The 487,954-nt window shown below is 41.3% G+C and overlaps 8 protein-coding genes across 10 annotated transcripts; 4 read left to right on the plus strand and 4 right to left on the minus strand.

Annotated features, from left to right (window-relative positions):
• Window positions 1–1,525: 1,525 nt before the first annotated feature.
• Window positions 1,526–210,738, plus strand: b4galnt4a (beta-1,4-N-acetyl-galactosaminyl transferase 4a). Its single transcript, XM_034685728.1, is given in 21 exon segments — window positions 1,526–1,667; window positions 59,545–59,657; window positions 117,244–117,342; window positions 128,383–128,478; window positions 129,815–129,905; window positions 131,111–131,211; window positions 150,309–150,376; window positions 169,854–169,932; window positions 196,144–196,210; window positions 199,386–199,550; window positions 199,832–199,941; window positions 201,088–201,188; window positions 202,377–202,450; window positions 202,536–203,229; window positions 203,231–204,001; window positions 204,493–204,872; window positions 205,243–205,396; window positions 205,492–205,564; window positions 207,192–207,345; window positions 207,620–207,746; window positions 208,531–210,738. Coding segments are annotated over 21 exon segments (3,777 nt in total). The 3' UTR covers window positions 208,649–210,738.
• LOC117814416 (vicilin-like seed storage protein At2g18540) lies at window positions 178,613–179,954 on the minus strand. Its single transcript, XM_034685730.1, has 2 exons — window positions 179,192–179,954; window positions 178,613–178,939 (listed from the first exon to the last, which is right to left on the minus strand). Exon 1 carries the CDS (start codon window positions 179,810–179,812, stop codon window positions 179,297–179,299), a length of 516 nt encoding a protein of 171 aa, XP_034541621.1. The 5' UTR covers window positions 179,813–179,954; the 3' UTR covers window positions 178,613–178,939; window positions 179,192–179,296.
• Window positions 187,988–189,307, minus strand: LOC117814415 (trichohyalin-like). The gene is made up of 2 exons (XM_034685729.1): window positions 188,570–189,307; window positions 187,988–188,317 (listed from the first exon to the last, which is right to left on the minus strand). The coding sequence occupies exons 1-2, from the start codon at window positions 189,189–189,191 to the stop codon at window positions 188,058–188,060; spliced, it is 882 nt and encodes a 293-aa protein (XP_034541620.1). The 5' UTR covers window positions 189,192–189,307; the 3' UTR covers window positions 187,988–188,057.
• Window positions 210,739–213,422: 2,684 nt separating the features above from the next.
• Window positions 213,423–255,964, plus strand: abtb2b (ankyrin repeat and BTB (POZ) domain containing 2b). The gene is made up of 17 exons (XM_034686803.1): window positions 213,423–214,854; window positions 239,939–240,088; window positions 243,314–243,524; window positions 249,262–249,414; window positions 249,896–250,061; window positions 250,206–250,295; window positions 250,503–250,604; window positions 250,784–250,880; window positions 251,697–251,832; window positions 252,337–252,614; window positions 252,706–252,884; window positions 252,998–253,103; window positions 253,276–253,378; window positions 253,468–253,555; window positions 253,719–253,787; window positions 254,399–254,512; window positions 254,734–255,964. The coding sequence occupies exons 1-17, from the start codon at window positions 213,963–213,965 to the stop codon at window positions 254,965–254,967; spliced, it is 3,168 nt and encodes a 1,055-aa protein (XP_034542694.1). The 5' UTR covers window positions 213,423–213,962; the 3' UTR covers window positions 254,968–255,964.
• A 330-nt stretch (window positions 255,965–256,294) lies between these two features.
• On the minus strand, window positions 256,295–450,743 carry LOC117815097 (serine/threonine-protein kinase BRSK2). 3 transcript variants are annotated; one of them, XM_034686790.1, is made up of 20 exons: window positions 450,355–450,743; window positions 334,845–334,939; window positions 314,959–315,044; window positions 311,772–311,912; window positions 296,208–296,324; window positions 291,197–291,230; window positions 291,013–291,081; window positions 289,455–289,601; window positions 283,819–283,850; window positions 280,812–280,976; window positions 279,496–279,593; window positions 278,103–278,253; window positions 277,859–277,924; window positions 271,697–271,757; window positions 269,501–269,708; window positions 269,375–269,423; window positions 267,923–268,046; window positions 266,591–266,771; window positions 264,069–264,158; window positions 257,869–259,090 (listed from the first exon to the last, which is right to left on the minus strand). In XM_034686790.1, exons 1-20 carry the CDS (start codon window positions 450,446–450,448, stop codon window positions 258,918–258,920), a joined length of 2,181 nt encoding a protein of 726 aa, XP_034542681.1. In that variant the 5' UTR covers window positions 450,449–450,743; the 3' UTR covers window positions 257,869–258,917. The 3 variants fall into 3 exon arrangements, with proteins under 3 accessions (XP_034542683.1, XP_034542681.1, XP_034542682.1); XM_034686792.1 differs by lacking the exon at window positions 277,859–277,924 and having other exon boundaries at window positions 256,295–259,090; XM_034686791.1 differs by lacking the exon at window positions 277,859–277,924 and having other exon boundaries at window positions 279,481–279,593.
• LOC117815099 (vicilin-like seed storage protein At2g18540) lies at window positions 298,843–300,185 on the plus strand. Its single transcript, XM_034686793.1, has 2 exons — window positions 298,843–299,703; window positions 299,858–300,185. The coding sequence occupies exons 1-2, from the start codon at window positions 299,088–299,090 to the stop codon at window positions 300,115–300,117; spliced, it is 876 nt and encodes a 291-aa protein (XP_034542684.1). The 5' UTR covers window positions 298,843–299,087; the 3' UTR covers window positions 300,118–300,185.
• Window positions 450,744–472,412: 21,669 nt separating the features above from the next.
• ldha (lactate dehydrogenase A4) lies at window positions 472,413–478,996 on the plus strand. The gene is made up of 8 exons (XM_034685375.1): window positions 472,413–472,545; window positions 474,574–474,699; window positions 475,153–475,270; window positions 475,392–475,565; window positions 475,683–475,856; window positions 476,047–476,164; window positions 477,492–477,615; window positions 477,711–478,996. Exons 2-8 carry the CDS (start codon window positions 474,574–474,576, stop codon window positions 477,873–477,875), a joined length of 999 nt encoding a protein of 332 aa, XP_034541266.1. The 5' UTR covers window positions 472,413–472,545; the 3' UTR covers window positions 477,876–478,996.
• Window positions 478,997–479,325: 329 nt separating this feature from the next.
• tsg101a (tumor susceptibility 101a) lies at window positions 479,326–486,978 on the minus strand. The gene is made up of 10 exons (XM_034685374.1): window positions 486,560–486,978; window positions 485,793–485,880; window positions 485,622–485,687; window positions 484,530–484,693; window positions 483,112–483,238; window positions 482,842–482,899; window positions 482,509–482,603; window positions 481,193–481,395; window positions 480,856–481,095; window positions 479,326–480,749 (listed from the first exon to the last, which is right to left on the minus strand). Exons 1-10 carry the CDS (start codon window positions 486,599–486,601, stop codon window positions 480,660–480,662), a joined length of 1,173 nt encoding a protein of 390 aa, XP_034541265.1. The 5' UTR covers window positions 486,602–486,978; the 3' UTR covers window positions 479,326–480,659.
• Window positions 486,979–487,954: the final 976 nt, after the last annotated feature.

Consider the following 487,954-nt stretch of genomic DNA (forward strand, 5'->3'; position numbering starts at 1 on the left):
CTTTTGCAGGCCTGTAATTGGCTCCTCGACTCGTCACTCCCCGTCCTCTCAGGTTAGGTTGCACCGCACCGTTAAGATGCTCAATTGATGGGCGTACTGAGCTGTGTGCAGTGAAAGGAGATACCCTTACGTGTTTCATTGTAGCAAAACAAAAACCATGGTCCCTCCTGGATTTGTCGCTGCTGGTTGCAGGTTTCTCCGCGGCACCCCTCCTCGAGCTCGGCTGTTTTTTCTTCCCGCGCACGGTGACAAGCGGGCTGGACGGTGCTATTGCGGCGTTTTAAAAGGAGAAAAGCTCATGCAAGAATAACATCACGGTGCAGTGCTTCTTTGCTAGTCCTTTACATCTGTGTTTAATAGTTTAATCCGGATGAGGTTATTTTCTTTGTATCTTTTGTCGCACGCGCTGTGGACTCGCACAACGCAGGTACTTTGGCAGAATTGGCTGAAACGCACCTGCCGTGAGATAACCGGAGGGAGCACATGGACCCCAGTATCGTGGATTTTCAAATCGGGATGCCACATCTGAGTATTTTATTGTAACACATCTCGATATGGACCATACACGGTTTTTAATCTTCATCGGTTTGATATTTACGAGTGGCGGGGCTTCAAACCAGCCCGAGAGTGAGGATGACAGCTGATCGCCCCTCCTCCCCCAGGACTTCAATAAAAACGCGCTCCATCAGAGTCCCTGCATTGGAAGCCGGAGTATTAGTTTCATCCGAGTGTAACAATAGATGGAGTGCAGAGGGATGTGACACCTTCAACTCTCCATGGTCAGGTTACTCTTACACCTGTCATCCCATCAAAGGTTTCCAGAAGGCCCCTTTAATTTAAGCTGCAGGCTACTCATCTGGAAAGAAACAACACGTCTTTTCTTTGGGAAGTGTTTTGGAGATGCTCTGTCCGACCACATCTCACATGGAACTCCGTTTCTCTTCCTCTTCTTCTTCGGTACTCCGCGTTAAACCCATGCCCAGGGATGATCCTGAGTAGCCGATAAAATAATCAGCTCCTCGGTGTCAGCAAACGCTTGAGCCACAGGGGATTTGTGTAGATTATCGCCGGACTGCTATTTTGCTCCCTTGGTCACAGTCTTAACTGAACTTAGCGGCTTTTGATCTGCAGCCTTTTCCCTGCTGCCCCGGCCCGCCTCCAGCACGGACTGCCTGTTTACAAGCCACGCTATTCATAGAGGAAGAGGGGGGTAAACCGGGCTGCATTCATAAGCAATGACTGCCACAGAGGTGTTTGGACCCACATCTGAGGATACGACACGTTTGGCGCTGCTGTCCCCCCGTGGATCCGGGGGAATGAGACGCGCTCTAAGCTGTGTGTAGTTAACACTCCCTGTTTAACTGGCCGGTCACATGCCGTGGCTGTGACCTGGAGAAGTAGCCCGTCAGTGTATAGAGCTGCAGACAAATCAGGAATCAAACGCAAGCAGCAGCCCGAAACGAGCACTTTTCCGGACCTGTTTTGACTCTCTACCGGGCGTCTACCGGAGGATGTTTGTGCCAGGATGCTGCGCTTCCCCGTGAAGAAGATCCGGAAGCAGTTCAAGCTCCTGCTGCTGCTGGTTCTGCTCACCTCCGCCGTGTGGTTCACCTACCTTCACATCAACCAGGGCAAGACTATCAAACTCCACTTTAACTACGGAAAAGGTAGGCTTTACTGCGAGAAACTTCATTCAATCATCCATTTACAAGTTTTGCCAAATGTATCTGTCACTGTGATGGATATGAACTTAAAGCCCCTAAAGACTATTAAAAGGGCATTTAACATCACCCTTATGAATATGTCTCAGTAGGTAATCACATACAATTGTTTAACATCACTATAAACTATTGTCACATCACTGTAAAGTTGCCAATTAGTTCCTCCAGGGATATTATAGGAATATTAATATGACAACAATGGAGATAATAAACCTATAAAACCTGATAAGGCCACTATAAACTCTGATTCACAAACTAACAAATATAAGGATGTAGGTGTTATACTTGAGAGCTGCAACAAAGGATTTTGATGTCTTCACCTAACTCCAAAAACAGCCTGAGAGTCTTGATTTACCATCAGATATATCAAAAGAGAGCAGCAAATCCTGACATTTGATAAGCTGAATCAAGGTTAGTATTTGTCATCTTAGTAGGGAGAACTCCAGAACAATTCAGTGACTATCAAAATATTTGGTGATGCACTTTTCTGTCAATCTACAGTTCCTGAATCGACACAGCTGTTAGGTTAGATCATTTGGTGAAATATGTAAAAAGTTATTTAAGAATTCTTGGTTGTATTGATTCATGGCAGTTGTGTCACTAAAACAAAACTGCTCTACTGACTCAGACTGATAGGCACTTCCAGATAAATTCCGAAATAAGTGACACAGAGAGGCAGCATGTCTCATAAATTAACAACAGTTTCCTTCTCCGTGCTGAGTAAAGAGCACCAGGTTGTTGGAGCAGGGTCGAAAGCCAGACCTCCGCCTTCAACATTAATAATCAAAGGGCTGTTCATGAAGGTGGCCTCAGAGGTCACAGGCATGCCAGTCAGACTCTGAAAAATATCAGATTTCCACCTGCTGCTGCTGCTGTGATACTTCTTTCAACTCAAAGTCTTCTGCCCTGTGTGATGCCAAGTTAAACAATTCAAGAAAAGTATGTAGAGAAAAGGTTTAGGATTATGCAATGCAGTCACCTACAACAGACTGAACATGGGATGATGGTGTACTCTCTTCTGCAGCTGTCTGTGTAAAGTGATACTTAATGATTATGATGTCCTTGAAGAGTGTATCTGACCATACACATACATACAAATGATACTCTAACACAGCAGATATCATGTTATTGTATCTGATCTCTGCTGTGGGTTTTCCCAGCAACAGATCACATTTGGTTTCCGGACGACGACAGTCACACTGATAGCTGCTACTCAGGCACATTATGTGTCGGAACTGCAGCTAAAGTGATTGGGTGTGTTTAAAAAATGCACGATAACAAAGTGTTCTTGCAGCAAAAGCCATATCAAGTGCAATATTCTTCTCTGGATTAGACCTCCATAATATGAGAAAAATCTGCAGTGTGATGTAATGTTGTTCAATGGTGCATGAATGACATATGGTAGTAAAAATAAAGAAATATATACAGGTATTCACTTTTTCTAGAGCAATACAGTTTCGATCAGATTCATTATTTGGATCTTTTTGAGCTGATATTGATAATCACTAATAACTTGTTCCTGATGGCCTATAACAATAAATTAATGATATTTTTAAAGATTTTTATATTTGAAAATGTGTAGTTCATGCGCACCTCAGGGTAAGAAAGGCTAAGATTTAGAGCAAAGATGTATATTGGGCGGCTGCAGCTCAGTGGTAGAGTCGGTCATCTTTCAATCAGAAGGTTCAGTGTTCAATCCCAGGTCCCGCTATTCACATGCTGAAGTGTCCTTGGGTATGACACTTGACCCTGAACTGCCCCCAGAGGCTGTGCCATCAGTGTGTTACTGGGATTAGTTAATACTGATGGTGCTTTACACAGCAGCCTCTTCCATCAGTGTATGAATGTGATGTGAATAGGGGAATGTGAGTTGTAATGTAAGAAGATGAGAGAGCGCTATCTTTCTGTTTATACTATTCTGCACTTATGAAACCTACACAGCCCTAAACCTAAAACAGTTCTGATTGTTCTTTTTTGTGTGTGCTGTGAACAGGAGCCCTCCTGTGCATGCAATAATGTCTTTTTAATGTTGGAGACTTCATCCAGCCACCGGGCTGTCAAACTAAGCATCACACTAACTTCAGAATTCCTTGACTCAGCACTAAACATTCTGTTAGTCCCGTTGTTGTCGACCAGACTGTGAATTTTTGTACAGACCACATCTTTTAAAATAATTATTATATTTTTTATGTAACCAGGAGAAACTCATTGAATTAAACATCTCTTTCTTAAGAATGTCCTAGCAAAGATCGGCAGCAGCACAGTTAACAAGGTTTCAGACAAACAAAGAGCTGCCATACATTTAAGCAAAATACAAGAGGTGATTATAATGCATTGAAACACAGAATGAAAAGTAAAACAAGTTGACAACAATCTTAGATACATCAGGCAGAACATCTACAGCCAAACGTGTCTGCCTCCATGTCATTTAAAGCGACTCAAAATCCTCCATTAAGACCAGATCCTAAAGTTTCAGATCTTTTTTGTAACTTGTTCCAAGAAAAGGAAGCCACAAACTGAAATGTATTTTTCACATCTTAGTTCTGTTTTAAGTCACCTCATACAGGGTGACATAAAGCTTTTGTCATGTCAGAACTCAGGGACACAAAACATGCACGTGGGCGACAATGTTTTTACTCTCTCATTAGCTTGCTGCGGCTATGCTTCTTCTTCTTTATATGTAATGACTGATTGCATACGGCCACCTACTGTGTGGTGAATTTTCAGGTTTGTCAGTAAGTAAATGAAAGCAACTTTAATCAGTTGTTTGAATTGGATAAATACATCATGATAAAATATTCCCATTAATTGATATTATACATCATTTATCAGGCAAATTTATTTTGTGTATCCCTCTCTGCTATATGATTGGCTCAATGACTTACACGGCCAATGTTTCCAGGATTCAGTATGATGAATCAAATGTTTGCATACAAAATGTGAATGCATGGATACATGAATGAGGCTTTTTATCAGGCTTTTTTGCCACCTCTTTTTATCTAGAATGTTGAGTAAAGGTGAAAATAGGATACACTGTGTAGCACTCTCCTTGATTTATAGATATGCAACACAAATGTAAATCAAAAGTCTTGTTGCAGGGTTATAAAGTTGCATGAACATACAGAAAAGTCAACATAATGAAGGCTCACTATCTGCTGTACTTTGCACTGAATTAATCAAATTTGACCAAATCATAAGGAAATGTATTATGTGAGGCTGTACAAAAAGAACTGGTCTAGACTTTCATTTTCAGATATTCACTGAGCCAGACCCACTCTAATGTCCTCTATAACACTATGTTCCTTATTTTGAAGAATCCCACTAATAGGCGTATAGCCCTGTGTGACTGGTGTGCTCTGACTCGTCTGATGAGGAAGGAAGCTGTTCCACTGGTCTCTGCCGGTCCGTGTGTCTAATTGACTGTCTTCCATTTAGCAGGCATCTGAGCAGGTCAACTCACTTAACCTCTTATGAATAACATGTCCGCTCTCACACCAAGGCTTTCTAAGTGAGACATAGCCATTACTGAAACTGGGGCTCCATGAAGTGTGTAAATATTCATATCATGCTGGTGGTATTCTCTTCACACACCAATCTTCATTGATTCTTAGTACTGAGGTGCAGGGGCAGGTAGAAATAATGTCATTTCATTTTTGGCCTGAGTTCTTCCTTATTTGAATATGAAATGACAATTTGTCAAATTTCCATTCCGCTTGTCCCAATTTGGGAAGAAATTAGATTCGTCTCAGGCAGATCTTCTCCTTGAGCGAGCACATGTATCAGACAGATTGCTGCGGGTGCTTCAGCCACTACATAATGTCTTGTTGGTGTCTAACCAGCAGACTTATGAGAAATGTAAACAACCTGGCATAAAGTGCCCCGTCGAGACCGCATCTTTCTAATTGTGAATAATGATTTGAGAAGCGTGTCAGAGACAGTTTCCTGCAGGTGATTTTACACTCAGTCTGTCAAAGGTTTCAAACTTTCGTTTACTCACCTCAGTGTGCTCGTGTTGGTTCACTGGGTCAACATAATGAGAGAGAGCAGATGCCTTAGAAGAGGTATCCTTAATAGGGTTGCAAAGGGGTGGACAATTTCCGGTAAATTTCTATGGGAAGTTAAGCTGGGGAATTATGGAAATATTCCAAATTGGAAACTTTATGGGAATTAACTGGGAATTGAGGGTAATTTAATGGAAAGGTATCATATCCAAGCATCAATATTTGTTTGTGACATCCATCCAAAATAATACAATCAAAACAGATTTATTTGTAAGTAGAACTTTATCAAGTGTTACATATTTTCTTGAACAATCAATTCTTTCATTGAAGACCAGACTTGAATGTTGAGTTAAATATTACTCATCCCCCCTACCCAACCCATTGATATTTGTAAGTTAAACATTAGTACCATACATCAAATTTGTTAAATATATTACCACTTAATATCATCAAAACTTACTTCACTTTGTGTAGTCCACAGGCTCAAATGTGTGGCTCCAATAGTCTTGTGTTCTGGGCTCAAAAGTGTGGTCCAGGATTCTAGAAATCATCTGTGCATGTGATGGAGGAATGCACAGTGCATGTAATGGTCTCAATAGCCCTGCAGTAAGCAGTGTACTGTAGGCATGTGATTGAGGAATAGCATAGATATTCAATTGTACTTGCATGAAATCTGGTTGTTTTAGTCAGGATTATGCTAAAATGTATATTTTCCCAACTATAGTTAAGTTCTCTAATAAGAGCCAACCTTCAATTTAGTAAATTCCTTTTTTATTCCTGTTTATTCCCATGAATTCCCGTTAATTCCCATGGAAAGTTACCAACTTTGAAAATTCCTGGAATTTTGCAACCCTGATCCTTAATTATACTGCACGGACTTTAGTGAACACATTACACACAGTGCTTCTCACTGAATATATCGTGGATGTCTCTTACCTACCTGACAATTACCATGAAAACATTTTGTACGTCATGAAACTGGATTTGTTTGCAGGAGTTTGTGGCCTTCGTCTTTTCCTCTTAGGGGGTAATTGCTACCTTTTTGGTGCATCAAGCCAACAGTTGTTAATGTCTGCTGTTTTCTTTTATGTGTATATGCCTCCCTATAAATAAACACACATAAGAATGGTTAAAGAACGTTTTTTGTTGGACACTACACTGGCTAACAGCAGCGTTCTCTGCAGGGGTGACTATCCTTGCTTCAGATAGCATTACTTTTCTTATTACATGAAAATATTATGTCACCTCGAGAGTTTTTACAACAAAGTAAGGTCAGCTATCTTTTTGTGAGCTGCCTCGACAAAAACAGATATCGCAAAATTTTTTGTAACTTTCTTGAGGCTATAGGCTTTTTGTACATTTCCAGAAGTCACGCTTTTATATCAAACGGCAATGAACATTTTAAAAATGTTATCAAAAACCCTGCTGCTGCATATAAGGTCAGATAAATCACTGCAAAGTCAAAGGGAAATGATTTGAACCTAAACCCCTGTGGTCGAGAGCTGCTGTTCCTGTTATTCTTTCAGTGTGTGGAAGATCAGTGGTTGGGAATTTGAAAGGTTATTTTTTTTTACTGATACTTGAGAATAACAGAAGTAGCAAAAGCAGAAGATTGTTGAAGTGGGTCAGATTTTATGCATTATAACTTGAATGTTTGTGGGCGCCCTTGATGAGAATTGAGCAGTTCTTTCTTTTGTGACTGCATGCTTTCATTTGGTGGTGCTTTGACATGTTTTTTTGATCTGCAAACCATGTCACCTCAAGTGAGATTATAAACTGCTAACAGAGTTTGCATCAAAAGGAGAATAATTGGTGAAAGGATGAAAGGATAGCTGGACAGCTGAATTATCCCAAGAATCCCAACATATCTAAAAATATGAGTCCAACGCGGAAGTGCTAAAAATTGCAGTTCATCAAGGGTCCGCTTGAGGCTGGCTCCGGAAGTACCGGAAACACACCAATTAAAAAAAGACGATCCTTACAGCAGAAATAAACATGTTTACAGCCTGGTGCAAAAGACGAGTGTAGTCTTGATACTTCATTTCTCAATCGGCTCACACTGTAGGGGGGGGAATTTTTTACTAACGCGGCAATTCCAAAGATATTGAGATTACGAGTCTTCCAATGGGAGGCACAGCTGACTTGATTGACAGGCCGGAACACTGTAGCTGTTGGCTAGGAGACTCAGAGCCCGCCTCTTTACATCACAATCGCTTGACAGCAGCAATATGGCTGCCACCGCCGATTGGCCTCAAAACAGCGCTTCAGAAACAGATGGGTGACGTCACTGATACTACGTCCATATTTTATACAGTCTATGAGTGTAAGAGAGTGTGTCTAGATGAGCCTTGACACTCTTGACCCAACCCTTATTCATAGACTGTACAAAACATGGGTGTAGTTTCAGTGACCTCAACTTCTAAAAAGGCGCTGTGAAGCCCAAAGATGGCGGTTCATCACTTGAAATGCCGACTCCAACTTACTTTCGGCTATTCAAGAAACCAACAAAGAGGCAGAGTGGCGGCTATAACCGAGCAAACTGCTTCAAGATGTCACTTGTCAGTCAAATCAGCAATGCCCTCATTTGTTCCTAGTTATTAGTAACTCTTGGCACTAAAATAACTGATGAGTTAGTAAATGTGTGCTGTCAAAATGGGCATTTTACACCATGGGTGCTAATGGAGTTTGCTTGGCTTTTACAGCCAGCCTCAAGTGGATACTGGGGGAACTGCGGTATTTTGTGCTTTGGCACTGGCTTTATGTTTTTCACACTGGAGGTTGCAGCTTGGTTTTTTTACCTTGTCTTTTGAAAGAATGAAAAGGTACAGCCAATAGGGACACTGCACACTCCAATTTCATACTGTATGTATTTAACTATATGGAAGGTAGATAAAGTAATAAATCTCAGAGATGTGCAAGATCATTGAGCAAATCATTTAGAATAAGAGTAGTCATTAACAGCACTGATGCAGCCACAGCCATATTGAAATGGACTTTCATTTTCTGCTACTAAATTATTCAGTACAGGAATAGGCAGCGTGATAGACTTTCGATGGGATATCGTGTCACCTTTTTTGTGATTGTTTTAATAGAAAGTAGATCATGAAACAGGGATGAATAGAAAACGGGGGCAGGGGAAGTAGCTCATACAAACAGGAGCTCCACAAGAGAGAAACTTCACCAACTTGGCATGGAGTTAAAGTTGCTTTCTTTCCTCTGAAGCATCTCTGTTCGTGGAGGAAACTACAGGCAACAGGCTTTTTTCTCAAATCACATCAGGGAATGCCCTGAAAGAAAAACGTGTTGTAGCTTTGTGCATGCTTGTATCGTTTATACACCCTGCACGTCTTTCTCGTTTATGAAAAGGCAGGTCAAGAAATGTAATTACTGCACAATGAGTATTACCAGTGGGACTGTGCTGAACATGTGGGTGTTTTGTGGGGCATTAATTTATGTTTTCCTGAAAAAAGCCAAGGTAGCTGTTAAAACTATGATGATAGGGAAAGCCAAAAAAGATGTAATTAAATAGTTCTCAGATTGCACACTAGCCAGACTGGCCTTATTTAATCAGAATTTCAATGAGAAAGTGAGTTGGCAGGCAGCGCGGCGGTGCATATTAGATGAGTGCCACATTTATGCGGCCACCCAGTTGTACAACTGCCCCCCTGTTTTCCGGCATCAACAGGTCCTCTGAGGAGGCTGGCTGCAGTATACAGGCCTCTATTGATTAACCATGATTGCAATGTGGAGACGTTGCACATACACACACACACACACACACACACACACACGTGCATACATTCAAAACACCCCCACACAAATGCGCAAATATGTTGTTTATGTTTGTAAAACAGCACGTAATACAGGCGCACACCTCATATGATCACAGCTCTGGAGGGACGGGGAGGAAGTCGGAGAGAGGAAGTCTCAGAGGGCCTCGACAGATTGGCTGCTCGGTTGCCCATGGAGACAACATATGGGAGAGGAGCATGCTGTGCTGGTGGGATGTTATAACGCTCGTCTTATCAAGAAAGATGCATTCGCAGTTGTGTTGAGTTACAATGAATACCCACAAAGAGAGAACAAATAAAACAGACATTTGTGGATGCAGTGTCGTGCAGCTCTGAGTTGAGTGGATTGTAAAAACCGCACACTCTCATCCAAACACTTGGATATAGTTGCAGTTGAGTATCAAGTTGAATTCAGCTTGTTGTATCTCGGCAGCAACACCCTCAGGCTGGCTCGCTGTCATGGTAACCATGCCCTCCGATGTCATTTTACCTAATTTTAGCTCTTGTGGTTCTCACGGTCGGTCAGCTTTTCCTCTGCCAGAACTGCTGTACCGGAAAAACGGTAACAGATACCAACCGGGCGAGTGTAAGCCTTTTGAAAACAAACACCTTTTTCTTGTAATCTTCTATTCATGCAATAATGAAAATCGTCAATTAGCTTTTTCAGATTGGTGGATAATGGAGCAGCTCAGTGCTCACCTGAATGTTTGATGAAACGGGACAGTTTTAAATAGAGGAAGGAATTAAAGAACAAAAACATAAACAACCTACATGTTTAGTAAAAAGCAATTTCGGTGGCAGTCGTGCTGAAAATCTGAGGTTTATTTCTGACACAGCTTTTATTAGAACGCTGGGCCCAGTGTGGGTGCAGACTACAAGTCTACATCAACAAAGTGGTTTGGGCATGTTTAAGCGGCGACACATGTAGGCCTTGCTGGGTGGTGAGGCTTTTAAATATTACTTCAATTTAGGACTGCTGGGCGCTTGTATGACTGTGGAGGAGCTCTGTTAATCAGATAAAAACTGGAGGAAAAAAAGCTTTCATCAGGACAAACTCTGGAAGGAGTGAATAATGAAAATGTAGTCGTGCTAATGTGGTGATTTATATTCCACAGAGCCAATATAGTGGGCTTGCCTAACAGAAATATTTCTGATGCTGTGCAAGCAATTAATTCAGTGTCCAGATGAGAGTAATTGCTGCAGAAACCTGGATGTTTCCATTGCTGTCATCACTGAAATGAAAACTGAAATCTGATAATCTCTACATCCATCTGATATATAGCTTGATATCACAAAACCAACAAAGATAAACTTCATTAGTCATTTTATTTGAGGAGGCTGAATCTTTGATGTCTTATTGCCTTTTAAAGGGCCGGCTCAAAAGCATACACTACAGCAGCCAGCTCATCGTTGTGTGTCTGCGGAGCTGAGAAGGGGAACATCAGAAGCTCGAACCATGAATCTACCCCACAGCTTATCTGACCATCCCAGTAAATCTCTCTCTCTGTGGGTTATTCCACAGTGGGGATGAATGATATCCCCGTTACAACTCACCCTGTATCCTCCATGTGCACAAATGCTGCAGAAGCTGCGTGTGGAGGTGGAGACAACTGAGGGATTAGGGCTCTTATGTGCACACATATCTGCTTGTATCTACTTTATTTACACATTGCTGTGCATATGTGCACTTGCTCATTTTATTTACGTTTGTGAAAATATATATTACTTTACATAATTTCCTGCTCAGTAACACTCTTGTCCTTTGCATCCTAATCATTTTAACTGAGCATCCTTTTATGCAAATGCTGAAGCAAATGTTGGGTCATTTTTATAACAGTGCTAAAATATTTCACAAGCAGCAAGCTGTGTGACTTTTAACTTGAGAGCTACCAGGGTGGCCATTTTGACTGGAAAAGTGAAATTTGGAATGTTCCAACACTGTTGGAATAACACCCAATGGAGTTTCACTGCACTGCTTTTCCCTGAGACATATTGACCTCATCATTTAAGACGGTTATTTCAGTGTTGACCTCTTTTTTTCACTCTAGTTAATGAATATTACTCTGGCCTGTATTCAATGTTTTCTAGTTCTTGCTATGCAAAAGTTAATCTAGCTTGAAGGTTAAGCAAAAGCTAAGACAGAGTTCTCCCATGTAGAAATGCGAATATTAAGTGATATGATCCCCCATTTGTCAGGTTTTTACTTTAAAAAAATATAAATCGATATTAAGACTTTTGCACAAAACAAGAAACACACTCTTAAACTTCTTCGTCGTGCAACCGGCGCATTTTCAGCTACACACAAAAATGCATGTAGCGTGTTATATATCCATTCTGGCAGAGCAAAATGGAGGACTCCATGGAAGGAGCCCGTTGCTTAAGTTAATATGAAAGGCTCATTCTAAGTTAACAACTACACAAATATTTTTATATTCAAGTGATGATATACTTATTAAAACATACTCATTAATTTCTACCAAGTATGTTCTTCTAAACCTTGTATATTCTACATACTGGACCTTTTAAAAAAATCTGATTCAGTGTTCAAGTAAGCCCACTATAAGGGAATATATTCACTGTTTCTCAACATTTTAGCATGATTTCATATTATTTCACAGGATGTTGTCTCTGAACAAATATTGCTGACTTAAACTTCAATATTTATTTTCCTGTGATGTTGAAATTGACTTGCTCCTGCAGATTAGATATATTCATATCATGCCTCTCCATAAAGGTTTTAATTCAGTGTTGAAATATGTAAGTTCAATTTTTTTTAAGCAATTGATTCCTAGTTTGATAAAGAATTTCAGTCTTATTTACAGATAAGTTCATAAAAATGATTTAATTTTAATGAATCTCATATCTGCAGGTATCTGTAGCTGTCAGTTAACCAGTACTCACATTTATTAGGAAATAAATAAAATGTTCACTGTTACTGAGGCCATTGCATGACCTTAGTCGACATAATATAGATTATAGATTTATGTATGTTATAGACATTTTTCATAACTAAAGTCTGAGCAGTTTTATTGTGGTAGCTTCATAATTCAGGTAATTTGAGGGTTAAATGCTCACTGGGTGCTTCAAACCCTGTCAGTGTTGCATGTAGATGAACAGATGTGGATATAGGACGGAGAGATGAAGGGAGGCTGGTCGGAAAAACACGCGTCCAGAGTGTGTTAACCTCAGGGTTAATGAAATTTGTGTTGGCCTGCCTAACGAGCCGCCATCAAGGTACCAGCTCTGCCCCATGCAGATGACAGTCCTGGCCCTCTGCCACGTCTCTGCCGGAGGAGATTTGTCTGTGTTTGTGTGTCAGAGTTAGCGAGTGAAACAGAGAGATTTAGTGTCAAAGAGGGCTAAAAGTGTATGTGTGATGTAGTTTGTTTTCTCCAAGTGTGTTTTTGCAAGTATCTGTGAGTGCACTCCTCACTAAACTCTCTGCCGTCTGCACTTTAGCCTCAGTGTTTAGCCGAGCAGAAGAGGAAGCAGCTGAATGATGGCACTGTCTGCCCGCTGGCACACTCCCTGCGAATGGGGGGCAAGCATTTGGGGAGGGGGGAGCAGGGCAGAAGAAGGACACCCTTCTCACGCAACAGGTGGGACGTGCAGCAGGATGTATTTGGGAAGATGTGATTTCTAACACATCCAGACCTTCACGGCGCACGAGCAGTGTAATCTGTTTGTACATGGAGCTGCAGGTTCTTGTCAGATTTTTTTTACATCAGATGAGGTTCACTGTAGAAATCCATTCAGGTGGAGCCACCTCATGCTGCAGGGATGTCTAATAATGCTGAAGTCACACCGTTGAACAATGCCATAACAGTTTAAGTAACCAATTTCCTCAGTATTAAATCAGAAAAACACTTTAAATTCGGGCTATTTTCGAGAAAACTGCTGGGAGACAGAGAGGAGCAGGGTGTGAATGTAGAAAGCAGAGGAATTTTAGTAAAAGAAACAGCCAGAGTGTGAGATAAAAAGAAGGCGTGCCAGAGAGACAGATGTCAGGTGGGGGTATCAACTGCAGACGATCCCTGTCATGATGGGATTTGTCAGTTTCCCTGCACTCAGGCTTTGGTTCCGCTCTTTACTCCCCACCTCTGCAGACGGATTTTCTTTCATAGGGTCTCTGTGCAGCGCCGGGGCTGTATCAGCTCTGGTGTCGCCTTACTGTAAGTGATCCAGACCCTGCAGGATTTCAATCAATCATCAAAGAGTGTGTGTCTGTGCGCTCCCTGCTGCTCAAAATGAACCTTCTGTAGTGGTGGTTAATGGAAAAGGTCACCTCTCCTCCAGGCTGTGCCGACTCGCAACAAAGACGCAGAAAAGATCAGAGGAGAGGGACAGGTAAACCTCAGAGACTGAAGAGGCTGGATTTTTCAGAGACTGGGATGTTGGCTGCATTGTAATCAGCTTTGTGGATTTTTTTTTCTCCACAGCTGTCGAGAAGTCATAAAAACGGATAAACTTGATAAAAGAGAGTAAATTGACCGTATGATGGCTGTCCCTGAGTGCATATCTCTGCGTATTTCCACTCCTACTCTTCCACTCTCTTTTTAAATCACTTTTGTTTGCCTTCCTTCTTTCCAATGCCCACTTATGAATATTTACACATTTTTGGACCAGATCTGGAGGAGGGAAAGGCATTAATCTCCATTTATAAAAGCTTGCCGGTTTAAGTCACATGGGGGATGTAAAAAATGTGAGGTTTTCCTCTCTATTGACATTCAAAATCTGTCACTTATATGTATGGATGCCATTTAGATATAACCAAATCCTGCACTTTTCAAATCAAGTAATAAAAACACCTCAAATGTGATATTAGTGGTGATGAGTCAGCCACTTCTCACTGATTTCAAACCCTCGGAGCATGTGTGCATTTCACTCCGTGAATGGTATATTCCTGACCTCTTTAATGTTGTATCTCTGCGTATTATTTCCCCGTCTTATGCACCGACTCCTCTCCTCTCTTTCCACCTTTCATCCAAGTAATCTCTTACATCTGACATTCTCCGCCTTTATCTTATTCTTTCCTGTATGAAGTGTAGGAGTATCGGAGGAGCAGAGAGAGGACAAGGGCCGCACTTTGTCGTTCTTTTGTCTTGCGTCTCAAAGGCCTACTCGCTGGCTGCATTGCTATGAGAGCTGCTTTGTGAAGGAGCGCGGCGTCGCTCTCTGAGGCCTGTCAAACACTGTTCCCTTTTTATTTCTCTATTGTGGCCAGTCAGGAGGAAAAATATTCAAGAGAAGAGGAAAGTTCCCAGTCTACTCTGCTGCTGTGTTTGTGTTTGCACAACTGTGTTTGAAAGGAGTTCTCACCAGCATGCTCTGAATTTTAACATCTCTTTATCAACCTTGTTCACTAAAGTTCACTGTAATTAAAAAAACCTGTTTATGATCCCCAACCAAACCTAACAGCGTGTTTTCTCTAAACTGTCTCAATCTTACTAATACAATTTTAAAAAGTTGACAGTAGACGTTTAGCTCCCTGAAAGTGGTTTAACAGTTTTATCTCCCAGGATGATTTTTCAAAGCCTGTTTTTTCAGCTTATTTTATGAAAAGTTTTTATTTTTAAGGACTACATTTTTATTTGTGGCAGTAACTGTGGGGAAAAAAATGAAGGCAGAAAAAAGAGCTGTCACAGGAAGCTCTATCAAAGACTGTTTTGAAGTAAACAAATGAGGTGGCTTAAGGTTAAAAAGTTGTCACAAAGTCTTCACTTTTTAATCTCTGCACTGTGTCATGTATATTCACTTCATGAGACACAGTTAACCATTTCACTTTAAAGCCCTCTGCTGACTCTCCCTGCAGTAAAACACCTGCCCTGTTTTTGATATGGATTGACACAGGGGTTCTAATGCAGACTGTGTTCTGTATTTAGGAACGCTGAAACTCGATAATATTTGAGCTTATCGAGCCTTGTGTGTCCAATGATGTGAGTCCTGTCTTTTAAATCAAATCACCAATGCACAAGCCATACACCGGACCATTCAATACCCTTGACTGGTAAAGTTTTGGAGTGAAATTGAGTTGCCAGCCACACAACGAAGACTTCTAGTAGTCAGTTGCTTTCAAGGATGGGTGATTGTGAAAAGCGGTTTTAAGTGTGGCTACATTTTAGCAAAGCAGAAGAAAAGGAGGAAGCAAAATGGGATTTATGCTGCAAAATAATTTCATGCAAGGGTGGGAAACACAGCCTTCATGGACAAGCACATCAGCACTGTGCATCAAACTAAACCACAATGCAGTGCCTTTGACCGGTGGAAGAACTCTGACAACTTTGGCTGCTGCTGGAAGACAGTCACCCCCCCCCCCCTCCTCCTCCACTCAAAGCAGCCTGCACCCTAACTTTTTTTTTTTTTTAGAGCGTATGGCTCCTCTGAAAAATAACAGTAAAAGCATTTCCTGAAACAATACATGCAAAAAAACAACAAGCCATTCTCAAATAAAGAAGAGAATGGGAATTAAGGGAAACAGACATTTAAAAGCTTTTTAAAGATGAAGATTGGGGTACAAGAAAATGTTTGTGCACCGCCTGCTGCTTTTGGAAGTGTCTTGAGTTTTGGATTCACATGCTGGTGCACATCTTTGCATCCCCTCATTTACATGATGGCAAAGAGAGGACAGTCTGAAAAGCTAATCCAACAGAGAGGCCATTGTACGTCTAATGTCACCACACTTTCTTCCACCTCCTCCTCTTCCTCCTCCTCATTATCTTCCATCTCCCCCCTGCTTGGGCCCTCTTTGTTTAATTATTGCTGCTCAGCCTCTTCTTTCCAGCAAAAAAATATTCTACAACTATCCCAGCCTCTGGTTTGTTATATCACTTTTTACATCTCCAAATTCAAGCTCTCCGTTCGCCAACATTCACCTGCCTCAGCAAAGCAATACAATTCAGCTCTTATTATCTCTCTCTGGAACACGCTGCTGCAGGTGGAAATTGGGTATTTTTACATCACTGGGGAGGATAGGAGAGATGGCAATGAGCTGATGTGCATAATACATTGATGTAGCACTTCTCCTGACCATCTGATTGTGTTTCAGAGTGCTTTGAATGGAGAGAAAATAGCCCAGCACTCGTACTGAGCGCGAGATGATAGAGCAAGATATGAAATGTGCTGCATCTAAGATGAGTCTGGCAGGTGGTAAAATCGACCTGTTTACATGTATGTGTGTATATGTTCTCTATATACTTGTGCACATAGAGAAAAATAAAGATTGATCCCTCATTTGATATAGACTGGCGTTTATTTGTGAGCAAAGTTGGCATGCTGCATAAAAATAAAGTTGTGTAGTGTCATGCATGCCGTGAAATATACGGCAGTCAGCTCTGGACACTAAAGTCTTGTTCCCTGGCTGTCTTTGTTTCATAAATGTAAATGACCATAAAGAATATGTTCTGTATGAATAAAAATATGCATAAAAACATCCAGGGTGTTAAAGATAAGATGAAAACATCAGAGAACAGCATAAAGACTTCAACACTCACAATACAAATTAAATCAAAGGTTACGGTACTAGACGGCGTGTCACATTCTTTATTAACCACAGGGTTTTAAGTTTTTATCAAGTCTTTAAGAAGCATCTAGCTGTGGCGCTGGTGGCCTAGCGGTCTAAGCGCCCCACATACAGTGGTTATAGCCCTCATCGCAGAGGTCGCTGGCTTGGTTCCCAGCCGCGACCATGTGCTGCATGTCTTTCCCCGCTTTACTCCACACATTTCCTGTCTTTTTTCAGCTGTCCTGTCATAAAAGCAAAAATGCCCAAAAAACCTAACTTAACTTAACATAAAAGCCTCTAGCTGTGGTTTGTTAGCATGTTATTTAATTTTCATCACAACATCTTCCAGAAACAGGAAAGAGATCAATGAAATGATAGCAAAAGTGAGTTACATAATGAGACCATCTCGTTTGTTTGGGGCCACAGTTTATTTTTATATCCTAACAGGCAACATGTCCATTATAAGCTGTGGCATAACATTAAAATGTTCAGAGGCAAGATAGCAAACATAATTATTTGAAGAGAAATCATTAAGATTATTTATTGGGCTTTTTTATTTTGCTTGTCATGACAGTTACAGAGAAAGGAGAGAGTGGGGCGTGTACTGCACCAAATAGTAACAGTATTGGGAGTCTAACAAGTGTGACTCTGTACATGAGGTGCCTGCACTGGCAGCTGAGCTAAACCAGCACATCGGCTAACACATTATTATCTATCGTCAGCTGCTTTGAACCAAGCGGCAACCTCCGGTCTAAAAGTATGAGCCCAATGCGGAAGTGCTAAAAACTGCAGTTCATCGAGGATCCGCTTGAGGCTGGCTCCGGAAGTACCGGAAACCACATACACACCAATTCAAAGAAGCCGATCTTTACAGCAGAAATTAACATGTTTACAGCCTGGTACAAAAGACGAGTGTAGTCTTGATAGTTCATTTCTCAATCAGCTCACATTGTAGGGGGGGGAATTTTTTTCTAACGCAGCAATTTCAAAGATATTGAGATTATGAGTCTTCCAATGAGAGGCACAGCTGAGTTGATTGACAGGCGATAACACTGGAGCTGTTGGCTAGGAGGCTCATAGCTCGCCTCTTTAGGTCACAATCACTCGACAGCAGCAATATGGCTGCCGTCAAGGATTGGCCTCAAAACAGCGCTTGAGTGACGTCACGGATACTAGGTCCATATTTTATACAGTCTATGAACAGAAGGAGAATGCATATTCAGTAAATCAACCCATTTTTGTTTGTATGGCGCCAAATAATCACAGAAGTTAATTTAAGACACTTAAAGGTAACAAGTGACCATGCTCTTTGTCATGTTTTTACTTTTTAAAAGACCCTACATGAGCAAGCACTTGTCAACAGTGGAAAGGGAATACTTCCCCAAACCTCAAACAGAAGCAGACTCATAGGTGAACACCCATCAGGACTGGATGATCCGAGAGAGTCTGGGGGAAAAATAAACGTTTTAACCATCACAGTGTTTTCAGCGTTAGCAGGTTTCCTGTTGTGATTTCTCCCCCTTAGACCAAACTGTGTCAGCAGCTTTCCGCCTTTATCTTCATTCCTTTTTTAAATAAGAAGAAATAGTTTGCGGCTTCATATGTGATAACAGATCGTCACCACCTGCATCTCAAACCGTCTCTGTTGTTTTCACTAAGATAAAATCAAAGCTTATTGCTGAGATGACAAATCCTGCCTGCATCTCTCACTTTTTTTCATGATTCAAATAGAAAGTTAATTAGCCATTACATGATTACTTAATTTTTATTCTGCTTGCCACGTTAATGCTCATTGTTAGGGCAGCTTGTCACAAATGCACAAAAATGATCTTATCTGAATTTGTCTTTGTTAGAAGTAAAAGCACTGCTGACGTTGTGTTGTGGGTTCAAAGCACATGGCACCTTACAAGTTGAGCATCAGACATCTGCTGTAAAAGCTTCTTTATAAAACTGACTTCCCAGCATACTCTTGAGAATTATGTTTCAAATGTAGCAGTGCTTTCAGCTTTGTAGGTGTGTATGTTAGAGGGTTGAGGATAAATGAAGGAGGAAAAGAGATAAGCATTTGTTTACAGCACTCTTTTCTACTCAGACACTTAGAGCTGAAGTTGGTGATGGAGGAAGTGATAGTGTGCTTCGTCCCGTGTGCAAACAGGGTCAGTGCAGCGTGATAACACACAGCAAACCTATCTTCTCCTCTCCTATCTCACTAGTTTTTGCTCTGAATGGTAGGAGTGCTGATTATATTGCCTCTTCATACTAATCTGCTTTCGGCCCACACATTTGTAGGACAAAATGCACACGGTCTCTCTCACACGCACACAGATACAGCATTTGGATTGTGCGTAGTTAAGTAATTTGTTTTTCTTTGAGTGCCCTTAATGCTTGCTGGTGATCTGAATAAAAAAATAAATAAATCATCCAATCAACAAAAAGTGTGTGCCGTGAAGGCTGAGCCCTGCCAGTACAAATGAAGTCATCTCAGGCTGAAGTGGATTGTGTTTATTACCCAGATCAGATTGAGACATGCTTGTTTCGGTTCCCAGGTGGGTTTACTTCAGAGAACCTAAAGAAAGGAATGCTTACCTGACTGAGTAGCACCACCTTCAAGTGTCTTGAAAACAGGGCAACTAAGGTATTCAGTGTTACATATGTGTAAAGAGTTTGACACTGAATGCAATGAGCAGAATAAAATAAGTCTGAACACATGTAATCATCTCTTTTATCCTTTTACCAGTCAACCACTGTCGTATAATTTGGGCCTGTGATTTTGAGTTTTCAAACCAGGCAGATTGCAAATTCAGAGACACAATTTCTCAGGTTTTAAACACATTTCAACTAGGGTTGTAATGATTCTTTTTAACAACGATTCGATTCAATTCACGATTGGTGGTTGCCGATACAATTTAAGGACTATATTGGTTCATTTATAACGATACGATCCGAAACGATTCAGTGACTTGAAATCGATTCAGTAACTTTTCAGCCAAAAATTCAACCAGTGTGACTGTGAAATAAATACCTTGATACTGGACAGTCCTAGATGCATATAGTTTCTTGTAAGGGAATCAGGTATGAATTAATTATGGATATAAACAAACAAAGCCTGAGGCTTCTGCAGAGCTGATGTTACCTTGCGCCCCTGCAAGAGGTTCCTGGATTGTCGGTGTTGTGTGAAATCCCATGGTGCCTTAGTAGGTGGTTGGATAGATTTGTCATGTTGCCGTGGTACTATACTTGTCCTTTACATATCCTACAAACAGCGAGCGACTTATTTAGAACATCTCCGTCTTTGCAAAAGCCAAGAGGTTTCCACACACTGAACCTTAATCGTAACGGTCTAGTGCGTGTCCAGGGTCTGTGGCTTGATAATTTCTTGCTCGCCGGCTTCTCCTCTGCCATCCGCCATGCTATGTTTTGTTGTCTGCTGGTGCGTCGCGATGACGTCACTGACAGGCAGCCTGAATTGAATAACGTTTAATGTCTTTATCATTAAAAGTGCAAAAAAAACCACATCCATATAAAGTCTGACGTGCTTAAATCCAATGCGTTATTTCCTAGTATCGATACAATCGATTTATTATTTTTAAAATGATCTTAGATCGATATATGTCGTCAGGAAGGCCAACTTGCCGAGCACAGATCGATGTAGTTGGATCATAGGAATATAAATTGATACATCGATGTAGTGAATGAACCGTTACACCCCTAATTACAACCAAGTGGCAACCTCCGGTCTAAAAATATGAGTCAATGCGGAAGTGTTAAAAGCTGCAGTTCATCAACGATCCGCTTGAGGCTGGCTCCAGAAGTACCGGAATTCACATACACATGAATGGGAAAAAGACGATCTTTACAGCAGAAATAAACATGTTTACAGCCTGGTACAAAAGACGAGTGTAGTCTGAATAGCTCATTTCTCGATGTCCTCTCACTGTGAGGGGGGGTGAATATTTTTCTAACGCGGCAATCTCGAAGATATTGAGATTACCAGTCTTCCAATGAGAGGCACAGCTGCCTGTGGGAACACTGCAGCTGTTGGCTAGGAGGCTCAAAGCCCGCCTCTTTACGTCACACTGGCTCCACAGAAGCAATATGGCTGCCTCTGCCGATTGGCTTCAAAACAACGTTCAGAAACAGATGGGTGACGTCACGGATACTACGTCCATATTTATACAGTCTATGATTACAACAAAGGGGAAAGAAACAAATTGAACTGAAAAACAAAGTGCACTGTAGATAATAAAGGGGAAAGATGAATGTTCTTGTTCTCCTTCTCTGAAAACTACCCATATTAGATATAGACCCGAGTGCATATTTCACTCCACTTTGTACTTATAAGTGCTGACAAACTGATTACACACATTTATATGACCCAACTGGATGGAGGCAACTTGATGGAACTTGAAATGGATCCAGAAGTGTTGTTGAAGAAGTTAGCTTCCTGAACAATGCTTCAGTTGTCTTTCTTAAACAGTTTGCAGCATTTTTCTTAATTACAAATGAACACTTGGCCTCGGAAGAATCATGTCTGGACTTGTCCACTCATGTACCACACAGCTAGACATTGTTGGTGTGGATTCTGTTCTCTCCTCTGAATACTCTGTTGTTTTACTTAATGGATAGCACTTGGTGGAGTGTTTAAAATGACTCCTCCATAATAGAGACTTTATGGATTGATAAGACCATGTTTCATTCTCAGTCATTGATATAATCGAGTTAATCCGTGGCACTTCTTTCAAGATTCTTGCAGGAGCTTTTGCTGAACAGCCCTCATTTGAAACCAAATAATTTAATAATTATACCAAAGATCAACAATTAAACAGTCTTTAGCTCTATTCCCATGGGATTGGTATCATCTGGGGACCTCTAACAATCTCTATTTATTGTGGAGGACATCTGTTTCTAATCCCTTGCAAATCAACAATGTCTTTAATTTATAAGCAAAAATTCCACAGCAAGTCACACACAGAGGTCCTCTGATAATATGAATCCAGTCAGAATCAGCATTTTAGTGTTTTGATGCGTTTTTTTCATTATTTTTTTAAAATAAGGCCTCTGCTGCTTTTTCTGTTTTTTCCACTCAAAAATGTTGCAGGCTGCGTTTGACATTGTTAAAGAAGGATTTTGCAGTATTTAGGTACATAGCCAGCTAGATTATTTTGCTATACAGTTTGCAGACCAGTTCACAGAGAGCTTAAGAATATATCAAAAGATTTCATATGTGAAGATTGATTAGATGATGTACTTTGCAGCGTGCAGTAGGGAATGATTTATATCTTGCAAATGGTTTCATTTCCTTTGTCACGCTAAAAGTGTCTGTACATTGAGATGATGTCATCTGCAAAAGAGGAGGCACACCATGTTGCTTTTTAATGTAAGAGCACAACACTTTATTCCTTGTTACTTTGCAACCACTAAATAATCAGACAGACAGACAGACAGACAGACAGACATGTTCAAATCAATATCTCTGACTGTTAGAAATAGAGGGGGGAAAGCAGAGGGTTGGGCTCAATGCAAACTGCTTTATTACATGGTAGCTTATAAACTTTATATAACAGGAAGTTCTTTAACATGTTTTTCTGGTAAGTTTTTTGTGGAAGGTTACCAGATGTGGACGTCTTTTCCTGTTTTGTGACTCTCCGGCAGGCTACACGCTGTTGAGTGTTAAGCTGCCTGGGAGACGAGGTGGATGTTGTGAAGTGCCACAGAAATGTCAGTAAAGTCGTGTATTACAGACCCACACCAAACACTGTCGTCAGTGGGTGATTCACAAATTACCAGAGGTCCCCAGGTGATTGAATAGTGCTTTTATCATCAAATAAGTCAAAGCTCTCCTCTTCAGCTTCCAAATTTGTATACGGTCAATGTTCAGTCAGAGTCTGAGTTGTTAGTATCCCAGTCCAGGTGGAGTAAGAACTCAAGCCAGACTTGAGTCCAAGCCCTGGACTCAAGTACTACAACACTGTCCTCGGTCCAAATGTAAATACATTCAAATTACATCATCATCAGGCCTGCCTAGTCTGTTAATGATCTGGACAGCACTACATTTACACCACTTAATTCTGTACTCTGGCTGCCAAGACCATGATAAGTAAAGTGCTGGATTCTTCTCTTTGTGACATCGACCGATAGTTGAATCAGATGGGTTGTACAGGTTTCACCGGAGAGTAACAGGTTGGTAAAGGTTTCACCTCATTAACTCTGTCTGGGTCAGTTTGACCCCTGCCTCTTATGATGCAGCAGTAACACATGTGAATCAGTCATGCAGTGAGTGCTGAAGATTAGATAGCATGCTGATATTCAGTACAAAAGCACAACCTGGAGTGTGAGTTTGCTTTTGTACAACAGTTCTACAACCAAAACAGTCAATAACAGATATTGTTCTTTGTTTATTAAAAAAATAATTTTCCCACAACTTGGCAACTTGTATCGCAACCTGACCGAAACTGGTCTGTGCAATTTTTAACCACTGGCTTCATTATTATAGCCAGACCATTTTTTTCTACTGTTAACGTTGAGTATTTACAACCCCTTTATAATCCCTGAAGGTCACTGTGCTGTTGTGCTCTATATCAGCACCCTTGAATGCCTCATGTTCAGTTGAATTACTGGGTCATAACTAAGTGTTGTACAAAGACCTATATATTTCCCTTTTGTATGAGACCATGTGTGCCATATGTATTAAGGACAGAAAGTGCTGATACAATGAAAAATTTTTTATTTTTTTTTGCAGTTATAATGAAGATTTGCGTTCTTGTCTGGATTTCCCTTAGTATGTACACATTTCTCAATTAGAGGCTTAAATAATCATTGTACAGTAACTCATTATTACTCCATAGGAGCACAATCAATGCTAGTTAAGATGATTTGACAGTGCTGTGCTGCACAAATGATGATACATTTAGTGTTGTGACAAGTTTGTTCAATGAGCTTAATGTCTATTTGTCTCTTTCTGATTAGAAAAATGTGTCCCACTCAGCTGTTAGGAATTGGATTGTGGTTTGGCCTTTCTGGCAGGCGATTTCCTTGTGTCATTTAAAAGTACCCTGATGGGCAGCTTCCTCTCCTTCACCACCAGCACACGTGACTCTTGGTGACTTTTGATGTGTCTGTAGGAGGCAGCACATGTGTTCTGCTGCAGGTTGCTATACCCCTGGGTTTAATGTTATCCCTGCTGCTGGTACCCACACACATTCAAACACACACATACACACAGCCCCCCCCCCCCCCGTTCCACCCATTCCCCCCTCTTTCAGGCACTCTGTGCTCATTTATATGCTGCAAGGGATTCCTATTTTGCTGCCTACATTCTTTTTCTTCCGGGGTTGTGGGAGTCCGCACCTGTGGGGTACATGCACACGCTCACATTCACACACAGGCATTCTCAGGCTGAATTTGCCTGCATGCCTTCTATTTAAGCTGCAGGGGACCTGACTCTGGAAGCATTCAGATTTGGCCCCTGAGTTCCAGCTGCGAGGAGAATAGGTGCAGGAGCTGTAGCGGATACGTGACGAATGGAGGAAAGTGAATATCATCAGACTCCGGTTGCATCCAGAGATTTGGTTTTAAAAGGCTTAAACGTGAACTGTGCATCTTATAAGCACCCACAGAACTGTACAGCTCCATCACAAGGAGGGGTTATTGCTTTTCAAAAGAAGATGTTGTTTCCATGTCATAGGACGTTGTCTATCACTGTTAATGCCTTCAGACAGTGATAGTGGGTTGTATGAACAGCAGAGCAGAAAACCTGCTGAATACATGATAAATTGTGTTTTAAAAGCAGTGTCCTGAAATCAGACAGAGTGCCATATAGATGACGTTTGTGTGCATTTATAAAGGTACAGTGTGTATCTGTGAGTGTGTGTGCATGCACACGTCTGAGTGCCAAAGCCCATTATTAAAATGACAGTGAAAGCACCTGAAGCATATATCAGCTTTCCCCTGTTACATTTCCCTGTCAGCAGGTTGACTCACAAAGCTTCATGAGAGTCAGCTGAGTTTGATACCACCTCCCCCTGGACCCCTCCAACCCTCAGACACACACACACACACACACACACACACACACACACACACACACACACACACACACACACACACACAAAACAATCAATGCACAACAGGAAAAGAATAAATTGGTTGCTGTTGTCCACCGTCCTGCAAACACTGTATTTTTTAATGTGACTTTTTTTTAATTTGACTTAGCATCTATGGGATTTTGGAACCTAGTCCTGTTGGCTCAGTTGATGTTGCAGCTGTCAGCAACTTTATAGTGTTTTATTCAGGTCAGAGCAGACAACTTCAATCAGTGAGAAAAAACACATCGCACCAATCATACCCAAATCTGAGACAAGGGGGAGAGGGAAAGAGGAATCACTGAAATGAACCCAAGAAAGTTCAGTTGTCAGAAATGAACTTGGCTGACATTTTATTGCAAAAAAAAAGGTTTTAAAGACCTACACATAAGGCCCTGTACAACACATGCACAACACTAATGGTCAAGCCAGTGTTGTGCATGAGAGGATATACAATAAAGCATAGATCACTAGGATGCAGCACATCCCTCTATAAACCTTACTTCATCTGCCTTAAAGGGTTGCTCTTTCTAAATTATAATTACAGTTTTACTTCTTCTTGGAGAATTGAAAATAAATAAATAAAATAAAATAAAACATGCCTATTTTTCCCCTTTTCTTACCCGGTTGTAAAAAAGCTTAAAATAATATCCTCCTTTTGAGGAAACATTTCCCTCAGCCCTCAAGCTATAACACCAACCTGAATACCGAGCAGGGGAGTCACTCAGCGGGGTGAAATGTTCACTTGGCCCAGCTTGTAAACTTGCAAACTTTCTTCATTTGAATGAATGCACCTGCTTGTGGTTTCTGTCGCATGCTGGGAGATGTTTTGTTGAGTTGTCGTTTCAGTCAGTCTGACTCAGATACCATACCTCAGGAGGTGATTGCATGGTTGCCCAAAAGACATTCAAACACCTCAGGGTGAGGGGTGTTTTTCTGTGGTGTGAAGTACTTCTGTGGTGTGTCATTTGAAGAGCTGACAGACACCAAACACATCCCAGGCACCAGGAGAATGAGAACGAGGGAAAAGTAGAGCAGGGGAGCTTTGGGGAGTGAACACCTGAGCAAAACTGTGAGTAATTGTGACAAGGAGTCTCTTTTCCACGTGAAGTGTTTTATAGCAGATAAAGGGTTGGACTAGGACCAGCCTGTGACCGATTAACAAGCCAGCAAGAGCCTGTTTAACCTGCCACTCACCCTGAATTTTAAACTCCGCTGTGGAGCCACAGTCCTCTCTGTCTTTACTCCTCTGTTGCCCCACAGCTGACAACCAAAGCTTCAGGGTGACAGCGACCTATCCTCAATGCTTGATTCCACCTCTAGACAATGTAAGACCATAATCTGGATTTAAACCTGTGTGTTTGACAATCTGTCCCAGACTCAAAGAACATCACACCATCCTTATCCTTTCTGCTCCTTTCACCTTGCTGGAGAGATTCTTTTATTAAACCTAAAAGTGACAGTAGAAAGAGAAAAGATGTGCAAAGCAGAAAGCTCTGCTTATGTTTCATTGTTGACCACAAAGACAGCTGTGTGTGTGTTGATGTTGGTGACATCTCATCATCTCCATTTATTGTTTTTTTTCCCTGTATAGTTTTCTTGTCAAGCTGTTAAGTTTGAGGAGTTATTTGTGAGACAGACTGAAAAGTTAAGTACATGTTCAGACAACAAAATAGGCTCACAGGTGCATTGTAAACACCCAGGAGTTCTTGTTTTGACAGTTGTACACATACATTTCAGAATTTCAACTGTTTACAAGTTGATTTTCTTCCTATGCCTTAATGCTTATGTATCTGTTGCACCGAAGAAAGGCTGTAAATTGCAACGTCCTTCCTAATCTCTTTTTCTCCCATTCCTCGGGCACTTTTCCTTTTTCAGTGTTCCCTGCAGTCTTTCCTCTTTAGACCTCTCTGATTGGCTAATTGAGAGTTTGTGTGATTAAAGTGTCAGAGGGCTTTTGGACCTGACCTACACACATAGCCCCCAGTACTGTGTGGATACTGAATGTATGCACTCAAACACTGACCAACACTTCCCTTTGGCCATCAGGATGTGTTTGTAGCCCACTCAAGAATTCAATTAATTAGACTTATTGTGTGCATGTGGCTGCGTGTCTATTGTTGTTGTTTTTTTATGTAGAGTTAAAAGAAGCGTTTTTTAATGACTATAATTTTTTCATGCCTGTCTACACACTCTCATTGTCTGCTTACTCGGCTTCACATCAAAGGCACAAAGAACATCGGTGACGACAACAATGCAAGCGGCAAAATAAAAGAGGGGAGTTCTCTCATTATGCTTTGCTACTGTTTTTTTTTTTTCTTCCTACCAATTAACCAGCGGAGCAAGCTGTTCACACACAAAAACAATGCGCCCAGTCATGGTGGAACTCATATAAATGACAAATATTCACAAGCAACTTCTCTTTTGAGGTTGTATTCTTTGTGTTTCTGAGACTCTTTAATGGAAACGGAAGGGAGAAACGGTAGAAGCGCAGCATGAGGCGGAGGAACCCCACCACCTCCTATCAACATAAAAATAAATACACCTGCTCTTCATTCACTTAGTTCTTTAAATTGTCTTTTGCTAGCTCTGCTAGGCAACCGTTGCCAAGGACCTATTCTTTCTTTGTGCATAACTTCCCTTTCTTCACCGCCCCATAAAGCACCCACTTGTTATTTTTTCGCAGCATGCTCCTCCATTACATTTTTCCAAAATAATACACCCCCCCCCACCCCTTCCTGATATTCTCTGGAGCAACTGACAGACAATATGGGGCTCAGTGAATTCCCAAACTCATAATCCAATTTCATAATTCACAATTCCCCTTTCCTTGCCGCTTGCCAAGCCGAGAGCAGCAGAAGCACACAGGGATGTGTTCACTGACGTGTGGACTGTCAGTGAGTGTGAGCAGAAGGGTTAGAGGTTTAGTGAAGGCAGCTGCTCTAAATGCAGCATACATTAAAAGTACATTTTTCTTATCATTTGGCACATTATGGCAGGATATATATATATTTTACTTTTTGCCATTTTCCAGAACCCAGCCTGGAAATCTGTCCTAAAACATACTGGGTTGTTTGTGACTTTAACCTTTCACTCATAATTCCATGTTTGATTTCTCTATACGAGTATATAATCTATTTGTGTGTGTGTGTGTGTGTGTGTGTGTGTGTGTGTGTGTGTGTGTGTGTGTGTGTGTGTGTGTGTGTGTGTGTGTGTGTGTGTGTGTGTGTGTGTGTGTGTGCATGTGTGTTCCTAAGCTCCACCGCTCTCCCCGACCCGTCTGGTCCTCACTAAAGCCCTTACGCCTCCGTGGCTCGTTCCTTGGCTCTGAACTCAAATGTCTTGGCGTCCATTCATGGGTACACAAGCGTGATATTGAATCACACAAAGAGAGAGAGCTCTGATTTCCCCGCTGGGTTTGCCCTCTGCGGCCTCCTCGCCGTCACCCCACCTCCCCTCACATTGGGTGGCACAGAAACAGATCATGGCCAGAGGAAGGAAGCGGGGATGATGTAACCGAGGACAGTGGGGAGCGAAATGAGACAATGACAGCGCTCTCATACTGCAGATTCCTAATCAGCCATGCTTTTTTTTCCTTTTAAAATGTCATACTTGAAGCACAAATGTGATTGGATAAAAAGTCAGTGTTTTGCCCTGGGCTTCTATAAACTCATGAATATAAAGGTCATACAAGAAGAAACTGTAAAACCTGAAATGCAAAGAGCTCTAATTCCCCCCTAAACTAATGTTATGCATTCAGAGGTCAGTGAGTTTGTGCTGTCCTATTGCTGCATTATAGACAAACACCAACCTGTCAATATTTCTGCGATAATGACTCCCCTGCTATGCGTATATTAGCACTCTGGCTCATTGACTTGCTCACAGTAGGGGGGATCCAGGGTGACAAATTGACCAGCGTTATGCTTTATGTGGTGCCTGATGCAGGTTAATGATCCAGCCAGGACAAAGGCTTTTACAGCTGAAGTACACAACTCTTCTTTGTGTTAATCCCTGTTGGGATGTTTTCTTTCTATCCCTACAAACAAATTTAGAAGGGGGACTGCTACTTGGCTCTGTTAAATCCTATTTAAGCAGACTGCTGCTATAAACAGACCAATCTGGGGGACCAAGCTCTAATCCCAAATGGAGAAAGTGAAGAAGGGGGTTTAGAAGACACAAAACCTGTTGGTACAACAGAACAATGACAAAATTAAAGATGTCACATGAAGGGAAGTGTGGAGGAAACATGGTGTGGGTGTTAAAGGGCTGAAGATCAGATGATAAGAAAATGTCAGCAGGCTGACAGGATGGAAAACCTCAACATGATGCTGTGGTGTTTCATGGACTTCTGCTCATTTCGTTGAACTTTCCAATTATTTAAATAGTTAAATGTGACTCATAACTGCTTGGTAGACTGATTTTAAGGGGCTTCTTGAGTTTATAATTGCCATCGAAGCCTCTCTGACTGTACAATCTGGAGGAATATTTTTTAAGAGAAAGAAATAAACCCTTTCAATGAACCAAAATCATTTGCAAGTTAAGTTTATATATCAAATTTCTATTTATTCATTTTTGTTTCATCATGCCATAACAACCCAGTCTTTATACTTTATACTTACAGTATAAGCCTCTTTCACACATGCACCCTGAGATTTTATAGACATTTTCAGGATGTAACCCTATTTATATATATTTGCAGAAATCATTGCTGTTCTCATCTTCAGTATGATTTTTCCACATCAGCCTCAGTTATTTAAGCCATCCTGTCAGTCCTCTGGATTTGCTCCGGTGGCTCCAGTGGTGAATTTTCCAGAAGATTTCTTGCTACACTTTTACATCATAACACACTAAAATTTTACTGTAGAACTGGCAAAAAAAAATGGGGGCAAAGTCTAGGTAAGAAACGCATCTGTTTGTGTTCACACATGCTGCTCACCCTGAAAAATTTGGGAAGTCTTTAGGAGATTTGTGCATGTGTGAATACAGCTATAGTTCACCTTGCCCAGTCCAACATGAGCAGAAAAATCCTTCAGCCATCTGCGTATCAAACCTTTATAATACCTTGATACTGTTTATATATGAACACACACATGAACTGCAGCTCTTCATGCATGCTATGCTGTGCTAGTGGACCCCTCCCAGGAGTTAAATGATAACATACTGTGCAGGGCGGATAGGAGAGGAGGTAAAGTCTGAAATTCTAGCACTCTAGCACCTTCAGTCTTTTACACATTGATGACGGAGACTGCGTGGAGTGATTCTGTCTGCTTGTCAGGTTGATTAGTAACCCCCATCATAAGAAGGAAGCCGTTAACTGTTCTCGTGTCACTTTCTATGTGCCAAGGTTTCTTTCATGCCATCAGGGGAATCAATGGGGACTTGTTTCTGCATGTGGCACTTTTTTTTCTTTCTCCGTTTCCTGCGGAGGCGGTGTGCAAATCGATGGCTTTGAACTCAGACGAACAGCAATTCAGATGGGAGCCAGGCGTTTAATGAAATCCTGCCCACCAGAGATACACTCGGCCAAGTCTTCTGATGCAGAAAAATGCAGCATCTTTAAGAAGTAGATTTCCCTGATATATTCTTCTAAAGCAAACCTACAAATTACCCCATAAGTGCTTTTACTACAAATGAGCTGAGTTGCTGAGAATCGCTGTGACAGGACAGTATGTTAAACTGTTGCCTGTTTAGTGTCCCCTTACAGCTCTGTCTAGGTGAGCAGTTTGTGCCAAGCCAATTACTTAACCCTGACCCATGATGGCAAGGGACCAGAGCTGCTCTGAACCCAGCGGCTGTCTGTGATCTTGAAAGGAAAACTGAAGCAGTGGTTCAGCTCTAATGTGAAAACTGGAGACGCCCTCGACACACTGATGTGGCTGTAGGGAGGTGGAGTTAGACACCAGGACTCCTCTTCAATCTAAGCTTGTGAAGTAGAAAACACAAAACCACACACATACACACACACAGATGATGAAATACTGATAATATGATTGCTGAAGTGCAGGGTTTAAGTCTAGACTTCAGACCTGAGGGGTTTGATTCTTTCTCTCTTTTCTCCCTGTTCTTTCAACCTTTATCACATACTGCCTCACAAACTTATTGTCATGAGGGCTGATAGCGACTCTTTGTACTTTGCTGAGAGGGGAGAGAAGCCCTAGAGTGGTCTAATCTCATTCACTCTCTGCAAACTGAGCCCTCCACTGTGAGGCCATGTCCAAACCAATGTGGATACACTTAAAAAACCCAATTCATGTGGTGTGAGTATTCTGTTCACAGCTCTTCTCTCAGTAGCAGTAGAAGTAGTCCGTGGTTGTTTGGTATTTGATTGCTTAATTCATGTTAGCATACAGGTTGCACTGTAATACCTAGATAAGGCAAGAGAAATCAATTTACATTCCAACCTCAACCAAATCAACAGATTTTCAATATATAGGCCAGGCTTTGATTTGCCATTGAAGTTATCACTGAAGTATGTGCTGTTATTATCAGTCATTGAGGGATGATTATATGAGAGCCATAACGAGATGAATTGGTGTCCTGCTCGATCATATCTGTGGCCACGTCTGTGCATCTAAGAATTTTGAACAGAGCCAATCACAGCAGTTAACACTAGAGCTACCAAGGCAGATGGCTGCCTGTTTCTGCAATGTCAAAGCTGCAGAGCTGAAGCTCCCTGACTGTTGTTTCTTTTGTGTTTATTTTATTCTTGTATGGTTATTTTATTAAAGTATAGAATACAAAAGAGAGCTGGGTATTTCTGCCTGCGGCGGCCAGAACAGTCATATTGAATGCATTCACCGTATGAAGGGTACTATAAAGTGAACTAATGACATTAATGAGTTGACACAAAATATTTATTTCAACTGTTTTTATTGATTTAGAAATAATTTATGATGCTTAAAAAACCCCAACTCTGATTCTATGGTCTGCAACGCTTCCATGGCGATGGATTCTAATCGGCCTCCTAGCTGAAAGAATGAAGATTAAACTGAACATTTTGATTCACCATCAATTTAAAACATTAGCCTGTTTATTTGTTATAATTCACATTAAACTGGACATTAGATATGGTGAACTGGACTTCTGCAGAAATATTTATGTCTGTCCTCATTCAGCTCTCCTTCTCTGAGCTTTGTAGCTGACAGACCTTTAAAACATAAATGAGACACATGTCACAACTTTTAACATTATCATCATTACCACTTATAGTTAAAGCTTCTTTGTAGAGACCAGCTCTGCTGCAGTAGCCTGGATTGCAGGACAGGATCTTGCTCTACTTTTCCCTCTCAGAGCTGGTTTGGGCTCAGCAGCTCCTCAGGCTGCTCTCTCATCTGTGTGCCCAGTAACTGTGATTCTGTCCTGACTTTCGAGACCAGTTTGAGACAGACATACTCTTTGGTGCTGATGGTTCTGGTGTGATGTGTGTGATCGTAGCTTTAATTGTTGTGAATTAACACAGGGTTTTAACCCTTTGAATAGTTGTAGAATTACAACATGTTTCCCATTTTCCCACTCTTGAAGATGTTTGTCAATGTGTTAGCTGGCTAATTTTTTTCCTAGTTGTTTGTTAATTAATGCTTTTGAAGGCTTTATCATTGAACTCATTTACTTGTTCAAGAAACCCCTTTCATGTAGCAGTTGATTTGTTCCAGTTTTGACTTTAAGGGGTGTATGGCTGTTGTTGAAGTTTTTAACAATGTGTTGGACTGAAAAAAACTTCAAAGTTGAATTTGGTAATCTGTGTCCCAAGTAAGAATGACTATTAATTTAGAAGAAAAAAATAGCTGAATATCTGATCTAATCTCCTATGTGAAGGTTGTCCTATAGCTGCCTGTTGTTTTGTATAGTTCTCCTAACATCCATTTATTCTTGAATTTTATAGGCAACTGGACTGGTAGAAATTCTTGAATACGTTTCACCTGTCCTCCGAAAGGCTTCTTCAGTTCTGACCAGACTGGGGAAAAGCTACTGTTAGTAATAGGTGGACAGTCTGAATGACAAACATGGCCATTCTTGTATTTACAGAATCCAGATTCCTGCTTAAGTGTTGAACATGCATTAAACTTGGTTTGTTATACTGCTGAAATGGGCTGTTAACACTGACACACACTTTACGGTTGATGTGATGAACATTTATTCCAGGTCATGCTTTTCCACCTTGCTAATGTAAGTCCAGTGCATGCTATACTTTCAGCACTGCACAACTGTTTATCAAGTCTAGCAGAAAAAAATGTGTATTTAATTGTTTTCGGCTACACTTACAACCCCCCCCTTATAGTCAAAGCAAATGTTACAACATACTGACACACCCTATACGTGTACGCATGCCCTGTGTGAATCACTTGCTCATCAGGGGAAGGGCAATGATCTGAAGCGATGTGCAAATTCTTCTGAAATTATTATCTGACACTGTTAAGACAATGAGATAAGACTTTCAGACGACCCCACATAACCCGAGATGTGCTCAGACACAGACTCAAAGGCTTGTCCCTGACCCTCGTACACTCTGCATGCACTTTATGGAGATTGCTCGCTCTTTTCATGACAGAACAAAAGGTCTGAGTGGCATCGTGAGAGTTGGAGCTGGATTAGGCCTAACCTCCGAGGGCTTTCTCCAAAGCCCCTTTTGTGCCTGTTTGTGAACAGGAACATGGCTCCCGGAGATTGTCTGTCTGCTTGCCTATCAGCCATCCATGTCCTACATGCTGTCTGCATCCCTGCTTCATTTAAAGGAGACTTCAATGTTCGTGTATGTGAGAGTATATTTACATTTAAATGTGACATTCAGGGATTCTTTTCTTTCCTTGTTCCGTGTTTCTTCTAAAGTCCGGCCTGTGCGATCAACATGGTGATTACTCTGAGGTCTCTCTATATTGTAGGGAAAAAAAAACGGCCTCTCTTCCTGTCTAATTGTGCCCTAATGACACAAGAATAGATAGCTGTGTTGATGTTTCCCAGAAGTCCTTGAAGTAACACTGGAAACCAACATCTCTGCCTTCATCTCCATCTGTATGTTTGAAAAGACAGCAGTCGAATAAACGATAGCATACAGGATTTCACTGCTTCCTCTATTTCCTCCGCCTTTCTAATCAACCAATTCAATTGGCCCACAGCATCCGGCCAGTTGTTTGTCTTTTCAGCTGGCTGAGAATACACAGAGGGAATCAACAAATCTCCACAATCATGGCTTCAATGTAATTGGCAGCCTCAGTCGGTAATCATGTCGTAGAGCTCCTCTGATAATAACAGTGCATCTCCTCTCCCTGATTATTGTCTCAGGGCATTTCAGTAAGATGTCATCTTCTCTTTACTCCGTTTTTCTTTGTACAGTGAAGGAAAGTAGGAGGGAGGGAGCCTCAGCAGAGAGGCAGTCGTGCATGAACAGAAAATTACCAGGAGAAATCACATTCCCTCTGCGTTTGATTTTAGATTTAGCAATTACCCTCTGCCCTTTATTCATCTCTGACACACTGTGGGTTATAAATGAACACACAGGTGGACTCTGAGCGTGTGTGCTTTTTTATGCCAGTGAGTCTGTTTGCATGTGTCTCTGTGATCAGCAGCCCTCTCCATCTTCTGAGAAGTTGACCTGGATTCTGGTGTCAAGTGCTTGCAGAGTCAGGGGTGGTGAGTGGGTGCCTCATTCATCCCGAGCAATGGCGTTTGACAGTATCGGTCCGCCATTAGAGCTTGTGATGGATGCTTCGCAGAGCAGGAACAGATGGGCAGAGGGCCGCTATGGATGAAGACATTCGTTGGCATACATTGTAGATGTACTGCAGGAAGTCATTCATCCAGAGCGGACGGTTACATAAGGAAGTGTATCGTTTTTTACAACTAATTGCGGTAAACGCAACATAAGATTAAGCTGATCTCCCGGGCGTGCAACCTTTACAAGCAAACCACAAGCAAAAGGAATATATCATTAGAATTATTCTAATGCAGACATGAGTCTACAAAGTACCAAAGATGCTGTCCTAAAATGCAGGACCAGTCAGAGCACTGAAGAGTGAATTTGTCTTATCAAACTTTACTCTTCTTTTCCATTTTAAACATTGCCCTGAAGAACCAGCTGTGCTTTACTGCCACAATGGAAGTATTATAGCTGCCAAGGGAACTGCTGTTTACAATTTCATTTAGCAGACGCTTTTGTCCTCAGTGACGTACATTTGAGAGTGAGTACAACACAAACAAGGATCTAGACAGGAGCGGACAACAGGAGTGAGCTAAATAAAAACAGCCTCCTTCAAGTTCAATTGGATGTTGGTGCAGTGCATAGAGGCAATGCACAGGGCATAAATAAGATTTGATCTCTTATTTTATCATTATCATTAGGGATGTAAATGTCAACTATTTTCCGTGATCCATCTCATAATAAGCTACGGATCGTATTGAGGTGTTAAAATGTTAAACATGCTGCATATCAACATGTGGAGCAGGCTCATATTCCGCGGACACACTGTCCTAAAAGTGAAGGCTCAGACTACAACATGTGGATTTACTGCAACAAGGGAACAGATCAGAAACATATTTCAGACTCACAGTGTCCAGTTTTCTGTCTACTTGTTCTTATTGAGAAAAAATAAGCATGTGTAGGTGGTCAGGTGTCAGCCGGGAGCGCAACCGGGTCATAATCAGTCCGGCGGTGGAGGAAAAAAAGCACTCTTGGAGACCTGTCACTCAGCTGCAACCCCCAACTGAGCATTTCCACCTTTAGTCAGCTGATTCACATCGAAACATGCTTTAAACGTAAAACGCCTCCATAATAGCTAAACGAACTATGAGACCACATGATGTTTGTTCCATGTGATAGAAAATTGAAACAAAAAAATGTGTTTGAGTAAGTAACTTAATCAATTAATCGATAGTCGATTAATTGTTGACACCCCTAATTATCATCATCGTCAACAACATCAAATATAGCTGTGTCCTAACCCAGGACGCTCGTACGCGTCACATAGCGCCCACCCTGTTGTCTGGCAATGAGATGGTACTGTCGATGGCTAATGTAGATAACTACCTGTCACTGCTAGCGCCACATAACTAGTACAGCTATCTCCAACAGTTCAAAGATAATTTCAAGTTTCAATGTGTTTGTCTGTTGCTTACTTTTGAGTTTAGGGGTGAGCCCGACTAAGGATTTGCTTAGTTGAATCTGATTCATCAGATTTTGCCCATAGTCGACGAATAGTCGAATGTTTGTTGTTTTTCCTTATTGACCCAAAGTCTGCATGATGGTGACCGCATGACAATATTACGCATATCCCTTTACAATTAAGAGACTCGTAGCTTAAAGTAAAAGGGACAACAGAATATTATAAGTATAAACTTAGATGTTTTAGATCTATATTGCACACAAAAACAACGAGGTGATGAAGGAGAGAAAACTCAAATAAGGCCACCATCCGTTAAACATGGAACAACGCGCCGTTATAGAATAAGGAATCAGGAGATATATAAACAGTGTTCTCTCCGCTGTGTGAACACTGTAGTTTGTCCAACTAAAGGCTAAACATTTGTATAATGTACAAAATCAAACCTGAACCAGCTAAAGGGTTTTTAAATCTCTTAACAGTACCTTTTGAAAAAGTTTTTCATCGCGTCTTTGTCCGCGTGAGTCTTTTCAAATTGTACGTGAGGAAAACCATCGTGTGTACGGGCAGACGTGCGCTCCTTGCTTTGTTGACTGTAAATCCTGTCTTTGAGAATATCCTCTCTGATGGCGTGGAGGTGGATGGGATGCTATGGATTGTTTTTGAGGCTCAGACAGCTTTGGGTATCCCTGCTCGTTCTTTTGGCCCCGTACAGTTTTTGTGTGGTCCGGTAATCCTTGATCTCACAGCCTTCTTCATGAAGCTGCTCCTCATCTTCATCACTATTTTTTAGGATCAACTGAAGTTTTATTTCCTGACATTTTGAGCTGCCATGAACGTAGAAAGATTTAAAGGTCAGCTGAGGTACGTCTGCTCCACAGGTCTCCGCTAAATGGTCCACCTTTAATTACCAGGGGAGATTTAATTACCACCTTAAGGAGATTTAACACTTCAAGAGCTATTCTCAGAATTACATTAAATAAGTTTATATTTATATAAAAATAGGCTATATGAGACACTATTTTTACGGGAAACAGGAAAATAATGTAAAATTAGACATTGAGCACCCCCATGGTTTGAATGGAATGATCCACATTTCATATGCAAATATTCGACTATGAGATTGGCAGTCGACTAAGGCTCGTTAGAACAAATCGTCGAATATTCGACTATTTGGGGTCACCCCTAATTGAGTTTAAGCCAAATATTATTATGTAACAGTGAATTATTACCATTTCATTTGAATTGGTTTGCAAAGAATTATGGGTTATGTTGGGCCACAAATGATGCCCCTATTGTATCCTCTGCATCCAATCATCATCATCATTGTCATCCTCAGTGGCATCAGTATCATTTATTGATGATGAGGAGTTCAGAGAGTTGGGTCGATACCTTCTTTGTAGTAGTGGAAAGTGTAGCTGACGACTTTTGGCTCTCTTGATATTTGAGCACCTGGCTTTGTTTCATTGGCAGAGTATAGAGGGTGGGAGGGAGTGTAGACCTGGATGGGGGTTAAGTCAGGAGCTGTTCTACAGCAAGCTACAGCATTCTGAAGTTAATGCAAGCAGAAACTGACAACCACTGAAGAGTTATGAATAGTAAAATGCTGTTCGGGGTTAGTTGAAGACCAGTCATCCTGCTGCATTATGGATCAGCTGCAGATGTTTGAATGTGCATGCAAGGAGGCCTGCTAGTAAGGAGTTGCAGTAATCAATGCATGACATTAGGAGAGCCTGGTATTGATCTTCGGTTGCACAGAGAAACTGTTTAAGAGCGTTAAAGAACAGCTAAGTCATGGTCACTTGTGTGAGACAACAATAGTGCAGAGCTAGCTGAGGATCAAGCATTAGCGTACTTTGTTTTTGGGTTTGTGCTCCTCTGTTGATGTTTCTGAGATATTTAACAGGAGCTTTTCGGGAGGAGGGGTTGGCTCATTTCCAGAACAACTGACCTGGTATTTAAAACTGTAGAAAACATGGATTAAAGCAGCTTCAGTTTAAAAATCAGTCTGTTAGAGGGAGGGACCAAATAAATCTGTGTTTTAGTAAAAGATATTCATCTTGTTTATTTGTGTTCTCTCTCAGTTATGACCGACTGTTTAACCACCAAATAAGATCAAGTTTTCTGTCAAACATTCTTTGACACAGGCGATCAAGATACGATAGCACCACATCACTATTATACAGGGTTATGAGAGTGTAACTGCAACTAAACGTATCCCGATTAGTGCTCCAAAACACCCAATGCCCAGTTAACATTATTCATTGAGCAGTTTCCTCCTCAGAGTTTTACTTGAATTGGTCACATCACACATTTTTTTGTCTTTTAGGTCCAGCCTTTGTTTGTACGTTTGTTTCGCTGTATCATTTCTGTGTGTTTGCACGCCCAGAGCGAGAACCCCGCAGTGTATGCATGTGTGTTTGCTCTCCTGCTCGCTTGTTTGCCCCCGTTTGCACGGATGAATACAAATCGGGGCCGAGTTCCTTATGGCTAGAGATGCTATAGTGAGTCAGATTTTTACCCCCCTCTTTCCCCGTCATGTCTCTAATCTCTTAACACAGACGTCACTCTGCTCCTGGCTGGCTCTCGGTGTTACTCATGTTCCCTGACGCAGCCCGGAGTACTTTGACTTTGCGCTATGAGTGATACTGTCACCCCTCTCCTCAGCGTTTTCTTGTGACCCTCGATAAAGGCCGATGTGTGAGTGCTGCCGGCCTGTTGTCTCCAGCGATGAGCATCATGTGCAGATTTGCCGCTTTGTGTTTGCTACTTGTTTTGTTGTTGTTTCCTTTGACCCCTGGGTTCAGCCCCAAGTAGCTTTGCTGCTGTTGGTGTTGCATCTCTTTTCATCTATGTCCGCTCTTTTCCCTGTCCACCAAACCCCGGCTTTTTTTTAGCTCTAAAGTCCGCCTCATTTTTTACCCTGCTGCCGAGAAGAAGTCAAAAAGAAGTAGAGGGAAATTAGCTCTGCAGCTCTTTTGCATCCCTCAGCATGTCCTTTTTACCTCTCACTCCCATTCCTTCTTCCGTCCCTCTCTCCATTTCCCCTCCTACTTTCCTCCACTCATCCCCCAATCTCAAACTCACACCTTTTGCCTTAACCAAGCTTATCTCAGCCCTGGAAAACATTCATTCTACGCCACTCTCCCCTCCTCCGTCCGGTCCTTTTCTCCCCTCATCTGCTGTCCTTCTCACCTCTCCTCGCTCTCTTCCTTTCTCCTCTTCTTTCCAATTTCCTCTCCTCAAATGAGATGTTGTGTTCGGACGAGAGTGTGTACATTCCTTATCACCAGCTCCTGTCCGGGTATTAGGTGGGGGAAATGGGCCTGTAATGAAACAGAGAGTACTGCTGTGCAAACACACACCCGTAAGGTTTGTTGGTATTTTTTTGTGTGTGTGGGAAAATGTATGTGTGTATATGCTTGCGTGTGTGTGTGCACATTCTGGCAAGTGGCTGATTAAGGTCATCCTCTTTCTCGTCTCATTACTTTCGCCACTGTCCTCTCTTGTCCCATCCTGTCTCGCTTCTGCAGCCTCTTCCTGCTCCTTCTGTCTCTCAACATTTTCCTCTGATCATGCCTCCCACTGTCTGTCTTTCTGCCCACTGCTTCATTCTCACTGGATGTTCCTGTTTTTCAAATGTATGGTTTTCAAGTTTCAATCTTGCACAAGTTATTTGGTGTGAAGCAGTGTGTGTACCTGTCTTCTTCTGTATGTTTGCAGAGTTGTGTGCATGTCTGTCTGTCATTTCTCACCACCCACACAGCCCCTCCTCTTCTCTCTGAGCTGTCTTTGCTCCTCTGTTCCTCATGCATAGCACACATGTGTTTAGCAGCAACAGCAGAACAACACAAGCTCCATCTGTGGGCACACTCCAGCTCAACACACTGCTGTTTTGTCTGGCATGACAACTGAATGTCTCTTGTGTCTTGCAGAGCTTGTTGGGCTCACACTAAGCAGAATGGGCTTTTGTCTTAAGCAGTGACAGTCTATCTCTACGAGACCAGACTTCTTTCATTACCTTTTTGGCATGTGCTCATCAGTCTTCTGGAGGGGTCCTAGAATAGCCTGATACTTTAATTGGATAGCCTTAATCTCTTAAGAAGCTGTAATACCAATTATAACGTGTCCGATTGGTAAATGATAGCCAGCCTTACCTAAAAGACGGTGTCAACTCAAGACTTTTAGCCACTGATCTTTAAAAAAAATCATGTTGAAAGACATTATCTGTATAAGGTCTTCATTTAGACTTTGTATTTGAAGTTGGCATAAAGCAGGGGCTCTCAAACTTTTTCTCAAACAAGTTCCTGCATCTTTAGAATGATTTGGAGCATGGTTTGCTACAAAATACAGAATTGCAACCTCAGTGTGAGACATAGGGGATATGAAAAATAAATCATGTCCCGATTTTTTGGGGGCAAAATCATGATCACGATTTTATCACGATTATTTCATTTAGATTATTCAGACTGTTTTACAAGTAATTTACCAGTAAAACAAACCAATTTACCCATTTAAAATCATTGCTTTAAAAGGATAAAAGGATAAAAGATCATTTAAGACAGGATAGTGTTCGAACACTTTTTTAATTTAGTTAAGCCATTTAGAAAACTTGTGCCAAGTACAATTAACATCAAACAAAAATATTGACATGCATAACATCAAGTTCTTTTTGTCATAGTCTTTTTCTTTTCTTAACTCAAAATGAAAAAAATACTGAAACACAACATTAAAGTAAGGTGCACACTTGCTGGGGGTCATGTCCTTAGCAAGATAAAATGTTACTGCTTCAGTTACATCTTTCCAGTGCTTACTTTTCTCATACGAAGTGCCCTTATCAAATGCCTGTGTCAGAGTTGTTTGTTTTGCCTGTGTGGATGGCGGCACAACACCGGTCTCCTCGCCTTTTAACTTTCTGCATACTGTTCCGGGTGGTTCAATACGGTTAGTTGTGTTTCCATCCGAGGTGCGGACCTTCTTGTTGCAAACTTTGTAAATAACAATTGTTTGTGTTGTGTCGCTTTGGGAAAATCCAAACCAGTTCCATATTACCGAGGTAGAGTTTCTTTTAGGGACCAACTCCTCACTTTCGCTTTCATTAGCAGCCATGCTTTCTCTCACGTAGTTGGGGCAAAAGGGGAGGGGGGATAAACAAACCAAGACACTGCCTACAGCTCGCTCTGATTGGTTTATCCGTGTGTCTGTAGTGCTTACATGAAGCGGACTAACAAATGGTGTGATTCGGCAGAGAGAAAAACAACTTTGGATGCGGCTGTGCATGGGCACACAGACTTAAGGCACAGACACGGCACAACGAGGGATAGAATGTGCACTACAGATGGTTCTACGATCTCTGTGCTTTGCCAGATAAGTCATCACATTCTAATCCTTCACGATCTAAGATTGGCATATCGCACGCTTCTAGTGTGACATGGAACACAGGAAACAGCTCATCCGCTTATTGTGTGTATCACACAGGTACAAGCATAATGTGTCACTTTAAAAGGAAACAGCTTTATTTAGAGTATATTAACTACATTAATACGCTCTGAAGGAAGCTGAAACAAATCCTGAATTTGCACCTTGAAGACCGATGCAGCTCAAAAGAAAGATATAGAGAGCTACAGGGATGGAATGAAAAAGGCTGGCGAGATTGTGTCAGGTTAATAAAAGCTCATGGCTCAGGGGAGAGCTTGTTTTGGCTCCACAGTGCAGTAGGTGTGTGCACCAATAACAGGAAAGTGTTGCTCAGGGTAACACATTGAAATCTGCTCAGCCTCCAGCTCATTCTGGGGTCAACGTGGTTGCCCAAGGCGGTGGATTTCAACATTAAATCCTCCTACAGGGTGAATAACTGGTTGCCCAGGGAGACGACTGCGAAGTTCCACACTGACTCGTACCGCACAAGCAGAGAGGAGGATGGTTCATCTCTGCCAAACGCGGGTTGTTAGCCGCCCTCCTGTTAATTTAGCCTTAGGTTAAACAGAATGGTAACACAGGTTGTACTGAGCTCTGTACTTTCTGTGTTTACAAACGTTCCCGTCAAGTGAACGTCGCTCGGCTCAGTGGGTCATAAACAGCTTCATATAGTGATGAGTGTAAGTGTGGGTCGTGACGTACTACTTATATGTCACAGATGAATAAGTGTGCCACCTTATCTTTCCTGTAGTGTAAGGTAGTATAGGGTGAAAACTCCAGGAAAAGATGTAATGTAATGTTATATGGTGTACTGCATCAGTGAAAGGACTTGATGTGCATTCATTTTGAAGATCTGTATCTGTTGTGAGACATTTTAAGGTTGAAAAATACAGTCATTGTTTCATCCATAGTCATTCTAGTTCTATTAATCCTTACATTTTTTGTAGCATTTAAAACTATCAATGTATACCAAAAATACAGTTGTAATAAAATGTTAATGACATTTCAATGATAAAAAAATCAAACATGTTAAAAAAGTCTGCTTTTAAAATGACAAAAACAATTGGGGCGTGTCCCATGTGTGGGGGGGTGTAGTCCTCATTGCGGTGGTTTCTGGTTTGATTCCCGGCCTGAACCAGCCATCCTCTCGATCAAGTAAAAATGCCCCAAAAATTTAACTTACATTTTTCAAAAGTAGGCAAAAAAATGTTAAAGAAAACGTGTAAGGGTAGTAAGGCATGGCTTATAAAGAAAGCAGAAATGTATATGTGCCCATTCATTTTAGTACATCCATTCAATAACATCTCTGTTAGGGGTCTGTCTGTACTGCAGCCAATAACAACCCTGCAAAGCTGCTCTGCTCCATCTTAAAGTCTAATTCTGGACTTTTAAATCAGAAATCAGCTTAGATCACACAAAGAGAAGCTGAACAGATATATTATCATAGATCTTCTCCAGCACATACAAGCACTGCAAGATAACTTAATGAGATTATTGATATTACCATTTGTGTGTGAAATTAGCACTTAACATCACATGTGACATCACGTGAGGAAGCAGAATTTAACAAACAGAGATTGACAACAAGATTGACAACTTTGCAGTGAGAAAAAAAACAAAAGCAGAGTACATAATAATAAGTCAGGATGAAAGAAAAATGTAGTCTATCCTTCAGCAGGAAGAAAAACTTCCTTTTGACAGAGATTATACCTGTCAGATTTAATATGTATCAACAGAACTGTACTAAGTAACATTAGCCTCAGGGGCTCTAATGTGAACTGGTGCTTGGAAACATCTTCAGCAGCTCGCTTTCCTGGAGGACTCCTCTCCCAATGAATGTTGTTGTAATCATCTGGAGTTTAAATCCTAAACTCCAGACATATTTGATGTTAACCGTCAGCCCAGACTAGACTGGGAGCTGTTTAAGAGGTTTATGTCTGGATCTGGAAAGCGCTGATGATACCTAGAAATCTGCAATAGACACCAATGCTGACTGAAGTACCAAACCAGATTACCCCTGGAAAGACGCTCTGACAGTCAAACCTCAGCCTTTGACGCTCACAGAACTTTTAAAACTTCAATCTCCTTTATTAAACTTAATGGCAGTTTAACAATAGATTAAAAATCATATTATGTAGGCTTTTCTAAATCACAGCATCCCATTTATATTTACATCTGAGTTTGTGTATAGTATTGCAAACAATTCGGATTTTGATATTTCATCTGTTAGTTTTTGTTGCTTGTTTCTGTTCAGGCTGTTGCCCAAAAGACACTTAGTCTCTGACACTGCGTTTTGGACATGGTGGGATCTGGCGCTCCAAATTCCTGATTGAGGCCCCTGAGTGTGCTCAAACCCTGAAACAAACTTGGCATCTGTTCAATTAAGCACATTAAACTGTTTCTGTATCACCCTCTGCTCTCCCATGTAGTGCCATCTCTCTCGATGATCTCTTGAAAAAACGAAGTGGAGTCGTCTGATGGTTTGCCCAATTCCTGACATACCATGCAGTTTTGGTTTAACTTATTTAATTCCAGCATTTCTGACTCAACAGTGTTGATTAGTTTGAAGTCTGTGTTTATAGATGCTCAGTTTTTTTTCTCTCATTATATTTCCACCTGGCTTCAAACTGATGTGTATATCAGATACTGTCTTGGGAAAGAGGAGAAAGAGCTTTTGCCAACTTTTGGGCTTCCTGTTTATCCAGAGGTGTTACCATTGACTTATATTAAACATTCTGGAGCTAAGTCTTCCTTTTTCATTCACTAATGGTTGTTCACTGTCCCTGAAATAACTTGAAAATTGAGAATAGTTTTGCAATTATAGATGATGTCAATAATTGGACTGTTGGCTACATTTCTTTGTAGATGCTTCAATTTAAACATTGATAAAAAGCTCAATCTTGGTCACATGATAGCTGATTGGTTCTGGTGCATCACAGCTATGGCTTTATGCTAAGATCCTGACAGAATCCTGACAACACAGAAATGAAACATCAGACATAAAGAGAGCTAATGTAGCTGTCTAAAACAAAGCACAGGGAGGGGTTTTGATGCTGAGAGAACTTGATCACAGCTTGTTTTAATCTTGGATACAGACACGTCTCTGCCATAATGCTGTGTGCAGGTTTCATAACTCGTGCGTGTAATGTTCATCTGACCAGCTGGACTTTGATGAAAGATTTCCCATGAAGCCAATCAGTGTGAAGTCGATTACTTCAAAGCCGGTTTGTGATAAACGATCAGAGAGTTGTTGTCAGTGGATGACACACAAACAAAAAGTGCTGTTTCCTGAGCTGCTCAGCATCCTCCCCTCTCCTTCTTTGGCGGTTAATATGTCTCATCCCTGAGCTCGCCATCTTTCTCTCTCTCTCATCTCCCTTGTCATTTTCAAACCTTTGTCAGAAATGTCGATCACTGGCTTCTGTAGTTGCCTTTATATTTGCAGCATGACCGGGCCTCTGCTGTCGCTGGAGGATACTAAAAAGGAACACCCATGAATAATTTACAGCAGGCAGGAATATGTAAACGGGTAAACAGACACAAGAAACAAAATGCAAGCAATTGCAGCAGCCTGCATGAATTAATTGCTTGGTAGAGTCCTCTATTCTCTTTATTGGAGCTCTCTGTCCTTCACGGCTGATTCGGGGTCAGCAGACTGGGGATTTCTGTTGCTTGATAAGTGATGGCGAGCCTTGTGTTGCATTACAATTTCATGCATTTGTTTGCCTGGCTTTATGTAGTTCTGTTTTGTTCTACTTAGCTGAATAGTAACACATTTTTGCTTCAGTCTCTGCACAAAAGCAGCACCACTAAATCTGCATCTTGTTCCTCAAAGAATCAGTAAGTGCGAGGCCCCAGTATTGCAGTAATTGGACTGTTCATTAGAGGAACGCTGACTCTGCAGTTCTCTTTTTAGTACCAATAAGTAGATTCTTGTGTTATGAGGTTTCTGTGCATGATACATTTTTACTCAGGGGCTGTGATGAAACATCTGTGTGGTAAACAATCTTGTAATTGAATTAATTCTTCAAATCCCAGGAATCAGTTTAAGCGGAATTATTGCAATCACAGGTGTAAGAATAAGATAAATAAAAAAATGAAGCATCAAAAAAATCTAATAGTAGAGAGAGCTTTTCTTATAACTAGTCAAAGTACAACAAAACAGAGAAGTGAGTCAACACAAGTGCAAAACATCAAGGCATCCATGTCAAAATGTATTATTATTATTATTATTATTATTATTATTATTATTATTATTATTATTATTATTATTATTATTATTATTAACATTTATTTAACCAGGTAGGTCAATTGAGAAACAATTCTCATTTACAATAACGACCTGGACGAAAAAAAAAAAACAGTATATTGCACAGTTGATAATGAATACTGTACAGTACATATTTATATTGCATGACAGATGTAAATACTGGATATTGCACAGCAGACTTTGTTGATTGCACCATAAAATATGTACTGTGTGGTAGAAAATATATGATATAGTTATAATGTATATTGCATGTTTGATAATATAAGTTGCACAGTTAAAAGTGTATATTTCTTGGTAAATAAGGTATATTGCACATAAATTTAAATCCCGCAGTAGATGAGGGTGAAAAAAGTATGTTACACATTTGATATGACTGGATAGTAGAGAAAGCATCTTGCACAGTGTTTATTGGATCTTGGATGTTGTAAGTCACACGATAAAAATGTGTATTAGAGAGTAAATAATTCATATTGCATTGTAAAAAATGTATATTGCATAGTAGAGAATTTTCTCATTCAAATATGTATTGTTCTGTAGATAATTTATATTGCACATTTTGCACCAGGAAAATATTCTCCATATCCGTAACCGGCAGAGGATGTGCTGAAGCATCTGTCAGTGTGGGATAGGCATGGGGAAGATGGGACATGACCGACTGGCCCCAATTGAAATTGTCTCCAGATTTTGGGGAAAGATGATGTGGGCCCCAGACAAGGCCCAGGTGGCTCCCTGGTCGCCTCATATAAGTTTCCTGATCATAAATAGCCAGGGCTGCAGTTCAGGGTGGAGGTGGTTTGTCATCAGGCCAGCTGGGGCTCCGACTCCCTGACGAGAGGGGAATTTATCACTGTACAGCGATAAGACAAGGCTATTATTGTTGCTGTCCTCCTCCTCCTCCTCCTCCTTCACATCCCTTTCCTCTGCCTCCCTCTTGTAAGAGGCACATTGCCTCTTCGTTTTCTTTCGAGTTTCCCCTCTGCTCTCTTGTCCTCTCTTCCTCTGTCCTTCTTTCCTTTTCCTGGTCTTCTTTCATCTCTATACCCTTATATCATATCCCCTTAACATCACTACAGTTTTCTGCTCCCTTTTACCACCCTCCTTCTATCTCTCTTTCTCTCAGCACAGGGACGATTTTATCAGAGAATTAATGACTCCTCAGGACGATGATAATCAGAAACGTGCTACAGGATAATGGCTGCATCAGGTTTCTAAACAGGAACAGTATTCAGGTATTCAACGCTGCAGAAGCATCAGATGGCTCTTACGAAGAGAAGAGAAAGAGAGAGAAGTAATATAAGATAAAAAGTGTACAGAAACCAAAAATGCAAGAGAGAGAGAGGTATAGAGAGAAAGAAAGAGAGGTGATAAAAGAGGAAAGTAAAGTGAGAGTGTGTGTGTGAGGGAGACTACAAAACAGAAACTGAGAGAGCTGATAAATAGAGTGAGGTTATTTGGGGGTCAGTGTCATCTCAAGTGTTCCAAGGCTTCTGAAATACGATTTGTCTTCATCTCTTAGCCAGACAAAGCTAAACCTTCCATTTTTCTCCTCCTCTCTCTTTCCTCCTCTTACACCTCTGTAGCTCCTTGTCTTGCTACTCCCACAAGAAAAGTTTCTTTGCTCCGTCGCTTTTCAATTTTTGTCTATGCATTTTTGGTTCGCATAGACTAGAAGCCTGGGACTTGACTCTCAAGTTTGTCTCGTGCATGTTTTTTTGGATGCAGGCTGGGTGTTGCCTCCTCTCTCTCATTGTCTCCCTGCTCAGCAGCTCGGCTGTCAGCGGTGCAGAAGATGGATGAATTATCACCAAGAGGTCTCCTCTAGCTCTCTCACCTCATTTAGATGCTCTGTTTGGCTCTGACTCTTTTCTAACGGCACGACAGTGAGATAGCCCAGCACCAAGGCCCCTCTCGCTTCCTCTTGTTTCTTTGTTTACAAGTATATGCTAATGAGCGAGGGGGTCTCAGGAAGCATGCAACCCCTGCATGCTCACTCTCATTCCTCCCCATGGTGACACATCAACTGTGACAGTTGCGATTCTGCAGGGGCATGGAAAAGCCTACATATCTCCACTGCTGTGATTGGAGCAGCTGCCTCTGGGTGTCAGTGGTAACTCTGGGGATTGTGGGTATTCAACACCCTCAAGACTAAGAAATCTGGTCTCATTTGACCTTTGTGTGAGCGTGTTCATGGATGCTCATACAATGTTCAGACTCATGAAGTTCAAATCTCAAGCACTCATTGTAATCCACATGCAGGAGTTAAATGAGCACACCTAGATTTTAAAATCACCTCGTGTCATTGAACCGGACGGAAATACTTCTCTTTTGGCTCTATCGTCTCCATGGCAACCCATAGTAAAGCCAAAGCACACATTATGGTCCTCTAGACAGCCGGCAGAGTTCACAGAGGCCTTGAGCACTAAGCAGCAGGAGGAGATGGGCAGAGGCAGACAGCCATTTAGAGGTGAGCTAGGCGAGTGGGCTGGCAGGTCGCAGAGGGATCAGACTGTTTTGCTCCAAAGCCTTTGGCCAAAATACCAACTAGGCAGGAGATTGATAGAAATATATTGGCCTTTTTTTTTTACTGTTTGTCCAGTATGACCTAAGTGTCCTGCTAAGTAGAAGCTGAAAAGATCCGTCCTACGCGAGCTGGACTTTCAAGCACTGGAGAACAGCCAGTAGAAGTGCTTAAGACTTAACACTGAACATTTAATGAGCTCTATCTCTGTCTTGTTTGTTTGTTTTTTTACTACATACACACCATGATATTTAGACTGACTTGCCTTTGGCTTTTGGGCATGTTTACCGGACAACACTGAGTTAGATGTGAAAGAAAACCTCTCAGCAGCACATCATTTTTATGAAAAAGTTAGAAGTTGAGAGCACTACCTTACTGTCTTAGCCATTTAATCAAGAATCACGATCCAATGATAACTTAATGATTCACATTTGAACACTAAAGTTAGGACTTACGAGTGAAATTATTAGTCCAGAGGACCCTGAGTTAGCTTGTGTCTTGTTGATTTTAGAGTTTTAGCCGAGGGCAAAGAGCAAAGCGGGTCCAGCAGCATGGCTTGTTCTAAATTTCACAGACCAGGTCTCAAAATCACCCTTCAGTGTCCACTGTACTTCTCATTTACAAGACAGACAGGCTTAATAATTAGTGCCTGCGAAACCCCTGAATATAGCAGACTCACACAAAGAATGACTTTATCAAACACTCTGCAACAGCCAAAAGACTTGAGGAGGGGCAGCAAGCCTTTCGGAGCTCAGCTTGCTTACAAGTTAAGATTTCTTCTTCAGAGTTCATCAGCCAAAAGGGGTGAACTATTCACAAAGGTCACCTCCTCTTCAGTACAAAGGTTTACTGTAGAATGAACAAAACTGTAGGCGCTGGTTTGGCCCTGTTGTTTAATAAAAAAACATGACTTTATGGCAGCGGTCGCTGGATCGACTACCAGCCACGAACTTTTGCTACATGTCATATCCCACTCACTCTCTCGCTCTCTTTCCAAGTACATGTCTTCCCTCAGCAGTCCTGTCAATAAAGACACAAAATGCCACAAAATATAGAAAACTGAACACAACCAATAAAAATACTGCAAAAAGAAGCTTCATGTCAAAATTTGTGTCCTCCCAAAAAACTCTTCAGGGCTTGTCAAACTTATCATCCATCTGTGAGACATTAATGAAGTCTAGAAATGATTTCCTGTCTGGTCAAAAATGTATAGAAAACCCTGATTAGCTTGAGTACAGGTTGAATGTGAGACTCATGTTGGCTGATTCAAGAGTTAAGTGTGGCAGTACACTTTAATAGAGTTTACCTCTGATTCAGGTCAGCCAAAGTAAAAATGTAAACAGACATTATAAGGCAAAAATGTCCTTTTACATGTGTTTACTCTGTTCTGCAGTATTCTTGTATGTGTGTGCTGTTCCTTTCAGCAGACCTCACACACTGATCCCAGCCATAGATTACCTAACCCACCTACTCTGATATGCAAATCTGTTATAGATTATCATGCTCCAAACATTTCCCTCTAGTCATCAGTGTATCTCTATGCGTGTGTGCTTCTGTTACATGTGTGTGTTTGTAGTCTAATACTTTGACTGCAATAAGGTCATTGCACTTTCTTTCAGGTGTTCTATTAATCTTTTCAGTGAGCTTGGCCTCCAGGGCTGTGATTTTATATTTGCTTCTATCTAAGTCGTTTTTTCTTTTTGTTTTTGTTTTTTGTTATTGGAAATTTCCTAAGTGGCAGCTTTAGTGAGCTGTTAGTGGAGTGCAAAACATTACAGGAGCTAAGAGGAGAGGGTAGAAGAAATGAAAGAGAGAGTAGGACCCCTTTGCCCCTGACCCATATTACAGCACATTAAGCATCTCTGCAATGTCTTTCTCTCATAGCTCTGCACACCCTGGGGGCTGAAAGCATTCAAAGTCTCTAATACATGCTCTTTCTTTCTCTTCTTCCATCAAGTTCCCTCCATCCCTCCCTCTGCCTCTCTGTCAAGTCTCTTTGTCTGTTTATCTCATCTCTGAAGCCTTGTTATGCCTCTTGTCTTAATGCACTTTCTCGCTCCTCACAAGGCTGTGTTGTTAGAGCTCAACTAAAGGCTCAGCGAGTGCAGTACTCATAGCCAGGCCTATTCATCAGTGGCACAGCAGCCCACTACTCTGCCTCATTACTGACTGGCTAATGGCACAGATCAGTGCAGTTTATTTGCTATAATTAGCTAGCTCCATTTGGCCAGCAGAGCCTCAGTGAAGCCTGCTAAACTTATGCTGCCCCCTGCCATGCCACCCTGCATATGAGTGTGCACAAATAGTTGGCTGTTATAGCAAGAAGTATCATTAAGGATCTATACTGGCTCATCAGCTTTGCATCCTCCATTGCCTTGGGTCAACCATGTCTTATCACACCACGCCTGACTGCAGGGGAAAAGTGCTATGAGCCTTATAAAACTTTTTATAAGCTCTGTACTTGTAAATTTGAAGAGTATATTGAAACTGCCTCTCATAGAGATGTGGATACAGCATGCAAGGGAATGAGCGAGAGGCTAAATCAATCAGTCAATGGCTGGCTGAGCAATGAGTGATTGAAGGGTGAACATGTGAGCAGGAGGGAAATGGTTGTTTTATTAGCTTCTCTCTCACGTCTTTGCATCCCGTTTATCTCCCTCCCCCAGCCTCTGTGGGTGTTCCAGTCTCCTCATCTTGACTTCTAATTTAATCTCCACTCTCACGTTCTGTTCCCCCTCCTCACTTAATCTCTCTGTCTTTCACTCACTTTTGTGTTCCTAAAAGCGTCAGCCCGTTTCATCATCTTATGAAACTTTAATCTCGCTCCACAAGCAGAAGGAGAAGGGGTGTAGTTGTAGTTCTCCAACCTTCATGTTGGTTCAAGCTCACTGGGAGCACAGCCTACGTCAATGAATGGAAGTTGCGGTGTACTCACTATGTCAATAATTTAAACAGGTGACCCTGTTGTTGAGCACTCATCCATTCCTCATCTCTTCAGACCGTTATTCCTCTGTCTGAATTCATTATTATAGTTTCTCCCAATTTTCAGCCCAAAATACTGAGTCACTGTACTTAAAGCTCCTTTGAGGATATTTTATCTGTTTATGAAATCAACTGTAATTAAAATCAAAAGCCTCTTTATTACCAACAAAAGCAAACAAGAGCATCTGCATCATAATAGACTATTTCTACATAATTATTTTAATGTCTGAAACCACTGCTTAAGGGTAGCTATCAAAATAAAGTGATTAACTGCATCCTGCCTCAACAGCCTTTCCCCTCCCTCCAACAAAGATTCTCAATACGTTATTCATTTGACTATAAAGAGAGCAGTTTAATGCACAAAAAAAAAAATCAGAAAAATACAACTTTTTCTATGGACAGCCAAAGTTTAAATATACAAAAAGTTCCTCACGGGAGCATTTAGTAAAGTTTAGGTATCTGAAGTCAGCCAGAGTATTTATTCCTCCTACACCTAAGTTTCAACAGAAATATCAGTAGTCTGCTTTCCACTCTTTGTATTTTAAAACAGACTTGGTAGCTTGAAGCACTGAAAGGAATTATTGACTCATTTTCATTCTCATTGGCATCCTAACATCAGGACTGATCAACCTCAGTGGATGGTCCAGTAACACTGGAGAGACAGCTCCTGGGTTATTCATCAGTGCTTATTACACAGCTGTGTTAAGGGGTGGTTTGGTTTTGTTAAAGTGGGGTTGTATGAGGTACTTGTCAATAGTAAGTGTATCAGTCACAGGGTATGCCGGTCAGCTCGGCCTCTTTGTTGAGAAAGCGGTCATTGAACCGGGAGCTGAGCTATCAACTGGTGCAGACAGGGTCAACTCTACCTGGTAATTTCAGCAAATTTTAGCAATCCCCTACTAAAGCACTTCTCTCAGCACTTTGCTGTCCAAAATCTCAATTGGTTTTTGTGCTATTCTCAGAACACAGAAGTGTCCTTCCACCTGCTGTGCAGTGATCAGCCAATCGGGTCCATGATGTACAAGTCACTAATACATATTTTCATCTCAGTTTGACTTAATTTTAAGAACCTAATGTCCGATATTACTCAGTGGTTGATTGCCTGGCTTCTGTTCCAGTTCACTTCACTTTTCAGGACATCTTTGGCAGAAGTCCTTCTTTGCTATCTGCTGGTTACATCCTCCACCAAAAGTTGCCCATTTCTTCCTGAGGTGTATGTCATTCTCAGACGATAGCTGATGGGTTGATGCATGATCGCCCGGGACACCTTAAGCAAGATGAATAAAGAATAAATCCCAAATTGTTGATAAAGTTGGAGCAAATCAAGACTCCTTCCAACCTAATGAAAGATTTGGGCAAAACTAATGTTTATTGGTTGCAGCATTTCTTTAAATTTAGTTTGAATTAAGAAAAGTTTAGTTTTATTGTCTCCAAAATGATTGATAGCATTGCACAGAAACAGCTTGTAGAAAACATCTAGAAGGTTTTTTTTTTTACTTCTATTGCTATTATCTGTAAGCAATTTTTACACTTATACCTCAATGTAATAGTTAAGCTAGTACTCCTACTTTTTCCAGGGTTATGTTTCAAGCAAATATCTACTATTCTACTTAAGAATGAATGTGTGTGTGTACGTTTGCCTCTTCAGGGTAAACTTGCTTGCTAATGCAAGCAGCCTGCCACTCTAAACAGCGCATCGATATGTTTCTCTGTGGACAAGGTGGAGAGGTTAATTTGCTGTGAAACCACACATTAAAACACACATGGCAGATAAGCTAAGCATCTTTGAGTGAAGTATGGTTTCTGCTGGGCCAGAGGTTGTTGTTGTTCCTGCCTCTCTAACACGACTTGCCTCCAGGGATTCTAGTGTTGTAAAGACAGAAAATGTGCATTGGGCCGCACTTAAGAAGGCAGAGAAAGTGAGGAAGGTCGGGGGCAAATGGCTAACAGGAGGGTAACAAGTCTGCAAAATCTCAGTTCAGTGTCATAACTCAGTGCAACAAAACTGAAGCAACAACAGCAATAGAGCTTACCAGGTCACCCTTTCATCAGTTAAGTGAAGAAAATGTAAAGCTGCAGAATTCACATAATCATCAAAGATTTGTAATAAGAATGTACATATACTTCACCTAGTCTGACAAAATCTAGAGTCTTGCTGAGCGGTGTTGACAGCAGAGAGAGAGAATGAGACATAAACAGAATGAAGTCATCCGTCAGGCCTGCCTGATGTCAAAGACAGAGGCGAGTGGTTACTGTGTGGGTGTCTTTTCTGCACAAATTAGGTCCCATGATACCAGATGTTGTTGAGCTTCATTTATAAACCAGAGTCTACTAAGTGTTGTTGCATCCAAGTAACATAATGTCATATAGCTACCATGAGCCAGGAACCAGATTTATAATCTATAATAATTTATAGACCAGACATTGACTTCAGATGGCTTCACTAGTTTATACAACATATGGGACCCAGAATAGCATCTTTAAGGACAACATTAAATCACAGTCAAATTGAAACCACAAAAAAAAAAAAAAAAAAAGTGTATATATTGAAAGATACTAGTTAGGCAGCTAGATTAAAAGCAGACATTGATTAATACTGACACACAAAGAGATAGATGCATTGACTAAAAAGCTCTCTGGTTTAATACAGCAATTTAAGTTGGCATTTCAAAACAGGTATTGGAACATCCGTCCGTCCATCCATCCATCCATCCATCCATCCATCCATCCATCCATCCATCCATCCATCCATCCATCTATCCATCCATCCATCCATCCATCCATCTATCCATCCATCCATCCATCCATCCATCCATCCATCCATCCATCCATCCATCCATCCATTCCCAGTCAGGGGCTGGAGCCTATCCCAGCTGTCGTTGGGCAACAGTTGGCAGGTTGCCAGCCTATCACAGGGCCGACATATAGACACCTGGACAACAACTCTTCTAAAATGTATCACATTTTAGAAGAGTTGTTCCTGGCCTTGAAAAGGAATGATTTAAGTTAAGGGCAATTTTCCAGAAGTAGCGATTATCACTTTGGGCTCTGTGGAAATTCTTTCACCATTCTTTATTTATGACATAACTTCAAATAACAGAATTGATAATGAGAGTAATGGGTACATGTGGCCATGGAAGTGTGCACTTTGAATGTCAAACAAATCAATGACATGTTAATGCATCTGGAACCATTAAGTTTACACTCCAGGCATTAACTTCAGTTTTTATTATTAGCCTCCATTAGAGAACATGTGTGGAGACCATGAAGGAAGTGTGGTGCAGATAAAAGTAGGAAATTAACTCTGTTGATGAGCGTTGATGTTGTTGAGTAACCACTGTGAGCTGCTGTGTGTTTTTCTATGCTTTTATTCCCCCTTTACCAGAGGGCCTATTGCACAGAGCAGAACCAGAGGGGTTTTATTTTTATCTAATTTGTTAATGCTGTCAGGTATATTGAGACTAAACTCCTCTGACATACTTAACCACCTCCTTCTCTTCTATATGATTAAATTTTTCTCCTCTTTTCTTTTCTCGCTGCCCTTGGTTGTTGTTCTTGCAGCTCCTGCTGCACTCGCTGCTTTGATTCAGTGATTAGCATTCTGCTGTATCACCATGCTGTCTATCACTTAACATACAGCGGAGCAGCGCCTTGCACTGAAACGCTGTGGTTGTTGTTGGTCTTGTTCAAAGATAAAACGAGACACTAAGATGCAGCACGCACGCACATATGCATATATTCTGAGCATGTATGCACACACCGAAATGCACTTGCATACATAAATTGGCTAACAGAGAGCGCAGAAGAGAGTTGTGACAGCCGCAGTTGGCTGGAAGCTATAGAGTTTAGAATATCATTAGTTTTAAAAGGGCAGCCCAGGCAAGGTAAACTCATTTCTCAAAAGAAGAGAAAGTGCCACAATCCTTGTCTCTAACTACAGATTACACATCAACCTTGGATAAAACTTTATTGTTAATATCCTCTGTCAGAGACTTAATCTACTAAACACTCCCGAAAACTGTCCCTGCCTGTGTCCTCTGGAGGTTGAAGAAGTTTTACCATCTTATCTGCACAGTGAATGCATACTGCTGCAGTTTTAGGTCCTGGGGACATGAACTGATTAGGCAGAACATAAGAGAGGAGGCTCCCTAAATGATTAGTATGCTGCCCGGTCTCCTGCTGGTGGCGGAGCTCGTAGTCGATTGGCTTCCATTAACCTGCCATTCTGCTCTTCATTACTTCATTAGAGTGCATGCTGAGGCTAGAGGAAGTCCTGCCACAGTCCAGGGAGCAGGACTGACTCCTGACTCGCTGCACACTGCATTGAGTGTGTGAGAGTGTAAAGCCAATCCCTCAATATATCCTGTTGTCTTGTTCCCCTTTGTATGGGTGCCATTAAATGACAGGAATGTATGCTGATGAGTCGGCTGATTCATCACCGAACCAACATTTCATTTGTTCATTAAACCTCTCTTCCCCTCCAGCAGGGCGCATATATATGTTTGACTTTCTCATTGCAAAGTCACAATTTTCTATCTGATAAGCTATGCATATGTTTTTTTCGATACACATGCATGCTTTACACACACACACACACACACACACACACACACACACACACACACACACACACACACACACACACACACACACACACACACACACACACACACACACACACACACACACACACACACATTTATCTTTTCAGAGAGTAAAGGAACACTGGAAGACAGTTTGATTATTGGTCCACACACACACACACACACACACACACACACACACACACACACACACACACACACACACACACACACACACACACACACACACACACACACACACACACACACATTTATCTTTTCAGAGAGTAAAGGAACACTGGAAGACAGTTTGATTATTGGTCCACACACACACACACACACACACACACACACACACACACACACACACACACACACACACACACTGCTTTGCCGTTCTCATTATCTTCTTCTTCTGGGACTGTTGCAGAATTTATTACAAGAATGTTTCAGCAGCGAATGTCCTTTTTTCAAACATTTATCCATATAAAGAGACTGTAAAAGCAGCACTAATGATTTAATTCTAACTAAAATGATATAGATTAGAGCATAAAGTTATTTCCATGATGATAAGTTAGCTTCTGTAAGGCCCTGCGTAGAGTACAGGGACACATTTTGTACTTTCAGTTCTTCAAAGCTCTTATTTTCTTAGGAAAGGGGTTCAGTCAAGATTATTCCCTTCTGACTTCAAAAGACAAAGCTTGAGGGTCTTGAAGAATATAAAATATAATATGACAGTACACTTTTTGTGAAAGTTTGCCTCCTAAAGTTTCTTGAGTCCTCTCTGTTGTCTGGCTGATATTTCCATAGTTATAATTATATTTTGTTTCTGTCACGCTCTTTATGGTTTTAATTTTATCCTTATTAATCAGAGTTTTAAAGAGAGGACAGATACATTCTGTTGTCAGTTTGATGACATATCCCTCTTCAATATTCCTTTACATACAAAGTGTTATCATGTTCTATCATCTGATGAGGCAGATGTAATGTCAAAGCCTTTCTGACCACAAAAAAAAAGTCCTTAGTTATCTCCAGTATATGGTATTTCCAGAGGAAGTATTAGTGTGAGTTGATTTCCAATGAAGCTGTCACTCATATCATTTCCCAGGTAGGTGTGATATAAGGATCCTGTGTGCTGCTTACTCATTCATATTTCAGGTGAACACTTACATAAATGAGGAGAGGCACAGGGTGGGCTCACCTCACTCCCCGGTGCATTGCTGGCTCATTACAGACACAGATAAACGGTTAATAGGAGATGGGCTGCTGGTTGACTCATGCAGTGACTCACACTGTGTTTACTCAGACATATCACAAAAATAAACAGCAATAAGAGACAATGGATGAAGCGCAAACACAAGGAAATTAATTTGCTATTCATATCCATTGGGGGAAATTGTTTTATGCCAATCAAAGTATCATATCCATGGTGTTTTGAGAAGGATCGGTGAAGAAAAGAAACTTCTTTACAGGATCATAAATTTACATTTATAAATTTTACAATGGAGGTCCCACAGTAAGATCAGAAATTGTGAGGTTGATGTGTCCTGCTATTTTTGGCTGAACAATGGCAGGAAAGTCAGGCTTGAAGTGAGACGAAGTCGAGCACTTCTACTCTTTGGTGTTTGCTCTTTGATCTGGCTGAGCTCTGATAGACCCCTGCAGGCTGTACTTAGACGCTCCATGTCGAGCTCGACTGCGGTTTTCACAGCACGATCCCGGCAGCTCACGTGGCCTTGCTGGACAATGAAAAAGCTCTCGCTGAAAGCTTCGCCAACTCCCATCAGATGTTTTTATTGTAGTTTTTTTGTACCCTTTGCTTTTATTTGGGTTGGTCTGACCTTTGCAGTGCACTCTTCCTCTGAGCGGACAACCTCAGAACAACATACAACACAATAAAACCCTTTACACAACCAAATAGAAAAATGAGAAGAGCTTAGAGCCATGCATTGTGAACAAGGTAATGTTCTCTTCTGTTTTATTTATTCAGCAAAAAGATAGTGGGTTTTTTTTTTTTTTATATCAAAGCAGATTTTTATTGCAGTTGTTTGGAATCAGTGGAACTGTAAAGGGAACGGTGGGAGTCAGTCGAGAGGATATTCAAACAAATGGGAGAAAACAAATTATAGACATAGATCATGTTTGCTAGAGACTTTCATGAGATGCAGAACAATGTGTACGACAGAAAAACTTTCATTCTTTGATCATTTTATATTCGTCCTGGGGTTTTCAACTGTCTTTCTTCACTTTCCTGCTGTCTCCTCATCTCTCTTTTCCCAAGTCTTTCCTCTTGTCCTTGACCACATCAATCTCCCTGCAGCCCTCTCTCTCTCTCCCTCTCACACACACACAAAGTACCTCCTTCACTGCCCCGTCTAATTCAGCCCACTCACACTCATTGTAAAGGGGACATATTGGAAAACCATTAGCTCTCATTATGCTTTATAGCCGCCCGTTCTCCCCATTCTGTCTTTTAATCACAATCCATCCCCAAGTGTGTGTTCGCACGTGCGTGTGTGTGCGCGTGTGTGTACATGTGGACTCTACAGCCACCCCTGCTCAGCAGACAGTAATGAACCACTTTCACTGTAATGCATTTGGGACACCACAAAGTCCCCCTCCTCTTGCTTTTTATGGAAGAGTCAATGGCACAGGCGCCACTTTTTATGGCAGCCCATCTGAGCCACGGCAATGTTGTGCATTGGCGAAGGGGAAATAGAATGAATGCTGTGCAACACAAATAAAAAGAGATTGGAGTGAATAGAGTATGGATTCCCTTTTTATATGTACTCCTCGTAGAGGTAGAAACTCTTATAAGAAACCTTGTGAATCTCTGTTCGCTCCTTGTAACTCCAAATAACTGGAGTATCATAAAGTGTAGAATACCTGTTACTGCTCTGTATTGAATTGTGCTCTGCTTTGATCCTCCATGACTGATTTTGAGAGCGAGTGTGTATGTATGTGCGTGCATTTTGCTGGCAACAGAGAGAGGTGGCAATTTTGACCATATGCTCTATGGCAGGCACACAAAAGCACACACTGTGGCACACACACAACCACGACGTAATGAGTGGATTTAAATTCCGGTTGCTCTCTCTCCAGGCCAAGGCTACTGATATCATTGTGCAGCAAAACTCCCATAATCCATCTGTGGCATGACAGCATCCTAACAGCTCCACTTTGCAGCCAGAAAAGCTATTTTTTATGTCTCTCCATTTCCCCAGCTCTTCCTCTTTTTTTCCTCCTTTTGTTAACCCTCAACCACATCCACTGTTCTTCCTTTTTTACTTTTGTTTTTTACCTTTTTTTTTGGTCTGGAAACTTTTATTTGGGCTCCATTACAGTTGAGGCTCAACAGGGAGAAATACGAGTAATAGCTTGAGATCATTGTTGACCATGATGATATTCATAACTCTAATTATGCCGTCCACGATAATGATGATAATGATAGCGATCTGCGAGACAATGATGCCATTAATGATGATGATTAAAATGGAGATGAGGATGATGACAGACACTGTAGTGATGGTAATGGTGCCTGGCTCGCTGTCTGACCTGTCGTCCATGTTTTCACCTTGGCCCCAGATGGAGAGAGACAGACGGAGGGGACGGACACCAGCCGCAAGAGGGATGCTCGCTCCTCAGCTGGACACCATAAAAGTGAGGACACCAGCGACAGCAGGGAGGACGACGCTGCAGTGAGTCTTTAATTTCTTTCTTGTCTGAATTTGAATGAGATGTCACCAACACGCGCACCCTACACGCCCACATACCTCTGAGTAAGCAGCAATGAGGTCTATTGCTCATGTATGTGTGTGTGTGGAGGAGCCTATCGGGGCTCCAACAAACACAGTCCACGTCCTAATTATCGTTGAAATGTTTATCTCTGTTATATGTGAATAATTTCATAATGGAAAAAAAGGCATGATGCTACACAAACAAGACCTGCAATGTTCTGAAAGTCTGGCATCAGGTTTGATTGTTTTGAAACTTTCCTCATTAAAACCCCTCTTCAGTTCAGCCTCGTGACCCCGCCCACTGCTCTGAATTTTAATCAGAATATATCTGAATGCATCACACAAGCTCACCTCCTCCTCCTCCTCAAGTATTTACGGCTGTGGCACATGCTGAGGGATGTAAATTAGACAGAGTGAAATCCTACAGCAGAACATGAGACAGTGTTTGGACCACCGCCAGTGATCATTAGCACTTTAGTACATGCAGCAGTTAAACCACTTTGACAATCTGACACTTTAAGTCTTATTTCCCCTGACAGTGGGTGGAGATAAGGGTTAAGTACAGCAATTTTGGACCCATGTAATTTCCCAGCACTACAGGACCTGCAGAGCACATTAACGCTGACTGTGTGTTGAAACGACAATCTCCTGTTGCCTCCAATAAGTGGTCCAAGTGAATGAATTTCTGATCTGCACGTCTGCTTGAAATTGTAGATTTAATTGGAATTAGGAGTCCTCAACTGCAAGGAAATTTTGCTTTTCTACAAATCTGCTTATTTTCTGCAGTCTCGCTCTACAGGACAGCAGGTTTTCATTCCAAAGCATCTTATCAAGGAATTTATCTCCTGTTGTGTCAAAGAAATTACATCGAGCAGTATGAACGCTGTAATCCAGAGCTGTAATCCTTTATCTCTTCCTTCTAAAATAAATCGTATCTTGCTGTTTCTGTCTGATTAAGTCAAGTAAAAAAGCTTTTTTTTTAATACTCTCAAGATTCACTGCTCATATTTTGGCCTTCAGGCAGGCAATTTATTATCACTCCCTCCTTCTTTGACACCAGTCCACCAGGTTTCCACGCCAGCGCTTGCCACTCATGTTGACAGGTTGTCTGCCTTAAAATGGCACATTTCCTGAGGCTCAGGTATCTGCAAAACTACCCGAGGTGCCAAAAACTGAGCTGAGAAAGGTACCTGATCTGCAGTGATTAAATGCTCACCGCCGCTGTGTAGTTGTTACTTTTTGCTAAATTAAATTATTATAAGGGATAGACGGATTAATGAGATATTTCAGATTTAGTTATTGGTGTTTAGATGATAAAAAGCCTCTAGAGAGGATCATTACACTTTGCTATAAAAATGTCCCTGAAGCTGCTGTATGTGAAATTAATTGAAATTAATGAGACAGGACAGTTTACATACTCTATATCATGACTGTTTTTGCTGTGGTACATTTTAAATGCTCCTATTAAGATGTAACACATAACAAGGTTGGGATGTGAAGCAGCTGTGGTGTCTTTATCAGACACAGAACAGAAAAAAGGCGTTCCACTGCAGTGTGTGTTTGATTCTACATCAAGTGCTGACAACACAAGGTAAATTCTGTTTAACCACATGAAGCTTGTCAGGATGAATTTTGGCAAGAAGATTTGTTCTGACCATAAGCTGCATTAAACATTGATGCAGTCTCAGTGACATAACCTGTTGGTTTTTGAAGAGTGTTATGAGGACACGGTTGCCATATTAAAAATGCTGGCTCTAACCAATTTTCACTCAAGTAACTAGACGAGTTATTCCTTATTAGGCATAACTCTTGGCCTCAATATCTACAGAACAGATAAGATAAATAACAGAAAATATAATCCCCTTACAGTTGTTCTGAATAAAAAGTTAGATACAGGGGTCAAAACCATTAATATATATATACAGTAGCAGAATGCTAACGTGTTTAAGGGCCTACATCTGTTGACCCTACTTTTTTTGAAGGCAGCGCTGATTTTCTAGACCAAACAAATTCTGTTCCAGTTATCAGTGTCCAAAGTGATAAACAGCCTTAACGCTGTCAATGTCTCTCTGTTGTCGGTGACCAATCAAAATCAAGAAGGGGCGAGACATCACTGTCATCAACAAAACTCTGATGCTGTTGGCACTGCTGGTGCAAAAAACTGTGTCATTGCACACAGGACCTAAGTCTGTTGTAAAAGGGCATTTTACTAGGGCATTTGGGTTCTCTTGGCCTTTTAGAGCCAACCTCATGGGCAAGTTTGTTGTACCTCCTCAAAAACCACAGTTGTGGCTCAGGTTCAGACTGGGACTTGCATCAGTCATAGTTTGAGTTGGTTTTGACCCTGATGCCTTGAATTACAGCAGCATCCTTTTTGTGGCAAGTCATCAAGTTGGCAGGCTGCCATGGCCACAACATTTCAGTTGTGTATGTAGTCTGGATGTCTTTTTACCCTTAAGGTTTATCATGCACACTGTTCGGATATCTACTCTTCTGCCCTCCGAACAGGCATGCCAGGAATCACACAATGTTTTCGACTCGTGTTTTGTCCTTAATTGTTTATTTTAAACTACTTTGACCACAGGTCAAAAACCTGAAAACAATAAATGCATAAAGTGAAGTGTTACAGTATGTTACTCTCACAAACACACAACCCAAAGAAGCCTTTAGAACCAACAGTGTAGCAGCTGACATGAACAACAGTGGACTACATTACCCAGTGTGCTTAGTTACCACTGAGCATGCGCAGAGCAGCTCTCTGCCGCTACGATCGGTTGCATGTAAACAGTGCTCACAAAACCACACGAGTTGTCACAAAAGTATCAAACACAAAAGAACCGATCACCAAACATAACTCGGCACCGCAGTGGACTGTACCAAGACATCTGCTGTCATCACTGCCAGTTACCGGTGTGACAAACAAGTGCTCAGTCCGGCTAACGCCGTTAGCCGGACGCTACAGGTTAAAGAGTACAGAAAACAACCCGGTGCCCATCGATGCAGCAACCCACACTAACACCGCGTGGCAACGCTACGGTACACACATATCTGGACATTATTAGACAGCACTTTAACTTACCAACAGGCTGTGTGCTCCTGACGATGGTTCAGGTGAAAGTGTAAACCTGCAGTGGTCGCGCATGCGCATAAGTAACACAGCGAGACGCTTACCTGCAGGAGCCGCACATGCGCACAACATCACAACATGCTGTGTAGTGCAACACAAACACCCTGACCCATTCCCCTCACTAAGTGACCCAAAGTCTTAACACCTCCCACTTGGCCGACTGATTGACGAATTCAAGGAGGCCACAATAAACACAATAGTCACATATACTTATCCTTATTTGGCATTCAAACTTAAAGACCAAACACGAAGATAGCTAAGGAGGTAGGCCCCACCACCTCTCCTCCTACTGAGTGTAGGTTTGCCCTTGAACCACCCAGTTGCCTCCCAGGGCTACCCACTAACTAACAAGTCACAGAGTCCTTGGGTACCCATGGTGAGGACTTATATTACCTCCTGTTGGTCCTCAGCAGGAATCAAAAACCACCAACCTCCGCACATCCCTGCGAATGACGATGGTTGAGGGCAAACCAGAGTCCTTTCTCCGGGCCCTGGATACGAAAGGGGCAGGAAGGCCCACGCAGGTTTTTACGTCCACGTCCCGGACCACTCCGTTCTCATCTGGGTTCGTTGTAACAACCCTGCCAAGCCGAAACTGTCCTCTCATAGCGTTCCGATCCGCAATCCAGACTACGTCTCCGACCCTGAGACTTCTCTCTGTTCGGTGCCACTTGTGCCGGATGAACAAGTTTGGTCCTGCAAGCTCGCTCCACTTCGTCCAGAACTTGTCGATCCCAGCCTGGACAGCCCTCAGCCTGCGCCAAGAGTGAGTCTCCAAGTTGATCCCGTGCATGTCTCCTCCCTGTCCAGTGCGTCCTAGGATAAGGGAGTTGGGAGTCAAGTACTCCACTGTGTCCTCTTGCTCCTGTGCTCTGGCGTCGATGGGTCGCTCGTTGGTTAAATTGGCCGCTGCAAAGAGAAGGGTCTGGAACTCTCCCCAAGTGTAGCAGCCGGTGGTTCCGCCGAGGCTGTTAAGCGCTCTTTTGATTAGTTTAACAGCCGCCTCTGCTGCTCCGTTCCTGTGTGGCGAGTCCGCAGGATGGAAGTGCCACTGCCACTCTGTGCCATTTTTGGCAGACATCTCTTCAACTGATGTCCTTCGCAAACAGGCCAGGTGCCCGTGTAGCTCTCTCAGGGCAGGTCTGGCACCCAGGAAGTTTGTGCCATTATCGGACCATAACTTTTTGGGATGCCCCCTCAGAGACGTAAAACGGGAGTAGGCCTGAACAAAACTCTCAGATGACTGGTCATCGACGAGGTCAGCATGGACAGCTCTGGAAGCCATGCAACAATACACAATTCCCCAGACCTTTTTCTTGACCCTTTTCTTAACAGCGTCCCTCACCTCAAAGGGTCCGAAGAGGTCCAGTGTAGTATACTCAAAAGGGTTCGCCCTACTGGTACGCTCCCGAGGAAGGTCGCTCATCACCTGCTGGCACAGCCGGGATCTTTGCTTCTTGCAAGTAATGCACGCGTTGATCACCTTCTTGACTGTCCTCCGACCTTGCACCACCCATGCCTTTTTTCTGGTGCGCAGCAATGTTGCAGCAACGCCTTCATGGTTTGCCTCGTGGGCTTCTCTAGCAAGCAAGGTCCCCAACCACGACTGAAAAGGGATTAGCGGCACAGCTGTTCCGTCTTCAGTCCAAGATTGAACCCGACCTCCACAGAGTAGGAGTCCTGTGTTGACGTCTTCGAACACCACCAGGCGGTTCAGCGTTGAGTCCTGGAAGATTACACCGTCTTGTGCTGCGATAGCTAGGTCTTGGAAAGCGGATGTTCTTTCCTCCATGGACAACTCAAGGCCCCTCGCCTCCCACTTTGGTGGACTTGGAATCTGGGACTTAGTGTTCAGCCAGGATTCTGCAGCTCTGCGGAACCAGGCAACCGTTCCACACAGTTTTTTCAAGCTGCTGAACCGATTGGGCCCGACAAGGCACACTAATGCTACGCTCCAGGGCTTCCTTTTTGGCCTCTTCACTGCTGCTAGGGTTGGACCCTGGTCTTTCTGAGTCGGTTCTGGCACAAAGCCACCCTTTGCACTAACATCATTCATGCTGGAGCTTGAGACGTTTTTCGCCTGCGACCTGGTGACTACAGCTGAGAACGCCTTTCTCTGCAGTCTTTTGACATCATCAGCAGTGTCAGCTACTAACTCGCTGGCTGTCTTCATAGGCCACTCATCTTCAGGCAATCTCAGGAACTCTGGGCCTTGTTGCCACTCTGATCCTTCACCAAGCTCCTCAGGAGTTGCGCCCCTGGTGATGATGTCTGCGATGTTGATGTTGCCCTCAACCCACCTCCAGTCTTCCACAGGTCCAGCCTTCTGAATCTCGCCAATGCGGTTGGCGAAAAAGGTTTGGTAGCCATAACTGTCTTTATGGATTGCTCCCAAGATTGTTTGGCTATCCACGAAATGGACCCAGTGTGCAACCTTGATGCGGCAATGCTTTTCAAAGTACTTTTTCAGACGGACCGCAAAGACAGCGCCACATACCTCGGCCTTAATTACGTCTCCTTTCTGGTCGAGAGGTGTGAGTTTGGCCTTCGACTCAACCAACCTCACAACTACCCCGCCCTGTGTCTTCCAACGGAGATAGAGGACGGCGCCGTAGGAAGCCTCACTCCCATCCGAGAACGTGACTCCCACTGGACAGCCTAAGGCTTCTGGCGGCGTGAGGCTTCTTTCAAACCGGATCTGGCCAAGTCTCACATATTCCTCGAAGAGCTGAACCGAAGCCTCCCGGAGTTTTGCAGAGAGTGAGTCATCCCAGGTGTCTTTAGTTGGACTGCCCACATTTGCTTCTTGGTAGGATGCTCTTACAAGCATCACTCCCTTCTGTTTTGCGGGTGAGGCAAGACCGATGGGGTCGTAGAATCCAGCGATTTGGCTTAGCAGTATCCGACGGGTCAATGGGTTTGGAGTGTTGCTTCTGACTTCGTCTTCGTGCAAGTTGAGTCCCGTCCTCATCTTCCCTCTCTTCTTGGAGAAGTTTATTGATGTCATCACACGTAGTTTGTCAGTCTCTGGTTCGTAGCCGACTCCCAGTGCTTTACTTTCTTCGTCTTGCATCTGGTTGGGTAACACCAGGGTTTTGGGAACAGATGCAGTTGTCTGACCGATACTTGCGTCAGCTGCGTCTCCAGACCTCCCACTTTGACCTGACAAGACCCATGGCTTAAGAGAGAAGCCTCCTGCCTTCAAGATCTCTTCCACTCCTTTGGTGATCTTCTCCAGTGAGCTGAGGTCATCGTGGGATGTCAGAATGTCGTCCACGTAGCTGTCTTCGACCAAGACCCGACGTTCTTCGGCCATGGCCGCAAACTGGGGCAGGTTGGCTGTTTCTCTCATGGCGACCTGAGCGATGGAACCAGCTGGTTTATCGCCGATGTTAACCCTGACAACAGCAAAGACTTCAATTTCACTCTCAGGGTTGTCCCTCCAGAGGAACCGATGGAGATGGACTTCTCTGTCTTTTAGCCAGACAGAATTATACATTTTCCTCACGTCACCTAGGGCAGCATACAACCCAGATCGGAATCTCAGAAGCACTCCTCTTATCTGATTTAGAACATCTGGACCCTTGTGCAATAGGTCATTCAAACTTACTCCCATGCATTCTTGGCTGCTATTCCACACGATTCTCACAGGGGTAGTGGACGAGTGAGGATTTGGGGCAACTAGGTGACTGATGTACCACTTCGGTCCTTTCCAGCTGTCGATTTCCTCTTCCGTGAATTTAACGGCAGCTCCTCTTGAGATCATCTCATGGATTTGCTCTCTGTATGCAGCCTTCCACTCCGGCTCTTTCTCGAGGCGTTTCTCTGTGTTCCGAAAGGTCGCTTCCACTGCACGTCTGTTGTCTGGCAGTGTTGCAGGGTCTCCTCTCCAAGGGTAAGCTGCGTCCCAGTGTGGGAATTCACTGTGCTTGTCAGCTTGCACATATGTGAGGCACTCCTTTATCTTTTCCATTTCTCGTTCCTCTCCTAGGGTCATTTCCTTGCCACCAGGGGGACACCTACCACACCTACAGCTGCCACATTGAGGGTCACATGCCGCACCAACACTGTCCCACTTGAACCATTCCAGGACCTCTTTGTTGGTAGAAGCAGTACTTCGGAGGATTGTTTCTTGTCCTTCCACCTGGGCTTCACCAGGCTCTGCCGGATCCACAAGAATCTCTCTGTACACCTTTGAGGACGTTCTCATCGACCGTGCAAAGTGGGTTCCAGACCTGTGTACCTCCAGGTCTATGACTTCAAAGAGGTCAGGATGAGTTCCACCAACGGTTTTCCCCAGGGGACCATCCCAGAGGACGAGGTCTCCCACCATCTTGATTGGTTGTGGGACCAGGCGACCTTCCCTGTGACTAATCAATAGGTCGATCTTTTCAGGGCGAACCAGGTCCTGAAGTGCTATGTCTGGAAAGAATTTCTGCTGCTGCTGCGGCGTGACTGCTTGGTTCACCTTTGCGATGCTTTCCAAACCGTAACACAGGAGTTTGTGCTCCACCACTGTACCTTTGGGCGTTTTTACTCGTAGCCTCAGAGTATATCTTTTGGTAGCAAACGTCTTCTCCATCTCTCCAACTCCTTGAACGATCAGCTTGATGTTCTCGCCATTGAGTTTGAGACGCTCTGCAGCTTCATTGGAGATGTAATTGGTATCCGAAGCGAGGTCAATCAATGTACCAACTAGATGGCCCGAGTTTGACGTTACCTCGAGTAGCATCATTATGACTGGGTGCTCCTTCGGCTCACGGCCAGCGTTAGCGCACACTGTAGTCGAGATCTTGTTTGAGAAAGCTTCTTTGAACTCTGCTTTCAGCTCTGGAGGTAGTTTGGCAAGGAGCTCTTCTTGCTTGTCGGTCATTCCATAACCCCGCCTTTCCACCTTTGCATAGCTTAGCTCTTCGTTCTTTCTCTCCCTCTTCTTGATCTGAGGCTTCGGGCAGAGCAAGTAGTTGTGGTCTGAGGAACCCTCTTTTTGGCAGTCATCCTTAGAGCATAGATACCTTTGGGTGCAGCTGCTGTCCCCTTCATGGAGGAGTAAGCACTTGACACATGCTCCTACTTTCTTTAGCCGAGCTTTCTTGCTCGTCAGGTTGAGCTTCTTGAAGACTGTGCAAGCAAACAGCCTGCCTGCATGCCCGGTATCTCCACACGCAATGCACGAGCCAGGTTGAGAGCCTTTCTGAGAGTTTCCCAAGGTGGCTCTGGTGAAAGCTTTCTTTTCCTTTCTTTTCTCATTTGACCTCTCAGGATTATCAGCTGGGCTGGGCTGTAGCTGGTCCAACTCCTCAAGAATGTCTTCCTGCTTTTTTAAGAACTGCAGCAGACAATCAAAGTGGTTACGTGGTGAGAAACCACTTCCAGGGTCATTCTTCTGTGTTAGCCACTTTTCTTTGAGGGACTCAGGTAGTTTACTCTCAATCGAATGCGCCACCACTCGGTTCTTTACAGCATCCTCCTCACCTAGGACTTGGAGGTCAAACAGAGCTCTTTCCACGGCCTGAATCAGTTCAATTGTCTTTCTAGGGTGGTTTCCCTTGACAGGGGGAAGTCCTTGCACTTCTTTCGAAATCAGCAACACTATTCTTTGCTTGTTCCCGTACTTGTTGTCCAGGAGCCTGAACACGTCGTTGGTGGATCCACAGCTGGACAACACAAGATCCCTTTTGACTTTGTCATCTAGGCTGCCTAGAAGATGGAGTTTTCTCACATTTTCCAACCCGTGGGGGTTTCCAAGCTGTTCCAAGTCCTCCCAGTCGGCTTTCCAGCGGTAGTAATCTCTTGTATTACCAGCAAACATGGGCAGGCGTGCTCGTTCTAGGCTAATCTGGGGCTTGAAGTGGTGCAGACTGGGATATGAGCCGGGTTCACGTTGCAGTGTGTCAAAGGCACCACGTGGTGTGCTCGCTGCATTAGGAAGTACACCATAGCTGAGTTTGGGGGGTACACTGGGCAAGCCAGGCTGGGCAGGGGGATGAGAGTCCACACGATAGTTCTGATCAGGTTCAGGTTGAGCACCGACAGCAGCTACTTGCTCTCCGGATTCTTTGCGCCCTTTGTCCTGATCTATCGCACCATTTGACCCCATCTGCTCCTCCTCGTCATCGGACTGGTTCCAGTCCTGAGACCTGCTTTGCCATGTCCACTCGTCCCGTAGTTTTTCACGCCGTTTTTTCAGCTTCCTAATACGGTCTCTGGACTCTGTTACCTTGGTTCTAGGAATCAAGTCTATCCACTCATTCAATCCTTTTTCGAGTTCGTAGACCTCCCGTTCCAGGTTTCTACTCAATAGCTCGCACTGTCTCCTGGTCATCTGCTGTTGGTTGGTAGCCTCGGCCTGGTCCATGGCTAACTCCGCCTCTTTAGCGAGAGTAGCAATTTCCTCCTCGGCGAACCTGGTCCAGAAGCTCCTCAGGACGATCTGTTCGGTTCCATCGTACTTACAGTCGCATTCCGCTGTTTTCTTGTCGATGTTATCCGCCATCCTTTCAGCTTCTTCGCTGTCCACTTCTCTCAGGGCCGAGGCATAATCAAACCCAGCATCTCTGACTCTGGAGTGCTCTGCTTTAAAGTTCCTCCACTCACTTCTCATTTCACTTTCTCCCAGTGCATCAACTCTGGAAGTGAGATGGTTGGCTCTTTTGGTGAACGTAGTCTGGGCTGCTGAACGCTTCTGCTTCAGCTTCTCCAGTTCCTCCTCTGTTGCTGACATCCTGTTATCTTTTCTGGTGTTAATCGAACGTATACTCCTTTTACTGCCTTTTCTTTTGGCTTTCACTTGGTTTATTCGTCCGCCAGTAGATTTGAGAATGGACAGACAACTTTATGGGTGGGCTGTTAGCTTCAGTCGGAAGTTTAAGTAGCCTTCAGTTACGTCACTGGTCTTCTGGCCTGCTATTCATTGAATATTGGGCCCATGGTTTTTGACTGTTCGGATATCTACTCTTCTGCCCTCCGAACAGGCATGCCAGGAATCACACAATGTTTTCGACTCGTGTTTTGTCCTTAATTGTTTATTTTAAACTACTTTGACCACAGGTCAAAAACCTGAAAACAATAAATGCATAAAGTGAAGTGTTACAGTATGTTACTCTCACAAACACACAACCCAAAGAAGCCTTTAGAACCAACAGTGTAGCAGCTGACATGAACAACAGTGGACTACATTACCCAGTGTGCTTAGTTACCACTGAGCATGCGCAGAGCAGCTCTCTGCCGCTACGATCGGTTGCATGTAAACAGTGCTCACAAAACCACACGAGTTGTCACAAAAGTATCAAACACAAAAGAACCGATCACCAAACATAACTCGGCACCGCAGTGGACTGTACCAAGACATCTGCTGTCATCACTGCCAGTTACCGGTGTGACAAACAAGTGCTCAGTCCGGCTAACGCCGTTAGCCGGACTGAGCACTTGTTTTTAAACATTGCAGTCTCAGTGACATAACCTGTTGGTTTTTGAAGAGTGTTATGAGGACACGGTTGCCATATTAAAAATGCTGGCTCTAACCAATTTTCACTCAAGTAACTAGACGAGTTATTCCTTATTAGGCATAACTCTTGGCCTCAATATCTACAGAACAGATAAGATAAATAACAGAAAATATAATCCCCTTACAGTTGTTCTGAATAAAAAGTTAGATACAGGGGTCAAAACCATTAATATATATATACAGTAGCAGAATGCTAACGTGTTTAAGGGCCTACATCTGTTGACCCTACTTTTTTTGAAGGCAGCGCTGATTTTCTAGACCAAACAAATTCTGTTCCAGTTATCAGTGTCCAAAGTGATAAACAGCCTTAACGCTGTCAATGTCTCTCTGTTGTCGGTGACCAATCAAAATCAAGAAGGGGCGAGACATCACTGTCATCAACAAAACTCTGATGCTGTTGGCACTGCTGGTGCAAAAAACTGTGTCATTGCACACAGGACCTAAGTCTGTTGTAAAAGGGCATTTTACTAGGGCATTTGGGTTCTCTTGGCCTTTTAGAGCCAACCTCATGGGCAAGTTTGTTGTACCTCCTCAAAAACCACAGTTGTGGCTCAGGTTCAGACTGGGACTTGCATCAGTCATAGTTTGAGTTGGTTTTGACCCTGATGCCTTGAATTACAGCAGCATCCTTTTTGTGGCAAGTCATCAAGTTGGCAGGCTGCCATGGCCACAACATTTCAGTTGTGTATGTAGTCTGGATGTCTTTTTACCCTTAAGGTTTATCATGCACACTGTTCGGATATCTACTCTTCTGCCCTCCGAACAGGCATGCCAGGAATCACACAATGTTTTCGACTCGTGTTTTGTCCTTAATTGTTTATTTTAAACTACTTTGACCACAGGTCAAAAACCTGAAAACAATAAATGCATAAAGTGAAGTGTTACAGTATGTTACTCTCACAAACACACAACCCAAAGAAGCCTTTAGAACCAACAGTGTAGCAGCTGACATGAACAACAGTGGACTACATTACCCAGTGTGCTTAGTTACCACTGAGCATGCGCAGAGCAGCTCTCTGCCGCTACGATCGGTTGCATGTAAACAGTGCTCACAAAACCACACGAGTTGTCACAAAAGTATCAAACACAAAAGAACCGATCACCAAACATAACTCGGCACCGCAGTGGACTGTACCAAGACATCTGCTGTCATCACTGCCAGTTACCGGTGTGACAAACAAGTGCTCAGTCCGGCTAACGCCGTTAGCCGGACGCTACAGGTTAAAGAGTACAGAAAACAACCCGGTGCCCATCGATGCAGCAACCCACACTAACACCGCGTGGCAACGCTACGGTACACACATATCTGGACATTATTAGACAGCACTTTAACTTACCAACAGGCTGTGTGCTCCTGACGATGGTTCAGGTGAAAGTGTAAACCTGCAGTGGTCGCGCATGCGCATAAGTAACACAGCGAGACGCTTACCTGCAGGAGCCGCACATGCGCACAACATCACAACATGCTGTGTAGTGCAACACAAACACCCTGACCCATTCCCCTCACTAAGTGACCCAAAGTCTTAACACACACCGACCAAGCTATGTCGGTTTTCATGATACATATGATTTTTTGATACTTTCATGGTGGTAAACCAAGCTATTTTGTTGAGCTACAGCACACTAAATTTCCACATCAGACAGGGGCCCTGAAAATTGAGACCTGATTTAAATATTTATGAGCAAGTGATTTGTTTTTCTTTATTTCCCTGTATGCTCGGTATTCTCTGTGTGCGTTATGAACTGCATTATGGACCGATCTGAAAGTATGTAACAAAAGTGCAGCTCAGCATAGCTCTAAGTCTTCATCTGCAGTTTGTACTTGGCCGCACATTAGCTGTAGCTGCAGTAGTTTTAGACCCACATCCACACACGCACTGTCAAATTTAAAACCCAAATAGTTACCCTATCGCTGTATGGATGTTGACCAGCCGAGTGTTACATCCAAAAGAAGAAGACGATATATCTTATTCCATGAAAATGCAGTCGTCTTCAAAATCGATTTAAGTGAAGGCTTTAGGAAATGTGCTTGGAGAGATAAGAGTCATGAAGGGAAGCCGGCAGCCTCTTTTTTTTCTGAATGGCCCTCCTCTAAAGTCTAAACCTGCCTGAGAGCGTTAAGGCTTCTCTTCTCTAGCAGTAAAATGAGAAGCTGCTCTGGGGCTAAGACAGTTTTGTGAACTGAAACTCAAATATTCGGTAAGGATTCTGCTGAAGTCACTAAAATGTGTCAGAAAGTCAAAGGCATGCATTTTATGAACTACCATATCATTCGTTCCCTAAATGACAAGTGATGGATTTGGTTTGCTTCAAATAATGATCACTGAGATGATCTGTGTTTATACTTACACGGTAAACACACTCTAAATCATCACAATTACAATATAGGAGATAGTATTTGCCCGCTGCTGGAGGTGCTTTGCTGGATTTATGATCAGCAGAGTAAAAGAGTGAGCAACATTTATGGTTATCACACGGCTCTATTCGTAACACACATAATGCTCTCTCCTCCTCACAGCGTCACTCTTCATCTATATTTTACATGCACGTTTACCAGCTCTTTGTTCTGGCAATGCTTGACCTCAAAGTGTGTGTGTTTGTGCATCTGTATGTGTGAACATAGCGTACTATGTTTCACAGCCCTGCTCATTCAGCACCAACATCTCTGGGAAATCTTAAGCAACATAATTGACACCTGCAGTCGATGTGGCGCTGCTCCGCTGAGAACGCTGCTTCACTGAGAAAATGTCAGCACTAAAGGTCAAAGCTGTAAGTCCGTGTGTCCAGTCCTGATAGCAAAAGATGTGTGTGTGGTTAAGTTTACTCTCTCACATGCCTAATTATAGGGTTTTTAAGTTGACACTTTTATTCAGTTTGTGGTTTAAACATCTATTATGTACCGATAAATTTACTATTGAATAGTAATCCGTTTTCACCATCATTATAAATATGACAATATTTATGATTTCATATGAGTTACTTTTATCTTGTTTATTTCTAAGGTATAGAACATTCTATCATTGTTAATGTAAACACGCCAAAATCTGCCACAAGACTTCTTAATGCAGTGCAGATGTAAAGTTGTGCAGGTGTTGGGACAAAGGGGGGTACTGTAAACCTCCTCTCCTTTTCTTTTCTTTAATTTGTGTTGACTGGTTCTCATGTGGGCAATTGGAATTGGGTTCGGTTGTAATGGGTTTTGTCCGACAATGTTAAACGCATCCTATGCCACCCATGAAATGGGCTTGGTCTTGTTAGTATGATGTCACCTGATTGAGGTGATGAGCCGCAGCTGGGAAGCGAAGAGGACACCAACAGATCAACACGAAACTCAAACAGAGAGACGTCCGAAAACCCTTGAAAGACCAACCAACTTTTAAACTTGCCCAAGCAAACAAAAATAACTATTGAACTCCTCGAAGAAGTTTGGGCTCGCCCCACACACGCCGACCAGTATATCCCGGCGGACCAGCGCGCAGGTGACCTGATCCTTTTTCAGTTTCCCCTACTGAGAACCAGTCACCCCCTTCGTTCTCATTTATTATCACTTTTAAATTGCAGAGATGTGTGCTGAGCATAAATACATACTGCACCTATGTCAATGGGACCCCCTCTAAAACGAGATGACACATCTCAAGGGCTTTATCCCAAAAAATACATTTTTTTCTTCAGACTCAGATCTACTGGTGTCTAATAAACTCAAAAATACCTTTGACCCAAACACAATTAATCTGAATTTAACTAAACAAACATCTCCAACCTGCGGGTCGACTTACTTTAGAGGCTAACGTTACTGTAAGCTTGCTGACAGTAACATAAAAAGAGCCTTAGTAACTTTAGCTTCTCACTTCCTTTTTGAGTGCATACTTAACAGATATCTGTCAAAGTTTTATGCTGTTCCTGTTGTCTCCTCATGTTGCACTGTTCTTGCTGAACAAAAAGGTAATGAAAAATGAAATGAAAATGAAAAAAAAAAACAATGCCACGGTCTTCACTGATAATTGAGTCAGTCTTCCTCTCCATCAATGACTGCACTGGCCCCACTGCAGTCATCGCTCAAGTCAAAATTCAGGTCAACACTTCTCGAGTCCAAGTTTAGACATGAGTTCTGAGAATCAGTACTCAAATCCAACTTGAGCCAGAGTCCTTTACTAGTACTGCAACACTACTTCGGACAAGCATGACCTCCCAGTTCTGTCAAATGTTTGTTTCACAGAACTTGAAAAAACTGGTCATGTCTATGTCATCTTTGCGTCTAGCAGTGACCACAGTGTCCCCAAAAGTGAAGCTATGAGCTTATAGTCAGCCAAGCTCAGTACCTTTGAATTTTTGTCTTAATAATGTTCACAAATAAGCAGTGTCTGAGGGAAGAAGTACCAGGGACTTGTGATGGTGCTGATAAATGCATATGAAATCTTGAGACCCTTGTAATGTTTTTTTTTTAAATCCTGTGCTTTTGGTTGCACTTTATATTTAAGAGTTAGTAGCATTTCCATGTTTGAGGTGACCTACAGCCTTTTTTAAAGTTCCGTCTAAGAGTGAGATAGTTTGAGAGTGAGACAGAGACAGACAGTGAGAGGATTAAGTGTGTTTAATGTGATGTAATATCAGTCAGTGGGACAGAAGCCCCTCTTCCTTATTCTCCTCTTCTGTTAAGCCCCTCTGGTGTTTTGTGCTGCACTAATAGCTCACTAAAGCTGCCATTTCAGAAATCTCAGACAATGAAACCAAAATGCCACAGATGAAAACAAATAGAAAAGCCCCCAAGGCTGTGTGCACTCAAAATTAATAGACAGCCTAAAAGAAAATGGAATGACCTTATTGCAATTGAGCAGCACAAACACACAGTTGGGGGCTTAAAGCAGGGAGGCACAGGCACTGTCCACACACTCTCACACTCTCTCTCACACACACACTGGTATATTGCTTAAATGAATTAACTGAGGATTTTTTTAGACCTTCAACACACTTTTTCCGCTTGTGCTGAAAGTGCAGGTAAATAAGGAGCAGAGTGGCATCCAAGGTGTGAGTAAAGGTAAAGAAGAAGTTGCTGGTTCCTAAAGAAAGACTTTAAAAGTGTCCTTAGCCTGCTTTGTTTGTTGTCAGGTGGATGGAGACTGCCTGAAAACACAGGAAGTGTTTATCTGAGTACATTAGAGGGACTTAGAGAGGCTAAAGGAAGAGGGAGGAGGAGCAAGGAAACAAGAGAAATCAGGAGAAAAGAGAGGTGAGAAGATCAGGAAGAGGACCCTCTGTAGAGGAAGTAATTACATTCCTCCCTGGCTCTGTGAAAGGCTGCAGCTGAGCAGCAAACGTTTGCCTCTGCACCTTTCTTTCTTTGCTGGCAAATCACTGAAATTGCAGCTTAAATAGTTGACAGAGTATGTCAGGGTTAGCAATTACAGAAGCCGACTTTTTTCTTTCTCTGAAAGGCTGGAATATCTCTCTGACCACCTGCTTTTCAAGATGAAACCTGCAACAGATTTTAGAAATTGTGAATGTGCAGTTTGGTGTTTGTGCGTGTTGCTCCAGCTGGTTCCCTCTTAGTCTGACAGTCTGACACTAAGGTTACATAGAGCAAGGTGTGTGTGTGTGTGTGTGTGTGTGTGTGTGTGTGTGTGTGTGTGTGTGTGTGTGGTTCCACCCCTTCATCCAACGTACCTGATGAGGGGGAGAATGATGGAGACAAAAGACGAGGATTTAGCTCTGCGGAAAAGACAAAAATGCTGGAGAACAATGAAAGACAAGAGAAGAGAGCATATTTTTCATGATGCAAGGGCTTATTAACACTTACGAATTGATACGTTACCGGAGCTCAATCAGATACTGGCTTGTAGTGGTGCAACCATAGACTGTAAAAAATATGGACGTAGTATCCGTGATGTCACCCATCTGTTTCTGAAGAGCTATTTTGAGACCAATCGGCTGCGGCAGCAATATTGCTTCTGTCGAGCCAGTGTGACATAAAGAGGCGGGCTTTGAGCCTCCTAGCCAACAGTTGCAGTGTTCCCACAGGCAGCTGTGCTTCTCATTGGAAGACTGGTAATCTCAATATCTTCGAAATTGCTGAATTAGAAAAAAATTCACCCCCCTCACAGTGAGAGGACATCGAGAAATTAGCTATTCAGACTACACTCATCTTTTGTACCAGGCTGTAAACATGTTTATTTCTGCTGTAAAGATCGTCTTTTCCCCATTCATGTGTATGTGACTTCCGGTACTTCCGGAGCCAGCCTCAAGCGGATCCTTGATGAACTGCAGCTTTTAACACTTCCGCATTGACTCATATTTTTAGACCGGAGGTTGCCGGTTGGGTGCAACGGATCATCGTTGATCCGTGATCCGTACGGATGCCTCTCCACGGTTCGGCACGGACGTGGTCCGCGGATCAGTTGCGCGTGTTCACGTGATGACCGCATGTTCAATCCACACTCACTCGTCAAGCGCAGCGGTAGTCAAGGAGTGCTCAGTGAAGGAGCAGAGGAACTTGAAAAACCTCCTGCATCTTGTAAGTCACATGTATGGGAGCATTTTGGTTTCCCTGTGAATTACAGTGAATGCTGAATGTGATTGAGCCACGTTAAGAAATTTCGTTGCGCACCCACTAGACCAGAGGCCCTCAATAGGCGGCCCACGGACCGCATCAGGCCGCCTATCTGTGGTCCCCAAACTGTTATTCCTTCACTCTGTGTTTTGGTCGGGTCACTGCGTGTTTACCGGGACTTGTCTCCATGTCAACGATACGCATACAGCCTGTTACTGGGTCACTTAGAGTTCAATGCTGCGAGTGCAATTTTTAACTTTCTCTTTCGTTTATGGAGCAGTTCGCATATTGGCACTTTGCCAGCTGTAGGACACTAGAATGCACGAAAATGGTGTGTTCAGTTTGCAGCTCAAAGAAAAGTGGACGGTGAAAATCAGCGAATGAAAGAAGAATGGAGTGAAACTTTTGAAGTTCCTCAGCTCCTTAACTTGCCATGCCATGAAATGCAGTGAATGAGGCAGGACTGGGCCCACAGATGGGGTGCTTTGCACATGCAGTACATTTTGAGTTGAACGTTGTTTTTGTTTAATGGGCAAAAGTTTAAAAGTGTTTTACAAAATAAATGGAGGACAAAGTTATATTTGTCTTGTTTTCTTTTTCTTTTTTTTTTTTTTGCTGATCCGAAAAATGATCCGATCCGTGACTCAAAACCGTGATCCGATCCGAACCGTGAGTTTTTTGATCCGTTGCACCCCTACTGGCTTGAGTATGTTGTGAGCACCTAACTTCTTTTTCTGCACTCTCTCAAACATCTACCACTATGAAGACGCTACAGTTTTAAGGCCTGCAGCAGTGAAGCTTTCACTTTCAGTGATGTGTGTTGCTCTTTTGCAATATCATGTCATAAATATGTCAAAATGTCAAAATAGCATGAATATTGTGACAGAAAGTTGACAAAGTGTTAGAGCTCATTCCCGGTGTCATGCACACCCACTTAAGTGTGCATCGTATTTTATTGCTTGTGAAGGTGCCAGGTTATTTATATACCGACATGTTATCATGAAGCAACAGTATACAGATGCAAATGGGCTAGTGTTTTGTTGGAAACCAAACTGATCCTGATGGGGGGATGACTAATTTTTTATTAATTTCAACAAAATAAAAATTTCAACTAACTGACCAGTCTTAAGGTAAGAAAATGCTCAGAAAACAGTCACTTTATTCAACATAGCTTATCACGGCATCACAGAGTCTGTGAATAAACAATGTCAATTTAATAAGCTAAGTGTGGCTAACATTAGTAGAGCAGAAACAGCCTTCGGTCATCCTTGCAGCTTTACATCCACATGCCTGTGTGGGCTATGCATTGCTCTGGCCAAGTGGTTTTATGCTAGTTTATCCAGACACAGCCCACATACAACTTCATCTCTATATTCAACATCAAAATATACTGCCAAACTGCGCTATGAGATGCCATCTGTCATCTGTGTTTGTTTACTTCTGGGTAGTAGAGCATTATGGCAGTAGCCACAGCTTAGACATACCATATGACCAGTATTTTCTGGCATACAATACCAAAAAAAATAAGAACGTTTGTTTAACTGGCTGATAATTCTAGTGCTGACGAATAAGGGTAATGATGTTCAATCATTTAGTCAACTAAACATGAACATACCTAATCCTTGTTGATGATGGGGACGCATGGTGAACCAACTCTTGACTCTTGCAGGGCTTTTTGGTGGAGCGTTGGAGTTCGCACTTCCAGTCTGAATGTGCTTTGTGGATCTAGAGAAGGCTTGTACTTGTGTACCTTGGGGGGCCATGTGGGGGGTGTTGCAGAAAAATGGGGGCAACTGATATGAGCCATCGGGTCCCTGTATTTAGTTGTTCAGTGGTGACATTGCAACTCAATATCAAACTGTTTTTGGGTCCAAATCGCTAACATATATTGTATTTTGAACATGCCACAGTGCTGTGTTCCTTGCTAGTTTCCAGAAGATAACATGAAGCTTTGGAATCAGATAATATAAGCTGGTCACTGATGTATCATACACTGACATGAGTGATGTTTATAGTCATAAACAATAATAATAGGCTAGAGATTTAAACATAACGTTACAAACAGACACAGTGAGTTACACTATTTAGGTGTTAATGAACAGAGATCACAGTCTGTGTCCAGTTCTTCACCTTCTGCTGATGGGATTCACTGCATGCAGGTACTGTCATCAATCTAAGGAGGGGCTGCAGTATCAGCTGCTAAGTTTCCAAACGTGCTGCATTTTAAGCCTAGTAAAAAACAGAGAAAAATGAACACTCAATATTTGCAACATTTGTTTAACTTGTTAGTTAATGATCAGAATTAGCCCATGGATGGTACAGTATTTGCCAAGCTAGCATCTTGTACTGGTTTAATCCTTAACAGTGTTGGATGACAGACTGTGCAGATGAGCAGATTGCTTTGTTGCTTTCCTACATGGTTTCCATGTGTTTTGATAATGTACTGGATTTTTGTTCACAAGTAAACTGACACGATGATAGATAGATAGATAGATCTTTATTTGTCCTTAATAAGGAGATTTGTTGCCACCGTCTGTATAGGAATACATGTATGAACACAATAACCATAAACATCCACCCAGCCTCACAGCAATGGTGCACCACATCCCACAAACATACACACTAGACACATATGCACACACTGGACACATATAAAACACACCGAACACATATGAACACACTGGACACATATATGCACACCGGACACATATTAACACACCGGACACATTACAGTGGCATTCTGTTTAGCAGTGCTATGGCTGATGGGACGAAGCTTCTGCCAAACCAGGCTCGCCTACAGTAAGGGGATCTGTATCTGCGACCGGAGGGGAGTAGTGTGAAGACCGAGTAGAGGGGGTGTTGGGGGTCCAGTGTTATAGTGCGTGCTCTGCGTATGATGGCTCTGTTGTTGAGGTCAGACAGGTTGGGTGTGGGGAGGCGGGTGATTTTGGTGGCAGTGTTTGTGGTGTGTATGAGTTTGTTTTTGTTGGAGACAGTTAGCATGTTGTAGTAGCAGGGGGAACAGTAGAGGAGAATGGGTTGGATGATGCTTTGGTACAGTAACAGTAGAAGGTGGGGGGCAACAGAAAGTGCTTTGAGTTTGCGGATGGCAGAGAGTCTTTGTTGGCAGCGTTTGTGAATGTCAGTGGTGTGTTGATCAAAGTTGAGTTTATTGTCCAGGGTGAGTCCGAGATATTTGAAGTGATCCACTATTTCGACTGCTTTATTGTTGATGTGGATGGGGTTGTGAGCCGGGCTGTGAGTGCTGGAGGAGTGAATGACCAGTTCTTTTGTTTTTGAAATGTTCAGCTGAAGGTGATTGTCCGTGCACCATAGTGTGAAGTGGGAGATGGAATCCTGGTAATTTAGAACAGAGTTATTGTCATTAAGGAGGGCAAGTATGGCAGTGTCATCAGAGTATTTGAAATATGTTGTGGTTGTTGAGGGGCTGATGCAGTCATTGGTATAGAGGGTGTACAGGAAGGGACTCAGGACACAGCCTTGAGGGGCACCGGTGTTGGTGATGGTGGTTGATGATGTTATTGTGCCTACTCTGACTGCTTGTGGTCTGTTGCTGAGGAAACAGTGTATCCAGTGGATGAGAAGTGGAGAGACATTGAGATGGTGGAGGTTACTGATCATCTGAGAAGCAGGGGAGAACATGTGTTTCCCAGCGGGTGAACAAGCATTTGGACCCGGGTAAATTACATTTCATGAGGGACATCTCACTTAACAACAGGATGACCAAAGTGAGAGCTACGTCTGCTTACCTGGCAGAAAGACACGTTCCCTGTGCATGTTTGATTCCGCCGGTGTTACACCTTGTCAGAGATTAAGTTTATGATCTTTACAGGCAGGATCTCAAGGCTTGGTCTGGGTGAAGGTTTGGAAATAAAATAAATCTATTTTGCACTGATATCAAACTGAAAGTAATTCATACAACATCACACACAGACACAAACGGCAGTCAAAAAGTCCGAGCACTTTCCAAGACAACAATGAGAGTGTGCTTTGAAAGGCCAGTTAGCCGAGGTATAAAGCTGCAAATCAGGTCACAGAGCCGAGCAGAACAAGCCAGGACCAGTGCAAGGAGATAATTCACAGGAGGCTCTGAGAGAAAGGGCTGCACCATTGTCTTTCACCTGACGGAGATTTTAATCATAGTGGCAATTTTACTGCAGGTCATAAACTGCAGCAGCCAGGCCTCATTGTTAACCTCCAATTGCTTTCAGGGCTGTAAATATGGCGGCCGTACATCTCTCTGGCCTTGCTGATGGTTTATGGGAGCTGATGCTGGCAGAGGGAGACCTGCCGGAGAATGATGAGGAGCAGGGAGCGGGGACCGACTAGTAAATAAACACATGGCTGATCAGTTGGGTGAGACGATACGATGCTGTGTGCACTAGCCTGGAATTAGGCTTCGTGTAATCTGCAAATGGACCAAAATATAGGGATTAGCATCACAGCATAATTGCTCAATTTGACATTTAGATTTATCCCGTGGAGATCAGGGACACACTACTCTTTTTTTCAGGTAGCAGTTACATTTGTTTAACATTTTTAAAGGTTGTCATGGATTGGAAAGAAATAGCCAATGAGTGACTCAGCGGTATGAATCTAGGTGGTGACGCAGTGGCTTCCTCCCTGACATTTGGTTGACAGAGTCCTCTCCTGGACCAGACATCAGCCAAGTGGAAATGGATCTCCCATGAGGCATTTGGTACATCAGCATGGAGTGCCCTCCCTTAGGATCTCTGTGTTTGTTTTCTTCCACTTCTCTCAAGTGTGTTGTCTCCTGTGCTACCAGAAGAGTTTAATTACATTTTTGTCCTTAATCAAGGACTCCAGTGCCAGCCTGGGCCTGAGAGTCTGTGGAGTGGAGCGAAGAAGTGCTGCAGGTTGACAGTCTAAATGGGAGAAGGGGGATAATAGAGCTATTATTAGTGGACTCCCGTCTGTTGCTAAGTAAGCAAGACAGCAAGCTGTACGAAGTCAGTGCTTTTTCTAGTGGTGGGTCAGCTCCTTCTAAAGCACTTAATACATAAGAAGACAGTGATGAAACAGACAGTAATCATATGGTTCAGACAGAGTCAACAGTGGAGTAGCAGTTCTGACACTGGTCATGAACACACTGTGTTCTTGCCCCATATACTTGTGATGCTAATCAGAAAGTCTGCTTGAACTTAGATCTGTAACAGCTGAAGAAAAGAAGATGTACCCAGACTCAAGTGATGTTAGTATCCTTGAGATAAATCAACAGCTACATTGAGAAAGCTAACAAGAGATAACGTTACTGAGTTTTGGATTTCATTGAATGGGTGCTAAAGGACCAAGATGTGTTTTTCTTAAAGCAGCAGAAAGCGCAAATAACTGCAACTCTTTGAGTGTCCACTTGAGGCAGATTCCAAAAGCTATGGTGAAATCATGAGAGCCCATATTAAAATGCCCTTTTTATAACGGCTCAATTCCCTTTATCCTTAAATCATTTGTCAGTACTAGGGATGGGTACCTTTCACATTTGAACCAATACGGTACCGATACCCGGTACCTGGGAATAGGTACCGGCACTCAACGGTACCAATTTTCGGTACTTTTGTGTGTTTATGTGGTAAACGCTTCCTGAAGCACCTCCCACAAGTTGGATTGGCTTGATGGACACTTCTTGCGTACCATACGGTCAAGCTGCTCCCACAACACCTCAATGGGGTTGAGATCTGGTGACTGCGCTGTCCACTCCATTACAGAAAGAATACCAGCTGCCTGCTTCTTCCCTAAATAGTTCATAATTTTGAAGTGTGCTTTGGGTCATTGTCCTGTTGTAGGAGGAAATTGGCTCCAATCAAGCGCTGTCCACAGGGTATGGCATGGCGTTGCAAAACTGAGTGATAGCCTTCATTATTCAAAATCCCTTTTATCTTTTACAAATCTCCCACTTTACCTGCACCAAAGCAGCCCCAGACCATCACATTACCTCTACCATGCTTGACAGATGGCGTCAGGCACTCTTCCAGCATCTTTTCACTTGTTCTGCATCTCACAAATGTTCTTCTGTGTGATCCAAACACCTGAAACTTCGATTCGTCTGTCCATAACACTTTTTTCCAATCTTCCTCTGTCTAATGTCTGTGTTCTTTTGCACATATTAATCTTTTCCTTTTATTGGCCAGTCTTAGATATGGCTTTTCCTTTGCCACTCTGCCTAGAAGGCCAGCATCCCGGAGTCACTTCACTGTAGACGTTGACGCTGGCGTTTTGCGGGTACCATTTAATGAAGCTGCCAGTTCAGGACCTGTGAGGTGTCTATTTCTCAATCTAGAGACTCTATGGTACTTGTCTTCTTGTACTGTTGTGCACCGGGGCCACCCACTTCTCTTTCTACTCTGGTTAGAGCCTGTTTGTACTGTTCTCTGAAGGGAGTAGTACACATCGTTGTAGGAAATGTTCAGTTTCTTGGAAATTTCTCGCATGGAATAGTCTTCATTTATAAGAGCAAGAATAGACTGTGGAGTTTCATATGAAAGTTCTCTTTTTCTGGCCATTTTGAGAGTATAATCGAACCCACAAATGTGATGTTCCAGATACTCAACTAGCTCAAAGAAAGGCCAGTTTTACAGCTTCTCTAACCAGCAAAACCGTTTTTAGCTGTGCTAACGTGTCTGCACAAGGGTTTTGAAGGTGTTTCTAATCATCCATTAGTTTTCTAACGCGATTAGCAAACACAATGCACCATTAGAACACTGGAGTGATGGTTTCTGGAAATGGGCCTCTATACACCTATGTAGATATTCCATTAAAAACCAGATGTTTGCAGCTAGAATAGTCATTTACCACATTAACGATGTATAAAGTGTATTTCTGATTAATTTAATGTTATTTTCATTGGAAAAAACAGTGCTCTTCTTTCAAAAATAAGGACATTTCTAAGTGACCCCAAACTTTTGAACGGTAGTGTATATCTTTAATTAAACTGTTCTTAAGTTAGTTGTTTAATCTTTGAAACTGTAAGTCAGAATTAATCAAAAGGACTGCAACTTAACGCAGAATTTGCCTGGTGTTTACCTCTTAATATTCAAACCTTTTAAGTACTTGTTGTTCTGCATTAAACATATATCCCTTTGGTAATAAATCTATTCTCTTTGATGCATAGTTTAACCTCAAATGGCTGGTTTTACCCACAAGCTTCTGATAACAAGCTGTAACTTTATAAACAGTCAAGTCTTCCCAGTCATTTTTCAAGCTTGGAGGTTGTTGACAGCTGCGTTATATGAGGCTATTTGAGGGCTTGGTCCAGAATTGTTTTTCCTCCAGGGACTGCTTCAGTGCTTTCACTCATTCTCACTATCACCTCTCAGGCATTTGTCAGCTTGGTGTTGCTTCACAGAGGATGGAGATCCGAGATGTGGGCCTGTAAACTGGCAGGCAGGGCTCCAGCGCTGAGGTCTGAACGGGCTTCATAGTCTGCTACTCATGAGCAGATGCCAACAGAGTCTGACGGCTGTTTTTCAAGACCAACAGCGCTGTGTGCAGTCAGTATCCTGCCTATGGACACAAACGGACATAAAGGCATATACTGGGATACCTTAGATCACTTTGACATTCACAAACCCACCCAAATGGTATATACCTTTACTTTTAAGAGGACCTGAGCAGGGTTGTGTATAGAATTTTATGATTGGGGGGATCCCAAGCAGGGCACACTAACTTATGTATGCGTGGCATTAAGTAGTGGTGTTAAGTCCTTTTCCCAAAATAAAATGAAAAGTATAAATAATTTTTTTGTTTTAATTTAATTTAAATTAAAATAATTCAGCAGAGTAGGGTGGGGTGGGGTTCTTTTTAAAAACCCTCATGTCTCAATATCAAAACCCGAGAATTTGGCTTGAGTGTAAACCCTGCCTCTAAATGGGCAAATAGCCAAGTACAGCTTGTGGGCTTGCAACTGTGGTGGCCAGTCAGTTTCAGTGGGGTCCGCTTCCATCCCAGGCCACCCCCTGGAAACGCTCCTGGATCATGAAGCTTTCAGTTTATTTCCATCCTCTCTTCTCTTTTATCCCAGATAGTGAGAAAAATAATTAGTGGGATCAGCCTCAATCCTTTTAGGCTCTCTGTTGAGGATTCCTGCTCTTTCCTTATTGGCTCTGATCCTTACCGCCTGGCTCTGTTCCAGCAACGGTCAGTGCAATAAGCTGTTACCGGCTGGCTGTTTGTTCTTGGCCATCAGTTTCACGCTGGGGTCATGCTGAGTGAAGGTCAGTAGGTCAGTAGACATGACACTGGGATATATGTTTGTTTCTTTTCTTCACCTCCTGCCCTTTCTTTTCTGTTACACTAATATGATGGATGCTTGCTGAGTGTGGTCAGAGTGGACTGACGATTAGGGCGTCAGAAGTCAATTAGTCATGGGCTACAGATCCCGTCTGCTAGCTGTAAAGTGAAATGATCCTTCACAGTTTTGTCAGGTTCAAGTTTATCATGTACCAATGGTAATCAGTGAAGTGGTATGTGTGTAAAACAGCTTCACATAAGCTAATAACTTCTCAGGTTATAAGAGTCTACTGAAAAATGAACAAAAAAGACCCTTGTGGAATGCTTTAATATACAGGGAGAAGATTCTCATTGCAAATTGTTATTTAACACTGCATACGATTTGACAAAGGTTGCCTTATTCATCATCATGAAATGTTTAAATTCATAAATTATAAAAAATAAAGTTACCTCAAGGTGTGGGAGTTAAAGTTAGATGTGTATATGAATGTACTACTCTAGTCATATTATTAAAATGATCTTTGTGGCCTGAAATAAATGTATACTCTAATTATCCTGAAATTGCTTTTTGCAACTGCTTAAACTAAGTTTGTTTCACAATGCTTTTACTAAAACATATTTCTAAACATTCTATAATGTCCTTAAATTATAACTCATCAGACCTGCAGCATTACTTAGGTGAGGTAAGATCCTTGAGAAATGAAAGAGTTGGTAGTCAAAGGCCTTATATGAGAAACTGCATCCCTACACTCTTAGTGTTTTAAGCGCTTTTGGTTGAAGGGTGTTTCGTAGAGCAGTGTGTCATCAGCATACAAGCCTATATGCCTGTGTGTATACTGTATTAAACATGCAAGCTGCTGCTCCTGTTGCCACTTGATAAAAAGGAAACAATAAACCAGCAAACCTCTATTTTTCTTCTGCTCCGTAAAGACTCTCAAAGCACCGGTTAACAATAGCACTAAGGCGGGGATAAGAACCCTGACGAAAAAACACTGAACAATAGGAGCAAAGCTTTCTTCCTACCTCTTCATCTCTAGTGCCAAATCACCCTCTGCTCAGACATTTAGACAAGAGACAGATAAGGAAGACTTGGCAGAGTGGCATCAGGGATGGATAGATATATGGATGGATGGAGTGATTGAATTGGACACAAAATTGTTGGTGTGGGCTTGATGTTTTTCTTTGGGTCGAAGGGAGAGGCGGAGTACATTCATTTGCGTTCCTGTGGGACTGCTTCCTGCTTTCATCAGTATTCCCTGTTCGACAGAGTTAGAGCGGGTGCCATATCTCTGACGAGTTGGAGGGGATTTTCGTGTTTTGCTTCACTTTTCAGCTTTTCTCTGAGGAGTTTTCTATAGGTGCCAGCTTTCAAGTGTCTCATTTTTTCCCTTTTAGTCAGCACTCTTTCATCTAAGCTTGGCCTCCAAACATTAAGCAGTATACAGTATAAGAGGATGATTTTTATGTAACCCTCTGATTTCCACACAGAACACTTGAAACATTCCATATGAACATTCATGTAGATGTACTGACAAGTTGGTCCATCTGTTTATAGATTCATCTGGATCATCAGTCATCAATTTGGATTATTTCCTCATGAAAAAAAATTAACTTGATCTGTTTTTTCCCCTTGTTCTATTCCTACTTTTGCCACTTCTCTCCTTCATTCTGTTTGGTTCCAGTCTGTCTCCTGTGTTGAACCAGCCCATGGGTCTTACTTCTCATTGATCCTAGTTGTCCCCATGCTGTCCGAGCAGAAACCAGACTCTTGGAGCCTATTGATTGATCTCATAGGTGTCTTTGCCTCCTTCACTACTCATGCTCATCCACCTTTCTCTATAGCCTTCAACTCTTTTTTTCTTTAATGTAACTTCTCTGTCACCTCTTTGTTCTCTTGCTTTGACAACTTTTATTCTTATTATTATTATACTTATTATACTTTTATATACAATTAAATTCAACAGCCACATTGGTTGTTGTTAATGGGATAACAGTTAATAATAATATTAGTTATTCTTATAAAATATAACCAATATAATTGTATGATTGGCATAATGAATAGTGTCATTACCCAGGATTCCTTAATGATAACCCAGTAGTGTTAAATACTTCATTCTGATTGGTCAAAACCCCAAAACAACAGTGATCAATTCTGACTGCCATTAAAGATGCCAAGGACAACTTAAGATTCAGGGCTGACAGTTGACTATTCACCGGCAGAGAAAAGGAGGACCGGAGGAGAAAACACTGCAGAAACTAGTGGGGAATGTTAAAAGACACATGGGGCTGAGTGAAAGAGATGTTTACCAAATTGAAGAAAACAGACACAAAGCAACCCCAAAATAAAACACAGTACAGGGTTTGGTAGTGTTAAAGCAGGGTAAAAAGGTTAAGAGGAAGATGACCTTATACTGGTGCTGCTGCTGTTTACTGTAGATACGTCAGAGTTTTGTCTTACCCAGTTGAAATTATATTTCACATAACCACCTGCTCACTATGCATTATTCATTTAGATGAATTGATACATTCATTGTTAACACAGTATACAAAACGATCTGTGTAATTCTTTACATTAATACACCTTAAAATAAATCATACAGGTTAGGGATGACCACAATTAATCGATTATCGATTAATTGATTGTTAAGAAATTACTCGAAACATGCATTTTTGTTATCAATTTTCCGTCACATGGAGCAAACATCATGTGGTCTCATATTACACTCATCTATCAGGGAGGTGTTTTAAGTTTAACGCATGTTTCATGTGAATCAGCTGTTAAAGGTGTTGCGCACAGCAGAGACGCTCAGCTGGCGGCTGCGGCTGTGCGTCAGGTCTCCACGTGCGCTTTTTAAAAGAGGATCAATACAAAACTGCTGCCAACAACAACACGGACACGAAGGTTGACAACTTTAAACAGGACATTTCCACCTTTTGGATACGAAGGCAACAGACAAGTGGGAAATTCAGGTACGCTATGTTTGCAGATCAGCAACATCAGAGCCGTCTGAGCTTCTCTGCAGCTGGACTGATAGTGACCTGGTTGCGCTCCCGGCTGACTCCTGACTGAATACACATGTTTATTTTTCTCAATAAGAACGAGTAAGCAGAAAACTGGACACTGTGAGTCTGAAGTACTTTTCTGTTAGTAGTCTCAGCCTTCACTTTATAAGACTATGTCCGCGTAGAATATTTTTATGAGCCTGATCGTTGATATTCTGCGTGTCAAACATGTACCCGTATTCAATACAGTCAGTGATATGCATTTTGTTGCTGTAGAAAATAAAATTTAGGGGGAAAACAACGTATTTGGCCTTGTTTTTGACGTAAGAATAATAGTGGGTTTTTTAATCAATTAATCGATAATTGATCGTTAACATTTCCAAAAATCAATCACAGAAAATACTTAAAATGTACATCCCTAACACAGGTACAACTATGTTGTAAACACTAAAGAAATTGAGATATTTTTTAACTGTATCTGCATTTAACTTGTATCGTAAAAACGCAAGTCTTTGTATTTCTCACATCTCATCTTAAAATCAAGGCACATTTAAAAATCAATGTCGTTTTTCAACGTACTAATCTCATGATTATAAACATACTTCAAATACAAACAAAGGATCTTTGGAACAATGTAAATATGTGATACATCTGATGTACAGTCATGTGGAAAGGGCCTGACTGTGTATACAAATCAGTGTTTAGAAAAGGGCAGTAAAAATGTACAGGAGCCCATCAATCTTTTCCTCACCATCTTCTGCTCTTCATTCCTCAAAGTCCATCACCCTCTCACTTGTCTCTGTTTCTACATCCTCTACTACTCTTCCTCAATCATCCTTACCATCCTCCTCCTCCTTCTCTTCACCTCATCTAATTGGGTATGATACACTCTGACTTTACAATAAAATCCTATTTCACACATGATACTGGTATAATGAAATCATTACAGTCATAATATTTTCGTCAATATAACCTGTTGCTCTGACAGTTAAAGATCCTCTACTTTTATTACCATGGAAACATCCCGTTTGACCTTTCAGAGTCTTTGTGTGTTTGTTATTAATGAGTCAGGCTTCATTTAACAGTGTTTAAAACCACATGCATCCTTTATAATCTCACTTCATGTGTACTCTCAGTGAAATAAATAATAGAATGAGATAGGACACGGTCAGTGACAATGAAACAACTGAGATAAAGGAGAGGTGATTATTATTCATCTACCTCATCCTACAGGCAAAGCTAGCAGTCTATTAATCCAGAAACAGCCTGAGCTGCTGAAGCACTTTCTTTGACTCCATTCTTACTGTCAGGTTATCAATTTCTTTAAGCGTCACCCTGGATCTATTCTGTCATTAAACAACCCACTGTCTTGATTTTTCTCACTTGAGCCAGTTGAAATTTGCAGGTATATATTGACACATGAGTCGATGCCGCTGGCTGGGAGGCACGGAGGGATCCAGAGCGCCCGTATCAGACTCTTACAAGATGGCAGCTAGCGGGAGAAAAACCAATTTTTATTGGCTTTTTCAATTTGCGCCTGACTGGACAGGAGAAACATGATGATAATTGCAACTGGTGAATCGATGGTGGAGATTGAGTGAGTGTCTCTTTTGTCTCAGTTGTGTGTTCGCTAGAAAATTGAAAAAAAAAAAAAAAAAAAGACAGAAGATGGTTTTAATTTGCTGAATTATATTAACAGAGAATGGCACCTTTTGAGAAACTTTTTCTATCTAGGATCAAATTATTTTTCTTTAGATACAAATACGTACAATAAGCACAAGTCTGGATAACTTTCATTCTGTATAATATAATCATTAATATTTAGAGCAATCGAGTGACAAATAGTGGCTGAGTAACTTATAACTGACTAACCAGCTTGCTTGAATGTGAAAGGAAGCAGATGACAAGGAGCAACAACACTTTCCAAAACTTCTCCAGCTGGTTAAATCCGCACAAATGTTCTCCAAATGTTTGCCAGATGGTTGAATGTTTTTAACTGTTACAAGTTCTTTCAGAATTATTGAGAAGCAGCCAATGCTCAGCGACAGCCAGCAAAACTTGACATGTCTCCATCATCTCACATCTGCTTTTCACTCACTTTTTAACATATTTATCTGTACTTTTGCAGATCTTCTAAAACCTGTCTTGTCGCCTACAAAAATTGAATTTTGATTCCTTTAAATGCCAGAAATTCTGACAGGGTTTCTGTATGCTTGGAGCATCTCTCTATTTTTAACACTCACTCAAACCGTATAAAACTTATAATGCTTATCAGGGCACTGCAATATTGACAGTTTCTCTCTCCACACTGTGTATGCAGCAAGTCTCCTGGGTGCATCAGCTGATCCGTGCTGCTGTAATTAATGCAACCACAAGTGCTTGATTTACAGAAGCTGTTTGTTGCTGTTGTCAAAGCAGTTGCTAAATTTATAATATGGAAATCGTCAATCAGTTAATGAGGACCTGCATATAGCAAGCTAAACACATACAGTGATAAGAGGCTTCAACAGTGTGCAATTAAAGTCACAGTAGCATAAAACACTAAAACAGCTTATTAACCATTGACATATTTTAAGTTTTCTTGTTATCTAATCCTCATAATCCTCTTCCCTTTCCTCTACCGGCAAACATCAAAGAAGTAAAAACAAGATAAACACCAAAAATAGAAATCCTTCTTTTTCTTTATCACACAAGGTTTACCTTGATCTCACAAGTTGTATAGCAAACCACGTGCTTGAGGGAAAACATATTTTGTTGATGCATTTTTGAGAGGATGATTTTGTGTGACTACAGTGTGAAATGAGGATGAAACTGAAAACACCACTCTGGCTTTTTCATGTGGAAAAGGTGTAATTTGGGTTGAATTGGTATTGTACCTCCAACCACAAGAGAGGCTCTGTACAATATACAGTTTGAATGACCCGTTATCTTTCCTCTGAATAGTGCAGCTCAGAGAGGGAGAATCAAACAGACGGTGGACGCTAAATTGATCATGGACATGATGGACAAAGTGATAGAAGAAAAGATGACCAGACAGATGTAGAATGAAATTGATAGAGTTGACCTCCAGTGACTGCTGTGTTCCAGCCAGTCATTGTCCCCATACAGCCAGACTTATCATGCTATGAAGTTACAGATGCCAACCAAGTTTTCCAAAGATGCTCATCGATTTCCTGAAGACTTCACATGACAGGAGATGAATCATACAAAAATAAAACAAAATATTTCACAAGCAGTCCACCAAAGTGAAGTCCTTTAAATAATTGTCAATGAAGAGAGACAGGGAGTTTTCTTGTGGCATTTTAAGTGACTATCCAGACCAAATATGTCATGGGACTTAATCATGCAGCACAATGCCTGAGCATTTAAGTCATGTTAAATTTGCATTACCAAGGGCTTGAACTCACAAACCTTGCCACTAATGGCCTGCTATATTGAGCTATAGAAGGACATTTAGTCACTAGTAAGTAAGTAAGTATGTAAACTTTATTTAGTATAGCACCTTTCACAGAGCATAGTCACATAGTGCTTCACAGAGTATCAATATCGACAGGACAATACAATGTGCAATAAATAAGATAATAATGAAAGCAGACAAAACAACAACAAATGACTGAAGATGATCCAAAGCGTAGACAAACACATGAGTCTCAGGCTGCTTTTTAAAAGTCTTAGTGGAAAGAGCACAGCGCATTTGGGCTGGAAGATTGTTCCACTGAGATGGAGCCACAAGCTCAAAGGCATGGTCACCTTTAGTTTTTAGCATCACACGAGGTACAGCAAGCAGACCCTGATATGAGGGGTCTACTGGGGATGTAGGGATGGAGCAGGTCAGAGAAATATGAGGGTGCTTGATGATGGATAGCTTTATGTTAATGTGAGGATCTTGAACTGTATTCTGAATTTGATTGGCAGCCAATGTAATGAGAATAGGATGGGGTTGATGTGGGTTGTTTTACTGGACTTAGTTAACAGTCTTGCCACAGCATTTTGTGGCAAACTTAACTAACCATTAACGATTTCAGAGCATCAATGAACTTCAAAGACACAACTCGGTTTCCCTTTGTTTTTTGTTTTATTAGAAAGATAAATTCCTGAATGATTGAGATTTAAATATACTCTTTTTTCCATCTAACGCAGAAGTTCACATGAGAATGAAATATAAAATGTTGTCTAGAATTCTGTTAAGACAAAACAACCATTTCTTTAAATTTCTAAATAATTCTGCTCTACTGGGCCTATATTTGGTAAATTCAGATTCACATTCAGAATCCTAGTCTCAGCATGTACGACATATTTATTAAGTTTCAAAGTTTTGGACCATTTCTATAGCACCATCAGGACTACTTGTCTGAAATGTAAGTTAATGAAGTTTTAAGGAGGACAGGACTATTTGCATAGTTTGGTTTTATTTTGAAGCATGGGAAGGCACATGTCTAACAATCAAATCAAATTATATCTACTAAAGTATGTTTACAACAATATAAAAAATGACAAGCTTTGTATCTCTGCTTTGGCTTCTGGGGGAGTGAGTGATGTTATACAGTGTGCAGGTTTACTGAAGACTTTCTGTAGACAGTTACAGGTGTTGATATGTGATGGTACAGTATATGTCAGCTCTGATCTGTCAAGAAGCCTGCAGGTGATAAAATTACTACCCACACACCTGTTTCATATCGATGGAGGCTGCAGAACAATGTGGGCGTGCTGTAAATAGAGTTGGATGCAGCGTCCTGGAATGAGCTATAAATTATCTCTCCACCGTCTCTCAGTTGTCCATCTCGTGGTGCGCTGGACAGGTGGATGCATAGATGGATAGGAGACTTATGTGCGGACAGGTGAGGGGTCGGAGTGAGTAAGAGATTTGAAATTCACAAACAGAGCCTGCAGACACAGGGGCAGCTTGGGACCATGGGTGTGTATGTACAGGGGGGGTGAGAGAAAAAGCGATGGGCTATGATGAAGATTCATTGTTCTTTTCTCCCTGCCATCCATCTCCACTAACATGCGCAGACACCATTGAATACCCATGCCACGAGACTGGGGTTGAGTTTCCTGTGTGGGTGCTAAAAGAGTCAGAGAGGTTAGAGGCAGAATGATTAAATTTAAAAGTGAGGCTGAAAAAGCAATCCAGGCATCAAAATGGCACACAGGTGATAATTGTGCTGTTTATGTCAACAAACACTTTTAAGGTGCTGCCACTAGTATGCGGCAAGAATTTGTAGGTACGCAGGTATTGTTTCATTTACACGCTAAATACCTAATTCAAACAAAAGTAGGTAAGTAAAGTTAGTAAATAAGTGAACTTCATTTATATACCAAAATATGAATAATAAACAAGAATAGAAACAGGTTGAATAAAAATAACAGTGCCTGTGCCATGTAGTAAATTCCTTTGAGCCCAACAAATGTAATAACTATGAACAACAATTTGCATGATAAAAACAAACCATTCACATAAAGGGACTAAGTGAATATGAATTACCCATATGCTGTATAAACAGATACCTATATAGATGTATTTTGAAAGACTTCAAAGATTAAGCAAAACATAAAGACATTGGCAGAGAGTTCCAGAGGTTTCATGCTATTGCCTCAAGAGCACGATCTCCACAAGTCTTAAGGCGTGTCGGTGGGCCATACAGCAGATGTAGTGAATTGGACCTGAGGGAACGAGCTGATGAGAATGAGTGAGTGAGTTATGTGAGGTATTCTGGGGCCGGACCATGAAAGCCACTAAAAGCGAGGGTTGGAATTTTAAATTTGATCCTGAAAGCCACAGGGAGCCAGCGCAGAGTATTCAGTATGGGGGTGATGTGAGACCGTTTGTTTGACCTGGTGAGTACTCGTGCAGCAGCGTTCTGTATTGACCGGAGGGCGATTAAATGCAGACAAGGTGAGAGAGGTGAAAAGAGTGTTGCAATAATCAATACAGGATGAGATAAGGACATGAATGAGCATCTCAAGTTCTCTGGTAGACACTAAAGTTCTGAGTTTTCTGATATTTCTCAAGTGATAGAAACAAGATCTGGTTAGCTGCTTAACATGGCTGTCAAAATGAACTCCAAAAATGACTCCCATCTTATGGATATTAGAGCGTGCTTCATTGTAGAGAGGCCCAATGCTTTCTATGAATGCAGAAACATGTTTTTCTTGAACAACAAATAAGACAAAAGATGTTTTGTTGCTATTGAGTGGGTGCTAATTCTTAGTAGTCCACTCCCGAGTAGTGTTTAGGCAGTCTAGTAGCCCAGCTAACTTAAAAGCCTCATTAGGTTTAAAGGAAAAATGTAGCTGTATATCATATGCATATAGATGATATACAATATTAAAACTCTTTATTATTTGTCCGAGGGGAAGCAAGAAGAGAGAGAAAAGTAAAGGGCCCCAGGACCTAGCCCTGTGGTACACCATGTAACAGTGCTGTGCCTGCTATTCCCACCAGATAGCATACCGTCTTAATGAGAATAATGATGGTCAACCATCTCAAAAGCTGCCATTACAATAACCTTAGAGACCCACAAAGAGTGGTTTCAGTAGAATAGCGTTTCCTAAACCCTGACTGGATTTAGATTTTTCACATAAATGGAAGTTTAGATATTGGCCTATAATTCTTGGGCAGATAAGGGTCTAAATTAGTTTTCTTTAATATGGGCTGGATAGTAGCATGTTTGGGAGAGTAAGGTACATATCTAGTAGACAAGAATGAATTAACAGTAGCTAAAACAGCAGGGCCAGACTTAGGCAAAACTTTTAAAAACAGGGAGGGAGGGAGGGAGGACATCGAGATGGCTGCAAGGCTACATTGTTTTCTTTTCAAATCAAATCAGTTGTGCTGTAGGTAAGACCTAAAAGCCATTACCTTATCATCAATAAATAAGAGGAAGTTAATGCATTTATCAACCGTAAAGCACAGTATTGTGGAGGATGGTGGAGATACAATTCTGTTAATAGTATCAAATAAGACCTTTAGATTTCTTCTTGAGGAAAAATTAACTTTGCAAAGTAAACAATTCAGGCTTCCTCTACTTTTTTATTAAAAGAACGGCAGAGATCTTTGACATTGCATATAGGCATTGCACTGCAATAACAGTGGGTTTCCACAGACATTCAGATCTGCAGCACTAAAACTGTTTAAACCTATATTTCAGGTACATTTTAGATCTCTTAAGGGTCTATTTACTGTATATCTATTTCACCTGTTCTTTTTTGTTGCACTAAAAACCTACTATAGTTTCACTTTTGACAGCACTATCCATCCGTCCGTCCGTCCGTCCGTCCGTCCGTCCGTCCGTCCGTCCGTCCATCCATCCATCCATCCATCATTAGTTTAACTAACAAATTCAGAGAGCTGTAGATGGCCTGCTCCTTAAACCCCTCCATCCATCCATCCATCCATCCATCCATCCATCCATCCATCCATCCATCCATCCATCCATCCATCCATCCATCCATCCATCCATCCATCCATCCATCCATCCATCCATCCATCCATCCATCCATCATTGGTTTATCCAACCATTCCCTGTAGATGGTCTTGCCCTTTAAACTGATGATTTCAAAATGTCTTCAGATCTCATATTTTAACGGTAGAGATGATTACCAAACACACTCACAAAGAACATATTTTATTCAAAGCAAATCTAGACTTCTCAACTAAATAGCTCTTTAGAGTTAATTTAGTTCAAATGAAACTATCTCTCAACATTACAATATTCCTGCAGAGACTTAACTTTTGCTTCTTCCAAGATGCTAAGAGATGAAACATTTCACTGCTTGACCTTTCTTTGTATTGTTTCTCCACACTTACAAGTCTGTTGCAATAGGAAGTAAGTTGTTTCAGAATCATTTCTGAATAAAAGCCCCTTTGATCAAATGGGACATTGGACAACAAAGGCTTAAGTTTGTTGAGGACAAATAGAAGTATTACATGTTACAGTGTTATGATGTTTTCTTTGAACTCCCTATAGTTCAAACATTTTACCTAAAAAGGGAGCACATTTTCACTGTCTGGAAAACCAGACTGCCATCAGTAGAAACACAATGCAAACAGTTTTATTTATTTTTTCTTGAGTTTAGCTGAAGCTTTTCTTCACTTTGAACCAGTAACTCAGAGTAGACAGAATGTTTAGAAGTATGACTACTGTGGAAAATAAAAAGTAAAGTAAAAAAAAAGTACTAAAATGCGACCTGTGTTGTTAAGCAGTTTGCACAGTGACTTTTGACAGATCTGTTGGACCGAATTGCAGCAGTGTGTTACTGTGATGTGGCTGCAAGCCTACAGTGGGCTGACAGGGTCATTAAACTCAAAGCAGCAGGAGCAGTTTTAATTACTCTCTGTCTTTCTTGTTGTCTTGGTGACAAAGGGAATGAGGGATGTTTGCAGATGACGATGCAACATGAAGCAACATAGAAGCAAGTGCAGGAAAGTGGGGGAGAAAGTGCAAGTAAGGCTTTTCTTTTCATGGAGACCTCAGAGACTGGACAGGTAGATATGGAGCCTCCAAACAGGTGTGAGTTGATGGAGTGTGGTGTGGTGGAAAGATCTGCAGAGACATTCATTCTGGCACAGTTTATTAAGCAGAGGCCTCTCCCTGAAAGCTGTTCATGCCTGTTCTGTCTGTTTAAGTTGCCCTAACGAAAGGCTTTAGAGGGAGAAGAAGTAGAAGCAAAAAGAAAAAAACAGTGACTCCAGGGGAGAAAGTAGGTGTTTGCTAACCTCGTCAGGGTCCAAAGATAGAGGCCATCTGAAACACAGACATACAGTGTGTACGTGTGCTAAATCCATACATGGAAACTGAGCTAGAGGTGGAGTTTTACTTTGACATGACAGAACGAGACTGAAATGCTGCCTGGGCCCAGGGGTGACAGCGAAATTTAAAAGGAAGCAAAAAACAGAAAGACAGGTGGAGGAGGATGAAAAGGTTAAAATATAAAAACAAAACAGTCAAAAGTCATCCCCTGGGTGCCACAGGCTTTGCTAACACATCTCTGAGTATGTTTGGTGAGGTTAAAAACAGAACCTGGACTGGTCACAATTTACTCTCATCTCCCTCCGATCTCCCGCCGGCCGGCCCGCTCACCAATTTAAAAGGACCCAAACAAAGGGAAGTCAAATCAATGAAAGTTTTCTTTTTATGTTAATGCTTTTATATGACAGCTTTTGTGTTTTTTTCAGCTTCCTGAATTAGAACTTTTTCCTTTTATGCCCCTCTTTCTTTTTAGTTTCCTTACGCTCTCAGATATATTTTATCAGTCTTTTCCAAGGATGGAGAGCTAAGAAAGGATTTGTTTGACTGAAAGTTACTTACCCAGCCACTATTAATCCTGGTTAGTTTTGGATTGTACCAGGTCCATAAGCAGACTTTTAATGGAGTGCTTGGCAAACATTTTCAAGATCACTTTGAGGAATAGAGCTTACATAATGAGTGGACCCCTCATATATCTGCTCAGGGAGGGGCTGGTTTTGTATTAAGCATTCAATCTGCTCTCTTTGCACTTGGAGAAAAAGTTCAATCACACTAAATTACCAGGCTTTTTTAGCAGTGGGGAAGAGAGAAAGAGCTGGAAAATTGCCCGAGGAAGAAAGATGGAGGAAAGAGAATACTGAAGCAGGACAGAGAGCTCAGAGTGCTGGTCAGCAGAAATGTCAGGAGTCACAGATACCGCATGTGAAATGTGCTGCAACACACATTACACAGTCAATATGTCTTATTTAGTGTGAGTTCAAGATGTAACTTCTGTGTAGTGCACAAGAACACATTAATGCATTCATGATAACACAGCTCTTTTTGCCCTTAAAAAAAATATTCTTATTGTCAAGGCTATATTCAACCACTTAGTAAAAATCACCCTGGTTTTGTGAGTATTTGGGGGGCATTACATAACTTTATGAGAATGCAGACCTTTATTAATACTACAAATTTCAAGATAACTGACATCTCTGACAATATAACCTTTTAAATCATCTGGTGCATTAAACAACAACTCAAACATACCACCATATTGCCCATCACATGCTTCCCCATCAGTCATACATACCAGCTCGAACCTTCCTATATAGATAACTAACACTGTTTATTTATGGTAGCTGATGAACAGTGTATAAATAAAGGTGAAAAATCTAATAAGTGATGAAAAAAGTTGACATTACATACATAATACACACATTTTAAGAATAAAAATGTGCATTTTACTTATTATAGTAACTTGCCAATTTATATTTAGATATGCTTTTAAAGAAAAAAGGAAACTGTTGCGAGATTCAGTGACGGTGCTGCTCCGTCACAGAAACATTTGAGGTTTTACTGTGATCTAGAGAGGCTTAATGATCTGCTGCTTATAAAGCACAATTACATTAAAGTTAGATTTTTTCCTTAAGCATGTATTTCTATGGCTGCGATTATTTTATGCTCATGTTTCCTTTGTGACAGATTTCACAATCCATGGTTGTGCATTTAAAAAGCAGATGCGGGCATGAGAGAGCTTTTAAAGACACTGAATGAACACTGACTATAACTGTCACTCAGTGGTTCTTGTCTTTGTACTTTTTAAGAAGCGTATTGTTACCTTGTTGCTCACGACAGGGGAGATCAATAGCTGAGAGCTGCAAATGTCAATTGTCAGCAGCACAGTGCACCTCACATTTCCTTTTACAGCAGAACTTCACCACTGGCAGAGCTAACATGTAGCCTGCCTAGACCTGCCTTGCATGCAGTGAACATTTTGACTTGACAAAAGTGTGACTAATTGAGCCAATTTAGATGCTGCTGTGCCAGTGAGGGGTTCTGGTAACTGCCAGTGGTGTATTAGAGCGTTGGTGGACGAAGATGTTCTTTTGATTAAGCATACTTCTAAGAACAAACTGGAAACTCAAAGAGGATACACAAAGTTTAACAGAAAAATCAGTGAACAAATTGGAACAAAAGGTATCTCTTAGTACTAGAATAACAAAAGGTTGTGCTGCGAAGTAAGATTTATTTTAAAGGTCAGTTGTGTTGATCCTAAAAGAAGAGTTTTTCACTTAAATGAAGCTACTGTATTTCTTGTCTTAAGGCTGATTTATACTTCTGCGTTGAATCAACGGCGTACCCTACGCCGGGGGTCCGCGTAGCTCCCGTACCCACGCCGAGGCCTACGCACGTAGCTGACGTGCACCTCCTCCAAAATGTAACTCCCCGTAGAGCCGACGCGGACCGCAAGCTCTGTGATTGGTCCGCTCGGCGGCTTTGTCTTTCCCGCATTTACAGCACTTCTGGGATCCCGGACATCGGCCGCACATCGGCCGTGTATTTCATCTCCTCCTCTCTATTCTTCATGTAATCATGTCTGTATGATAAACAGCAACACGTATCAGCTGTAGATTAACATAACACGCTCTGAATCGCTGTGGAGAAGTAAACAGAGATCGTAGCGGGACCGGAAGCAGGTGGTCGGCTATCAGAGAGACCGCACTGCCCTCAGGCGTTTCGGCTGAGAATTGCTGCGCGACACAGACACACCGACGCACAAGTATGTAGGGCTCATGTCTGCGTCAGCCCCTGCTGCGTAGGGGACACGCAGAATTATAAATCAACCTTTAGCCAGGCTGAATTGCTGTGGTAAATTACTTTATACTACTAACCTAATCAGGGCCAAGCTATATTCACAGTTTTGGCTTATATTTTTCTAAAAGCACTGTCACTGATTGATTTGTTGCAACAATTGTTTGGTGGCAATATGTATATATTCTGCGTTGAAGGAATATGTTTATAGAAATGTCCATCCATCCATCCAGTTAGCTTTGGGGCCACCTTGAGGCCTCCTCGTGGTTGGACTAGCCCAAAAAAACTCCTAAGGGATGCGCCCTGAATGCATAATTTGATGGCCAAACCACCTCAACTGGTTCCTTTTGATGGAAATGAGTTAGAATCTCAACTAAGAGCTCCTGCCGTGTGTCTGACCAGCCACCCTTTTTGGGAAACTCATATTGGTCCCTTGTATCCACGATCTTGTTATTTTGGTCACTTCCCAAAGCTACATCCTTACCAAAAGGGTGGAATGAGCTAATAAACAATGCCTGTGTTACTTCTGTTGCTAAAACCTATCAATCTTGTGATCCATTTTACCCTCACTTGTGAACCAAGACAAGAAAAAGGCTTACTTATCTATGATCTTATTCTGGTAAATCAATAGGACAAAACCATATGGCAGTATTAGCTCAAACTGTACACAATGCTATGTGCATTTGTTAGTAATGAAGGATCCTTTATTTACTCAAAACATTTTTCAGAGCACCGCAGCAGCAACCACTGTGTGAATATGTTTAAATGCTTGGTCTATCTTAGCAATCGAGAATTAAGTCACTCTGTCGAGCATTACATTGTGATAATGACCGATTTTCTGTTTCTAATCCATTATCTAAATTCTTTGCATATTCTAATCCAGGCGTAGACCCCCCTGCACACCTCTTGCCTTGGAGCAAAGCTATCAGTGTGTTTGTTCAGTAGATATATTAGATGTAAGATAAGAAGATGTAAGCATTGATTGTAGGCATAGCTAATCTCGGCATCATCTCTATTATAACAGTCAGCGTCCTCCCTCTGTGTTGTCTTTACTTATGATCTCAGATAATGAAGACCTCCTGAAAGTCTCACTGTTAGCTTATTGATCCCAACAAGTTCCCCTGAAGCAAGTATTTATCATAATGAAGTGTGTAATGGTGGATTACTGATACAGAAAAGAACACACATTAACTTCTGTCTTAATTACACTACTTTAATTCTTGTGTTGACGTGGACTAGAAGAAGGGTGAAAATATGTGTAAGTATGTCTAGATGTGCTTTTTCATTGTGGATCTGTGTGGTAAAGAAGTGTGTAAGCCTGCTATGTGTTCATGTGCATATTAATTCATATTTATTTTTAATATTGGTTGAGGTCATGAACGGTCACTTCTAAATTAAAGGCTGCAGAAAAATCCTCCTGTTATTAAAGTTTCCACAGGCTCTTCTTTCATTCATAATTCACTTCAGAATTCCAAAGTGTGTCCTCTCCCTAACTAGATATGGGATGGGGAGCTGTGTGTGAGTGTGTGTGTGTGTGTGTGTGTGTGTGTGTGTGTGTGTGGCATTGACCGAGATTTACTTCAAATTACATCTCAGGTTTGAGGTCGATGAAGCTGTTAGCTGTAAAGTGGGAGGAGAGAATAGTTTAGTGTCTTACATTTAAGCTTTGATGTCCTACTATCAGGTATGCTGAAGTTTTAAAGGCCACGTGCAATAAACACACCTCTTTGCCCAACTTCTCAACACACTGACATAATGTAGCTACATTACACTCAGAACAAGCAGCAAAAACAGAAAGGTACCTTCCTTAAGCATTACATTGTTAGATTCTTAGATACCAAGCACTTCACCTCTGTTACTCTGCCAAGAATAGTCTCACAGAAATACATAACATGACAATGAACTTTAAAGCTGCATTTATTCATGGTGGCACTTCATCGTAATGGCAACAAACTACTGAAATTGAAGCTGGCAAAAACTCTGTAGAAATAGATCCAACTTCAAAATGTGTCTCTTGCCCTCTCCGAGGGGTAAGCTCATCTGCGTGCAGAGTGGTTGCTAATTTTATCTCACCCTGCTGACTTAATTCCCTCATCCGTTTTACATGATATAGTAAAAACATGGATTTTGGGATTGGGCATGATGCTGAACTGAGTAAAACAATGGTCCACATTTTGTATTTAACAGCTATATGTGATTCTACTTGTAAAATTATTTCTGTTTATTGATGTGTTATTTAACTGAAACATGTTAAACAAATGAATCAAACCCTAAAAAGAGGCTACAGAAAAAAAAAAGGATTAGCACATACAAACTGCTGATGCTTTTTACCTGCCAAGGCAGAACTTTTACTTTTGTCCATACAGGATAAGCTAGCTTCTGTCTGGTTTTCAAGATATGACCATGTCCAGTTTAATGAAATGGTAGTGAGCAATAAAATACCCCAAATTTGCAGGATTCAGCCACTGACAGGTGAAGTGAATGTCATTGATTATCTCTTTACTTGGGGACCTGTCAGTGGGTGGGGTATGTTAGGCAGCATGTGAACATTTTGTTCTTGAAGTTGATGTGTTGGTTGACCAATCTGTGATCGCAGTGTTCCTGGTCTTCAGAGGTCAGATTACCAAAGGTGGTCCAAGGAAGGTGAACTAGTAAGCTTGAGAAAGGGTCATGGATGGCCAAGGTCATTAATGTACAAGGGTGTTCTGATCCTAAAGGAGAGCTGCTAAAGCTCATACTGCGGGAAAAGTTAATGCTGGTTCTGATGCTGCAGACCAATCAGAATGCCCATGCTTACTACTGTCCACCACTGAATGCAGCATTTGGACACGCTATGTAATTTATCAAACCTGGAGATTTCGTCTGTTTTTTATACATTTCAATTGAAGGTGCAAAGTTAAAGAAATCAACATTTACTGGAAAAAGATCAATGGAATCACTTTCAACATTCAAAACATATTATTACCCAACGAAATACTTAAGCTCAATAATTTCTAATTGTTTTAAACCCTGCAAAATAATGTACGGATTGTCCTGAGAGATAGACTGTATTAAATGTCCTGCCTGCAGCAGAAACTAGAAAGGGGTCTTTAAATTGAGAGCGATGTGCGGCGTGTTAATTAAGCTACTGTACCGCTGCTGTGCAGTACAGTAACGGTACAGTATGTGCACATTGCTCTTAATTAAAAGACGCTCCTCCAAACTTTCCATATGCATTTTTTTCATAACACAGTAGAGAAACACACATTTCAGTGGGAACAGTGTTGTTGGTCTCCCTTTTTTGCCAGTGCATCAAAGTCTGGAGTTAGTTTTGTTGTAGCAATTCTCAGGATAGATCTGAGGTGTTGGTCAGTTAACCGGGATCTGTGACGGGCTTTGTTGATGTTCATGACGCTGAAAGTCTGCTCACACACGTAAGTTGAGCCAAACAATGCCAGCATCTTCTGTGCTGTCCTCCGGAGGTTTGGAAACATGACTTCGTTAAGTGAAGCGTAAAAGTCATTCAGTTTAAGAGACTTGAACTTCTCCTGTGAGACGGAGTCAGACTGAAGATCGATCAGCTCCAATTCCAGCTCATGCGGTGCTGTTTCGGGGTCTTGTGACAGGGGACAGGACACCAGCTGAAGTGACTTATCAATTTTTTCAAAATCAGAGAACCGACGGCAGAATTCTCTGTGCATGTCGTCCAGTGATTTGCAGTATTTCTTCACGTTTCGGGTGGCCTCTTTCTGCATGGCCAGTGTGGGAAAATGAGCGAAAGATTTGTTTGACATTTGCCTGGAGAATAAAATCAGCTTGGATTTGAAGGCTCTCACATTTGTGTACATGTCATGCACAAACTGATCTTTCCCCTGCAGCTTAACGTTCAGCTCATTCATGTGTGACAATATGTCCACAGCAAACGCAAAGTCACAAAGCCAGTCCGTGTCGCTCAGCTCAGGGAATTCGTCGGATTTCCCCATTAGCTCCAAAAACGAATCTCCTCTTTGAGCTCCCACACTCGTTGACACACTTTCCCCAAACTTAACCAGCGGACACGAGAGTGGTAAAGTAAGTCCTGGTGATCTGCATCAGTTTCCTCTAGGAACGTAATGAACTGACGGTGATTAAGTCCCCTTGCTCGTATGAAGTTAACGAGTTTTACAACTGGATCCACGACATGATTTAGCTGCAATACAGACTTACACAGAGATTCTTGATGAATGATGCAGTGAAAAAAAATAACATCCTGGTCAGGGTTTTCTTCTTTCACTTTATCCTGGATTCTTTTCAGCAGCCCGACGTTTTTTCCAGTTAAATTTGGCGATCCATCCGTGGTGACACTGGCAAGTTTACTCCAAGGCAGCTTCATTCTCTCAATGACAGCAGACACCTGTTCATATAAGTCCTCTCCTCGCATTTTCCCCTTCAGCGATTCCATGCTAAAAAGCTCCTCCGTTATCTCAAAACTGTCATTAATCCCTTGGATAAAAATAAGGAGCTGAGCAGTGTCTTTTATGTCGTTACTTTCATCTAGTGCTAGTGAATATAACTTAAAGGACTCCGCCTTTCTGTTTAACTCGCTGACTATATCTTCGTCAAGCAGTTCCACACGGCAACTCACTGTCCTGCGTGATACCATGCATTCTTTCAAAAACTCGCCTTCGGAGAAAGGCTTGCTGGCCTTTGCTAATTTGAATGCCAGCAAAAAACTTGCCTTGGTACTTGACTCTTGAATCGCCTAGGGTGCATTGAAAAGCCTAACGGGCCGTATATGGCCCGCGGGCCGTAGTTTGCCCATGTCTGGCCTAGAGTAACATGACAGACTTCGAAGTGTTGACTTGGTCCCCCAGTGTGCCAGATCTCAATCCAATTGAGCATCTATTGGATGTGCTGGACACCCAAGTCCCCCACCTCATAACTCCCAGGACTTAAAAGAGCATGCTGCCAACGTCTTGGTGATAACACAGCAAACCTTTAGAGGTTTTATGGAGTCCATGTAATGTCCAGTCAGTTGTTTTGGCCCTGACCTGAGGGGTCCTACATAGTATCAAGCAGGTGGTCATGATGATTTGGCTGATTTGTGCATAGCTCCACATATTTGCTCACTAACAAAACCCATCTTTGAAAAGGAACTTTGTTGCTTTTCTCCATCTTTGTTATTGCTGTCAGAAACCTGAGACACTCAAAGAAACATTTTATTCAGCTCCTTTATCTGATAAAGCAGCAGCTGACGTCATATGGTCCTGAACTGGTTTCAACAGTTTCTTCAGCTAAACCATCGACCTGTCTTTTAGACCCAATCCCAACTAAGCTGCTAAAAGAAGTAATTCCACTAGTTAGCAGCTCTTTACTAAGTATGATTAATATGTCTTTACTGACAGGCTATGTACCTCAATCATTTAAAGTAGCTGTAATTAAACGTCTCCTTAAAAAGCCCACTCTTGATTCAGGCTCCTTATCTAACTATAGACCGATATCTAACCTCCCCCCTGGACTCCAGCGGCAACAGCTTCTACGACTCGTCTCATCACTATCACTTCTCTCTCTTACTCCCCTCTATCTGTCTTTCCAGACCCAACTCGGTCGAGGCATGATGGCTGTCTAACATGAGTCTGGTTCTGCCTGAGGTTTCTGCCTGTTAAAAAGAAGTTTTTCCTCACCACTGTAACTAGCAGCGATGTGCAATGCTCATGATGGATTAAGGTGGGGTCAGACTGAGTCTTACCCTGTCTTGAAGTTGGGTCTCTGTTCATAATTTGACATAGAGTGGTCTAGACCTCCTATGTTTGTAAAAGCGTCTTGAGATAACGTTTGTTGTGATTTGGCGCTATACAAATAAAGATTGATTGATTGATATGGTCTTTTCTGAAAATATAAGCCTTCAGAGGTAGACTGCTCTGCCAAAATAGCAGCCAGGTGCCTTTTGCTGGGCAGAGCTGACAGGATTATATGTTGAAAAATAAGTTGGTGGCAGCTGGAAAACAAATATTTATCCATCCATCTCTGCTAAGGGCTGAGAAAACACTTGGAAAAGGTGCAATGTAAGACTTTATGCACCTTGACTGTGAACATACCTGCCTCGTTAGAGCATGGCCAAGCTGTTAGTGTGTCTATGTGCCCGTGTCCTTCTCAGTCTGAGACAGGCTTACTGTCTCTGCAGCAGGCTCGTGTTTATTAGGTCAGATTGAGCACCAAGCAGGTCGGGGATGATTGGCAGTTGACTGTTTGCCTGTGCTGTTTGCCAGCAGCCCCATGTCACACCCTATCAGCAGTAATCAGCCTGGACAGAAAGTGAAGGTCTAATATAGTTGACAGACCTCTGTTCTTTATTCCCCTTCTTTTTATAATCCTTATGTGATACAAAAAAAGGGTGTGAAAGAAACAGGTATATCGATTGCAATTTCTTTGGCCAGTTTGATTTTTGATTTTTTTTCTCGGTCTGACCTTCTGATTCTTATTTTCTTTCTTTAAAGACTATAAGATAAAAAATAGTTGTATTGCTGCAATAGGTTTACATTTTAGAACCATTTAAACAGTCATTATTAACGCTTTATTTGATTCATAGTTGTTTATCAATATTTCTAATATTTCTTGCAGCGTGATACATCTCACTGCAGGTTGAACTTTTTAAACACACGCTCACATTCTGGAGTTTTATCATTTAAGTGTCTGATTTAAGCATAAGCAAAGAACATTATGAAGAAAACAATTCAAAAATATTTTAACTCACTACACCCGTCAATCCTGAAGAATTACACCGAGAGACAGCTGTCTCATTGAAATGAGTCCTCCACAGGTCCACAGCTTGTCTGTAGTTCCATACATGATGTTTAACAATTGGACAAAATTATTGCTGTCTTGTTAGCTTAGCTTGGCTTAGCTTAAGGCTGATTTATACTTCTGCAGTGAATCGACGGCGTACCCTACGCTGGGGGTCTGCGTAGCTCCCGTACCTACGCCGAGGCCTATGCACGCAGCTGACGTGCACCTCCTCCAAAATGTAACTACCCGTAGAGCCGACGCGGACCGCAAGCCCTGTGATTGGTCCGCTTGGCGGCTTTGTCTTTCCCTCATTTACAGCGCTTCCGGGATACCACTCATCGACCGCACATCGGCCGTGTATTTCATCTCCTCCTCTCTACTCTTCCCTGTAATCATGTCTCTATGATAAACACCAACATGTATCAGCTGTCGATTAACATAACACGCTCTGGATCACTGTTGAAAAGTAAAGAGATCGTAGCGGGGCCGGGAGCAGGCGACCGGCTATCAGAGAGACTGCACTTCCCTCAAGCGTTTTGGCGGAGAATTGCTGCGCGACACAGACACATCGACGCACAGGTATGTAGTGCTTATGTCCGCGTCAGCCCCTGCTGCGTAGGGGAGACGCAGAAGTGTAAATCAGCCTTTAGTGTTACGGTCACTGTGAGCATGGCATTACAGGAGCAGCTTGTGTGTGATCGGCACAACATCCGCTACATGTCAGATGACCATCACCAGTTGCAGCCTAACAGGTCTGATGATCACCTGCCGCTCGATCTGTGCACCTCTAGAGAGAAGACATTTTGCTGCTCAGAAAGTCTTTAAATGCTGCATTTCCAATGACTGGAGAGCTTGGCAAACAACTTGATTCCAGCTCACAAGCTCTCTGTTTCCTTCCAACAGTTTCTTCTTTTCCATATATCTCAACCTGTACCTTGTTCAGGCTCTACTAAAACTGACTTTTCATAACTGAAGGCACCTTCAGCTCCCTTTTCCCACAGTATGTCTCCTAAGGCTGTCCTGAAGCACCTCTCTGACAGTTTTATTTACAGTGCAAATATCACAGGCCATAAAGAAAAGTGCCTAAAATGTCCCTGCTCCCTCTCAACCTACTACAAAATCTTGTCCTCAATCAGTCAAACCAATATTGTAATATCATTTTGACGAAATGCTGGCACCATCAGAACTCTTCACAAGTGAAGCGCAAGACCCCAAATTCATTTTTTATACCGAAATGTTACCATATATATGATGAAAACAGGCTTAGCTTATAAACAGGTTTGATTTTTATTACATGAGGGCTCAAGACAATAACTTTGGATTGAAAATACGAGGACCTGAGGCATGAGTGAGAAGTGACAACACAAACAAAACCCTTCACAGTATCGATCACAGGAGAGATTGTGTTTCTCCTCACACCCGTCGTCCTCATATATGTACTGTATTGATGTAGCATTACAGAAGTCCCAAAATCAATATGTTACACATGTATACGCAGGTCAATATGTCCTGCAGGTATGTGTTGCTGTTATTAGAGCAGCACATGGGTGCACTCATAGAATCCCAGCAGGCCTTTTCTTTGTGTAAAAGAGACCGCACTCATGCTTGCACAAACAAACTCATCGTCATCTCATTATAATTAGTTTCCTTGGAGTACCCGTGCAAGATATTAACTGTTCATTCTTTTTCTTTTCTCCTTCAACTGTCTGCAGTTTTTCTCCTCTCCATCTGTCCATCTCTCCACTCCTTCTCCTCCTTTGTGTCTCATTGTCTCCCCGCTGTACTCATCTCTGCACCATTAATCTTCCAAACAATGAATTGGAGCCACCGACTCTATCACTCCTATTGTCGACTGCAGCCGTCCCTTATTTATGTTCCATTTTTCTCTCTCTCCTCCTCGCCCAGCCTTCTTGCTGTTCCATTGACCGGCATGTAATTTCTTCCATGAATAATGCAAGCAGCGAGACAAAAATAGTTGCACTCCGTCTCTCTCTTGGCTGGGATTTGTACTGCAATAGTTTAACTGAATGCGCTCGAGCTGATTGCTATTCAGCGGTGCCAGCCACTTTGTTAGAACGAATAAGGATTTGGATGTAAAGGTATTGGGGCTCCCTTAGCTGCATTCTCACTGAAATAGACTAGAACGGATGATTGTGAGATCAGGGTGCAGATTTATTTACCCTCTTAGCACTCACAAGTTCTGATCCAGGAACACTGAGGTGGTTCCCCAGGACAATCCTAATCATTAGCCAGCATTGGAGCAGCCAAATCAACATATGGCAGCCTGCAAGCACAAATTTAATTTGGGGTTTCCAGCAGTGTTTGCTGATGTGCCAAAGTTAAGTTATCAAAAAAAGCCTGTTTTCATTTGCCAACTTTTCCCATCTCTCAAACACTAAAGGACATTTTTTGTAAACGTGCTGAATTTGAAATACATTACCAGGGCCCACAAGCAATGAGCTGATCTTTTGCCATATTCTGTTTGTTTCTAAGAAAAGTTCCTGAGTATTGCTTTGTCAGACCCATTATATGTGAGTGAAAGTTGAAGAAACCAGATGGTTTGTTGGCTTGTGTCCGGGATTTAGTTTTTCTGATCAGCTTCTTGAATCCATCTTTTTTGATAGTGCTAACAGGAAGCAGGTCTTTTGTGTAAAATTTGATTTTTTTTAAGTTTTAGTTTGTAGATTCTCATTTTTCTCAGGTTGAGGTTATTTCTATTTACAATTTATAATTTAAATTTACAACAATGGCATATCAAATTGTATTCTATGTATCAGTTTAGTAGAGTATTGTTTTGAGTTGTGCACTCCCCTTAAACACTCCTAAGGGTTATGGGCAGAGTGCTGTTGTTTCCCACAGTACAGTGAATGCATTATAGTTATTCAGTGTTTAGTTGCGCAGAACATTGCGGCTATATTGTGCTGATTTGGTACTTGAGAGTTAACGCCCATAATTAGCTAATCACTAGAGGGATCGGGTGAGGGATTGACGTGAATGACCAATGACTTGATGACTGAAGAATGAATGAATGAATTGGTACTTAAGAGTCATCCTGCTTGAACTAATGGTCAGCTTCAGTTCTGGGTTGGAGATTGTGCAAACAAGCTGACATTTTTAGTAGCTTCAGTGGTTGATATAAGCTACATAAACCAGATTTATGGGACGCTATCATTCATTTAGCGAACAATGTTATCAAATGGAATATATGCAAAACGAGTGAAGACAACTTTGAAGGATTGACCTTTCTTTGATTTCTTTGTACTGACTCATGGCTTTAATTTGTGCCTGCTGCTTTATTTATCATATTGCTTTTAAATGTTCTTACTATTTTTGTCTCTTTACTTTTTCTGTTTTAATGCTCACCTTTCTCTTTTATTCCTTTACCTTTTTTCACTTTTATCCCTTTTTGTTGTTTCTATCTCTTTCAGCTGCTTTCATCATCTCACATCTTTGGTCTTCTTCGTCTCATTTCATGTTGCTTAGTTCTTGTGTTGCTTGGGTGTTTGTAACCATTACCATATGAATGCTTTGGCTTGTATGTCAAAAGGTGCTAAAGAGGTTTATTGTCATGAATTATTATGAAAAAACATTTATGAAATTCAGAGACGTTTTAAAAAGAAATGAATTAGTTTAAGAAAGACATTTCTCCTTCAGAACAACAAGACAACTGATTATTAGCCTAGGCTTTTATCTAGGCTGAAATCAGGCATTTAGCTGATGATCTGTATCGCTGTTTTATTTTACCAACCATCCATGAAACTAATTGACTCAAAAGTGCTCTACTTTGTCTCCTCTGGCGGTTTGCCTTATAGGTCTCATGAACTACTAATGATCGCTATTGGTATCGGCCCTGAAATTACACTATCTTTCGACCCCTACTGAGAACAGTTGGTAAATGAGGTCCTGTGTAGTATACAGAGGTAGTCATCTGAAATATATGTACCAAATTATGTCACTGTACAAAAAAAAGATGCAAAGTTTATCACGATTTCTATATAGACTTGTTATAGCGAGCCTCAGGTTGCCATGGTCATCATGTTTGCGATTGTTGAAGGACAAGATGTACACGGGTCACACAATGAAGACATCTTGACTATCACATTGTGCTCTGTTGTGGTCTTTCTCTTACGACAGTGTCCAAGGACTTGTATTAACATGCTTTTGAACTCTCACAAGACCGTTGTGATGGTAATTCAGTAAACCTCTCATTCTCAATGTGTCCTCTAAGGTATGAAGCCGAGGAATGAAAGTGAGTCACTTCATGTCTGTCCTTGTCAGACTTCCCGTCTTAGTCATCTTATGGAGCATTTTTTAAAGATCTTATACGTTGATTTCCTAGTTGTTCCTCTTTTCAGCTAATGTTCATGAGATGTATGCATTTCACATTTTATCTCTGCTTGCATATCGCTACAAATCTATTCTTTACAAACCAACAATTACAAGAATGTTCCCAAGTTTTAATTGCCCTATGACCTCAAAAAAATGAATGTAAATATCAAAATGTTGGGATTCACTGAATCAAAATGAAATCACATTTCCCTTTTTTGAATTAGATTCTTACAATTTCAGCCTTTTAGATGGGAGAAAGTTTTGTATCGACCTTGGGTGAGGGGGAGAATGTGCTCTGTGTTATTTTGCTATGGTCGGCTTCTCTTTGTATGTGGAGTGCCTGATGTAAGTGGCAATCGCAAGGTTGCTGTGGCCATGAAAACGTGCCTTTGTCCTAATGTCAGCTTTAATTTGAAGAAACCTAACATACAACTGGATACACCTTGTCTCAATAAACCAAATGAAGAAAAGTTGGATTAGGAGGATAACAACTTTTGTTTCCTACAGTACAACTGTGGCGTAGAGACCTTTTCTTTCACTGGTGTATCCTGAGAAACAGGCTCTGAAGAACAAACTTTTCTGTTTTAGTCACTTCATATAAGAGCGACAGTGCTGTTCAGTGAGAAGGACTTCACAGAGACTTTTGGTACTACTCTGAAACCGAGACACTGGTCTATTCGGTCTATGCAGTTAGAGAAAGATATTCTGACAGTCCGCAGTGCGCTTGAGACTTTCACTGTGCCGGAGGGATTTCCGAGGACTAGACTGTGTACTACCTATCAAAGGCCCTCTCTCCAGTCACCCTTCTTTTCACTTTATTGCTCCACCGGGCAGCTTTACTCTCTTTTGTATTCGTCTCTGTTCATCTGCTTGTGTTATGTTGCTTCTTCTCTGTCTCCGGTCTGCCACTTTTTATGTCTTCATTCTCTGTGTCTTTCAGTCCCTCCCTTTTATTTCACCCTTTTCTTTTATCTCGCTATTTTTTCTCCCTGTAGACATGTCTCAGCTAATACATCACAGCCGGTGCCATCTTGTCACATAGATTGGAAATGCCTGGTACACGGTGATATGTACTGTCACATTCTTATCCAACAGTAACTAACGCACAATATGATGTATCTGAATATATTTTTCCTGTATCAAAATAAAACAGAAATGTGGAAACATCAGCATCACTAGATGAGAGCATTTTTCTTCACAGCTTTTATTTTTGGAGATGAATCATTGCGATTAGTCATCTCAACAGTAAATGTCATCCAGGTATGTTTCCCTCTCGCTGGATGTATTAATAACAGGAGAAATATAAAGCCAGTGGCCAGTAGCTACTATTTACTCAAGAAGAAAAATGTGCAGCTTCGGTGTTATTACCATGGTGAGACTAATAAGCATACTGTAAATCTTGCTGGTGGTAAACATGGGTGACAAATGGAGATAAATGTAATTATTTCATACAGGTTATCAATTTTCACAATGCATGTGGCGTGAAATGAACTTTTCATAAGTAGACTTTACAGAGCTGAACTCATTCAGAGCGAGGTTGAGCTGCGATGTGGCGATAGTAGAGAGATTTTTTTGTGTGAGGTGAGTGGTCAAAGGGTTATACAGGGAGGTGATGACTACAGATAATTAGAAAACAACCGCAATGATGGAAACAACAGAAAAAAAAAGACAACAAGAAAAAAGTAAATACGAATTTACTTCATGGGATTGAGCGGCTACTGTGTGGAGCTTTTGATTTGTGTCGATCTTTGTGACCCTGTAATCAAATGGTACCTCCCATCTCCTTTCTGATGTTTTCCTGCACATGAAGTGGTATTTACTAAAGACACATTTTATCCTGATATCTTTTAACTGTCAAATCTACTACTCACAGGAAGTGTGCTGTAAAATATTTGGATGACAGCTGTTTCATCAGTATGTTAGCAATCTTCTTGTCTGATATCAATCGGCTGATGTCATAGGGTAACAAATAATACTGCGATAGCATATGATAAGACATGATATGATACAGTAACATACAAAACAATTCAACAAGATGAGCTCCAACAGGATACAAAGCAACACGATCCGATACGGTACATTAAGATACAATATATGATAAGACTAGATACAGAATGTACGATGGGATAAGCTGCGATACCATTCGACACCAGAAACATTGCCCACAATAACATCATCACAATACACTGTTTCTGAAATAACAGGAATTGCAGAAAATCCTACAATGATGTGATGAAAATTATTTTTAGAGAGCTGTTTTGTTCTTGAATCAAAATGTCGACATGTGGCACCAGGGATGTGATTCTTTCACTGCAAAAGTCAGGACGACTAAATGTAGCTGTATGGATTTTTTTTGTCCTACCCCTGGTCACTGGTGTTCACATTTGCTTTTTCAGGTCATATAGAGTCATCAGTATTCATTTCTGTCAGATAGGAAACCAGTCCTCCCAGGAGCTTTAAGACTTACCTTTATTTTTAACTTGACTGATTTATTTTCCCTTCTTTCCTTTGTCATGATTAGAGATATTTGTGAAACAAGACCCATATTTCTATCTGTTTACGTCTCCCCCTTTCCCCCCCACGCAGACTGGTGCTTGTTTGTGCTCAATAAGGGGGATTAATTAAACTCATTGGTATTCTAGGACACTAGCTCCAGCTGTTTCCTTTGGCTTGGATCAGCAAGGTCATCCATTTGGATTGTGTACTTTGGGACTCAGTTTTTTTAAGCTATAGCACCCACTGGAGTTTTATTTTATTTATTTATTTATCTAGTCACTGTTTGGACAGTTGGATGGATATCAGTGAAAGAAGCTCACTGATCCGACAGCTAATCTATCAATCAATCCTTCAGGAATTAACAACTCTGCAGTGTGTGTTCACACATGAAACAACTTAGCTTAGCTGTAATTAAAGGCCCCTCTCCTTCACTCTGTCTCTGATGCACTGCTCCCACAACAGACACACACACACTCTTTGTTTATAGCCCATTCATCATTCAATTTGAGTGGAAGTCAACAAGGTAAACAGCAATGTAAACATATGATAAATAGGCCGTCTCATCAGGGTGATTGATATTCCCGGTTTGCCTTGATGCAATGTTTAATACATAAGGCCATCTGACAGGCCTTCAGCATCAACTTTAATTATCAATGCAACATGATAACACACTTCTGGGCCCTTAGCCAGAGAAATCTGCTTAGAAGTTAGAGATTGTAGTTCTGAAGTAATGAGTCATGCAAATATAAAAAGTAATGCAGACGTAATGCATCTAACCAGAGTGTTAAGTCGATACACACAACAGAGAAAAAAAATATTGCAGCTGATGCTGGATGGAGTGCAACCTTGGGTCAATGAGTTTAACTGTAGCTTTAAGTATTGCATCGATAAGCAGACTGAGTTGGAACCAGCTGAGCCATCGCTTTAGGAAAACATCAAGCAAGCAATGATTCAGAGTTTGCTCTTTTAGTGTTGACAACATATTATTTCTAAACCTCTGTCTCTTTTAATCACAATCAGCGACAACGGATCACAAATCCTTTTACCTACATGGATAATCTTTCTTTATCACCCATCACACCTGTTCTAATACTGAAAGCTGATTAGCTGACTGCGAGGCTGGCTGAGCAGAGAGGAACATAAAACTCTTGGTTGATCGGGCTGGCTCCCGGTAAGCACACAGACACAGTGTTGCAGAGACTGCCCAAGGTCCAAATTTTAAGACATGAAAGCAACACCATGCCTTGTTTGTGACAACAAAAACAACACCTCAGACAGAAAAAAGCTCTCAGTAATGCAAAGTGTTAATGAACGGCTGTAGTGATATGAATTCTTAAAACAGGAATGCCTGCAGATCTACAAGTTTAATGAAGTAAAGTTATAGCTTTATTATTATTCTCATAAATATGCTTTACTCATTTTCAGATAAATATATCAAATCTTTACCATCATACAGTATTCTTGTAATTATAGTTTAACAATTGTTAATAAGATATATTTTAGAGCTGATACTGAGATACTCCTATTGAGTATTGTATTGGGTTTCAGATATATGGTTTTACGTATCAGGTATCATGTGTTGGGTGTTGCACATTTGTATCCGGGCATTATGGTTCTGGGGTACAGGGTATTGGATATTCCAATTTTATTTTTGCATACAAGCTATTGGGAATCAGTAACCGCTATTATGTATTGAGTGTTATAAATCAGAGGTGGGTCTTGTGTATCTGGTATCAGGCTATTTGTATCAGATATTGTGAACATGGGGTATGAAGTATCATGTATCTGTTTTCCCATATTGGACATTGTGTTTAGGGATCTGGTATTGTGTATCAGGCATTGGGTATAACAAAAAGATAATTAAAATAATGTTGGACTGGTTTCAAGTAAATTGTGACAATAAAATAACAAGATTGAGTGCTTGCAGAGAGTTAAATGTTATTCTAAGCTAGAAAAATGTCAGAAATCAAGGTTTTTTACCAAAATGACAGCTCAGCTGATTAAATCTACACATCCAATTGGCAAATACCAAAACAGACATTTCATTTAAACTGCTTTGCTCTGCCCACTGTTCCTGCTTCTCCCGCAAACCGCTTGGCAACCCACCTCCACCCCCTATTATGCTGTGTCTGAATTTACCATTGTCATATTTATATATGATATAAATGTAAATATCATAATATGTCATATTTGACATAGAGTGGTCTAGACCTCCTATGTTTGTAAAAGCATCCTGAGATAACGTTTGTTGTGATTTGGCGCCATACAAATTAAGATTGATTGATTGATTGATAGATATGTTTTGTCACTGATTCCCACTTTGTTCTGTATCCCAGGGGGGTCTTTGCTGCTGCTCTCCCAGCCTTGGCTTCTCATGTAAGCACAGGAAATAGAGGGGAGCTGTGCTCTCCCCACCTTAGGCTATGGCATTCCACATAGGGAGCTCCATGAACAGAGTCATTCTGCCAAATATAACTTATTGCATGCAAATAATTAAATGTTTTGACTAGAGTGGTCCTAACTGGTACTAAAGCTTCAATATCCATATCAAAAAAGGAATAAATGGTATAAATGGTATTTGGACATCTTTACTGTGGAGATGCAAATCAGTTATTGCATGTGTCAAAAAAATTGTTGCTGCAAGCATTGAAATCGAGCTTCCCATCATTTTCAAACAAGTCATGATTTCTCTACACTTTGTATTCCACTGACCACTGAGTCCTGTCTGTGCTTTGGATGTATTTCTACGCTGTCTTTGTTTCGTTTGAGACTTCAGCTGATGCAACATGAATGTTTAGTCCTTCTCTGAGTTTATGTGGGATTCAGACTGTTTTTATTTGTGTGTGTGTCAGACAAAGCTTGTGCTGTTGTGTGTACATGAGTCTCTGGCTGACACACACACATCGGCCCTTTTTTTTTTAAACTCCTCTGGTGTCAGAGAAGAGGAGAGCCTGTTGTCACATTTCTTCATCATTACCTTCCTTACCCTCCTTCATGTCTCTCACTGGGAGGCTAAAAAAGTAATCAAAGGCTTGGGATTCAACAACTCTCTATCTTTCCCTCTTCCACTTAAAAAATGCCTTTCTTACTCCTCTGATTCTTACAAAAACATTGGTGACTAGTGGAGAAAGGCCTCTCAATTCTGGAGTGCTGAGAACCTCCCATGTGTGTTTCTGTGGAGGTGTGCCTCTGTTTGACATCCCTGCTAAATGGAGGATGCTTTGCCACTCATTTAGCAGCTCTGCGGCTCAGTTCATCCTCCTCTGGGAGCCCGGCAGCCTTTTATCTCCTTGTAGTTCACCAGGAACTTACTCTGTGTTGCTGTCCTGTCCTGCCCGTCACACTGCAGCATTAACATTAACATGCCTCTTAACAGGCCAGTGAGAAAGAGCCCTGCAGTGCACTGGCTGGACAGCTAGGCTTAATCCCACATCAGGGGGAGAGTTCAAGGCTCCCTAGAGAGGAGATCTTGGCCGTCAGGTTGGAGTTTGTTGGAGTTTGTTGGAGATTAGGGCTTTGGTGAGTCAAACACTGGATTAGAAGTGAATGGTGAAGAGGAGATTCCTCGGGGTCTTAGTAGTAGCCTTCTGAGGAAATAAGCTTGTGTTTTTTTGTGTGTGTGTGTGTGTGTGTGTGTGTGCGTGTGCGTGCGTGCGTGCGTGCGTGCGTGCGTGCGTGTGTGCGCGTGCGTGCGTGCGCGTGCGTGCGGTACTCTCAGCCTTGTGTAATGCACAGTATTGCTACTGAGTGCTTCCACGAATTTGAAAGAGATGTGGTTTCAGTTAATGGTGATACTTCATTTTATATATTAATCATGTATATGTCAAATATTCATGTTACCTTGATGATATATGGACACCTTCATGCATAAATAGATGGAAGATTTCAGCAATGTTGTAAAGCACCCATAAACTATGTTTTCTTGTCATCTTTTTCCGTGTTTTATTCAAATGAATCAATGGGTCTTTGTTTCTGCTGTTTTTTCCTAGGATGATGAGCCAATCACAGGAGGGGCTAATGGCAGGGACCACACCCACATCAGAAAGTTCCTCAACCAGCAGCACAAGAAATTGCCATGGAAAGCGGAGGTAATCCAAATTATTTTTTTCCCTTTCTGTTTCTAAAGTTTGCTCCCCTAATCATATTTTTTTGCATTATATTTTAGACCGTCAGGCACAAGGACAATTATCTCAAGGTCCTTCGGTTGCTTTTCTGTTTGCGTGACTCATCAGCTAAACCTGGCATGGCAACAAACACTCTGCCGACAATCTTTCTTTCAGTGACTGACCTTTGGGAAAATTGTTTTATTAATTCAGCTTCATCACTGGCTTTCTAATTGAGTGTTAGCTTTTTGTGCAACATAAATTAGCAGCAGATGTCTGACTTCCATTTTCTTTTAGCTGTCCGCAGAAACAGAGCTGATGTGTGAGGGCTAATAGAGATCCAGTTTTCTGTGGTACTTATATCTGTAGAACAAAATGTTCTTTATGGTTACGATGATAAATGATGGGAATGAGAATGATTATATTTCATCTAAAACCATTAGCAGGTTATATTTTAGGGCCGCTATGACGTGAAGATTACAAGTTGATTTAGCTCGTCCTAATTTTTCAGCTCACTTACTGATGTGGTTTACTCACCCGTGCTAACAAAGGGAGCAGCAGACGGGCCAATTAAGCAGCGGATTTGTGATAAGGAAAGCGGCTCTAGATTTGTAACCTGTTCAGCAGAGTTTAATTAAAGGACTGTGTGTATGTGTGTATGTGTGTGTGTGTGTGTGTGTGTATGTGTGTATGTGTGTATGTGTCTCTGCCAGCTTAATCTTCAAAATATGATTTATTACTTGCTCTCTACCTGGGATAAAGTTGAACTATCTCTGCAGAACAGCACAGTGTGTAAATCTGAGCAAACAGTAGAGGGTAACATACAGTATGAGATGGATAATATGAAATTACTGTTGCATAAGTTATTTTTTCAGCTACATCAGTCTGACTGCAGCTGTACAGACTTTTTTTTGAATGCGTTCTTCTTTTATTCACTTGCCGAGCTTTCCTGCTGCTTTTGCAAAGCATTATGAATATAATCTGCACAAAGCAGCATTACAGGTGCGCTGAACACAGTATGTGCCTGATAATGCCACAGCAACTGTTGTTTTAGTGTAGCAGACTCTCCTGGGAGAGCTGGTATTAAGTTAGCCGGCGTTCTTCTTTGTGTCTTACTTCTCATCGGTACAGAACTGGTGAGTGATGAGAATGTAGAGCAGGTAATTCGAACGGTTTAGATGCCCGACAGGGTGAGCAGGTCTTGTCTCGCCCATTGAGGGTTGGCTACAATTTTCCGCTTACTACATGGCTAGTTGCTTGATGAAATCTATATTTACATCTATCTTCTTGAATCAATATTTACACCAACATTTTGACAGTTTGAGCAGCTTCCAGAGGTTGTTCTATAACTTTCTTAAAATGAGATAACTTAGCTGTTGTCACTTACATGAAACTAAACATTTCCACTGATACTGAGGTAAATCAAGATGAACAGGACCGCATGAATCATCCTAATCGTGTTTTCTGCCTCATCATTGTCAGTCTGTGACATTTTCCTTTGCATATATGAGTCCTGAGTTACAACATCCCCACCTGCCAGTCAAATCGGCTGCAACCCTTATCATGTAAATGTATGCATATCTGCAGCTTCAATAACAAAATGGATAAGTTGTAAAATTAATAAAAATCTCTTCCTGTACAGTGTGTGTGAATGAAGAAATGACTGACTGAAGTGAAAACCATTTTTGACCAAGGCTGTCTCCTCTAAAAATGGGCACGTCATCATGGATGTTAAAGACCCTTTCTTTGGGTGTCTGGAGCCAGCCTCAAGTGGACTCATGAGGAACAGAATTTTTTTGCACATCTGCATTGGAATCCTTTTTTAAACCCCAGAGGTTACTGCATAGAAATATTAGACCATTGCTTATCAGATATTGACTGATTAGAAATACATTTTTAAGCTGGCCGAGTAATAACAAAAAATCTAACTCCCATCTGGTTAAATACTGTGCTAGAATATGTTTTTGTATTAAGCTGCCTTATGTGGATCATATCTGTTTTTTTAATCTCATCCGGCCTGAAAACATCCGATGCCTGAATACCGAATGGCCTTCATTAATCTGTGGATGCTGCTTTTGGCATAATTCAAAATGCACTACTTAGGAAATGAGGAGTCACATTGATATGAAACAGCCGAGCTAGGACTGCAGCCAAAACAGACTCTCTGAATCTGGACCATGTAGACTAATTGCACAAATGTAAATGGGTTTCATGGCCTGATCTCAGTGCGGAAATTAGTCTTGAAAACCCAGATTGTCCATGCCTTCTGTTTGATTGTTTTTGAAGTGAAATCTATTAAACTACAGGATGCGTTTGTACCCACAGACACTGACGTGATTTTTCTGACCAAACATAATTTCTTATTTATGGTTTGGATTGGAAAAGTGAAGCAGCCTGAAAAGGGAAATAAATTTTGCAGCATCCTCACCAACCACATTTTACACTACATTAGGCACGACTCGCATCAAAGTTCACTTGAAGAAGTCAACACGCCACTTCTCTGACTCATTTCCAGCCCACTCATAAAGCAGCATGTCACTTAGTTTCTTTGACTTTCCTGAAGATCCAGCATCATTTCATAAAATATTTCAAAAATCTCTGTAAACATGCTCAAAAATCTCCTCCTCTTTTATCCCTCAGACTTCTGCCACGTCAAGCCAATGCCAAATCTGTCAGAAATCATGGAGCGCAGCCGGTTTTCATCCGCTTCGCTCACCAGCTATCTGTCCTAATTACCAGCACTAACTTGTGTTCCTGATGCACCGCCAAGATGGCAGAGGTCTGAGGCGTAGACTCAGGCTGGTGGAGGTAGAGCAGTGCCATATGGCGGCTGTCATAGTCTGGCAGAGGTCAAGCGGGCATCCAGAACAATTCAGACAAGCAAAATAAAAAAAATATGGACCTGACTTTTTCCTTTCTAATGAGTGCACTCAGAGAGAGAGAGAGAGAGAGAGAGAGAGAGAGAGAGAGAGAGAGAGAGAGAGAGAGAGAGAGAGAGAGAGAGAGACAGAGACAGAGAGAGAGAGAGAGAGAGAGGCAGATCTGGGTATTTTTTGAATATTTCCTTTGACTCCTGGTTCAAGCAGGTTGTTTCAAGCCACTGTTTGAAATAAAATAGGATTTCCAGCTGTTGATTTAATCCAAAAGTGACTGCAGATTAGCAAATTATACAGCTGTGGAGTGGACATCCTCACTGTCAAGGGCACCAGCATGACAAGGAGATGGATGCAGGATAGAGATCACAGAGAGCAAAAGAGAGGGAAAGCTTGTCTGTTTTTTTAGACTCATGCATGGAAGGATAAACAGTCATTTGGAGCAGAGCTGACATGCATTCAGAGAGAATTTGAGCATAATGAGCATTTTTTTATTTAGTCAAGAGCAGAGAGAGTGATGCTAAGAGGGATTAGTGATGCTGAAGTCATGCTGAATTTGATATCTGAGGGACGTTAAGGATTTCTTTACTTGTAACTATTTCCAAATTTGGAGTACAACATGAATCAGAAATTAATCCTAGATTTGGCTGATTGTCAATATTTACAGCTATTTCATCTAATGACTAGATGTGGGTGTGAAACCAAATACAGTGCTGTTTTCCAAAGATGTAGAATGACCATTTCCTGGTAGAGTTATTGTGACCTGACAAGTTTGGGGGCCTTATGGGGTGAACAACAACCAACAGACCAATACAAAGTTAACCATTTAAAAAATCCTAGTATTTATTTCAGACAACAAAAAGTAAATAAAAAGTAAGGAAAGAAAGAAAAAGAAGAAAAAAATCCCTGTCTGAAAGACACAGCAGTCTCTGCTCAAATGTTTTAATACTTGTAGTTTTTTGATATCGCATCATTGATAATGAAACAGTCTCTGTTATTTCTACGTTTGATTGTTTTGAAAAGTTCTGAAGCTTGTGTAAGAGAATATTTTCAGTCAGCCAGCTGAGAGAGAGAGCGAGAGAGAGAGAGAGCGAGAGAGAGCGAGCGAGAGCGAGAGAGAGCGAGCGAGAGCGAGAGAGAGCGAGAGAGAGCGAGCGAGAGAGATCGAGCGAGCGAGAGCGAGCGAGAGAGAGAGAGCGAGAGAGAGCGAGAGAGAGCGAGAGCGAGCGAGAGCGAGCGAGAAAGAGAGAGCTAGCGAGAGAGCTAGCGAGAGCGAGAGAGCAGCGGTCACCACTGATGAAAATAACAGAAAAATGAAAATACAATGTTAGTTATTTTCTGATTGTCTCACAGTGGTTAGCTCAAAATAAAAACATGCCCACACACTCACACAGACATGAAAGAGCAGGATTTCTTCTGTTGTTTTAAATGAAGATGCGACACATCTTGCCTGCTGTGCTTCTTTATTTTTCAGTCTCCACCTGTTACACTGATAACATGCTCATTCATGTCTTGACAGTAATGACGTTTTTAAATGTCCTTTTGGCGTTTTATAGGGATGCACAAGTTGCATTTACGTCTGCTGCAGATAGATAGATAGATAGATAGATAGATAGATAGATAGATAGATAGATAGATAGATAGATAGATAGATAGATAGAGAGCAGAGGAGAGACACAGCTATGTCCCCTGATCCTTATGTGTTTTAGTCCTGTCCTGTGGACTGTTGGCTGTGACTTCCACACCACTGCACGATAAATGACATGTAAAAATGTCAAGAGAAGTAAGAAATAGAAAAAACAGCTGCAGGAACAAACACCACCACACCGTTCTTCTGGATCATGGATAATAATTAAGAGGAATTGTTTTAATTTTGGTCTACATTTTAAGGGGAATCCTACTTACACTACTTACTGTATTTCATGTGATGGTTGCATTCGCAGCTCAACAAACAACTCAGTTGTACAGTTTTCATGTACAGCTTTTTGATTTCATGCAGGTTGGAAATCAAAAAGAAAAGAAAATGATCCTGTTTTAGAAAGTATAGATTAAAATTCCTGTATTAGACAACCCTAGTCTTCTCTGTATGAGCCTCTGAGTCTCTGAGGTCAGCACTGGACCTTTAAGCACCCTAGACTGGGTGCACCTTACTGATAATCAGTATCACCTGACAAGCTTAAGAGACAACTGAGGGGCAGAGGGACACATAGAAAAGAGAAAACATAAAGCTGTACCATTATTTAATTTAGTTGGTTTTTTTTGGGCTTATATCCTGTAAAGCAAAAGAAAAGGAAAACAAAGCTGGATAAATGTTTTGTAGGTTTCAATTTTATTTCCCACTGAAGAGAAATGTGAGGAAACAAGTGACAGACACATGACTCAGGTCGGATCAGCCCCTCACACAGAAAGAAAACACATGCAGTGTTGGGACTGGAGGAGGACTTGAATCTTGCACTATTACTTCGACTAGACCAGAGGAGGACACGAGAGAGAACGGAGTGCGATATCCGTCCCTTCTTGCTGGGCCCTCAGTCTGTTTTCCCCTTTTCATCCATCTATCAAAGGAAGCTTAACAAATAGACAAACAGGAGGCATGAATGTGATTGAAGTCGTGTGAATGATGGACAGCTTGTGCAAGATGAGAAAAAGAAAAAATCCTCTTTTGTCCTCTTTTCTCCTTCTTACGTTCATCACTCCTACATTTTCTCTGCATCCATCCCCCTCATGTTATACCCCTGGCATGAAAGACGACATGTAATTGTAGGACAGATGGCAGATTATACAAACCCTCATTACAGTAGTTGATGAGGCTGGAATCTGGATCATATGAACCTTGTCTTCCATTTTTATTCTGCTCTCCTCTGTGTGAAATGAGTTCTCATTATCTTGCCGCACATTAGCTCTTCTTTCAAAACCTCTGCCCCTTTGAAACCCCGCTTTTTCTCCCTCTGCCTACCTGCTTATCCTGCTTTCTTTTCTGTCCTTATACCTGAATCACTAATGGGCACACCAAGATGAGCTTGGTTTGGGAAACACTCCAAATGCCCTCTGATCCCTCTGAGATTCTATAAAAAATGTGTTCAAACAAAACACATTCAGGTCACTGTGACAGAGGCAATTTTTCATATGTAACACAAGTCATTTGATCATTCATTCATCACTTTAATTGAGCAGCTAAAAAAGGCAGTACAGCACAAGTTATGATGTATTCACATTTAGCTTTAATGCCATCTCCCCTACTGTAAACCCCCTAAGAAAATGGGCTGAGTCGTCTTGCATCTTACCCCCCTGCTTAGCTTGCCGGGAACATCATGTCTCAGTTCTCTTACCCAAAGGGGGATTCACAGTGTCAGTCGGTGCAATTGCTCGTCAGTGGCTGCTTCTAGCGGCCATTTGTCAGCGCCTTCTTGCCAGCAGGAGCGCAGAAGGCTGCACCAGATTTTTGAGAAAAGGGAGACAGCATCCCGCAGGAGGAGGGGGGGGAGGAGGAGAGGGGGAGAAAAGAGAAAGTCTGATATGTGCTCTGTTTGATTGTGCGACCAGATGGGTGAGAGGGAGAGGAGATATTGTGGAGCGGTGGAGACTGAGATATGCAAAGACATGCTCACAGAGATGTGACTATGTGGAGAAATGTGGTTGGAAGGAGATAGCCTGGACCTAAAAGTGGATTCCTAAGCTGAGCAGTTTATTTTACACTAGTTAATTTCAAGCATCTTTATTTTTCCCTCTCCGCCTTCTTCCTGTGCACCTGTTATTCTCCCAATCCGGACTTTCCTTTCTCTTTTCTAGCATCCCTCATCATATTTGACAGATGGCATTCAGTGTTGTCTTTCATCTCTCTCTCCTCCCCCTTTGTTCAATGTCAGTCAGAGCTATAGGTGTTCTGTTGCTTTGAAACTGTGGCAGCTTAAGAGTATATAACAGCCTTCATCTGGAGAAAGATGAGGGTGGATGAAGCTGGATGAACTTAAAGATATAAAGTGAGAATGAAGGGATTCTGGCTTCATAGAGACTACAGATGACAAACAAATAGAAAAAAAGATTCTGAAAAGTGACACAGGCACCGGCACCGGCACCAACAGTCTAAATATCACAGCACCGCAAAAGACCTGTGATGCCTACATATATTTGTTTTTTGTCATTCTTTATTGTATTTTTGCTGTTATTGGACATGATCACTAAAAGCAATGTTGGGATGGGGGATTTACAAAGGGTCTTGGATTGGAGTCGAACCAGCAACCACTGCGATGAGAACTATAGCCTTGGTTCATTGGGCATGCCAGGCCAACCAGCGTCCCTAAATCTGTTTTTATACATATGAAGAGTTAATTTGCAAAAACAGTTAACTCACTTTTGAAAAACTAAAAAAATGTTTCAAAACACATATTTTTTTCTATTACTAGCTTTTGATATTATCAATCAACTGAGGTTGGGTGGCTTTGACTAAGTCAAAATGACTTTACTAATCAGAGGTATCTTGAAAATGTAACTTGTATAGGAATCTATATAAAAAAATGTATGTTTTTTGAAAAGTTATAAAAACAGACTTATCGGTTTTTGCAAATAAACTCTTCATATACACACACATAACCAAACATGCAAACAGGCACACACACATACAGAGCACGGTAACTTTCCCCCTTAATATTTTTTCATGGGACTGGGACTGTGTTACATAATAACTGAATTATATTTGTAATCTCATACTTAAATATCCATCATTTTATACCTCAAAACAGTTTTTAAATCCAGTTTAACAACATAAAGCAAATCTTACCACAGTCTTGATTTAGGAATCAAATGGATGCAAGGAATTAGACTCATGATCCTGTGCTCCACCAGAGTGGTCTGAAACCATGACCTACAGGTACAGGAGATAGCTTCAAGGGCTCATTCTGTGAAATTAAATGTTTGTTTTTGATTAAGAAGGATAACACTATTCCTCAGTAAGAATAATGCAGGTGTGAATAAACAAAATGTGCATCATCAATAAAGTGCATACAAATTAAAAACATACCATAGATCAAAATTAGTATGCTTATATATACCTGTGTGCTTTGCTCATCCATGGTAGCTCAAACTCAAAGATCTTGGGTGATATTTTTATTTAGTTTGACACAAAATGCATGCTACTTCTTACGACATTTGAGCTGTCTGGATGTTTTTTTTGTTAGTATGTGTCATTTAAATGTGCAGTGTTGTTATTTTCCATAGTAGCAGGAAGTACAGTAGGAAGATGCTATGATGGCCTAACTATGGTGTGCCGAAAGGGACAAAATAAAGTGATAAAAAAGACAACACGTTACTCTTATATGATTGCTGTACTGGTGGGGTGGTTTGTATGAGTGCGTTAATTTAAGCATAGAAAATAAATAACATAAAACGCTACATATGGTGTAGATACCTATGAGCCTTATCCTACCTGTCTGTGCCCTGACTTGTTTGCATTTAACAGAAAGAAAAAGGCTACTTTGAACCAATGCTTTCTGTGTCAGCTCACCACAGAAGTATCTGTTTCAGCCAAACAAGTACCCACAAATAAAGGACACAGAATGTTTTTGATTGACAGATAGTCTTAGTTTGATTTGAGTATTTCTGTTGTGCTAGAAGTCTGTTTTGCTGGTAAAGAATTTGTCAAAGTGGGTGCAAGTGTAGGAAATGATGCTTTTTGATATCCCCTGTCTGTGGATCAGATGCCTAGTCCATGCTGGAACAAAACTGCCACAGTCTGTCTTTGTTTTTAGGATTAAGAAATGGGGGACAACAAATGAAAGTGAATAGGAAAGTAAGAAAGGCAGTGGCAGTCATTCTCTTTCTTCTTCAGCCAATTATTGGCTGTGAGTGTGAGCTGACACGTTGTAAAGAAGCTGTTGTTTGAAAAGACACAAGCTGCCATTGCACAATCATCTTGTTATACCACACACACATACAACCAAGTTAACCATAAAAAAGACAGCCATAACAAACCATCTCTATACAAACTTTTTGTGTGTGTGTCTTCATCACGTAGTAGGAAACAAGGAATCAAGAAGCAGACCAAATGAGATGGAGGGAGAAGGCAGAGGGAAGTGTCAGCGATCAGCTGAGCTCAGGACAACTAGAGACACAACGACAGAAACTGGGGGAGAAGCAGAAACAGAGAGGTCAGAGGGAATGATTGATAATTTTAGGGATAGTGGCTGAAGGCTTTGAGAGGGATGAACGCAACACTTCAAGGGAAAAAGCGCAACGTATAACAGGAGCAAAGCAAAGGGATAACAGGGTGAGTCTAGCACAGACAGACCTTGCACAGTGCTGTCATCCACAAGATAGAGCCAATTATACCCATGCACCCCTAGCAGGAAGCCAACTCCACAGCCTCTGGCTTCTCCAGGACTACACAGGGATTTTTGTGTTCGTATAATCAGAGATTTTTTTAGCTTCTTTTTTTATTTGCTATTCCACAAAAGGAGCAGTAAGGGAGGAGACCAGGTTGAAAAAGGTTTGCTCTTAAAACCCTCCGGAAATCTATTAAAAGCTTTACATAAGGCATATTTACACAGGGAATAGCCCCGTCTGCTAAATCCCCTTAACCTCCCCCTCTCTGCCACTCCTTTTTTTTTAAACATCAGATATTCTTACTCATCTTTTCGACTCACCACTTCTCCCTGATTTGTCTCTTGACCCGGCAAATCCCTGTCTCTTTTTGTCTCTGTTCTTCATCTGCAACAGTGTGTTTTTCTCTGCAAGAGAAAGTCTGATACGTGCTGATAAAAAATCTTGAGCCTTAAAGTCAGGAGTCTTACTGCTCCGGACTGACATGTTTGCTAAACAAAAAAATACTCATGGTTAATACATGAGCTGTAATTGCTGTGCTGCTGCTGTCAGTGTTCAGGGCACGTATGTGACCGTAGAGAGTGAGGGGGAGGAATAAAATAAATACCAGTGTGGGTCAGGCCATCTGTTAGAATGCCTGTATGATATTGAAGGAGCACGACACCCTCCATCGACGTCACTTTACCTTTTATGTGGAAATGGATGCAGAGTAGCACTCACCAAAGTGTTTTACCTGTCTCACCTTTCTAATCCTGCTGATGAGGTCATTTCTCCCAGCCTGAGTTATTGATTGAAAAACCTCACACTTGTTGACTACAAAGCCGGCAGCTACTCCACACACACAAAAAAAAGGCTACCTCCATCAAATAAAATTGTGCCATAGCTTTTCCTTTGATCCAACCAGGGAGCCCATCTTTTCTTAGTCCTTTGGTATGAATCGGCTTTCTGCTGAACTTCTATGATGTTCCAAATATCTGTGGCAGCATTACAGTAAGAGCCTGCTGGGACTGCTGTCACACATTACAGGGTGGCATATGTGGGCGCAGAATGTGTGTTGATATAGTTGGTTGATCATGTGGTTTGAAAAGTTTCAAGAGTTCGCAAATCATAAACTGAGACAGATGCCTGAGGAGTTGGGCTTAGCTGTTTTGCATCTGTGCAAATGTGTAACTGCAACTGCACATCTGCACATTAAGCTGCATCCCTAACCTCTGCTATATCTGAAGGTATGACACCCCCACCTCTAGTCTGTGTCACATTTTCTTAGCATAAATTCCTGTATGGTTAATGCTTGTTTATATAAGAGGGTAAAAAAGTTGTGTTTTTTAAGATGTATGTGACCCAAAACCCCTCACTTCCAGAACAGTGTGACTTTGACACTCGAGTCACTGGAGAGTCATTTTTTCTCATATTTGAGCAGATACGCAAGTGTGTGCATCTGTGTGAGAGAGAACACTACCCCAAGGCAGGCTGGTTTCACCATCTGTCCTTGCTGTGTCCTGTGATTTCCCTGTGTAATTCAGACAAATGTCAGTATATGGGCAGGGGATGAGCTCTGACAAACTGCTCCAGACGTTCTCAGTTCGCACTCTCCCCCCTGATACTCCTGATGAGCTCTCTGTCACTTTTTCTTATCCGCTATAGTGAGAACATTTGAATTCACATATCCCCAAGAACTCTTGTCTCCTGGCAGGGGGGATCTTAAATTACATACTGCACATCCCAGCGCAGACATCATTCTTCTGGCACCAGTTCATATGGCAATAGGAAATGTGTTGCTGTCACTCTCTGCTTGCACTGACTTGTTTCCTCTCCATGTGTGATTGTGTGTTTGCAGTATAAGGGCCAGGCAAACCTGCATGTGTTCGAGGACTGGTGTGGCTCCTCCGTTGCCCAACTCAGAAAGAATCTGCACTTTCCTCTCTACCCTCATGTGAGTATCACAAATCAGGCTGAGTTACCCTCTGTCTGTCAAAAGTTGTGCAAAAGATAAATTTGATAGAATGTGTGTAAAGCCTCTTCTCTTCAAGTGCCTATTGCTACATCTTTCAGGCTAATTCTCCCACAGCACACATACAATTTACAATTACAAACAGTGGGAGACTAACCACTGATCAAATATTCTGCAACCTATGGAAAATGGGTATTTAACTTTGGGTAAAGTTAGAAAGACAGTTAGATAGAGGCAGGCTATCATTTGCTTGCTAGCAAGAGATGACATGCTAGCTAGCTTTTACTGGCATATTCTATCAACTTTTGCTAGCTAACATATTAAGTTAACACTACACCACGTTGAAGGCACAATAAATGGTTGGGTTTTTTTAAAGGTTTTCAAGCTGAGGTTTTTAGTATTTGCACTTAACTTTTACCATACATGATATTAATATTAAATGGAGGCAAATGGAACATCTTCTAAGCATTAGCTTCTTAGCATCCTCATCGATTACCATAAAAGACTTGTAGAAAAAGTAACTGTGTTTTTCTTCCAATCAAATGCCAGAACTATTGTAACTTTAAGTTTGATCATAAAAAATATAAGGACTGACAAATATCTTATGCAAATGTCTGCTAGCATACTTATACACACAATGAGGATGGAGTATGGTTGTAACCTTTTTTTTTAATGTAGTCTCTCAGTGTTATAAAGTTTGTTAGACTTAAGGTAAGTTATTTGGTGTGGTGAGTCAACCTTAGCCAGTCCATTGATTAGCCCAACCGAGGTACAAAATTTAGCTTACACTTTGATCCACAAGCAGTTTCAACATAGGGATTATTTTTTACGCCCAAGTTTTCTATCATCAAGATTTTTAATGGTAACTTTTGAGCGAGGAAGCAAGTTCCAAATACACTTTGTATTTAAAATGCATGACAGTAGCTGATTGGTAGTTAGCTATTTATTTGGAGAAGGTGTAGCCTATGTTAGAGCAAGCAGTCTACATTTACGGACACGTTTGCTTACCTCTTTGCTGGTATCTAGGTTGATTGAAAGTAAGGTTGAGTCAGAATTTCCAATATGATGCCTGACATCGTTGGGCTTCAAAACGTCTTTGCAGACACCAGTGGGTGACATCACAGAGACAAAGTCAATATCTTACAGAGTCTATAGCTGTGCTAAGTTACAGGTGCTAAGCTTTGAGTGTAAAATTGTTGGTTTAGTGAGTGTTGTATTAGTTGGTATGGTAAAATAACTGTCAATGCTTTTTCCTCTATTAGTTAATGCAACAGCTGCTGTATTCCTGACCTGAATGTATCCCTGTTTGTTATTGCAGACCAGAACCACAGTAAAGAAGCTGGCAGTGGCTCCAAAATGGAAGAACTATGGCCTGAGAATATTTGGCTTCCTTCACCCGTACAGAGATGGTAACTAGCTCATCTTATTAGCGAGTCAATCCTCTGGGGCTGAGGGCCTTGAAGCATGTGTTCTTTATGAAAGTCGACAATTTCACCAGCCCTGTTAATCCAAGTGCCTCAGAGCCACTAATATAGTGGATATTCACATTTTTATTAGGGCTGAATGCCAGAGATCTCACAGCTAAATCTCATTGCCCTCACAGACCTACCCTCAAGCCCAGTTGCTATGGTAACTGAAAAGCCTTACGCCCAAGTGCCCTTACACAAATTGCAGAATATGAGTTTATTAATTAGATTAGTGTTCATTTCAGACTTTAATGTAGCTTTTGCTGGTGGTTCGGCTCTCTCTAGCCAATAGCTCAAAGGTCACACAATCATCTGGATTCAAACAAGCACTCTAACAAGTGCCCTTCACCTTCCACTACAGGATACAACCTTTTAGATGTTACTGTAGATTGATTGAGTTTTAATTAATAATTAGCTATATGGAGATGCTTTTATGATTATTTACAGTGCATGCAACCCACAGCTGTTGAATTGCAGTATATCAGAACAGTATATGTGTGTTATATACGTATGTATATTTTTTACTATGGATCATTTATATTTTTACATGAAGACAATTCAATGTTTAACTTGTAATATGTATCTGCCCTACAGTGCACACTGCATTTTGCAATATCCAATGCATCCCTATTAGGTCATCACAGTCTTAACAGTGAGGAGAAAGCACTGCAAAGTCATACAGATATGAGTTGTTTCTTAGGTTTCACAACATAAAAAGGAAATGTCCAGGCCACTACTTAAGTTGTACCTCAGCCACAGGGAGAAAAAGAAGTAATGTTGCTCAAACTATTAACATACTGACAAAATTGATAACTTTATCCTCATCTTTATAATCATGTGCAACCTTATTTCCCAGACTTGGTAGCTGTCAGTGCTGTGCCCTTGCACAAATGTTATTCCTATCTACTCTGCTGTCACATATCAATTGGAAACTCAGTTGTAATAACAGTTTTATACATCTGTGACCACATGTATAATATCTGACGGCTGCCAGCGGCAGTCTGGGCAATAATTTTTTATACATTTTACACCTATGAATCTATTTGACGAGGCCATGCTTCTCTGATACCAGTGTGATTACACTTATCTGAGGTTATACATATCCACTCCCACTAACACATACTTTGATCATTTTCTTCTTGCTCCAGGTGATTTCCAGTTCTCTGTATCGTCTGATGATAACTCTGAGTTCTGGCTGAGTCCTGATGAGAGCCCTTTAAACGCAAGACTGCTGGTCTATGTGGGACAGGTAAGGGCTGAGCTCTGCTGCAGTCTTGAATAATATCTGAACCACAGAGAAAAATCACTCCTCTTAAATCCACAAAGGTTCCTGCGTTCTTTATGCTCTCTGATTTTCAGCAAATTCAAATTTCCAAGACTGCGACTACTACACTCTCTGGTTTTAGCTAATATTGCTCAGCAAGTTCTTAGTGCAGGAAGTTACTAAATCACCTGGGGCCTAAAATAGTTTAGAACGACATACAGTCATGACATAAATAGAAAAAAAAACATTACAGTAATGTATACCTCAGGGAAAGAAGCAATTGCACTGAACATTATGTGCAGAGCATCCAAACCAGTCATTAGACTTGAAAGTGACTACATTATACTGGCTCAAACAGCCAAAAATAGCATCTAGTGTATTTATTTCTTTTAAGACAATCATGCACACAATGACAGATTTGACAGACTCTTATTAGAATACTTTTCACCACATTCATGCAGTGGCCATTTTCATCTGACATCATCACCAATGGGGGATGCTTAAATGCTGTTATTCTGTACTACTGTATTTAGGTTTTTTAACGGTATAAATCCAGATATTCTGACAATAATTCACGATTTTACTGCCTTCCCAACTCTTTAGCTGCAGAAAAAAGAGATAGTAAAAATCTGGAGGAACATCCAGCCTTGTCAAGTTATTAAAAATATAAGCAGTGTAAAGCAGCTTGTATTTGCATTCAACCACTTCTTAGCTAACATTACTGTTTGATACTGTTAGCTGTTATTAAAGTTTGAGTGTTACACAATGTTTATGGAAAGGCTTAAATTCTCAGCTCACTATAGTTCAAGCTAGCTTGCTAACTGTTGTAGAGTGAATTTGGGACATACCACAAAGTAAAACATATTTGATAACACATTAGCTACACCAGCTTAGTCACAGCAGCCAATAGCAGCATTAAATCAATTCCTGGTCAATATTAGCGCAAGTGAAGAATTCCCTTCTATCCTACTGAACAGTTTAACACAAATTTATATCTGGCTTTTTTACCCATTATTCGGCTATGGTAGATTGGATTGGTCAAAATCCCATAATAACATCATTATTTCTGAATAACAAGAGGGCCTCCAGGAACAACCAGATCATACACATCATATTAAATCAATCTGCTGAAGTAGGTGAGCACATTTATAAAGTTTTCATCTCTTCCTTTTGACCATGTAGCAAAACCATTTCTGACAGCATAGGTAAACAACACGAAGGTTTTTTTTTTGTAATTATTCTCCATTTATTCATTTAGGACAAAACTTAAGATTCCTAGTTTGGACTAACAGGACTGGTTGAGAGAGAGAAAAATAGCAACAGAAAAAGCAACAGAAAAGTCACAGTGAAGAGGACCTTAAATAGCTGTTTTGTGTCATTTATGACAGCAAAGCAGGCTAATGTGAAGTAGAAATGTGAATTTGACATCCAAGTAGGCTAATAAGAGTACAGTTGCCCTAAACGCGCCACTATTTTATTAGCTGCATGAGTAAATCACTTTAAAATCATGTTTAAAATCAATCCTTAATGTCAACTTGTTTAAGTATTTGGCTGGTTTAAAGGAAAACTACTGGGTCTTCTCTTACTGTGAAAATAATTATATTTCATATAACCACCCGCTCTCTATACATTATCCCATAATTAATAAACCGTTACTGCTAATATTAGCATCCAACTGTGGCTATCAGGCAATAAATAATGTTGTATCACCTTGAATTATGGCCTGTGTTCCAATAGATTTTCATAATCTATGATTGACTTTTTAGCTGCTGATCTCTGAAGAAGCATTTAGAAAACAATGTATTTTTAGGTCTCATACATTTATGTAACTTTCAACCTTGAACACAGCAGCACAATATCATAAAGCAGTCTGAGCCTCCTACCATGAGCTAGACGTCAGAGGGAAATATCCACTGTTTCAATATGGTGACTTCTGTGATATGTGACATGCATACTAAGACAGTAGGTGTTTGTAAGAACAATGGGTCCTGATTAGACAACATAAGCTCTTTTATTCTTCCAGCGCTCATTCATACAGCAACAGGAGGGCCACTGAGCTGTTTGACCTTGTTCGTCTCCAGTAATCACCTGCTCATGTCATGTCATCCTTGTAACGCTTAGGCTATCACTCTCCGACTACAGCAGACTTAAATCCTCCTCCTGTAGAACATCCTGTGAAAAATTGTTTCTTTTTCCATCTATCCTTGAAATACCCTCAGCCCACAATCGAATAAAGTCAAACTGTGCTGCTACCGCCTTCACTGCTCAAGTTTTCCTGCCTGAAACCTTACTCTTTTAAGAAGTAAAGGATGTATGAGGTTGCCGAGTGTTTGAACTGCAACATATGACTGTTCTGGGCAATATGTGTAACGACTAAAAGGTCCAGCAACGGAGCCATCTGTATTCCAACAGGATGTGAGATGCCACCAGGTTCTGTTAGAGCTGAGATTAATTAGCTGGCAGTGAATATTGATGTGACATTTAGCAGTGGAGAAATATCATCGAGGTAATGGCAGGGGACCAGTGCTATGGCCAGGGATCATTCATTCTGCCACAGGCTGACAGACAGACCTCACCGCCTGGACCAACCTCAGAGACACATGGTGTTTCTCAGATAAAAATCAGATTCTCTGCTGTGTTTCTCATTAAATGACCCATCTGTCTGCTTGAGTTCAGGGAAAAGGAAAGTCTGGCAAGAAAATCAAGCTTTTATTCAATTCTATCTCTCTTTTATAAGTTAGCGCTTCATATACAGTGAACACTGAAGTCCTTGCACGTCACCAGTTTTCATGCCCAGAGCAAATAATGACCTGTTTTATCAATAGAAGAAGACGGATACTTTTCTGGCTTTCAGCTCTTGAAAGGTTTTCTAACAAACTAGAGGTGAATGAAAATTAGAAAAATATGGCAACTTTTTATTGGAAATATCTTTATTAGTCAAAGCCACCCATCTGTTGAAGTTTAAAAGACAGAGACATATAAAGGTATGTTAAGAAAAGGTCTCTAATTGCTTGCTTTCCCTGTCTGTAAGTGGACGATCCTGTCTGTATTTTCAAAATACACACATTCGTAGATGAAATGTAATAAATGTGGAGATGCACAATATGGATTTTTTGAGCCGATGACCAATGATTGCCTTCTCCTTACTTAAATATTTCTGTATTTCAGAAAGAAGTTCATAAAGTTTTGTTTATTCAAACATTATGGTTAGAGTGTCTACGTTGTTGTCAACAACAATAGATGTATATTAGTATTTAACTGTATACCTACACATTCTAACTGACAACACTAGTGTTAAAACTTGATACCTACATAGTTTGGCTTTTATAGACTTAAAATGTAGATTTGATGCTTTGACAGTTTAGTTTAGTTTATTAGTTAAAATGACAGGGACTTTGCACAACACAACTGCTGAGCCAGAGTTAGCTTAAAAAGCTCATGGTCCCTGGGTCTGTCAAATCAGACATGACAGTCAACTAAAGAACAATTCAACCAACTACAAACAATATTTGTCAAATTAGACATTTCAATAGATAAAATACTGGCATTTTTCAAAAAGTAAAGAGCGGCCCTCAATAAAAAATGAAAGCCATTTCAAAGACTTTGTTACTGTAACATCAAAAGTTTACATGTCTGTGATAAAACTTGCGTCACTGATGTTCAGTATGTTAAGGTGTATAGAGATCACATCAAAATAGGCAGGGAGGGATATCTTTGGGGATTTTGTTATTAATTGCTTTAGTTAGTGTCTCTGGTAAACTTAATGCACTTTTCAAATACCTGTTTAATCAGCAGTACAGTGCTATTTTTTTGGTACTAATCTTCATGGTGCTGAAGATTTTTCAAGGGGAATTTGTTGTTAAAACCTGCAGACTTTTGTTTTCCTCTTGCAAGATATGTTGCGACACATTTTGAAAATTACAATGTTGTTATCCTCATCTTACACAGTGAAAAACATCAACACTGGTGAGACATTTTTGACCCTTGTTGCATTTTTGCTAGTTGTTTTTCTCTTGCTGTGAAATGCAAACCACCACCTACTGCGTCAGAATGTGAAGGATTGTTCATAACCGAATGACAGTGGTTATTATTAGTTGCTTTTATGGCTTCAAATTGTATTAAAGGAGTATTAAATCAATATGTATTCCCATTCTTGGCTGATGATTTTTTTGGGATATACTGTGTGTTGTGCAAACCTGAAAGCTTGTAATGTCAAAAAAATCTCATGATTGATTTGAATGCAGCATGAGTAAGAATAAGAGTGAATGTTGTTTTTATAACTAAAACTTTGTTATAATGACTCAAGGTTCAGAGCTTGAAACTTCAATGGTTTGAGAAATATATTTTAAATTTTCATGAGGCACTTTGTTTTGATGCAGCTGCTGAAGTTATTCCGCGAGGAGAATGTAGCTGAATTTTTATAAGCAATGAGTCAAATTTGACCTCCTAGGAGGATGCTTGTGCAGAAACCTTGCAACAGAAACTAAGACTAAGAATATGTCAACTCTGAAGAACATTTCAAACCATCAGAGCGCCTATGTCACTGTCTGTCATTGTTTCTTTATTGGCTATTCTAACAGCCTGGCTGCAGGTCCTGACTCACTGCTCTAAAAATACATATATATTGTTAAGGATTGCTACTTTATGTCAGTGGTCACTGCAGTGTCATCCTAAATAGTCAACTGGCTATATATGGATTGTGCTGCCATGAGACATTTAGCTGTGAGAGGATGGAAACCAGGGAGCTGAAGCGTTTCTGTGACTTTTCTGTGAAGACCCATGTCAGCATTTTGTGGTAAGCTCGCAAATCTTGCACCGGATGTGACAGATAGCTCTTGATACCACTCAGGACATCTTAATGAAAAGATGACATCATTGAGGTCCATGTCTGTTTTTCCTACATACAAATACAAAACACACGCCGAAATATGGTACATATAAAATCTGTCTACAAACTGTAAGCCTTTTTTATCTTGATTCTCAACTATTTTTACACACACAAGCGAGCACTTCTCAGAAGGAGAAGATAGACCTTGAGTCATTGTTGGTGCATATCTCAACTCCCTTACACATTCGGGCTCACTCTGGTCATTGTTTTAGAGAGTAGAGGAGGTATCTAATAACTGCACTCTCCTCAGTACTGCTGGGACACTATCTGTGAGCGTACTGATGTATGTTATATGAATGTCCCCTCTTCGCATTAATCACATTTTTTTTGCCTGCAGCTAATACGTAATGAGATTTTCCTTCAATCAGAAAGTCCAGACAGCTCCCGCAGAGCTTCCCACAGAACCAGACCAGGCTTGTCTGATACTGAGAGAGCCTTATGAGCAGCACAAAGCCCCAGTGTGTGCACAGTTTGGTAGTGTCTTTCATGCATCGGTGTGGGTTTGTGCAGACACGTGCAGCACTGATGTATGTCAAACCTGTTCTGTCTGGTTCAGAAAGTAGACACAAAGAGACGAACACAGGCAGAGAAAGGCAACTGAATCAGAGAGGTGTAATCAATATGAGACTCAACAGATGCTGCACAATATCACATAGGCAGGATGTTGTTACTAGTGACAGGAACTGTTTCAAATATTGAATACATCCACACATGCAGGTAAAAAGAGGACATGGTTATCCATTTAGTGATTTAAAAGATATATCGTTCAAAAATTGAATGTAATGTAAGAAAGAAAGCAACAATTAATAAACAACCTTTTTCATATTGACCAAAGCTATTTTAAAAGGTCAGAGAAGGAAATACACATGTGCATGCAATAAGCAGGGTTCCCACGCGTCCTGGAAAACCTGGAAAACCTGGAAAACAGTTGACCAGTTTTCCAGTACTGGAAAACACCTGGAAAATGGGATAAAAAGTAAAATGTCCTGGAAAATCACATCTAGTCCTGGAAAATTATTCCAACATGGCTGCGTTTGACCTGACCCGATTAACAAAACACATCCCCATTCATTGAAAGTTGAGTGCATGCTGTGCTGGAAAAGACAGCGACACTGCGCAACTTTTCTCAATTTTTTTTTCTCCTTCACTTCATAATCATGCATTCACAGAAAACGGGGGTATATATATTGTTTATGTTTTATGGTACATTTGGCTCAATTACCGTACTCTAGCTCAGTTGTTCTCAAAGTGGGGTCCTGGGGGTCTGCGAACCATAGCCTGGGGGGTCCGTGAAATAATTTGAATACATTTCTAGTAAATCATAAAATTGTGCTGTGCCATTACAAAATAGCATATACACCATTGTTATGGTACCATTTGGTGGCTCGAAGGGATATGTGAGTCTTGTTATTGTTAATTTTCTGAAAGCGTTTAAGATCAATTACTTGAAAAGTATAAATGCTGTCATGTTGAGTCCACAAGGAATGAAATGACCCTCTGTTTTAAAGTATACAAGTGGTATTTACTTGATTCAAATTGAAGTGTTATCTGTTTATCACTATGGTATAGGTCTGAAGTATTAACATTGATACGTTTTACAATACAAATAGTTCCAAGGGCAACTAAGAGTGCAAATGGTAGTAAGCATGTGCTTTAGTGATGGGAAGTTGGGCTCTTTTCAGAGAGCCGGCTCTTTTGACTCGGCCCCCAAAGAAGAGACTCCCGAACGACTCTTAATTTAGGATCTTTTGTAGCCGTATATTTTACCTTAATTTAGCAAAAACTAATGGTTTGTGTTGAAAACCCTTTCACGTACAGTGTTTTTATGAGAAGCCTTATAATTGCCCAATTGTGTGCATTTATTCTGTTACAAAATCATTCTCACCCTGATCCTAGGGTTATGATTAGGGTTAGGGTTTTTAATAGGGTTAGGGTTGTGATTAGGGTTAGGGTTGTGATTAGGGTTAGGGTTGGGGTTAGGGTTAGGGTTAGGGTTGTGATTAGGGTTAGGGTTGTGATTAGGGTTAGGGTTGTGATTAGGGATAGGGTTGTGATTAAGGTTAGGGTTGGGGTTAGGGTTAGGGTTGTGATTAGGGATAGGGTTAGGGTTAGGGTTGGGGTTGTGATTAGGGTTAGGGTTGTGATTAGAATTAGGGTTGTGATTAGGGTTAGGGTTGTGATTAGGGTTAGGGTTGTGATAAGGGTAAGGGTTGTGATTAGGGTTAGGGTTAGGTTTGTGATTAGGGTTAGGGTTAGGGTTGTGATTAGGGTAAGGGTTAGGTTTAGGGTTGTTATTAGGGTTAGGGTTGTGATTAGGCTTAGGATTAGGGTTAGGGTTAGGGTTGTGATTAGGGTTGAGATTAGGGTTAGGGTTAGGATTAGGGTTAGGGTTAGGGTTATGATTATAATTAGGGTTAGGGTTGGGGTAAGGGTTGTGATTATGGTTAGGGTTGGGGTTAGGGTTAGGGTTAGGGTTAGGATTATGATTAGGGTTAGGGTTGGGTTTAGGGTTAGGATTAGGGTTAGGATTAGGGTTAGGGTTATGATTATGATTAGGGTTGGGGTTAGGGTTAGGATTAGGGTTAGGATTAGGGTTAGGGTTAGGGTTATAATTAGGGTTAGGGTTCTGATTAGGGTTAGAATTGGGGTTAGGGTTAGGGTTGTGATAAGGGTTAGGGTTAGGGTTGTGATTAGGGTTAGGGTTAGGGTTGGGGTTAGGGTTAGGGTTGTGATTAGGGTTAGGATTATGATTAGGGTTAGGGTTAGGGTTGTGATTAGGGTTAGAGTTGTGATTAGGCTTAGGGTTAGGATTATGATTAGGGTTAGGGTTAGGTTTGTGATTAGGGTTAGGATTCTGATGAGAGTTAGGGTTAGGGTTGTGATTAGGGTTAGGGTTGTGATTAGGGTTAGGGTTAGGGTTGTTATTAGGGTTAGGATTATGATTAGGGTTAGGGTTGTGATTAGGGTTAGGGTTGTGATTAGGGTTAGGGTTAGGGTTGTGATTAGGGTTAGGGTTGTGATTAGGGTTAGGGTTAGGGTTAGGGTTGTGATTAGGGTTAGGGTTTGGGTTGTTATTAGGGTTAGGATTATGATTAGGATTAGGGTTAGGGTTAGGGTTGTGATAAGGGTTAGTGTTGTGATTAGGGTTAGGGTTATGATTAAGGTTAGGGTTAGGGTTGTGATTAGGGTTAGGGTTAGGGTTGTGATTAGGGTTAGGGTTGTGATTAGGGTTAGGGTTATGATTAAGGTTAGGGTTAGGGTTGTGATTAGGGTTAGGGTTAGGGTTTTGATTAGGGTTAGGGTTAGGGTTAGGGTTGTGATTAGGGTTAGGGTTAGGGTTGTGATTAGGGTTAGGGTAAGGGTTGTGATTAGGGTTAGGGTTGTGATTAGGGTTAGGGTTGTGATTAGAGTTAGGGTTAGGGTTGTGATTAGGGTTAGGGTTGTGATTAGGGTTAGGGTTAGGGTTGTGATTAGGGTTAGGGTTGTGATTAGGGTTAGGGTTGGGGTTAGGGTTAGGGTTTTGATTAGGGTTAGGGTTGTGATTAGGGTTAGGGTTAGGGTTTTGATTAGGGTTAGGGTTGTGATTAGGGTTAGGGTTAGGGTTAGGATTATGATTAGGGTTAGGGTTGTGATTAGGGTTAGGGTTGTGATTAGGGTTGGGGTTAGGGTTAGGGTTGTGATTAGGGTTGTGATTAGGGTTAGGGTTGTGATTAGGGTTAGGGTTAGGGTTGTGATTAGGGTTAGGGTTAGGGTTGTGATTAGGGTTAGGGTTGTGATTAGGGTTAGGGTTAGGGTTGTGATTAGGGTTAGGGTTGTGATTAGGGTTAGGGTTGTGATTAGGGTTAGGGTTAGGGTTATGATTAGGGTTAGGGTTGTGATTAGGGTTAGGGTTAGGGTTGTGATTAGGGTTAGGGTTGTGATTAGGGTTGTGATTAGGGTTAGGGTTAGGATTAGAGTTAGGTTTAGAACCAGAACTAAACTTAAGCATACAGAACCGCAACCAAACTCATGCAAACAGAAACAGAATTAAACTCAACGAGAACCGAACCAGACCCGAACCAGAACCGAACCAGAACCCTACCAGAACTGAACCAGAACCGAACCAGACCCGAACCAGAACCGAACCAGAACCGTACCAGATCTGAACCAGAACCGAACCAGAACCGTACCAGAACCGAACCAGAACCGAACCAGACCTGAACCAGAACCGAACCAGAACCGAACCAGACCCGAACCAGACCCGAACCAGAACCGAACCAGAACCGTACCAGAACTGAACCACAACCGAACCAGAACCGAACCAGAACCGTACCAGAACCGTACCAGAACCGAACCAGAACCGAAACAGAACCGTACCAGAACGGAACCAGAACCGAACCGGAACCGAACCGAACCAGAACCATACCAGAACCGAACCAGAACCAAACCAGACTTGAACTAGAATCAAACCAGAACCGAACCGGAACCGAACCGAACCAGAATCATACCAGAACCGAACCAGGACCGAACCAGACTTGAACTAGAATCAAACCAGAACACAACCGAACCAGAACCATACCAGAACCGAACCAGAACTGAACCAGAACCGAACCAGAACCGAACTCAAGCAAACAGAACCAGAACCAACTCAAGCAAACAGAACCAGAACCAAACACGAGCAAACAGAACCAGAACCAGAACCAACTCAAGCAAACAGAACCAGAACCAAACACGAGCAAACAGAACCAGAACCAGACTCAAGCAAACATTATTAATGTCCTCAGGTTGGCATTGAGAAAAATCAGATGCCTCAGCTTGGATGGGCTGATCCGATTTCTCCTCTCAGTGAGTATTTGCCCGGTCTTCAAGAAGACGCTCTCTGAAAGAACAGATGAAGCCAGGATTCACAGCCTCCCCTCCATCACCTGTATCCTATATCCTCACATATGATTGGCCGCATGGCCACCATGCTGACCTATGAGCTGCTGTGAGCAGAGCAGGGCCTGAGCACTGTGAGAGCTAAGCAGCGAAAGGAAAAAACTGGGAGCCGGCTCTCTCTTGATGCGAGCCGGCTCTTCTGATTCACTATAAAGCATCGGCTCTCAGAGCCGCAGGTTTTGATCATGACACATCACTAATGTGCTTAATATGTGTTACAATTATGAGGGGGCCATGGACAATTTTCTCACCTGTAAGGGGTCCCTGGCTCCAAAAAGTTTGAGAACCCCTGCTCTAGCTAGTAGGAGTCCAAATTCCGATACTGAAAACAAACGGAACAAAAAGAGCGACACAGCTGCACAGAAACTCCACGTTGTAGACATCGCTGATCATAATAGACATCGCCATGCAGGAAGACAGTTTACATTTTTTTAAATATCTGACAGATCTTCAAATACAGAGTGCGTCTTTACACCGGTGCGATTTTTTCAGAGTTTACGGTAACTCAAATAAAAAAACGTGACATTTGCTTTGTTTTATATCGACCACTTAGCAGGATGAATATCATGATTAAGCAGGTATATTTTGAGTTTGAGTTGAGTTGAGAAACATTTGTGGCCATTTTTGTCATTCAGATCTATTTAGGTCATTAATGCACTGATCCTCTGATCATTATTATTATTTAATTATTTCAATAAGGCAGCTTCCTGATTCCTTTGCAGGCTCTTTTGTTTTTTTCTCAGCTCATTTTATATTTTTTGAGAGAAGAGAAAGCTGAGATGAGAGTTGCCCATCATTGTTACTTGGTTGCACTAATAAAGTGAAGTGCTGTACATCTGTGGTTGCATTGTTCTATTATCAATTTGCCATATTTTTTAAGTATGTAAGAGATGATTTCATTGATAGCCATAGACGACATGTCTTTCAATGTAGACTTCCACTGAGAGGAACATATTAGACTATTTAGGAACTAAATTAGGAACTAAACTTAGACGGTCATACCAGCTTGATGATCAATGAAAATGTCCTGGAAATGTCCTGGAAAATGATCTCTGGAAAGGAGTGGGAACCCTGAATAAGGCAAATGCTGTCTGAATGCCATTTTGCTGGTCTCAGTTTCAGAGTCCTGATGTGAGTTCATGTTGCAAACTCTTGCAGATATTTTAACAAAATTAAACCTTTTATTAAAGTTTTTAAAAGTACCTCTCCTACAAGTACCAGGAAACATCTAAATACATGACGGAAATGATAGACATAGTTGGTTTTATGAATACTATTTGGGGACAGCTGTTGCTACTTGCCAGGTAGGAACATCTGTCCAAAAATAGATAAAAAGCATTTTGGATTGAGAACCATGACAAGCTTTTAATGAGTTTCCTTCTTTGTTGAAGTTCCAAGTTGAATTTTCTGCCTCCATGCACCCAGTCATCCATTTGGAGAGACATAAGAAAAACAAACAGGGAAGAAAATTGATGCCCCCAAGATTAAAATTTTAAACCTGTGTGAGACAGGCAATCCATCACAGCAAGCAGGATGTCTATGTCTGCTTTTATTCCTGTTGCAGTTACATTAGTGTGTTCACAATGCTTGAACCAAACAGTTGAGCATCTGCACAAAGAAAAAACAAAACGATAAAAAAACAGATATAAGGACAATTGTGAAAGAATACCATATTTACCAGACTGAAGTATCTGTAGGATGATTTTATGACGCACTACACTGAATGTCAATTGATGACTGCTGTGAGAAACAGCATTTCAATGAATTTTTCTCAACTAGATTGCAACTCTAGACATTAAGGATACTTTCACACCTGAATTGCATTGAGAAGTTTTTCCGTAAGTGGGCGGTTTTCTTCTTGGCCTGTGTCATGTGGACACACAGTCACACTCTGATGCGGATCAAAACAAGCAAACCCAGATCGCCTAGAAGAGGGGGTCTTGGATCACTTCCAATTGAACCCTGGAGCAGTTTGTTTGCAGTGAGAACGCAATCAACCAGGCAACATGAGCAAATAGCTGCTTGACTCATCCCACTCCAGTGGTAGGTAGCGTAGTTTGCATGGAAATAGCAATAGGCTGGGGTGCTGTTAGCCAAGAGGTTTGAGACAACTGCCTATGTACAGAGGCTATGGTCCTCGTTGCCGCGGTTGCTGGTTGGACTCCCAGCCACGACCATTTCCTGTATGCCATCTCCCACTCTCTACTTAACCCATTTGCTGTCTTTCTTCAGCTGTCCTATACAATGAAAGAAAAAATGCCCCAAAAAATAACAATAAAAAAATAACTAGCAATAGGCTAACGCTACTTAGCATCTGCTCCAATTCAATATAAACAGAAGAGCTGGTACTAGGTGTAGCAACATCACAGGAATCAAAAACATCTAATGATTAAACAGCTGGTATAGTTCAGATAATTTTGACCTCCACTTTCGAAGGGCCTGCTACATACTACTTACTAATGTAGTAGGCAGTAGGTACTGCCTACTACCTACTGCATTTGATTTTAGTTTGTGGTATGACTGTTCTGTTGGGTTTGGTCTACAGCATGCTGAGCCAGACGTCACTGGATTTCCAGTTTCGGAAAGCGGAAGTAAAGAAAGGCGAAGCCGATAGAGAAACTGCTTATTTAGCATTCACTAATGATTTAAAAAGTTGAGAAGTGGTTTGTATGGAATTGAATAATTTTCACATTACCCCCCCCCCATCTAAAAAGAAGAAGCGTAACGAGCGCTGTGCATTCTGGGAAACAGTACGTGAGGCAGACTGGTCTGATGCATACTGAGAAATTTGCCAGAATCATTAGACAACCGGGGAGTTTTGGCATACTGCAGATTTTGTTCTTGTTCACATACTACCTACTACATACTGAATTTTGGCCAAATCAGTAGGTACTGCTAGTGTAGCAGGCGGTTTCGAAAACAGCCACAGTCTTGTATCTTTACGCACGGCTATTGGATTTACTTGGCCTTCGTGTATTGCTGCAGAGCGGTGAAAGCCCCTCTTGTTCATGAGCTGTAAACCTCTATTTTTTTTTGTGAGTGGTGTCCAACATTTGACCACTTTGCTCCTCTGCCCAAATGTCAAGGAGGCATTTCACCTCCTCACTGTTGGTAGGTTACCAGGATAATGTTATTTGGCATCTTCAAGCCAGCTTCCCACAATACAAAGTGCCACCTGTACTCTTGGCATTTGTTTACCAATGCAGAGGAAAAGGAAGCTTTGATGTAATGGCAGCCCTATGATGTACTTTAACTGGCATTACAATATAAGTATTAACACTAAAATACCCAAGGGGAAATGCAATAGTGTATCATCTTTTTATCATCTGAATCTTCAGAAATGATATGAGCTACAGGTGTGAAAACACCCTAAGTTTTCCCACAAGTATATCCAAAGGTCACCATGAAATCAAATACTTTAGTAGTTGACTATGGTTTTGACTTTATTTTTTATCAGGCTATTTGCACTCACCAGTAATAACACTCCCTGTTGTCAAAACAGAGGTCACATAGTCGCAGTCAGAGCCACTACAGAAGTAAATGACCCTTGCCCTTTGAATATATTTGTTATTTAGCTCATGGCTTGAAGAACAGCTTGTCCTTTCTGTCAAATTAAAAGCAACTAGTCAGACAAAAGTACAATCAAGAAAGTAGTTTCAATAAGTAAAAATTAGTAAAAATAAAATAAAATAAAATAATAACAAGTTACTCCTTACACAATTATAAGCCTGAACTTGTTTCCGAGTGCAGCACAAGTCAGTTATTTATTTGACAACATGAAGACTCTGCTCCATTTCAGTGACATTAACAGTAACAGTGACCCTGAATGCACCACAAGAGGGTGTTTAACTTATGTATTTAAATGATAAGTATCCATAACTAAAACCATTAGTTACATCCATGCTTGTTCTGTCATGAAATGTCCTGTTTAATGACTTGCCACAATATCTTTCAGTTTTTCAAACAGAAAAAGGGTGTAATGAAAGGATTGTTGGAGATGAAGAGATGCATGAAAGGGCAACAATAATGGCATTTATTCAATTTGTGCATGAGTCAAATGTGACAAGTCAATTTAAAATATCTTTAAAATCATTAATTTCCAATGTTTAACTTGCTTCCAACATGTAAACAAGTTATTCAAGTAAAAGTTGAATGGCATGATTTCAGCTAGATTCACTATGACTGTGACAGTAGACATTTTCGCTTGTTATAACAACAAAAAAGTACTACAACAATTAGTTAGTGGTCTGCTCTATTTAAGTATCATAAACCCACACTGTTTAACACTGTGGTCATCCCATTACAGGCAAACATAATGTAGCCATTTTTTCCCCAATATGCTGCCTCTGCATCTAAATTCTCTCTCCTCTCAAACTTTGAACATTGCTAATTTCTGCAGACATGGTTAATAGCAGTGTGAATGTAACCACAACCAACATTCCAGCCTCATAATAATTTTCGCGTGGCATGCTAGTGTGTCCTCATGTCTTCACTCACACTTGAAAATCATGTGAAAGTGTTGTGAAAGAGCTTGCATCACAGTTCAAGTTCAGCTGGAAAAAACGAAACACTGAAGGCGAGACGGAATAAGAGAGCGATAACAGCGCTCTGAAGTTATATCACAGATGAGCTGTTTTTCTATTAACTCTTTTCTCATATTGATAGAAAAAAGACTTTACAGAGAAAAGGAGTTTATGGAGAGAGAAGTAATGTCTCCATAGCCCCATTACACACTCATCTTTCTTTCATATTTTTGACCCCTTTTGTGTTTCATTTTTTATAGTTTCAGGGCCGGTGACTCTCTGAAATTAGTTTTCTCGAGGTACCTACATATGTGGGTGAAGTTCATACAGAGACACAATGTGTGTGTTTGTGTGTTTGTGTCTGCATGAAAAAGGAAGAGATAGAGGTTACATCAGAGGGCGCTTGGTGTATATCTGGGCTGTTTGTCTCCTTCAAGTTTTAGAAATTTGGTCCCCCGAGTTCCCTGCCTTGAATCTCAGAGGAGACTTCAGAAGAAGCAATATAAGGCAATAAGTTAGTGAGGAGGATGGTGTTTTAAGATATGTGTTTGTGTGTGTGTGTGTGTGTGTGTGTGTGTGTGTGTGTGTGTGTGTGTGTGTGTGTGTGTGTGTGTGTGTGTGTGTTGCCCCTCATGACTCCCTGACTGCTGCCTTTTGATTTACCTCACACCTACTCTGGTGAGGAGATGCTGCTCTCAATATTCAATGACTCATCCCTCAGTGGGAAAGCATGTCTGTGTGCACGTGTGGTGTGTGAGTATATGTGTCTGTGCTGCATCCTGTATGTGTTTGTCTACCTTGGAGAACATCTGCCAATTTCATAAGATAACTGATGCACTGCTTGTTGTTTGTCCTTGTAATAATGTCTTTGATACTGTCTTTGTTCACATGAAGCTCATTAACCATCTGACAAGGAAGAAACTGAAGAAAACAGGATCTTGACTTGAGAGAGGCATCATTTTTTTCACTAATGTTAACCTTAAAGGGATATTACACTTCTTTTTGTTAGTATTATAGGCTCAGTTCTTTTCTATATAATGATCTGCTGAAAGAAATCATACATCAGGTACTCAACCTTTCATACTGATTCTTTCACTTTTTCTTAAGTTTTAAAAAGGCACTTTTAATTTCGAGTAAGACGTGTATGCCGTATATGCTTCACTGAGATTAATATTTTTGCAGTGCACCCTCTTCCATTTGATCTTTAGTTTCTCATCTGAGCAACAACTCTTTCCACGAAAACACTTCACTCACAGGGAGAATATAAACATGTAAGCACAGCAGCTCCAGACATTTTCAACAACATTGTCTTGCAAGTTTTCAATTCATATTCAGTGCAACATTTTTTAAGTCACATCCTTTTTTCCTTTGCTTGCATCTGCTTTGAAAGATTTTAAAGTTGTGCTGAGGTGTCTGCTTTACTCTTCTATGATTTCTCAGAGTTATTTAACTTTAAGTTGGCAGCACTTTTCAGTGGCATACTTTTTTTTCCTACTGATTCTGACAAGCTTATATGAAATTCTTCTGCACTACTTTCTGCAGTCTGTCACAACTTTATGGCACTGAAGAAAACATAATAAAATCTTAAAGCAGTCCATGGCTTAAATATGTCTCTTTTTATTATCATGTAAAATACAAATGATGAAAGGACAGGCTTAAGTCAACACATGCATAGTGCAACACAAATAAGCATACAATAAAAAGTGTTGACTAGAGAGATGGTAGGAGTGGGAGTGTTGTGACTGAAGCTAATAATTAGTCACTGCAGCAAACACAAGTCAAACTGTGTGTGTGTAAATAACAAGATGTACAGTAATTATTTTAATGAGCTGGATGGTCTCCAGTTGCCAAATTTTGCAACACGCATAAGACAGACTTTACATGAAAGCATCAAAACCAGCATTCAAAACATGCAAACATACTTGATGTTAAGAAGAGGGGTGGATGAGTGAAATGTGTAGCTCAGGCACGCCTGTCAGCAGAGGCATGTTTGTGTGATTGCATTATATCAAGACTATTGCCCATGTGTGACAGGACACTGTGAAAAGCACACACTCCACAACATTAACCCATACACACACACAGAGATGCACGTATAGACACAACAACTTTAAACACACACACAGCAGTAAGACTTTGAACAGTCTTACACACAAACACTGAGTTGGTCTACAGCATAGACTGCATAAATAATGGACGTAGTATCTGTGACGTCACCCATCTGTTCCTGAGTGCTGTTTTGAAGCCAATCAACGGGGGCAGCCATATTGGAAATGCGGAACTCAACCAGGCAGAGTGTGATGTAAAGAGGCAGAGTTTGAGCCTCCTAGCCAACAGCTATGTGTTCCCATCTGAGAGTCAAGTCAGTCATGTCCTAAAACTCGTAATCATAATATCTTCTGAACCGTCGTGTTAGAAAAAAATCCACCCCCCGCACAGTGTGTGCCGATAGAGAAATTAGCTATGCAGAGCCAAGCCGTTTTTTGAACCAGGCTGTAAACATGTTTATTAATGCTGCAAAGATCGTCTTTTTTTAATTGGTGTCTATGTGGTTTCCGGTGTTTCTGCAGCCAGCCTCAAGTGGATTCTTGATGAATTACAGTTTATAACACTTCCGCATAGGCTTTATAGTTTGAGACCGGTTTGCTGCTTCGTCTACAGTGACAAATGCTGGAGTGGGAGGGACAACGGACTGCACATCAGTCTGTTTGCATGTAATCAGGAGTCCTACTGCATCTGTGATAGAAATCACATACAGCCTTTGATAACAATAATAATAATAATAATAATGATAATAATAACTTTATTTATAAGCACCTTGAAAATCAATGTTTTACAAAGTGCTTAACTGACAGCAAGGCATACAAAAGAACAAAGCATAAGAACCTAACAGCAAAAAGAGCATGAACAACTGGCTCCACAGAAAACTGTGAACATTTGGTCAAATTCCCTCAAATTATGTCATTTGATGTCACAGATTACAAGCTTTAATAAGAAACAGAGGGATGCAAGTTTAGCCTGGAAATTAAATCGCTCCCCATGCATACAGGCCATGGTCCTATAAGAAATCGACCTGGGATCAATTCCAACCAGTTGCCCTTTGCTGCATGTCATTCTCCACTTTTGTTCCAAGTGTCCTATTCCATCCACTGTCCTGTCCTCTCAATAAAGGTATAAAAGACCCACAATATGCTTTAACGTGTTAAATGAGAATGAAGCTGTTCCTGCTGAGCTCAGCTCCACCTCTTTGCTTTTTTCTAGATCGATCAGATGTCAGAATGAGTCAGAATTTAAAATATGGTGTTTTCCATCCCAGCACCTCTTCAGAAACCAATGGGTGACATCACTGAGTCTACATCCGTGTTACATACAGTTTATGGTTTGAAGTCAGTGTTCCACAGAGCATTGGATGCCCTTGGTTGTCTTTGTGTTGCTGTGAAATCTTACAAAAGCTAAAGGCTAATGTAAAGCTAAACCATATCGCTCCCTCAACAAAGAAGTATCATTGAAAAATGATGGCGTGGTATGAAACTTCAATACTCTTAAATGCACATTGATTTGAGAGAAAAACTTTAATCAGTAGATTAAACAAAGTAAATAAAGTTGTGCTGAGTGAAGCTAATCTCCTTTTTCACACACTTTGTCACATCAATATTCTCTCTCTGTGATTTAACACCTAGCGTTCTTTATCCTTCTGAGCCTGAAGGAGGAGGAATCTGTGAGGAAAAATCTGTGTGGAAATGTACTTCAGCAGCGGCATGCTGTGGGCTACTGAGTGAAGGCACAGTAGCGCACATTGTGTCCTCCTCCTCCTCCTCCTCCTCCTCCTCTCCAGCCAACTGCTTCACAGAGACTCTCTCAGGCTTTAACACTGCCAGGGGCCTGATGGTTTTGGACAGTCTTAACTGCCTGTTTTTTGAAATGTTTCCGCACATAGTGGCTCTATTTTCATGCCAGGAAACATGTTCAGAGGTATCATTCTGTGATTGCACTTTCATATATTAGTGTGCGTGTCATTATGGAGCTACTCTCTTTGAAAACATTGTTGTACCCAGCCTGGTGATCAGCAGCCCTCTCCTCCATGTTTTTTTGGAATAGTTTCAAAATGAGAAGAGTAGCCAGCACAAACAATTAAAGTCTCACCCACTGTGATCTTGGCTTTGTTCTTTCATTACGGATCGGCGGCAGCATGGGCCCTAATTAGGCCTATTGGCTTGCTGTTGAAATGAATGGGCAGTGATTTGACTGTAGGGCCGAAACAGGAGCCCCAGGGTCCCAATGAGCCGGCTTCTTGAGTCAGTGTTGGCAGGAAGTCACTCTTCCTGATTTTCCATGTATTTATAACCATTAGCTTGCATCTGTTTGCACTATTTGCCTTTTGATTTACTTTCCCTGTTGTTTCAGGCCATTACATCTTGTTTTTACAATTATTCCTTATTTCTTCATATGTGCTATCATAGACAGGGAGGCGAATAAGACATTGCAGAGTCTTTTTCACACAGCAAGTCAGTTTTTAGAATCAAAAAGCATCTAACAGTGACCACCCATTGTAATTGTTTTTTTTTAACAATTTCTAAAGGGCTGTGCCTAAAAATCACAAACTAGATTTCCAGGAATCCTTTTCCAAACACAGCTGTTCAGTAACAACTTGTGCTTTGACATTTATTCTGCTGTTCTTATCTGCTGCTCCCCTTTTTGCCCTCTCTTTCTCTCTCACTTCCTCTGATCTGTGTCTCCTGTCCTGTGTGTTGCAGCTGGGTACAGAATGGACCGCTCCAGGCGAGTTCAGCAAGTTCAGGTCCCAGTCCTCCAAGTCTGTGCAGTAAGTACCTGTGACAACCACACACACCTTCTTAACAGCACAGTTATTTCACACTCAGGCCAGAGCTAAGACCAAAGGAAGGCCTGGCTGCAAATAAATACCACCAAAGGAGCTTCTCTGAGGACTGGTCCTCGGGCTGTTACTGGTGAAGTGTCTCTTCACTTGTTAGGTCTGTTCCCATCGTGCTCTGAGCAGGGACCATTAATAACACAGTGCAGCCTCCTTCAGGAGGAAATTGTTGGCTCAAGTGGTCACTGGATGCTCAAAATCAAGTGGTGTGTCTTTTTTCTGCATATGTGTGCATGTGTGTACTTCCTTGTATGAATTGGCATCTGTAGTGCACACTCATGAGGTCAGATTGTGAAGGATCAAAGCAGTTGAAAGGCTCTTCCTCTTAATGTAACATGAGACAGTATTAACCTATCAGCTCCTCTCAGATTCAACACATCTCTCACCCTAATTGCTCTGAGCTGATGCATAAAAGCAGCCTTTAGCACGAGCACTGATCTGCAGCCAGATTGCTCCTAAAGTCATTGTTAAGTTGATATGATTATGCAGCATGAGAAAAAAGATCCAACGAACAGAGCTCATATTCCTTTGGGTTCCTGCATTTGCTTGATTGGATGAAGCTGCTGAGCACTGCTTTAAATTATTCACACACGCACACACACATACACATAGGCACAAATACTGGCACACACTTATAATGTTTGTTATGAAGGATCAGAGTATGCAAGCACCTCTAAACCTCTAATCTGTACAAGTTTGATGACGACGACACACACAGCACAGACATGATGAAAAAAAGAGTAGCGTGAATGCTGGATGAGTGTTAGATTGGCTGCAGGCTGTGGTTTATGTGCACAATGTCCCACGATAACGTCATGGTTAGCTTAAAAAAGACTACTGGTCAAATCTGGTTTCTAGGGCTTGGTGTTATTTATATGCCAATGATAAAAAAAATTCTATGATTTGGATGTTTCACACAACACACTCACAGCATGACAGATTAATTTAAAATCACATGCAGGATATCTGATAGATATTGTGATTGCAGATGGAATACATAAAAAAAAACATTCTGTTTAGCAGTACTCGATTTTGTAGCTGCATAAAAATGTTAATGCTCCCATATGCAAACAGATCCAAAAGCATTTATTTCACTTCAGATATATCTAAAAAAAAAATGGAATAAAAGTCATATACTGGACTGTTAAGCAGACAGCTTATCTGTGAATGTCCCAATGTCCATTGTTATGCGTTTTATGACACCATATTGTTCAAATCCTTGAAAAGAAGAGCGTCAGAGTTAGGTTTCATAAACTCTACAGGATATTTTAGATGTTATTTGTGCAGTGATATGAAAAAAGAGTAATATACATGGAGGTGTTCACTGAACACATAATAAAAAAGAGCATAGAACTTCAAATGAAGTCAGAATAATTTCATGGCTTTTTATATGGGCGGCTGTGGCTCAGTGGGTGGAGTCGGTCGTCTATCATTCGGAAGGTTGGCGGTTCGATCCCAGCTCCGAAGTGTCTTTGAGCAAGACCCTGAACCCTGAATTGCTCCCTCTGTTGTTCAGAGGTGTGTGAATGTGAACAAATGAGATCAACTAATACTGATGGTCCTTCACTACATAGCAGCCTCTACCATCAGTGAGTGAATGGGTATGAATGGGGGAATATGACAAGTAGTGTGAAATTGCTTTGAATTGTCAGACAGACTAGAAAAGCGCTATATAAGTACAAGTCCATTTACCATTTATAAATATGTCGATTTATTTTTAAGAGGTAAACAAATGTGAAAAATTAGACAGGGACACATTGTGTCAATGTGTTTTATATACGTTTGCAGGAGATAAGGAAGACTTTGGGACTTAGTGGTTGAGCCAATGTTCACAAGCCTGGTGGCCTGAGGAATGAAACTGTCTCAGTCTTTTTGTTTAGGTCCTGTGACTGCCAAGGTTAGTTTTTAGCTTTAACAGCATGAACAGTATCTTTGATCTACACCTCTTGATGTACTGGTCCGACAGGGAGAAGAGTGTTTCTTGGGCAACCATTCAAAATTTGCAACTACTTTAGAATCATTATAGTAAAATGTGATTATAATGATAATGGTAAAGTTTATTCATATAGCACTTATCAAAACAGATTTTACAACGTGCTTTACATCATAATAACCAAACAATAATGAACAAATCAAAACAGGGAGATGTATTGAACTAGCAAGACACACTGAATTAAAGAACAACTTAAAGCAGCAGCTGAGTAAAATAATAATAAAGGAACTTCTTAAAACAAGGTTGAATAAAAGAAACCAGTATAAATGAAGAGATGAATATTGTATCATTGATAAAACTTAAAAGTTACAAGAAGGCCCTTCGAACGAAATGTGTTTTCAGAAGTGATTTAAAAGAAGATACTGCTGTAGCTTCCCTGAGATCCTCAATTAGGTTGTTCCACAGCCCGAACAGCAAACGCTCGGTCACTTTTATTATGCCATCATGATATACTCCATCTTCAATTCAATTATGATCCTACTGATATTACACCCAGACCAATAAGCCAGGCTCTCATATCATCAGGGTGAAAGCAATGCAGCTAAGGACATTTTGTTGAAGTCCAGCACACACAGAGATCAGAGCCTCTGATCCTCCAAGTCCTGCAGACTGCTAGTCTGATGTGTGCTACTGGATTTTTTAAGAAGGTTTGAGTTTTACTCAAAATGAAACTAAATGTCCCTGAATCTTTTTCACAAATCCACAGTTTCTTGCATAATATAAATACCTGCATGAAATGAGGAATTAAGTCCTAACATCAGGTGTTATTCTTCAAAGTATTAAGATTTAGTAGGGATGATTCAAACACTGAATTACATGAAATTTCCATCTTAAGCTGAATTAAGTTCAGCAAACATTCCCTGTACAAACCCTGCCAACAATTCAATCCTGCATGTTTTCAAAGTACTTTATAGTAATACAGGGATTTCAAACATAATACAGGAGAGCGCACTTTTAGAAACAGTGAGACAGAACAGTGACTGTGTGGCTTATTGATCATCACACATGTAATATTTTAATTGCAGCAGTAATTTGATGTTGCTGTTAATTGAGTTTTACTCCCTGCATCAATCCAAGGTCTCACTCTGTTATATCCTTCTAAAAAGGAAAATGCATAAAAGACTTCTTTAATCTTTAAGATCTATTTTAAAGAAAGCGATCCTTTGTTAAAGCCCACATACACATAAAACATTTATATAAATTCATTAATGCCATAACGGGCTCAATGAGTGCCAGGACCTGTTGTTGTGTGTTAGTGTTAGTCTGTGCGTGGAATTAACAAAGCTGGGTGGCACAGCAGGCACACCAGACTACAACGGAGCACGCAGAAATGACAAAAGATGAAGCAGAAAAAGAATAGAAGAGGTGGAGGCAGGAAGATTTTTTTCTATTTTCTCTCCCTGTCTGACAAGCGTGTTGCGTTTTCCGACAATAACAAGAAGACAGTGTAACCGAGCGTGGAGGTAGAATATGACAGGGACATGAAAAAGGTTGTTCAGTGAAGTGATTTGGATGCGACACTGCATATTTTGTGACCTGCAACTGTGTTTTTTTTTAGTAGAGTGCCTGGCTTTATGTATATTTATGTTGTTTGCTTCAGTATACAAGCAATAGTTTAGCTTTTGTTAAGCTTGGGCATCCTACTGTAGGATAAATGTTCTCAACACATACTTTTGTTTTGATAGATATCAGCTCTCACCACTATGAGATCTGATATCTATCACCTCACACACACACACACACACATCCCAGTTTTAACTCATTTCCACTTCATTTTCAATCGTGATGTGTAAAAAGATTCATTAATCTGCTACCAGGTCATGACACATTGTGTGACAGAGATGAAAAGGTTGCACACTCTTTGGTATTTTAAGAATGGAAGGGGCTAATGATTAACATCAAATCTGTTTCAGGTACAAACTATCACATGCTTTAGGGGAACCATGCCAAAAAGAACAGCATGACAATCAAGCTGAAGATAATGAGACAATATCTAGTTTGATGTTTCTGTGTGGGCGTGCAAAAGAGATCATATTCATATTTTTGCATGCAAGCTAATTCATGCCCGAATGCATTAATCTGCATGAGCTTCTTTTAATACTGTGACATTTAAAATTCCTCTCTGCATCTGATGACTCTACTGAAACATCCCACAGCAAAGGGCCTGTTTATTTGTCAACTTGCTCATATTCCCTCTGCTGCACAGTGCAACATGCATGCTTGTTAACGCACCATCACACTCAACCTGTTGAGAGCAAAGCTGTAGCGTTCCTGAGCGTGCTAAATTGTGTTTGCAGCAGAATGAATCTCCATGCATTCATTAAAAGGGCTTCAAATTAGATGGGATAGAACTGAAAGAGCAAATGAGACATGCGGAACAGAACAAGACACATTTTCTCAAAAAATAAATAGATGCACCAGTGTATGTGCACAGCAGTAATAATGAGTCATTTCGAAGCTTTTAATACCTAGTAATTTGAGGATTAAAAGTACATTACATTCAAAACAAATACTTGATGAAAATGAATCAGGTAAATTTAAGAACATTGCTTTTAATTTCCAATGCCAAGGTGAAAATTATCCCTATAGCCAGGTAGGTAAGCAGGCAGCAAAATATCCTCAAACATTTTATTGATTAAGCATACATTCAGGCCAATTTAGCTTATTTACAGAACCTTTTTTTCACCACAAAGCTGTAATTTGAAATATTTTCCACACTTCATATGCTAGTTATTATCATATCAGGCCCAGAACAGCATGAAATGGGACAAAGCTACAGCAAAGTGGAGCTTAAAAAGATGGAGTTGAATGGTGCAATGCAGAACAAAACCAAACAGAAAGAAGTCCTTAGAAGTGTAATTGAAAAGTAGAGAGCACAATGAAGCACAGCAGAAACTCCTACAGTAGCTTGTTTTATTTGTTTTTTTTTCTTTCATGCTTTGAACTGCAGTTATTTATCCTTCTTGGTCCATTGCAGCTGGACAGCCGGCTCTAGTAGAACTGAGTGAACAGTGACTAATGGCTGCTGCAGGCTTGAATCATATTGTCAGGGAATGAAACATATTGTTGTTGAGGGGTTCACTTGAAACACTTCACTCGACTGTTGGAGGCTTCCATGTGATGCAATCAGGGGTTACTGAAACCAGCTATATACAACCAAGCACCCACACCAACCATATATATACCTTAACACCCAATTGTCTGTCTGTCCGTCCGTCTGTGTTTTTTTTTTTTCATCTTGAAAACTAGCACTTTCAGGTGTGTCTCCCTCATCTAAACTATACCCTATTACGTGAAGGATGTGTCTCAAACACACATTTGAATAACCTATATTTACCCTGTCTTATTGTATAGTTATTACATTCCTTTATGATTAAATACAGTATTTCTGTTTGATTCTTAAAGGACTCAAAAAGAAGATGTACTGCCACAAGTCACAGTAGAGTTCCAGCAGAGGAAAATGAGCTCCATCAAAATGCCTTAAAGCTACGAGCAGCCTCTGGCAACCAGGTAGAATTAGTCGATTTTAACCTAAGCCCCCTCACCCCCTTATAGGGTAGATAGCTAAACATAGTTTTTAAGTGGGTCAATGCCACCCCTGGCTACCCCTTTGGAAATGCCCCTGGCAAGAGGTAGAAAACTGCAGGATCTTTGTGCAGTGCGCATATACTGCAGTGCGAACAGCATGAAGCAGAAACACATGCTGTTAAAAAACGTACAGAAAATGTAAAGGAATGAACCCTTTTCTTCTTTTTTTCAAACATAATAACCACTAATGGGGTGTGGCCTTCCTGTTGCCGTGGTGTTTGAGAGTCAGTCCTTGGGGGTATTTCAAAAAGCTGGGACAGCTTAGACAGGAAAGTTGAATCACTACACCTGTTTGGGAGATCTGCAAGTCCCCCACACCACCTGGCTAAGACCACCTGGTGGCAATGACTCACACTACTTTGTATTTGCATGTGTGTTTGTGTGTACATTTGTGTGTTTGAGGAAGTTTTAAAAAAAACAAATAACAAATAGATGTAGAGTATTTGTCCATCATAGTCTCTCTCTCCAACTTACACTATCAGCTTTTGCAGAGTTATTTTCTTTTATTTGCATGACTTTTAAAAGCCTACAATAAGAACAAACACCCAAATTTATTGGCATTCAATGAGGAATCATAAATGAGAGAACCATTTATTTTAACAATCTGAACTTAGATTTTTAAAAATATAAAAAGTATTAAGAAGTTATCACATTATGTTCAAATTATCTTTTAGGCAGAGACAATAGGAAAGTATTTGCAGGTTTGTTTATCCAAATTTAATTAGAATGATTAACAGTGATGATGATAATGAATAGACTAATATTAAAAATGCTACTAGAAGGGTTGCTCTGAAAATTAATATACTTTTATTCTCTATATTTCAGCATTTTGTTATCTTAACAACTTATCCATAACAAAGACAGTAATTGCAGCTCACCTACTGGACAAGGTACTCTCGTTCAATAGCAAGCCCTTTAAACTGGAACAAATCACAGCAGGGACAACCAAAAACGACTCCTCACTGATGGAACTGAAACCTGTTGTCATGACTTCTAAAATTATACCTGTGTCAAACCTGAAAGCTTCCCTTTTTGTTGCTCTAACTCTTTGTCTCCACCTCTGCTCATATACCTGTGAAGTGATAGTTTTTCGGTGCCTGCTGGGTGCTGTCACAGCAGTGTGATGATGAGTGAGGGAGGAGGGAGCGAGTCAGATGACTAACCCAGATAATACCTTCAGCATCACCCCTGCTCTCTGACACAGACTGAGTAGCCCTCTGGCTGTAGAGTCAACCAGGGGAGTTCAGTGAAACTTTATGAACTGAATTAAATACAGAGTGAGGCTGATATTTAGCCTGATGTTATCATTCCAAAATCATTTGAGCAGAATCAGAGGAGGATGTAACTGAGAGTAACTCAAGCTAATTCAAAGTAGTACTGCCGCCATCTTATCCTGTAAAAAAAGAACCAATCATTTGATGCCAACGCTTCAAGCTCCCATTAGGAGCTTCAAGCTGGCTATGAAATAGACTGAAATCAATACTGATGGCTCCATATGACTTACCCCAAAAGTTTGTATTTCTTTGTGGTTAAATGTAACGCCTTTTACTGCAGCTATTGGATCAGTGTCAGATAAGGTGATTAACAGCACACCTCCAAAACAGAGTTTGTTTGTGTTTTCTGTGGCAAAGATCCACGCCGACTGATATGTTTGACTGTTAGCAAATACTTTTAACTGGACAGGATCAACAAAAACATAACAGTTACAAGTTTGTCTACAGGGTTCGTCAAGATTGACACTAAAGGAAGTTCCTCACAGCATGGGATACTAATTTTCAAGTTTCATTTCAAGCAATGAATGCTGAACATTATCCGGCTGACACAGTAACAGCAGCAGAGTTTTTTTTAATTTCAGCTTAGTCTTCCCCTTCAACAGCTGACACAATCAAAATCATTATGCATTAAAGAAATCAGTGAGAGCCACAAACGTACTTTGAAAACACACATCCATTCAGCTATTCAGTTTTTCAATTTAACATCTGAAGACTGAGAAACTCAGGATGGTGACTGATGCAGACTGCATTTGTATGTGAGCAGCTGGTATCTGTTTCAGAAAGGTCCCAATGTTTTGACGTTAGTCCCACTTGAAACAGCTGTAGCTCTCATACACATGGGCTTACAGTTTTACAGGAACTAATGAGCTCTTCTTGAATGTGACTGATTTCTTTTTTCCCTTAGTGTTTGCATGAGCCTCTCCAAACAGAAAGGCAAAGGCCCTCAGGTGTAGTGGCAGAAATTAAAAGTACCTGTTACTGACCTTTGGTCTCCTGTGGTGAGGAAAAAAAGGTTCAGGAGGATTCTGGGGTTATCTAGGGTACCACAGCTGGCATTTTGAAGGAGCAGCTTTCACTTCACAAACTGCTGGAAATGACATTTACACCCAATCCTCCTCAGACACGTGGGCGCAGATTCTTCATTTCCCGTGTGACTGTGTTTGCCCTCTTCCTTTAAAGCCTCTCCTTTTTTTCTCCCTAACTTTCTCCCACTCCCACTCCTCATCTCTCTCTCTTTCATTTTATGCTGCTAACACTCTCCTGTTTGTTTTCTATACACCTGGCTTGACAGCAAATCCTCCGAAGACCGATAATAGTAGGAAGGAGAGAGTTAACTGAGCTTTCCCGGCAACAATGAGGGAAACCTAACCGAGAATGACCAGTTATTTCACTATGGGATCTCTCAGTATCTATAATTGAATCACTTAAGCACTCTTGGCTATTAGCTGGCGCAGAGACTCAAGCATTTAGAGGGAGGAAAGTAAAGTACTTGTGCTTGTGGCATCACAGGAATACTGATTGAGCTTGAAGACGAGCCGAGTGTTGCACCTGCACTGCCTCATAATGCGACTGTATTCACACAAATATGAGGGAATGTTTTGCATTTTTCTGTGTCTGAGTGCACATACCAACCTCTATGCTAACCTTTCTCCACTCAAGGCAATTGGTTGATATTTTGTAGCAGTTGAATTAGAGTGAAGCTGTTTGCCAGCACGCTGCAATGACTTCTCTGTCCCGCTCTCTTCCCTCAGGCCTTCAGTCCGCCATCTGCTTCTATGAGTGATGGGAACCTGCTGAGACACAAATCTATGTCAGAGTGTGTTTTCCTGTGTGTTTATGTGGCTTATGTTTGAATGTCTTAGGGGGCGTTGATGCACATCTTTGGAGCTGTGAAAGACTGTGGTAGTGGACATCTGATTGGCAGTAATGCATGAGTAAGACCAAATGGTAACACAAGACTGCTTCTGGCCAAACGTGATTAGAGACACTAATGAAGACGGATGGTCAACTTGGTCTGGAAAAAAAACACAGAAATTACATTCTGAGCAGCTGTGGAATGGATATGTTTGCTGTTTGGAAAATTGACTTAGTGGATATCTAGATGTATCGAGATGCTTTAACAGAGATCAATGGTTAGGCGAACACGCAGACACAAATAAGTGCACATATCAAACTGACACACAAGGAAAAGTTAGTAAATAATGCAAGCATTTTTTCCATATTTCTGTATCTCCTCAATTGAGCTTCAAGGTGTCAACATACACTACCAAACATGCTTGTTTTATGGGGGTCTTTAAACCCCAGCACTTTTCCAGGAGGCTGTGGCCAAACATTTTTTAGCTATCCAGAACTAACAATCTGACAACAATAATTGAGCAGGTGAGTTTATGCAAGGATTAGAGACGCATATAAACCTCTCTCTCAAGCTCTTTCATTGCAGAACTATTTCTATCCCTCTTGGAATTTAATTCAATTAAAACGGATTGTGCCAATAGCTCTAAGAATTCCACATCATCTCCCCAAACAATCACAGATTTTTGCAGCTTCATGCTGTTTGCTCTTGTTTTGCGTCATATAGTGGAGGTAAACTGTCAGCATCTCTACAGCGTTCTGATGTGGGCTCTAATCCTGACGGAGCTCAATTCTGTCCAAATAGATGATGAGCTGAATGGGTTGTGGACACTTCTCACCAGTGTATTGTGAAGTCCCTTCGTGACAGATGTGACACAGATTTCACTGTTTATATTGAGCTTACTCTATGGAGTGAGTGAGCAAAGAAAAGATTATTCAGATTATGGGGGGGATTGAGCCACAGCCATAGATTGATTTAACCCCTGATTTTTACAACAATGGTAATGTCAAAGTAATATTAAGGGAATGAATGTACAGATATTAGGTCATCTAAGGGGGGAATAGTTGTCATGATTACTGTCAGGTTGAGCATAACATTCCTTACAGCGCAGTTACCACCAAGTCTTGATTGCAAAAATGTCTCTCTAACTGCAGGTAGCTGTTAACGCTGATGTTCATGAATTAGAGTTTTTTTATAGTCAGAAGCAGAAGCAGACCAATTTTGCCCCAAATTAATGCATAATGGCTATTTTCAATATACAGTGGGTACAGAAAGTATACATAAGCCTTCACTTTTTCTGCATTTTGTTGTGTTACAGCCTTATTCCAAAATGGATTAAATTCATTTTTTCCCTCAAAATTCTACACACAGTACTCCATAATGACAAAGTGAAAAATGTACCTGATTGAACATCTCTAGAAAGACCTGAAAATAGCTGTGCACCGAGGTCCCCATCCAACCTAATCAAGCTTGAGAGGATGTGCAAAGAAGAATGGGAGAAACTCCTCAAATCTAGGTGTGCTAAGCTTGTAGCATCATACATGAGAAGACTGGAGGCTGTGATCACTGCCAAAGGTGCTTCAACAAAGTATTGAGTAAAGGGTCTGATTACTTATGCACATGCAATATTTAAGTGTTTTATTTTTTATTAATTTGCAGACATCTTTACAAACATTTTTCACTTTGTCATTATGGAGTATTGTGTATAGAATGTTGAGGGAAATTTTTTTTTTAATCCATTTTGGAATAAGGCTGTAACATAAAAAAATGAAAAAAAGGTGAAGGGGTCTACTTTCCATACCCACTGTATACAGACAGCATTACCACACAAAGGCAGTATTTGCTCTGCAGCACACTTTGTGGTGTATTTAACTCTTTGTGTGTGCTTTTGTGAATTAGGCAATGTCTTTTTGACTCATTTGCAAAGATTTAGGGGGGTGCAAAAGCTGCATAATCCTTTTGTGGATCAGACTCCCAGTGTCTTCAACCCGTAAATACTTTCCTGGAAGAATTGTCCAAGCGGGAGTAAGCCTTGTATTACATCTCCTCATGTTTCCTTCAAGTATGAAACTCCAAAAAGGCTACAACTCTTGTGTTTCAACCTACATCAGTCTTATCCAAAGTTTAAGATGTTATGTTTCTTTAACTGTTTTGAACATGCTTTTAGCTGTTATATAGTTTTTAGTCTGTTCTGTTTTAGATGATGTTATTTCTATTTATTTAGAATTTCTTCTCAAATCAAGCAATTCAAGGAATTTGCTTAAGCAGGTAGGGACACTAAGGGTGTTTCAGCACCCCTTAAAAACAGGGCCGTTTGTAGTAGACAGAAAAATGTGTTTGCAGTCTGGTCATCCTGTCAGGCAGAGCAGTATAACTACATTTTTCTTTCGAGTTCTGAGTTTCAGCTGATTATTCTTTAAAAAACATTGAAATAACTTCTGAGAGAGCTGGAGAAGATGAAAGCTCAGACAGACAGGCGAGAGCAAGTAGCTTGCCATTATGCACAGAAGTAAAGGGACAAGAAACAAAAACTTAATTTTGTAACCTGTCGTAATATGAATAAGCTCTCCAGTAGAGTCTGAACATCTTATGTAGACTGGATCCTCTATAAACAAATTGATGCTGCATGCTGGGTATCACCCAATTAACACAGGAAGCGCCACACATCGGCACATCTCAGCTCCTTCTCTGGAGCATGCCCCCATGCCACTCCGCTAAATATACTAGTCAATTTTAGACTGAGCCTGCACCTAGCACACGTCACAGGCAGTCAGGCACGGGGATGGCATGTGACATTCATTCAATTTCAAAATAAAACACCATATACTGATTAATGTCAGATCGTATCGATAAGAAATACTCGATTATGATTATGGGTGTTATTGTTCACAGCTGCAAAACCCACATATGATGGAAGCCACAAGCAAGTATACATACTTTATTAAGTACATACTTGATTAATAAGATACTTAGTATGTTAAAGGTTTTTTTGGTTGGGGGTGTTTTCATCTGCCTGCTAATTGACATTTGATACTCTAGTTAGTTATTCAACCAGCTCAAATAAATATTATTTCCCTTTTATTTTGAATGAATATTCCAGTCTCAAAACAATGTGGCTCACTGGTGTGTTTCTGGAAGTAATGAAGGAGCAGAATTGGCAGAACGAGGCTTTGGACACACACGAAACACCAATAAGTAATTGCTGTTTATGATCTTTAATGTCACTTACCAAAGTGAAGAGAGGATTTTCTCAGAAAATAAGAATGTTCTAAACTATAATGTGAAAGGCCAGGATTTGAAATAATTGTCCTTTACTTTGCCCCTCTTGCTAATGTATCATTGTATACCTTTGACTTTCCTCCTTGTATATTGTATTAACAAGTTGTACATGTCATATTCTTTCACCTTGACACACGATAATGTATGTAGTTGCACTTTGCAGGGGTATAAAAAGCATACACTCCGCAGTACAAACACAAAAAGCTTAGCGGAGCAATCCGTTGTGAGATATTGTGAAAAAAATCCTCCTTCACATCCTCACATTTAGGTCAGTAGGAGAGGAAACAGAGTGTTAATACAAAATGAAAGTGAGAGCGGGTGTAAAGTGTCGGCATGGGGAAAAAAAGGCATTGAAGATAGTAATGCTATAAAGCTATATTAGATAATTACATATGGGGGAATTGGATGCGGTGTGAAGAGACTGAGCGAGAAGCGACGGAGAGAAGCGACAGACAAGATAGAGGAGAAGAGAGAGAGAGAGAAGGAGACAGGGGATGAAGGAGAGTGTAGGGGTGGGGTGGGGGGGGTGAAGCAAAGGATGGGGATGGAATAAAGAGGATTTATTGAGGCTGCAGGGAAGAGCAGCGTGATAGCTCTCTGATGGATTAGAGGAATGCATGAGAAATGGAGTGAAGAGGGGAGAGGAACGCGAGGAGGAGAAAAGTGAAGTTTGTGCATCTCCTTGGGGCAGCTCTAAACACTGGTATCATTAATGTAGCTGAGAAGGGAGCACTCGTCGGGCACGCTCTTTTTACTCAAAGGCCACCTGTGGGTGTTGGAGAGGGAGATGAGGACGGGTGACAGTCAGATAACATTAATGAGAAAGTCAGTTGGAAAAAGAGAAACGTAGGATCAGGAAATTGCTGTAGCCAGAGGCAAGATGAGTGACAAGACAGAAGAATAATAAGAGAGAAAGGGAGTGGTGTTTACCAAGATAAGAAAGCATACTGCTGCTCTGCAAACCTGAGGGAGAGTTTAATGTATTTAATGTATTTCAGGTTATATTTAAGTTATCTGACTTCATTAACTCTAACAAAAGAGTATGCACCAAGGAGTCACACAAAGATTGTTACTACCTTGATTTGTCAACCCTGAGTTTCTCTGAAGGCAGGTCAATCGTATACTACAAACTCAGAATATAGTATGATATCCAGATTGAAATCAGTACATCTACAGCTACAAATTTGGGCTTCTAATATCACTTACACATTATTGGTGTACATTAGAACAGACAATAACTCCTCTGTATTCCCTTTAATTAATTTGTTGCTGTGTTATGGCAAATATGATCTTTCTGAGTTATTCAGCTGCTTCCCTGACCGTATCCAACTATGGTTTAGACCTTTTGAAAATGAACATAAATGAAAGCAGTCAGTGTGGTTAATTTGTACAAGTTTTAATGCTTGTCCCTTTTGGAACAATATCAGTCAAGAACACTGAATATTCAAGTAGGTACTGTATCATGAGTGGGATGCTCTAGTGGATTGGAATCTGACAGGGTGAGCAGGACCCAGAGGAGAAGTAGAGTGGACCTGTCTCACCTTGTTGGGGTTCTGCAGTTTTCCACACCGAGGATGTGAGCATTCAGCAAACTAAATGATGAAGTGTGATCACCATCATCATTTGGCATCAGTATTACAAATTGCTTAAACTAACCAAACCTAATATTTTAACTTTTGTAGGCTTAGATTCCGGTCATATGTTGTGTCTAAGTAATAGCTCAGCCACTGCAGCTCCAGTTAATTGCTGCTGCCACAATACTATACTATCCAGATGTGAAGAAGCACAGATGACAGAGGGCATCTTGGTGCAGTTTATCTGGCACAGGCATGTAGAGGACCAAAGACTAGTGGTGCTAGCTCTGCTATTGTTAGCCACTGGCCACTTTTAGTCAGTCAAATGAACCTGTCCTCCTTTGGTGGATTGATATGAATGCTGTTGGTCTGCCAGAGTCTTTGATTTTATCCACGTGCTGCTGTGATATCAAAGCCTATTACTGGTATTTTATTGACCAATCTGAATCAAGCACTTAACCTCACTCCAACCTCTGGCTTGGTTGGCTGGCTTACCTCAACCGCTCAATGTAAATCCTGCTTCATTGTACAGGCCTCTGGTTTGAAAACCATGGGAATACAGGGTGTGTGTGTGTGTGTGTGTGTGTGTGTGTGTGTGTGTGTCTGCGCGTTTGTGCGTGTGTCTGCGCGTACGTGCGTATTTGGATCTCTTTTGGTCCTTGGGGTGTCTTGAAACCAGGCTTTTGTGTATTTCTGTAGACAGACCCGTTTCCTTTGAGATTCTTGAGACTGAGGATGAAAAAGATCCCTCTCTATATGTTCATGCCAAATAAATATTTCATTTTTCACATCCTGCAGACTTTGGACAGCGCTGATACCCTCTCAATATAGTCCCTGTCTTGTATTATCCAGCCCAGTCAAGCTCCTTTTTGTCTGCCTCTGTGCGTTCACTCCAATGAAGGGGAATCTGGAAACAAAGACTCCAATTAGTCAGGCAATTACACTCGTGTTTTGTGTCCTCTACTCATCCTCTGAGTCACACACTAATAGCTATTCTTTCCTCTTCCATCTCTCAGTTGCCCTTCTCCTGCTCTATTATGTCTCTTTTTTCTCTCTGTATGATATCACGTCTTGCTGATACTCGCTGTAATGTACTTTTTTTTCCCTCCTTTCAAGATACAGAAAGCATTTATAATTCCCTCTCTGTTTCTGCCATTCATTTGCTATTTATCGCTCCTCCTTCATCTTTCTTTTCCGCCCTGTCTCTTTGTCTCTTCATCTCTTTCAACCAGAACCCGCCTCATCATCCATCACAGGAAGGATGGTGTGACCAGTGGACACACACACACATTCATTGACTCACACACACACACTCATTGACTCACACACACACACACACACACACACACACACACACACACACACACACACACACACACACACACACACACACACACAAACACACACACACACACACACACACACACACACACACACACACACACACACACACTCCTTCATTCTACAAACTTTGGGCTCCTTTGTTTTTCACTCTTTTTTTCCTGCAGCGTTTGAGCTTAATGCTTTCCCCCTGATGGACGAGAGATCCGGAAAAAGTGTTTCAAATTTGTTTGTGTCGCATTCTTTCTAAATCAAGTTAACTTTTTTTCCTAGCACGATGTTGGACCTGTCATGATGTATTACTGGTTTCCATTTTCCCGGACAATATCTATCTTTTTCACAACAAATTGAAATAAAAACAGAGACATCCCGCTGAGGTAAAAAATGCAGAAATAACTCCGCCAACTTCTGCACACAGTGAATCTCACAAATGTCACACCTTCAATGTGGGACTAAAAAACATGAACCTAAAATAAAATTGCTACCAAATTGGTATCAGGAAACAATCCAAATCACAAAGAGAAAAGGAAATGGAAGTGACTTTACAAAAGATGTGTTATACATGAATACGGTTTGACGTTCTGCTTTTTCATTTGTCTTTTCATCTCTGCTTCTCAGTGTGATGCCTATGTTTGCTTCAATCTTGCTTCCCTGTCATTGATAGGCCTTCTATCTGCAGATTGTGTCTGTGTCTGTGTCTGTGATGCCTTATCTGTCATCTTAAAACAGGTAAACAGGTTTGTATTGGCTGAGCTGTCACTGCTGATGCTCCACTCTTTGAGTTTCTTGTGTTTTTTCTGAATTTCTCAGAGCAGTAAGGGAGCTTGAAGAAAGAGATACTCAAATCTTGACGGATGCTTTTCGAGAGTTTTTTTTTCTTCTGTGTATCTGCACGCTTGATTTTTCTTGATTTTCAAGCATGTAGCCTCCATTGTCTGACGTTGTGCATCAGCCTTACTCAGTGTGGCGGCAGACTGCTCCCTCTCAGCTCTCTGACATTAGATTATCCCTCAGATGGAGTCAGATTATAGGCTAAAACAGACAATTTATTGGGCGGTCAGGAAATGTACGAATATATCCTGAAATCCATCAATAGTCACCTCCTCTTCCTCTTCAGGGAGCGGACGTCAATGAATTAAGATGGCCAAAAATAGCTTTTCTTTTTCAGGAAATGAGGAAAAATAGATGTGGCATGTCGAATAATTGGGAGTAAAGAGGCGACACACATGATGTCATGGTGGGTGGAAGTCGCAGCGGTTACACCTACTAAGTGTCAGAAAGCACATACTGAGAGGCAGTGGCGGTGTTTAGACTCATCTGACACTGTTTTTCCTTACAGCCAATTGTGGGAAAACACAGACGACTCCTAAAATGGGGAGGAGCTGCTGTGAGACTGACAAGTCAAATAGTTTGACAAAAAGTTGAAGCTAATTTCTCATGGTCGCCAAAAGCTAATGTGTATGGGATCATTGCAGTTGTGAGAAATAACTGTGATCCAGGCGCTGAAAAGTGGATTTGTGGTTTCTATTTTGTGTCAGAAATGTTGGAGTTTTTGGTGAAATCATACCTTAAAGCTCCTGTGAAGAGTTTTTATCTGGTTATGAAACAGACTGAAGTTAATACTGATACCTCTCAGTTATGAAAGCAAATAAGACCATCAGGAAAAAGACGGACTACCTCAGTATGGGTATTTTGAATGCCTGAAATCAGCTGCCACATGGTACGTGTCCAATGAAGCAATGAGCAACATGCTGCTTGAACAGTCTTTCTTTTTTTTTTCACAAAATAATCTATGAGTAATACATTTTAGTGTTGGACAGCAGGACCAGAGTTTATGATCAAACCTATCTACCTATCAATTAAATACCTAGCATCTTTTATTCTAGACTGACTGTAGAACTTTTTGGTGCATTCATTTACCTTGTCTGATAATTAGCCTTACATTTTATAAACTGATAGTGGGATGTATAGACAGTGTTAACTTTCTAAGACAAGCTTATTTTCCCTTCTACGCATACTCTGTAAATCAAGTATACTCTTTTTCCATATAGCTTAAAAGTTTCAAAAAATAAATTGAGTTGTTGTCCTTGTCACTTTAATTTCACCAACAAATCCTGCCTTGAGGTAAGACCAGGGGTCAAAGCTATTCCATCAAAGTAAGTCTTCAGGCTTTGCTTTGAAATCAGTTACATAAACTTGTCAAGAAAGCCGATCCCTAGTCACACCTTGATGTCCACAGACTACTGTGTCTTTTGTAAATTGAAGGGATCCCTGTTGAGTTCGATTGCCCTTAATGATTTTGTTGTCTTCCTAATGAAGGCAGCCATGTTGAAGGATGTTTTGCCGCTCAGTCCAACTGAGGTGTATGTTCTGGTGGAAAAGTGACGTCAGCACATACACTCTTAAAGATTTGATTCCTTAAAAGAAGCCTCTTTTGAAGTTCTTTGTAGCGATACATGCTTCATTTTTTGTGGAGGATTAAATTCTGTCTTCAGTTCTTTGTTTAAATGATCCAGATACTTAATTTCCTCACATCTCCTTTATGTTAAACTTTCATGTGATCCAATCTAACCTAATGGCTCATTTGATGGTGTTTTGTCTGAGGTGAACGCCAAGTAAGATTATTTGTCTCTTATTTATTAACTATGGCCTGTGATTGCTTCATGCCTTTAAGGCATGAATAAGGGCACACAGGGTGCCAGGAGCTTAAAGTACCACTTAAGTTCCCTGAGTGCCGTTTCAGCAGCTTTACAGGTGGATAGGGAGATGTTCCCTATTCATGAGAGAGTGACCTTAGCACACTGTCACTGCTCTCCTGCTCCTGCCATGATTTATTGGTCACAGAACGCTGGGCAGCCTGATGATGCTGGTGCTGGCGTTTGTGCACGGGGAAACACATGACAGCCCTCCCCTCAGCCTTTGTCCTTCATTTTTAACTCGGTCGACCACGGCAGGAGCAAAAACTCAGAATATACATACACTGTGAAACAACACTGTAACTGTTGTTTAACAGTCATCACAAACATGATGAAGTGTAGAAATAAACTGCACTTTTCATTACCTGAGAGAGATTAATGGAGCAAATATAATCAGCACTTTTCCTAGCACTATAGTTTCTTAAATGTGTCACTTTTCTGCTTATGTCTTGTAGTTTTGTACTGAAGATTGAACACAACAATAGAAGTAAAGATTCCCTCTTTTGCCTTCAAATACACATCTTCATTTTTTCAGGTTTATAGAAGAAATTATTTTGAACTCATTTTTATATCAGTATTCTTTTTAGATCTATCTCGTATTTTTTGCCCCATGTGTAATTAATGGTTGTCTGTACCTTGCTTTCTTCATTTATGTATTTTATCTACAAGCTGCTCCAAACAGATTGCACCTAGAGGCATTAATAAAGTTATTTGAATTGAACAGAATTTGGATTGAACAAAGTTTCTTGAACAGGGATAACATAATGCAATACAAATGTATTTTTCTAGTCTCTTTTTTATGTTATCTGCTCTTTTCTGAAGCTATTTTTTATTCAAAACACAGATTTGTTCACTTTTGTTTGTCTTTTTCCAGTTGACAAAAAGAGAAATAGAGGGAGAGAGAGGAGGCACAGGAAAGTGAAAAAGAGCAAGCTATCAAGCCATGCAGCTTAGTGAATCAGGGCACATGAATATGGAAAAGGCAAACGACTCCAAAGTTCAAAGTGACAAATGTTTTACAAATTACCAGGCTGCAGCAAACATCGTTAGGATGGTCTTTAATGAAGGAATTAGGTTGCTTTAAAGACAGAGCTATTTTTTCTTCGTATAAGAATCCAAAGGCCTGTGCGTCAACAAACTCTACATGTGTGCGCGCCAGAAACATGATTATATTCACTGCACGACAAAGTGCTAAGTGTCTGTGTGTGTTTGTGTGTGTGATTTCAGCAACTTGTGTGTGTTTTGAGAGCTAATGATGTGTGCAGCAGCGCTTGGTTGTCTCTCATTCAGCAACAGATGCTGGCCTATTATGCGAGATGTGTTTTTTGATAAGAATAAAGCATTGTCGCTCGATTTGTGTGTGTGTACTTGTGTGTCATCAGCGCCGGGAATAAACATGCAGCCCTTTACTCAGCCTAACCAGGAGTCCCAGAGAAATACTGGAGCCTGTATGAGTGTAAAATGTTGATTTATGTGGAGCATCGATTTTCTTCCAACGGCCTCTGAAGGAGTGTTTTACTCAGGACCTGAGGCTGATAATACTCTGGCACACCGCCGTCTCTGCTGCCATCTTTGCCTGCAGCTCAGACTTCTATTCTGGGTTGATTAACCAGTTTATGCTCTGGTCCAACTGGCTTATGTTTTATGATTATTCTGGGTGTTGAAGGTCAAACTGTTTACCTTACTTCACCGCAGCCTCATTAAATCCGGTGTTACATTTAGTTTCATGCAACATAAATTTCCTCTCAGCTGTGTTTCTGCATTTCTTAATATCTAACAGTGATTCTCTCTTTCTGTTCATCTTTCTTCAGCCTGATGTCGTCCAGACAGTATTACTTTGAGATTCTCCACAAGCAGGACGACAAGGGCTCGGATCATGTGGAAGTTGGGGTAAGTTGACCATCTCTGTATAGAAATAGTAATAATTGAAATAGTGCCATTTTTGGGGACAGGTGTGGCAAAAATACTTGCTAAAAACTAACAAACAAACAAACAAACAGAAAAGTACTGTCTGATGATAAAACACTGGCAAAGTGAAGAAAAGCTCTTATTCATTTGATCTAGCCTTGCAAAAACCACTGTAGTCCAGCCATACAAGCTTCCCAGAATTCCATGCAATGTTCTACTTTTGTTGTACTAGTTGGACCATTTGTGTCATAACAAAAAACTAAAGTAAAGACTTTTTCTTTTACTTATACAAAAAGTACCTTGTATGTAAGACAACATAGGATAATGTATAGTGAGCAAGTGGTTGTGCGAATTAGAATCCTGACTGAGTCAGCAGAATGTGGAGGGGTTCTCTTCCCACCCTGATACACTATATTGCCTATGACACTGCTCCCAGCTAAAGACAAGTTGACACATAAGGGAGATTGTGAAGTTAGTGAAGGGTGAGATAAGACCTCAACGCAATTTGCCAGGGTCACGTCTTCAACAGGCAGACGACTAAATGTGCCAGACACGTCACATCCCGGCCTCCAAATAAGCATGTATTTTATATGATTGTGTAATATGGTTGTTCATGGTGTCCCTCTTGAGGACGGGGTTTTGACCAATCAGAGTAAAGCATTTAGCACAACCAGGTCATGACAAGTATTATGATTCTGCAATGCAAAAGCCCACATTTACTTCCTTTCTGTCCCTGTGGGTTTACTGTACTTCCACATAGTTTCATATCTGGTTTAAACATAGGAACTTACCTCCTATATTCTCATCTCTTGCCCCTGTCATTTCATTTTCCTGATTACATTGCTGACTGTTAGAATATGAAAACGCTCCTACCTGTCATCAGAAAGCTTTTACCTCTTGCAGGACAATTTGCATTTCTCTTTCACATGCGCCCGCTGTTTAACTCTGTCAGAGCGATGGTGAGAAAAAGAGGGAGGTGTGTGAAGAAGAAAGATCTGCTCTCCCTCTTTTGCTGTACATAACTTTGCATTTTTCTCCCTTTTCCATGGATTCATCTGACACTTTCTTTCCCTTTCAAAGGGTTTAAATCTCTCAGCTATTCTTCTATCCTCTTTCGACTCTTCTATCTGTCATCACTTTCCTCCTCAACGCTTCTTCTTTTGAGTTTTTCTTCTCTCTTTGTGCTGTACTTTCTCTTCCTCTCTAACTTTCTGCTTTCTCTCTGTCTCTCCTCTGCACCATTCCTCTCTCAGTCGCTGTGTTCTGCACCCCAGGCAGAGCTCAGAGACGAGTGGAGCTTAATTTTGAGATGGAGTTTCAAACGAGAGCCCACACGCCTTGTGTGAGCCTGTACTTTGAGTGGGAGGGTGGATGATAAAAAGAGATCACTGGTGTGTGTTTGGAATGAGTCTCTTAACAAGCCCCGGGTTATCGTCATCGTGGTGACCATCATCATCAGCAGAAATGCAACACTGGAGTTTCTCTCTTCTTTCACTAAACTTCAGTGTCATTTTTGCACCCTGAAGGTTAATGATTTTTTTAACTTCTCCCTCAGTCAATCTTTATTCCTTGCAAACTTTATCTGAGTGCCTCTGGCTACTCTCTTCCACCTATATTTCTGTCTCCCTGTTAGTTCTTGTTAGTTTCTTCTTGAGTTTTTAATAAACTGAACTGTCTCGTCATATTTTTGTTCCCTTTCTTGCAGTTTTGAAAAACTATTTGTCACTTCACCGCTCTTTAACCTTGGGCCATTGAGTCTTGGGTTGCTTTTTTCTAAGTTTCTCCAGTGTCTCAAGCTTTCATAGTTTTAAGTACAGCTCACTTCAGATAAGGTGCAATTGGCACAAATGTGTTGTTTCACAGAAATGTCCTGTTCATAGCAAGTATACCAATACTGATGCTGAGGGAAGTTTTTGGTCGTTTGTGTGGGTGTGTTGTGAACTTTTTGCTGCTGGTGTGCAGATGTGACTAATAAATTACAGCCCATGAAGGGCACATTGACAAAACAACCACCTTTGCTTTTCTTTGGAAAGCTTCAAACAAACTGAGTAAGTGATGTAGAATGTAATAAACAGGGATATGTTCTCATGTCCTTGTATGTGGTGTCTCCTGCTGGTTAATCTGGTGCCAGCATAGACACTGGGGTCCTTGAACTCAATGTGATGAACCTTTGCAGTTGTACGGCTTTGCCGTCTGCATCATTTTGATGAGGAAAATTCTCCACAGAGATATCATGAAAAGAAGCTCGAGCACATGCACATGAAACCACCTAATGTAATGTGCACTGCAACATTGCTTTCACATCTTGTTTTTCAGAACTGAGGCTAAATCACTCTTCCTAAAAGAGAGTTTAAAATCATGTCTTATAAAACTAATGTTATTTGGTCAATCAATAAGATCAAGCCTGGTCTATTTGTTATTGTGGCCACTTAGGGGTAGACAATAACCGTAAAACACAGCATTGATATTTTATGACGTAGTATTAATCCCTTGTATAAGTCAGTTAGTTTAGGGGTGCAGTGTTAACTTGGACACTTATACCTGCAACAAGTATGCTGGGCACAAATTATCTCTGCCTCTATGCTCCTTTCTCATTTTCATTTTCTTCTTTTTCTCTGTGTATGGCTGCGAAAAAGCCACAACCAGCTACTTAATGACTTTAATTAGATATTAGATGTTTACCATATATTTTGCCACTATAACTGTAAATGGCTCTGTGTCATCTCAAAACTCTGATTTATCCTTCTTTATACATTAGACAGCATATTTGATGAGACTTTCCGTAGTTTTAATCAACTCTTAATCATCAAAGATGAAGATGCATTCAGAGTGCTGTGAAGTTGATTTCTGTCCAGCTTGTTTGTCACCAGCAGTACAGCTCTTTTCTTTTTGAGCACACATTCCCAAAGAGAGATTATTTTCCTTAGTTTCTTTACTGGGAGTAAAGAACATTCATCTGTATAACTTATGTTTTCTGTTTGCATTACACTTTTTCCTTATTCTGGTAGATCCGCAGGGACAGCACAGTCTAGGCTAAATTATTCAGCTAAGGTATGTTACCAGTAAAAGTGAAATGTTGCAGAGAACACTTGGTGCAACCTTGACAACAGTTTCTGATCGACAGAATGAATGATTTTAAAGAGAAAATGTTGACAGTAACAGTGATGACTAAAATACACTGACTTTGTATTGACTAAAACCAGACTAAAATGTTATGAGTTTTTGTCAACTCAAACTATAAAGGGCATTAAAGACTCTAATGTAACTTATGCTAACAGGCATTTGCTTTAAAGACTAAGACTAAGACTACATTTAAAATAGCTGCCAAAATGAACAGTGTTCAAAAACAATAATATCACTCTTTAGTCGCCATGTCTTCCATTAGTTTCACTAGCTAGTCTTTAAATTTCATGGTTTGTAGTTTGGTGCTTGGCAGCTTATGTATAGTCTGAGCTTTACCACTAAAACCTTTAGCCTGCTGTGGCTGTTAAAGGGTTGATTAGAGTTTGGAAAGGGAGCCAAAACAATAAAGTTCAAAGCTATTAAACTGTAAGCAATTGGCGGTGAGTTTTTCGATCAACAGACCTTTATTTAATGTGTAACTCTGAACTATGTTGAAAAGTTGACAGATTGTTTAAACATGACTTTCTGGATCATATACAGTCTGATTTCTGCTTCCCTCAGCCACATGCAGACAAGAATGAACACCTTTACGTTGTTTTGGAGCAGGGCAATTGTTTGTTGTTGATGTTTGTTGAGCATCACATAGACAATTCCAGTTTGAAATTGGGATAAACATGGAACTTGGGGGTAAAGGACTAAAATCTGGAATATTAGACTGTATCTGGGTATTGTATTCAAACTTATATGTATTTCACAGTGCACCCCCCCCCGGGCACTGAGAGACATATAAGTTTGAACTGTCTTCCAGACAATTTCCATAGCGTTCAGTCCACAACGTGCAGCCTTTGGGTAGCTGTGTAGCTTCACACTGTAAGGAACTTCACCATATTGGCAGCCTTGTCACAGTGAATCCTGGCATGCTTTTCTCAGTGAAGCAGCCGCTTGTAACACACAATGATGTGCAGGCCTTTTTAATCCCATCAGTGCAGTGGGTGACAGTGGCAGCTGCTCTAAGGGGTCATGATAGTGCACGTCTGTGACAAAGCTTTTACTAGTACAGCTCAATTTGTACTCATATCAGAACATAGTACAATACTTCTCACTGCCGTTGATACTGGTGTCAAGGATGCAGCTCACTTTTGCAATGAAACAAAAGCATCAAAAGTGAGCCTTGTACCCCAAATTGTGCGTTACACCTAGTAAACTTCTTACTCAGTTCTGCATGCAATTCATCCCCCTACCCAAACTAATGATACTGTTCTTTTAAGAGCTGCACAAAGACCAAAAGAACACAACTCCCAAAGAGAAGAAGATGAGACGGAATAAGGAGGACAAACAAAATGGGGCAGAGTACAGAGAAGAATATATAAATGATGTGCACTGGAGGCTTTTCTATGAAATATTTCTCTCCCTTGTGCCATTTCCTATTCAAATCATGAACTTGGTAGCAGACTTTGCCAGCCATCCAGAAAACTGCTCAGGTTATTATGTCAGTCGGTGAATCAAGGTCATGTGGGAACCCTCCTCTGTCACTCTCTCTCTGCTCCACCACCTCCCCCCCACTTCACCACTCATGAGGCCATCAAAGTTGGTTTGCACAAGTTAAAACAGTTCAATGAAGCGTACAAAAGTCATGCCGCAAATCAAGATTGTGTGCAGTCGGCGTTGTGTGTATGTATGTCTACGCTCCACTGTCACTGAAAGGCCCCTGTGTTTGATTTAACCGTGGAATACATTTCACACCTCAACAAAAATAGCAGATTTACCGTGACTGGCCCACAACAGCGTAAGCCCAGGGCTCCCATAAATCCGCAGAAACATAGCACTACACTCATTTGTTAAAGAGCAGATAGTGTGGATTCACAGCTCTGTTCCTTTCGGTTCTGTGCTGAGCTTTGATTGCATGGCCAAAGGTGGGCTGTTCCTCCTGGGAATGTATTTGTTTACCACTGCTTCTTATAAGGAAACATGAGGGAAAGGGTAACAGATAGTACACAAATCTGGAAGTTACCTTTTGGCAAGAAAATAAGAAAAGGAAGCCTTGTTCTTTGTGTGTTGACTCCTTTCTTTTCCACACTGTGAAGGAATTAGAAAGAATAGCTGCAGGAAGGCTGAGAAAAACTGAAATAGAAACAGGAAGTGACAAGTTGGGAATACACATGCTTTCCCAAGGCGATAGAAACAACCATTTGTGTGCATGAGCAGCAGGCCAATGAATAAGGAGATTGTTAGGATGAGTCGGCGAGTAACTAGAGTCACGCTCTGACTGAACCTTTCCATTACAGAGCCCTACCTCAGTGTTTTTCTTCAATTAACTTCAAATAAACCCCCTTTAGAGTGATGACTGTTATTTTAAAAGGATTACATGGCATGAAAGACGATTTAGCATGCAGCAGTGTCATTAAGTTTCTTAAATGTCATCTGGATCTTTGTTGGTAAAACACAGGACCTTTCCACATAGCCTAATGGAAAACATCTCCTGCTCATGCTGTGACAGAATGAGGAAAAGTGTCAGCCATTAAACGGTGTGATTGAGTTGTAGAGGGAGTGAGTGAAAGAGGAGAAGAAAGTCACGCCTTAATTAGTTAATTAGTAATGGCAACTTTATGGAGAGTCCAGAGGTGTGGGATTTCAATGCAGGACTTTAATGACCCAGTTTTATCACTCCTGCCAGGCTGGACCTCAAACTGCCTCACCAATTAATACACACACCTGCATGTGCACACACACACACACACACACACACACACACACACACACACACACACACACACACACACACACACACACACTGCTCAAACCCCCCACACTCATGGGTGTATTCACAAAGGTAGAACCGTACACAAATGAGCACCTAGGCCCCTCAACATCTGCCTCACACCTCCCCTCCTCCGTATAAATCAGCAGTGGTCTCAGGGACCTGGAGCCATCTGTTAAACTATATGGCCTGTGTCGTTTTACTTTGGCAATAATTCAGTTTTCTCTCAGTTTCTTTACCACTTCAACGCCTTTTAGGGTTGGCTGTAGTTCAACCGCCCTCAGACATATGGAGTCTGGGCTGCAGAAACAGTGAAATGCACACACCAAAGACTGTCACATCTACAACTCCACCCCTCAGAGACTGTTAACACACAGCCTACTGGTGTAAAATACAATGCATTATGTCACACTGTGCTAAACATGCACACGCACATCTGTCCCTTTAAAGCTGTGAAATATATAAACTATTGTTCTACAGCTCTAAAGCATTCTGGTCATCTTAATTCAGCATATTTGCATAGTTGTCTCCTGTAGTTTCACTCCAGGTTTTTTTACCTCTATTTTTTTCAATTAATTTATTCTACTTGTCGTCATATTGTGATTCAATTTCTGGATTACACAGGAGAAATGCCTTCGCCGACCTTTATGTTTTTCATTATGACAAAATTAATGAATGTTATTGATTGTGCTTTGCTGATCTTAAACTGCTATACACACCACAAGATTAAATCATAGTGACAAATCACTTTTAGGGAATATTAAATGAGGGTCATTATATTCAGATCTATTGTGTACTAATGATGGGTAAGTGATACAACAAGTCTTCATTTCACTTTCTGCATTTTGTTTTATCTGCCAGTTCTTCCTTCATTTCTGCAAACACAGCAGTGTTTATTTTAATCTGGATTAAGTGTTTAAATCATTTATATTTTTCTAATATCATAGCGCTCTGAGTTTAAAAGATATAATGATCTGCTGACATCAGACTGTCCATTTCTGTGATTGCTCATATGTTGCTTACACTTCCACGTTCATGGTAATGTGCTCATGGTTACTCTGGGTCATGTCCATAACCAGCTGCATGTGCCCACTTAGCGTGTTCACTTTTTTTCAAGTGAAGCTGGATCTGGAAAAAGATATTTGGTACGTTGAACTCGCTCTGTAGTGTAGGCATCTGGTCTGACCAGGTTATGTTCAGAGTTTTGACTTTTGATAGCTTTACCTGCTGAAGGCAGCCATGTAACACGATGTGTTGCTACTAGGTCCTACTGAGGGGTGGGTCATGGGAAAGTGACATCAGTGCACACCCTCTGTAATAATTTCACCTTGATATAGTGACAAAAAGTTCATCCTGATTCAGATTTTATTTCAATTTTATCATCTCATTCATTACTTATAATTTTCACACTCATCACAGAATCCCAGATTTAGATTTTCTTAGTTATGAGTTTGGTGCCTCTTTTGGTGCTCAGGTATTTGTCTATGTTACTCCCACCAACTTATTTTAATATATCAGTTATGTATTTGTGTTAAACATTACACAGTTCACTCTAGTCTTTTGGGGCTTTCATTCCAAGAGTTTATGTGTATGAGTCTGAGGATACAGGAACAAATAGCTCCTTAAAGGCAGAAGCTATTTGTCTATCGTGTTCTTTGTCCTCCTATTGTCAAGGGGCACTCTCAGTGCCAGTTAGTATGGCTGTATTGATTTCAATATTATTATCCAGTCTTTTCTTTCTTAAGAAGACAACAACGAGATAATAGACTTGGACATTTCCTCTGATATTTCACAAGTTCAATTACTCGATATGATTTCTCATTAATAAAACCAGTAGGAAAACATATTTGACTCTAGAGTGATCAAAGCTGTTTTTAGCGATAGTGATTACATGTATCTCCCCTTATTTTGTTTTTATGCAGATGTGATGAGACACTTCGCAGAGCACCATCCCACACCTGACATACCAGTTTAACATTAGAAAGGAAGCTACATAGTATCCTGTCACACACACTCATTATGTTCTCATCATGTTTGTTTTCATATGCTCACACTGTCTTTTATTCTTCCTCACTAAGTCTCTCTCTAGGCCGTGGAATCTTCCAATGACCTATTATCTATGGTGGAGTATGAAACATGGAAACTGTGATAGATTTTAATAGCCTTAAGCATGTAGCAGTTTCTCAGTGTGTTGATTTTCTGTTTCTGTATTTAAAGTTGAAAATTATTTACAAATGAGATTTGCATTTTCCCCTGGTTTCTAGTTGGTTTTTTTAAAATGTTGTATAGTTCATGTATTTGCAGCCCGTTTGCTGCATGAGAAATGCTGAGCTATCCTTCTGTGTAATCCTGGGTATAAAGCAGAGATGTGCAGTAGCCTACATTACAGTCTCTGTAATGAAGCTCTTTAAGTGAACCATCTCACAGTTACTTAAATTCAACTTTTATTTTCTTGCTGACTTTGTTTTAATGATTCAATTAATCCCAAAGTTACCAAACAGCTAGAGCTTAGATCATACTTCTTACAGTAGACTTACATTACACTTGTTTACACTGCAGACTCTTTTACCGGTGGCATCTAGGCTGCAGTTATGAGAAAGTTAGTTTAGCTTAGCTTAGCATAGCATAGAGGCGAGAAACAAGAAACAACTCTGACCTTCTTATCTGGTGACTAAAGATCACCAGACAAACTCAAAAGTTTGTGAAATAGTTTCACTTTAATACATGTAAACACATTTTAACCATCTTTTTATGTAAGACCGTAATCAGTACACTTGAATGTTTTCACTGCACCACAGTTTTATTGTGCTTAACAAGAGACAACATAGAAACAAAGTAAAGAAGAACATTAAAATACAGATTTAAGGATGCTGTTTCTGTTTGCAGCAAATCCTCCAGTGTAGGAGTCATTTTGCCGGAAAGCATGGCTGGCTCTGCTCGCCTTGAAGGCAGTCCATCGAGCATACTGCTCCTCAGCCTTCTGCTTCCTCTTCTCATCCTTTTTCTCTTTATGGTCCTGGTATCTGCCCATCCAGTACTGGACCTTCAGTATGTCTGGCAGCCACTGCTTGGGCTCTTTGGGTTTAGGTGATTGCTTGTCTGTTTTTTCTGAAGTCAAAAGAAGATCAAAGTTCACATTTTACTCACAGGACAAAATAAGAGTTTATTACTGATTTAAAAAGTTAAATATTTAGTGGCATGCTATATAATACAGATGTAAATTGAAATCAAAATCATATAAACAAAATTAAATTAATTAAAATAAAACTGACTTAACTTCAAAAATTATTTCAGAATTAATACATCTTAGTATAACTTAAGTGCAGTAATTAAAATCTTTGATTAAACAATGATAAAAACCTTCAGACTGCGGGGCCTTCTTTGCAGCAATGGTGGAGTTGACTGGGTCGGGCTTCTCTCTGACAGGCTTGCTGTCTGTCTTTGGCTCTCCAACCCAGTTATTCATCAGGGTTTCTTTTTACCCTGATGTTTGGGAGCCTTCAGGTCATAGGTCAGGCGATCATGGCTGGCTCTGTCTCTCACTCTCTGTGGGCGGTAAAGCTCAGCCTCCTCCTGACTCTCCTGCTGCTCCTCTTTCAGAGCACAGGTTGTGTACCTGGGCCTTTTGCCTGGCTCCTCCTCCACCTGCATCACTTTTTTCCAGCAAAGCTTCTCTTGTTCTGCTTTCTGCAGGGCCTTCAGTTCACTGGCCTTTCTCTCCTCCTCCTCTCTCTGTTTGGCCTCCTGTATCTTTATCTCTTCCAGATACTTCTCTCTCTGTCTTCTCACCCTTTCTTCCTGTTCTTCTCTTTCCATCTTGAGCTGGTTCATGGCACGCTCTCTGCGCTCCATCTCCACAGCTCTCAGCTCCTCATACATCCTTCTCCTGACCTCCTTCTTCCTCTCCTCTGGAGTCAGTTTCATGAAGCTCTTAACAAGCTCCATTTGAGCGATGAGGGAACTGTTTTGGTTTGCAAACATGGTTGCTGGTTGTTCTGAGTTAGTACCAGTTGGTAAACTGTACTTGTTTCAGTCGGTTTAGATAATTTCTGTCTCTGGCTCACTGAGATGCAATCTCTTCAAAAGGTTTGTGTGAAATGATCCTCACAAACTGAGGACTAGTGTAACCTTTGATGGAACTCCATTCATGCATCACAACTACCACTGTTAACTCGGAACATCACAACTATGATCAGTATTCTATGGAAAAACATGTTTTTTTATGAACTTTCGGCCACATGTTTTTAGCCCTGTTAGCAGCATGGCTCTGTGGGTGAAAATATTAGTCCATCATTGTTGAATCACTTTGGTCTATGAAATATCCCACCTGCTGTTGAAAAGATAAACATGAACCTTTGTTCACATATTCAAGTCCTGTAATAGTTGAAGCCTTACTATGCAGACCTCTATAATATGCAGCCTGTGGGTCAAAAGTAGCCCTCTACACCCTCAATCTAATCATTTAATTGTTTATAAGAATGCTTTAACATCAAAAAAGACAGAAATGTATGTGTAAATAATCTCCAATAATATACATAACATCTGTTGTTGCTGACTCAGCCATACAGCTAACCTCTGCTGGTTTTGAATAATGTTACCACCCATGCTATGGACCAATCAAGTGAGTGCCAAAACTGAAACTAACTGAAACTAACTACTCATCAGACTGTTTAAAGTCATATAATTGTTGTCCCATTAGGTGTTGACTTCAAGTTCATTATGTAGATTTCTCTGTCAGAGCTCTCAGTTTTTGGTTTTAGTAACGTTTTCAAAGTTTAAAATTAAGTAGAATAAAATATAGAATACTGCAGGCACAGAGGTCTCTTTACCAAATAAAGGATGAATATTTGTACCAAGATAGTCCTGTTATTGATCAATAATTATGCTGAATTACTACATGCCTTTGGTCGCTCCTTTCTCCTGCTGCTCTGCTGTCTGCATGTTAAAGCTTTGTGAGGTCAAGTACGAAACAAACAAACATATGCACACACACACACTACGCCTCTGTTTACAACACTGGATGTCAATCTGCTCGGCTGAAACCAGGTTTTCAGGATCTACGCTGTATGACAGGGCTACTAGCTGATGGCCCATTTTCGATTTGCTTTCTATGGCCCCACAAGAGGTTTGATATGTATTGTCCTGATCCACGCTTATGAGTGCACTCTCTGCTCCATTCAGCCCCTCCTTCTCTTCACTGACACACACATCAATGATCACAGGTAATTACTGTTTGAGCTCAAAGCGCAAAACCGATCACAGGTTCTAAAAAAAGAACTAAAAGTGAGTATAATCCGAGGTGATTTGTTGAGAAAGTCACTGTACTGAAATCAATGTTTCAGCAGCCTAGAGGACGGGCAATGCATGCTGTGTGTGTTTGTGTGTGGTGCACTCCTGTTTTCTGATCCATGTGAGGACCTTGACGTCATATTGTATGTTAATGGTAACATTCAGCTACTAAGTTTTTTCAGTTGAACCTGCCATTTGCTGCATTTTTCTATCATATAATGCAACTTGCACTAGACTATTTCAGTCTGTGCTATTCCATGTTTCTTTTCAAGTGCTGACCCAAGTGTGTGCAAGTCTTTGACTTAAGTTAAACTCGTGGCTGCAGAGCAAACATGGAATTTCATGAGGTTTGCTAAGATATTCTGTCATGTAAGTTTGACTTGATTTGAATTTGGTGAGAGTATTAGTGTGACTAACTAGTTTCCCCTCAGAGCACACAGGGCATCGATGTGGACACACAGAGTACGACGGGCCTGTAATTGCTCTGGATATTGGGCTCATTTGTCATTTTGAAACGTCTGGTCTGAGACACTGGCTAATGTTTAATTCAACATAGAAAATCAAACAGCCTGTCTCGTTTTCCACCTCCTCATCCCTCTTTGAATACTGTTTCTTCGTCCTCAGGCAAGACATGATATGATGGGAAAATAAGCCACCGTTTTCATGTCGCTGTGTTGGGGAATGGAGTGTGGCATTTATCCTGCAGCATGAGTGTTTAGTTTTGTCTAACTGCCAATGAAAATAAATGTATAATCAGTCAGGAACTTTTCTTTTGGTTTTCCTGCTGTAGGTTTTGGTTAGCTTTTTCTGATCGGTGCTTTTTGTGCTCATCTTCACTGTCACCGTTCATGGTATGAAGCTTTTCAAAACAGTATCAGCAAAGCATCAAAACAGCAGCAGTCTTTGTCTGTGCTCTGTTGGAGAGGTTTCAGCACAGAGTCTGTCAGGAGTTTCTCCTTGATACACCTGTCAGTGGGCAGAACCGTAGCTTCATGTTACAGCTTTCCATTACTGTAATGTTAAAACTCACACTTTGTTTCACTTCCCACCGAACTGTCATAACTTTTCTTGCATCCTACACTAGATGGTACTTTTTTTGTCATCCTGTCATCTCACATAGAGATGAAGATCTAGAGAAAGAAATGTCTTAATATTTTAAACCACATCACTGAGTTGAGTGGACAACTACATACAACAAAAGCATGTCTGGTACAGATCTGCCTCTGACATCATATTTGATAGTCCACCAGTCATTGATTATTGAAATTATTAGATGATAAATGACACAGTTAGTCCATGGTTCTTGTGAAGCCATTAGCTTTTAAATGTGGTATTATTGTTTTGAACTCATAATCTTATGCCATTAAAAATCTCAATTGAAGCCTCATCTCTGAACATAACTAGTGTTAATGTAAGATGAATAATTTTGTGTTAATGTGTAGCGTGTTCAACTTAACATAGTAATATGAAGAAAGTTTGTTCCACAGTTTAGTAGACAGAAATCAGACAGCATGGCTTTACAGGGTTCCCACGCGTCCTGGAAAACCTGGAAAACAGTGGACCAGTTTTCCAATACTGGAAAACACCTGGAAAAAGGGAGAAAAGGTCAAATGTCCTAGAAAATCACATATAGTCCCAGAAAATTATTCCAACATGGCTGCGTGCGACCTGACCCTATTAACAAAACACATCCCCATTCATTGAAAGTTGAGTGCACGCCGTGCTTGAAAAGACAGCGACACTGCGCAACTTTTTTCACATCTTTTCTCCTTCACTTCATAATCATGCATTCACAGAAAACGGGGGTATATTGTCTAGTTTTATGGTACATTAACCTTGTGGTCTGCTCTTTTGATTCAAAGAGTCTTATATTTAAGTTATAGTGTGACCAGTGGAGTCGGGCAGAGAGCTTGGGGGTCTGTGAAAACATTTGAATACATTTCTAATAAATGATAAAATTGTGCTCTGTCATTACAAAATAGCATACACCATTGTTATGATACCATTTGGTGGCTCGAAGGGATATGTGAGTCTTGCTACTGTTAATTTTCTGAAAGCGTTTAAGATCAATTACTTGAAAAGTATAAATGCTGTCATGTTGAGTCCACAAGGAATGAAATGACCCTCTGTTTTAAAGTATACAAGTGGTATTTACTTGATTCAAATTGAAGTGTTATCTGTTTATCACTATGGTACAGGTCTGAAGTATTTACATTGATACATTTTACAATACAAATAGTTCCAAGGGCATCTAAGAGTGCAAATTGTAGTAAGCATGTGCTTTAGTGATGGGAAGTTCGGCTCTTTTCAGAGAGCCGGCTCTTTTGACTCGGCCCCCAAAGAAGAGCTGGCTCTTTCGGCTCCGGAACGGCTCTTAATTAAGGATCTTTTGTAGCCGTGTATTTTACCTTAACTTTGCAAAAATAATGGTTAGGTTTAGGGTTGTTATTAGGGTAAGGGTTAGGGTTGTGATTAGGGTTAGGATTAGGGTTGTGATTAGGGTTAGGATTAGGGATAGGGTTAGGGTTGTGATTAGCGTTAGGGTTGTGATTAGGGTTAGGGTTGTGATTAAGGTAAGGGCTGTGATTAGGGTTAGGAATAGGATTAGGGTTTGGGTTGTGATTAGGGTAAGGGTTGTGATTAGGGTAAGGGTTGTGATTAGGGTTAGGGTTGTGATTAAGGTAAGGGCTGTGATTAGGGTTAGGAATAGGATTAGGGTTAGGGTTAGGGTTAGGGTTAGGATTAGGGTTTGGGTTGTGATTAGGGTAAGGGTTAGGGTATTGATTAGGGTTAGGGTTAGGATTAGGGTTAGGGTTGTGATTAAGGTAAGGGTTGTGATTAGGGTTAGGAATAGGGTTAGGGTTAGGATTAGGGTTTGGGTTGTGAATAGGGTTAGGGTTGTGATTAAGGTAAGGGCTGTGATTAGGGTTAGGAATAGGATTAGGGTTAGGGTTGTGATTAGGGTTAGGGTTAGGAATAGGATTAGGGTTGTGATTAGCAATTGGGTTGTGATTAGGGTTAGGGTTAGGGTTGTGATTAGCAATAGGGTTGTGATTAGGGTTAGGGTTGTGATTAGGGTTAGGGTTAGAATTGTGTTAGGGTTGTGATTAGGGTTAGGGTTAGAATTAGGGTTAGGGTTAGGGTTGTGATTAGCGTTAGGGTTGTGATTAGGGTTAGGGATAGGGTTGTGATTAGGGTTAGGGTTAGGGTTGTGATTAGGGTTAGGATTAGGGTTAGGATTAGGGTTAGGGTTAGGGATTAGGGTTAGGGTTAGAATTAGGGTTAGGGTTGTGATTAGGGTTAGGGTTAGGGTTAGGGTTGTGATTAGCAATAGGGTTGTGATTAGGGTTAGGGTTAGAATTAGGGTTAGGGTTGTGATTAGGGTTAGGATTAGGGTTAGGATTAGGGTTAGGATTAGGATTAGGATAAGGGTTAGGGTTAGGGTTAGGATTATGATTAGGATTAGGGTTAGGGATAGGGTTGTGATTAGGGTTAGGATTAGGGTTAGGATTAGGGTTAGGGTTAGGGATTAGGGTTAGGGTTAGAATTAGGGTTAGGGTTGTGATTAGGGTTAGGATTAGGGTTAGGATTAGGATTAGGATAAGGGTTAGGGTTAGGATTATGATTATGATTAGGGTTAGGGTTAGGGTTAGGGATGGGGTTAGGGTTAGAACCAGAACTAAACTTCAGCAAACAGAACCTGAGCCAAACCCAACCATAACCCAACCAGACCTGAACCAATCCCGAACTAGAACCAAACCAGAATCGAACCAGAACTGATCCAGAACCAAACCTGAACTATACCAGAATCGAACCAGAACCAGAACCCAACCAGGACCCAACCAGACCTAAACCAGTCCCCAACCAGAACTAAACCAGAACCGAACCAGAATCGAACAGAACCAGAACCATATCAGAACCATAACCAGAACTGAACCAGAACCGAACTCAAGCAAAAATAACCAGAACCGAACCAGAATCGATCCGAACCAGAACCGAACTCAAGCAAACCGAACCAGAACCAGAACCAAACTCAAGCAAACAGAACCAGAACCAACTCAAGTAAACAGAAACAGAACCAAACTCAAGCAAACAGAACCAGAACCAAACTCAAGCAAACAGAACCAGAACCAACTCAAGTAAACAGAAACAGAACCAACGTACACTGTTTTTATTGGAAGCCTTATAATTGCCCGATTTTGTGCATTTATTCTTTTACAAACCATTCTCACCCTGATCCTAGGGTTAGGATTAGGGTAAGGGTTGTGATTAGGGATAGGTTTAAGGTTAGGGTTGTGATTAGGGTTAGGGTTGTGATTCGGGATAGGGTTAGGGTTAGGGTTAGGGTTAGGATTGGGTTGGGATAGGATTAGGGTTAGGGTTAGAACCAGAACTAAGCTTAAGCAAACAGAACCAGAGCCAAACTCATGCAAACAGAACCAGAACAAAACTCAAGCAAACAGAACCAGAACCAAACCCAACCAGACCCGAACCAGTCCCCAACACGAAACCGAACCAGAGCCGACGCAGAACTAATCCAGAACTGAACCAGAACCGAACCAGAAACATACCAGAACCGAACCAGAAACATAATTGAACCAGAACCGAACCAGAACCAAAGCAGAACTGATCCAGAACCGAGCCAGAACAGAAACAGAACAGAACCAGAACCAGAACCATACCAGAACCGTACCAGAATTTAACTGAACCAGAACCGAACTCAAGCAAACCGAACCAGAACCAGAACCAAACTCAAGCAAACAGAACCAGAACCAAACTCAAGCAAACAGAACCAGAACCAAACTTAAACAAACAGTACCAGAACCAACTCAAGTAAACAGAAACAGAACCAACTCAAGCTAACAGAACCAGAACCAAATTCGAGCAAACAGAAACAGAACAGGAACGAAACTCAAGTAAACAGAACCAGAACCAAACTTTAGAAAAAATGATTAATGTCCTTGGGTTGGCATTGAGAAAAATCTGATGCCTCAGCTTGGATGGGCTGATCCGATTTCTCCTCTCAGTGAGTATTTGCCCGGTCTTCAAGAAGACGCTCTCTGAAGGAACAGATGTAGCCACGATACACAGCCTCCCCTCCATCACCTGAATCCTATATCCTCACATATGATTGGCCGCATGGCCGCCATGCTGACCAATCAAAACAAAGTTCTGCTGTGAGCAGAGCTGGGACTGAGCACTGTGAGAGCTAAGCAGCGAACGGAAAAACTGGGAGTTTATGTTAACTCAAATAAAAAAAATGTGACATTTGCTTTGTTTTATGTCGACCACTTAGCAGGATGAATATCATGATTAAGCAGGTATATTTTGAGTCTGAGTTGAGTTGAGAAACATTTGTGGCCATTTTTGTCATTCAGATCTATTTAGGTCATTAATGCACTGATCCTCTGATCATTATTATTATTTATTTCAGTAAGGCAGCTTCCTGATTCCTTTGCTGGCTCTTTTGTTTTTTTCTTAGCTCATTTTATATTTTTTGAGAAAAGAGAAAGCTCAGATGTTGCCCATCATTGTTACTTGGTTGCACTAATAAAGTGAAGTGCTGTACATCTGTGGTTGCATTATTCTATTATCAATTTGCCATATTTTTTAAGTATGTAAGAGATGATTTCATTGCTAGCCATAGACTACATGTCTTTCAATGTAGACTTACACTGAGAGGAACATATTAGACTATTTAGGAACTAAATTAGGAACTAAATTTAGACTGTCATACCAGCTTGATCATCAATGAAAATGTCCTGGAAAATGATCTCTGGAAAAGAATGGGAACCCTGCTTTAACTTTGAACTGTTTAGTTGTTAGTGTTCTAAAGAGAGACATCCATTGTGCCCTCTCCTTAAACACTGGTGCACTAACATCATGCTCCCATGACAGACAGGGTCTGCTTTGCAAATTTTGCTGACAGCCTTTTCCTTTGCAGCATTAAGGGTGAAAATCTCCTGGCTTCAGGACACGATGGTAATGCATGTGCAACTCTCAGCAGAAATATTACGGATGCAAGGTGGCGTCTGCTTGATGGCGTAAATGACCAATTGTGGGCGAATTAATTCATTTCCAGATGATTTTATCATCAGTTTTTGAAAACGACGCCATTTAATTTTTGCACCTTTACTCTGGTACTAATAATTCATTGCTTTCCCACATTGTTTGGGTTGATTTAACTGAAGAAGGCCCGAAAGAACTGTCATTTTTCTGAGAATGCAGTTGAGGTCCCTTTATATATTAAGCCTGATTGTTAAGATGCCTTTCTGGTTTTCCAAAGTTAAAGGCCACTGAAATGAAACAACCTTTGCTTCTGAATTATTGATTTCATAGAAGTATTTCAAATTCCCTTTGATGACACAATCACACATGTGGATGTGGAATTACAGGAACATGATAACTGCCAGTTGATGTAAAGTTCATATCTTTATCAGACTGAGTGTGAACATTGTCAAGTGGGACTAACCCCTCACGCTTCTTTACTATTGGTTACGGATTTACAAGACTTTGCAAGCCAAGTTTGCTGGTGCTCTGACAATTGAAGCAAATGTTTTATTTCTTCTGTCATTTGCAATGATAGAGAAAATTCACCCATTTTAACCATGCTCTTACAATTAAACTTACATTAAACTTGTTTACACCGCAGACTCTTTTACCGGTAGCATCTAGGCTGCAGTTATGAGAAAGTTAGTTTAGCTTAGCATAGCATAGAGGCGAGAAACAAGAAACAACTCTGACCTTCTTATCTGGTGGCTAAAGATCACCAGACAAACTCAAAAGTTTGTGAAATAGTTTCACTTTAATACATGTAAACACATTTTAACCATCCTTTTATGTAAGACCGTAATCAGTACACTTGAATGTTTTCACTGCACCACAGTTTTATTGTGCTTAAACAAGAGACAACACAGAAACAAAGTAAAGAAGAACATTAAAATACAGATTTAAGGATGCTGTTTCTGTTTGCAGCAAATCCTCCAGTGTAAGAGTCATTCTGCCGGAAAGCATGGCTGGCTCTGCTCGCCTTGAAGGCAGTCCATCGAGCATACTGCTCCTCAGCCTTCTGCTTCCTCTTCTCATCCTTTTTCTCTTTATGGTCCTGGTATCTGCCCATCCAGTACTGGACCTTCAGTATGTCTGGCAGCCACTGCTTGGGCTCTTTGGGTTTAGGTGATTGCTTGTCTGTTTTTTCTGAAGTCAAAAGAAGATCAAAGTTCACATTTTACTCACAGGACAAAATAAGAGTTTATTACTGATTTAAAAAGTTAAATATTTAGTGGCATGCTATATAATACAGATGTAAATTGAAATCAAAATCATATAAACAAAATTAAATTAATTAAAATAAAACTGACTTAACTTCAAAAATTATTTCAGAATTAATACATCTTAGTATAACTTAAGTGCAGTAATTAAAATCTTTGATTAAACAATGATAAAAACCTTCAGACTGCGGGGCCTTCTTTGCAGCAATGGTGGAGTTGACTGGGTCGGGCTTCTCTCTGACAGGCTTGCTGTCTGTCTTTGGCTCTCCAACCCAGTTATTCATCAGGGTTTTCTTTTTACCCTGATGTTTGGGAGCCTTCAGGTCATAGGTCAGGCGATCATGGCTGGCTCTGTCTCTCACTCTCTGTGGGCGGTAAAGCTCAGCCTCCTCCTGACTCTCCTGCTGCTCCTCTTTCAGAGCACAGGTTGTGTACCTGGGCCTTTTGCCTGGCTCCTCCTCCACCTGCATCACTTTTTTCCAGCAAAGCTTCTCTTGTTCTGCTTTCTGCAGGGCCTTCAGTTCACTGGCCTTTCTCTCCTCCTCCTCTCTCTGTTTGGCCTCCTGTATCTTTATCTCTTCCAGATACTTCTCTCTCTGTCTTCTCACCCTTTCTTCCTGTTCTTCTCTTTCCATCTTGAGCTGGTTCATGGCACGCTCTCTGCGCTCCATCTCCACAGCTCTCAGCTCCTCATACATCCTTCTCCTGACCTCCTTCTTCCTCTCCTCTGGAGTCAGTTTCATGAAGCTCTTAACAAGCTCCATTTGAGCGATGAGGGAACTGTTTTGGTTTGCAAACATGGTTGCTGGTTGTTCTGAGTTAGTACCAGTTGGTAAACTGTACTTGTTTCAGTCGGTTTAGATAATTTCTCTCTGGCTCACTGAGATGCAATCTCTTCAAAAGGTTTGTGTGAAATGATCCTCACAAACTGAGGACTAGTGTAACTTTTGATGGAACTCCATTCATGCATCACAACTACCACTGTTAACTCGGAACATCACAACTATGATCAGTATTCTATGGAAAAACGTGTTTTTTTATGAACTTTTGGCCACACATGTTTTTAGCCCTGTTAGCAGCATGGCTCTGTGGGTGAAAATATTAGTCCATCATTGAATCACTTTGGTCTATGAAATATCCCACCTGCTGTTGAAAAGATAAACATGAACCTTTGTTCACATATTCAAGTCCTTTAATAGTTGAAGCCTTACCATGCAGACCTCTATAATATGCAGCCTGTGGGTCAAAAGTAGCCCTCTACACCCTCAATCTAATCATTTAATTGTTTATAAGAATGCTTTGACATGAAAAAAAGACAGAAATGTATGTGTAAATAATCTCCAATAATATGAATAACATCTGTTGTTGCTGACTCGGCCATACAGCTAACCTCTGCTGGTATTGAATAATGTTACCACCCATGCTATGGACCAATCAAGTGAGTGCCAAAACTGAAACAAACTACTCATCAGACTGTTTAAAGTCATATAATTGTTGTATCTCTACAGTCGGATGTAGGTAATGTGCAGTTGATTTGATTTGATTTTTATCAAATAAAAAGGTGTTGTGTGGGCATGGGCCGTGGTGACCCTCCCTGACCTTTTGTTTAATTCCTGGTAAAAATATACCTTGGCTTCGTGGTCTTGCCCCCCCCTTCTATTTCATTATGAATTTCTCAAAATGAGCCAACTAAGCTTTTATTACTCACATTAAGCTTATCATTTCTGTGTAGTTCAACAAGGTGTACAGGACCACAAAGCATTTAACACATTTCAAATGAACCACCAGCAACCCAGTAATTTCCAGAAACAAACAAAGACAAAACTCCAGGAAACTATAGTTAAACCACAGTTTATCCCTTCACCCTTAAAAATAAACATGGAATGGATATTGCCATTGAGCTCTTGGTAAGAAGAAGGTTAAAATCAATTGTTGCTACATGTTATACTCCACTGTTATTGATATCAAGTGCTACCGTCCATTAACTACAACTTAACCAGAGGAGCTGAAAAACACTTTAAGGTTATTAATACATTCTCTCATTAGGTTGTTCGCTGTCACTTCACACCATGACAACACAACATAATTTTGGGCCTGTTAGCAGCACGTCATCCTCAATAAAGTCACAGTTTCTTTGGTCAAACAGTAGCCTGGCAACAGACACACAAAGGCAGGTTAATTAAAGCACATGTGCTGTCGCTGACCTTTCAGTCAGACTCACAATAAGTGTCAGACTAAATTATGAAGGACATTTTATATGGCTTGGTCATTGGTCCAGCATTTGTGTCCATTTCTCTCAGAGGCAGGAACAAGTCTTTTTTCTCATCAAGGTCTTGCCTCAAGTGGCTGGAAAGTCATAAGTCTCTGAGGGGCAAGTCCAAGTCAAGTTTCCATATTTTTAGGGCAGCGGCAAGTCCCAGTTAATTATTTCATGGTTTTAATATTGAGGACCAAACAACACTACTCATGTGTTTTGAAATGTTTGACTAGATGTTCACTTATCACAACAGGTGATCCATGTGAGAACAAGGATTTTTGATGATGATCCAAAACTGAGACTCTGTTAATACAGCAGTATGATGTTCATATTTAACATGAGATATTGACCTCAATTGGACCAAGGTTCTGAATGTGTAGGAAACACTGTAGTGCAGCAGGTGCGGGTGATGTGCTCTCCACGGTGTCATCTGTGGAGTGTGGCCACATGTGCACCATACGCAGGAGGCTACGCATGATGTAAGGGACTGATGTTCAGCTCGTATTGTTAATGGACCTAAAATGCAAAATGTAAAGATTGTGCATGAGTCCCAATACCTGATTCTGAGTCCGGGTCTGAAGTCTTTGGTTTGATGAAGTCTCAAATCACATTTTTGTGCAACTTTAGTGCAACTCAAGTCCAAGTCTCATACTCCAGTCCGCATCTCTGATTTCTCTCACCTGAGTGTTAAATCAACTTTATCTGTCCTCTCATTGTTTTGTACCTAAGTTGTGAAATTCAATTTGTTGATCTCATTATTAACTTTCAAACTGTAGTCAGTGACATTTTGTACATTGCAATTATACATAATGCCATGTGTCAAACTCCGCAAAGCTCTCAACTCAATAACCTGAAGCTGTTATGGTTTAAAAAATGTATCCCATTGTTGGAGTGCACTTGTCTCACTACTTTCCTCTTTCCCTCTTGTCTTGTCTGTCTACCTCCATTATCCAGCACATAATGATAACTCTGGGTAGTTAAAAAAATTAAACTAAAAGAAAGAAAAAAAACACAGACATTACTAAAATAACATTTTATATACTTGAGCAATCCTCAGTTCATTTCTCAACATCCTTCTTCCTGCTGTCCTACAACTCAACTTGGACAGTTGACTTTATGAAATGGCTGTCTGCACCTGTCATTGTCGATCAAATATCATTTTAAATACCTGGCTTTTAAACCGCGCTCTGTCTTTTCTTCTATCAATAAATGCCATGAAAAGAGCAAAAAGGATCTGACTGGAAATACTCTCCCACTATTACCTCTCTCCATTTCACTTAGCTCCGACCCCATTACTATGTAAGATAGAGATTTTAAAGCTTGGCCACATATTAATCTTTCAACAGTTTCAGCTTGCATCATCAAAAATAAAATGTTAGTGCAGTTATTGAGGGCTCTCTTCAGATTTGGATTGCAACACAATTGGTTAGTTTGGTATTTCAATGTAGGACAAAGTGAACTATAATAACTGTTTACATAAAGGAATGTGTCATCAAGTGCACACTTGATACAATAACTGTAAAATTCTGTGTAACAGATGCACTTTAATACCTATTTAGGCTACCAGGTTAAGAGAGCTGGTTTGATTGAAAAGACTCCTAAGATTAGAAGACAAGTAATCAGCGGAGGCTGTGGTTCAAGTATCGGCAAATTGACTGCGGACTACATGGGTGTGTACCTCACAACTTTCAGCACTACCAGGCTGAGTTCAGCAGCAGATAGTTAAAATATTGTAGTAAAAACAGCTGCACAGAAACACTGTGGAGTTAGCTGTGTCTGTCTTTAAGGAGGGAGACAGTTAATACTGAAGTCAGGACTGAACTTGGGAAAAAGGCCTTCAGGTTTGCTGCTTCCTCGACCGGGAATGCTTTACAAAAGGATCTAAAACAGTCTGATATGATATCTTTGAAGCGGTCCTTAAACGATTTGGAGGCTGAAGCATCTGTCTGTAGATGTTTTGTTTAAGTGTGACATGCTGTTTTTCTGGAGGTACCTGTCGTGTAGCTGTTGTATGCATCTGCTATTTGTATTTATGTCTATTGTAAAATTGTAACTCTGTAACTGTGCTGCTGCCTATCTTGGCCAGGACTCTCTTGGAAAAGAGACGTTTAATCTCAATGAACATTTCCTGGTTAAATAAAGGTTATATAATACCTTTTTTTCCTGCCAAGAGACCCCAAGAAACTAGATTCTAATTGATTGGATACATTTATTGTCTAATTTAGCCTCTTCTTCACTTGATATCTTTACAAAAAGAAAATCATTTAAATGCCCACAATGTTTTTCAGTCCTACATCATCCATATTTTTTAGGAAGTAGGTCCCTGATTAGTGGCTGCACTGATCTCGATTGCTGTTACATACGATTTCCAGATTGTTCTGTCCTTGAAATTTAAGTGTTACTAAAGTGAGAGGGCTGATTATAATGATCTGCGAGCTCATCCAACCGACCCTTTAAAAGTAACATTAAATTAATAAAAAGTAATGATAATATCGATCAATATAGAGTCGCATTTTTTCTACAAATTGAATAATCTTTCCTCAGATCTTCACTTCATTGCAAGTTCAATGATTTGTTATTAGATAATGTCTAAGAGTTTGAGTGATGAAGAGACGCACAGATTAAAGTGAGAAAGTTAAGACCACACTGACTAACAATAATTTATTCCCTAGATTCAGCACTGGAGTGCCACTGAATGGAAGTGTTAACTCTCTGTTAATCTCATCACACCTTAAATCTAAATTGATTTTACGTAAAACCAGGAAAGGTCAGATGGTTTTATTATGTCGCTGCTTCTTATATGTCACACTAAAAAAACAACTCCATACCCACAGAGCCTGAGGCCTTGGAGCAGCAGATTGAATTAAAGGAAACAAACACAACAGTAGTCAGCTCTCTCAGAAGCAATAAACTTCTAATCATTGCAGGCCAAAAATAACCTGTGTCTGATGGAACCAGAGGAAAACTACCTGAATGTGTGTGTAAACTGGAATCAAATCACTGTATGTTTGTCACTTTAGCCGGCATCAAAGCACACTCTGGGTCTGCGGTATCGCCCTGTTTTGACCTGCTGAATGGAAACAATAGCAAACACTCATATGTCACTGGGTGGTCCAGGCATGATGAAACCTCACTGCTGGCTGCCCATTTTGCTCTGCCACTGGTTCTTTTTATTATTTCCCCTTGGATATTGATTTTCTTTCATCTGTGTTGAACTAGTGGGGCTGGCAAGCAGGCCTGTACTTCTTCCTGCTGTTTCCTGTCAACACTATTTTGCAGAGGATGCATACACACCCAAAAGAAACATTATGTATTAAACTACTAGTCTACGGTGCACGTGCAAACACATATTAATAGATTACAGTATATTTACCCTTCTTGGATAAACAAATCAGAGCTTGTCAAAGAAGACAAATAAGTCCCAACACACTGCCAATGTAGGGCCACATAGATTCACATGCTGTATTTGAAGTTTTTAGCTCTAAGGTTGAGATGACAGCAGCTGCGTGTTGAGCTCCATTGAGCCAAAAAAAAAGGATGGACTCAGGGTGCACTGCTTTCTCACCTGGTTAAGCAAATACCATTAGGCATAGTTCTTGCAGCTGTGGCCCAGATTGGATCCTGACCCTGTCTTTTTCCTTCATTCCATCTCCTTTTCTCTCTTCTTCTTGTCAATGTCCCCTGTGTCTCGGCAACTTGTCACTATAGTAAAAGCTCTATTTTAAGAGGACAGGGTTGGACTTTGTGATGATCTTTGTGCATTTAAACATGCAGATAAAACACATAGCCAATCAGAAGTCTAGACTGTATCAAATATGTCTACTTTTGGTTTAAAAAGTGTGGTCAATGCCTGTGCTGGAGCCTTAAACCTGCATTCTTTCTAATGCCCAACAGGAGGCGACTAAACTGCTGATAAAAGACCTGTGTAGGTCTTCCATAAAGTGGCCCCACTTCTGAGTCAAGCTAGTTCCTTAATTTTTCTGATAACTTTAAGTCTCTGCATAGTTTGAATTACAACGTCCAATTTTAGTAACCACTGACAACAAACAGTGGCATTGAGCTTTCAACACACAAACTAATGGGCATCACATGAGGGCCACACCTACTTTCTATGTGCTGCCTATGGCACAAATTGTCAACTTTAATTGACTTCCACTTTAAATGTACTGCAACTCAAATGATTTGGCAGCTTTTATCTGTAATGCTGAACCATTTTGCAGTTACGTTTCATGACTGGGGATGTGTCGGGAGTCATTGGGCTGATTTTGATGATATGGTTTTTACAAATCACCACAGGAAACCGCTGATTGAGATAATGTCATGAACAACGATGAATTTAAAAGTTCTTGTTTATTGTTAGAGCTGGCTCTCTGTTGGACTTTTATACATCCCTTGCATACTTAAATACTACCATTTTTTTAATGGCCAAACTAAAACTCCAACTCAGTAAAAGTCCAACTCCTCAACAACAACTACAGCTCATATGTCATTGTAACTTTTTTGTCCTTCCTTGAGTCCCTCTGCGTCAGCCAGACAGACTTAACCTTGAGGACTAGCACCCTAAAAATAATGACACAATGTTGAGGCGTCTGGAGGCCCACTGAGCTGCTACCTGCTGCTGCTCAGCGTGATCTCGCTCTGTGTCCTTGTTTGTTGTTCTTTTAAGCGTCTTCCTACTCTGCTTTCCTCTCTTGTGGTTTAGTGTCAGCCTGGGTGTGTGGGGTAAGGATACAGCAAAAATAAAGTGTACAACAAATGCTGGGTTTGCTTGTATGTATCAGTGATCGGTGCCAGAACCGGTGCTACATGAATGACAAAATAGTGACTGCAACACAATCTAAAACAGAGAATGAGTGTGCGATTGTTGTGCATACATATGTAGAGGCATTTGCATGTGCCAAGGCGGGTGTTTATATTTGTATTCTCATCCCGAGGGTTGCAAAATGACCTGTCTCCTGTGATTACATCCTGGGTAACCAGAAGTGACGTGGTAATTGTGAAATCTATTTAAAGAAAAGTACCTTCTCTCTCTCCCTCTTTTTTTTCTCACTTCATGCCTCTCTCTGTTTTCAGGTCATTACTAGATCTTCCTTTTAACACCTACACATCACCGTCTTATTCCTACGCCTCCATTCTTCCTCTGCTCATGCTCTATTTTCTTTTTTTATATCTGCTCTTGTTCTGCTGATTTCACCCTCCCTGCCTTACCCCTCACGGCGTCACATTTCTTGTTCTCTGTTCATGTACCACTCTGTTTTTTTCTGTTCCCTTTTCTCCCCTCTCTCTCTGTTCTCAATTGTGTTTATACAAGAACCCAGCATCAGATCGATCCTGTGATGTTGCTCGGATCAATAGCACAGACAGTGTCACAGTTTGGCCTGTAAACAATGATGGACGCTTTCTGCTCACCATATGCGTTCCACGTGTTGGTGATGAGTTTTCTTCTCTCACTCAATTCCATCTCTCTCTTTCTCTTACTCTTTTTATGCATACAGTGGCGCCCGTTCCTGCCTGGTCTGAAATATGAAGTGATCGACTCCGCCTACATCTCCCTGTACACAGGTAAGAGCTCCTCTGTCATGTTAAGACACAGCATGGCAAGCTTTTCTGCCATCTTGTCTTGGAGGTAAAACAGGTTTAATGATGGTGACAGTACATTTCTTTCTCTTGTCTATTTCCAGACATTAGGTTTTGAAAAGAGCTTACAAAACACAGAGAGGGAAATGACACTGTAAAAAACAACATTAATCTAGCCTGGTTCTGATCTGCAGACCATGAGTTTGTTTTTTGATCTTGTGCATCTCTCTTGTTCCTCAGGCAAATTTACATTTTTTGTCATGATCTTGTTAACATCTTCAGACAGACATTTCCCCTCATTGCTTGTTTTTCTCTCAGTGGGCAGCTGCTCCGTGCCCTATTTAGAGAATGCCCCATCTTCTCTGTGTGGGGTTAAAGAGAAACCATAGAGTCAAATACTGCCTCTGTTTTTTCTCTGCAGTTGTCATTCATAGTAGAGATGAGGGCACCAGCTCCTCAGTAGATGCCTAACCTCTAAAGCTCCTAGAATAGCAGGGTGTCACAGGGTTTCAGCATCGCTAACAAGAGGAAAAACAGAGGAAATGATGTGTGGGGTGGAAACTTTGGGCAAAGCTGTGGGTTGCTGGGGAACATATGCCATCATGTTTATGACCAACCATTAAAGAAGAGTAGTGAAGTGAAGTGAAGGGGGCCTTTTGTGGTTTATGAGGTAACCTGCTGGATTCAAACATTACCATCTCCTCATCCCTGCCTCCACCCTTTCATCCCTGCTCCTCCCTTTATGCTCACAGCAACTTGTATTTCCCTGAGTTACATCTTATGACGCGATGTTACAACACTTTTTATTTCACTTCTCATCTGAACATAATTTACTAGTTTTTATTTCATATTTTATGGAGCCTCTGAAGTCCTGCAAGGTGATCATTTTTGTCCTGTGCACACAAGTTAATTATCTTGAGTTGCCCAAGATAAAAAGTCGTTTGGGAACCGGTTGTGCATGCTCCCTCTTACCATGTGTGATGAACTAGGCATAAACATTCACTTTTGGCTCAAGCACACTGTTTATAAGGATAACAACAGAGGCATCTTGGGTTTCTCACATCGACCTCTGTAGTAGCGATAAGGTAGAGAAACTGCTTGAACACAGAGAGGAGTAATTTAGCTAACTGTGAGATAGCGTTGCTAACCCGCCAAGATTAATGTAGTCACAAAGATATAGCTGGTAAAGTCTAACTTAGTTCACCACAATTATTGTACATCAGGGCTGTGGCACTGCCCTCATCTCTGAAACCTGATTGGCCACCTCAGGTGCCATCCCTCAATCCTAAGCTTTGATTGGTTATTTGCCTTGTCGAGCTGGGACTTATGCTAAAATCAACTTTTTCGGCTGTGTTGTTACAGACTGGCAGTAGTTTTCTATGTGAAAAAATATATCACATTTTTGTGGTAGTGTTAATTGCGACTTTGGACAGATATCTTTTTTTTAAGCCCTTAAAGAATTAAGCCGAAGAAATGTATGTGTCGCCACTCTCCTGTGTTTCTATAACAACTGTATGATACTTAAATGAGACTTGTTAAAGTAGATGAAGACATAGTAGGTGGATGTTTTAATTTGTGTACGAGTCTTCCAATGAGAGGCACAGCTGACTGCAGGAACACTGCAGCTGTTGGCTAGGTGGCTCAAACTCCGCCTCTTTACGTCACAGTGGCTCGACAGAAGCAATATGGCTGCTGCCGACGATTGGCCTCAAAACAGCGCTTTAGAAACAGATGGGTGACGTCACGGATCCTACGTCCATATTTTATACAGTCTATGGTGCCCACAGATACCCTTGCCACCCCAGCCTATGTCAGTGCCCCAGTTTGGCCATCCCATTTTAAAAAGTCTGGATACACCCCTGCTCTACAGGGAATCCATATTCCTTCACAAGTGTTTGATAACAAACAGGGAAGTTCTCTCAAACATACCACATGAATAAATAGAGAATTCAACAAGAAGAACTGACTTATTTGAACATATCTCAGCATAGCCTGATACAAATAAACACAAACATGGGGCACATCCCTGCTTAGAGAATTGGGATCTGTTGTGCTGAGGTTGTGGAGCATTTTGGGTCTGTCCATGTAAGCAATTTACAGTGATTAATTATCTTACAGTTTTTAAAGAAGATATGATCATTCATCCGTATCTCACCTGCATGGTTTATTCAGTATCTATCTTTGAGGTTCAGCTATTTCACTTGTATTGAGTTTTTACAAATTAAACCATCATAAGTGTCAGGATTCTTCATGGTTTGTTACATCGTAATTTAATTTGCAGAGCAGTTCAATAAAGCTCCAATATCGTTTCTCATGGCTTCAGGCCAAATTCTTGTCTCAGTTGTGTGATTGTAGTTTTCAGGGCAGTTGTTTGTTGAAATACACAGATGAGTGCTTCTCCATTGTAGCCTTTTAATGATTTTACACCTTCACATACCTACATTCTGACATTACTCTGCCGTACAGAAATAATGCTGTAATTTTGTTTCTTTAATTTCAACCCTGCTAAATGTGTGCAACAGGATGATAAATCATCAAAGCAAGAGAAAGGGTGTCTTTGTTTTTTTGCTTGTTTTGAAGATTTTACAAGCAAGAGAATTAATTGGTCTTTGTAAAGCTTGTGAGGAATGTGATCAACAGATGTCTTATTGTTATTCACGAGAGGAGGTCTAAGAAAAGGCTTTCCCTGTATAGCCTCCTGTGCACACACAGACACACACACACACACACACACACACACACACACACACACACACTGAATGTGCATACTCCTCCCTCTGGAGGATAGAAATGATGCTGACCACCCTCTTAATTATGAAGCATTTCTCCCATCAGGCCTTGCTCCTGACATGCCATTAATCACACATGCTCTCTCCTCCTCCCCTGCTATCGATTGCTGTAATTATGACTCAGCTCTGTATTTGTTTTCTTCCAACTTTTTTCACTTCTCAGCTTTTGTTTCTGCTCTCTTCCTCTTCGTCTTCTTCTTTTGTTCATCTTTGATCTGCTTCTTTATTTTTGTTGTTTCTCTGCTATTTTATTATTCATGTTCAGAATGTTTTTATTATGACTGCAAGACAAACAATGTGCATAACTATTTTCCTTCTCACAGCAAACACAAAATTTATCCATCATGAGACTCTGTCTCCGTGTTTTCCAGACGAGTCCAACCTGAAGATGAACAGCGTCGACCACATCCCTCAGACCTTGGCCAGTCACATCCGTCTCCCAGCGGAGTATTCGCCTCATGGTCTGGAGGGAGGAAGCATCACGCAGCACGGAGCGGATATGCTGAAGCCGGACCCCAGGGACACCTTCTACAGCAGTAAATCTGCCACTCATCATTTCATGCTGCCCCCTATTCCTGTCCTCATCCTCTTTTTCAAGCCTGTCATTTTCTCTGACGGACTGATTGACGGTCTGGCTCACAGCCTCTTTGGGTTGTCATTTTAGCTGTATTCAGACTGTCATTTCATCTTGGCAGCTGTGTTCCATTTTTTATGCATTCTCCGTTGCCCTGATCATCTCCCGTCTTCCTTCCTCTTATTTTTGTTGCAAACAGATATTTATTGGTACCTGTTATTCTCTCTTTTTCTGTGTCCTCAGCTCCTATGATCGACCCCTCCCGGCTGGAAAATGTTCTACCTGCCTGTCTCTACTCCCCAACCTATGTAGTCAAAGATTTTCCAATCGCCAGATACCAGGGCCTGCAATTTGTAAGTCACCTCTTCACCACCTTCCCTCTGGAACTCAAAAAAACCTGCCACACTGATGTTTTTTTCTGTCAGTATGTATAACAGAGTGAGTTCCTACTCAAATGAGACTTCGGGGTCATCAGAAGTGCACTCAGTTATGGCAGGAGGCTTATACTCTCTTTTAAGTATCCCCCTGCAGAGTCAGCGTAATATTAAGTTCCACTGGACTGACAACACAAGAACTGAGAAGCTAGATATGTGTTACTTTAGGCAACTCACCCTTTGAATTAAAACACATAAAGGAGGCATCTGGCAGCTGGTGTTGAGCAATGCTGCCCCCTCTAGGACAAAATCAGCTACTGCAGTAGCTGCAAAGACAAAGGACGAGCTGGAAATAACAGCATGGAATTTGGGCACATTGTTTAAATATTTAGCAGGGATCCCTGAGAAATGAAAAGCATTACTTTCTATGAGAAAGTGGTTGATTTCATTTGAATACTGTTCTTGATCTGATCATTGAAGCCCCTGTGAGGAGTTTTAAGCCTGTTATAAAATAGATTGGTGTTAATAACAATGCCTCTTTACCAGCTACAAAAGCAAATCAGACCACAAGGGAAAAGTCTGAGTATTTCTACATGACCATTACTAATGCCTGAAACTGCTGCTTCTGCTACTGCTGAAAGGAAGGTGTCAGACGGAGTGATTAACAGCATGCAGCAGAAGCAGACATTTTTTTACATGTTCACCCACAAAGCTACAGATTATACTGTTGAGAAATGTCATTTAAAACACAGCTTAAATACATACAGGACAAAATCAGCAAAGACAGGGGCAGTACTGCTCTTTCCAAATCAACACATAACAAGATACTCACAACAGCTTCAAAACTTCCATGGCAAACTTTTGGTGCATGTTAATTTTGTCGTGCCCTGTGGACAAATATAAAGATGTATCAGTTGTGTTGCTGATAGTCCTGTAAGCTTTTGTGTGTCTTAAAGAGGCATCACTGCTAATTTTAATCTGTTTCACATTGAAAAACTCCTCACTGTGGCTTTAATGATTAACACATAAGATAATGCAATGTATAATACATGAAAGAATAAACGACTTTATCAGTGTTTTCATAGAGAGGAGGCATTTTCTAACTGAAATTTTCACTTCTTTCAGGTCTATCTATCCTTTGTTTACCCCAATGACTTTACCCGTCTCACCCACATGGAGCGAGAAAACAAGTGTTTCTACAGAGAGTCCCCTATCTACCTGGAAAAGTAAGGACACTTTTGGCTCTATCGGGTAGAAACTTTATGAAACATTTGTCTCTGTCTGGTGTATTATAGCAAGAACACTAGTAATGCAGAAAAACAGTATTTTTGGAAGTGTTTTGGGATTTAATTGCTGCAAGTCATGCTACCTCTTACCGGAAGGGTAAGTGGTAGAACCATCTGCCCATGCTTGGGGGCATGATTCACTGAAGGATCGCATATCTTTTGCACCTACTTAACCTGTGCAAATGAGCCAAAAAGACATTGTCTCATTCACAAAGCACATGCAAAGGGTTAAATGGTTACACTGCTGTGCAACAGTGTTGTTTGATGCATTTAGAGTTATTATGCATTCATTTAGAGCAAAATATTCCATTTTCTATGCAAACAAGACTCACTGCAAGAATCACCTAATTCACAGATTCTGGTGCTAACAGCCAAGCATAGATAGAGTGAAATTGTTAGTGACTGCTGAGAGTTGGTGGTATTTGCACTGGAGTATTTAAAAGCCTTGTAACGCTCTAACATTTCAGTGATTAAGACAACACTTGTACTCTGGATGACCTCGAAATGATATATCTGTACATGAAGTATGTGAAAATAACTTTGACCGGACTATTTTTATAATAAACAAGGGTTGAATCAGTCTGAGGCTGTCTGTGGTTTAACCCTTGCACATGTAAGCAGTGTAATTACACATGACGGTTTGTTTTTTCGCCGTCTGGACAAGCTGCTTTTTGCTAGCTTGCTTCAAGAAACACACTGGATATATACAGTACAATTTGTGTCTCATCAGTCATCAATCCACTCCACAATATAATGGGAACGACTTTACTTTTCTATATGGATATAATTAAGCGCTGTCAGGGTGACCGCGCACAGCTCAGCTTTGTGCAGCAAGCTGTGGAGATGCGTACAGCTCATGTCTGTCACAATAAAACACAAGACTGGGGCAAACTGCACGGAGCTGCAGAACTTTGTGGGTGCTTTAATATTATTAGACCCTGAGACGGAGCAGATAGCGGGACAAATGATGCACAATTCTTAGTGCCATTACCAGCCGCAATCCATTCTTAGTGAATTCCCTCCTGAGTCTTTAAGCTGCCAGTATAACTTCAACCTTTAGCAAATGCCTGTAATTGTGTGATTCTTAATGTGTGTTGAATGTGTTGTGCGTCTTGTTGTATTTGCCAGGTTTGGTTTCTACAAATACATGAAGATGGATGAAGAAGAGGATGATAGATCGTTCTTTTTCCCCAACCCAGATGGTAAGTGATCTTAGACCAACACTGACTTGTGCATATGGAAAGTGACACTCACATTCAGGCCCTCATGTTTTCTTGCTGTGTCTAGACTTCCTGGAAGAAGAGGAGATGATAGATACAGAAGATGAGGCAGAGATCGTTGGCACACAGCTACCCAAAAAGCCCTCAAATCCCAGCCAGACCAGCCACACCTCCAACCCCTCCCACCAGCTCTCAAAACCTGCGCCCACACCAGCTGGCAGAGAGGGGGAAGAAGAGGAGGAGGACCCTGATGAAGAAGAGGAGGGAGCAGCCAACAGTATCATACACCGCAGAGAAAAGAGACATTTTCCTCACAGAGATGGCAGGGATCTGGACAGAGACTGGGGGAGAGATCATATGAAAGTAAATCTGAGAGAGGACACCAGAAGAGGACTTGAGGAAGAGACAGAACCCAGGGGGCTTCAGCCTGACATGGACAGTTTAGTCAGGGGTCGCTCCTTGTCTTGGATCCGCACTGGTCCTGCAGAGCTGGGTCCTGGCAAGAAAGCAGGAGGAGGAGAGAAGGGAGCTGAAACACCGCCAAAACTGTCTAAATCTTCCCTCCTTTTCCCCCAAAAGTCCTCCCTCTCTGCCCTCGCCAGCCGAGCCAAGCAGATCCTTAGCAACTCCGCCCACAGGGACCACCTCCAAGTTAACAACAACAAGCTCCCTGGAAACAAAAAGGAGAAGAGGGAGGATAATAAGATCTACATCACCAGGCCTCGACCCGCTAAGGAGCGGGAAAAGGACAGGGAGAGGGAAGCAGCGTCGAGAAAGGAGAGAGGAGAGGGCATCTCGGCATCCCAGAGAGGTGTTCCCAGGGGTTTTTCTGTACCAGACTGGGAAGACCACAAGGCTGGTCAACCTAGGTGCCAAAGGACATGTGGCAGGGGATAAAAGTCTTGTTAGTGCCCCTCAGCTCTGGCCTAATCCACCCACAAGAGAAGGTAAGACACCCCCTCACAATGGCAGCATTAACATGCAGATGGACGGTGTACAGAAGTCAAAACATCCAGAGAAAAGCAGGAGAAAAGGGATGCATCAGGATTTAAAGACTACCGATCTACCCAAGAAAGGAGACCCATTAAGCCCACTTACCCATCATCAAGGTACCCCTCCAGTCACCCCACTAAGGTTGAACTCCACAGAAAACACACTCCAAGGCCAAACACGGGTCACCTCTTACCTCAGGACCTCAGAAATCACAGAGTCCCAGCAGCATCCTGACCCAGATGCCAACCTGACAGATCTAGAGCAGGATACAAACCGCTCTAATACCGACCCAGAGCCAGAACCAGAGGAGGGCGAGATGTCAGACTACAGCTACGAGGAAGTGGAGGCTCGGCCAGGCTGGGCAGAGGAGAGCATCAACTGGCAGAGGACATTCTCAGTGAATCCAATGGACTTTGAACTGTTGCGGTCCGACTGGAATGACCTGCGATGTAACGTGTCGGGAAACCTGCAGCTGGCAGAGAGTGAGGTGGTGGACGTGCTGGCACAGTACATGGAGAAGCTCAACGAAAAGAACGGAGGGTAAGAATAAACGGGAAGGAGTGAAATAATGAGAGGTTAAGGAAGGACTTCTGTTTCCCTGCATCCTTGTAAATTCAAATTATGGTTTTCTCCGCTAACTATTATGTAAAGCAAGAAGTAATTTTCTCTGTGAGCACCCTGGTCATGCCCTGGTGCTTTGACTTAATGTTAGCAGTCTGCTAACATTCTGATGAGTACTTTCTGCTGCACTGCTTACAAACGTTGATTTTTTTTCTTTGTAAAGCAGCGTGGCCATTAACTTTTCTCTGCTTGCATTTTCCTTCCACATTACACCACCTGACTGCACACCACCACAGATAATAAGCAGCTACATTTTTAAAGTGGTCTGCTTACAGTCAGTTATAATTAATCCAGTAGTGAGGATAATTAAAGGGGTTTTTATTACACAAATGCACAAGTACCCTTTCTGTTTTATCCACCTTCATAGAACTCCCTCTCTTTTCTTCCCTTTCTTTCCATTTGCACATCAGAATCTACACCCTGCTGCGAATCATAAATGTTGAGAAGCGGCGTGACTCAGCCAGAGGAAACCGTTACCTGGTGGAGCTGGAGCTGATGGAGAGAGGACGCAGCGTGGTGCGACTATCAGAATACATCTACCTGCTGCTCCACCGAGGCAGGCAGGGAGAGGAGAGTTTTGAGAACACTGACTCTGCCCCAGCCTCTGCACCAGCTTTGGTCCCATCCCCTGCCACGTCCACCCTAACCACTCCAGCACCCCCTCCCTCCTCCAGGTCCCCTTCCAAGCTTGGAGCGACCCCCTGGAGCACCACCTATGCTAAGCCTCTGCTGTGCCAGCCGGTCATGCTGCAGTGGAGGAGGGATGTGATGGTGCACTTTGTGGTGCCAGGTAGGTCAATAAGGCAACTTTGCAAACTAGATGGCCTATATTACACCTGTTTTTATATCTTTAAAACGAAACATCTCTGTACGATACATATTTTAAACTTTGAGAGGTTAATATTCTGTCTACAACATATTCTTTAACTCTAAAATCTGAATCTTATGAATAAAACATTTTGTTAAACCTTGAAGACTGAATAATCTTTATCCAACCTGTTGTTAATCTTCAAGTATTAAGGCTTTGTATTCCACATATCAAGATGTAACGTAGCACATGCATCATTAAAGGGAAGTTAGGAATGATCATGGTTTCAATTTGTTTCCTTTACTTGTCATACATGTTCATAAATCTTCCCATTGTTTCTGCTCTCCTTCAGTGAAAAACCAGGCTCGCTGGGTACAGCAGTTTATCTCTGACATGGAGAACCTTCATCACCAAACAAAGGACGACAACTTCAGCATCATCATTGTGGACTTTGAGAGTGAGGACATGGATGTGGAGCAGGCGCTCCGAGACAGCAGCGTGCCAAGGTGCGTGCATGTGATGGGACTTTAAACTTATTTTAGAAAAGTTTTAAATATTCTTAAGACTTCTAAGTGACGTTTGCTTGTGTTTGTTTTGACAGATATGAATATCTAAGGAGAGAGGGGAACTTTGAGCGCTCAGCGGGACTGCAGATCGGAGTGGACACTATTGAGGTTAGAGAAACAAACAATATGTGAGCTGGCAGCCAGGAAAAAAAGCCACTTGCTGAAGGTCAGCAGCTCACACTGACCACATGACCTTTACTGGCTGATGGACAGGCAGAGAACACTCATGCATAATGAATATATCACATCTAGGCTGGTCTGTCACTGGCTGCAGATTTCGCCCTTATCTCCGAGCCTCTTCCTGTTTCCCTTCGTCCTCTCCCACAGAGCCCAGCTGTGGGCGACGGGGAATGGCTCAGACAGTTTGCTGCATTGCCTCTGTCATGTGTATGCCATAGCTGTCACATCTATTCCCTCTCACAGGTTATTTGTGTGTATGTGCCCTTACACCCGCACTCTTTTTATCTTACATATACACACATACACAAACCCACAGGGGGCGTGAAGCAGCTGGAAATTTGGACAGACGTTGATCCCTCAGTTGAGTGTCAGCACTGCCACGGTGGGATGACTGGGCTGTCAGTCATGTCTGAATGACCTGCAGGCTGTGGAAGTGAAGACAGAGCCCAGTCTTCTCCATTTTCTTTTATCACTATTAACAGATCATTAACATTTAAAACTGTTCTCAGGGGTGTGGATTTTTGTGTGGAAAATGTTCTGGTTTCTAATTGCAGTACAAGTGTAGTCTGATATTTACCAATCACAAATCAGCAGGCTTTTGGTCATAAAAGAAAATAAGTCTAAATAGAGAGCAAAAGCAGATGGAATCAGCCAAAATGACTTCCTGGCTCCCATATGTAGTAATATTACTACTGTTTATTTATACTCTGTACTTCAACTTTATTTAAAGTGACGTCTGCATGAAAACACAACTAAAGCACCTATGAAGATTGACAATTTCAAACTGAACGACAAATCATCTAAGTGCTGTACTGTGAAAGCCAATTAGGGTTTAGATTCCTGCAATGCATCAGAAATGATTGATCTGACCTTCATCCTACACATAAGCACCTTAGAAGATATTTTCTCCCTCTCTTGGGGACAGAGTTGACAAAGTTTGTATTCCTTTTACAAATCTGCATCATAATGTTGTCATGTCCTCAAAATGGAAAACCTAAGAGTTGCAAATAAACCACAAGAACAGAAAGAGCACTTTCAGGTTATTACAGGTGAAGTAAATCATAGGGAAGCCTCCGTGTAACAAACTACTTACAGTGAAACTGAGACTCACCAAAAGTACATAAACAGGCATTACTCTGTAGTAGAACAGGAATGACAGTATTTTTTTTGTGCTGACGCATCTGGAAGGGAAACTTATTTTTAAACTGAACACTTGGTCGCTTCTCAAGTTGCTTATAAGAGTGTGAACAATACATAAACTTACAAGGGAGTCTTAGCTTGAAGTTGTTCATATCTAACCGTTGGCTACATCAGAATGCCCAAAAAGTTCAATGTTGCTTGTGGAGGTTATATTCTCATCAGACAATAGCTGATTGGTTCCAGGAATGCACTTTTTTTGGATCCAATATTAGGTGTATGTAGGCTTCCATTCAGAGCAAGCTGATACAAAGAATTATCAAACAGACTTTTCTTTTTCTATAGCATAGGAAATCCCTGTGATTATTTACATGGAGTGCATGTGTTCATGTGGATTTGTTTGTGTTTCCCCTCACAGGATAGTCACAGCATTGTGTTTCTGTGTGATCTGCACATCCACTTCCCTCTCAACATATTGGAAAGCATCAGGAAGCATTGTGTGGAAGGACGACTTGCTTTTGCTCCCATTGTCATGAGACTCAACTGCGGCAGTTCGCCACTGGAGCCTGATGGTAACACAAAAACAACACACGCAGGCAGATGCTTGAACAATGACTAATTTATTTACATAATTTTCAGGTTTTTAGTCTGGCTCGTCACTCAAACTCATTGACCAGTAAACGACAGCCCAATAAATTCTTAATACAAGTTTTCACTTTGCATGCATTATAAACACATTTGCATCAAAAGCACTTTCCAGGCATCAAACTTTAATTTATTATAATCGCTGTTGATGCAATGGTGTGCAATGGGGATAACATTTGCTTGCTTCTTGTTTTTCTGCAGGTTACTGGGAGGTAAACGGCTTCGGCCTGTTTGGGATCTATAAGTCTGATTTTGACAAGATTGGAGGGATGAACACAGAGGAATTCAAAGACCGCTGGGGTGGAGAGGACTGGGAGCTGCTGGACAGGTAACCTAGCAACAAACCAAAGCAATAATCCTGCAATGAGCACTAGTAAAAGGTTACACAGATCATTTTGCTGGGACTGTATCACAGAGATGTTTACTCCCCACTATGATACCTTTTGAAGTTCTGGGTTAACATTATACTTCTTATATCTTAAAATGAATAACTGTTTTGATGCAATGATAATGTTTTTGCTGCATTGCCCCATTGTGCCCCTTTTATTAAAGCAATAAAGTGTGATAACTTGGAGGGCAAGTAAGGACAATTGCAAAACAAAAATAATATTCAGAGTAAAAAAAGAGGTAGTTTGAACAAAGAGATGATCTGCAATGCACATGTTCTTGGTGTAATGATTCCAGATGTTTACAATAAACTAGATCACTGCTCAAAGAAAGTTCATGCAAGCCTGAGCAAAGAAAACAAAAATTCTGTGCATTAGTTACCACCTAGATATATTTGTTTTTGAGGACTTTCTCCCAAAGACAAGTAACCGTTGTTAAGAACCATGACCATGAACAAATGCTATGGTTGTTAACCTAAGTTTCAGCTAGATATAAATAAATTACCTCAAGACAATAGGCGTTTATAGTTTCCAATGGTCAGCTGCCAAAAAAAACTTTAAATAATCTGAACTCTTGGAGCAGTACTGAGTTGCACATTTGGGCTTTCTTAAAAGGAGAGCTTTGATGCAGCCAGGACAAAGTAGTTTTACCCCGATCCTTTGTTACATTCTTAAAACAGCATTATGAAAAGATCCCCGTTTTAACCAAGTGCTTTCTTTTTCCAGGGTATTGCAGAACGGTTTGGAGGTAGAGAGACTACGTTTAAGGAACTTCTTTCACTACTATCACTCCAAACGAGGAATGTGGAATGCACAGAACAAAAAAGGGACTCCTAAGGGATAGCCTCCCCTGCTGGTTGGAGGTATCTGAACCCTCCTGCAGATCCACTGTGTGTGTGAGAGAGAGACCTGTAGGAGCTCGCTCACTGCCTGAACTCTGCCTTTTTTTGAAACAGGCTCCATTTAGGGGTGCCTCTGTTTTGCCACCGGCCACTTTTGTACGCTTCTCCATGCGAGGAAACCGAGTCCAATTCTGAGAAGCTGTTAAGGCAGATAGACCTGAGTCATCATTTTGCCTCACTGACTGAACTACTGTTCAGAGAGAAGAGAGTTATTTTTGTTCTCCTTCTCTCTGTCCTTTTCTGGTGCAATGTTTTCAGACAGACTGAAAAGCAGCTGTTACTTTTTTTTGGAGTGTTTGAGTGTTTGTGTGTGTGTGTGAGTGAATGCGTGAGTATGTAAATATATATATAAGTGTATGTGAGTGTGTTGCTGCTTATGTGTGCTTACGATGACAGAAAGCACCTTTTTTTCTAACAAGGAGATGTGAAGACAACCTAAGATCTTGTTTTTCTAACACGCTCTTACATGGGAGCCTAATAGAATGTGTGTCAACATGTTATTCAGATAGATTCAGACATGGTGACGTAGCTAAAGTAGAGGAAATCTGTATTTGGTAAAAAGTATTTCTTAATGCATCAGTTACTACCTGTTGGATATAATTAAGCGGTGTGACCAGGTGCTGAAGCTCTACTAATGCCTGATATTACCAAACAGTTTGTTTTAATCAGAAAGATCCTTTTCCGAACAAATACTGGTTAATACACATGTTTATTATGTTTTTTTGGTCTTTTTCTCTCCCTCTCTTTTTCTTTTTCTTAAACTTATGTCTGCCTTTATCTTTTTTTATATCCTTTAAATATTATACATACCCCGCTGCTTTTATTATACTAGTTTTGTGTACTACAACCATATTAATGCTACCTGGGTTTTTATTTGTAATGACTGAATTTGGGTGCACTGACATTTGGGGTGCTTTTTTCTGTCCTAAAACACTGAATTTGTGAACTGTTTACATCTTTTAACTCAAGTAACAGTATCCTCTATTCCCTCCAGATCTATAACCTCAGCACAAACTGGAACAAGAAACTGTAAAAGGAGGGCACAACAGCTTTCTGCATTTCTTTTAATGTTATCACATTATTGTTTCAGCTGAGTATTGCATTTAATATATTTAATTTGAGGTATTACAAATCTTTCTCACATGTATGAATTCTACAAAGACAGGGAATACTCAGCTATTGAAGACAATGACCCTCTTCTTTTAAGATGATAGAAATTTACAGCAGAACAGTGACCTGTCCCTGTGACAGACACTATGCGGCAAGGCATGGCTGTTTCACAAATGTGTGCCTTTATCAGGGTTTGGCTGCAGGCAGTTTTTAAACTCCTCTAATGACAGAAGAGCTTGGGTACAGGCATGAATACACGGTTATTTATTGGGGGCTATAATATCATTGTAAATTCAGAAACACTGTAACAGAAGGAAATATAGTTCTCTTCAATGATCGCAGACATGTCAGTGTGTTTGCTATCTTACATTATAAGCAGGAGAGGTCTTAGCCAGCCATGTGCCTCTCTGACTGATAAGCAGAGATGGTTCTAATGACTACTGAGTGAGACCAGGAGGTGTGATGGAGACTCAATGGCAGCTGCAGTCCAGCAGGACCCCACCTCCCCCCATTAGTCTGGCTGGAGGCCGGGCTCCTAATGCCTCTGTTTATGCAAGATGGTACTTATATTGATGGAGGACGGCTGGAGGGCTTAAAGCTGGACATACACAGTATATAAAGAATAGAGTTAATGATCTGTTATTGACTATATGATTGTCAGATTGCCCTCCAAGACCCTTTCTTTGCCTCTACAGGAAAAAGGTTTACTGTACACAATGAACACTGACATGGGATTATTTAACGAAAGGAAACACATAAATATAAGGCTATATATATATAAGAGACATAAAAGTGAAAAATAGGAATCTACATTCCAAGGTAATTTCTGTGAAATTGTTTTGTAGAGAAAAGGTTTTAAGAATGTATTGTACTTTTATTTTGATTTGTTGTTTTTTTGCAAATAAAAATGTATGCTTACGTCCATTTAGTTTTACAGATTTGTTGGATTTATTTTTGCTTTTGTTGTACATTGTTGCCTCTTTCAGATCCATTTGTTGGACAGTGGAGTGGAGAGAGATTAAAAATAAAACCATCCCCTATTTGGCCACTTGGTGGTGCTCCACACATATCCACATACTACCTGTGACAGTAAAGTTGTTGATGGCTTATAACACATTATGATACTGTGTGTGTGTGTGTGTGTGTGTGTGTGTGTGTGTGTGTGTGTGTGTGTGTGTGTGTGTGTTAGGAGAAAGAGAGAGAAAGAGCAGGGGTGGGCTGATTCAGTGCAGGATGAATAAAAAACTCCATCCTATGTGAGCAGATATGAATACAGATAAACTGTATTCAGTTTTGCTCCCTCTTTATAAACTATTTTGGTGACATTGTGGCTCACTTTTATGATGTCAGTTAGATAACTCAAAACTTTGTAGACAACTAAAATGTATTCTGTAAGATATTACTTTACTGTACATGAATTTGAAGAGACAAAACATTTTAAGTGTCGTTTTCATGAGTTTTTTAAAAATAATTATAGTTTTATCAACCAAACCCAACTTGTTTCAGGTTTGATCTGGGCTCTGATGCACTTTTATTTCAAGCTAATAATGAGAAGTAAAAATGATATCATGTGCTGACTCTCTGCAACCCTTACTGTTTTCATTCTCTCGTGCTGACAACACGGATAACCTTTCAAGTTAAATTAGATGTTACCCTTATTGTGTTTTTTGACCAATGCAGAGAGGAAATAAAACATTGTGAAACCAAAAGTTTTACTCCAACAGAGCTGGCATCCTTTAGGGAACATATTTGATCATTTGCAGAGTGTTGTGTTTGGTGTATTTGAATCCTTCCTGTGTGTTACTTTGCTCTGGGTGATGTACTAGCTTAATCTCTACCCTGAGCAAGCACGCACACAGAGAAACCATGAGGTAAGCACCATCCACCACAACTCCATGAGGTCTGAATGAAGCAAGGGCTAACCTCATGTAATCTCCTCTGTGCGTTTTCTGCTCTCAATCAGAGAAGCTTTGACTAATGGTGCAAAACAGAGGAGGTTAACTCGGCAGGGCTGAAATGTTGACTCCCCATGCTGTTCCCCTGACAGAGTGATTCATGCGTGTGTGTTTTAGTGTCAGTTTTTCCAGTTTTAGCACATGCATAGTATAGCATGTCCTGTAACATTTAGGCTTGCATATGTGAAAGGAAGCATTCACTACAGTCCCTTTCACCATGTGTTGCATCACAGAGGCTCTGCCCTAAACCCATTATGCAATAGGTTTGGACTTCAGTGTGGACACACCCTACCTGTCTATGTGAGTGTAGAGTGATGAGTAACAGGTAGTCACAGGCCTCTTCAACATGTTTGCTTTATTTGACCTCAAGCATGTTACAGCACTTAACCAGAAACAACAAACAGGGCCACACGATGATCGAAAACTGAAGCTCTGTAAGAGGATTTGCTCATTATTGTTTTGATAGCGAGAGAGGAACCACTTTAATGGCGTTTCCTCTACCAAACTGGTACTGGAATGAGTCATGAGCTGAGTACAAGCCATACAATCAAGTCTATAAAGCTATATCTTTTACATTTTGAAAAAGGATGGTGCAATTTAGTTATTTATACAATTTCAACACTTCCTAGCTTCCCTAAATAATTTTTTAAAATCGACTGCGAGTGAAAATCCCTGAAACTGACTTCTTCACTTCTTACACCATCACAAAGAACAGATTCAATATCTGTAACAGGCTGCAGGTGAGAGATGAGCTAATGTGTAGGCCCCCAGCCAAGTTCCTCTGAGTCAACATGACGAGATACCTGAAGTCTGCATGGTAGGCAGTTTTCTTCTTGGCAACTATAGCCAGGAAATGTTACTCTTCACCAGGGGTTCCCACACTTTTCAGCCCGCAACCCCCAAAATATAGGTGTCAAAGACATTTTGACCTCTACTGTCCCTTGAAGTGGTTAAATGTTGCTTTATACTTCATTTACTTCAACTTCAAAATGAGTTTACTTACATAATTAAATGTTAGCTAACCTAACCCTAACTTTAGGAGTCATCTGGCAAGAAAGAAAGGCAGAAAACTAATGAAATATGCTTATTTGCAGGGTTTTATTTGAAATGCAACTACAATTGTTGTCTATATTTTTACAATAATGGGTAAAATGAGCAAATTTAGATGACTTTAAAAAATAAAAAAAATCTGGAAGAAATCTGGCGACCCCTCAGGGGGGTCCCGACCACACTTTAGGAACCCCTGCTCTATACAATAATATTGTATCTGATGGCGAAAACTAAATACATATTTATTATGGATGAATTAAAAGGTGATAGCTGATCATACAATGAATCACAATTTGAGGTATACATGATAACAAACGTACATGTATGACAACTGAAATGACATAAACATATAGAGGTGTAAACAAGTATTGCAACTCGAGTCTGTAAGACTATACAGCCATATTTATGTGACATATTTTACAGGAATTTTTTTTATATCTAATTGGGCTCAAAAACAAAGTTGAATATTCCTCTGAACTCAGGGAAAAGCTTGAAGTGGATCCTGATTGGTCGCCTAAAATGTCTACCCTTTCCTGATTGGTTCTCGGGCTGCTTCCGAGTTGTCATTCAGCAGCAGGTCCTCCTCACACACATCTGTAGCGGACACTCGCGTCTAGGCGGCTCCTAACGAACACCGGGAGCGATAAGGGAGACTCGTTAAACTTTTCAACGGATATAAACCAAAAGAGATCTGTTTTGTGTGTTGAGCGGCTTTATTGGACTTATTTGAACTGGGGTCTGCCTATTTTTCTGTAAGCAAGGGGACATTTCGTCGGGTGGAAAAGATTGTGTGGAGACTGGAGGAAAGTTTAAATCCCTGTGCTGCACTGTCCGGGGAAAGGTGAGGCGCGTCTGACGTCAACTTTGGTGACTTTTCGGATTGTTGGCGACTGAACAGGGTGGTTTTGGTTAAGACTAACTTCAAAACATCGAAAGAGGATTTTGTCAGCTTGAGGTGTTGTATTTTACTAATCCAGCGCTGAGCACAACATAGCAGCATGTCTGTCAAATGTTGTGCTGTGTAACCAGTCCGTCCAGCTCAGCGGGGAGTTTCGACTACTGCTTGCCTGACTTCCAGGTAAACCGCCAGCAAGGTTTACCCCTTTTCCGAAACACCCCTGTTTGAAGCCATTTCATTATAATGGCTGGATTAAGCAATGTCCACATGAAAACCCTGGAGGACCTGACGCTGGACTCTGGCTACGGGGCGGGGGACTCCTGCAAATCCCTCAGCCTGTCCTCCTCTAAGTCCAACTCCCAGGCCTTCATGACGGCCCCTCACCGGGGCAACTGGTGGTACTACTCCGGCTCCATGAACAGCAGAAACAACAGCTGGGACACGGTCAACACAGTCCTCCCTGAGGACCCTGAAGACATCTTCTCAAAGTGCCCCCGCTTACCTGAGCTAGAAGAGTTCCCCTGGACCGAAGAGGAGGTGGCCAAGATACTGCGTAAAGTGGCCGAGAGTGGGAGCATGAAAGGGGGGCTCGCACCTGTGTTCTCCACGGAGGCTGTGAGGCGGCTGTCCGCTCTCCTCCGCCGAGCTCTGATCCGCATCTCCAGAGAGGCTCAGCGGCTCAGCGTCATGCACTGCCGCTGCACGCGCTTTGAGGTGCAGAGTGCCATGAGGCTTGTGCTCAGCTGGGCTTTGGCCGACCACTGTGTCTCTGCGACGGTCAAGGCAATATCCATGTACAGTATGAGCGCAGGGGAGCTGCTGAGGAAGGGCAAGTCCGCCCGCTGCGGCTTGTCTTTCTCCGTGGGACGCTTCTTCCGCTGGATGGTAGATACCCGCATCTCGGTGCGCATCCACGAGTACGCAGCGATATGCATGACCGCGTGCATGGAGGCTCTGGTGGAGGAGATAGGAGCCCGGGTGCTGATGGCTGAAAGAGGTCATACAGGGCCGGATTCAGGGTCAGCATGCGCCCTAGTGAGTGCAGAGGCCCTAGAGGGGCTGGTGAACAATGATGCGGAGCTGTGGGGAGTCCTGCAGCACTATGAGCACCTGATCTGCGGGAAGAACGCCAATGGTAAATAGTTTAACTCTCTTTTCAGTGCATTTGCTCTCAATGTTTGTTTGATTGTCTTGGCCAAACTTCATCTGAAAGTTTTTTTTTCAGTCACACACTCTCCTTCCAGAGCGTTGGTCATCACTTTCCATACTCTCACTGTGGAAAAGGTGAAATATGTCCTGCTGCTGGATACAATAGCAGCTATTTGTGCGTGAGGATTTGATGGATTCAATGCTAATTTGACCTGTCAGAATAGGGAAAAAAAGTGCAGGATCACTGCATAAGAACAAAGAGTGTTCCTCTCTCAGCCTGAGGTCATATAAGGAGAAATGCTGCTAACTATGTTCAATTTCCATATTTAGTTTTAAGTATACTTAAAACGGAAATTCCGTTGGTTAGTTTTAAGTTTGCACCCAAAATTCCTCCTTCTCTGCTGTCATGATTTGGGGGTGCTTTGAGTCTGTAGAGCACAGGCAGGAGGCTCGTCTGTTGACACAACTCTCTGTTTGCGCTGACTTCACCTCTCATTCCCCTGCTGTGTTGGCTGCACTCCTCTAAAATCCTCCCCTCCTAACATTTCCTCACCCTGTCTCTCCTCCTCTCCTCCTGTTGGACAAATCCCTCTCACCTACCACCATCTCTACATTGCTCTCCCTCCTTTCTCTTCCAGCTCCAGCTGTGCGTCCTGCTCCCTGTGCATTTGTTTCCTCCACCCTCACATCCCTCCTCAATCAACTCTCTTTCTCTTTCCTCTCACACCCCAGTAGACTCGCAGGACTCTTTCCGAGGCTGTTTTGGCAGTCCAGCATTGGCTTGATTCATGGGCTTGTGTTGGGACAATGTAACCAGCCTTTGTTTGTGGCCCACTACCAGCTCCCTGGAGCAGAGCTTTTTACTGCAGGACAATAGCCTTTTGTAGTGTGATCGTGCAGCTTAGCCCAACGCAGAGGGAGTGAAAACAAATGCTGAGGAAGCTGGGCACACAGATCCATGATCATATAGAACATAAAGGAAGGAGAAGGAGAGAGGGTAAATGGAGATAACTGTTAATAAAGGGTAGAATACTCACTATTGATTTTAATTCAAGACCTTATCATGCAGGAGCACCTTTCTGTGCATGCATGGAGTGCATTAGAAGAACACGTAAATGCTGTAACTCTGTTGACTTACAAATCAATCAGAGCTTAATATGCAATATATACACAGATGCATGCATGCTTTTATTCACTAGCACCTTGCATTTCATATAAAAAGTGTTGAAAAGACAGAGAGCAGTACATTGGGGAGCTATTTCACTGCAAAACAAGTTAAAGAGCAGCTTTTGTTCCAGTATTTAACCAGATGTCTTTTGGTTGGGTTTTCAGACCGGCTATTTTAGTGATTTAGTCATTGGTTTTGAGAAAGACCAGCGTGTGTAATAACAACAGACCATTATTCTGACCACCTTAGCTTTTTATAGGCCCAAGACCAGGCTGTGCAAGCCACATACCCCTCTACCACCTTACCACCTGACACCCCACACCCTAAACCCGGCTTTCTGCACCCACCCCCAACACTGCAAAAGTCCCCTGGCCACCAAAACCATCAGCACACAGACACGAAGATTCACTTCCCTCTCTCAGAACCAGAGAGTAGACTACTGATCATCTGGAAGGGTAGAGTCTGATTAATCCCTCTCCCTCCCTCTTGATTCTGTCTCTCTTATTCTTTCTCTTTCTCAGGGGCTGGTCCACATCTGGAACTCTTTAAGTCAGAAATGACTTCTACGGCTCCAATAACAATCCTGAAAAACTCCCTCCCTCCTCTCCTCCTGCCCTCTCTCGTTTACTCTCACTCTTGGCTCTCTCCTCCTCTTTTTTCTTTGCCATTGCTTTCACGTCCACTTTATCTTTATCTGTTTATTTCTTCTGGTCTACAGGGAGTGCATTAGAGGAACTTGGTTGTGATGTGCCAGGATCCTATTCATTACTCATGCACACAGGCTCACATGCATAGTCTAAAAACTATTTATTCTGCTTTGCATGTGTTCAAATGGATCCACAGCACTGGTTGAACTCACTGCACAGTGCCCCCATACAGAGGAATCCATTTGTCATTCATTTCTGCTCACAAGGAAATAGCACAGGCAAGCTCTTCCTGGTAGAATTGTTGATAGTGCTATGGGGCATTTTAAAGTGCAGAGTAGTAGATGTACTAATGGACAGTGGAAGTGGCTTTGAAATCATTGATCTTTCTGACTGGTTGGCATGCAGAGATCCGTTCAACTCTGACCAGCTGGCAGAGGAGTTTTCAAGGTGCAGTTTCATTTGAGTTTTTGCATTGTTCTCTGACTTTTTTGTGCTAATATTTGTTTCCCAAGTTAACTTTTAAAGCTTTTAAACTTTTAAATGACTTAACCCAATAGAAGTCAATGGTTGTAAATGCCTGCTTTATGACCCGAATCTATAAAGCATGATTCGTAATCACGGGCCAACCTGAAAGAGAGCATTCATGCAAGAGAGCAAGATTAACCTGGATAAATAAACTTTGATTCAGTTCAGTACTAACAAACTGTTCAGTTCCTCTGCTCCAGTTATGTGAAGCTTGTAAAAAAGCCAGTGAGTGATGGGTTTAGGGTGCACTCAAAGAGCAGGACATATGATTTGCTTCTCAGTATTTCCCTAAATATGTATTTAGCCCAAAAAGAGGCGTGGGAACAGTGGGCAGCACGATGCAGGGCGAGCAGCCCAGCACTGTGGTCACACAGATGGGGAAACCAGCACTCTCAAAATACACTCCCTGTTCCTCAAATCTGGGGCAGGTTTAATTTTGGAAAACATCAGGACATTAATATTTTGGTAAATAGACTTCTCGATCATTCTTGTGCACTCCACGTTTAGACATGCTGCTTTTGTCCTCAGGCAATAACATCAAGTCTGTTCTTGGCCTGAATTCACTGTACAGATGAATTTAGGAGGTCATGCCTGTGTACCCTGTCAGCAGGTCAGTGTGTGTATAGAGTTAAGACCTAAAGTCATATAGCTTTACTGGATAATAAGGGTTAATCCCTCACATAACACTACAACTCATGTATTTGTGGGAGAGTGTTCTGTGCAGACGCATATACCCCCCCAACACACACACACACACACACACTGATGGCCCGTGTCACTGTTTGCACTGGCTTTTTGTCTCGTCCCAGCTGTAAAAACACAGACCCGTTACAGTGCACATGTGTTGCACTGTGCTCATCTGTGGGTTCTTAAATGGACATGTGTGTGGATGTGGACTATTCTGGGAAAAAAAACATGAGTAATTTTGTACAGATATGACACCACAGATGATTTGTCAGGCTGTTTCAAAACCCATGACATTGATTCAGGAACCTCCAGCTGGTTTCACAACCTCGGATGTTGGTCACTAAGTTTGTGACATTTCTAAAAACCAGTGTCCATTAACATTGTGTAAGATTGTATTCTCCCCCGTGTGCTGTGGTCTTTGTTGCTCCTCTACCTTCTTTGAAACTTCAGTCATTATTTTCATCCTAAGCCACGCACCTCCTAATACATTACAACAGCATGACGCATGCTTCTCAACACTGTTTACAGTAAAGCACTGACAGGGAGGAAGCACAGAGAGATGGGAATGACAGATGCTCCAGGGAAAAGGGTAATGGGCACAAATAGAAGTACAAAAATAGAAACTTTAAACTTGAAAGCGTTCATCATGATTTATTTCCACTAATCACATTTAGAGAATAGTGGTTGCATTTAAAGAGAGTAGGAGAGTTTAGATTGTGCTTCAACTTGTTTGAATTGGAAAATGTTCAGCCAGTATGTCACATGAATTACCACACAATCCTAGCACAGATTCTTGAAGGGAGGACATTAGATTGAGTAGTGAAGCTCCAGTTGCAAATGGGGGAAGCAGAAAGACTGGCTGGAATCTTGGACCAGATACTTCAGTGCATTGCCTGGATGCAATGATTGTGTTAAAATGGAACCACTGTGCATATCATCATGAAAATGTTTTTGGCTTAGAGGCAGAATGCCACATGCACTTGTGTTGGATGGCTGGCTGGGTTATTTAAATACTGAAATATCAGTGGTATGTGATGAGGGCCCGGAGTCAAACGTCAGTGGTAATCATGCTAGTGTAAGCACATATAAATATATGTAACAGTTATGTGTTGTTTCCTTCTTGTCTCAAATGAAGAATAATAAGGCTGTTGGATGGAAGTACAGCTTGCAGCTTGGTTTTTGAAATCTTGGACTGAAGCCAAGGAGTCCACTTTTGTTTTGAGGACGACTTAGAGAAAATAACACACAAGCCAATCATTGTTATTCATCTTTGAATCAAATTGGTCTTGGTTGCCATGAGTTTCAAGTCTTTTTTTTTTTATGTCCGTCTTGCCCACTCAATCAGTATGGGTGTGGTGAATCAAGATAACTAATAATGAGTCAGCATTGAGTTTATATTGTGAAGAAGAGGTTGAGATGCAAGAGATATGCTATTCAACTCTTCAGCCTTTACAAAGTGAAGATGATGGCAAAGGTATCACAGCTTCTTTACATTAAGCTCCTGCAGCTTTCTCTTCTCTCACATGCTCGTATGGAAGTCAGGACTGTTTGACATTTACATAAGATTACATTGAAAATTCCAAAGTGGCTTTTGCAAGCTTTAAGTTGGCTTTAAGTTGGGTTACCCAACCTAGTTCTGCAAATATGCAATTAAGAAAACTAATCCCCTCTTTATTTCCTTTTATATGATTATTTTCTCTCTCTGGAAGTGTCAACTGAACAAAAAAAAAAAAGTCTTACAATGAGAAGACTGTTCATAATAAGCTACTTTGTTAAGAGTAAAAAGAGTCATTGTCTCTCATTGTACCCACACAAGACATAAACTCAGTGCAGTCAGTCAGTGTAAGAAATCTGCCATTGCTACCAAAATAATCTCCCATTTAAACCTCCCTCTCAGTCAGTTATTTAACACAGAGATGCTTCATTAAGTGTTATATGACATAGTTTACAAAGAAACACACATAACGTACTCTATTCAAATTTGCTTTATTCAAATATTCAGTCTCTTAAATTGGTAGTTTCTGTGGTGATATGAATCCGTTCTGTCTTGATGTAAAGCATTTGTATAGATCTCACAGAGAGTGAACTCTGAGTCACCACAAGAACCCACTAAAGTTATTAGTTTTTTGCTTTTTACCCCTGAAAAATCAGTGCCAACCATCACACTTCTAATTGCCTATAGGCATTAGCTGGCATGCATCACTTCTCTCTATGTGTGCTCCAGGAGAAGTGAAGCCATTTACTGTAGTCGATACAGAACCAATCTGTGGGCGATTTGGTTGTAATATTTAATTACACACTTAAAAGATCAGATGGGCAGACTGAGGGAAGGAAGAGGAGGAGGAGGGGGAGCGAGAGCATTGGGGGGTAGTTTAAGTGGAAACACATTTGCCTTACCAAGGGTTGGATATAATAAACCCTCGCTGTGCTCTCTGCTGAAATCTGTCGGAGTCATACGGGCTTGGCTGGATGGAGCCAAGGAGAGATAGAGGGAGAGATGAAGCTTCAATCCCACATATCCTCTCTGATTGGGATCTATATAGACTGCTTGTGCCAAATCTCTGCAGCCAAGGAAGAGTTTGCATGTGTGTAGGATTGCTCCTGTGTCAGATGTATGTGTGCCAAAGGAAGGGCTGTGATCACTGAAAAAAAATACGCTGTCTACTTTGGCAAAGCTCGGAAAGTGATTTTTTTTTCAACTTACTTTTAAGTCTGACCTGTTGTTTTTAAACAGGCAGAGAGAGGGAGCTTTTTTTGATGCTGTCAGTGACCTCTTTGTCCGGCAGCGTCAGAGCAGCAGTGTATGGAGCCTGAGAGGCAGAGATCCAATATATTGCACTGGAAAAGCAAACACACTTGTCTGTAGATGCACTGTTGAATGTAAGACACCCCCTCCCTCCTCCCTCCTTCCTCCTCCCTCCTCCCACCTCCTCCTCCTCCTCTGGCCACCGTTCAGTTTTTCACACTTGACACCTACAAAATATTCCTTTTAAATGTGTGAGCTGCATGTGACATTTTGAAACACATCAATCTGTCATAATTCAGATAAAAAAGGGAAGATACAGATGGCTGTCTATCCCTATAACCAGAGGCAAAATAGAAGCACACAAAAAAGATACTCCTCCAATTACATGGGTAGAAAACACCTCAGTACATAGATAACTTCCCCTGTGCAAACACACAAACACACATATACAAACAGACCTAAGATTGTAAAGAGGGGAAGCAAACAGGAGAAGATGCTTTTCCCTCTGACTTGCATGACTACTAAGGCTCTGAGTGTGCAGAGGGTGGAGTAAGCAAACATTGCACCAGAGGACAAAGAAACTCTGTTACAACTTCCATTTCTGCTTCTTTCCTGTTGAGTGTCCTCCAGTTACGATTAACAGCCAGCAGCAGCCCCTTCAAACAAAATTATTTCAGTTGAAATGAATGCAGAGGTTCATACTCAAAACACCAAAGCCCATCTTTTACAGGTTGAGAAGTAGTTTACAGCGTGCATGAAGTTTGGAAACAGTTTCTGCAACACCCCAAAGAGAAAGCCAATTTTCCAGAGGGAGGAATTAGAGAGAGAGCGAAGGAACACGAAGGAGAATGGAAAAGTTACATCAGCTTTTATGACAAGGTTGTTGCTGACTGTGCCAGGTTCATTAGAAAACGTGCCAATCATGACAGGTTAAGAGAGGTGTGTGCGTTCGTGTGTGTGGGAGGGTGTATGTTTGCCCGACAGTTATAAGTATGCCACGGCAGCTTTTGCCTCTTCTCCTGCATGTTTCTGCTTTTGATGTGTTGCTGTCTCTCCCATTTTGGTCGATTTACCCTGACATGGACGGTATCTGTGCTTCAATGGGGACTGTTAATGTGTGTGTCTGTCTTTGTGTGCATTTTGCTTATGTGTGATTAACCAAGGACTGACTACGTGACTGCTAACACAAGCATCCAATCACAGAAGGATCATTCAAGACCTGGGATTTCTACTCCTGCATGCAGAACCCACTGGGAAGCAGCTTGGATTGAAACAAGGAAGAGAAACAAGGAAGAAAGGGTTTTGCTGTTTCATGCTTTCTGAAAAAGTATTCTAGCGACAGGAATTCTTTCACTGTGTCCATAAGTTGGGAAAATGTTTCTTCTCTCTCCTTCGACACATGCCTCTCTCAGCAGTCTTGTCTCTCCCTGTCAGACACAGGAATGTGTTTGTTTGTACGCCGACCTAAATCTTTGTCGGCAACAGCACGTTCATAAACATCAAGGCTCAACGGCTTGATGAATCTCTTTTTTGCTCTCATCGGAGGATACAGTCCCTTCCCCAAGCTGTCCTGATAGCCACACCACTGTGGTCTGAAGCCTCTCTGATTCAGGAGTGTTTTCCTGTCCTGCTCTATCTATCTCTATCTATCTATCTCTATCATCTATTCCAACTCCAAAAACACCAAACAAGGCTCCGTAATTTTTTTTTTGACCCTCCTTTATATCTGTGTCTCCTTTACTTTCATTTCTCCCGACCCACATTGATTACAATCTCAGCCTTGCCCTCACTGCTGGAACTTTGTCCATTCATCTGTTCTCCTTCCTGCTCTCTACTTCTTCACAACTCACTCCCTGATTCAAAAACTGACCTGCTTTCCATTTTTATTTTCCAAAACATTTGCTTTTCCATCTGCAACCCAGCAGCGCCATCTTCTGAAAACATCACCTGTTGGGTCAAGGTCATCCAGATAGACCACGGTGATTAAAAAAGCCACAGCCGAACACACAGCATATTTAGACCAAAACCCCGTACAGTAAGGCTTCCTGGAATTCCCTTGTGGTTTGAGGAGGGAAGGAGCTCTTTAGAGCCAGGGCCATATGTGGAACACATGTGGGCACAGGAAAACAAACTCTGTCAAGACAGGACACACTTGGCCATAGCTTCAAGTCTCTTTATGTTGATAAGATCTGCTCAGCTCATCCACCATTTCTGGGCTTCATCCTGGAGCCAAAATAAACTGTTTGGATCCCACTGGTAACCAAAAGTGGATGTGTATTATCAGGGAAAGTTGGTGACGAAACATATTTGGTGTGATGGGGGTGTGACGCCCAGTCACACACTGGGATTTAAGAGTGAGGTGTGTGTAAACACAAGCAGGTTTGGATAAGGGGACCCAGACAGTGCTGGCCTGCCTGTATTTCCGCCACAGACTTAAGAGGCTCCTCATTACACATAATCACCATGTCTATGTGTTTGAAACACTGAGGAGTATGTTTGGGTTTGAGTCTATGTTATGTTGTGTTTGAGTGGCATGGAAAATTGGAAAACTGGTAGCTTGACTGCCCACGCTGCTGCGAGAAGAAAACTCTCTCCTGGCACTTCGTTGCTGTTTCTGTGCGTCTGTGCAGGATGTCTCTTTGGTTTTGTTCCCACTAATCTGGGTTACATCTGTCAATAACTGTGCATGTGTGGGCTCATGTCCTTGTGAGAATGTGTTAAACTTTTGAGCGTTTCTGTGAATTGGTAGGCTGATTTTCTCTTTTTTAGCTACATCTGATGTTTCTTTCTCCGTCTCTGCCTGAGTCTATCTCTGTTGTGTCGGCCATCTGTGTGCCACTGCAGGGTCACAGACATTGCTGGACATGATGCACTCCAGTAATGGTGGCCAAGTTTCCTCTCCAGCTCTGAGATAATCTGCCTATTGAGCATTAGAGGGCTGCAGGGAGAAGATAGACGAGGGAACACGGAAGGGTATGTGGTGGAATTTCACCCTGATGAAAGGATGCGTTGTTTGAGGTTGTTTGGGAAAATGAATTATTCTTCCGTTAAATTTGAGTCAAACAGCTAAATCCTTGTGAAGATGAGACATCTCCATTTAAAGGTGGGGTGAACATATGTGCCCTTCTCTTTGCAAGTACATAATGAGTCCATCAATATGAATTGGCCCATTAGTATCTTATATGACTTTGTGCTGGCAGTGTGTCTCTGTCTCAGCAGAGGAGTGGAGGCTACAGGAAGTCAGTCAGACAGCAGTTAAACAGAACACCCCTCCATGCTTCCCTCACTTCACCTCCTCAAGGAGCGAAACACAGTCTTTTTAAAACGGCTACAATGCAAACATGATCATCAGCTCTTAAAGCCTGACTGTTTAAATCTATGTAAGCCCAGTGGAATTATTTAACATGTTAGGATTAGACTTTTGTTCCCCCCGCATGGCCTGTAGACACAAGTGTGACTAATATAGTCTCTACTGAACAAGCATTGTCATTATGATCCATGTGTTTCACATTAGGTAACAGTCCAAACAGAGCACATACTGTATGCGTCTGCGTGTCAGTGGCCTGGCCTTTTGGTGCTTCGCTTAAAAGGGATTGTAAATGCACTTTAAAAGGCAGCCTGACAACAGTTAAATACATAATGTAAGAGCCAGCTAAACATTCACTCTGACACAGGGCAAGATGGAGGAAGTGGCGGAGCTGGAAAGGTCAACACACCTTTCTTCCATTAAGCGAACATACCAACAATTTTATGCTTTGCCTTAAGAGCCGGATTTTGGCAGGTGACTACATAAGGAGCCTTTCAACAGTCCAGTCAGGTGCTAGAAAGGGGCGTGTCTCTCTGCATGATTGAGTTTAGGGGGGCAGATGTGTCAGGAGTTCAAGACAGGGAAGGGGGAGGGAGCAGGCCCGAGGGGTCTGGGCGTCGTAAATACTGCAACACCCACCAAGCCGGTCAACTGAGAACGGACAAACTGTGGAGTGTAAGCAGCTTTGACACCTTGAGGTGGTTTCATGAAAATATTTTCTAAAAGTTGTATTTGGTTAGTTTCGGCAAAAGAACTGCGGACAAGCCAAAACTAATGCCAGGACTACAAGGGAACATGCACTAGTTCGGAGATAGGAGCCCACACGTGAAAGCACAAGCAGGAGATGTCTTGTCTCTGTCTGTGTGGCTCTGATAACATTGTGGGTCTCTACCGGTGTCTGAATAGACAGAGATAAGACCGACACAGAACAGCACTTGCATGCAAGCACACACAAAAAATCAAGAGTCACTTGAGACAGAGACACAGACTGATAAATCACAAACAAGCAGACAGAGATAGAGAGGAATTTACACTATCGGTGTGCAGTGGCCTTCGCACTGGATGCAGGTGTGACAATCAATGCTTCTTAATGCTCATTAGAATGTCTGTGTGATAACTGCTGTGTGAGAGACAGAGAGAAAAGAGGAAAGAAAACAGCCAAGATCTTTGACATTCATCAGGTCTGGATGAATGGGTATCATCTCCAAACCCATGCTGGGAGAAGCAAACTTCAATGAAGGCCCCTTGTCTTCTTCTGACCCTGCAGAAACCTCCCAAGAGCTCCATCTTTCTCTCTCTTCCCTTGCCTCCTTCCTTCCTTCCCTTCATTCTTCGTTCCATTAGTGATCTTTTATGTTTCTCCCTGAGTTCAGTGCAAGAGTCTTGAAATGCCATCATCTTCTTCTGCAGAGAATGGTGCTAGAAAAAATAAAGGAGAGAGAGACTGATTATAAGAAAGATTGAAATCATATAAATGTTTAGGAAATTGCAATCGGATGAATGTATGCTCTTGTAGGTGTTGAAGGTTGAATGAATCTACCTGACTCATTGTTGGGAGATCCAGACAAAGAGTGGAGCTGAGCGGGAAAGAAAGGCAAAGAGATGACAGAAATTAGGTTCAGTGACAATTTCAGAGAAAAAATATCACAGACCGAGAGATGAACCTGCCCAGCACTTCTTGGCTTAAGTGCACTTCTGCACTGAAGGCTGTAATTACCTTCTGACCAACTTGTGCTGGTAGCTATAGAGCGGTGAGGTCAGCATTTAGCTGGCTTGCACAGTGAGGTCAAGTACTATTCATGCCCAGGCTTGTGCATATCGAGCTGTCACTCTTTAACTCTCTGTTTGGGGTAAGTTTGTTGAGTATGAATGCGTGCAGTCTGAAATTCAAATTAGTGAAAAACTCACCTTCCGTTCACCTCCTGTCTTCCAACTTTCTCTTTCCTTCATTCACTTCTCCTCTTGGCTTTAGTCTGGCTGTGCATCCTGCCAGTTCTCTTTTTGCCGAGGGTCAGCCAGAGACTTTCTGCAAAGAGACAGTGTTGGAGTCAGACTCCTGGGAACCTGAAAACGGCTGGGGAAGGCATCAATTTATTCCATCTCATACAGACACACCAGGGGGCTAAAGCTACATTTTAAAAACACCCAGTAATCCCTGTGTATCATTTTTAGGGGGGATGTTGGCTGCTTGACTCACTCAGGCTTTCAGCAGAGAACTTTAGAAGACTCTTTTTTTTTCTTTTTTTTTAATTTTTCTACTTGAGATACCTTCACTGTCCTGTTGCAGAATTTGTATTACACAAGCTCCCCTCAGACCTTTCCCATCTCCAATATGCTGTGATATATTCTTCCCATGTGCTTCTCAAGAGGCAAAGGTGAGATATAGCTTATTATCACCCTGCAGTTTGTGTAAGCCCATCAGAGACTTCAGGGTTGAAATTGGAGAGTGTGAGTTGTCTCAGGGTGGAGAAAACAATGTGTGTGTGTCCCTTGCTTAAAGCTTTGGGTAGTCAAAACCCAAACTCTGAACACTTGGCAAGCGGTTGAATGAAATATCCCTCGAGCCTCTTTTTCTTTCTGTCTGTCTAGCCATTTGCGGTCACGGGGTTTCCCGAGCGGGCAAAGCAGGGGCTGCTGTTTATCTAGGAATGGCAAAGGAAGTACAGGAACTCAAAGTTTAAGCAAGAATTTTAAAAAAGAGAATTGAGCTGAAAAGAGAGACTTTGTCGAGTGAGAACCTGTCAGGAGGGGGTAGTTGATGAAGATCAGCAGGGCCTGCACACATGCTCAGCCGTCATCATCACGCCTAGACAGACCCTACAGTGGGAAAAGGGAAATGAAAACAGATTTGTCACTCAGTCTGCTGTTTGTACAGGAGCTTGTGCAAGAATAGTTCTCTCCCCTCAATCTGTTACACACAAACATTCCTCTTAAACACTCCCACTCCCGTGCACAGCACTCTCTTGACGGGGTCTCTGCTGGGTAGTCTGGTGTCGCTGGGAAGGGTAGAGGGGTTTGTGTGTTTTTAGTGTGTGTGTGGTCAGGATGTGGCTAGCACCTCTCACTCGTCATGCTAACAACTAACAATACCCATGGTGGTTAGAGGCTGACACTCAGCACATACTACAAGTCTGAGTTGGTGGAGTGTACAACAATCTGGGAACTTTTTTTTTCAGGTCTTCCATTCTCTGATTTTGTTCACAATGTAACACAGTCTCACTCAAGAACGCTGCTTTTCTCCTGATTTATCGCTTTCTTCCTGCCAGACTTGGTTTAATAATTTCTTTTGAGGTTGTATTTGGTGATATACAATGTGGCCAGACTGAAATACATGTGTGTTTGCCAGGGTGTGAGTTACTCTGTGTTAGGAAACACTTCAAATCTGTCTGCTATTATTTAGCCATTGTGGCTTGGGAGCCGTTGTGGGAACTTCATTTGACTTGAATTGACCGGGTCTTCTGAATACTCAGAAGAAAATTTATCAATGCACACATATGAGAGTCATTCAGCTTCTTAAGCAGTTCAAAGGCAAACTGCCTTTAGCTTTTCACAGCTTGAACATCTTTTGGTGCATTGTTTGTTTAAGTGTTTTTTTATAGTTTAAAAAATATGGAGAAGATGAGAAAGACAACAGTCTCTATGGAGGTGCTATCTCCACGACTGCGATCTTTGTCTTTCTTTTTCCATCTGCTGCTCAGAGGAAAGGGCTTCAGTGGGTGGTCCATTGAGACTGCTAGAACAGAAGCCTCTTATAACCTGCAAAACACACACATACTCATATAAAAAAAAACCTATCAAGAGGCCCAAACACACACTGAGACAGACGCATTAAATCCACGTAGATTAAACCTTTCTGAAGTTGCAGAGATGACCTTATAAAGAAATTCAATGACACACACTGAGTCAAGCTTTACTGTAGAAACCTGCAGAGGCAACAGCTGGGAACACACAGCAACAAACACCACCGCTTGTACATATAAACACACACACACACACTCGCCTCCCACAACTTTATTTGTGTTGCTGCCGTGTTCGGGCATAGGAATGTGTGAGCAGGTGCCCCCCATAAGAGAGGTAGCAGCAAACACTCTTCACAATGCATGCATGCATGAGTTGTTTGTATTGTAGTCGCTACATTGTTCACTTTTGTGTGTGAAGGGCAAGACTGCAGCAGTGATGAGTCAGGATGATGTGAAATGATGTAACAATGAGCCAAGTTTTAGTTCTGTTTTCACAACTTACACTCACTTAGCACAAAAGGCTATTAATGTGTTTATCAAACAGGGATAAATTAAGATTCATTCATCAATTTTATTTTGATGTCTCTGGTTAAATTTAGCCAGAGAGCCAAAAAACACACCCATAATCTGACACTTGAACAAGGATGGCCATCCTATTTTTGTCTCCTGTTGTTTATGCAAGTAAGTTTTCTTTTGTTCATCACTTCTTGTGCTATTTGTGTTTTTTTTTTAACTCTCTGTGTAGCTCACTCTCTTGAACAAAGTGTTCTCTCGGGTTCAGAGATAGTAACAAGGCACAATCATGTTTATCAAAGGAAGAGGACGGAGACAGAAGGACGATACCTTTATCAGTCTGAGCAAAAAGACAACATACACGGCTACACATGTCTCCGTCCAACACACTTTACAAAGAGTGTGTTTGTCTATGTTATCTATTGCAGTGGTTAAAATCAGGTTGTGTTCTGCATTTTTTTTTAGCAGTTTAACCCTAACTGGGTCACAGAAAGTCAAGAGGTAAAAAGTGTTCAGTAAAATAAAAAAGGGAGTAGTGAAAAGTTTAAATATCAGCAGGTTTGCGCATTTGTGTTTATTTTCTCACTTGTTGTAACACATCTAGCAGCCTATGCTCTCATTCATTTTGTGGCACGTTGGGGAGGACCTGACCCCCACATCCAGTACTATTGTCACTGTAGGTGTCTAAGTACGTGTGTTTGTGCCTTTGTGAAATGATGACATGCACACAATAAGGCTTTGTCTAACTTTTAGTGTGCCTCATAGTGCTGACCACCACATGGGCTCTTGTTAGCTCATGGACATAGGGGAGGGCGGCATGAATGTGAGCGTGTGACATTGTGTGTGTAAGTGTTGTGAAGATTTTGGGTCAAAAGGGGACATAAATGCATAAGAGGATGGCTCGTTTTTAGCTTTGTGGACCCTCCCTCCTTCTGTGTGTGTGTGTGTGTGTGTGTGTGTGTGTGTGTGTGTGTGTGTGTGTGTGTGTGTGTGTGCGAGAGAGAGAGAGAGAGGGGTGTGTACAGGCTGTGTGTGAGGGTCAGGGGTTGGTTGTAAACCCCTTTGGATGTCAGATGGGTCATACAGCAGGTTGAAAGAGGTGACTGGCCTGGTTAAAGGTAGTTTACTGCCTTTTTCTAAAGAGGTGGACATTCTGACACGCCCTTAAGGTCTCTACCACACCCAGGTCACACACACACACACACACACACCACCACACATGCAGAATATTTAAAGTTACTATCTATGCTCAGCACAGGCCACACATGATTTGTGCTATTGGATGCCTGGTGCATACCAATTTTTTATTCTGTCCTGATATCTGTGTGGTCAGACTGCAGCAGCCACATATATCAGACTGTCATCATGTGTGTCTGAGGTTGGGGGGTCCATTGATTTATAGATTGTGCGTTACTCTCAGACATGTTCCAATAGTGGCATTGATTTCCTAACTAATTGTATGAAATGGTGCTCTACCCACTTTAACCACCCTGTGTTTTGACTGACATGCTTCGCCTCCCTGCATTGACCCCTCACCTCTCTTCTGTCTGTCACAGTGAGGACAGTTGTTGTCAACAGTGGCGTGGACAACAGTTGAGAGAGGCAGATGTAAATGGACCAGCCCCGCTCATTACTGCAGACAAAAGACTGTGGGGCCTTTCTGAACAAAGCTCTGCTCTGTCCAATGTCCACTGCTGTCAAACTCTGCTGAGTCGTGCTGCCTATGAAATGATGCAAACTCATCCTCTATGTTGATCTTCTCTGTGTCAGGTTATAATGGGATGGAATTAGCCTGTGAGTGCAAGCTGTTCTTCCCTAATGCACATGTAATTGGAGCGAGACAGCAGTTGAAACTTTAATGCAACACTGCTTTACAAACAGTTTTCTATCTGCAGAAGTAAATGTAGCCTCCATTGTTTATAGAGCTGACTGTGCAGGATTTGAATCACTTAAACTAAGGCTCTGCAGACAGTAATGGAAGGTAAACTAATGCATTAACTCAAGCAGGTTTGGATTGGCGGTACTTGTATGGACTTAAGTAGTTCCATTCTCTGATTCTGTGTAGAGCCCTCCATTCCCCTCATGGATTTTAGAATAAAATGTAGCTGTTTATAGTTTAACGATTAGGATTATTACATTATATTTGTACAACCCAACTCTATATAAAGTACCGAGCTTTGTCTTGATGAGTTATATAAAATACCAGAATACAACACTGACGGGAGCAAATCTATATCTTGCTTTTGGATATTCAAAGCACATTTTCTTCACATTTACATTGGCGCAGTTTTGCCTGTTAGATTTCTTATCCATAACGAGTATTTCTGAGTTACAGAAAGACTTACACAAACATACTGTACAACACACTTGTATGTCTGTGTGAGTGAACAGCAATTATTGGCTGCCCAGAATGTGGTTTTCCTTTCCTGTCCTCTGGTCTTTTCCACTCTTCTGTGAAACTGCAGCCCAGCAACTTTGGGGTTAGGAGAACTAGCACAGTAGGAGACAGGAGGAAGGGAGTGATTGAGAGATTGAGCGAAGCTCCAGTCCTAATCATAATCCCCCCCCCACCCTTTTTTTCCCCGTTTGACTCACTCACGGAATGTTAATCAGCAGAAAGCTGCTTTAGATTTACAACGGGGAATTTGGATCCAGCGCTTTGAAACGTCAAACTCTTAAGTCTCTGTATCCAAACTGCTTGTTGGGACTGTGAGAACTGTACTGCCTCAGAGCTTCTCAACATGATTTGCCTCCTTGAGCTTTTCAAAGGGAAGTACCTGCCTCTGTCTTTGGACGCTGAGGAAAGGCAAATCATTGTTCCACTATTTCAATCTCCAGGATAATTTAATAAGGGGGATGAGAGAGTTTAAAGGACAGCTCGGAATAGAGTTAGATTCTTAGATAAGTATTTGACGAGTCACAAAATGTGCTTTTATGGATGTTATTCAAGCAGGGGCCGAGGTGATTATGAAACAGCTACATGAGCCTGTGTGCAACATAGAGGCACTGACGTGTCTAATAACCAGGTTATTTCAGTCTCATTCGTGATTTTGAAGGTTTCAGAGTGTAAAGTAATGAGCGAGTGGGCTGACATTAATCTGCATGTATGAGTTATTTCAAGAAATTTCAAAAGGCTAATGTCAGTAAAAGTCTTAGTCACATACAAGTAGAAATCTGAGTATTTTAGGTGGCAACAATGACGATACTAAACTTGCTACTATGAAATGAATGAGTAAATTGGGCTCTGTGTCCTGCTCAGTACAAGAGGATTCATCCTGCCAGCTCACATCTCTGCTTGGATTGGATAGCTTCTCTGTTTTTTAACTTCTCTCTCTGAGTGTTTGAAATGACTTGAGAGAATACCAAAGTTTATAAGTTCAAGTCCAAAACTGCATCATTTCTCAATGAAAGACTCAGCATTTGGCTACCACCAAATGGTCAGAGTTCATGTTTATTTGGCTGGAATGGTAAAGTGATTTTGAACATCAATCACAGCACACACTTTTGAGAAAGTCACATGTTTTAGGCATGTGGTACACTGAAACAAGTGAGACATCCACACAGCCAACTGGCCGGTGAAACTTTAATATTACTGCAGTTTTCTATCATGAAAAGAAAATGAACCTCCAGCTCAGTCTACATAAGAACTGTGTGGCTTTCCTCAATGAGCGTGCTGTCTGCAGTCCAAACTGACTGGCTCTCTGTTCTGTCTCTCTAGAGCGTCCAACTGAGAGAAAATGAGCCGATCACACGGACAGAATGGGAGCAATTAGTGCAAATACACACCAACATACACGCACTTTGACCAATAACACTATGGGCAGCAGGCTGGGCAATGAAGCACAGAGAACGGGATAGAGGACGGCTTGTTCTTGAAGGGGAGGCTTCTTTTTGAAATTAGCAAATAAAACAGGCAGCCTTTGATCTGTGTCGCCTGATGGACAGTCTGGCTTCTAAAAAATGACACAAATGAGAATTGTTCTGCAAAAAAAAGTCTGACATTGTAGTTTGCTCTAGTTTTATTTGTCAAACACTTCACCTCCTGGCAGAGTTTTGGATAATGACATCATCTGAAGAGCAAAAGTGGCTCTTATTATGAGTGGGTGGGTTTGAGGTTAGATGTTTATGTGGTTGTGTTATTGCAGTGTGTAAGTTTTATCCGTCATTGTCGGTCTTAGAGAAAACAAAACCACCCTCCTTATCCAGTATAGTGTGTTTCCAGACTTACTGCTTTACAATACGCCAGAGAAGCTTATAAAATGTAGTCATCCAATAATGGAGCTATAATGTCCCTTTGCTGCACACTAAGTGAAGTGGCGTCACATATGGAAACAAGGAATGTAGGATAAGACTAGATAGCCGCAGGCACCACATTGGGCCTGGAATGCAAAGTATAAAACATGATTTGGGGGAGTAAAGGAGAGGAGAGGGTTGGAGGGTGAAGTCATGTTTAGGGTTAGGGTTAGATGTGTAGGGGAGCTTATGGTGATATTTTTCAGGGCTGTGGGAAACCAAAGCTGTCCTGCCTCACTCCTAATTTGACTTAGTGTGTTTGTAAGGGGTCGGTGGTGGTGGTGGATACGTCATTGCAGATCTCATCCACAGCCATAGCAGTTACATTATGACACTCAGAAAACAGAAGTGGAAACCAAGAAGAGGAAATGTATTCCTATTCCTCCTGGATTCTCTCATAGGACAAAGTAGTGATCTTCTAGCTTTACTACAAAGTGTCCTTTTTATCTGACTAAATATAAACCCACCTGGACTTTATACAAGACGGTATCTGATTTATGTTGGACTTCAACATGGTCTGATGGATATGAGAACCTTGTTTTATAATAAGACAGAAATAGTGTAGGTTTTATATTCCTTAAGCCTTATAGTGTATTATTTGCAATGCTCCAGCACTTATATGCCAGAGTTCCAAAACACAGACAACACTCTCCTTTTGAAGATTCAGCGTACCTCCCATGGAGATCCAGATCTGATCTTTGTGGCTTTGCACTCTGGGATTTAGTAGACATATTTCTAACAATAGACAGATGCAAAGGCCCTACTCCCATCCTGTGGGCAGGGACTCCAGTCCATTCTTTAATATCTTCATTTTATAGTTTCATATCCTAGTTTTATCCATCTTTGTGGTTTCACTTCCTAGAAAACGTCTTTACAAGCCAAAAAGCTCAATGCTCTGTATCAGCAAAAGATCAGACGCATCGAAAACCTTTTTAACTCTGCGAAATATTCCTTCACATCTTCAAATATAGGAACTTTCCTATCTTTCCATCTTGCAGTGATTATTGATGTGTGGGTGTTCTCTCTAAGTGACTCTGGGAAGCCCTCTTTAACACAGCTGATAAGGTTACTTCCTCTTTTAGCTCCAGCTGAGTGCAACCCCTGACCTCTGACCCCTTCCACCCGGGGTCGCCAGAGGTGTCAGGGATATCAACCAGACCCCACGTCTCCTGTCAATCAGAGTCTGTGATTTATCAGGCTGTGACAGGCGTGTCTCTGCTTGTGCATTTGCTTGCGTGCACGTGTCTGCGGTTGTGTGTGAGTAAGTAGGATTCCATTTAAATCAGAGACATCTCAAATCACTCACACAGATGTTCCAGTGAGAGTTCAAGTACACTGTAAGCACTTTCAGCTTATGAATGCTTCTTTTTATGCCCCCCAAATCCACACAGTGTATAAGGGGGTCTTTCAAAATACAAACTACCTAACTTGTCAAATGAATGATTATTTTTATCCCATGTACTAATAGACCTCTTGAAGTTTCTAAATGCCCCTCTGTCTTGCTTGAATTTTGTTTAGATAAAGAACACGATGAGGGTCCGCCAGAGCAAGCAAACTCATGGATATTTTTAACCTTCCATGTTGAAACACTGCCATTAGTGTAGTCAAACAAAGCTTTTCCCTGTGTCTCCACAGAGACCTACACATAAAGTTCATTCATCAATCTCACTGTTGTTCTCTGAGAAACTCAGTGGCTCCAGCAGAAGACCTGTGAGTGGCACTCAGTCGCTAAAAACAGGGAGAAGAATGTGGAGTGAGTGGGTTAGGCTGGATGTGTGAAAAACAGGTGTTTTGAAGCCTTTATGTGTGGAAAACAAGAGGCCCGGCCTGTGAGTGAGCGATCACATCTGGCCCCTGGATTCCACTGACATGAAATGAAGCTCAAGCATGTGTGTGTCTTTTGTTGAGTGAAAGACACACTTATAAAGGAGATTAGATACTGTGGGGGTGATAAATACCGCACCAAATAACAGCCCCGTTAAACACTGTACTATTGTGTGACTGTAAACCCTTCCACACAGGGACAAGTGTAGAACCTCCTGGCCCAGAATCAGAGCTCCTTTTCTGGGCAGGGGAAGTCTCTTTGAAGCCCCCTTTCCTTGAGTCTCTGATCCATCCACCCTGTCATGAATGAAGAGGCTGTTAAAAGAGGCAGGGCAGGTGTCTACTTGTGTGTGTATGTGAGTGTGTGTGTGAGTATGTGTGCATGCCTTGAGTTCACTTGCATGTGTGTGCGAGCCTTTTTCAATTAGCTTACTCAGCAGTCAGCAGGAGCAGAGCTGATCACGTCCTTATGTCTTTCACACACTCTTTTTAAAGTAGACAAAGCAAACACACCCAGACACATAATGGTTCAGGAATGTACTTTAATCAGGACCGAGTAATGAGAAAGAATATGGCAAAAAAATAGTCAAGGTCTGCACCACATCAAAAACTATTTATCACTGCTAGTCTTAATTGAATAACCTTAGAAGAGGTAAAGAATGTTCCGAAGTTTTCTGTCTCTCTGTGAAGGTTGACAATGAAGTGACTTTTTGCAAACTATTGTCAATAAGTATTCTAATAATTCATGTACCATTGAAAGCTTGGCTGAAAAAAAATCCGTTCGAAACACATTCATAACCTGGACTTTTAATCCTTCATTTTTGCACATCTACCTCATGGGACAGGCGCGTAGGAGAGGAGTGAGATGATTACAAAAATTACGAAACTCCTGCACACTGTCCAACTTGCAAAAATGCATTTCACCTGATGAAGGTCTAGGACTGAAACATTTTCAATAAATGTATTTTTTGCAAGGGGGACAGTGTGCAGGAGTATTGTAATTTTTTGACAGTAAGCATTTTTGTCATGGTCTGAATATTTAGAGCTGAAAGTCACACCCTGAAGTGAAATCCAAACACATTCAAAATATTCACTTCAGCAGTTGACATCAGGGGAAGTCTTTTTTCTTTGCCAAATGCTGCACCTAAGCCAAGTGCCAAACACAAAAAGTTAGAATGAAGTAGAACAACCTGTGACGGGACATAATGTGATATCACAAAAGCTACAAAGACAAAAAGTCAAGATATGTAGGTTAAAGTTTGCAGTTTCATCAGCTGTACTATAATTTATTGGCAGCCCAGAGCTCCAATATTAAAACTTGATTTGACAGCAGCATTATAAACGTGTCAATGTGCTGTGGCTTATAAAAGCCCCTAATCGAGAGTGGCAGCCTGCCTGGGAAAAGTTTCAAAAACTTTCAGCCCAACAAAAAGTAGTTATTGAAAGATTCTGACCTTGTTATGGCAGTTTGTCCGACATCATTGTGAGTGATTGCTTGGCTCGGGGAAGATGTAATGGTTTTGAGAGATAGTTTGGATGAGCTTGGGACTGTCACAGGCTCTGTGGTAAGTTTCAGCTGTGATTTGTAGCTTGGATTCCCACATGACATTTGCAGGGTCAACCTCAGAAATGGAACCATAATGACCACAAGAGAATGAATCCCTTGTGCCACTTGTCTTCCCCTGCCTCACCCTCTTTACAGTCTCAGATATTCCTGTCTCCCCCACCCTCCCCATCCTCAACATGACTCATATGCCTTCTACCACTTCTCTCAGCCACTCTTACCCCCTCCTCTTTGTCGTGTCCTCAGCCTCTTCATACCGGAGAAATAATTATTTATAAAGCGCTGGAGCTGCTGGTGCTCATGATGTTAGTGGTGGTGGTGGGGACAGGCTTTGGTTGGCTTACAGACCAACATCAGGCCTAAATGACGCAGGCTGGGGTTCAGTGGTGAGGCATGCAGTAAGGGTGGGACTGTGGGAACTACAGATAGAATGATAGTGTTTGAATATTTGCCACAGCTTTGAAAGAACACTGCAGAATCAATTGGATTTAACTTCTCACCTCTGTGTCTATTTTTAGCTCTACTAAATAAAGACTTGAGCTCATTCTTTGACAGTAAAGAAAAAAATCTTCAGTTAGCGTGCAAAAAGAAAAGTTGTCTAAAAGCTAGATGTTGGCCTACAATGCTCAACAGAAGTAGTCATTTTTATTTTAAGGTGTTCTGTCTCATTGTGCTAGGTTTTTATTTTGAACGATATAATTTATTTTATGCAAATAGGTAAAGCCTGAAGACAGGAATAACGTCAATGTGACGCTTTTGGTGAGTCACACAGAGAGTCGGAGTTCTATGTTAATCCACACATCATTGCTCACACATAGACACACAGTCTCGCACACACCTGCCGGGTGCCGACACATCCTGATTCTTTCACACACGCTCTCCCACATTAATGAGACACAATCTCTCAGAGAGACTCCCACATATCAGGATACATGAGTCTCTCTGACACAAGTGAGAATTTAGCCTTTCCTGAAAGAGGATGTTGCATTTCATATCACACATAACACCCACTGATGTAGTTGTGGTGGCTATGAAACATGGTGGTGTACACAGTGTGGCGTGTTATACAGAACATGAGTAACTGAACATGGTATTGAAAGAAACCTCAGTTAAGTTCAGTGAAAATATAAAGAATGAAGGCTTGAAGAGAGATTCACTCACATAAGAGTTTAAACATGTTTAATCCTTCTAATCTTAAACAACATTTATGTGTGCTAAGTGACATTTTAAAGACTGATTAAGAATGATTTACAACCTGCACAAGCAAAACCCTCATCATAATTACAGAAATACCTGAAGAGCCACATCAAAGATGGCAAACATATTTGATATGCACAGACTGAGTGAGTCTATGTTTGTGCTTGTGTGAGAGGGACGTGTTTTTGCTTGTGTACAGCTAAGTTCTTTGACGTGCATGTTTTTTTGTAGCAGTGGCGCCCTGCTAGAGGCAGCCGTTTCCATTGTGTGTAAACGGGAGTCAGCACATATTATACAAGTCAGATGGTGCAGAGAAAGCTAGAGAGAGAGAGAGAGAGAGAGAGAGAGAGAGAGAGAGAGAGAGAGAGGTGGGGGGGGGGGGGGGGGGGGGGGGTTGGGGTAGAGAGAGAGATGGAGTTACACTTTTTGTATGAGTTTTGATTCCCTTTGGCAGCATAACTCTGCTGGAGTGAGAGAATCTGTAATTCTCAACATATTTTCAGTTGTGGAGCAAAGATTTGGGCCTACGTGACTCTGGATTGACTTTGTTTTTATGAAGTCTGTATATCATGTGTCCTTTTCTTTTCATATTCAGGACATTTGATTTAACAGTGTTTCACAACCGTGGCTTAATTTATGTTCGTGTGCATACACAGCAGACACAACGCTGCAGATTAGACTTTGAAGGCTTCTGTGTGTGAGTGAGTAGCATTGTTCTCCATTAGATAAAACTCTTGCGCTGTCACAAAAAAACTTTCCAGTGTGAAATAAACAAATCGTGTTTACAAGTTCAGGCAGACTTCTCAAGTTGTGCTGCCAAACTCAATCATAACACAAACTACAGACCATATTTGCATAGGCCAGTCTATTCATTATACAAACAGGGCTGATATCTCATCTGCTGCTTCTATTAGAACAAATAATAATCACTGTTGTACTCTGTGTCCATAAGTTGTATTTATATAATAATGAATTCTTTCCATGTGAAAGGCTGGTCTGAAATGGGAATGAATGTTTATCAATTTGGTGCTGAGATTAAATATGCATTCCTTTATATAATGCAGTAAATTAATCAGATATAGTGCACAACAGAAGTTTGTTACCCTGAATTGAAAGCACATCTTCTGGCAACATGTTTCTGCTTTGAGCTCAAAGCATGTTTACAGTAAGAGGATTTGTTTACACTCACAATTTATGTTGAAAAAGGTGTTTCAAGAAAAGGTGTGCATATATATATTGTGTTTGAGTCAGTTGCTCTGTTATATTTAAAGTTCAGTCTGCTCCTGCATCACAGGGTGTTGGCAGACTCCAGAGTTAGATGATGGGATTACTTTTTTTTTTCAACACACATCAGCTATTTTATTTTCAACATCCCTCCCTGATTCCAGTGAGAGGACAGCACTTGCCGGAAGCACATGGGAATGTCATTTCAGGGATGGTAGCCCATATTTTTCCTGTCGGGAGAGTTTAAGATGAGGAGACTTTTTTTTCCCTTAAGCTCTGTAAATAAATCACAAACTTGCACCGATCATCTTTCCATTTCTCTGTTAAATCTTCAATCTACTCCCACTCATGTCCTCTGGTTTGGCAGAGTGCTCACCTCTGATTCTGAAGCCAAAAAAAAGGTTAACTTTGGGGCAGCTAACTGTGTTCACACAGACCAACCAGCCAAACAGTAGCTAACAGCACACGTCCTGTGGAGCAATATGTGGTAATGTAAAAAGCAAAGCTTATGACAGTGTGTGTGAAGCAGAATCAGTTTGTGTTCTGATATTCTCTTCTCGTAACTGTAATCCATTTAGCTTGAAAACAACAAACTCTGGGAGGTTACAGAGCAGGATGACATCTCTGAGTATTTATAAGAAGGATATTATCTTCTCACTGGCAATTAGCCTGACAGCCGGCTGTCATCTAGATAAGAAGAGCAACACTGATGTTTAATATTCATTTAGTCAGTTATCTCATTGCATGGAGGGAGGGTACTGATATTACTTTGAAAGATTGTGCATTTTTATATTACAAACTGTACCAGACATTTCAAAATGACTTCCACCTTATGAGAGATATCTGGGTTGGACTTACTGGCTCTCCAGAGGGTCCATTAAGAGAGGAAATACCACTCGTGCTCCGGACTAACTGTTACACAACAAGACATGACAGTATGTTAGTAGATGAGACAATGCAGAAAACATCAAATAATTATTGTAACTTCATCCTTCATATCAACCATCATATGTTATCATTTTAGGATACTGCTGGCACCGTATTAGATGACACTTTTAACTGTAAAATTTGTACCTAACAGTGTTATTCTCATCCAGAGTTAAGACTTCAGATTCCTCCTTGAAACATTTTCACTGTTTTTGTTAATAAAGAATAATATTGTTTATAAGGGGAGTGAAAAAATCCTCTCTCTTTCATAACAGGTTTTAATGTTTTCTTGATCAGAAGGTCTCTCAGTAGGTCTGAGTTGGGGTTGTTTGAGTTATGGTGCTTACTTTTATCTTGCTCCGTCTTAATGTTCCTTTATATGTGGCCTCAGCCTGCTTCTGATGCCATGTGTGTTTGTTTTGTTTGTATTAGCCTGATGTCACTACGCGCTCTGTTTATTTTCCTGAATGCGTTGAGAGCAAGGCTCACATTCCCTTGTGTGTTTGTTTGCCCTCAGCGTTGTGGGTTACATGTTACCAGAATTACAAATACACTATGTAAATAGCACTAGCAGTTGTTCTGGGACTTCCATGGACAGAGTGGGACAGAGTGTAGATGGATGGTTGCAGAAATCACAGAGGCTTGCCTGCCCACAAACTTGTCATATTAATCATCAGTACCTCTCTCTCTCTGTTTGTGTCTTCGTAGGTGTTTTATCTCTTCCGGCCCATTTCAGTCCCTACACAGAAAACCAGCAGACGTCTGTGGACAGCAGGGAGGATGCCTATGCCCAGCTGGAGCTGAGGACACTGGAACAGTCCCTGTTGGCTACCTGTGTGGGCAGCATTTCTGAACTCAGTGAGTACATGTAGCCCATAATAGTTTGTGATCTGCATCTTTTTAATATTAGCAGATTGTATTTATGTTTTGTGTTTATGATTTCAATTTGTATGAGGTCTTGTAAAAACCATTGAAGTACACAAATGAAGCAATAAAACCTTCTTAAGATTACTGACAATTTATCATTCTGAAAAATTGCAAACAAACTGTTACAACTTTTTTATTACTTGGCACTTTTTAAACACACATCTATAAACAACTTTTACAGCTTTAGAAAACATGGTACCTCCCTCCTGCAAAATAGGACCGTCATTGCAGACAATCCAGTGTCAAGCAGAGATAATAGAGTTATCACTTTCTGTCTTGGGATAAGTCTAGACATGTGCCTCCTTATTGTGAAATCTATCTGAGGCAGGCTCTTCTGTAAAAAGCAGTAGGGATAGTTAATCTAGGTGTGACGCTCTGGAGAGTAAAGTGATAATGATTGTAAAGAGTGATCTGTTATTTCAGATAAAATAGAAGACCTGGATCCTTTCTCATCTCCCCTTTATAGTCACATGTTAATGATTAAAGATGTATGGGTCTTTAGGTTGACTTCTGGGCAGCAGATACATTTTTTTCAGTATGATAGGCACAGAAGAGTGTTAATTGTGCGTTTCACAGGAGCTTCAATCACAAGTCTGTTCCAAAATTTAGGTTTCAGACCCTTAGTCAAGGCTGTTCAACATTTTCTTAATTCTCAGACCATTTTCGTGGATCTGGACTGTTGAAGTGTAAATCTTCCTGGGGCTTTTTTTTTTTTTTTGGTTGGATGGATTTCTTGAAATACTGCCAGTTTTTGATGTCCGTGTCTGTGGACTTAGGTTGGCAAATAGAAAGGAATGCACACACGTATGTACACAGAACTACTGTACTCTACTGTACATATGGTTTGTGTAAATGGTGGAGTGTGAACAGGTCATTAAAAAGTGACAAAAAGGGGAGTGGAGGCATAGAGTTTGGAAAGATGGGAGATTAAGTTTAAGGATTGAGAATATAGTGGTTGAAGAAGGGTTGGGGTGTGTAAAGTTTTGGGGGGAGGCAGCAGGAGCAATGGAAAGGTAAAGAGGTGAAGAGTGAGGTCGTCAGTGTGAGGAGAAAGCAGGGGGGCACGGAGATTCATGTTTGTGAGGCTCGGGGTAGGTTTCCCTCTCCATATGAGCTAACACTCTGCCATTTGTTCCTTCAGCACAAGGCCACGTTCATACACCACCGTCGTTACTGAGGCATTAAGAAAGTGTACACACTCTCAAACACAGACACACTCTTTCTCACTCTCACTCAGTGGTCTCTTTGTGCCACATCTCTCTGGTGGTGTGAAGTTGGGCTGGGCTGGCATCCTTCAGAGTCACTCATGCCTACAAACACACACACATACACACAGAGACATATGTACACAGATACACACACACAACAAAAACTCAGAGGGCTTGGCACTCTGATCTGAGCCCAAGAGACCAGGCGGACATAGGAGCATCTGTACTCAGCTGCTCAGGCCTGCTGGATCTCTAGACTAGGACTTGGCTAGACACACCAACATGGCATACATTAACATGATGGATAACTGATGGCAGCATACTAGGCATTTCAGCTAAATGTCCAAAAAGTGTTGGAAATGAGTGGGAGCAGCAGACTGGCTCTTAAAAGTTGTCTTCTGACACATTTTAAAGTTTCAGTTTTTGCTCCGTGGTGGTCTTCACTGGCTGTGGGAACCCATAATAACAGTTAATTAAAGGAAATATTAAGGTTGTGCTTTGTGCAAAAGCCCCGAAAGTCAATTAGCATCTGGGGTCAGAGAACGTCCTGACTACAACTTTTGTAAACATGTTCATATTGAGTTGACTAACAGAAGAGTCAGCATTTTGTAATTATCCTATTCTTTGAGGCGTTTTATTATCTTGTGCCTCTGACCTAAGAGGCACGTTTTGTTAATATGTATTCATAAAGCAGTCATGTCAAAGTTTATTGGCTCCCGGGCTTCCACAAGGACTCCAATATAAGCGGTAATCTAAGAATGAAGTATTTCATATCCTCCTGACCCCTGCAGCTCACTAGCCTTGGGGCACAATATGGGCTGGAAACGCCAGAGAGAGGCTCTCCATCTTAGGCTAGAATTCCTGGGAGACCTCCTGGAGGGGTTGCTGGTAGTGGTTGACACAATGGAGGCCCTTCAGCCTTAAGTGGGGGGCACCTCACTATAACCCCCCTCGATGTACCCCCTAATATAGACCTACACATACACACTCATAAGACCCCCAAAGACCCCCAAACCCCAAAGCCTTGCCTCCCACTCACAGTCTTCCACTCACAGTAATCTGGTTAGAAATTAACCCTGTGGTAATTATGCTAAATGAGCGTTACACGATCCGAAGTTCAACCTGGCCTGTCTCCATCGTGCTGCCCCTCCTCCACATCCTCTCCTTGTGACAACTGATATTTTGTCTTTCTACTTGACCAAGTGGTCAAGCACTCAGATGTTATCTACAAACTCTACTCCTTGCAGTCCTTCACAGTTGTTTTTTTGTTCTTTGACTATATCCATGTGTATTGTCTTCAATAAAGTTTTATATAGTAAAACGAACAGTTTTATCTGAACTGGCTCTCATCCAGCTGCACATGGTTGTTCACTTGGCCCAAAGTGTGGGTGGATGAATCCTCTGATAAGCTGCATATTTTGTATGTCTGCTTCTCAGTATAGCAGAGTTTTCATCCAAGAGGCATTTGATACACATTTAGACTTTACCACTTAATCACAGATCTTAACCTTGGTTTTATCACATGTCTAACACCCACAGTTCCACCTTCTCAAGCTGAGTGCTGTGATTGAAATCCATCAATACAGAAACAGTTGAACAGTTCATTGGAGCCTGTGATCAACTGTCTCTTAGCCCATTAACTCCTTCAGTGGTTAGAGATGAATGGCTGTTTAGACTGGCCGTCTAGCTGTGCTCAATGATAATGACACTACTAATGGCAAACACCTCTAGAGACTTAGAGAGTGGAATAATGAGTGAAGGGAGGCTGGAAGTAAGTGGTTTTTAAAAAGGGGAAATCCAGTTTGATTAGGAGCCAACAGTGTTTATAATGAGCACTGGGAACTCTTGTTGAGGTTTTCTTTAAATGTCAACTTGACTTTTTTAGGACCAGTGATTTGATACCGGATTAAAATTTAACAAAATCTTTCTCCCATCTTCTTTGTTCCAGGTGACTTGGTTTCTCGCGCCATGCACCACATGCAGCGCCTCAGCTCAGTGCGTCCAGGACTGAGCCCTGCACGCCACGCCCGTCCCCAGCAGCCCGTGTCCTGGTCGCCAGACGCCCTCCACACCCTGTACTACTTCCTGCGCTGCCCACAAATGGAGTCCATGGAGAATCCCAACTTGGATCCCCCACGCATGGCACTTAGCAAAGAGAGGTGGGAGTCATGCATGAACAAACAAGCTTTTTCTTAAAGCTTTCCAAAGTCTATCACAGGAAGTGAAGTCACTGTTCTCATCCTACTGATACATGCTATGTGGGGATTCATCCTCGGAAAGTTAATTTCAGTACTATCAGTATTCTTCATCTTTAATTTAACATTTTCTGCCTTTCAGACCAGAGCTTTGACAAATACACAAACATCCACAAATCAACAAATAGAAGCTAATCAAGTCAACCCCTGTTTCCCAGACCACCTTTCTTCTTCAGTCATTTTAAATACTTTGGCTCTCTGGTCATTGAAGTGTTAATTTTCTGTAGGTAAATGACAGGTAGGCGAAGGCTCCAGGTGCTAACGTCAGCCTCATACGAGGGTGATTTGCACCTTCGGAACATTAATTAGATTGAAGACTAGTGGTTAAAGAGATTTTAAGAGGTGCTAATGGTCTGTAATTCTGCTCTGGTCTCTTTAGATCCACCCCAGGCTGCCTTTGTAGAACAATTACAGTAATTCTTGTCTCTTTTTTCAGTCCAGAGACAGTTACTTTTTTTTTTGCAGCCTGAATGTAAAATAGCACTTTACATTAACATTTCATTTTAATATTTTGGTTAAGGTAGTATACCTGACCTTTTTCATGATTTGTTTAATGAGTCTCAGGAAATTAAGTTTTATTTTATTGGGTTTCCATAGAAATGAACTGTAAACATGAACTGAGTCATGTTTCTTTTCTTCCAAAAGAAATGTATTAAACCTGTTAAGACATCAGTTTGCATGACGCATACTTTCTGTAATGATGTTATTCTGCAGTTAAATGATGTGAAGGCCTTGTGCAAACAGTTAATGTAAGATTATTAGTTTAAAATGTGTGAGAGATAGACAAGCACTCACAGCTTTCTCACACATCTGGGTTCAGAAAAACACAGACACGTGTCAAGTGTGTGTTTGTGTTACATAAATACACACACACACACACACACACACACACACACACACACACACACACACACACACACACACACACACACACACACACACACACACACACACACACACACACCAGAGTAGGTATATGTACCCAGCATGTCCGTAGAAAGGCGTTAAATATTTGTAATGGTTAATTACACTTCATACACTGATCCATGAAGGCCTGTCCAAGGGAGCTCTCAAGCTTACAAATTGGAGGCAGCTTTCCAACATTGTGTGTTCAGTTCACATTATTAATGTGATTGTTTGTTTGTTTTCCCCCGTTAATGTGCTAACCCCAAGTTATTATAAGGGTATGGTATGTTTACTAAAGCATGTTTTTTTTACATGTTTCGCTACAAACTTTGCCAAATTGGCATATTTTCTTACATCAACACACACACACTCATACGCAGATGCACACAGCCAGCTGGCTCCCATACATTTAATAACAAACAGACATGGTGTGAGCGAGCAAAGGTGGGCTCCTCATTAGAATCAAAGAGAAGTGAACAGTAAATATGCGCCCCTCTCTTCCTTGTCCTGGCTGTTTCTTCCAACTCCTCAGATGTTTTCATGATGGATGTATATCAGCTTGCTTTATGAGTGCAGGATGAATTGATTTAGCATCATGATATACAGTATTCATATGAACATGTGGGACTTACTTTTTTTTCCCTGTAAGATCTCCTGATGTGCCTATATATGTTTCTATGTCTGCCTGTGTGTAATGTGTCAATGTTAGCATGACCGACTCAGGTGGTAGAATACAGCAGTGCAAACCTGGCAGTGATTACCGCGTGAGCACCTGGTAATGACATAGACTTCTTTCCTTCGATGGGCCTCTCAGTCTTTGGGACTCACCCTCTATTGAAAGCTTTATAGAAGTCTTCGGTGGAAACCCAAAACCACCAAATCTGTGTGGGCCACATCATTAAATATTTTCAGAAGCCTGGCAAGAGCCTTATTGCAGAATCCTCGGCACAGGAAGAGATGCCCTTTTCGTTTTGATCCTTTAAAACCGGTACGCAGACATAGCTGTTACTGATTGTGTTGACAGACACCAGAGTCTACTTATGTTTGCCTTTACTATCAGCTCTAAAGCCAGAACATATCGAAAGACAACTTCTCTGAGAGCTGAGAGTCATTAACTTATTATTTTAATGGTAGAATCACTCACCACCAAAAGGGCTGACTCCCAAACTCCAAGCTGAAGAGACCACCCCAAACCTTCTGCTCTCCTCAGCAGATGGAAGGGAGCACTAATAGATAGATGTGTTACTGCGATAAGAAGAAGCCACTTGGGCTCACTTCTAACCACAGATACATCTGATATGGTAACGTCCCCTCTATATGGAGCCTTTATGAGAGTAATCTGACTCTAGATCAGTGGTTAGCCTTGACCCTTTGGAGCACATAGTGGGGTCTGCTTTAAGACCTCATTGAGGTTTCTTAACTATATGAACTCACTCACATTGGTTTCAGGTTATAGGACACACAGGACATATGGGGATGTTGTGATTTTGCCTCCTGTGGAGAGAAAGTCTTTATATTTTATGTTGTAAAGTTCAAACACACCTGAGCATGATTTGATCTGAACAGCCAGGTGCTGCTGAGAAAGCTGCCATGAATCAGATCCAACATTTATATCTGTGTGTGTGTGAACATGTGTGGGAGAGTTTGTGTTTGTGTGTCTGTGTGTGTCTACATCCCGCTGTTCTCAGAGTGGAGCCTTAGCATGTCGGGTCACCAGGCTAGCCAGAAGTGCTATCTAGTTTCAGTGTTAACAGGCGTCTCAGCTTTGATGTCACGCTGACCCTCTGATGGGGCTGAAGTTTGTGTTTCAGGCTGAGGGGCATAACCCAGGCACAGGGGTCAGATGAGAGGGGTATGGGGAGCAATAAAGGTACATGGGGACAGGGTTTTTTTTTTTAGAAGAGAAGGAGCAATGAATTGTGGGATGGGGCCAGGGCTTCATGGTCCATCTGTCTGGAGTCATGGGCCACTGGCAAAGGTGTACACACACATATGGCCTCTGTTCCTGTTCCTGTCTTTATACAACCCGTCAAGAACATACACATGCAAAGACACACACAGAGTCACACACCTTTGTTAATTAGAATGAAACTGCAGCCAGAAGTTTTTTTTTAAACCCATTATTTCTGTAAAGAGATCCCTGCCTTGATAATTATTCAAAGCTTTTTTTGCAAAATAAACTTTCACTTCCTAAATAATGGGCTGTAAAATAATCACATATAGGATGCAGAAAATGTCTCTAATGGATCAGTGACAATTACATGTTAAAAGCCTGATGGGGTTGTTCTGAGTTGCGTTAGTTCTGGATTATTCGCAGTGCCATGTGCGTGCCTGGAAGCAAGCATGCAGCAAATGATCCTCATTTGCCTCGTGGCAAGGAGGACGGACACAGACACAGACACATGCACAAACACACTCACACACAACCCAATTTGTGTTGAGTGAAGCCCATTTAGACAAATACATTGATTCCAAAGCCCCTCCTCACCTCAACCTGCCTTCCTTATCACTCTACACCCGCAGCACTGTCTCGAAACTGCGACCCAACCCCCGTCTTCGTCAAGATACATCCCACCTGCCTTCCAGCCGTTCCACAAACACTTAAACCCTCTTTATACGCATCTATCAGACCCATTTAGCCACTCCTGCTCCTCCTCTATCCCATCAGCCCCCTTGCCTGCTTGTTAACCGTCACGCCTCAGTGACAGCAGGGTCCTCCTTCTGACTGATCTCAGACTGATAAACAGCTTAAAAATCTGACTGAAAAGCCAGGAGATAAAACGGAGAGAGCTGAGAAAGCAGGTTTATCTGCTGACAATTTGAATGTCTTGTTATTCAACACAATAAAGTCAATGTAGATGTGTAGTGCCAACGGAAACAGATCAGTCTCTTTTATAAAATGTGAAAGGTTTTATTTGTCATCAAATTTGATTTCCTTGATTGAGTGAAAATCTTTTCAACCTCTTCAAAAGATAAGGAAATTAAAAGACGGACCTTTGAAAAAATGTATTAGGACTTACTTATGATTCATTTTGACATAAAATAGTCACTGAAGTTATTAAAAGTCGACTTATTCTGGGTATTGTCAGTAATAAAATAGAAGAGCATATCCGGTTCAGTAACCTTTATAGAAAGATTATGAACAGCACTCATTACCTTTATGTTCAGGCAGAAAAAAACATGACGTTTATTGAGTTACATTCTACATTAAAAAATTATTATTCAAATGTATCAAACAAAATGAACAAACTGTACTTCACTGTAGGTATTACTAACCAAGCACTTGTGAATAAGATGAAGAGCTGCTATATAGAAGGAGCTGCTCTATAGGAAACCACAGGTAGCTGCTTAAAGTAAGCCCAGTGAGGAGAATAAATAGCACTGCAGGGGTCCCACTGCTCATTAACAGTAACTAAATTTCCTTCTGAGCTACACGATTATATACCGCTCAATGCTCCATCTGTATTCATGAATTGCATTATAGTGTTTGCACCTCCTCAGAACAAAGGTAAAGCCACTGCTAAGAATAACATCACAGCAGGAGAAAGGCAGCTTAGTAACTCCTGATAACATGGAGACAGTGTCCAAACAATCATTAACACACTTTGGTTCAGGCACCAGAGAAATGAAAGCAAACAACAATCGCACTGCCAGTAATGTGTCATTGTTCACAGGAACATTCAATGCACATATGGTGAGAGAAAGGCAAAGACAAGAAAGGATTAATACCAGATAAACAGCCAGGTTGCAGATAGCCATATAATCAGCTGTGCTTTCTAAAGGGTTTCAGAAGGATGATTACAGGAGGACAAAGACGAGGCAGAAAAAGAGAGCAATTAAATAATCCAGATGACTTTTAGAATGCCACGTTCACAAATACCACAGCAGACCGACTGTTCTGCTCTCTGTAAGTCCTCCACTCATGTTTACTCCACTGTCTCTCATGACATTTGTCTTCTCTCAGGCTCGAGTCCATCTGTTCTATTTTCCTCCTTTTTCATTTTCTAAGTTTCACTGACTTTTCTATTCTATGACTTGTTTTTTTGGAGTGGCTTTTGATCAGAGAGTGTCTGATAACAATACAAGGGTGCTGTACCTTCTGTCTGCTCCCTTAGGTGTTTTATTGTGCTACAGCTGGTTTAAAAATAGACTGATTATTCAGAAGCCACTGCAGGGTTTTGTTTATCAAACTGTAGAGCAGATGAAGTCACAGTTCTGTTCTCATCTCCCATCACAACTTACAGACACTGATGTCTGACTGCACCACCTGGAAACTCAAATAGAAACTCTGATTACTCATATATAGTTTATTGTGTGTATGTGAGCAGGTGTGGTGACTGTAAAAGAAAACGTATATGGTGTATAAAAGATGGTAAATGTGTGTGGTTAGAGGAGGTGAGGTGCTGTGTGTTTAAATGTGACTCACTGTACACTGGTCAGGCTGAGGGGAAGTACACCCAGACATGTGTAAGTCATCTGGTTGAAGACGGTTTATGAGTTCCCTATCAGCATGACGGCATCATGACTGAAGAAATCCCCCACTCTGCGCTGAGATCACAAAGTTTAATACACACAGAACTTGGACTGTATTTATAAAATCAGCTGCTCATGTACACACTGAGTTATCTTATTTATACAAACAACTGAATCAAGATATTCTCTTGTATACACACAATTCTCTGCCAAACATGTCCAAGAACAGACATAACGTTATTCATCTTTTTTCTTCGTACAGGCCGTTCCTGTTGCTACCACCTCTGATGGAGTGGATGAGAGTGGCCATAGTTCACGCTGAGCATCGCAAGAGTCTGTTGGTGGACAGTGATGATGTCAGACAGACCGCCAGGCTGCTCCTTTCGGGACTTGACTGTGAACCAAGACAGCTGAAGTAAATAAGAAAACACACACACAGAGCTGGTCTACCCTTCTGGATTCCTATACTGGCTTTAGTCAGATAGATGGACACATAAACATAATCCAGATAACATTTGATTCAAGTATTTATGAGTCCAACTTTGTGGTAATGAGGTCTTCTTTATAGCTGAACAGACCTAATAGCTTGGACCATGTTGAGCTTTCAAACTTTTCCTATAACCCAAGCACTATAGGCTTCTGATTTAATCGGTTCTCCGTATAAATAATTACACACTGTCTACAGGAGATTAATGTCTGTTTGCTAACTGTAACTGGCTCATTAACCTCTTTATAAAGTGTACAATTAAAGGAAAAAGCTAGATGTAAATGTTCATTACTCTGTCTTTAATTTGTTTGGGGGAGAAATGTAGGAGTGCCTTCTCAGATTCAGCTTCTCTCCCTGAAGGTATATTGGTCATTTATTAATCATTATTCTTTATCTCTGTCTGTTTCAGGCCTGAGTGTTGCTTTAGCTCCTTCAAGCGTCTGGACTCCAGAGCGGCCACGGACAAGTTCCATCTCGACTTGGGTTTTCGGATGCTCAATTGTGGACGTACCGATCTCATTGGTCAAGCCATCGGTCTGCTGGGGCCAGACGGGGTCAACAGCATGGATGACCAGGTAGGACCGCCCAACCTATGTCTCTATATTCTATGCATGGGGTATTTTGAAAGGAAAATAAAATTAGCTTAATTTGTGTTTCATAGTTAATTTTGCGTTTCCTCCCATTCATGTGTTGATCTACTTTCTGTGTTAATCTCTCAGGGTATGACTCCTCTGATGTATGCCTGTGCAGCTGGAGATGAGGCTTTAGTCCAGATGTTGATCGATGCTGGGGCCAACCTTGATGTGGCGGTAAATATGCTTCAACAATTTCAACATATGGACACACTTATTCAAATATAAAGGTTAAGTTATCAACATGTACTCAGGGGAGGTGAATCAGCTTTAAATCATCCACACCCACAGAGACTGTAGTGCATTTATTATGATTCCAAATGTCCTCTGAGAGGATCATATTTATATTTTTGGATTTAACACTGATTCGTTCTTTTCTTCCAGGTTCCCCCTTGTTCCCCGAAGCACCCCTCTGTACATCCTGACAGTCGACACTGGGCTGCTCTCACTTTTGCTGTGCTGCATGGACACATCTCTGTAGTGCAGGTAAGAAAAACACATGCACACATGTAGAAACTTGAATGCAGGTTGTCCTACATAGTCCTAAGCTAAACAATTTCCCCATCAAAAGTTGAGTGACATATGTGAGGTCAGAGGTCAGTCCATAAATGAGTTACAGGATGTCAAACACTGCTCAGTATAACAGATGTGGTTTGTATCCACAGCTCCTGTTGGATGCAGGGGCCAACGTGGAGGGGGCAGCGGTCCGTAACGGGCAGGAGAGCACAGCAGACACTCCGTTGCAGCTGGCTTCGGCAGCAGGTGGGAAAACACATGCACACACTTAAAAACCCACATACATACACACTGCACTATGCTGCAATATAAAATAAGGCACAGCTGATGATAGAGGGCTGTCCTACATACATTTGACCCGAGCTCTGATCTGATTTATAGTGATCAAGATACAGCCTGCTGCAAGCAGAAAGATGCCATGGGTCAAACTAAGGAAGAGATAAATGACTGCTGTTAAGACTTTCTGCAAATTAGCTCATGATGATTCTCATAATTATCAGTTACTTGTACAGCAGTGTACTACATGGCTGAAGGACCACCAAGAGTAGCACAGGATTGAGTTATGAATGACACATTGGCTGGAGGAATGAGGAAATGAAAGGGTAAATGAAGGCACAGTGAAAGCGGGGAGTGCTGCCTGTGGTTGTTTAGAAGCCTCTGGGCAGCATTCCTCTGTGGGATCATCTAAAAGCCACACATAACTGTAGTAAAAGAGACACATGCTGTACACAGCAGCAGTAAGCTTGTAAATACTGCCTGATATGAATGTGTTTGTTTGTTTGAAAACATGAGATAGAGTCATTAAAATTTGCCCCAGTTGTAAAAGGTAATTTGTGGGTTTAACCACTATACAGCAAAGAAAGAAGACATCAAGAGGATAATACGCTGATGAATTATAGAACAGGCTTTTAAAACCCCTTTAAAAGGACCATATAGAATGTAGTGACAAAAGGGAAAATAAAAGGAGGAGAGGATACTAAGATATTAGTGGTGTTCATTGTTTTTATGTCTCATTTATATGTTCAAGAGCTGAATGTAATTTATTGTATATTTGCTTCTCAGGCAACTATGAGATGGTGAGTTTACTCCTGGCTCGAGGTGCAGACCCCTTATCAAAGACCCACGATGGAAATGCCCTGACTTCATCCCTCTATGAAGACATGAACTGCTTCAGTCATGCAGCAGCACACGGACACAGGTATGTAGTGCTCAGTCTGACCTGAAGACAGCGTGTTGTAAACAGATGCTCCTGACATACTGTCTGCTTCTGGCCTCTGAGCTACAGAGGAGAAAGTAATGCAGAAAAAAATAACACTAAGTCAGTTATCTATCATACCTGACCTGCGTCTGTGCTCAAGCTTTTAGCGAAGATTTATCCTTTTATCATGTGGTAACATTCAGGACCTTGACAGTATGAAAGGGTCTCTTTCTACTCAAAGTCCATCTGTCTTTGAACACCAACTGGCAGTGTAAACCTCTCCACCTGTTCACTGTGTGGATGTGTGAACACAATGTAGACTTAACACTTCACATTCCACCGTGAGGGTGACAGATTATGTAATCAGAGAGGAGGCTACAGGGTCACAGAAATGGAAGTATGTGTTGCAGTTTGGATATTATTAATGCCTTTTTTGCTTTCTTCCCTCACTTCCTTCCCTGTCTTCTTTCTTTGTCCCCTTCTTCCTCTCATTTATCTTGTCAGAAACGTGCTGAGAAAGCTACTGACTCAGCCCCAGCAAGTCAAAGAGGATGTCCTGTCTCTGGAGGAGATCTTAGCTGAGGGGGTGGAGGGTGAGGAGGTCGGGATATGCCCTTTCCTCCCTCTCTCTCCTCTCCCCACTCCTTCCTCCGGACCAGGGGCTCAGCCTGAGGTAGCTATAGCACGACTCTGCAAGGCTAGGATGAAGGCTCTGCAAGAGGCTAGCTACTACAGTGCTGAGCACGGATACCTGGATGTCACCATGGAGCTGAGAGCCTTAGGTACCTATCAGACAGCAAGAGGAGGATTTGCTTACTTTTTGAAATGTGCCTTATTTGAAAACCTAACGTACTTATTTCTCTTCTTTCCTAGGTGTCCCATGGAAACTACACGTGTGGCTGGAATCTCTGCGATGTGCCCAGCTGCAGTCCAGGACAGGGGTAACACTCTCTCTCCTTAGAGAGTTCACCACCATCAGAGAGGAGGACTACTGTGGGGAGCTTGTTACTGTAGGCCTGCCCCTGATGTTCAACATCTTACGGACTTCCAAGGTATAATGAAACATCAACTGTGTTTGCTTGTTCTCCTCCTCATGTTATCAGCAAGACCTGAGTTTAGAAGTGTGAAATAACTCCCCCCTCCCTGCTCTGTCACTTTCCTCCAGAACGATGCCATCATTCAGCAGTTGGCGACTATTTTTAGTCACTGCTTCGGCCCGGCACCTCTCCCAGCCGTCCCTGATAAGAAGACAACTCTTTCAGCACAGTTGGGTAAGCAAACTATGACTCGGACGCATAAATAGCTCTGATTTTAGAGTAGATGACACTAACGGCTTAATATTAACAAGCCAAGATTACTTTGATAAGACACACAAGTGATGGATGAGTGTTCAGACTCAAAGGGAATGAAGTTGTAATGAGGTGCTTCTATGATCTCCAACAGACCCTCACTTCCTGAATAACCAGGAAATGTCAGATGTGACGTTCGTGGTTGAGGGGAAACCATTCTACGGTCACAGAGTCCTTCTGATCACAGCTTCAGACAGGTGAGGGCACAGTCCACACAGGAACATACAATCACCCACAGCCTGGTTCATGACTTTTCTAAGCGTCTGTACTCTTTGTTTGCTTTTAGATTCAAGTCATTGCTGGCGTCATCTGGACCAGATGGAGGCCCTAACAAGCAGATCGAGATCAGTGATGTCAAGTACAGCATTTTCCAGGTAACAGACCTCTTTACTACCTGATGAGAATTTTTTGGTCAACGTTACTTTATTAAAAAGCTGGAAACATAATTGGTCATCCTGTCATTGGACATACTGTGTACATCATTTAGTCCAACTACTGTACTGACCTGGCTCTAAACAAGACCTTTGACCTCTGCAGATAATGATGTCATACCTGTACTGTGGAGGAACAGAGTCCCTGAAAGTAAACGTGCCTGAGCTGCTGGAGGTGAGCATTACTTCATATGTGTCATATCCCAGCTGTTCACAGTGCAGACAGTGTAATTAACTCTGAGGTGATAGAACATGACTGTTGTGAGGTGATTACTTTGAACTGAAAGTGTAGGATTTGGTAGAGAGTCCATGAATCTTCATGAAAACACCACCTTCTGCCCCACTGTGCCTCTCCATATGCACCTACACTGTAGTTTCCTGCATTCCGCTTCTCACAGTGAGAACATTTTGACTTTTTGAGATGCTTTATGATTGCAGTGTACATTTACAGCATCTCAGATATTTTTAATGGAGTTCTTACTTCATGATCGCATCAATGCCCTGTAGCGCCCTATTTATAACTAGTCAAAGCACAACAGCATCCAATTACCTATTGCTAAGTAAATTTCTCTCAAAAACTCATATTCTTCATTGTAGATCAACGTTTTTACAGGCCGCATAAAACGCAGCAAACGTTTTACTGACTGTTTTTTCACCCAGATGATTATCGATAAGTTTACACGAATGAGAGCTGATAAAATCCCCCTTCACTGCTGCTGTCCTTGTGACATTGAATGAAAGTCATTATTCTCTAACGTCAACATGTTTTTGTGTATTGTCCTGCAGTTATTATCTGCTGCCAGTCTGTTCCAGCTGGGGGTGCTACAAAGACACTGTGAACTCGTGTGCTCTCAGCTCATCAACCATGAAAATGCAGTCAGCATCTATAAGACTGCCAAGGTAACACATACACTGAGAGGCCTGGATCAATCTGTACTGTTATGTTAACTATACAAATGAGATATCATATTCTGAACTATGCTCTAAAACTCTGTAATTAAATGTTTTAAACTAATACTAAAGAACTGAAATGACTGATACAATAGGTTTCTTTGCACTTAATTTTTTTTCTCCATTTGGCAACAACATCTAACCGTTACTGTGTCCTCTCTTTCTCTCAGGTCCATGGTTCAGCAGAGTTGAGCTCGTTCTGTGAAGGTTACTTTTTACAGCAGATGCCAGCTCTACTGGAGAGAGAGGCCTTCAGGACCCTGCTGTTAGGACCTCCTGCTGTCCGACAAGGAAACAACTCCACCTCTAGCCTGGTTCACAGTCGGGGAGACTCACCGATGGAGGAGCTGGAGGCCACCCTGGCTCAACGACTACGCTCTCTGCACGTCACCTCCAGAGTCTGAGGACAAGAAGACAGCTGCTGAGGATAAAAAACAGAATTAAGCGCAACGTGGCAGTGGGAGCAGAAGTCTGCTTTTATCACTGATATGGGATAATATCTGAAAAGCTGCCTGTATACTTTGAGTTCAGATGTTTACCTACGTCTGGTGACAAGCAGCTTCCTCTAAACTTTGACACTGGGACATTGGCCAGTGCTATATCTCATTCTGTCAACATGTCAGTGTTTCATATTTTGTGCCACAAATGCCAACTTGCCATTTTTTTTGCAGTGTACAGCACGTTTATAAACTAGAGAATTGGACAATTTGATGCTTTTTCTCCAAGGCTCAGGAAGCTGGAAGAAGAAGCAACAGTTGGATCAACAGGTGAGAGCTCTGAGCTATGAAACACTGCTGCCCTCTAGTGGACAGAACTGGCAAATTGAATAAGTGTCATGGAGGATTGGGATCAACACACCCTCCTGTTTCTGACTGAAGCTAAGTGGAGCAAAAAATAGACTGATACAAACAGTAAAGAACCACGTGAGGGGGCCATGCTGGACTTTTGGCCCTCTTCAGTTTAATAATGCAGAGTGGAAGGAGGAAAACTCTGTGCCTCCAGTATTGATGTAAGCTTTGGATTAACAAGTATACTTTTGATGTAACTGTATGTTTTTATTTTCTATTTTTAAAAAGTATGACCGCAGAAGCAGAACACTTAGTGAAGAGTGGACATTTTGGACATTTTCTATTTAATGAGGAAAAAAGATGTGAGATTATTTATCGGGGTGTTCCCTTTCTATTTTGTTTTTTAATCCAAGCAAATTAATAATATTATTGTTAAAAAATTGCTTTTGCATAGCTGTTTTTTTCCAGGTACATTAACAGTTCATGAAGCTTATGTATGCTGAGGTTCTAATGCTTCTACAGAGGTACAGCAGCCAAACCAGACATGGGATTTTGGATGACATAATGTCTGCTTTAATGCTGAGTATTGTAATAAACCTGGTAAACAAGCTTTTTCATTTGACTTGTGCACATTATTCCAAACATGTATTGCTTTTGTAGGAAGGTATGCACTTACCTATAATACAAGATTACTTTGACTTGCACATGCACTGATCTACGACATATAACAGTCATTACATGTTCAATAAAATGAGTAAAATAAGTTCATAATTTAAGAAAATACAAGAGAGGTATAGTGAGAACATTATAATGACAAGAAAAAGTATAACTACATTAAATAATTGTAACTGTATATAGTTTACCACTGAGAAAACCCTAAACATATCCTTGGCTCAGGCCCACACTTACCCACACATGTAGGCTCAAAGAAGTTAAACAAAGACACCATAGCTTAATGAGTTTATTTGTTTCAGCACTGAAGATGCTCACAGTTATTTGATATGGGGATTACATCAGTCAGTTTTGTTCCTGCTCTGTCAACAGACCCGCTCTGGGCCTCAGAATGATCACATGTCCTTGGTGCTGCTAGCTTCCCATTGTAGAAAACAGAAAGAAGGGTGAACAATAGGGTATTGCTTTGTGTTTGTGTACTGGTATCCCCTCACTGCGCCTCTTCCACCCAAACAGGTGAAGAGAGCTCAGACCTCTGAGCCTTCCAGAGAGAGGTACAGAGTAAAGGAAGCATCGTTCAAAGACGTTGTGCACAAGATATGAGGAGGAGGAGGAGGAGAGAGGGAGGAGGGGTAAGTTTAGCCAGTGTGGGGAATAATAAAAAATAAGAAGGCTGAAAATAAAAGCAGAGAGGGTGAAAAGTAAGGAGCAGAGGGGGAGTTTAAAACTTTGAAAGGTAGATTTTGTGGAGAGAGAGAGAGAGAGAGAGAGAGAGAGAGAGAGAGAGAGAGAGAGAGAGAGAGAGAGAGAGAGAGAGGAGCAATGAAGGCTGAGAGAAGGAGAGAGTTTGGCATGGAATATGAACACTAAAGCCATGCAAAGAAAAGCTCATGTTTGACATGCACACAGCAATACAAGCTAAAAGCATAGAGCAGGAATCCCCAGCACGGTTGAGAAGACAATCAACCCCCACGGTTTGTCTGTCTATTTACAAAGAGAAGAAGAAGATCAGGATCTGTGGCGTCCTTCTCCTCAGGCCTGGCCTACAAGCACGATAATATGAAACTGACAAATATCAATAGAAGAGCATATTCCCTCTCCAAAAAGAGGCTAAGACTACATTCTTAAATTACTGGTAAATCATTTTTTCCCCAAGAGTTCCCACAAGTTCTCTTTCCCTCCACACAGAGGTCAGGGAAAAGAGAATTTGTGATTTGTCCATGTTCACATAATTTGTTAAATTCAAAACAAAAAAAAGTTGTATTTTTTTCTTCAAATGTTGCCCCGTTTACGAACACACAAGAGGGTAATAAATAACATTCAACTGACCTAACAGCTTTGTTCATATAAATAGCCAAGTTATAATAAATTAGGAAATCCAACAGTGAGATGAACAAACATGAATAAATAAGGACAAAAATACAAAAATATCCACAGTTGCATTTATCACGTCATCATTTTTTTGTTCCTCTACTCCTACTGCTGGTATGTGAGTCTAAGAGAGAGGTATAGATGGAAAAACCCAAAGACAAAGTGCTGCAGATTACACAAACAGGAATGTTTGGATCATTATTAGGTCATTCAAACAGAGACAGAAATGATCATGTAACAAAAATACACAGAAGATTTCAAAAGAACATTGATGTGGCAGGCGCAGGTTTACCAACCCGACCCTATGGTATCTAAACATAGTGTCACAACTAGACATTTCATTTTTTTTACATAAGAAATGATATCAGTCTGTACAACAGAATAGATCATTCATTTTAAATACCCACATGCCCACCCACGTCCCTCCCCCCAACCCCATACTATCATATCATCTCACCCACTGACCCCCTCTGCCCTGTTCTGCTCTCACCCTGCTCCTCTCTGAAATCACAATTCCAGTCCATTTTGCAGCAATAGTGTCAAGTCTAATAAATTCAGTTAGTATTTTAAACCCAGTTCTTCACAAATAAAGTACATTAAAAAGCAAAGAAATACAATCCAGCAAGCATCCACGTCGGCTGTTTGGGCGTCCAAGAAACTCCTCCCCCTTCTCTCCTCCTACGAATCAGTCAGTGTGTCTTCTTTTCGTTGTTCATGTTTTTGTTCAAACATCCCAGAGTTTTCAGTGCATACTGGACCTGTGCGTGTATGCATCTTTATGTTTTCTGTGTGTGAAGAGTCTCGTTGTGAAATGCTTATTTCCAAATTATGAATGCTCCTTGAGAAGGGGAAAAGGCTGGAGAGGAGGGTGTGCATTCTTGTTTCATCAGGATGTGTGTATTACTTGTGCACAGGTGTGTGTTTGTGTGTTTCTCAGATGGGAGGGTAGGGAGGGAGGGGGGGGGGACTAAAGGTATTTTCATCTACTTCTACTGCCAGAGGTGGGAAAAGAGGGCTCAGAGGGAGATGAAGGCAGAAGTCTGCATGAAGGGTCTGTTTCCATGGTAACCCCCACCCTCGCGGCGCACCTCTAAAAGCAGTCCTCCGTCAATAAATGTCCGTATCTCTCTGCACGCTCAAGGGGTGGAGGGGTTGGTTGAAGGAGGGTTGGCGGAACGGGGAGCAGGAGGAGGGGCTTAATAGGTTTTCTGGATAATTCCTGGTATCAGAAACAAGTCAGGTCATCACACAGGTTAGCAGCACGGGAGCAGAAAACACAGCACAGGTGATTGATGGTCAGGGTACGGGGGGGATGATGATGGTGGGTAATGTAAGGAAGGACAGGACTGTGTTTGTGATGGATGTGCAGTATGCTCTTTGCAAAATATCACTTTGATTCTGTTAATATATTTCTATCTAAATAATTTCATCTTAAAAAAATGTCCATAAATGATTATGTACATCCAGCTGTTAACAAAGATACTCTCTGTTCTTCTGGCTCATAGAGATACTGAAATTGGTTTTTAAGCTTCCTCCGGCGTCCCCACAGATGCCAGCGACAACCTGGCTTTGTCTCGGCCCGCTGTGGGGCATTTGGTGTCATTGTTTTCGGGCTCGTGCCTCCGGACATGCATGGGCGAGGGGCAGCGCTTGGTGGGTGTGCCAGAGGAGTACGGCACCTGTCCGTTCTTCTCGTCTGAAAAAAGTTGTTTTATTACGTCAAAGAAGTTACTCAATGGGCTGCCTAGGTACAAAGAGTGGAAGAGGAGAGGACAAAAAAAAGGGGGAAAAGAGAAGAAAGAGAACAAACAAACTAATGAACAAAGGATAGAGACGACACTAACACGGGTAAGACAGAGCAGGCAGAGGCGGGGAGGAGGAGGAGGACAGGCAGACAGCAAGGATGAGAACTGCTGGGGCAGCCACGCTGAGATTGTAATGTCTAAGTTCCTGAAAAACATGCACATGTCAGCACGACCAATGAAAACACACAAGTGTCTTTTTAACCTAACAGATGGAGCAAATTAAGAGGCTGAATGATACTCAATTGAAGTTATTTTGTAGCTAAGCTCTATGATGACAACAAGTAAGCATTACGCTCCAGTGCAGGTCTGGCCAGCCAAAAGCAGGGCAGATGATGGAGAGGAGACCATGAGAAAGCTTGATGCTTCAAGACAAAGTTAAAGAATGAGCGTCTCTTCTCATTTTGGCAGATCGAATCATTTGTAAAGTTGTTACGGATGTTATTAAAGCACTGAAGGGCAGCTCTGGGAAAGTGTAAATTATGAAGTCTGTTGTCTCCCGGCGATTGTACAAAGTGAGGCAAATCTAACAAATAATGTTGACTTAAGCCTGCCTCGAGAAAAGCTACAACATTTTACCAACACATCTCTTTGCTGGAGCTCTTAGTTTAACTCTTCAACTACAAATTCTGCCCAAAGACATCAAACATACTGGGAAGCTGCGTGTTACAGATTCTTCAAAGTAAAAGTCCAACTACTTTATGTAGTTTTAACATGTGAAATAAAAATAGATATCTATTTCCTCCTAACACTTGCAGAATATTATTAAATGTATCAATGCATGTGTGTCCAGCAGTGTGCATGCAGCAACTAATCCCACTCCTAATGGCCGTGCTGCATGTGGGTGGAGTGGTGCAGACATGAGTCACTGAACAAATAAAGAGTCAGTGCTGTTTTGTTGTTGGTGCAAACACACATCTAAAGCAGGACAGTTCCTGGATGCCTGGCACAAAAAAACATATGAATGAAAGAACCGTCTTGGCCAACAATTAGCTGTAACAACAGCAGTAGACACAAGGAAGGGTGATGAACAGACGACAAAACACACTGAACAGGAGAGTTTATGCTGCTAGGAAGCGTGGTTTTTGTTACAGCTTGTTTGTGTTTCTAAAAGCCTCATTTGCAAAAATGACAATGTGCACACTCTGCCAGTCAAACTGGCTGCAGTTGTCTGGTAAATTGGGCAGACTTCATCAAAACATGAATGAATTAAGGTGATTTTATTGTTTTGTTTGTGTGTGTGTGTGTGTGTGTGTGTGTGTGTGTGTGTGTGTGTGTGTGTGTGTGTGTGTGTGTGTGTGTGTGTGTGTCTGTGTGTCTGTGTGTCTGTGTGTCTGTGGTACGGTTGGTTCTGCCCGCTCCATTATCCAGCTGGAAAATGTTTGCAGCCAACGTCTCCCTCGTGTTCTCTTTTACTTTCTCATGTGTGAAAAATTCCACATTTAGTCACTGAACTCCACCCAAAGCTTCACATTTTCAAACTGACGGTAAACTCATGAAAGTTAATGATGTTAGCTGTTCAATGAGACAGAGACACAGCCTCTGAATGAATGGTTATCCTCTGTAGTCCTGAAGTTTGCTCACTACGTTCCTCCACCCTTCTTTCATTGTTCCTTTTCTCTATTGTCTCCCTAAGCCGGGCACTCAGGTACACTGCTGTTGGAGCTGATTAGAGGACATAATGACCAGGACTTGATGAAGCCTTTTGTTTGACACACATTGGTATGCAAAGCCATTTCTACTCTTAATTACAGCTATTGGCTTCTTTTAACAGCCCTGTGGTCAGGTAGCTCTAAAGGTGTGTTAGGAGGTCGAAGAAAGGAGGGGGTGGAGAAAATAGAGCTTAACAATGCTTTTATTTATTGCCAAGCAAATATTGACCTGTTTAAAGATTCATATTACACTGTGAGATACCCCGATAGTGTGAAGTCATGAAATTAATTAAGTCTGACCTTGGTTAAGAGAGCTAGTATTGACTTTTGATACTCAGCTCTGATAGCAGGTTCACAGCAGGGCTTCATTATTGACATTTTGGAATGATGAGGTTCTCTAAAGGAACCGCTTATAACTTTCAGTAGATCTTCAAAAGAATTAATTTTGGAAGAATTTCTGAAGAGCTCCTCTTAGACATTGCTGCTGAAACAACCCAAAGCAATCATTTAAACCTGATCAGATCTACTTTAAGATGTCTAAAATGTTGAAGTGGTACTGTTCGGCCCTCTTGAAATCAGCAGTCCACTGCCCAGTCCTCCTTTGATAAATCTTACCCAAAGGAACCTTTGGGGGATTTTTGAAACCTCATTTAAGTTTGATAAATAGATATACTCTGTAAAAGGCTGCTTTTGCTAACCATTCACTTTAGTTCAATGAGTAATTTTCATCCTTCAAAGTGTTGTAAAAACCAAGCTGCAACAGCCGACGTTGAAAAATGAAGCCAATGGGGAAGTAGAAAAAACTGTTGTTCCTCCAGTGTCCTCCTGAGACTAGCTCTAAATGCCAAGGAAACCCCATTAGAGCCCAAAATAAAATGCCCATTTACTGAACTGAACATGTTTAAAGCCTGGTGAAAGATTACAGTTCGGTCTTAGTGCCTGATTTCTTCATTCTTAAAAACTGTACAGTGCTGAGTTATGGTTATCATTCCTCTGTTTTGATGAGTTATGTACAATAAACTATAGTAAGGGGCATGGCTGATTTTGACTGACAGGTGGGTGAGTTGAAGCTGTTTGCCAGGCAGCAAAGCTGTTGCTGACACTCCACCTTCTTTCCAGTTTCTAGGGTTAGACAGTCGACATTTCCAATATGGTGACCACCATCTTTGGGCCTCATAACATCTCTTCAGAAACTAAAGGGTGACAACACTGAGACTGCGTCCATGTTTCCAGCTGCTACAACTACTACAATCCTTTTCATCACTATCATCTCCCTCAATCCCTCATCTGCACCAACCCTATCTCGGTCTCAGAAGATGTGTGTCTAACATGAGTCTGGTTCTGCTTGAGGTTTCTGCCTGTTAAAGGGAAGTTTGTCCTTGCTGCTGTAATTAGCTTAATACTGCAAAGTGCTCTGCTCATGGTGGATTAAGATGAGATCAGACTGAGTCCTGTCTGTAAGAGGGGACTGGATCTTATCCTGTCTTGATGTAGGGTCTTTGTTAATAACATAACATAGAGTATGTCTAGACCTTCTCTGTTTGTAAAGAGTCTTGGGATAACAACTGTTGTGATTTGGCGCTATATAAATAAAGATTGATTGATTGATTGACTTGATTTTATACAGTCTATAGTAAAATAACGACTATATTATTATTATTATTATTATTATTATTATTATTATTATCATTATTATTATCATTATTATTATTATTATTATTATTATTATCATTATCATTATATGCAGAAGCAATCTCCTTATTATCTTTACCTTACGATTGATCCTCATACGTTTGAGAGTTTGTTTTGAAATTTTCAAACACTTAAAACCGCTCCACTGATTGGCTCTCTCTTAGTTATCTGATTACTTACATCAACTTAATTACTAACATCACAGTGTAACTTCGGATGTCTTCTGTGATGTTTCTTTTAGATGTCATTTAATTGTCCTTTGAATGTCCTTCATCTGCCTAAATCTGTGAAGCACATTGGTTAGCTTAGACTATGTTTAATGTGCCATAAAAATATATATTTCATTTGACCTGACTGATCAAATGAAATGTGATTCAACATTCCTCAGATCCCTCTTCAGTATCTTTAAAAAAAGATCTAAAGTAAGTGGTTAACTTTCTGCGGCACAGCAATAACAACAGACTGCTGGGCATCACAGCAGTATGGATGAGAGTAATACTAGCATCCCCTGTAATCTACAGTATAAAAGAGCACAGGATCCAGCCATATCTGACAAGTATTAGTCCTCTGATCTGAATCACTTTGTAAATGTCTTTAGAGAAGAACGAAAGGACACAAACATACAACCACTAAGAGTTTAGTTATGAATGGAATGTTAAGGATTGTAGGCTGGTGGTGTTTCCCAATCTGACCAGAGGGTGGAGCTGTTGTCAAGATGATGTCGACTGAGATGCACACAAACAGAGCAGTGACTCACAGGGAAGGACATGCTGAGTGCAGAAGAGGAGGAGACGGATTCCTGTTATAAATTAATTGTCATCATCCAGACTGGGAAATAGTCACTTTGTTGAAGAAAGACGTCAACCCTGAGACCAGTAAGAAGATGGAGGAGATTGTAATGCTGTCCCTAAGTTCACAGGTGAAGAGGTTACATGTTGATTGAGATGTTTGGCAGAGGTTTTTCTATCTGCCTGGAGCTTTCAGAGGCTGCTGGACACAGAAAAACGGAGACGGGGTCCTATTGTACGAGCACCAAAGAGAGAGAAAGAGCAAGAGGGCTTGTCAGGTATGGTGTGGCTGTGCGGAGCAGTGCATTGTGGGAGTATGTGTTGAGTTGCAGCGGTGTTGCCATGGTGACAAGCTCCTACAATCATTCTTGGAAGCAGAAGTAGCAGAATGCAAATCAGCTTACCCTACCTCTGCTCTAATCTCCACTGCCAGGGCAACAAGGCAACATTTGACCCGCGGCCGCTGCTCGATAGCAACTCCCACCCGATTATGGCAGCGAGGCGCGGGCATGCAAAAAAAGGAAAATGCCAGGACAATGCCGTTTCCAGAAGCGGAGAGAGTGGCTCAGGGAATTTAAAGCGCAGCAAAAAAGGAGGGCAGGATTTAGCTCAGCTACAGCGGTGAGAGAGGATCCCCAACAAGGGTGGGACAGGCGAATGAGGCGTAAGGGGGTGAGGGAGAAGAGTTTTGGAGAAGATTTTTGAAGTATTTCTTTTATAAAATAGGAATTCCTACTCACCAGACAGCTGCTGGACCCCAGGCTGGTCATGTGTGCTTAACAACTGGCTCTGAATTGTCTCCACTACTCGCTTAAAGCGCCGGCTGGGTCCTAAACAAAGGCATACACAGAGGAAGTATTTTTATGACCAGATGCATCTTAAGAGTAATAGCAGTAGAAGCACAAGACAGACAGCAGCATGTAGAAAAATATAAAGAAGAAGTTAAGTGTGATAAGAAACACACACAGGGACACACAAGCCCATTGTGTGAGCTGGAAAAGCTGCAAAAAGCCAGAGATTTTAAAAAGAAGCCAGACAAGTGCTACCCTAAGCTCCCACCAGCTGTCTGTTGTTTACAGTACGAGGTCAGTGACATGGAAGAACCAGCAGGCTTCAAACTGCCACAATTACACCCCCATTCAGCTCAAATGTACCCCCCACGCAAGTCTGTATACGTGTGGCTATGTGATTGTTAAAATGAGTGTGAGATGGAAAAGAAGAAAAAGAGGGATGCATGTGTTTCTGCAAGGCTAAGAATGCTTGCATGATTGCATAGTATATAATCTTGCATAACCAGACCTCATCTTGTTACGCTCAGGCAGGTTTTTGGAGAAAATCTTATCAAGCAGTAAGGATTGTCAGAACTCTGAAAATCCTTAGGCAGCCATTCTTTTTGGCAGTGAGTTTGAAGACACCCACCTCTGGAAGCAGCACTTCTGCCATATTGGATACAAACAGTTTAGTTTAATTTAATCAGTTTGTTGTGGATTGCCACTTGACGAGGAGAAGATGTCTTTCTAGACTACTCAAAGTGACTAGTGAGCTTGAATTTCCACAGGTATTTGCAAACCTGATGAGATGGCACACCGGCTATTCAGAAACCCTGAATGTAACTTTACCCTCTGATCTTCTCTCTCATAGCTTTAAAGGTCTGGACTTCACTCTTTCTTTTCAGCTCATCCACAAGCGGAGGATTCAAATCTAATCTAATTCAAAGCACCCTCTTTTGTTGGAGTAAACATGTGCCTTACGATTTAGGGAACTCATTTCCAGTCTTGCTGAGAGCACTCAACCTTCCTGTGCAACAGGCACACTTCTTTTGTGTACTTATATTAACCACATTTACTGCACTGAGGAAATTTCTCATTTTGCATGTTTGTGTCAGTTTTTCCACAAGATGCTCCAACTTTCCAAATAGCTGGATGTTAAATACAAATGTGGATGTGTGAGAGTTTGATGTGGTTATTATTCCCCTGGTAGGCTCCAAAGGTCCACCTGCAGATGTCTCAGGGTCCTAGCACTCCAGGTCTCAGACCCAGTGGGAAAAAAGTGCGTGAGGTGTGTCACATCCTTGAGGGTCTTCTTGAAAATGGTCTTTTTTTTTTTACCCTAGATCAAAAGCATTCAATACGCTGTAATATTTTCTACAGAGATACAACCTGCTGGGTAATGATACATAATATGCATGTGATGTTAGTCTGTTGTCAGCTAACAATTGTCTTGACCCCATGATGGCCTGTGTCCACTAACAGCAATTTTTGAATTGGCAGCACCCACAACCTCAATTTTAGAGAACTTCTCACCAACACTTAACTTGTTGTTAGGTCAAAGAAGTTGTCTCATACCACATTCACTGCACACAGGAAATGTAAAAACAATTGATAGACATTTTGTGACACCATTAGCAACAGCTCTAATTCTGGTGAGTTTAGTTTATTTTCTGTGTAGATCTCTTCCATTGTTATTGACAAAGTAAATATCAGAACTCAACCTTTCTTAACCTTGTTTGGTGGGTGAGAGAGAAGTGACACTGACAAGGGCAGTAGTGTTCTAAAAGTTGAACTATTTTCAAGCGAGGCAGCTGTGATGACAGCTACAATTGAAGCTGGAGGCATTTTTGCACTCCAGATGCTGAGGACTAAAATGCTCAACTGCATGTTTGTTTGCTTTTATCATTTTTTAATTTGAGAAAATAGGCTTGCCAGTATTAAAAAAGCACTGTTAATGGACACAGGCCCTAACACCATGCATATCATGTAGTTATCATCAGGAATAGAGCTGAAAAATAAAATAATTTAACTTAATTTCCTGTATTTCATACTCCTCATTGATTAAGACAGCTGCTCTGTTACTGCATCAACATTAAACACCAAAATAAAATTATCTTTTAACAACAAGTTAGTTGACCAACACAGGTTGGATCCTATCATAGCTCTCTATTAACATTTCAGTAAATTTGAAACTTTCTTGGATTGGTGTTTAAATCATTACAAAATAAACTAGCTCTTACTCTGTTACACTTTTGAAAAAGGAGCAAATTAAGCTAAATGTTTGGAGACCTTTCTCCATCAATACTTTCATGCAGAAGTAGAACTGACACATTGATGTCTGAGGACCCTTCTCCCCTCCCTACTAGTTTGAGACATGATGAGTTTTGATAGACTGGTGACTTGTCCAGTGGGCACCAAACATTTTTGCATATGCATGTAGTGTAAGCAGATAAAAAAAAAAAGTGGATGGGAAGGGAGTTATTTTTCCTGACCTGAGAGCAGGGTGAACGTGACAGAGTAGATGCCGTTCTCCTTGGTGGCTGCTGTGCTCTCTGTGTAGGTGATGTCCACCTGGAATTTAACCGGCTTCTGGAAGACTGTGGGCCCTGCTGTGGACTTGTACTCTGCTCGGAAACTGGTCTGAGAGATCACACTGTGGCTCAGGCTGGGGATCTGGTGGCAGAGAAATGAAGTAGAGGATTCAGTTAAGGAAAAATGGACAAAGAGGTGGAGATATGAATGAAACGAGGCAATACAAAGAGGCGGCTAATGGGATTATACTTAGGGAGCATTGGTGTTTACATTTTTCTCACCTTAAATATGATGAGGTGAATAGACCTCATTAAAATACACTCCACATACTAGCGGGCCACAGTTGAAGCTCTGAGGAGATTAATGCCTCGGGAGTAGCCGTGCATGCCAGGGAGACTTAAGCTAATGTAATCTTGAGTCATCCACCAACACTGCACTCTCCCTTCCAAAATGAATTTGTATGCCTGATGAACAGGTGAGCTCCCAAATAGTCATGTTTCACCCATAGTGCTGGAGAGGGTTTGACATTCCATTAATGTGAGTGTGCTGAGAGGTATAATTCCACTGATTCAGGTGCCAATCTTCTGTCTGAGATAGCAGCTAGCATAACCCAGAGGAGAAAATAGCTACCTCCACGGAAGGGGGAAACAGATTTAACATCGAACTGCACTGGCTGAGTTTGCATTTACTAAGACTTTCTTAAATCTAACTGGGGTGAGGAGAGGTTCTTCTCAATTATGTACTCTGAATATCAACTACCACAGCTCAATGTTTGCTCTTACAGGTTCTCTGAAAAAGCCTCATGTTGCCCTAGTCTTGCATGTATTTGTACAACCACACTATTATAAATACAGCACACACACAGATACAGCCTATGCCATTTCTCAGTTTCCTTCAGTATACATCTTAATACACACACAAACATGCAGACATGCCCAATACACAGTACTAGTGGCAAAGCATCTATATGCTAATGATCAATGCTCTCTGTTGATTTTCCATTGACCTCAAGAGAGTCTGCAGTCAGAGGGAAAACAGAAGCGCTGAACACAAGCAGTTTGCTGAATTGCTACACAAATCAGAAGCATGTTAGCAAACACTCAGCAAGAAGCATCTTCATGGCAAAGCCAATCACTGCTGCTGTTAGAAAAGCAATGTCTTGCATCAGAAAGCAAACACTACAAGTAATATTACAGTGTGAATATATGCAGATGTAGAGGAAACAGCTGGAGCACAGGGGGGCAGAGGGCAGAAGGGATAAGTAGAAATTATGCAAGAAAGGTGGTCATTACTGAGAGGAAAGCTTGAACGATGTCCGCCTTGATGGAGCTGAGAGGCTTGTCTCTGATGACGATGAAGATCTGCTCCTCTTTTTCCAGGTTGATGAAGTTACCAAACCAGGATTTTTTGGCAAGTCTGTGGGGAAATAAAAGAAGGAATAAAAAGAATGTCTGCTAAAAGTTTGTTTTGTTTGCTGCATCATTTTGTCTTCCTTCTTCTCCTTTGCTTCTCAATTTCACAAACCCATCCTTCCGTCCATCCTTTCCTTTAACCATCTCTCTACTCATCCTGAAAAAATGGAAAGCAGGTGAGTTTCCCCCCACTCTCTCTCTCTCTCTCTCTCTCTCTCTCCCTCTCTGAAAGCTCTAGGGAAATGGATTGGAGCAAACGGATACCTCGAGGGGAATGAGCTAAAACTGTGCAGGGGAGGAAAGTTTTCTGACATTTCACCTCATGTGCAACTGGATAAGTGCAAATGCATGAAACTGTGTGTGTGTGTGTGTGTGTGTGTGTGTGTGTTTGTGTGTGTGTGTGTGTGTGTGTGTGTGTGTGTGTGTGTGTGTGTGTGTGTGTGTGTGTGTGTGTGTGTGTGTGTGTGTGTGTGTGTGTGAGTGTGTGAGAGAGAGAGAGAGAGAGAGAGAGAGAGAGAGAGAGAGAGAGAGAGAGAGAGAGAGAGAGAGAGAGAGAGAGAGAGAGATGTCTGGATGAGGCAGAGACATGGACAGAGAGAGACTGAGATAATTGAGCCTCTCTGTGAACAGAACTGTAGGTCCAGGAGGGGCAGAGGTGGAAGAATTTACCACTGGCTTCAGCTCAGGTGTACCTGTACCCACTAATAAGCCATATGGACTCCTGTTTCCAAGCATTTAAATAATTCATGAGGTTCTTTAAAATGTTCATGGACTTGGAAGACTAAAACTTCTGTAAAAATATAAACATCTCCCCCTTAAAAATAAACAAATACTAATATGCAGACTTAAACAATGTTACAACATCTGCAGTGACATTTAGTTGCCCATTGTTTAGCAGTAAGAAGCCTGTTACAGCTGGTGTGTGTGAGTGTGTGTGCTGAGAGAAGGTCTTTTCCAGCCAGCTCTTCAACTCCTTCCAGCCAGACTGTTCTTCCCAGCCAGATGGAGATGGCAGAGCCAGACAGCCAGCCAACCAAACAGGCATATCTAGGCCAACCTTCAGTTATCAGGCCCCTGGGAACTCTGCGACATCACAGGGGCTACCTTCCCTCCCTCATAACAAACCCACTACCGCCTGTTACGGTGCTTCCTCTCCAACCTAGACCAGACCCCAGGTCATTACAGGCACAAAATCAACATTCATGGATGTAGCACTTTCCAAACCATCGAGTTATAAAGAGAGAGCAAGTTTGAGCCAGTGACTGAGGGGCTGACAAGTTATGCAAAGTTATGACAGGAGTGTTGGCTTCAAAAAGTTCAGCATGTACTCACTCTGGGGAAGACTCTGGTGTGAGGCTGGACATCTCCTCTTGTGTGGGAACTGTGAAAGCAGGGTCATGGGTCAGACTCATAGGAAAAAAAAATCACTGACAATGAGAATAGAGGTAATATTTGTACCTTGGAGTTTTCTGCGGTGGAAGCGAGGTGAGCCCAGGAAGCTGTTCTTTATGGAGTTGAGGCGCGTCCTCCAAGGTAAGCCTCCAATGGACGGGCTGGGGGGCGGCGTTGGGGTGGGAGTCCCAGATGGACTGTCCTTGGGGGTGTGCACAGGGGTGCCCTTTGGAGTAGGGAGGGGACTACCTCGAGGGGAGGGGTGAGGGGTGACCTGTATGAGGGGGATAGATTTGGGTGGGTGGTCAGTAAGAGAAGAAGGCACCGGCGCCACTGGGTGAAAGTGATGCAGCCGGATGGGTGACAGCGGCACCACAGGGCTGAAGGGCACAGAGAGCTGGGGGTTGGCAGCAAATTGGGAGCGCCGTACTTGGGGGCTGTTTGGGATTGGAGAGCTTGGGGAGGAGGTAGGGGCAAAGGGGGAGGAGGGGGAGAGAGGAGAAGTAGGGGTAGGGGGCATGGAGGTGGAGGGTGGCTGCGATGGAGGCTGGCAGGGAGCAAAGGTCTCTGATTTGGCTGCAGATGCTTCATCTGGGGATGTTTCAGGAAGCGGGTTGGATCGTGTGGCTTGTAGAGGCTTCGGGGCAAGTTTGGGTTTGGCAGGAAGCGTCTGCGTTTTGTTGAGTGCTGCCGGCAGGGGCTCGCTGTTCGGAGCGAGTGAGTTAGGGGTGGAGATACGGGGGCCTGTGCGGTTTGGAAGGGGCTCAGGGGATGGGCAGGGGCTCGTGTTAGGGGACTGTGTCAAGTCTGGGGATTGAGGTGGCACACAGAACTTTCTGACAGGCTGGAGGTAGAGGACAAAGTGTGGGGACACATAGAAAAACACAGCCAAGAGCCAGAGCAGGTGGAGGAGGAGAGGAAAACAAAGGAAAACACATGGGGACCCATGCAGGCATACAAACACGCAGAAAAAGCAGGAGAAAGTGTGGCAGATCAAACAACCACACAGCCAGAAGTAGAGGTAGACAAAGAACACAGAGGCAGGTGAGGTGTTTACATACGCAGGAGAGATTGAGGCATTGCAAAAAATAAAAAATAAAGACAGAAAAGAGAAGAAACATGCAGTTAGATCATACTGTGAGTCATGCAAAAGAAAAAAAATGAAGTGCAAACAACAAGACAGTAAGGATTACACATAATTCAAAAAAGGTCAAACAAAGGACATAAAAAGTTGACTTCTCTTGAATAAAAGCATGCCGTTCTTTGCAAATGGAGAAAATAGTCAAACCAAGACATGTGTGAGAGACATTTGGCCAGCTGTGATGACAATCTGAGCTGTTTCAAAATCAAAGGGAACACCATCAAGGTCTCTCTGCTGTAGAGCTTCCAGTCTCCAGATAGGTGTATCGATCTGTTTCATTTGGTAATGGTGAAATTGTGGCCTCCAATGATGCATCATTTCCCCTCACATGCCTCCTCTTTACCAGACACAAATCTGAGAAAATAACCCCACATGGACCCCCTTGCTGAGAGCACAATCCCAGCTTTGAGTAGGTCTGGGAAATCAATTTCCCTTTCAGATCAGCCTGAAAGAACCTGTGTGGCTGCGAGGAGCTCGTCTTAGGATCCCAGGCTAATCTCGAGCCTTCTCAGGTTAGTCAGCTGGAAAAAGTTTGACTACAAGCTCCCCAGCTCTGAGCAAGAAAAGTGGGATTTTCTGAAGCGTTCGCTGAGCTGGATTTCCTCAGAGCTCAGGCCGCAGAAGAAACAGAGAGAGGGGGGATGATAAGCCGAAAGGATGAAGAAAAAGAGGCTTTGGTGGAGGAGAAAGTTTTCTATGCTGTCACATCCTCCTGTGTAACTTAATCAGTATGTTTTACTTAAAGATCCAACTGGATAATGTAAATAAAGTCTGATCTAATACAGGAAATGAAGAGTTTATTATTATGAATCCCTGCCTCCTTGCAACTTAAATAATGGATTAAAATTTAATGAGTGGAAAAATGTACCATATCTCAGAGAATCACTGAATAATATTGCATATGCTGAGAGATACAGAGATATTACTTTCTTTGAGCACTTTGTTGGAGGTCAGAAGTCCCTGCAATGTCTCAGGAGTGACTCTTTATTTTCCCGAGCGATCATAAACAGCACTGAGTTAGGATCAGCCATGGCTGGATGATCGTTCTCCCTGAAGGCAATAAACTAGATACCTGAGAACTGGGTCAAACCTGTATGTTGTATGCACTGGTCTTGACTTACCCGTGGGCTGCTGAGGGGGCTGGTGGAGAGGCCGGAGGATGCTCCGCTAATAGACCTCGACCTGTGGCACAACGCAAAAACACAAACACACATGGGCAGAGTTAATTTGTGGGATCAACATGGGAAGCTGTTACATGTTCCAGTGAACACAGGTGGAGTTGAGGGCATGAAGGTTACATGGTGCACTGCACTCGGATAGAAAGCACCACAGCATATGTTACTGCCATACTAAGCACAGCAGTTGCTACCAGGACCTTTGCAAGCAAAAAAACTATTAATACATTGAGGGATTACAACACTGTTAAAGTATTGACTTTACAACAGAGTGTACTAGCATGGCGTACCCAGCAATTAGACCCAAACCAGTAAACATTGTTTTCAAATATCTTGATTTGATTTGAACATCCCTCTGAATCTACTGTCCACAGATTAGCTTTCAAATTAGCTTCCCACCCGGTCTCTATCTTGCTAAGAACGAAACGTGTTGACTTTCAGGCCTTTGCACCGGATCAGTCAGAAATCTGTTGAAGGGGGAAATGAAGTGGGACATTTGGTTGAGTGCCATTTGTCATGTTTTTCCTTTTCCCCTGCAGATGCCGTCAATAACCCCTATGAGCAGCGCCCCGCTCAGAAATGAACAATCACAGGACAATCTGTCTCCATCAAGTGCGCAAACACACGTACACACACAAGCACACAAAAACTGGGCTTGTCAACAGTCGGAAACACCAGCTGCTCACTGTCACAACACTGCTCCTTTTTGTCATTCAATCTAACAACACCCCTCTTTCTTCTCTCCCTCTTTCCCTCTCCGTCTCTGCAATTTTAATGCATTTGAGAGCATGTTATCGAGCCTTCAGATCTTTTGTCTCTCTTTGAAACGATGACGAGATAAACACTACAACTGCTGTTTTTTCGAACCTGCTTGGTTGTAGAGTAAGACCTCACAGACAAATGCTATGAGGAAAAAGAGGGAGTTAAAGAGTCATAGAGGAATGAAGGATGCGAGGGAGGGATGTGGTATAATGGAGATTGATGTTCATTCCTGTTGTTAGAACACTCCCAAAGGACCACACAGGCATCCATACATGAGCAAAAAAATGTGCCCACTGTTACAGCTAATAGCCATAAAATGACACTGGTGTTGTCAGGACAAAAAAACTGGATTAACTTCTATTTGTATCAATCTTAGACTTAGAGGCAGTTATTCTGGTTCCTCTGAGAGAAGCATAAACAGAACACAGGGGAGGTAACACTAGCAGCCACCACGTGAGAGAAAGAAAAATATAGAAACACCCACACTCAAGCTATTTCTGTAATCCTCTCACTGCCCCCTCTGTGAGTGTATTCATCGCACACACTCATGCACATATGAGTAGGCGATGTTGAGACCACGCTGGCTAGGAGTTCTTGTTTTAGTGAGCAGCTGACCAGACTGATGCTATCACATTTACATTAAAGCTCAGCAGTCCACAGAGACAAGCCCACAGTCAATTGCACTTCATCCAAACATGGTCCAAACACAGCATCCTCAGGCCATTATGAGCATATTGTTAGACGCATTCTGCATCTGCTAGTGTTGGCCAAGCAGGTCTATAAAGCTACTGTTACAGATGGTTGTGTTGTACAGTAATAGGCTGTCAGAGTCCAGCCCTGCTTTACAGAGACGATAAATTATTGTTGACAAATGTCGTACTCACAGTGAGCAGCTAAAACAACTAATGCAGTCATTCATCATCTATCTCACAGAAACACATGTTATTAAATCAGTATGACAGGAGATGTTGAAGTCTGTTAATGGGTCAGTTCATCCTAATTAAAAAAAAAAAAGTTCTCTAGCATTGTCAAGTCAGAAAGTTTTGGTTTCATCTGTCAATGTTTTTCAAGATCACAGAGTTTTTGTCTGATACACATGAAAAAGTCAGGAGGGGAAAAATGCTTGTGTGGGTAAAATTTAATTTGTGGTGCTATTGGCATTAAAGCTAACATAAAAGAAATGAATGCTATCCATAACGCATATTTTTATTAGTTTCACAGGGACTACAAGATCATTTGAATGCAGTTTTCAAAAAATGGTGACATTAATTTAGAAAGTGCTTTTTTATAGACATACTTCTCTTATTTTTCAACACTGCAAACACCAGTGGTGAAATGAAATGCCGATACTCTATTAAAGCACAATTATGAGGCATTTATTCTCAAAAGCTCCAGTGAGGAATTCTCAGTTTGTGTTGATTTTGGCAACCCCTGTGGACAAAGCAGGACATTTTTTCTCTGTGCTGATTTTGTCCTGAACTTGTATAGGTAGTGTTTCAACCTCTTTTTGTTTAACAGTCAAAGAAATCACTTATAGAGCCAGGGAAACAGTAAAAAAAAGAAAAGAAGGCTTCATCATCAGTGTGCTGTTAAACATTGGTCCATGACCTACCCTGCAGCAGCAGCAATCTACAGCATTAAAAATAATTATATTGAAGTAGTTCATCTTTATATCATTGATTTTGTTTGCTTTTGTAGGTTATAACAGTTTCAATGTATTTCTTCACAAGCTAAAATCTCACTAACAGAAGCATTGAGTATTTCCCTGTCCAAGTATTTCTACTTCCTAATCCCTTATTTACTTGACAGTTTGTAGGAATCTTTCAGATTAGGAATTCAGGATACTGGGCACTGGTTTAGCAGAGTGCCTTAGAAGTATGTGCCTCATATACAGAAGCTATAGTCATCCTTGTTCAAGAGGTTGCTGGTTCGACACCTGGCTTTGAGCCTTTGCTGCATCCCACAATCTACATCCCACATTTGGCAGTCTTAAGCAGCTGCAACAAGATTCCCTCCACCAGTAACAGCATTTAAAGTATCAATGATAAATTATCTGCATATTGAGTATGTTCATAAATTGTGCATTTTTCTGTTGAAACAATATTTTCCTGTTCTGTGTCAGTTTTTTTAAATGGTTGTATCATTTCAATTTGGGCAAAGTTGTCCTTTACCCACACTTGTGTGCAATGGAGCATGTGTGTGGTCACCCATTCTGGTCTGTCTATTATCCATTATTCCTCGAGCTAACATTTCCTACAAGCCTGTTCTGGAACAGGACCCGCGTACTCAGTGTGTGACCACCAGAGGAGGCTGAGACCCATCCAAAGCACCCGTGGGGGTCTAATGTTTGGCTGTGGGGGATGGAACAAGTACAAGAGGTTCTGTGATGAGGGCATGGACTGAAATAAAAAGAAAGTGAAGCAAAATGAAATGGATGGTGCCAGGAGTCAAACTGTGAGTGAATAACACAGCCACAGCCAAAACACAATGCTGCTGCTCTGCTGGTATGATTTAAGGAAAATGGAGAAAGTTCCCTATTTTCATCTCCATGCCCCCCCTCTATATTGACTCTGTCCTCCTCCAATGAGTAGATATTCATATAAATCAACACACTTTTTACTTTCATTTCCTCTCCTGCACCCTGAGAACTCCCCGAGGACTCAGTGCATTAATATTCACAGCTCAGCTCTGCAAATTCCTAAATGTAGTTAGACCCCTGCAGTTTGTGCTGTGGAGATCAGTGTTAAAGGTGCTTTATTTGTGCTCATTTCAGCCTCTTAAATAAATTAGAGTCAATAATTAGCATGAGAGCCTGACTTATTAAGACTGCTCCTGCTAACCCAACACATTCAAACTGCATGAAGCAAGTAGAGCAGATCAGTGAAGAAAAAAAAGTCAATTGATATTCTCTTCTTCACACTGCAGCACTTTTCCATATTTCATTTACATATCATTAACCTCCCTTCATTTCTCCTGGCATGTTGTTAGGATTTAAAATTGAATCAGTGGGATTTCTTGTGCTTTGAGTTCAGCGTTAAATGTCTTTTAAGATACTTTTGGTTGTATAAAGAAAGAAACGAGCATGCACATGAGAAAGTCTCCATGTGGATGTCTGTGTAACATGCCTAATGCAGCATTTATCCCAAATCTATTTAATCAGACTTCACAGGCACAGTCAAATCACACATCGCATGTGGAAAAATGTAGCCCGGGCGGTTGATCAGATTGTGACTGCCTACATGAGATAAGTGTGAAGCAAAACGCTGGATCAGTATTAAGGATTCAGGCATTTTTGTTGTGTAATTTTAGATAAAACCCTTTCGCCTCTATTACGTTGGTAGGAATGTATCCTGTCAAAACACATGTTTCAAAGTCAGTCCTCCTCCTGACACCCTCTGATCTGAAGTTCTACGAATCCTCGGTGCTGTCGACAAAAGTTTGCTGTCGGGGAAAGATAAGGTTAGCTTCAGAGAAAGTCAGTCACATCTTTGGACGTTGTTTTGCTACGTATGTGCCTTCCGAGCATCAATGTCTAGATACAAACACAAACAAGCACGCACTGATCAAACTAAGCACATACATGGATGCGATAAAAAGCTAGAAAAGTTAAAAAAATCCAGATTCACAGAGACTTTGTTACACACATAATTTTCCCTCAAAGGCTGCAGAGCTGTGATTTTGCATAAGGAGGGAGAGAGATGTATAAAGAGAGGGAGATCTGATTTGATTTGGAGACAGGGGGGGTTGCGATATATTGGACTCCCCCCCACCTCCAACCCACCACAGCTGATAGGAAGCTAGACAGAGAAAAACTAGCAGCGTTTTTACATTAGCATAGCAATCCCATACAAACAGAGGGGGGTGTTTGGGACTGAAGGTCAGCTGCACACGAGGGACTATGGCAGAGAGAAACAGATGTAAAAAGAAAGAAGAGATATGAAATGGTAGAGAGAGAGAGATTTTGAAGGAGAGATAAAGAATAAACACACTGATTTAAAGTAGCATGGAAGGAAGATGCAGCAGAGCGTTTTAATGTATGCAGCCAGGATCCAGACACAAACCTATTTCATATGTTGATGTATCTTTTATTGAGATTTATAAGGATATACACGAAGGTCCTGTATTAAATAAAGGTTCAAAGCACTTATTTCATTGCCCTTTATGAAGAAGGCCATTCAGCTGTGTATGATTTATGAACTGGTGTTGACTCTGTTGTTTGTGAAAGTATTATCAATGCTCGATAAAGTCACTGCAAACTGGCCTATTTTGGGATTCTGCGCCTGACTGAAAGAGATGAGTCAGAGAGAAGGGCAGAAGAAGACGGCTTCTAAACTAACGCAACCTTTAAATAAAGAAGGGATGAGACGTGGATCGCCTGAGGGGATGAAGGAGGCGATGAAACAGAGGGAGATGAATCTGAAAACTGAAATAAATTCGGAGGCACCAGAGGATGGGAAGAATTAAGCAGAAGTGTTTGGAGGTGGGAGCTCTCAAAATGGATTTAAACTTCTGAAGTGGCATCCCCTGGTGAAATAAAGAGGGAAATAAAATCTTGATATTTTGTTGTTGGCATAGTTCAACGGTGAGGAGTTTTAAATGCATCTGGCATTTGGGTGAACACTCAACTTTATAGCTATAGATTTTTTGATCTATATAATATATGTGCCTGCTGCTTCTGCATTTGTGTTCTACATCTGTGAAAGCTTTTCCCCCGCACTCTGCCAATCTGCCTATCATTAGGCAGATCAGGTCGTCACCCCCCTCAGATTCAATCTTCCCCGCTGTCACAAACGTCATTGCCTGTGAGCAGGAGTGCACAGTGTGATGATATATTGGTTGTTGAAATAAGATGAGGAAATAGATTTAAAATCAGTGTGCCTTGTGGGGGTGTGAATCTGGCTTGACTTGAGAATTTGGAAAGAATTGAGAGGGAGAAATGTTCTGCATTCGGGGAGAAAGTGGGACACAGTTTGGGAGAACTGATTATCAATGCATCAGATTATGAAGAGCAGAGATAAATGAGCTGAAACTGGATAAGGAGGATTGTAGATTTTAAGGCTCTGAATATCAAATGTGCCTTCTTCCTTAGTTTCAAAGTTAAATTAAGTAAGAGACTACAGCTTAAGAACCCACAATCTGAAAAACTGGACTCTGGTGGGCAAAGCTTCTATCATGTAATTGACTATTAAAATAGATTTGAGAAGCCACCAAATTCTGTTTTACTATTTGAATAAAATATGCAAAGGGCACCGCTGCATCTTTCTCCTTCCATGGACATCTCCTAGAGTAGAGGTGAGACAGATCAAGAGGATGTGAAAGGGTGAGGAGAGTGTGGCAAATGAATACCTTTCTTCTTTGCTGCGCTTTGTACCGGCGTCTGGAATATCCAAGCTTTTACTGTATACTGATTTACTACAGTGAGACAGAAGACAAAGCGAGCGGAGCATCAGTCTCTGTTTTTGTAGCAATCCAGCTATCTGACATTTGAGCTTGACTCGCCGTCAGGCTCGTACACCACAGAGCTGCAAGATCCTCCACAAACAGAGCTATGTCTAGTTTAACTATTTTATAATCTCTGCTCCTTTCTTACCTTTGTCCGTGCTGTGTCATGTCAATCGCCCTCCTAGCTGGTACTGGTGAGCCACCGTCTGTCACACTGAGAACTTCCATGGACTTCCTCTCTGGTCTCCTCTTGCCATGACGGTTCAACATTGGTGAGTCCACCCTCTTCCTTGGTGGATCTGTGAAAGATAAATCAATTTCAGAATCAACAAACTGCACCTGACCTGACATCTTAGTGTATAAATTCCTGTATTTCTACACATTGACTTGTATTGTGCTTTGTGTGCACATGTGTGAGAGTTTGAGCAACGTTAAGCGCCCGCTGATCGCATTGACATTGTATCTAATAGTGAATAAGTAATGGTTTCCTCCCAGACCTTGAACTAATGGCCACTGTATTGACTGTATCACATTCACTGAAGAGGGAGTCTATTCATCAAAATGTCGGTATCTCACAGCTCACACACACGCACAAACACACACACATTTATGTACGTAATACTTCCACTATTGCACTGCTCTTGTCAGAAAATAACTCTGGTAAATGTCTAAGGAGAGCATCTCTGTTCCTACTCAGATTTCTGTGGGTGGAAAACTGCACTGGATTGTGGTGAAGGATGGTAGACTTTTCTGATGAGTTAATATCTTATCTGCAGCAGTCAACGCTGACAGTTTTTATAAAAAAAGAAAAGTCTGTGGCCTGTTGACACCTTTCATTCTTGCCACTTCATTCAATAAAAAGAACATACTAGAGTGCCAGTCTGTCTCCAAATTAACTTGTCAATTTTCTGCTACTGGAAGAATCACTGCAGAATGGTTTAATGTAAGGCACCAGTGACATAGCTATCACATAGACTGTATCCCAAATCTGTATTCACACATTTCTCACTGTATAGTTGTCAGAACTCTGAGTGAGAATGACTCTTCCCTATAGTGGACTCATTGTATCCCACAATGCATTGGGAAAAGTAGGGACAACCTACAGTATGTGCAAAGGGAAGTGATGCATGGAAAAGAGGCAAAACAAAAATCAAGCTGTTTTATAGAGTTAGGATTTTTTGAAGTAGTCACATTAGTTTTTCCTGATGATGATGACACGCATGAGAGCAATGTCTGAATGTACAACAAAACCAATTGAGTTGATGTGAAAGTGTCTGAATTACATGGTTAATTGTGAGACAGCAATGACATCATTATCATCTAGGATCCAGAGAGATAGCAAGTAGTGTCTAAAAAGGGGTTTTGCATTGTATTTATGTGCTCACTATATAATCCACAACACAAAACTCAATGGGTATAGAGGCAGTAAGGAGCAGGGAATTACTATGTGATTGTCATACACAGCCATATACATATTGTTACATTATGTACAATTTTTTTCCAGCTCTTCACTGGAATTGTCTCACCAGTGTTAGCCTCACCAACTTCGTTGCGTGGGGGAAGGTTCTGGTCCTCCTGACTGGGATACCTCTCCTTACGATCCAGTAACAGGAAATAGATCATCTTTTCTTGGTTGTCACTGCAGAGGGGAGACAATAAAAGACCAGCAAATTACCTGAAGTGAACGTTAAATGGTTTGAAATAATGTGTTTGAAAACACATGCACATGCATAGAGTAGGAAAGCATTGATATGCATGTGGGGACTGATGTTTGCCAGCAAGAGCTCAAAACCATTAAAATGCAAAAATTCTCTATGATTGATGTCCTTTAATCTTTCTGGGCTCATAGCGAAACAGCCACTAAATAGGCTCAATCATTAGAACAAAAGTTTAGTTTTACGGCTCATTAAGCCGTCATATGATATTTTGCACATATTTTTAAGATATGCCCTCCCTCCTTATGCAGAGTTTGCTGGTAAGTTTATGAAAAGTACCACAACGTTATGAGTTTGTCCTTTTCTTTCCCAGTAAATCAGGAAGTCTTATATCTTTAGCCTCTGGGCCAGCTCGCTCTATGCAAAAAGGCCCGGGGATTGGCTCCCTATAATAAAGACAGATTGGAAAGCAGTAGGAGGCAAAGAGACAAGGACCTGCAAGTTCAGCTAAAATGAACCAGGGGAAGGGAGATACAGACAGCAGATTTTCCTCCAGTCCAGCACTATTATGGGACACTCCCAGGAGAGAGGAGGCAAACGGAGGAGATGGGGAGAGAGGGAAGAGATAGAGTAATGCTTGCTTAGTGTTAAATTAAAGAGGCTGGGCGAATGTTAAATAGAGGGAAGGGAGATAGAAAAGGAAAGAAAAATGAAGCTAAGAAACTGCAACATCTGAATGCCCACATTAATAAACACAAGTGTTTAAAGGACTACAGCATATATTTATTGACCAGAGTAAAAACTGAGGCCCATGTACAACTAAGACACAAACAGTCACAGCACAACATAAACCATGTGAGCCAGGAGCTTGTTCCAAAGCAAGCTATGATCAGTTTTGGAGGATTGTATCCAGTGGCAAGTGGTGTAAGTGCTGTGCGGTAACAGCTAAGTGATCTATAGCTTCTGACATCTAAAGAGACAGCCTCACAGGATTTCATAAGAGCAAGGGAAAAACCAAGGCCAAGCACAAACCTTTTTTCACTCTCTTTTTTTATTTCATAACACACTTTCACCTTTTTTCTCTGGCTCCATTTAGTCTCTTAGCTCCCACCTTTACCCCCACCAGACAATCTGTCTTCTTTCTTGCCTTCCTCACTCTTCCTTTATACCCATCCTTCATTTTTGCCCCAGTGTTCACTCACTCATCTGAGAGCAGATCTTTCAGTAGTTTGTTTTTGTCCCTGAAGCAGCCCAAGGAGTGCATGCTGTCCAGTACGTCTGGGTCGATGTCGTCTGCAGAGGGCAGGCTGCGGATGGTCACCTTCCTGGGCACTGGCTGCTCTGGCTCTGGTTCATTCTTGCCCCCTCTGGGAAAGAAAAGGAGGACACGGTGTCAGCCATTCTAGTCCATTGTATAATTAAACAAGTTTGCATATAGTGGCATTGAACATTTTCATGCATATTTCTATTACCTGCAGTATGTTACACATTCCCATTTTGTTTGCCTCTTTGTCATAAGGCAATATATTCACCTCATTTTGACCCTACTTCCCATAATGAAACTCTCATAGTCACAAGTTTTCCCCAACTTCAGTAAATTTGACTCATTCTGAGTCATTCTGTAAGTTTTGCAAGCTCGCTCTCGCCCTCCTGCCTTGTTTACCACACTGAGTTTCTTCATTAGTCCCCTTACTTTCCAGACACACTCCTGGTTATGTCACTTTTTTTTTCTTACCCCTTTTGTTTTGCTGTATCTGGAGAGTACACAAGCAGAACTTTGTTCTTTGGGATTTCAAATCAAAGGAAAATCCACACTGACACCACCTTCTAGAGGATTTCTTGAGCAAGTTCCAAAAAATCAATTCAACTTCAGTTAAAACAAAATGTGCCAATACACACACACACATTCCCAAATATTGATGTTAACACCTCTTTTTTCCACCAAATGATAAGTTTTTCTTTTCTTCTGGGTAGCCCACTGGGGCACAATACCCAATAAGCTATTAAAATAACCTCCACTAACGTGTCAACTGCATCTGCAGTATTTATAACCCCATTCAACCTCCTCTACCTATTCACGACATTCAGTAAAACTTGGTGGTAGGGCGTATAAAATGATATAAGTAACATTAGACAGAGCATTTTTCTCTGTGTTTTTTAATCTGCCTAAATTAAACACTATTAGCATTTCATGAGGTCCAACTTGCTTGAAATATTGCAGTAAAACTCATGATTTAAAAGCAGCACTAACTTCATTGATCCCTAGAACACTGATCTAATAACAATCGAAAAGAACATAAATGATCTATTAACAGGTGTGTTGTTTAAGATGTACCACATGTCTTTAAATTGACTGTTACTTATTAAACATGTTTGTTTCCTGACCATCACTGATGATTCTGGTATACACAGTTTGTTCTGGAGCTGTCCTTTCAGCACCACAGCTCTGCTCAGATGTTGCTGCTGCACTGCCCCGAAGCTCAACAACTAATTGAAAACTTTAACCAACAATAGAACAGGGTTATCTCATGAAATGAATATATATATATATATATACGTGGCAGCACTAATTTAATTTTGACCTGCCACTGATGAGGTCCTTCTGAGTTGCAGGACCCTGTTCATTTATTCATCCGTTCACTCATTCAGACAGACACTTGGCCGGGTCAACTTCCTCACTTGCGTGTTGCATTAGTCTTCACTCCCTGCTCCTCTCCTGTCTCCTCTTGTTTCATTTATCGTTGTGACTGTCTGTTTGCATGATCTTTCTGCACACGACAGACACCATAACTCGGCCGGTTTGGGAGTCACATCCTCCTCCTATGATTCATCTTTGCTCTCAGCATAAGAAGATTTTAAGTCCTGCACAATTCCTTTAGTTGGGAGTCATCTACAACTTCTTAATGGTGACAATCTGATTAGCAGAGAGAGTGCTTCTGCCTGATCAAACATAAATTAGTGTGAATAATCCAAAAGACTAACATATTAAAACACCCGTTTGATGAATGACCTCTGAAAGAAATGAGGAATTTCCCCGTAAGATTTATCTGCTCTGTAATGAAAGTTTAATGATGGGTATACTGAGGTTAGCTGGGTTCACTCATCCACCATCTTGTTGCTTGTTTCCTCTCCCCATGCTTCCCATCCAGCTGACCACACGCTACACATCCTCTTTCATGCACTACTAATTTACCCCCACATCCCCGAGAGTGGAGTCACGCCCTGCACAAATGTGCTCCTGTGTACAGGGCTGAAACTCAAAGGCATTTATCATGAGGTAGCTCCCCTCAGGTCTACATCCCATGTGTCAAAGGTAGGGACAAATGAGGGGAGAGGGAGAAGGAGGGGGGGGGGGGGAGCTGAGGAGGGAAAAAAAGAGGAAAGGGAAGGAAAGAAGAAAAGCGAAAAGAGAGGAGCTGAAGGAGAGGAAAATAATGTAGTAGATAAGAAGGAGAAGGGAAGGAGAAGAAAGGAAAAGGAGAGAAGAGAATTGAAGAAAAACGGAGAAGGAAAGGAGAATGGGGGGAAAGGAAAGAGAATTAAAGAAATGAGGGAAAGAGAGGGAAGAGATGAGGAAGGGAGGAAACGAGGAGAAGGGAGAAGAGGAGAGGAGACAAGATGGAAAAAAGGTGATCATGAGGAAGTGAGGAAAGGAGATGAAATGAACATAATGGAAGGAGAGGACAGGAGACAAAAAATAAGCAAGGAAAGCATAGCAGATGAAAATGAAGGGACGAAAGGAATGACAGGACATAAAATGGAAGAGAGGAAAGGAGAACTGGAGATAAGTAATCAAAAGAAAAGAAAGGTAGGAAAGAAGAAGAGGAGGACAATTAGGACAAAGGGGATTGGGAAAGAGGTGAGTGTAGAATGAGGAACGAGAAGAGGGATAGGAGAGGAGAGGAGAGGAGAGGAGAGGAGAGGAGAGGAGAGGAGAGGAGAGGAGAGGAGAGGAGAGGAGAGGAGAGGAGAGGAGAGGAGAGGAGAGGAGAGGAGCAAGAAGATGGGGAGAGAATAATTAGGAACAAGGAGAGAGTAGAGGAGAGGTGAATGAGGAACAAGGAACAAGAAGAGAGGAGAGGAGGAGGAATAAGGAGATTGAAGATGTTAGCAGAGGACAGAAAAACAGAGCAGAGGAGACTAGAGAAAAGGACAGGAGGTGAGGAAAGATGAGCATGTAAAGAAAGAAGTAAAGCCAGGTATACTTACATGTACCATGTGTGCTTCTGAATCTGTTCTAGCTGTAAAAGACATGAGAAAAAATGAGAGGTTAGTGCCAAAACAACATGATGCATGTGACTATTTGATCTTTATTTGTTCTGTGAAGATAATCAAAAATTGCACAATCATTCAGGAAAAAAATGTCCACAAAGATAATTTTATACTTAATGTCTGGTATTCTTCAGTTAGCTGAGACTTTGCAGTCTTAATAGAAACACGATATCACAACTTTGCCGGACTGAACGCCTGAAGTAAATAATAGGGCCTTCAAAATTAATACAGCCAATGGGGAAAAAACATATTGAGGAAAAGACAGAGAGAGAGGTGCAGCAAGAGGATGAGAAAGAGGTGAAACCATGGAAATATAAACAGAGAATATTATCTCCCTCACACACACTGCTGACCCTGCCAAGCCCTCTGGTCTGAAGGGAATCTCCTGTTCTCGTTCCTATCTCTGTTACTCACAAAATCACACACTCCCTCGCTCTCTCAATACTACTCTTGTCCTCACACTATTTAATATGGCCACTTTGTCACCAACACTGTCAACATGGAAAAAAGAAAAACAGAAAGCGAGGAGAACAGTGAGCAAAAGGGCAACAAAGGAAGATGTCTGTTTGAATGACTTCACAGTGTTTCAGCTGGCCACAGAGGAAAACAGGATCAATGTCACTGCTGGGACTTTTTAATTTGCTCCTGAGATACACACAGCAGCTCTAATTATTATCACTTATTCAGAGCTATAGTTCAGGGACATGAGTCGACATCATTGTTTCAATGTTTTCACACTCCCGGAGGATTTCACGCAGTGATTCTGGTTCATCACAAGAAGCTGCACAGACTGGTCACTGACTGTAGGTGAATCCCGTCTGTTCCCACAGAGGTCATGGTATTGACAGAGACACTCTGCCTGTCAGATACAGGCTAGTGGGTGACCTACTCTCTCCAGCTTTTATTGAAGGCCTAGAGGCATGAGACTGATATCACACACTGGCTGAAAGTGATGTGGTTTGAAATGCAATATCACATCAATCAGTCTCTAAATGTGACAGTACCAATTCCAGCTGCTTTCACTCAGGATGAGGGGAAGCTGCTGGAATGCTGCTCTGGCTAGTTAGGTGTGTTCATGAGTTTGTGTTCAGGTAGGATGCTAATTGTAATGGTTCTGCCTTTATTTAGCTTTGTTCAACTTGTATTTATACTAATGTATGAAGGTTTGTGTCTGCATGCATATCAACCTTCAGTCTGTTTTTGAGGTCACATAGGGACATTGGGGCAAGTGCTGCAACTCTATTCTGCCAAATAATCCATTAAAAACTAACTATACACAGTGTTTGTCACAAATTTGATTTGCTTGAACATATCAAAACAAATTCCTGAAAAAAAGTTGTACATTTAGAAAAACAGCTTTTGAAATACCCCCCAAAAATGCACTCCAGCTAGTATGAAGTAGCTTTAGCAAATGCTAACTTTATAATTTTTTCCTCTTCAGATAATGGTCAAATATTGGTGCTCATGCTATAGCAGAAAAAGTAACAGCCATAGTCCTTGTCAGTGATAATTTGGGGGGCTATTTTAGATTAGGTGTTGCTGATTAAATGCAATTGCTCATGGGTTTTAGTCATGTATGCCTAGGTCTAGGGCAACAATTTATCTAAATGTAGATAACTCTCTATAGCTGTAGAGAGAGAACATATTTGGAGTAGAGAGAGGGGAATGACATTGAGGGGTTGTGGCCACAACAAACCACAATCAATCAATCAATCAATCAATCAATCAATCAATCAATCAATCAATCAATCAATCAATCAATCAATCAATCAATCAATCTTTATTTGTATAGCACCAAATCACAACAAACGTTATCTCAAGACACTTTTACAAACATAGGAGGTCTAGACCACTCTATATTAAATTATGAACAGAGGCCCAACACCAAGGCAGGCCTTAATCCACCATGAGCATTGCAACTCGCAGTATTTAGCTAGTTACAGCGGCGAGGAAAAACTTCCTCTTAACAGGCAGAAACCTCAAGCAGAGCCAGACTCAGGTTAGACACACATCTGCCTCGACCAATTGTCACAGATGTCATTCAAAAGATTAATACTTGGCCTGGTAATCAGTAAGGAGCTGATCTTTGTAAAGTAAGATTGAATTGGAATGGAACATATATTGTCATTGTACAAAAAGCTAGAATGAGATTAGGAGCACCTTTGAAGGCTCACTATATTTATGTACGACAACAACCACATCACATCTTATAAATAAACAATAGTGTAAAGTGCCAGATGTAAAGTGCTGTAGTAGAATAAATAGCTAAGGTTCATTGAAAGCGCTCAGGTCATTGGGTATCATGGTCCACAGAAGTCATTGCACAGTTCTGCTTCTTGTTGCTGTATCGAAAAGATACAGTGATATGACTAGCTGATTGAGAGTTAGTTGCTTAAGAATGCAAGTGTCCTTTGGGAAAACACTGTTCATGAGTTTGTTATTCTGGGTGTTTTAGAAAGAAATGAAACTTGAACAACTTCCATACACGAACACTGATTTCTGCACTTCTGAGGCCAAAATCCTTCGCAAATATTCCATGAAAGTTATAAAGAACCATTAAGGGAGCTCAACAGAATGAATCAAGAGGCTGAAATGTGTCTATCCAAAGTACCTTAAGTGTAATTTCTCACTGAGGTCATATTTATCAGTCAAACAACCTGTTCTTCATTAGGTCTCTCCTCATGAGGGACTAATTTGTCTGTGATGACCTGCCCATCGCAGGCGGAGGGTGTTCCTTCATGTCTGTGTTAATTTGAATAGTGAAAACAAGACAACTGTGTTCAGGTGGCTGGCCCTAGCTGGCCTCTGGGGCCTCGACTACACAGGCAGGAAATGAAGAGGAAGGCTTTTATTGGGCTGAGCCCCTTAAGCCCTCCCACTCAGACTCTGAGGGCCTTGGCTTTGTGTGTGTAAACCTAATTAACAGAGGATGAAAATAGACATACTGAAACAGAGCCACCACAGTTTAAGTTTAATTCCCCCATCAGTTCAGAAGACAAACTATTGTCAACCCTATTATAAAAAATAACCCTGACATGTTCATGATGTCATTTCCACCCCTGGGTGTACCGGTCACCACTGAACTCCAAGAACACTGCCTCTAACAGGGCTATTTGACATTCTGCGAGGTTACAACACATCCCCAGAGCTCTGTTTGGAGCTCTTGTGCACAGGAGGGGGGCGAAGAGGTGGCATATTCTCTCCTAGCAGCTCTGCCTGTGTGTAACCCTTTTTGTCGAGGACAGCGCCTGAGGCTGCTGGACATATCTAGGGGATCTCAGGGTGACCTGTACTCGTCAGGCAGAAAGAGCACAGAAAATAAAATCCTACGGTGTTCATACAGCATACCAAACAGGTGAGGACTTTCTGGTTCACGTTTCAGCACTGCTGCTCGTCTGAAGAGCTGCACCTTCAGCTTGTCAACTCTCCTGAAAATGAGCTTTCCTTTCTTTGAAGGTTTGAGATCCTTTTCTATTTTGGTCTATGTTTCACATTTCTGAAAGATAGCTCAGGCATTGGGAAATAACATCCACTCAAGGGTGGTGCCATCACATTTGCTTACAGGCAGGTGCATGAAAACAGTTTGTTTACTGCACTGATTCACAGTGATACCTGGAGAGCCCTGAGAGGGGTGAAATGTGAGATTTTATTTTGTACATCTGCAGATACCTAAAATGGAGTATTTCAGCAGCTCTTTGTGTTGTCTGGATGTAAAATGCAAGAAAGGAATAAAGGGCAGCACCTTGTTGGGGAACTCTGTGCTGAGACCTCTGGACATGTTTTATCATTTCATTACCCCTTATCTATTGCTCTCTACCCCTCATCCAGACTCTGCCCTCCTCACTTTCCTTTTCTCATGCTCTCCTTGACCACCTTGCCAAGGTGATAAGTTGCTGTGTTGAAAGGGACTGCCGTTGTGTTCAGTACACTAAACAGTGCAGAGGGAGAGTACACAAACAGCAGCCACTCTCCTGGATTCACATCCTCTGCTTGAGGAAGAGCTCAAACAGAATTGGGGATGAGGCGAGACAAACATTCGAAGCACAAGGGAGAATAAAGAAAGAAAAAGACAATGGTTGGCTTGGCAGCATCGAGTTGATATTGGCCACTTTAGTTTGAATGTGTATCTCTGCCATCTTGCTTTCTCTTTGGAGCATTAAGTTTTCACAAACTGCTGAAAAAGAATGATTTTTCTCTCCAATCAATGTGTCTTGTTTTTCTCTCTTTTGCATGAATGCTGTCTCAAGCAACATCTAAATGTGATTTTGGTGCTTTGACAACACCATTAGTAAACACTGCTGGTGGAGTCTGTATGAAATATTTAAAGCAGATACATTTCACATCTTACAGAGTCAGTGAAAATGTATGATTTTCAGAGAGGGTGCTGTAAAATTTCATGCAAAATAGAAACAGATCATGCATAATGCTGAAGAGAGGAACAGCATGCTCTGCAGAGGCTCGACTGTCGGGTGTGAAAGGTTTGAAGGCATTTAAACAATATTACCTTAGAGAAATATGTAATAACTATACCCACAGCCACTTTGTTTTAATCAACTGAAATTAGAATTATTTTTCTGAAACCACCGATATTTGCATGCCTTTTTCCACAGTGGCAGCCTCCACTCACTTGAGAAGATTTTTCACAAAAGCTTCGACCTAGGGTTTGGCTTCCTCTTAGGCCGAGCACACACTGTGCAATTTTGTAAATGTCAAGGTGGAATGTCAATTCACACTATATGAGAAAATGTTTACAATGCATGACCTGAGTGATCACACTGTATGTGTTACATCAGGAAGGAGCATTGACCACTGTCAATAAAGTTTCCTTTGAAAAGCTCTCACAGACTGAAGTCAAGGTAAAAAAATATGACTTCAACAATATATTTGAAGTCCAATTATCACCTGACATGTCAACAAAAACTGAGAATGTAGAAGCTTTGTGAAAGCATGGTAGAGTTTGTGGTAGAGCTGCTGTATTGGATTGCATTTGACTGCATAGGGGGTCAGCACATTATGGCTTATGGTGTTTATCTAAGTGTATTCTAATTGTCCACTCTACATAGCGAGTTGCCATGGGGCTGTCAGATGCTGTGTACAATTTTGCACAGGCACAATCAGGAATAACAGCCCTGAAGTTGAGGAAGTTGGTTCATGGCTCTGCTCTCACTATATGAGAGTGCACTGTCGGGCCAACCAAAAATTTGAACACGCCAGATGTTCATTCAGAAACAGCTGGGCTGTAATCGGCCCTGTGCCCCCTTGTGCACTGCATGGCAAACAAAGCTCATGCTGAAATTTGGCGCAACTTTAAAATCAGTCGTGCGACTCAGAGTAAGGTCAGAACTGGATTTTTAACAGTTTATGCTCAGGTCAAGATCTCCAACACCAAACTTAGGAAGAATCCTCTTGATATCTTAATGCTCCACTCATAATTTTAAAAAAGGAAGGAGCCTCTCTTCATAAAAAACAAGATTTTTCTCAACTGGTAGTATAACAGCATGTGTGTAAACCACTAAAACAACGTAAAAACAAAGGTAGACTAAAGTATAAACTTAGTCTGTGATTGGACTGACCGTTAGTCGCTTGGTGGCGTCCACTTCAATCATACCACGGAGAAGGTTCTGACAGTCTGGCGGGATGAAGTGTGGCATGTGAAACACTCCCAACTTCACCTTCTCTAAAAGATTCCTCAGGTTGTCGTCATCAAACGGCAGGGCACCCTGGGGAGACAAATGAGGGAAGCAGGGATTCTTAAGATGGTTAAGATGTAGAAGTACAAAGCTTAATAAAGAAAAGAAGTTTGTACTTGTTGTAACAGACACACTGAAAATAAGCCTCAACCAGATTGAGGGCAGAAAGTTAAAAAAAAAGAGTATATGAATGACTGACAAAGCTTGCCAAAAGAAACAAAACCACATTTTAAGTCTTAATCCTGCCCGACTTAAAGAACAGGCTCGCTTTCTCAACTTGTTCAAATCTCCAATTAGAGTGTTCTGCCCTCAGCCGCACAGTAAAAATAAATTATAAACAGCAGTAAGCTGAAAACAGGGCTTTTCTAATAATTACCCAGCTTTCTCATTTACCTCGTTCATTTAGTATTCTCTCATCAGAGTCATTTATCAGAGCAGCCTGACACCTCACAGATGTGGCTGTGTGATGAATGACAGCCTCCACCAAAAGACAAGACAGAGGGGGAGAGGATGAGGGTGAGAAAGACAAGAGAGAAAGAACGGCTGAGGAATGAAGGAGAGGTACAGGGAGAAAAGAGGGGGACGGCTTGTGTAACAGATGATCTGAGCGCAGCCTAACTGCTGGGGAGTATGCGTGTCTCCCACTATCAGACAAATGGGTATCTTGCAGCCAGACAGCAGGACGGAGCAGGATGACAGAATTCATCTGCAGTCAACGAGAAGAAACTTTTGTTTGGAGCCGGAGAAGTGCGGTCACGGCAGAGACGATGGTAAACAACAAGGGAGGCTGTCCTTAACACACACACATACACACACAAACAGACATATGAGGCGGGAGGAGAAGGAGTGAGAGACAAAAACAAAGACAAACACAGGGCCTGTGGCCAAAAGGCGCCCTGTCAGCGTTGGTATTTATTTTGGGCTCTCTTCTTTCAGTTTAGCTGTATGAATTATTCATAAGGCAGGAGTGTGTAGGAACTACAGTACAGCTGTTGATGAAACAAAGCTTCAGGGCTGCATGGCTGGGGAACCACAGACATAATGTAGCAGGAGAATAGAGCTGATTATGGATACAGAGTTGTGTGGATACAGGGTAATGAATAAAAAGATGCTTCCATTCTCTGATCTCCGTTGCGTAAGAATATCAGCTCGAGGACCTTTATTTTGGTAATACCAAAGTAAGAATTTAACTTCCTGACACTTGAGTTTCTGTTTGAGACTCGCCTTGTTCCTCTGAGATCGACATTGAATCAAAAGGAACAACAAAAGCAGCATTTGCCACTTTTGATCCATCACATCTGTTACTAGGCTGTACATGCTGTAGTCTATGATGACAAGGAAACATTTGTGGTTAAATTGTCTGCCGCCATGTTTTTGCACAATTTTAAGCTACGCTTCAGTCCAATCATAATCAGTTAGTGAAGAACAAGTGGACACTCACCACCAACAGGGCAAAGAGAATGACCCCACAGCTCCAGACGTCTGCTTTCCTCCCGTCATACTTCTCCCCCTGAGGACAAGAGTGAGTGTTCCTTAGCGTGTGAGGGTTGGTTAAAATGAGATTAAGGGTTTTAAGAAGGTGGTGGAGCAAAGACAAAATTATGAATGGGTGAAAAATGACTTACCCTGATGACCTCTGGACAGGCGTAGTGTGGAGATCTGTTGGAAAAGCAGAAGAAAAGTCAGTGAAACTATGTAAGAACAAAAGATAGGTTATTTCAGGACTTTTCTTTTTATACAGCTGAATAGCAAAGAACAGCAAGCTTATACAATCATGAAACAAAAAAAAGATCAAATAAGCGTACACCACTGTATGAAAAAGTAAAAAGAACAATTTAGTCAGACAATAAATGTCTCCAGTGAGCGTAGATCAAGACGTGCTTGGGGATTTTCGACATCCTGAGGGTGTTTGGATGTCCTCCTGCTTGCTCACTCAAGGGCATCCTCTCACAGCAGACTGCGAACAGACCCACTAATCTTTACAGCACCTGGACGGACTGACAGTAAACCCAATGACTAGATTGACACATCAATATTGTATGAAGATTTATGGAGCTACTTCACAACAGTCTGCTCCATAAACCAATGGCTGTGTATGAGGGGAGCTGCTGTGGAGCATCTTTTATACTTCACATACATGGGGGAACTTTTGCAGCACTTTACCATGTTCAACATTCATTTATGAAGATAAAGGGAAACAGGTTATAAAACATCATGTCTACAAATCTCAAATTAAATAACCTATCAATTACAGGATGTTTCGTTGTTTCTTTAATTTGGGCCGGGTTCTGTTCTTTCCCAACATGTCTGCATTTGGCTGAACAAAGAAAACAAATCAGACACCTGTCTGCTCAAGCCCTCCATGATTTGCCCCTCCACCTCCTTCTCCTACTCAGTCTTATCTAATACAAAGATATTTGGCTCTAATGAGAGACTATCTGAAGTCTGTAAACATGGCGCCCATTAGCTCCGCTGTTGTCTTGTGTACTCATGAATACCAGCCCTGACGACGGAACGGCTTCCGCTGGCTGTCAAAACACCAGCCGATAACAAACACTGCCGCCATGTCAACGGGGAAGTTCAAACACGAGCCTATGCAAATAAGGCCTTCCTGATTGCAAGTGTCAGAGTGCATTATGCAGATGAGCTAAGAACGAAAAGGAAAAAACAAGCCTGAGATTTGCACCAGTTTTGACTCACGAGTGGTGGGACGCTGGGACCAAAGAGGATATAAACTAATTATGTGCAGGGGCTCTGGGTGGTAAAAAGACTGGGATACAGGCAAAATGAATCAGTATTAGTGTGCTAAGCTACTCAGCCAAATCATTACTGACTATATGCATATACATTCTCATCTGTTTACTCTGTTGACACATATTTCCAAGGCTTATTTTTAATATGTGAAATACCAGTCAGCTTGTGTCTACTGAAATCACGTGGTGAGATTGTTCCTGTAGTGTGTTACCTTCACTTTATAGTCTCATTTTATAAGAAGTGTATAAGAAAGTAAATTCAAATGCATCCTAGTCCTGTATATAAAAATTCCAGTCACATACATAGCAGTCTATATATCATAAAGTAGCTATGATAAAGATATACCTTGCTGCACGGACCGTAGGTTCAGATTATAGACTAACACACTGAAGATAAATAGAAAGCTGTGAGAGCCACTCTCCTTTGACCGCAGTGAAATATGCACTCTACTAAAGAACAGTTGTGCGTGGGATGACATAACATCAGTCTTTTTGTTGCTATTTGCCATTTGCTCATTACTTTCCCTGCGTAACACCAATGATAACACACAAATAAAATTAACAAACTGAACAGAAAATGTCACCTTTTTCAAAAGGCGACAAATATCAGCATCGTGTGGGATAAAATAAAGGGTGAAAATCTCCAGTATCATCAGATAGTATTGTAACACTTTCTGAATGACAATATATTTGCTGAAACGACATAGTCTGCCAGGATATGATTATGATTTGAATCAACTCATATGAGACAATATCACAGGGACAGGCCTTTTCATCTTGACTTCTGCAGAAATTTAGAAGCAAAATCTATATTTTTCTCTTGATGAATACGACAAGAAAACAATCATTCTTTTATCATACTACCATACTACTATCTATTTCTTTTTATTCTTAATAGTTTTATTCATTTATTTATTTATTTATTTATTATCTATTTCAAATTTTAGTCACTTTTATTCTACTTTATTTATTTATGTACTTATTTATTTTAAGTATAGCATCTTATGTTTTGTTAATGGTTTAATTAAAAAAAAAAAAATTCTGAATTTATTCTCTTTTAGTTTGTTTTTATGTACAGCACTTTGTGTTACAATGTCAATGTATGAAAAGCGCTTTATAAAAAAAATCTGATTGATTGATTGATTGATTGATACTATAAAGATAAGTAACACGTGTAATTAAGGATCTCAGACTGTATCCTGCTGACTACTGAAGAGGGTGAAACAACACTGACAAGGAGGCATGAAGCTGTTTTTATATACACTGAAGGGCTTATCTTGGCTTATCACACAGTTTTCATAGTTTGCAAAAAGTACTAATATTTTTACTACAGGATTACCATGCAAATTACAGCAAACAGAACACTGCATACACTGTGCATGGTACAGGCTTTTAGAGCTAAAGAGATATGAATTCCTATGGAGTGGTGAAAGAATCAACAGCATGGGGCAGAGAAGAAGCTTGTGTCTTCAATCAGTCATCTATTCTAAAGCAAATTTGCGCAGCTCTTCATTGCATATAAGCTAATTTCTTCTCATCAATAAGAGCAGACAGATTATAACAAACATCCAGCACTGAGGATCACACAGCTGGGCATATGCAGACAGAGCAAGAGAATAAGTTTTCCTGCATCCATTTTCCGACGTGCTTGTCAATGCCTCTGCTCATCTTTAGGTCTGCATGTATTTATGTATGTGCTCCGAGGCTCCCCCTGCTCTACCTGGGGCCAGTCTCATCTTCACTCAGCTCCATTACCCGCAGCAAATGGAATACATTTGTGTCAGACTGCTGCATGGTGAGAGCGGGCCAGATAAATGTGTTTAATTAAAAACTGTCATATCTGCACTTAGAGATGGGACAGTCAGAGGAGCATAAATAATCAATAACAACACACATACACACATACAACAGTGCATGGCCTGTTTATGTGAACGGAGAAACACCATGGAGACACATCAACACAAATGATGCTCATACATTCCTGTTACACAAAAACAGAGCAGGATGCAATGATGGAGCTGAGAGGAACAGATTTACTGTGCTTGGTTGTGTGGGAGTACTGACGTTTCTGGTGTGTGTGTGTTTGTATCAGTCTCTGAAAAAAAGTATCACTTTTTCCACCTGAAAGTGCCTGTGAGAACTGTTAGCACTACTGTTAGCACTTAGCAGATGTATTTGGGGGCGTAGGCAGATGCAATGCACCTGTATGGGGTTGAAGAATTGCTCAGAGTGGCTGCGGAAAGCAGTCAACATAGATACAGTTTGTTTACAGGATACAGCAAATAGCTGAGTAAGAGCTGTCAAATCCTGCAGCCTTTCTAGGAAAAGGAAACACTTCAGCGTGGTCATCATGGCTGCAAAATGACTTAATTGTGCACATTTAACATTCAAAGAGTGACGCGCGGTGCATTCAGCTGTCCTGATCTGCACCAATGAGTCATAAGAGCTGAGGCGGTGAACTAATGCTGCAAGAATTATGCAACACTTTTGACTGCTGTGTGAGTGCATGCACAGGCTTTAATATGAATGTGTGTGTGAGTTACAGAGAGAGAGAGACAGAGGCAGACACAGACAGACAGAGAGACAACCAAACAAGCATGGGACAAAGGGTCCAGGAGGTCAGGGATGAACGGAGCTTTGCCAGCGCTGTGTGTGTATGTATGTTTGTGGGATTGCGTGTTTGTGATGGTGTAATTTCAGTTGCCTCTGATTTGGAGGTATAATCTGGACAGAATCAGGCCTGAGCTTGGGACAGATGTCAGAGTGCCTCTCTATCTCAAAGCCCAGCACGCAGTAACCAGAAAGCAAATATACTCCGCAAGACATCCTAATCAACAAGCCCAATGGCCTATTAAGACAATCAGGTTTTAAGACTTTTGAGGGACTTGTTCTACTGAAAAGAGAACTTTCTCAATCCACAGAAAAACAAACACTGAGACACATTCATGTATATGTGGCTATCACCACTGTATTATCTGCTTATAATTGCCATATTGTTCACTTCTATCATGTGCTATATATGTTGTATGTCATTTCTGAAGGCCTATAGCTTTAGTGGAAATATATTTTTTTCTACAGATGTCATTAGGTGGAGAAAGTCAAAGAAAAAAAATCAATCAATCAATTAAACTCGAGGTTAGCATTGTGTACAGCTGTTGAGCTTGTCTGATTCTATGTTGACATATTCTTTCAGAGTACATTTCATATAAGAGGGAAATGAAACTCAATGGAGAGCACCTTTCTGTGCGCTAGTAAAATCCTTGTGATAACCCACGCTGTCTCTGAGTTTATGAACCTAGTAGTTAAAAGTAAACCATCATCAACTGTGCAGCTCCTTTTATTGACAGATGTGACCCTGCACTGCCATCACTACACTTCAGGGTTAAATAAAAACACTTCCACAGTATGAATGACCACACTCCCAAGACTTTGAAAGTGACTTTTCTTTCAAGCGGATTCATTACACTGGTTGGGGGATTGATGGGCCTGGCGTGGTCGTGACTGCCGGATCATAAAACCCAGCAGCCTCAGATACGAGGAGATGGAGAGCTGTAATGTGTGGCCATGGCCCTGGCCCCTGCTCACAGCCAGATAGCATTCCCTGTGAGAGGCACTGGCCGAGATCAGCTCTGCACGATAACGTCGACTTTGAGAACACGGCACCTGGCAGAGGGCTTGATAGCTCCACTCATCATTCTCCCCTGCTTGTCCACTCTCCTCTCTGTTTCTCTCTATACCGCATCGTCAACTCCAAGTGCGTTCCAACTATGACCTGCTTTTACCTTCAGGACATTCTTTGAAACATCCAAATCTCACCTGCGGAGGATGTAAGTCAGACACTGCATTCAAAATCATGCATCATGATGTTTTCTATATGACTTACCCACAGCTGGTTTCAAGGAGACTGTCTCCAACCTGTAGGGAGGCCATGCCAAAGTCTGCTATCCTGATGTTGTTCTTTTCATCTAGCAACAGGTTCTCTGGCTTCAGATCCCTGTGGCTAGAAGGGAGAGACAGAAAAATAAAACATAGTATGAAACACAAAAAGAGCTCATCAGAAGTCATATGATGCAAAAAGAAGCAAAAGATGTGTAGGAATGTCTTCCAAACACCTGTGGATCAAGCTCAGACCCACACTCCTGCCCTCTTCTGAACAACACAGCTTCCTAACCTGTTACAAAGCACCCTCCACCCCCCTGCAACACCCCCCTCTTTGATCTGATCCTGCTGAAACTAAAGGGGCTCCCACCTCAGCACCGGGCCGGGATGAGGTGTGACAGCCCCCTGCTGTGTCCTTTTCTCCTTCTGTTTCCCTCTCCTGTCTCTCATCTGCCAGACAGCCACCAGCAAACAGGCTGAGTAAAAGGGTGTCGAGGGGGGAGCCAGACGCAGAGGTGTTCATTAGCTGCCATTCATTACTGCTAAACACAGCGAGGGGGAGAATATCCAGCGGACATCATCTCCTTTCTTAGAAGCAGCCACTGAGAGGAGGATCTCTCTAAAATCACGTTCCCTGTTGCTGTGTCAGAGGTTAAAATCTCAATTTTGTTGAGTGACTGTTCAAAAGCGGGGTGTTAGTGTTTTAGCATGCATTTAACATCTCTTTAACATCTTGGGGTCGAATGTTGTATTACATCACACTGTGATATTCTTTTGAGAGAAGCAGCACAGACATCACACAGTTATATTTCTGCCTATCCATCTTTCTTTTCTTCATTCTCATGGTTATACTTTCTTACCGCCCTCTATGCTTTTTAATCAGGGCCAGAGTTATAGAGCCAAGGGCCTGTCAGGATGTCATGAACTGGACTTTCATCTTTTTTTTAGACTAATGATAGAAAGGGGAGAGGAACAATAGCTGCATGAGTCTGCCTTTGAAGAATGCCTCATCACAATGGACGTTTAACCTTAGATGACATCAGCTGCTGTACAACTCGTTTTCTGTCCTGAGAGATTAGCTGTCAGCTGGTTCGCTATCACACTGGCAGGCTCTGTGATCCCTGCTATAATTGAAATAAAACACAGATAGCATCTAAAACAGTTCTCCCCAGGCTAAAAAAAACCTTTAGTCAAGTCACACAACCATCATTTGGCAGGGATGTCAGTAGCCTGAGAGTTAGTCTTTTAACCAAGACTGTCAAAGCACAGGAGGAAGGAACAAACATTTAGCTAACAGCTCAGGGGCCACCAGTGGCAGACTGTGGTTTTACTGGGCACCACAGAGGAAAGTGTGTCCCCATCTATTCAACTGTGCAAATGTTTTATAGCAGGCTTTTTCAACTAGCAAACTGCCGCCTGGATGTAGTCCTTTTCTATTTTTATGGCCCGCAAGAGGCTGCCTACTAGCTGCTCTGTCTGTGATTCAAGGCATATAGTTGTACAACTCGGTGGGCTGTGCATTCATCTGAACTATAGATCATATCACACATTGCACTTTATTTGCAAATTAGTTGCAGTTTTAAATTATTGATTGTTTCTACATACTGTCTATATATATATGCTCCATGCTGTTGAGTTGTGCTATTTATTTTGACATGTGCTGCTGACCTCTTGGCCAGGTTGCCCTTGTAAAAGAGGTCTTGATCTCAATAGGTCTCATCTGGTTAAATAAAGGTTAAATAAAAAAAATAAAATAAAATATTATCTGAACCAACAGCACAGTAAACAACTCCTACATGTGCTGTGATTGGCTGGAGCAAGATTGCATTGAAACGGCAGCCTTCATTTGCTCATTGAAGCATCATTTTTAACTCTGCACTCGTGTTTCAATAACATTAGCCACATTAGGCTAATCAAATTACCCAATGTATTTTTGTTTATTAAAGATTTCAATTGAAACAAATAAGTGTATCCTATCATTACTGGACTTTTTTTTTTTAACTGTAAGTGTAGCAGCTTTGTGTATCCATGAATTTACATATTCTGTGTGGCCCACAAAAGTGGTTTCTATGGTGGCTCTGAAGGGTAAAGTACAAAACACAACAGTATTTCAAAAAACACAACAAAGCTTCAGAAAATGGTAAAGGTAGGGACAGCCCTTCTTGTTTCTGATTGGACATAACCCAACAGTTTCCTGTTTCTATGATGTGTTACTCAGCTGGGTTGAAAAGAGTGGCAGAGGAGATGGAAATATTAATCACTATATCAGCCCATAGCATGGGTGGCAACATTGTTACAAAACCAGCAGAGGTTAGCTGTATGGCTGAGTCAACTAGAGCAACAGATGTTATGTATGTTATTGGAGGATTTGTTACATATACTTTTTTTTATATATTCATACATTTGTATGGGATTAGATCAAGGGTGTAGATGCCTGCTTTTGGCCCACAGGTTGCATAATGAAGAGGTATGCCATGGTTCTACAGGACTTGAAAATGTAAACAAAGGTTTATGTTTATCTGTTCAACAGCTGGTGAGATATTTCAGAGTAGTCCAAAGTGATTCATCAATGATAAACTAATATTTTTACTCCCAGTACCACACTGCCAACAGGGCTAAAAACATGTGTGGCCAAAAGTTCATAAAAAAACATTTTTCCATAGAATACTGATCATAGTTGTGATGTTCCGAGTTAACAGTGGTAGTTGTGATGCATGAATGGAGTTCCATCAGAAGTTAGACTATAGTCCCCAGTTTGTGAGGATCATTTCACACAAACCTTTTGAAGAGATTGCATCTCAGTCAGCCAGAGACAGAAATTATCTAAACCGACCGACACAAGTACAGTTTACCAACTGATACTAACTCAGAACAACCAGCAACCATGTTTGCAAACCAAAACAGTTCCCTCATCGCTCAAATGGAGCTTGTTAAGAGCTTCATGAAACTGACTCCAGAGGAGAGGAAGAAGGAGGTCAGGAGAAGGATGTATGAGGAGCTGAGAGCTGTGGAGATGGAGCGCAGAGAGCGCGCCATGAACCAGCTCAAGATGGAAAGAGAGGAAAGAGAAGAACAGGAAGAAATGGTGAGAAGACAGAGAAAAAAGTATCTGGAAGAGAGGAAGATACAGGAGGCCAAACAGAGAGAGGAGGAGGAGGGAAAGGCCAATGAACTGAAGGCCCTGCAGAAAGCAGAACAAGAGAAGCTGATGCAGGTAGAGGAGGAGCCAGGCAAAAGGCCCAGGTACACAACCTGTGCTCTGAAAGAGGAGCAACAGGAGAGGCAGGAGGAGGCTGAGCTTTACCGCCCACAGAGGGTGAGAGACAGAGCCAGCCATGATCGCCTGATCCCTGACCTGAAGGCTCCCAAACATCAGGGTAAAAAGAAAACCCTGATGAATAACTGGGTTGGAGAGCCAAAGATAGACAGCAAGCCTGTCAAAGAGAAGCCCGACCCAGTCAACTCCACCATTGCTGCAAAGAAGGCCCCGCAGTCTGAAGGTTTTTATCATTTTCTTATTTTGTTGTATGTGATTCTGATTTTCAAAATATGTCTGTATTTATTTTAATTTCACTCTATATTTAACTTTGTATGGGTCCTTTTTTAATTTTTCCTGTGACTAAAACTGAAAATGTTATCTTCCTTTGACTTTAGAAAAAAAAGACAAGCAATCACCCAAACCTAAAGAGCCCAAGCAGTGGCTGCCAGACATACTGAAGGTCCAGTACTGGATGGGCAGATACCAGGACCATAAAGAGCAAAAGGATGAGAAGAGGAAGCAGAAGGCTGAGGAGCAGTATGCTCGATGGACTGCCTTCAAAACGAGCAGAGCCAGCCATGCTTTTCGGCAGAATGACTCCTACACTGGAGGATTTGCTGCAAACCGAAACAGCATCCTTAAATCTGTATTTTAATGTTCTTCTTTACTTTGTTTCTGTGTTGTCTCTTGTTTATGCACAATAAAATTGTGGTGCAGTGAAAACATTCACGGTCCTGATTATAGTCTTACATAAAAAGATGATTAAAATGTGTTTACATGTATTAAAGTGAAACTATTTCACAAACTTTTGAGTTTGTGACCTTTAGTCACCAGACAAGAGTTACAGCAATGCTGGTTTCAATGTGAGGATACATTTAGCCCAAAAAGAGCTTGCAGTTAAATGTTAACTTCAGTTAGCTAGCTGGTTTACATTTAGCAGGTTTAAAGTGTATTGTGTTCACGTACTTTTTATTTATTTAAAAGGACTAAAAGTGAAATAAAGTTGAAGTGAAAGTCACCTCAATTTATTATTGATCAGCCATCATGAGGAATCCAAATGGATGAATAAAAATGTCACAGTAGTTATCAATGATATTTCACGCTTCTTACTCAGCAGAAAGGATTAAAAGGTTTTTCAGGAACTTACGGTGGCCCTGAAGGGCAAATCACCTGTAATTCTGAACCTACCAGTAAGTTGTTCTCTGTGACAGAAATACAAAAGTTCCCCTAATTGGGAGTCTATTTTTACTCCCTCATATTGCCCATGTCCCAATCATAATAAGGGACACGGCCGCAAATTGATGCACAGCAGCAGCGTCTGATGTGGGAAAGTGTGAAGCGATGAAGTTCTCCTACAAACTTTTGACTTTTTTTCTCACAAATTTAGGACTTTAAAATCTCACTAATTTGCGACTTCATAATCTGACAAATATGGTACTTTACTCTCTCAATTTTGTGACTTTAACCATGGCATATTACTCTTCTCCTCTGGCTCTTTTTTTTTTTAATGGCCCTAATACCTAATCATATTTATTTGTTCCCTAATAAGTACATTTATAAGTGAAATGTAGTGTATATATGGTAGGAGTATCACATTACATGTCTATACTTCGTTGAAATATTCCTTTATTATTTCCATCTGCTAGAAAGGAAAAGACGTTGAGCTGTTTGGTTCTGTCCAATCAGTAAAAAAAAGTGTTGTTGTCTTTGTGCAATGTTGATGTGTTTTGCCCTTCATGGAATTCGTAGGTTTCCATTTTTGGCCCACTTGCTATTGAAGATAAATAACCCAGTATAATAGGAAATTGTTGGTCTTCAACATGTCTAATTTAATAGTGTGCAATAAATAACGGACCTCCCAGGGAAAAAAAACAGGGTTTTAGATGGCTCAAAGTTTTTATCACTTTTAACTAGAGGTTAAAAAATGACGGGTAGTCAAATTATAATACAGTCAAGGCCTGAGGTGAATTAAATATTATGGTGAAACAGCAGTGGCAATGTCAAAGCTAAATAGTGGTGAAGAGAGTGTAAAACACTGTTTCATTTTGGCATATACATTGATACAACAAACAAATCTCAGAACCCTAGTTTCAAAAGAATCATCGGTACTTAAAATTGCATAGTAACTTAACCTGGAAGACCAATAAACATGTTATAAACATTGCATGATCTTAGGCCTGTCTTTCACAGTAGAGTTTTAATACAAACAGCCAAACTTAAGACCAATCCAGGAGAAAAAAAGAAGGCAACAGTGTATCTATCCAACAACAGCATCAGGGGGACAAATTGCATCTGGATGCTTTATTGGTTGTCAGGACCGCGGTATCAGTAATAGGACATTAAACTGCCTCACTGACGCAGTGTAACTGATTACACTGTAATCTTGCTCACGCAGCAGGCCGTGCAACAGGGATATCTCTGTGTTGCACTCATATGTCATACAGGAGGATATGCTGGTAAACGAATTGAACAGCTGCAATGAGCTTGAACATAACTGCAGTTTTTCTTTTCAGAAATGTGGAAGTTGAGCACTGCTAGCCTGCCGGCAAGTCTCAGAGGAGTATCTTCTTAAAATACTCTAAATGCAGATTATTCTGTGCAGGGCATGAAATAATATACATGTTACAGTCCTACACTTGGCCCATATAGAACTCAGAATATAAAAAGGACAGGAATAGAACAGAAAAGGAAAAAACAATTCAAGACTAACTATTGCCATCCATCATGTGAACATATAACGTTTCACATACCACATCTCTACCATGATCTATGTTGCATGCCTTGCAGTACAACATGCATGAAGTTGATTACGCTGTTCAGTGTAATTTACTGGGCACATGTGCGTGTCTTCATGCTGTCTGAGCAAGGTTTACACCCCAGTGGGGCTGTTAGACATGATTCTTGCAATCTAACACCATGCTCTTAATTGCCTGTGATCATTTGCACGCACCATGCTGATATGTTCTGTTTTACACAAGGTTGTAATGGGTCTTTCCTCTCGGGGCTCGCATCCCAGTAATATCCCAGACATGTTTATGGTGATGTGAAGTTTTGTTAGTGAATTCCCCAGCTTAAGGGAAAATACAGTTTTCCTTTTGTGACATATTTGACTTACACACTGTTTAATACTGCCTCTTGTTAAGCTTGTGTTATCACACCAAGATATGTGGCGCTAATTAGCAGAACAAGAACTCTTGAAACTAAAACTAATGGCTCAAATGTGTCCTTTTTATCATGCCTGGAAAAGTGCCACCTGTTTTGGCATTTTCATGAGGTACTTTGCCAGTGCTACAATTGTTAGCTGGAGTAGGGTTTTAAACCATTGTTGCATGTTGAATTGTAGCCATTTAGCCTCTAGCACACCTCTGTGTCATCCTCCTCTTCCTATCTTTTCTTTTTCCTCTCAAACTTTTTTAGGCTTTGGTTGACCCAATTAGAGAGAGACCAAGCACACTGGTAAAAATGCTTGAGGCTAATCTTCTATCGCATTAGCAAAAGAGGAAAATATTCTGACTGCTGACTTAGATGTGGTAGGCAAAGTTGTTCATTAGCCAGTGGGGTTAATTGTGTTGTAAGAGAAAAGATAAGAGAAAGACAAAGTTGTCCTATTTTCCCTTGTTTTTGCTATCTCAGGAAATTGGTCTGCTTTTGCATTTTGCTCGAAGCAAGTAGGTGACCGCGGTTAAAATTTCATGACTATTTTATGCTGCAGTCTTTGCCTGCTTCATGCCAGTAGAAGAACTGTTAAAATAAAATGTAATGTTCAGCATTTGGAACATTACTTGTAAAAGGTACAGATACAATGCAAGACCAAGTGGGTCCAGGAACACTTCAACATACATAAAATAGTTTTATTCGTCCTTTTTATAAACGTTACATTTTTTTTTTTTTTTGAATGAGTGATAGCCTTCACATAAGGGCTGGAATCAACCTTATTTGCTATTCTTTGAATGTATTTATTCTTTGCTATTTTACAATAAATTCCCCTTAGCAGTGTTGAATAGAAAGAAAATGCTACAGATGGAATGTAGATAGACTAAACCACCACTAGTCCTTGCTTATTATTCCTATTATTGCCTGAAGGATTTCCTTTGTGAATTGTCAATGAAAGACAAATTTTAGATACATCCATAACCAAAGTTCCTCACGTCATACAACTCCTGGATGTTCATATGAACAGCTACAGTAAAGTACCGTGTTCCTCTGTACAATGGTTCCCTACACATTTCAGTGCTCTCCTGTCATGTATTTTGCATTTAAACTGGATCAGAATTGAGATGAAAGCACACAGCTATTCTGCCTTTCGCACAGAAGATTTGCCTCTCAAGGGATGGTAAACACAGCGTTTCTTGTGCCATCTGGATCATTCTTATCTATTCCTCTGGGGTTTTGAGCAACACTTGGGAAATAATGCAATGTTGCATGTAATGCAGTGACAAAAAAATGGGATTAAAATGATGGCTAGTTCTGGAATAAACAAACTGTTTGCTTTGCCAAATCTTTTCTGTGCAACCCAGCGTTTGTTCTTAATCCAGAGGAGTTTGACGGAGGGAAGATGGGATGAGCAGCGGACCTTTAAGGCAGAATAAACAGACACGCTGTCAGAAAAGCATTGGAGTGAAGGGGTAGCATTGGTGTAAAAAATTCATAGCAACATCAGGCATCTAATAAAGACAACCATGGTGGTGTATAATGTATCTTCATGTAATCGTCCACTGTGTTTAAAACAGTTTAAAACTAGGGAAGTAAATACTGTCTGTCATCATCCACATAACATACGTTCATGGGTGATCCGACAACAAGTGGACAGCTCTAAGTACGATCATTCACAGTGAGTATCATGCGTCTCCAAATGCATCTCCAGTTCTACAGTGACAAGAGACATAGAGATCATGCTTTAAAGTGGGCTGGACATGAAATATAGGACAGGTCACGTGCCTTATTGAGTGGGTGACAGAGGTGCACAAACACACAGAAAGACCCATGTTTAATCTGATCATCTACTTTAGAAATTAAATGTATCTTCCCTGTTTATTTAAAGGTCTGATCAACTTTTCTTTGATCTGACTCTCGTTGTCTCAACCTCTGTCCTTGTCAATACAGGATCGCCCTGTATCCAAAATGAAATGCACTTTCACTCACTGAATAAATATGGAAATCCTAAATCTTTAGTCTCATGCAAATTCCACTGTAAAACCTAAACTACATGCACATCTTGGAATAGCATAAGTAAATTGAAAGAAAAAAAAAAGGGAATAATATCTAATCAGTCATATATGAGAAGCAAGTGGTGTGTTAAATGATCATTATTGTTGCCCTTAATCAATCTCAATATTTTTTTTATTTACATAGTGCCAATTCACAACAAATGTTATCTCATCTCTTAATGTGGCCCAGGATATATGAGTGTACACACTAACAGGCTTATGTGGTCAAATCTGGCTTGAGTGATCAGATCGTAATCCATTCCTCGGAAGCATTGAGGTCCTGCACTTAAGGCTTTCCACTTGCAATCTGACCCCTCAGGACAGATGATGATACCCGGTGTAAACAGCCTCATTGTTTATGTCGTTACTGCCCCTCCTAATTCATGTTAAGCTTTGCTCTTTTGTACAACACCTCACCCTCCCACCATCTTACTGTTTTTGTTCTCTCCCCTTCTGCTCCATTTTCCTTTCCAATTTCACCCATCCTATTTCCTTATTCCACCTCCTCTCAATATAATCTTCCCTCTTTTCTCCCAGTTCCACTTAAATGCTTTGACTGGCTCTCCGGGAGAGGGTGATATCGAGGGAAAAAAACAAGAAAGAAAGAGAGAAAAAGATTCCATGCTGTGCCTTTTATTGGCCATCAACTGTAATGATGATAGGCTATAACTATAGTCTTTCCGCAGGATGGCAGGCAGACACACTGTCATCAGGGGAAACTCTGCTATGAATATCAACCAGGCCACAAACAACTAAAGGGCATGAGTTGCTATTGATACAGAGACACACTTACAGAGAGTGTAACATGACAAATATCCTGAGGTGAATTGCTGGCTCAAAAAGGGGTAAAGGTGACAATCAGAGTAGTTAAATAGATGTCCAGCCTCCATTCCATTTCAATGTTGGCAAAAAGCCAGCAAGTGTTTTTTCATCCACTAATTTAGGATATTCTACAGAGTTGGGTCCACTGAGGTAAACTGCTCATGGCACTTTTCTGTACTGGTACTGTTAAACAGCTGCAGAGGAACTGCAACTCTTTTGCACACTGTTTTTATCGATGCACCAACTTTTCAATCAATCTCATCCCAGCGAGGGATTCCCAATCCAATTTTTATTATGGGCATAAAAAAAACTGCTAACGCAAACAGGTTGATGACAATAAGTGAATGATTGGTTCTGCATTTTCAACAGGAAAAAAGTAACAAAATCACTAATGTTTGTTTGGCAGGAGAAAATCTAAATTTTACAAAGTTTTATCAATCAGTACATCAAAAAACATGATGTGTCAATTATTTAATTTCCTAATTTTTTTGATTTCCCTCTGGTGTTTTTTTCTTTTGCATAAAAATTTACTGATCCATGATAAAATAACATGAGCCTTGCAAATTTCATGTTCTGAGTCAGGCTTTAATGCCCCATGTGGAGCAATACTCAGGCGATGGCACAGACAAATGCAGGGGATCTCTCAGCCTCTGGAAGAGATTAATTTTGCAGGTAATGACAAAGGGAGTGTGGGAGAAACAGAATTAGAGCAGGAGAGGTGGATATGGATGATGTGCATGATTATGCCTGTGCGTGGGTTTGATGTGACTCCTAGACCAGGTGTTTGTTTGTGTGTGTGTAGGTGGTGGTAATAATGTGCACATCAGTGTCATGGATGAGAACGTGTCTGTGTGACTGTGAGGGAGCCTGTGTGATGAGCTTAAAGCGCAGAGTTTTAATGCCAAGTTGCGGTAGCATTCTCTGCCTTACTTGGTGGGATGCTTGTAGTCACTTAATGTGACAGATCGTCTTTATCTCCTCCACACACACAGTCGCTTTGTATTAAACACAGACAATGGGTTGTTGCCAGGGTGAGGCACTAGAGTCATTACTAAACAGAAAGAAGAGGGGTGACAAAGACGACAGAGTGGGTTGCGGTCAGGGTGAAATTGTGCTTCTTCTTCTTCTGAAGATGGTTTGTAAGCGTGCCCGTGCAAACATATCTCTGTGAGTGTGACAGGGGTGGGTGGACAAAATGACTGGGGTGTGATACTGGGGTGGGTTTGGTGTCATGCCTGGCTAATTCAAACTGTGATTATGGTTATAGTCTAGAAAGATAGATCTATATGTTTAGATTGCTGACACAAGGTGTATCAAAAGAAATCAGAATGTGCTGTTCCTTTAAAAACAGTAGAGTTGAATTGTAGTTAACAGGTAAAGCAAACTACTGAGGAATGCAATCTGAAACTATAATCTATAATTTGCTGTGTATGTGAACTCTGCATCAGTCTGTTAACATAGTTTAAAAAAGCAGGATAAAAAGCACACAAGCAGCTTGTCAACTGTTCAAGGAAAACACACTTTCCTCTTCTCGATCAATCTGTGTCTCTGTTGACTGTTTGCAGCTATGGCAGGCTCTCTGGAGAGTCTACACTGTGTAGCAGATGTGTGTTTTATTGAATGTCAAAAACTGACAAGATTCAGCAGAGGCTGTTGTTGGGATTCCCTCTCAGGTAAATGTGGGCGTAAAAATCTGAAATATTATACAAAATCTTTGACACATCTACTTTGCTATGCTATCCTTGAGCTCAGAAATGAATGCAAAGCAGCTGGAGCAGAACAGCTGGCCCTGACCTTTGACCTCCCTGCAGAGAGAGTGAAAGAGAAATTTCACAAAGATCAATAGTATGTCATCATTATGTGGATGCTGCCCTCATTATAGTTTTTAACCAGTCTGTCAGTATCTTTCACTATCTGAATCATACGTCTGCAGAGCTCATATTTGGAGAATTAAATAATATCCCAACACAAGACATGTGTTAGTGAGGAGGATGGAGAGGAATCGTTGGTATTAAAGATTTCCCTCACTGCCTCAGCATTCATTATGCATACTCTGCCAATGATTCCTTTTCCCATGTCTGTTTTTATTCTCCTCTTTCCCATCTTTGCCTCATCTCCCTTGTCAGCCATCCTTGTGTGCTTCACTTTGTCCTTTTCACTTCCTCTGCATAAAAAGTAAACTCTGCGTAAATTAGAGCATGATCTGAATCAGGCAGGGGAAACACTGAGTCATAAACAGCCCTCTACGTTCTTTCATTCATATCCAGACTCATCCTTCTGGCTCGAGAGAGATATTTGGGGATGGGGCGTGGGCGGAGGACGGAAGAAGCATGAGGCGATGAAAAGAGGTGAAAATGGGGGGTATGCAGGAAAAAAAGAAGGTGGCTGAGGAGCATGTGTTTACCCCCCTCTGCAACGTGAATCACACAGAAAAGGCAGCACTTCTAATGGCCTGTTCAGGTCCCTGCGCAGACAAGTAGAAATGGAACAAATGATTGCAGAAAGGCTTTTTTTATTGAGGGGATGCTGGGATCTCATTAGCAGGAATGGAAAGGAGGTGGGAAAGGCTGCGTCTGTCTGTCTGTTTGCTCCTAATTGAGGTTGGAAGGAGGGCGAGAGGGAGCAGCAACACTCCCAAATAATCCTCCTCATGATAAATTTACAAGGCATCATTTTCCACGAGTGTTAGCGAGGGGATTTGGGGCGCAAAGACGTAGAGACAGCAGCAAAGTAAAACAGGAAGGGAGAGATAAATCTGCAAGTGATTCTTCCTACAAGAGAGCTGTGATAATCTATGTATGTGCTTTCACTTAATGTCAGTCCCAGATGCTTTCTCCTAATTGGCCTAATCTGTTCTTCGCACTGTCAGTTATTTACACAGACTGATAAAAGACTTCTAGTTTTCATTCCCTGAGGATGGACAGTTTTGTTCTATTTGTGGTACAAGAGTCAGCATCTGTTTTCTCTTATGCTCTCTGAAAATGTAAGATGAAACCTGTCAACCACTTGTTGACAAAGGTTCAAATAATGATGTAAACTCCAGCACATTATCCCAAGATAATTAGTTAAGTAATGAAGTAATTCTAAGGTGCAGTAGCTCATTGTGTGTATAACAGCTTTGAGCAGCTCTATTATTAAATAGCAGCAGCAAAAAATGGTGATTAGTTCTCCTATAAACTATAGTGTGCAAAAAAACAAAGCATATCTAATCACAGAAATTAAACCGTACCCAATCATTCCATGACAAATCACATTATTTCATTGCTTTTAATTGCCCACGCAACATTATGCAAATCTATCTCAAAGGCATTTAGTGAAAAAACACCAGGTCCAAAGGAATTTATCACTATTTTACTGTTTTAATTGCCCCTGTTTCCCCTTCTGTCATCAGCATGCAGCTATGCCAGCAGCAGGCAAAGTTTTTATAAGTTATAAGTCATGAATGGACTGGCTGGCTGGTAGCTGTAGTGTGAAAGTCATGGTCAGGTTTAGGGTTTTATAGGGAAATCTAATTTTTAAGCCCCTATTTCTAAATATGACAGGGGACACCAACAAGGCAACAAATAAGGACCTTCTTACAGTTTAACTGTTAGAAACATTAGGGACAGACACAGTCAATGTATGGAAAGTTCTACCTCAGAGGTGCGATACATCAACAAGGGGGTACCACAAGTCTCTGTACTGGGCCCGCTTTCTTTCTTTCTTTCTTTCTTTCTTTCTTTCTTTCTTTCTTTCTTTCTTTCTTTCATGAAACTTGTTCCATGTGTGACGGCCTCAGGTCTGGCCTCTGTTTTTGTTGTGTTCCCTTTCTCTGTCTCTGTCTTTCAAGCAGTTGTAGGTGGAGCCATCAGTGGAATTGACTGATGCAGTGCACCTGAACAGGCTGGGCTCAGGAGGTTACAAAAGGCAGACTTCCAGTTTACTCTCTCTCTTCCCTGGCCTGCAGACTGCCTTCACCTTTTGTTGGGGTTTGAGTTGTGTCAATATAATTCCTTTATTTAATAAAACACTGTTTCTTCCTTAGAGACTATGCGTGGTTTCCCTTTTTGTTACACTCTTTTGAACTGGGTTGTGACACATGTCTATGCTGATGATACTGTCATCTATTGCTGTGTGGTTACACCTGCTCAAGATATACAGATCTTCAGTACGCACTTTATTTAAGGACATGATCAGCTCTGTCAACTAAATGCAGGCAATTTCAACAACACTTAACATCACCAAGAGCATCATCTGGAAAATTGTTACAAAAAATGGTGTATAAATTGAGTTAGTATCTTCTTTATAGTACTTGGGGTTTCTAAATGGTAACCACTTTAGGGAGCACTCAGCATGTTACAAAAAAACTGAGTTTTATAAGGATTCTATTATAGAAACAAATCCTGCACCCCATTTTTGTGTAGAAAATACACAAGGGGAGTCAGCTTTTTCACCTGTTCTTGATTATGGTGATGTTGTACATGATTGCTCTGTTCACAGTTTTCAAATGCTTAACAGTGTGTATCACAGTGCACCAAAAAGTATTACAAACCATGGCTTTCTTACTCACCATTTTACTTTATATTATCAAGTCAGTTGAACTGATTTAAGTAAACATACTCTGATACATATACTGATACATCTTTATTTACAAAGCCATTCTGGGCAAAATTCCTGCCTACCTTTGCTCTCTTTTAAACTTAAAGGAAAAATCACAACCTTTGTGCGTTGGACATTGTGCAATTTGTTGTTTCCAAAGTTTTCACACTGAGATGGGAAAAAAAGCCTGTGGGTTTTCTGCAACTTTTGCTTTGACTCTGATTTCAAATTACAAAACTTAATTACTCTGAACTGTCTGAGTTTGATTGTTTTTTTTTTGTTGAAATTGTGTAGTGCTGCCATTATTGGTCAGGTCTCCTTTGAATAAGAGATGTATGAACTCAATGGGACTGACCAAAATAAAGGTTACATAAGAATACACTAGAGCAGAATTATTAGAGTTTTTGTCACCAACTACACCGTGCTGCATTTCTTATATTTCATTGTATTCAGTATTATTTTATTGTTCTATGTACTCTATGTATATTGTTACACCTACTTACCATCCATGTAGTCTTTTGTTCCCATCTCATCCTACACTTTTTGACTTCACAACTTTGTACGGTCACTTGGGATTAACTTGTGACTGAGGTAAAAATAAATACACTTGAACTCATTCTGCTCTCAGGTCCTTGTTCTGCAATATGCAGGCACATGAGGAAAGAAATGCAGAGCTAAGGCATACACTCTCTGGAGAGGCAGCCTCAGCCTGCTGTAGGATCACAATAGATATGTGCATTACACACATTATACTACACATACATACAAAAGAGAAACACACACATATGAGTGCTCCATTTTATCCCATGCTGACATGTTTGACTTGTGAAGTATATATGATTGCTCCTAGTCTATGAGCTGGTAAACAGTTAAATTACCCCCCGAAGCCAAACGCAATGTGACACATTTGTAATTACTTGGAAGCGTGTTTCAGCAAATACAGGGACTCAGCGCTGAGCGGAGCACAGTGAAGGAAATGCACTGTGTGCTAACAAAAACCCACATCTGCTCAGTTGTGAAAATAAATAAATAACACTTTATCTAGAAAGAACTGTCCCATCAGTAAACAATTAATACAAACAATGAAAATAATCTGCTTCCATTTTAGATTCCCCCATATATTTATTTTAGATATGAAATGGCAAGTGTTCATATAGTGTCTTTTCTCAGCTGTTTAAGCTGGTAAAAACAAACACATTCATAAAAGAGAAATATTAAGTTTTCTTAGCCCAGTAATCTCTGTATTGAGTCACTGGTTTGAAAACGGAGCAGCTCAGTGAAGCCCTGAATGAACTGATTGAAATTTAGATTGTTGATTCACTTCAGGAAAATTCATTACTTATAAACACATTATTTGTTCAATGTTGTATGACAACCAATTTGGCTTTGGTTATACCTCGGGGATTGTTATTTAATGGAAGGCTCTATCTCACATAAATGTGATGGTTTAATGCAGACAGTAAATATGTAAGTAAAGGATTTCAGCAAAGGATCTACAATGTGTGGTTCACTAGTTGCTTAAAGATTTATAGTGGAATCTTCTCTGAGTGGTACCAGTGAGTATGATATCTTTTTTTCTAATAATGAAATGCAAGGAAAAGAGTCTATGAGAAGCATTATAATTCAGGGTTTTTACCGCCCACTAGCACAAGTCCAGCCATCAAATTATGTTACATCAAACTTTATGAATCATTGCACTTACCATATGGAATGACTGTGGCAAAAATCCAGTGCAGACATGATCTGTCTGAAGAATTTCCTGGCTTCTTTGGGTGTTAACCTGCCTTTCTTCACCAAGTAGTCAAACAGCTCTCCACCAGACACATGTTCTAGCACGAGATACCTGAGACACACAGAGATGGACAGAAGTGAAGGTAAAAAGAGAGCAGCTATAATGCACACATTGGGGGGGGTTACCAACTAGTTGACTACTTAAACCACTAGTTGGTGCAGTAGGCAATAATCAATAGTCAAATTGCCAATAGTTAATACTACAAGGGAGGGGGCTGAACTTGGCTTTGACAAGCGGGTAATGCTTGTTTTGATGGAACAGCCACACAGTACTGTTTTTTTTATGTGATTCTGAAAAGTGTGACATGACAAGGTTGAATGCTTGAGCTGCTCAAATCAGATAATACATTTTTCATTGTGCACTAGAATCCTTCTTTCAGTGTCTTTCTAACATAATGATTAGTCGACTACTGTTTTGAAAACATTGGCAACTAGTGAAATATAGCAGTTGTGAAATCCCTAGAAAACACAGAAAAGACAGATTCACTTGTAGGGACTGGTATAGGGACATATACATGAGTTGTACTCGGAGCCTCCAGAAAAGAAACTTCAGACCTCAGAGGTCTGTGGAGCATTATGGGAAAGGTGGTCTCATCGCGGGTATTATGCATAAGAAATAACACAGGATTCATGATTTGATCTCCTAAAAGTCATATCCTGTTGACTTTTTATTTTTCATTCTGTCACCTGGAAGCTGTCCCCGCAGTCAGAGAGTGAAATATGCAGACAGTGAATAACATTGTGAAGGATTCTGATAAACTATACACTCTAATCTCCAATGGGAGGCATCAGAGGGATGATAAAGTTGAAATGTGCTGCAAAAAGATGGAGAAGTTGTGTTAGAAGCCCCCAGACATAAGAGATTTAGAAGCTTGTGTATCTCAGTAAACACTGAATAAAGCAAAAGAGACAAAACAAAACAAGGAAGATAGATATTTCAAAACCCTAACCTCCTTGTTGTATATTTACAGTCCTTGTGTTGTAATTTCTTCTTTAACCTTTCCCAAACATGCATATATCTTCCCTGTCATCACATTTCTTGTGGCCACTCTTCAGCTGGCCTTTGAGCTTGTGTGGCTTTGGCTTGCTGTGGAGACAGTCTGCTCAGAGGCTCTACAGGGACAGGAAGGAGATAAATCTGCGCTGACCTCGACCTAAAGCTGCATCTGTGGGCTGAATGCCGGCGGTGAAGTGCCCCTGCCCTGTACCAGCCTGCTCGTATATCCTGTACTGAAACTCCCTCTATCTTCACTCGGACAAATTGAAACTCAGACAGGCGGTGAAATACTCTTTCTAGTCAGTCTCTCTCTCTCTCTCTCTCTCTCTCTCTCTCATCTCTCTCTCTATGCTGTGGATACAGAGTGTGTACATAAATACCACCCCTCAGTCAGATGATTATGAAGAAGAACCTCTCTGAGTTTTTGATTACAATTAGTTTATTTTTATCTGTAAAACAAATCTACAATTAAAACTGATGTGTCTTGTTCCCCTTAGCCACGAGCTAAAGTGGCAACCCCAAATAGAAGGATGAAAAAAGGTAGGGGTGTGGCGTTTTACCATACGGGGACAGATATTCTAACAAGTTGCACTATGGGAATCGGGACATCCAGCACATTTAGAGCTTGACCCATGGTCTGGTGAGGATATGTGGCACAGATTGGGACTAATCCTTTTCTCACAAGTACCCCAACTTAATGGAATCACTGGAGAACCACTAAAATGTAACTGCTCTATATATTTTCTTTTATTCTAATATGAATAGGTATGAAAAATCACTAGTCTGAAGGGTTTTCACTATTTTTTTTCCTTTTTCTTGCAATCACTGCTGCAAATCTGAAAACATTAACATTAATAGCTACTCTCCAACAAAACAGGTGTTCTCATGTACAATATGGTCTCTTAACTATCAGGGCGCTTTTTTTCCCTTCTCAGAGGCATAATTTATATTAAAACCATGATATGATCATTCATTCATTTCTTGCAATGAAACTCCCATGAATAAAATATTGGTAGGCTATGTATCAAACTAAATCCACTTCCCTCTCACCTCTCTCTCACGCGCACACACACACACACACACACACACACACACACACACACACACACACACACACAACACACACACACACACACACACACACACACACACACACACACACACACACACACTCGCGTGCACACTAGCTCAACAGCTTGCGGTAGGATCTGTGCCAGCAGCATAATAAATCTAAAGCTCTGGGACTTCTGGCTCAAATCGCGCTGCATGTCTATCATTATTGGATTTCAAGTGGAGATATCTGAGCAGGAATCTAAACAATATTAACTCTGAAATGATATCACAGTCGGAGGGGAGTGTGCTCGAGTCACTGGAGATACAAATGTAAAGTAATTTGTCTTCTGTGATGCTACTAGTGACCAACTGTCACACCCGATGAAGCATTGAGGGGAAAAATGTGATTTTAATAATCCAATTACAGGATGAATCACATATTCTTGCTCTTCCAATCTTCTTAAAGGATGACATGTACAGTACTGCATGTCCAATCCTATTGGGCCTCTGAGCTCAAGATGAGAACTAGTGAATCGAGTTGACAAACAGTCCTCTGTGGATCAAGAGGGCAACTATAAACTGCTGAATGGCTTGTCACTCACCACTGTTAAAGTTAACTAATAGATTTATGTGTGTGCCTACACGTGGATATATGTGCGTGTGTGTATCCAAGCTGCAGCAGGCTAATTCTGATGCCACTCTCCGTGCCTAATGTTACTTAATGCATTGGTGTTGCCTCTCTGATAAGGTGTCATGGTGTTTACATTACGGAGACTTCCTGTCCTTATTAGCAGTCCCATAGCGTGCGTGACCAAATTAAATGCTTCATGCCAATACAAACGGAGCATCCGCCTCCTAAGGCTGTCATGTATGCCTCCAATCGTAATACACCAATCAAGCTGCTCTGTAGAATGATGTAATGATCTAAATACTGCCCTGGTTCCCAAAGGAGCATGCTACAGCAAGTAATTGTAATGTTGCTTTGCAAAGTCAGCATATATTTAGTATATAAAAACCAAAACTGGACCTCATCCAGGGTGATACTTACAAGTATTTTTTATTTTCGTAGACATCATGTAGCTTTAAAACATGTGGGTGTTCTATGAGCTTCAGAATAGCTATTTCTCGCTCCACCTGTGAGGAGAGGGATAGTAAGAGAGAGGGAGAGAAAGGGGAAGGAAGAAAAAGAGATTTGATTATTATATCATCAAAACAGTTCAGCTTCTTGCAGCCCTCTATGACAAAAGGTGTCCTAATCTGCCCTCTCAAACTGGAACTTTCCTGTTGCTGTGGCTAAACTTGAAGACCAAGGAGACAAAAATAGAGTGTGATGAATTCCTACCATTCATTTCTTCTTGAGGTTACCTGTGAAGGTCGTGCTAGAGAGACAAATCTGAGAGGAAGCAATCTGTAATAACACTTCACACACCCGCACAAGGGCTTAAGAAGAACACGGAAACCATTGGAAGGAGCTGACTGGCACTTTCTCCTGGCAGAGAGGGACAGAGATAAGCTTTGACCACACTCTGCTTGGCATCCAGGCCAGCAGGCGCTGCTATCTCGGGTGGAAAATATGGTTTGCTTCAAAAAGAATGAAGGAAAACGGTTGTGTTTGTCTTATCTTACACATAAGTCTTCTTCTGTCTCACAAAAACAAGCCTCACTGTATTCCATTGCAATCACATTTCCTAATCCAGTGGGTTACCCCAGGTGAAATCAGCCTTGTAAGACAAGAACATGAAGGGAAAAAAAAACTGTCAGAGTGAGATATTCCACATTTGAGCTTTCTGTCCACTAAGAGTACAGCCTGTGGGTGAATTGGGGTCAGGTTGTCCGCTCAGGTACATCAAAGTCTTCCAGAGGAGGGCTTTTTTTTTTCCTAGAACTGTGACTGTTCATACGACACCATGTCCAGAACAAGCTGAAGGTTTCAGAGTTATTTTTTTGCTTATGGTGCTGCTGAGAGACATATAAAGCAGCTGTGAGACCGGTTGGAGCTGAAATTCACCAAAATCGAGCAGATCAGTTCGGATTTGTGTCAGCATCTCCAGAGTTTGTAGTCAGCATGTACAGTACAGCTGCCACTGAAAATCAGCATGGAGCCCACTTCGACAGGAGCCACTGCTAATCTCCAGCCCCCTCTGCCCCTCTCCTTTCCTCTCCTCTCCTGCACCGCTCTCACTTATCTTCTCATCCTTCTCCTCCCCTTTTTTGTTCACTCTATCCTCCAACCCTGGGAGTCTAGCTTTGAATGACAATGATGGAGATGAGAGGACAGTGTGAGATAAAGGCTCCTCTGCCTCATCTCAATCTCATCAAAGTCAATTTCACTTTGTCACTTGGCTGTGACAGCCTTCATGCTGCTTTAGTGTCACACTCATGTAGAATAAAGTCAGAGCCCTGATCTCTCGGCTAACTTTGTCTTTGTTATACTCCCACACCGTGTTTGCTTGACTGGGCGTAAAATCAGGTTCCTCCTCCTCTTAATTAGCTCATCACTTTGTTTTTCATTTCAGAACAGCCTCTATTAATGATAACTGTCAGCTCAGTAAGCACTGTGTCCAATCTATGATTATTTCCTGCCAAGAAAGCAGTATGTCAGTCTCCATTCTTATCTGTAACAACATGTGCAAAGTGGATTCTAAAAAAAACAACTGCTGAATTAGCTACATTCATCTACTGAAGTGAAAATGCAAACAGTGACTGCTCCTGAAGCTGCTGCCAAGAAGAAGTCATGGGAGGAGGTACAGCTATAAGCTAGGCACACAGCTCGTCTAAAGAGGGTAAAGTGGTAAATATATAATTAGCATTAGCATGGAGTATCAGTGGGAGGAACAGCTATGCTAATCAGGGCTAATCCAGAGACTAATGAGGGCTATCAGCAGCCGTACACAGCGCCACTCGCTCACCTGAGGCTAAGGTGCGTTGTTAAGAATGAGCCCACAGAGGCTAGCTAGCTAGCTGGCAGCAGGTCTCCCGCAGAGAGACTAATGCTGCCCAGGACTCAGAGAGATGAGCTGTCGAAATGCTACAGAGCCAGCAGCTGGCTTCCTAAGCTTCCTCTAAGCGCCTCCTTTCAGTTAATTGAAATAAGAGAAACGAAGCTTAATGTGAAGACTTAACTGTACAACTGCCTGCTTATTGCAAGATTAGCTGTTGATTAACACACTAGTGTAATTCTTTGAAGTAACCTTTGCTTTTTTTGGCATTATGTGGCATTACAGTTTCATTTAATAGCCTACAATTATCATTTACACCTCACTGGCTTTCCACCTTTAATACCTTATGCCCTCTCTTGGTGCATTGACTATCATTCAACAGCATCATAGACCTACACACAGAGAGCAACAGATCTCTAACTCTGTTAGACACACATGCTAGCATAAGCACCAGGTGGTTGTCCTCTCTCTTGGTCTGGCTCTAGTACATGGCTTCACACTCTCTCATTAAGTTTCACATCTGGGAGTGAGACAATCCTCTCCATGTCTCCATAGCACTTCATTAAGCCTTTATTAGCAGGCGCTTGGACACCATTCACACACACGCACACACACACACGTGCATAGGTACAGATAGACAGGTGGTCAGATGAACACACACCTCCTCTTTTTGTGCTGTGTGTGTGTGTTCAACAGGTCAGGATAGAGCCAATTTGTTAGATTTTTAGGAATGCCTAACAAGGTAACATGAGGTTGAATAGGTAGGAAAAAGAATAAAGAGGTTGAACAAGAGTGCAAGACTTGACACTAATCCAAATTGCGTATTTGACAGGAGCAGATAATTTGTCTTGTAAAGAAGCTACCATTGTTATCTTGTGGAGAGGACATCATTAGCAGAAGTTGTCAAAACTGGAGCCAGTTTTTAGACAAGCTGATTGGCTGGGCTTTGACCTGCTGGGTTGCTTATCAGTGCCAATTTCCTGACACATGAAATGGATCAATGGAGGAAAATAAAACAAAAACATAAAGCTTTGAGATGAATGTTAACAGTATCTTGACACCAGGCCCAAGGGAACTGCATTTTAATATTCCAAAGTGAAACAGAGCTCAGCTTTCCTAACCCTGAACATGACATTTGATGATGTTGTATTTTGAAGTATGTCAAATGTGATTTATTACATGTAATCAAGGTGTAATTTGGAGGTACAGATGGCAGAGAAGACTGGAACTATATAGATGAATGAAGCAAAGCCATCAGTGTTGCTCACATGTGTCAGGAGAGCCAATTCAGCATGGCTCCATCAGCTCCCTATTGATTCTTTAAATTACAGCCCTGGATCTGAATGGCTGAATGGCTGAATGGCGGAGCGAACAAATGACTGGCAACATCAATAGTTTCATCACTGTGGCTAAGAGTCCGGTATTGGAGGACAGAGGATCAGAGACAGAGACAGGCAACAACAAAGACGCGCAGAGATTAGATTCATGTCACACGTGTCAAAGAGAAAGCAGCCCCAAAATCCCAAAGGGGAAAATATTGGATCACAGGCTCTGTCATCTCTCACTCTCCACTTATTGCAGCTCACCCTCTTTTTCTGTCCTTTTTTTCTGTCATGCACACGGAAAGAAAACACAGACATTTCTGTCACCTCCCCCAGGCGAGCGGGTGAATGGTCCCTTGATACTGAGATCTGAGGATCAAAGTCAACAGGGCAGCCATGTGTGTCGGATACAAAAAAAAAAAAAGGGGGTGGTGGCTATGCTAAGATGGGAGCTAAAGTGCATGCAAGAGCTGGATGCTGGATGGAGAAAAGCAAGAGAGGATGGACAACAGAATGGGAGAGGGATGAAGCATAAGCCCTGTAATTCCCTTCTACGGAGAAGACTAAAAAGAGGAATGTAGAGGAGCCAGACAGAACGAGAGCACAGTGGCAGTGCCAGCTCGCTCCCCCTGAGTGTTGCAGCCTCTTTTGTTGCTAATTAACACAACACGGGGAAAGGATAACCTTTTAAGCAGCGCTGTGCACCAAACGGCCCACGGAGAGGGAAATGATAACAGCTAAGGCGATGAGGCGGTAATGTGAGGAGCGAAAAGCATGTGCCAATCAGGGAAATGAGAGAACATCGCACCTACATGGCTTTTCTTTATTTGACAGACTATAAATCTAGGGCAGTTAGTAACAATGACTATTTATACAACAACGCTCCCTCTTTGGAGGCTTTACAGCAAATCAGAACGCTTTAAAGAGTCAATTCCTGCAATATGGTTTCGTGTTTGTGGTTGATAAATCAGTGTATAACTTAAACAGAAGATGACATGATAAAATAAATGCCATTCTAACTTGTAAGATACTTCTGGGACAAACATTGCCTTCATACAGTAGATAATCTGTTAGCTTGTCCTTAACTTCTTCCTTTAGTTTTAGAGTAGTTTGTTACATCATTTACAATTTTCAATCTTCAAAACCATTTCATTGTAAATCACAAACCATCTGAATCCTCGCACCTCAAAAACATTATCACATAGATTGACTCTGCTAAATGTATCTTTGCACAGTTCTCTAAATGAGTATTTTTACATTAGGGTTGGAACAAAAAATCGATACATGATATTTTGTCCTCTTGACTTGTCTGATACAATATGGCAGCATATTGATACGCTAAGTATCCATGTTATAAATGTCAAATTACGGCGCTCCTAAAAGATTTGACTCTGTTCCACCGTTGAAATTTGGCTCATCGTATCATTACTTCATGACATCCAGTGGTGGCGCTAATGACATGAATGAGGATAACATGGACGGCAGTTATTTGGCCAAAGAAGAAGTTGATAGCCCCAAAATAGCAGAAGACAGAAGACAGCAGTGACAAGAAGATACGAAATATGCAACCTACTACAAAACCAAAATAAGTAACAAAGACATGAAAAAAACTACTCCAGCTTCAAACTGATGAGATGCACATGACTTGCTCACGATCAATAAGTTAATCAAAAGTTTTACTGGATAGTCCTGGACATGTGCAACTTCTCTTCCATGACATTAAGCCCATCCTGCTTCCTAATGACATTCAAACGTATCACTCCTCACAATCTTTGCAGAGGAAAAAGTAATAAGGTTGTGTTGTCAGCATGCAGTTCACAATTAATGTGACAACCTATTCCGCTGCAGCGGTTACAGACACTGGAACTACTTGTTAGAAATAGTCAGTCTCATTGTTGTTGTTTTTTCTTTCTTATGCCATGAAGTGAAACCTTAACGCTCCTTGAACTTTGCTTTTAACGTGTTAATACACTCTTTCTGACTTCTGCACTTCATGTTACTTTTATATTGTATTGGATTTGATTTCAGCTACATCAAACTGCAACCAATATAGAATTGTAGTCCCGAGGATATAGAAAGATACATATATCAGATGACATATGGTTGATGGAGGAGTAGGTATGAATGGGGTGAATGGCCAGAGAGAGGGGGAAGAGAGTCCACCTGTCATTGAGCAGAAGGGGAGGAGACAGCTCAGCTTGGCTTCTGGCTCACGGACAAACCAGTCAGCTCATTGTCCATTCATACATGAGACATGTGGACACTTAACCCATGATGCACACACTCTGTACGCACACACCAGTAATCAGAACGCCACAAGCAACAGCCATCCATCCATCCATCCATCCATCCATCCATCCATCCATCCATCCATCCATCCATCCATATGTTGGTCAGTGAGCCAGTGGGGCAGACTCAGTGATTTCTGCCAGGAGCAGAGGACGGCCAAGCTGGTGTGGGTGCATGCATAGTGCATTTTTCATGTTTGTGCTTACATAGCATGTTTCATGTTGTAGAGTGATGTATGTCAGTCTCTGCAACCATGAGGGGAGGACATATGTCTAAGTCAAACACAAACACAGAGTGAGAATTTTCCCCCTACTCCAAAGACATTTGTTAAAACAAAAAACAGTGAGCCCCGTCCCTCCCATGATGTGTGTTCATGCACTTTTTATCTACTTAGTGTGCAGGGCATGGCTCTACCTTCAAAATGACATTAACATATGTTCCTTGGAGGAACTGCTTATCCAAAATTGGTTTGAAAAATGACAGAGACAAGGCTCTCAAGGATGGATTCAAATGTATGTGGTGGAGAAGCGTGTGTGTTAGGTAGTTGTGTTATCTCCCACTTCTGAGCCATTCCCACTGAGAGCTAAAAAAAAAATCATATTTGTTTGATTCCATTCCAGTCAAAGTCGCCGAACTGAAGAAAAAATTATCTCCCTTTTACTTTCATCTCTCTCTGTTTATCGCTTTTCCCCCCCCACCCTGTGGACCTCACAAATACACAAATGAACAAGAACACACAAGGACACACAGTGAGCGCAGCAGGGTTTTCTGATAATCACTGTATCAGTCATCCTTTGTGAAAAGGAGGTAAATTCCCCACACGGGGGAGTTCGATCAATGCCTGAGACATGTAAATCGATGTGGACATAGTCTCTGCTAGCTTGCTAGTTCTTATCCTTTATCCATCTCCCAGCCTTTCAAATCGTACTCATTACCCTTCCCATCCAAGACCAATTCTGACACTCGTCCTCCTCTTCCTTCTTCTCCTCTATCCTTCATCTATTCTCTGTGTCTCTCATTCTTTCTCTCTAATCATGTCGTGAAGTGTGCCAATGCTGCTGACATATCCATCAGGCTGCCACTTAGAACCCACAGGACTCATCATTCACACTAACAGCCACGTCCCTGGATAACCTGGGTCGTAATGAGGCTAATGGGCAGAGGTCTTTCAAGACTAAAGGTCAAGGTTATAATCATGAACCTCTTCAAACTTACTGCATGGGCTGATGGCGTGGGATGGGTGTGTGGTGTGTGCATGTGCGTGTTGTGCGTGCTTGCGTGTGTGAATGTGAATGCATGTGATAACCATCTACAGCATGAGTGATTATCAGTGACGGGCAGGCACTGGAGCCCTTTGGCAGCCATGTTTTTTGTGTTGGGCCATCTGAAGTGTCTTCTGGTCAACTTGTCTATCCCATCAGTTACTCCCGAAGCGAGAGATATTTAAAAAAAGGATTGGAGGTGACCTTGGACTCTGCGGAGATGTGAAATGTGGATTAATGAACTTGTTTTCAAAGGCAAGAGGAAGAGAGTGCAGAGGCAGAATGTCAGTCATATTGGTCCTCATTTAATACATCTTTTGTCACATATTTTCATGTAAGGTAAATGATTTTATTTAAGGGTAAAACAGGAAGATTACATTGCATCCTCTGAGGATGACTGGAAATTTAAATTTGATTCAATTTTCCGCTTAATCTTGAACAAAGATATTTTTCCTTTTTTCTGTCAACCTTAAAGTGAAATGCCTATGGTGTTCATTCATGGGACAGGAATATTTCAATATACTGTATTTTGATCATATTATATTATCATATTGAATTATATTACACATGAACACAGCACCTCTCAAGAAAAGTTTTATAAAAATTGAAAAAAAAAGTTAGAATGATTGTGAAAAGTGTTGTCACAGCTTTAAAGCTCCTGTGAGCAACTTTCGGATTATGTTATTTATGGCGCCCACAAAGCAGTTGTCCCCTTCTATCTTTTGCTGATCTTGTCCTTCAGTTTCTGATAAAAACTTCCATCCTGCTTACTTTTATCAGTGAAACATATTACTCTGCTGCGTAAAAATGTTCAAAAGCAGTTTTTTTTCCTGCGTGCTGTTGATCGCCACATCTAGCACCTTCCCTGCAGCAGCATTCACAGACATTAATAATACAATACAGAAAAGATCCATCTGCTCAATGTCATTGTTTGCTTTCATAGGTCATTAAGAGACATCCGTATAATTATGTTGTGTTTCATAACCAGTTAAAAACTCCATACAGTAGCTTTAAGTTAGTTAAGTAAAGTAAGCAGGCAGGTGCACAAGGAAATGGACAACACTGCTGCTGGTTAAAAGTTTTGTGCATTCAACTTCAACCAAGAAAGGCAGTAATGAGTGAGTAATGAAGATAATTTAGTTCACTAATCCAGGTGGACAGCAGTGATTAGCTAACAGTAATTCACTCGTTCAACTAATTATGTCCACATATGAATACAGGACCTGTTCATTGACACATGAGCCTGTCAATAGTTAGCCAGGAGGAAGCGTCAATACTGGACAGACGTTAGGTCAGAGGTAGGCCCGGTCAGCTGGAGAAAACAAACTTAGCTTGAAACTTTGTTAATAAGTTCAAAACAGCTCCGATAATGTGATCGCGGCAATCTTGTAATTTCCGGTGTTGTTAATCAGGTCTTCAACAGAGTGTTCCATAAAAGGCAATGCTCTCCTGCTTTGTATGACTTCTTAATTTACCCTGAGAGCCACACATGCAAAAACATGTTCACAGAAAACACAAACAGTGCCTCCATGTATATACATACATATATAATGCTGTAATGACAGAAAAATATGTTCTTGGCAGTGTATTAGCACAAGAGAGTTATTAACAAACAATCCCCTCAGGATGTAGATGAAGGAGTTGATGATGTTAAAGCGTCTTCCTTTAGATGTTCAACACACCTGACCGCAAAAGCTCAAATATGCATCAAGATCAGTCTTCATCTCATTAGCACCATGAATGAGCCAGTTTCTCTGTTTGTTTGCATCACATTAAAGTGGCTTCATTCACACATGAATGTAGCTTGTGCATGACGTTGTTATTGCAGAGGGATGACAGAGATATAACCCTAAAGACCGTCGACATGTTAGTTAAGGCTGAACTGCCTTGTTCAAGGGGAAATGTAAGCAGCAGTGGTTTCATTATTCATCTCACTAGTGGAAGTATTATAATAATATTTTACCTCATCACACACACACCAGGAAGTAACTCATTCTTGTGATATAAATATAGAACTCCCACACATGTATGAATGTTGATATTTCACTTTCACCATAACAGTTCATGTAATTATAAAAAAAATATTGTGAGATGCATTTAGTCTTTGTTTATCTTATCATCTGTTATATTCAGTTTACACATTGTATGAAACGTGCATTGAAACAATGTATACAGTAGATTACATATATTTCTTTGCACTGTTATTCTGTGTGTACTTTCCTACAGTTAAGGACTGAGTTGTATCTTTGTGTGTAGTCTTTGTGTGCATGACAGTTGGTAAGTAAGTAGCATTGTTGGCAGTGCTCTTTGTAACATGCTTGTCCACAAGCTGTGATTCACCCCACAACCCTGCCTGCCTGATGTGAGACTATTACAAACCAGATCCTGCAGTGAAAAGACAGACAGAACCCTGAGGAGAGCTGTGTGTGTGTAAGTGTGCACGTGTGTGAGTAGACATGTTTACCTGTATGTGTGTGTGTGTGTGTGTGTGTGTGTGTGTGTGTGTGTGTGTGTGTGTGTGTGTGTGTGTGTTTGTTTGTTGACTCTGAGCAACTGGTCATGGAGCTGTCGTTCACATTGTCAGTAACGATAGTTTAAAAGAGATACATGTGCCAAACTAGTGTACACATACAGTCAGTAGTGGCAGTTAAAGTGATGGCATGGAGTATGAGGAGACTTATCATGCAGCATTGCTGTTGCCAGCCAGATGACAGTTGTCAAAATGTGACATATTCATTGTCCATCAGTTACACCATTGGAAAGCTCTGCCATAGAATGATATACAACTTGTGCAAACACACATAAAAACATACAGACAGACAGATGGACTACACACACATACACTTTTCCCACGATTCCACAGCATTCATCCAGAATGAACCTGTTTTCTTTCTGTAGCTACTTTGTATGCATTCGTGCATTTACCAGTGTAAATGAAGACAAGGGTAAAGTGCTACAGGCTTATATCTCACATTAAGCGAGGGCACAGGTCAATAAACAGAGGAATAAAGTCACTCATTAACATAAATGATAGAGAGCATGCTTGTGTTTTTAAAGTGAAGGAGCATTGTGAAAACAGATGACAAAGACTGATTCAAATGTATAAATAGAGTACATTTTTCCTCTTAAGAGAAAATGATAAACCTATGCAATTATCAGTCCCTTCTCAGAAAAGACAGATAAAAGATGAACACAATACCCAAGACTGAGAAGAAACACTCACAAAATACACTCCAGTGGTTCCACAGGTAGTATAAAGAGGTAAGAAATCCCAGCACAAAACAAAGAAATAAACAAAGGCACAAAAATAATACTCGTCTTTGAAGGGGAACTTGGCTGATCTCCCCATGAAAGCATCACTCCACTTAAGGTTCGCTGAATTGGATAAGATGTGCCCTGCGCTCTCAAAAGAGAAGCAACACCAAAGCAAAACCAACTAAAAAAGAAAATGATGCTTTCTCATCTATCTGACAACACAGCTGCTCCTGCCTTTGAAAGAGAGAAACAAATGCCATCAGTTTCGACTTCTGTCTGTCTCCTGTCGAGCTCGATGGGGGATCCTGCAAGATCGTGTGCTCTGCTATCCACCATTTCATTATTTCATCTGTTCTCTATCTCTGTTTTATATCCATAAGACATATGAGAGGTGAAATCAGTCAAACAGCACTGTGATGAGCTTTGTTAAGGCAGAACTAACACTTTTATATGTCTCCCCAGGATGTGTCAGATCCAAAGTACTGAGCAGAACAGAGTAAAAGAGTCAACATTTGGCGTCTGGAGTCTTCAGTCTATGTGTAGAATGAAACATTATGTGACACGGTTAGGGCTAGCATTTTTCACAAACCCGAAATATCTTTTGAGCCATGGGTAAATTCTATCCTCTGCAGCAGAGCCTCACTAACACTCAATACAGACTGTGAAAAAGTGAATATACATTGATTTAGTAGCAGCAGTTGGAAACCAACCAAGGATGCTGAATGTTTAATGGCCTTCATAGTGACTGATAACTTCAGAGGGTTCAGCTTTGTAAGGTCTTACTGGCTCAGAAAATCCATATAATTATAAAGAAAGCTGTGACAGATGGGAAGACCTCAGACAAAGGGGGGAAAGCTTGTTTATGCTTCTTTCATGGAAAATAACAGTCAGCACTGTACGATAAAACACCCGGAGGGCACTGATTTGACTTTTTCATTGATTTGTTCTGTCATATAGCTTAAAGGAGCAACATGTAAGATGTCTACTGAGTTATATCATAAAATGTCCTTCACATATCATCAGACATTAACAACTAAGTTAGATTACTGTCTTCTCTGACAATAATGCAAGCAGCCAGAATGTCCCCTTCCACCAACAGGTGTTGCAGTTATGGAAGCGAACTGGTTCAGATACACTGATGCTACCTGAGTTATATGCCTCAGCATTTTCCTAAAAGCTCCACGACCAGAATTGGTGAAAGCTACGTGGAATAATGGAGAGAGGTTCAGAAAGGGTTCAAGACCAATGTAGCTGGCAACTTTTCTCCTGACGAGGTGCAGGCAGCTGAGAGACAAGCAGAAATCGATCTAATATCTAATTTATCATGGCTAATAGCAGGAATGGGCATCATATGAAGGCAGAGAGTAACATTATTTGACCCAAATTAGCCGGTAAAACAACAGTTAGCTTGTTATTTTAACACAGGGTTATTGCTATCACTAGCCAGACCGGCTCCAATAGTGTCAGACAATGAAGTTACACATCAGTCTTTCTTTCAGAGTCATACAGGTCTTACCTTTCGTTTACATTGTGGTTTATTGGTTACATGTTAAAACAGCAAACAGCAAAATAAACAAACACACAAACAAAAGAATAACAATGTGATACAGATTAGGGTTGCTTTCATGGGAATTAACAGGAATGTATGGGAATAAACAGGAATAAACCAGGAATTTACTAAACTGAAGGTTGGCTCTTAATAGGGAACTTATATACAGTTGGGAAAAATATATTTTAGCATAATCCTGACTAAAACAACCAGATTTCATACAAGTACAGTTGAATATCTATGCTATTCCTCAATCACATGCACATAGCAAACTGCTTACTGCAGGGCTATTGAGACCACCCCCCTACATGCACTTTTTAATGGGAATTTTTTTGGAGGGAGAGGGCTCTTTTCATTGAACATTTTGCATGGGACTTTGTTGGGATTGCAATGTTCATTTTTGAATGGGTTGGGTCTGGGGGGATGAGTAATATTTAACTCAACATTCATGTTTTTGTTCTTCAATGAAATAATTGATTGTTCAATAAAATATTTAACACTTGATAAAGTTCTACTTACAATACATCTGTTTTAAATGTATTATTTGGGATGCATGCCTGCTTACAACAAACAAATATTGATGCTTGGATATGATACCTTTCCATTAAATTACCCTCAATTCCCAGTTAATTCCCATAATTCCCATGGAAAGTTTCCAATTTGGAATATTTCCAAAATTCCCAGCTCAACTTCCCATGGAAATTTATCGGATATGTTCCACCCCTTTGCAACTCTAATACAGATTTAGCTCAACTAGCTCACCCCTTGGAGAGACAAAATTTAAGTAACTCTTATGCACAAGACATTGAATTGTCCTTGACTATGGGTGTCCACCTCAAAGCAACACGCAAGATACCACTTTGGTCTGTATTGTCCTCAAGGATCTTTGCCTTCATATGAGTAAGTTAAATATGTTTGGTTAGTGGCGGGACATCAACACCATGGTCAAACAAGACGATCCCTGCTGCACAGACTCCGCCTCCAATTGTCATCTCCAGCACAAGACGTCACAGGCATTATTTTGGCTTTCCCTTTGAACAACAGGAGGAGGTGAAGACTCATATTATTTAGTGTGCAAAATCTGAATTCATCCATCTTTTGATTGATGAACAAATCTATGAATGACTGAAAGAATCAACAAACAGACAAACAGTTTGTAATTTCACCATTTCCCCTCTGCAGTCTGCCTGGCAAGATCTCACTGTCTGCTAAGCCCTGGCTTCTGCCTCTGCACCATATAAAGCTGATGGATCAACGTGCAGGGGCACAACATATGAAACCCATTTATTTCCAGTAGTGTCTGTTTTGTCTCTAAGGCAGCACCAACATGTGCACACAAGGACCCACACACAAACACATATGCACACAATATAAAGTTAAAGAGAATGTGTGTATATGTGTGTGTGAGAGACATTTCTATATCAAACCCACTCCCGGCACAACAGAGATGGGAAAGAATGGCCAATCTATAATCATTAGGGGGAGAGTAGAGATGGCAGAGAGAGAAAGCTACAGTGCTGTCAGCGAGGTGTCGGGATAACAAGATTAGACCTTGTGTGATTCATCTGTGGCCATGGCATCCTGCGCCTCACCCGCCCACCAGAAGCTCAGTCAGTTTTTGTACTCAACCTTTATTTCTGGCAATTCTCAGTGCCATTTACTCAATTTCTTTTGAAACTGTTCATTTGAAAATTGGTTGCTGTTATGTTATAGTCCAAAAACAGCTTCCCTGTAAAATATGTGTCACTATTAACTCAAGCATCTACTGAGTCTGACAGGACTGGTGTAATACTATTTTTGACAAGTGCAATATCTGTCTAATATATTATCATCACAGATTTTGTCTCGTATTTTCTGCTCCAACAACCATGTCATGTAACACTTGATAAACCATAACTCCAACACTGTCATACTGCACAGTGAAGTTAAGACTATCCTCGCTATGCGCTATCCTCAGTAACAATATCTTTAACATTAACTCAATTTTCAGTTGTCTGACTATTCAGTTTAAATATAAGGCTTCTGTGATGGCAAGAATCTGGGGATATGATGCACTACAATAAAATACATTAGGGCCTGATAAGAGGACACAACACAATACAATATGATACAATACAATGCAGTAAGATCAATCAGTATGATAGGCTATACAGTGGATATCAAAACTCGACACACCCCTGTTAAAATGCCAGTTTGTGTGATGTAAAAATATGAGACCAAGCTAAATCATGTCAGAACTTTTTCCACCTTTAATGTGACCTATAACATGCACAATTCCATTTGAAAAAAAATTATAATCCTTTAGGGGGAAAAAATAAACATTAAAAATAAAATAATGTGGTTGCATAAGTGTACACACCCTTTAACTTATAATTGTTTGAAGCACCTTTTTATTGTCTTAAAGCACTCCGTTTTTTTTGGTAGGAGTCTATTATTATGGCATATCCTGACATGGTAATATTGCCCATTCTTCTTTACAAAAGAGCCCAAAATCCATCAGATAGTGAGGGTATCTCCTGTGCACAGCCCTCTTCAGACCACCCCACAGGTATTCAACTAGATTCAGGTCTGGACTCTGGCTGGGCCATTCCAAAACTTTAATCCTCTTCTGGTGATGCCATGCTTTTGTTGATTTGGATGTATGCTTTGGCTCGTTGTCATTTTGAAAGGTGAAATTCCTCTTCATCTTCATCTTTCTAACGGAGGCCTGGAGGTTTTGTGTTAAACTCGACTCGTTCATATTTCCCTCCACCTTGACTAAGGCCCTGGTTCAACCTGAAGAAAAACAGCCCCAAAGCATGATGCTGCCCCCAACATGCTTCTCTGTGGGTATGGTGTTCTTTATGTGATGTGCAGTGTTGTTTTTATGCCAAACAAACCTTTAGGAATTATGGCCAAAAAAGTTAAACCTTGGTTTCATCAGACCATAAAACATTTGTCACATGCTTTTGGGAGACTTCATGTATGTTTTTGGATGTTTTTCTTCATAAGAAAAGGCTTCTATTTGCAACCCTACCCATTGCCGAAACACATGAAGAATACAAGAGATTTTGTCACATGTAAGACACAGCCAGTACTAGTCAGAAATCTTGCAGATCCTTTAATGTTGCTGTAGACCTCTTGGAAGCCTTCCTGACCAGTTTTCTTCTCGTCTTTTAATCCGTTCTGGAGGGATGTCCTGTTCTCTGGAATGTTACTGTTGCGCCATATTTTCTCCACTTGATAATGACTGTCTTCACTGTGGTCCATGGTATATCTAAGGCAGTGCGGGTAACATAGCTCCCGGGTTCACCGGGACACACAAACCCCTCAACCGTGTTAAAGTGGCGATTCTTGGATGATCATTCCTATATTCTGACTTATATAGTACTTTGCAGTCAGATGTTTTAGCCCATTGATAAATGAACCATTGGGCCAAATATTTGCATCAACATTGATACAGTCTTAGCAACCTCAGTATTGTGATATTGGAGTGTACTGATATTTTTTTAGACCCCATATAAATCTGTGAATTCTTACACAAATGCATTGTCTAAAGTAGATGAAAATGAAAATACATTTCAGTACAATGCAGATAAAGTTCTTAAAGTTCTTGAATCTTGTCCCCATATTTCCAGTGTATCTGAAGTAATGCAGCTGTCTACTCTGGCTGTCGCATTGCCTTGTTGTTCTCAGCTCTTATATGCGGTGTCCTTAGCGTAGCACTTCAATTATTTGCTTCAGGGGGCAATTATACTGCAGGCCTCTCTATTCCCAAACTCGATGTTTCTCTCTCTCTCCTCTCTCTCTCCTCTCTCTCTCTCTCTCCTCTCTCTCTCTCTCTCTCTCTCTCTCTCTCTCTCTCTCTCTCCTCTCTCTCTCTCTCTCTCTCTCTCGCTCTCTCGCTCTCTCGCTCTCTCTCTTACACACAAACACACCCCACAATGTAATGACTGACACCAAGGACAGAGCCAGCAAGCCACAAGTAACCTTGCAAAGCTAAAAAACCCATCAAAACAGCATAGCTCTGTAGAGATATCCACTTCACAGGACAGCAATCCAAAGTCTTCCAACTTCCTGTTCACCATCCTTTCTGACCCTCTGAACACATACTCATTCCTCTCCTCTATCTGCCTGCATCCTGCACTTCACCCCTCCTCTCCCTCTCTTCCTTTCTCTCCCTGGGCTTGGGGACAGTGGAGTGACTTTGAAGTCGCGCTGCTTCAGGAGGAGACCGAGCCGCTTTGGCTAATTAGTCGTCCTTATCCCAACAGCAGAAGCCACCACCAGCTTCCTGGCTCAGAGGAAGAAACAGAGCGCGCATCAACAGCAACCACCAACTGCTGCGTGCTAAAGATACCCTCGTCCCTCTGCTTGTTGGTAGCGCTAGTGGCTAGCAACAATTCACTCACCCCGAGACTAAACTGCGGATTAGTGGAGTTGCTCTACTCAGCATAATGATAGGTAACATGGCGTGAAAAGTGGTACAGTGAATCCTTTGCTCTTGGGGAAAGCTTGTCAGACCATAAGTTGGCTGCAGGAGATTTAATTTGGGTCAGTTTTTCTCTCATGTCAGCATCATCGATATCACCATCAATTTTATGGTATGTGCTGTTTGAAGTATTGTGATAGCAGACTCATAGTTTTAGAAATCTCAGCAGTATGTACGACACCCCTCAGGAAAAGAGGGAATAGTGTATGCTGTAACTTTCAAGTGATAATCATAAAGTTTATTTTATTGAGGTTGTATCTTTAGGAGCATGCAAGCAGCTCCATCGTATATTTATAAACCTTCCCCCCAGCAAAACATCAGAAAAATTTGGGAAATTGATGTTTTTTTACTTTTCTGCACCTTGGCCCTCTGATCCAGAAATGGTGCCAGGACAGATTTTCCTTCTCTTTCATATTTACCAAACATTTATCTTTAAATCTCACAGCCTTTGTGATGATATACTGTATATGGCAAACATTGGGCCATACCCTGTGTGTGAATGTCACATTGATAGTTCAAGAAAAAAAACACTCACTCCTGACAGGAAATGTGAGTAGAGACGTGGTGTACCTACTAAAGCGTCTGTGTTATCTTGTCCCAGCAGGGCTTCTCACAGCATGTCCACCTCTCTCTCCTGAGCCCTGCTCTCTTTCGCCCCCCCCTCCCCCCAACCTTACAGCCCCGCGGCACAGAGACATGGCAGTGAGAGAAACAGAGAGAGAGAGGGTTGGCTGAGTTTCAGAAACATTAAATACTCCCTGGAGATACACACATGCCCACACATACAGCGTTGGTTCTGGGCTTCTCCTCGTATTGGATCACCACCCTTCATTCTGTTTGGCTTCAGTGCCAATGACTGCTGACATGCTGTCATATGTGCACATACTGTTTATTCACTCTCTGTCTGTTTCTTTCTAATCATTTGAAACATGACAGGCAGCCACTTCCCACTGACGGACCCTCTTATTAATATTCAACTAACTCCATTGTTATATTTTCTACTTAGAAGAGAATAGAAACACTGGGCTTCACTTGCTCTTTGAAGTAGTCAAGGCTCGTTCCCTGGTAACAAACTGACATAAAGTTCATAGACAAATTCATTATCCGAGACTATTCAATGTCTTGCCCGTCCGTGGTGTCGTAGCCTGTGGGTCTGAGCGCTAAAGAGTTCAACATTACTTAAACAAAGTTCAACACAGAGAGCAGAGGAAAGACCTCTCTGCCAGACAGTCTGAGGCAATTAATTCAACCCGTCCCCTCATCCCTACAGACCCTGACTCTCAAGGCCAGTCAGAAGGACAGACAAAGAGGGATGATATGTCATGGTGGATGTGTTCATGCACATACATGTAAGTGTGTCCTTTTGTGCACACGAATGGCCTGTGTATGTGTTTGTCTGAGTGTATGCATGAATACATGTGTGTTGTCAGTGTAACAGCACACACACACACACACACACACACACACACACACACACACACACACACACACACACACACACACACACACACACACACTCACACTCACACTCACACTCACACTCACACTCACACACACACACCTGTCCAGGAGAGGCAGATTCTCCCCTAATGGCACCATGGGGACCCAAGATATTAGCATATTAAAAGGTGACATTTCACAGTCTGAGCCTTGCAGTAGAGTTCAGCTCGATGACTCTGACAGCATGACAGGCACACAGGTAGGACGAAGAGCAGACACAGAAGACTGTGGGGGAACACAATGGGAGTATGGGAAAAATGGCTGGGAAAAATGGCTGGGAAAAAAAACAGACCAGCCATGGTAGAAACATTAATAATGGAGAGTGGATCCATAATCTGTGCACAATTTGGTGTTAAGTAGGTCCAAAATTAAAGGAAACATGCAAAAAGTTTGGGCTAATGGGTCATGTCTTATAATGTATACCTAGATGTAGAATGTAATGGCAGAGAAGCTTTGTAAAATAATTATGGCTTCATGAGCTCTAAATCAGAGCTTATTGTGCAAAATAATACATATCTAGTGCAAATTCTGAAGTCTGATAAAAGTCTGACTCTTTGCTGTGTTCACAAAATGTGCAAACATAAAACTAAGTCAAGCATTTCTGTATGGTTTTCACTAAAACAAGCACACACACACAAATCTGTACATATGATACAAAACTGAGAGCACCCTATTCATTAAATGGAATGCACTCAGTATATCCTGACTTTCACATAACACCATCCCTACTACCACACGCTTGAACACACACCTCCTGGTACAGACACACAGACACACAGACACACAGACACACAGACACACAGACACACGCACACACGCACACACGCACACACACACACACACACACACACACACACACACACACACACACACACACACACACACACACACACACACACACACACTAGGGGGCCAGCAGTTGAGAAAAGTGTGACAACGGCTGGGTTCAGTAATTGGCTCTGAACTGCAGCTTCAGCAAAAGTCTTGGTCCTGTCGGAAACCTGTCAGTGCTTGGCATCTGTTTCTATCATTTTCCTTTACAGGGCAGCACAATGTGAACCACCTGGGCTGCGCACATTATCATGCCATCCTCCCCTCTACTGTCACATGTTACAACACTTCCAGCAACTCCTTCTCCTCTAACTAATAATACTTCTGTCAGTGCTGAGGCAACAGAAATGACCTGTCTCTCCCTCTGGAAAGTATTAGACTGCATGCCGAGCTGAATAAGAGATGAAAGGAGGGAGTTTTCTTGAGCAAGAAAGCAATGAATGAAAAAAAGTCAGGAGACAATGAACCAGCAAGAAGCTGATTAATACCGACTGTTTATCAAACAGCAATATCCGAGCACAGAGGGCTTTTCATCTGCAGTTTAATGAGGCTGCTGCAGAAGTGATGCAAAACGGAGGGATTTTCCATTTGCAGGTAACCTGTGTGGTGAGTAAACGCACCTCTTTCCCACTTTCCGGTTCATAAGCAAACAATTACAGTGGGCGCTCCCCTCTGCGTGTGTCCTGTGAAAGACAATTTTCAGGTTGTAGCATCTTGTTGTCCTCTATCTACATGCTCTCTTTGGTTTTTCTCTACAACCATTCCATCAACACAAAGGCCAATTTTGCTGCATGCCAATTTTGACGGCACTGAATAGAGCTGCTCAGCATGAGCCCTGAGACGTAATAAGAAAAAATCTCTCCTGTACTCTTCAAAAAAGAAAAAGGCAGTGCGGGTAACAGCAAAATTATAAATAGGAGTGTCTGACCTAGTCGGCTTTGAAGTGTTTCTTAGTGAGGGCACAGCAATTATAGTAGCTAACACCTGATTTATTGTTGTTATTTCAAGGTTTCTTGGAGGCTTAAATCCAAGTGGGAAAGCCAATCAGCTGACTCCTCTTGTTCAACATTTAAAAAGGATGAAAAACAGCTGCTTCAAAGACCCACTTTCACTAGACTCCACTTTTCATTTGACTTATTATGATAGCATTTTTGCAAAATCAGCCTTTGATTTATGTAGCAATTTAAAACCCACTCAAGCAGTCCATCCTTCTAATTCTTAAAACGCTTGCTGGCAGTCAGCCCAGATTTCATGTGTCAAAGTGGTGGCTCTTTTAAGGACAGCACTTTTTATTCACAGTCCAATTCTTGAGTGTTTTTTTTTTTTTTCAGAGATCCTAGCATTAAGATTTTGGAAGAGAGAGGAAAGATGTTCAATATGAGCTTGAGCCAAACTTGATGAAGAGAAGACAAATAATAATCTCTTACTCATAAATAACAAGGTGATCTAACAAAAGGAAAAAGGCCCTATGAAAAGTGCTGAAAGCCACTGAAAGAAAAGAAAGCTGTTAACATACCTTCATTAGTACTGACTCGCTGAGTTTCTCACGGTTGACGATCTTTATGGCGACTTTCTGGCATGTTACACAGTGAACTCCAAGCTTCACCAACCCTGCAAACACAAACAAGAGAAGAACACAATGTAAAGGGAAGTTTTAGTGTGCACATTTTGCAGCAGCATTTAAAATAGACTGACAAAATAAAGAAAAATTAAAGCTCTTTTTTGGCTGTGCACTAATACACATTAAACAAGCTGATTTGAAACGCCTCATGACCTCATGCACAGAATGCCCATAATGATTTTGGAGTCCACAGTTTCTTACACAAACTGCCCTCTGGGGTTTATTTGAGTCATAAAGGCCGTAAGTGAGTGAGCCATTTGTATTATTGATTCCTATAATGCACTAAACTGCTGTCGTGTTGAGTTAGCTGAGTCAGTATTGACCAGAGCACAAAAATGACAAGAATGAAGCAACAACACAGCAAACTGTAGGAGAGTAAATAAAGATGTGTCATTTCAAAAAGCCTGCAGTAACTATTTTTCTTTACAATAGAGAAAAACATCTCAGACATAACATTCCAGTCAGTTCTACTGAGATACACAAACTGTCTGCTTTAGTGGCAAAATCGAAACTCGCACAATACAAATCTTGTGATTTGCTACAGAAACACAAAAATCTTCTCTGCCGTGCCTCAGAAAATGTCCCAAGGTATGCCTCGTTAAATGATCGGCAACAAACACTGCAGAACAAAAGCAGGGACACACCAATGAGTGTACAGTTACAGTGGAACAAAGTGGTGTGTGTTTGTCTGTATCTGATACACAGGAGCCATGATGACAGCACAAATCCATTTTCTGCCTGGAACCACAGAGCAGCACACAACGTTGGAGATGTTTGCATCAGATATGATACTTACAAACTGAGACAAACATCCACAAACAAATGTTGGTTCTCTTTTAATGAACGTCCCCACGGTGCTGCTGGGATTTGGAGACGACAGGAGATGATTTGAAACTTGAAACATTTGAGCTCTCTAATGGTTCACATGCTGGATTTACAGAAACTCAGAAGAGGAATGATCTGAAAGGTTTGATTTGTTGCCGCCCCTGCGCTGGCTGAGATGAAAATTATATGAAATGTTACTAAAGTGTGACTGAGACAATAACGGGGTTGCTTCTATAACAGGCATGTCCATGGAGAGGTAAATGTCCTCTATAAAACTGTCTGACTGAGATGAACTGAACTAAGCCTGCTCTTCAACTTTTTTTTATCACAGTTTGATATGAACCAGCAAAAAAGAAAAGTCAATGGGCTCTGAGGAGGCGGTGAAACATTGGAACCAAAGAAATATCAAGGAGGTGAGAGGTATGGAGGAGATAGGAGAAGTAAATAGAGAGAGCACATAAAAGATGAAAGACAAAAGTGCAAAAGATTGTGAAGCGGCGATGGCACATTATTCAAATGGCAGGCCACAGATAATTAAGCAGTAATGGAGAGCAATGTGTGGGAGTGAGGCTCTGGCTTGGGAGTTGAGGGGCCGCGGGGGCTGAGAGTGGAGACACATGGAGGAGAGGAGGCGTGAGAGAGAGCGAGGGGGATGACAAAGCAAGCAGAGGAAGCAAATACTAAAGAGAGGAAGATAAAAATTTAAACAGATTTAGAAAAAAGGATGAAAGAGTCAAGCAGGAGGGAGGACAACAGACAAACCCATTAGCCTTGATGGTAATCATATGTTAATAGTGGCAATAGCGAAGCTCATAAGTCATGATAAACAATTTAAAGAGAAAATATCTGCCTGCAAATACGTGAAAAGTTAACTGGATTATTTGTCTTCATATCCATCTTCCTTCGATGCCTGCATTTCCGTTAGCAGAGGGTACATTAGCAAGAGGGAAATGTGAATGGAGAGACAGTACATTATGATTTTACAACCACTTTGTGTGTACTGGCTGAAATGAGCTCCTACAAGGAAGTTCAGTGCATAATACTAGGGGATATAAGGCATAAGCCCTTTTTACCATACATAAACATTATGACTTCAAACAATAAAACTGATGGTCATGGCAAACACATTACAGGCCTTGATCATAAAATGTACCAGGAGAAGATATAATGGTCCCACCAGCCTTGCAGTCCATTACAAATACCTACAGTAAGTGTAACTGCTATGAACCCATGTCTACTCTTTGAGCATTGATTTGTAATAATGGAAAGAAACTAGTTATAGAAGCTCTGTACGGTTTGACCTTAAGATACAGAAAGCATAGATCCTGTTCAACAGCCTAGATTAGCTGCTGGAAAACAGTGGATTGCTCTCTCTGAGTGGGGCGCGAGTCTTTGCCCTAAGTGAAGGAGTTTAAGAAATTTAGGATCTTGTTCATGTGTGAGGGTAAAATGGATTGTGAGATTGACAGGCAGATTGGTGCTGCGTCAGCTGTTATGTGGGTGTCGTACTAGACCGTCGTGGTGAAGAGGCAGCTGAGCTGGAAGGCAAAGCTTTCAATTTACCAGTCGGTCTACGTTCTAACCCTCACCTATGGTTATGAACTATTGGTTCTGATGAAAGAATGAGTTGACGGATACAAGTGGCTAAAATGAGTGTCCTCCAAAGGCTGGCCGGGCTCAGCCTGAGAGATAGGGTTAGGAGCGTGGACATCTGAAGGGAGCTCAGAGTAGAGACATTGCTCCTTTGCATCGAAAGGAGTCAGTTAAGGTGGTTTGGACCTTTGATAAGGATGCCTGCTGACGCCTCCCTTTAGAAGTGTTCCGGGCACACCAAACTGGGAGAAAGCCCTGGGGTAGACTCGTTGGAGAGATTATGTATTCCAACTGGTCTTTGAACGCCTCAGGATTCCCCAGGAGGAGCCTGAAAATGTTGCTGTGGAGAGAGAAGCTTGGACTGCTGCCTCTGTGAACTGACCCCGGATAAGAAAGTGGATGGATGGATGGATGGATGGATGGATGGATGGATGGATGGATGGATGGATGGATGGATGGATGGATGGATGGATGGATTAATCTGCCAACTGTCATTCTATCTCTACTTAACAGGTTATCTCTCTGGTGTACACGCTGGTTTTTGCCACCAAAAATGTTCAGCCACTGAATATTTTTTCACTTACTAAAGTCTTCAATCTACTCACTAATATCACATGGCTTGTTTGGATGGCAATTGTTCTGATCTTTGAGGGCTAATCCCCTCATGGAGTTGGGGACAATAATGTAAGATGTGATAAAAGAGATGAAAGTTGACAGGTCAACTAAGTTCTTCATATGGATTATAAGACACATGTTTCAGATCTATGGTGTTCAGAACCAGAGGTCCTAATCAAGGCCAAAAATGTCAACCTAATGGGGCTGCTAAAGGTCTTCACGAAAGACGCAACATAACTCATTCTCAATTGGGTATGTACAGTATGTCTGATCAAAACTTTACGGCAATCCATCCAACAGTTGTTGATCATCTTCAGTCTGGACCACGTGGTGCACAGACACTGCTATCTTTAGAGCGCTACCACTAGCAAAGCTAAACGGTTGTATTCTAAAAGCAGGCATAGATATACACTCCCGCTAATAGAATCTAAAACAAGCTAAAGCATGTCATCCTGTGTGGGTGTTGTGTGCACTCGGCTGAGCCCACACTACATAATTACAAAGTGTGCACAAGTGAAGGAGTCACGTTTTCTGAACAAGGTAGTAACTAAGAAACAGTTTTCAAAGCAGAAAGACTTAATATGTAAAAATGTGCATGTCCTGTAAAAGGTGATTGCCTGATATTCCCCTTCACCTGTATGCAACAACATCTCAGGGAAAGTCCGCTCAGGTCTGGATGAACAAACCAAACAAAACCTTGAGCATCAAGGTCTGAGGAGGTGGGGGTTTTTCAGGAGATGCCCTGGGAGACATCAGAGTTTCGTCTGGATCTGTCTTGGTCTTTGAACATACCTTCAAAGGTAAGGCTTTGACTGAGAGCACAAATGATCAGAGCTTCACCGGGGTAATACAGAGGGGTAATACAGAGAAGATTACCACTGTCGTTGTAAGTGTCTGTGCATGAGTATGTGTGAGCATTGGGATTATACTTGTCATTTTTATTTGACAATATTGTAATTTCATTGGGCTGTTACTCCAAACTATAAAAAATATAGTCAAACTTACCTACATAGCCTTCATTTGCAGTTTTTGTTTCCACCATTCACATCTATTCTAACTACCTCACATGGCGATGGTTTACTTGCACAAAGAGAGGTGGGCTCAGGAGATAAGACATGATGTAAAAAGGACGCTGCTGTGGTGCCCATATGCAGTAATGTTTCCAAGAAATCCAAGATGGGTACACAGACCTAATCACAGTTTCAATGAAAGGGTGGAAATAATTCTGAATAATGTTCAAATTTCATTTATGTTAGTACAACAACTCAAGCTAGGGTCTAGACAGAAGGGATCAACATAAGCACCAGTTCCCTAAAAGCCTGAATATTCGACGACCCTGATAATAAGATGACTCTCCCTTTTTAGGGCATGTTTCAGAAAAAGACTCTGAAGACCAAATCTTGTTTTTATAAGAAAGAAAGTGTAATGTATGTGTGAATACACCTACATATCTTCATATTCCTGTGTCGCTTTGAAAGAAATAAAGAATCATGAAGTAACATATGAATCCTTCACACTTAATTCTCTAAGGACTCGCAAAGATGTATTTCGGAAACCTTATGTATGAAGTATGATCATAAAAAGTGTTACATTGAAATGTCATAAAAGCTACTTGTGGCTGTACACAATAATGCATAATGTGCATAATGTGTAGCACTTCAGCAGATTACCGAGTGAACTGACTGCATGCAAAGTCAGTGTGGCATATCACTATAAACAAATAGGACTCTACAGATAATTTTGGTGCGATCCTTGAGACAGACGTTCAGTAATGCAAGGTGGTTCATGTTTCCCTGATCAGCAGCACCTCGTCCTAGTGCTGGTTCATGCTGTGGTCACATATGTCTGCTGTTAGCGGAGCAGATGTACCACAAATGTTGACTTTAAGTGGCTACACCTACAGTGCACATACTGAGTTCAGTGCCGTGTGAGTCACAGTCAACAAGGGATGGATGTAATGGAGTTGTTGTCTTAAATAGTTACCGTCACAAGGCTGGGAAACTTAATTAAGCGATATTTGAACGTTGATTGATGACACAACACAACTGCAGCACAGTAACGCCTTGAACAAACATGTTGCTACACTTTGATCTCTGCACTCTACTTGTCAGGATGAGTAAAATAATACTGATATTTGTTTCCAACTTCATTTAGCCCTAGTTTGAATATAATTTCCATGTCCACCCCAGGCCAAACTTTTCCCTTTCTCTGATGTAGTATCTTTGTAAGAGTGAGGATGAAGTAAAGGAATGATTGTGTTCTCTCTCTGGGGAGAAGGACAGCACTGTGTCGTGATTAAGTGTCACATAAACAGAATGTAATCTATTAACTGGACCATAGAGGCACGCGCAGCCTGGTATTGTCACATACTGTAGACTGCTATACCTTTCATTAACACAAATGTGGACAAAGGCAAGCTGTGCAGCCAACCTGAGTTCGCAACGCCACTGAATCAGCAAGTGAATCGATCTGTCCTCTTCTTCCCCCGCCTCCTGAATCAATAGCATCAAAAGCTCTCGCATTCACAACAATGTCAGAATAATGACACCAGCCAGGGACTTATGGGCTGGGGAGGCCACCATCGACTGACCTCAGCCCTCCAGTTGCCTCTCTTCTCTTTACTTGAGGTGCCGCTCTGTGATTTATGATCTAATGTGGGGGAACCGCTGGAGGACGACACAGACTGAGAACTCTGGACCACGGCTCAGTGAGCATCTGAGCTGAGGAGCGTTTCACAGCACTTTGCTGCAAGCTGCTGCATTTCCTCACAGGCATGGTTTCAATCATCACCCCGCTGCCTTAGACAAATCAGCGATGAATGGTAAAGTTTTTGAATAAAAAGGAATCTGATTGCGTCCATAGAGCCAGACTTTAAGTTCAAGCAGGGTGAGGATCTTAGAGCCAGAAAGAGACAGGCAATGTAAGGACATGAAGAAAGGGAAAACGACTGCGACGGATGACATTATAGTTACTCATTAATGAAAAGATTTAATTACCAGAATCATCAGAGTTGTGAAATACCAGTTAGCAACATCTTTTTGGAACAAATACAGAAAGACTGTTTGTCCCCTGCTCTGTGTCACTGAGCCATGTGTCAGCACTGATTTGGTAATAAGCTTTTTCTCTCACTTCACTGTCCTGAACTGACCCATGTCAGGGCATCATATTAATAATAAGAGCATGTACTGAAACTTTTTGTACAAGCAATTTGTGTCTAAGATTTAAATGATGGAGTTGCTGTGATATCTATACCAGATCAAGTACTGGTATTGGAAAGAATTCCATTCATTTATAAAGTCCCCTGTTATCAGATGGTTTCAACTGCATTACCATTTAATGAGGGCTACAGGAAAACACTGAAGTCTGTGTATTAGAGTTGGCATCAAGAGGGAAAGAATAGTGTTGAAACACTTTTAACCCTGGAATTGAAAGATTATTTCCAAACGACACTCGCCCAACCAAATAATGAACACATGGTCCATAGAAACTGTCAAGCAAAAGCCTCTATCCATAACTTCAACTGTTAAAGGTTAAAAAAAACAGTGGTGTTGGTTGAGTCAGAATCCTACCTGGTGAAGGGGAGAGGACAATGTTTTGACTGAAAACCAATTTAGAGAAATATCTGGAAGTTTTGGGAGTACTCAATATTTTGCAGCTGGGCAGTTCAGACTTAAAACTTCAAGCTTAGTGTAGCACTACTTGATTTATATCCATGACTTCCTTTGGGAATTTCCAGTTGGCCCTCATTGGCATGTTTATGTTTGCTTTCCCTTACAACTGTTTAGCCTCTCAGTGCCACCAGGAAACCCTAACCTCCCTCAGGAGAAACCTTGACTCAGTCTCCGCTATCTTGTGAGGGTTCTTTTAGTTCCAGCTTCTAAAGCATGATGATCAGAGGTCGATGTATCATCGGGCGGTGCTGGGACATCCAAGGAGGAACAGGCAGAGGAGGAGAAGGACCCCGACTGTGCGCCTGATTTCCCCTACCATCGATCTAAGACACAGAGATGGAACGGAGGACAGGAACACTCTGCTTGGGCACTCTGGGATGCTCTGGGAGGCTCTTTATGATCTCCACCACCAACAACAAACATACACTGAGCCACACATACACACGTGCAATATTTTCTGCTTTATCCTCCCCACAGCACAGGCATCCATGCGGTTAAAGATCATTACCGGATAGCTTAATTTCCATCTGGAAGTATCTACTCGCAGAGTAGAGTATAAGATGAAAAAGAGATGTCTCCTCTTGCACACCTCTCACTTTCAAACTTGATCTTTCTGAAGCCCTAAGCCAACGCCGGCAGATGGTAGTAGCTTATGCTGGCTTAACTCTCTCTCCCCGAGGCGCTGCTTCAGAGAAGCTCGTTGCCCTTAGGCACTGATCTGCGAGCTGCTTTCCGCTTCTGCTCTCTAACCCTGAATGCTCATGGTGGGGGCTTCAGCTCTGCACTCGGATCAGTGTTTGAAAGGAAGCACAATGTGTTTCTGGGGCTTAGTCCTCCAGCCTCTTCTGGCTGAACGGAAAGCCCCTGCAGCGGGGCGTGGGAATCCCCTCCACCAGGTCAAAGGGCTGGAGTTGAACATTGCTCATCAACCATCTAAGCTCCATGTGCTTTCTGTTTATGTCTTCTTTTTTTCTATTTGTTAGGTCAACATAATTTACCAAACTCATTAAGGCCATTATGTTATCTCAAACACAAACTATGTATGTCTGGTATCTGGGCTAGAAATATTTGCAGTCCTTGTAGCTACACATCATCTTCTCACTTGGTACAGGTCTTGACAAAATGACAAAAATAAACCCTCTCTTTTGTCAACTTTTTTCTCCAACAAGTTTCTCTTCTGCTCTGTTTTGTTATCCAAGCACTACTTTTTTTCTCATTTCTAAGTTTATGCAAATTTTTGCCCTCACTTCTTCTCTTCCCATAAGTGCGTTCTGACTCATTTAGCTCCCTTTCTCTCTATTCCTCCTCTCATCTTTCAAGAAAAAAAGAGAATAGGAGGGAATGCACCAGCGGAAAGCCGTTGAGTCATACTGTGCAGGAGGGAGACGGTATGTTGAAGATCAAACAAAGCTCACTCAACACTCAATGAACACTCTCTCTCTGTCCCTCTCTCTCTCCCACTGCATCCTTCCACCCTCTTCATTCACTAAATCTCGCCATCTCCTCCACCTCCTCCTCAGCTCTTCTTTGCATTTTCAGTCATCCGTGACGTTAGTCTACCCAGCCTCAATTCCCCTGCAACCCTCTAAACCCTACCAGCCAAAGCAAGAGCAACAACATCAGTAATAACAGAGGCCCCGACCGACAGAACGGCTTCAAAAGCAGGAAGAGCAGTTTAGCCCTGGAGTGCTGCAGCGAGGAGGGAGGCACACTGACGCATGCATACAGAAAAGCTGTTTATTTGGCCTGCGTGAAATAAGACATTTGCTCAACATCTCTTCTAAGTTTACTCCCTGCACAGAACAGAAATCTCTTGGTAAATACAGCAGTACTGGAACTTTACTGACAACCGGAACCAAACTTATTTTCTTTCAAGGGCATCCTGGAAATACTTGGGCTTACATGCTTCGCTAAGGAGCACTTGAACTTGCAGAGATCTTATAACATTATTTTGGTCCTGCATTCCAACAATGGTTCACAGAATGAGACATGATCAGATTCTTCCTATATCAGAACTCAATCTTATTAGTGAAAGGTCGATTGTAAAGGTAGAACCTATGTGTGACCTGATTCGCATGTCTTAGCATTTCTGCCCTGTTCTTATTTCAAAGGAGTGAAATACTGAAGCTTCAGCACAGCACTGAGTACCTCCTACAGATGAAGAGGGTACCCTTCAGCTTGAGATACACTTAGCTTTTCACTCCTCTCTATTTACAGATTCAACATAAAAATGTAAAAACTATACTTGGGCGTCTGAAACTTTAGCATAGGAATTGGTTTTGTTTCCACTTGTAGTGCATTTGTAGTTCTGAAAAACAGTCAGAACACACACCCCTGTCATGACATAACAGCTCCAATCTGTGGTAATCAGACAATGGTTTATTTATCTCCATTAACACATATCTATATGCAAGTGCAGCCAAATATCCATTCTAGATCAAAAATTTCAACCTGGGGGACAAATTTGCTCGATGACAATCAGCTTAGCTTTATAGAATCAGTTTAGATTTCTTGACCTACAGAATGCACCAGAAATGACTGATCTGGTCTATTCAGCAAACAAACATTTTAAAAGTTGTTTCATGGTGTGACATGTTTGCATTTTTTACATTTTATAAATCTGCATTATGATGTTTTTATTTCAGCAAAGTTGAGACCTGTTAAATCACAACAATCTACTGTTAACTGAGACCTTTTGGAAACAAATGCACTGCCGCTACTCTGGGGGACGTAACGGACCAAGAAATGATAGCATTTGCATTGCACACATAAATGCCACACAGAGATGTAAGTCTTGAGTGGAAGTCGTTAACACTAACCCCTGGCTACACCGGAAATTACTGAAAAGTTGGCTCACTGTGACATAGTGCAGAGGACAAAAAAGTCTGCTTGGGGTTGCAATCAAGGTCAATTGCTTGATTTACATGGACCTGGAATAATAATGGAATAATCTAAGAAATAGCCTGATGTGAATAAATTGCTTTATCAAAAAAAATAATAATAATAATGACTGTTTTTATATACCACCTTTACAAGCACCTTTACAAGCGCCCTTACAAAGGGCATTGGCATGATAACAAAATTATACACACATCTCTTAATGTGGATGTCTACCCAACATGAAAGAAGTTTCCACTATATTACCAGAATGGATAGAAACATGTTGGTAGCGAAAAAAAACGTGTCTAAAGCCTATATACCATTTTGCTTGTCTTTTAAAGAATTTAAGATGGTCGAAATACTGGAAATACTAAGCTCTTCAAAACAGATGATAAAAAGTTGAACAAAGACGGTGGTCTGTTGAGATACGTTGAAGCAAACAATAGCAGAGGCTATCAATTGGTGTTGCCATATCATATCATCAGATCACTTTAAATTTCATCAGTACTCGGCCCATTTCATTGTCAGAGTATGAGATAATGTTCTGATGCTGAATGTAACTCAAGAGATTTATATCCCAAGTAATTCTCCCAGGGCATGCATTCAAGTAGCAATATTTATTTATTTTATTATTTTTATTTATTTATTGTTTCAAAGGACCATGCATATTAATTAACACTTATGTAAATATGCCAGAATTAGCCAAAAGGCTAGTTTACATCCGTAGTCCCTTGCCAGACATTAAAATGGCTCCCTAAAAAGATCAAGATTAAACAAAGATAAAATAGAGTAAAATAAGATCAAAATAAGAAGGTAGAGGAGAAACCAAAACACAAACAAACAAACAAAAAAGAGAAGAAAAGAAAAGTACAAATAGAACCATACAATTAAGAATGACTCAAAGCTACATAAGGACATGATATGACAGAACACCTTGTTTCCACTGAACCATCCAAATCAAAAGCCACCTCTTCAACTATCTCCAGCAGATTGTGACAGTGGGACAAGTCGGCCCATGCTAAAATGGTTTGAATCTGATAAAATGATTGATGCATGTGTACGTAAGTCTTATTTTAAAGTTGTATTTAGCATCCATGTAAAAAGTGGAATTTGAGTCTCTAACCAGAATTTTCTTAATGGGTTGAAGAACTATTGATTGCCAAAATAAGAACACTGTTTGATGATAACTATTTGTTTGACTGGAAGAAAACAGGTGCTACCTGTCAAAGACCCAAAAGGAGTATAAAAGAGCGTTCTCAGATACAGGTATCTGCAGTACAATCAGGTATTCACACAAAGTCTAACAGTACTCGACTGAAGTGAACTTGGTTTCTTTCCCTTTTACCTAATAGTTAAGGGCCAAGAGGGAGTGTGAAGATGGTTAGAGGAGCGCATCAGTGGATAATATGCAGGGTTGCTATCAATCTGGCAGCTGTAATAAGGATTTAGCCTGACTTATACATGCTATAGCAAGTGACAGACCAGTTAAGCCCATGTATTTCTGATTATCACGGTCAGCTCTCTTTCAATGTGATATAGTGACAACATCACAAATAAAATGTACAAATAAAAAGACCAAGCAACACTTCACATCCACACACAACTTTAGTGGCACATTACTTCCACAGCCACAATTCTACCAATGCTAAAGTTGCTTCTGCAGCAGGTAGCGTTGCATTGTGTGTTTCTTTTTGTTTTTCAGTAGGTCTGTTTTGGCCTTTTGTGTAACAGGGGAAAAGGGGGGACATGGGGTGTGGGAAGTCAACTTCATACAAATGATTTTGCCAGTTACGTAATATAGTCCTAACAAACACAGTGTGAAATGTGGTGAGAGACAATAGTTCTGAGTGTCTTCAAGGCAGTAATCTATTTTCACATTCTGCACCAAGAATAGGAAGAACTGAAAGTGTCGCCCACAGGCAGCAAACACTGAGCGACCCATTTTGTCATCTAACAAGCTCTCTGATTGGCAGATTTTCCAAAATCCACACCCATTTCCGCCCTAACCTCATGAACATGTAAATATGTTCACAACTTGTTCTCAGAAGTTCATCGTCCCCATGCTGGAGGGTGCAAGCCTCAAACACTTTCTTCTGCCAGGGAAACAAACAAGTTTTATCGCCAGAGGTAAGAAATGCTCGGCTGCACTGCAGAAAATATACGGAAAGTTCAGGCTGTCACATAATTGAGTATGCAAAAAGTTGTTGGATGCTGATGACTTGCTGGAAAACATATGGCACAAATGTTTGCCAAATTTCCTCACTCCTACGCAGTATGAAAGACTGGATTTTGCTGTCGTAGTTTCTGTGGATTACACATGTGAATTACAAAAAGTGAGAGAAAACTTTGTGGGCAGAGATTGTTTCTCTTGTGAGGAAACACTCTCCCTATTAAGTTGATCAGAGGCAGTGATATCTTTTCTCCTCGGAGTCTCTCTGCAGAAACGTCGTTGCAGATTCAAAATGATCCAGTCTGAATTCTGGCCTGACGCGACTCCAGCTCAGACCATGGAGCCGAGAGAGAGTGACAGTGTCAGAGGAATGTTCCCGTATCCCAAAATGGGAACATCAGAGCAAACATGAATAAGGACGTGGCGGGCAGAGATGAGAGGAAAGATGGAGGGAAGACATTTTTAAAAAGAAAGTTGCAACAATGAGGCTTGTGACAGGGAGATGGAGAATTACTGATAGGGACAGATGAAGAGAGTGATGCTGGGAGAGACGTAGTCAAACTACGGAGAGAAAGTGGGGCCTAGGAGGGCGGGGCACAGAGACTCAGATCTATTTTTAATGCCTCTGACTGGGGATCAGCAAAAGGAATGTATAATTACAGCCTCATGAATAATGCAAGCAGGCTTCTTTTAATTAGCCACACCAGGCCCGATGCAGCAACCGCAGCAGACGGGACAAACACATGCACGTGCACACATACGTACACACCAACTACAGCACACTTGAACACACAAACAGATAGGATGTCCACAAAAAATTATCATACCGATTCACATATGCGTGTCACTGTTGAAACATATGTGTGTGCATGCTAAACATGCACTCACACACTCCTCCAGGGAGGCAGGAGTCAAATAAAGAGCCGAAATCATGAGCTAAGGATTGGTACCTTGGTGATACCTCTGTGATAGGCTTCACAGTCAGAGGAGCCCCCAGACACCACTCAAAGAGCTGCACTGTCTGCCTGTCATGTGTTAGATAACCCCCAATATAAGAGTATGAATTATTAAATATCTGACTGGATAATATTACAAAACCTCACTGTAACCATAAAAAGACTGCTAGCAGTGGCACTGCGCTCATTCTGTATTTGTCATACATGTGCATGCTCACATCCATGCAAGCCAACAACAGCAAGCCAGATATAAAAAAAAGATCTTTCTGGCATGCAGAGAAGCCAATTGTGTTGGCCAGAAAAGAGATGGAAGAGGGAATCTGATTGGAAGAAGCAATTAATCAAACCTTCATATATAATTCAGCTTGAGTTATTTCATTAATTAACAGTGTTTGGATTGTTTACCTTACATCTTCATTATCAAACATGGATCAAGCCGGAGCAGACTTCAGAGAGATGGGTTTTCATCAACCACTCTTAATAGCTAGCCTTCTTCCAAATGGAGATTGAAGTGGATGGTCCAAGCTCAACCAGGAAAACTCAACTCAACTCTTCAAGCACATCAAGAGAAGGCAGGAAGCCGATTCCAAGTTGGAACGACACATCAAAACGCCGGCAGGATGTTATTTGGTTGTTATCTGGCAACTCGACTCCTCTCATCTTCGAAACTTTAATTTGTAAGCTAATTTGTGGCTGGCAAAGACAGGCTTGAGTATGGGAGAGGATATTGGATGTAATTTGATGTCTCACTCCATCTTCGTTTGGTGATTGGAGTTTAATTGGCGATGAGGGCACTGCGTTCCCACTTTGGGGCGGGCGGGGGAGATGACAGCTTGAGCGCACGGACTGAAATTGAATCCTGCTGTGATGTTTAAACAGGGAGGGCAAAAAGCTCCCTGCTCAGAGGGACCAACTTCACTTCACACAAATAAGAGAAAATACACCAAGCAAGCATGGGCTTAAGAAAAAGAGAGGAGGCATCTTTTGTTTGCCTTTCTATAAAATAAGACCCTCGGAAAACCTTTACATAACTTTTGACACCCTGGTCTTTTATAAACAAGCTAAAATAAAGAACAACAGCAGGATGGTTTGCAAAGGTGAGCCCAAAACCTGCAATTATGGTCAATATGCACAAGGTTATTGGGATAAGTACCTACAGTGTGTTGCTCTTGGACAGAATAATCTTCCATTGGGGGAGAGTTGGTGTGTGTGTTCAAGGTAGGCGGCTACCTCAAGGTGTGTGACATTGATACACACACAAACACACACAATTTTCTAGAATACAGTCAATTGGTTTGCTCTCCCAGGTTTTCCTCCCCCTTCCTATGTCTTTGTCCAGCCTTTATTGTCTCCTGGCATAGAACAAATGCAGCACAGGAGAAAGGTCAAAGTGTCAAAGCTTCACCATTAGTGTGAGGTCTGATCGGAAACACCTCACAGAATGGAAACAATGAAGACGAGATGAGTGCACCTGAGTGTGTGAGGAAGCTGCCTTGCCGTATAGAATACAAGGTTTTTTAACCATTCCACATTTCTATAACAAATAGAAATATCTGAACGATGTTAGTGGTCAGGTCTACATCAAGCAGCTACCCTTGTTGTTGAAAAATGAAGCCAAAGTGAAAGCGCACAAAACTGTAGTTTCTTAAAAGGTCCACTTGAACTGAGCTTGAAAAAACAATCCAAATATGTCATACATTTATTTCTGACAAGTATACCTGTTGTTTTTTTTAACAACCAATCCTGTTTGATTTTATCAAGGCTAATATTTATGCATAAGTAGGTATAATTGGGGGCGTGGCTGATTTGACTGACAGGTTGGCTTGTTGTAGCTGTTTGCCAGGCAGTAAGGCTTTGGCCTCATCACTACCTTTTTGCAGGTTACTAGATTAACCAGAAGTAAATTGGAGCCAGCATTCCCAATTAGACAACCGTCATCTGGGTTCTATAACTTCTCTTTGGAAACCAATGGGTAGAACCAAAGGAAGAGTACAATCATGCAGATAAGACAGCACATGCAGTTAACGTTCAACTCTTGAATGCTATTCTATACTTTAACATTGTGGTTTTAAAAAAAAAAAAATGCTGACACGATTTGAGTTGATTCAGGTTTTTCATCATAGACTGTAGAAAACATGAAAAACGTCTCAGTGGTTTCTGAAGAGAGGTTTTAAGGCCAATGATGGCGGTCACCTCACCTCATCTCCACCTTCTTTGGCAGGCCAGAAGTCTTCTAGCAAACAGTTACATTGCACCCACCTGTTCAGTGTGTACAAATTAAAAAAAGATTGATTCAGACCAAAGCTGTTTTTCGAACCAGGCTGTACACGTGTTTAATGTTGCTGTAAAAATTTTAACAGGGATTCCTTGGATTTTGCGGCAAGCCTCAAGTGTACACGAAATAAACTGCAGTTTTTTTACACTTCCAAGTTATCTTCCTTTTTCAACACTGGAGGTTGCTGCTTAATTTTTCGACTTCCTTTCTACAACAGAAAAAACCTACCTAACTTGATAAAGCATTCTGATATCTCGCAAAATGAAAAGACTGAGAATGCTTGCTTTTTTACAATAAAATCATCTGCCCATGACCAATGTTAACACAACATTTGTAAGAACACTAGTGTTATTTATGCTCTCTATCTAGGTAATATAAAACTTGTGGTACTCAATCCCTGTGTCATTCTGTGATTAAAATAAGGTAGAGTACATACAGTCTCACAAAAGCTCTCTTGTGTATCAACATGTGCATTTTTTATCCATTTTCCGAGACAGCTGCAGAAGAAGTGCTGAGATGACTGATTATGACTCATCTGAATTGCAACATTTTCCTGTTTTCCCTATTTTTAAATCTATGCATAATCTGTGTAACACGCACACTCTGCAGAGCATGATAACACATAGTCATACAGGCTAATTTGCATATTTTCTTAAAGGGGCAATGTTTTATTTTTTTTGCAGAGAGCTGATTGCCCATCCAGTTATTTTGATTTATCTATATTTTCTTCTTCCAATGCTTTCTTTTTAGATGCATTCCACCATCTCTTACAGTCAGACATGTATTCACTACGAGCTCCAAGTGGAGCCTCTTTGCTTAATGCCTCCACTATGAAAGATCGCTTTTTGTCAGACCCACTGTAGTTGGAGAAAGCTGTGCAGAAGAATAGAAAACATGTTCAGTTTAAGGAGGTTTCATGGAGATAGGGCACATTGATATTTACCCCTCTAGTAGCCATCGGCGTAGCTGTTGACATCTCTCTTTTGAATGGAGTGGAATCATTTCAGCTACTCTCCTGGCTGAATCAATAAATCAGCTGCAGCTAGCTCATTACCCAAGCCACCGCTGCATCCCAATGAGGCAACATGGGAATTTCTATTAGCCACCAAAAACCAGACCTCTTTCTCTTTCTCATTGTAGCTCGACTCTCTCTATCATTTTCACTTTGTTTCCTTCTTCCCTTCCCTCAGTCAATCAATCACTCTTTCTTCCTTCTCAATCTCGCCTTATTTTTGTTGTTGCCTGATACGTCTCTTTTATTTTTGCAACCCCCCACCCCCACATTTCTCCCAGGGGACATAAGGAGAGATGGCTCTGCGGTTGCATCATGCCTTCCTACCACAACAACGGTGTGTGTGTGTTTGTGTGTGTCTCGGTGTATATAAGTCAGAGTTTGTAAGAAAATGTTAAATTCTTAAAGACAAGAGTCAAAAAGAGAAAGTCTTACAAAGACAAGGAAAGCTGGGTATTGAACTTCTCTGATCACTCTTAAGCCTCTCTGTAATTATCAATGATTCTGTGTATTTCTATGTGTGTGTGTGTGTGTGTCTGTCTGTGTGTGTGTGCATGGGCAGTGCATACATGTGTTGCAGTGAGCAACATCCTGCAAATGAATGGAAATGAAAGCGGTTCTGGAGAAAAGCCAAGGCCCAGATTGCCCGCTTTTTTAGAGATGGGGGACTCACGTCACAGGGCTTGGAACGTTGCCTTGTACAAAAAAGTGCAGATGCACACAGACTTGAAATGCACGCGCACGCAAGCACGCACGCACGGACGCACGCACGCACACACACACGCACGCACGCACGCACGGACGCACGCACGCACGCACACACGCACGCACGCACGCACGCACGCACGCACACACACACACACACACACACACACAAGGGAGCAGTAAAATAAAGTACACAAAGCAGAACACCAAGGGCACTTCACTGAGAGTCCATTTCACCTGGCCTTTTAACTGAACAAAGACTGATCTGAGCGTGAGATGTCTAAAAAAAAAAGGCCAAGGGACAACTCCGTCTGAATGGCAAAAAGAGATGATATGGAAAAAAAGGGCAAAGAATAGTTTGTTGACAAAAGAAAGCACAGCAACATAATTTAAAAGTCAAGTAACTTGAAAAGATAGAGGGAGAGATACAGACAAAGAAGTGAGAGTGAGACAGAAGGAGATAGATAGTGAGAGGGCCAGGTCTCTGTGTTATACCACCCTGGAAACTGAGGGAGCAGAGAGACATCTGTTCAACACGACTTCAGGGGGCTTTTACTCTGATGTCAGCCTGTCACCACATACAGGACAGCGGGAGCAGAATCACGCTGAGAGTACACACCCCACACACAGCACACACACGCATCCTATAGAATACACTCTCTTGCTTAAGTTTGTTCCTGTTCATGGAAATCAACAGCTAAATCCAACCTACTGACCCAATGTAAACATGAATGACATGCCTTCAACTCATCCAATTGTACAAAAGTGACAGCAAAATACCCCTTGTGAGCTAGGGGAGGGAATCGAAAACCGGATCAGACTTAGAACCGGTTCCAATTGATCAATTCCATATGAATTGTACACCTCAAATGTTATTGATTCTTCTTAACGATTCATTTCTTAGCACAACGTCACGACACATCGCGGTACGTTGCATTACGTCACACACTCTGCGACGCAGAACTCTTTCAACCACAAGGAAAAATTCAAAGTATTTTCCTCCAGGCTCCAGGACGTCCAGGGCGCACATCCAGGGCGCACGTCCGGACTCACGTGGACGAAAATGAGGCACCAAGAGCGGGTAAAATACCTCCGCAATGACCCCCGGAGGAAAAGCGTTTTTCCACTCCAAATTCAAAGTATTTTCCTCCAGGCTCGAGTGGCTACGTCAGGACTCACGCGGCCGAGAATGAGGTCAACCTATTGTTTAGTACGTTCAAGTTGAATATGTTCATGTTCAGCCTTGTGCAGACATAATTTGGAAAAATAAAATGGTTCCTTTTGGTGCGGAAGACTGTGTAGAACTACTTTTTTCCCCTCAAAAATAATACTCAGGAATCGTTTGGAGAATTGATAAGGAATTGGACTGACAAGCAGAATCGACAATGGCATTGACATTGATCAAATCTTATCAATTCCCACCACTATTGTAAGCACTGGTATTGACGTTATACACCTACACCTTTGGTTAACCAAAACACACCTTTATCTTCGTGGCAAAGGCCAAAGCAGAAGAGCTTCTTGTGTGGGTTTGAAGCAGACATTCATGGTTATGAAAAGTTTGTTGACTTTTCTGTAACTGTTCAATTGGTTTTCTCTTGCTGTTCGTCCATTACCCTGCGAAAACTGAGCTGTCAATCATGGCATCATACACAGCATCATGGACAGCATCACATCGCTATTCTATTTATGCTATATAGCATAGCAAAGCATATATAGCATCTAAATTCTTATGTTTTTAAGTATATAAATGTTGTTTTTGGTAAACTGATACAACAAAATCATAAATAGTAGAGCTAACACAGTCGCCTTTAGATACAGATAATTAAACAGCAAAAGATTTAATGAAAGCCAGTACCAAATATGACAATGTTTTACTTTCTCTTTCATAAAGCGTTATTCATAGAATGTCCTTCACCTTTAAGAAAATTAACCGGCAAATGATTAATGACATCACCTTTTCTGACATTTTGCAAATTAAACAATTAATTGGAAAATTGATCATCAAATTTATAAATACTGGATATAGTGCTTAGCTGAAAGCATAATCCATGGCAACATTTCAGTGCAGAATGGCAGTCTAAGCCCAGCATGATATTACATGAAGTCTCATACTTCATAAACCACAGCAGGGCAACCAAACCCTCATGCTAACCCATGAATACCATTAGTATTGATATCACTTTGCCCTCAGCAGCCAAAAAGCAGATTACATTTAAAGAGCACCAGGAGAGGATAGCCTCTGAGAACAAAATCAAAACAGGCTTTTTGTTGAACTAAAGCATTAATCAATAACTTGTGTATTGTCTTCATTAGTAGCTGGGCGTTCTTCAAAATGTCACTGGACACCTGGCTGCAGCTCGGAGCGGACTGTAGCAGCAGTGAACTCTCAGAGACCTCTGCTGTTGTCTTGTTCATCTCGAAGGCCATCAGCCAGGGAAAATACTGCAGTCATTAAAATGATAATGATACAGTTAGAGCGACTGACGGAGTATTGATCCAGCACAACACCTCCCCCATCTGTTGCTAACACAAACACAAACATTTACAGCAATCTGATGAGTAGAACTGCATGTGAGTTGTATTCGTAATGTGAGGTTGTGTGCATTGTCGATAATACGAGAGCTCTTTACCCCTGGACATTAAGGATGAAGAATCACTGAAACACTTCAAACAGAGTCCATTTGTAGCATTAAGTGATCACATCACAGCGACACTCACAGACCGTGTCAACGCTCAGTGTCAGTGCACACAGAACTGAAACATTAGTCATGTTTGCAGGGGGAGATGATGGCTTTTATATATCATGTTAATGCTCATGAAGCTGTCACAGGAGCCTTGCAGACATGGAAGGTATCCCTGACATGCTTATTACATGTTGTACATCACTGGACCGGGATGTGCGTGCTGGCATAACGGCCATGAATGAGTCTGTCAGGATGGCATGATGCATGTTGCTTCTTTGTGATGGATGTGTGTGAGACAGGTTGGGCTTGCCACATCACTTGACAATCAAAGACAGAAACACAGATTTGACTGAAGACCCCTCAAACACCTTTCACGCTTCTCCTTTGATGGCGAAGGCTGACCCTCATCAGGTTTCCCCCGCTCAGGATGGGAGAAAATACTCTGGCTCAAGTAAACCAATTTCTGCATTCTTGCACTCGTCCTTCACAGACCCATCTCATTTGAAAGAGACGCACTCTTCATGCGTGTCCGAGCTGCAACTGCCAATCAACATGTCAGGAGGGCTGATGGACAACACTCTCAGCCACTGATGACAGACGGAGAGGTTTGAGAGGGGCGGGGCTGGGTTCATGTCAAGGGCTCTGCTTGCAAAAGGGGTTGCTATGGCATTGCTATGGAGACAAGTCGGCGGGAGAAGTGGTTTATGATGGACGCTGATGGGTGGTCCACACCAGAGGTTAAAGTAAGCAGGGGGATGTGTGTGTGTTTGTGCGTATTGTCTGTTAACTTACACCTGCTCTCTGCAGTTTGCACACATGCAAAGATGACATCTAAACCTGCAGTGTGAGTGCATCCCTGGTTTAATAAGAAACACACAAGGCAGCCAGGGCTTAACATTAAACCACTGTGTATGGAGAGTTCAGGTCAAACACACACACACACACACGCACACACTACCCAGATCTGATGACGCAAATTGCCATATAACTGGCTTGGAGCACAATCAAGTGCAGATAGGTAGGGACAGAGGGGATGCAGAGCAGAGAGGGGAGAGGGAAAAAAGTGAAGATTACACTCTGAGGAGTTGTAACTGCATATGCACATGGCCACCCTGGTCATCAGCGAAAGTGAGATTACCAATAATCTGCATGAGCATCATCTGCGACCCTGTAAAGGGATGACTCTCCTAGTCTGAAAGATGGAGAAAAAGAGCGAGAAACAGACGGTAAAGTAGAGAAGGAGGGCAGCAGATGAGTGTGTGTTGGAGATTAGGGGCTTTGGGTGCCAGTACCAGCTCCTACCAGTTGGGGGCTCCCTCTCACCTGCACTTTTGCCTCAACCCCTTAGTTTTCCCTCTCTTGCTACAATCACACTCTCCTTCCATCTCACCAAACTGATCCTTTACATTCCCTTTATAACTTTTTTTGTAGTTGTCACCTTTCAACGACTCCATCTCCTTTCTTTTAGTTATTCTGTGTTTTCTCTCTGCCCTTCTTTCTCATTGCTTTCAGTCACACCCTCATTCTGTCTTTCTTTCTTTATAATGGTCTACGTTTTATTTTGCAGGCTCTGCAATCCTGTCCAGCTACTGTGATTTTATTGCAGAGACTGCACAGAAAACAGAAATTGTCAACAAAACAAGGCATCCAAGGAGAAAGTAGATGAAAGACTTGATTTGCAGAAATAAGAAGAAAGACAGAGTTGGATGAAAAAAAAAAGCAACAAAATAGGAAAGTGGGGATTCTTTTTGGATGTTAGGCACTAAAAATATATGTAAAATACACAACACATGCTTCACAAACCAACACATCTCTACAGTCCCGGGGACGCTGACACATGAGGAGACAGTGCCTTTGTTGCTAGGAGAGGAGCGACATTGGAAGAAGAAGGAAAGAAGGGGTTGACGAAGAGGGGGATGAGGCGAAGAGAGGGGGTGAAAAGAAGGGTTGATGGAGAGACAGTTGGACAGAGAGAGCACGGGGGGAGATGGAGGTGAGAAGGAATGTGGCTACATGGATGGCACCCCTGTCGATTAGAGGACAGCGGCGCAGCAGAAAACACCACCACCTCCAACTCCCCCTACCCTTCCCTCCTTCCTGTAATGTCAGTGATTTCACATACCATCACCTCACTACAGAGCCTCCTCTGCTTCACTCCATCACACACATGCACACACATGCACACAAAAGCACACAAACGCACACACACAAGGACAGCTATAGCCTAAGCCAGTGGAGAGGAACAATGGGCGAGAGGAATGGCAGAGAGGAGCAGCAGAGAGGAGATGGGAATGAGAAGAATGCAAGTAGAGAGGGACTAATGAGAGTGATGAGAAGTGAAATAGAGAGATATGCAAGAAAAGAATGAGAAACACACAGACTATGATTTATCTACGAGTTGCTGAATTAATTATTTTTTTCCCATCATAGCTCGGTCTATCAACAGCCTATCTAACAAACCCACTCTGAGCCCTTGGAAGCCCAATGACAAGTTGATGAACAGCACCTTGTCATTATAGCTAATGAATGAAAACCTCACTCTTCAACTGTCAGTTTCATTCTATAGCACCTGATTTTTCTTTCGTAGTCTTGAAGATTAAGTATCACCTGATTAGATAAAAAATATGGAAGAAGATCTTAGAGTTCATTCAAAATGGAATGCGTAACTCAGTTAAAGAGGAAACATTTCATTCAAACCATCTCTTGAAGAGGAGTGAAGGTTTCTGTTTACTCCTGTTTGATTGAAATTCAAAAGAACTGCTAAGCAGAAATAAAAAGTTCAGGGTAAACTTGCTCTTTCAGTCTTGACATCTTTGCCAATCACTTCCCTTTTTGCAAGCAAAGAAAATTACAAGTCTAATAATTGTATCCTTTCCATCTTAATAATTGCAGGTAGGACTCTGCCTTTGTAAGCAGAATTGCAGATCTGCCTGCTAAGGTTTTATTGCTGTCTTGATAGATTAACAGTCACAACTCACCTTCAGTCTTAAGCTGAAAGAGGGAGACTGATAAAAATATGTGTTCTCACAGCAACACATAGCAATTAAGTCTTCATGGTACAGTGGGAAAATAACTCTCTGTCCTCTTTTGACTTTGTTTGGGGGTGAAAAGTGCCACCTTTTCCTTTTTGAGTGCCAGCATATGGCAGCAAAATTTTGAGGTTGCGTCCTCTTGTAGACGCAGGGCCTGAAATATTAATTCAAATGAGGTTGTCGTCTGCTTCAAGCCATTTCAGCACTTGTTGCACCAATTTTCCCCCCTTTGATTTGCATAACATGATGTCAAAACTCTGCCTGCTAGGATATCACAAACTTGAGTGACTCATTTTTGGGTCCATTTAAACGTAGAGGAAGTTTAACTCAATGTTTGATGTTTGATTAGGCATCTGTGTGGAAGAAGTAAAGAATTATCTTACCTGAAGGAGCAAAAGTAAAGTTTGATGTTTTGGTTCCATCCATCCAAGTGAGGCAGGAAGGAGAGAACAGAGAGAGAAAGAAAAACAAAGTTACTGACAAGATATTCATGTATTTGTTTAACGGGTGAGCAGATCCCATCAAGTCACAAATGATGACAGAGTGATTGAGAAGGCGACATGTCTGCATGAAAAGTGAGTAAGCTGAGTTTATGCTGGGGAATTTACTCTGAATAACATCACTGACAATCACTGGACTTTGTTCCCAGCAGTCTAAGGCCTCGTCCTCAGTCCTCAGTCCTGGTTCTGACAGTCCCTCATTCTTTATCGAGAACCTCTCTTCTAAACACACACATTCACTCAACACATTCACTCAACACACACACACACACACACACACACACACACACACACACACACACACACACACACACACACACACACACACACACACACACACACACACACACAGGAACAGACTTCCAAAATAAAACACGGCTGTTTACCAAGCCACAGAATCCCGAACGGAGTCACATTCTGCCTTTCAAAGCGTGTTTGAAGTTCCTGCACAGATGTTGCTGTCTCCTCTTTTATTTTTTTATTTCATGTAAGAGATTTTCCTCCTTGCTCTTTTCCCCACCTCACTCAGCACAGTGTGACACTCTTTCGCTTTACCTCAACCTCCTCTCATCCCTCCATCTCCCGTCTCTGTCCGCGTGATCACACAGCCAGAAAGTTTTATCCGACAGTGAAGCAACTTTTTCTAAAGTTGTCTGGGTTTTACAGTGCAGTGTGGAGGAAAGGGAGTCAGAGGATGAAGCTGGAAGGCAGATGTTGGTTCCACAATTTGTGGAGCTGGGAGCTTGTTTTCCAAAGAATAACTCTAGTTTGTTAGACTTTTGTGCTACTTTTGGACATTATTTGGGTCATGAAAACATGGTACTCATCAAAGATTTGCTGGCACACATAAAAATGTGGTAACCCCTTTCCCCTATACCTTTAGGATGTCTGAGTAGGGTAGCTGTGGGTGTTCATTTTACAATGACAGGATTTTAGAATTAATAACTTTAAGACTTTAAAAAGAAAAGAAAATAAGCTGACCAGATCCAAGAGGAAACCGTTACATCTAGGACACATGAGAACAATAATCTGGTCAGTAAAAGTCAACCAGTGCCCAAAAAATAACCAATAGTGCTTGTTCTATTGACCTGAGATACCTTATGAGCCTATACCCTACGGAAAGAACATACCACTCAAATATTTTTAAGACAAATGTAACACCTTCAAAGTACTCAGGAGAAATCTGAAGTCTGCTCAGATTTGACAATAAGCCCGCATCAAGGCCATATGGAAACTCCATAGAGTCTTAAGTGGAAGTCATGTCAGGCTCGAACAACACTCTTTAAATGATATACATTTCCCTTTCCTATAAAATCTATTTCCTGTGTGAGGGTCTGGCTTTAAAAGCCAGACTGCGGGGCAGCCAGAGCATTTATGTCAGCAGGTTTACGAGCTAAACAACTATCGGCCTCTCGAGCTGTCACGCTGCAGACCGTGCTACAACGTGGGTCCACTCGTAGGTTAACAGTGTGGTGTCACGCCGTTAAATTCAATTGGTTTTTTATGACTTTTGCTATCTGTCCCCAAGGGCAGGCTTGAGAGGGGCTGTGGGAGATATCAGAAGAAACAGAAGGGAGCTGACGTACAGATGCAGCATGAAGTGAGGGAAAAGTGAAGGAGAGAAATGTGGAAGGAACATGACTATCCAAAAGGAGGAGAAGAAATGCAGGAAATGAAAAGCCTTCCCAGCAGAGAGAAAAGAGAACCATTCACCCCCCTGCCAGAGAAGGATGCGTGTTATGATTCTGACAGAGTAAAATGAGGCCAGCTTTGATTATGCTTCTCTCTTCTATTAAAATGGAGCTCTGCGTCACACACATATAATATTCTGTGGAGCGATGCAGGAACGTGGGCCGCTGTACAGAGGAGAACAGAGGAGAACAAAGACTGTGGTTGAAAGCTTCCACCAGGAGCTAATTGCAATATTAGTTGTCCTGGCCAGAGGAAGAAGAGGAGAACAACACTACGACTAATTAAAAGAAGAGAGGCAAGTTTTGATTGAACAGTGGGGGAGAGAAAGAGAGGAAAGTGAAGAAAACTAAAGAGGAAGGGACTGTGATGACACACAGAGGGACACAGTGGAGCAAAGAGAGGAATATTATCATGTACTGTATGTGAGTTTGTGTTTACATGCAGGCTATGAGTGTGTGTGGGTGTGTGGGTGTGTGGGTGTGTGTATGTGTGTATGTGCGTATGTGCGTGTTTGGAGTATAATCTAAATGAGTCTTGTATCTTTAGGGATTAATCCAGCCCTGGCTTCAGACGTCATTCTCTAATCCATCAGGGTAAAACAAGCAGCACTCTGCAACTGGTTCTTGATCACATCCAGCCGCTACATGTGGATGTGCTGATGCATCAGGTGTGGTGATATTAAGGGACAATGTGGCTTATACTTTTATGAAAATATAGTGATTCAGTATTCAATTTAAGGTGTCTTATCAGTGGTTTTGATCCTGACTGATTTTCACGATAGTGATTTAAATCATGGAGTGAAGTTCTTGTGTTCCAAAGCAATCTCTTAGGTCTTTTTTTAGCAGCCTGTCATTGTGTGTTTACATCAGACCAGTGTGGAATTTGACATCTTTTATGAAAATCCCACGCAATACAATTTTCTTTATGCTTTTCTGAAAACAAATAGTATCTGGAAACAGGCATGCATTGATATTTAAAGGCCTGGCAAGAGAAAAACTGATAACCACCATGCAAAGCAACAAGTAGCCTTTCTCCATGACCGTCACTGGATTACTTTCAAAGTAAAAAAACCTTCAACATGAGATTCTCTGGTTAAAACCTACATTCTTCAAACATATCATTTAACACATAAGAGATACTGGTGTTCTATTGCTGTCTGCATTTTGAGAAATGAAAGAGCTATGCCATGTGGGCCTACCTTTTGAATGTGTCAAGCTGGATGTAAATGTAATCTTGAATCACATAAACGGTGACTGGCATGGCAAGTTAAATCAAACTGTGACAAAGATGATGTTCCACCTGAGATTTTTTTTTTTTTTTTCTGATGGGCATGTTTGAATGAAAGTGACGGAGAGGTAAAGAGAGACAGAGACTATTAGTATATATGTAAGAGGGATGTTAGCTTGGTATTACTATTATGCTAAGTTATCCAGTGCAATTCCACAGAGTATGGAACTACAATGTAGACTCTCTGCTAATGGAAACAAGCATAGAGTTTATAAAGAGTTTATCCTGGTTAGGCTGCCTGACATAATGAATCCTGAATGGGTTGGTCGCAAAATCCATCCCACCACAAATGGGTCATGATCATGGATTTTGTAGGTGACGTTTTATGTCGCTACAGTGATCGAGAAAGAAGCATTTCCACTTTCCATACACTAACTTCTTCTCTTCTTTCTTCAATTTTTCTGGCATGACGCTAGCAGCTTTGATAATATTTTCTGTTATTTTTGCGGCCCTCTAAAATCTTTGTGGGAGCTAGATTTGCAAATCTAGATTTCTGAGCAGTACTTAAATGCTCTCGTTAGTTTGAAGTATTTGGTTTTGTTTCATTCTACAAGTAATCTTACATAGCAGTCAAGGATCAATATCCATAAGGTTTTGACCACTTATAAAACAATCCACTCATGAATACGTGACATTTACATGTTGAACAGCCATTTTGCTACGTTTTTGCAGGCTCGAATGGTGAGGGATCTGAATTCAAACATTTACACATTAGCCTCATAGAGAATAATTGAGATGTGCTCTAAATAACAATATAAAGTCTTCTTGCATGTTATCTGCCTGTTAATTAAAGAGTAGGTAAGCTGCAGGCTGTCCAGTTTGAGTGTGTGCAAGTGTGTGTGAGACAAGATAGAGTCTCCTGTCAACTTTGGTTACCAGTCTTTTATATAACACCAGCAGCATGCACAAACACACCATAACCAAAATTAATTAGCCCACAAGAGTGTAAAACAGCTCTAACTCTCTGTTTCCCCTTCTTTCTCTTTCCAGTGAAACCCCATCAGCCGCCCATGAGACTAAAACCAAGCTTTTCACTCAGAAACTGAAATTGTTGCGTGTTCTGATTCTAAAAACATTCATTACTCATTACTCCTTCCTATCGTTGTTTTTTCCCTGTGTCCATTTCCCTCCCCCCACCCCCCCTTCCTGTCCTCGCTTCCCCTCCGCCAATCACCTTCAATCACTTCATCCCTTCCCTTGCTTCGGCCATCTGATCGTCCTCCTGCCTCTGAGCCGTGTTGCATGCGTGCGTGCGCACTGTGGTGTGTTGTCATGAGGGGAGGTCAGTGGCTGGCACATGTCCAGTCCATACAATCAGACATGCTGTTCACACTGACCTGACCAGACCCACCCACATGCACACAACACAGTGAACCACATGGTGTAGCTTCATTCAGGGTGCAGACAGAAACAGTGCAGAGAAGGAACGCTATAAGAAGGTTATGAGTCGACTTCTTTAACACTTTCATTTCTGCTCTCCTTTTTCTGTTACATCCTAAATATTACTTATCACTATTACTCCTTATTTTACATATAAATCAGGAAAATAAGCATCTAAGGTTAAAATATGTTCACCTTAAGTCAAACAAGGGACCAAAAGTGCATAAAATAGCATCCAAACTGAGCTAAATCAGAAGATCAGCCTAAGCCCCAATTGTCCTAAAACACCATCCCTTTTTAGTAAGAGTCCCCATTGTTGAATTAAATCAATAAATACAGTGTGAGTCTTTTTGATTGTGACAGTCATTTTGATATTAAATAACAAAACCTTTTTGAGTGAAACGTTACCCCTAAAGCAGATTATGAATATGCAGTGCATACAACGTACATGAAGACCAATATAGGTGTGTTTTGTGAGTTCACGCATTTGTGTTAGCCTATAAGTGTGTGTGTGTGTGTGTGTGTGTGTGTGTGTGTGTGTGTGTGTGTGTGTGTGTGTGTGTGTGTGTGTGTGTGTGTGTGTGTGTGTGACCACCACTGTGCCATCTGAGGTAGGGTACCTGCTCTGCATCACAAGCGTCTTATTGGTTGAACTCAGGGCTCAGGTGCATCCCACCGAACTGCGAAGAACACTGCAGGGACCTGGGATTCCCTGCTCTGCCAGACACACAAACATGCACGCACACATGCATGCACACACACGCGCACTCACACACACGCACACTCGAACACAGACACACTCACACACAAACACCCCCACACAGCTACACACACACAAACAAAAAAGGGCATGCACACACGAAAGCCAACTTAAGACCATAGTCACATAAAAACAAGTGACTTTAAGGCAGAAGCTGGCACATACAGGGGACTTTTATAAATCAACAAACATATCTCTCCTTTGCATCTATCTGCACAGGGTAGTGTGCATGGACACATACACACACAGACATAACTGTAGATACAGTTACCACAGACTAGATCTTTTCCCAACAACCTCTTTACAACTTTTTTTTTTAAACTTTTTTGGGGGTTTTGGGCTTTCTACTGTTAGTTCAACAAATTAACTGTAAATAAACTCAACTGATAAAATCAATAATGGACGTAAACTGGTAATAATCTCATATTTTAAAATGGTTTCGAAAGTTGTAGCCAAATTAGCAACCAGTGAGGACATACACTAATACATTTTGTTTTACAATTAGTTGAAGAGACTAGTAATTTAATACAAGTGAGTGTGACAATGTTTGATTGTTTGGATGACTAAATGCACACATCCCTGGCCACGACTCAGACCTTCTGAGTTTTTGTAAGTGTCTCAGTTCATTATTTCAAACCCATTTTCATGCAGCTGACTACTGTTACTTTCACACACAAGTGCCAAGACCATGCAGGCATACTGCACAAACTTTGTCTGATACCACACACAGGACATTGTACCATATGACGATCTCTCACCCACTAATCATTGTTCCATTATGTCATGCAATATTTCTGCTGTATGGTACAATACATGATTTCTTTTTCCTTTCTTCTCTTGATTTGAGCTCATTTCCTCAATCTTTCACATCCTGACCTTGTGCAGTCCACCTAGACCATCCCTCTCCACTTCCTTGTTCCATCTATCTTTCATCTATTTTTTTTTCTATGACACAAATAAAAGAGATGATCTTGTTTCACGGATAACGTGATAGCAAAATTTCCAAACACTCTACATTTCCACCCATACTCAGGCAGCGTATATCACTCCCTGCTCAGATTCTGGGTTTATGCTTGATGCGCCCTAACGCTGAATTGATTTGTACAGGCGACATTATCTTCACTGTTTGTTCTGTGTACACTTCACGCACGATGCTTTCTTCCCCGAGATGAGTTTCTCTTGTTTTCTGTGAGCCGAGACGCGCTTTTCTCAAACATGATTAGAGGAACTGACACCCAGATAACCTCGCAGGGACGAATCTTTGGAAATAAATCTTGCTTTCAAGACAAGCAGAAAATGCCATTCCCCATTGAATTTTGACTATAGCTAATTCAGAAGGCATTTCAGTAACTTTGCATGAGGTGGCTCGATCAGAGACGCTCACATCATATAGTAAATACAAAATCCACCAACCTAGGCAGTAAATGAAGGAACAACAAATAAATGCATGTACAGAAGTAATCTGTGTTCAGCGTTAATAGAGCAATGTTTGACAAGGTACTTGTTTGCCATAAACAGTGGGCGATATTGTTATTGATAGTAAAAAACGCATGTTCCTTGTCAACCCCTTATCACCAGTCTCTATCCTGGAGTAGCAAAGAGAGAAGGGTTCTTAGTCTACGGATCCTTTATCTGACAGAGGTTTGAGCAAAGTACACTCTATGGCATTGGCTCTGCGATATCAGTCCTCTAATTGTGCTAAGTCTTGAAAATCCTCGGTGCTGTCCATGGTACTGAAGTAGAAGAAAGATTTGTATTGTACCATTTTTTGTCAGTCATGCACTTCTTTCAGTTAATTCTTGGTTCTCAATCAATAACTACATAATCTTTAGAATATATAACACAAATAATAAATTATGTTCCTCACCATTCATTCTATTTCATTGCCTAAATACTTGGCCTAAATAATGGTCAGAGTCAAGAATCGTCTATCCTTTGATGGATTATTTCAGGACTGTGCAGCATGATAACTAAATGCTTCTTTTCAGTTATTAGTTCTCACACACGGTAAAGCCAGTAGGCCAGCCCCAGATGTCCACAAGGTCGTGGATGGTTCACAAGTCACCAGCATGTCAAGAGATGTATTGTGGTGCTGAGACTTTGGAGTGATATTTTTAAATCACTTCTCTGATAAACATGTAGTCAGTTTGAGGGTTTTAAAGCTGGAGTAGTGTGTAGTAGTAAGTTGCCATCCTGACTGGTCAAAACCCCATAACAACAGTAATCTATTCTGAGTATGAAGAGCAATACAAAGTACAACCAGCTTTCACACATTAAATCAAATCATGCCACAGAGTCCAGCATATTTGTGAAGTTTATGCTGTCACCTCTTCCTGTTTACAATGTGGCAGAAACACAAGTTACCAATAGCATCAGTAAACACTATGGAGGACATTTTAATAAGACTCTCATATCACTGATGGGTTTTTTAGTGGGTTTGTAGTCAATTGCTGACCAGTCAGCAGAGAAAAAAAAGACAAGAGGACACAAAATAAGGAGGAAACCAGTGAGGACGTTAAAACACTGAATGCTGAATAGAAGAGTTGTCAATCAAACTGAAGTAAACAGTCACAAAGCAACCACAAACCACAATACGGCATGGGATTTGGCAGTGTTACAGGACTAGTTGGGTGAGAAGAAAATGCAAACAGAAAAGTTACAGGACCTTAGTCAGGGGCTGTACTTATTTCCACATCTGTTAAGAATGCAAAGTATAACAAAAAGCTAAGATATTGACTTACTGTGAATGTAAATTTGATATTTAAGGGGAGTACAGCAGGCTAATGTTTAGACTTTAATGTGACGGTTAATTTGACTTGCAAGTAAGCTGATACGAATCCCATTGTCGTGGAAGCACTACAAACTGTTAATCAGAGGGACTGTTCTTTTTGTTCTCTAGCTGCACTAGTAAACCACTTCCAAATCAATAAGATCATCTTTAAATCAATACCTAGTGTCAACTTGTTTGTTTCTTTAGTTGGTAGCTTGATAATAAGCAGGATGATGTACAGTAAGTGGTTGGTGATGCAAAATACCCTGTATACATTATGCCTAATTATTTGTATAATTTGGCCCAATGGAAGCACATAGGAGTCTACTTTTGGGCCCAAAATGTTACATTCCTACCAATCTCACACAAAGTACACCCTGTTATGAAGATATGATTTGAACCATTGAAGGAAATTACCAGAGAGTTCTACCTGGACCCTGTGGAGGTGGTGGCTGACAGGAGCATTAGGGCCAATCTGTTGCCTCTGATTAACATTTCCTTTTTTTTTTTTTTTAGATATATATTCTGATAGATTAGATATATATTGACATAGAGTGGTCTAGACCTCCAATGTTTGTAAAAGCGTCTTGAGATAACGTTTGTTGTGATTTGGCGCTATACATTAAAGATTGATTGATTGATACCCAGTTCTCTAATCTACATAGCAATACCCTGTGCCACTGTATCAAAAGTCGCACTTAGTATTAAAGCAGTGACATTACTTGCGCCTGTGTTCACAAAGATGTCATTAATAACCTGAGAGAAGTTGTGATGGGGCTGAAAACCTGACTGAGTGTTATTAAATGAATTGTTTTGAGTTATAAATAATTGCATAATGTAAACCGATACAACTCAGAGACAACAACCATTAACCGAAGCAGAGTTTGTAAGTTGAAAGTATCTCTACAGACACATTTTCACTCTCTGACATGTGATTTCAAACCTGTTACTTCACAAACTAACAAAAGCATCTCATCTGTAATCTTAGATTTACATCATAATGGCTGTAGTTGAGTCAAAGCTCTCAAGCTAAAATTAGCCATCTTTTTCCCAGTTGTACAGTAGCTGTGTGAATCTGAGTGTGTGCATGTGTGCATGTGTGCATTCGTGTGTGTGTATATATGACCGGGTCCATTAGGATTGGAAGTGCGGGGCTAATTGGCAGTAATGAGTTCTTGGGCTGGGAGGGGGGGCTGGTGAAGGGGGCTATGTGGCTCATGTTTGGCAGCTTCTCCAAAGACCACTCCACTAAAGGGCTTCATTAACACCACTGTTCACTGTCCCATAGAAAGAGCCGTGTGTGTATGTGTGTATATCTGTAAAATGAGAGTGTGCAGCTGCTATATATATATATATATATATATATATATATATATATATATATATATATATATATATATATATATATATATATATATATATTACCTAGCAAACACACCTGATATATAAGTTGTTTGCACTTTTCCTCCATGGCAACTTTTGTGCTCCCTTCAGACACCAAAAGTGAAGTCAAGAAAACGGTGCAGGAAATGAAGTGACGGAACATGAGCTTGTTTAACTTTCTTACACACACATTTATACACACACTCGTACACACACGGAGGCACTCAGCCATCACAATTTTCAGTCAATCCCTCTAATTGAGGAAGGCATCCATTTGTTTTTCAGGAGGAGTATCCAGTATTTTAGGCAAATGAGCAGGTAAGCAAGAAATGGAATTTGAAGTCTTTCAGATGAATAATGGAAGGCGATACCTCTCCATTATGACAGACAAAGCTGTTACGGGTTGAGGTGAGGTAGAAAGAGAGGTGAGGATACTGTATATTTAAGCATTATTTCCAAATGAATGTATTTAATGTAGTGCATCTCTGGGGGCTCTAGTTGTGTTGCAGAGGGCCACAGAGGCAGTGACTCGCACTAATGTAAATTACACCTACCAGCTCTGCGCCGCCGCATCCTTCCATCCACACGCATACCGGATAACTCATGCTTTGTCAAGCTGGAAATTTCCCATTAATTCCACACAAACACGCACAGTCCATGACGGCTTTTTTTCCCCCCAGTAAGCATTATATTCATTACATTTAGTTTGGGAGTGGTTCCCCCCTATAATCGATTGAATTGTTCATACGACAAACAGTGCTTTCTAATTTGACTTGAGTAAGTGGGTGACAAATAGTCCAGCCAGAAATCAATGAGGGGAATTATGTATACACAGAGGAGGAGGGGGGTGCAATGCAAATGGCTGTACACACTGACAAGGCACGAAAGCACACACACTCTAAGCCATGCAAACACAATGCAAACCAAATCAGTATCTCGACAAATCCTCTATTTAATCATGTGTACTCTGTGTGAGTACAATCTAATAACACAGAGAACACAATCATATCCCTATATACATTATTGATGTGATGCATAATCTTGTACTCTGTCAACCAAGCTTTGAAACCTGTACTACAACTGCAACAAAGGTGAAACAGAGACTAGACTATAATTACATTTCTACTAGTTTCATTGATTGAATCTCTGCAGGAAACCAAAGAACATCCCATTCTAATCTGTGTTAGTGTGCTGCCACATTCTAAAAGTGGATCCTTTCTTGTCATTTCTGCATCACTTTCTATCTCTGACAATAACTCATGTCACACTCCATTGATATTTGCCCATTAGAGATGCATAATCAGTTACAGTTGATTCTATATGACAATTTATGAGTTAAAAATCGTGTAAATTAAGCTATTATGAGGTGATTATTACACTTTCAGTTCCCTGTAGTATACTGCTATCAAATGTATGGAGATTCATTATGTGAGCAATCACAACCTACATACTATGCATGTCAAACACTTATAATTAGTATGAATATGTTAGATAATTATTGTTGGACTATATCAGGATTAAGACAGTGTCAGTAGAGGGAACAGGACTATCAATCCATCTGCTATAAGTGTCTGATAGATACTAGATACTTCACTAGAATAAAAAATATGTTGTTTGTTTGAAGCAAAACTAAAAAAAAGTACTTTATCAGTGTCTGTTAGTAGTACCTAATATATTTTATCATAGTAACATAACCCTATTTTGCCTTTTCTTACACATAGCATTCATTAAAGTCAGAAACAAGGAACAGATAAATCTTAGAATGTATTCTGTGATAATGATAACAGACATAAAGAGTTAATCAGAGGGACTCAAAACTACAAGACTGCTATACTTCCTCTGTAATCGTCCAGAAGACTCTTTTACATTTGCACTCCAAAAAATACCTGTCATTCTTCTAAAAAATAACCAGCAAATAGGGAACTCTGGCACATCATTTTCAAAACTTGCTTGTTTAAGTTTATCCCACGCAGCATGGATTCTGCCCTGTTAGACAAGGGTTAAAATTGTATCTGTTTGCATTCAAACATGCAGCCAGCCCAGAAACATTTAGAGAAAATTATATGAATTTTGTTCTAATATGAAAATAAATAAAACCTATGTCCTTGACTCCTTAACTAACACCAAAACTAGATTTTTTTTTCAGATACCCATACAGGTATCAAAAATGTGTCCATCACTGGCCTACATGCTACTTCAGCAAATGCACAGTTCAATACACCAACCCACCAAAAATGTATTGCTTCCTCTTATCCGGAAAGGGTATTTTAAACTACAATCTTAAATGATGACCACCAACAGCACGTAGTGTTTAAGAGTTGACAAAAAGATCAGTGCACTGTGTTCAAACTTAGTCAAAGCAAGTAATGTCCACAACTGATTTCGGACTTAAAATGCCTTTAAACAATAAGAGCAATCATATTGCATCCCGATTCCCTACAGAGGTAGAAGTATAGTTTACAGCTGTCAAAATCCCAATGAAGTTACTGGGTTTTTCTTTCATTATGGTAGTATCAGCCAGCACTTACTTTATCTATAGTACTTTTGAAGAGATACAGAAAATGTTGGGAGTACAAATGGAGGGGTGACTTGCAGCAGAGACCAGAAGTCAAACTAGTGACTGCAGAGATGAGAACTGTAGCTCCAGGACATGTACTTAAACTATTAAACCAACTGGTGCACCCATCAGCCAACACTTCTAAGATTCAGGTCTGTGAATTGGTATCAAAATCAAAAATGACATCAGGAAATCTATGAAGATGTGTTAAGCCAGGTTGTGCATTTGGCACAGTGCGGCTCCCAGTTTGATGGTCCATTTGGGAGTTACTACTGTTTTCCAGGGGAGAAAAGTGGTCGATAGTTAAGTGGGAATCAGAGAGATGTAGTCCAACACCAACTGGCTCTACACGGAGTACAAGCAACCTGCAGGAATTCTTCAGGGGAGGCCACTTGTGGGAAAGTGAAGCACACACACACGCTCAGACTGAGGAATGCATGAAAACACGGTGCGGTAAAAAAATTAATGGATATTGGCCCATAAATACACTCCCACTGGCAAAGATAGATGCTGCAGTTAGAGTATTTTGGTGTGTGTGTGTGTGTGTGTGTGTGTGTGTGTGTGTGTGTGTGTGTGTGTGTGTGTGTGTGTGTGTGTGTGTGTGTGTGTGTGTGTGTGTGTGTTTGTGTGTGTTTGTGTGTGTGTTTAAGTGTGTTTTCTTGTAAACCAGTGTGATCTCCACAGGGGGACTCATCAGCTCATCACTCTAACACTTTCACCGACATCTTTTTACCACACACACAGATAGTCCTGCCCCATGCTAATAGATATATAGACCTCTTTTTGCAGTAGTTAACCCTCAGTACTGGGGATTGCGCAAGGAGTAAACACACACACAGAGAGAGAGAGGGAGAGAGAGGGAGAGAGAGAGAGAGAGAGAGAGAGAGAGATTTTCCAAAAAAGACCTCTCTGAAGAGAAAGTAGGACTCATGTTGTCCAAAAAAAAGAGGGAAGAAGTCGTGGCTCAGCCGAAAATAAAAGTTCTCTATGAGTTGAACTTGGCTCCAATGATTAACTTAATCATCCATTCACTATGCTTTTTAGTCAATGAAAAATCCCAATTAGGAATTTTAAAACAAAAAGATACTGCAACATACAGCAAAAAACAATACAGAAGGGACACTTTCCAATGACACAGCAACCATCTGTTTATTATTGCTTCTTTATTTCTCTGTTTGATCAATATGCTGTGCATGTACAGAAAATATAATAAGCACTTGAGTGTATTCCATGGCTGAATGCTTTTAGAGTCTGATTTTTAACTGTCCTGCTGATGAAAACTAACCGTGAGCATATATGAGTAGGTGCCAGGTCAAATCTAAATTAATTAATCACTTAATGAAACGGCCCTCAAGCATGCTTAGTGGCCCTAATCAAAACACAGCCAAACATGTCGCATCATTAAAAAGGTGCATACCAGGTCTAGCTGAAATATTTGATACTAATGCTGATGGGAAGCCTTCAGCAGTGACTTCCAAGTTCATGTTAAACTTTTACCTTCAGCTGTCTCATTTTGATCCTAAGTGCTGTCATAGCTGTGAAAGCTGCAATCATTCATCTCCAAAGTTTCAGGAAAGTTTTCGGGAACAGCAGGACCAGAGGAGTTGAGTGGACCGTTTCGATTACACATTGAGAATGAGTGAGTAGAGGAGCTGAACCCCATGGAGGACTTAGCATTGCAGAAATCTCTCTATGACATTCAAACAGGTTCATTAAAGTACAAAGTCACTCATGAATTTAACTCTCACTTCACACAAACAAATTGGAGAATTGGTGAATTTGGTGAAAGTCATCATAGGTGTGGATGTTTTTCACTATTCAAGAGGAAGATAACACAATTGCAAGTTGCAAAACATGTGCCACAAGTATTCTAAGAAGATAAAAAAAAGTCCTCAAGAATAACAAAGCAAATCTTTTAAATCCCCTGAAAAGTCAATTTGCAAACAAGATGTAGTGGAGTAACCCGAAGCAGCACTAGCCACAGCTAGCATTAGCACCAGGCAAAATATGTCTTCCAAACCAGCTAAATGCAGCAAAAAAATCTGGGCAGCATGTGACAGACGACGTGTCATTTTAATTGATCAACATCCCTTCATAAAAGATAAAAAATCAAAATGTAAAATAAAATAAACAAACATCTATGTCATGTAAAACTATTGTATTTTTGTTAAGGGCTTTCCAATGTACATTAAAACAAATTTTAACATGAATTTTAATGAAAAACAAGTGAGTTATCCTCATTGAACCATGATCTGTAAGAATTAAAGAAGACCAATGGACCAAATCTTGATTTAAATGGTCAGTAATGGAGTTAAAAATTTGAGTTAAAAAAATGTGTATTGGGATTTTTTGGGGGTTTCTGACACTTTTGGATAATTTAATAGGCCCCGGGTCAAATTGAACCAGGGACATTATTGCTGTTCCAGAGAAACGAACATAACAGGAGGGTTAAATGAATAGGCTGTCTTTAAAGTAGCATGAAAACGTCCACATAAGAAATGTCCTCTCTTTTGTCTCTTAATTTTTCTTTGTTAATCAGCACAGTGCATCCCCAACTCCACCACCACTTCTACCAACAAAGACAATATTGAAAATAAAATCACTGATTTATAAACCGCTTTGTTATCACGTAATAGAATAAACTTAAGGCCATGAGGTTAGAATATAGCACAAGGAGCAGGGAGGGGAAAGACATGGTATAACTAAATACAAGGACACAAGTGCGTGTACCTTAAGAGCAAACATCATCTACAGTACTCAAAGAAATGACAGGTGTGTATGTTTGTGTGTGAAGATACGTGGATTTATTGAGTGTATGCATTAGTCTGTCATCTTTTGATCAGGAATGATTAAAGGAATATGGAGCCATCAGATAGATGGGATCCATACAAACAACAATCCTCCTCATTACTCACTACTGTGACTGTGTGCTGCAACGCTGACACCTTGGTGACAAATTACAGATTTGTTTCTTATCTTGTGTTATTATTTTTTTCATGCGTATATGTATGTGTTACATCTGAAGTGACGTCTGACACGACATATAGTGACACTAATGATCTGTGGTGTGTTACGTGTACTGTAAGTTTGCATGCAGGTAACCCAGATGCTGCTCTGCAGAATCTTGTTTTCTCCTGCAAAATTTTTACACTTTGCATCTTTGTTTGCCTTTTCCTTATTCATCCCTCTTCCTAATCATCTTTTTTTTTTCAACCACTATCCCTCAGTGAACAATGCTTATTGTGCCCGCCTCTCCAGCAGCTGCTTCTGAGATTTACCCTCCCAGGACGACAGAAGAGAGTTCCCCGCTTCCAAGGCAGCAGCACAAAGAACCAGTCAGAGCAAGCTGGCTGGCTGGTTCACAGCTTGCAGAGAGCTACATTTCCAACAGAATTGGTCTAAAGGCCTCAATAATGAGCCACCATTCAACTCCCATAGCCAGGGGATGTGAGCAGAGCGGCAGAGAGGGTCAGAATATTACAGGAGCAGAGAGATAGAAAGTGGAGAACGCTGAGTGGGGATGCAATGAGAAGGAGAGTGTGAAAGATCGTGTTGGGTTCGCACCCCAATATCGGTTTGGAAAATGATGGTTTATTCCTCTGGTCAGCTGTTGAACACGCTTTTAAAAGGCCTCTTGGGAGCCCTGACCACAGTCCAGACCTCTTCTGAGTCCTCCTGCCCAGGCTTTAAACACTCTGGCAGGCCGTGACTGGTCGACCGTGGAGGTAGGGGCTCAACTAGTCTGAGTCAAATGGAAAGGAAACAGGGCAAGAAAACAGAAATGTCACACTCCTGCACACAAGCGCACCAAGCAGAAGAAGCATGCATGCACAAATCTGATGCCGCACTAAGCTAAAGGTAGGTCAAGCAACCGTCCAGAGCAGCAAAGTCTCGGCTCTGTAAATGCATCCACTCTGTCAGAGCAAAAGCCAGGTCAACCAGTAAGAGGACCAGCTCTCTGTGTGTAGGATGGAGAGACAGTGGGAGCTGGGGTCAATGGGTTTAGCTAGCAGGAGGTTAGAGAGGCAAAGTGGATCTGCAGAGTATTGAAAATGACAAGAAGAGAGGGAAGGAGAGGAGAGGAGAGGGAGAAGATCAGATATTTACGCCTAAAATGACTGGAGCAAAGCATGCCGGAGTATCTCAAAACAACACATCCTTCAAAGAGAATGGGGAAAACATGAAGACTGGAGGATATCTAGAGGCCAATTTTACTCAGTGTACATATTCTGCATGTCTGGAAGTATGCATGCTATGTGCCTAAGTGGTGGGAGAGAAGAGGAAGCAAAATAGCTCTACTAATGGGGTACCATGAGACAGAGAAAAAAGAGAGTGAAGGAGGAGGAGATTCGGGGGAAAGTTCCTCCCATCAATTATTAAATGATGGAAGAAATTCTCACACAATAAGGAATGCAGACAAGATTTGCTCATTCCAGACCACAGTGGACTTCATTAATTACCCTGTTTTGTTTTTTATGTTCTTCACTCGTGTAACACTGTTGCTATAACATCATCCGAGTAAAGATGTCTTCATGGCCTGCAGATGAACACATAAACAACAGCCGAGCACAGCAGACCAATGTGACAAAATAATGCAGATAATTCAGAAATATCCCCAGCACTGCTGTGACAACAAACAACACATTGGACATCGTCGCCTAGCTCTATGTCACACTATATTTTTTGACTCTGGTTTTCTTTTGTCACCAAAGCAAAACAAAAAGAAAAGGACACACACATGCATATTAACAGAGCATGGAGAAGGGAGAAAAAAAAGAATTGATCCTCATGTTTGTCTTATGACTGCAGAGACGAAAAAGAAGAGCAGGGACAGAAGCAGGATGGGAAGCGAGCTTGTGAAACATCCAATAAAATCACAAGTGCTAATGAGATCCACAAAAAAAGAAGGTTTTCAACAACCTTTTAAACTCCTGAAACCTGCTGCTAAAAATACAACACCTATTTCTGCACAGGGAGATAAATAACTAACCCTGTCTGACTGTTCTCGCACTTCACCCCACGGGGTGCAACATGTGCCAGTCAAGTGGGGAAATGGGGTCAAGCATCTCACTTCTCAATAGCTCTGTAACTTTTTTTTTTTGAAGAGTTAGAACAGAAGCAGAAGCAGATCAGGGAATCAAAACAAGCACAGTATAAAGACGGCTTAAAAAGGAAGATATTCTACACTTTCAATCTAGAAGAAAGATTCAATTAGCTTCTTTTCCAGCTTCTATCCAGCGTGAAAACTGACCAGAACCTCATGTGCTCTCTTGCAATGTTGGATGAATTATTGCATGTGGGGGGGTTTGGAGTCTGAATTGAGTTTTAAGTCCTCAGGGTGGGCAAATAGAGAGGTTAAGTATGAGCAGGAGAGTCTGAAGAGGCTCCATGAGAATGGAAATACTCAAGTTTTCATACGGTGTAATGCTTCTCCGTGCAGATGTGCAAACTGCTACACCTGCACGCACATTATCCTGCGTGCAGCTACAGGTAATTTATCACACTGGTGAGCAAAAAAACACACAAACTATCATCTCTCTTTTTGTGTGAGTGTAAGAGAAAGCACAAAGCAACAGAGGGTAGATGTCATCGTCCCTCGTCAGACCCTTCGCAGCATTTCGAGAGCTGCTTAATGCAGTCACTGGCAGCTGTCGCGGAAGAGCACTCCATCTCTCCGCTTCACTCTCTCCACCCAACCATTCCTCCATCCCTCGCTCCTTGCCATCATTATCGTCCCCACCAGATAGCAATGATGCAGGGGGAAAAGCCTTGGAGTGGTCCCCTGCAATCCACACCCACACAACCAGAGAGAGAGAGAGTGAGAGAGAGAGAGAGAGAGAGAGAGAGAGAGAGAGAGAGAGAGAGAGAGAGAGAGACACTGACAGAAAGAGGGGGGAGTGGATCAGCATACAGAGCAGAGAGGGAGAGGCTGTTAGCAGCTGAGTGCTGGGAATGAAGGAGCAGCACGGACGGGTGAGGAGGAAGAGGAGGAGGGGGTGAGGAGGAACAAATGGAAAGGAGAGAGGAAAAGAGATGCTAGTCGTTATGGGACTGATGTGTAATAAAGTGCATGAAGGAGCCTCGAGGGGAGCATTATTTTCTTGCTCCACACATCGTCTGCAGAAGAAGAAGAGCAGGCACACACATTAAACACAATTTACACACACACACACACACACACACACACACACACACACACACACACACACACACACACACACACACACACACACACACACACACACACACAGATGTACAACAGTGAACTCTGCTTGACTCTTAACCTTATTCATATTTATGAGCATTCAAACAGATCGTGCCGATGAACGCAAGTTTGAAGAAGTCTTCCGTGGTGTCAGTTTGGGTGATTAATGATGTAAACAGTTAGGGGGCACCTGCAGGTGGTATGTAGCAGTGCATTCTGGGTTCCCTGTGGCATACGCCTGGTAATGTTAGACACGGAGGCTATGTTAGCGGCTGGTTTGAAGCATCAGATTTCAGCAATCTCACTTCTCTTACTTTAATATGAAGCCGTGGAAAGTCTATCTGGCACAATTCTTACATTTAAAGGACTATTCTGTAAATTGAAGCTCAAAAACTCTAATTCAAGACAACTCAATTAGGATTTTTAAAGTTGAATAATTCATTGTGTGTTTAAGCAACTGGGTGCCAGCTCAAACATCAGACATTTTTTGGAAGGGCAAAAGATGCAAACACTTTATGAAAAACACAAAGTGTTTTTGCTTTAGAAAGGTTCACGGTCAACCCAGCAGATAAAGCATCACATTAAAATTCATTATAGAGAGGTAAAGGGCATCCATAACAGCTCTGCAGGGAGGCGGCACAGAGCCAGGCTGACAGTATGATAGGTCACTCCAACATGTGCTAACATGGGTCAGGGTATCACAGGATATGAATGAATTTGAATGGTCAAATTTATTTCATGACTCCAGGAGATGCGGTTCTTTCCAGTGCATCAGGTTTTTTTATCACCTTTGTTAGAGGTGAACCTGTTTGCTTCTGTCTCATTATTTCTCTCTCATTCTTGATCCCACGTCCTCTCATCCTGTCTGTCTCCCTTGTTCTTCCTCTCACTGTCTCTTTTCCCCTCATTCTCTCTCCCTAAGGAACATCCATTAAATATCAGCGGGGCTTTTGAGTTGGAGTAAAATCAATCGCTCAAACGCTCCCCCGTTTAAACAGCAGTGATTTTCAGATCCACTCTAAGTGCAGGAGTTTTGAGTGGATTGCATTGATGATTGTGGCACAGTGTGAATACTCATGAATAAAAGTGAGCGGGATTGGAGGGGGCTCCTGCGGCAACTGCAGGACGGCATCAAGGATGGAGGAAGGGGTGACAGGACAAAAGGAAGGGATACACAGAAAAAAAAAGTGTGTTGGAGGAAAATCACAAAAGCGGATGTTTTTGGGAAGGGAGAAAGCTCCTCACTCCTGTCACTACCCCTTCTCTTCTCCCACTTTCCTCGCTCTTCTCCTCCTCCCAGCCTATTTTTCGGAGATTACAGCACAATGCATCTGCCAGTGGAGACAGCAGCAACATGTTGCTATGACCCAAATACAGCAGTGTGGTGCTATGATTGGCTAAGAGAGCGAGCAGGGGGGTGTAGTGCGGCACACACCACATCAGCAGAAGCACCTTTAAAATTCAAACATTTATATAAGCTGGAAATGGACCCGTTTCTCATTTCATCCAATTATCTCTCCCACTTTCTTCCCCCATCTCTCCTGTCACTCATCTGTCCATGTTCCCTTTTTTTCTAATCTTTCCCTCTCTGCCTTCTCCAGTCCCATCTCTTCTCCTCCTACATCTCCGTGCTGGGTTCCATCAGAGAGAAAGACTGAGAAATAAAGCATGAAAGAAGGACGGAGGGAGGGAGAGAACAGCAAAGCACAGTCATCCATTCTTAATCAAAGCAGTGGTGAAAAAAAACTGTGGTCCTGCATGACAGTCCAGCGAAAACCAAGACACTTGCACAACTCTTTTTCAACTCGAAATTCCTCCACAAACTTGAGATTCTTGTAGAGTCTCATCATACACAGTGTGCTTGCTTCAATGATCCTCTCATTAGACAGCTAGCCGACTCTCTCATCTCCACTCCGCTGTAGTGGTATTTAAGCTGAGGATGAGCCGAGTGCTCCGGGGATTGATGTCCATAAATGTCAAACTTCTTCAAAGAAGGCACTGACTCATAATCCACTGTTTCTTCCTATGGATATCCAGAGTCTATGCAAAGTGTATGCTTGTGAGTATTCCCGTGGGACTTGTGTATGTATACATCGAATTCAAAGGCCGGTTTGTCTCTAGCTCGGATCATCCTTCATTTCAACCAAGCTGTCAAACTCATCCAACCTTAATGGCTGGCCCACAATCAAGTGGCAACCTTCGGTCTAAAAATATGAGCCCAATGCGGAAGTGCTAAAAGCTGCAGTTCATCAAGGATCCGCTTGAGGCTGGCTCTGGAAGTACCAAAAACCACATACACACCAATTCAAAAAAAGCTGATCCTTACAGCTGAAATAAACATGTTTACAGCCTGGTTCAAAAGACGAGTTTAGTCTGGATAGCTCATGTCTCGACTACTAACTAGACAAGTCCCATTTAACCATTTCAATGGGCGTATTGTCTTTGAAAGGAGACACCTACACCAAGAAAAAATTGGTTGATTAACGCAGATATACAGGCGGTGTATTACGACATTTAACTGAGGTGACCGATCAGGTTACTGACTTAGGCAGGGCTGACATAAAAATGTCTGAATAGCATTTACATACTTCTACCTCCACTGAACATATCTGCTTTAACTATTTATAACATTAAGGAGCCATACAGATGTTATAATTCTGTCTTAAGGTTTTTTGATCGATAAATAATAAACAGCATGACAGCATGTAAATCTTTCATGTGTACTTCAATAAATCAATAGTTGTCTGCATTTTAGATCCTTATTTGATTGGTTTCAGGAAATATTTTAATAATTTTAGGAAACTAGATTTCAAATTTTGATCAGCTTTAAGCCATAATCATCAAAATATTTAAACAAAATTGCTTGAAACAGTTGATTTTATACATAGTGGATATAGAAAATATGAAAGTTCACCAATAAAATATAAACAACGAATAAAAATAACTTCATAATGATGTTCTAAATTGTTGATGTGCCCATGAATGTGCCTCTGTTCCTCAATGGATAGCTTACTGACATCACTCCAAGCTAGCAAAGAAAACCACAATAAAATAAGGATAAATTAAATGTGAAATTTTAGTTCAACAATTCACCACGGCTAGTCATCTTTGTTCAAATCAAGCAACCTAAGAAATATACCACTTTAAGAGTAAACTGAAGTCAATACAATATCTGCAATTCCTTAGTATTCATTCACAGTCTGCCCTTGTGGGTTTCTAAGGAATCCCTCTCCTTGGATTCTCCATCAGGTCAAGCCCTTTGTCTGTCAAATCTCCTCTGAGTGCATATCATCATGTAAATGTAAGCAGTCTCCACGACAGCCAAGCTGCTGCTGTCCTTTGGGACAAAGTGACAGGCCCACTCCTCTCCCCCATGTAGCCACACAGGGGACAGAAAACAACACCAGGAGAGAGGTAAAAGTGTCACTGTGCACCCCCTCATAGGAGAAGATACATTTCAAGCAGAGCACAATTACTAGTACTGTGTTGCTTTCAGTACTGCATGACTGAGCTCCAGGTGTGTACTTGGAAACCTGCAAGGAAAATGGTGTTGCTTTTGCCAAAAGAAATTACAGTTTAGCATGAACAAAATCATTCATACAGGTGGAAGAGACTGTGTTTAGCAGAAACACTTGCACACTCATAGAAAACCACCATAGTAAAAAGCTGCAGCCTGAGGTGACGCCACGGGTTAAATCCTTTCTTTGTAATCTGAGGTCCACAGTCAAAGATGCGACAATGAGGCTGCAGGGACCACACAAAACCACACACTTCTGCAAACACACTTACACACTATTTATAGAGCTCAGTTATCCTGGGTTCCCCCTATCACTCTCTCCACCCTTCATTTTCCTCCTACCTCCCAACCATTTCCTCTCACCATGCTCCTAAAGCTTTTCCACCTCTGAGCAATCAAATGACAAACACTTGAAAAGTACTGCAATGTGATCACAAGGACACCTTGTTTTGTGTTTCTCCCCCTCCCGCTGTCACTGCACTTTTTTCTCTCCCAAGGGAAGCAAACGAGGCCAAATTTTCCTCTTTTCTCTTATGCGACTTAATCAGAGCGATGACACTGGTTGCTGCTTATAGAGCAGGAGGAAATTCTTCACACAGAGCACCCTCTTGCACAATGCGCCCTCCTTCATATTCCCATTCATTCAGCCTAACAATATGTTTGCTGCTGTCATGTCGGAGCGAGCCGGGGAATGTTGCATACAAATGTGAATAAGAATGAGTTTGAATCTACAAGCAGAACACATCAACGCATTATCCTCGGTCTGGCGTACTGGCGCATTATCGTAGCCTCGAATCATAGATCATAACACAACAAATCCCACACTTACACATCTGATGTCCCCGAACAACTGCTGTGTGAAGGTTGATGCATTACTTATATGCACTGCATTCCAGGTAGAATATAACATTGCCCTATACCCTTATGTGACCTGTGTAATCATGATGGACACTCTAGTAGAGGTAATGATTATGGACTGTATAAGAAAGTGGACATACGTAGCAACTATGACATCACCCATTGGTTTGTGTACTTTTCAGCTTTGGTTAGGCATTGTGGCCATCACCATATTGGGTTTTGTTACTGGAAGAGACCATTTTTGTGGTGAAGACTCACTTCTTTACATTTTCGTCCTAATCAACTGGTGACCGTAGTAGCAACTTGTCAACCAAGTATAGCTGAGTTTTTAAACATGAACTGTATAAAAAGAATTGTCTGGGTGACATCACCCATTAGTTTCTGAGGAGGTATTGGGATTGCGAAGCCCAAAAATGGTGTTCACAACATTGAAAATGCTGACCCTGACTAACTTTTGGCTATTCAAGAAACTAGCAATGAGGTGGAGTTAAGGCTATAGCCCGGACATCTGGCAAACAGCTATACCAATCATTTATTTTATTTAAATCCTCAAAAAACACATTGAGATAGAACCCTTATTTGCAATGCTGCGAAGGTACAGACAAAAATAGTGCACACACAAACAAAATCAGGCAGTTAAAAGTGAGGAAATAATGTGCCAATCAAATCAGTCATGCCCTTAATTATGCCTAATCTGGTATAACTCTTAGCCTTAACATAATCAAAACAGACATAATATACATAAAGGTAACCCCAGTACAGTTTTATGAACACAAAAATGAGGTGTGAAGGCATAGTCCAGTATTTGTACCAGGCTATGAGAATGTCAATTTCTGCTGCATAAACAAGCATTTCAGTAAAGGGGATTTTTTGGCTTTTGGTTCCAGCCTCAAGTGGGCACTCAAGGAACTGCAGTTTTCTGCATTGGCTTCAATTTTACTCTTAATGATACCCTTATTTTTAAGCTAGCATCATGCTTTACTGAAATACTCAGAACTCCTGATTGATGCCATAAACTCACTAAGAGTTATTTCACTAAGACGATCAATCAACAGAGAAGTAGTTCAGAGTCCCTTGAGTTTCAATAGGATCGGACTTCTTCTCTGAAGAGAATAGATGGTAAGGGCTGTTCTGCATTGGCTGCACCGTTTATGGTCATGACTCTCTGAGACTGAAGCATGGTTATCATCCAGAAACAGAAGTCAACATGAGATGTGCCTCAAAGTGATGACATTTGCCTCAGTTCAGATTCATTCACCTTAAGTAAAAACTGTCTACTAACACTCTTGACATTCCAATTTGTTCCACTGCAGTGCTACACAGCATTATTTATCAAACTGAAAAGGCCCTCTTTTTCCTTTTCAACCTCCTCAACTTGCAGATCAATTTATTGACCAATCAATGCATTCAACTTAAACCTGACCAAGCTGCATTCATGCCCCGTGTGCACAAACATTTAGCATGGGTGGTCACACTGTCTCTGCAACATGAGAGAGCAGCCACTTGGCTCAAACTTACATCAGTAGCTGGGAGGAGTGCCTCAGGCGCTCCCAGCACACAGCTACTTCTTATTCACCAACACTGCCCAGCTACTGTGTGCATCTCCCCATGTTTGCATCTATCTGTGTTTCTGTGCAACTGTGCATGTCTGTGCCCCTTATCCCGTCCACACACATGCTGATATAGAATGTGTTACATGTGTGCAGGCATGGAAGTGTATTTCTGTGAGGGTGACAAGGTTGTGTTACTCTGCCTGCAGAAAGATGCTAAGCAAGAATGATGGGAAAGATTTGCAAACACCTCAGAGGAGAATCAGTGTGGACATAGAGGTGTAGGTCACAAATGCACCTACAGGAGTGGCACTTCAGGGTGTGTGGCCAGTGTCGGTCTTCATCTAACTTATGTAACAGACTAAAAAAGACAGCTTTGGAAATAAGAGAGAGGCAAGATGAAAAAAAGAACAGATTTTTTAGGACTATGATGGGGGAGTGCAGAATTTGGAAAGAAACAACATAAACAAAGGCGAGACTGACAGAAGAGGATAGACTGGCAGGAAAAAGTTGTAGAAAAACAGGCAGAAGTGGACAAGTAGACAACCCAGCAGAAAGGAGAGGGAAAAAGACACAAATTGGATGTGAAAGGCCCTCTAAAACATGGCCAATTTTTTCCTCTTTGGTCTGTATTTTGGAGAAAATAAAGCTCACTTTTTCCTTGAGCACGCGAAGACCAAATCAATAGCTCTCCCAGTGCACAGCTATTATTTTTCAAAGGCTCCTGCAAGGAGGATAACAGGGAGGAACGGGAGGAGGGAGGAGAGTGCGTGTGTCTTCCCCTTTGCTGTTACTTCTGCAGAACAGGGGAAAACATATGGTGTAAAATCAGTCCAGCAGGTAAGAGGAGGCTTTGATTGAGACAAAAGCTTTACAAGATCAAACAAAGTGAAAACAGGACACTTATCGGTGAATCAAGACAATCTCAGACCTTAAATGCCAATACATAGATAAAGCATTCATCTAAAGCCCAATTTGATCATAGCTGATACCAGTAGTAGTCAAACAGCAGGTCTGCATTGATGTTTTGGTCGTGATGTATTTTAGGTGTATGTTTGAAGTCTTTTCTCTCCTATGAAGCATAACCTATAGAGTTGCTTTGAAGCAGCGCTGTGTTTGATGTGACTTACACCTCTAGCCTCAAGGCTTCTGTGTTCACAGCCAGAGGTTTAAACTGTGTTGCCCCTTTCATATAATATATATATATTAGTATATCTCACACCTGATGCACACACAAGTAAACACTCAAACATTGTGATGCTATGAGACATAAGACCACTCTTTGGCCCCCCTCGTCTCTGCCCCCTCCTTTCTGTCTGAACAGCACCGCAGCCAGTTCACAACCTGACAGATGGATCACATCTTCTACGCCTTAGCAACCAAAATCTACGCATCAGCTGGGTCACAGCCCCCGCCTTAGCAACTGTCCCCTCTGTATCTGTAGCAGATGAAGGAAGCCTTATGAAGCTGTGGCAGTCCTGGGACGTGAGACAGCCGGAGCTGTCCAGGAAAGAATGATATGCTCTCCCTATCCCCCCCCCCCTCACCTTTCCTCTGCAAAATCTTGAGCAAATAAGTATTTATCCAACATAAAGTATAAAGAGGAGAGAATTCAAAAGAAAGCTGTCCACCCAGACATTCACTGAGCACTCAGCAAATTATTTTGACTCTGAACTCTATTTAGAAAAACCTGCTAAGAGCAGCCGATATATTTGCATGCCTTTTTTTTTTGCTTCCTCTTCATCTGCTGCCCTCTCTCAGCAACGTGTTGGCTTATTAGCAGGAGATGTGAGGAAACAGAGCGATGAACTCTGTGAAAACATTCACTGAGTTTGCTGCTTCCACTTAACTGGTGTTTTATCTGACGCTCCCGAGTAAGCCAGCGCAGAGATGAGAAAAGAGAGCGGTTATGTAATAGCAGCCAAAGATGAGCTCCACCAATGAACATGGTGATAGGAGACTTCTGCTTAGTAACATAATCATACAGAACACAGAGAGGGAGGCAGAGAGAGAGGAGAGATGCTAACAGGTAGAGGGAAGAAATGTTGTACGGAGGAGGAATAGAAATGGATACTGAGCTGAGAAGTAGGGCCAGTTCATGTGCGGTGTGTTTTAAAGCAGTGTGTACATTTTTGTGAGCCTGTGAACAGGTCCTTTGTTTGATGCTGGCATGAGATCTTCAGACCTTGAGCTCCAAAGGGAGGCAGGAAAGCGTCAACACCCACCTCTGTGCAGCCACCTGCAGCTTCATGTCGTCGGTCTCCTGGGCAACAGGCTGGGAATAACAGCACTGAGGTGTCAGGGTTATACCCAGCAATACTGATTCTTCATGAGAGAGTGTGTGTGTGTGTGTGTCTATGCAAATATAGTAGTGCTATTTGCACATGGCTCATGCTCTCAAATGTTTGTTTAATATTCAAGCTGGTATGAGAATACTCTGCTATGAATACAACAGATAAAAAAGTACCAGAGCTCCAGAGTGGGAAACACACATGCACTACATTTGGAGAGGAAAATATTGGACTAGGTATCAAACAAAAGGTTCTCACTGCTCAACAAATAGGATGATTTGTAATCTAAGAGTATTCTATTGGCACTGTTGGATCAGCGGGACTGAATCCAGAAAAAGAAGCTCTCAATTCAGTGCTGTTGTTTAACTCACTGTCACCTCCTTTATCCTCTCTATCTTGATTTAAGAGAGGTAAATCTTAAGTGCAGGAACAAGATATATCCACCTTTGGGCAAAAAATGATGGAACATCTACTGAACAGTAATTCAAGGTGGCAGTTTATCAGAGGAATGCTTGGACATTTTTGGGAAATGTAGTTACTTGCACTTTTGGTAAGGCAGGTAAGAAGATACAAACTCAAAGTTTGATATAAGGCTACAGAAAAAGTAACAAAATCTTCCCATCAGCTCTAATGCTTACAAATGAACTCCTTATCCCTCATTGGCATACAAAAATAGCATCAAATTTGTTCATTCTTAATCAGCAGCAGACTGTGTGCAGAACTCTTTCTTGGAGGTAAGCAATAACTTTCTGTAACAGAGGCTCTATAATCATCTACAACAAGTTAATGCCTCTCTTGAATCTTGGTATTGTGTCATTTACAGTAATTTGCGTCTTGTTCCTTATTTTATGTAACTAATTCCCCTCACTTCCTGCAAAGGACATTACAATGAAGTGTAAACTTCATTAAAGATCCTGCGTTATAAAAGTGGCAACAGAGTCTAGTCTCGTCTATTATCCAGCAGAACGGCATTAAAAATGTAATTTTGCTCAAACCCACGAACCCATAACCCTAATAGCCAAATGTCCAAATAAAAGACAGAAGGCTATTACAGCTTTTGATTTATCCAGCATGGATGTAAAGAGGTTTTTACAGAAACAAACTAAAGAGGCTACACATGAATAAACTTTATAGTCTGCTGGATCAGTGTGTGTTAGAGGAAAGCAATATGCTGAGGAGAAAATGCCATTAACAAGTTCTGAAACATTAACAGAAATAATTCCACAGCACTATGCTCACAAAGTATATCATTTCAAGCTGAGTATGATATTCCTGTAAGAACCTTACAAGGACTTAGAAAGTATTTGTCAGGGCTTAGCGATTTCACTGTGACATTATCATATCCACACTTCTTCTGTCTCATTTTAAAGACACTGTGGAATTTTGAAATATGTCATGATGAAATACATTTAAACCTCAATAAGTCCAAATCTGTTTTTTTCTGCATATGGATGGATGGATGGATGGATGGATGGATGGATGGATGGATGGATGGATGGATGGATGGATGGATGGATGGATGGATGGATGGATGGATGGATGGATGGATGGATGGATGGATGGATGGATGGATGGATGGATGGATGGATGGATGGATGGATGGATGGATGGATGGATGGATGGATGGATGGATGGATGGATGGCTGGCACTGGTCCATCAGCTCAATAACTATCACATCAACACTACTGTCAGATCAACAGGAGGCAGTCATCATGCTTTACAGAGCAACAGCATGCCTGATTTGTCAGCCACTTTTACTGAAGAGGTGTGATGTCATATGTCATAAATATCAGCTACACTGACACAATGCATTACACAGAATGTATATAATAAGAAATATTTTGGGAAAATATACAAGGATCTGATAAGGAAAAAGTGAATAAATACAAATGCTGCAAATTAAAATGTGTTCATTTTAAGAACAAGCAACTTCAGACATTTTCTAGTAAGCCACAGGAAAAAGATGCAACACTTATCTGCAAAAATTCTGCATTGGCTTATATGGTAGTCAATGAGGTGTCTTCTGATGATCATTGCATTTAAATGTTGCTGTTTTCACGCTGCATTCACATTTGCATTGCTCTTGAACAGCTATGCCCATAGAGAAACATCATTTGAGAGTAGCATGATGCAGAAAAAGAACATTTGAGCCGAATGTGTCTCCGCTGAATTTTCCTCTTCTCCATTATGTACTGAAGTGACTCTGACATTTTTCACTCCCGCTGATCCCCTCACCCACAGCTCCATTTGAGAACAGCTAGTCAAATTCCTTATGTTGCCCTTTCTTCGCCCCCTCCATTTCCATGCCTTCCTCTCTCTGTCCTTTCCTCTTTCTCCTTATCACCTCGCCTCTCATCTATGACAGGACACAGGAGGACCGCTTCCAGGTCCCGATCTGTATCGCACCAACGTTCCCCCCTTCTCCTTGCTTCCTCTCCTCCCATCTCCCTTCCCTCCTCCCTCCTCCGTATCTGTACTCTGGTCTGTGCTTCGCGGCTCTCCGTCCATATCAGAACAGAAACACACCCTGATTCCTATCTCTCCCGCTCTCTGTAGAATACACAGCATGAGACAGCCAGCAAATGATATTCGGTCTCTCTGGCTTCTTTCTCTGCCAGTCTTCTTCTTTCTTTCCCTCAGTGTCCCTGTGATGTCAGTGTAAGTGTGCATATATATTCCCTGTGATTCCACTCTCCTGTCCCCATGGGGGAGAGGATGTATAAACCCTACATTAACAGTACAGAAGAGGTGTTCTCAGAGGCAAGGAGAGATAACACCTGATAGTAGCACATTGAAAAACACTTATTTGTAGAATGTAGCAGGTCTATCCATATTCAGAGGAACAATACAGACAATATGATAGGAGCTGATGTGAAAGATACTCGAAGGCATCTTTCTAAAAAACTGTCAATTGAAAGTCAGCCAGCTTTTAAAGCCTCTTATGGTGCAAAGTGTGTAGGAATGTTAATGGATATGGTAATGTGAAAGGTCCAAAATTATGTTATTTATGCTTCGGGGTGTGTGTATCTAAGTGTTTTCACTCCCTTTTTCTATCTTCTCCTCTCATCTTCTGTGTGACTCACATGCAAACACAAGTGCCAACAAATGCACGCACACACACACACACACACACAGATGTCCTGGATGTTGCGGTGCACTGCTTTGCATGGCTGGCTGGTTGCCAGGGTGACACCTCATCACAGGGTTAGGAAACAAACAGCCCATAATATAATTGGAAAGTGTACAACATGACAACACTGCGTGACCTGTCCTGTTACCCTGGAGACCTCGGACCATCCCATCATACTCAGCTGCACTTGCGTCTCTTTAAGAACGGAGGGTTTTGATTGGCTGCTGAGGTGCTATTATTCTAATGGGAGAAAAAAGTGGAGGAATGAAACAGATCAAATTAAAAGTAATGCTAGTTTTTAGCTCCAAGAACAGAAAAACCCAGATGTCTTGTGTAGAGAAGAACAATTTTCTAAAGGCAACTGTTGCTGATCATAAAATAAGAATGCTCTGAAAGCTGCATTGCACGAGTTGGAATTCCTGCAAGCTAAAAATATCAGCAAAACCACTGAGTTGCTGTGAAACTGTGAATTAGAAAATCCACATAAAAAAACAGAAAGGTTTAGATGGAGAAATGTCTCCTGGTGCTTGTGTCCTAGATTAACGTCGAAGCATGACTGCAAGAGTGTTGAGTGACTAAGAGAGAGAGATAGAGAAAGTGTCTGTGTGTGTGTGTGTGTGTGTGTGTGTGTGTGTGTGTGTGTGTGTGTGTGTGTGTGTGTGTGTGTGTGTGTGTGTGTGTGTGTGTGTGTGTGTGTGTGTGTGTGTGTGTGTTTGTTAAGGGCTATGTAAAAGTGCTAAGGCGCTGCTCGCTCACACTTTGCAAGAGGTTTAATCTCCAGGCCTAATAAGGATCAATGTAAATGCAGAGTGATACTGTTCTTTCCAATGACAAGACCTGCCACCGAGCTGAGAGGATCACCCGACATCCCCCTCCCCCTCCTCGCACCAACATTCACTCTTCAAGTTTCACAGTGCAACAGCTCTGTGTGTGTGTGTGTGTGTGTGTGTGTGTGTGTGTGTGTGTGTGTGTGTGTGTGTGTGTGTGTCTGTGTGTGTGTGTGTGTGTGTGTGTGTGTGTGTGTGTGTGTGTGTGTGTGTGTGTCTGTGTGTGTGTGTGTGTGTGTGTGTGTCTGTGTGTGTGTGTGTGTGTGTGTGTGTGTGTGTGTGTGTACAGACTGAGACTAAGATTACTTGTGCAACACCAAACACGTTAAGATTCTCAACAGGCCTTGTATCAGATCATCTGAATCAGTGTCATGTTTTTATGCACCTGCACACAAAAGCCTGTACTGCATGCTAATGCAGACCAGAAAACAATGCTAATAACATCAGATAAGATCTCTGCTGTGAAAGGTAGGCAGATATCTGCAGCAATATTAAGACCACACACTATAAACAGCAGGCAGATCGTATCAGAGAGTAAATATGACACCTTATTGTTAAAGCTCAACAGTGCATCCAGAGTTTCTCCAGACAGAACATGCAGCCCTAAATGTTCATTTATAAGGCTTTTGTCAGGAGCAGCAACATTTGAGTATACCAGGGTTTATATTTACCCAGTCGTTAATCCAACTCTTATTTATGGGTGTTTACTTTTTAGAATAGACACAAACAAATCATCAGTGGTTCAATATTCTGCATGGTAAGGTGTTTGATCTCCTGTGATCATGACATGATCCTCTAATTCATTCAGGTATAATATTTGCACTGATACCTAATAAAACATTTCAGACAGCTTTCTGCTTTTCCTCTGGAAAAACCCCACACACACATACACATACACTCAAAAACAGAAACACATACAAAAGATAGCAACTGGGAAAACATTCAAGGCACCAGTTTTCCATCAGGGCACAGCGTCTCCCACAGGGAACCAGCGACTTGTGATAGAAACATTTTGTAACACAAAAAGAGCACATAAAAGCCTTTACACAGCTGTGTCAGCTGCATTAATTTGGTTTTTGGCTGCATCGAGACAGAAACTCTGGAATATCATTACCTTCAAGTTTTTCTAGTAGAAGTGTTGAAAAAAGGCAGATGTTTACAAAATCAGCAACATTAACATTTATTTTGTGTCCTGTTCCAATCTGGAAGACATTCGCTGAAAAATGCTCCATGATGTCCACCAAGTAGGCACTCACAATGCATCACTCTCATTGTAATTTATGGCTCAATAGGTTTCAAACAAAGTACTGAGGCCGCTCTAGCTTAAAAATAATGCTACAAGAATGAGCTGAAAGGGCAAAAAAGTTCCATAGGGTGCAGAATGAGAGGAGAATTGTCTATAGAAGAGTGGATTCTAAGTAGACAATGCACCAATTAGGTGTTATATGTAATTATAGCAATTTACAATGTGTTATCTATGTGTTAGCTTCTTATCTTTAACTGTATTCAGTATTGTTTCTACAATCTCTGGCAGCTTTTCACGCCACACTCTTGCACTACATTGGTGTGAAGTAACTTTAAGTTTCATTATTAATTGCAGCATGTCACAAACAGGTGTTAACTTTACACCAGCTTCTTGGTAAATGTGCTCTCAGCCCGACTCTGTCCCAATCCATTAAGCCGAGCGCCACTTCAGCTTAAATGCCCTCAGAAGGACCTGGCCTCAATAATGTATACACCCATACAAGCCTCTATTACTCACAATTAATAATACATGCACTGCCTGGCCGGCTATCCCCTCCTCACTGTTCTCTCCTTCTCCCCATCTCTGCCTGTTAACAGTGACGGGCTGCACCATCTGGCACTGAAGAGAGGCTGGGGGCTGAGGGTGGAGAAAGAAGAGGAGGAGGAGGAGGAGGTTTGTTCAAGTTCACAGAAAGTCTGGAGTTAGATGATAAAGTAAAGCAACTTTTTCTAACGAGGGAAGAAGAATCTGAAAAGTATTTAGAGGAGAGAGAGAGTGTGCAGTGACCTTTGTGTGATATCAATAACAGACAGTGTTCATCTCTTTACAAATGAGTGAATGAGAGGAATTAAATTTGGGCATGTAGCTATTCAGGGAGCGTGGGCGTGTTAACTGCTTTTGGATGAATGTGTATCTAAACCATGCTAACTGTGGAGAAGGTCAGCCATCACTTTCTATCAGCGTTACAAGCTCTCCTGCTCATTGCTGTGAGAGACTGGCTGTGCTTTAATGATATTATAAAGTCCTTTTTTTTCCTCCCTCGCTCACTATTACTGAATTTTCTTTGTATATGTCTATCCCTGCCTCTGTAACTGTGTTTGTTTGGGTCTCAGTGCCATATGGTGTACGGGCAGCTGCTGCACGAGCCTGTCAAGTTAACAAGTAGTAGTCCCTCATGACTAGTAGTGCAAGTGTCCTCAGGGTGAGGTGTGTAACTGAGCCAGTGTTTTTAGAGACACAGCAACAGAAATAAAAACCTCTAAACATTCAAAAGCGTTACTAAAAAGCTTAAATCTAAGTATCTCACAATAAAACAGACCTTTTTTTTTTGTCTATTTTGAAGGTTTTCTACTTTTATTGAGATGATAGCACAGTGTATAGAGCAGGAAACCAGGACAGAGAGTGAGGAATTACATGTGTTAAAGGCTGCAGGTTGGATTCCAACCATGGCCACCTGCTTAAGGACTTTGTACATGGAGCATGCAGTTTATCCGCTAGCCCCACACAGCCGTATTCTGGTGGTCAGTTGCCTGCGAGATGACTGAAGTTTGGCTGTATGATACCAAACCAAAAGATGTGGAGGAAGCAAAATGCAATTTCAATTTAATTCATGTTACAAAATAATTTCTTGCAATGGGAAAACGACTCTATGGCCAAGCACATCAATATTGCCTATCAAATCAAATCAAATACACAGTCTTTGGGTTGACAAACTCCAGCTACTATTGCTAGTCATCCCAACAGTCACCCCCTCCTCCATTTAAAGTCACTGTGATAATCACGCCAACACATTGTTAACTACAAATAGCAGTCCAATGTTGAAATCGGCGAATAAAAGCTAGTTAGCTAAAAAAAGTGGTGACACAAAGTTTCATTATGAGGTCTTTAAGTTTGGGTCAGAAAAATGGCCATTATCTGAAGGTAAAGAAGAATCAATAAAAGCGATGTAAGAACAGTTTTTGTCTCAGGGAGCCAGTTGGTAGAGCAGGCGCCCCATGTACAGAGGCTGAAGTCCTCATCACACTGGTCATAGGTTAATTTCTGTTCCCAGCATTATTTGGTGAATGTCACTACCAGGGGTGGGCATTTCAAGCCAAAATACTATTCGATGATCACTGGCATCTATTCTGTGGTTATTCGTAATCAAACCTGATGAGGTGCTGCTGACCCCCAATTTCTACACGATGCGCAGCGTCACGTTATGGCTGCACCGATACGTTCTCTTTCTAATCAATGCTCATGCTTTCACAGGGCGTGCAGTGGCATGTCTTAGCTATGACTCGGGTGCGTGCCCCCACGCCGCTCTAAACAGAGATACGAGTTAAATCTATTTTCAACAGAGCCCTTGCCCAGCACGCGTAAATCTGCACAGAAAAGAACAACCTGGACAAGAAGTCAGGCGTGAGGATCGCAGGAGACATCCGCCAATTTCAAAATATACCACCATATACATACTCATCGATTATGGATGTAAGCTACAAACAGCCACATATCCGTGATCCAGGTCGACCACAACAGAACTTTAAGATGATAACTGTATCAGAAGGTAACAGGATAACAAAATAGAGCAGAATTATTAATATTACACTCATCTAAACCTGCAAAGTGGAAGCTTTATAGTTATGTAGCATACTCAGTGACGATTAAAGCACAAAAGTAATGGAATACTATCTAAATGCGCAGGATTCAACCACAGAAAGGCTCTGTAACCTGTTGTTTGTATGTAGTTCTCTCTATACTGAACATAGATGACCCTGCCTGCTCTGAGCTGGCGCTACGCTCCAAACACGCGCCCTTTGTAGCAAGGCGCAAGTCGTTGGACGGAGCAAACTTGCAGCGCAGCCGTAACGCAACGCGCCGCATTCTGTGGAAATTGCGGGTAATGGCGGGTACTGGCAGCATCTGTTCCAACCTTTATGTCAGTGTTTCTGTGACGCAGCAGCGCCTTCTGTTACTTAATGCAGTTAGCAACCAGCTTTAAGACGCTTTATAGCCACCGTCCGCCATACTGTATTATAACCAGGCACCGGTGAAAACGATGAAAATAGTATGTTCAAAATGAAGTAATATTCAGCATAACTTTTTTTTTTTTTAAAGTGAACGAATATTCGAGCATTTAAAAATCATGTCCCATCCCTAGTCGTTACCCTAGTCTCCCTCCACATGTCTGTCTCTCTAAAGCTGCTTTATCAACATAAAGGCAACCCCCCTCCAAAAAAAATCTCATTCTAATAATAACCATAAAAAAGTCTCCTCTTGTATAAGAAGTGATAGAAGAGACTCAGATTGTTTAGGGGGCTTGACAATGGTATCAAAATCAGTCAAAATTAACATTTCCCATGTATAAGAATGAAACCATAATGCCTTTAAATGCTGCCATAGGGTAGGTGTCAGATGAAGTAAGATTCACAAGAGTGATTTACTTGACTGTTAAAAGTCAGCAAGATGAGATTCTATTTTTTTGCAATTCTTTTAGGGGCTTTTAGCCTTTATTAGATATGTTATGGGGAGAGAGTTGGGGGGGGGGGGTCACATGCAATAAATCATGTTGGGATATGAATTGACCCAATGGCCAGTGCAACAAGGACTATAGCTTCAGTAAGTGGAGCACCAACTCCACCAACTATATGCTAAGCTGGAGCCACGATCAGAAGAGAGATAACAACGACTGTTTTGTCAGCAGAGGGCGCAAAACTGGACGTCGTCCAAAGTTCCTCACAGGACCTTTGATCAAGGTTTTCTCTGGTGGTTTGTGTTTCTGATTTAAAACAGTCCATTATTTCAGCCATAAGCCTTAAAAATATGAAATTCTACCAAAATGATTTGAGAGCCCATTACTTTCTCTTTTATTTAACTCCATCCGTCTCAATCCATCAATGGATATAAAAAGATTGTATTCTCATTTTTCATCCCATAAAAGCAAGCTGTGCTGAGGCTGATCCATGAGTATTGTCATTCTAATCATGTTATATAACCATGTCTTAGTCAGGACAATTCTGTTATAAAATAGGTCAGATGATCCAGAATTTCATGACAGTAGGCAAAATTGTATCTGAGACTTGAGGTCAGAGGTGTTTCATCACATGAATGAAGACCGGGATGAGGAAGTGTGTGAGTAAATGAGAGGAAGACGGATCCACTGTTGTTCCATGTGACTGTGGGAAACAAAAAGTAGCAGCTGAAGGATGGAGGCCCGCTACAGAAACAGTCAAAGAGCAGAGTGGAGTGTCTGACGAAGGAGGTGGAGGGCGCGGTAAAAGGCCTGAGCTCTGCTCCTCTGTCAGAGATGGAGTGTGATTAACAGCAGCTGAAAAAAGGCTGTCCGCTCAGGGCCCTGACATCACTCACTCTACTGCTAACACACACATCCACACACACAACAGGCTGAAGCAGTCACTCAGGCAGCACTTTGGGAAATGAAGCAGCCGCTTCTCAGAATAGGGTGACCTTCTCCCACCATGCACTGCTCTCCACAGCGAGAATCCATGCGGGTAGTCGCTTTGATGATGACGGTGTCAGTGCTGTTGCTACTTCTGTGGTGGAATCCCTGACTTCTTGAGCAAACATCAATGTGTTCACATCAGTTAGTGATGTAATATTCCTATGACTATGATAGTGCTGCATGTGTGGAGCATTATCATAGGAGGTATGGATCCAGTTGAGCTTTTTTTGGTGTCCGTGTGAGTGTGTGTGTTGCCAGACTGTTTTTACACTGAAGCATAAACAACAAAAAAGTCTTCTCCTGAGGCTAAGTTGTAGCCAACCTTTTGTGTGTGTGTGTGTGTGTGTGTGTGTGTGTGTGTGTGTGTGTGTGTGTGTGTGTGTGTGTGTGTGTGTGTGTGTGTGTGTGTGTGTGTGTGCATGCTTTTTTTGTGTGTACATGTGTGTTTGTATGGGTGAGCAGCAGCAGAGAAAAAAAACATGCTCCGTCAAGACAAACTGGACAGCCAGAAATGCCAGCGCTGACCCTCCACAAGCGTAACCCTGACAGCTGTAAAGAAGATACAAGCAGACATCTGATAATGCAAATACCAAGAGTTCACTGGCCTTTACAGCCTCAGGGCATGCTGTCTGTAACCACTTGCTCTGACACAGGGGGGCACACAGAGTGAAATAAAGGAAACATGCTGAGGATACTTCTGCAAACAGACATCCTATTGATATCTGTTCTCTGTGTCATACTTTTCTATCCCACAGCTGCAGCAACAACCTCCATCGCCCTGCAACTTCCTCTTTCTCATTTGCTGATTCCAGTTTCTCCCAGTTTGCTCCGTCCAACTGCTCTAATGGATACCAGAAGACAAATTACAGCCCTGAGGTCAGTGTATGCATGTGTGAGTCTGTATGTGAGTGTTCATATCCGTGTGACCGTGAAGAAAAATCTACAATGTGGAGGTGTTACAGGGTGTGGATGTGCAAGTGTGTGAGTGGTTTTATCAGTTAGAACATGTGTAACAACATGTTTGATATAGTCCTTCTGGGCTGTATGTGCGTTTACGTGTGTGTATGTATGTGTGTGTGTGTGTGTGTGTGTGTGTGTGTGTGTGTGTGTGTGTGTGTGTGTGTGTGTGTGTGTGTGTGTGTGTGTGTGTGTGTGTGTGTGTGTGTGTGTGCATGGTGTGTGGGGATGTGCATGGTGTGAACTATCAGACAGCTGTATTATGTGTGAGAGGAGGTGCTGAAAGAAGTTTTTACTCCCCCATAGCGTGCTGTTATGCGCCCCAGCTCACTCTTGTTCTCTCCATCCTTCTCACATTTCTCTTTTTGTCCCTCTTTTCATACTTGAATTGTTTGTTTTTTCATCACATGAGCTCATTGTTTTATTTCATCACTTTTGCGAATGAACTAGTGTACTTATTTATCAAATAAATAAAGGACAACTAAAATCCAAATTGTTTCTGTTTTCAGTGGCTCTAAGCAGAAACCATAAGTGCTTTCTTCCCATTTGTATCCTGAAACAGTTCATTTCGTACATCACAATTAATCACAGATTTTCAGTAGACAATTGCAATGAATCACATTTTAATTGTGTGTGTTTAAAATTCCATTATTTCGCAATCCAAAATGGTTTTCAAGTCCATATTAACAAAGTAAAGCAATCTTACCAGTCTTGATTTGAGAATAGATGAACGCAATGAAAATACTTAATGATCTGGACTTTATCATTTATCATTTATCATTCAAATGAACCAGTGTGGTCTGAAACCATTATTTAGAGGTAGGAGATACAGGTCCTGTATGAGTGGAAGTATTTGGATGGTAAGGCATATTACTAGGTCACAACTTGCCACAACATTGAAAGTAAAATGTGCTGTTCAAAAGTGCACTAGTGTCGTTACATTCCATCATGACGGCCGCAGGACACAGCAAGAAAAAGCTGCAGTGGCTTAGCTATGGTGTGCTGTAATGGACAAAATAGCACACACACACACAAAAAAAAGTGGTTTCAGACTTTAATCAAACTGGTATTAACGTTTTCGACAGCCCTCATTTTTTTTTTTTTTTTTAAGAAGACTCGAGTTTTAGAGTTTTAGGGAGATTCATCTTCAAGTAAAGTAATGGATTGATTAAAATCAGGTCTCATGTTGGCATTAGATGAAGGTAAGAACAAAATTGAATCAGTCTTGATTTGTGTTTCACTCATAACTAGAAATATTGACCTCATATTTACCTCATAATGGTGGGAAAGAAAACATGGGGGTTGAAATGTCTGTTAAATAATGTACAGTAAAGTTGTCATTAACATACATCAGTTCGGAACCTGCTGTCTGGCAGACATGCCAACATATGACCTCACATAGCAGGAAGACCTGATTTTACCTTTGTGAACACTTGTACTGTAGGCCTCCAGCTCCTCACCAGCTCAGCACACAGGCTCGGGGAGCAAAACATAACACAAAGACAAAGAGAAAATGATGGTGTGTATAAAGTATGTGTGTGTTTGTGTGTGCACTGTATGTTTGTGGAGGGGGTGTCCTGTGGAGAACTCCAGACACAACAGGCTTTTCCCTGCAGGACTCTGTTTTAGCGTGACAGCCTGATTAACATCAGACACACACACACATACGTATAAATCCACAAGTCATCACACATCGGGAGTCGCATCTCGAGGGAACATTATCACAGGTGCGCACACACGTATGCACACAGCAGCATAGTAAATCATTCAAGCTTATCTCCCACCTGTTTAGCATTTTCAGATACGTGCTGGTGTGCATGTGACATCACATCAGCATCAAGCAACACAAAAGGATAGGATTTATTCACATATGTATGCCTTCAGAGAGATACAACATTAATGAGCAAAGTATACACACAGCTGGTGGAGCACTAATTCAATCACAATGAGGGCTTTATAGTAAAAATGTTCATATAATTTCATGTGACTAAATCCTATCAATGTGATCATCAAATCTATGTTGACATTTAGGCAAATCTCTCACTTTAAGCCCCCAGAGGAGGGGTCATAAAACTCAGACCACTCCTTCCTCAGACAGTCCCCCTCACCCTCCACAGAGCAAGCTCACAGACTCGCAACAGAGATAGAGCTTGACATTTCCCTCTGAATGAAGAAGAAGCACAAAGCAGGAGGTGGAGAAAAAAAAATGGCAGGGATTAAGCAGGAATGGACAGAGAGAGTAAGAGATGTGAGGCGAGAAAAAAATTGATCAATAACGTGAGGTCTAATAAAGGCAGGATTTATTGGCACCTCGCAGTAATGTGAAGCAACGTCAATACAGCTCAGGAATTGTCTTAAAGAAGGGAAGAGATGCGAGTGAAGGTAAAGGGAGCTGAGGCTGGTTTACAGCACCATGGAGAGCTCCCAGTGCCAGCTTAGGCTAACAGCACCAGGACAGCTCCTCTAAGGCTGCATGAGTGACCTTTCACCTGGTTTTAAGCTAGTCGTTTTCTCACAGTCTCTGCAGGCATGCACCTCCAGCCTCAAGTACTAACCTTTTACTTTCATATCTATTTTGCCCCCCTACATTCTGCATTTCATTTCCTAAACAGGCATCGTAGAGAAGGAGAAGTACAAAGCCAGTGTTGTTCCTGCTGATAAAAACACATCCTCATAAATTCAAGGTAGACACACAGGTAGAGTCAGGGCCGGCCCGTGGCATAGGCAGTATAGGCTAATGCTAGGGGCGCAGTCCGTCTGTAGGGGGCGCCGCTTGGACCCTTAATGAGTGAGGAAGAAATTTTTAAGATAATAGGAAAAATAATATTGTTTTATCTAATACAATTTGGGGTTAAATTGTGGACTGATGCCAGTGTACATTTAAAAGCTTGTGATTCACTTTTGTTTAAAAAAAATTGTTTCCAAAGCAGTTTTTGAAGTCTAAGTGATCATGATTTACTTGTTTTTTTTTGTTGTTGTTGTTTTCTTTACACTTTGGAAGCTGTTAGCTTAATTAGTTATAAAATGTATAGGCTTCAATAAGCCCTTTGCTTATGGACTTTCAGTCATCACTTAATACGTTACTGTGGCTTTGTTTAAAGTGTCTGCACTGTGAAAATGTTTGTGTTATATAATGACTGAATAAATTCCACTACTATTACTTTATGAATTTTGAAATTGTATAATTATTTTCCTGCTAAATATCAGTGTTATTACCATTTTATTAATGCTCTTTTAGAGGTCATTTTCATTTTAAAACAAAGGAAACCTTTAAAACATAAAGCTGTATTTCAGTTTTCTTTCAGTGTATATGCGATGTGATTGTTGGTGGAGTTGGATACAATACAAGGGGCACTAGTTAAGATCTTGCCTAGGGCACCAAGTCGGTTAGGGCCGGCTCTGGGTAGAGTCTTGAGTCAGTCTTTTTTAATTTAGCGTCAGCATTTGCACGTTATACAACACTTTGTAAATGTGAAGCTGTTACTGGATGAAAAAGAAAACTGTTTGACTACAAAATCCCCGAAGATCAGAGTAAAGCCAACACAAGACAAAAAGAAAAAAGCAAAACAAACACACTCAGTAAATACACTGCAGTCAGCAAAAAGTTCTCAAGCTGCTGTCAGCATTGTAGGAATCACTTGGATTCATTTGAGAGTCTCTGCAGACACACACTCTCACACACACACACGAGAGGAAAAGCAAACTAAATGTTCAACACCTTCCTGGGGATTCTGGTTTTGATACAAAATTCCACACCTGACATGAGACTTTTAGCCCTCCTTCATCACCCTCTCTCTGTTGCGCTCCTATATTCATGTATGTGGCCTGACAGCATCTGCAGGGTGCCCACTCTTCCCACAATTGCTTCCTCCTCCTCTCTTCCCCTTCCCTTCTCTTAACCCCCCTTGTTCTCCCACTGCCCCGGCTCTTGTAGCTCCCCTGCTCCCTCCATCTCTCTCTGTCAGCTCATTAAGCTTGACTTATCTCACGGTGCAAAGCGGAAATTAAATCCTAGGCCCTGAACCCCCCTACTCAGCTTCTGGCCCCTGTTTTTTTGTTCTTCAGCAACCCAGCACTGCCTTTTTTACCCCTGTAACTGAGCCTAAGGAGATCAAATATGTGTGTTTTGCGTAGAGTTGAGGCCTTCAATTATTTTCTTGTGTTTTACTTTGTCCTTTCTTTACTTTACTTGACTCAAGATCCAATCAGCTCTTCAAAACCCTGTCTCTCCACTCCTGTTTCTAGCTCAGGGGGCAGTAAAAGTTAATGTATGCAATAGCAAAGTAATCAGAGTATTCTTAAGCAGTAAGACCATGCTGCACGGGGAATCACAGCAGATTAAGAAAGTGCATTTGGCAGCATTAACATGAAATCGTTCCATAAGCTCTGCTAATTCAACTTCATTGAATGAGAGGGTAGGTTGTCCCCTTAAAAAGCACATGCACGGCTCCTGATACTAACCTACTGTGCACACTCACATATACACACACATGCAGGGGAACAGAAAGCCAAGGCTCAGCTCCATTCTGTGTCCTCCAGCTCATTCATATCTGACAAGCTTAAGGTGTAGTTAAGCATTTAGCCTCACCTTGTTCTGGCACTGCGCTCGGCAGTGACGCATACTGCAGAATGTCGGTGATTTGTCGACAGCCAATAGGATTAGCAACGCAGACTGGTGCATTGTGGGTATTCTCAAGCCTGGGAGGTATGGCTTCCTCAATGTGGGAGATGTTGGTGTTTTGATTTTATTCAGCCTCAATAAATGGATAACCAACAAAAATGGAAGAGAGAACGACATAAAAGAGGAGTGTGACCTGCTTCTGCTAATCCATTCATTGGTGGAGAGAGATCACACCGCAGTGAAATGAGAACATCTGAAATGAGTCGCATGTATGACGTCAAAAACCATAGAAAATGTTTCATCTATTGTGTAACTCCAGGCTGAACGGCGGGGGTTAGAAAATGTTAAATGTTAAAAATAGTTACAGATTATGGACGTTGGCAGGGCTTGTTGTTGTTTTCTTTAATTTATATCAGCTGTAAAATCATGGATTGAGGTAAAAGCAGCTTAAGCACATCCAGATTGGATTGAGATTGTCTAAAAAGCTGCCTCGCTGCAGATTCACAATTGGATCAGAGTCCGGGTCTTGACTGTCCCATTCTAAGACATCAAACCCAACACATTAATGAGGGCTTAAGGCTGCAAGTATTTGCTGTTTTTTGCTCTCAACAAACAAGAGGATTACTTCCTTTGTGAGAACCCTCATGATGCTGTTTGTTGAGTCCTTTTCTCTTAAATCTGAGCCCTTCTTGGAACAGGTGTATTTTTATCAGGACTAAACCGCACACAGGTGGACTTTGTATTTAACCAATTGTTTGACTTCTGAGGACAACTGAGATAGTGGTTTCATATCAAATCTGCTACGTTAAATTTTGCCCTCATATGTTGGACTATTACGTGTTGGTCTGTGACAAACAACCCCAATTAAGTCCATTTTAGCTTGCGGTTGTTACATGACAAATCGTAGAAGTCTATCAGGGATGGAAACTTATGCAAGACACTGTAACTGCCATGCAAAAAAACACACACTATATGCACTGTCAGAACACACACTCGCAGCTCATCCTAAGATCAAACAGCCTGCAGAGCTCTGGGAAGCAGAGAGGCAGAGAGGAGAGACACCTGGCCTGCAGTGAACAAGGAGCACCCACTGCGGGCCACCCAGCACCAAAGAAAAACGTAAACATATGCATGCAAAGTCTTGAATCCCAAGATACATGGAAATGCGAGACTGTGCACATAGAGATATGATGTGTACTCTCCGTCTGAAACATACATGTTCTGAGAAGGATGTGTGCAGTTACCAGCAGAAAGACACAAATTCATTTTATCGTGGCATCTTTACTGGATACACAGATAAACAAGCAAGACAAACAAATACACAAAAAACAGATTCACATAATGGCTTCCACTGAAAAAACAGACCATACAGTAGCTCCTTCTCTCTCCCTCTCTCTCTCAGAAATAGACAGAGTGAGGGATTTAGCGTGAGCGAGTGAAAGAGAGTGTGTGGGTGAGTGCCAACACTCTACGGCAAGCAGAAAAAAAACCAAAACATCAGAACATGTCTGAGTGGATTATAACTATACCACGTCACAGGGGAATGGTGCAGGAGGAAGGAGGAGAGGAAGGAAGGAAGAAAGACATGAGGGGGAAGACCGATGGAGGGAATACTGAAAAGAAGTGATAGGATGGGTGAGAACGTCAGAAACTTTGCTTTTGCACCCTTTCAAGTGTTTATCGCTTGGAATGAATAACCACATGTGGGAAAATACAGTACACAAACATGCAAACATAAAGATTCAAATATTTATTCTGTCAGGTCTGACAGGCCCTCACACACACAGACACACGCACACACACACACACACACACACACACACACGCACACGCACATGCACACGCATACATACACACACACACACACACACACACACACACACACACACGCACACACACACACACATACATGCGCACACACACTCATACTGCAGCAATACTAATCTCCCTCTCTGAGTTTTATCCCATTCCCTCTCCACCCCAACCCCCGCTCTCTACTCCAACCAATGGCCCCCATTTTAAAAACCTGCCTCTGCAGAGGGCGTCTTCAAAGCCCAGTAATCTGTCTGGGGAGGCAGCAATGAGTGAGCAGGGGGACTATGGCTCTGGATTAGATCCCCTCTCTTTTTACCCCCAAATAAAACCCTTTTTCATTTTCTGCTTTTGCCTCGGCTCGGCCTAACATTTCCTTAGTGATGGAACGTGACTCATTTACAGCAGGATAACCCCCCATCTCTAATGAAAGCTGTAAAAAATTCCCTCAACATTTATGCAAATCTGCATTTACAATCACCGTCAGTGAATGGTGACAAATATCCCACAACTCCACAGACGACAGATGACACATTTCCAACCTAAGATTTTGTTTATTCCGGTGGAGAAATGAATTAATACGGAATATTTTGCCTGTGTGTTGTTATTTTTCAAACAGAAAGACAAAAAGATGATTAAATCTGGTGAATTTTGGCATCTATTTATATCTAATTTATATCTGGCAGCTGATTAGCATTGCTCAGTTTAGAAATAAGACTGTGCAAAAAGTGCATATTGAGTCTGTATAGCTTTAACTGGCAATTTAATGGCTACTGTACTTCATGTTTGCAGAAAGAGAGAGCTCGTTTGTATAAAATAAGTTATAGTTTTTATTAAAGTAAGTTACACTTTCAGCAATCTGCTTTTTGAAAATGCTTTTCTCATAATAATGATGAAATTGGATTAATTGCAGCCCAAAGGCAAAAAGAAGTAATCTGCCATCCAGCTTGTCTCAACTTAAAACATAAATTCTGTTTGTTTGGACTACTGTTGTTCAGAACTGACACATTAGAGCTCCCAGGGAAGAGGGCAGAGATCACCCAACTGTCCCAGTCAAACCAAAGAATATCACAGTAATATCAAGATCAAGTGAGACAGGAAACATGGGGAGTAGAGAGTGGGGAAAGACAAACAGCAAACTGCCGTGGTTGGGGGTTGAACCAGCGGTCAGTGCAACTAAAGCCCAAGATCCACAGGATGCGTCGCGTTACGTTACGGCTGCGCCGCGCACGTCGCAGCAAATAGGTTCCCATTCAAGTCAATGCTCTAGAGTCCACAGGGCGCGCTGCGGCGCGTCTCAGCTCCGTCTCTGGAGCGTTCCGCCGCGCCGCTCTGCCAGAGATACGCGGGGAGTCTATTTTCGCCGCTCCCCGCGCCCAGCACGCGTCAATCGACACAGAAATGATCGAACTATCCCGGAAGTCAGGCACGAGGATCGTATGCAACATCCGCTCACTTTCAAAATAAACACCATGTGCAAACACAAGATCGTAAATTTCACCACTTCTTCAACATTACGTCATAACCTGTGGCATCGGGCCAGACGTCAGTCTCAAAAGATATCCGACACCATGGACGAGGAAAAGTTTATACTGTGTTGTTCTCGCGCGTTTTGGAGTTCTCGAGGGATCTTCAGTTTCCTGCTCCGGAGTGCGCGCCGCTCCAAACACGCATCCTATGGACCAGGGCGAAAGCCCCGGGACGGAGCAGAGCCGTGTCGCAGCCGTAACGCGGCGCACACGCATCCTGTGGATTCCCCGAGTAAGCCTCTGTACATGGGGCGCCCCAATCAATTTATTTTTGAATGCACTCTACAACCCAAGCACAAAAACTGATTATACAATGATAACGTTTGATGTGGCTCTTTAAAACTCTCAATGTTTACAATGAAGTTTAGAAAATACACTTCAGTCTGAAGATTCTGTAAAAAAGGACACACAGAGAGACACCCATCTCATATGATCGATTCCTGCGCAGGAGAGTGTTTCTGTAAATCACACATTGTCTTCGGTTTTCCTCCAGTAGGCCAGCAGGCATCTCATCTCCAAACTGCCAACATATTAATTTGTGTATGTGCTGCTGTCGTGTTACTTTTTTAATCATTGTTTGCATTACATGAAGCACACGGCTTTTGTGTTTAAATTTGAGATTGGCAAGGAATTGGATACACTTGAGAGGACCAGCGGAACATGTTGAAAATCAGCAGACGGTCACCATCCGGTCAACTGGTGCACCTCTACATGAAATATAGCATCTTACTTTATGAGCTATGAAATAGATTTTTCAAAAGATGTTTTTGTGTTTAGAGTTTTTCTGTTTAACTAATCCAAGCTAAGCTAAGCTGCTGTAGGTGATAGACTGATATTTACAGATGTAAGAGTGATATAGATCCTATCATCTAAATCCTTGCAAGAAAATATATAAGGCCTCCTTTTGGATAAGGAACTTTAAATGGTCATAATGCAAATTTACAAACTTCTTTTTATATGAATTGACGTTAGGAATATACTGCTATGTTAGTATTGTGATATTGATTTCAGCCATTTCACCCAGCTCTACTTGCAGAAATAACATTTACAAAGAAACAGTTTGGAAGATTTTAAATCTAATACAGTTAAGTCTCTCTTTGTGCTAAATGCTAAACATTAATATTAAACCTGCTGCTCCGCCCAGCCAGAGCTCTCCTGAATAAAAGAAACCTAAGCTCATGGAAAGAGATCATAGAGTGATTATGAAATGTCTAAGTCCCAGAAACAAGCGTCTTAAATAGCCCCTCACAGGCAATCACAGGAGAGGTATTATAGAGTAGAGGTGTAGCTTAAAAGATTACACTTGGAAGCTCTTTAAATTAGTTTCCCTTATTGTGAACAGGGGCAGAAAGGTGGTGCACAAACAGAATTAGAGCTCAAAAAAGTTCAGGCCCGGAGGGAATTTTAAAGTACTGAAAATAGTCCAGACCAGTGACTGCCAGCTCAGAAGCTGCTCTGAAAATAGGGAGCATGAATAAGATTAAAGTCTGATGTGTGGTCAGGAGAGATATCTTTCTCAAGAACTCAACAGGCAGAAAATGGGATAGGATGAAGAGAGGCGAGGGGGGTTGGGGCTTGCAAGAAATATGACTGAGACTACGAAGGAAAACCTCCGAAGGCTCCCCAGCTGTATACTTGTATTCTGGACTTTGGTTTGGTAGAATTAAACAATAAACATTGTGTCTGCAGAGTGTGTGAGTAACACACAGAGTGGGATCAGTATTGAAGGTCAGCGAGTTTACAAAGCCCTGCCTCTGCTTATCACGGCCCATAGACCTGTTTTGAACTCTCTTCCAACTCCGCTCGATCCATGTCGTTTTTTGCTTTATTTTCATTAAGTTAGACATCTCTCGCAGAATATCAAATAATCTATTGTGTTTGCTTTTAAGAGAGAAGCTTCTGAAGGTGAAAGATGGATGGAAGATTCAATTTCCATATGTATTACTACTAAATTAGATTTACTCCACATCTCTGTCGAATGGAGGACATAATCTTAATCTATTACTCGATCAAAACATCATCTGTTACTCCTTATCTGTGAACCAGTTAAAAAAGAAATCAATTCACACCCCAGTTTTTAACTCCTAAAACTCACAATGTGAAAGGTTACCAAATATATGGTCATATACGTAAATGCTCACTGCTTTGAAAAGGGTCAGCTCATTCAGCCTTTACTCTTTCACCTTCGTGTAGTCTTGAGCCATAGATTTTAGGAGTCATCAATTTAAAAATCCTGGAACTCCATCCATCACATCTTCCCCCAGTTTACTCATTCAGTCATACAGCTGACTCACTCCCGTAGAGTCTCTCATGACTATATCAATACACAATGTGTCATCTGGTTTAAACTTCTGTATCCATTCTCTCTGATTCCCTCCTAATCTTACAACCTTCAACGCTCATCCTCCTCCTCTTACTCTCCCTCCTGCACCTCGCCTTTGTTCCTGAGCCTTTATTCTTGTCCTTTCTGTCCTCAATCCATCTCTTCTTCCTCCTCTCCTCAGTATAACCCATTGAGGATTAAGGTGCTGTAATGTGCTGTGCTGCAGGCGTCATATTGAACACATTTATTTGGATAAATCCCACCTTAGTGGTTGAACCATGACGAGAGTTGAGCAGCTTAAATCTGTGTGTATCTCAAATATTTATGAGTGTGCCTGCACCCTTTGACAGAACCAAAACATCCAACAGAAATGGACAGAAGATGCATAAAAGGAGAGAAATTGAGATAAGTGTGAGAGATAAAGGAGGAACAAACGACTCATGGAGAGATAAGTAGAAAGATTGTTAAGGGAATGCCTGTGATCATTAGCAAGACCAGAGCAGCAAAAACTCTTTGTCTTCAACCCCTTAGAGTCTCATCACTTTATATCCACAACAATAGCTGCTATTATGGAAGCCTGGTTTGTTTTACAATAACCTGAGATTAATGCACACATGCTGAAAAACACAAAGCTCTACACTAGTAGTATAAAATCAATGCCAATTCCAAAACTGTGAAAAAAGAACAGAGAAAACCACCAGAGTGAGAGAAATGAATGTTAGTGAGGGATGTGAGCAAGTATGTAAGTACAGCAAGTGTGTGGATTCACTCCAGACTTTATTCAATAAATCAGTGGAGCCCGAGTGTTGAGACTCCATCTGAAACTAACAGAGTGGAGACGTGAGGAGAGGAGACGTGAGGTGAAGAGAGGGGGCAAAAGGGACAGGAAAGGAAAGTAAGGAGAGGAACGTAAAGGAAGAAATGGAGAGGGGAGGAGGGGAGGGGTATGTTTGGTGAAAAATAATGTTTTCCTGCTAACAATGTGTGCTGATCTTAGGGGAGGGGTGCGTTTGGGTATATCTGTCAAGCGAAGCCCCTTGCTGTGTGCTTTGCATTCGCAAGCAGGTGGTCCACGGCACATGCGTCAATATATCCTGTCTAATTGAATAGGATGGGATAAGATATGCTGCTGCTCTCCATCCTTTAAGAAGCCCCCCAAAAAAACCTGCACACACACACACACACACACACACACAAACAAACACAAGTATGCATGATTTTAGCTCAATTTAAAGCATGAACAAAAGGGGAACTCAATTTTTTTTTACCAAAACTGAAGTCCCCTGTTAGATAGATATACGAGCGCACTAACACACACAATCACAACGCGAGTACACCTTTAACCTTTATATATGCACATAAACACAAGCAACATGCGGGCACAATTATCTGTCAGATACACTGTGCACTAAAACACATCCGACGCACACACTCACATACACACATACTCGAAAAAAAAAAACAACAACACTCACACACTGCCCTCTGGACCTGTCATTCAAAGGTAATTACCTGGCCTCACTAACTGACAGGGTTACGGCAGCTATAGACCCCAGGCACTGGCAGTCGTTAACCCTTTATTTCTCAGCTTTCACACTCTCTCTCTCTCTCTCTCACACACACACACACACACACACACACACACACACACACACACACACATGTACACACAAAGGCAAGACAGTTCGTTGCAGGAAGGCACAATAAATATGAATGTGTCGGTCAAGCTCACCACCTCAACCCATTTTAATTTCTTTCTCTCTCCCCTGGGAGTTCTATAATACAGCTGCACACAGCTAATAAAGAAAAGTGGAAGGAGGAGGTGAAACACAGGAAAATCCACCACTACCATATTGACCTCTGAGTCCTCCATTGGACCTATATATTACACTGTTAGGTTTTTATTGCTCCACAAATGGTTTCAATGGAAACAGAAATGAAGTGTTTAGTCTTTCACAATAAGAAGTAATATGTGAAATGATTATTGCTGGAAAATAATCAATACACACACATAGCCTTGAACACTGTAGCTCGCATGTAGCTATATATGCAGGTGTGACACACAAAAGCCTGTAGAGGCGAGGGGGCAGGGTGTAAAATGTATGTCCTAAACCAGTCAGCACTTCCCATTATACATAGGATAAATGGGGACAAACAGGGGGGATGATGGGAGGACTGTGACCTTGAGAATGACTGGGACAGCAGTGTGTGGCTAAATGTGTGTCTGTGGTGCATTGTGACAATATAGGATGGCGATGGCCTACTTCTTCCCTGCAAATATGGAGTTAAATGGTTTTAAAATGTTCATGTTAAAGAAAAAAAGACATTGATTCTGGAAAATAAAGCAGATGTGGTGTTAAATCCACGTCCAGCAAAAAAGTGACACATAGTTTTAGAATAGTTATTTTTCATAGGGTCTCTGTATAAGTAGGTCAGATGAGAGACATATTTATAGAGCCCTGAAGTGTAATTTCAGCCCGACAGTGGACTGTATCTTTATGTTAAATGAATCCTTTCTTACACATCTACAAAAGCAGGACTGTCTTTGATTAATCCAGCCCTAATTTAATATTTAGCCACAAACACAAACACAGAATCAATAATTGACAGCAAACAGCCATATCAAAGAATCAGGATGTGAGTGAACACTGATTAGACACACTTGAAACAACAATTGTCAGCCTATTTAAATAAGTCCCAATCAGCACACACCTGGGCGGTTTAACTTCAGTACATCTTGACAGCTAATGTGGTGCAAGCCATCCAAGATCCATCATTTAAAGTTCTAGTATTGTACTCAGGAAGCCAGATTAGGCATACTTAATTTGCCACAATTCATTGTAAAACCTCTCTGTCAGCGAGAGCTTCCCAAGCTGGCGTTACAAGAAAGAACGAGCCGTGGAAAACACTCAGCTATTAGGGAGAACAAGCAGGCACGAGGACGGACAGCACCAAGGATCTGTGTTCTCCTTCCTGACCCCCTCCATAGCTTTTCCTATTTTTGTCCTTGCAGTGTAAATTAGCGGGGTAACGGCTAATAGGTCTGCGAGCAGAGAGAGGAAGGAGAGAGAGACAGAGGGGGGCTGTAATGGGCTAAAATGGATGAATGTTGATCAAGGTTTGAGAGCAGGGAACGTTCATCTGGAAATGAAAAGGGAAACATATCAGAACTAATTAACTTTACGCAGCAATACTCGCCTTCATACGTACACACACACAAACACACACACACAAGATAACCAACATATTCACACATGGCCCTATGCGGCTTTTATCCTCATATTAACCATGTAAATTGCACATGAACTCTGTGCTGCATCCTTAGGTTCTGCAAATCCAGCATGGGAAAATTTTTGCTGATGCCCCTCATATTCCTGCTGTGTGATGTGCACCTGTCAGAGCAGCTAAGAATCAAAAATCCCCCAAGTGGTTAAATCAAGTTAGCATTTAGCTCGAGCTGGTGTCTGGAGTAGAGTAGCGAATCACAATAAATTGCCTTAAAGCTGTATGCATCAACACAGCCATCCTGCTGTGTTATGATTTTTAAATCACTCTTGGTCTACAGGCTGTGTTTTGTTGGTACACACACATTCATCCATGCGTGGCTGTAACTCCTTTCAGGCCACTGTAACTGCATGCATATGCACAAAATCAACTAAGAAGTAGTAGAGTGATGGGGAAACTCTGTCAGGTTCCAAATTGGGGAGCAAAGCAATACTGGGGAGCAAAAACATTCACTCTCTAATTCAGGGGTTCCCAAAGTGTGGGTCGAGACCCCCTGGGGAGTCCCGAGACAAAAATGGGGGTTGTGAGATGTCTTCCAGAATGTTTTTTTTTTTTTTTAAATAGTACATTTTATCCATTATAGTAAATAATATTGACAAACATAGTAGCTAACCTTGAAATAAAACCTTAAAAATAGAAAATGTAATGAGTTTTCTGCCTTTATTTTTGTCAGATGACTCCTAAGTTTAGGGTTAGTGACCAGTTTATCTTAAAAAGCATCAGTAGCAGTAGATAAATTCATAACAGCACAGGAAACTCAGCCACATGCTCATATAGGTAGGCTAATTTTCTCCAGACCAGCTAAATGAAACCACATTAAATCACTTTGAGGGACAGAGGGGGTCACAAGTCTTTGGCACCTATATTTTGGTGGTCGCTGGCTGAAAAGTTTGGGAACCCCTGCTCTAATTCACAGGGAATTAACAAGTGTGCTAAGCCTAGCATGCGTGTGGAACAGCTGATTTTTGTATAAACAAATTCTTTCCATTGCTGTAGTCAGACTCAAAGACAGATTGAGTGTTTTTCTCCATTTCCATAAAGAAATGACATCTTGTATTCAATTTGTACCTCTGAATACATTAGGTCCACTTTGCGTTGCTCCCGGTGAAAGGAAGAAAAGTCTGCAACACTCCAAAAAAATCAACTCTTTGTCGAAAGGTAAGCTGCTATTTCCTGCATTACAGTGGAAATAGATTCTGGCTTGTACCCAGAGACATGGTAATTGTATCATTCATGTCTCCTGTTCAAAATTGCATGAGGTCCATCTGCACACAAAAGAATGAGACACCTTTCTGTGTGCCACCTGTGCACCACGGTCAGATCCACTGCCTTGCACAACAGGTTTATCTTAAGTCCAATCTATATGCACGGCAGAAATGCCACAGACTGAATGAACAAATGCCACACTGTTATTTTGACTATAAAGAGGTTTCTGCTCTGCTGGATGGAAGGAGGTCAGACACAACCTTGTCTACATCCCTCAGCTTACGACTGACTCACATTGACCCTGAAGTTGAAGGTCCCCTTCTCTTTCCTCTGAGGATGCAGATCTAGAAGCTTCCATGTCTGCCAACACCTGACAGGCCGAACACCATCAATGCCCATGGCACCATTCAGATGCTTCCTCTACGGTTATGAAGTGTCTGGTCCAGCCAGATGATATCAGTGTGACCCTGTCAGAAGCAGCCGCTCTCTGAAGGGTTAACAGTGGTGCTACACAAAGACTGGTGGCTGCTAAAGGATTTGTAATCCAAGGAATCAATGGATTGTGACAGCCTCTCACTTGACTGCAGAATAAACCAAACCATATTGAGCTGGCAAACAAGTTAACACAAGCAGACGTGTCTCATTAGTATGGGTAGGTTTCTGACATATGGGGAAAAAAGGCACAATATATTTACTGAGAGGCACAAAGCTCACATCAAATATTCTCACTTTCAGGTCCAGAAGAGAAAAAAAAACACTTCACAGATGGAGAGCTGTGGCTGACAGTTTGGGTGAACCTTTCCAGCAGCCCAACAAGTTCTTAACTTAGCTCTCTCTGGTACTTCCCGCCCGATCTTCCCCTCATTTCAATAACTTCAAAGTGCAAAGCCATTTCTCCTGCTGCATATACCTGGCTCTGCTATCGCCTCAGGTCCCAGGTAAGACGGGCAGAAATTAAAACGGAGAGAGGGTCTTTTTGCCTCTTAAGTAATGATCAAAGAAGTGCTCCATCCTCACAAGGATTGGCTGTGCAGTTCCTGGAACCTCTGTTGGAACCGGAGTCATTTCCCACTTGAAGGCCTGTTTAGCCGAACACTGTGCAGAGCTCTTGCTCTTTTCTGACATAATTGTGCCTGTAATGTATATGCCGCCAGGGGTAAAACATGTCCCGCTGGATTTTTCTATTTCTGTCAGTTCTCTTTGAGAGCCATTTGAAATCCACTTTGCAGGAAACAACATAAAACATATCAACACGGCAGAGAGAAAGGAGGCAGTAAGAGAGAATGGCAGCCTCGATCTTTTAAGCCTCTTGAACAAGCTCCGCTGCCCATCCAGTATTTGTGTGTGACAAATTGTCCTTCTCCATCTTTCGCTCTGAACTGAAAGAGACTACACGGTGCACACCCAATGCATCATGGTCCGGAAATAAGGTATGTGTGACTTTGACAGCTGCCACCACAGCAGCTGTAGGAGATCATCACACCTTCAATTCCTGAGTGCCTCTGACATGTTTATGACCACACACATACAGTAAAACACACACACACACACACACAAACATATATGGAGCACATATAAAAACACATATGCTGTATATAAACCTGTGCTTACTCACTCTCTAAGAAATAAAAAACTCACAGCACATGCACACAGAATCCAAAGCTTTTTTTATCCATGCTTTATAGCACTCCACACTTGTGATGCTCACAGGCCCAGCTGGGAGAGGAAGATAAGACTAGGTTTGGGTACGGAGGGTTAGGGAGCTACTCAGCGACACAGAAAGCTTTTTCTGGAATATTCCTATTGATTTTTAGGCAAAGCCAAAGCAGAAATAGCTATGTCTTACTCTAAAAATGTTTCCCCTGCTGCTCTGCAACAGCCTTTAGACAGTAAAAAAGATTGGAAAGAGAGGCTGAAAAATCCATCGAGCCAAGAGACTCAAAGCCCCTCTTCTCTTCTTCCTTACGTTCTCTTAAAGGGTCAAAGTTCAACTCAAGGGCTTTCCCCTGTGCAGGAGCTCATGCTCACACCGTCTGCCCAGCCGAACTACAGCAAGCCCATACTAAGAAGATTGCCTCTGAGGAGCTGGTGAGAACAGACATACAATTATTAGCCTTCAAGTTTCCTTTGCGTGAGGCCACAGGCTGTGAACTCTCTTCTTTTGCTTTATTGGTTTGGTTTTTCCCTCCATTGAGGTGAGAATAAAAAGGTAATGAAGTGAGGTTCGCGTTAAGGTATGCATGGTAGAGATGATAACAGCAAGAATGAAGAGGGATAGAGAAAGAGGTAGACAGGAAGGGAGAGGTGCTGCAGAGAGGGGGAATGGAGACTGATGGCAAACAGATTTGACAATAATCCACAAATGGATGTAGTGGAAGATTTTTCAATATCTTTGCTCAAGCAGAAAACACTACTTGTAGTGACACCCATGAAATGATGCGCTTGCAAAATGGAATCATAGAACATCTTGTGCTTGTGAGAAAGGAAAGCAACAAAGAAATTTGCCCTGGCGTGCACAAAAACAGGGAAATCACGCCGTTAGACATGCACGCCGGAGCCGTGGCGGCTGTTCTGCAGAGCCAGGAGCCGCAGCGCTGCTCACGGTTAAGATATGTTCCAAAGCCAAATCAATTTCATCATAAGTTTCATAACAATGAGAAATAAAAAAAGGTGCAGTAAAAGATGAAAGTATATGGGCTGAATACATATGAAGGATAAAAAGTTACTCAATTTACTCTGACTTGATCAAGTTCTTAGGTCAGACCCGCCTGCATTACAAATCTGTGCACTGATTGTAAAGCAGGATGAGGTTGAGAAATTATTTCACAGCGTTTCGTAAGGATTGACCTGCGGCTAAATCGCAAAGGGGCCTAGAGCAAGTGCATGTGAATGTATGCGTAGCCCTGTGTGTACGTATAGATGTGTGAGTATGGGATGAGAACAGAGTTCTTCAAGCCTCAGGCGGCTTATGCAGCTCTCTCAGGCATGGAAAGGCACAAAAAAAGGAGCAAAATATGAAGAAAACAAAGAGGAAGAGCAAGTAAAACCCTAATGTAATGATGAAACAATCTATTAATCTATTAATATACTTGTTACAAGAGACTGTACTAGAGAGAGTTGAAAAATGTCCAAAACGTGTAGGTGATAATTGGTATCAGGGAGAGATGAGGGCTTCCTTTTCAGGGCTTATACTTTTGTTTAAGGTTATCTAAACGTCTTGCATTTTTCTCCCACTTTCAGACATAAATTCAAACTACAAGCCTTCATGTGCCTCACCATTAACCTTCTGTCTGCCGGACATTTTACACACAACTTCCTACTCTCTTTTAAGTCATGTAACTTTTTTTGATCACATCATTTGCACTAATGAAAGATGTCAGGCTGCTTATAAGCTAGAGGTAGCGATAGATCAGCTAGCGTGATGATGCTTCTTTTCCAAGGTTATTATTGGTTTTCATTATCTGGTCTGTTTGTTTTTAAAAACCTCTGCAAAATGTCTCTTTGGGTAAAGACCTTGTGAATTAAGGACAGTGGAAAAACAAAACCAATGAACAAGCTGGGCTTGTGATAACCATAGACTGTATAAAATATGGATGTATTATCTGTTGATTCACCCATCTGTTTCTGAAGCGCTGTTTTGAGGCCAATCGGAGGCGACAGCCATATTGCTGCTGTCGAGCAATTGTAACATAAAGAGGCGGGCTTTGAGCCTCCTAGCCAACAGCTACAGTGTTCCCGCCTGTCAATCAAGTCAGCTGTGCCTCTCATTGGAAGACTTGTAATCTTAATATCTTCGAAATTGCTGTGTTAGAAAAAAATTCCCCCCTACAGTGTGTGCCAATCGAGACATGAGCTATCCAGACTACACTTGTCTTTTGTACCAGGCTGTAAACACGTTTTTTTCTGCTGTAAAGATGGTCTTTTTTTAATTGGTTTGTATGTGGTTTCCGGTACTTCCGGAGCTGGTCTCAAGCGGATCCTCGATGAACTGCAGTTTTTAGCACTTACACATTGGACCCATATTTTTTAGACCGGAGGTTGCTGCTAAGTGAAAACCAAGCAACAAAATGAGGAAAAAACAAATTATTCCTGACATGTAAGAGATGAAGATAAGAAAATGTTCAACATCTTATCTAAAAAATCAACTAAACAATCACTTGATAGTCAAAACACTTGTAAAATCTATTCAGAGGTGGACCCAGACTTTTTTGGTTGGGGTGGCCTGATCAAGGCCTTGGCCAACGCAAGGTGAAACCTTCTTTGTTTGCGAAAATCTAAAAGATGTTGAATACATGTTTATATTTTTTCAACTTTGAAAATGTAATCATCGAAGGAGCTAAAAAATCTTCATAAAAGAAAAAAGAGCAGACAGCTACGAGCAGGCTTTTGCAAAACAGTCCGAATGGTGGTTTTAACACAAGTCCCGCCCTCAAAAAGTAAAACAGCCACTCATGTCTCAGGATTTAGGGGGGGCACCTAAAGTAATAAGATATGTTTCAAGGGGGGCACTGCTACTCCTGGCCAACCCTTTGGATTTGCCCCTGGATTAAATTATTGTATTCATTACCCAGCCAATCATTTCAGCTCTACCAAGAAGTATATATTTAGCATCATGAGAAATGAATACATTCTTGTTTAAACAAACTCAAACTAAGCTGTGGATATTTCCCATGCGTTTCTGAATGCTATAAAAACTGCCAGACATATTTCTGTTTCCCCAAAAGTAATATTAAAGTGATCTCTGACCCTGTCTGGCCCTTTATCCCTCCATCTCTACTCCCTGTGTAAGAGGAAAAACTGTAAAGCTTCTTGTATGTGTGCTCCTCTTGATTTACTCCCTCCAGTAAAAATGCCAGCCACTTTAGTGTTCCTCCTCCACTACCGTCCTCCAGCTCACTCCGTCTTCTACTAAGCTCAAAAAAATGGGAGAAAAATGGGAGAATAGGATGGAGAGTCTAACGGTAATGGAGGGCTTGTGTGGTTGCATGCTTGTGTGTGTGTATGTGTGTGTGTAACAGCGAGAGGGAACTGTTGGAGTGAAGAGAGCGTACGATGTTCCAGCTGCAGCAATAAGCTTGTTCAAGGACATCGTGTCTTTTACACACACACACACACACACACACACACACACACACACACACACACACACACACACACACACACACACACACACACACACACACACACACACACACACACACACACACACACACACTAACATCCGGCATCTCAGATCTACCTCCCAGGGAAATTAATCACTGTTGCAAATGATATAAGTTAAACACATTTCTAAACACCCTTGGGACTAAATGGGAATATTAGCAGAGGTGGAATTTATGATTGATCTTATAGCAATGCCTGGAGTCTCTGATCTGTATGACCTTTATCAGGGTTTATCACACCAGACATTTATAATCCAAATCCAAAGTATGCAAAGGATTGCATACAAGTTTCTGTATGGAGGCAGGAAGCAGCCTGCAGACAGTGAGTATCTCAGAGAGATAATGGCCTGATGTATGCATAGAGCAACACGCAGGTTAACGGGTCACAGAGACACACGTCCAGTGATAAATCACAGAAAAACACTCTATGAATTCATCACAGTGATTCAAAGTGGCCGTGAAGTGAAATGATGGCTTCATTTATTGTCAGTGACGCCCAGTGTTTAAGGAGGTGAGATTACATTCAGCTACGTCAGGAGCACCATCGCAGCTATTGTGTGTCTGTCATGTGTCGAGCCTGCGTGATGTGACAGCACAAGGGGAGCCTTTATCAGCGTGTGTGCGTGTGTATGTGCAAGTATTGCATGGGGTGTATAGCATAAACAATGGGTTGGGTTAACCTGGATTCATGCATCATTTGGACACAGGGGCACAGCCGGAGAGCGGGCCAGATTAACCAGGACAATGGGGGGGGGGGGGGGGGGGGGGGGCGAGAGGAGAAAGAGAGAGATGTGGAAGAAGTGAGCATGAAAGGAAATAAAGGTAGAAAGGGAGCATTTGTGCAGACAGAAAATGTATGTGGCAAGAGAGAGATGTAAAAGGAGGTAGAGTGAAGAAAAAGATAAGAACATAGTCCATGTACCTGAGAAATTGGCAGACTGACAGAAAGACTGAGTATAAAGATGACACAGTGAGAGATAAAATAAACACTATGACCTTGGACTGTAGGACTGTGACTGCACACACACACTCACACAGGTCCACAAACAGCAGCAGAAACACACACAAGGACGCACTTGAACGCACCACATTCAAGAGCCTGCCTATATGTATGAATAGATAAGTGCTTCATTAATGTTATTGTGGCTGTCGTGCAGCCAGCTGGTTGACTGTGTGCTTTGTCCGCTCCAGTAAAAGCCAAGTGAGCATGAGCAGTGTGCGTGTGAGTGTGTATTTGTAAGTGTTTTTGTGATCCCTTCTTAAGCCCAGGCTCAATCAAAACAGGAAAACACATTTCACCAAAATAAACACACATCCACACCAGACAAAAAGTTCACCTCACAGTCCATTTCAACTGGAAGAGAAAGGACAAAGCAGGCCAGCTAAGGCAAGAGCACACACACACACATACACACACGCACACACATGCACACATACACACACAGTTAATTCACTCGCTGCCTCTTTTTCCTCCCATCATGCTCACAAAACTGCACACTCGCAAAGGCAGCATTTCTCAGGGTCAATGGATCCATTATCATTTAAATCTTGCAGTGGCAGCCTAATTCAAAAAGTCGCGTTAACACACCGATTCATGAACACACACATGCACACACATTAACCCTCTAAATAAACAAACATTTGCACTGCTTGGACTCTCATCAAGTTTGTCCACAACAACAACAAAAAAAAAAACTGTTCCTTTGTGGCGCTGCTCGCCTGATGTTCCCAAGGCATAAGCTCCCTCAAGGCCAACTCACAGAGTCAACCCCCCCCCCAACACACACACACACTAACACACACACACTCACTGTGTCACCGCCACCCTTCTGAAGTGACAAGTCCACCCACCCCCCACCCTTCTCCTGCTTTAATGGGACTTCAAGAGCGCAGAGGCACAAAAGACTCACACACAGATACACACATTTTGCTCCGAATCTCAAAGTCCCACACCAGCAGATTGCCCGGCCACAGAGATCAAACTGACCCCCTATCTCACACACACACACACACACACACACACACACACACACACACACACACACACACACACACACACACACACACACACACACACACACACACACACACACACACACACACACACACACACACACACACACACACACACAGACCCACCATGCTACCCTGCTTGTGCTGCCAGTCGTTTACCACCTGCCTTGCCCATTACCCATAGCAACACCACAACCCCCCCTAACCAATCACTCTCTCACAACTATATCTTCCTCTCATCATCCTGCTGTCTGTCCTGTCAGCAGACTTGCATCCTCTCTTGAGACTCCCATCACCTGTCTCTCAGATCTATCCCTTCACGGTGGACTTAAGCGCCACCTGATTCATTCCATATGTGCCCACTGTGTGTGTCTGGTTTTACTGTATGTGGTAGATATGTGGTAGATCATGTTGATTGTCAGTGGTTTGTTAAGTTTGGTCAAAAAAAGCCCTCAGTGTAGGGAGACAGTTCAAGGGTTTTCTCAGAAAAAAATGATTTTTAATTTGTTTGAATTGATCATAGACTGTATAATTAATGGACGTAGTATCTGTGACATCACCCATCTGTTCTGAGGAGCTGTTTTGAAGCCAATAGTCAGCGAGAGCCATATTGGTAATGCTGAATGCAACCAAACTGCTGTGCAGCTGGTGTGATGTAAAGAGGCGGGCTTTGAGCCTCCTAGCCAACAGCTACAGTGTTCCCGCCTGTCAATCAAGTCAGTCATGATTTGGGCGAAACTCATAATCTTAATATCTTCTGAAATGTTGCATTTTTTAAAAATTCACCCCCCGTACAGTGTGTGCCGGTAGAGAAATTAGCTATTCAGACCAAAGCCGTTTTTTGAACCAGGCTGTAAACATGTTTATTTCTGCTGCAAAGATCGTCTTTTTTGAATGGGTGTGTATGTGGTTTCTGGTGTGAGCCAGCCTCAAGCGGACACTCAAGGTTATAACACTTCCACACGGGCTTCATATTTTGAGACCAGGGGATGCCGCTTGGAATTGACATCATAGAGCCATACCACCGACGTGAGTTAAATAAGGTGTTTCGATTAACAAAAAATATGTTTCCAAAGCATTACCTTTTGATGAAATATCCTTTTGAATCTGAACTAAATGGATGGAAGAATGGGATTTCCTTGTGTTTTTCTTGTGTTTTTCTTCTGGCTTCAAACAGATTCATCATGGTAGTCCTTCAGGAAACTATAAATTTTGAATGGACTGTCAACAAAAAAAAATCTAAAAATCTGGCAAGAAGTAGGTCATGTGCATCCAGAAACATGCTGAACCATAGCTTCAACTCTACAGACAAACAAGAACCTCTAGCTCTGCCTATCTGTTGGGTTTGCATACAACACCCCACAAATGTAAAACGGATGGTCCTTTTTTTATTCAGTTTGAGACCGAGGTGTTTGTTCAGTTTGTTTTGTATGTAAGCGCAGAAAATTCAAATCGAAGGGCGTGCTGTCAAATACCCTCTCTATGGTCTCATCACATGAGACAGCTGAGCCAATCACAGAGAGATAATAACTTTATGACATAAAAAGAATGGGCTTCTCCGGGAAATGATGCTGTGGCAAAACAATACAATACACAGCTGTGAGCCTGTGACAGTGACAAAAACAAAGTGAAGAAAAGGAATAACAGATACTGTAACAATGACGTATTTTCCAGCTTTGACTTTCTTTCTTTAATTATTTAGTTATTTAGTCACAACAGGAGTCATTTCAGCTACCCTTCATTAGAAACTCACACCTGTTTGAACCTCTCATCCAACCAGCACACCACAATGAAATATGAAAGGGCTTAGCCAATTTCAAAGATTGGCCTAAAAACTGTCTCAGCACTGCTCTGCTTGAGGCTGAACTACCACAGGAACAAGACCCAGACTCTTGTTTATTCAAGCTCTACCCTGCTGCTGTATCTGACCCCTGAATTTAAATCAAACCAAACTTCTTTCTCTCTCTTTGTCTCAGAAGCCTATAGCCAGCCTGCCAACCTTTTTGGCCTCCCTGATCTGCCAAAACCCCTAGATTCTGCCAATCTCACACACAAACACACAACCACACACACACACACATATATACACACACACATCTCACTGGCTGACACTTCCACTCAGCCCATACTAGCAGGAAATCCTAGAGCAGTGTTTAAACGCTTGGTCAAGCCCTGTCTGAGTGTGGTGCTACGGGCTTGACAGGAATCAACTTCACTGGGGCTCTGCAGTCCTGCAGCACACAAATACCCACATATCAACCAACACACACACATACATCGCCAACCCCCCCTCCAGCAGTGCTAGCAGCCCTGATTTAGGACAAGAAAACAAATCCACAACAAGAGGATTCGCTGCATCAAACTGCAGTCTAATGATGAAAAAGATCATCGGTTCATGTGTATTAAAAGGATCAAGTTGGAAACCCTGAGTCAGGAAGTGGATGACTTCTGTGTATTTGATGTTGTGAATCATTTGCAGGAACATTTTATTCTCTATATGATGATCCAGTGTGATGCGTTTACAGTGTTTGAGGCCGTGACCTAAGATGATACTCTGCAGTGATTGTTGTATTCTCCCTGTCTTCAGCCTCAAATCAGCCCATAAGCACCTCAATGATCCCTCCTGTCTCGGGCCATAGTATGCATGCCTGTCTGTCTGTTGACACATGGGAATGTGTGTGTGTGTGTGTGTGTGTGTGTGTGTGTGTGTGTGTGTGTGTGTGTGGGTGTGGGTGTGTGGGTGTGTGTGTGTACAGTTGTCTTAACATGACAAGTGTGTGCGTACGTTTGTTGCACATGCATACATATGTCAATTCCTATATGTGCTTGCCCTGGTGTGTGTTTGTGTGTCTCTGTGTGTGAATGAGACTGACGGTTTGAGCAGCACCCAGGGACCACTCAGGAAGAAGAGCCTGAGGCATGCACACTCAAGACCCAGCCTAAAGCGAAGCAGAGCTGGGTTCGCACGACTCTGCTGAGTCCCCATGCTGAGCAGCATCCAGGCTTCAGAAGCCCCTGTTAGCTCGCACACGGGTCAGACACACAGCACAAAGAGCATGTTGATCAAAGCATTTAACTCTAGCTGAACCTGCCTCTGCCTAAGTGATGTTTTAAACATAAAGCTTCTCCTCATCCTCAGAGAGAGAGGGGGGCAGGGGGTACAGAAGGGGCATCAGAAGAGTGTCTTCCTCTTTGTGTGTTTTAACCTTTATTTCTTCCTTTTACCCTCTATGTTATATTTCCATTAAGATACAAATTACATCAATAAAAATATCTAATCAACTAAATGGGTACAACCAGACAACGCCAAATTTTAAGCAGATGTTCTCGAAAGAGCAAGGATAAACAAATACCCAGGATTAAAAATGAAACCCCTATTTATCAATATTATGTCTGCAAAACAAAAATAAAGTATTAAAGCTCCTTTATTACCCAGCTGTTGTATACTTGATTCTGATGCCAATAACAACAGAGATTTATTTTTAACAACAAAAGCAACATAAGGGAAAACCTGATCACACACGTATTATCGAAACAATCCATGACAAAAAGTCTAGAACATTTTACATCTGTTGACACTGTGGCAAAAACAATAGTTTACATTTAAACTCTTTGTTGAAAGCTAAAGGAGAGTCCTTTGTGTCAGGCAGCTCATCCTGTCAGGATTCTGATTGTTTTTTAGTTTACATAAAAGGTTATTTGTATTCTTCTAGGGGGGGACTAGATCACTCTCATGTCCATAAAGTAAGCTTTATAATAAGAGACCATTGGGTTGGTATCAATCTTCACAATAGTCACTACAACACCCAACCACTTGACCACAATGAGCCTTCAGCCGTTCTGCCCCCCGCCTCTGGAACTCTCTCCCATCAGACATCCATAACATCAACTCTCTTTCCATTTTCAGATCCCATCTCAAAACACATCTTTTTAAACTGTTATATTCACTCTGATTACACCTTTTCACTGCACTTAATCTTGTTCATTTTATTTATCATTTACACTGTATTATGTCTTGTTGATATTATCAGACTAATTTTTATATTGTTCTTATTTAAAAACTCTGCCCTGTACGGTGACCTTGAGTGCTCTGAAAGGCGCCTTTAAATAAAATGTATTATTATTATAATTACATCTTTCACTAGGCAACTCTATAAACAAATTTGTTGCTGTCAAAATGTTAAAACTATTGAATTAAGGTCATTTAAATGCTAAGCTAAAGATCTGTACATTTTACACACAGGTAAAGGCTGATTTCTTTTTTTTAAATGTCCCCATGTAGCCCTTGTTCTATTAAGTCCACTTCAGCACACAGACATTTGTAGTTCTGTCTTCTTTGTGGGTCCTCGCTCTACCTTTTCTGACCTTTAACGTTGTTATCTGCCATGTACAAAGTGATGAGCGTGGTCACATGACAGAATGGGGTTGGCCTTTACCTCAGCGGAATCTCTGTGTTTCACCCAATCACAGAGCTCACAGGCTCCCTTACACCCAGTCAGACACAAGCACACAGACACACAGGTCTGTGACATATTAATGAGTTATCACAGATGACAGAGAGCGAGCACAAAGGAAGATGAGGAGAGAGGGGGGGTGGGGGGGTGGTAGGTAGAGAGGGAAGGTGAAGCAACATTGCTCCCTCTTTAGAAAGGCAAATGTGCCCCTGGTCCCTATAGTCTGCAGGCTGACAGGCAGCCATGGGGGGGCCGAACCAAAAGGTGGGGGCTCTGTCATGTCAGGGAATCACCAATAGCAGGGGAGGTAGAGGAATAATAGGAATACAGAGGCAGAGGCCGGAAAGGTAAGTAACATAAAAATGTGTGTGCGTGTGTTCTGACATTAAGTGATTCAGAGAGGAACAGGGATGACAGTAATGACTGTTCTAAAAAAACAAGGCATGAATGATGAAACATTTTTAACATCCTGTCAAAGTGTCAACGGACTTTCAATTACAGATGTTCTCATACTGTTTTGTCTTTTGATAACAGCTCATTTCATACAGCAAGTGTGCAACAGCTCTGTGACAAAGTTCTGCATTTACCTCACCTTTGTACTCTCAAACTGATCCCGCAATGGTGTAACATTGGCATCCCCAGTGCGTGATTTTACATTGGGTGACGGCAGAAGCACAAGAGCTAAACACACAGCAGTAGCTTCACATACACACTCACACAGAGCTGTTCCGCCCTGCCTGCTCCGTCTTTGTTACTACCTCCAATGTCGGCAAAGCGGTGGTATGACTCCACCATCACGACTATGACATTCATATTGAAGGAGAGATGTCACAGAGGTGTTAATATCACACCTTGAATTGGCTGTAAGAAAAAGGCTAATGATTCCACAACTAAGAGTGGCAAGTCTGAGGATGAAACAGATTAATGAAGTGATTGTTTGCGAGACTTAAAAACACAAGAAACCTTGGAGGGGTATGATTTTTGTATTTCCTGTCTCGGAGAATGTATGTGCTCTCAACATCAAGCTGCTTTGTTTATGTCTCTTACAAGTTTTGATTACAGGATCAGTTTTTTTTGGTGAGGACGGGACCTCTGCGGTTAATTTAGCTCCTGCTAGAAACTCAGGAACTAAGAATGACTGAGCAGTCCTAACCTAATAATAATAACATGGTGGCAGTGCAGCACAGCCTGACCATTAGACTACCGTTTTGGAGATGACTCCCATGACACAAACTGATTTTTAAAGGATTATACTGCACATTGCGTTGTCATGTTGATGCTGACTCCTTCTCTGGTGTTTTGGGCAGAATCCTACCTTCCATGTGCATGTGCATGCATGAGTACATATTGCAATTTTTGAGCAATGTCATGCAAATTTAAAGGTTGTCTCATTCACCTCACTGTCTGATTTTTGGTGCAACTCCTCCTTCCTCGCTCTCCACAGTAAGTGTAGGGAGCCCGACTAATCCCTGCATCTGTTCCAGTCCGAATATATATGCGCAGACATGTACATATAAATAAGAGATGATATAAAACCAGAAACTAACAGCAGTCAGAGTCAGACAGCGTAAGAAAAACATTGGTTGCTGAACACTTGTTTTCTCAGAGGTATCCGTACTCTCAGACATGCCAGAGACTGAGATCTCACTTCACAGTAATCTTTGCTGCATTAATGTATGAACAGTGAACCATCAGTCTAAACTTTGTTCCATAAAACACAATAGATGACTGCTCTCACACTCTCACTAATCTGACTTATCACTTTGCAAGGTTTTTATCACCTGGGCTGTTTTCACTCCATATTTTTAAAACATTACAACTGTCGGCCAATAAACAGAAACTTTAACTCAGAGCGAGTTCACATAAACACTCCACATAAACGCTTAACTCCCCAATGAGCTATTAAAGGTCCTCTGGTAGTGAGATAGAAATCAATAGAAAGCTTCCAACTTCTGGGTCACATTCAAACATGGCTTCCTGGTTTCTTTTGACAGTAAGTCTGTCTAAGCCTTTTTTATCCCTTCATATCTTGGGGTTTTTTTTTTCTTCCTTGGGATCCTTCACAGTGTCGCAGCACGGTTGACTTTCTATTTGCACCTCTTGGCGAGGCACTACTGATAAAAAATTCTCCACTTCAGTGTAATGTCTGGCAAAAAAAAAACAAATAAAGCAAAGTTTAAGCAGTCAATACATCTGTAAATCATATTATCCCAAAAAGTTAACATCCCTACACTTTAGTATAAGCTGAAGGAAATCATGACAAAGAGACTAAAACAACACATGTTGGAAAGACACTGACGAAGATGCTCATTATATTGCACAGATGCTGGTGCTCCTTTGTGTAATGCGTGTCTACAAGCAAGTGTGGTGTCATCCAGACCCAGAGGGACAGGTTAGATCACCCTGCTGTCTATCTGTCTGTCTCTGTAAGGTGTAATAGAAACCAGTGAATCATTGCTGGTAATTACTTCTGTGTGTTATCTCCACTTGCATCCTTGAGGGAGCGGGGACAGGGGGACCGAGGAGGTGAGGAGTTTATGAGCCCGCTGACAACAAGCTAGCTGCTAATAATGAGGTGTATAAGAGACAGGAGGGTGACAGCAAGACAAAGAATCTCAACGAGAGTGACAGAGACCTTTCTGTATGAATCACTGTTTCAAATATAGGCCGACTATGACATGTGGAGAAAATGTATTTGTAAGTCACAGAAAACGACTACTGAGACCGTGGTTGATGAATTATTTGCTCTGAAGACAAACGTCTTATATAGCAGGTGAGTAAGTTATTGAAGAAAACATGTTTTGACAAGGACAATGGTGAAATTATGGCTTTCTTCAGGCCTTCATCACTCCAAATTGAAGTACACAAAAGTGAATTTTCAATGACTCCAATTTTGTATTTACATTTTCAAAACACTCCAGTGTAAATTACCTGAATACCTTTACATTAACTAGCTGTGTTAAATACTTGATTCTGATTGTCCAATAACCCACAGCAGTACTGTATTTTTTCTGGGCAGAATAGTGTTAGCTGTGTCAAACTGATCTTGCATGTCAAATCAGATGGATCTGCAGAAGGAGTCCTACATATTTCACTCTGCCTGTTGACACTGTGGCAAAATGTCAGTTTCCATTCTATGTAAGTAAGCAACAAGAAGGGTATTTTTAATATACAGCTAATCTATTCTACAGCTCAAAACTTAAGATCCATGGGAAGAGGCATCAGTCATCAGAAAAAAAAAAAAAAAAAAAGAAGAAGAGAGGTGGAAAACAGGGCAGAAACATTGGGAGGTTAAAAATAAAAAGAACTGACTGAAAGAGACGTCAGCACAACAGAAGACAGACACCAAGCAAACGCAAAAAGGAGCACAGTATAGGCTTTGTTGTTTCCAACTTTACCAGCAATGGAAATATTCAGTGAAGTGTAATGTATAACAGATACATTGAATATGTTCCCACTTTCTATTTTTGCTGTAAAAACTATTTTGAAAACTGTGAAATCATTACATCCTTGATTTAAGGCCTGGTGAAAATTGAATGCTGCACTGCTAACTGACCTTTCGACTGTAACACTTTCTGAATTCCTTGAGATGTTTTAACCGTAGACTGTAAAAAAAAAGTGGACGTCCGATCGCTTGCCTGGAAGTGAGGCTTCCACAAACACTGCTCCCCCTAGTGGCTGGCTGCAGTATAGGTATAGGTGGGCTCAAACTTCTGAAAATAAATACACATCTTACGAATGTTTCTCACATCTGTATGCTGTGGTGATATGTAGTTATTATTTGACTTTTTTGTGTTCAAGGCCTCTTTTTTCTGAAAAGTTTATTTTTTGTTAGTTATTAGAGGTTAAAAAACGGGGCTTTACTTCCGGATTCACTTTGATTGACAGCTGCCGTAGAGAGAAACTCCATAGGATCTCGTGACGATACGCTGTAGGGCAGAGCTCGTTACCGTGGCAACACAGAAATCACCGTGGCAACACAGAAATTGACGTGGCAACACAGAAATTCTCAACTGCGCAGACTCTGGCTGTAAAATGGCTGCGCATTCGAACAGGGTTTTTTGGCTTCAAAACCGTACAATGGGAAAAGGCGGAGCAACGCTGTCCATATTATTTACAGTCTATGGTTTTAACTGGGAAATCCAACCGTCTTTAAAAGCAGTTCCACATTGTCCTTCTTCTGGAAGGCCACACTTGCACTGCAGTTAGATGGATAGACTTATATTAAAAAGAAAAAACCTGGGTGAAAATAATATGCTTATTTTGCGATTTTAGCATCAACCATTTTTCTGACAGTGTAACAAGTTGACAACTAGTGATTGACAGCTATCCACTACCACTCACACCCACACTCCAACACGCTCATGCTATGTCGTTAAGGTGCCCAGAGTGCCTACCCAGTGTGACACACAGCCCATAGAAAAACTATGATGTGATAAAGATAGACTGTATTTTTCTGTGATGCATTTAAGTGTATCTGACAGGACATGATTGTAAGAGAGCACAGGCAGGGTAACCATAACACATATTCAACAATAAAAACTGAAAAAAAAGTATTACTTTCAACACTGGTTGGGCACCACCGCCCTACATAAAACATGTACATTATAATATCAATTTGTAGAATATTTTTGATTCATGTTTCACCAAACATAATTCACTAAATAAACTAAACCTTTCAACATCCTGCTGTATTTCAGATGTTTTGATGATGTAGCAATCGTTTGAATCAACCAGTAAACTGTTTTGTAAAAGTGTATTTTCTATTTTTACTTTTTCTTTGCCTGAAAGCAGTCATCTTTGGTTGCCAGGCAACTATTCCAAACCAAGAAACAGTTTAATAGGCCTGAAAAAAAAGGAAAAACAATGCTGGTTTTACACTTTGCTTTTTGGATTAAACAATGAGATTTTATTTGGCATAGCCAGATAAATTATTTTAATCCTGTTCCACTTCTTGTGCCTGGCTAAGCTGCTGGCAGCAGTTTTGTATATAACAGGCATATCTATAAGAGTTGGATCAATCTTTAAATGTCATCGTCTGACTTAAAGCAATTAATTATTTACACAGCAGCAACAAATTTCTTTCAAATGTTCTTATCCTATCCTGACACTTTTGCACTAAAACAACATCAATAATGGTTGATATGTTTCTATCAGTTGATTCATTTGATTGGACCTAACCCCCAAATACCTGGAGTATTCTTTGAAAAATGTATGATGTATGTGAGTCTTGGAGCAGCCACTGTTAATTGGTTTCTTGCCCTACAACCGCCCCATATTGTACCATACAGACTCCCTCAATGTCAGCATGTCAGCGAGCACTCTGAGGGCCTGACTTCACAGCTCACACAGGTCCAGCCAACAGGACATACAAGCACACATATACACACTCACCCTCACCCTCTCTTTCAGCAGATTCTAACATAGTTTGCCATGGTGATATCAGTCAGCCACGTTGGCATGGTGACCCTCCCATCACCTAGTCGGGTCACCTTGGCTCGCCCCAACACCCTACTGGGATATCTTGGTGTGTGTGTGCCTGTGTGTGTGCCCATGTGTGTCTGTGTGTGTGTGAGAGCATGCTTATCTGGCACTTCTCCAAACCTGCTGGCATTGTGCCGCTGCCCTTCCACTACACCACAGTCCGTCTGTCTTCCTCCCCCATCTTCTCTCTGTTAATCTACTCTTCCTCTTTTTAATCAACCTAGGTTCTTCTTTTTCCAAACTCTGATTTGGCAACTTGGAGGTCCAGCACCTGGTAATGTACACACAGAAATGAAATAGCACTTTGTTGGTATATGTGTGGGTTTCTGTGCCAGGCAAATGGGCTGTGTTTGCATGTGGATTGGTACTCAGTTACATTACATAACAAAACAAAGGGCAGCCATCTGCTTCACCCCGGCCCCTGGGTTAGCAGCGAGGCCCTAATCCACTACATTATTTGTGTGTTTATGTGCTCGCACGTGGGTGTGCAAACACGTGCGCGAGCCTAATCTGCCTTCGTTTTCATAGCACTCGAGTGGGCAAGTTGGTAATCTGGTAGGGCCGGGCCAGAATGATATTTAATCCTTCCAGATAAACTCCTCTTTTGCTCTCATGGGTTATCTTTCATTCTAGTCTATCTTGTCCTCTATGCTCACTTCACTCTATTCCAACAGAATTCACTTCTCTCTATACTCGTGATCTAAAATGAAGATCTGATAACACTATGGGCCTGACCAAGACCACATCACTATGGACAACTGATGTATTGACAGAGTGGATTGAATGAATACATCACATGGAATACAAAGCAAAGAATCAAATGTTTGTTGGATGAGCTTTCTGAATGTGTGAATAGTCTGATTTTGGTTTTGGACCGTTGGCAGAAGGTGGTTTAAAATACTGCTGCCCAAACAAAACCAACAGTATGGAGATGCCACCTGCTTCGAGAACTTGTTATGGCCATGATTTTGTTTTTTGTACAATATTCAGATTTTTTTCAATACAAAAAAGAAGATCTCAACAAGCAAAAGTAATAAGTGATTTTAAGATGTTATAAAAACAGTCGTTTTCTCAACTCTGATCCTCTATGGTAAAATTGCTCTATTCCCTCATGGGGCTTTGATGACATCATTTTCCCTCAATTAGAGCCTGTCCCTTTGGCATAATGTGGCCTGGAGTTTCAAAAGCACAGTGAAGTATACAGTGGATGAGGGAAGGACGAGCATCATCACAGAGGTCTTTCTTCCTTTGTATTTCTGCCTCTCTCTGATTACAGCTGTTTGGGGGAATGAGGAACCCTGTAAGTAGCCATTGTTGGAATGAAACAAGAAATACGGAAAGAAGAGATCAAGAAAGTTTCTAAATTGACCGAGGGAAAAGGAAACAAAAGGAGATGTGAGCAAGCATCAAAGCAATAACCACATGTGACTATAATGGAGTATCCTCTAAAGAGAGTGGCCAGGTAGTGAAGCAAACAGGTGCAGTAATAAACACACAGGAAATATATATAACTCACACTCAGCTCAAGCTGCTGTAAGAAGTAAATCAACAACATATTTTGAATGTGAGTGTTCATAATTGTGCACGTGTGTGTGTGTGTGTGTGTGTGTGTGTGTGGGTGTGTGTGTGTGTGTGTGTGTGTGTGTGTGTGTGTGTGTGTGTGTGTGTGTGTGGGGGGGCGGGGTTACAGGAGGGTGACTGAATATAGGCAGAAGGGGGTCTGACTTCAGCATCTCTGTCTTGATTGGAAGCACTCGCTGCGAGATGCTGACATGCTGTCTGAACTCAACGGGTGTGCTGGCACATGTGGTGTGCCTGCATGCGCTCAGTTTGTGTGTGTTTGTGTTAGTGACTATATTCAGCATCAGTAACGCAGCTTTGTGACAGATAATTTCTCCAGAGCACTAAAAAGTATTTTCCTGATTGACGAACCCACGAGCAAAAGCTTCGGGCAGAGTTTGTGCATTTTATTGAGACGTCAGTCAGACGGTGCAAACACAAACACACACACTCTGCTCACACATCCTCAAACACACAGACATGCTGTGACAGCATTAAACACATTCCAGCCAACCAGTAACGCCACCTGTGTGGGCAACACCCTTTGTGACATCTCTGACAGGTAGAGACACTTGAGATGAGAAACCCTGCAAACACAAACCTCCTCTGCAATCTACATTACAACCTACGCACTGAGTCAATAATAAATCACTATTATAAGAGAAAAGGAAGCACTGGGGGAGTATGCAGGCAGGTTGTGATTGTAAGAAATGGTCACACAACCATGAAGCCATTCTATTTCAATAACTTCAATATCAGGTTAGAAGGAAGACATTTAGAAAGAATGTGGGAGATAACAATACTAATGAAAGGGAAGAAATGCATTTACACTTTTATTGATTGCACGCTAAGAATAGGTGCAAGAGTCAAAGACAGCAGAGGAGAGTAAAATAATCTTTCAAGGCATGAAGCAAAGTCAGGGGGAGGGAACAACAAAGACACCAGATACAAGGAAAGATTTGAAGACAGAGAGGAGGGTTGGAATAAGAGGATGAAGATATAGTAGGAAAGGAAGCGATGGAAGCAAGGGGTCATTCTTGTACTTCATTTCATTAACTTCACAGCGATAAGTGAGGATATTGTAGAGAGCGGCAGCAGAAAGGGAGGGCATGTTCACCGGGGATCCCATTAGGCTGAGGAAAGGTAACGCAGAAAGATGGGGGGAAGGAAGAGAGGGATAGCAGGGTGACGCAGAAAGGCACAGGGAGAGTGGCGAGGGAGATTGAGGACAGAGAGAAGAGTCAGACAGGTAGGGAAAAGGAGGAGAGGACCGAAATGGGGGAGGGGTGGAACGGAAAAAAAGAAAGTGAGTGAAGAGGGAAAAAGCACCTTTAAAAAGGAACAAGGTTTGGTAAAAGGACCTCAGCTCTGAGTACTGTCTCATCCCTGCACTGCAGTTAGGATGTGGATTTAAAGCATATATTAGAGGCACAGGGAATAAGGGTAACCCCTTATTAAAGCAGGGCTGATTTAAATACAGAGGGGATCATTTGCACATTTTGATTGGAAATATTTGAGCAGTCATGCAATTTAAAAGCTATTTCACGTCCAAATAAAATAATATCTCATAGGCTAATGTGGCTCGCTTTAATTAACTTGTTTTTACTAACTGGATGAACTAATAATCAAAAAACAGGCCATTATTTGAGTTAATATAATTGGACCAATCACTCATCCAAGTGATTAATATTGGAGAAACTTTGGGAGTTAAATATTGCTTTTGTCCAATAATACAAACACAATGTTTGTTTCCCATCATGCATTAGGGAATGATGCCACTTGGGACTATTACAAGGTTCAGAGTAAATTTAATAACAGCCTTAAAAGAATGACAAGGGTTCATAATTTATGAGGGAAATATTTAAAGGCAACCACGGCTGTATGGAGTAATATGGTGAACAGCCGACAGAGGATTTAAGGCACATTTAGATTTGCCCTGCAACGCCCCGCACAGCTAAATGAGGCGATCCATCACTTAAAGCTTTTGCTAATAACTGCATATTTGACTTTTTAAATGACTAGCAGTGCAAGTTTTAAAATGAAAAAGAGCTTTCCTCCGGGAGAGTGGTGCTGTATTAAGAATGCAGTGTTTCACATGGACTCACCAAAAACAAACACAGAGGAGCTCTACTTTCCACAGACAAGAGCAGGTGAAAAGTTTGGTGAATTTAGATATTGCAGAAGAGAAAACAGAAAAGAGATGCACACTACTCTAGGTCCAGTTTTTGTAGCATCAGTTATAGGTAGCAGCTATCTTTTGCTTTCTTCTCTGCAGATCTGTGCTCATCTTCCTCCTATCTGTTGCTCTTCATCGGGAGATCATGGAGAGAACCTGATTACTTAAGTTAAGTCCCTCTGTCATTAGCTCCACAGTCACCTTCACTCTGACCTAATCACCTTCAGCATTCAAAGATTAATCCCACACGCGCGCACACATGCATTGCGTATATGCACTTGGGGATATAGGTTAAAAAAAGAACATGTGGCATGTTCAGAGTCACATGTGATCTGTGCACCGCTGTAAACATGAAGCATTCAGCATGTGTGTTTGGCTCATCTGAGGGTGATTAGAGGCCGCATTAATGCCAGAGCAGCGTCATCCAGTGTATCAGATCCCTTACACTGAATAATCTGGACTTAATTAAGCCTGGTAGGTAACATCTGCATGTGTGTACACGTGTGTGCAAGAGGGAGTGTGTGTGGGGTACATACTCAAAGATTGTTTTTTGTTTTGAAAAGGTGAACCAAATGACACTGAGAGCTGTCTCTTTAACAGGTCGTGTACATTTATAACACAATTTAAAAATAATCTGACTGCAGGTTCATGTTGAATTAAGACTAGGGATGCACCGAAATGAAAATTCTTGGCCAAAACCAAAAACCGAAAATGAGGAAACCAAGGCCGAAAAACTGACACCGAAAACAGAAAAAAAATTATTATGCCAATTATTAGTAGGGAGACCGGGGACAGTTGTAACATTTCACTCCTTGGATTTGAGATTAAGCCATGCATTTTTTGTTTGTGTTGCACAGGCATTTTCTAGGCCATTTATCAGCAGACACTTGAAGCTAGTTTGTAAAGCAGTTTGAACACACTGGGTTAAAAGAGCTCAAAGTTATAGACAGAAATGACAAAAATGTTACAACTGTACCCCGGTCTCCCCTACCATTATCATTGGCCCTTATCCAGACAAGCGCATACTGGATGCGTCTTTTGCTTGCATCATCACAACATTCTGTTTCGGCCATGTTGTTTCTGTGATAAAAGTATTTCGGCCGCAAAACCGAAAATGCACGTTTGAGCCATTTTTGGCCGAAAATTTTCGGTGGCCGAATTTCTGGTGCATCCCTAAGATTTTATCAGTTTTTATTTTATCAATTCTCCTGAAGATTCCTGAGTAATTTTTTGAGGGGAAAAAAAGTAGTTCTACACAGTCTTCCGCACCAAAAGTAACCATTTTATTTTTTACAAAATCATATCTGCACAAGATTGAACATGAACATATTCAACTTGAACATACTGAACAATAGGTTGACCTCATTCTCACCCGCATGGGTCCAGACGTGGCCTCTAGAGCCAGGATGAAAAGACTTTGAATTTTGAGAAGAAAAATGCTTTTCCTCCGGGGGTCATTGCGGAGGTATTTTACCCGCTCTCGGTGCCTCATTTTCGGCCGCGAGTCCGGACGTATGCCCTGGAGCCTGGAGGAAAATACTTTGAATGTGGTTGAAGGAGTTCTGCGTCACAGAGCGTGTGACGTAATGCAATGTACCGCAATGTGACGTCATATCGTGCTGGTAAATGAATCGTTAAGAAGAATCAATAACATTTGAGGTGTACAATTCTGATGGAATTGATCAATTAGAACCTGTTCTAAGTCCGATACAGTTTTCGATTCCCACCCCTAATTAACCCACTTTCTTTGTTACAGCAATTGAACAGTGAAAGAGTCCAAAGAAGGATTGCTAATCACTTCATCTGGCAGCCTTTCCATATGACAAGAAACTAGAGTCCCCTGCGAGTGTCAGACAGATTTAAAGACAAGGAGCCACATCAGGCAGAGAGTCTCCTCTGTGTGAAATAGAAGAGGTCTGATGTGAATCTTGGGACCAGCCTAATGAATCCCTCCGTAGTCTGGACACACGTTTCAGCCCCCAGGAGAGGGCCTCTGTAAGCTCTCAGTACTCATCTGTCGTGACCATGCACTCATACATGAGACTTGTCATATGTGACATGGAAACTGCTACAGTGTGATTCAAAGGGAATAGGAGTGCTTCATTAAAAAGCCCTTCAAAGGGGACAAGAGCAGGAGGGAGAGTCATTTCCTTAAGTCAAACACAAGGGGGGTATATTAACTAACTCCCCTGGACATGCAGGTGATTTACAGACATGAGAAATGAGGAGGTTTTCTTAAAGTTCAAGGCTCCCTTCAATGCTTTACTTTGATATAAAGCCGTTTAAGGAAGGATGGTGAGGTTTGAGTGTGTGTTTGTGCTTTATCCAGCTATTTATAGTGTTTTTAAGGTAGAGAAAGTGTATTTTAATTAAAAAGCCTGCTTGATTTACTGTTGTGCTCTCAGAGAGACAGACAGAGAAAGAAAAAAAAGGAGAGTAAAGGTGACACAAGAAGAGAGGGGGCCCAGAATAAGGCTAACACAAACCAAGCCAACACGCACTCCTCTGTCTGGCTTAATGAGCCCCATCTTTCCTGTATTCGTCATCATCTGGGATGGTAAATCTTAGAATAATAGATTATTATGCCGACTCGAATCATGTCTGTGTACAGGTGCGTGTAAATGTATTCCTGTGTCTGTCTGTTTCTTACCCTGCTGTGTTTGTCACTGCTAACAGAGAGATCAAAAAGTAATGATGCACGTTCACAGATATGCGAGAGTCACACACACACACGCACACACACACACACACACAGGAAGACAAACACACAGCCACACTGAGCTCCTCCAGGTAAAGGTTTGAATATTTCATAAAGTCTCATTAAAGAGTGAATATAAGAGGTGGGAGTATAATGACACTGGTGAAGACAGAGTAATAAATTCAGGTCCCATGCAAGCCTAATCAGCCTCGGTCGTTCAGACACAATCACAAGCTTAAGGGCATCAGAAACATGAGCCAACAAACACTGAGTGTTCCCAACTCCAAAACAGAGAGGCAATCTCCCCAGCTTGACTAAACTTTAAAAGAAGCTCTTTATAATTCCTCCATTAAATGTCCCGTTAGGATGAACAGAGTGGGCTGCACTTAACTACTCTTATTTCACATGTTAACTTAGACCCAGGATCACAGTAGGAAAGTTACAGTTCTCATAAACTATGTTAAAAAAAACATCAGTATAAAACATCATCTCTCATCCTTCAGATTATATATAACAAAGATTTAATGTTGATTTTTGTAAAAATAATATCCAGAAGTTTAGATGAGCAGTTATCATCAGTACAGCTCATTTATGTGTTTGAAGACATTACTTTGGGCTCTGAAATAGTTATCACATTTTTATTTTATCACACTCACAATTACTTAATTTGTCAGTTGATTGAGAAATGAATTAGAAAAGCATGATCATACTGGCATCGCATTAGGATTAGCTGATAAAAGTTTGAAAAAGTTATTTATCAGTATCAGTAGATATGAACATTTCTGCAAATAAGGTGACAAATAACTTGCAGTGACAGCAACACGCTTCATAACTTCTGCTGTACGGAAGAATATTTAAGTGTCATAAACAGCAAAATAGCTATATGCAATGCTTGTAAAATACAGGTGATGCAAGGAGTAAAACAACACTCCTTTAACACTAACAGTTCAACTGTGTATCCACATAACAGTCATCCTTAACAGCCCAGAGAGTTTCTGAAAAGAATGAAAAGGTTCTGGCACCAGCTACAACCTGTCAGCAGCCTCCACTTTAACAAAGCTAGGGAATATAACAGCAAGCAAACCTCTGAATGTCTATATTTGAAGAGGAATACATTTATTATGTGTGGCAGAATTAAATGTTGTTTGTCTTGTTTTTTGTCTGTTGCAGTAAGAGTAACCCAGGACTTCCACCAGATCTGTGTCCAGTCCGTCTCTGATCCCCTGCAGTCCGGCTCTGTACAGCATGGATCAGGACCACCGGACAGCTGGATTCATGTGACCAAGGTTTTCCTGCCACAGCATTCATGAATATCTGACTCCTCTCCTCGTCCGTGTTGTCTTTATCGGCCTATGAAAACCTCTGACTTGATTTGATTTGATTTTTGATTTGATGACTTTATTTCGAACATGTAAAAGTAAAAAAAATACAATTAAAAAAAAAAGCAGAAAAGAAGAAAGAGTTATACAAACATAAAATAAAAAGAAACAGTTTTACAAAAGAAACAAAATCAATATTAGCAAGCAGTGAAACAATTTACTCTACATGTACGAAAATGATGACTCCAGGCCTGCCTCTGACAGTTTGTTGTTGCAGTTAAGTGAAAAACGATCTGCCGATAACACTAAGTGTTTCATTCTGAAAATTAACCAGATGTTTTTATTTGGTGCCTGACTTCCCGTCTCACTCCATCTGCTCTGTGCTAGTTGATGCGTTGTGTTCCAGAATCCGGCAAAAATAAAAGTCTAGTGTATCTGATCCGGAGGGCTCTGACATTCCGGATCAGAAACGCAGCCGGAACGCAACGGAGCAGATCCAGTGGGAGTTCACACATTGACTAGAATAGAAACCTATCAACTCTGGTGCCATGACTGAACAGAGACGGACCGGACACCGAACCGGTGGATTTTGGCCGTAACAGGTAAATTCTGCTACAGGAGAGACTTGGTGGTCTTCACAAGGTAAAAAGATGTGTATATATCAGCATCGGTATCACTATTAAAATGAGTACAAAAATATTGGCATTTCGGTTGTCAGCAAAAATCCAATATCATGTATTCCTAGCAATAATGATAAGAAATATCATTTGCAGCATCACTACATGCATGCATAATGCATTTTCACATTGACTCCATCTCAGCGTCTGTGTATCCTCTGCAGCCATTGCTACAGAATCGAATGCATAACCTGCACAAGCTTTAATATAAATACACTTGTTGGTATGAACACCCTGGAAACATTAAATAATTAATTTCTTGCACATTCACCAGCATGAGAAAACAGAGAGGGATGATGAAATATGAGGAGCACACTGAAGATATAAATGCTGAGTTTCTTTATAGCACATCCAAATATTGCTGCCTTCTTCCCCTCGGGTTAAACCCCAGATTTTTGATGATATATTGCACTAAAATCCCTCCTCGAAAGCCGTTATTAGCTCTGCCTCATGAAGCCTTCACATGATCCCATACTTGCAAATGGTTATGTGAATGATTTGTTAATGCAAATAATGGTTTGTTTTCTTGCCCTCACAGTTGGAGGGATGAGAGAGAAGAACAGAGGAGGGAGGAGGAAGTCTAATAGCATTTCCATGCACTCTACAAGCCTCATCATCATCATGTGATATTTAAACAGACATCTCTTCAGATATCGCTAAAGCAACCATATTGTATGCATATGAATTCTTGCTATATTGCGTATGAATTTGCACTTTTTACACTCTACTTCCCTGAGTATCTGTGTAACTGTGGGAGTGTGGAAATGTAATTAGGTGGTACATGCAGACTGCATGTGTCATGTTCCAGCATGTCTTCAGACTGGCAGGTATATACTGCAAAGGACTCAGGTATATGTAAAGATTTAATTGAATTTCTTCTGCTATTGTGCAGGCCCAAAACACTCTGCACCTGAATTGCTGCCAGTGAGATATAATCATCCTGCATGAAATGAGCCCTACCTGAGCAGAATTGCAGAGCGAGGCTGGGAGGCTGCAGGGGAATACCTCCATTAGGCAAGAAGCGAGGAAACAAGGGAGCGAGGGAGAGAGGGGTCAAGAAGGAAGGGGGTGGCATGAAGAGTAGGAGTAGAGGGATAATGGAGACAGAAATAGAAGAGAGGGGAGTGGGTGTTGGTGTGTCTATTACGGTAATAAACAACTTTTTAGAACAGATGTATGGATGGAGAGTTCTTGGCTGTTATCAGATAAGAGTTTTATTTTCATAAACACCCCCGGCTTGTATGATATCTTTATTTGTGCAAACAAAACATTGTACGTCATGGAAATGTTCAGCTACTGAATAACCAAAGCAGGGTGCCATTCTCAATTCATAGGCTTCCAAAATATCATTCCTTTTTATTTCTTTTGATTAATGGGGTTTATATGCAATGATCAAGTCATTTCCCAGAAGCACCATAGGCATGGCAAGGCAAGGCAACTTTATTTGTATAGCGCATTTCATACACGAAAGCAACTCAATGTGCTTTACATTAAAACATTGAAAGCATTGGAGACATTCAGACAAGCATAAAAGAGCACAATTAAAATGACAAATACAATAAAACAGAAAAGAAAAGGATAATTAGAAATATATTAAAAGTAAATTTAAAATTTGCATTTAAGTGAGTTAAAATAATCTAAGATAGGAAGGCAGTGGCAAATGAAAAAGTCTTAGTCTTTGAATTAAAAGAGGTGAGAGTTGGAGCAGACCTGCAGCTTTCAGGGAGTGTGTTCCAGATATGTGGTGCATAACGACTAAACGCTGCTTCACCATGCTTCGTTCTGACTCTTGAGACTGAAAGCAGACCAGTACCCGAGGACCTCAGAGGTCGAGATGGTTCATATAGTAGTAGCAGATCAGCAATGTATTTTGGGCCTAAACCATTCAGTGCTTTATAAACCATCAGCATGATTTTAAAGTCTATTCTCTGACAGACAGGAAGCCAGTGTAGAGATCTAAGAACTGGAGTGATGTGATCTACTTTCTTGGTCCTTGTTAGGACTCGAGCAGCAGCTTTCTGTATGAGCTGCAGTCGTCTGATGGACGTTTTTGGGAGTCCTGCAAAGACACCGTTACAGTAGTCTAGTCTGCTAAAGATAAATACATGGACAAGTTTTTCTCTGATTTTCCATAACCACTCTCTCTTGACTGAAGCCCCCAAAATATCATAATAACACAAACAGATGCAGTGAGCAGCTATATCAATAAAAGCAGAGGTGTTTGACATGTTACTGCATGTCAAACAGAAGCAAACAGGTGGAAAGTGCATCACACAAAGAGAGAAGCAGCGGTCATAATGATCATAATAACACACTCACGTGAGCTTTGCAGTGCCACACGCATCCGGGCAGCAAATGTGTTTTTCTACAACTCATGCAGGCTTGTGTGCGCGCGAAGACACTGACACAGGCAAATGGTCATGTTGGCTCACATTCATGCTCTCATTATACAACCCACAACACATCAAAACAGCAGTGAGGACAGCAGCTGACCGACCAAAATTACAACTTACTCCAGCAGAGCCACTCATGCACTCAGCATGTGGAAGAGCACGGGAAAATGTGTCGCTGTGCAGCAAACGGCTACTCACAACAAAGCACTGCTGCTGATCCGTGTAGCTGTGAGTAAATCTACATCACAGGTTTTTAGACAACGGAGGTATTAAAATAAAAAATATGGGAAACAGCAGGGTGACTCTTTGAGGATTCAACAGAGGACAGGATTTAAATAAGAGAAAGAAGGCCAATTATTGTCCTTACACTACAAAGAAGCATGTGTGTATGTGTGTGTGTGTCCTTAGGGTGCATACTGGGAGCATTTCTTCCCGCTATGGCTGTGTTTCCTCCAGTGATGACGTCAGAGCTCTGCTGCAGTCAGAGCGAGGAGCTGGGATTCCTGTAGGAGCTGAAACACATCAACTCTACACTGCTGCACACAACATTCAGTATGTGTGTGTGTGTGTGTGTGTGTGTGTGTGTGTGTGTGTGTGTGTGTGTGTGTGTGTGTGTGTGTGTGTGTGTGTGTGTGTGCGTGCGTGTGCGTGTGTGTGTGCGTGTGTGTGAACACCTCATTTCTAACAGCATGTGAGGCTGCAACTGTGCGTCTGTGTGGTTGTTTGTGCAAAATTTGAATGACAATAGATGCAGCGACCCTGAGAGATGCTTTTCCGCTGGGACTCTTTTTTTCACAGTCAGAAACTGGGTCCTTTTGTGAGCTGCCCCCCCCTCAACACACAGACACAGACACACACAGACACAGACACACAGACACAGACAGACACACACACACACAGACACACACACACATACTTCGCCTCTCTCATGTTCATGTGTGTCCCATGAGTTACAACGCTCAAACGCTGTTATGCATCAGCATCGGGCGCGGAAAACACGCAGTGCACACTTTAAAAAAAGACACATACGCAGGTGTACATGCATAAGCAACATTTGAAATAAGCAGCATTTAGTGATGAATAAAAAAAGTCAACCATCTGGGATAAAAAAAGATGAAACCTTCGCCTACTTCATCGTTTTTTCCCTTAATCACTCCATCAACTGTTCCATTAGTCATGAAAAATGCAAAGAGAGAAAGACACAGAAGGAATAAAAAGAAGAAGGAACACAAGACGAAACAGAAAGAAAGAAAGGAAAGATCAAATATTCTTTTGACCCCTGAAAAAGACATTTCATCCACAGCTACAAAGAGCACTCACTGGATTGTGAAAGGCCAAAAGTTCATTCGGCTGATGGATTATTCCTTTTGTACAAAGGCCTTCATTACGGCCTCTGACCTCACAGCAAAGTGGAATTGGATTTAGTGACTCAGATACATGGCCTATTGAAGGGAAGGCAAACATATTAGTATTCATTAGACTTTCAATATGACTTTTGGACGGTAGGGCCTGTCTTTTTAATTAATTAACTAATGACAGAAGAACTGATTTAAGATTCTTGCCTGGTTTGCATGAGGTTACAAACAGAGATACACATACACCATTCTAATGAATTATCAGCTTTTGCTCTGATAATGTAATTCTACCAGATCACAACAACAGCTAACATTAACAATCCTTTACATTTCAATACTGTAGGCGGATGTATGCAATCCACCCTTACATGCAGAGAAGAGAAGAGAAAGAATAAGCGCACCTGCAACAAGGACGAGGGAGTGAAAATGTTGACATCAGTGTGTTTTTCACTGTCTCAAAGGAGGATGGCATGATTGCAATTTGTAAAAAATAATTCTGCTAGTATTCTGAGAGGAGGTTTAACACTATCAAATCTTCCAAGTCACCAGAGGAGTCGTGAGTACCTCCAGACAGCTTGATGACCCGCCTTTTCTGAGGTAAAAGATCAAGGATTTCACCGGCTAATGGCGTATTTGGAACAGTATTCAAGGTCGACACTACTTTGCAGACTTATATGCCTGCACCTGCCCCTGTGTGAAGGGAGTTCTCCACCTGCTCACAGTCTGATTGACTGACAGCAACATCAGTGACATTAGTTTTACCAAAGATTTATGGACCTCTGATGTTAGTCAAGTGGGTGCATGCTCAGTTTGATGGCACAGTGGCTGGGTAGAGACCAAGCGGCAACCTCTGGTCTAAAAATATGAGTCAATGCGGAAGTGTTAAAAACTGCAGTTCATCAAGGATCCGCTTGAGACTGGCTCCGGAAGTGCCGAAGTCACATACACATGAATGGGAAAAAGACGATCTTTGCAGCAGAAATAAACATGTTTACAGCCTGGTACAAAAGATGAGTGTAGTCTGAATAGCTCATTTCTCGATGTCCTCTCACTGTGAGGGGGGGTGAATTTTTTTCTAACACGGCAATTTTGAAGATATTGAGATTACTAGTCTTCCAATGAGAGGCACAGCTGCCTGTGGGAACACTGCAGCTGTTGGCTAGGAGGCTCAAACTCCGCCTCTTTACTTAACACTGGCTCGACAGAAGCAATATGGCTGCTGCTGCCGATTGGCTTCAAAACAGCGTTCAGAAACAGATGGGTGACGTCACGGATATTACGTTCATATTTTATACAGTCTATGGTAGAGACATACAGCATGGACAGAAGTTTTTTGTTTGTTTCAATGCTATTCCAGTTAGATTTGTAAGAATAATAATATAATGTTAATTAATAAAATGCATCTTAACCCTCCTGTTATGTTACGGGTCAAATTGACCCTTTTAAAAATCAATTTTAGGCAATATGTGCCTTTCAAAGTAGTTAAATAGAGCTTAAAAATCTGGGCAGCATGTGACAGAAGAGGCGTCTCGTGTTAATTTATCAACATCACTTCATAATTTAATTTTTTTTAAAGTAAAATAAAATAAAATAGTCAAAAATCTATGTCAGGTAAAACTATTGTATTTATATGTAGGTCTCTCCAATGTACATTAAAAAATGAATTTTCATAAAAAACGAGCAAGTTATCCTCATTGAACCATGGTCTGTGAGAATTAAAGAACATCATTGCACTAAATCTCGATTTAAATGGTTAGTAATGGTGTTAAAATGAGATTTAAAAAAATGTTTATTGGGATTTTTTGGGGATCTGACACTTTTGGATAATTTAATATTCTTTGGGTCAAATTGACTCAGGAAAATTATTGCTGTTACTGAGAAACGAACATAACAGGAGGGTTAAATCTTAATATTTCTTACTTCAAGGAGTGTATAAACTTCATCTTTAAATATATAAAAATGAAAACATATATATTTGTAATCTTATCTTGATTGTATCAGTCATTAGAAGTAGGTTAATACCAGTTTTCAGAATTGGCTCAAAAGAGAAAATCCATATCACCCATCCCTAGCTACAAAGACCTTGAAGGAAAGTGGAATAGTTTCTTCATGCATAATACATCTGAACACAGCACCTGATCTTTCAATGTTTGTTTAGTTCCTCTGAGTATACAGCAGCCTCCCATTAACAGACATTACATCATTACACAGGGAAAAGTTGAACCCATGTTGTTCAACCGTCAGCCAATAGAAATAGGGCAACATACAAATGGGAGAGTGTGCTAGCCGTATTAAAAGATTTATGTTGAAATACTTTCACAAACCAGTACAGCACTACAAGGCCGGAGATTTGGAGGAAAGTAGCTCAGGCTGAACCTACGATTCAGGTCAGATGAGGAGAAAAACAACACAAAGACTCACGCTAGACTCACTGCCTCAAGTATGACATCCCCCTGTGATCTGATTTCATCCTGATACGTGACAGAGGATTTGACCTGGAAGCACACTCAAAGCACTGACCCTTTCTCTGATATGGTGGCGACACACAAAAGAAAGCAAACAGACAAAGCATTTTGTCTTGGCTGGTATGCTGATGCAATAACACCTGTGTTCCAGGTGGTGTTTCTATGAAACTGGCAACAACAGCCCAAAAAAAGTCATCAGAACAGCGAAGCAAAGCGGCCCTCCTTTCCCTCTTTGGGTGAATAAGAGACTCCTTGATGTTATCGGATGGAGATAAATAAGTCGAGCTGGCTAACATAGTGTTTTTTCACTCTAGTCTGGCCAAGTGTCAGAAGTCGGTGCCATAGAGACAAGCAGCCAGAGCAGGTTGTTGCTTTGTAACCAGTCATCCTCATCTAACCTAATCTCATTGAGGCCTGTCTGCTTCCTTTCAAATGCCAAGCTACATCTCAGGTGTTTCAGGCTTGGGCGACACCGTGCTTCATAGCCTAAAGTGCTGACAACAGAGCGAGAGGCAGAGAAAACTCTGAATGCATCACAATTACCCTGCCTTCTGCCATCTGGGATGCTCTGCACTCACTAAATGAGAGCACATTTTCATTCATGTACTTTTTCTTGAAAAACAGTCCAGGGGGAGTTGCCAGCAGGTCTGCTGAAGCAAAAGCACTGTTTGTGTAATTTAAAAGTCATTCATTCACTCTATTCACACTGAGAACACAACAACGCTTCAGTAAGTAAATCTGATACTTTCTTAATGGCAAGGAATCCCAAGTGAAATGGCCAAATTAGCTTAGTATGTAAATTTAAGTAAGCTCTATGCTTTTGATGCTAATCCAAAAAAAGTGCACTTGATTTATTTGGAATTTATTTGAACCGCTTTAATAAGCTTTTTCAAAATACAACATTTATCCTTCTATGAAATTAGCCAATTTAAAAGTAATATTAAAAAAGTATCAAACACATCCATTAGAGGTTGAAACAAAAACATTCACAAACAGTCACTTTTAAAGAAAATCGCTGAAATATTCTAAGAAAAAAAAAAATTAATCCTTTTACAATTTTTGAATTATGTTTTATTGTGTGAGAGCAGAACAATAGAAATAAAACTCAGTTCTCTTTATCATGAATTGTATTGTTTATATATTATATCCACAGTGGCCCATGACAAATGGCTCTGTGTGAATGCTATAAGTGCACTGCAGCAGTGAGAAAACTGTACCAAAGTCAAGGTCACTGGCCCACCCATCTCTTTGATAATGGATAAGGTACAGCAGGGCAGACAGTGATGGGGGGATGAGCGCTGAGCTTCCCCCCTGATCTGAGGACAGCCTGCCAAGGCTCGCTGAGCTGACAGCAACTAAAGCCGAGGCTCCCCACATGTGCTAATCTCCCAGATTTAAATGGGAACACAGCACACAGCGCAGAGAGCGCAGAGCAGGGCAAGCCTGTCTGATCCATGACCGTATGTCTGCACACACGCACAAACACCCGGCCTGTACAGGCATTCACATACACACACATGCAAATATGCATGGGAAAATTCAGAAAGTTATTGCCACAGTTATATTAAGAGATCGGGCAAATTAAAAGATACAGTTCACAGTAAGACAAATGTGCATCCATGGACAGCAACAGAGCATGACTTAAACTTCAGATTGTAGCCACTCTGAGAGTCAGAGAGGGTGAGGAATAAGAGCACCAAGAGAGAGAGGGAGAGAGAAAGAGCATTCCTTTTTTTTTCTCCATGAGGGCAGACTGGGAACCAGCAAGAAGCAGGGAAACCATGACAACCAGACAACCATGCTTGGCAACCAACCCAGTGTTCTCACAGTCAAAGCCAGACATGCTGCTCAGAAAGGGTTAATCTAAGCTGGGTGAGAGAGGTAGAAAGGGAGAGAGAGAGAGAAACAGGCTGATTAAGCCTACTGCTGTGTGCACAGACGTTTGGTATACTGTACGTCTTAAAAGGACAATGTTTACAAAGGCCAGAAGACGACACAGTTGACTTAGTGACCAGCTAAAAGGCTGACCGGCAGCATCAAATGTGCACAAAGATGGGGGCTGGATCAGGGATGCTTTGAAGGGCATCACTGAGTGTATTATATTGAAGCAGTGTGAGGTCATATAGATATTACTAAACTGTGTTTCTGCTTACATTCTCTCTGGAAAACTAGCAAAATAAAATTCTGAATCAGGTAAAGAGATAACAAAATTCTAAAAACACAGCAGCCCAGTAAAGCCTCGGTGGAGAGACAGTGTGAAAAAAAAGTGCTGTATGAGCATGGCTGTGTGAGTGTTGTGTCATGGTATAAATGGTGGCAAATGGACCTTGGGAGCATGTCTTCCTAACCTGATTCTCCATGCTATACAACATGACAGAGAAACAGAGACTGGGGGTAAACAGAGTTAGGCTCGAAATCCAAATAGGATGTGATGGAGCCTGTCCAAAAAAATACACACTGTTAATACAAAACACATTCATGATCGCCCTCAGAGACCACTCCTGCAATCCATCTTTTATTCACTGACCTCCCATCTAAAGATTGAGCCCTTTCCACCTCTGGGGTCAGCAATAGAGAGATGAAAATCAGGGAGGAGGGCTGGATAATGAAGAGAGTGATCAATACTTTGCCTTAATTAATAACCTCCACTGCAATCGGTGCGTTCAAGACTGCTTCATGCTCTCTCAGTTCAAGGATTTTTTTTTTTGCTGTTTCCCCTTCTACTCCTCCTCCTTCTTCCCTCTCCTCCCCCTCGGTTCTCCACCTCTTTCCTCATCATTAATCTCTGAAAATCGTTGGCTACATACATTTCTCCCAATCGATGCAATTCCACCGAGGTCTTGTCTGATTTACCACATGGCTGGGTCCCTGTATGAATCTTGACTGGCCAGGAGACGAGGGACACGGAGGGGGGAGAGAGAGATGGGGTGAGGCAAGATGGGCACTAGATGACAGAGACAATCATCATTATATAACCTCAGTCAAAGTCACAGTCAGTGAAAAGACAGCGGGAAAAGTCCTGTTCAATCTACAGGAGCCATAGTTTCTATGTGCATGCATTGGCTCAGAAACGGTTGAAATAAAGGTGTTTAGTCCTAAAAGCTCACAAATAGACACCATATGTATGAGCTTAAGCAGAGACACACTCAAACATACACTCCCGCCATTTAGGATACATTTCAGGGCTGAGGGAGCAGGGCTTTGGCTTTAGCCACACATTCAAACAGCTGAGACCATGCAGGCTTGGCTTCCTGCTCCCCAGCTCTGATCCAGCTTGCTAACACAGGCACTACCCAGCTGGGAGCGACTCGGTGCAGCCATTGGGTCAGGGCTTTTCTGACTTGAATCCCTGAACAGGCCCGCTGAAACATGGGGTCTATGATCGCAAGCCTTTCATTTCTTCCTTTACTTGCTGATTTCACCTCAAAACTGCTGACTTCTGGGTATAATCTTGGGAACACAGTTGAGATAGACACCTGTATTTGAGCTCAACATGGGTACCGAGATTAGTTTAACAGCACAGAAGCTACAGGTCAGCAAGAGTTTGAGCACCTGCGCCGCACACGAATATGCTCACAGATGCACTTAGTTTCTGCGGATTTGCCGAGTGGTTTTTCATTGACAGCATCGACTGAGCATTCCCTCCTCACTTGTCATCATCAGGAATATCATGTGCGGTGAAACAGTATGGATCGTTTTGAGCAGACAGGAAATCTTTGGGAGAGCCCATTGATCTGAATCAACCACTACCAGCTCACCAGCTATCAATCACCGTCGAATTAACGGTTTTACATTACTGTGAATTGACTGCTCTGGGCAGTCTGGTTAAATTGTACATGCATTTCAATGTGTAAATGTATAAAAAGAAAGACAATGGATGACATCTCTTTTACACTCTCCAACAGTGACACACAAATACAACCAAACAACGAACAATGACACTCAGTTATAGCTACAAACTGACCAGCCCTTTGCTGACATAGAAACAACAAAAACAGCAGGATGCAGGATTAAATGCCTCGTAAGCCCGCTGAACACAGAACAAGAACTCTTCAACATTTAGACAGAAGCAGAGCGAGCTTAACAGACAGACAGAGCAAGACATAACATCACAGGCAGCTTTTTGTCAGATGAACAGTCAATATGAGCCCCTGCAGCACACATGATTTCACTCTCTGCAACGTCAATCAAACAATCAAGGAGCCTCCACATCAAACTCCACCTCTTAGCCTGTCAATATTGGAGTCATGCCAAAAAAACAAGGACTTACTCTGTATTAGCATGGCAGTGTTTTCCAGACAATAGGCCTCCATCCATCCCGCTAATCAAAAGCCTTCGGGAACAAAGTAGAGCTGAAGCAGGGCGCTGTTTTCCAACGCATTAGTGGTATAGAACAATGACGCAGCCTGTTTTGAGTTACTGCACTGGCAAAACTACAAGTCTACAACTTTTAGCCTTGTCAAACAAATCCTGAGGAGTTAGAGAAACAAGAGGGCTTTTTCTTAGAGCCACACTGGGATGGAAACATTTGGAGAAAGTTCTAAAGTTTAGTAGACGTCCAAGTTGTGAAGTTGCTGTAGCATATCATTGATTTAACCCTCCTGTTATGTTCGTTTCTCCGGAACAGCAATAATGTTCCTGGGTCAACTTGACCTGGGGCATATTTAATTATCCAAAAATGTCAGAACCCTAAAAAAATCCCAGTGCAATTTTTTAAAATCTCATTATTATCTCCATTACTAACCATTTAATCAAAGTTTTTGCACTGTTTTAAACTGTATTTTATTATTTTATTAGCTTACTTCTTGTCTTTTTCTAGCTTTCCTACGTTTATCTGTTGTTTTCGTTGCTAGGGTCTGAGAGAGGAACGTAATATCAAATCCTCAGTATGTCTGGTGCATACTGCAGTTTTTGACAATAAAGAAGACTTTGTCTTTAAATCAATATTTAGTGCAATGGTGTTCTTTAATTCTCACAGATCATGGTTCAATGAGGACAACTCACTCATTTTTCATGTGTGTGTTTGTGATTGGGGTGAAATATGTCACACTGCTGCAAAGAAATTGTTTCTTCTAGTATTTGACACTTCTGACCCCTTTTAGCCTCCACTTTGACTGCCGGGTCAAGTTGACCCACGAACAGTGTTTGTTTAATATAAAACTGTAGGGGGGGGGTTGCAAATATTTTCAATGAACCATTTATATTTTATATGTTGATTACGCTAATTAAGCCAAGCAGAAGAAGTTTCATACCGAAAAAATACTTTTTTAACTTTGAAATGGGTCAATCTGACCCGGAACAAAACAGGAGGGTTAAAGGGATAGTTTGGAATTTTGAAGTTGGTTATATGAGGTACTTGTCAATAGGATGCTTTTTCCACTATTTGCAGATGCAACACGTACATATTATTCCATCTGCAGTGCACTGATCAGCTGTTTGGGTCCATGGTTTTAGAAGTCGACCAGACTTTTGCATCTCAGTTTGAGACACTTTCAGGAAACAGAACCTGTATGTAATTTCAGCTCATTCTTCCCCACCAACGGCTAACACTGTTAGCTAAAGCTGCACTGCCATTCAGACTTTCTGGTATTCCTATATAACTTCAGTACATTCAACAATGGAGTAAGGTAAGGTGTAAGGTGTTCAATAAGGCAGGGAGGCAGGGAACTTTGGATGAGTGATGCAGGCTGCAGCTGTATGTATCCTCTGATTCAGATGGTCCAGAAGTGCTGATGTTCCAAAGTCTCATTCATGACAGATGTAGCTCTCTGGGTTATTGGGCATGGGCTCATGGTTTCATCTGCAACACCAGGTCACTTGGGATCTCCTGTGCTTTCCAGTTAGCAATGTTTCTCTCCTCTCTCCTTTCATCTTCAGAATCTCATCCTTTCTTCCCATACTCCGGTTCATAAAGGTGTCCTCTTGTGTCCACAGTAAACAACACATCATCGTAGCTGTCAGAACCACTCATTGTTCCGTTTGGTTTTATTTTTCGTCCCTTTCGAATCCCACAGACCTGTATAGTGCTGCAGGTAGTTAACACAACCACTTTCTAAAAAAAGGGGCTGAGCTGACCGGCATCACCTGTGGTTAACACACTTACTATTGACAATTACCTCATACAGCACAAAAAAGGAATACCATTTCAAGGCTGTGAGACCACATCATTGATCCTTACTGGGCTAATTTGGTGATTGATAGAAAAATAAACTGGAAATTTCAACAGTTACCAAGGTTCATTAGAAAACTGCAAACACTCAGCCCTTGGCCGACTATAGATACCCTATACTGCAAAGAACCTATACTAACCATCACTCAGATACATTGCCCAGGTTAGGCTCCATTCAGGCATGATAACTGTAAAAGTGGCCTCCACACTTCTGTGGCTTTAGCCCCAATCAGCAGCCAGCCATGCAGACACTTCAGATCTATAGACACCATCAGGCCCCAATGCTCACCTGACAAAGAGGAAGCCTTCACATGATGATCTGCAGAAACTAAGGAGAAAGCATTATGAAGGAGGGTCTGGTGTACCCTGAGCAAATACTTTCAAGACATATAGTAAGTGGAACAATTACAGAATGGGACATTACAGCAGAACTGTGCCATTTGACAGCATCCTCCATTTGTATTTCAACGGTAACATGGAGCAGCTAAGTTGCTAAGCTAAAGCTGGTCAGCTCATGCTACCTTTGGGCCACGTGAGTGCGTGAGTGAGAGCCGAGGAGACTTTGGCTGTGCAGGGGATTAGATCAGGAAGCCAAACCAGAACCACTGTGGTGGCCATGTGTGCGTGTTTGTGTGTGTGTGTTTATGTGTGTTTGTGTGTGTGACAGGACAAGGCCCTAATCACTTAATGAACACGGAACAGCACTGCTCCTCTGAGCAGGACAGCCAGATCAACCGGAGGCCCTTCCGCTTTCTCCCTCTCTTATAATACCAGCCAACCGCAGCCTGGGAACACTCACTGGGGATTGAGCCCACTGGACAGTCCCAGCTGCCACTCATGATTGGGCCCAGCTGATTGGGCACTAACAGTTGCCAAGCCAACCCTTTCCGTGGGGCCTGGGAAAGAGATCTGACAGATTAACGAATGGTTAATGGGCGAATGGGATATTATGCACTGTCATTAATTTAAAATAGGTTTGGCATGGAAGAGCTTCACAGACGCCAGTAAGCAAATGATTTTTCTAACACAACACACACACACACATTAATGCCATGCCCTGTTACTGCTTCACATTTGAAACATGGAACCAAATTGGAAAAACCAGACTGAAAGGATTTACAATTAATTTATATTCAATAATACATTTCTTTGTGAGTCAAAAATGGAAAGTTATAACAGTTTGGAGGGTGAAACTAATTGTTAGAGCTCACAATGTACGCTTCCTTGGCTCTGGCATCCAAGGTTAGCGAGAATAAATGCATCCCAACGTGGCTCGACACTCATGTAAATACATCCAGAGCCATGGATGATCTAAGAGACACCATATCATTAAACGTCTGCACCCAGCGGACCATAAAGCCTGCGCTATACCACCATAAACAGCCGTGAGACACTCTTGAGAGCTATCTGAATGAAAGCTCCGTCTGGCTGTGAGCGATCCTCCTGAAAACAGAAGTGATTAAATATGAGTAGAAGAAGAAAGGGAATCTCACAAAGGTGTTTTTAATACTGCATTTGTTATGAATCTGTTATGAGACTAGAACACAGCCTGCAACGCTAATTTCTGTTTGAACAATGTTTGATCATACTTCAGTCTTCACACAGTAGTGTATAAGATATCTTGAATTTCAAAAGGAGAGCTACGCTGACTTTGGATGCAACATGTTCTCGAATGTAAAATTAATGAAGGATTTGAGTGCGTTTTTAAAATCATAACACAGTCCGACTGAACGCAGGAGTAAAGACGGCTGCGATAAGGAACTAACTCCATCAATGACCATTTAGGACTCTCCAGGTGAATGAGGTGAATATTCAAGATAGCATACTGTCTGAGGCACACACAAACATTTACGTGCGCACACTGCTGCTCAGCATGACCAGCTGGACCTGATAGAGGGAAGCAACGCCTATACTGTAGCAGTTTCAGACAACAGATGGGAGGAAAATCTCTCAGCTGAGAGGAAAGGAGAGAATAGGAGAAGATTCTGACTCCATCCCTTTATGGGTGGTGAGCTTACTGAGCATGCTGCATCACTCCCTGCCATCCCTGCCTACACTGGGCTGTGCCTCCTCTCCTCTCACATGGCTCCACTGCTGGCTGCAAAGGATTGTCAATAAAGACAGGACTGAACTGTATGACATAAACAAGGCATACCAAGCACACAGGCATCACTTAGGACAGCATGAAAAATCACAGCAGAGTGTCATTTTTTACTGTTAATTGCACATGTGCTAATGCAACTTAAACAAACTGCAATGTCATTGCCATGCATGCTGAGATAAAGCATGTGCTCATTATTCATGAAGCCTAGTTACATTCTCTGGGGTGTGTGAATATAGATCAGTGCAGCTCTTATTCCCCAGCTCGTGGTGGGATCTGTCAAGGTGGGACCCTCTACCATCCATATCGGAGGAAACCCACGTATTGCAGTCAGAGCCTATAGGCGAAACGCCTGCCTCCTTCCCTGCCCGCGGACTAAGAATAGATCAATGTATCAGGCAAATCGGGATTAACGGCGCTGTGCTCCAACCCCAGTGCACACACACTCACACACACACAAACAGGACAGGCAGGACACAAAAAGTTAATTTTCACACCCATCACACTGTCATCGGTGTGGCTTGTTTGATGATTTCCACGTTGCTCTGCTTCTGATACACACACCCAGTCAAACGCCAACGCACACCCAGCAAACCAATGTTAAAGCACCTAAATCCCCTTCATCCCACTGTGTTCACATGATTATGTCAGCTCGAGCAAGAAATAACAGCCCCTCCAAAAAAATGACCCACAAGGCTTTGGCAGGTGTTTGTAACTAAGCGGTTAGTTATTTATCACCTGCAGACACCCAGCCGGCCAAGTATCAACTCGCTGTGTAAAATAAATAGTGCAATTAAAGGAGATGCAGAGAGCAAGCTGTCCCAACTAACCTGTCTGTCCTTTTCCCAGCGTCTTCTCCAAACGGTAAGGTCCCACGTAATTGGCATGTTGGGCACCGCTGTTGTCTTTACCGGACGATGACATGTCGAATCAGTATGAATGTTAAACACTTTGCACAATAAGCGTGAACAATTTAAACACTCCTCGCGCGAGGTCCAAGCCGCTGTCGTCTTTTTCCTTTAACTCCACAGCTTCTTCTCTTCCTCGCGCGCTCTCTGTTTCTTTCTCTCTCTGTGTCGCTTTCTGGCTCTTTTTCCCTGCCTCACTCGCTGTTTGAGGAGGTGAGGCTCGCTCTTTCTCTCCTCGTTTCTCCTATCGCTGCAGACGAGCCGCAAGTGCCTTGAATATCATTGTCGGTGGAAGCTGCGCTGCCGCTGTGCGACCGTGGGAGGTGCTGCAGAGCTGTTAGGACTGATTGACAGCGGGTGTAGCCAATCAGAGAGAAGAGGACCCTCTGTGCTGCCGCCCTGTTTCTTGTTGCTGGAGCATCTTTGGCTTTTTCAGAAAAAGTTACAGGTGTTCTGAAAGATTGTTTAATCCAACATCACATCAATTTTATTGCCGAATATTTATATTCAGTAAATTACCATAAGAATGACAAAGTTTAGAGCATCATTTGCATGATTTTATTTTTCTTAAAAAAAAAAAATCTACCCCATCCTACTTTTTTATAATACAAACGATTTTCACTGAGCTTTTCACCAGTTTAAGTTCAGATCAGGGACCCTCAGGGTCTATGTTGTAAGACATAAAAAAGCAAAGCGTTAAAAATATGGCTCATTTTTTAAACAATATTAGCCTAGTTGTAAAATTATCTAAAATGACAATAGAAAAAAATGTAAATTTACAAAAACTGTTGGGGAAATTAATATATATTTAATTTCAAAATGATTACTGCAACAATTTTAAAAGTCTTTCTGGAAACTATAGTGGTTCTTTCGATTATTTTTTTACTATAAATGCATCTGTTATTGTCTGTTATCCAAGCCAGGGTTTTTTAAAGTTATCTAAAAATATTTATTATTCTTAATAGTTTTTGTTTATTTACCTTGTTCCTTTTTGTTTGTACTGTTTGTTATTATTATTTCTTAATTATTCTTTGTATTTACTGTGTTTATTTTTTCTTCTCTTTATTGGTTTTGTATTACTTATAGTCTATATAATTTGTTAACTTGTGGTGAACAATTTTAATACTAAAAAATGCTTTTCTTTTTGCCAGATGACTCCCAAGTTTAGGGTTAGTGAGCAATTAATTATCAAAAGCATCAGTAGCAGTAGGTTAATTCATTACAGCACAGGAAACACAGCCACATGCTCATATAGGAAGGTTAATTTTCTGCAGACCAGCTAGATGAAGCCACATTAAATCACTTTGAGGGACAGAGGGGGTCGCGAGTCTTTGGCACCTATATTTTGGGGGTTGCGGGCTGAAAAGTTTGGGATTCCCTGATCTAAGCTGAAAGAATAAAGTAATCAAACCAATTGAAATAGTTTTTGACATGGTGTCCCCTGTCCCCATTGGTACAAACTGAAAATTTAAAATCAATCACATTACCAGGAGTCATTGCAATGCATTGAACCTCAGGCCTTCAGGGACCCTGGGGTGCAGTAGAACTGGGATATTTGCCACTTTGGTCAGCTGGTAATCCAGCCTCAGTGACAATGAAAACCTAACTAAACACAGCTATTGAAGCTTTTCCCCCATCACTGGGAGAGCCATGTCTCGCTTGAAAGGGTTACAACATTCATCAATATTTATACTGATTTAATGTACTGAGGTGCTTTTATTGTACAGCAACGAAATGTATGTGCTATAGTGTTGGAGAGATGTATCTCTCTTCTTGTCTTTCTTTTTCTGGAGGCTCTCTCTGTGCAGTTCTTTTTTTACCCCTCCCTTTATCACACATACACTTTACACACAAGCACACAAGTGTGTGTGCATGTGTGTCTACAGCAGGGGGAGAGTGTGTTGGCCCTCTGATTCATTTCACACCCCACTGGTCTGAGACCTGTGACTGTGACTCTGGCCTCTGTCTGTTCCTCACACCCTGGGAGAGTACAGGTGTCAGGGGACACATGCAGGAGAAACACAAAAATACTCATGCACACACACACGCTCACAAGCCCACTTTGTGACCTCTAAATATTTTTCAACAGAATACAAGGTTGAGGGGGCTGCTGAAATATTAAGCAGCAGGATTGCATCAACACCACATCGTCGGATACTTCAAAGCCGAACAGATTTCAGAAAGATTCCCTGTCTTTCCTATTAATATTATGGATCATGCAAACTCTGCTGAAACATCATCATCGTATTTTAATAAAAACACAATATTGTTAAAAGAAATACACAATCCTCCCATTAAGTGGCAACTTCTGGCCAGGTGGGGAATTGAATACCAGGAAAATGCTTACACATTCACTCAATATACAAATTGTGCAAGAGCAGGTGAATGTTTTCTTACTTCCAATTTTTGAAACAAAGTTGACAAACCCCACATGCCCCAGTTTGGTGCCTTTGAGGTCTGTGTAGAGCATGTGTGCCATTTCCCCTGATGCCCTTCATCACACTGGGAGCCAGGCTCGTGCAGGGGAAGGTGTAACCCAAAGTGTCACCCACGTGACCGTGCAGTGCCAGGTGGACCGGGCATGTGATGTCAGCGCCAGGTGCCAGGTGGGCACCATCTCAATAATGCATCATGCCCAGCACTGGCACTGGCAGGCGCACCACTTTGAAGTGTTCCAGAAACATCTGTAGCTTGAGTTTTTAATCACCTTGCCTGTACCTCCCTGCGTCCCATCAATCCTTCTGCACTCCTCCACAGCTCTGCATCCTTCTCTTCATCTTCCCTGCGAAGAAATTAATGAGAAGCTTTCCTAGTTTGTGTTTGAGCTGGTGTGTTAGTGTGGGCATGTGAACATGTGTTTATGTGCATATTTACAGAGCCACAGTGCTTCGAAATTCAATCAACAGGATAAACAACGTTCTAAACAGCTCCTGTTCCTCTGGATGTTTGTGAAATATTCAAGGCAAGAATTATCAGAGTCCTGTTGGAGAACTCAAATTCACTGTTGGCTAAATAGCGGTTGCTGCAATACTAAACAAGATGTGCATACTAATAAACTGATCAAACTAAACAATTTAATAAGGCTATTATGCTGTGTACATTGCTCGACCTATTTGAAAGAAAAACATCATGTTTGTTTTTTATTAAAATGTGTTTGCAAAGCAGAGATTTGTTGAAAGATGAGTTGCGCAAAAGAGGGAAAAAAGAGAGGTTCGATAAAAAGTGGAAAATATTTCATGTATACTGGAATGAGTCCGATAACCTTCGAACGTGAGAGGTAGCACAAACTGCATAATCTTTCCCTCATGCTGCTGTATAATGAATAGCTCCATGGCAACCTCTGACCAGTTCAACAGGAGGCTGTAAACACATCACACTGAATGTGTGAACAAACTGATAGAAAAGCATTGTTTCCACCCAGAAACAACTGTTACACACGAACACATACGCATGAACTCTAGCCCTTCAGGGTCATACAAACTGGTGGTTGCCAGCTAGCTGCATGCTGGAAGCTGTTGGCTGTTACAGGATTGGCCGGCATGGTGCGCTTGATTAATTAGTGTGTCATCCACATGCAGAGGAGACCATTAGTGTTCATCTGTAGACATTTAGAAAGCTGGAGAGGATGAATGAAGGGGTAATTTTGGGATGACCAGACCTCTGCTTGATACATATTAGAGTCATCTGTTGGTTTTTTTAACTGGAGTGCAGCAACGAAAGTAATGACAGAGAATAAAACAAAGCATAAATAAAAAGTTTTTTAAAAAAGCTTCAGAGGAAGAAAAAGTTGCAGCAAATGAGGAAAAGTGAAAGAATCTATGGGTAGTTTCATCAGGTGAGGCTATGATACAGATAGCTCACTCTACTGCAGACACAAAGGACTGTGGGTAAAAGAAGGCACACCCAAGGGAAACAATAGGACAGGTTAATCTTTCCTTAGTCTCACGTAGATCTCTGACAGAGACACATGGCGAGGATCTTATTTCAATACCTCACGTGCAGATGTGGTAGCATGCAAGAGTGTGAGAAGCAAATGGTGTCTGTAAGATATTCTATTATGATAGATATTTTCCATGAAAATAAAGACAATCTTACAAAGGGTGTAACCAAATCTGTACACAAAACAAAGATGAAACAAAAGGAGGACAGGTCCACGTGCAGAGCAGTAATGTGTGTTACATGTTTCTAGGATATAAATCTCATAATGATCCAGCCACTGGAGGACACTTGTGCACATCTCAGAGTCTGTATGAGCACTCTGGAGTGTGGGACACTTGAGCCATGGCCACTTCTCCTTGCAAATCAGTGGGATTACAGCACGTGTTCACACATACACATATGTTTCACCATCCAGCGGCATGTTGATGTACTATGATCAGTGGTCAGCTGGAGTTCATTTCAAATGTCAAAACACTGCTGGTTGTGCTCTGACATGCCTGTGAGTGAGGCTTTGAGGGAGAGACTCACCAGAGGGAATATGCTTCTCCCTTACACACCAACACACACGCACACACATACTAATACACTAACAGAAAATCACCCAGCTGCAGCTCCACTGCCCCCTGCTGGTTATTAGAACACACACATTCTTCACTCCTGAATTCGCCGACATCCCCACAGGGACATCCCTCATGCTATAATCAAAGGATATGGAGATTGTGATTGCTCTTTTGCAGAACATGCAGTGCACATAAAAACATTCCTTTTCATCCAAATTTTGCCAGACAATAAATAGTCAAAGCACTGAAGACCCCGTGTTGGATTTTCTTACATTGCACACGGTCTTGCTCATCCCCTCACTGACATCATGAAATCACATCCTAAGTCGTCTGACCCAGTTTGCTTCTGTTTCTTCACTCTGCTGCAGCAGCAAGCTCTGTTTAAAGCAAGATAGTCTCTTGAAAAAAACAGGTTGAATCCCTGTTCTAATTTGAGTCACAGGACAAAAAAATGTAACCCTGTTGAATCATCGCTTCAACAAGTCGTGGAAATGATTACCTAATTAAACACTTAAAGTAGATAGAATTGGATGGAGGAGCTGCAACTAATTTTGTGAGTATTAAAAGAATACAGCTCAAGCATATTCATTAGTTTCCACTCACATCTGCATGCGTGTAAGTAAATACCTGAACATGCACAAACACACATGCACAGATGCACAAACAATGCAACACTTCCCCTTTAATCATTGCTTTTGCCTTTCCAAAGAGCATAATTGCAGTATAAGAGACAAACTGTTAGTAATCATGTAGAGGGTTTGGCTGTGGCATTGGATAATTAAGCTGGCTGCATGCGCCTCACTAATCACAAGGACATTTGGTGGCAGCATGGGGTGAAGGACTAAAACAACTACATTTAGTTGTAATAAATTCACTAATCACTCATTGAGCACGCACAGTTCCTGGTGTCTCTCCCTCATTATCAGTTTGAGTTTAAAGAAACAGCTCATATAGTGTACAAGAATATCCTCTCTTGAATCACTCCATGATTCAGTAAATCATAGTGGAAAATCTTTTGCAGAACATATGTCATTTCTATTTGGGAAATCACCCAAAGAAATATTTCACCTCATGGGCAATAAAGTGCATCAAACCACATCGTTTTGTATCATATCATATCATACATCTCATATGTCTTTCTGTAGAGTAGCATATCATACTGATATCATGTTCTGTATCCAATTTAATCCGTTTGTATTGAATGTAATCCTTTTTTTATTGTACGGTATACAATAAGATACAAACAAGATACGTTATGTGGTATTGTGTCCTATCTGGTATGGCGTGGTATGTAACCATAGTGTATCCTATTGTATCATAGTTTCGTATCCTATTGTCTTGTATTGTATCGTATCATAATTTACCATATCACATCGTAACAAATCGTATCACATCCTAACATATCGTATCATAGCATGTGCTGTGGTGTCATATCATATCGTATTGTATAATATCGTAGCATATTGTACCGTATCTTATTAAGTTTAGTTGCAATGAATCAGACTGTATTGTATCATATCTTAATATATCATGCTCCTTTGTATCTTAAACTGATCCATTTGAGGCCCTCGCCAAGCAATGATCACACACTGTTCATTTCTTTTTACTGAACCAATAATATCTGCAGACACCATTCATTTTATTAATTTGTTCATGTATCTGCTTAAAAAGTGTATTCACATGTTTTCCATTCAGTCATGTTAATGTTTTCACTGACCCTCCACTGTTCACTCTTAACCCCTGTTTAATAGTTTCTCTGCATTCCTGACATAATAAAAGAAAATAAAAAAACAGCCATATTTAAAAACAGAGACAAGTTGCCAATACATATTTAGTCCCTGGTAAGAGCAGTAGCTTGTGGGGCTGGCTGCACAGGTGACCTTTCCTTGTTGTACTCTGGCAAAGTACCCTTGAAAATGACTCACACATACACACAAAAGCAAGCTTTCCTCTCTGGTCAATTTGAAGTCTGCCTTGGGCAATGTCATCCACTCCAACCTTTAGAACCTTATGTGTGTGCGGAACATGTTTTAATGGATTTACTTGGAAAAAAAAAACCCCACATTACACATCATGTTTCATGTACGCTGAAGTGCAAGATGCTTGTTTTCACCAAATCAGGATCACTATCATGTTGAAGAAACACTTCAGTTATGGGTTCAATTATCAGATTTATGCTTTACATTTTACACTCACGAGTGCAAATGGAACTATTACTATAAGACAGGTGGTGGGGGAGTTCCCTCAGAGGAAAAGACTAATTTGCAAGTATCTAAAGAAATGTTCCCTGGGGATATTAAACCTGTCTTGTAATTGCTTACAGGATAATAAAGGTAAAACATATTCTAAAGAGAGGGATAACATGAAGACTGATGGTGCACCGCTCCTTAAGAGAGAGCTCCAAATGCCACACAGGGCCATTGTATATGAGCAAGCAAGGGGGATGGTTGCCTCAAAAGCTGTGTTTGAGGACAATTTTATTCATTTTCCTGCCTCATAACTTACAGGTCACTAAATTGATCAAAAGCTGAATGATTCCTCAATTTGACCAAAGTATGGAAACCCATAAGTCATGTTTTAGAGGGTGACTGATTGTATGACGGATAACAGAAATTAAACATAATTTCCTAAGCTGTTGACCTTTCATCATCATGACCCAGGTAACAAAAATATTAAGTCAGCCTTTGCCAAAATGGTAAGATGGTACAGCCTTCACTCAAGAGTATTCAATATGGACTTAATGATGTTTAAATATAAGGGCACTTCTTTCTCTTTTACTGGCTAATATGTTGTTGTTGGGTTAAGTTTATGTCTTCCAGATTTGATCCACTGATCTCTGCTCTTATGAAACAGCAACCTGGAAAACAATAGAAAAGAAAGTGTGCACGTGACATTAGTGTCTCTAAACAACACCATCATGGCCAAGGTCACATCACCTCTGGCTTTTTGATGAAGCATTTAAACTAATTAGTAGAGAAAAGATTCACACACACTTCAATTGTTTCCATGGTCTTCACTGGATTTTATGGCCTGCAGGTCAGGCTGCAGAGTTCAAATGTTTAACAGCTCTACAGAGAGCACTAAAAGCTCATTAATCATCTTTTAAGAGAGGTAACCCTTTTACAAAATGACTGATGGCCTCTGGGTGTCTGCTATTGTGCTGTCGAGCTGCGCACAATAAGGATTCAGAGATATGTGAGCTGAGTACCATTCAAACATCTTTGATTGGGAATATATTGGAAGCATTGACTGGATTTATGTCTACACAAAGTAGAAGGTACACCATTTACAGTCCACGACAGGGCTAGGATGAATAACAAGAAGGAAGCTATTGTGTCATAAAATGGTCTGCATTATATCCACTGGCTTAAAGATGGGCAACATTTTCATGCTGTACAAAAGTGAAGCCAAAATACTGCACACATACACATTTAAAGTCTGATTCTACACAACAGGGGTCAGCCCTCAGGCCTGTGGTATTGACGTCCTGTCTTTTTTGCTGACCAAGACACACTCATTTAACTAACTGATAAAAAGGAACAGATCCTGGAGGTCGTCAGTCCCTTGTGGAACCATTTCTTGTGTCGGTTTGAAGCTGACACTCCAATTATTGAAAGTTCACAAGCTCTTGTGTTATTGTTCCTCATTTTTCTCACTTTTTCTCCTTTAGCAGCTGAGCACACTTCCATTTATCTGGTAAATTATCGGCATTACTATTATTATCAACTAACATGGAAGTTAATTGAAAAATATTCTTTATTATTAAAACCCTTCACTTCCATTAAAGTTTTTTTTTGTCATCATTTTCAAGTTACATGACCTCACTTAAGCATACACTATATGGCACCAGTGTGCCATTGACGGGCAATGAAGACATACTGGGATTACTCACCATCAATCTGCCTACTTAAGAAAGAAGAAAGATCCAAAACTCTGCTCTTACAAGTAAACAAAGTTTACAGTCACAGACAACTTGAACTGTGGACTTCAAGTAATCGGTGGATCTTTTTGGATATGATGTGTTTGCCTTTTTTTCTTCTTTTTTTTCTTTTACTGGACTTGGATCATTGGGACCCTTTATGTTGTTGCAGAAGAGGGGGCGGGCTGTCGGACTTTGCACAGGCTTTAATGTTAATGCCAATTTTAATTTCTATTAGTTTTAAACTGAATTAATAGATTAACAGATTAGCGGTTAACTGTGTTTTTTTTTGTATTAACTGTGCCAATCTCTGCCCTACACTGTTAATCTGGTGCACACAGTGTTCCAGAGGCTACATGTCAACAGAGTTGTCAATCATTGTATTTCACCTCATTTCTAGCATCAAAAAAGTATCTCACACAAAACTTTATGAATAAAATGAATATTTGCACATAAATTAGCATGATGAGAAGAAACTATAAAGACAAAATACCATGTTTTACACAAATTGATTAGATTTATTTTATTTTATTGTACAGTTTGACCATGTTCCATCTGTTAACATGGAGAAGGCGGGCTTTATGATCTGTACTGCAGCCTGTTGGGGAGAGCTCTAAATGTTTTAGCTCACTTGTGGAAAGCTATCATGTTGTCCATGTTTAGTCTAATGGTGCGTTTACACCAAACACGAGAAAAAAATTCGCGCCGCAAACTCGCGCGAATATCTTCGCGTCTGTCCTTTTGTGAAGCGAATATTCGCTCCTCTAAACACGGAAGCGACAAGAGCGGGAGGAGGGGTCTGTCTCCTAGATACCAGCAGTGTTTGTTTGTGCCTTGTAGTGCTGTCATCAGGATAACTGAAGCAACTCGTTAGCTGCTGTTTAATCTATTGTGGAAGTCTCAAAGACGCCACAGATCCAAACGCCATCATGTTTGCTGTCACAACCGTCACTGCCTTCCTCCGGAGGCCGGAGGATATACGCTTCCAGAGCTTCTTGAGGCTAAAGTTGTCCCAGCTTGACGAGCGTCTCCTCCCGATGCTGGTTGGCCATCGCCCCACAGCGTCACGTGAATTTGTCGCTGTAGTTGAAAATTTTGAACTCGCGCAAAGACGCGATAGACTCGAAATTCGCATCAATCTAGTGCATCAATGAAGTGTGTCGCTTCAATTGGTCGCCCGGCGCGAATTCGCGTTTGGTGTGAACGTACCATAAGACAATACTGAGGAAACATGGCCAGCCTTACATTGAAAAACTAAACTATTAAAAACAATATCATTGCTGATTCAGGTAATGTTGTAAACTAAACTATTGATATTACATATTTGATCAGTAACATTCAAGAATAAAAACATCAGTTTAGCCTCCCAAGATGAAAATAAAACAACAAAACAGCAGCATGTTGTTGGACAGTAGCTCAAAGTCACACTGTAGGAACTTGCAGTGGTTTTTGTCTTTGTCTCAGAGGGAGGGATGGAGGGAAGCTAAGGATGGAGAAAAAAGGTGGGGGTAAAGAGAGAGAGATGGATGGAGAATTGGAAGGAGGCGACAGACGTGGACTATGCAGGGGTGGCTTGGGTTGTCGGGGACGAGCGGCAGTGGCAGATGCATTACCAGCGACATCTTCATCCCTGCTGATGCTGGACTGTCTCTCTGACACACACAAACGCACACATGCGTCCAAGTTGATTGAAGCCAGCAGTTTGGCCCCACACGAAGCACAGGGGGTAATGACTGTCACCCCTTTTTTCCCATCAGCCCCCTCCCTGCCTTAATCAGCCCACACATATCCTCACACATATACACAAACTGTATAAAGGTGCTATTTTCTCCCTCCTCTTCCCTGCTCGCTGAAATGTCAGGCTGGCAGGGGGTTGTGTGGGGTTCCTCCAGAGAGCAATAAAAGCTGATTGGAGTTAAAACAGTTGGTCAGGCCTCCCCGCCCCAGCATCTGCTGGATTACAGTCCGCCAACCTGTCATCTGTGAAATGAAGGTTGGTACGGGAGGAGAGGGGAAAGGCCACGGGAGGGGATGGATGGACAGGCTGCTCAGGAGATGGACAGGGAAATGGTGTAAGACAGGGAAAGGGGAGTGCTGTGTAAATTAATTGGACATACTGGGAAATAATGTGTTAGTGTGTCAGCAAAACAAGACAAAAAAAAGGATAAAAAAAGAAGATCAATGGTTGGAAGGGTCAGATTGAGAGAAGAATGTACACAGCTGACCTTTAGATGAATTGTTTTATTTCTCTGTCCTCATGTATCATTGCCTGTGAGTACTGGGCTCCAGGAGCAATCCCTTTGACTCCCCACCCAACCCAACCCCCCATTCCCCTCTTTCCCCCTCTCTCCGTCACCCGCTGCTGATCCCACCCAACCACCCCCTCTACCTGCAATGACAGTCCCCCCGAGGGAATCATTTTCACTCTAACAACTTCAATTAACCTTACCCCTGCATGCACGCACACACACACATCACGGGTGGGACATGCCTACACACACACACACACACACACACACACACACACACACACACACACACACACACACACACACACATACACACACACACACACACACACACACACACACACACACACACACACACACACACCCTCCCAGTATCAATCACAGGTGTTAAGGTCACTGGACTGGGAGACAGAAGCTCCCCAGTGACATGTAAAAGAACGTGAGGCCACCTGCGGCAGCCCACAACACAGTGTATACACACTGTCTTTAAACAAATACCACCGACACGTCATAAATCCTCAGGAATAATTAGACCAGACACGGCCAAAGGAAATGTATTTAATTTCATGCTCGAAGAAATGGTAAACGCACACTTTATTTTCGGATCCAGGATTAACTTTTGAAGGTTAGGAGCTGAGACAACTCAAGGTTGGAGGAGACATACACATTCCAGGAAAATAAGGTGAAAGAAAGATCATACACACTCTGAGTTTCTCTGTGCCAATTTCCAGAATTACACCCCGGCCCTTTGACATTGAAACTGGAAGAATTAATCAAATCTGCAGCACCTTAATCTGAAAAGGCCCAAATGAAATATGCAAAGTATAATTGGAGATCTGCTTTGATACAAGAGTTGGATCATTGTTTCTGAAGCCAGTTGGGGGGGACTAATCTGATGCACCCACACACACACAATTTGGCGAGTTTCCTGGTGTAAAGGGAATCTGGAACTGAAAGATTGGTGGGCTTCCAGGTTCCACAGCTGTAAACAGCTTCCAGGGGTCTTTGGTCTGCCTCGCAAACGTAGCCTCTGCTTGTGCGCATGCATGCACATCAAGTCTGCGTGATTGTACTAGAGCGTGTACACATGCATGAGTGTGCCTGCATGTGTGTGAATGCATGTTTTTGTGTGTGCAAAGGGGAAGAATAGAGGGAGGTTAAATCCACACAGCTGTTCTTGAAATCAGACTTGGCTGGTATTGTGGATGCCTGTAGGCTGGAAACTCATATCCACCCTTCCACTCATTTTCATCATCATTTAGCTGCTCTATAACAATGCCAGGCTGCTGCTCAGACAGCAAAGTCGAAAAACTAACAAGAGCCAAAATCTAACTGTTTTAATTTACTGTAATGACAGGACAAGGGATGTCTTTGACCATAATAGCACAGTAAAACAGTAATGATGTGCCACATTGATTCAAAACTCTTCTTATTCAGCTGGTTTGTTGCACACATGCACATTTTCAATAATAACTCTGAGATTGCACAGATGAGAACACCGCCTGTCTGATCATGAGTTCACTTAACACCTGATAAGGACCAGGAGACTGGGACTGATCCCACATCTGATTATAATTGTTTGCCCTATGATGGGATTAAGACTGCAGGCAAAAAACAAAGTACACTCAATTATATATACTCGTATAACACGTGTAAATGTATTCACAGACACACAACCTTTAATTCTGCACTAAAACACTCCCAATCACTCTACAACTGCTACATCCTCTCCCTGCGCCCTGCAGAGCTCTCCCTGGGCTTATCAGGGTGTAATTGCTGCTGATTGGTGTATTATTGCTCCGGTTAATCTGCCTGTGGGTGGCTAATAAAGGAGCTCCATCAGGGATGTTATCAATCGGAGACAGAAGGTGTGCATGGAGCGAAACTGGAAGGCAGAAAAAAGAACGCAGAGGGAAGGGAGTTATGAGGAAGGAAAAGATATGAAGGAGAGGAAGGTGACTGCAGGATGAAAGGGAAGAAGAAAAAGAGTGTTTGATTCATGTTGAAAGACAAGGAAGGACAAATTAGCAAGGGAAAAAAGTAAGAGAAATCAGACAGGATTGTGGGTTTAAATGTTTGTGTTCCAGGATGTATCCGTCAGTGGGCTGGATGTTGTTCTGACAGAGTTGTGAGAGTGATCTCGCTCTCAGGAGAATCCTCTTATGATTGATGTGGCCTTGTTCCTCGGCCTCAGTTCTATTTCCAAACAGAAGGAGGAGGAGGAAGCTGTGTCGGGGTGATTAGATTCCTCTCTAATACGCGGCAGGCTGGGACAGGTAGGATATCACCCACAGCAGACACCACTAGGTCCCAATGCCCCGCGCAATAACAGCATGTTGGCAAACTGACCCCGAAGTGTGAGAGGGGAAGCAACATGACAAACTAGTGTTTCTGTATTCCACTGAGGGGGGCGAGCTGTGATTAGATTGGCACTCGCTCCAGAGACCATTGAAAAAATGAGGTGGAGGATGAAGATAAAGACGAGTAATTCAGCAGCAAGGACAAGAAGAAGTTGCACAGAGTCGGGGAAAGTTAGAAAAACATTGCTGCAGGCAAAGTGGGGACATTAAACAACTAAGATGAAGTATGATTTCACACATCTAATGAAACTTCATCCGTCTCTGGCAGAGTTTTACACTGACAAAGTCAAACCCAGAAGAACCTAAACACAATTTAGTTAAGTCTTTATTATATTTCAAGTCAGAGCCCTTGTGCTAGATGTTGATAGAAGCAAAGAGCTGAGAGTGCTATAAAGAAGACAAGGCCTGGGGATTAGATACTACACATATTGTCAGGTTAGTGCAGTTATTCCTATGAACAATATTTCCGCTTTACTCTGCCTACTCTTGGAGTACCCACTTTCCCTCAGCTTTTAGTTGACCTTAAACTGTTGACTGTCTTCCTACACTTGATTTTCTGAAGTGCACAGTGCAAAAACAAAGAATCGTGTCCCTACAAAACAAGTCACTGAATAGCTGTCAATTTTAAATATATAAAACAACACAAACACAAATATAAAGCAGCAGTTAGGAACAGTCATTTAGTAGGTTTTTTGGTGCCTCCTGTGGAAAACATATGTAGCATGTAGGGCTGGGGATCAGCACCGATTGTCTGATTCAATTAGAGTCCAATTAACAAAGTCCTGATTTGATTCGATTTCCGATTCAATTCAATTCAATATGCTCTGTGTGAAGATATAAGACATAAGTTTCAACTCAGAGTTTAAAATTGACTAAGTTAGTTTTGAAATATACAATAAATATGAAACAACAGCCCTAATTAAATAAATCTGATCACTTGTGAAAAAAAGAGATCTCACTTTTAATAAAGCACTGTTAAGTGGAATATCCACAGTTTCATCTGTCAGTGCATTCTTTAAAATAAGGTCTCAAGGATGGCATCATAGCATCTTTTTGTATAAAGCTCTCTTGGGAAAATTACCACCATACCTCGCTGAACGTCTTAATTACCCAGACTGTCTTTCGCAGACTCACACCTTAAACCAGCATCTTTTGTATCCTCGAGGTAGGTCAGAACTGGGAAAGACTACTCTTTGTTATTCAGCTCCTGACTCCTGGAACAAGTTAGAGCAGCTCCATGAACTAAATGCACTTTTGCATCTTGGACAGTTTAGATATTTGATCTGGTCAGTTTCCAGATCAATGGAAAAGACTGTTCTCATACATATAGTTACACCAGGAGACACTGATCAGGTATTCAATTATTGTCCACTCTCCCTGTGGCTTTAAAAGTTTCGGAATAAGTTGTGACAGAGCAACTGGTTGATTATTAATAGTTAAATATTTGGCTTTATTGATAATACTCAACAGAAACAGAAACTTACTGTTTGCTTGAGTTTGGTTCTGGTTCTGTTTGCTTGAGTTTGGTTCTGGTTCTGTTTGCTTGCGTTTGGTTCTGGTTCTGTTTGCTTGAGTTTGGTTCTGGTTCTGTTCTGTGGATATGTTGGCAGTTTTTTGTTAATTTGTACAAAAAAAGTTTGATTAAAATACAAAAAAAAAAGTAAGAAAGGTTTGGTAACAGAATAAATGCACAAAATTGGGCAATTATACGGCTACAAAAGACCCTAAATTGAGAGCCGTTCGGGAGTCCAAAGAGCCGGCTCTTCTTTGGGAGCAGAGTCAAAAGAGCCGGCTCTCTGAAAAGAGATGAACTTTCCATCACTACTAATCCTAATTATAACCCTTACCCTAACCCTAATCATAACCCTAGCCCTAACCCTAATCATAACCCTAACCCTAACCCTAATCACAATCCTTACCCTAACCCTAACCCTAATCATTAACTTAACCCTAACCCTAATCAAAAAGTGATAAAAGTGAAGATCGAATCTAAAAAGTCTGCTCCTGAACCAAAAACAATGGGTAGTCCTCAAGGCTCCATAGGTGCTATTATTAGGCGTTATATTAGTGCTGGTTGTATAGCTCTATGCTGATGAAACAGTCTAATATGCTTCAGCAAAGATACCAAATGAGGCAATGGAGATATTATCATCATATGAGCGGGGGATGTAAGCTGCATTATCAAAACAAACTCACTTTGAACATGAAAGAGACACTCCCCATGTTCAAAAAACAATACTATGGGAAAAGCACCAGCATAAGTACAGGAAGGAGAAATTAAGATGGTAAATGAATCTAAATTTGTAGGTGTAGTTCTAGATGCCAAACTCAAATTTGACTAATCAAAAATAGATTAAAGGGACTGTGAAAAGCAATCTGAATTATCTCAGATTAATTAGGCACCATATGTCAATCAAAGCTGAACAGCTGGACATGCATGCAGTGATATTTCACATACGTCTTCTTTTGTCACAGTCTCTTTTACTGTGATCAAACCTGTTACACCCACCAGATGGCATTACTGTCACATACTAAAGCAGTATAATTTGTTCAGTTTTGATCATTTTATTTTCTTGTACCTGAAACTGTTTTTCAAATGCTTGCAATATGTAGTGCTGGAAATTTCATACAAATTTTTCATCAAGCAAAATAGTGTTAGGAACACCAGGGGCACAGCTTGTGGCATTTGTAAAATCACACATCATAAGATCTCCCTGGGGCAGTCAGCTTTTTCAAATGTTATAGGGTGGCTACAGCAAAATTAGAGACAAGAGCATTTTCACTATTCTGTAATGATCCATAACAGTTTGTTTTAATTTTAAGTAACCTTGATGTAAATATTAAGCATCTCTATTATTTTCTTTTGCCACAATTGTTATTGTATGCATGTTATTTTATGTAATTCTGATACCTCTCTTTTTTCTTTACTAGTCTAACTAGGGATGGGAGTGGGGAACTAGCAATAGCTATAATATCTATGCAAAACACTAGTTACTTAAGCTTGTTTACTACAGGCTTAAATTTTAAATAGACATAAAAACTTACATTAAGAACTGACCCCAAGGTAGTTACATGAATGCACTTTTTTTTTTTAACATTATGACCAACACACTATGATCAACACAAAATGGGCTAATGCAAAACTGACTCTGTTATTATTGGGCAATAAGGGGCCAGATAAAAATAGTAGCAACAAAACACAGTGTCGCAACTTCACTTCAATGAGGACGGCCATCCCAACATGACAGCTGGACATCCAGAGCAGCGGATTTGCACCTGACCATTAATTCTCATTATATGGACGATGAGTGACAACTAGTGTCTTATGTTTTACAGACTAAGCAAGTTCAAACTAGCCAAATGGCAGGGAATTGAGCTTTCACCTCTGCATACAGTTTTGGGATGACCACTTGACTCAAATGTGTGTGATTAGGAATCACGTAGCATAATACAAGGATAGTAATTCGAATTTGGAAGCCAACATTATCAATAACACTGTATGGACACATATGAAGGAGGTACTTTTGGCACTTGGAGAGCTGGTTGCTAACTTAAATGTAAATGTCTTCTCCAGTGGGGATTGTCTCATACTGAGCATTTCTGCAGATTATTTAGCTAGACGATGCCTTGTTAAATGGCTTTGAATATCTACAGTATTAACACAATAATTTACCTCCATGTTGCACATCTTGAATATGGCCTTGCTTCTGTCCAGGCCACGTGGCCAGATCTCATTGCACAAAAGCTGATCCTGTGAGAAAGGGGCAACCTACAGGAAGGGGATGTCAAAAGTTTGATACTGGGATGTTATAATCAATATCAGGTCATTAAAATGAAAATTGATTTGAATTAGGCTTAGTAGTATGTAGAAATGTGTAAAGCCAGTAGTCTGTAGACCAGGTGCATCCAGCTTAACTTTGCAAAACCAGAAGTAAAGATGGATTAACTGATCCTAAAGTGCAAGATCAGATAATTCTGATCCAGATTGAACTCTTCAAACATTGAGATCCTGCCCTGGAGATGTCAAACAGAGGCAGATCATGGGTGAAGACATCACTGTTACACCAGGCCCTGTACGTAGATGTCATTGATCAATTCAGAGTTGAAGTTAAGCACAAAGTTATTCATTTCCAACCAGATCAATTCACCACAGTCATGCTGTGACCAAAGACTCAGCTGAATACAAAGATTTAGTGAGACAGATTCAACTTAATGATTCCAGTATTCACTGCAGGATGATCATTTGACTCTGCTGAAGACTGACAACTTTGTCTTCATGCTAACAAAGTAGAAACTAGAGCCTAAATAAGAATTCAAGTGCATATTGCAGTGACATCAGGGAGGAATAGAGCTTGGAGGGTATTTTTTTACTACCTTTATGACAGCGCCTCCTGCTGGTGAGATGCTTGCATTGACGAAGTGGTGGATCAAATTGAAATGTGTAAACTTTTAACCATTAAGAGGCTGGAGCAGCTGAGTGTTATAATAAAACTCTTAAACATAAGACAGTAAAAGAAGCACTGGTACTTAAATCCAGTGCTTCTTTTAGGTCTGATCCACTAGAAAGCATGCTAATAATGAAATTATTTTTGTATTGATCATGCTTTTATTCTGATCTGAAGTTTTCAGATCTAACATTTTTTATTTTAAGAAAAAAGAAAAGTAAGACTGCTCATATAATTTGTATTATTTTGCAGATGCAGGATTTACACTCATGGTACTTTATATTTTTTGCCCCTCACTGCTCAGGGACACACTTAGTCCAAACAGGAATCGGGGACTGGCAACATTAACTCTTGAGGTGTAGATTAAAAACCTCCAGGTGGATGTGGGGTTGAGGGCTGAGCTAGCAAAATGTTTCATGACCTGCAGAAGAGGCAGCAAGTAGCTACCACAGTAACAGAAAATATTCCAGGTAAAAGAGGAAAGGGAAAAGAAGGTAGAGCCAAAGAGGCATTAGACGGAAAATCTATGGGTCTGAGCTTCTTTTTAACCACAAAGTAGCCACTCACTTCCTTTCCTTTTTTCCTGTTGTGTTGTAGAAAACTTCATGTATCACAGTATGACAGCAAAATGCACTAATTGTCGGATTAAAATGTGAGATAGACCAACACCATTAACCCAATATAAGTGGTATAATAAAATAACATTATATTGGTACAATTTTCATAGCACACTCAACAATATCTTCTCACAGTACAGCATTTGCATGATGCATATAACACTCTATTACTTTCTATTGGAGGATAAAGTAGTCCTGCTATCTGACTGAGATGATTGTTTGGAAGCTCTAGACATCTACCAAACAACGACATACATTTTTTAAATAAAATTTCATACAACAGTGAGGCAAGCAACACACCACTTACAGAAAGTACTAGTTGTAAATGGCTCGATTATTGAAAACAATATGGGTTGATTTTACGAATAAGGAATTTTATTGGTAGTATTTTTTAAATAATTAAGTGGACTCCATGAGAGGAAATGTGTTATCATGGGTAAGACTTTGGGGCCTGACAACTGATGTTTTTAATTAAATTAAAAGTAACTCACTCACTGACTTTGGGAGGCTCATTGAGTAAATATATATATACGTTCCACCCATTATGTGTACTGCTACATCCTGTTCAGGGTGGCAGGGGGGCTGAAGCCTGTCTCAGCTGTCATTGGGCAAGAGGCAGGGTACAACCTGCCTATCACAGGGCTAGACAGACAACCAGAAACACTCACAATCACACCAAGATACAATTTGTTTCAGTCAAGTGACCAACAGGGAAGCCTGGAAGGCAAAAAGTGCTTAGTAAAAATGCGACCTGCATTGAACACTTTAGAGCTGCAGTACAGGGTTGTTAACTTGTCATCAGAATGAGGCATATTTATAACACCAACCACAGGAAACCAAAGACATGAAGAGAAACTTTAAGTGTGCGGTACTATATCAAGGCAAAGGTGGGGGATATCAACTATGCAGATTGGTAAAATCTCTCCTTCGAGGAAATTAATTGTCAAGCCTTGACACCAAACAACCTTATCCTCAACTTACCTATGATCACATTATCACCAGAATTAAAATAGTCAGTATTTACTTCAACTTACCATTTCTGATGTGGTTGCTCAAAGATGTGTGAACTTTGACTGTTGTGATTGTTTTGCCTCCCACCATGCAGGGACAGCAGTAACACGATCTCCTCCACTGGGGATTTTCTTTTTAATATGGGATTATTTAGAAGCACAACCTGGATTTATTTCTTGCTAGAGCATCCAATTGAACAACAACTGTCAGGCATTTTTAAAAAGTTCTCCATATTCTGCAGCTGAATCAGGGTAACTTCCACATAGCAAGCAGCAGTAGAAAGCCTTTCTTGCCCGGCAGGGGGGTGGTTCCACAAGTGTATGACGTTCAAAAACTGTGTAAGGTGAAGTAACTTGAAAATGATTTATGGTGGAAGGAAGAAAAGACCCTGTATTCAAACCTCCATGTCAGTTAAAGACTGGCCAGCTGAAGTTCCCCTTATTTAAGTGCAAAAAACAACAGGAAACAGGTAATAAACATCTGTGACTTATAGCCTATTAAGGAGGACACAACAAAATCAGTATCATAAACGTGCTACATATGAATATACCCTTAGATAATGAACAACTTTTTGAACCTAAAATTAAAAGATAGTGGAAGTTAAATCAGAAACTGATTAATATTAATATGTGCTTTATTTTGTGGGAGTACATTTTTGCAAACATTTCTAAGTACATTTGAAACTCATGGCTGTTTTGTAAACAACAAGTGTGCTTTGCGCTGGACCAATCCTTTCAACTGGTCAGGCCTCAGAACCCACCACCACTCCTTAACAACAATTGTTACCTACATTTCTGAAATGTGTCATTAAATAGTGGGTGCATTAAAGTGCATGACTTCTACTTACTTTGCTGGAATGGGGCTAAACCACCCTCCTTCGTGTACAGTAGGAGGGTAGTCACATTTCCTTTGGAATAAAGGACCAGCAAAAACTGTTTGCCGCATTTTTCATGCACATGTCCAGGACCCACTTAAATGGCTTTGCGACCTACTTTTGGGTCTTGAACCACCGGTTCAGAAATATGGCTTATGGCTGAGTATTTTTACTGTATTTGCATTATGGAAGTGTGAATCTGCATGTTTTTTTTTTCTCTCAAATGACTTAAACTCATTACATCACCAGTAAATACAAAGCTCATGCTACCCCAACACTTGATTGTATAATCCAAACAAATATCCTGAATAGATACTTACAGCGCTTTACTATTTTTTATAAACATAACCTTAGATGGCTGTTTTGAGTTGTTGTGTTTTTGCTTTGAAGTTTTTATGGTTTATTTAGTTGATGTTTTGTCATATCTGTCAGTGTTAATTATTCAAATGTATCATCATATTTTTCAGTCATTTCTATAGTTTAAATCCAGTGTGGGGTCAGATAGAGTTTCTTATTAGATTAATCAATAAAAGCATTTAAAATTGTGTCATAACATCATAGACGGTCCAATGGAAAACAATGCTATATGTAAATAGGAAACCACAGCACCTCTTTATTCAATATAACAAGAGCATGATTGTTTTGTCCCAGTATGTGCCAGGTGGGTAATTCATAACAATATAAAAGAATGAAATTCTATGTTGTAACTTTTACCCAACTTTTATATCTTATGTCTTGCGGACCAGCACTATCAGACTGAAGAAATTCTCAGATAGGAAACACAATGGGCTGTGAAGTGTTGAGTAATGCAGCTTTTTTTTTGGTAATACACTACAATAGACAGGAGGGGACGCTAAACTGCAGTTTGTCTGAAAGAACGATGATACAATAAGCTACATTGGCTATCACACAGATTACAGTCAACACATTATACTCTTAAATGATCATTCGTTTTCAGTATCTTAAACTAAAACAAAAAATAAACAAACATATTATTACACTTGGATTCACATAGCATAGCAGGAATTATACATTTTGCAGATGAACAAAATGTCCATTTTAGGCTGCAATCCTGTTCATGAGTCACACAATTACAAGAGTCATGAAGCAGGAATTCCCACAACACGTGGAGTGTTACACTATTTCGCCGTGTATTGCACCCGGTAAGAAAGGTCACTGAAATCAAAATGAAACATTCACTTCTAGCCTATAAGATCTAGGGAAGATGTGTTAATTGTTGGTCTCTGAGGCAGGTTCCTACTGTGCAGGAGAGACATGCAACTAACTCATGGGAACGTTTTTCGTCAATAATCTTCATTTTAATAGGAAACATCCATGCGGAGTGATACTCAAGTTGCCCATTAAGTTGCCTGGTACTCACCCGCTAGTGTTCTACAATTCTACAAAATCATTTAGCAGACGCTTTTGTGCAAAGAGACCTACAACACAAGCCTTAGTAAGTGCGACAAAGTGCTTCAAGTTGATTGGCCACATGTTCTGCTATCTAGAGCCAGAATTAGTGCCATTTTTTAAATTTATTTTTAAGATAATGTAGCCACAGTTAATCACAACAAATAATACAAGTCAACATCGTTCAACTTTCAACAGCATTCAACATTCAGTGCTAAATATTAAATAATAGCTGGATTTTAGACCTTCTTATTCATTTTACCCCTGAGGAAAAGGAGGGTCAGGTTAAGTGCCTAAGTGTTCCCTGAACAGTTGAGTCTTCAGACATCTCTTAAAAGTAGAATGGGACTCTGCGGATAGTAAGGCGTGTTCAAACGGTCTCGTGTGTACATGGTATTCTAGCACAGGAACAGCTGATGTCGCCCAGAGCCGTTTTCACCAAGAAGCCTACAACTGAAGCGGTGTTGATTCATTAATAAAAGAAGCTGAGCACCGACGTTTGTTTTCTAGACTGCCGCATCCTGCCCGAGACGTGACAAACAGCACGCAGCAGCAGCCACAGACCGGCCCGCCCTCATCAGTATGTACGCACGTAACGTGCATACAGGGGGCTGTCTTTAAATACCGGGGAACACCGCCTCCACAGCACCACTTCTGCTGAAAAGCTTCGCTCAGGAAGAGTAGACACATTCCACTTCGTGTTTCAGCCTTTTTAACCGAACCCTGAAGGTAAGAAAACGACTCGAACTGTTAGGACTGTAAAACATCTGTATACCGCAGGTTCGCCCGGGGATTCTGATGTTTATTCGCTTGACTGTACATCGACTTTAAAATGGGAACCTGCTAACCTGATGAGCATTGTAGATGATACCGAGAGGGGCGTGTCGCTGTAGTTACTATGATGAAATAATTTGACAGAGGCCGTCACCTGCTTCTGTAACAGGTTTCTTTGATATGTTTTTTTAATTTGTAAAATGAAGTCGATTTGTGAAACACAGTGGTAGAAGCAACAGGGTGTTTGTAAGTTAAGTTTTCCACTTGTTGCAGTCACTCCAGTGACCAATATTGTCAAATCAATATTAGGTGTGATGTCTTGAATGATGGGTTATTATCATCAACATAAGAAATACATTTTTTCCATGTATGATGTAGGAATAGGAAGTGCCCCAATATTATCATTTTACTAAAGCAACCTTGCTGTTGGTCTAAATATTGTATCATTGCAAAGGATGGTTTGCATTGATGTAATATACGCAGTGTTACACAAGTCCTTACGCATGCCCCCCCCCCCCTGGCGACCATCATCCAGACAGCAGCCTGAGCTATAAGTGAACGTCTTGTTCAGGAAACGCAGTGCAGACCCATGGGGATGCAGATGCAAGAGGGTAGAGCGGAAAATGTGTTATCACTTATGTTTTAGTGCTCTTCCAGATATGAATGAAAAGCACTTACACAATCATGTCAAGTATTTGAAATATTGAAAACACTTTACATAACTTGCATTTTCTGATGAATCAAACTAATGCCTTATTTGGCACAGTGTTGTGGTTGTACATGAGTTTTTTTTACAAGCTACAGAAGATCAGCTGATTTATTCTAATAATGTACAGTGGGAACAATAAATAAACGTTCCTCCTGGTGAAATCTCAAATCACATTATTTGAGGAACAAACAGGATTCATAAGTTTGGTCTGATCACATGTTCTGAGAAAGGGTAAAACCTTGATGTATTCTCAGTCACAGCAGTGGTACTTGATACCCCATTGGGGCTCAAACCACTACTGCCTGCTAGTGATCATGTACTGGTGATCATGTAAGAATCGGTAAGAATACATAACTCAGTCTAAGCTGTCCAGCTGTGAGGAGTAGCTTCTTACTTGAGGACTAGCCCAGAGATTAATCTCATCCAAAGTTTGACACAAAACATTCTCTTCCCACTGTCTCCACAACTACATCGTATTAAAGTTCTTTTAGCTGCTCATAATCCCTCTTGTAATCCTCATTCAGTCATGCTTCACTTGTAATTTGCCTGGTTTAGACAGCATAATTCAACATTATTGAACTCACAGATTAATCCTTTACTGTAAGATAACAAAGACTCATCTTGTGAAGCACAGACACAGCTCCTCTCAGGGTCAGCTTCTGGTGTGTTGTAAGCTTTCAGCTCACCTCTGAGTGACAGATAATTGGATAATAGGATATAATATGTCTGTCCCACTTTCTATATCCTACTATTGTGTGCAAACCCACCATGCAGAGGTCTTAAATACCCTCTGAAGGAAGGTATTACTGTGCATTAACCCTGTGGGAGACTCCTCTACGTGCTTGTCTTCACATCACAGAAAAGCAGCCGAGTCATACTGGTGATGAAAATGCCTGTAAGTGAGAGCCACTGGCCATGCAACCAGATCAGGAAACGTTGAGTGTAGAGTATGACGTCAGTCGAGTACATTCTTAGCTGCACGGAGACAGGCTGCAGTACTTTCCCAGTCTGTGGTTGCTATGGAGACCCCAAGAGGCGCTGTGGGGCAGGAACTGTCTATGAACCTAAGTGTGAAAAAGGAACTTGCGGTTTGCAGAAGTAGGGTTTTTTGGGGTTAGGAAAGAGGCACACTCTCATTCTGTAGTTAAGTTGGAAAAGGAAATCCCCATTTACATCATCCTGGGCTGAGAAAGAAGAAAGTTACACATTTGTGTCACTTTAATAATGCAGCATTTCCACTGAGTTCTTAAACTGTACGCACCTGCTTCCAATAGATGTCCACCAAGGAGAAGCTGATCAGCCATGTGATGAAGGAGGAGCCTGTTGGCAGCAGGAACAAGGTGACGGTGGTCGGTGTCGGCATGGTGGGCATGGCCTCCGCCATCAGCGTACTGCTCAAGGTGAGACGGAAGGGAAAAACTGAAGGTGTGAAGTGGAGAGAAAGGACTGAATGACTATTCAAACAATGTGGTGGCGTTGCTGTAACAGTAAGAGTATTCTTCAGTAGTATTCTCAGGAAAGAACATGCTGACTCATCAAAAACTTCTGTAATGCCTGGTAGAGAGAACAAAACTGCTCTCTGTCTTATTATACAAACTTAACAGGAAGAACTCACCTGTTCCATTCAAAACTATGAAGCTGAAACAGGGTCACAGTTGTTATGATTAACAATGCAGCTAAATGAAGATAAAGGCAGAGATATAACGAGTTTCCCCCCTCTTTTCTGTATGTCATAGACCCCTGAAATAACACATGGCCCAACCTGACCGAAGCTGTATCTAGATTGTAGATTAAGTGTCATAGACTGTTAAAAGCGAGTGAGAAAGACTTACTGTATGTATGTATATAATCAGGACCTGTGTGATGAGCTGGCCCTGGTTGATGTGATGGAGGACAAGTTGAAGGGTGAGGTAATGGACCTGCAGCATGGATCCCTCTTCCTGAAGACACACAAAATTGTGGCCGACAAAGGTGAGAATACAGGAGACGGCACCACAGCTTTTTACATTTTTTTTCATTCTTGTAATCATTCGACTTGCACTGTTTTTCTGTGGCATCATCACAAAGTCTTTCTTTTTTGCCAACTCTTCAGACTACAGTGTGACAGCCAATTCCAAAGTGGTGGTGGTGACAGCTGGAGCCCGCCAGCAGGAGGGCGAGAGCCGTCTGAACCTGGTCCAGCGTAATGTCAACATCTTCAAGTTCATCATCCCAAACATTGTCAAGTACAGCCCCAACTGCATCCTGTTGGTAGTATCCAACCCAGGTTAGTGTACTTTGAAGTAGCTTGGAGGATAATGGGGAAAAAAATAGATTCATGTAATATGAGAAATGTGGGATCATCATTTTCAAAAGCTGGTTTTTCTTGTTCTCACCCCCCCAGTGGACATTCTGACCTATGTGGCCTGGAAGCTGAGCGGTTTCCCTCGTCACCGCGTCATTGGCTCCGGCACCAACCTGGACTCTGCCCGTTTCCGCCACCTCATGGGAGAGAAACTCCATCTCCACCCTTCAAGCTGCCATGCCTGGATCATTGGAGAGCATGGAGACTCCAGTGGTATGCAGCCCATGCTAAAAATATAATCTCTGCTGGCCCCTCACTGTACCTTCTTGTTGGGTCAGGGGAAAATATTTTATTACAGCTACTTTATTTTCATATGGAAACTTACACGATAATGTCTGTTTTTAAAATACATGTTCAAGATGATCAAATTCATCTCTATCATGTCTTTGTCTGCTTCTTCTAGTGCCTGTGTGGAGCGGTGTGAACGTTGCTGGAGTTTCCCTGCAGGGCCTCAACCCACAGATGGGTGCTGAAGGCGACAGTGAGAACTGGAAGGATGTGCATAAGATGGTGGTCGATGGGTGAGTAAACATTTATTTTCCATTAATCTACTTATTTACGATCTGAAGGAACTACCTGAACACTGATTATCCCTCACATTTATCCATTTAATCCGCAAATCAATTAGCCATGGGAGCGTAAAGGCCATCTGTCCAGTACTGACTAGGGAGCCATAAATATCATGGCTTATTAAAACAGATCTTACGGTTCAATGGCCTATACTAACACTTACCTGTTAACATGAAGAGTAAAACATCCCAAAAGGCACATTTGAATGGAAATGACTCCGACTCTGACAAGCCCTAGTGAGGAATTTGGCTATGGCAGGGAGCCAAAAGGCAAGCAGAGGCGGGTGTTCCGTGTACCACTGTGTTAAGTTCACAACAGCCTGGCAGCCTGTACACAAACAATAGCTCTGCTGCTCCCTCTGATATAATCCCTTACTGTAGCACTCGTGACCTCACTCACACTGCCTGATTGAAATACCTGACAATGAGCTGTCCATGTTGGCTAATCCACATGCTTCAGTTGCCTTACCTGTTGCTGGATTCTTTAACAGGAAGTTGAGTTTATCCCTTCAAAAGTTACATGAGGCAAGAGCTTGATCAGTAAAGTATTTCTCGGAGGTCAACCGTGTACAACACAATGGCTGAGTTATCAGAGACGTTTAGAAAGCTTTTGGGAAGGAATCAAATATTTCATAAGTGTGATAAAGACAGAAGACAACACAAGAGATGTAATACACCATTCATGTGTCAACAGAGAGGCTTTTTTTAAAAGACACGTTTAATTTCTAAATGTAAGAAACAAAGAGATAAACCAGCCTGTTCATATTTCTCTTTAAAGTCTTTAAATGTCTAGAACTAGTATGTCGATGTACTGCTGTTGCTTTGAGTTTACTTAGTTAACTTACCTGAACCAGATTTATTTACTCTGCATACATGTGTACTATACATTCAGTTTGCACAGCTGAGATTGGTGTTAAAACTCTGAAAACTTCCTCCATAAAGCAGTGTTAGAAATTGAACAAACACGTAGGCAGCAATCCATTTTTTGCTTCTCTAATGGTGACAGTTTAATTCACAACATGAAGACATCGCGAGAGAAGATGAATGAGGGATATTAGAGGGAAACTACTGAAGCAGGCTAACAGCTTGATTCTTTTTCTTTGTCTCTGTCTATTTCTTTTGGGGGGGCTTTTATGGTTTTATTAAGGGACTGGAATCAAATCTGGGCCATCCGCCTTGAGGGTTATAGCCTCCGTACATGGGGCCTTAGATGGATTTTCTCCACAGTCAAGGACACACTGTTATAACTTTTTTTTTGTACTATGTGTGTGCCCTGCAGAGCCTATGAGGTCATCAAGCTGAAGGGCTACACCTCCTGGGCCATCGGCATGTCTGTGGCTGACCTGGTGGAAAGCATCACAAAGAACCTCCACAAAGTGCACCCAGTGTCCACATTGGTCCAGGTGAAGAGAATTGAAGCCTTACATTAACCTTTTTCTTCCAGTACTCTGAAACATTCCACTGATTCTGACTGAGGTGTCTTCTTATCATCCTTTAGGGCATGCATGGAGTGAAGGATGAGGTGTTCCTGAGCGTCCCCTGTGTCTTGGGCAACAGCGGCCTGACAGATGTGATTCACATGACGCTGAAGGCAGATGAGGAGAAGCAGGTGCAAAAGAGCGCTGAGACCCTGTGGGGCGTACAGAAGGAGCTCACCCTGTGAAGAGCTGTCCTCTGAATCCTCGCACTGAAACCACACCCAATAGACCACATTGTGTGGTCAACTCCCTCCTACTGTACCTCTTGTTTCCCTCGCGGTGAAGGGCGAATGAAACCTGATATCTTAAAGGGTGTCTGTAGCTAAAGTAGCAGAAGCTAGATGTTACCTTTTAGATATTCAAACATGGGTGTAGTTTTCCTTTGCTGCCTCCTACATGTCCTCCTCCCTCCATGACTGAATTCTCAGAAACACTTCTCCTACCTTTAGCCTTTGTGACCCGCCTGTGTTGGAGAGACAGTTGCTATTTGTCCTGTTCACACAACAAAACTAAAGCCTTAGCATATGCAACATACACATATACTCCATGTACGGTATTTTAGTGTGTCTAGTTGCTGCTTCTTCTGTACACTCCCTGTCTGTAAACCCTGTATTTCATGTGTTTGTTACCGGTTGTTTTTTTCCACTTGGTTATCTCTGTCTATTTGGAATATAATGGAGACATTCCATTCTCTATGAGGAGGGCTTCCTACCCACCGACAGCCATAACAACACAGCTGCGTATATCACAAGGTTAAAATCCTGTGATACCAAAGTACCTTATCATTTGAGAAAAAGCAATGCTGCGTCTACAGGTTGGCATTGAAGCCTTTGTACACATCCTAACCACAAGTGCACTGACAGAAACAAACCATTTAGAAGTCAAGGTTTTAAAGAGCTTGGAAGACTCAACAGGTTACAATTTTGAGAATTAAAGCCGTGAAATGTACTTTAAGAGATTACAGAGATCCAATGTAAAAGAGTCAGCTAAAATTATAACCAATCAGGTTATCAGAATAGAAGGTAACAATCCTAAAGGTGTTACTTGTTTGCGCACCCTGAAAGGGTTTTGTATTTATTTTACTTCACCTGACTCTGGAAACATCAAGAGAATAAAATATAGTATTATTTATAACTGTTAATACTGTTGAGATCTATTTATGTATTAATGTTAACATTAGATGAGGTCAATTTATCACCTGACTTACTAAAGAACTGTACATGTCATGGCAGCTGGATGATGATTTTTATTTGCTGTAACATCAAATAAATCTGCCAGGATAGTGAAAAAAAAACTGTTCTTTGTCCTTTTCTGTGTTTGTCATCCCACCAAGCAAAAAGCTGTTTGTATGTGTCAACAAAGCAGCTGAGTCAGCTGCTCTCAGTGTTCAACTATGGGTCATCACGTGGCAGAGCAGAGGTTTTTATGTAGCAGATCACAAAGTGGCCAGTTTCTCCACGCAACACTGTTGTGACAGCACACACCAAGGTAAATACTGCTTAGCATTACCAGTAAAATTCACTACTAACCACAGGGTTATAAAATACACTGAGTTGGCGATATGACTGATTGCTATTTGAGTGATATTGGAAGAACTTTGTCCAAGAATAGTGATGAGCTGAATGATCCTGGAGCTGAGGGATTGAATCAGATTTCTTTTATTTGTTCTGATTTACATAAATCTACAGATATATAAAAGAACAGGTGGTCTATCGTTGAATTGGAAACAAGAAAAAAAAAATAACAGTAGATAATCTATCATACAATTCAAAGTGCATTTAGTAAAAGGCTAAATTAAAAGAGACCTGTTTGCAAACTTTACATAAGTTAACTTTTTTGATTAGTACAACAGTCCTGTACGTTTTTGTACCCTCCAAAACTTCGGTTGTGTTCCCCACTTTTCCCATATATGATTTCTGACATTTTCATGTCTGACAAAGAGTGGACAGCACGTGGAAAAACAGAAAAACAAAGTTAGAAAAATCCATTACACCTCAGAATAAAGCAAAGCTACAGCTTAAACAGAGACACTGTACTAAGTAAGTCACTGCTGCACACGATTGACTGGTTATTGCAGTCAGACTGGAGTGTGGACCTGGGGAGCCGACAGTATATGAAAGAAGCTCAATCACACCATTGTAAAGAAACACAGAACAGGGAAACACAGAGTAGTGAGGACATGTCAGTGGAGCAACAAAATTAGGCTCATTAACAGACTCAAACAAGACAGTGAAGAAACACATCTCAGGTCCATGTTCATCATCACTTTAACTCCATGGTTACTGAACATGAACTCATACCTCATCAAGTCCTGAAAGTGTGTCCTGTAAGGCTGGCCTGGGTATTTATACCATAGCTTAACCTTTACATTATGAGGGGTGGACATATGAGGCCCTCTACAAAGCCCCCCTCTATTAGCCCCAGGCAGTTTGTGCTTACTAGCCAAATGACTTTGTCTGGCGAAAGGTTTGCTAACAGAAACTGTGAGCTGACCTGCAACATACGCAGGTCCAGACAATGACTCTCAGTAAACCAGCCACACAGACGTGAATCCAACCTAGCTTTTTCAAATACTGTATGTGCATTCAACATGTTTTATGTGTAATCACAGTACCTGGTTCACATTGTGGTCACACTGGGCTTAGCTTGATATTTGGGGAAAATATGATATGGACATGTCTTGCAAATGGGTCATATCTAGAATGCATAATGATTTAAAAGAAGCATTATGTCCAACCAGTACTGTGGCCACACAGTTTGAAATCCACTGTCAGCCTGATTCTTTATAAATGCTGCATTTTTAGTGAATCCCTGTTGTAGCCGATAGGATCTCTGTCTCAAAAGAACAGATGTTGTAGAGATGAAAACAAGGGCAGCTTTTTAATACAAAAGACATGAAAAAGGGAGAAGAGAAGGAAGATGGTAAAGAGAGGATAAAGGTCTAAATGTTTACAGGTAGTCTATGAGGGTCAGTAGAGGTCACTGAGGCCGGCAGTCTTGCGGGCTTTCTGCATGAGGGCTCGAAGCTGGAACTGCTTCCTCGACTGAAGACGTACATGCTGAAACAAAGAGAAGAGGAGTCAGTAAAACCACATCTTAAAAGGACTGACACTGCTCTGCTAACATACTGCTTTCATTACATAGGCTCTGATGACATTATGTTACCTTGAGGAAGACCTCCAGGTCTATTACGCCTCGACGAAGAGCCTCCCCCAAGTAAAAGATTGTGTCCTCAATTGCATTTTCTTCAGCGTAAAGGTTCAGGATCTGTTTGTAGAGTGGAGCTGTGGGCACAATGACGTCATCAATGTCATTGTTCTCTGATTGGTTCTCCATCTTTTCCAAGGCGTCGCTCAGCTCTTCATCTTTTCTCTTCAGCAGCTCTATATTCCTGTCAACCTCAGCCTAATGGAAACAAAACGACAAAACAGAATGATCAAACAATATAGAGGGAAAGTGAAAAAGAAGAAGAGAGTCCAGATAACACAGCAGGGTCTCTCACCACTTCCTGGTCCAGTCTTGAGATCATCTCCTCCAGTTTCTGATGTCCTTTTTTCAAGTCCTCCTCTGTTCTCTTCAGGGCGTCCAGCTCTGCCTGAGCTCTGTCCATCTCTTCCTTCATCCTCCAGCGCAGCTTGTCGCTCACAGCCGATATCAGAGATGCACGGATTGTATCCTCGCCAATAGTGCCATCTCTGCTCTGGCCTAAAAAAGTGAGTGGTTAAAGAAGGATGCCAGTTAATGAACAACAGAAGGTTGATGCTTGTTCTTTGAATTTACTCCATGCTAACCTTCCTAAGATATCACATTTAGTATGGGACACACAGACAGAAAACAAAGGAAGAAAATGCCTTCAGCCACAGTTATCAGAGAATTGTTAAGCTTGTCATGCATGACCCTTTACCTAAAGATAATCCATTGTATTCATGACGCATTAGACGAAACTAAACTTCAAACTATTTGCAAGTGTCAGTGATATCTAAAGCCTACGTACAAATGCAACACAGCACACTGCTGGCATCAAGGTCTGGTCGGCTAAATATTTACAGATGGTTGCTAAATTCAAGAACAAACATAACAAGCTGCAGTATAGCGCTCCAGAGCTTTATGGCATAGATTTTCTAACTCTCTGGAGCTCAAACTCTTAAAAATCCATCCACATATCTAATGTTCTAAGGGTGGTTGTCAAGAGGAGTCATTCAAATGTTACCTCAGAACCAGAGCAGGTTAAGTTAAGGAAAAGACACTGGTAGTTCTCTTCAGAGTCAAGACCACCTCATGTGCAGACTGAAGTCACCGCAACAAATGTCAGAGTTGATTCAGGCTTGAGATTCGAGTGGTCTACAACTAAACCCAATCAAGCTCCTCTTGCATGTTGGTCCATGACCAGCATGCAAGAGGAGCTTGTTAGTAGCATGTAAGTGGCGTTGGGACAGTAGATAGGTCTCATGATCCTCGGTGTGTCTTTGTGTGGGGTTGCTGTTTCTTAAATATAGCACTGTGAGCTTCAGAGTTTTGGGGTGTGAGGGCTGCAGAGGGGGGCTCTTCTCTTCCCTTCAAGTCCATCCTAACCTCTGGCCTTTAATGCTTCCCACTCTGGTTACACTAACGACCTTTCACTGGCAGCTCAGCGCGCCACAGAAGTCACACAGAGGGTGAGTGGGTTTGAGTCAAAAGGTCAGGTGTCTTACTTCAGGGTTAACTAAAGATCATGGGGAGAAGGAAATATATAGTATTGGTAGAGGTGAATTAAGATCTGAATCATTATATCAAGGCACAGGCGAGAAAAGCACCCTTGATGATGGATGTGATACATACCCACTGTGGAAACGGGAGCCTGGCCGGGGTAGTGTGCAGGTCCAGCAGTGGCTGGGTAAGAGTTTCCTCCTGGGTACTGGTATCCTGGATAGCCTCTGCAAATAGTCATATGCTCGTCAAATAGCAAATCCTTTCCATTTTCCATTTTCCGAAATGCCAGACCTGCCTTTAACTTCCAGTTCTAAGTGCGACTGAGTGAACTGTGCAGTGTTTTAGTAATAAAAGTGCTTCAGTGTGATAAGCTGCTACAGAAACCACAATACAAACATGCCAGTTAAATATATGTGCTGAAGCTGGAGGAGAAAGTTGGAATCTGCTTGGCAAGCATCTTACCCTGGGTTAGGAGTTGGACCATAGGGTGAGACTGCTGGCATTCCAGGCATGTATGAAGCTGAGGTACAGAAAAACAAAAAAACTATTAGATCTGGGAACATACAGGTCAAAGTATTCTTCTTCCCATTCATCCTGACAGACAGTGCGCTTTCATTTTTCCATGGTGTGCTTAAATGGTGTCTGAGCTCCATCTGGTGCTTAAAAAAACAACTACATCACTTCAAACATGAAGCTATCAGGCTGTTTATGAGACATATGTAAGTCACTCACGGTTAGGGGGTCCGGCAGCTTGGAAGGCTTGGTAAGGGGCTTGGGTGGTTGGGCGAGAAAACACAGGAGGCTCCTCTCCGAACACCACAATCATCACCTGAATCAGACCGTACAAGTCTGACTGAGGCTGCAAGACACACAGGGAGGGGCAGGTTTCATTAACCGAGAAAACAAATAAAAAAGCTATTCTAAGCGATCCAAAGGTGGCTCCCTGTTCAAATATTAGCTTAAGACAGTTTGTTCCTTTATTACAGCGCCATTTGTGCAGACCAAAATGTAGTCACTGTCGATGCAGCAGGATATTCCAGAAAACCAGATGAATTAGTGTTATTCTGTTTAAAGTGTTGTATCTCAGTGGAATATTTCATTGATACTAGAGTTTTGAACTTTGAAACGATACAAGAAAAAAGTCAAACAACAACATTGGTACCTATTGCAAAACCGCAACCAAAGAACCCTTGGGTTGATTTCTAACCTAAACACAGAGCCAGTGAAGAAGAAATCCTTTAACACTGACCAACATCTGACATGCTATCAATAACGTTTTTTTACTCAAGATAATGTCTAACCAAAATAAACGATTTCCTCTGAATTAAAATGTTTACAATCCTGATCAGGTGTGTGGTTGTATGTGTATCTTCAAGGAGTGTACTGTGTCTGTATTGTCTGTTTTCTGACTCATTTGGTCATTTTATGAGTGTTTGTCATCTATCAGGGAAACTCCCCATCGACAGTCCACAGTTCTGGACTAAAAGAAAACACATTGGGACCAGGTGATATCATTGTCTCTCTATCTTCTGCCCTTAGTCGGTCTACAACAGACATGAATGTAACATGTATCTTTATGTGACACCTAGGAAATGTCAGTACTTGTCCAATTATGAATGAAGAGCGTTAGCAGTGTCGTGGCTGTGCAGAGTAGAGACACGAACTGCAGGCAGGAAGTAGCATGACTTCAGACAAAGAAAATCCAGCACCCCCTGCATGCTTGTATGGAGGTGTGGAGGTTTACAACATTTTTTAGAGTCCAACTGCTGGGAAACAATCAGGAAACAACTTCTTATTAGTCTGTTTTACTGCTTTGTTTCCACACCAATCCCCTCTCTCTCTCTCTCTCTCTCTCTCTCTCTCTGCTGTTTGCTCTCCCTTTCTCTCTTTTGCAATCACTGTAGATCTGTGTATCATAAGCCTTACTAAGTATGGACTATAATAAAAAAGGAGACTGTATTGTTTTACATGGATTTGAACATTTAGACATCCTGAGCAGATACAATAGTCTCACCACAAGTCCTCTGACATTGTACCGCTTTTTCACTTTTGCATCCCCAACTTTTTTTTTCTTCAATTTTGTACCTTCCATTATTGTCATTGTGTAAATAAACACCATAGAAACAAAAACATAGATTCAGCTTCCTTACATGTTTCCACTCATGTAGATAAGGCAGGTAGATTTTGCCGTTGGCATCGATGTGTTTGCCCGTTTTGATCATCATGGCACTGGTCGGTTTGACAAAGCATATGGGAGGATTGTATGGATATGTGTCCAGCAACCACAGGCATACTGGGATGTTGTAAACATTACCTGCAAACAACACACATACATGCAAACACAGTTTAATGTCACATTTGAATCCACATACCACAGAAGCTGATACTACTGTGCACAAAATTATTTTTCAGTCATGAAAACTTCTGAACTTGTATCAAGTAAAGTTGCGATGTCTGTTAGCAATCAATGTCCCAAAGGAGACAAGCTGTGGGTTTGGCCTTAATCTTACATTAATATGTTATACTAAATTATATTGTTGACTGATTCATGAACGTTATAATTATCTTGCCATATTATTATTATATTATGTTATATTACATTATTATTCTAACTACAACTCATGGTCATATTACATACCCATATTATTTTTATTTATTGCTTAATTTGTCATTACCAACCATAATCACACCATGTCAACCTGTCACTACTGAAATTTTGAATACTGCCTGTAATTACTTCTATTTAATTTAAATTCCATTTGTAAGATTGTACATATCTAAATTGTATTCTAGCTTTATTTATCTATTTTTATTTTTACTTATTGAAACTTCTTTCTTGATTGTACTTATGTCTGGGTTGGTGTAACAACTGAATTTCCCCCCCGGGGGATCAATAAAGTAATATCTGATCTTATTAAAATCAAAAAGCCAACACAGCAGGAAACTCGACAAAATCAAGAACACAGAGAAGCTTTTCTGGATCAAGCTGATTTTCTATTTACCCGCAAATCTGCTTAAATTGGTATTTACCAAATACTACTTATTTTATATGAACCTACAGATGACGAGCAGGTACAAAATATATATTTTTTTAAAAAGCTGCATTTCTAATACAAATATATAGAGAGGAAGAGTGTGAGCCAGTTAAAAAGACTTGGCAGAACTGACATTGCTTCCTATTGCCTCTTCTTCCTGGTTCTACCATTTGGAGCTTTTTAGAAAGTAAACAGTTGTTTAATCACCTCTGTAGCTCACTGGGACAGTTCCTGTCAGGCTCATCAGGTCTCTTGTGGAACCGTCATTAAACACTGAAATGATATAAAATGTGAACGTTAATTTTGCACATAATCAACATCATAGAACTGAGATCAGACAGTCAAAACAGCAGACAGGAGCAGTAAAATCGAATTTACCATAAGCATCCATAACTGGCTTCAGGTCCTTGTACTGGGAGATGACATTGGTTATCTCTCGAACAGTCAGGTCTCTATACTTGTATTGCTGGACCATGACATAAAAAAAGAAAAACAAAGGACATACAGGCATGAATGCTAAATCAACACTTTAAAGGTAACCAATAACTATACAAAATAAAAATATCTAAAAAGCTCAGCTACTTCCATAGGGAGAACATTCATCATGTTTACAATCCGTCTGCTTCCTTGTATACACAACATTTTGAGGCCTGTACAAGACAACATACCATATTTCCATATCTCATTTAGCCTGTAAGAGTTGAGGCCTTCTTTTTTTTACATGGTGAAACTGAGAAGTTATACTTAAAGGAGTACATATGCTATATAAAGTAGGTATTGCCAGTCATTAAAATGTTCTGTAGGCTCAACGACAGTGTAAAGGCATGTAGGATCACTGCTGTAAAAAACACTAATTGAAAAAAAAAGCCGAATACCTTACACGAACTACACGAACTGTTGATGTTATTTTTTTTATTTATTAGTCATAGCTATGCAATCATGTGTTGCACCAAGTATATAAACTAAGTGTGTTACATTTGTGATAGAATGTATTTTCTAACATGTTAAAGTATAAGGGAAAGTGGTCATTTATTACGCTAGCCATTTCAGGAAATGTTGACTTGCTATCAAGCTAACGACTGGTGACATGTTTGGTATCGGTTACATTAGCTAACGTTGCCAAAACAGCTGGCCAGAGCTCTTACCTTCAGCATTTTCTTCAGGGCACCTTCGTTAACAACAGCCATGGCTTCACTTACTAATATTCTTACTTATAATCTGAAGAATTAACTGGATTAGTTATAGATCACTCTATGCCGACTGTAAAGACGGCTAACAAAAGCTAAAGCTAGCAGGACTTCAGTGAACGCTAGGCTAATGTTAGCCCAGCCTCGAGCCCAACTACAATGCAGACAGTTGTAGACTCGGTGTCTGTGACACGCTCCGATCCAGCTGGGGTTAGCTCTCCGTTTTCAACACGACAGGATTTAACAATTTAACGAGGAAAAAAAGAAAATAGCCCTGAAATGTCGTCAGAGTCTTCCAACAGACCAGAAAACAAATATCCGCTAGTCGCAGACAGGCATTTCCGGAATTCTACTGACAGCATCCGGTCCGCGCATGCGCACGATGTCAGGAATATGGGTGTTTTCAGAGGTGCGATTGTGGGTGCGACCGATGACAACACTCTTGTTTCCCTTTTAATTTGATTGAAATAAAGACACCTGACACCCTGGACCTACGAGGTGCTGACACTATTGATGCAGTCCTAGAACCACAAGGAAACATACTTTATGACTGTAAACATGTTTTGAAAAATACAATTTCATATAATTTTATTTTCGGACTATCTTCACATTATTTCAGCTCTGTATCATGGTGTTTTAATTTTGAATTCATGCCGAGAAGTCTATACCCCTTCAATGCAATTATCTGTACAACATTTGTATTCACGTTTTCAAACTAAAGATTTGTAAAAAAAAAACAAAAACAAAAAAAAACCAACAACCATATTCTCTATGTAAGGGATAATGTATGGTTAGCAGGTTGTCATGGGAAAAAATAATCCCAACAGAGTGAGACAAGACACCGACTCGAAGCGGAGGTATATGATAAGATAACAACCTGCTAACCATATATTATCCCGCTTATTACCCGGCCACTAACTTAACATTGATTCAAATATTGTTTTATTGATTTAAAATGATTTATGTTTACAGTTCTAAAAAAAGAATCCCAGTGATTCCACGTCAGTTTGCGTACCATGGTGAGGGATTCTTATCTGCCTGTTAAATGTGACGGAACTCTTTTCAGTGGATTGTTTCGACATGAATCCATGCGATCAGTTTGACTCTGGTGTTACTCATGTTAGTGAATGTTAATAACCGCTGTCAAGGGGTTGTCAAGGGGTTTTGACCAATCAGAATGAAGCTTCCACAATCGGGAGATCAGTTAGAAAGCCGGTCATAAAGTGGTATAATGTATGAATATATTAATATACAAACATGTGTTTTCACTTATACAGTAGGCATGACTTGCCATTGTGTCACATATAATAAAGTTATGTAATTTATTTTGATACTTAAAATACTTCCATGATG

This window comes from Notolabrus celidotus, chromosome 6, assembly GCF_009762535.1.
Source record: "Notolabrus celidotus isolate fNotCel1 chromosome 6, fNotCel1.pri, whole genome shotgun sequence".
In the NCBI taxonomy this organism is placed as follows: Eukaryota; Metazoa; Chordata; class Actinopteri; order Labriformes; family Labridae; genus Notolabrus; species Notolabrus celidotus.

Coding starts and splice junctions, on each gene's coding strand:
- ldha (XM_034685375.1), top strand. CDS start 474,574: ATGTCCACCAAGGAGAAGCTGATCAGCCATGTGATGAAGGAGGAGCCT. Junction 475,857..476,046: donor AGAGCATGGAGACTCCAGTG/GTATGCAGCCCA, acceptor TGCTTCTTCTAG/TGCCTGTGTGGAGCGGTGTG. Junction 477,616..477,710: donor CAGTGTCCACATTGGTCCAG/GTGAAGAGAATT, acceptor ATCATCCTTTAG/GGCATGCATGGAGTGAAGGA.
- abtb2b (XM_034686803.1), top strand. CDS start 213,963: ATGGCTGGATTAAGCAATGTCCACATGAAAACCCTGGAGGACCTGACG. Junction 250,296..250,502: donor GGGCCAACCTTGATGTGGCG/GTAAATATGCTT, acceptor CTTTTCTTCCAG/GTTCCCCCTTGTTCCCCGAA. Junction 252,615..252,705: donor CATGGAGCTGAGAGCCTTAG/GTACCTATCAGA, acceptor CTTCTTTCCTAG/GTGTCCCATGGAAACTACAC.
- LOC117814416 (XM_034685730.1), bottom strand. CDS start 179,812: ATGTTTGCAAACCAAAACAGTTCCCTCATCGCTCAAATGGAGCTTGTT.
- LOC117814415 (XM_034685729.1), bottom strand. CDS start 189,191: ATGTTTGCAAACCAAAACAGTTCCCTCATCGCTCAAATGGAGCTTGTT. Junction 188,318..188,569: donor GAAGGCCCCGCAGTCTGAAG/GTTTTTATCATT, acceptor TTTTGACTTCAG/AAAAAACAGACAAGCAATCA.
- tsg101a (XM_034685374.1), bottom strand. CDS start 486,601: ATGGCTGTTGTTAACGAAGGTGCCCTGAAGAAAATGCTGAAG. Junction 485,881..486,559: donor CCCTGAAGAAAATGCTGAAG/GTAAGAGCTCTG, acceptor GTCATGGTCCAG/CAATACAAGTATAGAGACCT. Junction 483,239..484,529: donor ATCTACATGAGTGGAAACAT/GTAAGGAAGCTG, acceptor TGTGTCTTGCAG/CCTCAGTCAGACTTGTACGG.
- LOC117815099 (XM_034686793.1), top strand. CDS start 299,088: ATGTTTGCAAACCAAAACAGTTCCCTCATCGCTCAAATGGAGCTTGTT. Junction 299,704..299,857: donor GAAGGCCCCGCAGTCTGAAG/GTTTTTATCATT, acceptor CTTTGACTTTAG/AAAAAAAAGACAAGCAATCA.
- LOC117815097 (XM_034686790.1), bottom strand. CDS start 450,448: ATGTCATCGTCCGGTAAAGACAACAGCGGTGCCCAACATGCCAATTAC. Junction 289,602..291,012: donor TTCTCTTTGCCCTGTTGGTG/GTGAGTGTCCAC, acceptor TTGTCTCCCCAG/GGTGCCCTGCCGTTTGATGA. Junction 279,594..280,811: donor AAAGATCTGCTCTCAGATGA/GTGAGTGAACAC, acceptor TCCCCTCTGCAG/TGACAACCAAGAAAAGATGA.